The 576,716-nt window shown below is 39.0% G+C and overlaps 3 protein-coding genes and 1 pseudogene across 14 annotated transcripts; 2 read left to right on the top strand and 2 right to left on the bottom strand.

Annotated features, from left to right (window-relative positions):
• Positions 1–226,468: 226,468 nt before the first annotated feature.
• On the bottom strand, positions 226,469–427,535 carry LOC143274008 (uncharacterized). 5 transcript variants are annotated; one of them, XM_076575088.1, is made up of 3 exons: positions 422,134–427,535; positions 419,088–419,251; positions 226,469–227,726 (listed from the first exon to the last, which is right to left on the bottom strand). In XM_076575088.1, the coding sequence occupies exon 1, from the start codon at positions 427,533–427,535 to the stop codon at positions 426,738–426,740; it is 798 nt and encodes a 265-aa protein (XP_076431203.1). In that variant the 3' UTR covers positions 226,469–227,726; positions 419,088–419,251; positions 422,134–426,737. The 5 variants fall into 5 exon arrangements, with proteins under 5 accessions (XP_076431203.1, XP_076431202.1, XP_076431205.1 ...); XM_076575087.1 differs by lacking the exon at positions 226,469–227,726 and adding an exon at positions 352,988–355,237; XM_076575090.1 differs by lacking the exon at positions 226,469–227,726 and adding an exon at positions 410,311–414,499.
• On the top strand, positions 281,733–281,873 carry LOC121830675 (U2 spliceosomal RNA; annotated as a pseudogene).
• On the top strand, positions 390,947–542,545 carry Pkn2 (protein kinase N2). Of its 8 annotated transcripts, XM_076575082.1 has the most exons (23): positions 390,947–391,038; positions 403,313–403,408; positions 463,900–464,200; positions 483,166–483,320; positions 492,868–492,985; positions 494,140–494,285; positions 494,375–494,588; positions 503,886–504,071; positions 504,982–505,091; positions 514,906–515,049; positions 515,338–515,413; positions 516,259–516,433; positions 516,604–516,730; positions 517,207–517,337; positions 517,419–517,494; positions 517,572–517,663; positions 525,903–526,079; positions 533,447–533,509; positions 534,719–534,795; positions 535,749–535,891; positions 539,539–539,646; positions 539,887–539,967; positions 540,050–542,545. In XM_076575082.1, the coding sequence occupies exons 3-23, from the start codon at positions 463,969–463,971 to the stop codon at positions 540,251–540,253; spliced, it is 2,835 nt and encodes a 944-aa protein (XP_076431197.1). In that variant the 5' UTR covers positions 390,947–391,038; positions 403,313–403,408; positions 463,900–463,968; the 3' UTR covers positions 540,254–542,545. The 8 variants fall into 8 exon arrangements, with proteins under 8 accessions (XP_076431197.1, XP_076431200.1, XP_076431199.1 ...); XM_076575085.1 differs by lacking the exon at positions 514,906–515,049; XM_076575081.1 differs by lacking the exons at positions 390,947–391,038; positions 403,313–403,408 and adding an exon at positions 427,647–427,780.
• A 5,093-nt stretch (positions 542,546–547,638) lies between these two features.
• Gtf2b (general transcription factor IIB) lies at positions 547,639–568,326 on the bottom strand. Its single transcript, XM_006986115.4, has 7 exons — positions 568,173–568,326; positions 562,524–562,630; positions 555,342–555,475; positions 552,353–552,499; positions 552,091–552,220; positions 548,780–549,061; positions 547,639–548,045 (listed from the first exon to the last, which is right to left on the bottom strand). Exons 1-7 carry the CDS (start codon positions 568,187–568,189, stop codon positions 547,912–547,914), a joined length of 951 nt encoding a protein of 316 aa, XP_006986177.1. The 5' UTR covers positions 568,190–568,326; the 3' UTR covers positions 547,639–547,911.
• Positions 568,327–576,716: the final 8,390 nt, after the last annotated feature.

The following is a 576,716-nucleotide window of genomic DNA, read 5'->3' as shown; positions in this document are numbered from 1 at the left end:
GTTGTCCTTATCACCTCACATTGTGGCTAAACACACTCCTTGCTTGCCACTCATCCCTGGGAGAAGCCCTGTTTCAGGCAGGCGACTGTCATGTTTCTTTCTAAGCTACAATTCGCTGCTGGGACTCTTGGGGAAATCGGAGAAGGGGGCAAGGGAGGCAGATGCTGAAAGAAAGAAGCAGTTGTCTTCAGCCCTTTCCTGAGGAACAAAATCTCACCTTCATTCTAGGAAGATGGTTTGAATTTCCATGTGTTGCTTTTTTTTTTTTTTTTTTTTTTTTTTTTTTGGTTTTGCTTCTTTTTTCTCTTCTGTGATTTAGGAAAGTAGACTAACATAACAGAAAGTACCCCAAAAGTTCCCAGATTTAGAAAGGGGAAGCCAGTTCTAGTCTCACATCCATATTATCTAGCAATCTGGACAGATAACTAAAATAGTCTGCCAGGATTAGAAGCCCATCTAATTCCATGAGGGGTCTCCAGATTCAATCTCCCATATCCTCAACTAATTGTTATCCCAATTACAAAAAGGTATGTCTGACCTTCAGGGAAGGCATTTGCTTTTAAGGGAATGAGCTTCCAAATCTAAGATGAATATCCACGCAGCCTCAGAGGAACAGTATCCCACCATCTATCTCCTTGAAAGAAATGGATAAGTATCCAACGGCAGGAGCCAAAAAGAGGAGCTGAGGACAACAATTAAACTGGAGAAATTGGGGAGTCAGTCAGCATTATATCATAGAGCTGTTACATGCCCAAGTGCCTATTTGGTGCAAGATGTTAGAAAGAAAGCAATAACATACACAGTAGCCATGTGTAGTGCATGAATAGCAGTCTGCTGGGAAATACGAGCAGTAAGATATAATATTATAGGCATGATGGCTACTTCAAAAGCTGAAGGTCAGATAGGTTGGGCATGCAGAATCCATGTGTGGGAATAAGAAGGGCCTCTCCTAGAGGAGAACTTCAGGCAGAGAGCTCAAGGATGAGCTGAAAATTTTCATAGCATGGAAAGTGGAGTAGTGATCTAATCCAAGGAAGGAGCGTGTACAAAGACCTGGAGGGGAATAAAGTGGTGACTGGCAACCTCAAAGCCAGCCAGTTCCCTGGCATGAACATGAGAGGCAAGGAAAAGGGCGGAATGGGGATATGGAGAAGCACGTGGGGGCCAGAATAAGCAGAGCTCCATAAGCTACACTCAGGAATTTGATCTTTATCCCAAGAACAATATGGAGCATTTAAAGCAGGGAGCGGTAGAATAATAGCTGCATTTTTAAAAGATTGTGCTGACGGCGGCGGCAGCCAAAGAAGCCAAATGTACTGAACAGTCTCTTAGGAGACCCTTGTACTCGCCACATAGCTTGGATGTGGGTGTGGAAGGAGGGAGGACTCCGAATTTGCTTCCATCTGTCTCTAAACCATAGATACCAGGATATGCAAAATCAAACCTAAAGTCTGCTCATGAGTGGAGTCTCTAAGAATTAAAGAGAGAAAGAAATCCAAATCACCTCCTGTTTGCTAGAAGGAAATTACAGAAGTGAGTCTACAAAAGAAAAATAAAATTAGTTGTAGTAATTCTAATTCACAGACACTATTTCCTGGCCAGATGCTGTGGTGGAAAATCGCAGAAACACCCACTAAAATCATAAATGAAAATCACATATTCGTAACATTTAATGAGAATACAGGCTGAATTTACAGCCGCTGAACGTGCAATATGGATGAAGATGTTGATTTACCCATGCAAGATGAAAATATATACGATAGAGGAAAACAATAGCCAGAAATGTGATAAACATTTGCATGAAAATGAATCACGAGAAAAATTTGAGACTTCTTTAATACTTTATGCACCAAATTATCTCCAGGGCAGTCAAAAAGAAATAGTAATAAATAATAATAGGATGTTTTCTTGCTGTTATTTATTTATTTCTGTTGACAAAACCTCTGTTGACTTCAGTGGAAGTTCAGCCTCCAGAATGTGACCCAGGAAATTTATAGTCTGTAACTCAGAGAGCTAAGACCTTGAACATCAAGAAAATCTCCTACCCTTGTTTATATACACTGTTCTTTATCACAAAGAAAGAGCTGGTACCCATTCCAAGTAACCAAGCATTATGCAAGGAATATTCTGACTCACCCAGCATCCTTAATCAGTAAATGCTGTGCCAATGGAAAGAAAGTGGAGAGAAGTCACAGCATCCATTAATAAAAAATGACTGGGGCTTTCTATCAACAGAAGCATCATTAGGAAATGTATGGTAGGAAAATAGTGGGCTATAGATTTGTGGTGGTGAGGATGGCAACAGAATACTAACATTTAGACACTCTTAACCACTGCCTTAGCATAATGCTGGGTTTCAGGTAAGCACTCATGTATACTCATACTCATGTACATGATATGGAATCACATATTTGCAGTGCCTTGCTTAATTCCCAACTACAGCCTCAAAATAAAGGACTATCATGCATATCCCTTCAGCTCACTTTTCAGTCTTCCAACATAAATATTCCTAACAGGCAATTAATTGTTCTTTTCTGATCATGTCCTCCATGAAGGTGCTGGTCAATTTTTGTCAAAAGTCCACCAGTCCAATATGACAGGAAAAAACTTGTCAGATTTAATCTAATCGTTTTTGAATAGTCTCTTCTTGGCTGTGCTTCTGCTCCCAACCCTGAAGCCTTGAGTCAATGATGGAATCGTGAGTCATCTTTCAGTAAATGGCGCAATCTCTATTTCATCTGAGCTTGACCACACGGCACACTTGAAATTTCAAAGTAACAGCATTACCTTTAGAAAGAACAGGGCAGCCGTGTTCTGATAGTGGAACGCCTCCCTGCCTCTGTCGCCCAGTGTGTTCAAGGGACTTGCATCATTCACTGAGGATGAAAAAAACAAATTCACATGAAATCTTAACAAAAAGTTGAGCAAAACCCACAAAAGTTGCTACTACTTTTCAAATATCAATAATGCATGTCACCCGTGGATTAACCAATCATATCCCATTTTAATAGCATTTCTGCTCATCATTAACTTAAGCATGGCCCATAAAGTTACTTGAGTTTCTGTAAATGAGCTAAGGCAAGGTTATGTGATTTTCAGATGACAGCATCAAATCCCTTGTTCAAGTTGCCCTGTGAGCCCCTGGGCTAGAGTTAGACATTATAATATCAGTGGTTGGGCTGGAGAAATGGCTCAGCAGTTAAGAGCATTGGCTGCTCTTCCAGAGGACCCGGGTTCAATTCCCAGCACACACATAGCAGCTCATAACTGCCTGTAGCTCTAGTTTCAGGGGATCTGACACCTTTACACAGACATACACACAGGCAAAACACGAATGCACATGAGATAAAAAAAAATGATATTATCAATGGTTAAAATGAACTGAAAACACTTCTGTGTCAGGTTCCCATGACTTGTTTGTAAACGATCATAATTCTCATACTAATTCAGTAAGTTATGTTGTCTCTAATGGAAATATCCTCTTTACCTATATTCTCCCCTTAAGTGGAAACTGGACACATAGTGCTTCAAATCACTACCCAGTTTAGGAACTAAACTAAATATACTAGTTTTGATAAGAAGGTGGAACATACCACCTCCCCCCAGTCCTGTTTAATACAATCTTCTATTGGAATTCTAGGATTTATGTCATTATTATAGAAAAGCTCATTTTGACTATAGCATCAACATGACCTAATAAATGACTTCAAGATGCTGGAAAGAAATTTGGCCAAGATAAATAGGTGTTCAACAAGGCCTCCCCAGCACACTCATTTTGCTATATGGAAAATGAACCAACCAAGTTTAATGTACACACAATGAAGTTTGGAAGCATGGTCTAATGCTTTTTGATCAGTACCTGAAGTGAGCAGTTTTTGATTTCCCCGCTTCCTCCTCTAATGTGTATTCTCAACAAAATGGCCAAATTAACCCTTCTAAAACAAACATCACATCACACCACTCCTCTGCTCACAGCTCTCTCATGCCTCCTATCCCATGGAACATAGAAACCAGAGCCCTGGCTTGTAAGCAAAGTCCACTCCATTGGATCCCTTTTTATCCTCCCTTTCATTAACATTTCTCCAGCCCCAGAGGACACTGTGTCCCTCCACAGTTGCACCAGAGGACATTTGCACAGTCTGTGCCTCCTGACCAGAGTGCCCTTCTTCACACCATCTACAAGGCCAGCATGTCCATTGCCCCATAAGCTTTGCTTGAGAGTTACCATCTAACCCTTTCCAATCAACTCCAGGCTTCATTCCACTGCCCACATTCCACATCTCAATACTCTGTGCTGCCTTCTAGATTCTTTCTCTAGAATCACTCATCTCTCTCTAATATTCTGAACAGGTTATACATTTATCATGTTCATCATCTATCTATCTTCCTCAATAGAATTTAGTCTCTATACAGCCTATTGTCTTCAACTACTGAATGCTCAGAACATAGAATGCATGGCGCCCACTTGATGTTTAATAATAGCACCTGAATGAATGAATGAGGAACAAATGAATGAATTCTTGACCACAGGAGAGATCCAACTCATGGAAAAATCAGAGGCATGTAACTTAAGTTTATGATTACATTCCACATTTTCTCATCTGTAAAATGAAGTCATTATATTAACAGAGCTGGTGTAAAGATTAAAACAAAAAGAAAAGTGAAGACAGCGCCTTGTATGTAAGTTCATTTTTATGAATCTAAGAATAAGAAAAATGAGAATAAGCTGGGCTTGGTGGTGCAAATCTATAACCTATGCTCTGCTCCAAAGGCTGATGGAGGAAGATCACAAACTCACAGCCAGTTTAGGCAGCTAAAACCTTCTCTCAGAATAAAAAGTGGTGTGTGTGTGTGTGTGTGTGTGTGTGTGTGTGTGTGTGTGTGTGTGTGTGTGTGTGTGTGACTGCTTACCTAACATGAATTAAGCCCTAGATTCCACTCCTGGTGCTACAAAAACAAATAAAGGATAAGAGGGACAGAGAGAGGAAGGGAAAGAGGAAAGGAGGAGGTAGGGAGGAAAAGAATTGAAGGAGAAAAATAATAAAACTTAACGTTTGCATTGAATTATCCTCCTTATAGAGGATATGGTTCTTTTCATTAGACCTACCCAAGGATCTGCCTAATCTTTGCTTTGGAAGAGAAATAACTAGATCCTCCATGTCTGCCCCTATCAATGTAAGAAGCATCAACTGAACATTGGCATGGCTGTGAAGAAGGGAAGCAGATTCAAAGAGTATCTCTCAGACTCAAAGGCCTGTGATCTGTTCTCAGTATTAGAGAGAGGAAATAGCCATGTCTCTCACAAGTTGAAAGGCCTTTGGGGTCTTATGCTTGGTTATTTCTTTCTGGAGTCTGGTTATCAGCCTGAATTGTGGCTAAGACAAAGGCAGCATCAGTCTTCAGCATCCACAACTCCCCTGCAAGAACTAAGAAGCCACACTCAAGTACAGCATGACACTTCCTCGTCTCCAACACCAATACACAGTGTGCAATTATTCATTTATGGACTAATAATTTCCCAGCATGCTTCTGTGAACCTCAAGACAGAGATTGGGGTTTTATTTTTTTCAAGTGTATGTGTATGTTCATGTGTGTGCAAGTACATGTTTGTACTAGTGTGCCAATATAGAAGCCAGAGGACAATCTTGAGCACCCTTTCTCAGAAGTCATCAATATTTTATTTTGAAACAGGATTTCTTATTGGTCTTGGACTTGTTGGTTAGACTAGGCTGACTGGCCAGTAATCCCAGGGATCCATGGATCTCAGCCTCCCCAGCTCATGGACATGCACCTTTATGCCATGTATTTTTACATGGGTTCTAGGGATTGAACTCAGTCCCATAAGCACTGTACCTCCTCACCCAAACTTGCATCTCATTTACAAGTGCTTTCCAAGGCCTAATTTCAACTTGTTTACATTGTTGATGTTTAGTAAATTCTTGATGAGTAACTAAAAGTAGTGAACAACACGGGTGTGTTTCCTGCTGCTGCCTGTGGTAGCTTGCAATACAACTGATCTCCTTCCTTTTCTACTAAAGTAATTAGAGCACAAGCAGATGTCTATAGCAGCATGCACCACCCTTTTCATCCTCTATGATTGTGCTAATTGGGAAACTAGGTCCCCAGAATGTTGTGAGAAAAGGAATTATACATTTAGGAAATGTTGAATTAAACAAACTTGAGCAGACTCTTCCCCTACAGGACTTCTTAGAGCCTTCAACACACTAATAGACATTACAAATCTTTGAGGTTTAGGTGGCATCAGTAGCATTTTATAAACGTCTTGGGCCATGTGCTCCTCCTTGCACAGTGTACCTACTAGGAGAAGCATCTTGCATAGAGCTTCTTAAGTCGAGTTTTCTAGGGAACTTATTTATATGTAACAAATACAGTGAAGGCCTTCAAAATCAGAATCTAGGGCTGGAGAAATCAGCAGGGAAAGATGCCTGATGACTTGAGTTCAAACCCTGGGACACACATAGTACAAGGAAAAAACTTGAAATCTGTAAGTTGTCCTCTGAAACACACACACACACACACACACACACACACACACACACACACACACAACATTCACACTAGATAAATAAATAAAAATGTTAAAGCAGAATCTATAAAATAAAATAAAATATGGCAGCAGAAACATGAAGTTTGGAAAGTACATACTTCTTTTTAACACGACCCACAGGGCAATTTCCCTAAACTTCTATTCCACCCAATGCTGATTTGCCTAGGGCTACAGATAGATCACTTACTGACAAAGAATTATTTGGGTAACTATGCAGACAAGACTAAAGTTTATGTCAGTGGTGGGTTTTTTTTGTTTTTGTTTTTTTGTTTTGTTTTTTTGTTTTTTATTGGCATAGAGTGTGAGACAATCTCGATGCTCCAACCAAACATCCAAGGCTCTCTGCAGGCAAAGTTGTTAAGCTAATGACAGGAAGCAGAGCAAGGGACGTTCTTGCCGCCCTGGTCTCAACACAGGTTCTACAACATCCCCTTTCACCTATACAAGTGGAAATTTATGATCAAAAGGGAAACATTACCCAAAGTCCTTTGTCAACTGGTAGCTTGCATTTAATTTCATTTACCAGATAAGATTTAAAAATCTAACAAAATACCAAAGACATAAGCCACAGAACGTATGTGCTTGGATGAGGACAAGATGAGAAAGGCAGTTAAGGTGAAGTAGGCCAGGAAGGGCAGTTGCAGTTGGGTTCCCAGGATGTGAAATGGTCATCTAATCATAAGATGAAAGAATTGAATTCCACTCTGTCTACCTCATGACTTAGTTTCGTGGTGGCCAATTATAAGTATTAGAGTTTCCATAACAAACAGATGTGCTGAGTAAATACTCAGATGACAGGGGAAGAAAGAATTTCTGGGCTGGATACAGGCTTTAGCAAGTAGGAGATGAGAAACTACAGAGAACAAGGTCCCTATAGCAGGCAGAGGCACAATCAAAACACAACATGCTAAGCCCTTCACCTGGTCCCTCCTAGCCTCTTCCCTGCGCCACCCGATACTGTTATCTTGAACTTAGCCCTCAATGGAGAAGGGAAGGACATTTGCCTGATCACCACTGTGTCTCTGTTGAGTCCTGATAGCCACAGGGCCCCCGTTATACACCATATCAGAGGCAAAGATGTTGCCCAAGGGCATCTCATTTTGGAATATTTTAATAGGAGGATTTTAACTGAATCTTGGATGAGTCTTCAAGCTGCTGAGGCGAGGCTGCCTCCAGACTAGCAGAGATGACCATGGGCCCCCGGGGTGAGTCCTCACCCCCTCAAAGCTCACCCACAGCTCCCTCTCCAAGCTGTTATTCCTTTGTCTTCTTAAGGAGATCTGGCTTCCTCTGGATCCTCTCCAGCATGAAGCCCACTCATTTCCTTGACTCGCACTGTCCTCTTGAAAACTAAGTAATTGAAGCAGATGCTCGAGCTCACACACATATTTTCTCACTCAAACATTTATCACAGCTTCCCACCCAAAGCTGAGGCAGGATCTGCTGGGAAATTCACAATCTCTACCCCACAAACAAAAGTTGCTTAGGCTGTTCTGGTGAGTTCCATAACTATAACTTTTAATGAATATAAAATTTTTGCTTCTGAAGCCTGTTCCATCATCTCTGATCTGGCACCTGAAAGTCACCTGCTGCAAACCAGATATTCTTTTCTCTTTAAGCATCCTCATATGGAGAGTGGAGGGGACATTCTTTTGCCTAGAGAGAAACAAAACCTATAAAGACCCTGGAAGGACATCCATAATATCTGCATATTCTTGATCTGTCTGCTCCTCCATTCAAGGTGTAAGGGGAGAAGGAGACCCAAAGAACCAGGCATTTCTAGTTGTTTCCCCAAATGAAAAGACTTTTTACTTGACCATGACCTACTTACAATTGTGTCATCTGCTATGTATCAAAATCTTTCAATGCTAAAGACTCCAAAAAGCACACCATTACAATAACCTTAGGTGTCTTATGGAGGAGCTGATTCCCACTAAATGAACACAATTAATTAATTAAAAAGACTCACATCCAGTATTTCATGTGACTGCTGTTTATCTCCCATGGCATGTACAAACTTTTTTTAAAGAAATTGCGGGAAATGTCAAGACCCTTACTTGTTACAATTTAATTTTGTGCTGCTCAGGCAATTACAGTTCAATGAATGATGATTCTAACACATCCAAGTTTTCATTACTCTTTGCTTAATTTGTCAGTTAATGCCTTTGAGTTCTGCAGTTTCCCCAGCAGTCTTAACTTGCCATTAAAAACCTGTCAAGGAAACACAACCTTCTGATTGCAGCCCGGTTTAAAGACTGCATATATCCTTTCATTGTTAAGAAAGTTAGATCTCACTCCTCAACCAAAATATTCATACTTCAGGAATTCACAGTTAGGAAAGATAGCAATAATTCTAGATTAGTGGGTTTTTTTTTAATGTAACTGCACTGCAATAAATACCAGAAATAAGAGTCCATGCTTAAGATACTATATATCACACAAATGTTACTTTCTATCGTGTTTCTTAGTGGTTTATGGTTACCTGATAGATGTTGGACTTTTACATTCCTTTCCATGTCCCAAGCATCTATTACATTTACACGTTTATACATCTCTAATATTTTTGCAATACATTTTCCTGAATCAGCTGATGACATTTAATAGAATATTTAAGGGACAATATAAAACCTTAAATGTTCTTGCTTATTCTAGTAGGGGGTGCACATAGATTGGATTTCAAATTAAAACCTACAGTGGTATACCAGACATTTTTGCTTCTGCTGTGCATATTGAAAAATGACTGACTGCTTCTTATGCAATACTGCAGCATCAGTACAAACAACAAGCTTTTGTACTTGGGAGCAAGCAAGATGATTAAGGAGCTATTAATGAAGGGAAACAAAACCAGAGTGCTGGAATGTAATAGTCCATGAAATCCTTATTGGTAGAAAGGGAATCTGCAGTAAATAAATATTAACCTAAATGCTATGGAAAACATAAAGCAAACTAGGGAAAAATGTGTTCTTTAAGCTAAAATATAGGTTAAAAATCGCTGACAATGTAAGGGAAGTCGATTTGCATACAGCAGGGCTCCATCTGCTGTGGAAAGTATAAGCTGCAAGAATGATTTAATATTTAATAGAAGTAGTGGCCGTTGTTAATTATAATTTGCACATTTACAAATCAGCACTGATAGCAATACAAATTATGAAATATAAGGGTGTTCTGCCGGATACTAGGGAAAATAAGATGACAGACAAAGTTAATGGAGTATCCCTAACCACAGCTCTGTCAGAACACATCAGAGAACTAATCCAGTTACAAAGAGCCTGCAATGGAAAATCTATTTAAAATATTAAAATGCTGTTTGGTAAAAGCTTTTTCATAGTGCATTTTACTTAAACCGTTGCTTATTGCTCATGGGTCATTAGCCATATACCCAAATGCATTCCGCAAACTGCCATTTAAAAGAATAGTAGAAATTAAAGAAGAAATATCTTTCCATGGCTCCTTTTCCCCCCTGATACATACAAAGTCTTTGGTGATGTCTAGTCTGGATATGGAAAACCTGGCATGTGATCTCACAATTAGTGGATAGCTGTGGAATTAAGCATTGGTCTTTGCCTATACTGAGCTGTACCTTTCCCACACAACTTTTCCCTATAGACCTGATCTTATTCCCATTTATATGAGATGTTAATAGTGATAATACAAGGAGACTCTTTTGTATGAAGACAGAAATTATCATTGATTTTTTTTCATTAATCTTCTATTTCACCCAATTTCTCTCATCATTGTATAATATGGATTAGCAGAGGAAGCATTTTAGGCACAATGTTTGAATGGTAACATTTTTCCTCCTCTAAATAATAGACATTTTAGCCTCTGCATTCTCTAATTTATGGAACTGGTTCTTTATCCAACCTCCTTCAGTTTACCATGACTAGGGAAACTTTGCTCCATGATCATTATTGTTAATGCATGCTAAGGATGTTTCTGAAGCTTTGAAAAATATATGAAGAACAATAACAGTACCAAACATTCACCTGAAAATACATAAGCCTAAGTGAGCCAAATTATTATAGATCTTACTTAAATATGAATTTGATCATTATCAAATTATATCAGGATATATTAGCAATTATTCATTTCAATTCAATGTATACTATCATGGTATTTGTTGGATTGTGACAAAAGTTAAAACAGTCAGTCTTTGCATCAAAAATTTCCAGGGGATGTTTATTTTAAGCATCTTTAAAAAAATAAATTTCTGCATTTTAGACAGTGTGCCCACCAGTTCTTAGTGTCTTACTTTTAGTGACTCTATGTCTTTGTTCTATTAATCCTGACTTTCAAAATTATTTCATATGTATTTCTGTTTCATTTGTTCTTGGATTTGCTTGGTGTATTTTTCTTCACTTGATAAATCTAGCACATATGTTCACAGTTATAGCCCAGTAATGGGTACATGAGATACAGTTGAGAGGGGGGCAGTGCAAAACCGCTTGACCACACAGCTGCAATGACAGGCTTAGAGACCTAGACACAGCTTCTGTCAGCAACACGTGGACCCTGGAAAAGGAAATACCTGACATTCCAAACATTCCCTATACTAGACAAATGTCAGCCAATCACTGTCTGGAACCCTGGAAATCCCCTCACCCCAACCTCTGCTATGATAAACCCCCACCCTTCTTGGGGTCTGGGCTTTCTGCTCTCACTGCTGCATTGGACAGAGAGTCCAAGCTCTGAGCTTGAAAATAAAGGATCTTTGCTTTTGCTTTTACATATGAGATTCGGTCTCCATGATGGTCTTTTGAGGGTCCTCATGATCTGGGCATAACAATAGCAGCAATAATCTGAGACCAAAGGGGCTATTTATTAGTTTAAAAAAAGATATTGAAAACATCTGTGTACTAGAATGGAAGTTCATCAGAAAGTATCTGTCTTTATCAGAACTCTGTGTGGGAACACACACACACACACACACACACACACACACACACACACAAATACAATGATGTTTCCTGAGAAAATTATTTCATATACCTGTTATCATTCAAATCATGGTTTCAAACAAATATTTTCTTTGCATCTGGAGACATACATAGCATTAAGGTTTCTTCCACTTTTATTAAATAGTATCTATCAAATTCTCTCTGTAATGTAATGTCAGTTAAGCACCCAAGATTCTCACCAAAGTTCAATATCACGTAAGTTCATAACAAAATAATATTAGTGTGGATATCAAGAAGTATTCTATCATGTATGTATAAGTGAAAACATGAGCAAATCGAATCAAAGGATAACACAATCCTTAGTGTTCTAAAAGTATTAGTTGTAGAATATGAAATAATTAAAAAAGAAAATGCATGCTGTATGATCAAGGAACAAGAGACTGTCAAATATAGTCAGTCAGATATAGAACATATATACAACAATTGTTCTGAAACAATACCACATTACGTTTTGAAAATCTGTGGGAGTTCAATTTATAATAATAGGCTAGATATTTCAAAACAACCCTAAAAACCATTAATAATTGTAATTTATTTTGGGCAACATATGTGAATTCATTGAAACTACAAGAAAGCACAGAATAATGAATTCAAACTTCAGAAGGTGATAAACCAGAGGAACCATATACTTGCATAAACTTTCCCCAGTGTATGACTGCTGCTGTGGGATGTTCTGTTTGCTGTGAATGTGTTGCTCTGATTGGTTGATAAATAAAAAGCTGATTGGCCAGTAGCTAGGCAGGAAGTATAGGCTTGATAAACAGACAAGGAGAATTCTGGGAAGAGGAAGGCTGAGTCAGTAAATGCCAGCCTGCCATCCAGGGAGCTTCTGAGTGATTGTTTTATAAGCAGCTGTGGACTGTGGAGCCAGGCAGGACCGGAGGAAAATTTTCAGCTACAGACTGCTATCTCCAGGACAAAGAGCGGAGAGGCTAAGCAGAGCTTCTCACAGGCTTAAGATACCAGATAGAGAGAAATGCAGGTCCAGAACCCTCTGAAAGGGAGCGTCTGAGCAAGAATAAGCAAAGCATACACCTACCTTTAAGTGAACTAAAACCCTGTTTGGATCATAGCAAACTTTGATGGATGCCCCCTTAGCTACAAGTTAGAAGTAAAAATAGATTTTCTTTGGTGCAATATGACATCACTGTATATGAAACTTACCTTTCAATATTTTCATTTACAGTGACTCAAATCAGCAAAAAATAAGCAAGCAAGAAAATGTCAGAGCCTAAGAGAAGAAACAGGTCATAGAAACATCCCCAGGGAATTCAGATAGCACATTTTCTTATTGCTGAGATTAATTTTGAGAACTGTTGTCTCAACTCTACAAAATGATCCTATCCATGAACATAGTTCATTTGTAATTTAAAAACACATTAGAAAAGAATTTTGAGACCACACAAATTTGAAATTCTGGGACATATTAATATTACAGGCAGACTTAAGAATTTCATAGCTAGGTCAGGAAGAGTAGGGCTCTCCTTTAATCCTAACACCTGGGATACAGAAGCAAACAGATCTCTGAATTAAAGGACAGCCTGATCTATGTAGCAAGTTCTAGGCCATCCAGGGTTACACAGTGAGATGGTGTCTCCAATAAATAGTAATAATATTGACATTATATTATTTTTTCCTCATGGCTGAAATTAATTACAAAACAGACATAACTAAAGAATACTTAATAATTTAGAATGTAAACATGTTTAAGATATCTAAAAAGATATGTCAACAGAAATATCAATAAATCAGAAAAAAAATATCCAGGATGAAGTACAGAGCATAAATGAAAGTAAGTAAAAAACATAAAAGAATGTAAAAAACACAGAAACTTCAATTCAAAGTTTAGGGTTTTTTTTTTTATTTTTAATTGCATCTATTTTATTAGCATTGGTTATTGTGCTAGCACACAGCCCATCCTGCTTTAAGAGTTTTGAATGCACTGCTTTGCATTTGTGGCAGCGGTCTCTCAGGCTCCAAATTAATCACCATACATCAGCACAAGTTTATACTTATGAGAAGTGAGTTAAACAACACTTCAAACTTATACTGAAACTATCTTAGTAATATGGATGCATATTTCCAAAGGTTCATTTATCCATTGAACCAATAACGTGTTTTTGAGCAAGTGGGATAACTGATATGACCATCCATGCACTTTGTACGTAATCTATCTGTCTTAAAGTGCCAGAAGAAAGAAAGTGTAAAGGCAATACAGACCCCATCTTGGGCTAGGGCCACCATCTTAGACTACCTGCTGTATTCAGTTCCAGGAAGGACCTCAGGAATGTGCCATGACAACTCCAACAAATACAGAGCAGTATGTTCCTGTAGACATTCTGTCTGTGGTTTATGACCCTTGAAGCTATCTAGACCAGTCCAGATAGTCCTGCTCAGCAAGTTGTGGTTCCCTGCCAAAAAGTCTAACCCAGTGGTTTCAAATATGGTTTCGCACCCAAAGTCTACACCAATAGTTAAAAAAAAAAAAAATCACCTTGCCCCATATCCCTTCTACCCAATCCCAAGTTGCCAATTCCTGGATTATTGTTTTTCCCTATTAAAAACTCTCTACACCTGGGCTCGTCACTGCTGCCCCATTTCCCTCCATCTGCCTGGCAGTGGCCCAGGTTAAACTTGACAATAAAAGGACCCTTATGTGCTTGCATCGGAAACTGGCTCCTTGGTGGACTCTGGGGATTTCAAGAAACAGGTACAACAAAAGAATGAGCAGAATTGTAATTTGAGATATTGATGACAAAGAATATTTAAAACCTGTGGAGAGACACTTGGTCACATTTTTGAAAAGTATGATAAATTTTAAATAAGGGAAACATTAAATATACCAAATATAATTATATCATAGATTAGAAGAAAAAAGTTAGTCTTAATCTCAGACCAAGTAGTAACGTCTTCATAAAAATGGGAAAGTCATAGATGATAAGATAATTTTTTGAAGTATGAAAAATAAAGTAACTGTGCCACAAAATTTTATGCCCAGATAAAACAGTACTCAAAAATAAAAACAAAAACATAATGCTTTTCACATAAAACTTGATTTAGACCTGAACTACTATAATACCAATATATATTTTAGTCAAGAAATTTACAGTAAATATAATTTAAAAACATAAATAAATTGACAAATAAGTATATTTCATGGATAGGATCATTTAATATAGTTAAGAAAATAGTTCTCAAATATACCTCAGAGATAATACAACTTACTCATAGTCCCAGTCAAATGTTTGAGAATTTAATGAATTAATTGTGAAATATATATAGGCAAAGCACTGAAAACAAATAAGACAGCCCTGAGAAAGGGCTTCATCCAATCAAAAGTCACAAAGAAGTGAAAGTGAAGGAGCCACCGGTATGTTAAGGAATCATAGGTTCCTAATGTGGAAAGAAACGGTAAATCACACAAATGGAGAATTGTGCTATAGCATTATAATCTCAAAAACATTTCAAAATTATAAATGACTGTACAATACTCTGAAACCACAGAAATTTAAAGAGCTAGGCATAACAGATAGACAACCAGGTGTACCTTATAAATATAATGCTTAACCATGTTTTTACTTTCTAGGGTTTTTGTTACATGTGGTCAATCATGGCTCAAACATTAAGTAGAAAAATCGAGAATTAACTCAAAAGTTTCTGAATTATGTAGTGTTCTAAATAGTGCAATAAAATCATATACCATCTCATTCTGTCTTTCCCAATAAAATGAATTATCAATTCATCCTGTGAAGAATCCATAGGGCATATGCTGCCTGCATCTAGCTACATGGAAGCTGTCTTGTTTATCAAAGTGACGGTTATGGCATCTCAGTACTTTTATTTTACTAATATAGTATTTTACTTAACAGTGGCCACAAAATACAGTAATAGTGATTTTACCAATATAATTATGGTATTTTCTTATAGTCATTACAAGTGCTCTATTGTATTTGGTTATTGGCCTCTTACTGTGCCTAATTTATAAATTATACTTTGTCATATATGTGCATTTATAGGGAAAAGCTTAGTATATTTAGAACACAGAACTATCCATAGTTCCAGGCATTCACTGTGGTTCTTGGAAAACTCTCACATAGATAAGGATTAACTACTTCTTGCATTTTATAAGTCTGATATCACACAGGCATACTAGGATACAAAACAAGCAAGATAATGAAAGAGAGCAGATCAGAGTTGTAGCCATATTTTGCCCAAAGAGAAAGGGATGCAAGTGAGAAAAGGCAGAGAGAACTACAGACTACCCAGTTGCTTTATGTCAGGGGATGATTCATGGTATTTATTTTATTATTACAGCTTAAAATATGAATAAATGTGTTACATGTTTTCTTGTGCATCAAATGTTGTATATTAAAGACATCTAAGATAATCAGAAGGAAAAGGAAAACAAATGCAACTATAACCTAGTCCTGTTTGAGAAATGTCTGAAGTGGGCTGGCAAGAGGACTCAATAGACAAGGTGCCCTGCCACCAAGCCTGAGACCTGAGTTCTGTCTTTGAAACCCGTATAGTAGAAGGAGAGAGCCAACTCCTGCAAGTTGCCCTCTGATCTCCACATGAGTGCTATGGCATTCCTATGCAACGCTCAAACACACAGTAAATAAATGCCTTGTTTAATGTCTAAGGGTTATAGATACTGTTGGTGGTAGAACACTTGCCCAGCAGGCATGAGGTCCAGTGAAGAAAAATAAGTCAAAAATAGATGATGCCCTTGGCCTGTACTGTCTACAGATGGTATCTGTGGCCAGTGCTGAGGCAGAGGGCCATGTTGTTATCCATGGCCTGTCCTGACACCAGAAATCTTGCTGAAGTCTGTGGGACATGCTGATGGAGGAGAACAGGTCCATAGCCCATGCTATAACCAAAAACCACGTGGAAGTCTGTGATCCATGCTTCCACTGACTGAAAAGGGCAAAGAAGCTACTTTTGCGGTGGTATCAATGACTACAGACTCATAATTGAGAAAGAGGGTCATAGAAGGTTTCTGGAAGAGTTGGGGGTGGGGTGGGGAGGTGGGGGAGAGATTCAGTTTTCTTTAAGGGGCTGGCCACTGGGAGTTTGACCATGCTCCAGTGAGGATATGGGCAACAGAAATAGGGCTTCTTTCTTTCTTTCTTTCTTTCTTTCTTTCTTTCTTTCTTTCTTTCTTTCTTTCTTTCTTTCTTCCTTCCTTCCTTCCTTCCTTCCTTTCTTTCTTTCTTTCTTTCTTTCTTTCTTTCTTTCTTTTCTTCTTTCTTTCTTTCTCTCTCTCCCTCTTTCTTTCTTTCTTTCTTTCGTCTTTCTTTCTGTCTGTCTTTCTTTTTTCTTTCTCTCTTTCTTTCTTTTTCTTTTTCTTCTTCTCCTCCTCCTCCTTCTCCTCCTCCCACTTCCTCTTCCTCTTCTTTTCTTTTTCTTTCCTCCTCCTCCTTCATCCTTTTTTGGGGGGCAGGGTGGGTCACAAGGGTGAGGGGGTGGACCTGGGACAATCGGGAAATAAGTGTGATTGGGGTTCATGATGTGAAATTCCCAAATAATCAATAAAAATATTGTGTTGAGAAAAAGGTAGAGTAAGTGGAAATTGTATATTTTCCTGCCATCTTGGTTGCTGCACCCCTCTAACTAACTGCATGATCTTCTTACTGGTTTGGTTTAACAGACAGGTCTCTGGAAGCAATAGTATTGCTAGAAGAGGAATGTCTCCGTGGGTTGAGAGGGAAATAATAAGGAAGCCTTACCATCAATAGCCCAAAATATGATATTATTTGAAAATAGAGTCTTTATATAATTAATTATGTTAAAAAGATTTCACTAGGGAGTACTCTAATTCAGCACAACTGGCATGTACATACAAGAGGAAAATAACACCTGGACTTATTATGACATATTACTACATTATATATTTATATATAAAGGAGCCCACAGTAACAATAATTTTTAATGCTAGGATATCATATCACAGAAATGCACCAGAAAGACAATGTAAAGAGACAGAAAATGTTCTAGAGTTTCTTCAACACCTATAGCTTTTCCCCAGAAGCTGGGACAGACACCTGCAACCGACTCTTTCTCGCCAGGCTTCAGAGGGTATAGGCACACTTATACACCCTGATTTTGAATTTGAGCCTCTATAACTTAAGTGACAACACACTTTCTCAACCACTCAGTTAGTGGTACCTTGTTTTCAGAGCTCTAATTAACCAATGCAATCATTCTTGATATAATGCAGTCATTCTTAATATTTTCAAATCATGAACTAACCCTAATAATTTCCACTTCAAACCTCAAAATAAAACACCTGACAGAAGTATCAAATTCTTCTCAAACTACCTAAAACAAATTCTAGATTATTTTAAATACAATGTGGATGCTGGTACATAGATTATTGTGATATTAGGTCAACAAACACACATTTTTAAAGTCAGGATCTCTAATGTCACATCTAATGAAGTTCTGAAAAACTATGTGTTTGAGTAAAGATGCCAGCCTCCACGTTGCCAACCCAGTGTTTACTGTCACAGTAGGGATGGCATCCAATCCCTGGGATTCTATTGGTGATCTTCCAGCAGCCACTATTCTGGATGACTCAGTGCTAATGCAGTAATTTAGCATATTTCTGCATGCCAAATAATAGATAATAAAAACGGTGTCATCTGAACTCCAAATTGATTTAGCCAATGGCAAATAAGTTGGCTTTGAGTGGTTTTTTTTTTCTTAACATTTATTTAAAACTTACTGTAGCACATAGGGTAGTTAAGAGCACTTAAGTTTATCTGTTAAATAGAATTTAATAATTCAAGCATCTTTGTAGATTAACAAAATGAGTCACAATATTCATTTATTTATTTATTATTTCTAGAGTCACTACAAAATTATCAGCTGAACTTGAGTAAGCCCACCAAGATAACAACAAAAGAACACCTTTCCATTCAGGGCGATGTTAATAAATGAGTGAGTCACAGCAAATACTTGCCTTCTTGTCTGAAAATGAAGGATCAAAGCAATTTTTAAAAAACACACAAAATATGAAGCCTTTTGAAAAATAGCAGACTTGGTGTCTATGTGAATGTGACCTTAATCTTCTTTCTCATCTGCTACATAAAGCCTGAAGTTCAGTGGCTTCCCATTGTAGTTGAGAAAGCAAATTAATAGCTTAAAAAGTACTTAGAGAGTTTCCCATGTATGATGAGCATTGGTATTTGTGAAATAAAATGCCTTATCCCATTTGCTTTCTATTGCTGTGACAAACAACTGATTTAAACTAAATTGGGGAGGAAAGGTTTTGTTTAAGTTTACAGTTCAGAGTCTATCATCAAAGGAAGCCAAGACAGGAACTCAAGGCAGGGTCTTGAAACAGAAACCATGAAGAAATGCCACTTGGTCAACTTCCTGTTAGGCTCATGTTCAGCTACTTTTCTTATATAGTATTGTTCTGGTCCACTTGTCTAGAGATGGAACACCCACAGTGGGGTGGATCCCACCTACATCTATTAGTAACAAGGAAAAACCCTCAGATATGTCTATCAGCCATACGACAGAAGTTCTTCAGTTGAGGTTGCTTCTTCCTAATTGTGTCAAGTTGACAACTAAAGTTAAGTATTCCTAACGACTAAGTATTTTCTTAATTCTTTCCATACTGGGCAATATGTCAACTGTTTCAGAAGGATGCATTATACGTATTATTGATTCTCTTTTCACTTTTGATACAAAAATAAGTAATTCTGTTTGTGGCTTAAAGTGATTTTAAAAATTCTGAAATGTCTACAAAATCTTTTTTGTACTCTTTGGTTAACATCCATTCTTTATGATACATTAAGAATAGTCAATATTCTTCCTCATTCCATTTTTCATATTATTATTATTGTAATCAGTATTTTGTGAAATTCATTCACTAAGAGATGATGAGAGAAGTAAGGCTGGAGACTGGGGAGGTAGTTCAGTAAATAAAGTACGTGTTACACAAGCATGAGAACTTGAGTTTGGACCCTCAGAACCAAGGTAAAAGCCAACCACAGTTGGCCGAAGCCTGTAATCCTAACACTGGGGAAACAGGGACAGGAGGATCCTGGCCAGCCAGCCTAGCCAAATTCATGAGTTCCAGATTCACTCAGAGACCCTGTCTCAAAACATAGGGTGAAGAGATATTAAGGACAACATTCAATATTGACCTCTGGCTTTCACACACATGTGTACTAGTACAATATGCACACATGAACATACTTAAAATAGTAATAATGATGATGATGATGATGATAAGTAATTCTGTATTTAGACTTGGCATTGGAAGAAAGTTTATAATGTGTCTCATCTCACCAACTCTGTGCCTGTGGAGGATTTGCCTTAGTGACATCTCTGACCATCTATCTAGACTTTAAACACTTTCATTGAAAGTATATTTATTGTGGAGAGGATGGAGCCACTCAAGCTGCTTATAAAATAGCTAATTGAAAACTCATTCTCCAGTTGGAGTCCTCATTTGCTGCACTGAACTTCGAGCCATTCACTATGTTTCTTCCCTGAAATAATAGAGAACAAATCTATTCACACCATCACATGATCTCAGAATTGGAGGTACTTATTCACATTTTCCAGTCTTCTCTATGTGGTTTCTGCAACATCCCTTTTTGTACTCTTACCAAGCTCCACTTTGCTTAAGGACCTCCAGCCTAAGGCACGCAGAACTGAAGGCTCCATCTGACTTTCATGTTACTCTGCCAAGACTATTTTCAGGAAGATGGCTGTCCCCACAGTCTCTTTTTATGTAGTAGGGAAATATATTAATTGGCCTTTGCACACTGGTGTCAGGAAGAGAAAAAAGTGGAAAGAGAAGGAAGAAAGGCAGGGTGGAAATTCTCACCTATTAATTAATCTCAGATGTAAGGTCTGAAAAATAAACTTATTACACATTCACCATTTATCTCCACAGCACTCATCCCAATATTGAACCCACAGACAGAAATCTGTCTTTCATATAAGGACTAAGAACAAACCTTTAGAGACATGGGGAATGGACTTGATGTCATCTGTGAGCTGGTATAAGTGGACTAAGCGTGCATTAAGTAAAAGTTGAATGAATTGAAGTAAGCATGTAGTTAGGAGCTAAGCAAACACACAGACTGAAACAGCTCTCTAGGTATCCGGTGAAGGTTCTGACATAATTGAGAGGCTATTGAACCAATCTGTGAGATACTCAGTTGCTGACACAAAGAAAAAAGGAAAGGTTGCTCAGGCAGATTGATTAGCTAGCAGGCTCTCTACCTGGTGAATGAAAAGAACTATTAATGAGGCCAAAGTGAAAGGAAACCTTTGTTCTGGAGTTAAGGTTGGGGAGAAAGGTCAATGAAGGGAGTGAGGTGAACCCGGGGGACAATCAATTATAGGTCACAGTAGATCAATTACTGCCCTATCTGAGCACATCCAACCAGAAACCCAATGTCAGCTCCATCTCCATTTTTTCTCCTCAATCTCCTGTGGTTCCTAAAACCATCAATTCTAATCCTGGAGTCAGTTCTTTGCTCTGTGTTCATATTGTCCATGACTTAACATAGACCTTTATCACCTCTTATCTGAAAATTGTTAATGATCTTTGAATGACTATCTATGGGTTGTATACTTATTCTCCTTAATGTTGTAAGAATTTCCTTTAAATCACAACCCCGGCCACATTTTTAGATAAAGCTCTTTGATCAGTTCTGTTATCTGCCAGATAAAGTTCTAGTCATGGAATCCAATGTCATTCATTATCAGATCTCAAGATATTTTTTCTAGAATCTCTTTCCCATCAGCCTACCCTACAACTCACACTAGACTTCAATCACAAACAACTTCCTCAGTGGCAGTGCTGGCTAGTTTGTAGGTCAGCATGACATAAACTAGAGTGATTTGAGATGTGAGAATCTCACTGCAGAAAACGCACCAAACACACTGGACTGTAGGCAAGCTGCCAGACATTTTGTTGATCAAGGATTGATGAGGGCAGATCCAGCTCACTGCGGGTAATGTCATCCTAGGAAGGTGGTCCTGGGTGGTATAAAAAAGACTGCTGAACTATTTGTAATAGCCAGAACCTGGAAACAACCTAGATGCCCGTCAACGGAAGAATGGATTAAAAAAATGTGGTACATATACACAATGGAGTACTACTCAGCAGAGAAAAACAATGAAAGCATGAAATTTGCAGGCAAATGGATGGAACTAGAAAAAATCATCCTGAGTGAGGTAACCCAAACCCAGAAAGACAGTCATGGTATGTATTCACTCATAAGTGGATTCTAGATATAAAATAAAGAACAATCAGACCACAACCCATAGAACCATGAAGGCTATATATATAACATGGAGGTCCCTAGGATGACTGTGGCTTATAATAAATTTCGGTTTTACTCAATTATTGAAAAAAAATAGCCAAATGAATGGAAACACATGAACTATGAACCAAAGGCTGAGGGGCCCCCAGCTGGATCAGGCCCTCTGAATAGGTGAGACAGTTGATTGGCTTGATCAGTTTGGGAGGCATCTAGGCAGTGTGACCAAGTCCTGTGCTCATTGCATGAGTTGGCTGTTTGAAACCTGGAGCTTATGCAGGGACACTTGGCTCAGGCTGGGAGGAAGGGACTGGACCTACCTGGACTGAGTCTACCAGGTTGATCGCAGTCCTGGGGGAGGATTTGCCCTAGAGGAGGTGGGAATGGGGGGTGGACTGGGGGAAAGGGAAGGGCGTGGGAGGGGGGAGAATAGGGGAACCTGTGGCTGATATGTAGAACTGAATGGTATTGTAAAATAAAATAAATAAAATTAAAAAAAAAAAAAAGCCTGCTGAACAAGCTACAGGAAGGTCCTTAGTGGATTTAAGGATCGCTCCTCCATGTCCTCTACTTCAGTTCCTGCCTTGAGATCCTACCCTGAACTCCTTCAGAAATGGAGTATGACCCGAATGTTGTATGATGACGTAAACTCTTTCCTCCTTAAGGTGATATCTGTCATGGTGTTTTACCACAATAGAAAACTAAGAATTGCTATAGTTCTTTTCTTAAGTTGTTCTCTCTGACTGGAAACTTCTTTCTTCTCTCTACTAGATACATTTCTATTATAATTTGGACCAAATTAAAATGTCAAATTATTTCCCAATAACTTTTCCCTTCTTTAATTCCTCTACAAATTATCTCTCCCATTCTCTTTATGTCCTATACTGTCATGTATCTTATTTTTTACCTGTTGACTATGAAAGCCTTTGTCTTAGTTTGCCTATCAGTTCCCAACTGATTGAATGAATGAATGAATGAATGAATGAATGAATGAATCAGACAGCAGATAAAGCTCAAGAGGTGATAAGTACTCTCTTGATTATTACTTTTAATTACTCTTACAGTTAGGCCTATAAACCTCTAAAACATTGCAACATACATAATTCAAACATGCATTAAATTATAAATTTTACAGTAATATATTTTTATAATTTGTTACCAGTAACCTTTGCCACTGTGAAAAAAAATAAAATATTTAATACTTCCAGAATCTCTCCACCTAGACACTTGAAATTACTTGTATTAGACTCTGTTCTAAGCATTGGAACTCCTTAGGGAGTGTGATAGCCAAGGTATTCTCATAAGGTTGACATTCCAGTGATACTTAAACTGGAAAGGCAATAAGTAACTGAACAAATAATCTTAGTTGTATTGCTAAATAGAATGGAATCATATGTTGGCCAGATTGTTAAGGAAAAAAAGTGTTCATGGAGCTGATATTTCAAATGAAACCTAAATGAAGCCAAAGCCGCCGGCAAGCACTGTGTCTGAAGGTGTAATGATCTTGTGTTTCAAGATAAGGTTCCTGTGGTTGGTGCTCAGCAGAAAGGGGGTCAAGCAATGCCATTAGGAAATGAAGTTGCAAAGCAAGAAGGAGCTATACCAGATACAACTTTACAAGCCAGGAAGAGAATAAAATTTATCTTTAGTAGAATGGGACACATGAGATTTCACGGTAGACCATTAAGTTATGGTGAAACAAAGGTCTTCAACATAGTCTTTGATTTCTGTCCCCACTGACTTGATTCGGGGGCTCCTCTCTTCCCTGATGAATCACAGTAGCCTTTGCACAGTCTCCTTGACACTGCTGCTCCTGCCTTGATCTGAATTATTGTCAGAGCTTGTTTCTAGAAAACAAATGGGATCATGTTATTCTCTGCTTACAAACCTATGGACTGTCCACATGTTCACCAAATTTTCAATGTTACCCATTTTATGTGAACTATTTGACATGGATAGATTCAAAGACTCTGAGACTGATTCAAGGACTACCACATACAGAAAGTATGTTTTAGGTTTTATGAAATAATGTAAAGTATCTCTCAACATATATAAATATATATGCATTGAAGAGGATGATAGACTAAAATTTACTCACATTTATTTATATGTTGTTATATTTATGATACTGTTTGTCTAAGCCCTGATCATCATAAATTTGTAATTAATAACAGACAAATTTAAGTTCCTCTTGCTCATATCTACAATATACATGCAGATACAGACTCAAACCCCCCAGAAGCTCAGAATCCTACCTGAATTCCTGCCATTTTTATGTATCCTCTTTTGTTTTAAGGGTTCTCAAATGTTCTGTTCCTTTTAAATTGGAATATTTAATACTAATATTTACCACTAAGGTGCTCTGAAACTGTTTTCTGTACATAAGACCTGTATGAACTGCAAACACATTTTGTGAGTAGCTAGATATTTCACTTTCATTTTCCTGACAGTGTCTCTTTGAGGGAGCTGATGGTTTTAGTTTTGATAATAGACTGTTCATCAAAGTTTTACATTTATATTTTCTTTTTTTTAAGAGTAACAACATCGTTTATTTCAGCTTCATGAATCCTGTCAACCTCAGAGAATCAGCACAACCACAGGAATTAGCACTACTCCACAGAAGCATGTCCAGACATTTTGGCAAAGTCTGGAGCATTCTCAGTCTTAGGAAGAATCCTTGTGGCAAAGTCACTGATGAAAAGTTTTAAGTTTATGTTTTCAATACCTTAAGAAATGTTAGCCTGTCTCAAGAGTGCAGATCCTCTACTGTGCTTTCTTCTGGATGCTTTACTCCCTGGGTGGGGTTGCCATTGCTGCTTTAAAAACCTTTCTTCTTTTCTAAAACATACACCCAAAGCTATCTGGATGATTTCCTGTAGGTGCTGTTGCAGATGCTGAGGTTTCAGTCACTTCTCATCTGTATTTCAGCTGAAAATCTGTACATGGCATTCTCATAATCATTTAGTTCACAGTATTGCCCAGCTTCTCTTTTGCTTATTTAGTTGACCCGTGAGTAGTTTACATGTTTAATTTCCAATTATTTGGAAAATATCTAAATGCCATTTTGTATTTGTAACTAACTTAAGTTGATTATGGTCAGCAAACAGTCTTTGTGATCTCACTCATTTAAAATATGCGAGGATCTGTTTCATAGGACATAATGTAGCCCAGAATAGCTCTCGGCAAGGATTTGCATGGCATATTGTTGTTGGCTGTGCTGTCCAGGAAATGTCCATGAAGTTAGCTTGATTACTACTGTGATGATGTTTTTCAAGAATTTTACATTATTGACTTTCTGTCTATCTGTTCCCTCAATTGTTGAGGGGAAAATGTTGATATTAACCATTATATTTGTCAATATTTTTCTCTTTTCAATCCTGTCAAAATTGTTCTGTGTAATTTGGAATTGTCATTATGTACATGTGCATACGAGTTTGTCATCTACTTAGTGAAGTGATTCTTCATAATGCCTATTATCTTGGTATATTTTCTATTATTATGATCTAATTCTGGAGGCTGTACAATTTCTTTTTTAAATTTTTTCTTATAGAACTAGAGGTTGGGAAGCACAAAAACATCACTACCGTCTATTTGGCTACCAGAGATGGCCAAATACCAAAATGGCAGGGCAGAAAGTTTGGTTGGACAGAACAAGCCCACCAGAGAGAGCTCACTTTTGTAACCACTCCCACAACACCTGTTTGTCTATCAACCTATCCCCTGAGTATCACTAACATGTAAGTCTGGAGAATGAGTTTCCAGAGCATGAAGTTGGTGGAGGACACTAATCCAGCATTATTCCATAGCTCCTCTCCTTTCTCGCTTTGCAGCCTACCTTATCTGCTGCAAAGACAATCCAAATTCCTGCACACTTCTATTTATGTTTACAAATGATCTTTAAAACTCCTAGGCTGTCTTCAATCTATACATTAAGGTAGATATAATGCATCTATGCATATTAGAGTTCTTATCGGGTTAGATTTAGATCTACCACTTTGCCATTTATCTCTTCTACCTGTCTTTGCTTTCTTTTTGCTTTGTTATTCTCCCTGATAAAATATTGACTTTTCTTTGTAGTGATAAACCATCTTCTTTGAGTTTATTAGGTATATCTCTTGATTTTATTGTTACAGTTGTTTTTCTAAGGTTTACAGTATCATTAACCTATCAAAATCTGCTTTGAAATGAGTGTAGAACTTCACATGTAATTTAAGGACCACACACATGTAATTTTCCAGTCTTTCCAACCTTCTCCATCATTTCACGATTACTTCTTATTTGTTTTTTCAACTCCCCCAAACATTGATTCTTAAGAAGTTGGATGAAAGAAATGTTTACTATTTACCTATAGCTTGGCTTCTCCCAATGCTCATTATTCTGTTTCAAAAATTTGAGTTTCCACCAAATATAATTTTCCTTCAGTTTGAAAAACTCACTGTAGTATTTCTTGTCAAGATGTAACAATGAATAATTTGGTCTTGGTTTTCTCAAAATGTCTTTATGCAGTTTTTATTTTTAAAAATACTTATGTCTGATAAGGCCTTCTCAGATGTCAAAGGTTTCATTGTTTTGGTCTATGTATTTGAAGTTATTTGTTTCCTTCAGTTCTGTAGAAGAAATATGTTCTTTTGTCTTCTGATTGGTATTATCTCTGGTCACTCACTTCTTTGTCCATCTGCAGGCAACATGCCCATCTTTATCTGGCTGTTCATGGATTACATGCAGAATTTCTTCAGTGTTTATTACATTTATTTTTGTTGAGCCTTTGAATTCTGCTAATTAATTTAGTTTTTCTAAAATCTGGAAATTTTTCAGCCATTATATCCTCAAATATTATTTCACCCACCCCACCCCACCCCCACTTTCTAGGATGGTAATCAAATGTACGTAAAGATTACTTAACACTGAGTCCAAGTGTGTAGCACTCTATGAATTTTTTCTAAACTTTTCTTTCTTCTGTGTTTCAGTTTGGACAGGTTATATTGTTCTACATCCAAAATGACTGATTTTCTTTAATTATTCTGCTCTTAAGTACATCAAGAAAATTTTTTCTGAATATTGTAATTTTCATCTCAAGAACATCCATTTGTTCTTTTAAAATAATTTGTTTCTTATTTATTTAATTTATGTTTCCTTTAAATTACTGACATGTTCATAATAAACATTTAAGCTTATATTCTGATTTCATTATCTCTCATTTTATGGATATGTTTCTATTGTTATGATTTATGTTTTCCTTCTTTTTCAAATTTTTATTTAGAACTAGACACTATGAACATCTTGTTATTCAACACTTGAGTTTTCTTTTTCTTTTTCATTGCTGGTCTTGACCTGGTTGAATGCTTACCACAAGAAGATGAATTTGATTCTTTAGGGACCATATGTAGTTGCTGTCCATGGATGTTTGGTCCTTACTTGAAGGTTTTGGTTTTAACTCTAGGCTTGTGCTTTCTTCAGTCTTTATCAAAGATCCTAGGTGGTTTTGTGCTAGCTTGGATATTTTCATTTGACTCCCTGTGTGTGCCCTGTTATCTTTTGATTACAGTTCTTCATTAACTGTCTTTCTTGTGTGATTATTCTGTGAACTTTGTCAAGTCTTAAAGGCACATGGAACTTATTCAATCAAATTTTCAATGGAACCTGAGGTCATCTTTTAAAATTATTTGTCTGTGTAGCTCTCTACTCTTAATTCTACATCTTGCAAATTCTGACAGCCTTGGCTTCCCTAAACATCCAACCTCTGTGTCTTCAGTTCAGCAAGACCACCATGGTCTTCTTGATTTCCTTTTGCTGGGTCTTAGAAAATGCTCCTAAGGAAAAATGAAAATGGTAATCAGTCTTGCCTTCCTCACTAACATTTATGGAGCTTACATTCTGCCTCCATCAAATGTCTGACGGTAGTTGTTTCACATGTGGCTACTTTTCTAGTTGTTTATTCACTATTTATGAGAAAAGGGCTATTCTCAAACCAACTGCTCCATAATAAGTTGAAGCAGAAGTTCATTCACAGATAAAAGTGATACTGTTCTAGAATCAGCCATCTTATAAACTAAAAGTATCTAAGAATACCCACAATAAATAATGTCCCATCAATGAGTGTAACAATCACCAGTCTACCTGATGTACCCAAACAGCTTCTTTCAGACCCAGAAGAAGAAATCAGAGAACTGGTAAGCAGGGAAGATGGTACACTAGGAGTAAACACCAACTAATTTTGGTTTTCCCTTGAACCACAAGACTCTCCATGAACTGTAAATGCATACACTTTTGTATGAATCCAAATACTTTGTTAAGAGTCATACTTAATTCAAAGGAAAAACAGAGTTAAGTAGATGTCCTGACACAGGTCACATGATTCTCAGGGCCTCATTTCTAACAGTGTCTCCTCTCTTTCCCCCAGTTTCTCTCACCTCGACCATGTGCCAGCCTCCATTATCTCACATCAGTTCCAAAACACATCAACTCTTTACTCACTGCCCACGTTTAAGTGTACCACTGCTTCTCTAATGACTGTCTCTCTGATGTTTAACCCCTTTTCTGAAGTCAGTTCCTGTCACTTTTGAATAACCCAACCACCTTGAATTTAATAACTCATTGAGCATTATAACATTTACTAAAGGCTTCCTGTACACCAACAACTATGAAAGTGCTTTATGTGTATGAAATCATTTAAATATTACAGTAACATTTTGTCCAAACTTTAAAGATGAGGACAATAAGAGTTTAAGAGCTTGGATCCGGAGAGAAGGCTTGGCATTCAAGGCACTGGGTGCTCTTGCTGAGGACCCATGTTCAGTTCCCAGTCTGATGTCCTCTTCTGACCTCCACAGACAAAATGCACACATACCATGCACATGCATGAAGGCAAAACAATCATAACACCTGAAATAAAATCTTAAACACCTAAATAAATTTTAAAAAGACTTAAATGCTCTTTCAAAGTTATTCAATTATTAAAAAGAAAGTATAACTATAACCCCAGCTTTACATGCTTCTGAATGGTACACTTATCTGAATAATTTAAATGTTTTTCAAACTAAATCAGAATTTCTGGGAATAAAACATAACTATCAGATCTTAAAACCTTACAGATGATACAATTTTTCAGATATATTTGAGAATCGGTGTATAATACTGTATTTTCCCCCCACATAAATTTGTTACTAGTTGATAAGAACTCAAGGAAGTAGCCAACACAATTTTATTGTAATGAAATTTAGCATTTGCCAAATGATTACTGATTGTACTGTGTAAAGAAGTCATGAGGGAAGCAGAAATCAATTGCTCAAAAAAGCAGTCTTAAGTCCAAGCACCAGGCAACTGTTGAGTAATTGAATATCAGAAGTCTGCCATTAGGGCAATAATAAGACATGCCTCACTTGTTACTGTGGTTGGCTTATTCTGTCTAAGTTACTGTTCCCTGGGCATTGCAGGATACCATCAAGTAAATAGGAGACATTATGAAATTGCTTTGTAAGTGTAAGTACAGAATATAATACTGTTATGTTGTTAACTACAAACACTAGGCATTGTGTGCTATTAATATCCTTTGAAGGATAGGGTCAAATCTGGGCTTATGCTCATATCAGAAAAAATGCATTCATTTTTCCATAATTATTGTGGAATATATTATTAAAGCATGATTCTTTGAAATCTAGTGTCCTAGATGACTTTAAGAACACCCTAGACATAGTAATTTTGTAGAACTAAGTAGAGGCCCTGTATGTGTTATGTGCCTAGTGACTTGTTTAGAATACATCTCTTTCTAGTCCCAGTAGGAAGTCAGCTTCTAGATTAGAAATAATGAAATTCAATTAACTCCCTAAATTGGTTTTTATGCTTACAACTACTTATGTCTCCAAATTCTAGCTGTGTCTGTCCTCTTTTCAAACTCTGAGATACATATTTTTATGCACTATTACCAATGTTCCATCAGGATGGCATTTAGCAGCATAATGGGTAATGAGACATTTTAATACTCTCTTCTTAAATTTTGTTCACTATCATTATTTGTGTCTATGCACACCTGCACAGCAGGAACACACATGCCAACAGCAAGAACATGGAGGTCAGGGGACAATACTCGTCAGTCAGTGTCCTTCCACCGCAGGTTCTGATGTCAAATTAAGGCTGTTTGCCTGCAGAGCCATCTCACCAACCTGACACTTTTGTCATAGAGTAATATTGCTTCTGGGGACCTTAAAAGGTTCTTTAGTATGAGAAAGTAGACCCCAATACTGAATAATAGTTGGGTGTTTAAAAAGAGTTTACTTCATTAATATTCAGTTGATAACTCTATTTTCTATTGAGGGATGTATCTGTCAAACTCGGGTAGGCCATAATGCAGCAACAAATAGTCCCTGAACTAAGGATGCTTGAAAAGAACATTGGATTATTTCTCAAATACACTCTGACCCATTCGGGACTTCAGGATGCTATGGTCTACTAGAATTGGAGCTGATAGAAAGATTCTTGAGACCTACTTGTACCAAAAGGGCACATCAATCACTTCCTGCTGTTAAGGCTTTCCTGTAGAAATAATTTCTGTCTAAATCTTTAGCCCAAAAGAGTACCAGACAATTAGAGTAAATAGAATTGATGATAGCAGTAACATGAACTCCTGACTACTAAAGGTTGCCTTGGCCCCATTCGTAGGGTAGATAAACATATCTACCCAACTCACAAGCTTCACTATTCAGTGTCAAGATGAAGGCCCAAGACCTAAAACAGTACATAGGTTGCTTCTCCAACAATTAACAATCTGTTCATTGGGTGAACAGCAGAGAGCACGGGAGTATTGCTCAGAGTTAAATTTAAAATTCTGAGTAGATTAGCTGAAGGTTCCATTCCTGGAGAGGCAAATAAAAGATTATTTGCCCTTAACCTGTTCCTTCACAATTGTTTTCTGTGGTCCTTGTTTTTGTCTTCTGGATTTTATTGCTTTTTCATCATATTCCTAGGATACATACAAATGGGTATCAAAGGACATTCTACCCCTGAGGGCCAAAGTGTATCTCAGAAATCTTGTGTACATGTAGACACAATTCCTATGGATGTAACCCCAATAGTCATTTGAAGTGTTGGACTTCTATGGGCTAGCAATCCCATTGGCAGTGTGCAGTTTTTAAAACTTAGTAGATGTCATTCTTTTGTACCAGTAACTTCCATTTACCAACATGAAAGGTCCTTTCTAGATGGAACCCTTCCACCCACTCTAACCCTGCTTCGTTGTCAACCACGTCTACCCTTTGTTGTAGTCTTCATTGCTAGCACCTGGAATCTTAGATGCCTCTGGTTCCCTCTTCAAGCAATTGCTTTATGATTTCTTTCTCCCTTTTCCCTTAGAACCTTTGTCCTATTAGAAGTATTTTCTGGTGTCAACTAACTACACCTAAAGGTTTTAATAATAAATATGCCTTGCAATAGTTAAAAGAATTTCCTTTCTTTTCTCTTTGACTGTATAACTTGAGAAGAAATTGCACAAGCACAGGGCTTTTGGACTGTGTCTATTTACTGTCAATCCTGCTTGCAAATACACTACATCTTCCAGGGGAAAAATGGAGTAATAAAGTCTTCCTTATAATGCCTCAATAAATATAATCAATAAAAAATGCATACTATAGTTCTTGATTTTATATGCTAATTAGAACACCTAAAATTCTAGGTATAAATTGTAATGTCACTCAGGGTTATGCTGCAATAGCAAATGACTTCAAGTCTCAGGGTTGAGAATAAACAGGGGACTTTCCAGTTTATGTTGCATGGCCAGTGCCAACAGTCTTTTTATTGAGCCATTAAGAGTCCCAAACAGAAGTAAGAAATGACCAAACGTTGTGGGCTACAATAGCAAACTCAAAGAGAAAGTCTGTTGGAGGATACATTGTTTCTTAAAGCATTTCTAGAAGTGATATGTGTTCTATACACCAAAGCAAACTATGTAGCCACATTCAGTCCCAGAGGGTCAGAAACAGGGAAAGAAGACAGGATATACTTGACACACAGCCCTAAGTATGACAGAGGGCTCAGCACAATGACTTAGTGACTTCATAACTGATCAGGGCTCAGCACAATGACTTAGTGACTTCATAACTGATCAGGGCTCAGCACAATGACTTAGTGACTTCATAACTGATCAGGGCTCAGCACAATGACTTAGTGACTTCATAACTGATCAGGGCTCAGTACAATGACTTAGTGATTTCATAACTGATCAGGGCTCAGCAAACAGCAGGATGAATCATCGTCCTTGCCATCAATTCCTACATAGAATGTTCCCTCCCTTGTTGTAGAGATGACCCAAAAGGAGCAGAGTCCTCTCAGAGAACAGAAATCAAATTCATGTCTTATTTCAGCAAGAAAGCCTTTTCTCTTTCTAAATCTACTTTTCACCCAAGGTCAGAACTTAATCTGGAAATACACCCCAAATAAAGGACTTTCTACTTTTTGTCCCTTTTAAAAAATGTATTTGTTCTACATGGTTCTACCAGCAAACTCTAAAGCCTCTTGAGATGATGTGAGATATAGAAGAAAAATCTCAGCTAAGCTTAACACAAAAGAGAAATGAATGCTTCTCTTAGCCACAACCTTGGGCAAGTCACTTATGACTCACTAAGGAGTCCTCTTCATGAGAGGTTGACACCCACGTTCCCAGCAAGGGTGCTGGGAGGATGAGAATAACTTTGAACTGCCAAACACCAAGGCACCAGAGCCAGGAGGAAAGATCATTTTTTTTTTTTTAGTATGATTTCTTATTCCTCTACTAAAAATATTAACAGGAGCTACAAAAAAAAAAAAATGCCACTATTTAGCTGAATTAGCAGACTGTTCCTTCCACGTGTCAACTGCATAATCGGGATGATTGCACTCCATTATCTTGCCATTTTCCCGTGCTGTTCAATACCTAAAAGCTCTTCAAGCTTCACTATTCAAAAGCTGAATGTGGGCCATCAATTTCTCCTCCTGTGCAGCTTCCAGTTACCATGGTCTGAAGAGATCCTCAGAAAAGGGGGTATTCACAGGGCCCTCACTCTCATCAATAACTCATTATTCCCACAGTTGGCAAAGACAACTGGTCTGTGCCCACAAGATGGAAAGCAAAGACAGGCCGGAGGAGAACACCATGGAATGACATAAGCAGTGTCAGTGTCCATTGGGGCTAACCTTGAACTTTCATCTCTCATTGTGATTTTCCACTCATTGTGCTCTCCTTGGCCTTGTTTTAATGCCTCATTCCATCACACTAGCCTAGTGCCTGGAGTAACTGTCTAATTAAGATCACTTTCATTAATCATACACCAATGTATGCACTAATGCAATTCTTCTTTTCTTTAAAAAGTAATTTTTTTCTTAAGCTATTAAGATTAAATTAGGGATTTTTTTTTTTACAATTTCATGAGATTACTCAAAGCCCAAAGCCTACCAATACCACATAAAATAGAAATTCTTATTATATTATCTGTTGTAAAATGTGGTGTGTGGTCAATAAAATAGTCATTATAATGTTAATACGTAGTATCTATTTGTGAGTTAGCAATTTATAAATAACAAGAATAAGACAAACTGATTTCCAAATCAAAATGAACAATAAATTGTTTTTCATCAAATGTTTTATTCAAAACCATAATGAAACACAAGTTCATTTTCACAAAGTGGCTTAAAGATATATCAGAGATTGAAGTGGACTAATTTTGTTATTGCCTAAATTAATGACTTTTGTGTATGAATGTCTTTTGCCTTGTGATATTGTAGTCACCTCCGGCTCTGTGTCCAGTCTGATGAGTGCCCTTGACAAATTATACAGAGATAAACTTAACAATGGCAAAGGTTTAGAAAAGTTCTTCTGCATTCATTTGCCCTTGTGTTCTGCCATCATTGTGTGACTCTTCCCAGATTAGCCTCCTAGGGGATGAGTTACATGGAAATGAGTGCTATTTTCCCAGCCAGTGCCGTAGACACTGGAGACCATAGCTACCCTGCTGACCTGCTATTAGCAAGTAGCCTCGCCCACCCTACTTTAGATGTCCTGAACCATCCAACCCACCGACTCATGAGTAAAAATAGTCATTGTTGTATGTCACTTAGGCTTTAAAGTTGTTACATGACATTTTTATGGCAATAGATATCTGCAACTTTGAAGAACTGTTTAATAGAGTTTTGAGTTTAATAGAACATCAGACAATAGAATTCATGATGCCTAAATTTAGTCTCAAAATCTGTCAGTACAAAATTCTCTTCTACAGTTACATAGTAACATATTATGAAACTTCTGAGGGAAAAATATTAATTTAGAATGTTCCTTAAATGTCACTTTACCATATTGAGCAAGAAAACATGCCTCTGAAAATCATTCAACCCCTTTCTCTCTTCTCTTTTTTTCCCATTCCCAAGCAAATAGAGAGTCAAAGAAAGAGAATATGGTTTGAAGGAACGAGAAAAACCCTCGTGCAAGGTTTTCAAAGTTGAAGAGGGAAAGAAGTTCTAAGCTCATACCTACTCTGCTTCAGTTAGAACTCTTAATGCTTTCAGATGGGGACAAAAAATGAAAGTAGCTATGACAGGTCTCTAGAAGGTTTCTGTAATAACCTCCCTGAGACTGAAGGTGTGCACAGGACACCAACCTAAAGGAGAGGGCTTGTTAGACTCTTTCCTAAACAAAAGCTCCTTAAACCATAGGATTATTCTCAAGGCTCAGGATTGTTATCTCTCTGGCTCCAAAATGGGACATCCTCAAAACCAAAGATCCAAGCCTTCAGGGATCAGAAGGGTCCGGTCTAGCTTTAACTGTTCACTTGATTAATGCCTTGACATCTGAGAGCATCTCAGTTGAGGGACTGCAAGATCAGATTGGCCTATGCTCATGTCTGCAAGAGACAGTCTGGACAGGTGGTTGATGTGAAAGGGCCCAGCGCACTGTAGGTACACCAACCCTAGGCAAGTGGCCCTCAGCTGTATAAAAGAAACCTGCTGCTATACATGAGCCAGTCAAGAAGCCAACATTACTTCATGATTTCTACATCAGTTCTTGCTTGAGTTTCTAACCTGAATTACCTCTATAATGGACTATGATCTAGATGTGTAAGTGAAATAAACCTTTTCATCCCCTGTGCTGCGTTTGGTCATGTTATTTTTCACAGCAACAGAAAGCAAACCAAAGCAATGGGACACCATACAAGTTCAGCAAGCACACTGTTAAACCACATTATAGAAATGCATTTGGTGGCAGGAAGATATCTTGAGCCTTGAAACAGAGCTTTAAACTTGAACTGCCACCTTGTGCTTTGGAACTTCAGGTGTCTCACACATCTTCTTAACCAGGAACTGCAAAGAATGAAGGTATATTCCTTTGAACATAAGAGGGGTGATATGGTTGCTCCGTCTATTGTCATCCCCTTGGAAATGAAGCCCCCAGCACCTCAAGACCCTCCACAGCTTACAATCTGAAGCTTAAAGTCCCTCCCTCCCTTAACAATCCACAGTACATTGACATGGGATTGCATATCCATGTGAGCAATTCAGTGTTACTGCCTTCATTGAACAACTAGGAACCAAGACCAGACATAAGTTTGATTCTTGAAACAAAGTAAAAACAAGACTAGAAAAGAATTTAAACTTTCTAATTTCCAATCCAGTGTTCTAACCATGAATAGTAACTGATATTAGTTGTGAGGAAACAGTGTATTAAGCCACATTAACATGGCATTTTCTAGTGGGAGAAAAGGGATTAGTTCTGGGCCGGAGACATTTATCTGATGGACACTCATGGCAGTAATCCTCCACTTAGTAATTGTTATTTGAATATATTCTCCAAAGTTCGTGTATTATAAGGCTGGCCTCTACTTTTAAGTGTGGGTGGCTAATGAAAAGTCTTCAGGCTGTTGTGGTTTTGTCCTTGAAGAGGATAATGGGACCCAAACCTCTTCCTCTTCTTTCTCATTCCATAATGTAAATGGGCTTACTCTGTCATACACTCTCACCACAGACTTCACCCCAAGCAGTGGAATCAACTGGCCATGCACTGTAAAAATAAATGAATAAATAAATAAATAAATAAATAAATAAATAAATAAATAAATAAATAAATAAATAAAAATTTTCTCCTTATAAGTTGATTAGCTCCATTGCTTTCTTAAAGAAATGAAAAGCTTCCGGGCGGTGGTGACGCACGCCTTTAATCCCAGCACTCGGGAGGCAGAGGTAGGCGGATCTCTGTGAGTTCGAGGCCAGCCTGGTCTACAAATAGAGTTCCAGGAAAGGCACAAAGCTACACAAAGAAACCCTGTCTCGGAAAAAAAAAAGAAAGAAAGAAAGAAAGAAAGAAAAGCTAATAGGAACATTTCTAAAATCTCTTTGTTTTTTCTTTAAATAAACCTTATCATATCCCAGTCCAGTCCTCTTTCCTCACCTGTATCCCTCCACTGCCTCCAACTCTTTCTTAATAGTATCACATGGGATTTACAGGTATAATACATAACTTTAAACTATTACTGATGAATAAGTACATTGGTCTCACCAACACATTTCAGACTTTGAAGAGAAAAATCCAAAAGCTCTTGAAGAAAGTGTGCAAGAATTTTATGCTAAATGTTAGATGTCTGAACTTCACTGGCTTTGGATATATCACAAAGAATTTAGGGAATGAAGTGAATTATGTAATATACAAAATCTGAATATGCAAATTCATAAGCCTTTCTTGTTAGGCAAAGTTAATGCACATAAAAAGATATAAAATGAATAAGAACAATATTTAAAGAACTCTTTATGCATGCCCATATGAATTTCATACATATTTTAAGTTCCATATTCTACTATTCTTGCAAAAATGTTTTCCTATATGCTTATCTTATATTTAAGCCATTTATATGACATCAGTAGGATGAATGACTGGAAATTCCTACCAATCTGCCTCCCTTCCCCCCCAGAAAAACAATGAATAAACAACTGCAGGGGTTTTTGTTTTGTTTTTTGTTTTTTGCCAAAATTACTAAAAGGATATACCATATAACAGCCAAGGCATAACATAAACTCTGTAGAGCACTAAGACCAGGAGAGCCACAGGGGGAGATAAGAAAACACCCTGCTACTGCCCTACCATCACCACAGTCAGCTCTCAACCAAGAGTGGATTCTCCCTGAGAGGAAAAGCCTGGACCACTGAGTCACCTGCAGTCATCACTAATGTCAATGATAACTAATGATGCTTCAAGGTCACCATATCCCTGTATCTACCAGAGCCAGCCACTATGCCCCGCCAAAACATGGCCCTCAAGTTTATCTTCACATGAAAATCTGCCCTTATTAAACAAGGTAAAATTTATAAGAGAATCAATGGAGGAAAGTGGGACTATAAAAAGAAAATATGATGCCACCACAGGAACACAATAAATCTCCAGTAATCAACACCAAAAATATGGGGATTTATGAATTTCTTGAAAGGAAATTCAAGATAGTGTTCTTTGTAAAAATTCAATGAAACAAGAGAACATAAATAGGCAATTCAGTGAATTCAGTACAGCAATTCATGCTCTGAAGGAGAAATTCAACACAGAACCAACCAGAAATTGCGACACTGAAGAATTTAATCAATGATGGAAAAATTCAAGCGGAAGAAAGACCCCATGAACTTGAAAGTATCCTTAAATGATTCATTCAGAAGAGGAAATGAAAATGAATGAAAGGGAGAGAGAAACTACAGAACTTAGGAGGCACCATTCAACGAATAAATACTCAGATTATGGTCACTTCAGAAAGAAAAAGGACAAGAATATAAAGCTTAATTAATGGAAATAGCTACTGAAAACTCACCAGCTTTTAAGAATGATACAAACCTCAAGATCTAGAAAGCTCAAAACCCTGGACACATATATAACCAGAGTCTTTGGGGTACATTGTGACAGAATTGTCCAAAGTAAAAGACAAGGAGAGAAGACTAAAATTAAAAAGTCACATAGGAGAGAATTCCCATCAGGACATCAAGTGATTTCTCAGCCAAACCTTATAGGCCATGGGAGAACTGGGTGATATAATCACATTAAAGGACAAAATAGCCAGCTAAGAAGCTAGGATATACCAAGGCTGTCCTTCAAAACTGAAATAGTCTTTCACAATCAAACAAAAGCTTGGTAATTTATCACCACCAGATCTACCATATAAGAAATGTTTAAAGGCATTCTTGAAGCAGAAAAAAAAAAGAATGAAAGTGACTTTCACAAATACATACATAAGTATAAATCCTATTGATAAAGGTAATAGTAATAATGTCTACATCACACACACACACACACACACACACACACACACACACACACACAAAATAGAAAGACCTAGATGTGGTGGCTCATGCTTATAATATCAGAACTCCAGAATGAAACGATCACTGCAAGTTTGAGGCTAGACTGGTTTACATAACGAGTATGTCTCAAAAAGAAAGGAAAGGAGAAAAGGGAGAGAGCAAGAGAGAGGAGGAAAGGATCCAATAAATTGTTTGACATGATGCCTTGGGGAACTAGAAGAGTAAAAGCAAAGTGAAATCCAGATAGGCCGAATGAAGAAAATAATAACCAGAATAGAAATAAGTCAAACCAAGAACTTTAAATGAGCAGAAATAAGCAAGTGTAGGTGGTGCAGCACAGTGGTAGTGTTCTGGCCTAGTGTGTGCAATGTCCTGAGTATGCAATACCCTAAGCTCAGTCTCTAACAGCTCAAAAGAAAGGAAGGTGTGAACTAACTTACATGAGCAGAATGAATGCTGAAAGCCACATAATCATCTCAATCTACACAGAAGAAAAATCCAACAAAGTCCAATCCTTTCCTTTGTAAAACTTTCATCCTTTTAAGTACAGAAGAAAAGTTGCTCAATATAATAAAGGTCATGTAGAAAACAAATTACAACTCAGATTAAAACCATTAAAATGAACAGCTTTTCCATAAAGATTTAGCATAAAGTAAAGATGCTTTACTTGTTTTTAATTCAAGGGAGTACTGGAAGGTACTGATCATAGCAGTAAGGCCAGGAGAAATAGGGATCCAAATCAGAAATAGAAATAAAATTACCTGTATTTGCAAATGCCATGTTCCCTGTATTTAAATATACATAGCAGATACATATATTCCATGTAAGAACTGCTAAGCCTAATAGCTGAGTTAAGTACAGTTACAAAATATAAAATCAGTAGTATTTTGTGCACAACTGATGGCCTCACTGACAGAGAAATCAAGGAAACATTATTGTCTATGGTAATATCAACAATAAAGAAAGAACTTGAGAATAAATCTAACTAAGATGAAAGATCTATGTCTTGAAAACTATGAAGCATTGTTCTAACACCCAAGGAAACACAGATTCAGTGAAGTTGTTATCAAATTCCAGGGACTTTCTGAACAAAAATGGAAACAATTCTAAAGTGAACATGAAACCCTAAGGGGCTCTAAATAATCAAAGCCACCAGTGAGAAAGACGGAGTTGAAACTGTCGTATTTCCTCAGCCATAGCAATCCTGTTACTAACTTTGGCATGAAAACAGTTACGTAGACTCCTAGAGCCCTGAAATAACCTGGACATAAATTCAAACACACTATCAACTAACTTTTGAAAGAGTGCAGAGAGGACACAGTGGGGAAAGGAAGCCCCTCCAATGGATAGTGAAGGGAAAACAGAATTTTCACATGCAAAAGAATGAACTTGGACCTTTATCTTGTACCAGATACAAATGTCAGCTCACAATGGATAGAAAACAGAAATGGAAGGTCAGAAATTATAAACTCCTAGATGAGGACAAAGGAAGACTTCTGTACATCGGCTTTGAAATGACTTTTGGATATCACACCAAAAGCTCAGACCACAAAAGATAAAATGAATGAATGGGACTACAGTGAGCTAAAAAAAAAAAAAAAAAAAAAAAAAAGCTTAAGCAGAGCAAAGGAAAAAGAAATGAAAACTGAAACAGCAGCCTATGGATTGGGGAACTGTAGCTTGATTTTTTCGCCTCGCCCACAGTCAGGACAAACCTCTGTCACCCGCCAGTCCCACAGCCGCTCAGACCCAACCAAGTAAACACAGACACTTATATTGCTTTCAAACCGCATGGTCGTGGCAGGCCTCTTGCCAACTGTCCTTATCTTGCTAACTGTGCTTTTATCTTAAATTGATCCATTTCCATACATCTATACCTTGCCATGTGGCTGGTGGCTTACTGGCGTCTTCACATGCTGCTGGTCATGGCGGCGGCTGCAGCCTCTCTGGTCATGGCGGCGGCTGCAGCCTCTCTGGTCATGGTGGCGGCTGCAGTGTCTCTGGTCATTGCGGCGGCTGCAGCGTCTCCTTCTGCCTTTCTGTCCTTTTATATCTCCTCTCTGTTAGTCCCACCTATCTTTCCTGCCTAGCCACGGCCGATCAGGTTTTATTTATTAACCAATCAGAGCAACTTGACATACAGACCATCCCCCAGCACAGCCAAGTGCAGACCATCTCAAACACCTGCACTCAGGCCCATGGTCCTAATCATCCTCTATACGGACCTGCTGGGTAACGCCACAAAGAACCTGAGAATGGGCTCCCACAGGACCTACAGAACATCCCACAGCAGGGAACAGTGTCTGTGATCTGTCATCAGATACATGTGTAATAAAAAAACACATGTAAGTCAATAATGGAAAAATACAACACACATTTTTAAAGTGGTAAGAAATCTAAATATATATATATATATATATATGAAATCTAAATATATATATATTTATATATATAAGAAATCTAAATATATATATATATATATAAATATATATATATATATAAAGTGGTAAGAAATCTAAATAAATATATATATTTCTCTAAAGAAGACAAATATGGGCAAAGGTATATGAAATTATGCTGAAAATCCTCAATCATCAGGGAAATACATAGCATAATTATGGGGGAGAAAGAAGAAATCTCTTTTATCTTAATATATATGAAGGCCAGAGTGAGACTCTGCAGGCAAAGGCGTGGTTTGCAAAACCTGCTGACCAAAGACTAACTCCCCAGAACTACATATGGAAGGAGAGAACTGAATCCTGCAAGTTGTTCTGTGGCCTCCATATAAGTGCTGCAGTGTGTGTGTGTGTGTGTGTGTGTGTGTGTGTGTGTGTGTGTGCGCGCGCGCGTGCGCGCGCGCATGCACACTAGCACTGAATATGAACATTTCAGTCTTACTGCTAGCAGGCTGAACCGGGAGGAGACTGTGTTAAGTGAAAGAAAACAGATACAAAAATAAAAACATGCCGGGCGGTGGTGGCGCACACCTTTAATCCCAGCACTGGGGAGGCAGAGGCAGGCGGATCTCTATGAGTTTGAGGCCAGCCTGGTCTACCAAGTGAGTTCCAGGAAAGGCACAAAGCTACACAAAGAAACCCTGTCTTGAAAAAACCGAAAAAAAAAAATAATAAATAAAAAATAAAAAAATAAAAAATAAAAACATGCTTGATCTCACATGTGAAATGTGAAAAATACAAACTTAGAAATAAAAATAGTGAAGAAGCAGGTTGGGAAGGAAGTAAGGGAGGTAAATTACACAATGGCAAATATGCAGTAGGAACATTCTAGAGGTTTTCTGCACAACTGGAGGACTTCAGGTAATAAAATTTGCTATGTGTATAATTTCATAGCAAAGAAGCAGATTTTAGTTGTTCCTGAAACAAAGACAAAGAGGAGAAGGAATAACTATGGGAGATGATGGCTGTATTAGCCTGTTTTACTATAGTAACTTTTGTACCATGTCTGTATATTTTAAATACACAATATTTTTTTATTAAAAATTCAATCATTTGATTATATTCTGGATACTCTTTCAATGGTGTGTGTGTGTGTGTGTGTGTGTGTGTGATTTTTTTTTCAAGTCAGGGTTTTCTGTGTAATAGTCCTGGCTGTCCTGGAACTCTGTAGGCCAGGCTTGAACTCACAGAGATCTGCCTGTCTCTGCCTCTTGAGTGCTGAGATTAAAGGGATTCGCTACCACTGCCCAGAGACATTTTCTTTTGAGAAGAAACTTTGATATATAACATACAACTTCAATTTTTATCAAGATAACTCAAGAAAAAAAGAAGTTTATAACATACTGATGTTGATTCTCGTTCTCTTCCCAAATAGCATCACTCTACAATACAAGAAAAACCTAGGTGTTACTGCCTGTCCTGTTTTCCTCGTAGTTACTACAGCAGAATAAGTTTTCATTCTTAACAGTCTTCAGACACAACCTAAGTCTCCCAGCCTCATCATGGGCTAGCACTGCAAACACACCATGTCTTGGATCATGCCCAAACCTATCACAATTTCACGAGTGATTTGTCTTACTGATAACGTCTCCCTGCTCAGAACAATCCACAGTGGAGTCATTTAGGAGCTAGCTGCTTGTTCTAATTATTTGAAATACACTTTTGTTTAATATCATAGGAGCACTGGAGCTTCCTGAAGGTTCCTATGGCTGGTGTCAATTCAGAAATCATGCATTTGGGTCCCTTCCATCAAAGCTGGAACACAGACCGCCCCTCCTCAAACCAGGCTTACTAGAGACACAATATATATTTTGATTTTGTTTTTCAGAGCATGTTCCCAATTTTCACTTTCAATAGGAATATTTTTAGAGACCTCGGAAAGCAAAATGTCTTGAAAATGTCTACAAAACTTCTCTTAGCTTCTTTCCAAATGTCATGATTTTTTGGAAAAGACCACGCCAAGTGGTAAGGGAATGGACAAGACTGCAAACAGTTTTCAATCTCCTTGGAGATGTTCCATGTACCACATTACATATGAACTGAGAAATGAAACATCTGTGACTAATACAAAATTGAGTCTGTCTTAAATTATAATTAACAGCAATGAGGAAATGTTGCCTGTTCACTTCTTCAGAGAATCAAGTCATCTTTTTACCATTAAAAAGCTTGAGCCGATGATTATTATTTGTATAATTGCTCAGCCCAGCGCTATTCCAAATTGCAGCTCAAGACAACAGAATAGAAAGAGTGAAGACTCTTTCCACAATTTAATAAAGCCTTCAAAAATTAGGTTTTTTCAGGAGACTTTAAGCCCTCTATAATATTTAATCTGCAAGACCTCTTTTTGGCCCCACACCAAATATTCATATCATCTTTTTCTTTGTACCAAACGCTGTTGATAGGATTTAGGCGTTTAGCTTTAGAAAATATATAGTCCTAATTTTTCTCCTGAAAAAATTTCCAAGAGGATGTAACAAAGGAAAAGAGAATAAATTAAATTTCTTTGGGGACCTACACTGAGGCCTCTAGGCTGTGATTGTGGAAGAGAAAATGAGGCCCTCATACATGGGTACTTCATCACAGGCATGGACATCAGATGTCCAATGCCTCCCTGGTTTCTTCCCTTTACTTAAATAGCATAGGACACATCCACGCTGCCAACAGTCCTTGCATCTTGGGGCCCATCACTTCTTTCTCACTTTCTAGTCATAATTTGTTTCACGGTCTAACTGCAGGCTCACCTTCTATCTTGGAGATCCTTCCACATCCGATATCACAGCTCTATTTTAGCCATCCTCTTCTTTTCCTCTGAAGTCTTACCATCACCCTGAAGTCTCACCTGTCTTCATGTGGGAGGTAGTGCCCTGTGCTGTTGTTTAGCTCCTTCAGCAAAAGTATCTCTCCAACTCAACAAATTGTCTAAAGGAAGGATACCACTGTCTGCTCTTCAATCATAGGGCTGATAGTATCTTTCAAGTTTGAAAATACTTTGCCTTCTGAATTCTTAAATGTCCTGTATAGTCTTTCTACTTTTGCAAAGTGCACAGGATTAAAAGTCTTAGAATGACAGAGATCAGGAGTGAAAACCTGGATCCCCACTTGCTGAGTACGAAATGTGAGATAAGACACAGTCTGTCTGATACCATACTTCCTCTGAAAATTCGGAGAAATAATTCTGACCTCAACAGTAAACCTTGAGTGAGATAACAATGGGAAAGTATTTAAAACAAAAAGATTGTCAACAAATGCTATTTACAAGTCCCACAATAACCTGAGGTAGTCTAGTACTGCCTCTTTATCTTCACATTGTACAGATCTGGGAAGACTTTGGAATATTTAGGAACAAGCCAAAGCTACTCTGACTGTAAATAGCAGCTATGTCTAGTGCACTATAAGTGATCTATTAGGGTCATTATTGACATAAAAAAGAAAAAACTTAGGTCCCAAGATGTTAAGCAACTTGTTTAAGGTCACTATTAGTAGCTACATCTAGTAGCTATGTCTAGCGTTAACTTGGAGTTTTAAACTTTTTAAAATTCATGAGCTCTTCAAATCATTCTGATTCCTGTCCGTCAGGCCTCTGCTGCGTGTCTTCTAACCACATAGAGTCCCTCTAACACTCAAATATGTAACATTCGCCATGCCTCCTCCAATGCTGTCCCCTAGGTCTGACTCCTATTGGCCAACTCTTCAGCTGCCATCTCAAATGTCCTGAGTAGTAGCTACTTTTGTTTCAATGTTGGTTAAGAGGAGGAAAACTTTTTTTTTTCTCCTGGTTTCAGAGTGTTAAGACCATGAATAACTGATTTTACACACTATGGTGGAACATTATGGAAGAAGATGTAGAAGAAGCCTCATAGTAGACAGGAAGTAAAGAAAGAGGAAGTGGCTAGAAGCCAGTCATAACCACCAAAGGCTCTTGGGACCTGATTTCTCCAGCTAGGACCCTGGTCCTAAAATTTCTACCAACTCCTAAAATAGAATTACTAGTTGAGGACCAAGTGTTCAACACATTAGCTTGTGGGAGACATTTCATGCTCAAATTGTAACATCTTGCAATGTAAATCTTAGCATTTGTCAAAGAATTCACCCCTTTTGAAACTTCTACTCAGGCCTACATCTAGATGTTTGAGACTATTCAGTTGCCTGTCTTGGGAAAAGGGATTCCTGCACAGGCTCTCAAGATGCTTAATCTCAATATATCAAGCATCAACACATAAGGAGCAAATATTAAAACTTTGATTCTCAAGAAGTTACCAGTGTCAACAAAAAGCCCAGATACCTACAAGAGTACTTAGACAGAACATGGTCTTAAAGTAAACAAGACTCATACTTGAACACTTTCTGTGTGCCCTCTGATTATCACTTCCCCTTCTCTCCTGATGCTAAGGAGCATTTTTCAAGACTTCATTTGTCTTGAGCCTTGAAGCATATGATTAAAACTAATCTATATAAAATGAAACAATGTATTCTAGGCTTTTTATGGGCAAAGGCACAAAAGCATGGATAGAAATGTGTTCTATATTAGAGGATGGTCTAGAGTTGGAGAGCTGAATCTATCATTTTGTGACTATAAACAAGGAGCTTAACTTCTCTGAACCTCAGTTTCTTTATATAAATAAGGATCATGATGGTTCAGTTATTGAGCATTGAGTGACATAGAAAACCTAAAGTATGGTGATATTTCAGTTGTGCTGAAATGTGATTTTATTTGTATGTTAATAAATAAAGTTGCCTGAGGGTCGGAGCTAATAGCAAGCCATAGCAGAAGCCACACAGTGGTGGCACATGCCCTTAATCCGATCACATGGCAGGCAGGGTCTGTGTGTTCAAGGACATAGCCAGCTTGGAGACACATGCCTTTAATCTCAATACCAACCATAGAGACCTGGAGGTCTGTATAGACAGGCAGTGATGAGGAGGTCATGTGGTTGGGTTTACAACCAATGGGAAGGCAGAACAGAAAGTCAATAAAAAGACAGACACACTGGAAGTAGGTCTCTTTCTCAGGGGAAGGACGGCAGCGGCAGCGAGGGGTAGGAAGGTGGTTTTAGTCTCAGCTCTTAGCTACTGCTCTGACCTCTTAGGCTTTTAACTCTGCATTTGGCTCTGTGTTTCTTATTTAATAAGACCGTTACATCTACACTAAAGGACTTAGAATAACATATAGAACATATTCAATGCTTCCCAAAGCCTGGATGGTTGATCATTTCTGTTCTCACTGTGGTGAGCAAATACTTGAGAAGCAAATTAAGAAAGCAGGTTGGTTTGGGCTGTGGGTTTAAGAGGGGATGCAATCCATCATGGTGGGAAAAGTTCCATTATGCAGAAGCATGAGACTGTTGGTCATGTGTCCACAGTCAAGAACAGGAAGCAGACAGGAAGTTGGGCCAGGCTCTAAAACCTCAAATCCCACTCCCACTGACCAACTTCCTCCAGCAAAGATCAACCTCCTAAAAGATCTAAAACCTTTTCAAACATCACAAAAACTGTGTTCAATCACTAGAGCCTGTGGGGACACTTCCCATTCCAACCAGGAAAGACTGTGAATAGCTAGGTGAGATTAGAATGGCACCAGCCACTATGCTTAGCATCCTACACACATTGTTTTTCTTTCTTTTCTCTGCAGTGAGCATCTTAAATCTCTGAGAGTCTAAGAAGCATGCTCAATCAACATCACACATGTATTAAGTTCTAGAACTCATCAGCCCCCTGAACATGCACTGTTAACGACTCTTCCAAAAGACTGTTGTTATATGTCAATGGCAGAGTGTTTCCCTATTTTGTGTAGGGTTTTGAGTTCAATAACCAACATTACAAATAATAATTTTAGATCATCATCATCACCACCATCATGATAATGCTTCAGTGATGCTCCTGATCATGGAGAGGTACTGTATACCAACAAATTTCTATTTTCTATACAATTGCAGATAATCTAGTCAGAAAGCAATGCCTACCTAATCATTCAGAAAGGTTAGGTGTCTCTAATTCACAGAAAAGTGTGTGGGAAGGGCTAACCAGTAAGCTCCTTACACTACTCCAAGAAAAAGGTGGGAAGGCCTGCACTCATGTAGTGCAGTGAGTGTGGAAGGTAAACAGGCTCTGACGAAGGAGTCCTGGAGGTTCTGAGCAATACACAACATATAAAGATTGTGGAATGGGTCATAACAATGAGACAGGGAATTGAAACAGGGAAAGGGAGAAAATATTTCTTCAATCAGAATATCATCGTACCTCCTTCTCAATTCCAGAGAACTTTAACAAGTGTCTCCCACCAAGAGTCTATGCAAATTGTTCTGGTGGAGCCCAATGATGTAAGCACAATGGGAAAAGTTTCTGCCTGGTAAATATGGAGTCTTCAAAGTTTAACTCTACTTAGTATCAGCATTAGAAATTAAAAGGAAAAACATCTTGAAAGTTAATACTAGAACTCAGTCCCATCCTACACAGGAAAACTGAAAAGTATTTATTCTGAGAGCCATAGGATCTGCCAGCCTTAAACTTCAAGCAAGAAACAGGGCTTGTGGTAGTGTGCTATTCCACAGGGTGCTGCTGTGGAACAAGGGCCAGTGGTACTTCTCAGGTGCAGGAGACATGCACAAGAATTCTCTAGCAACCTCTGTGGCATGGACTAATTGACTAGCTGATTATTATACAAATCAGTTTTTCCTGATTTCTTTTCTTTTCCCATTATTGTTCCCCTAAGATCTTTATTCTTTCCAATATATCAGATTGAAAATATCAACTCTGACTCCTTGTATTAAGATATTCACATTAAAATCACTAGCTTAAAGTTTAATTGTATTGATCTGATATTTAGAGGCAGCACTCACAAAAAATATTAGCTATGCTATGCTGCAGTGCAACATTGACTCAAATAGGTATTGAACATAAAACCCATCCTGCAATAATGCAATCTGTAATTGCACAGGCAAAGATAAGCATGAGGTGGGCTGGATTCCATTACCTCCCCTGGGACTGTGGTTTCAGTGTGTTCTCAGATTCCTATGTCAGAACCTTAATTCCAAATGTAACAGATATTGAGAGGTAGGACATTGAAAGGTGTTTAGACAGACCCCTCTTAAGTGCCGTTGCGCTTGAGTAGCTAGTTGTTACAAAAGTGGGTTCCTTTTAATGTGAATGAGTTCTGCTCATCCTTACCTCCCTTTTGGAACATGACCATACATCTTGTGTCTCTTACCCTGACTTTCTACTACCAGAGAACAATGCAACAAAAAAGCCCTAAACAGGTTCCAAAGACCTTATGGTCAGACTCCCATCTTCCAAGTCTGTAACAGATAGAGCAACACAAAATGGACAGAGGCACTTGTTGATTCTTTTTTAACAATTTCTATTGTAATCTGTTAAAGAGCTCTTTAGGTGAATGAGGAAATGAGAAAACAGATTGCTGGCTGAGAAACCGAGGAGTCAATGGAGGTAGCAAAGTACAGATGACTTCAGAACAGGAAGTCAAAGGAAGGTTGAAGTTATAGGAAGTACTGTGTTTGTGGCTCCATGTAAAGTACTTGTCTTATATGCATGAGGCACTTTATTCAATGCCAGTCCTGGCAGAAGAAGAAGGGAGGGGTGAAGGAGGGTGGAGAAGGAGAGGGAGTGAAGGAGAGGGGAGGAGAAGAGGAGAAGGAGTAGGGAAGAGCAGGAGGAGGAGTCAAAGAAAGAATGTAGGTCTAGAAGGAAACACAAACATATAGAAGTCTCGGTGGTGACATTAACTTGACTGAATAATTACACACCTGTAACTTATCTACATCTCAAATTTTGACAAATGAAAGAGGAAGATAATAATGATTTCTCCCCTTTCCATCTGCAAAGTGCACAGGATTAAAAGTCTTGGAATGACACAGATCAGGAGTGAAAACCTGGATCCCTCACTTGCTGAATATGGAATGTGAGATAAGACATAGTCTGTCTGAGCCCATACTTCCTCTGAAAATTCAGGAAAATAATTCTGACCTCAACAGTAAGCCTTGAGTGAGATAACATAGGGAAAGTACTTAATACAAAAAGATGGTCAACAAATGTTCTCTTCCTTTCTTCCTACTTTAAAGCACTGTTGTAGGGGACCTAACTACAGTGGGAGTGAACAAACTTGAAAAAAAAACCTCAAATTCTATGCAAATGCAGTCATGATGATGAGGATTCTTCAATTGGATTTTCTTAGGTTTTACAGACACTGATATCTTTTTTTCTCTTTCTTTCTTCCTCCCTCCCTCCCCAACTCCTTCCCTCCCTCCCTCACCCTCCCTTCCTCCTTTTTTTCCTTTCTTCCTTCCTTTCTTTCTCTCTTTTCTGTAAATATGGTTTATGGATAAAAAACAAGCTGAATGGAGAACCATTTAAAAGCTGAGGCAGACAATGAAAAGCTAGTGTCCTGGTTGCATGGTACTTAATAAGTCAGCGAATAAAACCAAATAACACCAACTGACATTGGTAGAAGTGGGGAACTCAGAATAGAGGGGCAGGCAATGGTGTGTCCTAAAACACTCTTGGTGCTGAGGAAGCCACCAATGACAAAGAAAAACAACAGATGCCAGGACATTCCAAAGAAAATGATGATTGCACCAGACCAACCAATGACTGGGCTGAGCACCAGCCTCTCTGGGGGCATGTCCCTCCTCCAATTGTTATCTGAAAAGATTCTCCTAGGCCTGCTGCCCTATAGTTATCCAAGAATTTTTAAGGACTGTTCCCTAACCTCAGAAATAATTGTCCCTCTAGAAACAGCATAGACTTCAACCTACTTGTTGTGTGAGTTTATCAGCCAGTCAGGAAGATAAACTTATCAGCAACAACCAGGAACACAGAGCCTCAGGAGTGGCCGGTAAGTCTTAGGAAGTCACAACAAGGAAACTGCTTACTCCCCACCATCCTGGGAATAGAGGGAATAGACTAGAAATCTGGTTCCCAATTGCAGAAGAGAGCCTTCTAGGCTCAAGTTTTCAGATAAAATAAACCCATAATGTTGTTGTTGTTTTATCATTATTTTAATGTTCAGAACTACCTTCAGTACGTCCAGCATACCAACAACTCCTCCAGAATCCTGCTGCATCGTGTAGAACCTCATGCTTCCTTTAAATCATGGAAGTGCCATGTGCCTCTCTTTAAAATGTGTTGTGAGACAGAAAATGTAAAATAGTCACTTAAAGCTTACCACCCAAACAGCATCTCCTCCATGTCAGCTCTCTCCACCAATTTCTCCACCTCTCTCACGGGTCTATCTTATTCTTCTGAAGAGTCCTACATCTGAAAATCCAAATATTAAAAAATTAGTTGGCCCTCTTGTTACCCCTACTTCTCAAGTAGCCAATCCTTCACATCAATTCTTGAACCCAGCCATTTCTTGTTTAACTATTGTGGCTCGGTTGCGTGTCGCAGCATTCAGCGTTATAACCAGTAAACAAGAGACTGGTAGCCGAAAGAAAAGTAAAATAGCCCTGGCAGCCTTCACTTCCAGGATTTTACATTTTCTTTCTCTTCACCATGGTCCTTGTTCATCGTTTTGAAATTTGGAAAGGGGGTGAGATACAGGCTTGATCTTTTTTTTTTTTCTAAGTTCACACCATCTAGGAAAGCCATCCAAATCATTTTGTTTCTAATCTTTCTGTGCAAAATGTTTTGTTAAATCCTGATGACAACTTTTATGCATAATGCATAAAATAAACTTTGCCAAAATCTGAGGCGCTTTTAAAAGCATATAAAACCTCTTTAGGAGCAAAATGCCATTACAGGGTACGTGGTTGCAGTAGACTGGGAAAACGCCACAGCAAGACTGACGGAAAGCATTGTGCTCCATGTCATTAACTCCCAAATATCTAATAGGTGGAGTTCCCTTGCTTTAGTTGTGTTCGAAATTGCAAGTTATTTCTTATGAGATTTTCCATATATTGATGCCTGGTTTATGTACTCTATAAATTCAGTTCTGCCTTCAACACTTCTGGGAATCTTCACACTTAAAAACAGACCAGATACTTTTCCATATAACTGAGAAAAAAATCTTGTCATTTACCAAAAAACGTAATTTAAAATAACATTTTTGTGTTTGTATAAATTAGCATTGGTATGCATGGATATCTTTGATAAATCATGTAGGTAAATCCAGTTCAAATCTTATGGCTGCTTTTGCTTATTTAAAACCATAAAAACAGGAACCAGGGAGGAAAAAGACTTAGCATTCAAAAGTAGGTGCCATAAATCCTGCCATGCTCCAGCCAGATAAATAAATAAATAAAAATGGGAATAATAACAATGTATCACTAGCCAGTGTCACTAAAATGATTTGCTTTATTTCTCTAATCTGTACCATATCTAAACTGACTATAATAAATGAATAATCGCCCTGACTACACAACCATTAATTGAAAAACTGCACCAAGTATAAAACCAAGAAGCCATAACACAAAATACAAGGTTTCCTCAGTGTTTACGAACTTGTCTTTGTCAATATTTTTAAGGTTCAGTGTAAATGATACTGCTTTCTATCATACATCACAGACCATCATGAGTTACATGAGATGTCCCATGAATATTAATGGCCCTGTATTCCAGGACATTTCATCAGCACACAGCCAGGTGTGAGAGTTCGATGGAGCTTGGTTTCTTCATGAAAGGAAATGGAACACTCTAGATGAGTTTTATCTTTGAACCAAGTTTCTAAGGGAAGGCTCTGTGTGTTTGAATCTGACAAAGGGTGGGCTCCTCTTTGAATGTGGAAGCTGTGGCCTCTAGACTAGCTGTTTTGTGAAGCTGCCCTCTGGACATTCATTTACCATTGTGCGTTCACAACAATTCAAGTCCTAGGAGGGAGCAAACAGTAGAATGCAGAAACAAACCCTACATTGTTGATTTCAAATCATGTTTTCCTGGGAGAACATACATTTGTATAGCCATCCCACAGTGGACAAAATAATTTCAAAAATTAGTTGAATGAAAGCAGAGGCACAAAGACGAGTAGTTAATTATCTGGGCCACTGAAAAATGTCCTTTCTGGAAAAATCTTTGAAAACCTATAGCATCCAAATTTGCATGAAAGTTGTATTATAAGAATACTTCTTTATTGAAAATAAAGCACTCCAGGCTCAGTTCAATAATAACAGCTTACAGGAGAGTAATTGAAGTTATCCAATTTGCCTCCCATAGAAAATGACCTACAGTATATGCACACAGAGATGCAAGAAAAGAAAAAAAAAAACGATATGTCATGCAATTTTATTGAGACAGAAGTAAGAAAGGAATTGAGGTTAGACACTGTGTGAGCATTTAACACACACGAAATGATGATATGGTCAGGGAAAATTATCCCCTTTTCTTCACATTTCTGTTCCAAATTCTCATCTTGCACCACCCCCTGCTGAGCTCCCATTGACTTCAAAGGGAAGTCCATGGGGGTTCAGAGCAAGATGAGAATTTGGCCCTGCATGCATAATTTTTGTTCTCTCTTATTCATAGAGTGCACAATAAGCACTGGCTTTGAAAGGACTCTAACAGGGCCTGATAATGGCTCCAGAATGATCACGTATCTTCATAGTGTATTAAAGGGTATCAGCAATTGTGCCTTCAGACTTACTGAAAGCTCCAGGGAAAAGATCATGCCAAGTCATTATTATCCTCATCTGTTATTATTCCACTAACTAATAATAACAATATTTATGTACTATAGCATCGTGGCCCCATTACTGTAGCTTTCATAAGACCACAGGCACATCCAACCTTTTGTATTCAAGAGGCAGTGCAGGTTTTGAGGTCTTTTCCCAGGAAACCTTACTATCTCCATGTCTAAGATATCTTGTGGACCAACAATAATGACCTGAACAATAATATACAATCACGAATGACAATGATGGAGAAATAACAAGTAGACTAAACCCACTTTTCAGAATACTAATAGAAAAGACACATTACTATAGTCCAGGCTTGAAAACAACAGAGTAACTGTCAGAAGAAAAGTCAAGGAGAGTCAAGGCTGTGGTAGGGTCAAGGGTATGGGAATGAACCAGCAAACTATTCAAGTGTTGTAAAAGGAATCACATGAGAAGAAGAGACTGGACCATGGGTTTCTTTGATTATATACAGACCACAGTTGACAATGTTAATCACATGTACCCAAAAGAGGAGCTTGTAGTGACAGATCAACTTCCCCAGCAAGTGTTTTAGTCCATCATCATCAGTTCCTCCCACAAACTTTTTGCCTATGCATGTGGTTAATCCAACATTGCTTCTTATTCTCACTGAACTGATAGATAATTCATCTTTGCAAACATTGATGACTTACCATCTAGCCTAAATTTTCAAAGACAGATGAGACTATGGAATGGCTGAACAGCTTATTTACTTACATAATTTGGGAGTATTAATCATTTCAGTTTTTCTTGATTTCAGAGATCTTTCGAACACAGCTGTATTCCACTTAAGGGACATTTATAACTCAGATAGGTAGCAAAAGTGCTATCCTCTATCTGTAGATAATACCTACAACTATCCATAGATAACACAACTTATAGAAGGTAGTTAGCCAAATTAAAACTGATGTCACAAGTCTATGAAGTACTGTATGGCATGTTTACAAAACAGTCTTCAGCATATCATTTCATCTGATCCTCACAACAATACTATGGGTCACTTGAAGAGAAGAAAATGAAACTTCTAATTGCCAAGAAAGCTTCCCACAGACCTCTTTGCCCTAACAAGCATGACACTTAATTAAGAACTAGACTCACTGCTTCTTTCACCACTGACTTTACTCTCCTGGCTATGTTGCACAATCCTCAGCACGTGACCTTTTTCTCAGCTTTTAGCATTGCTATTATCACACATACATGCAAGAGGAAAAAGAGCTGACAGCAACTCAGGGATGCTATTATAGGTGTTAGGATAGTCGTCTATGACCCTGTTTTATTTCTTGGAGATGTGCATTATGTAGACACAACATTAACTCTTGTTCTAGTTATAGGGATCATTAAGGCAGGCTTCTAGGGACTAAGAAGGAAAATAGAATTCGCTCATGCTCTATTTTACCTCGTTCACTATGGAAAAATGAAATCATAGGACTTGGGGTTCTATGGGTCCTCACTTCCTGTCTAAGAACTTAGTGCTGAGGAAGAGGTTGACAATTTCTGTAAAATTAACAAACCCATCCATAATTTCACATACGGTGTGCAAAGATACAATTATGTTGGAATAACTATAACATCACTTACCTCAGAGAAGTCACTCTCAACTTAAAATCATTTTAAAATTTTAGCCTCTATGCCTTGATTTTCTGGACCCAAAGAGTTGAACTTAAGACAAAGACACAGAATGCAAACTGGGCACAGAGTTCTAACCCAAGGCTTTTTCTCTAGTCAACGAGGAAGAGAAAGAGAGGTCTGCCTTATGCTGCGCTGGTGATGGACAATGTGCTTCTGCATGCTGGAGAGGTGCTCTGCCACTTGACTCCTATGCCCACCACCAAATGATTTATTTCGGAAGGGCTTTCTTTCTACTTTCTGTGGTTGAGGAGCCAACACAAAGCACAAGAAATGAGTGAAAAAATGTGGCAATGGCTGAAACACACAACATGCAACTCTCTCACATTCCCACAGCCTTGCACAGTAAGAGATTGTGTTTTTAACGAAGACCATTTTATTTTTCACTAGATATCTATCATGGAACAGCACAGCAGCTGGGACCCTGGAACCTACATAATGCATCGCACATTTTAATCACTTGGATACAACACTCTTTCTCTGGATATCAATTACACTAATGACTCTTATATAATACTCTCATATGCCTACAGGATATGTACTGTCACCTCTCCTTTGTCATAAAAATAGTCGGTAGTTCGGGATCCACACTGAAGTACTTGCTTTCATTTTTATATAATGAATGAGTAACACTGTAAAAAAAAGACATTTTATCCCATATTAGCTTAACAGAGTGAAGAGACTTCACATATGACAGTGCTAAATATACTCTTAAGCTGCTAATAAAACCAAAGCCTGCGGGGAAAGAATCTAATGATGAGCAGAAGTTTGTATCTCTGAAAGGAAAGCAAAAATGTTCCTCTTAGGTATAATTTCTAAATATCTTAAAAAGGACTCGGGATTTCTAATAATTTCATTTCCAATAAATCTCCCAAGTCAATTTAGAATCACTTTATTTGCAATAAATCTCCTCTGTCAGCCTAAATGGTGAACACAACTTTCTCTCCCCTCCCCTCTCTCAGAGTGCAATGTTACAGAAACTTCTTTGAATTTGTCCTTAAAATTAATCACTTCGGAACTCTGACTCTTAGCCAAATGACTACATGCTTCTTTTTGTTCACAGGACAAGAATTTCTGCCCAAATGGTGGGAGATGATTCTCCTGGAAGTAAATGGATGACCCCATGATCAAATCCTCAGGCTGTGTTCCAGAAACGCTTGTCACTGTCTCCATTCTGCGGAGGACTTGCTAGCCAGACTCGAGTTGATGCCTTATGAAAAGTTCCACTGTAAACTTTTAGTTTACAGGATTAATAAATCAGTCATAAAAAATGTGCTCACACCTGAAACTTGGCAAAGCAATTTAAAGGAAAAGAGAAACTTTGGCCTTGTCATTTTTAAGTTACACACATATAAAAAGATAAAGTGGGGCCTCTTGGATGTATTTTTGCTACAAACAGTTTTAAAGGCCGATGGTTTTAATTGTATAGAAAACTGGCCAAGTGATGGGCTCATATATAGTTAGAATCTCTGGGGTGGTTTGAAAAGAAAGGTAGAAATAATGAAGTTATTTAAATTCCACCAAGAAGCATCTAGACGTGCATTTGGAATACCATATTCTTTTCACTTCTCCTGGGTTTTTTAAAGAAAGTTTAAAAAAAAATACATTGCTTACTTCTTTTGTCCACCTACAATGTTGGAAAAGATCTCAAAATATTCTAATTGAAGAACTGCCATTTTAAGGAATGTGTATTTAATTATTTAATTAATAACTCAAGTCTATGGAATTATGTCAATTCACAGAGCTTGCTGTTGTCTCCTGTTTTCTTCCTATGAATTGCTTCTAAGTTTTGTGGGTGAACTCATTTAGTATCAGTAGACTCTCTGAAGTACTAAATCTTCAAGTATATCATGAATATTTCTTAGATTCTCAATTCACATGATCAATAGACATTTGCTAGTTGGCTGTATCCCTGTCCAAGTTTGTGGTCACAGAAGGTACAGGTGGTATTAGGTCTCTGAAACCTAAACCTTAATACAAACTAAAGATTCAGAAACATTTTTAAGGTAAGCATCTTTGTAATTTAAATTTTTATCTCCTCCCATCCACAAATAGACACAACCATTTGTTGGTATTTATGGGTTGATATTTTTTTAAACTCCTCAGGCCTATTTTCAAAGTTCTTAAATAGTTGCTTTAAAATTTTCCTGACAGCCATTCTAAATTTGGTATGTAGGGAAAAGTATTATCTCAGTGAATGAGTGGGATCAATTACTTAAAACCCTCAGACTACTTCAGCTTTGTTTCCTGACCATATTTATTAATCTACTAGTAACATATTTGTTTCTTTGTGAAAATATATCCTATAAAGTCCACCTGACCAAAAAATCTAATCCTAGATGCTCCCTTTGTTGCTGAAGACACCATACACTTCAGAAAGTAGGCCCAGAAAGTGTGGAGCTTGAAATGAACTGAGTGTCCCCTTTTTGAGGACTAGCTTTAATGGTACCAGAAAGTACCATGCAAGCTTCCAAATGAGGGAGGCAGGTAACAGTCCTCCTCAGCTATGATGCCTATGAATCTCATCAAAAACCACCATCGCACAATAATCCCAAGGGTGCAGTAGTGGCAGTAACCAGCAGCTCTCTAATTGAACTTAAGACTCACTCAACAAAAGGGAGATCATGCCTGGTACTGAAAATCTAGGTAACTACTCAATGCTAGTGAAGTCATGGTTATTGGGGGAGAATACACAACCACTCATTTACTAGATAAGCATAACAGCAATCTATAAACACATGTCCTCAGAACCACAGATAAGATTAGCCTTCACCCTTCATCAGGAAAACTTCTCTTTACAATAGATGGAGATCACTACTGTGATCACTACTGTGGTGATATTTTATCTATGTCCCCCAATAAAGTTTATCTGAGGATCAGAAGAAAAAGCCAGCCACTGTATTAAACATAGAAGTCAGGGAATGGTAGCACACCTTTAATCCTATCACATGGCAAGCAGGGATCTGTCTGGATCTCTGTGAGTTCAAGACCACACTGGGAAAAGAGCCATTCATGGCACATGCCTTAAATTCCAGCACTAACCATAAAGCTCTGGAGGTCCGTACAGACAGACAGGAAGTGACAGAGCTGGGCTGGAAGAGGAAGTGATATAGCTGGGCAGAGAGGAAATGAGTTGGCAGAACAGAAAGGCATATAGGCGTTGGTATTCAGGAAGTGGGTCTCTTTGGAAGCTGAGAGTCAGTAAGGCGAGGTTGGCTTTGGCTTGTCCTATTCCTCTGATCTCTCGGCTTTAACCCCAATTTCTGGCTCCGTGTTTTTTATTAATAAGACCGTTTAGCAATTTGTCTACACACAACCAATCAAAATACAAAATTGTGGAACCCAGACCCAGTGGATATGTCTACAAAACACTCCAGCACTTAAGGATCAGGCAGAATTGCACAAGAGGGGGTGGAAACATTCATATCAGAAGCTACACCCATAAGGCCTCACCAACATAACTGCTGAGATGTGAAGAGAACAAGGATAACACCAATGAATGGGGGAAAGCCCATGAGGTCTCAACCCTGTACAAAGCACTATAGGCAACTAAGGAAAGTAAAAAACAGGTGAGGTGGCCTTTCCCCAGGTAAAAGCACATCAATTGGTTGTCCATATACACATGCAATAACAATTAGTAAAAGAAAAGGACATGAATCTGAAGGAGAGCAGGGAGGGATTTATGGAAGAGTTTGGAGAGAGAAAAAGAAAGAGAGAAATGTGATTAAATTATAACTTCAAAATTTTTTAATGAAAATATTAAAGAAAGGTTACATCCTGAGAGTAATATAGACTAACAACTGTTAGTCATAATCACTATTAGTCAACAAACAAAGGAACAACACAATATAGTGTTTTTGGAATTACATTGCCTGAGTTCAAATTCATTTTCTATTTGTACAAGTCTGGCGCATGATTTAATTATTCTAATGTTAGATTTCCTCATCTAAAAAGTAAAGAAGCAGACACAATCTTTTATGTCCTCATAAGATTTCTAGGAGAACTAAATGAGTTTGCACTTAGCAGAGTGTCTGACATTAGTGCTCAGTGAACTACTGACACTGCCATTGCCTTCACCATCATCAGCATCAATGAGAACTGGAAGAATTACAGAGATGAGAATCAGCCATGCTCCCAAGGATCTCAAGAGAACATCCTGATGCTTTCATGATGACTATTTGACTAGGTATTCATTATGTGTAAGCAGAGATGACAGTGGAAGGTGTGTTCCTGTAGTTATGTTCCTATGATTTCCTTGAAAACACTTTTCTATAAAGGTGGGGAAGATACCCACAGGCTCATGCACATTCATATGTATACTGATTAAAGCTATTTTTCCTGTCACTTTTTTCATGTGTGTTGTGTATGTGGTATGTGCCTGCTTGTACACCTATCTCTACTCCCTTGTTTTTGAGGCAGTCTTTCACAGAAACTGCAGCACATTGATTGGCTAGAATTCTTGTCCATTAAGCCCCTGGACTCTGCCCATCTCCAACTACCCTATGCCCTACCAACAGTACTGGGGTTACAGGTGTGAACCACTACACTCAGCTTTTGCATAGGTTCTGCAGATACAAATCCAGGTCTTCATGCTTGAGCGGTGAGCACTTTACCCACTCAGCCATCCTCCCAACCCCTTTTCTATATGGAGCCAATAATGCCTACTTCAGGCCATTTCATATTCTAGACTAACCTGGTTCCTGAGCTAACAAAGACAAAGCAGAAATTGCACTAGTATGCTTAGTCCCTCAGCTTTCTCCACATCGGGATGGATCACCCATTTAGCAAGACACTGATCCATTTCTGAGTTCTTACCTCTCAAAACATCCTGAGCCTCTACATGTCCTATCCCATACAGCGATTAGTCTCCAAGACCAATGACTCTGTACATCAATTCATAGTTGACATTGGGATTATAGTCTTTCTGCTCTATACTTCTGCTGCCTTGCTCCTTAGAGTCCAAATCTAAATTTGCCTCTTTTCTGCAGTCCTTAGTTTCCCTCTCTGACAGGTACCCTAAGAGCATCTCATGGGAAGCTTCTGTTCTTGCATCTTCTTTGTTCTGATTCTCCTCTCAGGACTAGATTTTTGTTCCATACTCATATAGCCAGATTGCTGTATTATGCCCCAAGTGTGGCATTCCCAGTCAGAAATTTTTTTTGTCAGAGGCTATGAATCTCCTATCACAGTTTTTTTTTTCAAGATTATTAGGCATGAGCCATTCAGTCAGTGTTGGCAACCCTGTATCATTTCCATTTGTCTTTGTCACTTCTTACTCACCTGTCCCTCTGGTGGCCTCAAAAACTCCCATCAAAGATATCCCAAGATTTGACAGTTCCCCTCTATGTCAGTAATTTTGTAGGCCATCTTCTGTCAGTTCCTTTGTGTTCCCACTCAACTCCTTCTGTGCTAAACCTTCAAGCACAGATTGCCCTTGCAATACAAACCTAAAGATTTCATGTTCACCTACTAGTCAACAGCAAAGATAGTCTAATTCACATTCAGTCTGTCATTAGACACCTTTATCAATGACATGAGTAAAGCTTTAGAAATCATACCAATGAGATCGCTACATTTCACAACATTGATGGGAGTCACATTAGCGCTAGATGATGGAATCAGGATAATAAAGGACTTTACAGATGAAAAGTGATGGTTTGAAACTAACAAGGTGATCAAATCGCATTTGGAATATTGGGTTTTGTTCTAGGCAATGACAAATTAAATCATACCCAAGTTCTAGAAGAGTGATGAGGTGACATGAAGCTCTCTCTGTGAGGAATGGTGGAAATATCTGTTGCCTTTTGATGCCATGTAGGAAGTCAAACAAACTTACACCTATTTCAAAGTTCTTATTTTGGCTAGCAATTGCTCTTTGTTTCTGTAATAGTTGTCCAGGGCCAAGGAATGTACACTATATGCAGATTTCAGTCAGAATTTTCTTTTTATAATTACCATACTTTACCATGAGGCACTCATGAAAAGCTGTATCCCAATTTTTATGCCTCAATCTTTGTGCACTGCTCTGAGCAAGTATGCCCCCCATATCCCAGCCTCTCTCCTAGCCTCCCAATCTAAATTCCAAATGGGTTTACAATGGATCCCTCAGGGAAGAGTCACAGTCTGAACACCCCTATGTCCTCATACTCTGTGCCAATCTCACTTCCTAGGCAGCTGGGGCAGAGTGACGAAGATGGTGGCAACTGCTTTCCATTGTGTCTGAGCCAGTACACAACTTTACAAACACTGTTTTAGGGTATTGTTGCACTGACTCTATCCTTTTTTCACTCTTATTTCCATTTCATAGAGATAGGTAAGCAGAGTAAACAGAGTCCCCTGGATTTGTGTTGAATGCTCTGACTGCAGAAGTGCTGTAATATCCACTCCACTCTAAACCCTTTCCATTGAGCTATCTGTCTCTCAGAAAACTCCCATAGAAGGCTTCCTTTCTTGGGTTCATTTGCTTTCTTATTCTTCCCATGTCATCCTAACTTGGGAATTCTGCTTTCCCTGAACTCTCTACTGTGGTATCCCATCATTCTACCCATGATATTTAACACCACCTTTTTTTTTTTTACTCCCTTATTTATTGCCAAATTTTCTTGAATAAATGATAGCTTCACAGAGAGGCTCTTGGTATATTCCTAGTACAAAGTAGTGGCAACTTTTTCACATTCAACCAATATTGGATGAATATTGATTTAACAATGTTCACCAAATGATTGGTTTGTTGCTTTCATGTCTTTCACACATCCCCTCAAATGCAGTCTTCCACAGCTGGCCCAGTGGAAGCCCTCCTTTTCTTTTTACTTTCACTGACTCTAGTCCCTTCCAACTTTAATCCAAATGCAGAAAGAACCTTGTCCCCTGATCAAAGCTTCCCAACAGTTCTCCTTTGATAACAGAGTAAGTCCAAACACCTTTCCTGGAATTAAAAATGTATTATTCACAACTTAACCTTCTATATGGCAGCCATCCCTCATTATCACCATAGGATGAGCGATCTGTAGTTTTAAATCTTTGAGTCTCTTTAATACTGCTCTGTTCCAGAGACTCCTTTATCCCTATCCTAAAATATTATTAAAGACCCTTGAAGATACACCCATTTTGCAAAGTTTTTCTCAGCTCTGTCCTCAGAAGATAGTTAGCCATCATGCTTCCATTGCATATTACTCATGTTTTCATTAGTATGTATGACCCTATATTGAAGCTGATTATGCACTTTTCTTATTTGCTCAACTAGTTTTAAGACTAAAGTCTTAGCTGTAATCGTTTCTAGGTAAATGACTATATTTTGAATAAAGAAAAGTTGAGCATGATGACACTTGGCACCTTTTCATATTTGACATTTCATATATCTTTAATGATTTTGTTATTTTTAAAATGAAAACTAATTTGAGTAGCCAATAGCAAATTCTCTTCATTTGACTCCATATCTATTCATTAAAAGCTATTAAGGTTAAATAAAACATCCTTACTGCCTAGGAGAGAGAGGACCATGCAAAGATATTCTGGAGTCTGTAGATGCTGACTCCTATCCAGCAATTATGTTCAGTTACTTAAATTAAAACCCTCCCTTACATTTCTGATTTAGAAACTTAAATTAACAGATCTATTCAGTGCATGGTAAGCTGGTAATGTATTTTAAGAGTTCTATAAATGTTTATGGCCCAGCATTTGACTTCTAGGAAATAATATACCAGGAAGATAAAGATCCAAAGTCACTTGTATCATTCATATACCATTACATCATATGGCATTTTAGCTTATTATACTATACATAAAATTGGAAACAAAAGACCAATAACAAGAAAGTGAAGAATGGTTAAAGGAACTAGAATGTCTCTATACAGCTAGACCATGAGATTAGACATAACAATGTGAACAAAGGTAGCAAATAATGTATTGTTTCATTCCAAGCATAGGCACAAGTACAGATACATATGCATGTACTCATAGGCATGCTTATGTGTACTGAGAAAACATCAGCATTACAATCTCCAGGTGATGAAGCCATGTTCAATTATGATTTTTCTTCCCTACATTCCCTATATTTTATAACGTATCAAACATATTTATTTTTACTCATCTGATTTTTAAATATATTTTAAACCCTTATATCTGTATACCTCAAACTATCTAGAATCTATCCCAAATTGAAGACTAGTAGAGACGTTAGCAAATTAAACACTGCATATTTGTTTTAAACAAATGTATCCTTTATACCAAATATCTTTCACACAGCATGTTATAAAGTCTTTTGAAAAATTAACAATTGAAACCAAATTGATAGGTATAAATGGTGTAAAGAAGGAGGATAAATGTGAGATACAAAAGACATTCAAAACTTTCTGATGAAGTTGATACATGAATGTGACGAATGGTTAACATAATGTGTGAAGGAGAGCAGGAGATGTGTGAGAGAGCTGCCCTAATATATCATATGTACATATTCATATCTCAGTAGAAAATGCAAACGCTATCCCATCTGTTTTCACCATCTTTGCATCCTCTTCCATTCCTCAAACAGCTGGCTGTGCAGCAAAGCTCTTCCTTGGCAGTGTCTTCATTGAAGGAGGAGGAGGATCCATTATTGTCTTGAAGGATCCATTATTGTCTTGTGGACGGACCAGAGATGGCTAATGAGGACAATCCAAGATGTCAGCCTTTACCACAGCTTCAAGAACACGTTTCCTGGCATAGTGAATCATCCTGGGCTGTTAATTTGGTCTTTAATTTAGTATTCTCGCCTGGCATATTTTTTTCTAGCTTTGGTTATAAAATTTTAAAGTGTCAGGAGACTTGCAACAAATCCCTCCCTCAAGTGAGGTGAGAGTAGTCAAGTGACTTGTGCAGACTGGCCTTAATGTAGTTATAACTTCTTATACACAATAGAGGCAGCATTAAAGAAAAAATCATAGCATGTATTAAAGATGATGAGATAGATTGTATTCAAGGTGCATGGTACAACTACTAAGATAGGAGCAAGGAGCACTGCATGGGATTTTGTGGGGAAGAAGAGAGATTAGGTTCAGCTCTAAATATAGTCTGGGCAGGTAAAGCAAAGTAGAAATTAGAGTTTTTTAAAAAAAAATTCCTGAAAGGAAAAATCAATGATTACAAAGGATTTCTTTTTATATGTTTTTATTTATTTCTATATCTGTGTGTACTTGAATGAATTCACATGCTTGCAGGTGCCCACAAAAGCCAGAGAGCATTTGGATTCTCTGGAGCTGATAGAAGTACCCTGGTCTTCTGCAAGTCCAATAAGCACTCTTAACTACTGAGTTATCTTTTCAACACTCTTGTGTAGTGGGTAGCCATTCCAGCTTTGATCTGGAAGTTCCAACCCCCATTGAGGCTTCGGTAACTGTCACGCCTACAAGGTGGGCCGAGAGAGGACCCTGAAGACCTGAGATCTGGATACACCGGCTCTCTTGGTTCCTGGACCCTGGACATTGGAGGTAGACCGAGCAGAGTTCTCCAGAGAACATTGCTGGACTGCGCTACACCTTTCCCAGACCCTGTTACCTATCCCTTCATTTGTAAGTTACACCACAAAATAAACCTCACTTTTAACTATGTGGAGTGGCCTTAATAATTTCACCAATACTCTTGGAGAAGATTTTCACTAAACCAAACTAACAAGAATCTTGCTGAAAACAAGCTACCCTAAAAACATCACCTAAGGGTTGGTGGGAGATGAAGAAAGTCACTTAAGCAGAGAGTGATAAGGTACCAAGTTGCAGGTATGAGTTATGAATAAACTGACTTTGCAAAATTCTTACTGAAAGTGCACAAGGTAAAGATAAATACAAGAGCCCAAAAGTTAAGATTCATTGTAAAGTGGTTCAAGAAAGTCAGAATAGAATGTAGTCAATGGGAAAATATCAGTATTTAGATGTTACTTGGTTATTATTACTCTGAATGCCTTCATACTGGCTTTCAAATTATTTCATTTCATTCATATAAACATTGTGTTCTTTCTGAATAAATTCCAATGACCATTATCTTAAGAATCCTAGAGCATTTTTAGGTAATTAATTCACTTGTTTTGGCATCAGTAGACAAGAAATATTATGGAAAATATGCTATAACTTAAAGGTCATTACGGGAACCACAATATCTGTATCTGGGTTTAAATACTCTTCTGCCTATGTCATTAAGCCAATTCACCATCAAATTTAATACCCACAAAAGCCAAATCAGAGTGGAAACCTGGAAGTCCATGCTATTGCTCCAGAAAGTGGCCTTGCATTTAGCCATGTCTGAAGATATTTTCAGTTGTTATAAGTGAGAGATGGGATTGCTGATCTAGATCTAGAATTCAGCAGACAGAGTTGCTCTTTTTTTCTCTTCTTTTCTTTTTTCTTTCAAAAATGTGTAGCCCAGCCTGGTCTCGAACTCATGATCCTCCTACCTCCACCTCCTTCAACAAATGCTACCAACATGCACCACCACAACCAGGACCAGAGATGCTCACAAATATCCTAAAATGCACAGGATAGAACCTCACAATAGACAGTTACTTATTCCAACAGTCCAACTACACAAAACAAAAACAAAACAACTCTGCAGAAACCCTGTTTAATTGTACTATATTATAGGAGAGAAACTTCCAGTAATCAACACAGCAGAATCTTAATCATTCTTTTTCCCAATATTGAACTTTGAAGTCTAAACTTATCATATAGTGACTGGTGATAGTCCATGGAAAGTATTTAGAAAACTCTGGAATATTCAAATCCTGACTTAAATTGTAAAAGTAGTCTTTCACACATTAAGCACCAGATTCATTCTCTTTTATTTCTTTTTATTCTGTGTATGCATGTGCATGTATGTGAAGGAGTGTGTGTGTGTGTGTGTGTGTGTGTGTGTGTGTGTGTGTGTATGCACATTATACAAGTGCATGGGGAGACCAGAAAACAATGTTCAATGTTGTTCCTCAGGATCCAACTCCTTCTTTCCGCTTTTCCAACACCTGTGTCATACTGTCCCCTCTCTAAATCTTCCTCTCCCCTCTCCTACCTCTCCACCCTCATAGTCCCTCTCGGCTTTTCTGGCTTCTGTGGTTACTTCAGGTTATATATGCAAATTTAAAAACTCAGAGCTAGGATCTACAAATCAGAGAAAACAGTTGGTGTATAATATATTCTAATTCAATTAATTCCCTAAGATTCATTATTTCCTTTTTACAGCTGAGTAGTATTCCATCGTGAGTTTGTATCATCTTTTCATTATCCATGCATCAGTTGAAAGACACTTAGATTGTTTCTATTTCCTAGCTATTGTGAACAGAGCAGCAATGAACGTGGCTGAGCAAGTGTCTGTGGAGTAGGGTGTTCAGTCTTTTAATTATATGTCAAGGGGCATTATAGCTGCATCATACTGTAGATCTACTTTTGTCTTTTGAGAAACCTTCATGGTGATTTCCAGAGTGCCAGTTTGCAATCACACCAACAGTGAATGAGGGTTCCCTTTTACCCATCATTCCTCCAGCATTTGCTGTCAGCTGTGTTGTTGATCTTAGCCATCTCAGAGTAGTTTTAGTTTGTATTTCTCTAATTGCTAAGGATGTTTAACATCTTTTGAGATATTTCTTAGTGAATTTTGTTTATTCTTTTGCAAACTCTTCATTCAGATACATACCACATTTTTTTTATTTGGGTACTTGCTTTCCTGATTTCCTGATTTTAGTTCATTATATATTCTGTGTGTTAGTCCTCTATCAAATGTATAGCTGGAGAAGATTCTCTTCCATGCTGTGGCTTTCCCTCTACTCAGGTGATTGTTTCTTTTGCTGACTGGCTTTTTAGCTCTATGAAGTCCCGTTTGTCTATTGTTGGCCCCAGTTCCTAAACAAACCAGTTCTTGTTTAGAAAGTCGTTGCCTAAGCTTACATCTTTTATGTGCTGCTGAAGTTTACTTCTTTCTTTAGTGTTTGATCCATTCGCAGTTGATTTATATGCAATATGATAGATATGGTTTTAATGACATTCTTCTACACACAGACATCTGATTTTCCAAGTACCATTTGTTGAAGATGCTGTCTTTTCTTCAATGTGCTTTTTTTCAACATCTTTGCCAAATATCAGATGGTTGTAATTATGTGCACTCGTGTTTGGGTCTTCTATTTTGTTCCATTGATCGGCATGTCTGTTTTTGTGGTAGTACCATGATGTTTTTATTATTATAGTTCTATAATATAGCTCAAAATCTGGTGTGCTAGGCCATCCAGCATTGTTCTTTTTGCTCAGGACTGATTTGCTGTCCAGGGTCTTTTGTGCTTCTATACAAATTTTAGTAATTTTTTTCTGTGTCTGTGAAGACTATCATAGGGATTTTAATTGGGATTGCATTGAATTTTTAAATTGCCAGCATTTCATTTTTACATGGTTTCTGGAGAGCAAGCTCAGTTCCTTTTGCTAGAAAAACAAGTACTTTACTGACAGAAGTATTTCCCCAGTCCTCTCATTTTCTATTATCTCAGCAAAGACATTCTAAAAATCTGTCTCACAACACTGAAGGTGACAGCATCATGAAAGGAACATGATCTAGAAATCAGTGCAGGTGTTTATCTGTACGTCAGGGCCTGTGTAAGGAATTGATCTTTTACATGGTCATTTACAGATCCCTGCCTGACCTTGGTTACTTTTCCCAACACTGGACATATCAGCTGTGAGGTTCAGTATATAAAGGATAGATGATGGTACATTCATGCTGTGATTTCATTCCTAAAAGGGATTTTAAAAATTGCTGCTATAAAAAAATATTAACTTACAGGAAATCCACAGTGAAGAATCTATTTTTAATTATGTTAATATCTAGAGTTTTATGCAATTAGCAAAAAGTTATATATGGAAGATTATATTTGCTCATTGGTTTGTTTTTCTTTCTTTAAGTGTAAAGTAATAAAATATCTGTTACAATAACACAATAATGAAATATGCTGGTTGAAAAAAAGTGAAAATTTTGCTTTTTCTTTTTTCTTTAAATACAATAATTTAAATTAATCTTCATATCCATAGATCTTCAAAAAGCAGTTTCATGAGAGAAGTTTCAGCACTTACCTTATGAATCCCTCAACAAACCTGCCACCTTCAAAGATCTTGTTCTCCATTGGCTTCTTGTGTTGACACACCCTGTTGATATAGTGACAGGCTTGCAAACGTACCACATAGTAGATGCTCAAAAAAGAAACTGCAAACTGAATGTATATCTTAACAAAAATCTCAGCTAAACATTTCTTCTGAAAGCTTCTCAATAAACACAAAATGATGTTTTTTCCCTCTCATTGATCAATTTAGTCCTCAGGGAGTTCCTGAGTCTGAGGACCATAGAAAGTTGTACAAGAAACAAATGAACTTTGATGGGAACCAGAGAGCTGTCAGATGAATGTATATACACTTGACCAATCTACCATTTGCTTTTTATGTCACAGGCTTTCTTTTGAATCTCTGCGTAGATCCATCCATTTCTTTCGCTTATAGTTGATGCAATTTTAGCAAGCTCTAAAAGCCTTGTGCTGACAGTCAATCAACCCTCAAAGTGCCTCGTCATTCTTGTCAAATCAGCTTTAATGTTTCTTGGCAGAAAATCCAATTGTTTCCATAATGGTGGACTTAAAGAAACCCTAAGTTAATACTCAGAAAGATTCTATACTCTCTAAAAGAAAGACTTGTGCAGATACACCATGTTCATTTGAGCATCAAACCTTTAGTCATTTAACAATATGAATTTTGCTGTCAGTCTGATGCACTAGACAGAGAAATACAGTTGAGTAACAAAAATCTGGCTTAGGTCAGCAAGATGGCTCACAGAGTAAAGGTGTTTGCCACCCTATGATGAGCCTAAAGAATTTAATTCAAATACTGGAACCCACATAAATGAGGAAGGGGAGAATCAACTTCTCAAAGTTGTCATTCTGACTTCTACCTGGGTGTCGCAGCATACCTACTCCTATACACATCGTATACAACCACACAGTAATAATAAATACTTTTTTAAAAAATCTGGCTTAGATTCAATCTGCACTACTTAATAGTAGTAGGTCCTTATGCATATTACTTCATAGTCTCAGTCACCTTTTGTAGCTAAAATATCTAACTGAAAAAGACATTGTTGGCATTAAATAAAACTACACTGTGAAAGTACTTTGTAAATTGCAAGCCACAATACAAGTTATTTGTGTAATAATACTGCCTTTAATAATTAATTAGATGGACACAATGAGCAAATTAATTAAGAGTTTGAAATGGCACATATTACTGTGACCCTATGCATTGAAATCTTAAGAAAATGTACTTACATGGTTTGCAAATAACCCATTTATGTAAACTATGGAGATGAGCCAGTTCCTATTTCCCAAGAAGATCACTGTCCTCTGTCCCTGCATGTAAATTGAAGCAAGATGATGCAATGAGCTTCTATTTTACATGCAGTTTAATGGGTGAGCACTTCTAATCTTACAGATACACAATAAGAAGAATCCTTTGCTAGTAGACATATCACTACCAGGGAAAGTAGTCCTTGGTATTGACTAGAAGAGCTCAGCTTCTTACTTTTTTCAAAGTAATGTTAGATGTTATAAGCAAAGCTGAAATATGGCTTGTTTACATTGACAGTACTTTTGGCCTCCAAATATGTTTACAAGGCTTCTATAGGATTTCATAGATTTCTGTTTATCCCATCATTTGCTCATGGTACTCTTCCCATAGGAAAAATATATTTTAAGTACAGTGGTACCTTCTTAGCCCATATTTTTCTTTCTGTGGCTTATTGCTCATATCATCTCTGTTCCAAAAATATTAAGTAAGAACTTCCAGAATTAAGCCACCCATAAGTTTTCAACTGTCAGTCATTCTTAAAATTCATGATGAAATCTTTCAACATCCGTCCTCACCCTACCTGAGATGAGCATCTCATTGTCTGTGCCATCCACATAGAAGACTGGCTATCAGGTGAACTGCCATGCCATTACAGGGCTAGTATCCAGGCAGCCCTTATTTAATATTGGCCCCAAAGTACAAGTAATAGTGCTGGTGATTCATCTGTGTCAAGAAGAAACTCTAAAGCACACATTGAAGTGAGAAGGTCAGAGCTCTCCACTTTAAAAAGAGAACAACCCCCTTCCCAAGGGTGCTAGCATCTATATTACCAAATGTTCTGGCTGTGAAATAATGAAGACAGGAAGGGAAATCCATGATAGTTTTGCTATTATTCTCTGACAGCAAAAGTTACTTTCAGGATGTGGTAAAAGATCAGTTGAGAGTGTATGTACAGAAAGAAAAAACAGTAGAGGTAGTACCTATTTAAGGTCTTGTAGTATTGCCTGTGGATAAGTGGGGCTACTATACAAACACTGATTTAAATAATCAATTAGAATTTGACTCTGCTCAAAGTTAGGAACTGTGTATAACCTATCAAATATAAGGTATATTGTCAATTCTACCAGGGTTAGGTAGACTGAGGATGGAATCAGGAAGTTGCTAATGCGTTTGTTGTGGTAGACTGCTACCTCCAGATATTCCATTGAGAATCATCAGAAGAATGGCAGGCTGCTTTGGTACAATGGTCCTTGTTTGAGTCCTGTCTCATGAGATGCTTTCAGGGCAGGGGGTGATGTGTTTTTCTTTTTCCTTCTCTGGAACAGTGACATCATGAATTTGTTATGGGAATCCTCAGGCTAGTTTTCAACTCTAGATCACAGGATATTTGCTTGTCTCGATGTGAGACTTGAGTTTGTATATCAACTTTGTCAGTCTCTCAAGACTTCAGGTCTCACATCTGAACAGTGAACATGATACTCATCTAACAGTAAGACAGTGTGTATAGAACACCCAGGAGGTGGGAGTAAGTCAGGGTGATCCCACCTGCCTGTCTTTCCCTCCACTTGTGATTTTTCTCAAGAGTTAAATTTGATGTAGGCATGCTGCTGATATACCTCACAACCACTGTGATTTCAGCTTAGGAAAAGGGGGAAAGTAGAGACATTTCTAGAAGCACTGATTACATTACTTTTGAAAAGGGACATAATCACAAATAACAATATTCATTCAGGAATACAACTGGAGGCCTATGTGTGCCAAGCACTCTTCCAGACTTTGAGTTTTCAGTACTTAATAAGATGGACAATAGGACTTTGAGTCTCATGGTCTTCATTAAATGAAGAAATCAAAGTTGAGGGACAGTTCACATTTTCTCAGCATGTAGGAAAGATTTGTGTGTGTGTGTGTGTGTGTGTGTGTGTGTGTGTGTGTGTGTGTGTATTCACACGAGTCTAATCACAACACAATGGTGACAGACAAGGGACAGCTGTCAAGAGTCAGTTCTTTCCTTCACTATGTCTTTCCTGGGGATTGAACCTAGGTCATCAGGCTTGGTGGCAAGCCACTTTCCCCAATGAGCCATTTCATCAGCCACCTCCATCCCAACACACATACATAAAAAGCATATTTTTAAGGTTATCACAGAATTTCTATTCAAGAAAACTTTTATTAAATTAACAAGCTTTAAAACAGCATTTATTTTTGCTTTTAAAAAAACATTTATTTTTACTACAGAGACACAACAATCCCAGAAAGACCTTAGAAAACATCACCAAATGTTGACTGAGAAACAGAGTGTAAGTTCCATGCATCATGTTAGCCCAATTTTTTCTACTTGGAAAAACAGACAGGTTGGCTACCTAGATAAAGAACAATTTCTCACAGCTGATGATTTTGCTATTTAAATATGAGATAAGAAGAAAGTGTTTTTCTTACCAGAGGAACAGAAATGGGTCTCACCCACTGGAATGATGCTGAGAAGACATGACAAGAGAGAAATGAGGGAAAAAATAGTCACCAACTGGCCGTAAGAGTGCTCTAAACATTCATTCCATGGAGCCTACTGACAACTTCATCCCTCTGCCTTTGTGACGGGACCTGGAAGCTTGCCCTTCTTGCTCCATGGAATAAATGAATTCTGTTGAAGCTGGGATGGCCAATGGTACTTCATTGAGTCTCTCCATACTTAGGCTGCATCTATATTTCTGCAGGGAATGGGGCCCTCTTTGTCTCAGATGATGAAGAATACCCTTGTTCCCATACCCACATGGCATTGTGCAGTGTTCACAGAGGCAATGTTAGCTTCATGTTCAGTACTGGAACGATGGTGAAATTTGGAAGCTAGATGTGTACTTAAGATTTCTTAGTTGTTTGATCACATCAATGAAAGGATATGTAATCAATCTCCCCCTTAGACAGTGAGTGGTATTGGCCATAACTCATCACTCCGCCAAGGATTTGGCATTTCAATCGATGGGAAATGATGTGTGATCATTCTAATTTATTATACATCATTCCCATCAATCGACGGGCTGAAGCCTTTACATAATAAGTACTTACAGACATTGTCAATCATTCTTGGTTCAAATGCCTCCCAATGTTGCCATTTGGGATATTCTCAAAGCATCATGAAAATGGAATGTACCCCTCAAATCACAACTGCAATGATTTCATTCAGCAAGAGACACTGAGATGACCTTTTATTGGAGGATTCCATTGGCAATTGTTTAAGGCTTGGGTCATGCTATAATCTAAGGAATATGAAATGGATGAGTATCTGGTTTAGCCATGATTTCACACCCAGCCCATCCAAACAGATTCAAAGATGGTGGGTGGTATTGGCAGAATTCTTAGGGTTCACTTCTCTTTAAAAAAAAAAAAAAAAAAACAGTCAATATCCTCCACCTACCTCATTTAAAAAAAAAAATGGTATTACTTGGATGCTTTTTGAGATAGTGTCAAAGCATATTGATTTCCTGCCTTTTGTCACTGAGAATGACATCACAAGAGAGAAGACCAAATAGTATCAAAATAGGAGAGATCATGAATGGCTTATACTTTCAAATAAGATCCCCAGTTGCTATTACTGCCCTCACTGTACTGGATGGAGCTGTCTGCTTTGATTAGTTCTCTTTGTTTGAGATTTGACTCTCATAAAAATAAAATAAGAAAAGATGTGCTTGGGTACATGTACTTAAGCATTAGTGCCAAAAGTTATGATTCTAGCCATTACACAGTACATGATTTTCATTTCATGGCATCTTCCAAAATCTACCTGATGCTTCACTGTGCTTGGTAATTTGAATTAAAATGGCCCCCATAGACTCATAGGGAGTGGCACTATTAGGTGTAGCTTTTTGGAGTAGGTATGGCTTTGTTGGAGGAAGCATGTCAATTAGAGTGGGCTTTGAGGTTTTGGATGCTCAAGTCAGGTCTCTCTCTTCCTGCTACCTGCCAATCCCGATGCAGAACTCCCAGCTACCTCTCCAGTACCATGTCTGCCTGCATGCCACCATGCTTTCCACCATGATGATAATGGACTAAACCTCTGAACTGTAAGCCAGCCCCAATTCAATGTTTTCTTTTATAAGAGTTGTCTTTGTTGTGTCTCTTCACAGCAATAAAAACCCTGACTAAGATACTTACCTCATCACATTCTATAGGTTATATTTCCAGTTTCTACTTATAGAGCAAAAACATGTGAATCTGTGCACATAAAGGGCATACAATTCCTAGGAGGAGCTAAGGGACCATCTTTTGAAAGGAGAATGATACACCTACCTTCCGTCGTCACACACATGTCAATGTCTTTGGGAAAACAAAAGGAAGTATGCGCCATTTTTTGACTGGAAATGTGTCCCACCCAGCCTAGGATTGTCTTCTGTAAATTAATGTACAGTCAAACTGCAGAGGACTTTTCATACTTAAAAATCTTTTTTAAAGGAAAAAAGAGAGAAATAAGCTTTGTCCTTTTTTCCTGTCAGCATCATTTTTGCTAGCAGCTACTGCTTCTCCAAATTCTAGCTGAGGACATCTAAGGGCTTTGGAGAACATAGCCTAACACAGTGCTTTGCGTGTGGGGTGTGGGGATGGTGGGAAAGTCAGTTCAGGAATTCTGCAACTCGAAAGAAAGTATACTCCCATCTCAGAAGAGGACCAGTAGCCTTCAGGATTGGGAATGAAAGACAGTGGATTCTAATAGACTCTTGCTCCATGGATTTCAAAGCATTCATTAGCTCATCAAGATTTACCTGAGCCAACAACTTCTAATTCTGGAAGGAAAAGCCTTCCTCACTCCCAGTACCAGCCTTTCCTCTTTGCTTCCTCATCAGCAATCAGTGGGTGTTGGCAGAACCAGGGCTTCCTGGGAAGCCAGCTGGCTCTGTTAGCTCTTCCTACACTCTAGGGCTTCTCCAGGCTAATGGAGTATCACAGTTCATTATCCACCTTCCTCCTCCAACCCCCATGAAGAAGCTCCAGTGAATACCAGGTTTGGGGCAGGAAGCATCATTCTTGCTGAAGCTGCCAAAAACAGCTGCCAATATCCTGTGGAAGAGCTAAGGTTTATCAATATTGGTACAAAAATGTTCCCTGACCTTGAAGAAGGCTACAAGGGAGCCTGAGCATGAATAAGAATTAATGTCATCCACTCATTCCACCTTTTCTTAAATAAATAGATCAGTAACAACTAACTACTCCAAGGCCTTGCTATATGCCAAGCACTGTGTGTGTGTTTGTGTGTGTGTGTGTGTGTGTGTGTGTGTGTGTGTGTGTGTGTGTGTGTGTTATCTTCCCTAGATCTTAAAAGCACATGAAGACAATGGTGCTATAGTTGACTTTATGTTTTAGGTGAGGACCTGGTAACAACAGGGCCTTATCTAGGCAAAACAACTTGCCTAACGTCACAGAGCATGAGGAAGAGCTGACATCCCATCTGCAGTGTCACTGTGCAGACATCGTCACTCAAGGAACAGGACAGCCTTTGTGGGGGGACAGTTGCCTCCCTAAGCTCAAAGACAAAGAGCAAGTCAAGGAGAGCTTTGTTGGGCAGGAACAGGGAAAGGGAAGGAAAAAGGAAAGTGGCCAACATCAAAAATCATCCAGAAGACATTTCAGTGTCCAGGAGCATAGAGGCATAAATTGTAAAAATCATTATGATAATTAGGTCATATCTTTTCCTATAAATATTCCTGGAGAAGAAATGCTACAAATATTCAAACCCATACATTCAAAGAGAAGGATTACAAAACAAAGAATCTCTCTCTCTCTCTCTCTCTCTCTCTCTCTCTCTCTCTCTCTCTCTCTCTCTCTCTCTCTCTCTCTGTGTGTGTGTGTGTGTGTGTGTGTGTGTGTTTCTTTCTTTTTTCTTCAGAAATCTGATGCAAGCCAATCATAGTCCATGTTACTCTAGAAAATGAAGCCATGTCAGAAGGCACACAAAAAAGAGAAACAATGCCTAGAATGAGTGTTGATGTGTCTTGTTTGAGTCTGATAAGATCCGAAAAGCTTAGGTAATAAACTCCTAAAACTGGAGTTTGGTAATGAGCAAGCCTTTAACTACATAGACACATTGCCAGGTACCACTTTAATAAACTATTACAAATGATGGATGCAAAGGTACTCCCAACAGCTGTTTATGCAAGGTAACTGGAAGAATTCGTCCATAAAGGAGCTGTTAGTGGGGAAATTGGTTATGCACGATTGTGATGTCAAATCCATACATAACAAACTTCTTCCTGTCAATCAACAACCTTGCCATAAATTCACCCATTTATAACAGGCCTTTTTAAAAAAAATTGACAGCTTCAATGTGGAGAATAAAAAGAACTTTCTTTTTTAAAAAAAATGAACTCAGAATGGCTTTTTGCTACCTTTTAGACACAGACACGGCAAAGCCTTGTGACTTTTAACTTACGTTGAAAGAGGTTGACAGCAGTTCCAGATGCCAATGTACCTCTCCAAAGCTGGCCGAATGCAGCAAAGATGGCCAGCCTCTCAGGTTTGCCTCAAACGACTATGGAGGCACTGCATATTGCTGATAGATGAAGACAGGTGCTAGAGGGTTCACTTAGACGACCAGGCTACAGAGACCAAATCCAGGTGCAGTTGCTATGTGAGTTCTCTCTTGCTGACTTCGGGCACTGTGGTCTAAGGGCTCCATATAGGCAAGGAAGGCTTTGCAGTCTGGAGTATTACAGTAGGACTTCAGGTAGCCCCTTGAACCCTACTGCTGAGTTCCACGATCCTGGCCTTTTGATCTTGCTTTTCACCCAGAATGTTTCTCAAGCTCTATTGCTAGTTTCTGTTGTCATTGTCCAACAACTTCCAGTTACAAAGAGCACAATGTTTCACAGAATACAGGTAAGACACCAATAGTGTGCTCTGTGTAACAGATCTGACAGCAGTCTGGAGGCAAGAAGGGTGTGTGTGTGCGCGTGCGCGTGCGTGCGTGCGTGCGGGGTGTGTGGTGTGTGTGTGTGTGTGTGTGTGTGTGTGTGTGTGTGTGTGTGTGTGCAGGTATGCCTGTATGGAGTGCACATGTGAAAACCTGGTGTAAACCTCAGGTATAATTCCTCAGGCATCAGCTACTTTGTGTTTTTTGAGACAGGATCTCTCCCTGGCCCTGGCCCTGGAGATCCACCCGTCTCTGCCTCCCAGCGCTGGACTCAGAAGCACACCCTTACACTGTACTTTGGCCGTGGGTTCATTCCATAGGGAGTGAACTAAGAAGCTCACACTTGCATGGCTCACTTTACTGACTGAGCTATCTCCACAGTGCAAGAGTTCCACTATTAAACACGGTCAGAGGTAGGATGGAGTCCCTTCAAGTATCCTAGGCCTGCATTCCTAACTGTGCTAAATTCTTATTTTCACATAGTAGAAGGGCCCCTCTGTCATCACTAGAGGCAAAGAGAGCTAGTTTACTTTCATTCCTAAATTTTACATCTTTTTTTTTTCTGGCCAAATAGCACCTATTTCTAGAGCCAAGGTCCTTTCTGCAAGGTTCTTTTAGTACACGAAAGATCCCTGCCCTCTTTAATCTTTTTCTCACCTCTCTTCTTAATCAATCTGACCAAAGGGAAGATCTGAATAAATTATCATAAGCAGGGTTGAAAGCCAAAAATGATTTCATATACCAATAAGACTTTTAAAATGTGTCAGCAGGGGTCTTTTCCTTTGCTCCCCTGAAATGGACAAGAATCAGTACAATTCATTGCCTTGAACCTGACGACCAGTGCTTTCCTCGTCACAAAAGCTCTACCACTCTATTAGGCAAGATCCTCCTAGAGCCCCTGTTCTGCTCATACCATACACTTCGTGGGCTGCCCACTATAAACTCTCCTGTGTCTGCCTGCTGGAGCCTCTCCACTGACCTTAATGCAGACACAGGCCATTGACACCTCTCCAATTTGTTCCCAGAGTACTTGAATTTGCCACCACCCTTAGTCTCTTCCCCCACGGCTTCATCTCCTCAGGGATGTGGGAATTCTACATCTTTTCTCTAAATGGTCTACAAGCTCACTTCAAGGTGCATAAGGCTTGCAAAAAGCACATGCTCTCAATTCTACCATCACAGCCTTTGAGGAAACTCACCAGGCCTGATCTTAGCACAGAGTCTAATGGGCTGTGGGGATTTCAAAAGGAAGTGAAACACTATTTGAAGGACCATGAAAGCATTCGGGAAGCATTCCTTCTGTCTGTTAGGTGGTATTTGATAGTGTTCTCCCTTGTGCTTGCTCAGAATGAAGGAAAGATTAGCCCAAGGGCAGCAGCCATGCAGGGGCAAGAGCCTGCGTTCTCTAACATCCCTGCATGTAGATTCAATTTGAATGGTCTCAGATTCATAGTGTAGTATGGATAGATATTCCCATTCAAGTATCTTTATAAAAAATAATTCTCATAAAGGCCTTTGTGACATTTTTGTCTCTTAATACAAGCATACTTTGCCTCACAGAGCTACCAAAGGTCAAAACATTTGTACATTGAGGAGACAATCACAGACTTAACATTCGCAGCAGACTAAAGCAAAGTTGTACTTATTTTTAGGAAATGCATTTGTCCAAAATGTTTGGAATGATTTATGTGCTTATTTTATTACTTTATTTCTCTACAGCACTGGAGTTCACACCCTGTGCATGCTAGGTAAGCAATGTCCCATTGAGTAGCACCACAACCCCGATTTACATATTTTTAAAGAATTTATTTTTTTTAATTATACATATTCATGTAGTGTGGGGGTAGAATGAGTGGGTATATACATATATATATATACATATGTATATATATGTAAGTGCAAGTACCCCAGGAGATCAGAGGTGTCAGGGCCTCCTGGAACTTTTTGTAGCTTCCTGACATGCATGTTGGGAACTGAACTCAAGTCCTCCAAAAGAGTGGCAAGCGCTCCTAGCTACAGATCCTTCTCTCCAGTCCCTTGATTGCTTGTAAGCAGCTTTACATGTTGAGACATGTTAACAGGTTCATGCTCAGTACCTCAGTTACTACACATACATGGATGCATGCCACCCTGTATAAAGCTAAACATAAGAACTTTCCTTCCTCTCTTCCTTTATTTCAGTGCTCAGTAAACTCTCAAGGCATGCACACACCGGGAAGGCTGATCTGTGACTCCTCACTGCGGCAACCCGGCTAGGCTCTGGCTGGTGGCAAGACAGATGCCAGACAGTGGGCTAACAGTAAAATTTATTTCTTCTGGACTCCTTCACCAATGCTGACTGAGAGCTATGCTAAGTGTAAGCACTGTGTGTGTGTGTGTGTGTGTGTGTGTGTGTGTGTGTGTGTGTGTGTGTTAAAAAGAGGCAAAAAAAAAAAACAATCCCTGCTATCATAAAACCAAGCACATGCAAGCAACCTCTCCAACTTAATTATTTCTACATTTTATTTCACCAATTTAAATCATTCAGATAATACAGAAAAAGGCAACCAAAGGGTGACAGGAAAAGAAATACAAGACAGGAAGTCAGGAAGACGGGCCATGATTATGTAAAGAGCAGAGGCTTCCTCAGTATGTGGAGTTTGGGTCATGCTGGTCTCCAAATAGAGAATCTTGGCATTTACAAAGACAGCAGAAGGACTCTCATTCCAAAAGGCTTGGCCCTCAACCTCAAAGAGTTTGATGTAAACTTTCATATCAAAGTGAATAAGATGTAGTTTATCCTCAAGCCAAATTTGAGTAACTATGGCCCAGAAACATGGACGTAAGTTGCCCTGAATAACATGTTTCCACATGAAAACTATTTCATGAAGTTATTATACTTATACAACAAAAGAAAATCATGCATCAAGGTAGTTTTCAAATACATCAGTAGAAATATCAGGTAGGCAGGTTACAGCAAAGCGGAGAAACATCTGCTATTGCCTCAGGTTCTGGGGTCATTCTTAGCTTTGAGGTTGGTAGAAGCTACTGGTCTGTTAATAACATTCCAAAAATGTTTTACCTGGTTGTCACAGGGATGTTAGGTGACACATGGATGTGGGCAGTGAATGGCTATCAAGGAGACCCAAGGTAGCTCAAGATTATTTGGTTCTGAATCTACCAATGATCTAATGCTTCACAATCTTGACGTTCTGTCCATCCACCTTGTAGAATCGACAATATGAATGTGGCATTCTCTGGGATGCTCAGTTGACAAAGACAAGAGCATTCTTACCTCTAAATACAGAGGGAACAGAAAAATGGGACATGCCTGGCTGGCTAAGTGCTCACCAGTTGATTTCCTTCAGTGATAACCTTTGCCCAGTCATGGTTGTCTACAACTATTCTTCATCAAATTGAAACATAAAAACACACAGGGTTTCCTGTCTGGGCTATCAGTTCTGAAGACTCTCCCGTCATGTGATGCTTACTAAGTTACTTTGTGCTTTTCTCTTGCTCACTTACTCTCTTCACAACTGGCAAAATTTCTGGCCAAGAAACTAAAGGAACGAAGGAAGCATCTATTTTGCCTTACACTTTGCAGAGAAGTTGAAGATGGTGTGGATGTTGTAGCAGAAAGAGCCTGTGGCGGCTGGTCACATGAATCTGCAGTCTTTGAGCAGGAGTGGTGAATGTTGGTTCTCAGCTAGCTTTCTTCATTTTCTTCAGTCTGGTCCCAGCCCATGGGCTGCCTGTTGTTAGGGTGGGTCTCCCCACCTCAGTTAAGCTCATCTAGATAGTCCCTTGCAAGTTTGTTTCTTTGGTGATTCTAGATCCAGACAAGGTGACAATCTATTTTAACTGTCATAGCTGTCTAGTTATGGAAATCTTTTCTCAATTCTGTTTCTCTGACACAGTGGTTTTCAACCTTCCTAATGCTGCAATTCTTTAATACAGTTCTCCATGTTGTGGTGACCCCCAACCATAAAATTAATTTGTTGCCACTACATAACTGTAATTTTGCTGCTCTTATGATTGTAATTTAAATATCTGAGTTTTCCAGTGGTCTTAGGTGACACCCCCCCCCTGTGAAAGGGTCATTTAACCCCCAAGGGGCCACCAATCACCAGGTTGAGAACCACTGCTCTAACAGACCTCCACCACTGATGGAGTAGGTTATGAACAAGAGATGTGTATTCATCTCACAGTTCTGGGGATGCGGAAGCCCTAGAGCATGATGTGAGGTAGCCAGACAGAACTTACTAGCCTTGTAGGCCACTGAAGGTGGGCCTCTCCCACAGTCAGCTTTGAACCTCATCTCCCATTTCCCTGATAAACATCAGCTTTGCCACTATTCAGGCCTTCTGATTAAAAGAATAGACTACCTCTGGCCTCCAGTGAAGACATGACATTTCAATCTGCTCCCAAGATTAAAACATTACATAGCATTTGTCTTTCCTTAAAAGTTTCTCCAACTGGGTCTGTCAATCACATGGCTGGGAGTTCATCCCCCTACCCCACCCACCCCGCCCCAAGAAAGCTGATTTATCTGAAGACATTCTAAAGGAAGGAATGATTATTGCCATGGGGAAAAAATGTTTTTACCCTTCCCAGAAACCCTTCTCTTTCATGCAGTCTCTGATGGAGATGGACCCACTGCCACACAGCTTTGCCAACCGCCTATGGTATGCCTTGCCTTTTCCATCTTTCTATCGTTTTCTTTCATATGTGGCCCAAAGCCTAAGCACACTGTCCCTGGCACTCCAGGCTAATTCATTCTCTGAAGTTCACACCCCCTTATGTCATGTGGCTACTTTTCTGCCATGCATCTGCTTGCTGACCTCTGTTGCTGAACCCTACCTCAAAAAGGCATGATTTTTTTCTCTTCCTCCTCCAGGCAGCTGCCAGGATTTACAGTTTGCTTAACTTGTTGTTTTGCTCTCAAAGTCTAATAAAATCATCCTGGACCTTCCTTCTGAGTCCATCTGACATTTCTTTTGTTAACAAGACTCTAAGAGCCAGGAAATGGACTGTAGTTCTTTGTTCTAGGACACAATTTCATTGGGTACCCCCTGACTGATCCCCACCTACAACACTCTGAGTCACTTCAGGAGAACTTTGGGAACATATTCGAATCACACTGGGTCCTTGGAATAGATAACGAAAGGTTCTTTCTTCTCTCCTGCAACAACCACTCTCTCTTTGTCCTCCCTGCCGCCCTTCACCAGCGCCCAGCCAACAGAGCTTCTCTGCAGGAATCCTGAGGCCAAGTTTACGATTTGTGCAAGTCTAAGACTTCCCTCCACACCCCCAGAAAATTGAGACCCACTGCCTATGATGGATAGATCAATTGTTATCCTTAGGAATCCATGTATAGTGATGAATAACCACTGTACTCATGGGTAATTTCATAGTACCCAACTCTCCGGTCCTGTCTTATCACTAGAGTCCTCCAATGGAGGCAAGTGTCCTCTGCCTACTCTCATTGCTTCTTCCTTTGACGCATGCTGTTCAATTAAGCAAGGAAAATTGGACACCATTTTTCTTGGATTGGTATTTGAGAACAGTACTAAGGAAGAGGAGGAGGAGAAGGAGGAAGAAGAGGAGGAAGAGGAGGAGCAGGAGGAGGAGGAAGATGAAGAAGAAGAAGAAGAAGAAGAAGAAGAAGAAGAAGAAGAAGAAGAAGAAGAAGAAGAAGAAGAAGAAGAAGAAAAGAAGAAGAAGAAGGTGTTTCCAGAAAAGTGGTGAAAGGAGCCAGAAACAGTATAAATGTATAGATAAGTGCACATTGAGGGTGGGGTGCCCTGGCGCACATTGGGGGTGGGGTGCTTTGGGCTCTACATCTTTAATTTACCAATGCTGAAAGTTACTGTAAATAAGATCTTTGTCTCTAAATGAGACTCTTTCTTGCAAACCCCCTTTTCTTTCTAATTTGCACCGTTCAGCCCCACTTTCAGTGAAATTCAATCCCTTCCATTAGCATTTCTAAAGATGGGAGCCACTCAGAACAGCTGCATTGTCTTTCCCTTTCAAGTGAAATGCAGCTTTTCTCGCAAAGGAGAACCTCCCTGTAGTTACCCATTCCTTTCTGCTTAGCACTAATAATTCTCAATGGCGGAGCCAACCCGCATGAAACAGGAAGTGTGATCCCATTTGATCTCACTTGAAAGAATTTGTGAATACCCAGTAAGGATGGAAACAGTGGCTCAATGGGAAAAATTACCATGGAGGGGGAAGACAAGAGAGACATAAAAATATCATTTGAATAAGCTACACTCTTTATCCCTGGAACTTACATCCTTGTTCTCAAGGGTGTTTACTGTATTCCCTCCGGGAAACACAGTGCTGTCTCTGTCTTCCTCCCTTGTCTTTGCCTGTCTCAGAAATAGAGAAGGAAACATTTCATCTTTTTAATCTTTTAGGTCTACTTCGAGAACACTCTGTGTGGTTCAAATCATAACATGACCAGCCTTGTTTAAAACACAGCTGCTCGATAGAAATAATACTGCTAGAAAGAGCCAAAGGTTGACAAATTAATCCTTTTTCACTGACTTACACGACCATCTCTTGTGAGGCCCAGTTAAAATTTTCTGCCTGTAATTCAATTGTAAAGCCAATCCTGTACAGTTAGGGGCTAAAGAATATATGTGCTGTTTACAATGGGAGATGCTGCCTTAGGCTCTCTGAAAAGGGCAAGCACTGCTCTGCCCTGACTAACACAGATGTCAGTTGTCCCCTCCTGATGGTGCCATCAAGCAGGGCTTTTAGGGTGGTGGGATGGAGACCTCACTGAGTTCTAGTCCTAACCAGGTGACCTTGTCTGCACAGAGATCAGAAGGTGAGGCAAACCTGAACATGAGGAAAACAGACCCTTGCAATCACATCTGAGCGATTGGATCAAACTTCTGCTTCTATTAGATGCCAAATTGAATTAAAACTCAAATTTATAGCGAGCTGACCATAAGAACATAGACGACGAAATGTGACACTGTGGACTCCACTAAGAGTAGCTGAGCTAGGTGCTACTTGGGAACACAGGCATAGAGCTCTCACCCCTGATGGTTTCCTAGTGTTTCACATGTGTTTACTCAGCTCTGGTAAAATGAGTAAGTTCCTAAGCAGTGTGACAAGCCACTTTCCATGTTACCGCCTAGAACAACAGTTTCCTTCATAGAACCCACTTCAGACCTGGACTGACTGTCCCCCAGAAGGAAACGACAAGGGAGATGACTTATGATACTCAGACCTATTCAAGAACTTTGTGACATGGAAATGCCTCCCAGAGAAATTTCCAAATTCATGCTTGTAGGGCACAGTGAGTCAGAAGTGCCAAACTGCAGGTGACATGCACTTGTAGAAGTGTTTTACAGAGTAAAACTCTGACAGCCCTGCAAAGATGAACCAGTTCATTTTCCAACCTTCAGGGGATGTAGATGAAAACTCTGTTTACACCCATCCATGTTCTAGGACACTGACCGACAGCCCCTTTATAAAGAGGATCCATGTCAAGAGCACAGGGTACTCTTTACAAGCTGGGTAAAAGACAGCAGCATTGCCTTGAGCTATCAGCCTAAAGAGGACACATATTTGTCACTAATGTTTGTGAGGAATATACAGCTCCTGGTAGAAACTGCTCAGACCAACCTTCTTGGATGTTGTTGACCATAATAGATGTGCATATCACTGCTGTGAACATACGGTCCTCAACTATTCCTTTCTGTAATAAACTTTTCCAGACAAACTAAGGTCTTCAAAAGTCTCTCCAATGCTGTTCTCCTGGCCAGTCTCCTAGAACACATGACCCTTTAAACTGTCAACTTGACAACCTAGAAGTACCTGAGAAGCTCTCAGTGTGGCATTGTCTAAATGAGATTCACCTGTGGATGTGTCGTTGAGAGATGATCTTGATTACATGAATTGATTTGGGCAGACCCAATCCACTGTCAGCTGAGTCATTCCCTGGGCTGGAGACCCTAGACTATATGACTAGAGAAACTCAGCTAAGCACTAGAAGCATGCATGCATTCATCTCTCTACTCTTGACTACAGAGGTAATTCAGCTGTTTCAAGTCCTTGCTGCTTTCCTTGACTTCCTTGCTATGCTGGACTGTAACCTGGATTGTGAGCTAAATAAACCCTTTCTCAATTGTTATTCATCGGGTTTATTTTATCACAGCAAGAGAAATGGAGCTAGGACAGAAATGAAGCCAAGGTATATATGTATGCATGTGCTCTCATGATGAAGGTCTATGGGCCAGCAAAAACAATAATGTCAGCTGTCATTTATCACTTTCTCACTTCGTATGTGAGAGTTTATATTCATTAATCTCTCAATGTATACAGCAGCCCAATGTATACAGCAGCACCACTAGTCACTCCATTTTACAGATAAGAAAACTGAGATTCAAAGAGGCAAAGCACATGGAGCCTTTACCTTTAACATACACCTGTCGAGGGCTATAGGAGACTAGTATTCAAATCTGTCCTTCACTAATCCTATACATTTAACACACTGTACTCTGTTTTTATATAATGTATGTTTTAGCACTGTAGAGGGAATTAGCCAATCTTTGCCAAATTTCTGAGTGATTTTAAGACTTGCACGATCCAGGCTCCAGCACACTGGCTGAACTTTCAGCAATGGTGGGAGTGCACTAAACACCACATTGTGCGATATGGCAAACCACGAGTCACACACAGATAGTGGGTGCTTGGAATGTGACACTGTAATTGAAAACAAAAAAAAAATAATTTCTAGTTAATTTAAATTAATTTGGGTTCAAATACCCACCTCTGAAAAGTGGCTAACGCACCTCACACATTACATCTACAAGAGAAGACATGATGGTCACTGAACTGAAGCAACTGAATTGAGGGATCACTGTTACCAGATCAGCACCAAGAATTATACAGATCATAGTGAACACCAGAGATGTCGGTTTCTTACCAAAAGGAAGTATAAGAAGAGTGTGTCCTCACAGAAACCTGCAAAGGAGAAAATTTCTTCCTAAGAACTGGGTCATACACTGTGGCAGCAAGTGCTTCTGAAAAGACAGAAGCAAGAAAAGAAGAAAAACAAGAGCAGAGATGCCCTTCCTCAGACACTGCTGTCTTGTCCAGAGTCCTTTCAGTGGACCAGAAGCTAAAAGGAGTGGCTTTTTATAACTGGGGCTGGGGACACAGCTGGGGGGGAGGCTTGGGTTGGATACCTACCTGGACACTCCCTACTTCCCCATGCATACACGGGTGTACACACACACACACACACACACACACACACACACACACACACACACCTGCATACACATGAGAATAAAGGAGAGGTTGGACACTGGTGTGGTGTGGACTCAATAGGTAAAATTCACATCACTCAAACATGAGGACTTGAGCTCAGATTCCCAGGCACCATACAAAAGCCAGGCACAATGAGAAGTATCTGTAACCCCAAGGCTCAAGGAGTGGTAAGCAGAAATTGTCAAATTTCCAGAGCTTACTTTCCAGCCAGTCTAATTGGTGAGCTCTGGGCTCAGTTAAGCAGGTGGCCTCAATTTTGTTGTCTGTTTGCTTAATTTTGGTTTAAATGTTTTTTATTTTTCCCTCAGAGTGGGAATAATTCAATATTTAGGATCCCTTCATGGGAAATGTTTTCTGTTTTTCCCTTATGGTGGGAAGTGGAAGGCTGAGGCAGAGAGACGCTGCCTGCGGCCGCCATGGGGAAATGTTAAGATACCAGTAAGCCATGAGCCACATGGCAACTTATACATGAATAGAAATGGGTTGATTTAAGATATAAGAACAGTTAGCAAAAATCTTGCCACAGCCATATAGTTTATAAGTAATATAAGTCTCTGTGTGTTTACTTGATTGGGTCTGAGCAGCTGTAGAACTGGTGGGTGAGAGAGATTTGTCCTGACCATGAGCCAGGCAAGGACCAGGAAAACTCTAGCAACATTCAGTAAGAAGGCTTACCTCAAAGAGTAGGATGGTTATATAGAGGAAGACAATGTTGGCTTCTGGCTTCCACTTGTGTGCATGCATACACACACACAAACACACACACACACACACACACACACACACACACACACACACACACACACACACACAAAGTAAATGAGAGGCAGAAAATGAAGATGACCTTTGTAGGCCTCACTTCTGAGAATCATTGTTAAAAAGGTAAGAAATGAGGCTCATACCAAAAGAGGTATGAACAATGTAGCCATCTGGTATACTTCATCTTTGGAAGCCAAGGAGAATAAGCTCCTGAGGAAGGGAGTGTTGATGAGGATGTAAGAAGTAAAGAGTTGGTAAATGATGCTCCTAAGTACTCAGGAGTAAAATCCCAGAGTGGATCTTGGCTGAGAGTTGTCTTTTTCTAGGTGAAGAATGAAGAGGGGTGGAGACAAAGGTGAATTTACAGACTTGGTTTGTTTAATCCAGGTGAGTGCGGATGTCATAGAGCCTACCTTCCCTAGGAATTAGGACAAAGAAATGTCAGTCCAGTATCTAAACACAATTAAAAGCAACTAAACATTGTTGTAATCTCCAGAGAAATCCTCAAAGGAAATTGCATTAAAAACAACACACCAAAACTTCCCCAAATTTAATACTCACCCTATTTCTCTCTCAACCCCATGTCTAGTTTTTTGCCACCACTCCAAAATTCTAAGAAAATTTTCTTTTAAATAAATGGAATGAGATAAAGTGACATTAGTGTTGGCCCTGAAGGTTGTGATCCCATAAATGATAGAACCTGATATTTAAACTGCACCTTCCTACTTGTGAGAAGCTGAACAGCAGAGGAATTCTGAAGGTTACCAAGATTGTTTGTTTTTTTTTTTTAAAAAATAGAGTTACTTAAACACTACATCATACTACATATGAAAAATAAATGTGGAAAACTCAAAAAGCACTAAATAAAAGATTTTAGATAAGGGAGGAGGAAGAGGAGGGGGAGGAAGAGGAGGGAGGAGAGGAGGAAAAGGAAGAGGCAGAGGTGGATCTCACAGAAAAGCAGGAGAACCAGGGCTAGTGTTGACAAGTCCTAGAAGAAATTAGAGATATATAGAGAGGCAAAGCATCTGCTCTCTTCTCCAGAAGCATTTGTTTTCAAATTCACCTCTTTTTCTTGTTTGCCGCACCCAAGACCCAACTCTCTTTTCCTCTGAAATAACAAAAACAGCAAAGCTTTCTCACCAAGGAAATGGAAACACTGTTTCTCACAGCCCAATTAAATGGGTGCGTGTGGGCTGGCATAGGATGACAATTCCAGCCCAGCAGCTCTGCTCTTCTTCCTTTCTCTTTTCACTCAAGGAGAAGCAAAGGGAGGAGGGAGCACACTTACCTCTTAAAGTGTTTGTTTGAAAATAATATGCAGAAAGAGAAAAACAATCCTCAACTAACGACTGCCTTCTTCACCATCTGCTTAATCTAAACATTAGCATATCGCATATCTGAGTGAACTCAAATTGCTCTGGAAAGGGGTATTCTCTGTTCTACTTTTTCAGACCCTTAATGGGGGAGTCAAGTGAGAATTCTCTATGGGATTATATGGGCTTATGGGCTTCCAATGTATGCATTTAGGGCCACATTTTCAGTCCGCCTTTCACTCATCATTGGAAGACTGGAGGCAAAATTGTGCCTGGCTTAATTAGCGCAAGTACTAATCAAGTACTAATGAAATTTGCCCACAAGCAGTCCTTCAGATGAAGGCACAAGTCACACACACAATTTCCGTATATATCACTTAGCATGTCAGCACAAAGGGAGGGAAGAAATGAACAATTCCTCCCTAAAACTGGCTTCGAGCTAACCGTAGGCAAACGTCATCTCTACCCAGAAGTAATACATTAGTTTGTTTCATCAGTGTAAACTCTGTAAGTCCAAAATCTGCAAACTATATCCCCATTTACCACATTAGGCTACACACTTATAAAATGATAGAGGACACCATGGATGAAGACACTTCATTCTTCCTGATTTATGAGCTATTTAAGTCTTGATCTTGGAAAAGTGTAGTCTATAGTGTTTTTTAATATATATAGGAGGTCCTTCAAGCTAAAATATAAGTCCTTAAGAAGTGACTAATACTGGACCTATTTGTCTAAACACAATGTAATAAAAAAAACCCAACCAATTTTCTCTCTTCCATAGTGATATATCTTGAGTATTATATGTTAAATCTGCTGTTAAAATCTGTCCAAGCACAAGGGTTATTTACAACACAAATGTTAATGACGCTAAGGAAGATGTTTTCAATCTATAAATTAAATCGTACTAACTGAAGCTGTGGCTAGTATATTGAATTATGTGTGTATAGATAATATACATATATGCATATATATATGTGTGTGTTACACATAAGAAACATTTTATTTTTTTGCTGTGGTTATCTATGATACTTGTCCAAAAATAAAAATTGTGGATCAGCCCCTTTCAGGGGCGGGGAGGGGACACCACAAGTGAAATAGTGATTAATTCTGAAGAGCTAGAAAATCAAGGAAGGACTCCATGAGGATCCAACACTATCGCCTCTTCTGCCCAGGAAAGTATATTCTTCCCTCGGAGGGTTGTTCCATTTAAGGTAGGAAAGGATCTCAACTCTAAGAAGCTGAAACTCACCCACTTGAACAGGCGCAAGAGCCAGATGACCAGTTTTTCTCTTTATGAACTATCGACAAACATCACTCAGGAAAATCATCAGCACTGGCAAGAGCTAAAAACAGCCAATTCACACAATGTCTTCATAATGTGAAATCCAAGTAAGAGGAAAGAAAATCACGCAAAATCTGGCTAACCTCAATGCCACCGAATTGTCACCTGTGGTCCCATGTAACAAAATCCTTCCCAGTGAAATCCTGAGTTAAAAATATTAACCTCGATGTTGCCTTCCTTGCCTTGCTCTTTCAACAATGCTGTTGTCTGAGTTTTGCGCCATCCCCATCTCCCCCTAAGCAGATTTAACTTTTCTATATAGAAGAGCAGAATGGGAATGGGGGGCAAGGACCTTTGTGTCACTAGTGAGTCTTATTTTTCCTTGATTAGACAAATGTATGTACACTATAAAGAGGGCAAATGTTGCATGCTGTAAACGCAAAAAGAAAAATCCATGCAGCCCACCAGACACTAACAAAATTCAATCCCTGCCATTCTTCAAAGGAACCAAGGGCCCCATCTGCTGATGTTTAAATGAACTACAGTAGCAAACAGATTAAAAACAGCACATAAAGAAAGGAGGTAGCACCCAGCTAACTCTAATGTACAATGAAGAACCTGAAGCCTTAGGGGCAGAAAACCCTTTAGAAGCCCATGAACCACCATGAGCCAAGACTCCTTACCCTCCCTTGTTTTGGGTCACAACTGCAGAAAACATTCTACACAGATAAGTACTTCATTTCATTCGTTTGAGCCACTAGTGCAGAATCATCAAGCACTGTTTTCACTGGCCACCCTCATGGCTGCCTTCTCTGAACACTTCCTCTATACCAGAACACACGTGTCTGGAACAAATGCTCTCTTTCCTCCCCAGGATGAGTTTTGTTTGGAACTGACTAAAGGGCTATGGTGTCAGTTATGATGCTGATGAGGATAAAAGCTATTCAGGGATGTCTCAACCTCGTCTCCAGCACATGATAAAGCTGGAATCCTTTCTCTGGAGTTCATTGTGTTGATCATTTTAGTGACTGAACACACTGCAAAGAATCAAAGAAAGACACTGGCTGGCTTAGAATAATGCAGTTCAAGGCGCTGGTTCCAGACAGGCCAACTACTCACTATTTACATGGAGTTCTGCTCACCTTAAAAATAAACCCAGACTGCATGGTCTTTATTTAAGCTCCTTTCTTTCTGGGCATAGCATTCACCACATCACCCTGGTGGGCAGAAAGAGGGTCTTTACAAGTTTTGTGTAATAACACAGCACATTGCATACCCTAGGTGTCCATTAAAAACTAATTTAATCAGCACATCTTTAGACAAAAAATGCTTCTCCTATAATTAATTTCTTCGTTTAATTTTGCCATTCTAGGCTTATTATATCTCTTTTATACCTATTTGGAATTTCATGAACTTTATAGTGGACAATGACAAGCCAAACCCCTCACAACTTTATTTAGAAAACTGCCTCAATATCCTTGGAAGAATGTCTTCTCCATGGTGAACAGGCTGGTGGTCACTTGGGACAGGACTCTCTGCTAACTCCTAAAATAGACGTGAGGGCATGGACCCAAGCTTAGCCAGCTGACTCCACTGTGACATTGGTTACTGTGCAGAAAAGAGAGAGAAGGAGAGTCGGTTCACTGTGGGACTATGGGGTTAAGTGGCTCTCACAGGCTCCTTCCTGCGGCCTTCATGCTTAGGCTCTAGTAGTTTACCTACTTCCTGCCCCACATCTGCGATGGAGCACCCAGTCTCTCCAAAAAGAAACTGGAACTTGGGCTGGAGAGATGGGTCAGAGACTCGGAGCACTTGCTGCTCTTGTAGAAAACCTGTGTTGGATTTCCAGCACATATGAGGTGGCTCACTACCATCTGTAACTCCATTTCCAGGGAATCAGATGCCCTCTTTTGGCCTCCAAGGGCTCTGAACTCATGTGGTACATATACATACATGTAGGCAAACACTCACACATATAACATAAAAAGAAAGAGAGGAAGAAAGGGATGGAGGGAGGGATGGAGGGAGGAAGGAAGGGAGGAAGGAGCTAGAACTTCATGCAAATGTGCCTTCTGGACTTTTCTAAGCATTCATTTTATGTTGAAATAAACATGCTGAACATTCTCTGGTTATCTTTCCCACATAGAAACCTACACCTCTCCAGCCCCCTGCCTTCTTCCTTACAGGGCTATGGATAATCAGTCATATATTTGATTTTTGATATGAACTTGTCTCCACCCCTTCCTTTAGGAGTGGCTATTGATTAACTCAAGCTAATTATCATGTATCTTCCTGTTATTCAAAGTAAATGGTTCAGAATGGCATATAACTGGATGTGGCCATTCATGTATAAAGCATGTTTGCTGGGGATTGTAGGAAAGATGGTATTTCTAGCTTCCGTGGGAGTCATTTTAAAATAAGTTCCCTTTCTTGGAAATGAAGCATGAAGCCTTTGTTAGATCAGCATGTGCCCGTCTGTCACGAAGGAGATAGCCTTTGGATGAGACCAGCATTTAGAAAACATAATGGGAGGAAAGGCAGCATGTTTTTTGAAGACATTCTAAGAGGTTTATAGACCAAACTCTTTAGTCATATGAAGTGGGAGATTTCTCACACTGTTGAAGCCATTTTGATTTGGATTTCCTATTACCTACATGTGAAATCACACCAGATAATGCCCAGGGCCTACTTCTGCTGATAAGAACCAAGAAGTTTAACAGACAGGTATCCAATCAGGGATCTCATTTCTTTGGGAGATGAATCACTGGCTAGCCTTACATGTTATGATTCTATTTAGTTACTTCCATATCATTTAATTTACATTGTGAAATCCTATAACCCACCATGATCAATATTTATCTGCCACTCTGGCCGGAGGCATATCATTCATTCATTTATTCATTCATTCATTTTATACTCTGAGTATATTATTTATCAACTTTAGTGATCCCCAATTTGCTGTAGTTTTCTGATTCTCCAGTTTATCAAAGGTATTTGTAGGGAGTGAGAAACTTTTCCTTTTTAAGTTATTTGATTTGATGTGAAGATTTTAATCTTATTTATTTATTGGTGTACAAACACACATGCACATGCACTCATGCCACAGGGCACATAGAAACAAGAGGAAAATTTGTGAGAATTAGTTCTCTCCTAGGATCATGTCAGTCCCCAGAATTGAACTTGTCATCAGGCTTGGCAGGAAGCACCTTTGACAGCTAAGTCATCTTGCTCCTCCCTGTTAGTTTAATGAATGCTGTTCTTCTTTCTAACGCACCATCAAGAACAAAGGGGTGAAGTTGGGGACTCCAGCAAGCCTTGAGTTGGGAGCACATGGCTATTAGAGCACAGGTGGTGTGGCCATCTGTAGTTGTATGACTAAATCTTAATCCCTGTGGGCATGAACATCATTTTCTCCTTTCGTACTTGCCCCACTGACTCAGCTTCCAGCTGTGCTATTTCTTAGTGATAAGAAGAAAAGCTGATGGACTACTTCATTGATGAGAACATTGTTCTTCATTGGAGTGACCAACTTCTGTCATGTCTACTTCACAGGAATGCTACCTCCCTTTCTCTCTAATGCTTCTTCCTCAAACTCACTCTCTTTGAATGTGCCAGCTACCAATACCACCCTCCATCACTAAATGAAATCTAGACTGTTCCCTCTCCTTCACTGTCCACCTTAAATGTGTGGTGATACATTGTGTGCCCTAATAAACTTGCCAGAGGATCAGAGGACAGAGCTAGCCACTAGATTAGACATAGAAGTCAGGCAGTGGTGACACACACCCTTAATCCTATCTCTTGGGAGGCAGAGATTCGCCTGGATCTCTATGAGTTCAAGGCCACACTGGAAACAGAGCCAGTCAGTGGTGGCACACACGTTTAATCCCAGTACTAAGAAGCACACATGCTTTTAATCCCATGAACTGATGTCTGGGCAGAGAAAGGTATATGAGACATGAGGAAATGGGAACTCACTCTCTTTAGGCTGAAGATTTTGTAGAGGTAAGAAGTGGTTGGCTGCTCTGCCTTTCTGATCTTTCAGCTTTCACCCTGATATCTGGCTCTGGGTTTTTTATTAAAAGACCATCTAAGATTCAAACAACATAAACGTTTCACTAAACAAGTCAGTATGCTCAGTCCTCTGTCACATTACTTCCCCGCTGTCCCCTACTTCTACTTTCTAGTTGAATTACTTTCTGTCTCTTATGAGAGCTGTCCTCCTACATTGTCTTTCTGCCTACAGTCTTATCACATCCATGTACATCTTCCTCAAGGTAGTCATTCCCTATTATATTTTGTATTCATTATATCATGTGTCCTGCCTTGATTTATTCATATTAATACAACTTAATAACTCACATTTCAGGGATATTTATTAAATAATATGCAGTTGAGTTCCTGGGGGAACATATCTTCTTCCCTATTTCTTCCCAACAGTTTTCTCTGCCTGATACAGTTCCTGATGTATCACCTTCAGCTCTGATTTAACCTTAGGTATAATCATAATCCTCAGAGGGTCTGTTCTGACCACTGCAGACAATCCTGTGGCCTTAGTAATTCAGACCCCTATCACATCCTAGCACTTTCAAGGCGAATTGAACCAGACACAACTACAAGGTACCTATGCATTGCCTCTTTATAGCCTCTGAAGAACAAACAGCTTTTTACTGTGTGACCTAACCCTTCTTTCACAGTGATTGAGTTAGGGGTGAGCACAGATGGTCCAAGGGCAGCCATGATAATGCTGAAAAATTTGGGCTAGACCAGCTCATACTTTCTATGTATTTTAAAGTGGGGAATGTACAAACAAATTATAAAGGGGAATAAAATATGAAAACCCCTAATAGAGACAAAGTTACAACTGGTTTCTGTCATATTTTAAATCTTAAACATCTCCCAAAGGTGTGTATGCTAAAGGTCTGTTGACTGGTCTGTAATGTTGTAACAGAAGATGGATGGAGTCTTAATTGATGGATCAGTCAGTAAAGTGCTTGTCATACCAGTGTGAGAACCTGTGTGGGATCCCCCAGAATCCACTGTAAAGGCAAACCAAGCCAACAAACAAACAAACAAACAAAAAAAAAAAAAACAGCTAGCTGGGTGTGGATACTGGAAAGGCAGATACAAAAGCATCTCAGGAGCTTTCTAGCCAGCCCCTCTCAAAAGCTATGGTGGAATGTGATTGAGGAAAACATCTGCTACCAACCACTAGCCTCCAAATGTATATGCATGCATGTGCATGTGCACCCATGCACAGACAGGAGCACACACACATGAACACATACACAGACACACAATAACAAGGAAATTCAACTGCAAACTGAGATGCTACAGCAGTCCATCTGATAACCAAGAAGGCAAAGCGACTAATAGGTGGGTACCTCATACATCATGGATGCTTCAGCAGAAGGTTGGTTCATAATTTGTGTGGAGCAGAAAGGGGCGACAGGAGATTTCGTTGCTTTACTTGTTATGGTACAAAGTTTACAACTCAGAAATCGCTTGCCTCTCAGTTTTGCATCTAATATTTTCCAGACTGACATTGGCTATAGTGACTTAAACATTGAAAACTGACATGCTGGCAAAGGGATGGTGAGATACTTTTACAAACTAACTGAATAAAACCCAATAAGCATCTATCATGATTAGCACACATGTGATGAAAGATGCAAAAGAAAAGGAAAATTCTTGTTCTCAAGAACCTGTCTTCAGTATCAATTCTTTCTAAGGCTTCATTAATACCCTGCTTCCTGATTGTCAACAAATACTGAGGAATTAACTTAATTGCCTTGCACCTTGTTCATAATAAAGGCACTCTAAAATGGAGTATTAAAAAAAAAAACACCACAAGTTCTAGCTTCATTTTCCCATTTAATCTAGTAAAGGCAGTGAAGTATTATCAGCAGCAGACTTCATTTTTTGACTGCTTCAGCCACAATAAAGAGATTATGAAAATTCTAAATGCCTTGCAACTTAAAGCATATAAACTCTATTTTTCAAACTATATGAATAGCTGGAAGAAGCAGCTAAGAGCAAAGGCGAGCAGGGAATTGTAGAATAAAACTTTCATAAAGTCTCTGCGATGTCTAGTGAGGAAGTCTCAGGGCTGACTGCTCAGATGATTTAAAACCTTAAACACCATTTTGTTGACACATAATTCTTTTATATATTTTCAGTATATAAATTGTAAGCTCCTCTAAAGGAAACACAGTTTTTCACAGCAAAAACAAAGGAGAAAAAAAACAGCATCTAACTCTTATTACATTTTAAGCACTAGATAACTTTGCAAGCAAGTAACCGAGTTTAGGAAATTGTGTAAGTCAGCACTCTGTGATGTATGCAGCAGGAAGTATTGCTAGGCAGCCTTCCTATTGACACATACCTAACCATTTTTACGTTTAATATTTTTTCTTGTGGTTGCTAATATGCCTCAAAAATATGGAAATGTGAAAACCAATAGATTCCATGGCTATAAATTGGATGGTGCAGACAAGCCTTGCATTTCTTTTTTGGGGCCTCTGGAAAGCCTGAACAACAGCCAATGGATCTTTGGTCCTTTGAAGGAAGCAGGTCTGATTCATGACCTTATTTTCACTGAATGTAATAGCAAGATGGAGGTGAGGCTTTCCCTTCATTAAATTAAGGAAAGAACTGGTACTCAATATGCATATATTGGATGTGTATTGAATACAGAAATGAAATATGAAAAAAGTATTGAGGGATAGATGGGGAGGTGTGGATGGAATTGAGTCTATGGTGATTTTTATAGACTTTCTAAAGTTTATATTGGAGACCCATCCTGGCTATTGTCATGGTGATTTAGATCCTGAGAAAAGAATAATTAGTCTCTCCTGAGATTATATAAATTTTCTTTGAGGAATCAGTTGATCTTATATATTTGTTCACTTATCCAACATGTTTGTTGAGTTTTTACCATGTTCTGAGCACCGCTGTAGGTGTTAGGGACTGTGACAGTTCATTTTCAATGTCAGCCTGTCACAAATTAGAATCACCTGAGCAGGAAACCTCCACTGAGGCATTGTCTTGACTGTCTTAGTTGATCTGGGAAGCCCAACCCCAAATGTGGATGATACCTTTTTGTAGCAGCCCAGATAAAAAGGACCCTAAAAAGGAACATTATCCACCATTCCTTGCTCATCTTTCCATCTCATTGCCTAGTTAATTTACTCTGAGGCAGCTGCTTTGGATTTCTTGGCTAATATTAGAACCAGTGTTTCCAGGCTTCCATGGTAGACTGAGGGCCAGTGGTTTCTTGGAAACTTTATTGCCAGATTGGGGCTGCTGAAGCACCTAGCATCATGAATGGAGCAACTCCTGAATTCTCGGTCTCTAGTGGGTAAGGTTGTTACTATTTTGACCATTCTGGTTTAATATAAATGTCAATATTGGTATCAATATCGTTACCAATATAGATATAGATATAGTCTATAAGTCCTGTTTCTCTAGGGAACCTGATTAATGGAGGAATCCACCAATGAGCATCCAAGTTGGTATCTGTAAGCAGCTTACATTCTAGGGAAGAAAGACAATACACAAAGAAACACATGGCCACTTAACTTATTGTCTATTTGTCCTAAATCCTGTGAAGAACAATAGAGGATGACAAGGGGCAAAGAGTTTGGGGAGCTATGGTTTCAGACATGGCCAGCGAGAGCAGAGATCAGAATGGAGTGTAAAGGGAGCTATGGAAGATCTGTCAAAACCATCAGAGAGCTAATGCAGATGATCCACACAGGGAGCTTGGGAACTACCTTCCAGATATAGTAAGCAGACAGCCTGAGGATGGTTGAAAGTAACAGGAAGCTAGAATGTATAGATTCGTGGAGGGCCAGGTATCACATTGGAGTTTATAGGATGTATTTTTTTGAAATCAACATAATAGGTAGCTAGACTTCATTTTCTAGCTAGAATTTGTAAACATGAAAATGAACAGTCTAGAGAGAGCATATGCTTCAAACAAGGCTCATGTTAGCAACCTCCAGCTCACAGCAACAATATTTCAATCAGTCCTACAAATGTGACACTCAAAGGAAGTCAGGAATTTTTCCTCAAACATGGAAATCTATCAAAGATTTATCAGCTCTAATTATAGACCTTAAACACCAATTGACAGTTTCCCATCGATCATGATTTGTCTCCGTGCAATTAGGAGGGCACCAGGAACAGTCCATTAACCACCCTAGTTCACAGAAATTCAAAGTGGAACAACTTGACCTTTGCCAGCTCAATTCATATTGAGACCCTGGACCAGTCATTGCATCTAACTTAAATAATTTTTCAGATCTAATTCAATAAAGCATAAATATGATTAATCCAATTTTTAAGACAGTAACTTTTCTGCCTTCAAATACATGCATTGTAATCTCTAGTAAAGCATTACTAAGTATTTCTTTAATGGCATATTGATAATTATAATGAATTCATAAATGTAACCATGATTAAATTTTGCAAAATTTATGAAAGTGAGAAATTTTAAGTGGCATAAATTTTTGTGTTAGTCAAGGCAGGCCAAAATTATTTTTTCAAAATTTCCCTCAGAAGAGGATGTAGTTTAAAAAGGAGCATGTGCAGAGCCCTGGGTTGACTGTGTTGCATGATGTGACTTCACTGCAGCCTTGCTTCTGAATATATTACGTACATTTTTTTGTAATGTACATGCCATCACACCATGTTTCTGATGCCAAGAAACACTGCCTGAAACACCTTGGCTCAGATTTGTGTTGTGAATTTAGTATTTTGCTGTACATATAAAAATTACTGCTTTTAGAGAAATATGATGGTTTAATTAAGGAAAACAAAGACTGTTTCGTATTTCCCTACTGTCACTCCTACTCCTCATCATGGAAGGATCCCATCAGTAGATCTTTGGATTCTATTGTGTTAGAGATTTGATTTCAAAAACTTCTGTTTGAATGGCTTTAATTTCATAAGAGATTATTCCATAAATTTCAGTTTAGGATTAATACAGAACTTCTAACAATTTCTAACATAGCCCTAAGCATACTTCTACCATTTTTGTATGAACTGTTGGTATGAAGAAGCATTGTTGGCATCTATGATTTTAAAACAAAAATGTGAATCAACTCTAAAAAATACTGAAGATCTCTGCATCTTATAACAAATATCCAGCAGAGATTTAATTCTCTTTTGCACTTATTTATTTTTTCCCTCCAGCAAACTGTCCTCATGTGAGACTTTTCCCTCTGCTTCAGAGAGCCTGAACATCATAACTGACAAGGTATCTGTCCTGTTCTGGCCTCAGTGTTTTCACTTTGCTGAGAACATAGTGTGAAGTACTACTCTATTGCAAGGGGGCAGCATCTTAGCTAATTATATTTGCACTAACACCATTTCTAATATTGCCACTGTCTTCCCAATCCTTAACCATCTCTTGTCTGTCTTAACATTAAGAACACTTAGTCTGCTCTGGTTCCACCTTCCTTTTCATTGAGACCCTTCTCGTCCTCATTTTGTATACTGTGGTATTCTCTTGTGTGTGTCTCCCTGAATTTTGTAAATTTATTTTCTAGTAATTTCTCCATTTTGCTTCTAAATGGCTCTCCCAAATTAAAAATAGAAATATTATCCCATATCTGGTTGAAAACCTCCATGAACTCAACCTCACCTGGTGCAAATGTTAGATTCCATAACACAGTTCTTAAGGTCATCATTATCTGGATCCAACCTTCCTTTCCACCCTGCTGCATATTTTGCTTATCTATTCTATACCTGTAACAATACCGGTTCCTCTGTTTTTTAAAATAGACTATGATCTCTCTATCCATCATGCAGCTGACTTTCTGACTGATCTCTTCAGTATGATGGAGCTTAGATTCCCTCTTCTTCAAAGCCTTTCTGAATCATGACCTGCCACTATCCAATATTGTGCCCTCTTCCCATGCCAAGCTCAAATTGGAGTGGATGTTTAGGGTAGAGGGGAGGGTCTGTATTAGTTCGCAATTCTGAAGAATTATAAGGAGAAAAGAAAAGAAAGAGGATTGGCTTCAGAAGAGGGAGGACATGTGTTTAAAACTATAGTGGTAGGGAGTTAAGAGTTGGAAGGGGTTTGTGGTTGATCTCTGTTGCAGAATCAGCTTCACAGCTTCTTGAATTAGCTACTGTTAGTTTCAAATTCTTGGTTGCCTTTGTGTATTGCCTCATGATCAAAGATCTTAGCAAAACTGTAGTTATATATTGTGTTCAAGGTCACTTCCAATATCCACAATACATTGATGTGTTTGAATACAATCAATAATGAAGAATATACCGCTGAGGCAAAGCATTTTCTAGAATTTTCTAAGACTAAGTGTATGCACTTTTTACTACCAGATGCTTGAGAAGGAAGGAAAATTATAATTCCAACTGGTCAGTGGTCAGAAGGTAGAATTCAAAACATCCTACCACATGGATAAACAAGAAAATAATTAGAAATCAAAATGTTAGAGAATTCTGCAGTGAGCATGAATGTAATCCACAGGATAAACAAGACTTGGTTGACATTTGACTGAATAAATTAAAACCCAAAGTAATTTGAATAAAAATTCAAGACATGTATCAGAGAAGTTCAGGATAGGAGACAAAAGATGAAATATTCCTTTTCTATTCAAGCTCTATTGGAGTAAGGAGGCCTGGAAAGAAAGGTCAAAGGGCTTCTCTGTTTGTAGCATGATCCTACAACAGGAAGGGCTGAACTTGGTTGTTTCAGGGCTATAACTTGACTCTTGAAAAATCCATTAAGCTAAAACGTGTACATTCAAGACGGTGTGTGAGTGAAATTACCATACTAACAGCAAATAAAAAGTCAATCCAAACCATCTACCTTGTCTCATGTTTCCTTGAAAAAAGATTAGTAATAACAAACCAAAGGCATTCTCCTCGCCTTTCATTACATTCAGTAAAAGAGGAGCAATAGCCATCTATACAGCTATGATGCTGGGTGTTTGACTGTCATGTTCATGGTTGTATACAACACACACACACACACACACACACACACATGCACACATGCACACACTCACTGGGTTTTGTTGGGTAAGACAATTTCAGTTTCATGAGATTTATAGGATTGACTATAATTGATCTTTTTTGCCCTGTGGAAAATACTTTCTACAACATGATGGTTCCATAAGACTTTCAGAGAGGCTGAGTGTTCAAACTCTACCTTTACAGAAAATTCCGGTCACCCACAAATCTGATTTACCACACTTAAAATATTTACTGCATTGTATAGTGCATTTCTGTTTCCAGGAGCTTAAAAAAAAATTACCAAAGCTGATGGCTACATCAGTAAGGAACCACAAGGGTTGAGAGCTTACCCAGAATCCTCTCACTCATGTAACATAGCAGCATTTTTTTAAAAAAAGCAGATCCAGAATTCTGATGGGGGAAAATACAGGATAGAAGGTTCACCTGGAGTCCAACAATGATGCCACAACTCAGTGATAATACAGTGGGTAAGCCCATTGCCTAATACATCAAATCCATCAAGAAAAATAATTATACCCATATCAATTATCAGTCTATTAGAAATAAAGACCCAGTAGAAGGACACCATCCAAAGGTGATTGTCTAGTGCTTTCAAAATAAATGTCTTATCTCTGCCTTGGCATTTTCTGTGCCATCAAAAGGCCATTATCCTATGACAGTTCCATTTCACAGACATTAACATTAGATACCAGTTCTTTCTAAAGGCCCTTCACAATGCTTTGTCTCATTTGGTAGGTTTGCCAAATGTTCTTCACATTTCATTAATAAATTGACCCACACAAATCCCTTAGGACTCTAGGGGAAATTAAGTTTCATTCTATCTTCTTCTTCTATTCTAATTAATACTCTTAACAATGAAAAGATGCTATCAATGGATCAATCAAGTCTAGTAAATTAAGCAGCACAGTTTAAATGAAGTGATGTAAAATGGAAAGAGTATCTTAATAAAGGAGCTATATGCCATACATAGCTGTATTCAATAATTATATGCCAACTGCTATGCCAAGGACTTTACACATCTTTTGTTTAGTTGTTTCTGTTTCTACACACACACACACACACACACACCACAGTGTTATTTGTTTAGGTTATGGTTGAGAGAACCAAGACTTGAGTATGCTAAGTGAATTCAGAACTTGAGTCAGTTTGTCTTCCAAATCTTAGCTTATAAGCATCCTGATTTACTACCTTTGCAATGGTATTTTCTAGAAGGTCTCAAGCACCAGTCTCAGACATACCATATAGGCATACCATGCCTCAGTTTTCCTGTTAGTGAAAAGTAAAAATAGTAGATTCTCCACGGAGCTACTTCAGATGACCTAACCCTTTAAAGCATGTAGAAGATGAAGACTTGAAGCTGTATCTTCAGGCTATGACTAAATTGAAAATAAGAATGAAACTGTGTCATTAGTTTTCCAGGCTTATAGATAATAAAGACAGGCTAAGAAATAAGAATCAATAACACTTGGGAGCTGGAAGGAAGCAGGGAAACCTACTTTGCCCAACCCACTGCCTTCCAGCAAGCAAGTGTCAAAGCCTTTCAAGACAAGTGAGGAAATCTGACCTTTTAAGAATGGTACACTTTAGCAGGCTGTGGTGGCACACACCTGTGTCATCTTACTCATGAGGCAGACACATGAGGACAGCTGCAAATTCAAGGCTAACCTGATTTACATAGAGAGTTCAAGGTCAACCAGAACTACATCGCAAGACCCTATCTAAAAAACAAAACAAAACAAAAACAAACAAAATGAAAACACCAAACAATAAACATGGGATCCAACAGGGCTGTTGTCCAGCCATGGAGAAAAAGAAGAAAGAGAGAATAAATACCCAAAGGCTATATCCCTTCGTCACTCAGTTCCTCCATAGGAAACAGCCTGAAACATCAGAATGGTTCCTCCCAGGGAGAAGTAGACCACCCGCCCCAGTGTTGATCCCCGTCCCTCAATGTGTTTCATTCCCAACTCACACTTATGGTGACCACACTGTGGGGAACACAGCCTCCCTGAATGTTCAGAAGTTTCTGCTATTTAACTCAAACACAGTATCCATACTATTTCTCTTAAAATTACATTAAAATATGGGGTCCATTTCTGAGTATATTTTAACTAATTTTTATCATAAATCTCTTTGTAGAAATATTTAACATATATGCTTTCCATTGTGATTTGGAATGGCATTGCATTGTGTGTTATTCTGAAAATTTGATTTATAGATAGTACTAGGAACTCATTTGTTTCCTGGGCTGAAGATTCCCATATAGCTCAGTACCTACAGTGTTATGCACATAATAGAATGATGGAGTATGGAAGGCAGATAATCATATTTAAACAAGATCTACAAGAAATCAGCCTAATTTCCCCCATGTAAGAGTTAAGCCCAAAGAAAAGTGCACGATAGAATAATAGATCTTCATATGGAAAAGAGAAGAAAACAAGCATATAAAAGGGGGAGGGGAGAGGTTGGTAGTGGGGAGAAGAAAGTACATGATGACACTTGAATTCCAAGTCCTTTATTCCTAGCTGCTTCTTCAGGTAAAGTTTTGTACTAATGATTCTGGCATAGAACTGAAAGAAAACTAAACTATCAAATTGCATTTAAACTCTGGTCTGACAATTGAAGACAAAGATATTCAGAATGAAGGTTGCTTCTCAATCCTTTTAATCATCTGTTATGTCCTGACATTCTAGAGGTCTCAGAAGAGTGAATGACAAACAGTGTTCCATATGTGCAGCTAAAACTACCCGCAGCAAGGGTAAGTGACAGCGGAAGCACCCTGGCTCCCAGTGATTAATACCAGCACACTGGAGCATCTCGTCAATGACCTACATGATGGATAGTCACACACACACACACACACACACACACACACACACACACACACACACACACGCACACACGCACACATGCGCGCGCGCACACACACACACACACACACACACACACACACACACACACACGCACACGCACACATACACACAGAGGAGGCATATGTACATGTGCACACAGATACACAAATGCATGAGCTCCCTTGAATGTGTGATCCAGAAAGAATGCACTGTTCTCCACCCCCCTGAAGGAGCTGCCTACTGTTTACTTATTGTTCAAGTTTTTCTGGGGGGTTTACCCATATTCCTGGATTATCTCCTATGAATTTCCCAAACCAGAATTTAACACACTCTCTTTCCTTCCCTCCCTCTCTCACTCACTCGGGGGACAATTACTGAACTAATCCACACTAACTATAATATAATTTTTTTAAATTAACTTCCCAAGACACCTTAGTTCCAAACTAGATATAAATGAGCTTTCTCTGTCTCTGGAATATCTACTCCCTCCAAGTGCAAAGATATTTTGGAAAGGAAACCAAACAAGCAACTGCCAGTACATCATCACCACCACCACCACCACCACCACCACCACCACCACCACCACCACCACCACCACCACCACCAAATATACACCTTTTTTTAAAAAAAAAAAAAACAAACCTGCATACTGTTTATAGCTCAGGCAAAGCAACAGACTGAAATCTGAGAATATTCTGTATTCTCAAGCAAGGGAAATTAAATCTTATCTATGAGCATACATGAAAATAAGCAGATTTGGGTTTGTGTGTAGTTTTCCATTCCGATTATCAGAGTCAATTAGATGTGTGTTGTGTTTGAAAACAGTAGCATTTGTGATTGCTGGGAATCTAGAAGCACTTCTGTACACAGCATGCCTTCTCTACCACATTTTGTTATAAATACTGAGTCATGAAAGGGTAAATTCTTCCCTAGATCCACATTGGGAATTTATGTGTGGATACATGGTACTGGAATTTCTACAATGACATGATAAAAAATTTTCAGATTTAAATGCATCCTCAATCACTGTAAGAAATTATGCCAAACAAGCTAAAATATATTCAAGTCCTTACGGGAAAATGTTTTAAAAGAAAGTTGTGCTTTATTTAATGAGAGCAATGTTTTGCTACAAAGAGAATCATTTTTATGCTCCAACAACCAATATTTTCTGTTCTATGCATGTGTGACATGAATGTACAATTTGAGGCAGTAATTCAGAGTCAAGTCCCTAATACTCAGCATTGTTCTTTAGCCTCACACCGCACCCTTTCTTAATCACCCTGTATGTAGCTGCTCGTATAAATTCTGTAACTGAAAAAGGGAAGGAGGAAATCTAACAGAAAATTTCTTGCCAGATGGAGAAAATTGAAACATTACCCTTGTTTCTTTGCCAGCATAGATCCATTTTGACAAGCTGGAAATGATTTATGGGGAAAAAAACATATTTACACTGGCAGAGATGTTATTAATTGCCATACAATGTTCACATTTTTGCATTGCTTGTGTATATGATTACTTATGAGGCTTACATATACAGTCCAAATATGTGGCTTTTCTGCATGCTGATTATCGTATGACAGACAAACTTACAATACATGATGTCTGCCATAAATTTCTTTTAAACCTTCACTGACAACACCGCAGTGAAGACAAGACAAAACAGAAAACCTGCAAACAGCACTCAGAGAAACCAGGTCTTTATGTGCGTCTGGACACACACAGGCGCACACACATTGATGAAACCAGCTTCAAAGGATTGTGTACAGTACACTGGAGTTGATGAATAATATAACACCCTCAATGCATAAAATATTACTTTTATTACATGAAACCACAGCTAAAGAAGACCCCAAATGTTGGGAAACAAAAATATTAAAGCAATATATAATTTCCAAATTGAAGAATAAAACTCTCCCAGACTTTCTAACATCTACAGGAGAAGTTTGAAAGCATACTGTTAGCAATCTTATTTTAAATGGTTTTGAAAATGATAATACCTTTGGAGGAGAAATTTCCCTCCCATACATGTGTAGTTGTAGGAAAAAGAAAAATTAGGCTATTTAGTGAAAATAAAAGCAATTGCAATAATGACAAGGCAATTAATCATATGTACTGACCATTAGCTGTCTACCTGCTTATTGCTCTTACAATACTGTCAACTTCTCACACTAATGTAGATGGATATATTTATTACTACCTGCAATTCCAGATTTTAATCTCATATTAGAAAGATGTTCTCATATAACAGCTACTTTGTCTGGGAATCATTTATAATACATCTGTGTCCACTGAGGACATTCTAAGATAGCCTTATTTCTATGTGTGGAAATTAATTTTGAAGGTCTCAATTTCAAACAGTTATATCAGCATTCCTACAAGCATTTGTACATGGCTGTTCCCTTAGGTTTAATGCCTTAGTAGCACAGTCTCTCTGCAATTAGTTTTATGCTCCTTAAATGTAAATCAGATGTAAGTCTCTATAAACACTCACTCTCTATGGTGTTTTGCAGCACATTTCCATTGTATTAGGTTACTTTAGGAGGCAAGTAATTGTAAATATGAAACAAAAGCATGGGTATGTGCCAATACTATAACTTAGCTGTTTATGATTTACCCAAGCCCATCTTTGCTGGGGGGAAATGGGTTCAATGTGTCTATTTGAAATTAGTTCATAAATAAGGGTTTGTTGTGGATGATTAATGAGGGAATTCCAACTTACGTAAGATTCATCCCCTTCAAGGTCAAACTGTCCCACTAGGGTCTTGGGCATTTGCCCAGGGACCCTCTTGTGGGTGGTCTTTTCTGTTACTGAGTCAGAACACTCAATAGCAAACCAGAACTGTCCAGCTGCCAAGCACTGCATTCAAGACATTTCTGTCACACCATCTTTCTTTAAATGTCACCTGAGTTCCCAGCCTAAAGTCTGAGAAAAGGCCACTTCTCTAGGTTTTATAGGTTCATTCATGCATTTGTATATGTTGTGATTGGCAATTGAAACTTTTATTAGCATGTCCTCTGGATCCAACACTATGCTAAATATCACAGGATGACAAAGATCATACCAAACACATTGTTTCTATCATTGTTTTAATGAGTTAATAATTCAAAACTGCTTAAACACAGACACATATCCAGAATATATTTGCTTTATGGCAAGGTCCTTTTAACCAAGAGTTATAAGACAGGCTTGGAGAGTACTAGGTAGAAATGGCTACAAATGCATACTGCTCTGTTTACATAATTTACTTATGATGCACCTATCAGAGAATATGCTTCTCTCCATCCCCTCACTGTCAGAGTGCTGATGTTTGGTAGGTACTCAATAGATCTCTGTTGGACTTTGCAACAGCAGTGGCCCAGAAACTTATCAGAGGACTGGAGTTTGGAGCAAGGACACAGTGTGCAGCCACTGCCACTGTGACAGGAACAATAACAGCTACCGGGAGTAGAAACCCAGCATTGTAAAATGTGAAAAAGAAACCACCCTGAATGTTTCAGTGCTTTGCAGGACGATGTGGAAGAGACATGAGGGAGGCACTTAGTCACTGTGTTTGGGTTGCCCATCCAACAGGCAAGCACCTTCCCTGTGGGACAGCAATTCCATTATCGGCAAGAATGGCTGAAAGAAGATGCAGAACACCTTTGCTCTGTGTCTAGACACAGGGTGGGAGACATGAGACCCTGCCTTGCCATGGAGACAGAGGGCTCCTGTTGGCTGTGGGCAGTGTTTGAAGATGGAGAGCCCAGACACATAGGGGCAAATGATCCCTGGAAACTGTGGCAGTTGTAGTTTCCAAGTTGTGGCATCTTTGTGGAGATTTTGTTGTCAAGTGCCCTTTGTCTTCTGTCTAAATTTTAAGGCTAGTTTCAAAATACTCCATAGCTGAATTCTAAAATCCCTGCTATTATAATACATCTCTTTTCTGCTTCAGTTCAAAAGAGTTGGTCCTCAACAGTTTAACTAAGAACTCCGGCCAGTACAAGAGCTAGTCCAAATGCTCATGTAATAGTGTCACAAATTCTAGACTGTGGCTTTTTAAATATATCCATTCATTTCCTCTTTACATCTAAGAAGTTTTCATACAACTTCAAGAATATATGTATATATATATATATATATATATATGTGTGTGTGTGTGTGTGTATGATACATATACAATTTTGCCATCTATTAAAGATAAATTTTATAATATGACTATAAAGATAATTTTATACTGAGATATATGTCCTTGTTTGTCTAACACAGTGGTTCTCAACCTTTCTAATTCTGTGACCCTTTAATATAGTTCTTCATGTGTGGTGATCCCCACATAAAATCATTTTTGTTGCTGCTTCATAACTGTAATTATGTTATAAATCATAATGTAAATATCTGTGTTTTCCTATGGTCTTAGGCAATCCGTGTGAAAGGGTAGTTTGACTGGAAAGATAGCGACCCACAGGTTGAGAACCACTGCTCTAACACACTACAATTCAAAGATACACTAATTTGGTTCATGCTTAAGAATGATGGTAGAATAGTATTAGAAGTCTTTGTTTTCCATAATTAAACTGTTATGTTCCTGTAAGAGTAGAGAAGTTTTGCATGGACAGGAAAGTCATTGCAATTCATTATATGCAATAGTTTGAAGGCTGAGCTGAAGTTGGCTGATGTTGTGTGGTGTGACTGCATGTCCAGTGCAAACTCATGCTGTGTGTTCAGAACCAAGGCTGCAGTGAAATTATGTAATGCAGCACAGGCAAGCACCGCCAGAAACATTTTGACTTCATTAAACATTTGATTTCAAATTAATTTCTGCCATTGTACACTCAGAAGTCTCTTGCTATTGCCAAATTTTTCACACACACACACACACACACGCACACGCACACGCACACGCACACACACACACACACACACACACACACACACACACACACTCCCCACATTCATGGCTCCATATGGGGTTGTAAGCCGCACTTTACCAAGCTTTGCTCTGGATCATCCAAATCTGAAATCCTGACAATATGACCTTGACAATACTATTTATTCTCAGATCCTACAGAGAATGGCAACTCTCTCAGAGAACAGTAGCAGGTTCACTTACATAATGGATATACACAGCACCTAGAAGGGTTCACAGAACACACTGCTCAATCCAGCTTGCCTATTGTCACTGGCTGTTATTAATGAGGAGGGCTAACAAACAAAACTTCCAGACCCATGGCCGTAATTTCATCCTGTGCATGCTGTGTGTCTCACCAATGCACCTCTTCAGCAACTGAAGTCCTTTGATCATATTTCAACAGCTTGTTTAATGTGTCATTTATAATGGAGAGTTTCAGAGAATGGTTGTATAAACATACAAACCTATTTTTCTCACATTTGGTGTTAGGTGGAATTAAAAAGGGGACATGTGTTTTCTATCTTATATTCTACCTCACGGCTATGCTGAAGATTAGGATGAGATGAGGAATAGACTTCCTATGTCTCCCCTCAATGTTGTGCATACAGATACTAAATATATGCTAACTGATTGATAGCCAGTATTTAATTTGATTACTAGAGCCATCTGGGCCACTGAAGTCATATAGTTTGTACCCAACCATCTGGAACTCCCTCTGACCTCAGTCTGGTTCCTATTAGCTAGCATCAGCGGCACAAACTCCAAAGTCATCCAGAGATGCGAGGACTTTGCTTATTCTGATCTACCTGACTCAGGAAGAGAGAATTCAGTTCAGCATTCTCCTCTAAATTCCTGTGCTACACTATTCAAATGCAGTGACTCCAGAGTAGGGCTACCCAGGCATCACAATAGTTTTCCTAAGGAGTTTCTGCAGAATGGTCCTTGTATCTTGGTGTGGGCAGCTATGAGACTTGCTCTCCCGAGTCTCTCAAGAAATAGTGGAAGGGTGAGAATGAGTATTGTCTTTTCTCCTCTGGGAGAACACTGTCACTGACTCCTCTCAGCATCTATTTTATTATTGTCCAATTTCCCCAAAGCACTGGAGAGTGTGTGATTAAAGGCTTCTCCCCTGTCATATTTATGATAAATCTAACTGCCTTTATTATCTAGCAAGACGTATGTTTTCTGTTTGTTTGTTTGTTTGTTTCCTCCTTCAATCTAAGGCTTCTTTCTGGTAGAGCTAAAGTCAGTTCTCTGATTTTTTTTTCCTGTGTCAAATTGAAAATGGATGGGTCAAACACCTGCCTGCATAAAGGCTGTTTCCAAGTCTTGTTCCCACAAGAAATGTATATTTTAAAACACATAATTTTATGTGTTGTGTTATGTTTAGGTTAAATATATATTTCACATTTCCTAAGCCTTCGAACTGAGGATAGCAAGATCTTCCCTCAGTCCTATTTAATGCCTTCAGCATTAGGAGTCCATTTGCAGTGGGTGAGGGACTTCTTCAAACACTTCACCTCTGAATTGGTCTCCCTCTGGCATCCTCACACTCATACCAATTTCCCCTTAATCCTCTAAGTGATAGATGGAAGAAAGAAAACATCCATGTCCTTCAGATCTGATCCCCGACCATGAGAAGGTAATGAGGATGATAAACATTAACAGTTTCTACCATCTTTCTCAGTTTGAGTTAGCTATTCCTGTGTTCCAACACCATGGTTGCCCTTCAGCCAAAGTGATTTTCACCTTCCATTGTAATTGCTGTCTTCTTGCCTACTTTTCCCATGAAAATGTATGATTATTGTCAATTTTCATCTCCTTCCCACCCAGGATAGAACCTAATGAATAAAGATTACAGTAGATTGTAACAACAACCACAATTTCCTCTCAGACAAGTATGCCCTGTCTTCTCTGCAAGGATATGTTGTTGCTGTTGGTACTACCATTAAATGTTTCAGTCTGGGAGTAGAGCATTTTCCCAGCATGTGTGAAACCATAGGCAATGCTCTTTAAAGACGTTTAAAGATAAGAGGCCATGGGAAGGGAGACTAGCCATACTAGAAATGTAGCATTAAGAATGTAGACATGCAAGGCCACCTAAGGTCATTCAGTTTCAACTGAGCCACCATGTGTGATTCAACCACATGAACTACATAGATGAGTCCAGCAGATGAACCACCCAGCTGAGCCCAGTGTAAAGTGGGCCATAATACAAAGTTTTAACACATTCTTTATTTGATTTTTGTTTTTAAGATGGGGTCTTGTTTTGCTATAGAGTTTAGACTCAAACTCCTGGGCTCATGTTCCCAACCAGTTCAATCCTCATCAACAGCAGAAACTATAGGTATGTACCACTGAGCCTACTAAAGGCATTGATTCAGGGCAGGGGGTGGTTTGCTAGGAATCAACAGATAAATGATTCTGTGAGCATCTGATATAAGTTTGTTCAATGAATGCATGAATCAATTGATTGAGAGTAGAGAATCTAATCACACCTTTGCAAGCCATAGTACTACTAGCCAGAACATTAGCAAGACAGTTTAGCACATGTTTGATGTGACAATTTTATCTGCCTTTTGTGTGGATGTTCAGACCTCAAGGTACTGATTTCCTACATCCCACTGTCGCCTAGAAAGTGTAGCAGAGCCCTACATAGAGCCATTAAAAGGCTTTTGTCTTCTAGTCTTGTCTGTCATTTTTAAGCAAGATAACTTCGCATGTAGTCATATGTATTGTGATTCTAATTAGTCTTAATCAATTAAAAACCTGGAGTCAGATATTGAGGGTGGAAGCTGAAAGATCAGAGAAGCAGAGCAGCCAGCCACTGAAGACTTCTTACCTCTACAAAATCTCAAACCAAATGGGGGCAATCCTGTTTCTACAAATCTTCAGAATGAGTGGTGTAGCTGAAGTGTCTCCGGTCTTGCCTGGGCCCTGCAACCCCACAGTCCCACAGCCACTCAGACCCAAGTAAACACAAAGAGGCTTATATTAATTAAAACTAAATGGCCATTTAGCTCAGGCTTACCACTGACTAGCTCTTACAATTAAATTCAGCCCATTTCTGTTCATCTATGTGTTGCCACATGTTCTGTGTCTTTACCTGTATGCCGTTACATGCTGTTCCCTGGAAAGCAGACTGGCGTCTCCTGACTCAGCCTTCCTCATCCCAGAATTCTCTCTGCTTATCCTGCCTATACTATACTTCCTGCCTGGCTAATGGACAATCAGCATTTTATTTATCAATCAATCAGAGCAACACATTCATAGCATACAAAAAGACATCCCTAGCAGAGTGGGTCTGAGATCCTGTCTCCACCTTCCTAGTGCTGGGGTTAAAGGCATGATCCTCCCCTAGTGCTGGGATTAAAGTTGTGAGCTATCATTGCTTGGCTCTGTATCTCTTTTAGACTGAATCTATCTTGTGTAGCCCAGGGTGGCCTTGAACTCATGATCTTCCTTCTTCCTCCTCCCAAGTGCTGGGATTAAAGGTGTGTGCCACCACTGCCTGGCCACTATGTTTAACTAGTGGCTACCTCTGTCCTCTGATCTCCAGGCAAGGTTTATTTGCCAGAACACAAACAAAATATCAAAACCTGTGTGAATAAGGAGAGAAAAGACCCCAGTTTGCCTGGGATCATCCCAGTTTAATACCTCTTTCACTCTCAGAGTACCATAGTTTGGACAAGAAATTATCCTTGACTCTTAGCTTCTCATAAATGAGAACTAGTGTTAAATAGAGGAACAGCAGGTTGTTTCAGAACTACACAAGATATCACATAGGTTTAATAGGACACTGCAGAATAATATGTATTGCTCTCTAATAGTACTGGTTAATATCTTTTAAAAGAAGGATGGCTAGGGAAAGAAATGAAAACTTATTGTACCCTCTCCCACCTGGTCTCTCTGCTACCTGCTATGACTCTAGCAGCAACCATAGTCCTACACTGGATACTTACGAGGTCCCTGATGCTGAAAGAGGCAGGTTACAAGTAATATACATGCCCTTCACATCTCCATCCAGTGACTTTAAATCAGTAACACTCATAACCACCAGTTCACTTTCTCTCTCAACTAGCTTCTGTGGAAAAGAAAATTCTGGAATGTGGGAATGTAGCCAGATATTCATTTCAGAGCCGCTAAATGTTGTACAATAGGTTAAGAGATTATTCAAATGCTTCTCAACAGAAAACAGCTGTATCTAGACTTCATATAACCATGAGACACAATTTCCATCACCTATTGAGATGATTCATTAATTTATATGACTAAAATCACTATAACTTGTTCTTTTTTTTTTAACCCTATTTTTCAGATGTGCAAATTTGAGGTCTACGAAAATTAACTTTCTTAAAAAAAATCACTCATTAAGGGAGAAATAGATCCCACACAGCTGTCTAGCTCCAAAACTTCCCTCAAGTTCTCCTTATATTGTAGCTCAGTAGTAAAATACTGACCTCCTGTGCTGCAGGGCCTGAATTCAATATCCAAGACTAAGACTAAATTAAGAACAAACAAACAAAACTGAAATCTCTTGCAGAGGGTAGCATTGCTTACCTTATTGTGGTCATTGTTCTTAAAATGTTGTTAAGGATGTGTTCATGGAACTGAATTCTGGCCTGTCAGTGCAAAGCTTTAGAGTGGGGAAGGGTAGGTTGCTGTAGAATGTGAGGAGAGAGGCAGGGACACCAATAGGTCAAGTCCTGAGGTGGAGAGAAAGGGGAGAACCAAAGGATAGCAGAGTCCAACCAAGATCTTTAACTGTGAGCAGCAGAACCAAAACAGGAACATAGCATGTGGAGATTGAGGGGTTGACACATTTGGACATTGGGCTGTGAAAAAGAGGCCCAGAAAGTGGGAATTCCCAGACAGCTGATAGTTTGGAATAATCTAAATTGAGAGGGTAAAGAGGAGAGACTAGGAGATTAATTTTTCTTTTTCACTTTGCTGACAGGAAAGGCCCAGCCTTCTCCATTTTCAACTAAGAGAAACTATGTTTTAGGTTCAATTCATGGGCAGAAACACTAATGTCTTCCCATTATCCATTGATGGGTACTTTATACTCGTTTTACTGTTGCTTAATAAATAAATTAGAACATAGCTAAACTTGTTCAGAAGCCAGTCATTAGTGCAGTTAGATCTACTGTTGGAAAACTGAAGGGCTATTGACTCTACTCAGTTTAATGAAGGAAAATGAGTCACAGGAGATCTGGGCAGGAATGACTCATAGCCTCACCAGCCGACGCCTCTCCATTGTAAACTTCTTTCTATCGCTGGTAGTCAGCAAGAGGCTAAAAGAATGACGATGCTTCTTTGCTGGATGTCCTTCGTTTAGACAGACTGAGACTGAGAACAACAGGAAGTCAACCTTTCCCAGGTAAGGGACCAGCTACATAAAAAGCTAGTAGGCAGGCATGAGCCTTGCAGAAACTGAATGAGGCCTTGTTCTGGAGGAGTCAAGAAGCCATCTTTTAAAACTGAGGAATTTCATGAGTACAAAGACCTTTCTGATATTATAGGGATCAAAAGGGAACGTTTCCAAGCTCAGAACAGCATCTGTCAGATGATGTCACCAGATACCCATAATGCTACCCTATTGCTCTCAAATGGTTTCCTGGTTTCTCGATAGAATAGTTGCTGTTTCCCAAAAGGCAGCCAGTTTCTGAGTAGACACACTGGGACTAAAGATATATGCATTACTAATGTATATAATAAGGAAATGTATCACTTTTCAAAAGAAGTTGTATCAAGTATGTAAACAAGGATCACTTTCAGGCATTGATGGACTCAGCAACACACTTACAAGCTATGAAAAGTAGGGGAGTCAGACTCTCTCTAATGAAAAAAGATGATGGTTTCGAGCATAATCTGTAACTGCATTCTAAATATTTAATTTTTTAGGATTTATTTTATTTTTAATTGTGTATGTAGGGGTCATTCTATACATGTGAATGCAGGTACCTTTGGAGTCTGGAAGAGGGCCTTGAATCTAGAGTTGTGAGCTTACATCAGGCAGCTGTAAGCTACCTGACATGAGTGCTAAGAATTGAACTCATGTCCTCTGCAAAAGAAATATGTGCTGTTAACCACTGAGCCATCTCTTCAGTCCCTATTTTATCTGCTAAAGATTCATTTATTTGGTGTGTGTGTGTGTGTGTGTGTGTGTGGTGTGTGTGTTGTGTCTGTGAAGGTGTTTGTGGAGGCCAAGAGAGAGTGTCAAATCCCTTGGGTCTGGAGCTACAGACATTTGTGAGCTGCCTGAAATGGGTGCTCTGAACTCCAGTTCTCTGATAGAGCAGTACATGCTCTTAACCACTGAGACATCTTCCCAGCCCCCAAAAGGGATTTATTTTAGTGACTTGGCTAATATAATTGTAGAAGTTTTGCTAGCACAAAATCTGTTGAGATAGGCTGGTTGGTTGGAAACTTGGGGAGGAGTTAACAGTTTGAGTGCAAAGGACATCTTCATTTGAATCACTTACTTGCCAGGAGGCTTTTTCTGTCAAGATTGGATGAAGCCCACCCATATTACCCAAGATTGTCTAGTTTACTCTGTGTAATATTGATGCCATACAATGAAAACTTTACTAGAAACATCCAGAATATTTGATTATATACTGGGACACTGTGGTTCTGACAAGCTGACACATAAGATTAACATTCCCTAAGTATGTAATGTTATCATTGTGGTGGAAACTTATATGACTGGTGTTTGATGAGTATTTGTAGGATGAGTCCAATGTACTAAGGTTTGCATAAGGCATATTGTGGAGTTTAGGTATACCCTCAAGGCACTGGGAAGTAACTAAAGGTGGTAAGCCATAGTCATGCTGCAGTCTCTGGAATTCTCTGGCTACAATGCAAAAAAGGAGAGCAGAGCTGGAAGATGGGCAGGACAAGTGTCAGGTGGCAATAAGAAGAAGTCAATGATCTTAACAAGAGAATCCAATAATCCAATAATAATAATCCAACAAGAATAATCCAATAATCCAAACAAGAAAAGAAAGCACTTGAGACCACCATGGGAATGATGAGACTGTGACTGCTACATATTTAGAAAACATAGTTAACATATTGATTTATTTGTTGGATTAACAACCTAAAATGTTAAGAAGGCAGTTCTATAAATGGAGTGGATGCATCATAGTTATTTTAATGTATGAAAGCTCTATGTCACCTTCTCAGTCATATACTGATAAAAAATAAAGGAAGCTTCGACATTAACATCATTCTCTGCACAAAGAACCTTCTCGGCTGAGATTAGCAGTGGTGAGACAAACAACTGTCAAAGTGCAGAGAATAAGTAACAATGCAGTGCTCAGTCATAAACAGGGTGTACATATCACACTCCGCCCCCTCGAGGCTCCAGAAACATTGCAGACTAAGAAGCAGAAAGACTGTGAGAGCCATAGGTCTGGGAGGACCTTAACAGAACAGTGTCTCTGGACATGACAGACCACTGCACTAATGAACTCGCAGCTGCTGTGGTTGTTGCACAAGACTGCAACCTAGGATCCAGCTGGACAACACTCCAACATCTAGGAGAGAGGTGCTCACGTGTTCCTGCCCCTAGCTGAGGAACTACTGACAACTGATGACTTTGGGGGAAGGGAGAGCCAGCCATGCTCCCCTGGATGGCCCCACATCATGAGTATATGGGCAACATGAATTGAATTTAGTATGTTTAAAAGAAAAACAGGGCGTGAAGATAGGAGAGGGTAGGGTGAATCTGGGAGGAGTTGGAAGAGTGGAAGTGAATATAAGCAACATATGTTGTATGCATGTGAAAAATTAATAATGTATACATTTTAAAAAGCAAACCAGAAAGAGAGAAGGAAGGCAGGAGCCGACAACCTCAGTGTTGCTGGTGATTGTATCGAACATTCTTTTTCATGTTGCCAGTGAGAAAGAACAGATAGGAATCTACTTTTGCTTCTACCAGTCCCTATTCCTGCATCTCTCCTATTGAGTTAACATCTTACGAATCTGAGTAATATGTCATATATCAGGACAAAGTACTTTGACAATTTCTCAAATAAAGAGAAGCTGAATTACTCAAATACTGAAAGAGAAAGTCTGTCTGACCTTGTCTCCATTGTAGAATCACCTAAGGTATTGTCTTTTTTTTTTGGGGGGGGGGGGGGCGACAAAACAGGTTTTCTCTGTGTGGTGTTGGTGCCTATGCTGGATCTCACTTTGTAGACCAGGCTGGCCTTGATCTCCAAGAGATCTGCCTGGCTCTGCCTCCCAAGTGCTGGGATTGAAGACATGTGCCACCACTGCCTGGCACCTAAAATATTGTCAAGGGAAGTACTAAAAATAAGTAATCCATGATTCATGAGTTAAATTTAGAACCTACTGTGCATTAAAAATGCAACTTCATTCTGTAGACCTGGACCAAATGTCCAGACATAAACACGAAATCAAAAAACTATGTTGGCTCAAAAGTGCATCAAAAGACTATCAGCATGAAAGTAAGAAGCTTAAGATTCTTAGTGCAAACGATGAGGAATGTAGAAGACACAGAAGCTGTGATAATGCCCAAGAGAATAGAAGTAATGACATCCAAAGTAAAGAGTGATAATCAGCTGCAAGTGTTAAGAGATTGAGCAATGCAAGGAAAAGAAATATGTCTGCTGACACTGATGTTTGTGTCCATTTTTAAACGACAGGATATATAATGTGCTGTGGTTACCAGGGAGACCCCTGGAGGCTGGGAGTTAGTGACATAGAGACTGAATACAGCCAAGAGTGTGAAGTAATTTGTGATTTCATACTTATTTATGGAATAATGTGGATAATGCCTTTCAATATTTGTCTCCCCTACCAGATGGCAAACTCCATCAAGGAAAGGATCACAGGCTAGTTGATTCTGTGAGTTTTCTTATGGTGCCCTTGACCTCTCTGGCTCCTCTAATCCTTTCTCCCCCTCTTCTGCAGGAGTCCCTGAACTCCGCCTAATGATTGGCTGTGGTTCTGTACCTGCTTGCATCAGTTGCTGGATGACATCTCTCTGATGACAATTGGGTGAGGCTCCAATCTGGTCACAGGAGATGGCCAGTCAGGCTATGTATCCACTATTGCTAGAAGTCTTAGCTGGGCTCATCCTTATAGTATACTGGGATATTCCTTTGTGTCAGGTTTTTACCTGACCCTTAAATGCACCCCCTTTTCCAGTAGTCTTTCAGTACTCTCCACCTCTGCACACCCCAACCTGATCACTCATGTTTCCATCCCCACCCACCCTCAGTCCACTAATGAAATCTCTTTTATTTACCCTTCTCAGGGAGATCTGGGCATCCCCTTATGAACCCTCCTTGTTGCCTAGTCTCTGGGTCTGTAGATTGTAGTGTAGTTATCCTTTATTTCACAGCTAATACCCACCTATGAGTGAGTGCATACTATGTCTGTCTTTCTCAGTCTGGGTTACCTCACTCAGGATGATTTTTTTCTAGTCCCATCCATTTGCCTTCAAATTTTCTGGTGTCCTTGTTTTTAACAGCTGAGTAATACTCCGTTATATAAATGTACATTTTCTTTATCCATTCCTTGAGTGATCAACATCTAAGTTGTTGCCAGGTTGATAGAAGAGAAAGAGGGAAATAATCTGGAAAACACTGGCAAAGGAGACAACTTCCTGAACAGAACACCAATAGCATGGACACCAAGATCAACAATAAATGGAACCTCATGAAATTGAAAAGCTTCTGTAAGGCAAAGGGCACCATCAATAGGACAAGACAAAATGAGAGGCTACAGAATGGGAAAAGAGCTTCAACAACCCCACATCTGACAGAGAAATGATTTCCAAAATATATAAAGAACTCAAGGAACTAGACACCAACAAACCAAATAATCCAATTAAAAATGGGATACAGATATAAACAGAGAATTCTCAAGAGAAGAATCTCAAATGACTGTGGTAATATTGTGTTCCCCAAAATATTATGCATCCTAATAAACTTATCTGGAGTCAGAGAACAGAACAGCTACTAGACAAAGAGGCTGGAAAATGGTGGCACACATGCCTTTAATCCTATCACTTGAGAGGCAGAGATCCATCTGGATCTCTGTGAATTTAAAGCCACACTGAAAACAGCCAGGCATAGTGACTCGTGCCTTTAATCCCAGGGAGTGAGCCTTTAATCCCAGGAAGTGATGGCAGGAGCAGAAAGGTATTTAAGGCTTGAGGACCAGGAACTAAAGCTGGTTAAGCTTTTAGGCTTTTGAGCAACAGTTCAGCTGAGATTCATTCTGGATGAGAGCTCAGAGGCTTCCAGTCTGAGGAAACAGGATCAGCTGAGGAACTGGTGAGGTGAGGAAGCTGTGGCTTATTCTGCTTCTCTGATCTTCCAGCGTTGACCCCAATACCTGGCTCCAGGTTTGTTTTTATTAATAAGACCTTCTAATGATTCGTGCTACAAATGGTGGAGAAACACATAAGGAGATATTCAACATCCTTAGCTATCAGGGGAATGCAAATCAAAATGACCCTGAGATACCATCTTATACCTGTCAGAATGGCTAAGATCAAAACCACCAGTTACAGCTCATGCTGGAGAGGATGCAGAGCAAGGAGAACACTCCTGCATTGCTGGTGGGAGTGCAAACAGCCACTTTGGAAATCAATGTAGTTCCTCAGAAAACTGGGCATCAGCTTACCAGAAGACCCAGCTGCACCATTCTTGGGCATATACCTACAGGATGTTCAATCATACCACAAGGACACTTGTTCAACTATGTTCAAAGAAGCTTTATTTGAGATGTGGTAGTTCTTATCTTTGATCCAGCCCCCCCCAACAAGTTTTTTTAGGTTTATACATATTAAAGCACACACCAGTGTAAACTACTTTGTGACTGAATTCCATTAATGTCAAGCACATGTTGTTTACCTGCTCATCAGTTCATAGACATTTAGGTTATTGTCACTTTTTAGCTGCTGTGAACAGACCTTGGATAAACATTTATGAATCCTTGACTTCTGGGAGACATAGTATGTCTGTGTTGAATATTTTCAGGAAGAATGAAGTTGTTTTTAGAGTAGTGGTACCATTCTACAAACCTACCAATACTGCAGAAGGGTCTGACTGTCCCACACCATCACCAACACTTTCTGTTTTTGTTTTTGTTTTCTAATTACAGGCATCCTTGTACATATGAGGTGGTAGCTCATTGAGTCTTATATTTGTACCCCATTAATGAATTATGTCTCCTATCTTTTCACATGCTTGATGGACAATTACATACCTTCTTGAAAAAATATCTAGAAAAGTGGGATTTTTTTTGTTTTTTGTTTTTGAGGGGAGTATCTTTTTGTTAGTGAATTGTTAGATTTCTTTATATTTGTACTCATACATTCTTAATTATCAACTTCATTGTATATGGAATCAACTAAGAGACATATCTCTAGGTGGACCTGTCTGGGTATTTCCAGGAAGGATTAACTGAGATGGGGAAAGTCTCCCTCAAAGTGAGCAGCAGTAACCCAGATGAGATCCAAGAGAGAAGCAGGACTTCTTGCTTTCCCACATTTACTTCTCGGTGGTTGAAGTGAGCATTACCCACTGTGGGGTCTGAACAAGAATGCCCCCCATAGGCTCATGTATTTGAATGCTTTGGCATCAGGAAGTGGCACTACTTGGGAGGGGTTGGGAGATATGGCTGGCCTTGTTGAGGTAGGTGTGGCCTTGTTGGAGGCAGTGTGTCACTGGGGGTGGGCTTTGAAGTTTCAAAAGCCCAAGCCAGGCCCAGTTGTTGCTCTTTCTGCTGCCTGTGGATATGAATGTAGAACTCTTCAGCTACTTCTCCAGGACCATGTCCCTGCCACTATTGATAATGGACTAAACTTCTAGAACTATAAGCAAGTCCCAGTTAAATACTTCCTTTTATGAGAGTTGCAATGGTCATGCTATCTCTTCACAGTAACAGAACATTGGCTAAGATATCCACCATAAATACTGGAGAGTATAGTGGGTTTTGTCATCCACACCTCTGAGGGACTTCTGAAGGATGAAACAATGTTATCTACCTACAGGAAAGAAACAACTCTCAAACTGAGACACAAAAGCATGCTGCCACTACTAACACAAATAGTAGCACAAACTAAATACCAACTGCAAATGTTTTGGTCTGGCAGGGTAAGGCAGCAGAAGAAATGTTTAAATGAGAAAGGTTTAAATACTAAAAAAAAATGACAAAGACCACATATACACTTAACTTTTAGTGGATAATAAATACGAGGCTTTGCTTCAGGAATTTGCTGACAATTTTGTTTCATGGGGATAAGCGTTCCAAGGTTCATCACAAGGCCATGTCACATCGACAGAGTTTTCTGTTGACCATTTTCAAAAGTGAAAGGGCTTAGTTACCACCACTGTTTAGTTTCCTAATCGTTTCTGCATTTATTTGGGGAAATCATGGAAAGGGGGTTTTCATTTTCATTAGCTCTAGAACAAGATACAATTAGGGAATTGGATAACAAATGATCTTATGTTTGCTCCGGTGTAGAGTCACTGCTCAAACACTGCAGATCTGCAAACTCAATTCAGGTCTGTTTTCTCCTCTCAGTGAATAACCATCCTCAGAAATACAGTCCCTTCTGATGTTTCATTATGTGTCTTTCACGAGTATTTACTTTTAAGGCAATTATAGTAAATAGTATGAGGTAGCAATATGCTATTTTCACCCGACCCTCCTTCCCCTTATTTTAGTAACACCCTTATAGGTCATTCTCCCATTGCTGAAAGAAAATGTTTCCATTCTGCTTTCCAGCACATTATTTTTATATATTTGCCATGTTGCTTACAAGCAGTGCAGCACCAGTGAAAGGTTTGTGAACCATTCAGTAAGTGGTTCCTGCTTGAATGAATTACCCAGCTTTCATGAAGAGGCATGCAGAAGCAAAGCAGGCAGAAAAATAATGACTACATTTGTACTGTGGCACTCTCTCCAGCTATGAGTCCTCACAACCATCCAATTTCCCCACGAGGAAAGACAAGATTGCACTGTCATTAGAATAGGTAATCATTAGATTTATCTTTTATATAATTTGTAGATTCTTCAACTATTCTATGTAGCCTCATTATTGCCAAGAGTCCTCTTTAACTGAGATGATAAGTAAATAAAGTAGAAATTACATACCAACAAAAATGTGGAATGCGTTGTTTTAGTGTATGTCTGAGAGCTCCCTTCAGCAAACCTAATCTGCACAGCAGTTACCATTATTTCTACCTCAATGAGCTTCCCCTAATTGCTGTGTTATTGCTTGTGAAGAAAATATATTATTAAAGTCCACAAACTCATGACTTGTTGCATATCTATTGGCAAATCCCTTTCATTCCATCAACTTTTAATCAGTTTCAAACACAGGATCTGCTGGAGGATCCACTCCACCTTGGATGTTTGATAAGATACATTCATAATTTATTCAAAGACCTGAAGATTTCATTATAACCAAATCTACTTAATTCTCCATGAATCCACTCAAGATGATTTTGGTGGGTTTTTTGTAATGAACAATTAGAAACTCCAAGGACTCAGAACCCACTTTTAGCTGTTAATGTTTTAAGCTCTGCAGTTGGTTGGCTGCCAGATAATGATCCACTAAGCATTAAAATTTTGTATTAATATTATCTTTACAAATGCAATACTGCTCAGCCAAAAATGAGATTTTCTTAGGTTTCATCCTGCATTAGGTAGTTGTTAAAATGTCTTAGATTAGTTAGATTTCTGAAGCTGAAATATTGAATTCTGACATGGGGATTTTAAGATTCATGACCTTGGTTTTCCTTTTCCTATGGGATGCTCGAGAGTAGGCCAAGCACATTTATTGGTTGTTGGTCAATGTGAAACAAAAATAGCTTCCTGTCCTCTAAATTAATTTAAGAAGGGGATAAAGTTGAAATACATGAATTCTGTTAATGAATATACCTTCCTTAATGACTGAAAAATATATGGGTCAAGGACCACACTTAAGTATCAATCAACAACATATATAGAAAATTAGTATATTTACATAGAGATTTGGAAACCCACCAATAGTCAGTAGATTTCTTCCAGTCTACCTTATTGCAATAAGTATAGTCCTGAACCACATGAGGATATTTGGTCAACAACCAACGACTATTTAGATGAAGGCATTTCATTGTAACAAAAAGCTCAGAGATGTTGTAGCAATCCTAGTTTATAAAAATGCACTTGGAATATTTACTCAGTGATAAAATCAATTAACAATGTGCTTCTCAGAAGTCACCAGCTTTCATTAAGTAATACGTGTCAATATTTCCTTGTACCACTTAACTAAGAGTGGTAACTTTTGAGTGTCAGGTCTCTGAGGTCACCAGAGTGACCTACTCAAACTCAAATAAGCTTAAAATGTTAATAATAATTAAAAATATAATTAACCTATATTTCTTTGGACCAAATATCCTATCTACTTTTTGGAAGATTATAGATGAGGTAGTAGAAATTTAGGTTGTACTGACCTGGCTAACTATGCTGGTTAGGTATACCTAGGTGGTATAGTCACACATTTTGCCTAATTCTTCTAGTACACTTGTCCCCATCACTAGCTCAACCTTGTCCTAAAGACTTTAAAACTTTAAACCCACATTATTATCTATGAGGCTCCAGGTGAGTCTGGTTTGAGAATGAGTAATGTAGACACACCTTTCTCCATGCCATTCCTAGACAATGCCACAAAACTGATTGGTTTCTTCTACAATTATGGATTCTTTAAAATACCACTATACTGTTGAGGGGAAGAATCACTTCAGGCCAGAAAAACAAAGGTAGACACTATTCAGTACCTTGAAGCTGACCTTTGATTTGCTATTTGGTCTCTTCAGCTTTTCCCAAATGTCACAGAAATAGACAAACATAAGAACTCTGCCTCTGCTTGGTAGAGTTCTTGCCTAGCATGTGCAAAGCCCTAGGTTGTAACCATTAGCACTGTATAAACTGGGTGTGGTAGTGCATGGATGTAATCCAGGCAACTGAAAGTGGATGCAACAGGATCAAGAGTTCAAGGTCATCCTTGACTACATACAAGCTTAAGGCCAGTCTGGGCTACATGAGACCTTGTCTGAAAAAAATAAAGAAAAATAATAAATTTTTGTTACTAAAAAGTTACCATTTATTAAAGGTTTGTATTATTTTGGACACTAGAATAAGATTTCTAATTATTATAACAACTATGAAGAACAAATTTTAATCCACATTTTTATTATAAAGGAATTGCATCTCAAAATGTTAGAGTACATCATCTCATATAAACATCATATGCATCATATAAACAAACTGAAAGACAAAAATCAAATGATGATCTCATTAGATGCAGAAAAGGCCTTTGACAAAATCCAGCACACTTCATCATGAAAGTTCTGAAGAAATTAGGAATATAAGAGACATACCTCAACATAATAAAGGCAGGTTATAGCAAGTCCATAGCCAACATCCCCTTAAATGGAGAAAAATTCAAAGCAATTCCACTAAAATCTGGAACAATACAAGGCTGTCCACTCTCCATACTTATCCAATATAGGACTTGAAGTCCTAGCTAGAGCAGTAAGACAACTGAAGGAAATCAAGGGATTACAAGTTGGAAAGGAAGATGTCAAGGTATCTTTGTTTGCAGATGATCTGGTAGTATATATAAATGATCCTAACCACCAAGAAACTTTTACAGCTGATAAACACTTTCATAAAGTAGCTGAATACAAAATTAACTCACAAAAATGAGTAGTCCTCCTATATACAAATGACAAATGGACTGAGAAAGAAATCAGGGAAACAATACCTTTCACAATAGCCTCAAATAACATAGAATATCTTGGGGTAGCTCCAACCAAGCAAATCATATATTCATATGATAAAAACTTTAAGACACTGAAGAGAGAAATTGAGGACGGTATCAGAAGATGGAAAGATCCTCCATGCTCATAGATTAGTAAGATTAATATAGTGAAAACAACCATCCTACCAAAAGCAATTTACAGATTCAAAGCAATCAAAATCACAACATAATTCTTCACAGTTCTTGAAAGAACAATTCTCAATATCATATGGAAAAAACAATAAAGAACTGCTGGAGGTCCCACCATTCCTGATTTCAAGTTGTACTACAGAGCTATATTAATAAAATCCTCATGGTATTGGTACAAAAACAGACATGTTGATCAATGGAATGAAGCTGAAGACCCAGACATAAATCTACACATATATGGACACCTGATTTTTGATAAAGAATCCAGAAATCCACACTGGCGAAAAAAGATAAATGGTTCTGGTCAAATTGGATGTCTGTATGTATAAGAATCAAATATAACCATATTTATCACCCTGCACAAAACTTAACCTCAAGTAGATCAAAGACCTCAACATAAAACCAGATACACTGAACGTGATAGAAGAGAACGTGGGGAATATCTTTGAATTTACAGATACAGGCAAAGACTTTCTAAATAGAACACTGTTAGCACAGAAACTAAGGTAAACAATTAGTTAATGGGACTTTTCCTTTTCTTTTAGGTTATTTTTATTTTATTTTATCTAATTATTGTTTTCTTCTCTCTTTTTACCCTACAGATCTTTTGCACATATTGTGGCTTCCAGTCTAGTATTTTTATAGGATTCTTGAGTGTGTAAATGAGTGGGTCTCTGCATCTATATGTTCCTTGTGTCTTCAAATGGGTCCTTTTCCTTCTGTTTGTTTACTTTGTTCTAATCAAATGTGTCAGCTTTTGCTTTATCTTATCAGATTATGTTATACTATACTTTGTTACTACCCCTTAGAAGCCTGCTTGTTTTATAATGAGAGACAGAAATGGGGTGAATCTGGAGGTGACTAGGAGGAGTAGAGGGAGAAACCATAATCAGAATGTATTTTGTAAGAAAAAAATCCATTTTCAATAAAAGGAAAAAATGAAATGGAAAACTAAAAGAAAAAAAAAGCATGGAAGTTTATATTTCCCTTTAACAGATTCTTGTTTTTGGGTTTTTGTTGGTTTTTTTTTTTTTTGATTATCCAAATGCATACATAAAAAGGATTCATTTAATCTAGCCAAAAAATAGTTGTTAAAGTTTGATACCACTGAAGTTTCAACTATTAGCACAGACTCATTTTTTCATTGTCCAAAATAAGAATGAAAATTTAAAGCCACTCAGGATCTGCAAAGCTGTTTTCAGAAATCATAAAGTACTTAATTCTGCAAAGCCTGTTTCATAATATGCATACATTATTCAGGAAAGAGTTATATATAACTCCATACAATTTAATATTTTAATATTATGATTCTCTAAAATAAAAATTTTAAAGTAAAAGAAATAACTCTGCCCCCAATTTCCCACAAAAAGAATACTAGAGATGTAGTTTTTATCAACCAAGCTAGAATTAAGGGGGGATCTGTAATTAGTTTCCCTAGGTCCCAAGTCTGGTTCAAACATGTGCCAATGGGATGATGCCCTGAAATATTTGGCCTCAGTTTCCCTATCTGTAGTGGAAAGAATATAATCATTGTTCCTACCTTCTGGACTTCTCAGAACAATTAAATGTATTGTTATGTCTAAGGCTCATTAAGATAATACTCAGCAAGTAGGAACTTAAAAAGTGGAAGTTATTCATCCAATCAGCAGACACTGTTTATCTACCATGATCTATTTTTTTTTTTTTTTTTGTAAGACGGGATCTCAATAAACTGTATCCAAAGCTGGCCTCTGACTCACTGTTTGTTTCAAGCTAGCTTCAAACTCACAGAGGTCCTCCTGCCTCAGCCTTCCAAGTGACTTAATTATAGACCAACCTGATTGATTCCTTGTTGTTTCTTCCCAGATGCATGGGTCTGGACTACTCCGGTCCAGCCTGCCCCGTAGACACATGAACTGGGACTCTACTTTGGAGAGAGAGACAGTATTTTATCAGAGCCAGAAAGCATGCTGGCATACATTTACATTGAGTAAAATACCAATTCCACCTAGCTCCAGTGTGAAATGCTTCTTTTGTGTGCATGGGAGATCAACCATATAAGGCATAATAACTTCCTTCAGCACTAACTCAATGCCTGTCCCACACTAGCTTCTCCCCGCAGGAATGGTTGGCAGCTCTCCGTGCGCTAAGTAGAAAGCCACCCTCTGTCCAAGCATCAAGCACTAATGAAATCAACAAAACTTTTCTTACCTGAGGCAGGTGTCAAAGCCTGCCACTCTAAGTGCCCCACTGGACACAATTTAGACTGGCTTTCAAATGTGAAAAAGAATCAGGTTCTCCTAAGTGCAATTAACACTAAGCCACACATCCAATCTATTGATACAATGGAGCCATTTTGTTTCAAAGGCTCTTAAGGGTTGTTCCTAAGAATATCACATAATTTGTTATTATTGTTTTATGCTAATATATGACAAGGAATTCCAAACAGTCATGAGCCTCCTAGACTTTTTTAGTAATCTTGAATCAATAGAATTTCTCCAAAGGGCAGAGTAGTTACTGTTCCATTATAGTGCTATGTGATTTAATTTAAATGATTAAATATACTGTTTTAATGAGATGTATTTCCATGTTAAAAATAATTTATATCCCCCTCTGATCCATAGCTGCCTTTTTCTATGTAGGAATAAAAGCCTAATTCCCAGCCATGACAATTATTTTGCTGTTTCTTTTGACTTTAGGAATGTTTCAGAGATATTTGGTTCCATTTTGTTATTCAAGGCAATTTGAATAGGCCCCTGCTCACAAATATCTGCAGTCTTACCATAAATCGATCTATGCTATGGGCTAACTTCCACAGCCAAATGAAGAAGGTGTTACTAAGAAGTTTGTCAAGATGGCAGCCATAGCCTGAGACCATCTCCAGCAAACCAAAAAGTGTGGGCATTCTGCCTACAAGACTCCTTTCAGGCCAAGGGAAATAAGCATCAGCATTTGCTGATTCAATGTACCAGGCTTTTTCTTTTAGGCAACTAACCAGTTCTCAAATCATGACACAGAGATTTATTATTAGGTATGAATGCTCAGCCTTAGCTTATGCTCGTTTCTGGCTAGCTTTTTTTTTTTTTTTCAATAACTTAAATTAACCCATTTCTCTTCATCTACATTTTGCCCAGAGCTTTTTACCTTTTCTTTCTGTATGTCCTATTCTATCTAGGTGGCTGGCAGCTGGCTGACTCCAGGCATCTCCCTTCCTTTCTCCCTCATTCTCTCCTCCTCCTCCCTTCCTTCTCCTCCTCCTCCTCCTCCTCCTCCTCCTCCTTCTTCTTCTTCTCTCTCTCTCTCTCTCTCTCTCTCTCTCTCTCTCTCTCTCTCTCCCTCTCTTTCTCTCTCCTCAAGCCTAGATTTCTCCTATTTATTCTCTCTGCCAGTCAGTCCCACCTATCTCTCTCCTGCCTAGCTATTGAATATTCAGCTTTTTATTAGACCAATCAGGTGCCTTACTTAAGCAGGCAAGGTGAAACAGCAACATGTCTTTTCCTAATTAAACAAATGCAGCATAAACAAACGTAACACACCTTTAAACAGTTAAAGTAATATTCCACAGCATAAATAAATGTAATGCATCTTTACATAGTTAAGTGTTCAACAACAATTCAAGAATGTTTTTGGAGCTAGGGCGCTAGCTCATCAGTTTAGACTACTCACACTCTTGCAGAGAATCCAGGTTCAGCTCCTAGCATCCACATTAGGCAGCTCACAACTGCCTCTAACTCTAGCATCAGAGGGTCTGATGCTCTCTTCCAGTCTCTACAGGCACCTGCATGATATGTGCATCATATCATGCACATAAATTCATGCAGGCATACGTATGTATATATAGCTTTAAAATTTTTAAAAATAATTTTCTTAACAACTTTACCCAAAATACCTGAAAAAAAAATGAATTGTTTATATGCAGGCCATTCTAGTGTCTGTAAGTAACAGAGACAATGAAAGGCCAGCAATCTCTGGTGAGAGAAGAAAGTTGAAGATGTAGGGACAGGGTATTGCAGCATGGCAGAACATAGTAGACAAATATTGTCAATCAAAATGTATAAAACCATCAGACTTCTGAGTGTACTGAAGAATGCCAAGAAAGGATGCTTAGAAACAACGGACCATGAAAGAGAGAGATGCTAATGTAAGGGTTGGTTTTTTTGTTTGTTTGTTTGTTTGTTTGTTTTGTTTTGTTTTTTTGTTTGGTTTTGGTTTTGGTTTTTTGAGGCAGGGTCTCTCTGTGTACCTTTGCACCTTTACTAGAACTCACTTTTTAGCCCAGGCTGGCTTCGAACTCACAGAGATCTGCCTGCCTCTGCCTCCCGAGTGCTGTGGGATGGTCTGTATGTCAAATTACTCTGATTGGTCAATAAATAAAACACTGATTGGCCAGTGGCTAGGCAGGAAGTATAGGCGGGACTAACAGAGAGGAGAAAAGAAAGAACAGGAAGGTGGAATGAGTCACTGCCAGCCGCCACCATGACAAGCTGCATGTAAAGATGCCAGCAAGCCATGAGCCATGAGCCACGTGGCAAGGTATAGATTTATGGAAATGGATTAATTTAAGCTTTAAGAACAGTTAGCAAGAAGCCTGCCACAGCCATACAGTTTGTAAGCAATATAAGTCTCTGTGTTTACTTGGTTGTGTCTGAGCAGCTGTGGGACTGGTGGGTGACAAAGATTTGTACTGACTGTGGGCAAGGAAGGAAAACTCTAGCTACACCCAAGTGCTGGGATTAAAGGTGTGCACCACCACCGCCCGGCAAAAGATGGATCTTAAAAGGTCTTATTAATAAAAACAAACCTGGAACCAAGTATTGGGGTGAATGCTGAAAGATCAAAGAGACAGAACAGGCCACAGCTACATCACCTTGCCAATTCCTCAGCTGACCCTGTTTCCCAGACTGGAAGCCTCTGTGTCCTTATTTGAATGGTTCTCAGCTGAACTGCTGCTAAAACCCTAAAACCTTAACCAGGCTCTGGTTCCTGGTTTTCATGCTTTGTATGCCTTTTTGCTTTCTGTCATCACTTTCTGGGATTAAAGGTGTGTGTCACCATGCCTGGCTGTTTCCAGTGTTGCTTTGAACTCACAGAGATCCAGATGGATCTCTGCCTCCAGAACACTAGGATTAAATGCTTGTGTGCCACCACTTTCTAGCCTCTATGTCTGTCTAGTGGCTGTTCTGTTCTCTGACCCCAGATAAGTTTATTAGAATGCATAATATATTAGGGGACACAATATCACCACACTACAGAGCTATCTCTCAAATGCATATAAGACAAATTATTTTGCTCCCAATCTCATGATTGACCATTATACAGAATGTTTCTCATCATTGTTCTGGGCACATCATTATTGACTGAGGAGATGATTTATTGGATTTATTGGGGCTGGAGAGATGGTTCGGGGGTCAAGAGCACTTCACTGCTCCTGTAGAGGACCCATTTTCAGTTCCCAGCACCCACATGGTGGCTCACAACTGTGTGTAACTCCAGTTCCTGGGAGCCAAATAACCTCTTATAACTGCAGCATCAGGCATTCATGAAGCACACATACATACATGCAGGCAAAACACTCATGCACATAAAATAAAACTACATAAATATTTTTAAAAGAAAGAAAAGGATTTATTCATTATTTTAACCCTGGCCACTATACTATCCTGATACCAGTTATCTAGGCTATCTGGTGATAAAGACTAACAATTTCATTGTGTTGTGAGAATGGACTTAATTTAGTTAAAAAATTCCTTGCAAAATATATAGTTGCATCTAGTTTTCTTCCTATCATAAGCTTTATCATGAACATACTCCTAAAATACACAAGAAAATAAGTCATGTAAGCTCACCAGAGACTGTACTCCTAGCATAATACACAGCCTGGCACTCAGTACATGTTTATCCAGGATTTGATGATTGACAAGAGAGGAGAAGGTCTTCAAGAAACACTGTGATCTAAACATTAACTAAAGTAGAGAGGTTTGGAGGAGAAACTAATTTTCCTTATGAGAAATTTGAAAATGATAGATATAGGGAAGAAGAGAAGGACTAATATGTAAACTGGGCATTTGAGGATAATTAGAAATGCAATAAAATAGCAAAATGAGGGGGACAACACATCCTAGATACAGAAAGAATAACAGGAAATAGTAAAAAGATTTGAAAGGAGATTATGTTTTGAAAAAAAAGTGAGCTAGTACAGTGAAGGTTTGTGGTTGTGATGTAAATCTGGAAGAAAAATTGGCTACGGGTAGGTTTTGAAAGATCTTGTAGGCTTGCCAAGAAACTTGGACTTCATTTATAAGAAAGGGAGCTGGGCAGAAGACACATAAACACTATTATTGTCCTAACATTTCTCCTTAGGATTCAACAGAAAAGTGTGTGAGGACATTTATTTAGAATATTTATAATAAAATTTACAGCAATGTTAAATTTTCTAAATAATATAAATGACCAAAGGTGGGGCAAAGTTAAATGAATTATGGGCTGTGCATAAAATGTAGCCACTAATATAATGAAGATCTTTATTTATTGATACAGAAAAATCTACAATATATTAAGTGGGGAAAGGTTAGAAAATATACAGACCACAACTTCTGTTGTGTGCTGTTTTGTTTTAGATGATATATGCATAAAAGTGACTGAAAATAAATGTATCAAAATGTTACCAATCGTTATTTCTAAATAGTGTGGTTATCAGAGAAAGATTTAGAAAATCTTTACTAGTCCAATGCATGTACATTCATATAATCTGCTTTTCTACAATGTGTATGTGTTGTTTTAGTGAGGAAAAGCAGTAATATGTTTTAAAAACAATTTTGTGGGTAAGCTTACTTCCGAAATAAAAAAAAATAATTAGATAAAGAACTCAAAAATAATGATCCTGGTGAAATATATTAAACACTTGGTCACAGAGATCCTAAGCATGACTAATGTAAAGTCACTTCCATTTAATGAAAGGTAATGAGCTTCCCAAGCCCTCTTCCTTGCAGCATCCTATGACTCTGGGTAGAGTGGGTCGGAAAGCCTGTGCTTAGAACTCAAGCATTTGACTCCAGGGAATCAGGTAATGCTCTGACCTTAAATGAGCCAATTAGTTGGCCTCTTGTCGCTGGCAGCCTCTGTTACCTGTCTTTACTAAGAAGATGATAATAACATCTGCCTTACTTGTATGACTATTTCGATATGTAAACTAGATCACATGTATTTATAATATAGCCTGTTAAAATCCTAAATAAGTGCTATATTATGTAGAAGAGGATTTGAGGAGGCAAACCAATTTACTTTTTTTTTTTATCATATTTGACTTAATAGGAGCTTGGAAATTGAGTGGTGGATGAAATCAAAAGAGTGGTGTTTAAATGCATTCAAACATTGTCTCATCACTTCAAAGCATAAAGAGCATTTATTTTATGGATGGAGAGCTGATGCTCAGAGAAGTGCAGTGACTTATTCAGAGTCAAGTGCCAAGCCGGGCGGTGGTGGCGCACGCCTTTAATCCCAGCACTCGGGAGGCAGAGCCAGGCGGATCTCTGTGAGTTCGAGGCCAGCCTGAGCTACCAAGTGAGTTCCAGGAAAGGCGCAAAGCTACACAAGAGAAACCCTGTCTCGAAAAAACCAAAAAAAAAAAAAAAAAAAAAAAAATCAGAGTCAAGTGCCAGAAACTGGTGGTGCTGTTTATTAGTCCTCAACTGTGTTACAGCCTCATCCACACTAACTGCAACTTGATCACCCTGTCTCCAAGTGAAAATGCCATATGGAGTATTGGGCACCAGAGTCCAGTGCATCTTTTTAAAAAGAAAGATACAACTTAACCATCCTAGTGACCTTTAATTGCCAACTTCACATTGCCTAGATTAATCTGAGAGGGGAGTTTCCATTGAGATATTACCTATATAGATTGGCCTGTGGGAAAATCTGTGGGGATTATGTTGATTATCTATTGATATGGGGAGGGGGTCATCCCATTGTGGGTGACACTATTCCCTAGGCAGGTGTTTGGGCTGGATAAGAAAACTAGCTAAGCATGAACCTGAGTGAACCAGCAACCACTATGCCTTCATGGTTTCTGCTTTAAGTTCTAGCTTTAGCTCCTGCCTGAGGTTCCTCAACAATGGCCTGTGACCTATATGCTGGAATAAGCCATTTCTTCCTCTAAGTTGCTTTTGGTCATGCTACTTGGCATGGCAAGAGAAAATAAATGGAACATTAATTCATAACAAAATACCATTCTTAAAGATTTAGGTTTCTGAAAGTGAGCCCAATAAGTCACATGTTAGAAAATTTGAGACAATTTTACCAGTAGAATACCAAGGAAAAACCGTCCATGAAGATCCAAAACTCTGTTGGTAGCTATTACTTAATAAGAGTAAGTACATAAAATTGTATAGGGGAAGGCTAAGAAGAAAATTAAAATTTTAAGTAGCATCAGGAGCAACTTCCAGTTGTATGTATTTTATGTGAAAAGCATCTCAAAAACACAAAAAAGCAGTAAATGTTTCAGACTGCAGTTTGCATTTGAAGTATCAGTTTAATTATTAGAGGAAATAGGAATCTATCCCAGGTCATCTAAAACATACAAATCATCCTAAGTGTTACTTTCCAGAGAACTAATGTCTGGAGGAGAGAAACGCCCTCATTTTGACATCAGAGTCTGCTGATCTCACTGAGGCATGAAGACTCCCAAGCAGAGGAAGGCAAGTGGTGGGAGTGGAAGGCTTGTCATTACTGAGCAATGTGGATTGTGTTATTGTGTCTGACCCTGAGTTCTGCATGGTCACCCAACTCTGCCTCAAGGACCCAGGGGATAATTCATCATAAATGAAAATGCTCTTGGTAAAGGTGGGGGAGGATCTGGTCATGGCTAGAGCTGGGATTTATGGCATTATAATAAGTTAATTAACTGCTTTCTCGTTGCATTTTTAAGAATGAAGATAGCATCTAAATGTATATGCTTATTAGGAGACATCTCTTTAGGCCTATGGAGTGCTTGTTAGGGAAGGTGGCTTAAGATGAATTAAAACAGAGTTTTATGAGGTCTATGCCTGCACATTAATCATAAGAACTAGAATGTTATAGGCTAATGGCACCATAAAGATTTGATTGGGCTACATTGGTGCACATGTGCTAAAACTGCTAGTTTGGAAATACCTGTGTTGTATAAGTGGAATAAATTAGTTCATTTCAAGATAGCCAGTACACCTGGTATTTGGAAAGATTCCGAGACTCTAGAGTAATCAATTTCTAAAGAGAAAAGGACAGAACTGATGCATTGTTTTGAATAGTTTCAATGCAACTATATGAAAACACTGCAAAAATTCATTCAAAAGTAATTTATAAAAACTATCGCACACAAAGAGCAAAGTTAAAATACTGACAGGATGCATACAAATCAGGATCTAGTCGAGGGAAAGGTCAAGTTTTCATGTGAATTTCCAGAGATCTGATATGGACTAGCTAGAGTCAAAACCTCAATGGACAGAAGACTTTATGTGAACTAAAATGGATGGAAATTAGCACAAGAGATTGAAAGTAGAGGTGATTTGAAGATGTAACCCAAAACTACATCTGTGCCATAGCAAAGGAACTGGGTGGTATCCTGGGTTTACTAGACAATGCTTACAAGTTCCTCTAAGCTGATGAGGAACATGCATATCCTACATTATAGTACCTACCGCAGAAGAGAGACGGAAGGGTTCAAAGAAACCCAGGCAGTTATTACCATCAGATAGTGTTTATGTGTCTAACTGAAGTGCTAAAAAGTATATAGATAGCAAGAATGTCACTTAGTAAAAGACTTTATACAAACACAGTTGGTGTTTATCTCCAAGAAGAATATAGTTTAAGCACCCAGCCCCCCCCAAAAAAAAACTCTCTAAACTTTAGAGAGAGAGAAAAAAACAGTTTTTGGAAGGCAAAACTAGAAAAGAAAAGGAATTGGAAAGAGAAGGAAAAAAGGAAGATAGTTACAATTTAGAAAAAAAGGTTTTGGTCGTGAGCCTACCCTTTCACAGCTGAGCCATCTCTTTAGTCCTAGAATGTTTTTTTAAGAAATAGAAGGAGGGAGGACAGGAAAGGTGGATAGGTAAGAAGGGAGGAAGAAAATCAAAGCTATAACAAAGTCAAAATACAAACTGAACTACATAAGAGCTAAAAAGGAAAACCTATTGAAAATAAAAAATCAGATGAAAAGATGGCAGATTTAGGGGGTATTATCAGGAAACACATCAGTTCAAAGGTTAATATGTCTGGTTCACAGAGATTTCACACACACTGACACACAGCCACTAAGATAAACAAAGCTCAGAGGCCATACCCGAGATCAGTTCCAGTGCCACAGGACCATTGTCGGGCAAGTAGAAGCAGACAGGGCCAAGGAGGACAGGCAGCTAAGTGTGCATCCAGTGGGCCATGTCAGCCAGGCCAGATCAGGGAGCTTCCTTGCAAAATGTTCTTGTGCTTATGTGTGAGCCCGGTGCTACCTAATTTCTGGCTCTTTTTAGGAAAAACTACAACTTTATAGTGAAAAATACTGACCAAATTGTTCAACAAGATGCTGACAAAGCATTGCATTACAGTGAGCTGCATGTCCAGAACCCTAGGTTTACAGCTGTTCCCTGGCATGAGCAGAAATTAAAGGGGAATACTCAGGAAGAATATACTTAAATGGGCTAAGGATCAGCTCTTCACTTTGTTTGCTTTTTAATCTGCATCATGGAATTGTTGGGACATAAAACCTTAAACAAGAAACCCTAAAGACAGTGTCCGGTTATTATTCTAAGACCATCTGGTTCAGCATCTCTCCATGCCCTGAGCAATCATGTAGTAGCCCCGCCCCTGACACCCTGTTACACTGGTGACCCCCCTCTCCCCCCCGACACACACACATGTTTTTGTTCCCATGCTGTTTACTCTGGAATGTTGTCTGTTCTTGATGAAGAAAAGCTTACAGTGTGAAGTTTGGTTCAAATGTTACTCCACTGTGAAGCCCTAGGTAGGAATAACTACAAAAGTCAATGTATGTGTTGGGTGTCTGCTCTCTATGAGACAATGGTGAAAAAGACCATTCAGCCTTCATGGTGCTTACCCTCTCCTTTCCCACAGCACTTGGTTCCTGTGCTACATTCATATTCTAATTAGCAGAGTTATGCTCATATTTCACAGTTCATGTTTATATTTCTTAGTAGCACAGTTAACAGATCTTACTTACCTCTCCATGGGACCCTGAGCTCCTGGAGAAAATGCACATATCTTCCCATTAAGCCAGACATACCTTACATCCTATACAATTTTAGCCTTTCTAAGAATGTGTATATACAGTAGCTATCTGATATATGTTTGCTAGTGTGGGAATAAAGTTATCTTGCTGTAAAACACCACCACGACTACAGTCTCCTAAACTTTCTATGAAATGGAAACTCCAAGTAGTGTAAAATTTGTGAAGGTAATTCAGACGGGGAAAACAACTCATCACAGTTTCCAGGTGCGCAGAACCAGGCTGCAACAATCTGCTCTCTCTAAAGAAGTGGCAAAAACACTGAAACTTGAATCAGCCCACATACCTGCTAATCACTCTGCCAGCCAATCTGAGCAGCAGATAAAGCAGTCAGTCTTCTTTAATTAACCCTGCAGTGACATATTAGCAAAGAAATCCAAAACAAACTCATCTCTAGAGCTCTGAGGATAAATGCACCTAAACATAATCAGATTGAGTATATTCTCATAAAGCAACTGCAGAGATCTTTTTTTCTATCATCAAAGCCAAGACTCTATCACAGGGATTGTCCTGGTTATCATGGCTAATGGTTGCAGTTTGGGCTGAGACAAAGGAAATAGTGATTGTCAAGATAAGAAGCAAGAGTGCAGGATTTCTTGCTAACTCTCAGTGCTGCTCTGGAGATAAACTATTCTGTGAGGGGTTGGAATATACAAAGCCCTGGGCCTGCTGCTCTACCTCTCTCAGTAGACTGAAAGTTCTCCAAGAATGAGAAGATGCAGAATAGGTGCCTTATGGTACCTTCAACAAATACTTGCTTTTTCTGGGTGTGGTCTCTAGACCCTATTCACTACCAAGATATGACATGGCATATAAGGTACAATATAAATGCTTTATATTTGCATATAAAGAGACTAAAGTGTTTTCAGGTGTCTGAACTCATTGTTTCCCTCGATATAAAATGTAGGAATGAAAGGAAGAGAGAAGGTAGACTGAGTAAACAATGAGAAAGCCAGGAAATGGTCCCTCCCTCATACCAGCACCTTCTACTCTAAAGATTGCCCAAAAAGATGAACGAGAACTGAGAAGCCACGGTATTTCCAACACGGATCATCAGGAGCTACATGGTATCTAAGTCACATATTCTTAAGTATTTATTAAGGTCAATGAGTTACTATTAGACATAATAATCAATTAGAGGTAATGGGTGATCAAAAGAAGGCAAAATTCATAATAGGCATTATTCAGTCATGTGTTTCTTTTTCTTAATTAACTTCTATGTATGTGTATGTGTGTGTGAGGGAGCATATGCCAGACCAGAAGAGGGTGTCAGATTTGCTGAAACTGAAGTCATCATCTTCCATAAGAGCAGGGAGTGCTCCTAACTGTTGAGCCATCTCTCCAGGCCTCAATCATTCATCCCTAAAATATTTCCAAGAGCTTCTATTGTAGGGAGGTGAGGTGCCATCACTAGGCTTAGGTGCACTTGTCAGATCTTTCTCAGGTCTTAAGGAAGCTTATAGTCTGAGAAAGATGCAGAATGGAGATGGAGTTTCTGCTCCCATTGGTCAGAGTTGGTCAGAGTTTGGTGTAATGTATTTGACTTTATGGTATTTATAAGGTATCATCTTCATTTTTTCTACTTCTGTGCCATAACAAAGTGTTTGAGTTTAAGGAATCTGTAGACATCACCTTTTTCCTTTTTTCTGTTTTAAAAGATGCATAAAAGTTAAGTGCCTTGTTCAAAATTATATACAATTTAGAAGCAAATCTGAGCGAGGAATTTAAGTTTCCAGCCCAGCTTTTCTTTTCTAGTAACATCACACTATGAATCCTTTGGAGGAATAAGGTATTAGCTACATTTGCACAGAAAACACAAATTGCTTCCTTTATTAGTATGTCCAACTCTGTCATTTTCTTGCCTTTCAATCGACTTTCAGCAGTTCTGCTCCAGAATCAGTCTAGCGACCTACTGCAACAAAAGACACAACTCTTTATACATATTTTATCATTTCTTTTAAGTCACACTTTACAGGGTTGCTAAGTTTTTCTCTGGTGTCTCTGGTATCCTGATTTTAGTTAATAGCAGTGAAACAACAAGAGCAAAAAAAGTAAAATCACAGTCCTTGATCTGGGCCTGTTTAGTGTGCCAGGGAGAAAAAACACACCAGGGCTGGAGGCACATGAAAACATGTCAATCAGATGTAATTGCTCTCCGAGAGGAACTCTCTTCCTGCAAGTAAAAACGAGCTCATCCTCAACACAGAGCTTTGTAGTGACGACTAATCTACTAATGACCAGCTCCGTGGTTGTCCCCACACTCACTCAAAATGAACATTTGATTCAATGTGACAGAAAAGGACACTGTGACCAAGTCACAAATCTTCAACAATGACATAAAGGACATATATGCATATATGTGTGTGTGTATATATATGTATGTACACACACACACAAACACACATACACATCCTTGGTTTCTGAGAATTTCAATGGCATTAACTATTTCATAGTTATTGAAATGGTACAGATAAAGATCAGAACTCTGCCACATTTAAAAACTCTAGTTGTACAATAATTCTTTTTTAAAAAATTCAATAGCCCAGATTTGGCCTGAAAACATGAAAATACCCTTGGGAGTAGTATCTGAAGGCTATATTTGGCAGATATATTTAAAAACAGCTTTAAAACATTTTCTATCGTTTTCCATTTATTCAGCGTCTACTTAAATGGAAACTTAATAATCTCTGAAACAAAAAGCAAATGACAACTGATCTCTGAAATAAAGAAGGAAGGAAGGGAGGGTAAAGAAGGAAAAAGAGAGGGGGAGGAAGGAAGGGAAGAGAAATGGCCACCCACAGAATCTATTATCACTGCCTATATTCAATATCCCAAACTTGAGTTCTGTATTTTTTAATAATACCAGATTTAGAAAATACTCACAAGCTAGAAGGCATAAACATTCATTCAAGTGCGGAAACAAAATAAAAGCAACAATAATATCTATAATAAGCCCTATCCAAAGGTCCGTTGTAATTGTCACTTGAATGATTAAAGGTTAGTACCACCCATTGAGATGCAGGCATTCTCTAAAATAGCATATCAGGGACAGTTTATAAACAATTTGTATAGAAAATTCATTTTAAGTTTAAAAATAGCTAGCTTTCAGATTTAGTAAGGCCAGGTACATGGAAAGGGTTTATGAATATAATGGGGATTGAGCTTTCTTTTCTCCTCTCATCATATTGCCTCAGTTTATAGGAGAAAATGCAGGAGACTAAACACACTTGACCATCAGTTCATTCTGTAAGAGTTCTTTTATTGGGTATAACTGGGGCTGACCTCATTACTTACTTATTGGGGTTCAGAGCGAGTCACACTTCCCAAGTGTGGTCGTGTTCATGCTAAGGGATGTGCAAGCTCTGTGCCCTCTCTATTCTTCCTTTGCTCAGAGAATGGGAGATTTCTTAGATCTGTCCTCCAGATTCCAAGTACAAATTCCAGGAAGCAATGGAGTCAACTTTGTCCATGTGGCGACTTTTCTAGGAGCGTAATTCATTACTCAGATGTCCTTCAATAAAGGAATCCAACTATGAGGATTGCCATCAGCAAATGGCCTTGAGTACTAGCTCATCTTGGGACTCTCTTGTTTACAGAGAGCCAACCTTAGTCTCTAACTTTGTAGGATTATTCATGCCTGTTGAAGGGTTAACTAAGGAACAGAAAATCCTGGCAATGTCCTTTCCACTCAGGAAAACTCTGAAGGTCCATTCCAAGCCCCAAACTCTCTTTGCAGTCAGTTAGCCATGGTCATTACTATGCATATATTATTGTGTAACTTCTCTCCTCTCTTATTCCCTGCCCTTCCTGCTGTAAATTGTGGACTACATGGGCACCCATCAATAACTGTTCTTCATACTACACCACTTTGACTCTGAGGCTACTTCCTGGAGAGCTCAACTTGATACAGGAAGATCTTGACCTTTCTTTTAAACATTCTAGATTCTAGAGTGGGATTATCTCTCTAGGTTGCTAGAACTAACTCTTGCTGAAACATCATCTGCCACAGAAGGCCTGTGCTTGGATGTAATGAGCACATTCTTTCTATTAATAAAAATCACATTTCATTTCCCTTTTAGTTATTGCCATCATGTCATGGCCCACATGTCATTGGGGGCAGATCAGGAATGGGTGATTGAATTCAAACCTTAAAATCACACAATGTATTCCTAATAAGGTCTACTCCTAGAGTCAACTGAAAAGATGTAGTGTGACTTTCCAGAAATGTCAAAGTCTCTTCGAATCATTTGAATTTTCCCTCTTGAGAATCTTCGTATCCATGACAACTATAAGAATCAAGGATTAGTGAATGGTTCCCCAATTCAGAAAAGTTTAGAGTTTGAAAAACTGTAATTTAATTAAAGCAAGATTTATTGTTATTTCATAAAAAGAAATCATACAAATCTGAAAGAATATTTTATGCCCATTTCCATCAAAAGGAACAGTAGATTAAAATTTTCACTAAGAACAATACTCAGGAAAATCATCAATTAACCAGCTAGAACATCTGAAGAGAATTCCTATTTCAGTGCATACTAAAAAGCTCAGATTTTGTGAGCAGAGAGGAGTGAGAGAAGGTTGATGTGCACTCTGTGGGAGCGGTTCTGCAATTCAGCATTTAGTCAAGCCTATCATTTAATTTGTGCTGTTGAAAGAAAGTTTAATACTTATTTTTTAAATGGTTCTGCATTAAGACTTTTCCTTAATGTTGTAAATCTACAAAATACTATGCACAAAAATTGAGAGAGAAAAGCATTCACAAGGATGGTAGTGAAGATATGTTACATTTTCATCTAGACATCTATTAGAGCCACCTGAACATTGTCCTCTACCTTGCAATGCCTTTCTTGGGGAAGACATTAAGTTTAGAAGATTTTATAGAGGAGGGAAAAAAGAAACTTAGATTCACATTGCTTGCCCAATAAATGATCAACAAGAAAATTAAAGTCTTACCATTATACAGTCCCTTACAAGACAGCTCAGCTTTCCTCTACTCTAAAGTTACACTAAAGAAGTTATCTTCAGTATAATGCTGGCCCATTCAAAATCCACCAAGCATTTAAAATACAGCGTGACAGCTGACACTTCTGTTCTATTTAAGGGAACATGAGAAAGATGTTTTCATTTTTTCTGGCATTTCCAAGCACAGCTTTCACAACTACCATCTCATTGGGCCATCAAAACAGATAGGGATACTTTCCAGGTCTCAGACCTCACCTACACTAGGGCTTTCTCATCCTGAACTTGAAGAATTACATGGGCTTTATATTCATCATTATATTCTATCTGTTTTCCTTTCTTATATAAAATAGTAATTTAAATTTCTTTTTTCATAAATATTTTTATTTTATAATTTAATTTTACATATCAGCCACAGATTCCCCTGTCCTCCCTCCTCCCAACCCTCAGCCACCCCTCCCCCCCCAATACACCCCCCCATTCCCATCTCCTCCAAGGCGAGGTCTCCCCTGGGGATTCAGCCCAGCCTGGTAGATTCAGTTGATGCAGGTCCAGTGCCCTTCTCCCTGCACCAAGGTTGAAGACTCCATGGGAATAGGAAGAAGCAGAGTACTAGAGAGGTCCCCAGAAATCCACAAAGATACCTCCTCTATAGACTACTGGCAATGGTCAAGAGAGTGCCTGAGCCAACCTACTCTGGTAATTGGATGGTCAAACACCCTAACTGTCATGGTAGAACTCTTATTCAGTGACTGGTGGAAGCAGATGCAGAGATCCACAGCCAAGTCCCAGGTGGAGCTCCAGGAGTCCAACTGGTGAGAGAGAGAAGGGATTATATGAGCAAGAGATATAGAGATCATGATTAGAAAAAGCATAGGGACAAATAGCCAAACTAGCGGAAACACATGAACTGTGAACCAATAGCTGAGGAGCCTCCATGGAACTGGACCAGGCCCTCTGGATAAGTGAGACAGTTGATGAGCTTGAACTGTTTAGGAGGCCCCCAGGCAGTGGGACCAGGACCTGTCCTTGGTGCATGAGCTGGCTTTTTAAATTTCAATAGGAATTTACATATTAGTATCAGAAACACTGACTCTCATTAATACTGTAATGTATCCCACCTCCCATCCACTGGTTGGAAGTTTTCATCAAGAAAATACATTCACAGGTCTTATATGTGGCATGAACATTTACTGAGTAAATATAATTTAGACTAAACTAGAGAAAAGGAAAGTAAGCACTTCAAGAACTAGAGAAGGCCTCACCCCTGTCTACAGCCTTGGGATTATAGCCACTGGTGGAAACATTCCTAATTCTACTCATGCTCAACCTAAAGCCTTGAGTCAATGGTTTCTGGTGTCAGAGAACCCAGTCTTATCCTACCCATGGCTCTAAACCTGTGTGTGGCTGCTGTTGCCACAGTCCCAGGTATCTCTCACATTCCTTCTGAGAGTGCAGGATAAGGTGTCCTTCCTTCACATGCTGTGTCTCAGAGACCACTGCTACTGGTACTACAACCATTGGTGTCACTTGGGCTTACCATGAAGAACCTAGGAACAATCTTCTCCATACAACAGGGCACAGAGATTGGATGCTGCTCTCACAAGCCCCTGTGCCATAATACATGCTTGATTCTGGAGCTCATTAGCATACACATCTACAAAGTCTACAATTATTTCCATGAGCCACACAGTCTATACAACTAATTCACACTGCTGACATCAGTGGAATTACAAAAGAAATTACAGAAATTATACTTTGTGCTTACTTGTAAACAAAAGCACAATAACTACCCAATAGATGCCCTATGTCCTATCTAAGTGATTAACAAATATTTCCTATGTAACTTATATATAAAACTGGAAGGGGCAACTGTTACCTCAGATATAAGACACCAGTGTAGGGACACAAATCCATGAAAGCACATATGACACCCTCAAAAGAAAATAGTAACTTAAGAATTTGAATAAAATGCATGAAAACTGAAAAATAACCATTACAAGGATATTCAAGATATGTAAGATAATACAGATAGTCAATAGTAAAGAAATAGAAAACAACTCAAAATAAGAACAAGAAATTTCTCAAATATACAGAAATCAGGAAAAAAAGAATCTGTTGGAAAACTTGGAACTGAATATTATAATCAATGAAATAAAAAATATAATAGAGACCAACCACAACAAACTGAAGCAAACAAAATAAAATGTTTTTAAATGTGAGGACATATATTCTGAATTAATGCAGTCATAGAAAAAAAGAAGAAGGAAGGAATTGTCTCTAAGATTTCTGGGATACAATTAAGTGAACAGATGTTCACATTATGAGAAACCTAAAGAGTGAAATTAAAGGAATAATAAAAAATTTTCTAGAAACAAATGCATGTGACAGCAAATGTACCAAAAATACATGGGATTTATTTAAAGCAGTACTGAAAGGGAGCTTTATATCAACAAATGTACACATGAAGAAGAAAGGTGGGGTGGAGAGATGGCTTAACAGTTAAGAACATTTGCTGTTCTTCCAGAGGACCTCAGAGCAGTTCCCAGCATCCACATTAGGTAGCTCATAACTGCCTGTAACTCAGTCCTTGGGCCTTCCTCTGGCCTCAGCAAACATTAGGACACATGTGGTACACCCAGAGGGACATATACATACACATAAATAGAAATTAAAAATAAACCTGTGGGGGAAAAAACAATAGAAATACCTCAAATAAACAACCCAACATCAACATGCTGGGCCCAGAAGCTTACACCTGTAATCCCAACACTCAGGATGCAGAAGCAGGAGGATTGCTGTGAGCTTGAGGCCAGCCTGGGGTTACATAGGGGCTTCAGGCTAGCCAGAGCTGCATAGACAAACCCTGAGTTAAACAAACAAATAAATAAACAATTTTAAGTCAATAAACAAACAACCTGATGATACATTTAAAAGACTTAGAAAATCAGTAAAAACTAAAACTAAAAAAAAAAAAAAGACAGAATAAAAGATCAGTGCGGCATTTTAAAACAAGGCTGTGGTATTTTAAAAGGATTCGCAAAATGGTCAGACGTTTGTCTAGACTAACCAGAAAAAGAGAGGGAAGACCCCAATAAAGTAAAACTAGACATGGGGAAGGAGCTATGCAGCTGATACCACAGTGAAGCAAAGCCTAAGGAAACACACACATGCTGGAAGATCCACGCACCATATGCAGATATAGCCTAGCAGAAAATAAAAGTACACTCTAGACAGAGCAATAATGAGGAAATGAGCTTGAACTACTCAAAAGGTCTGGGGTCTGATGGTTTTGCTGCTGTGTTCCAAGAACCTCTAAGAAAGGGCTAATCCCAACTCTTTGACTACTTATAAAACTTGAATTAGGAGAATTTTGGCCAAATTCTTTGCAGCCAAGCTTCAAAGAAGACTCTGGTAGCAGCCCAGCTGTCTCTAAGAGGTTTAGTCACTTGGAAGGGACACTGTCCAACCTGTTGAGCTGCCTGCAGGCTGTGCAGTGCGCTCCAGGTTCCCAGCTTTTGTGAACTGTCACTCATGTTGGGGGGGTGTCTTGGTGATGCACATGTCTTTGAGTCGTTTCTGCTCCTATAAGTGGCCCCTCACCCACATTCCTGTAAATAACCCCAATGAAACTCATTGTTCACCAAGTTGGATTTTGGTGGTATATGCACTTTGATTTGTGTGGTTCCCTATCTGTTGTAAGTAGATGTGGGTGTTCTGTCTCCCCAGGAAAAGTCTTGTCAAACAACATACCAGCACACTGAATCCATCAAGGCATCAAAATATAGTTAACAGTGATCAAGTTGTGTATATCCCAGGTGGTTCAGCAATGGACACAGAATAAGGCAATAAACATAGCACATCAACATAATGAAAGGCCATGTGATCTGCAATAGACACAGAATAAACCTTTGGTAAGACTGGTCCTTTCAGGCAAAAAAATCAAACCTGTCAACAAATGAGGTATAAAAAAAAATATACCTCAAAATACTAATGACTATACATAAAAACATGCAGTCAGTATCTCATTGAGCAAGAATGGATAAAGCCAGTCCCTTTAATATAGGGGGGAAAGACAAGCATGTCTAGTTTTATGACTCTTATTTAATGTGGTGCTGAGAGTCTTAGGAATAGTGATTAGGCAAGAGAAAGAAATAATAACATACAGATTTGAACTGGAGAAGTTAAATGATCAATTTATGCATCTGATGTGATTTCATATAGAGAAAGGCCTGAGTCCTCTGTCAGAAGATGACATTAAATATGCAAAAAAGCAACATTGTGTGTGTGTGTATCATGTGTGTACACATGTCCATGTGTAGGGGTGCACTGCATATGGTATGTTCATGTGTGGTGGTGCACTACATGTCTCTACGTGTAGATGTATCCAATTGTATTATTAAAATAAGAAACACAGAGCCACGGTAAAAGAGAAAAGCCGAGAGGTCAGAGCTCAGAGATAAAATCTTACCTCCTGCAGTGCTCCTAGCTTCCCCGAGAGAGGGAGGTACTTCCTGTGTCCCTGTTTAAATAATCTTTCTGTTCTGCCTTCTCATTGGTTGTAAACCCAACCACATGACTGCCTCATCACTGCCTGTAAGTACCGCCCTCCAGGTCTTAAAGGCGTATGTCTCCAATACTGGCTGTATACCTGAACACACAGAAATCTACCTAGCTCTTCTAACCACCACGCTCTTACTATGGCTCTAATAGCTCTGACCCCAGGGCAACTTTATTTATTAACATAAAATTAAAATAACATTTCAGTACAAATAAAATATCACCACATCTACGTGTACAGATGTGTGCGGCTATGTGGATGCCAAAGGTAAATCTCATGTGTCATTCATTCCTAAGGAACCATCAACCCATCCACCTTGCTTTTCTGAGGAAAGGTCTCTTGCTTGGTCCTAGGGACCATTGATGAAGCTAAGCTGGCCAGCCAGCAAGTCCCAGTGATTTTCTTTGTCACCACGGCAACGGACTTAAGATACACACCACCATGCCCAGCTTTTTACTCAGCTCGAACACATGCAAGTACATTACAAACTGAGCCATCTCCACAACTGTTTATGGGTCTTCGTTTTTTGTTTTTTGTTTTTGTTTCTTTTTAAAGAGCAAATGTGATCATGTTACTTCTCACTTAAAAACTTTTCCTGGGTTTTTGGCCTGTTTGCCCTCACCTTAAATTACAAGTTCATCTATCCTGTTCCTGAGGCATTCCTTCCTACCTGTTAGAACCCACTCTTAGTATTCTAACATAGACTGAAAATGGGCAGCTCTCTAGTACTCCAGACACTCCAGCACCAGATTGGGACTGCTGAGACACCCAGTTTTATGGACTGGACCACTAACAGATACTTGGCCTTTCCACCAAGAGACAGTCATCAATGAACACCCACAGACCATAGCCTGGCCTGTGAGGGCATTAGGCACACATGCAGTGCAAAAACAAAGTTGCATACAAAATACCCATACACATAAATAAATTTAAAATTTAAATCAAATTTGGCCAATGAAATGACTCAGCAGGTAAGGATGCTTTCTGAGAAGCCTTATGATCTGACTTCAACCTTGCTGGGAAAGAGAGCTGAGTTCCAAAAGCTGCCCTCTAACCTCAGCACATGAACACACACACACACACACACACACACACACACACACACACACACACTGTAAAATAAAATAAATGTAAAATAGAAACAAAAATTAAATAATAAAAAACTTTTACTGATAAATTCCAGTGCTGATCATAACAAAATTGATCACATCAATTTATTCCCTCTGATGAGAAAGTCCATAAAACCTAAGTCCATAAAGAACACGACTGTTTGAAGGTAACAGACAGGACCAAAGTAGCTAGAACATGAAAGGCAAAGATCCTCAAGTGGAGGGAATGTCACCGAGGTGAGCCACCTGCTCCTTCGGCTTCTCCCAGAGGTACAAAGGCTAAAGTGAAGAAAGCCATACAGCCCCTTGGCATTCCAAGCAGCAAGTTCAAGGTTCCTTAATCAGTCAGGGCTCGAGGGACGAAAAGCCCAGGGAAGAGAGAATTTTGGCTAATGGACTGCTGAACTTTGGCTCTCGACATCATTGTTGAAACTAGTGTGCGAAAGCACTGGGGAGCCTGGACACCAATTTCCTGAGCTGAGCATAGCACTTTGTCACTTGGCATACCATGAATATTTGCAAAATCTTTGATCTCTAATTTCAACATGCATAGGGCATTGGAAATGCCCTTCTTGTTTGTAACCTGAAGACAGAATGACATTGAAACTATCCATACATAATAAATACAGAATAGAACATAGACATTAAACAAGCAGCAAGCCTTTGGGGTTCTTCACCCTTCTGCCAAATATCATCTTCCTTAACCCTCTATTAATAGCAGTAACAATAATAATAAGTTACTGTTACTACTGTGGGTCTGTATGGTGTACGTTGGTGTGTGCCATGCCACAGCATGCATGTGGAAGTTGAAGACAACTCTATGAAACTGATCCTCTCCTTCCAACTCTACACAGATCCAGGGATCAAATTCAGGTCATCAGGCTTGCATTTACCTGCTGAGCCAGGTTGTTGTCCCCAGGTGCAAGTATTTTTGTTTCGTCGAATACTCTTTGTCAGTTCTTACATGGGCCCAGTTAATTTTGTTAAAAATCGAGTATTTTTCCTACAGAGCAAATTCAAACGCTTTGCAAAAAAAAAAAAAAGAAAAGAAAAGAAAAGAAAGAAAGAAAAGAAAAGAAAAATATTATATAACTCTCATTTCTTAATTCCTTAATATTATAATTTATGATCTTAGGTGACAGCAGCAGGTGGTGCCCACTCTTTGCATCTTCTTTGTGATCTCACATTAGAGAGCATCCAGGCACTTTTTGGCCTTGCAGCTACCATAGTACTTTGGGAACCACCAGCCTGCTGTTCCTTTATTAACATGACCAAGTGTCTTCTCGGGTATATACAAAGAATAGCCTAATAATATTTTGTGTGGAAATTATACACACCCATTATGCAAAATAACATCTTAAACAATGTGGAAATTTTTAAATTATTTAAAGTTCACTTGATATCTACCATTTAATAGCAATTACCCTCAAAATTCTTGAGAAATATTAAGATGGACAAATTGATAGTGTGGTTGACAGAATAATGAGAATCCTGGAGATGGCCCTATACAGATCCCTGTGGCTGTGCACCTTCTTCTTCTGTAAAAAAGGACATTGGAGATAAGATACGATTCTGGTTATTAGTCTTAGTATGGGGAAATGGGCCTGGCTTATGCAGGTGAATATAAGGCAATCACAGTCACCTCTACCTTTAAAATTAAAATTGAATGTTAAAATTGAAACAAAAATAAAAGTGCCTCTACTTCTTTACAGGCAGTATATTTGAAAATTAACTCCTCTAAGGGCTAAGGATGTAGTTCAGTGGTGCAGACCTTGTCAAGTATGTGTGAGGCCTCGAGTTCACCACCTGGAATTGCAATAATAATGGCAATAAGAAAGTCCATCAAATACTTCAAATTTTTATTTTATTATGTGTGTGTGCATGTGTGTGTGCATGAGTGTATGTCTGTGTGGCATAGTTTGACATGCATTTCACAGCACACATATAGAGAGCAGATGACAACTTTATTAAATTGGTTCTTTCCTTTCACCTATATGGAAGTTGTGGGGATCAGAACCAAGGCATCAGGCTTGCATTCCCTAGCAGCAAGCTCCTTTACCTACAGAGCCATCTTGCAAGCCCTTATCCAGTGCTTTTAAAAGATTATGAAAAAAGTTGACTGTTGAAGTCAGGTTTTAAATGGTGCTTCTGATTTAGATGGAATGCATTTTCTTTTATATAATGGAGACACTAGCATATTCCCATTCCATTCTCTAAATTTCACTTTTTATATTACTTATTCCAATACAGCAGAATTGGCATTTACACTCTGTTCTGTATTCCAGTGATGTTTCCAGTTATCATTTCTGTGACTCAGTGTTCAACACTGATCCTTTTTACCTCAGCTTTCTTCATGTATTTAAAAAAAATAAAGAAAAGGACTTATCTTTTGGTTGACTGGAGTTAGGTATTTCCAAAAAGTTGTAGGTTTTTTGGGTCCTTGTCTATGATGAATATTTTAAACTCTAAGCTTTAAGAGTATGATGATTTGCTATGTTATTCCTTGTCTATATTTTATTTACTTCATGATTTTGCAGACAGCAACCAAATCTTTTGGGTAGCAATGAAAAAAACTGAGGCCAGCCTAACACTATCTGTTATATGTTTTAAGTTTTTCTTTCTGTTACAAAAAGATCCTTTACCAAAGAAGTTCTCTAGAATATATTTAATTTTTTTTACATTTTATTTATTTATTTGGGGCATGTGCATGCATGCCACAGTGCATGTGTGGCAGACAGAGGACAACTTGTAGAAGTCAGTTTTCTCCCTGTGTCCTGTGGGTCTTGGGGAATCAAACTTGAGTTGTCAGACTTGTCCACAAGTACTGTTCATGCATTGAGCCATCTTGTGGGCCCTTATAATACCTTACTGTGTGGGTAGCTTTATAACAATCATTCTCTACAACAGAGTAACCTGATTAATCGAAACCCATCTGTTACTATTTCCATTTTTTGTACAAATTTTTCAGTTACTAGAGAGTTTATTTTCAATGGTGTTGACTCATTTTCTCTTTTCTATGGCTTTCCTCTCTGATAATTTCACCTCTTTCACTTCTTTTCTGATCACTACAAGCTTTCTTTCCATCGCCTCTTTTTTTTATTGCTTCTCTTTGAAGGCTGGCACATTTCCTTTGAGCTTTTTAAAGCAGAGAACAAGTGGTACATCTCAAGGCTGAAACTGTTTGCCTCGCCCTGCTTAATTTTTCCTGCAGTGTATTTTTCCTTTGGCCTCTTGAGTATGTTTCTATGTGTGTAAACCTCACACAAGATCTTCCGTGGCTGTTACTCCTCCTCCTCCAGTACAGCTGGCTATTTGTGGAAGAATGCTGTGAGAAGGAGAGCATTGAGTCAAGGCAGCCAGGACCTTCTATTGCACAAGTGTCTCAAACATTCTTGTCACAAGTGTGTCGCCACCTAGGGGAAATGGCAAGCAAAGAGATGAGCAAGTGAAGTCGTGGCTTCCTTTAAATGTATTTTCAAAAAATAAATGAAGTTGTAGCTTCCTTTGAATGTATTTAAAAAAAAATAACACCTTCAACAACACCTAAAGAACTGTGTTGAGACACTTTGCATAAGAAGACTTTAGAGCTAGTTTGCCCATTGGACAATGAAACGTAAATGTTTGGACTCATCACCGACCACAGAGGGCCTCATTATTAATCCCTGTGCTCCCCAGCCTTGCCCTATACTGCTTAGGACAGCTGGCTAACAAAGAGATCAAGTTGGTTTATTTATACATCATCTCCCTTTAGTACTGTTTCCCCATTTCTACCCTAAGTATTTGCACCCTAGATCTGATGGAAAGGTCCTTAGGAACAAAATTATTTCAGTACTTCAGATATCTACTTTTAAAGAAATGGTAAGTATCACTCCAGGTTCAAGGTTATAGTCATGGGCTCTAAACTCAGTATCCTCTCTGACCCACATTGTCCACGTATGCAAGATTCAGTTGTGTAGTGCGGACCTGTTCCACCTGTGACCCTGAGGAACCAGCCCCATACATCAAGGTCACAGGTGGAACAGATACTCACTACACAGTTGTAGATGGTACTTAGTTTTTTAAACAGTGTGCTTCTTTTTCTAGTTTTCCTTTTTAATGGATGAATTGTGAGAGAAGGAAATAGAGAATGATTTTACTTAAGTCATTTTAAATGAAAATAAATGAGACTCTAGTCTATTGGTTTATGGATATGAGTCAAAGTTTTGACCTAGGCAAACAATAAGGATGGTCACTGAAGAATAGTTGGGAGGAAGGGAACTGGTCTGGATGCTAGAGTGATGGCCACTGAAGAACAGATGGGAGGGGGGAACTGGGCTGGATGGTAGACTGATGGTCACTGAAGAACAGATGGGAGGGAGGAACTGGTGGTGCAGCTCATTGGAGGACTGCTTCTCTAAATGCACAGAGCCCTGGGTTCAGCTCCCAGCACACACAAAACTGAGCATGGGAGTGGATGTCTGCATCCTCAGCACATGGAATGTGAAGGCAGGAAATAACAAATCAAAATCATATACAGCATACAGCAAGCTTATAGCAAACCTAGGCTAAAAAGACTCTGTCTCAAAGATAGATAAATAAATAGATAGATGGATAGATAGATAGATAGATAGATAGATAGATAGATAGATAGATAGATAGATAGATAGATAAAATAATTAAGAAAAACTCAATGGTAATAGCAATTATCAGGGCATAGAATTTTTTTTTAAGATGGTGTTTCTCTGTGTAACAGCCCTGGCTGTCACTAGAACTCACTCTGTAGACCAGGCTGGCCTCAAATTCACAGAGATCCACCTGCCTCTGCCTCTGCCTCCCGAGTGCTGAAATTAAAGATGTGGGCCACCACCGCCTGCCATAGAAATTTTTAAAAAGCAATACATTTGGGTTATAATATGCTACAATCTCAGGAATCACACAGCAGAATATTCTTTAATAAATGGTAATTGTAATTTGGAATCTTGATGCAGTTTTCTTTTTTCTTTTTTTTTTTTTTGGTTTTTCGAGACAGAGTTTCTCTGTGTAGCTTTGCACCTTTCCTAGAACTCACTCTGTAGACCAGGCTGGCCTCGAATTCACAGAGATCCGCCTGCCTCTGCCTCCCGAGTGCTGGGATTAAAGGCGTGCGCCACCACCACCCGGCCATTGATGCAGTTTTCTAAATAGCAGATTAGAGCTTTGTTGATACCCTAAAGGGGAATTAGAGTCTCTGCAAGAGAGTAAAAGGGATCTTAGCACAGTTTTGGACCATTTCTCTCCAATAGGAGTGTGAATCAACCCATTACAGACTTAAACTTGTCTATATCATAGTCTCAGGCATTATTTCTAAAATAGATCAATTGCATTTATGCTGAAGATCTATTGGAGCAAATAATCCTTTTCATGATTATCACAGCAAGGGACACATCAGTAGTCACAGTTCTGTCTCAGTGACCCCACCACTCACTTTGATGCTCCACAGATGGAGCATACTCTACTGGAGATTTGATGAAAGCCTTCTCAGTGTCCCATGATGCTTAGCTTTCAGATTCTCAAATTTCTACTGGATGTACATTAAGATGAAGTACACTCAGAATTTACCATGATCCTCTAGCCATGCACTCAAAAGGTTTTCCACCAGGCATACTTTTTTCACCTCTTGTTTGTTGTATGTATCTTAAATGGTCTTTTAATAAGAAACCCGGAGCCAGATATTGAGGTAAATGCTGAAAAATCAGAGAGACAAAGGAACAAGCCACCTCTTACTTCTAGGACTCTTCAGCCTGAAAAGCCTCAGCCAATAGGCCTGTAACCGAAAGGGGTTCCTCAGTTGAAAAGCCTTTAGTTCCTGTCTCCTCATGCCTTATATACCTTTCTCTGCCCACCATATCATTTCCTTTTCAGTGCTGGGATTAAAGGCGTGTGACTTCCCAAGCAAAGGCATGAGCTCTCCAGTGTTGGGATAAAAGTGTGTGCCACTTTTCTGGCTCAGTTTCTCTCCTAGACTGTGTCAATCTCATGTAGTCCAGGGTGGCTTTGAACTCAGATCCAGATGGATTTCTGCCTCCTGAGTGCTAGGATTAAAGGTGTGTGCCACCACTACCTGGTTTCTCTGTTTAATCTAGTGGCTTGTTCTGTTCTCTGATCTTCAGGCAAATTTTATTAGGGTACACAATATATCACCACACTTGTTACTAATGGGGTTTCCCCACGTCACAACTGCTTCCCTCCTGTGGTGGTTTGAATAGGAATGTCCCCCATAGACTCATGTGTCTGAATGCGTGGCTATAGGAAGTGGCACTATTAGGAGGTATGGCTTTGTTGGAGTAGGTGTGGCCCTGTTAGAGGAAGTGTGTCACTGTGGAGTCAGGTTTTGAGGTCTCCTATGCTCAAGATCTGCCCAGTGTGGCACACAGTCCCTTCCTGCTGCCTATGGATCAAGAAGTAGAACTCTTAGTTCCTTCTCCAGCACCATGTCTGCCTACATACTGCCATTCTTCTCACCATGACAATAATGAACTACATCTCTAAACTGTAAGGCAGCCTCCATTAAATGTTTTTTTTTGTAAGAGTTGCCAGAGACATGGTGTCTCTTCACAGCAATAGAAATCCTAATACACTTCCATATTTCAGAATCTTCACCCTGTCCAGTGATAAATAAAATGGTAGGCAAAAAAAGACACCATAATAGTTTTCTTTTGTCCCTCAGCTTCAACACAAGGATAGCTGGTGTCTCCTATATTGAGAAGATATACTTTACTTTAGTGATCCGTAATCATCTTGCACAGAGACTTGCGGCTAGAGAGATGGCTCAGTGGTTAAGAGTTCTTGCTGCGATTTCAGAAGACTGAAGTTTGGTTCTCAATACCCACCCACACCCATGTAGATCAGCTCACAACTACCTGTAACTCTAGTTCCAAACTATCCAACAGCCTCTTTTGGCTTCTTTGTGTACCCACACACATGTGTACATGGATATACAGAGACACATAAATAAAAATAAAATCTCTGTGTTTTTTAAGAGTAGCAATTTAATGCTTAATACTCCTAAACCTAGGCAGTGGGTTGTTATATTTTTATTTCTGTCTGTCTAAATGTAAATATTGCTTGTGGAGAAGTCCCCTTGGCACTGCTGGTAGTTAGGCAGGAAGCCTACACTACTCATTCACCTATAATACCCTGCACTGCTGAGTTTATAGATGTATTCCCATGTTCTTCACTTCCTCTTTCTTTGCTCAGTATTTTATACAGGGCACAAAAGCATATAGTGCAATATTTTTAAGTTAAGACAAAGGTCATTATTTAATATTTAGGCTATTGTGCAATAAAACACTATTAAAATATTCTAATTCACTGCTTAGGCTCAAACCAGTACCCAGCAGTCTGAAAACCACAGCCAACATAATGGTATTAGAATTAGTAAGAATCTTTGCCGCCTAGTATTTATCTTCAAGGTCTTATAGCTCTTACATATGTAGTTTCTGTAGGTCCATCACAGTTCTGAAAGATGGAAATTCATGGACCATGACCCCCATACATTCGTTCCCCAATACTCACTTTTCCACGTGAAACTCTATCACTTTTCCAAAGAAGGGATGAGAAAGACACATGATCTGGATTATGATTGCTGCTATCGTAGACATCATTGAACAACATTTAACTAGACATCTACTGTTGGGGGAAATTGCAGTGTCTAAGTTCCAGTTCATTACTTTGGGGCCTGTGTTGCTCTTGTCAGGGCCTTCGAAGCAGTAGATGGCCTAAACCCAGGTCAGAGAGGCTATGATAGCACAAAGGCAATTATGCTGCAAGAAAAATGTTGTCCACTAATCAGCTGGCAATCAATTACTAAGAGCAGATAACCTCTCCCCACTTGGGCTCTTCGGTATTAATAGTGCCATTCTGTAATGACTTCAGGCTCACGCAGGTGCATGAAAGGACAGACTTGAGCACACCGCTTCCAAGATTAATGAGCTCTGTCAATTTGCCCAGCGGACATCTGATTCTCCAGCTTTCCATAGCTACTAGTTTTACACTTGCCTCAGATTTTCTTTCCTTTTCCCTCTGAAAAAATTAGCTAGTAATTTGAACACATGCATCAACCCTAATTTTACAATGAAGTATGAACCAAAAAGGCTCTTCATCTGAATATTAGCACAGCAAGTGGCTCATAATGGCAGGGATTCTTCGGTCATATTTTATGAGTAGTTGTCGCAATTAGTGACGTACAGGATTCAGAGCTATAGAAACCCTTCATTGTGAAATAATGAAAACCTAGCATCATGATTGTCTCCATTTCCTCCCTGGTCCAGAAAGTGGAAAAGCAAAAGACTATGTGTGTGTGCTTTAATAAATAATGGAGCTGTTTTAAAGCCTCCTGCAATACAAATGGTGTGAATGAGGAGGAGACTTTGAGCCTACTGATTCTCTGGGTAAAAACTATTGAGCTTCCCACACACCCCCACCCTGGAGAAAAATGCAGCATTGTCCCAGAAAACCCAGTCACCCAGACCTATACATTTATGTCAGAGCAGGAATTGCCTATAAACTGAAATGAATATCAGGAAATTTGCTGTTCCTCCAAATTGATATTTTATAACCCAACTACTGTAAAATCTCATAATCTTTAAATACACGAGGTCAATGTACTAAATAGCTGTTTTATGATGCTACCTAAAGCCTCCGATTTGTTTCTCCTGGGGACTGAGTCTTCATAGTTCATGGCTCTCCCTCAATTGCTCTTTCAATGAGTGTATGAATAAAAGGAGAGGAACATCTGACTTCAAAACATTATTCCCGCCTTTACCTCCTTGCCTCCATTTAATGCCATAAGCAGCCATCCATGAAGCCTTTTTCCAGACTACATTTATTAGAAACTAGATTTTGCTAATTAATTTTTGTATGAATGTCTTCTGATGTGATATTATCAACCATTTCCAGTTTGAAACAAAGATAAAGAAAACAAAGAAATAAGGAAAAAGAAAAACTGAACAACTCACATAATTATGTAATTTTCACATAAATGGATTTAAGCCTACTCTATTTCCCAGTTAAGTTTATCATTGATCTATATTCATTCGTGGGGTCTGTTTAAATTACTATTTCCTACAGTAAGAAATATGTCTGACCTGGAGAAACTGTTCCTTAGAAGATAGCAGCACCTGTTCTGTCTTAGGAAAATAAGTCTGTGTCTCAAAGGCCATTAACTGAAAAGTTAGAGGTATTTGAAGCTCACATCAAGCACAGATTTTGAAAATACTGTTATGTGACAATTCCATATAGATATATACTGAATTTTGGTCACTTTCGCTCTCTCATCCTCTCTTCTACTTTTGTGTGGCTTTGTGTGTGTGTGTGTGTGTGTGTGTGTGTGTGTGTGTGAGAGAGAGAGAGAGAGAGAGAGAGAGAGAGAGAGAGAGAGAGAGAGAGAGAGAGAAGAGACAGACAGACAGACAGAGATAGAGAGACTCACTGAGTTTTGTTAAGCTTGTTTGAATCAACATGAGCAGGGAGTTATTTCCTGGAACATGGACAACTTATCAATGGCTACAATATATAAGAAAATGACACCTGTCCCCAGCATCCATTAACTGTTTAAAGTCCCTCATCACAGGGTGTGGCCTCATGGGCCCCTCCCCTTTGCATGACGAAATGGTGGCAGGCAATTTGTTGTTCAGGTTTTGTACAGGTGACCACAGCTTCTCTGAGTTTCTGAGTGCAATGACTGTGTAATGTCCAGAAGACACTGTTTTTTTTTCAGCACTCCTCCCCATCCTCCAGCTCTTGCATTCATTCTGCTCCCTCTTTAAGTAAGGTACCATAAGCCTTTGATGGAAGGAGTGATACAGATGTCCCATTTAAGGCCAGTCACCGCCCCCCCCCCCAGCCATTTATTCTCTACTCTCTGACCAGTTGTGAATTTGTGTATTAGGTACCACCCACAAAAAAAAAAAAAAAAAAAAAAACACGCTTACCCAGGACTGAGAGCAATACTAAAGTCTGAACATAAACATGAGTATTTAGATGATGTTTTAACACCATCAGACCCAGATTCTTTACCCAACAGAGATAGAGACATTGTGTTGTAGCCAGAACCCCTTATGAGTTTAGGACTTGATGCCAACTCATATCCACTATCAACAATCTTAGTCTCAAGTTACATCTTCCCCCAAATACCTACCACCTTTGAATAAAGCCTTTGACAAACCTTCTGTGTGGTTCCTCTATTTGAAAGTATCCTCCCCCAAATGAAGGTTTATTAATTCTAGAGACTTAATTCTAAAAGCCTAACCTCGATGCCTAACCTCTCACCGCTGTCCATGGTCCCACAACAACTGTCAAACCCGGAGCTGCTCTCGCTTACACCCCGCTACATATTGAAGTCTATGTATATGTGAGGGGTTTTAATGTATTATCTTTATGTAAGTGTCTGCTGTAAGGGGGAATATGCATGTGCTATGTGCATATGTGGAGAACCCCTGACAACTTTGTGGAGCCTACCTTTATGTGGGCTCCAGGGATTGAATTCATGTCCTCAGGCAAAGCAAGCACTTTCGCCCTCGGAGACATCTCACCAATCCTGTATTTTTAAATTCCATACTTAAAACCATCTATTAACTCTTGATCAATTAAACTGATGAAAACCAACATTTGCTGGCTATATTTTCAACTGATTCTAATAAATATTATTATTATCATTATTATATGAAAAAAAGTTACTCAAAACAAGCTGAATCCCTGCTACTTGGACTATGCAGGGAGAAATGAAAACCTGGGTTCAATTTCAATATACTCAAGGGAGTGTGGGGGGAGATGAAGACAGAACAGTGACAACAGAACAAGATGTCCCAGTTGGGCAGGATGATTTCCTGACTCGGTCTCTGCCCAGTCCTGGGGCATTTTCTTTTTGTCAGGTACAAAGTCTCTGAGGTAGAAGCTGCATTAGCTGGAAAAACAGCTGCCTGTGCCAGCCTTTCCCTCCAGTGCACAGCCTGTGCCAGCCTTTCCCTCCAGTGCACAGCCTGTGCCAGCCTTTCCCTCCAGTGCACAGCCTGTGCCAGCCTTTCCCTCCAGTGCACAGCCTGTGCCAGCCTTTCCCTCCAGTGCACAGCCTGCATTGAACTGCACACTGCTTAAATGTGGAGGTAAGCCTGGAATCTACAACAGCAGAGGGACGTGTCCTGTGGATTCCATACTTCCCCAACATAGCTCTTCAGAGAGTGATTTAGTTACCTAACTATGGAATAAATGGACAGGAGAAACAAATACCTTCTCTGTTTCTTGGGCTATGAACCAACCACAGATTAGAAGTCCCTGTTCAGAACACTTAAGTAAAGTAAGTGGGCAAACCCTTGAAACAGGGCACATTTGAAAAAGCAGGAACACAAACAATAGGAACACTCTGAACTAATTAACTTGCCTGTTCAAGATGGGTGTGGTGGCACACACCTTTCATCCCAGAACTTCGGGAGCAAAGGCAGGCAGATCTCTCTGAATTCAAGGCCATCCTGGCCTCCATAGTGAGTTGCAGGACAACCAAGGCTACATAGAGAGACTTTGTCTCAAAACAAAATTGTCAACTTAATAAAGGAAGACTGAATCTACAGTGGCCTAACCAGAGGATGCCTTTCTTCCCATACAAGAAAACACCAGGAGCCTCTAAGTCTAGCATAGCAATAGCATGCTGCCATGGGCACACTGGTCCTCTCCTGTCTCAGTGGCACTGAATGCTTTGGGTGTGGACATAAATACACAGTCTTAAATATGGTCAAAGGAATGGGTGAGGAAGACAGGGAGACAAGTCTGTGACAACTGAGCCTGGCTCTCACTTCGAAACTTAATAGTTGTGCTCTTAAACTTCTGTGTGTTCGGGTAGCACCAAGCAGTCATCCTCTACTAGCAAAGTAGCCCAGGACATATAGTTTTAGCTGTGTATTTTGTCATGCAGAAAAATAAATTGGATGATGGAGATGGAGAGGGAGGGAGAGTGGTCAACCCTCAATCTGCTACGCTCACGTTACTCACGATGAATGAGGGGCTCCTCATGCTTCTGTGCCTTGCCTCTTCTTCAGCCAATCCCATGCTGACAATCTGTCAACTACAACTTGGCTTTAAGAGGGGATTTCAGGTTACCACTCTCCATGTGACTCAAGGGAACTTACATATAAGAAAAAATTAAATATATTTACCTGACTTCAAGGACTAAGAAAATTTGCCTCCAGGTAATAGCTAAATTCAGGAGCTTAGGTACTGTCACAGAGTCCTTTTCCTTTGCTTCTTTCTCTAAAGTAAGTTTTCTCTGGCTAGCAAAGAAAATGGCCACTGACCACCTATATCCTATAGACTTAGCATCACCAGTGTAGAGAGTGATGGTGTATGGTACTGACATCCTAAAGAAAGCAGAAGATCATCCTATCTTTTAGGAGTTCTCACATCTGGTAGTAAACAAGGCTATGGGGAAGTAAAGTGTCACATTCCAACTTAAATAGTTATTATTCACCTCCAGTCTATGCTAGAAACTATCATTGTCAGACCTTTGATTCTAAGGTCCAAGAATATCACAATCCAAGTTGTATTCCAAAATTCAGAAGTTGTTGCACATTCCATAGACAAACGTGCCAGGCTACATAAGCTCCCCAAACCATGCAAGCTGCATCTTATTCTCAAGTATTTAAAATTCTCATCGGTGTGTTAAGGTTAGCAGAAGATCCTGAAGCAATCTTGCTGATAGTTTTTGTATAGTCTAGTGCTTACCACTCAATAGTGTTTTGTTGTTGTTTTTGTTTTTCTGTTTTGTTTTGTTTGTTTTGTTTTTTCATTTTTATTTAAATGAAAGAAACTCAGCCCTTTACAGCCAGTTCTTGGATTCAGAACAAAATCTTTACAGGCAAGGAAGAAATGAGAATTATAATTTACATTTTAAAATGTGTTGCACAATCTGCCTTCATAAAGATGCGATTTCATGCTCACAGCATAATGCATGTCATAACTACAGCAGAGGTAAACAGAGATCAAAACAGTACAATTGGTTCGCTTGGTGTGTGGTATGGTACTGTGAGATTGAGTTATTTCAGAAGCAACTCTGTCTTCCACCAGGATTCTAAGTGCATTTTGACAAGAGAATGCTGAATGGTTCATGCTGTTTACTATACAATTGGTTTTTTAGCTCCTTAATTACATGCGGAAGTACCTGGAAATGAAGTTCTCTTTTTGTACAACGCATCTAATGCTGCATTGTCTCAGTTGAAACTGCATGTCTCTCTTTGTATTCAAGATGTTGCCTGGTGGCTTGTACATTAATAGGTTCTGTGTACATGTCTTGCTGACAGTAACCACTCACCTTCAGCAACAATTAAACTTGTCTAGCCACCCTCCTTTGGTCTACTTTCTGCTTCTTACACTCATCATCACCAGTGTGCAAGACACTACTACCACACAAATCTGTTCTGAGACTAATGAAATGCCATCCAATCCAGGTCACACCTTCTCTGTGAGGTCACCCCTGATAATAACATTAGCTTGTATTCACTGGTCACTTAACCATGTGCTATGCTCTAGAGGCTTGGAATATGACTTATTTAATTCTCCCACATCTTAAAGTCCCATGAAGTCACTTTGATGGGTTTTGTTTTTGTTTTTGCTGCTCCTCATTTTTTTTAAGTCCTAGCCATCACATCCTGGTGATCACTTCCTTTTCTAAATTGAAAATTAAAGCTTTATTTTAGGCATTTTCCATGGCTGCCCATCTCTATATTTGGGACAGGAGCTTTTCTACCCTCAGCCCTCTGACACAGCACCCGTGCAGGTGTTTTGTGGCAGATTGCAGATATAAAAGGTTACACAGTGTATTGAACTAAGGCTGGAGTAGGTTGTTAAAACCAAGTAAATAGGAGCTTACTGAGACACATGAACCTTGAACATCATCATAATCTAAGCGCTCTATAAAGTGGCCCATCGTCAGGATCAGATGTTCCCTAAATAAAGTCCATTATATAAAGAGAAAGAGGCAGGAATCCATTCACTGAAACTGATATTGTGCCTTTAAAAAGTGTTTGATTTGAGCATTTAAAATACTGTGCTCTGCTGCTGGTTTAATTTTTATAAATGTTCTCTTGCTTATAGATCTTCTCAATAGGTACATCAGAGGGAGAGGAAGCAGGAATGAGCTCCCCATTCAGGCGCTCAGTACACTCCTGCTTGATTGGAATGGATATTGTACATAATAGGTCCCTACAGATGTTTCCTCCAGTGGGGCGCATTGAATTTCATTTAAATGCCAAGACACAAAATCTAAAACAATGTGACTTTAACAAAAAATCTGATGAGGAATTTGATGAGAAAATGGCAAGAATTCCTGTGGCATTTGGGTAACAATTTCAAGGCTTCATTTTAATAGAATAAACAGGATCATATTTCATTCAAATCTGGCAATGAGATGAGCTTTGGGTATTACATTGATATAAACCAATAAAGAATTTGCAAATTTGAAGCACTAATTAACAGACACAATATTAAATGAAAAAAGTTTGCTCCGGGGGCAAATATATTTTGAAGACTTTAAACTTTTATTAAAAGACATTTTTGAATTACTTCTTTTGTAGTTTACTCTTTTGCTGATTTTTTTTTACAAAATATGGGAGTATTGTGATGTTTTCAAAAGGATACTTTAAAGATAGCATCTGATATTCCTTTTTTACCTTTTGAAACAATACATCAATGTCAAAATGTTTTGAAATATGGAAAAGATATCTAAAATGAGCCCAAGTTTAACAGGATGATCAGAATAAGGTTTATTAATGATATTCTGTGGGTGTTTAAAGTCCAACAAGCTAGAAGCATTCAATTTGACCCTTTTGAATATATTCTATAACAACTACCACACCCATCTGCAAAGAGTAGCCCATCCTGCCAAGTCTCCTGAGGGTAGAACAGCACAGACGAAGTTAGACACGACAGAGGAGAGATGTTCCCACTGCTTGGACTGGGAGATCTCCTGATGTCACAGACTGATAGCTAAACTCCACCAGTCATCATGTAGTGAGAGGATCCTCCCACACACTCATTGTGCCTTCTTTTCCCTTAGAGGTCTCTGGCGCACAAAATCGAACCTTATTTCTCTTGGATACAAATGGACATGTAGACAAAGAATGGGTGTTGTGAGGAAACACATGGGATTTAATTGCCTTATAAATGGATGTTCTTCTTAAATAAATTATCTATTAAATTTTATGTTATTAGTTGCAGGGGAAGGGCTCTTCAAAGCTCTGGCTTGCTGTTCACAGTACAACACAGAAGGGAAATTCTCTCTACCTTATTACAATGCTACACCAAGTTACTGTCTTGAGATAATATCTAAGACATATATAGTCAAAGACACATGCTTCAGAAAACAGGAATGTCATCCACAATGTTAAAACATCAAATGTATGAGACCAACCTTCACATAAGATATGGTGAGCTCTGTGTGTGTGTGTGTGTGTGTGTGTGTGTCTTTGTTGTACATGTGCACATCTTTCAGTATGTGTATCTTTCTTTGATTTTATTAAAAAGTATTTTTGCATTTTACATACCATCTGCAATTCACCCTCCCTCCACTCCTCCTGCTCTCCCCCACCTCCCCCCTACTCCCCATCCACTCCTCAAAGAGAGTAAGGTCTCCCGTGAGGAGTCAACAAAGTCTGGCATTCCAAGTTGAGGCAGGACCAAGCCCCTCCCCACTGCATCAAGGCTGAGCAAGGTGTCCCACCATAGGGAATGGGCTCCAAAAGGCCAGTTCATGCACTAGGGATAAATTCTGGTCCCACTGCCAGAGTCCCCACCAACTGCCCAAGCCACACAGCTGTCACCCACATTCAGAGGGCCTAGTTCAGTCCCATGAAGGTTCCCCAGCTGTCAGTCCAGGTTCCCACTAGCTCAGGTCAGCTGTCTCTGTAGGTTTCCCCATCATGACCTTGACTCCCCCTTGCTCCTATAATCTTTCCTCCCTCTCTTCAACTGGACTCCAGGAGCTTAGCCCAGTGCTTAGCTATGGATCTCTGCATCTGCTTCCATCAGTTACTGATGAAGATTCTATGATGACAGTTAGAGTAGTCATCAATCTGATTACAGGAGAAGGCCAGTTCAGGCACCCTCTCCACCATTGCTTAGAGTCTAATCTGGGGTCATCCTTGTGGATTCCTTGGGATTTCCCTTACACCAGGTTTCTCCCTAAGCCCATAATGGCTCCCTCTATCAAGATATCTCTTTCCTTGCTCTCCCTCTTTGTCCCTCCCCCAACTCGACCATCCTGTTCCTTCATGTTCTCATCCCCCATTCTTCCCCTCTGCCCCAGAGCTCCCAGTTTAGCTTGGGATAACTCTAACCAAACAAGTGAAAGACCTGTATGATGAGAACTTTAAGTCCTTGAAGAAAGAAATTGAATAAGATATCAGAAAATGGAAAGATCTCCCATGCTCTTAGGATCAACATAGTAAAAATGGCAGTCTTACCAAACACAATCTACAGATTCAATGCAATCCCCATCAAAATCCCAACACAGTTCTTCACGGACCTTGAAAGAACAATATCAATTTCATATGGAAAAACAAAAACCCGGGACAGCTAAAACAATCCTGAACAATAAAGGTATTTCAAAGACATCACCATCCCTGATTTCAAGCTCTACTATAGAGCTATAGCAATAAAAACAGCTTAGTATTGGCATAAAAACAGACATGTGGATCAATGGAATCGAATTGAAGACCATGACATTAATTCAAGCACCTATGAACACCTGATTTTAACAAAGAAGCCAAAATTGTACAATGGAAAAAAAAAGAAAGCATCTTTAACAAATAGTGCTGGCATAACTGGATGTCAACCTGTAGAAGATTGCAAATAGATTCATATCTATCACCATGCACAAAACTCAAGTGCAAGTGGATCAAAGACCTCAACATAAATCCAACTATACTGAACCTGATAGAAGAGAAAGTGAGAAGTAGTCTTGAATGCATTGGCACAGGAGACTACTTCCTAAATATAACAACAGTAGCACAGATACTGAGAGCAACAATTAATGAAGGGGACCTACTGAAACTGAGAAGCTTTTGTAGAACAAAGGACACAGTCAACAAGACAAAATAACAGCCTACAGGATGGGAAAAGATCTTCACCAACCCCACATCTGACAGAGGGCTGATGTCCAAAATATATAAAGAACTCAAGAAATTAGATATCACAATACCAAATAATCCAATTTAAAAATGAGGTACAGATCTAAATAGAGAATTCTCAACAGAAGAATATCAAATGGCTGAAAGACATTTAAGGAATTGCTCACATCCTTAGCCATCAGGGAAATGCAAATCAAAATGGCCCTGAGATACCATCTTACATCTTTCAAAAAGGCTAAGATCAGAAACACTGATGACAGGTTATGAGAGAATGTGGAGCAAAGGGAACACTCCTCCACTGTTGGTGGGAGTGCAAACTTGTACAGCCACTTAGGAAATCAGTATGGCAGTTCCTCAGAAAATTGGGAATCAATCTACCTCAAGACCCAGCAATACCACTCTTGGGCATATACCCAAAGGATGCTCAATCATACCACAAGGACAGTTGCTCAACTGTGTTCACAGCAGCACTATTATAATACTCAGAGCCTGAAAACTATCTAGATGCCCCTCAATAGAAGAGTGGATAAAGAAAATGTTGCACATTTACACAATGAAGTATTATTCAAGGGTAAAAAAAAATGACATCATGAAGTTTGAAGGCAAACGGATGGAACTAGAAAAAAATCATCCTGAGTGAGGTAACCCAGACCCAGAAAGACAAACATGGTACATACTCATAAATGGGTGTTAGATGTAAAGAAAAAGGATAACCAAGCTACAAACCACAACCCCAGAGAAGCTAAAAAACAAGGAGGACCCTAAGAGAGACATGCAAGGATCACCCTAGGAAGGGGAAATAAATAAGATCTCCTGAGTAAACTCTGTGTGTATTTTTTAAAGGGAGTTGTTTTATCCTTATGCAAGTCATTTATTTAGCAGAAGTTGGTGATGTTAATATTATTTGAACCAACAATTCTGCAATCTGTGCCCCATGTAACAGGTTTTCACAGAGAATTAATTTGACTGTGTTATGACTGAATAATGATTTTTCTCTCCAAGAAGAAAGGAAAGAAGAATTTAACACAGTACAAAGAGCTTTATGTATATTTTGTTGTCATAACATACCATGTATGTATATTATAAATGAGACATATGAAGCCTAGATGTCAAGTAATAAACCATAATAGACCCAGATCACAGAACCAACAAGTGTAAGAAGTGGATTTTCAAATCCAGTGGAGTTGGAATCCAGAACCTCAGCTTTTCTATCACTCTAGAACACTGGTAACATTGGTTGAAAACTGAAAGATTTCATCAGATTAGTTGATCCATCAAAAACAAATTTAACTTGTTGTCACTTAGAACAAATTCATACCTAAGTTTTGTGTGGAAAAAAAAATGTTTTCATGGAAACCGTTGAAGTGTTTTGTAATAGGAAGCAGAAAACCTGGACTCAGCCACCCTTTCTCCGGAGCACTGCATCATCAATTAGGTTATCCCCAGTCTTGCTTCCCTTTATCCTCTTTAGTATTCAGCTAATTTGTCATATTTTACACAGCCTTATTAGCTATAAGAAATATTTTCTGAAAGAAAATGTAGTGTAAATAAATAATCAACTAAATTAATTTTCTTCCACTGCATTGATAGTTGTTGGGTGGAACTTAATGGATCAACCAGGATGTTGAGTGCAGCATCCCTTCTTCCCAAGGCTTTGTTATAAAACATAGCTCATTGATACAGCTACACTATCCTCCACACAAATAAAGAGTACCATATAGTTTTTAATTGTGTGTGTGTGTGTGTGTGTGTGTGTGTATGTGTGTCTGTGTCTGAGTGTGTGATGGGTTTGTATATGAGGTGCATTCATGCTATGGTGTACCTGTGTTGGTGAGAGAACACTTTTCAGGAGTCAGTTCTCTTCCACCACCTCATGAGATTCAGGGCTAGAACTCAGGTCATGAGGCTGACACCCAAACAATTTTACTCACTTAGTCATTTCATCTGACTGAGATAGTCTAAAAGCCTGAGTTGAATTCTGCCAGTTACTGAACATTTCCATGCCAATTAATAATTTCAAAATTGGAGAAATAACCAGTGAGTGGGTTCTGGAATCCACTGTAAGACAGACATCAGTTAAAATCCCATATATTACCTCACCTAGACATGCTTTGGACTGGTGGATTCCAAGGACATTTGAGGTCTCTTGAATTACTGTCAGTATAGAGCCAATGTCCAGTAACTCCCTGGGAAGTATGATCGATTTATTTTTCACAATGCGTAGAAACCCTGGTCAAACCCTCACAAAGAGCATGGTCCCTTGTGAGAAGCTGGGAGACTAACAGCATGAGTTGGGACAGTGGAGCAGGGTCCTTCATGTAAGGGGTCTCAACTACTAACTGGCCTGAGTGTGGGATTGAACGGAAGAGCTGTTTCCTAGATTCTACTTCAGCTCCTATCTATATGACCTGTAACTCTCCCATTTTACAAATCAAGTAAGAATTCATCTGTCATTTACTGTCATGGTTTAGTTCACATTGAGTGAATACCACAGATTCTGTGGGTCAGACTCTTCTGAGTAAGGCTTTGACCCTGCTGCCATTGAAGTAACCACATGCATTTTGCAGTTAGTAATTAGATGACTTCATGTGGCACTTGGCACTCTGGGATCCAATTACTCCCTATTGTACTCACAACACCAATGCAAGAGTAGGTTCCTACTGTGATGTCTGGTAGATAAGAGCGACCGAGATTCTTCAAGGATGCTGAGGGAAGGACTTCCTTCACTAATTCACCTCACACTGATAATAAAGGTGGTGTCTTCTCAGAGTGGGTGAACTGGACTTATGTAAAAATAGCCAAAAGTGGGCTCATGGGTGTGAGTACATGCACTATTTCAGCAGGACAAGGCAGAGGACAGTGTTTGGAAACTAAAATAAAGCAGAAAGCATAAGTAAAGTTTGGAATCATGCAGTGTTCCAATGTTTGTGGTGTTAATTCCATTAAGCTATAATCTCAAACCTAAGAACTTGGCTTTGCTGGGTGTTTGAATTTATCCTTTCTACGTCTAAGACATCTCACAGTGTGTCATACTAATTTTTCCTATCATCAAAGATGGGGACATAAACTTTTCTTTCCATTTTCTTGTATGAGGTAAATACTTGTATACCTACAAACAAATGGTGCAAGGCTGACAGATGAAATACCCTGTTGTCTTTCTAGACACTGATATGAATCAAAAGCAAAGGAGAGGATTTAAGCCCAACACTGATGCCAGCCATCTTAAGAAAAATGCACATAGAAAATTTGTCTTAAAGAAAATTGTACTCCATGTTTACAATGTCATTAACTGTAAAATAATTTAACTAGTAAACAAAAAATTTGCAACTTTTACCCCAATATCCATCCTAGTAGTTCACTTTGCCACTTTCTTAAATAGAGTATTGTGAGAATTTGGGGGGGGGTTAAAAATTAAGCATGACTTTTAAAATTATATTTATTATTTGAAAATTTTCATGCATGAAGCTGCAGATGATCCAGGTTTGATTCTGAGCACACACATGCTAGTTAACAACAACTGTGACTCCACTTCTAAGGAATCCAATGCTGTCTTCAGCCTCCGTAGGCACCAGACACAAACACAGTATACAGACCTTGGGAGCAGAGCACAAAGGTCCTTGTGCCTACAGATCTCCAATAAAGCCAGGAATGTTAAGCACGTAGGATCATCTTTTCAATGGGAAAGATGGGGGGGGGGGAGCCTGTTCTTCCATCCAGAAAGCCAAGAATCGGAAATGATTAATAGCTTGGTGATCTGTATCATCTATTGGGCCAGGCCACATCAAGCTCCTACAACCAGGACCAGAGGTGACTAATAATCTAAATGATCCTTCCAGCCAGGGGCTCCCAAGCTCCAACAACCAGGACCGGAGATAACTAATCTGTATAGCCAGAGGCTCCCCCAGGCTCGCACAACCAGGACCAGAGGTAGCTAGCAGCCCAAATGACCTCTATGCTATCTGTATGATCAAGACCAGACCAGAACCTTCCCTAGGCCCTTAAGCTAGCACAGGCAGCCTATCTCTAGAACTCATCTTCTTGGAGGAAATGACAAGTGCTCTGAGTCAAGTTTCAAAGTAATTGCACTTCCTTGTAGTCTGGGGATTGTATTACACCAGGAGTCTTTTCTTCCCAAATTATACTGTGTTTAAATAAACTACCTGATATTAGACTTTTTAGAAGTCTTGATCCAAGTTGATGAAGTCAATCTGAACAGAGGTTTTATTCTCATCTCTTTGTGGTCCACTTCCCTGCCTAACATGGACAGAGACCCCTTCAAAACGACACACTCAGGCAAAATACCAATACACACGAAATAATACAATAATAATCACTAAAAGAAACTTTCATACTTGTGTACAATATATCTTGATCATGTCCACCCTTCACTCCCTCCTCTAACCCCCCCCTAGAACTTCCCATCACATCTCCCTCGCAACTTCAAGTCCCTTTTTATAATTAATTGCTTAATTTTATAAACCACTGAGTCCAATTAGTGCTGCCCATATGAGCTTGGGTATAGGATCATTCACTGAAGTCTTGGGACCCTACTAGTGGCTACAATCCTAGAAAAAAATGATTCTCCCTTGCTCAGCAGCCATCAGCTGCCCATATCTTCTCAGCTATGGAGTCTTGGGATCCCTCCCCAAGCCATATTGTAATTTTTGACTGGCTTGATCTTGCACAGATCTTGTGTAGGTAACCATAGATGTTGTGAGTTCATGCATGCAACAGCCATGTAATGTCCAGAGGACAGCATTTCATGGCTCTCCTACCCATCTTCTGTCTCTTATGTTCTTTCTACATTCTCTTCCAAAATCTCATACATGTGTGTGGATGTGTAAGAACACACACACACACACACACACACACACACACACACACCACAGAGCCATTGGAAAACTGGAACTGGGAGAAGAAAGGAAAAATCTGTGCTTGCTTCTCCCTTCACGGATTCTGCTCTTTGTATGTGGCTCTGTGGTTTTACTGTACACTTTATGGTCTAGTAGGGTACACCTCCACACATCAGTCAAACTACTCCAGGGAAACTAAGCCAATAAAATTGGTAGGATGCACATATACACATATACATGTATATGGAATACACATCCATTCTATATGTGCATAGATAAAGGGAGATTTATTTTAGGGACTGGCTCACAAGCTAAGTCCCATGATATATCATCTGTTATACAGATGCTCAGCAAATTCAGTGGTATGATTCAATTCCAGGCCAAGGCCAGGGGAGCAAAACAATGTTAACTCCTCATCAGAAGCCAAGAGCCTCTGAGTTGGGGACTGCTAGTGTAAGTCTGAGAGTCTGAAGGCTGGGATACCAGGAGCACTGATGTCCAAGGGTAGATGAAGGCAGATATCATGGTTGAAGGTAAGAGTTTGCTTTGCCTCCACTTTGGTTCAGTTCAGCCTGAAGCAGATTGAACTTCAGGGCACATTGGTAAGACTGAACTGTATTCAATCTAGTGACATAAAAGTCACTCTCTTCTCAAAACACCCTCAAGACATTCCCAGATATATAAATTTATTAGATAACTGTTCAGCCCTCCACCAAATTAGCACATGAAATCAACCATCATACCTCCTTTGCTGTTATTTTTAAAGTGTTTCATTAGTTTACCTTTCCATGTGAATTCTGATTGATGTCTTTTTCCAGTTATGATGGTTACCCCAGAGGCTGGCCAGTAAGTTCTGTTGCAGCAATAGCTCCCTATAGTCCTGATTATATTCTCCAAAGGAAAATGTTTAGTATCTCTCTAGTGAATGTGGCTTGATGTACATTTTCTAGTGGAAGGATTCCATTAGTGTAAAAAGTTTCTTCTATTCTTATTGTTTTCTCAATATATAAAGAGAACTTACTGTGTAGTTACTACTACTCTTGGAGCTGCAGGTACAGAAGGGAACATCATCTTGACTCTCTAAGAAGCAAGTAATATGACAAGTGAATTGAGAGTAGCATATACAAAACCAAGATGCTAAATTAACAGTAATTCTGAATCCTTCCCTCAAGACCAACCCTCCTTTAAAAACAATATTAGAGTACTGAGAGAAATGACTAAGTGTTGCTGGCAGAGAGGAAGTTGGTTTGTGTGTGTGTGTGTGTGTGTGTGTGTGTGTGTGTGTGTGTGTGTGTGTGTGTGTGTGGAGTGGTGGCATTGGCCTGAGACAGGAGGCAAATGGGAAGGAATATAGGAAACGAGGATAAAGAGAAGACACCCATGAGATCCTGGTCCGCTCTCCCCTCCACTTTTGCTCTTAAACATGCCTCCTTCTCCCATACCCGCAGGACTCAGGCTTCTCCTCTACATATTTTCAGGAAGTAAATCATAGCAAGACAAAAGTCCACTGCTTATGAGTCTATGATAAACAGGTGATAACTAGCTAACATTGACACAATGGTTTCTTACTTTGTTCTTTTCTAATCCCCAGGAAGGAGCAACTAAGCATTTCTTTGATCTGAAGATCTAAAGTAAGGGTTTATTTAGTAGGCTACAGTTCCCCAATGCTTGGTCTCTTTATCTCAAGTATCTCTTGCTTTCATATATATATATTTACATACATATACACTCAAGCAGATATACATACATGAAGACATTTGACACTGACAAGGATCTGTTTGCATCATCTAATTACATCATTGATATTTCTGGGGAGAAATAAACTAGTGGGTAGTTTAAGACAGTCAAAGAGAACAACTATTTCAATATACTTCACTACAGACCCCATTAGGAACTTTAGAATAGACTAGGAGTTAAGAACTAAAAAGCATACTAAAACAAACAAAGGGAGATATTGGTAGTGCAGAACAGAAACATTCAAAAGGAGAAAAGAGTGGGAACAGTGTTGATTTTGAATAAGGTGTCCCAGAATGGCTTCACTAGAAAGGTGCCATTTAAATAAATACCAAAAGAAGTGTGTGTGTGGTGGTGGGGGGGTCATGGGTCATGGGTCATCTGGGAGAGGAGTGAAGCAGTGTGGGTTGGTGACAGCCAAATGCTGAACTGAGGCCACGATGAGGATGTAGGACCTGAGACTCATAGGAAGAAGGCATCCTAGGACTCAGAAATGTTTTTCTTTAGAAGGATAAAGAAACCCACTGGAAAGTTCCATGACAAGAAGCGCCATAGCCTGACTTCTGTTAACAAGTGTGACTCGGTTAATAATTGAATGCAGGAGAGCAAAGTTGATAAGAGCATTATGTCAGCTGAAACGGTGGCAATGGCGCTACAGCAACAGCAATAAAAGAATGGAGAAATGGCCATTTCCCAGAGGGAACAGAGGAGAAGAGTCGCCATGCACAGAGTTAGGGAAGACCAAGAGAGGAGTAAACTTAGACTACCAGGAACTCATATTTTCAATGTGTTAACCTTTAAAAATGTGGTGAGAAATCCCCATGCAGCTGTCACTTAGGCTGATGGACCTAGAATTTCCATTGTTCAGGGGAAATATCCAAACTAGATACAAAATTTCTGGAAGTGAAATTATATTAAAGAAATTAAAATTTCTTGACATGATTTTTTAATATTTATTTTGATTCTGAACAAATATTTCTTTTCTGGGATAAAATAGCACACTATCATGAAATATCAATTTAATCAACTAATAGTCCTAATGGGAAATACGTTGTTAGGTAGACAGGTAGATGGATATAGATACATAGATACATGTATCAGATACGTTAAACAAAGATCTTTGAGTTTTCTTCTAACTGTGGTGAGAAAGCATTAGTGGGCCTTTACCAGGGTAATAACCAACTGCAATTAATACACTAAGAAGATTAACTGGAGGGGAATAAACTATAGAGGCTGTTGTAGTAATCCATATAAGAGATGATGGTGGTATGGACCAGAATGATTGTGATGAAGACGGAAAAATTAGGATGGAATTTATTTTAGAGAACCTGATTGATGAATATAAGTGTGTACACAAGAAGTTTTTTAAATCAGTTCCTATTATGACTTTGTAAAAGTGAAGATAATATGTGGAAGTAGAATAACAGCTCCACCAGACATGCAATATCTTTACCTATTCTTATTGTAACTGTAAGTTAGACAGATAACATTAAAACTGTTGTAATGTCAGTAGGATTAGCCATAAATCCTCTGATGTTTCATGATTCTCCAGGTATGTTTGTGTTATGGGCAGGTATGCAAAACAACTTCCAAAAATAATTCTTGACTTTTTAAATTACATTTTTCAACTTTTAATTACAAAGTAGGCATATTTTGGTTAGCAAGAAGATCTAGCTACCAATCCCAGACCAAAGATGCCTCACCTGGTGGAGGATGGCTGAGTATGATAATGTCAATAATTGGAAGTGGAAGCACACAGACCTGAGGCAACAGCATCAACTATGGACTCACAATCTCCAAAAAGAACTGATCACAGAGCATCAGGTTGGAGAAAGGGCATAGCAAGGCCAGAGAGTATAATGTACATGGGTCTCTCGGAGGAATGGGCTACATCTTCCTTTTGGGGGAAGGCGGGGCAGATGCTTTAGGGTGCATTTAGGTCTTACTAGGGTGTTCACTTTGCACCCAGGAAAAGGAAAGTTTCTCCCCACAAGGAAAAATAATTTGTAACTGAACATCAGTGTCATATTATGAAGGAATGTTCCAGGACTACAGGGCCAGTTGGCAATTTGTGATAGGAGTGAAAGGTGAAAAAATGGTTAATCCCCTGATCATTTTATGGGACATCTCCAATGATTTTAACCATTCCTTTCCCTTGTGCTTGCTTACCCACCTCAGAGAGGCCAGTGGTAGAAATCACAAAGCTTAGTTTAAAAACATAATCCAAGAGTGATGGAGGATGATTGAGAATTTCTAAACTCTAACAATGTTGTGTTAAAAGATATTATTGATAGAGAAGATAGTAAAAAGAAAGAAAGAAAAAGAAAATACTTGTGATGCTGATTTATTTTTTAACATAAATATATCACATGGAGTCAAAGGTAGGAAATGCTCAAAAAATTCACTGAAAATAAATGTATCTGGAAAAATAAATGTATTCAACCTTTCCAAAGCAGCAGGTAGATTATGGAATCCCAGCGTCCCATGCAGCACCAGTCTTGAGATAGGATGGTGTGAACCTTTACACTGCAGTTCTTGCCATAAAACATATTGCAATTGGAACAGCATCAAGATTCACTTAAGGTCTCTCCAACTTAAGAACTTATCGGCACCCATTCCCAGAGAACCACTCAGTTGCATGAGCTTACCACATATCAATTACTCCTTATTTAACAGGCTTTATCTATTTAAGACAACCAACAAAACTATCAAAATGCAGAGAGGCAAACAATTTAACGTGATACCAGTGAGAGCATCCACGGAAATAGATTGAAAAGGTCAGAAGGAATTTACTGCAAGCATCTTCTAAGCATGCTACTTGTTGAATGGAAAAGCAGACTACATGTTCATGGGAAAAGAAGAAATGTGATTTTCAAGCGTACAAAGCTAACACACTGGTTTCTACAAACTGACTGAGAAAAAGAGGATCAGAGCCCTAAATGGTAAAATGTGCTCTCCTAAAATATAAAAGACACACTGGCAGAATTTGTAACACAATTTGGGGCTGAGATGTAGAATTTATTGATATAAGCTTAGAGAGCAGTTGTGCCACCTTGGTGACATTGTTTCCCAGTTTTGTTATGTATAAGACTGTATTTACTTCTCTAGCTGTGATATGAAGGTTGTTTGGTACAGGAAACCTGATACACTGGGAATGAGATAGAAGCCAAGGTGGAAAATTTTGAATTTGAGCTCCCAAATTTAGCACATTTTTATATGGGGGTGGTATGATCACAATGACCACTTCCCAAGGTACGCTGAGCACTAAAGGCACAAAACACCTACTTATGTCAAAAACACATTTGTCGGGTAAGGGTGGGAGACACATTTGGCTCAAGTAGAATTCATCATGTACCCTAAGAGGTGAGAAATCGATGCTTTTTATTTTTATGTCTTAAAATCACATGCAGGATAGTAGAGAACATTGTGGCATTTTTAGCAAAGTGTGTTTCAGTAGATTCTCTACACCACCACCCTCATCTCTCCTACCCCCTTGACCTTGCTGCCCCCTTTTGTAAGCCCCTATCTCCTGTCCTACTCTCATGTCAAATGTGTCTGTTTGCCCTACCCTTTCCCCGTTTCTTGGCACCTCTTCTTATCCCCTCTTAGTCTTCTTTATGGCCTTTGTAGGTTCATAAGACATTTCTGTGGCAGAGAAAAAATGTTAAGTAAGCCTACTTCACCTCGAGATTCACAACATGATCAATGACCACATGCCTCCCCTCCCACCCAAGACCTCATTACTTCCCTGACCTAACCCACATGCCTCTCCCAACTTTAGCTGGTCCGATATCCCTGAATTTTAAAGTGCCCATTATCCAACTGGATAAAGTTAGCTTTGCAAATAGAAAAGAAAAATAGAGCAATCAATAACACTTACTTTCTGCCATTTTCTCTGTATTTTCCTTTTTTAATTCAACAAATCCTGCTTGTAATCCCAGAATTTATGATTTGGAGGCTGAGGCAGGTGGATTACAAGTTTAAGGACAGTCTAAGCTAAAGAGCAAGACTCTTGTCACACACAGACACACCCACAGACACACACACACACACACCCACACACACACACACCCACACACACACACACACACACACACACACACACACCATTTCTATATTTAACTAATATCATTATGGCCTTGCAAGTTTCTATATTTCATGTAAACCGAAAGTTCTACCTGGGCAAATGTGGTTTCTCACCAGTAGATTACACACCACCAGTCCAGAACTACTTATCTGACAAGTTAGCCATGGTTCCTAACACTTAAACTGAAGAAGGAAAAATGATTCACATGTATTTCTACAGCCATTTCTTGGAGACTTCATGTCTAGGAAATTTTCAAAATTCTCACACATTCAATGAAACTCTATTATACTGCATTTCTCTCCTTGAATTTGGAGTGTTCCAAGCCAACTCAATAAACTTTCATAATTAAGTACTTGGTGCCAACCAGCAAAAATGTGAATATTACTTATTTATTATGTGGCCTTGGACAAGTTTATTAGCTGCTCTAGGTTAGAAGGGGACAATAACAACATCTATTTCAAGCCCTGCACCAAGCCCATTTGGTCCTTCAGGCACAGGAGAAAAACCTTGTCTATTTTCAAAACACTTTACTTCTGTTTACCAGAAGAAAAAAAACCTACAACATTCCCTACAATTTATAAAGGGCACAGCTTGCAAGACCATGTGTGGTGGCCATTCCTTCATAAATAAATGAGGTCAACATTGCTATTTAAGGCACTTTCAGTAAATTTCTTCTTCTACTACTACTACTATATGTAGATATGACTGGCCTATGTATCATTAATACAAGCTCTTCAGCATTGATATTGTCATCTCCAGATATGGGTGGAGTGTGTGCATGGTCCTATGTGTGCAAGGTCTTGTGCGTATGTGGTCATGTATGTGAAGGTGCATACTTGCATATGCATGTAGAGACCATAGAGTTTCTCAGGAACCATTCATATGTTTTTTGAGGCAAGGTCTCTTACTGGGACCCAGACTAGCTCACAGATTAGGCTACATTGGTTGGCCAAAGAACTCCAGGAATTTGCATATCTCTACCTCCCCAGGACTGGGATTGCAAGTATGCCATCATGCCTGCCTTTTTAGATGCATGCTAGGAACCATGTCCTGACTGAACCCAGATTTTCAAGCTTGTACAACAAGTGGTTCATGACTGAGATGTCCACTGAGTACCCTCATTGCTTTCCATTTTGTGAGAGAAAAGCAAACAGTAGAATTAAAATAGTTTCCTAAATACTTTGCAGTATTCGGGAAATTTCTAGGCAGTCTGAGATTTTTGCTTTGGCCAGTGTACACTTACTACTACAGCAGATCTCTCTTCCTGCTAATGTCTTCTTGTGTTTTCTACAGTAGCGGGAAGCAAGCACATAGCTACAGTAAACCATATTTGTGGTTCAAATCTAGACCACAACTTCCAGGAAAAACAATCACAAAAGAAATACTGAAGGGAGACAAAATATATATAAATTGAATTAGGTTCCCCTGTTGAATTGAAATTAAAATTTCCCTGAAAGTTAAAAATCTATGGTTTTGGTCCTTTTGGTTTGGTTTTGTTGATTTGATTTGCGTGTGAGGTAGCAGAAAGTTGTTATGGATTTGGGACAGACTACAAAACCACTTCATTTTCAGACAGACTGGGTTGATAGATCAATATTTGTTTGCATATAGATATGTTAAAGGAACTTCAGTTTGGCCCCTGAGCTCCAACTGCATTGACACAGGCTGGTCTAGAAGTGCCTTTGCCCATGTGAAATGAGGAGGAAAGGGCACATGCATAAATGGAAAGGAGATGTAGTTTATAATTAAGCAGAAGTGAAGGCTCTGACAGACGAGATGTGAAGAATAAGAATGAAAGCCATTCCAGTCTTCCATTTGCTTTCCGGCTCTCTCTCTTCTCTCCTGATGAGCTGATCTAGCCACAGCTGGGCCTTACATGCCTGTAATTAGCAGGACAGAACTCACACAAGGACTCAGCTTTTCTCCTCTATTGTTTGCATGCTGGGTGGCCGGATTTTAATGTCAGATTCAGAATGCCACATCTCTCACAAAGTGACCCAGAACTTCCTTCGAAGCAGATTGAGAACATTTTAAAATTCATTGAATCCCACCACATGATAGAGTCTCTATCCACAGGACCCCAAAGGCTTTTTCACTTTTCTTACTTGGGAGAAATGAGAGGGAAAACCAGTGTGTTTTTTTGTTTTCGTTTGTTTGTTTTGAGGTAGGCTTGTGGAAAGTGCTGATATAAAACTATTCATAAAGGACATTCCTCTTCAGTCTCATTTCACTGAAAGGGGAACCCAGCCTTAAAACTCAGCAAGAAAGTTGGGGGAACAGTGGAGCTAAAGTGTGATTTTTAGAGAGTTTTCTAATGCCTTGATGTTAATGTTCTTGCCAATTTACAGATAGCCAGACCTCCTAAGTTAGCAAATAAGCTGAGAAAAGAGAGTTCAGATTCTCATCTGGGTGACAATTTTGCTGTTTGTACACTCGTGAAAACACTAGGTACTGTGTTCATGGCCTAAAAATCTCCTGGATATTCTGACACCTGAAAGTTCTACAGAGCCCTAAATTCCAGTGAGGGGCAGCAGTATACAAACTCCACTTCTCCCCACTCTCCCCTCCTGTGAGCATCCCAAACCCTGATGCAAATGTGAAGATGAACTTAAACGGGATAGAGGACCAATACTGCTCCCATTACCTGAAAGCTGACGGAACTTGGACACCACAGGCCATTACTCTTGTTCACAGATTAATTTCAAAATACATAGAATAGTATTCTTCGAGTTATAATAACCGTCATTGTCTGTAGGTACAGTGATAACAAAATACCAGGAATTGAGTGGCTTACTCTGAAGGCTTGAGAAGTTGGAGATCAAGGTCCAAAGAGATTCAGTGTCTGAGGAGGACTTCTCACTGATGCCTTCTGACTGTAAGTTAACACAGTAAAAGAACTGAAATGCTTCCTGGGGCCTATTTCTTGGGGGCATTAATCCTATTGCTGAGCACTTGACCCTTCATGACCCAATCACTTCTCCACAGCTCCACAGTCTATTCCTACCATTTGGGAGGCATGTCAGCATGAATTTTGAAGTGCTACAAACATATCCAACCATAGCATTCTGCCCCTGGCCAACTAACATTCACATCCTTCTCACATACTAAATGTTCTCCTTCTATCCTGATATCCATAAACGTCTAACTCAAACGTCTGACATCCACTCCAAAGTTTCAATCCAGACTCTCATTTTAACAGAATGTAAATCAGGTATGAGTAAGATTCAAGATATTATCATTTTCAGTCAAATTTCTCTCTAGCTAGGAAACCAATGATACGCAATATCTTCCTAGATACCATGGTAATTGCTATTTAGTGCATATAATTATATACTTTTCAGGCTCTTTAAAAAGATTACTCTAGGAACACAGCCTTATTTATTAAAGACATAATACATCAGAACTACAAAATACTTTAGACTTCATCTATTTGATTGTCAAATAATGCAGTATTTCTCAAAGTCCCCATGAAGACAGAACCATTTTCAAACACTTGATTCCCAATCAACATCATATGAAACTTTAATAACACATGTATGCTTTATCTAGTTTTGCCCCAAATATACACATGTATGCATTTAGACATTAAAAGTGTAAGGTGCCTTTATCCTCTCCCTCCAAGAATGAATCTTCAACAGCGTGGAATCTGAGTCTAGAGAAGCTGTTACTTATCCAAGATGGCAAAAGGAATGCAGAACTACAGGTGGTCGATGCAATGTCACCCCACTGCACCATGCACAGCAGCAGCATCTCAGCTCTCACCAGCAGAGAGGAAGAAAAGGATGCTGCATTCTACAATGTTTAACACAGCTGTTGGTTGGTTAGATGTGTCCAGGTTTGCTTGCTTTGGGTGTTGTCATTGCTGGTTTGTTTACTTGTCTCTTAGGTTTCTTTAGTCCACGCAGCAAACACACTAAGGTTTTCAAGATCATTTTTTAAAATACTGAAAATGAGTAAATGAAAATCAAGTGCAAGTGAACCTCACACCCGAACTATCTATCTAATGACTTAACAGAGTGTTTGGGCCCAACATTGTCCTCTGCATATGGCTCTCAGTAAGAAAGAAAGGTGTCTTCTCAAATACTAACCCAAGACATATTTTTATCATTGTGTGTTATGCCTGTGCATATGCATGCACTGTGTGCCAAGATGTACATGTGGAGGTCAGAGGACATCTCATTGTCCATTTGGTTTTGAGGCAGAGTCTCTTGTCCTTTGTCCTTTTAATATGGGTTCTGGGATAGAATTCAGGTTGGAGACCCTTTAACATACTGAGCCACCTTACTACCCACCTAAGACATAGTTTTTTAGAAGTCTCTCTGGAAAATTGGCAATATTGTCACTCAGAGCAGAAAAGAACAATCATTTGACAGAATAGTGCTGATGTTCTTCAGGTCATCTCAAGTTGATAATTACAATGCTTACTGGAGTCTATTATAAAAGATATTAGAGCTGAAATAAACAAGTTATAGAACTGTGTTGAAGTCTTTCAGACTTCCTTGAGAAGAAAGCATAGTCCAAGTGTTTGTTGCTTGGCTCAGGATTGTCTGGCAAGGAAAACTATGTTCCCCCCTTTAGCAAGTCAGGTTGGGTTGCCATATGAAATACCAAGCCATTAAATTTATTTGTTAATGGAATCCTCTCTATGACTCCATAATATTGACTCTAGACTATTTCTGACTACCTCTACAGTGAAAAAATATTGAATGAACATGCAGTATCTGACCTTTGCATTAATAGTCTTGCTCCTTGCCTGTCAAGCTAATAGAGTTTGGGGAACAGGAAGGACTCATCTGGAAGTGATAGAGTTTCTACATTTGTCTTTCTTCCCTGGACACTAATGGCTTTTTGTCAGTCCTCTTCCCTCAGTGTGACACACATGAAGCCATTCCATTTGAGTTGTCCATTAACTCCAAGCATTATGTCAAGAACAAAGCAAACCCCCTCCAGGAACTGAACTCAAACACTCCTATTAAATTTCTCCAATTCCTCAGCTTATAAGGTGCTGTTTTCAATTGTCAATAATGTTCATAAGAGTAAGTGATATCCATTACTAATTAAAACAGGCTGTTTAAACAAACACAAAAGGTCACCAAGCCTGTAGATCAACATATTCATGTTATTGTTTGGTTTCCTGGTGTATTTCCATCTGATGATTTATTTCTACCTACTACCTATTTTTTAAGTAACAAATCAAAAGAACAAACAGAAAATGCAACCTTCTACAACAGGTTTCTAGAGGCCCCAGGCCCTGACATGGGGATGGGATACTGCCTCCCCACAGTACACAGTGTGTTGTATTGCTGCAAACGAAAGTAAAGACATTCTCATTTACATTCTGCAATTTGCAGAGATCAAGCGCGTAAACTGTGGAGAAAATGCAGCTTTTATTAGGAAAAGGGACACCTGTAATTAGCTGCAAGAGTTTTAAACAAACTTTTATTTATATGGATTTGCTATTAAGGCAGAAATAAAATATAATACCATGGCGCCATCATGAACAAGAGTTTACTCTGAAAGTTTCTTATTTTTATTCCACCATGTCTCTTATAGAATATTTTTAAGCTAGCTATTTGTTCAGTCTCCACTTGAGCTCTGACATTTGAAACTGACTTTTCTTTTTAAATTGTAATCCCTGACAGTACATTAATTACATAGAGGATATAATCTCTGAATTAATATCAAACCAATTGAGTAAGCCAGTCTAAAAGTCAGATAGACTTTTTAAGCAACTTAATATTAAGTTGTGTGATTCAGTTATTATAATCAATCACCAGAAGAATTGTCAACAGAAGTGGAAGGTAGGAGTGATTTAAATTAACAAAAGCCCATCACAATTCCCAAACCTTACTGTAGTCAACACAATCAGCATTCCCCTCGAAAGCTTTGATCTGAAAAATGTTCACGCACAGCAGATTTTTTAACTCACTTAATTTTTTTCTGACCCAAACTCGAGCAATTACATGAATTTTGGAGAAAGAATAGAAAATCATCTGTAAAGCTCATCTGTCTGCCTCTCCAGATCATCACATACATCATCTCATTTAATTCACATGCCAGTTCTACAAGGCTGGCAATACGATCCACGATTTTCAAATAAGGTTACTAAAGCTCAAAGAGTTTACATAACTTCTCCAAAGTCATTCAAGAAGTGAGGGGTGGAATCCAGGCCAAGACTCCATTTATGTAATCAAGTCCAGCAGCCCTAGCAGTTGATTCTAAATTCAATGTGATGCTTTTATTTGAGACAAACATAAGGCATAGTGAGTTTGAAAGTTTTCGATGGTGTTTAGTTGCAGTACATAATGGAGTTGCCTTATTCCATTTTGACCCCATGATTATACACATTGTGACTTCTCTTCACTTGACAACACTGAAATCCACCAAGGCCTAGAAGCTCTTCATTAGTCCCCATACAGTAAACACAATACAACTGAATAATGATGTTGACTCTGCTGTCCAGTGCAATAATGTTTTTTTCCCTGATGTTTGTATCTCCAGAGCTGTAAAACTCAGATGTTGGAAATTTGTGATTCTGTGTCATAGTCTGACATCCTGCAAACTTGTCACCATCCCTTAAATTCCATTCAGATGTAATTTTCATTTCCCTGTCTACAAAATTAAAAACAGGCTTTTGTTTCCTTTTTACTTACTACACTGGGGAAAGAAGCAGCCTCAAAAGAAGAATTCACAGGCCAGGGTTTTAGAAGTTAACGCCAATATTTGTGTTCACCTAAGTAGTTTCTAGTTAAAAATCTACTGTGTCAAGTGGGCCAAGGTGAACATGTTTTGCCAACTTGCAAACCCACTCTTAAGTTGGCCTTTTATTTTGTCAGAGTAAGTATAAAACATCATGAGCCATCAATAGGACAATAGGGTAAGTGTTTCAATGCTTTTGAAAATATTTTCCAGTTTCATATCAGAGCAATAAAAATAGAATGTGGAATTTAAATATGTATAAAAAATTATTGATGTAAATTCCTTTAAATATCTTATATTCAAAAGTGTGGTGACACAGGCATTTCAATCTTTTTAACTTTCTGAAAGAGAAAACACCATTCACAGTAATTTAGAATGCTCTCAGTAATAAGAAGAAAACAAAAGTTATACATATTGCTGCTATTGAAGTATTTGTCATCTCCATTTTTCTCCTCCTATTCCACCTAACCATACATGGGCACCTTTACTTAGGGGCAAAGTGAAAAAGAGTGAAACTCAGACCCACTGGTTCCTGATACAACTCCAGTATGCTGAAAAAAAAGTCTGGTGAGGACAAGAAATTTTAACAGCAAAATAGAGTTGACCATCTGGTGATGTATAAGACTGGGTGTCTTCAGGCCATTGAGAAAAGCTATAGACCACTTTACTCAGACAGCTATTAGGAAGAAAGAAGTCCATTGTGACATCGAATATGTTTTGTGAGTTGTATAGTCCTTCATTAAACTCTACAAAATGAAGGAACTTTATTTAAATAACCATCTCCGAATGTCATTCTTTGAAAAAAAAATCATGTTGAAGGACATAGGGTTTATAATAAGGATTAGATTAAAATCCCAGCTCTACTACTTATTGTGTGACCTCCAACCTTAGAATAGTCATTTAACATTTCCAGAACTCAACTTCTTCAGACATAGAGTTGAGATAGTAATACATTAATGTAGTATAAGAACACAGTGAGATAACACTTAAAGCAGTTAGCACAGTATCTTGGGGGGGGGGGAAGGTGTTCAATAAATGTCATGGAGAATTCCGATAAGATAATGCTTCTAATAAAGTATGTAAGAGGGGGAACATGATCCAGAGTCTCCGTTCTTACTAATTTTAACCTCCCAATGAAAATGACTAAAACCCAAATCCCAATAGATGATCCAGCTTGGCAAGACAGACCAAGTGAGAATAGGAATCAAGGGCTGAGGTGCCAGCTCAGTCAGTAACATGTTTACCTCACAAGCATGAGGACCTGAGACCAAGTGCCAGAACATACACACAGAAACCAGGTATGGGGTGGTGGTGAGTGCTGAAGAGAGCAGAGAAGGTAGGATATTTGGAGACAACAGACTAAGCAACCTATCTCACTCAGTGAGTTCTGGGCCATTGGAGAAACCCTGTCCCAAGTGGCCAGGTGACATTGTCCTTGGAGAATGATGACCAAGGTTGTTCTCTGGCCTCCACAAACATGAACATACATGTGTACTCTCATCCACACACCTGAGCAAACAGGAAAGTGACACCCATATACATGTATACATAAATATGAACTAATAATTGAAATAAGTATAGATCCCAGACAAGCTATGATGAAACTTTCTCTACCACAAAGTTATGTACAAAGCATTCATAGATGAATGGACAAGGCAAGGCTGGACTAGAGGTAGCAGTATTTGACTGACACTGTGTTTCCTCTGTCTTTATGAAAAATTATACTTTGTCCTCTAGCCCTTTAGTGCAAGAATCACCACTGCTGATGGTCAGTTATTAATTTAATAGCACACAACAGGAACCAGTGTAGCCATGTGAGAGCCCCTCCCCCAGTCATAGCATTGCCACATGCTGCATATGTTATGAGAAAAGTGATAAAAGCAATAGATTATCATGATTTGGAGAATGAATGGGAAACACGGAGTTACTTACATACAGAATATAAGTAATTTTAATGGAGTTCAGGAGGGAAAAGTTCAAATATAACAATGGACATTTTATAGCAGAAAAGGGTGCAGTGAGAAAGGAAAAATAAAAGAACTTTATGAGTGGCAATTTCAGGATAGTAAAATATTATAAGTGTGCTCTGCAATGCCATTTTATTTCCACAGCAATATCTAATATGAGGCTTTAATAAGACATTGCACTTGAGATCAACAAAAAGTGGAGCTAATTACTCTATACTAGACATTAGCTGGTGCAATGAATGTGGAACTTTACAGCATACAGTCTAGATAGTGTATCACATATATTTATAAAGGGCCCTCCATTATCCTTGGGGTAATGTTTTCTTGCCCTCCCTCTTTTCCATAATAGTCAAAGAGTCCAAAAATCTTCTTGTCATTCTGAGCTGTCCCTGTCCCTTTCCATTTGAGCTGGCAGTGGTCCCATCAACACAATACTCTTAAGAACTTGGGGGCTGTTCTATAATTCCTATTATGGTTCGCACTGTGAGATCAAAGCCACATGCACAAACCTTGTTGAGACAAGTCCTCCTCCTCCACTTGCAGCTTCCTGTGATGCAGTGGAAGAAGGAAAAAACAAAACAAGAGCTCTGCTGCTTAAGGATGGGTCAGCAAAGAATACCCTTAAAATCTTAAAAACATCCTTAAAAACAAGGGTGTCTTCTGTTAAAGGCGATGCTCTAAATGTTCCTGAGGTTTTTAGAAAGAGTTTTAATCAAACACTCCTGACTTTGTCGGTAGATGATCTTTGTCACTTTCCTTATGATGCCTGAATGTGACATTTTCCTAGATGTCTTCCTTATTCTGGACACTGTCACTTTGGGAGCACAGAGTGAGAAATTATTGGTCTGTTTGTCTGTGTGTATGTGTGTGAATTAACCTATGTGTAAGTGTGCATACTTGTGCTTATATGAGTGTGGAGGCTGGAGGAAGATGTCAGGTGTCCTCTTCCAGTTCTCTCCACCTTAAGAGGCAATCTCTCCCTGAACCTTGAGCTTGCCGTTTATTTTGGCTAACCTGGCTTGTCAGCAAAGCCCAGCAACCCTCTATCTCCACCTAAACTAGAATTGCAGCTACTGCATGACCACTCGGAGTTTCCCTAGGCATCTTCAATCCCTTAAACTTACCCAGCAAGTACACTCTGCAGCTGAGACATCTCCATACTCTGATCTTATTATTTTAACCCAACTATTCACTTCTTAGCAGAACTTATTTGACCTTATTCTGACTGCTCTTGCATTTGACTAAGTGTAAGAAATAGCAAGGTAACATTAGTTACTCTCAGCCTGGAAATCTCCTAAGCTTGACACTCTGTCTATTTGGTGTTATTTCTGCATTCAGTGTTGCCCTTAAGGGACAGTGCTGCTGAACTTCCCACCACTGGGTAGTAACAAGCAACCCTCCTCCACTTCCTGTAAGCTTCTTAAACTGTGGGTCACCACCCTATATGGGTGACATAACTGAATGTGGGGGTAATGAAAGATTTGGCAATAGTAAAAACATTTTTGAAGAGACAAAGGCTACAATTTAACTCAAAATCTAAGGAGTAATGAGTCTGAGGTGTTTCTGCAGTGTTCAAAACTATTGCATCCTGTGACATCATTGCAGCCCCCATTTTGGACACACACATGCACACTTGTCCCTGGACATGTTGTCAAAACACACAGTACTTCTCCATTATGTCTTACTCTGCATACAAAGTTTTCTGCTCTTATAGATGCATAAAGATTTAAGTATTGGAAATGATGGCAATATCTTCCTACTGTTGGCAAATAAGTATCAAATCAATATACCTTTAGATTATATTATGTGTCAGGTTTGATTTTTTAAAACTGTTACTTCAGTGGCTGACTTGAGCTTCACAAAATACTTGTTCAATGATGGCTGGTGAGATGGGGCCAAACTAATGACCAGAGTTTGATCCCCAGGACACACAAAGCGGAAGGAGAAATCAATTCCCTCAAGTTGTCTTCTAACCTCCACACACGTCACACCTACTTACCCACCTGACACAAAAGTGTGATAAAATAATAATTGTTCCAAGAATTTTGTCTTGGGATTAGGACAGAATTTCCAACAATTTCTGAAACAGCCATAAACATGAGTCTACTGTTGTTATACTGCATATTTATGTACATCAGTCTTCTCAGCATTCATGATTATAAGATCAAAATGTCCATCAACTCTGAAGAACTCTGATGATGTTCTACATCCTGCATTATCAAATGTTCAGCCAAGATTTAATTACTTATTTATAAGCACATCTAGCTCATTAGTGTGCAAATTTTCTTCCCTCTTTAATAAATGATAAAATTATATGCATACCAGAAAATCTGCAAAAATTAAATTATATAATTTATCAGTAAGTGTTTGCTTTGTATACTTATATGTATATGTGTTTATACACATACAAGGATATATATATATATATATGCTTGCATAACGTTTTTCTTGGTGGAAAGGGTAGGAAAAAGTTTTGTTTTAGTTGTTAAATTAGAAAACAAGATTCAGCTTGTATACTTATAAAAGATGTTAACCTGTAAAATAACAATACAGAGAATTTAAAAGTCAACAGTAACAAAAACGTATCAACTCAGAAATGGTAAAACAATAACATTAGACAAAGCAGCAGGAAAGTAAAATGACACTTTCTTGTTTCACTAAAATAAGGTTTGACTTGCAGTTCAGTTATAACGGTTTGTTTATTCTGGGAATTCCCAGGAAAAGTCTAGCCCTGCTTCAGCCTCACCAAGGACTCTTCAAGGAAAGCCACTAAAAGTCTCATCAAGGCCGTTCCAACAACCCTCTCAGTCCCAAGCAACTGAGATATTTCATGCTTTTTGTTTTAGTAACATCTCACTGCTGATACAAAGTCCTTATTAATTCCTGCAAGCATATACTTGGTGTCCTTAAAACCTTCTGACTTCCTACCATGCCATTTAGGATCTCATGATTTCTGAAGGTCATGAATTCAGTAAGGTTTCAACTAGACAGTAATTTTATTCACAATCTCTCCTCTGAGCTCATTCTGATGTTTGCTAAAGATTTGGTCAGCTAGAGATCCCCCTCCACTCCTTTTTATTATTAAGAAGAAGTGATTGAGTAAAAAAAAAAAAAGTAAAACCAAAAGCCTGGGGCTGAATTGAAACACACTCAACAGCACTGAGCCTCAATCGAGCCCAGAAACTGCCTGTCTGGGCTTCAGGACACTTTATATTAGTGGCTCTTGAGTGCCTTTCTTTTTCCTCGTCTGGAATAGCAGAGTCTACCATGGCTGATCTTGCTTAGGACACTGAGTGGCAAGTCAGATAAGATGTCACTTAACTTCATAGGTTTCTCAACAACAACAAAAGAAGGATTGTGATGCTTAGTTTGAATTATCAGTGTGACACAATCTGTTGTGACCTGGGAAGAGAATCTCGGTGAGGACTGTTATATATCAGGGTGGCCTGTAGGCATATCTTTGGAAGACTGTCTTGACTGTCTTAATTGACATGGGCAGACCCAGCCTAAATAGAGGAAGTACTTACTGTCCATCAGTTGGCCAGAATAAAGGACATGGAAGTTTTAAGTTTTTACAGTTTTTGTTCAGCTGGTTTTCACTCTCACTGGCAAGTCTATCTACCCTGTTGCTGCTAGGTACTTACTCCTCACTGATGATAGAACTGCCTAGTCCAGCTTTCAATGTGTCCTGAAGACCAGAAGCACTCCAGGAATTCTCCAGGTGCCAGACTGTCACTGCTGAGAGGCACCCAGACTTGTGCACTGATCAACTACAGGGTGCTCTGTGAGGCAGACACTGTTGGATAACTCTGATCATACTGTGAAGCCAATGCTATATCAAACATGACTTTGCAAGACCCTGGGAGGTTATATGCATTGTTAGAGGAGAGAAAGAGCACCATGTATTACCCTTCCAGTAGGATTAGAGGTGGCCCAGATAACCAACAGAATCTGACAGAATTGAGGGAGGCTATGTGTTTTCAAAAGCTAGGTCATAAAAGGGAATTCAGATTCTTCCTTAGCCTCTTGATCTCTCACTCAGGAAAAAGCCAGTCACCTCTGCATAAGAGCATCCAAGAAGCCCTGAGGAAGGTCACCGGCAGAGAAATTGAGGTTTATAGACAACTGCCAGCCCAGGAAACAAGCTACTCTGAAAGAGGGTCCCTGGCTCTAGTCAGGCCATCAGATGACGGCAACATGACCAAACATCCTCCCAAGTAAGAATTACCCATCTAAGCTATCCTCAGATTTCTAATACCCAGAAAACTTGTGTAACAATTAGTGATCATTACTGTTAACAATTAAGTTGTGAACCCATTTGTCACACAGTTCTGCTAACTAATACAGAAATAAATATAAATAAAATACTGAAAATGCTCAAATATGAAAATGCAGTAAAAGGAAGTATCTGAGTTGGGTTTCTATTGCTGTGAAGAGACACCATGACCACCACGGCAACTCTTATAAAGGAAAACATTTAACTGAGGTGGTGGCTTACAGTTCAGAGGTTCAGTCCATTATCATGATAGGGAGCCTGATGGCATGCAGGCAGACATGGTGCTGGCTGCATATTGACCAGAAGACAACAAGAAGTGGACCGTGACACTGAGAGTAACTTAAGCCTAGTAGAAATCAAAGCCCTTCCCTACAGTAGCACACTTCTTTCAACAAAGCCACACCTACTCCAAAAGGCCCCAGCTCCCAATAGTGCCACTCCCTTTGGGAGCTATTTTCTTTCAAACCACCACAGGAAGTGTGTGTGTGTGTGTGTGTGTGTGTGTGTGTGTGTGTGTGTGTGTGTGTGTTCAGAGCACAGAGGACAAACTCTTGGAGTGTTTTCTCCTTTATCTCTGTGGGCTGTAGGGATATGGAGACTGACCTCAGATTGTCAGCCTTGGTGGCTGTGGCAGGGTCCTGCGCTGTTGTTCCCTTTGGGGAAGGGGGCCAAGTAGGCACAGAGTCAACAACACAGACTCTTGGAGAATGTCAAAACAACAAGCTCAGTTTATCCAGGAAGAGGCAAGCCTTATACACCCTCCACCCGACCCCAGGGGAAGGTCTGATGAATATGCATCTGCTGGTGTCACATGGCTTCCTCTCCATAGTCCAGGTCATAGCCAGATCATGTCTCAACTGCTGTTGCCAAGGCCCTTAGGCAGACCCAGGTTGGCTCTCAGAAAGTATCTTTTTTACTGGTTTGGGCCAGCTGGCCCTCAAGCCTGTTAGGGATAAGTCATCCCATAGGGGTCAAGTTCTTTGACATGCTAAGCTATCTCACTGGCTCCAGCTTAGGTTATATTTTTGTACCAGAGAGAGTACACTGAGTAAACAAAATTTAAAAAGTCCTGAAATAAGATATTGTGACATGGGCGGAAAATTTATGTTCACCTTGCAATGAATTTTATTTCAATAACAAGATATCAATGTGGCATTTATAAAGCTTGATTCATGAGCTCACTTATAAAGTGTATGATAATAGCTATATTAGACAATAGCAGGTCCAGTTAATCCAGAATTTCATAGTATAAACATGTAAATATTTTAATGTCATATCAATCAATAAAATGAACTTATCTAAAAAAAGATATCTATAGGACTAGAGAAGTGACTCGGCCGTAAGAGCATTTGGTTTGCGTGCAGTGCAGTTCCCAGCACCTACCCCCAGCAGTTCACAACTGCCTGTCATTCCAGCTCCAGGAACCCTCTTCTGGCCACCACCAGTACCTGCATGTGAGTATAGACACACACACACACACACACACACACACACACACACACACACACTTTAAAAAAAAAAACTACAAGTATCTTAAGATACATACTTTATAAATAGAGACCACATTGCATAATTTAAGAATGTAAGCAAAGTTAATCTTATCATTGTAATGGGAACTTAAGACACTGTCAGTTTCTTTTAAACCAACTGGTATTTGCTATAAAGCATGGCACTCAAAGTTTGTTTAGCCTTATTTTGCCTGAAACAGGCAATATATATTAACCTATCCAACTTTACATGTAAACTAATTGTAATTATTACAATCCATATAATTTAGGAGATTTTTTTTATAAAAATTATACCCAAGCAACACCTTTCCATATGGCCAATTAGTAGAGTCGTAAAATGCAGCAAATATATGATGTTGTATTGAACATCTGTGTTGTTTATCCTATGGGAATTTTTAATAAAGGACCAAACAGCATATTGATGTTAATTCTACGTTACCAGGACTTTAAATAAAAAACTAAAATAAATAGCATCCATTAAACTGATCATACTGTTGTAACTCAAATTGTGTTTATTATGCTAATGGAACATGAAATTAAGAAAAAGACCTTTATGCCAGTGGAATTAATTAATGAGCTTTATGAAGGCATTGGGATGTAATTTATTTCTAGATAAGTAAGTCTAATTTGCAGTTCCATGGGTCTCGGCAATGCTGATTGTAATAGTTATTCCTGCAGATGTGCTGCTCACAGCATGTCTTTCCATTAGAACTGAACACCTCATTATATAAACTGTACCTAATTAAACATAATACAGTGGTGACTTGTTAAAGTGGCCTTTTTAAGTCAGCAGCTGCCTAAGCTAATAATGCCGTACACAAGATTTATACCATCTTCCCCAGAATACTGATATTAAAATATACTGCCCAAGGGATTGATAACTAATTCACCACTATGTAACAGGTACATTTCTGATTCTGTGATAAGAGATTAAAGCCCAGCAGCCCATAAAAATAAAATGAATTCAGGACTATTTGGGAAAGTACTTGGAAAACTTCATCGAAATGACTTACTTGTTTTAAAGAAAATCAGTAAAATAGTCATAAAAGGAGAACACTTAAAGTATTTTTTAAAAAAACTATAAATAAATAAATAAATATGGAAGATCTAGTGTTCCTTCAGGTATTTTCCCAAGTACAAACAGAAGTATTTCAGAGGTGACTTGCTTCAGTTAGATCATACTCACTGCAACTTCCGGGTATAATATGTGACATTTCCAACTACGGATAAGGAAAATATTTATGCAGCCAGGCCTTGCTCTGCTTAATTACAGTTCCAAACCAGCATCCTCAACAGGATGAACTCTAAGACTCATTCCTTTCCTAACTGTTAGCTAGCAGGCTGGAAATGCAGTCATGAAGCTGGAGGTTAGCCATGTGAGTCCAGCTTATGAGGAAATGCCCATGCTGAGTTATGTTGCCCAGCACCAAGTTGCTCTGCCTAACTCTTCCCATCCTTCAACACTGAACTCAAGCCTCATAGACTTTGAAAAGCTGTTGTCTCAGGAACCTTAAAAGTTCTTATTAATAAAATCAAACCCGGGGCCAGTTATTGGGGTGAATACTGGAAGGTCAGAGAGACAGAAAAAGCCACAGCTATCTCACCTCACCAGTTCCTCAGCTGGTCCTGTTTCCTCAGACTGGAAGTCTCTGAGTCCTCATCCAGAATGAATCCCAGCTGAACTGTGCTGCTTCAAAGCCTGAAAGCTTAACCAGCCGAATGCTTAACCAGCCACATGCTTAACCAGCCACATGCTTAACCAGCCAAATGCTTCTAGTTTCCTCACACCTTATATACCTTTCTGCTTTCTACCTTCACTCCCTAGGATTAAAGGCTTGCTTCCTGGGATTAAAGGCGTGAGTCACCATGCCTGGCTGTTTCCAATGGGGCCTTGAACTCATAGAGATCCCAGATGGATTTCTGCCTCTGGAATGCTAGGATTAAAGGTGTGTGCTATCACTGCCTAACTAGTGGCTTTTCTGTTCTCTGACCCCAGATAAGTTTATTAAGATGCACAATATTTTGGGGAACACAATACCACCACAAGCTGTCCTGGATTTAAGCAGCGGATCTTAGGTAACTCGACTCATGTCCTAAGCACCCAGAGTACCTGTCTTTGACTATTAAACATACAGTGCTCTTATATGGACACCAGACTGTCCCTATCTCAGCATGTATACCCACTAATAGATTTTAAGACAAGGGCTATCTGTACTTTATCACTACAACCCAATTTGTAAATAAAACGTCATACTTAATGTTAGTTGATCCATGATTTGAAGAGTCTCTGTACTATCACTTTACTGTCAGCCTTCTAGACCTATAATAGGTCATTTGGTAAATATTTGTCAGTTTGATCCACTGATGTGCATTATATTTGTATTCATATAGCCAAAGTCTACTTAAATTGTGAACCAAATATTAATTTAACATCAAATACAGCTTTCTACTTTTCACACAACTTGATGATTCTGGGTTCTCTTTCTGGTCCACAAAAAAACTTCTCCACTTAAAATGCAAATAATTTGAGTCTCAAGAGGCTCTTATTTTCATAGTCTAAAATATACATAATTTAAATTTGACAAAGGCCATTTTGAAACATTTAAAACACAGGAATAGTAGTTCACAGTTATCAATCAAAACTAGTTGTAGTACGTAGGAGAACCACAATAATCATACTGTTAGTTCCTCCTACAAAATTTGTAAGTCCTGATGTACTTTTTTTAGGTTACCAAAGGGTATCAGATGAACACACACACATATACATATGCACACATGCTAGCTGTGGCCCTGTGGACCCTTTGAACTGGTAAAATATAATCTAGATAAAACAAAATATATTTTACCTAATATTGGGCTAGTAAAAACATGACTAGTTGATTTAAAATATAACTAAAATGCATAAAAATGTCAGAGACTACAAGGTAAGGAAACTTTCATTTAATTAACAGGAAGTCTAGATGCTACAAGGGTGCCAGAGAGTTTTCCTACTAGGATTTCAATCCACACAAGAGTCTTTTTCTCCCACGTGAGTCAACATAAATAGACACCATTTTAGAGCAAGAGAACTGGATCCCTATGCATTATTAAGGGGAAGGTCATAACCTACCCGCTATGAAACAATCCAAGGCCAAAATGTCAACAGCTATTGCAATAGAAGCTAGCCTCAGAGTCGGTGAAGTGTTGCCGCACTAGCATGAGGACCTGAGTTTGAGCCCCTAAACCCATGTAAAAGAAATGAGCACAGTGGCATGAATTTGTAGTTCCAGCACTGGAAAGTAAAAGCCAGGAGCATCTTAGGGCTTTTGGCCAGCCAGTTCAGGCAAACCATTAAACCTCTGGGACAATGAGAAACCCTGTCTCAAAAGACAAGATCCATTGATCCTGAAGACTGACACTCGAAGTTGATAGCTGTCCTCCATAACTGCCTTCATGTGCACTTGAATGGAAACCATTGCTTCTAAGTCATCTGCAATGATCAGAATAGATGTGTTTGTTTCAACAGGAAATAAAGACACTATCGGTATCAAGGAAAAAACATGAGAGGGTGAGGGAGGAGGGAAGGAGAGAGGGATTGAGGGATTTAAATTCTAGTGTCTTAAAAATAGAGCTCTTATAATGAATGAAGTAGACACATCCTAGGAGATGAGGCTGTGAATTTGATGGATGCGAAAATCTAGTTGAACAAACTGACAGAAAGAGAAAGTGAGGATTTATTTTAGATGCTATTTGTGGTGGTTTTAAGTAAGAATGGACCAGGGAGTAGAACCATTTGAAAGGATTAGAAAGATTAGGAGGTATGGTCTTGTTGGAGGAAGTGTGTATCTGTGGGTGGGCTTTGAGGTTTCAAAAGGCCAAGCCAGAAGCAATCAGTCTCTCTCTCTCTCTCTCTCTCTCTCTCTCTCTCTCTCTCTCTCTCTCTCTCTCTCTCTCTCAGGATCAGAATGTAGCTCTCAGCTACTTCCCCAGCACCATTCTCCCTGCCATGAAGATAGTGGATTAAGTGTCTAAAACTTTAAGCAAGCCCCCAATGAAATACTTTCTTTTATAAGGGGGTTATGGGGTCTCTTCACAGCAATAGAACAGTGACAAAGACACTATTCTTGGAAAGAAGCAAAAACAGAAAAGTGAATTCAAAACCCAGTTCACTTTCTTCTGTCACTATTGATCTCCTTAAGAAAAAACATAAAAAGAATAAAAGGATTTAGAGATCTGGTTGCAACCTATCTTAATAATTATATAACTTTTAGCACGCTCCCCTCCCCCTCCCCCTACCCTGCAGTATTTCTGAGCCTCTATTTTCACACCTAAAAATGAAATGGCATCTACTTTTCAACTGTCATGCAAATTAAGAGGACATGTGTTCCAGTCTGTATTCAGCTCTGTCATCTGCTCTGTCATCTGGTAAACCACACATTTTAAAGGATAAGATTCTCTAAGTAGGTATTACCAGTGGCCGCCCCAAGCCACTTTCGGCCCCTTGATAAGAAGTCATGTATGTGTTCCAGGAGCCATGTGAGTGAAACTTATGGGAGCCAGAAAAGACATCAGAAGTTAATCCTTCAAATAGTAGTGATTTATGATCTCACTGCTGATTAATATATCTGATTATATATATATATAAATGCAAAAGCAGTTGCCTCTTGCATGATGCTGTTGAAATTTTTGTTCTTAGAAAAGAAGCAGAAGAATAAAGACTCGGTTCACTAAAACTGAAATAAAAGTAGAGACATAAATGATTCTAAAGAACTTTATAAAAGCTTCTAAGATTGCTATGAAAAAATTATAAACCAGCAAGCTGATTAATATATATTAAAAAGAAAAATTCCTAAAAATACAAAAATTACCAATACTAAATCATGATAAAATATAAAATACGAATAGATCTATAAGTAAAAAGAATAAAGTCAATAACTTAAACTCTTCAACCTTCTTAATTTAAAAAAAAATAGGTAAGCCCTGGATACAGTGGCTTCACAGGAGAATTCTACAAAATGTTTAAAGAGGAATTGACACCCCATTCAAACCTTTCCAGTAAATTGAAGACCAGAATTAACTAACACCAAAGCCAGACAAAAGCTATATTCCCACCATCTCTTGAGAACATTGATACAAATACTCTCAACAAAATCCTAGCAAACTAAATTCAAAAATATATTAAAAAGATTATGCACAATGAATAAGCGGGATTTGTTCCCAGAATGTAAGGATATATATATATATATATATACATATGTGTGTGTGTGTGTGTGTGTGTGTGTGTGTGTGTGTAAACTTGAGCAGCATAATATGTCATATAAACAGGAAGAAGAAAAACCTATGTGATCATCTCAATTGATGAAGAAAAATCATTTGACTAAGTTCGGCAACTTTCATTATTAAAAAAGCACAATAAGCTATAAATTCTATCAACATAATAAAAATTATATATAAAAACTCCACTCTGGAGCTACTCAAGCCGGGTGGTGCATGCCTTTAATCCTAGCACTCGGGAGGTAGAGCCAGGTAGATCTCTGTGAATTTGAGCCCAGCCTGGTCTACAGAGCAAGATCTAGGAAAGGTACCAAAACTACATGGAGAAACCCTGTCTTGAAAAAAGAAAGAAAAAAAAAACACTCTGAACATCATACTCAGTAGAAAATAACTAAAAACTTTTTGTCTCACATCAGAAACAATGGGTGGATACCTACTTTTAGCACTTCTACTCAACATAGTACTGAAGGTTCAAGCCAGAGAAAGTAGGCAATCGGAAGTATAAAGGTCATGATTATGCTAATCTTCAAAGTAGAAAATCCTAAGTATTATACAGTGGAGCCATCCGAAATGCTAAATGAACTAAGAAAAGCAGTGGGATGGAGCTGGAGAAATGGTTCAGCAGTAAGAAGTAAGTATTACTCTTGCAGAGGAACAGAGTTCAATTGGATGCACTCTGTCAGGCTGCTCAGAACAATCTGTAGCCTCCACACACCCACACACAGACACATATGTATACACATAATTAAAAATAATAAAAGTACATCTTGAAAAAGTAGCAGGATACAAAAACAACACCCAACAATCAGGAGGTCCCTGTCCCTTAACAGTGAGCAGTTGAAAAGGAAATTAAAACAATTACTCCACTTGTATTAGCATCAAGGAAAATAAAAGACTCAAAGGAAGTAACATACTCACATAATAAAGGTGACAAAACATGGCTGTAGACTAAAGACACAGGTGCATGGAAACATTCATGTTAATGGATTAGAAAACAATATTATTAAGATGTCAAAACCACCTAAAGTGATCTACAGATTCCTATGTCAGTCCTCTCAAAATACCAATGTGTTCTTTGCAGAAATACAATGGCTGTCCTAAAATTCATTTGTTATCTCAAAGGATCCTGTTGTCAACAAACACTGGGAAAGAAGAACAAAGTTGGAAGATTCCTATTTCCTGATATTGAAACTTGGGAAACTATAGTAAGCTAATGCAATGCCCTCCCCCCAGAAAACTACGTGATACCTCAAAAAATTTGATAACTCAAAAACAACCATGTGATACTTCAATAATAACCATGTGATACCTCATAAAAGAAATAATCATAGATCAGTACAGCAGGACAGAAGCCAGAAACAACCCCTTTTAAATGTTGGCCATTATTTTTTCTTTGACATGCCAGGATAACTTGAGAAAGAAGTGATAGTCATTTTAATAAACAATGCTAGAAAAATTTAATATCCACATTCAAAACCAACCTAAAACTGTAAAACTTTTAGGTGAAATTATAAGGCAAAAGCTTCATGGCCATAGGTTCAGCAATGATCTCTTGGATACAACAGGAAGGGCCTGAGCAACAATAACAAAATAAAACAAAAATTTGGGCTTCATGAAAATCAAATGGTTTTGTATTCTCAAAGATATAATTAATAGTATAGGGAAGCAACCCACAAAATAAGAGAATATATGTAAGACAAATTGCTAAACGGTCTTATTAATAAAAAACCCAGAGCCAGATATTGGGGTTAAAACCAAGAGATCAGAGAAATAGGACAAACCACAGCCAACCTCACCTTACCAGCCCTCATCCTCCAAAGAGACCTACTTTCTGTATACCCATGCCTACATGCCTTTCTGTTATACCATCTCATTTCCTCTCTCTGCCCAGCTACATCACTTCCTCTTTCCACCCAGCTACATCACTTCCTCTTTCTGTCCAGCTCTGTCACTTCCTGTCTGTCTGTACAGCCCTCCAGACCTTTATGTGTTGGAATTTAAGGCGTGTGCCACCACGCCTGGCTCTATTCCCAGTATGGCCTTGAACTCACAGAGATGGATCACTGCCTCCCCCACTCCAACCCCAAATGCTAGGATTAAAGGTGTGTGCTACCATTGCCTGACTTCTATGTTTAATATAGTTGCTGGCTTTTTCCTCTGATCCTCAGATAAGCTTTATTATAGTGCACAATATATTGAGGGACACAATATATTACCACAAATGTATTTGCAAATTATATATTTGTATAAGAGAATAATATCCAGAGTAGAGAGAGAATTCCTAAAACTCTACAAAAATAAAACTGATTCCAAATTAGGCTTAAGAACCTGAAGAGGCAATTTGTGCAGAAAGACACTTAAATGGCCTCAAATCACATGAAAACATGTTCAGTATCACTAACCATTAGGGAGATGGAAATCACAGCTATGATGAAACAATAGCTCATGTCCCTTAAGACATCACTATAAAAGTTATAAAGTAACAGATGTTGGCAGAACGGGAACTATTGAGATGGTTGTCCATTGTTATAAGAGTGTACAATTGTAGAAAAACTATGGGGGGAAAGTATGGCAATTACCAAAAGAACTTTTAAAAATAAAATCACCATATGATACTGCATACCATTTCTGAGAATATATACCAAATAATGGAAGGGTCTTGGAGAGATATTTATATATGCATCCACATTCACAGCAGCATGAATCACAAAACCTAAAAACATGAAAATTACACAAATCCCATAAACGGCTGAGAATAAATAAAATGTGGTATCTGCATTGTTCTAGGTCCTTCTGTTGTAACAAGCAACTTAAGAGAGAGGAATTATTTGGCTTAAACTTTCAGGCCATAATCTATCACTGAGGGAAGTCTGGCCAGGACCTTAAGCAGGAACTCGAAGGAGAAACTGTGGAGGAACTCTGCTTGCTGGTTCACTCTCTGACTTGCTCACAGGCTCATAACTAGCTTTCTCACACAACCAATGGCCACCTGCCTAGGGATAGTACCACCCACAGTGGGCTGGCCTCTCCCACAGCAATTGATAATGACAGTTCTCAAGCCGGCAGTGGTGGCACACACCTTTAATCCCAGCACTTGGGAAACTTGGGAAGCAGAGGCAGGCGGATCTCTGTGAGTTCGATGCTAGCCTGGGCTACAGAGTGAGTCCCAGGAAAGGCTCCAAAGCTACACAGAGAAACCCTGTTTTAAAAAGAAAGAAAGAAAGAAAGAAAGAAAGAAAGAAAGAAAGAAAGAAAGAAAGAAAGAAAGAAAGAAAGAAAGAAAGAAAGAAAGAAAGAAAGAAGAAAGAGAGAGAGAGAAAGAAAGAAAGAAAGAAAGAAAGAAAGAAAGAAAGAAAGAAAGAAAGAAAGAAAGAAAGAAAGAAAAGAAAAGAAAAAAAGAAAACAAATAAAACAAAATAACAGTCCTCCCCAGGCTTGCTCATGGGCAAATCTGATCTAAACAATATCTCAAGTGAGGCATCTCCTCTCAGATGACTGTAGGCTGTGTCTAAATGACAACTAAGATTAACTAGGACATATGTACAGGGTTATAATAGTATTAAAAAGGAAAGATTTTTTTTAAAACATATTTCTGCAAGAACGAATGTGAGGCTATCAGGCGAAGTGAAATAAACCAGTCACAGAATAGACAAGTATTGTTTGACTCCATTGCATTGGGTGGCTGGAGTATTCAAGTGCATAGAAATGGATGGAAAATGGTGACTGCTGGGGGGCCGGTTCAAAGAGAGAATGAGAAGTTGTTTAACGAATACAGTGCTTCATTTTGAAAAGGTGATAAGAACTCCAATGATGGAAGATGATGATATCAATACAGCATTAGGAATGTATTGAAACTAGTGGACTGTACACTCAAAATGTCTATGATGGAGTCTTTGTTGTATATACGTGTGTGTGTGTGTGTGTGTGTGTGTGTGTGTGTGTGTGTGTGTGTGTATTATTTACTTAATAAAATGGAAAATTAACAACACAACTAATGGATGGTAATGATTCTCATTTCCATCTTTTAAAGTGAATGATGTCTGCCCTGCATCCTCCATTTCTTTCAGATTCCAATTCTGTCTCAGACAGACTCACGTCCCTCTGAACTATTACAACAGCTGCAGCTGCCCACCCCCTCCTCTGTGTTTCTGTTTGCCCTCCACCTAGCTAACTGCCATGTGGTTTTTCATGCTTCAGGGAAAATATCAGTCCCCAAAATATAAAAACCCAAACCTTCCCTGACCACTCAAGTCCCAGAAAAAGTATGACGCATGTGGTAAATAAAATTATGATCCCCACTCCAAGATGTCCCAGTTACTAGAAATGGCACTATATCACGTGGTAAAGGAAGAAAGATTCTAGTGCGAATCTCAGTATTATCCATGCAGGTTGAGTCAGAAGGTTCTTTAACTGTGAATTAGAGGAAAAGATCGGCATAAAGGAAGAGAGGACTCAACCCAGTGTTGCTAATTTTTAAGATGAGAAGAGGGATCCAGGAGTCAAGGAATGTAAGCGGCCTCTAGAAGCTAGACAAGCAAAGAAGCAATCCTCAGAGAATCCTGGTAGTCTGATTTCACCCACTAAGACCCACTTTGTATTTCTGACATTCAGGACACTGAGATAATGAAGATATGTTCAACTAAACCTTGAAGTTTGTGGCAATTTGTTCTAGCTGTAATTGAAAATTCATATATCCACTTAGTATAAATCCTCATGGGATGTTTGGGTAAAATTGTCAAAATGTAATTATATTAACAATTTGGTTAACACCTGTCTCCTTCCATATCTGTCATGCTCATATCTGGCTTAACATCTTGCGTGGCATACAGTAGACTTGTTATAAATAGTTGACTGATGAATTGTTTTGTGGTGAAATATTCTGATTTCTTATGACAAAAAGTGGTCGCCTAATACAACCTCATTGCTGACATTTCTAATGCATGTGAGGCTTTGTGAATGTTTTGTTATTAATCACTTTAGAAGGAGAAACACTTTGCTCTACAAATGCCAAAAAAGATACAAGAAACATTTGGGATGAGCAATGAAGATTTAATATAAGTGTGATGAAAGCCTCTGAAGAGAAAAATTAAAACAATGGAGAAAACCAAACACTAATAACTGTAATAAAAAACATGAGATAAAATGGGTACTAGATATGGAAAGAGTATACTGTGAATATTTTGATATAGACAATATGGACTAGATATATAGATATGGACATAGACATTGATATAGATATAGATAATATAGGTATATCATCTTTAAACAAACCAACTGTGGTATAGTTTTAGTAATTACATATTTTCTAATTCTGTGTACTTCATAACCAGGATTTTTGGTGGAGAAGAAAAAACATTTTCATTGAGAATTTGAACTGGGAGTATGAATACAAACTCAGGAGGTGTCTAAGCCTTAAAGGAACAAACACATTTCTTGCTCTGATCACTAACCAGGTCTCAAAACTGTGATCTCTTCAGAATCTGTGAGCAACACCTGAGCATAGACTATAATCTCATTGTAGCATTTTCCTCACAAATCAACCATGACTGTGTACAGAAAATGGCTAACTCCAGATCATAACAACAAACATACAACATTGGCCTTGAATACCTTCACATATTAGGATTATCAATTTATAAAGAATTCTATTTAATTTTTAGAAAATGTGTTCTAAAGGTCAATTTTACCTTGTTTGTAAGATCTTTAAGAGATAGGTCATCTCCCCCCACCCATAACTCTCGGCATAATTATGGGATAGGCAATAATATTCAGATATTGATTGACAGAGTCACAAACAGTCACAAATTTCCATTGATATTTGAAAATACACCACGGGACATATGGGAACTGCAGGTGGGGTTTTTTTTCCCCATCTCAACTTTCTCATGTTCTAGGTTCAGGTGAAACTAGGGAAAACAATAAGTCTGATGTTTGAAATGACCATCTATTAATAAAAAAAGCAAGGTTCACTCTTTTCAGTGCACCTATTAATTAACAGTTTTGTAAGCCATCAGAAGGTTGGGTTTCTACTCAAAACTAAATTGCCAAGACACATACGTTGTTACTAATATAATCAATCACTGAGCACAGCATAAACAATTTGGATTCAAGGGTTATGAAGTGAACTAAAATTAAATATTGCCCTGAAATGACATTAGAATTAATAAAGACAGAAAATAAATTAGTTGTTGCCAGGATCTGGAAAACCAGTAGAGGGAGGGTGACAGCTACTCAGTGTGTGATGAAAATGCTCTAAAATGTGATGGTGGTGATGGAGGCACAACTCGGTGGCTTTAAGTACCAAAGCCATGGGTACTTAAAAGGGGCCATTTTATACCACGCTAATTGTGTTTCAATAAGGCTTTTGCACATACACACAAGAACTGGGGTGAGGATCCCTGTCCCCCTTCTTTCCTCCCTGCCTCACACTCTCTCTGCTCTCGCTCTTAACGTTTCCTGGCTTCACTCCCTTGTCTTTTGGCCTACATGGTAATCAAATTAATTCTTTAAAAAGTCTGATGTGTGTGCTCTCTCTAACTATCAGAGCGTTCATAAAGCTAAAGGAAATTGCATCCTTTTATTTTACTAACTTCAAATTAGAGCTTTGGGAATTTGTCATGCAAATTTATGCAAAATAAGAACATGGATATGTTACTATTTCGATTCAGAGGGAGGAAAGCAGTCAGTTTTAAAAAATTTAACAAATCTACCTCACTGTTACTCTGAATTTTCTGATCTCAAAAAAATAGCAATTACTTCTGATTAAAGTACATTTCCACTATTATATGCATTTCTAATAAACATTAATAGCACATTACATATATTAGCTCCATTAAGGAAACACACATCAGCAAATTTTGTGTGCTGCGTGCATCTGCTGGAGCAAACATGATAGCATACTTGATTAAAATACTAGGAAAAAGCACTTCTATCCAAAAAGTCTCTAACACAACTACCATTTAGTTTATGTATATATAAATTATATTAACTACCTTGTTTCCTAAGTGTTTAAATGTAACACTGCACTGATTTTCAACCTCACGTACCTCTGAATCATACCTCATGTCACCACAGATTAGATAAGTCTTCAATGCATCAATGTAGCACCAGAATTCTCTTTTTGTTTTTCATGGCTGATATCTGTAATCTAAAAACTTCAATAGTATTTGCTAGGTCCAAGCAAAATTACCACAGGCTTTATTTTCTTGTATTGGAAATTTGTTTGTTTCTTTTCAGTTCTTTTGGTTCTTTGAATTCTGTACACTGTATTTTAACCATATTCACCCTCCCAATTCCTTGAAGATTCCCTCCCCTTTCCCTAACACCCAACTTTTGTCCTTTCTTTTCTTTAAACCCATCAAGTCTATGGGTTTGCTGCCCATTTATTTTTGGGTATGTGGCCCTCCGCTAGAGCACAGTGAACCAACCAGGGACTACATTCTTAAAGAAACTGACTTTCCCTCTCCTGCAGCTATCCGTTGGGGGAGGGGGTTGCCAAGAGCTCCTCAAGTTTGGGTGGGACTGGGTGCCCACCTCCTATCTTCATGCTGGGATTTTGTCGATCTAGGGCTTGCACAGATCTTATATTCTGTCACAAGTCTGTATGTGTGCAACTGCCCTGCTGTGACTGAAGAGCACTGTCTCCTTGGAGTCATCCACTGCCTCTGGCTCTTACTATCTTCCTGCCCAATCTTCTGCAATGATTCCTGAGCCTGGGGAGGAGAGGCTGTGATACAGATGTCCACATAGGGCTGAGCATCCAGGAGTTTCTCTCCGCTGCCTCTTGACCAGTTGTCTGACACCCACACTGAAGAGAAGCTTCTCTAATAAAAGTTGAGGGATACATTAATCTGGGTCCTTGGGCTGCATGTCCCTTGGTCTTGCATTGGAAATTTTAAAGACAAAACCCAACTTTAATTGAATTCTATCCCTACATTTGCCCAAATTATTTGAAAAACACATCAAATTTTACTTATAGTCAGTGCCTAAAGCTTAAAAGATTTTATTTGAATTTGTTTCAAGGCCAGAGATTTATTGAAACAATATCAAAAAAAAAAAACATTTTTTTAAACGTTAGTAAATACTGTGTTTCATTTTACAAAGCAAAATACTCAAAAATTTGTGCCAGTTTTCATGTGGTTTGTAAAATCTGGTGTACAGTATGTTTGGTGACTGAAGCCAAATTGCTAGGATGGAAAACACAGTCCCAAGCTAATACATAGTTTATCGTCTTGCATGCTCGCATTTATCAAATGGAGGGACATAGAATTCAGGGCAAGCATGGTTTACCTTTGAAGGGAGAAAATACGTGACAAAATTTTCTTAAAGTTTCTGTTTTCTTCTTTCAAATAAAGGAATCCTCATTCTAAAACTCCTGAAAATTAAACACCTTGAAACACACAGAGAGCAAATTTTAGAAGTCCTTCTGTCTGTGATGATTTCTTTTCCGCCCAATGAAGAAACCTTCATCCATTCACACTGTCTCCATTTCTTGTAGTGCTGTGACTTCAGTATCGCATACATTTTAAAAGCAACATTTGAAACATGTAGTTAAGCTTTTCAATATAAGCCTAAACCCATACTTACACTGGGCACTGTTTGTAACAAATGCCTTAAGGGCTTCTGGATGGGCAGCACTTAATGCTCCTCAATCCTTTCTTTCGTCTTTCCTAAGTCACATAGTATTTAATTTCCATCTTGGTTCCCAACAGCCACCTTTCCCCCCACCCCATGAGCCTACCATATCTTCTGTTAATTCTGTGAATGTTGAAGTAAACTTGAACAGTTACTCTTGGGAAACTTCCTTCCTTCCTTCCTTCCTTCCTTCCTTCCTTCCTTCCTTCCTTCCTCCCTCCCTCCCTCCCTCCCTCCCTCCCTCCCTCCCTCCCTCCCTTCCTTCCTTCCTTCCTTCCTTCTGTATCTCAGCTGGTATCAAATTCTATATGCAGCCAATGCTGCCCTTGAACTTCTGATTTTCCTGCTCTTGCCTCTTGAGTACTAGATTACAAGCAAGTGCCACCACATCAAGTTTTATGCAAGTTTTATGTGGACCAAATCTAGAGCTTCCTGCATGTTAAATAAGTACTCTATCACCTGAGCCATATCCCCAGCTCCCCACAAAGTCTATTTCTAAATTGTCACTCTTTAATAGGCTAACAATTAAACCCAAAACACAACCTAATTATCACACTCGTCTGATAAATTTGTATAGCCTAAATTTTGGTCATTAATTCCTCCTCTTAACAAAATACTGATTTCAAAAGACAACAATAAAAGAAAAAGAAGACATGATTTCAAGAGGAAGAGGGAGGGACATAAGAGAGACTGGAATGGGGAAGGGAAAGGAGGAAAATGATGTAATTATACTTTAATTTAAAAAATTAAAAGATAGCGCAGATAGCAAAGGGGATTCTAAAATATCAAATACTCACTTTTGTATTATTAGAAATGGCTGGTCTGGTTATTAAATCAGAAAAGCTTGATGGAATGCACTGGTCTCAACTTCCCTGGGAACTCCACCCTAAACCCCAGTACTGCAATAGCCTGTGCATGGCTTCCTCATATATGCAGTAAATAAGTAACTTGACAATGACCAATAGGAATTCATGACTGATAACTGCAACAATAACTCCTCATGTAGATAAATAAAATGTTAATGCATACAGAAGCATGGAATGGCTATGACTAGGGCTTTTAAACAGTTTACCCAGTTGTGCTGGCTAGTTTTATGTAAACTTGACACAAGCTAGGGTCATTTGGAAAGAGACAGCTTCAACTAAGAAAATATTCCCAACCCGATTGGCCTGTAGATAGGCCTGTGGGGCATATTCTTATTGATGTTTGATGTGAGAGGGCCCAGTTCACTGTGAGCAGTGCCACCTTTAGACTGGTAGTCCTGGGTGCTACAGGAAAGCAGGCTGAGCAAGCCAGGAGGAACAAGACAGTAACCACACTCCTCCATGGCCTCTGCTTCAGTTCCTGCCTCCAGGTTCCTGCCCTGTTTGAGTTCCTGTCTTGGCTTCACTCGGGGGATTGTAACTCAAGCTAAATAAGCATTCTCCTACCCAAGCTGCTTCTGGTCATCATGTTTCATCACGATAATCATAATCTACTTCTAGAAATTGTTCAAAAGAAACTATGAAAAACAGAGCGCAAGTTCTGAAAGCTGTTTGAAACAAGGTTCAGATGGACTTCATAGCCTCGTTCTCTTTCTTCGTGCACACCATGTCACCTACACTGCAGGGCTAGCAGTGCCTTACTTGCAGCAAATGATCAATAACTGATACAGAGTAATAACTACACCCATTTTACTACACAAGGTTACCGAATTATAAAAATCAAAAGTGAACTTTCAGTGTTCCAGGCATAGTTCAGTGGCACAAGATCCTGAGTCCAATTTACAGCATCTGAAAAGTTTTGTTTGTAATTTTCCATTTTTAACATCTTTATCTATCCCCTACCAAAATCATATACTTCACCACCTATATCATGGGTCAGCTAAAAAAAAAGATTAATTAGATATGGAAAGATAATATAAAGTTATAGTGAAAGGAATTACTAATGTAGCTCTACAATATATTTTTGAGCATGTTGCTCAAATGCTTAAAATGTAATTAAAAAAAGCTATCTGAAACATTTTATAACTGGCCAGCTTTATGACAATTTAAATTTTTCCATATGGCCAACAGCTGACAGTATTATGCCAGCTTTAATGTTCCTCTCCTTTTTTATACATAAATATGCATTTTTCAAAACCAGATTTAAATTATTGAGAAAGGAACCGTGAATTTTTATAGAGTTCGTGTTGACACAGGGTTTTGTAGTTTTTAAAGTAGACCTTTGCAGTGTATCTTCTATGTCATTTTTCTCCATAGCACACACAATGTTTTAACTCTGTGAGACGTTTAAAGGGGTGGTGTGTAAAGTCTCAGACACTATTGCACTATTGGTTGTTCTATAATGAATGTGCAATTACTGCGTAATCCTACCTGGGCTTGTGGCCATTTGGTGGGAACCTTGACCACACATGAAGGTTTCCACTTGAATCCTAACCCTACCACTTCTTAGTTTCTTTTTACAAAATATGAGGACTACAATTGTATCATAGGGATAGTAAAAAAAAAAAAAAAGATCATCCCAGATATACATATGTATTTGTCTGATGGTAAAAGAAGCTGCAGTCTCCTGACTGTAGCATTGTGTAGAACCAGGACTCTGCACTCTCACACATTTGGGAAAGTTATCCCACAGTGGAGAGAGAATCACATGCATGGGAGCACATTATCCCTCACTTTTAAACACTGGGGAGGGGCTGGGGCAGGTCGAAAGGCCTCACAACTACCTGGAGAACATTATCAGACAATCTCACTCTCCCTTCGCCCAGATCTAAACCTGCCTGCAAGTTGAGGATGTACTGTTAAAATAAAAAAAAATAATAAATCTATATTCTCAAAGTATTTGAAGGCATCTGACCTCTAGCCATGCTACAAGAACTAAAAACTGGTAATTTCTACATGCCCATATGAGGATAATTTCTTTTAGTTTTTTATTTGCATAATGTTTTGAATAATATCTAGTAACATAGCATAAAACTAGCACTTTTCAAAATGGACCTTAAAAACCACTTTATGGGGTCTAGTGAGATGGTTCATTGAGTAAAAGCACTTGCTGTCAAACCCAACATCTGGAATTCAATCCCTAGGACTCATGCTAGAAGGAGAATACTGACTCCAACAGGTTGTCCTCCAACATCAACACATGTACCACAACATAGACACACACATACATGTGTGAGTGCACACACACATACAAACACACTTTATTTTGTAATGTAATTTAAAAGAAGGAAGCGATGCACTCTGCAATATAAGTAAGCATCCTGGCAGTTTCTACGTGTCACACTTGCTTGAGTAAGCAACACTGGTATTGCGGGTGTGACCATGCAAGTAGACATCTCCACAGAACTCCAGAAAGTATATGTAGATCTATGAAAACTGAAAGCTAACATTTATTATGGAACTTGATAACAGAAAATAACAAAAATATATATGTGATTTTAGATTAGGAATATCTTTCTTAAAGAAGACAGACACATTTTAAACAAAAATCACAAAATTAAAGTCCTCTTATCCAGGTAGGATGTCTCTTCCTCACAACTGTATCACCAAATAATTAAGCCCTTGTGTCTGTTATTCACTTCCCTTTGCTTATTGTGTGTATATCTAAATTTGAAATGTCATTAAATACATTGCTGCATAGATATGTGCCCAGCAATGGTTATGTACCTGTGATGGTTGGTGTTATCCAACTTGGTAGAATCTAGAATCCTTTGGGAGCTAGGTATCCAGGCATACCCATGGGAATTATCTTGATTGCATTACTTGATTTGGGAAGAGCCATCTTAGTTGTGGGCAGGACCATATTACATTGCTCTCCTCACTACAGATGAAACACGATCAGCCACTTCAAATTCCTGTTGCCTTGACTTCCCCACCATAATGGAACATCCACTCAAACTGTTAGTTGAAATAAAAAGAAACTAAGACAATCCTATTTCACAGGATTCAGTGAGATGGAGAATATAATAACAATAAAACAATTCAGAAAGCTGCCAGAATACGAAGTCCCCAAGGATTCCCTGCATGTGTTCCTGAACTCCCATGAGCCTTGAAGCCATCTGCTGACTGAGGCTGCCTCTCACATGTGGGTGGTTGGATTTCGTTGAGTCCCTCCTGGTTGGGGTTAGCTCTTTCACAGGTCTTATTCATTTGTGACTTTTGCCAAACTTGAGAGGAGTTCACCCACATTTATTTTAAGACCTTTCTATCCTTCGTTTTTCTTCTTCTCTTTCCAGGGCCTGGTGTGTGAGAATCCCATGGTCCCCATGGCTCTACACATTATTTTTAATCTCCAATGGATAGACGAGTAATTCCTGTTCTTCTACTTTCAAGTTCACTAAATCATTGGTTTCTACATTTCACCAGTGACTCTACCGAGGAAATTTCTTTTTGGCGGCTGCAGTTTTCAGTTCCAGCATTGGCATTTGGTTCTTTGTTAGCTCTCTCTCTCTCTCCCCTGTCCCCCTTTAAGTGTGTTTGTAATTGCTCACTGGGATGATCATGATTGATCCTTTAATACCCTTGTCAGCTGATTCCCATCTCTATGTCACGCTGCTGCTGTTGTCTGTTCATCACCTTTTAATATTCAAGTGAGTTCTTCCTGGTTCTTCATAGACAAGCGATTTTTCTTATTACATTCTGAGTATGGGAGATAACTGTCTTATTTGACTATGTGACTTATCTGAATCTCCAGCCTCAGCAAGTCTTCCAGACCCCGCCTCCTGGGGAAGAGACTTCTGCATTACCTCTACTGTGTCTCAACAAGTCCCAACTCACACCACAGGGAGGAGTCAGTGACTTCTGACCTCTACAAAGCCCTAGACTCCACTTGGCATCTGCAACACAGCCCAGCAAGGAACAGAAGGGGCTTCTTGTTCCCTCCAGTGGGAACAAGAGTGGGTCTCAGGCTTCCCATCAGCCTGTGCTGACATAGATGGACATAAGACCACCATTTTTTCTGTGATGCTTGAACACGATGAGAGGACCTTATTCAACACTTTCTCTTTTTCTAGAAGGACCCTTATCTGGTACATCAGCCAAAGACACAAGCCTTTTCTTTGGGTTTTCTATTTGTATGTTGGCTTTATCATTTCCAAGTGGAGCTCTGTGTTCGCTACATGTTACCTATGACCAAGGCTTGCTAATTCACTGACTTCCTTGCCATCATGTATGTGCTTGTTTGTTTCTTTTGCATGTAATATGGAGAAGAGCAGAAAGTTTGGGAGGGCTGTGATTTCTTTGTTAATTTAACGATTTGAGTCTCCCTATGTAACACTACCTAGCTAAGAACTACTGTGTAGACCAGACTGAACTTGAATGTTGTTTCACTTTTTAACTTCATCTAGCAAGAAGAATGAGAAGATAAGCATGTAGCCTATCTTTTATAGAACTAGAAGCCAACATATTTCATTTACATCTGTTCATGTGGCATGTATATTATTTCTCTAAAGATTTTCACATCCTCATATTATTGTGAGTCAATTCACCTGGAGGCTAACTTAGAATGGGTTTTTTACATGTCTGTTCTACCCCTGAATGTTTCTCTGGCAATGTTTATTTTACCATTAAAATTTTCTCAATCTTTCCTGCACATTTGACAGCATTTTTTTTTTTGCTATAAGCCTCTGTTTCTTGGAAAGTATAACAAACTCTACCATGCAACCCAGTTTTAATGAATGGAAATACAAAGGTGGTACGTGATTATTCCACTTGGGCAAACATGAGCTGCTACCCATCGGATCTTCCCAGACATCTTTCCAAATGCACACGAGAAGAGCCTGATTATTCTGTTAATTTCAGCCTCACCTGAACAGATGTTCCTAGCTGATTTTCTTCTCCTTGTGCACTGATAGTCTCATTTATTCTGATTATCATTTTGTGTTTTTATTGAGCATGAGCTTCTATTTGCTCATTTTCATTCGCCATTCCTGTGTGAGCACCTCCGTCATCTTTTACACGGTTTGCTTTTGATGTCTGAAAAAGCCAATAATACCCACAAATCTGCTGAGGCTCAGATGCTCACTACAAAAGTCTTTTCCTTTTCAGTCCATCTCCTGGATATATTTGCCTGACAGGCAATAAAGCAAGTTTAGAGAAATAATATCTCATTTACTCCTTTCTTCTTTATTTGTTTTTTACTTTCTTAGGACTTCGTCTGAGAGAAAAACATCATTGTTTAGAGACTATTTCATGAACTAAATATAACCTTTGACAACATTTCAGTGATACCATGTTCATTTGGAAAACTCACTAAAAGTAGAAAACCACAGGGCTAAGAGGTGGCTTCATGGGTAAAAATGCTTATTGCACAAGTCTGATGGCCTGAGTTCAGATCCCCAGAACCCACTTAAAAGCTGGGTGCAAACATATACAAGCACCTGTAATACCAGCAGACTTGTGGGAAATGGGAAGTGGAGACAAGACCCTTCAGAAGCTCACAGGCCAGCCAGCCTGGCTTACACGGCAGTGAAAACACCTTGCTTCAAACAGGGTAGGAAAGATGAGGACTGACATGTGAAGACTGACTACTGGCCCTCACACGTGTAATCACAGACACATAATACATACTCACAAGTGTCACACACAAACAATGGATATAGTGTGAGTGTTGTAATACTTAAGTTGAGGCAGACACAAGTGGATTTCTGGGGCTCCCTGGCTAGCCAGCCTATTTTATCTTATGAGAGGCAAAATGAGAGATCCAGTATCAAAAACAACAGGCATGGAAAAATGAGACCTCATCTAGCCCTACATTTACATGAATACACATGTACATGTACCCCATACACACAGACACAGATACACATACAAATATGTAGTGGGTAGCCATTCCAACATTGATCTGGAAGTTCCAACCCCCATTGAGGTTTCGGTAACTGTCACGCCTACAAGGCAGGGCCAAGAGAGGACCCTGAAGACCCGAGATCTGGATGTGCAGTCTCTCTTGGTTCCTGGACCCTGGACGCTGGAGGTAGACAGAGCAGAGTTCTCCAGAGAACACCACCAGACTACGCCACGCCTTTCCTAGACCCTGCAATCTACCTATCCCTTCATTTGTAAGTTACACCACTAAATAAACCTCCCTTTTAACTACGTGGAGTGGCCTTAATAGTTTCACCAATACGCATACATACCGAAAACCTGTTTGGTACAGCACACTAAGCTGACCATTGTTATATCTGCATGTACATGTTACATTTCAAAGGTTTCTAAAACCCACATGTGTGGTGATATTGTGTCTCCCAGTATATTTTGCACCCTCATAAACTTATCTGGGGTCAGAGAACAGAACAGCTACTATATTAAACATAGAGGCCAGAAAATGGTAGCACACATGCCTTTAATCCTAGCATTCTGGAGGCAGAGATCCATCTGGATCTCTGTGAGTTCAAAGCCACACTGGAAACAGCCAGACATGATGACACATGCCTTTAATCCCAGAAAGTGATGGCAGGAAGCAGAAAGGTATATAAGGCATGAGGACCAGGTACTAGAGCCTTTTTAAGCTTTTAGCTTTTAGCAGCAGTTCAGCTGAGATCCATTCGGATGATGACTAGGAGGCTTCCAATCTAGGAGGAAATAGTCTCAACTGAGAAGTTGACAAGGTGAGGTTGGATGTGGCGTGTTCTGTTTCTCTGATCTTTCAGCGTTCACCCCAATACCTGGCTCTGGGTTTGTTTTTATTAATAAAATCTTTTAAGATTTGCATTACACACATGATCCTGTCCCTTACTATTTTTTGATTGGCAAAGATGCTTCTGGAAACTCAGACAACAGATAACACAAATTCACACAAGTCAGCTAGCAGCTAATTGGGTTTGACTTTCTGAACCAGCCCTTTCATTTTTCTGAATCCTCTAAGAGAAGATGGAGTTACAAACACACATGGATGCATCTGGCCCACTGCACTACTTCTTCCTGGCCTCAGCGTGGTAGAGTTGCTAGTGAAATCCTCAGCCCTTGGCTCTTACGATGTCATTAGAAAAATGACGGCTCCCAAATCCTTCCCATTTCCTCTTTTACTGCCTGCTCTGTAGTCCAAGCAATTCTTTTCAAAGTAATTTATAAATTGTTTTGTATGACACCCATGGCATTTATTACAAGCTTCAAGTTCAGCAAAAGATACCCAATTATTTCTATTTAATTCATTTACTGAGTGCTAAGGGCTACGGCTAGAATTTAGAGGTCTTGTCACTTTGTATCTCACAGGGAAGAGAATGATTCTGGTCCCAGTCTGATGAGTGGAGGAAGAAAGCATCAGTTAAGAAGAAATCTGTCAGAGAAGGAAGGGCATCATTGAACAGAGGTTGCGAACTGAAGTGGAAGAGTAACCACAGGACAGAGAGCTGATTCTCTTTGCTATCATGCTTTCTTCTGACTCTTAGAATGGGCTTTTCTTACTATTCCCTTAAAACTACTTGACTTAGTTTTGTTTTGAATTATTTTAATTATTTGAGTAACGTTGACTCGCCCAGTTAAATCTGACTCTTCAACATTAATTATCATCTAGTGGGTAGGTCATGATATACACAACGTTTGAAGTATATGTAGAAACCACATCCAGTTTTCTTCCCTGTATAGCACAACATATGGTTCTCATGTGAAGTAAGTACAGCACCAAATCATTTTTGTCCAGTGAAATGGTATTTGAAAGATTCGTCATGACGGGATGGAGATTAAAGAAGGATGCATTTGTCAGTCAATGGGACTCTTTGTCTCTACCAGTTTGGTATTGTATTTAAAACCAGAGCAGTTAATCTCTAGTTTCTTTGGCTCTACCCAATGTAATACAACCACACTTCTTGATTAAATTTGAAGCATTTCTCTCTAAATAACTTCCATTCTTACTTCACTGGAGTTTGAACACAGACAGGGGTATGCAATCCTGAGGCAACACAGCCCAAGATTTGAATTGAGTGACATTTTTGATTGAATGATTCTTTTCATTGAAAGGTGTTTACATGTGTTTCAGCCCCAATGGCCATGGAGGAGCTCTCTATTCCTAGTGGAAGCATTCCCTCCTGGCAGAAAAAACTAAGGTTTCTGAGCTTCAGGAAGCTGACAATTCACAAGGCTCTGGAGATTCCCAAAACTTACAAGATCCACAAGCCCTCTCACAAAGATTTTAAAGCAGCAAACAGTTGGTGAGAGTTGGGTAGGGAGCTCCAGGGATACAGTTTCAGTGAGCTCACCATTCCGCATACTGGACTTTCCCATGATGCAGCTGCTTTTGAGTCACCCATCTTACTGCAAGCAGCCACTCACCTGTAACCTGTAAGTAACCTGAGAAACTAATTTTCTTACTGAGCTAGACTTCAATGGAATCATTTCCTTATACTGTCATCTCCCTGGGAAAAAAACCATAATTTGCTAATATACTATGAGCACCGTGAACTTACTAAGAACAATGTTTGGATAGAAACAAATACCTTCACTAGTCCCCGACAATAATAACAGAGTCTTGTCAAGGAATGTGTGAAATGTATGCCACTTTGCATTTTAGCAAAGATGGCTAATGATCAAAGACTCCTCCCAGAGTCAGGGGAAACCCTCTACTCAAATGGAAGCCTTTCCAGCTACAGACAGCATTACGTCATCTTTGAAACTGGCCTCTGACCATCCTAAGAATTGTTTCCTGCACCAATCTCCCACTGGAACCTACTCTCCAGGGCCCTCTCTTCCTGCAGGATGGGAAAGTAGGCCTTGCTCATGTGGGGATGCTCAATACATTTATGTTTAATTCTTCATATACTTTTCAAGCACTTTCATGTTGATGGTACCTTGAGGTCTTTGAAGTTTATTTCTGTACATTTTCCTGTCTCCTGGAACACATATTCCCTTTTCCTCATTTATCTGCCTTTATTTCTCCCACCATATCTATCCACAGCTTGCAAAGAACTGGGACTTTAATGTTTTCCCTTGCAGTATTCCTTCCCCAGAGTCAGTGCCAACAAATTGCAACCACTGACGAGCCCTGGTGTGCTTGTGCATTTCTGTACATCAACAGTAGAACAGTAAGGGACGACAGGCAACCGCAGACTGAGCATCCAGCATGGATATATAGTACTAACATTCACCACTTGGCAAGCTGCGTTCGGGGAGGCTTACTTAGCTCTCGTTCCAGGATTATTATAAAAATAAATCTTTTAACATTTGTTTGGGATTAAAAGTGAGAGAATCTAGACTCACATTTTAAAATGCACATCCTGATGAATAATAAATACACTTAGTAAATATACATTAAGGGAGAATTATATTCTGCAGCTTGTTGTGTTTCACTGAAGGCGCTCTCCACATAACAATGAATTACAGAACCCCAAATCAGACTGAACTGGGAGCAGTAAGAGTGTAACATGTACCGTTCCCTAGAAACGGAAGAGGCTACAGTGAGGCAAAAGAGGAGACATGAACGGGGATCCCTATGAGGAGGAAAGTGTGGCCCGGAAGGCATTCTGAGGCAATACGCAGGAAGCTGCTTGGAGCGGGCTGGAAAGATCACTGTACTCTGAGCAAGCGGAGGAGTTGGTGTCCGCTTATCCACCAGCCTGTGCTTCTCAGTTTCTTCTGCTACCAAAGGCAGTTAAAAGGTCCATGCCAAGCACAAGGCCCCATGGACACAGAATGACACACAAGCCGTGCAGTTGACAGCACAGAGGGCAGAGGCACCGCAATTTCAGGATAAAGGTGACATCTAATGATCCTAGGAGATTAGCCCTACACGCATCTGTGAAATTATCTCGACTTCCTTGGCTCTGCCTTTTGCGTATTAATTTGCATTAGCCCTCCCGGAATAACTCGTAGCAGTTGATAGGAGCTTATTATATATTCCCTCTACTGAGCCTGCCCCTGTGCACACTCTGCTGTATCCAGCCTCCTTTGTTGGACAACACCCCCTCCAGCCCCACAGCCAGGTTGAGGATCCTGCACTCATTTTTCTGTGGATCCAAATCCCCATAGAAACAGTTCTGATGAACACATGAACTGGATGGCTGGAGAATCCAGATTCAAATGACACTTCCCCTTCTTACCGAGTGTATGAGTTGGTACACAGCTGAAATTCACATGTCTTTCTCTGCCACTTGTAACCTGATGATAATAGTACTATCCCCTGCCACTGCTACAAGATAAGAAGGCTCAGGCCTCATGTTCAGTGCCGGGTATATAACCAAGTACTCAGGACGTGCTCAGTATTATTTAACAAGCCGTTGATAGATGTCAGTCCCATGTCACCCCTTCTAAGCAGCCCCTGAGTTTATCAGCAGCTGTAGCATAAACTGGAATACAATCATTGTGTGATTTCTAAATCCCATAGCAAGAGGCTGTGGGCGATACCTTGGAACACAGCAGTGTGCCTTGGCTATGCCAATCATTAGTGCACCATATTCATCCACTCTCGCCCGCCTCCACTCTCGCCCGCCCCCACCCCCTCCGTCTCATTCCATAACAGCAGAAGAGGCAGAGACCTGGACCAGGCACAGAAGGGGAATATTGGGAGAGATGCTATTTACTCTGGGGCCTTGTCAAACGATCTGCTCTTTATCCAGAACTGGGTAAACAGCAATACTTCTGCAGAGACAAGTAAACATGGTCGTGTGCAATGATTTCACAAACAACTATTTAATAGTCCATTACCAGCTTTTCCAGACAAATGATCACCAAGCCTCCTTTTCTGTGGAGAGGGCAGCCATTGCTTTGTTTACAGCTTGGGACAGTCAGGGGTGGGAGTGGGGGTAGGTGACACTAAAATTCTTTGTCCCTCTTTGAAGCTTTCCAGGTAAGCTGCGCAGGCCCAAGGACAACGTGTTGAGGCTGACTCCTCTGTAGCCCCTGAAAAGCCCGGGGAATTTTAATTGAAATTACTTTCAGCGCTGGCTCTCTGCCTTGTTTACAGTTTGTATTATGAAGGACAGTGCTAAATAAGACCGACGGCTTTTAAAAAATAAAGGTATTGACAAACCCCACCACCACCACCTAAAAAATAAACACACGAACTCCTTCTGTCCCTTTCTTTTCTTCTCGTTCCACAGAAGGACAGTAAACATCTTCGGTTATGGACCTTCTGAAACAGGACGGCAGCCTGTGGTGGGAGAAGGTCCCCAATGCAGAAAGCTGGTTTTGGAACTGAAAAGGAGCGGAGCAGACGGGAAACTCTCCACGTTTTCATTCTCCATTTCAAAGCCGCACCAAAGCCTCCACGGCTCCTAAAAATTCATAAACTCTAACAAAACGCTTAGACGTTGCACTTCCACCCCTGGCCCCTACTTTAGCTTGCTTTCTCTGTGTGTGTTGGGGTGGAGATGGGTGCTCAGATGCAAGCATGGGCATGTGGAGGCCGGAGGTCAACTCTGGGTGTCATTCCTCAAGCTGTGCCCCTTGATTCTTGACTTCATCAGTCACAAGCTCACCAATTAAGCTAGACCAGCTGGCCAGCAAGCCTCTGGAATCTCTCAGTGTCTGCCCCCCAACACCGAGATTATAAGCACCCGCCACCACGTCCGGCTTCCCCGTGGGTGCTAGAGACGGAGCTTTGGTCCTCCTGCTTACACGGCAAGTGGACCATACTGAGCTACCCTCCGGCGCCCACGGTAACAATATTAACAACTAAAATCTGATAACCTGCCCTAAGTACCTCTTCTGAAGGGCACCCACCCCTACCTCTCTTCCTGTGGGTTTTCTATGCTAGAATCCGGGAAAGCCTGCCCTTGTGACTTGGGAGCAGTTTTCCCTGGGTTAGTCCACACTGAGCTACATGGATGATGTCTAAAGAGCAACCTTGTGGAGGAAACGGGCTTGTTTAGCTACTCAGAGTCACAGCGAAATGTTAGAGAGAGAGAAAAATCAAATCACCCTACTGAATGGGGCAATTTCTATAAACCTCTTAGTTCTTAAAGCCAGATCCACATTGGAGATAATGTTCCCTGTGAATAATTATTTCCTGTGATGGGCTACTATGATTATCTATCCTATTAGGAACCAAGGCCTTGGAAGTCCAAAGGCAAGCAGTGTTTAGACAGCTATAAACAGTAGTTAATGAGGAACTCGGATATGGTATCAGCACTGTGAGAGCTGCTGTAGAAGTGATCCCTGAGGATGGATGGGCCTTGGACCCTGAGCCGGCCTTTCCTTGTGGGCCCTTGAGCTGGGCCCTCTCTCCTCTGCTTCTCTCTCTCTCTCTCTCTCTCTCTCTCTCTCTCTCTCTCTCTCTCTCTCTCTCTCTCTCTCTCTCCTCTTCTTCTTCCTCCTGTTTTTGGATCCCATTCTCAAGCTCATTCTATTTCCCGTCTTCTCTCTGCCCCTATTGTTGTTATTTTGACATGGGGTCTCACTCTATAGCTCAGGCTAGCCTAGGACTCACTGTACAGTCCAGGCTGGCCTCAGACTTTTAGTGATCCCCCTACCTCAGCCGCATGAGTGCTGGGATCAGAGGTCACACCTCCACACATAGCTCACCTTCTCTTCTTTACAAGTCTGTCTAGGTTTTGTGTGGGCGTCTACTGTAAGTACATTCGGGTTCCCTGGTGTTATTTACTTAACCAGAATTAGCTTTTGTACAACACTCTTTCCATGGCCAAAAGGAAACGAAGTTAGGGTAATTTTTATTTTCTTATGTGTGATATCCCTGCTTCTTTGAACACCCTTAGCCACTGATAGGAGAGAGCAGAATTAAATTCATGCTCCTATCAAAATCAATAAAAATACCCAAGTTTTAAGAACCTCTACAAATCAGGTCTTTCTTTCACTTTCCTTTTGTTTGATTCATCTTTTAAACATGTGTTCATCGTAAACATATTGTGTTCTTAATAATTGCCAGAATCTTTAAATATGTAAACAATAGGTTGGTGAGAAGGTTACAGAGAAAAGAGGCTTCCTTTCCTCTCTCAAATTTTTTCCTTATGGTTGTTTTGTAGGAAAATCAGGACAGAGCAAACCTAAAGGCATGTGCACACATAGATATGCACACTCACACACACAGGGGTGGGGAGGGGCAAGCTCCATCCCGAGCTTTCATCCTGACTTCTGCCTCTGTGTTGATTTCACGGGAGACTCTGGCTCCTTCTGGGCCCACTGGGAGGAGAAATTATAGAAGGGAGACAGCACTTAGAAGCCAAATTCTTTCCTTCTTATATCTGAGCACACTGAGTAAAAAGTGCGATAATGCTACACTGACAGACACACACACACACACACACACATACACACATACACACATACACACACACACATACACACACACACACACACACACACACACACACACACACACACACACACCACTGCCCCCCTCCCTGGCCTGGCCCTGGCTGTGTGAAGTAGATACCATACATCTCATAGACCGAGCTTCATGAAGGCAGCCCACTTGGCTCAGCAAGATCAGGGCAGAATCTATGTGACCATGAGGTCACACAGAAGCAGGTAGCTCCCACTCTGAAGAAGAGGTTCCTGGGTTCCCCCACCCCAACCCCATCACTTCATTCTGGGCCTTGAAAATTCCAACTGATTTTGGAACGTCCACATTGTCTCCCACCTGCTTAAGTAGAGCTTAGGGCCCAGTTTCTTTCTCTATCATAATACTTACTCCAGTGGTGAGCCTTACTTCTCTGTCACCTTGATAACTTCATCTGTGAACTACCTTGGGGTAGAACAAGCACCCTGATCACCTCCTAATCAGCCCCCAAGGCCCCTTGTACAGTGCTCTACGTAGAAAGAATTAGTGTCTGTGGCCTACACATCTGCCAACAGAGTTTGGAATGCTGGATTTGTGAAAGTAATCTTACTCCAAATGTCGAAGCAGCACCATCATCACATGCAGAGAGAGATGAAATCTGGATTGATAAGGCAGAGGAGGAGGAACAGTTGATCCAAAATGAACTCCCAAGGGATACAAATGCAAGGGCAAGCAGACCCAGTAGGCTGGTTTGGGTTTATTAAGTTGCTAAATGAAGCAGAAAATGTATACTGGTCAAGCCTGGTAAGACAATGGTTGAATTTCTGAGGAGAGAGACAGTGAGGGAATGTGTCTTCTGTGTCCTCGAACATCCATCTGCTGAGCCCCTGACACTGCACCTGATTGACGGACCATCTCAAAGGTGAATAACCCCAGCAGCAGACACTCCTCACGCAGACATCGAAACCTTCTGAACTCATGTTTTCAGTCAGCTTAAGGTGACAGGTGTGGAAGGGAGCATCCAACTTGCACCTGCAGCTGGTTTGAGCCGCCCTTAACTCAGTGTCTCTCTGAACTGTGGGCTGTGAGCAGTAAACAGAATGTTCTGTCTACAGCATCATCATTTATATTGCAGCACTTGTTTGGATCCCTTGGACTTTCTCCATTTTCATCATTGGAGTTATGTAATTTGGCCTGAATTTTAAATCCTAAATTTAGAAAAAACTATTATTGGTTTTTATCTGAAATGCTCTTTAATGCTATTTTTATATTCTTGTTACTTTTATAGCACAGAAAATCAAAAACAGTTTTATAGGTCATCAAATAAGGGGTTGGACTCCGCAGCTGATTGGTTTGAAATCAAGAGGAAATTCAGTCCACTGTGATGCTGTGGTATATATAGTTAACTGAGTTATTCTGTTTGCCAGAAATCCAAAACAGACTCACCTAAGTTTGGTACAATCCTCTAACACAATGTAACATGAGATTTTATCTGCCTTGACTTAGTGAGGTTCTGAATTCTCTGAACCACTCTTACAAACATCCATACCACCAATGCTCACTCTGCAGTATTGCCATGGCAGAAGTTGTGAGATTCTAGCCATTCTGTGAGAACAGAAGACACATAGGTGATTTCTAACAGCCCAGGGGGTGGAGTTGACGGAAGAGAACAACTTTGGACCATAGGCAAGTGTAAATGAGACATACATCACATGTACCTGCCTCCTACCCTCACCAATGCTTGGTGTTCCCTTTCCTCTTCTCACTTCCTATTCTATTCCTATTTCCTATTCCTATATCTGTTCCCTGGCTATCTTCCAAGTCCCTCTAGCTTGATTTACACTGTAACTATACACCGTTGATACCCTGTAACTATACACCTTTGAAGTTCTAAGATACTAGTTAACAAGAAATGAAGATGAACAAACCATCCCAGGAATATCTGCATGATATCGTTAAAGTTGCTTAAACATCTGCCCCCAACCCTAGATAACAAAGATAAATGCCACCCTTAACCTTGTACAAAAATGGTCCCAACCCTGGGTTTGCAGTTCAGCTCCCTAGAACTCCTCCTCAAACCATCAGCCAAGCTCATTCTACCTAGCGGTGCCTTACCATACTCCTGCTTTCTCTCCACCTTGTAAAACCTCCCTGTGTCTGCCCATCCCACAGCACATCAGCAGGAAAGCTTGTCCACAGCCACAGCTCTCTACCTTAGCAGCCCTGGTCTCTGCCCTGCACTCACACTAAAGCCTTCCAATTTCACACCATAATTATTCACTCCTTTCTCGTCTCACCCTCGTTTGATTCTGACCCCCTTCCTAGACTTATCATTCTCCCATTTTCTAAATCTGGCAAACTGCCCAGTAGTCAGGCTGAACAAAATAAATGATTGCAACCCAAAGAGGGATGGCTAGGGTGCCACCATTTCATAGGAGATGGAATTAAAAATTATTGTGTAGACTATACCTAAAATGTTGCCAAACCCCACTATAAAATGCAGGACTCAGTACATATAGAGCCTACAGTGCCACATCTTTTTTTTTTCCTTTAAAAAAAAAAAAAAAACACCTCATGCTAGCCTATTAACTTTTCATTTGTTTCTCTCTCACTAAAGCAGAGCACAAACCAATCCCATTATTTAGGCTCCCCAACTGTCTAAGTCCCAGATAAATAAGCTTACTGCATTTGTGTGTGCTTTTATGCACTTTAATCAATATATTTCCCAGTTTGAACAAGACAATAAATTAATTCCTGTCCTTTTAAAGCTAGTTTCCATTTACTCAAAGCTGTCACTATACAACGTATAAGCATCGTTGAAAAGTGTATGTGGAGTCTTTGGTCTAGAAGTTAACCTTTCTGCAAATTTTTGTTCTGACCCTGCCTCTAGCTGAATCTGTGGCCTTGGGAAAAATTGTATAACATTTATGGGACTCAGTTTCCTCATCTATAAAACATAGGCGATGGGCTAGGTGATTTTTTAAGAGGCCTCTCGGTTTTAAAATTCTATTATTATATAAATCTTTAATTCTTATGTAGAGCAGGTTGAGTCTGGACAGCATTGGAAGTAACAGCATGGTACTGTCACACAACGGAGAGAACCCTGTCACATGCCATTTAAAATTCACACCCAAGTCGAATTTGCACGCACTGTGTCTGAGTGTCTGAGAGTAATAAAATGAATATTTGGAAGGAGCAGGAGGCAGGGAGAGGGAACCTGTGGCCTCTGTGACTCAGTACACAGCCTAGATGTATTTCCCATCACTAGTGTGTTTTAAATGTGTGACCATGAATAGACCACAGTGAACAGCTTAAAGTTCTTTGGAACAAACAACCCCTCTCTTAAGGTCACTCCTGCAGGAGCTGCAATAATAGCATTTGGCATATGTAGATAGAGCACTTTGCGGGCTGGAGCATGGAGAATTATTCTCCACATGTTCAAAAAAAAAGAAAGAAAGAAAGAAAAAGAAAAAGATCCATGATTCAGGTTGGGGGGAAAAAAAATCAGGTACATTTTTGACAGTGACAGTGAACCCAAACAAGTGTAAAAAAAAACAATCGATATGGATGTCCTCATTAAAGTCCCCAAGCCTGTGAGTGTGATGTTCGGGGGTGCTGCACAGGGATAATGGATTTGGTGGCCTGGAGGAACATTAGAGATTTTAATAAAAGGAACTTGAAATTGCCAGCATTGGCTCTGGTTCCAAGGAAGCCCTGGTGGCCTGTCCCTAACAACACAGGATGAACCTCTCTCCTTGCCCCTCCACTTCTTGCCATTCAGTTTTAAAATGCCATTTTAAACATGGCCTGATCATTTCTCTTCAAAAAAATTCACTCGGAAGAATTGCCTTAAAATTCCTGATCAATGTTTTCAGTTCACCCAGATATTAAACCAAATTTCCCAATGCCTGAAAAGCTAATTATGCATTCAATTAGAGTTTCTTAATAAAGATTAAAACTCTGAAGTCTATTACAAGCCTATATTTAATTCAACTGCCATTTTATCCATGCCACGGATGTGTAAGTGGTAACAATGAATATAAATTATAATACACGCCACAGAAAGAATGCTATTTGTCCAAGTACCTTACTATAAAGAATTAAATTTTGCTATCAGCTCCGTGATCTAGTTAAAATTGGTATTCTTTATTTGGTCTTTCAATGTAGTCCAATTTCCTACTTTGAAAAACAAATTCTAGGGAATAAAGAAAAGAGATTAATTTATCATTAAGACTCTGCTTAATTGAAGTCAATTCCGAACAAACTTGAATTCAATTTCTGCTCATTAAACTGAATGTGCTCTGCGTTCCTCTCTGCATTGCTTTGAGCAAGCAGCTGAGAACAAGGGACTAACATCAAAATTATTAAATTGAGGAGATTTTATTTGGTCTTCACATGCCAGAGCCGCTTTGATGAGGAACTGTTTTGGCACCGAAAGGAGCGACGAGCAGCTGGAGGAAAAATCAAATGAAACTAAGCCTTGGAAAATTGAAGAAAACGCAAGCTTAATAATATTTAATAATTAAATTTCCACAAACAATAGCGGCAAATGAAGTAATCGGCAAAGTCTGTGAACTCATTTGCATAATTGATGCCGGTCCCCTGTAAATGAATAATGAAGATAATAAAAGATGTTGCTAAAAATGGGCACAATAACAGCAAATTTCATCAAGCCGCGCTCTCTGATTAATCTGCTCTCGCAAATCAGCAGCGAGAGGGGAGCGCGTGATTAACCGCGCCGAGGCCGGCAGCCGGCGGCGGCGCTGCCCTTTCTCTGCGGGTCTCTGGGCGCGGCCGCCAGCTCCCCGCTCCTCTCGCCGCAGCTGCCGCTGGGGCTGCCGCGGGCGCAGCTCCTCCGCGCCTCCGCCCTGCCCGCTCGCCCGCCCGCCCGCGCCCGCCGGCTGCCGCTTAACCACTTCGCTGCTGCCCTGCCTCCCCCGGCGCCCCTCCGAGCTTCTCCAAACCCCAGCCCACACCCGCAGGGCGGCTACACAGGGTGGTGGGTGATCCAAAGGTACCTGCAGGGGCGGGCCTTCGTGTCTGCTTGGGGTCCAGATTCTGGATAAATTGGGCATTTGTTTTCAGGACAGAAGAGGTCGCTAAGAGGCCCAAGAGGCAAACCCCTCTGGGAGGTGGGGAATGGCCTTTCTAAAGCCCTCCTTTCTCTACATCACTGCAAAAACAATGGGCCTTGAAAAGATGAGGTTATTAAACACTTTTAATAGCCCATTTAGGAAAGACTAGGAGGCAAAATTAGCTTCCCACCCCACAAATCCCCTTCTCCAGTAAAGCCACCCACCAAGGTAAGCTAGACAGTTCAGAATTTTTGTGGGCTCTTTTTCCCCCTTTAATCAAAATAACATTTTGCAGGTTGGGATGAGCATATGTTTCTGCCAGGCCCAAATACATTTTGTGTAGGAGTCTATGAAAGTAACTTTTGTGAGAGCCAATGCTTCGAAAGGAATCATGCCGTCCTCCTCCAGTTGAGCGTTGCACTTTCCCAGCTTGCTAGGAGAAAGTTGTCTCGGGAAAATAAAACTGTTGATAAACCATGGTTCCAGAAGGGTACTTGCTTTACAACCCCTAGCTTGCAATCGATCATAGCCGCGGCCTAACAGAACTGACTGGGCTTTCGTATGTTTATAGTGGGCAATGTTTTATGCCTCAAATGCAACACATCAGCCATGCAAAACAGTGTGTTATTTTTGTTCGCTTCCTGTATCTGCACCGCAGTGATTTTTGTTTAAAAGAAAGGTCACGATTATTTTCCATTATGATGGAATGGAAACATTCTAGACATCTGAGAAACAGATCTTTAAAACCCAGTACTGCACTGAGAAAGCAATGAAGAGTTCCTGTCAAAGTGCAATTGAATCTATTTAACCAGACGGACCAGCTTTAACCAATCCAATAAACCGCTGGCTGGCTCCTGGGTCAGAAGGGCCACTGTGCCTCTCTGAGCCCAAATCCTGTATTTTTTGTTGCCTGCCATCAAATAAACCTGTTTCTTCTTGTTGTTAATTGACTGGCTCATTTGTTAGGGTTGGCTTTTTCCTGGTGCAATAATCACACTGTAAATTTCCCTAATCCCTCTCTATAAGTACAGAGAAACTCTAGAATCCTGAAATTCTGAGCCAGGAGGAACATCAGAGTAAACAGAGAATTAGCAAAGTTAAGTGACGCCCTGTCTGGCTTGGGGGCTAACACCACCCTCCAGATCTCCCTGCTTATGGACCAGTGATCTCTCTCCACCTCCAACCTCTTGGGAGGCACTGAAAAGGGAGTCAGCAACAGCATTTCAAGGAAATTAGTGTGATATGAGAAGGATGATGAATGCAGCTACTAAAACCAGTTTAGAGATTCAGGAGCCCAAGGATCACAGGCAAGCCAGGAAGAGCAGAAACCGTAGAAAAAAAAATAATGAGGTAAAATGAAGATGGTGAAGAGAAAGTGGTGGCTTCTATGACATCTCAGACAGGATCCAAAATCACATCAAGGAAGCGACCATGGGAAAAGGCCATGTGCACATGTTGATGGGGTGATGAATAGAAGTGTACAGATGGCCTATGAGAGAGCCTTTGTGCTCTGTCAGAGGAAGAAAATCTAATATGCATCCTCCAGGGGGTGAACTAGTGGAGGGCACGGCCATGTAAAGGTAGAATCTAAGCTGTCCTAAGAGCAGGCCAGGGTCTGGCCACACCAAGACTGCTTCACCTACTATGGGATGCATCACCCTGCATCCAGTCAGATCTTGGGCCGGCAGAATCCCAGCAGCACAGACACAGGCAGAGACATTGGAAGCTTTCTGATTCGCAGGCTGGGGCACACCCATGATGCATGCCACCTTCCTGGTGAGGATTCGTTGTTCAGGTAGGTGGGGTCGGGACCTCCAGCGTGGTTTGATGACAGCCTATCTCAAGTCGCTCTGAAGTAAAGGCAAGAATGTGTTTTCCAGTGTTCCAGTTTATTAGTTTTCATATAAGAAATGAATCTTGCTCATTGTTTCTTAGAAATACCCATGTTGTAGAAATGCCCGGGCACTCCAATGCAAGGAAAATAAACTCTCAATTGGTCAAGTCTTCAAAGTCAGTTGAAACTCCTATGTTATTGTTATTTTTCCTGATCACCATTGAGATGATGGAATATTAGGTGGGGTTTTATTACCAACCCTTTGGAGATTTCCCCCTCTCTGTCTTGTTTTGTTTTTAAAAAATGAAACTGGACAGCTCAGACAAAGGCCTAACCTTTTTGAGTGGGTGACTTTTGTTCCAGTGTTTCCAAAAGACCATGTTCTGAGTCACTGTGTCCTTCACCTTGCAAAGCCTGGACTCTAAGTTGGTTGTGCCTACACACGTGTGTCTACTCCTTACTCACTTCAAAGGCTGATAAAGATCCAGTTCCATGCTGACCTCCTTTCACAGAGCAATAAGCACACATCATTGGTAACCTGGCCAAGAGAGACACACTCTCTCATGCTTACTATCTACTCATAAATGGAATCTTCACACAGTGGAGAGTTACTTCCTAGAAAATAATTCAACTCAGATGAATAATGACACTGCATTGTGGGCCATGGCCCATATAGTGAATTTCCTTTGGTAATAATTACCTATAATCGTCATATGTTTTCCCATTCAATTAAACATTTCTTGCAGAGATGGAAAATTTTACTAAAATGTTCAAGAAATGATTAAGAAATTAGCATATAAACTAAAAGGGGGCAACATTTAAGTAGGGTACCCACAAGCCATTTTAAGCATAATTTATGGATACATAAACATTTTTAACAATTAGTGACTATCTCCCACTGGTTGCTAATTCTTTCTTGTGATAATTTCACTGTCTCAATGCTACTCAAACTGATGCATGAATTATTTCTCATTCTTGGTTTGTTTAGAGTTTTCCAGGATTTTGCACATGCCTCTGAAAACAGAACCCAGGTATCTGCCCTGTTCTACTTAACTGTGGCTGCACCTCTCTCTCCTGGAAAGGCTGAGGGGAGCAGAATGAAAGGCCTGAAGCCTGAATTCCTTGTCCCTACTTTTTTTCTTCTCCCCATATTCAATTCAATCCCTGTGGATTGAGCATCCGCAATGTGATGGACACTGGGGAATCAGGTGAATGGCCCTTGCCTTGCTAGGACTCTCAGCCACCTGAGTCTCCCACCTGACCACAGAAGATTCTACGTAGCACATTCAATGCTGTTAGTGCTTAGCCTCAAAAGTCTAGATGTTTTCATAAGAAGAAAAAAAATGGTGAAAATTTTATGGTAGCTGAATTCCTGACTTTCCTTTTTATGACGTGTTATCCAACCCCGTGGGCCTGCACTGTAATTCCCCACGTCCAGATATCAGAAGACTGACTCATTTATAATACCAGCCAGCTAATGGCAACTGCAGGTTTAAATCTAGATTGTGCCAGACAAGGCCCTCTTGCAGATCTTGTCTTACAAGCATCCTTGGCACACGTTGATTGGTTCTATTGCCATCTGTATCAGTGACTATCTGTTGATAAACCACCAAGACCAAAGCGACTTAAGGAAGTTTAGCTTGGTTTCCAGTTCCAAAGGGGCAGTCCACAATGGCAAGGGAGTCTTAGAAGCAGGCAGTGAAAGGAGGAGGCAAAGAGATCGCATCTTCAACCACAAGCATGAAGCAGAGAGAGTGAACTGGAAGTGGGATGAAGCTATGAACTCCACCTCCTAAAGGCTCCATGACACCCCTAACAGTACCACCAATGGAGGACCAAGGGTTCAAATGCATGAGCCTATGGGGCATGTTTCTCACTTAAACCACCAGTCTACACTGGTAATTCGTTTTCATATGTACACATGTACACTGAACATGTACATTTTTCATACTGGATGTCAAATAAGTTTTATGGTGGCTTCTGGAATCATCAAGTAAATGGTGACATATTTATATGTGCCTATAAATTGTCTGGAAATTAGGAACTGATAGATGCTCTGGAAATCCCTATATAGCTCTGAAGACATTACTGTGGCCCAAAGGGATTGACAAACAAACACAGGACCAGTAGGTGCAAGAAAGTATGGCCAAAGTGTATCACAGTTTCAAAGGAAGCGAAAAAGGATGGAAGAATGTCTGCCCGACAAGAGTTCCAGGTAAGTGTATTTTCAAGACAGTGCTCTCAAAACCTTGTGTGTCAGGTCCTATTACTTGCACTTACGTCAAGAAACCTCACTGAAACTGTCTATCTCTTGGAGACAGAAATGACAGGACAAATGTCAGGGACCCCACAATTCCCTCAGTGATTCGTGTTCCTCTGCCATCCCCGTCTGTCATCCTTAATGTGGGGATTTTTACCTTGTGGTCACAAGATGGCTGTTTTACCTACTTGTGTTTTATTTCTGTAACCTTAGCAGAAGCAGCAAAGGCATGAGTATGTGCGTGTGCGTGTGCGTGTGCGTGTGCGTGTGCGTGTGCGTGTGCGTGTGTGTGTGTGTGTGTGTGTGTGTTATCAGTTTGTCTCTGTTGATAGGAACACGTTGCTATGTGCAGGGCTTTGATCAACAGATTTGCATACAAATCATGGGCAAAATCTTATGACCTTAGCCAGTAAAGACCCTGAGAGCTGAGGACCTTGAACTGGGTGTTTATCTGTCCTACATAAATCCATGTTTTCTAATGAGGAAATGAGAGCCAATAAAGAACCAGTGGTGACTGGTTCCAACTCACTCAAGTGTTTCTGTCACACAAACCAAGAAGGGGAATGGCCTCACCTTGAATCCAGTTTAGCACTGTTGCAAAATAAAAATGCCAAATGATTTTTCCTTCTCCGTGTCTCAACATCTTTTCCTTGGGTAAAGGGGTAATATTAAGTGGCCGGCACATGTCCAACAGCTTGTCAAGAGACTCAATAGTACAGTAACTAAATGCACACCTATGTTTTATATGAAACATTGATGAGTATTTTTGTTTGCAAGATTATCAGCAATTCCTCCTTGTTTCTCTAGATGAAGAAACTGTTCTGGTACTCCCTTAGTAATCTGAGATTATTGTTTTAAGAATCAGAATCATGTGTTGTTTTGTGGTGTGATCAGAGCACCCATGTACACCCAACCCTCCTTTTGGATCTTACTCTCATATGACAATGTTACTTGTCTAAAGAAGTTTGTGTCTGTCCTTGATGTGGGACTTGATGAGTTGGCTTATATGAATGAGCAGAGCTAACGTGATGGTCTGTGTTAATTGCCCACTTGCCAGGATCTAGAATCAACTGGAAGACAGACTTCTGGGCATACCTATGAGGGAATGTCTGGGTTGGGAAAGTCTCTGGACAAGTCTGTGGTAGATTATCTTGATTAGTTAATTGACATGAAATGACACACCTTAAGAATGGGTACACTGGAAAGGGGATCCTAGACCACCTAAAATAGAGAGGGTACACTGAGAACCACCATGCATGCTCTCTACTCCTCAATGCAATTTAAGATATGACCAGCTACTTCAAGCTCCTGCTGCCTTGATATCTTGACCTGTGAGCTAAAGTAAACCCTTTCTCTATTAAGCTATTTTTGTTGGAGTATTTTTATCACAGCAACAGAAAAAGAAACCAAGACAAGTAGACCGCACTTTAAAATATGAGGTAGGCATGAAACTGGCTAATCCCAGGATGCTGTTATGCCCAACAAGAGAAGATCGAGGTAAAAAAAAATATTTTTACTGCCATATATTTGTCTCACTAAAAATCACTTACTGTGAAGCCAGAGAAATAGCTCAGAGGTTAAAGGCATTGAGTTCAGAGGACCTAGGTTCAGTTCCCAGCACCCATGTGCCCTATAGCTTGTAACTCCAGAACCAAGGGATCAGATGCCCTCTGCTGGCCCCCATGGGCACTGCACAATATGGTAAACACTTTGGAACACATACACACATAAATAAAATTCTTCTAAAAACATTCTACTTAAAAGAAAACTATTTATCAAGTTCCACACATCTATAAATTTTCAAAAGAAGACAGGTTTTACTCCAGTTGGCTCTTGGTTTTATGCATTCTTTACTTATTTTAAAGCCACTTTTCCATCCAGCAATATCTCAACCAGAGCAGGAGAGAAAGATCAAACCTCAAACTAGGCACCTTAATTATGTCATTAGCTATAGTTAAGGGTTTGCTGAGGGAAGAAACTGAAGCTATTTGTAAAATGAGGTATGTACTTGTCTCTCGGTTTCAATTATCCATGCTATTTCTAGTCCCTATTGCCATGGATTATCGAGACTTGGATGATCTCAAACTATCATTTTTGAGCACAATTTGGTTACTATCTGTCAGAAATCATAATTAGCGTCAAAAAACATTCAGCTCCACTTTTGTACAAGGCATTGAACTAGCTGTAGCAGTGGGGGCATTTGGGAACAGCAATATTACAGCAGCCTCCTACCAGATGCACATTTTCTTAGAAAATTCAAGTAATGAGTACATAAGTGTACAACCTTCAACGTGATGGGAGGGAAGACTACAAGTATTTTTTTCCTCAATAATTAGATTCAGATTCTTAGGAGTCTGGCTGAAGGCATCAGCAGACATGTATCATCTCATCCAGTTATCCCAAAAGGGAAGTTTGAATGTTCAATTTACACAAATGTGTTGACTTAGGCTTTGCAAATGAAGGACTTTTTTTAAACAGTTCACACTATGCTCCACATTAGGCCCAGCTCTCAGACTCTCTTTGATTGTAGTGCAAAGACTCTCAGCTCTGCCAATTACTGTGTGACCTTAGGCAAGTCACTCACTTAACCTTTCTGAGCCTCTCTTCCTTCATCTTTAAAGTGGGGACAAAAACCTACTCCACAAAGCTGTTATGGGGAAGGAAAAAAGGATCATGTTGGAGGAAAAAATCATTTTATAAAATGCAATGTGTTACATTTTAAAAGGTATTTATTAATTCATTCAAAGGAAATATTAAAGAATCTTTATCCAATGTTGACAAGCATTGAGCATCTAAGTGGCCTTGAACACTGAATAATTTTGTTGAAGTACCACATAGTCTCAAAGACCAATCAACACTGCCAGGTAATTGGAAAACTCTCTAGTTTTAAAATGAAAGCTGAGGTCATCAAAAGTACTCGCCTGCTTCAGAAATCTTGCTCAGGGTAGTGCTGCTTTAGAAGTAGTCACAAGCCATTTTCCAGGATTGCTAAATTAAACACTCCTCAGTCTTTGGAGAGAATGCAGAGTCAAACAGACATAGCCACCACCCCTTTAGTGAATGTGAGGTCTCATCACCGTGTGCACTTTCCCTTATAAAAGGTGGTACACTGAAATTAAAAAGACCTAACAATGGAAGTCTCATGTAATTCTCGCCTAATAAATAGCTGTGTTAAACCATCTTTTTTCCCCACGATCTCCAGTTGCTGATTGTTACCAGACAGCGTCTCTCCAGTATCCAGTTTTTGTATCACATAACTTGATAGAAGGTTTTGGTTCAATTCTGGTAATCTGGGATGGCTGGCTCAGACTAAATAAAATCAGTATTGTAGTACTGGGCAGCATTTTTTTTTTTTAATGCATGCTTCCAAATACTTGTGGGAAATTTCCAAAATGGGTTCTGAGCAGAGGGTCTTTGAGGGGAAAAGGTATCATTAGTGTCTCTCCTGGGCTAATTCAGCCACGAACATTCCACAACTCTCCCAATCAGTATATTAAGCAGATGTGGTCTTTGTCCACCTAGGAAGTTGTGTTAGACCTTTCAACACTTGCAGTCTTTTTATCACTCAGCTGCCAAGTTCCCTAGGGTAATCACAGACAGCTTGTCAATTTAATTGCAAAGAAGCAGGCTTTCTTGTGACCATTCCAATTTTAGCTGCTACTTTAAATTGTACATGAGTGTTCTTCCATGCTGTCTGCCCTTTAAAGGCGTGGACCTCTGCAGCCCTCTTCCTGGTGATGGGGGAAGCCAGGCTGAAGCCAGCTTTGCTGAGGGAGCCGCCCGTGTGGCTTTAAGTTGCTGCTTCAGCACAGGAAGCTCTTCCTTGAGCCCTGTGTGCTGCCATTCCATGCCGGTGCTAAATGGTGTTTTTCCTTTTAAACGTTCCACTTTTGTGCACATCTCCCTCCTTTCTGGGTAATAGAGGATTCATGGGCCATCTGGATTCTGAAACATCTGGGCACCGAGTTTCTGTGGAGGAGAGTTGAAGGGAAGAGACAATCAATGACCGGGTGTCTCCAGAGAGGCTTAAATCAGTGATGGTATTCTGGTCGTATTGCTTTGGGAAAGTTGACACAAAAAGTAAAAGAAAAATAAGACCACACAGACCCAGTGTTCCAGAAATACAGAGAGTACATGAAAGAAAATAGAATTTTTAGATATTAATTGAGGCCAGTCTCTGCTACACACCAATTCTAGGCCCTTTGTTTTCTTCACTGTTGTGAATTTGGGGTTTACTGAATTTAGGTGCACTCTTAGATTTAATTGCTAGGCCTAAATGACTTGAACGTAATACGTTTCACCTTTACTCTGTCAGTCAATTGAACACTTTTATTTTCAAACACGGGCTTGGCGGCACAGACCTGTCATTCCAGCTCCTTAGAGAGCTAAGGGAGGAAGATCACAAGTTCAAGGCCAGCCTGGGCTTATAAAATGACTTCAAGGCAACTTAGGAAGATACTGACTCAAACTAAAAAAGTGGGGAAAAGGTAATTTTAAAAAAAAAAAAAAGAGTTGAAGATGTAGTACAACGCCTAGCTGGTGATGCAACCCCTGATTGCAGTCCCCAGAGCTGAAAAAACCACTTCCATTAAGTACCAGTTACATGTCATCCATAACACTATCACACTGAGAAAGTTCATAATTTGTTAGAAATTGTAGATGTGATGTTACTGAAGTCAACCACGATTTGTTTTCCAGTTACAAAGAAGGAAATTACTATAAATACATAAGCAGTGCTTCTCCAGCCAGTTAAAGGTAGTAAGTACGAACCAGAAAGGGTCTCATTAGGCTTAAAGTTCTCATGCCCAATCCCCAAAAAGCTTGGCTTTTAAGTGTCAGTATGTGCGTGCATGCGCTCGCACGTGTATGCATGTATGGGGGCGGGGGTGGGGTGGGGTGCTGGCAGCATGCATACACGTTTGCATAAAAATCTGCCCGCCTGGAGGCTGCTCTGAGGACCACTCCTTCCAGGCCATCCATCTCGCTGTCGGGCCGTATGCATAGGACTACACAGTTCAGTACAGTCCACTCAGGCGTGGGCCTAGGCCTTATTTACCACCCTCAGCCCGTCCTTGCTGATCCACCATTTTCCTTGACCTCAGAACTGCAGAACCAGAACAAAGGTCAATTGCCCAGCCCGCTCATGAGCTCTCCCACCGTCTCCAGGCTCCTCAAGTCTGCAGAGTCTCTGGAACGGGACCTGATCGGAAGCTCTGACTTGTCTGTATCTTTTACTAGTTCAAAATTTTATTTCCTATCATAGTACTTTCTTGGGTAAAGTGCTTTTAATTAATATTCTCCCCCTGCCTCTGAAAAAAAATTGAAGTTGTTGCACAATGCTTTTAAGAGATACATTTGAAGCCACAGAGCTGTGGTTTTCCTCAAGTCTGTGTATATGGGGGCTCTCCCATACACTTTCTTTCTAAGTAACCTGACTTCTTCAGAACCAGAATAGTTAAAACAAAGACTCCAATAGTAAAATTTGATATAGCAACTACTTTTAATTAGACATACCTACATTTAAATGTAATGACTGTCTGAAATAAGGAAGTATATGGCAGTCTCTGGTTCCTGCCCATTCTTGGTGCCCTTAATTTCCTCTAACTGTATCTTCAGTGAGCCCCACAATGAAGCCCATTATTAGTGTTCACTTGCATGATATCAACCTTGTATGAAGAGAATGAATAAGAAATGAAGTTCTTAGCTATGATCAATTCCAGATTAGCCATTTTCATTTATAAAACTGTTTATTTTACTGTGTCAGCTTGAAGGTCAATCTAACTTTAAATTGCATATTGCAGAATTTCAACAAAGATCTGAGACCTATCTCTGCTTCCTGTAAGACTAAAGGTGAAAAACTCATTCTTGACTGAAATATTAGGCTGGGTTTAAGAAATGGACCAGATCATAGTGATAGAAAACACTTCACTCTGAAGTTGAAACACTGGGGCCTGGGCAGGGACATGATGACATCTGGATGGTTATGCATTCATTGAAAACATTAATCGAAGACAAAGAGTAAGTTCTAGGGGACATGTCTCATCCACTAAGAAATGACTAGCAATTGTAATAGCTTCCATGTATAAAGTGCTCCCTATAGGGTGCTTGTCTCATCATTTTTGGTAGACAGTCTCACTATGTCTCCAGCACAGCTTTGGAGGTAGCTCTGTTGTTATTATAGTTTACAGAGAAAGAGACTGAAGGCCAGAGAGGTCTAGCTCAAATAGGATAAAGGACTCAAACCCAAACAGAAAGACACGGAAGTCTCCATTTGACATGACAAAGCTCTGCACTTAAGCAATGTAAAGGTCACTGTCAGTGTGTGCAGGTATTAAACAAAAAGTAGAAAAAGAAATAGGCCCTGCTACCTGGAACCTCAACATCATCACCCCCACCTATAATTACTCGATTCACATCTGCACCACTGGACGTTCAGCTTCTCATAGGCAGAAACCATGACATAATACAGATGCATAGAATATTACTAGTCATGCTAGAGATCTTTGATGAACACATACTGATTAAACAATTAGTGTATTCATTGTTTCTTGAAATGTGATTTCTTGAGAGGTATTATCTTCTTCTTTTCAAAAGCCAGAGACTTAGTTGGAAAGCTGGCTCAGAAGCTAAAAGGCCTGGAGCTCATTTCTAGCACCTATATCTGATGGTTGATGACCATCTGTTCTAGGGCTCCTAACAACCTCTTCCTGTTGTTACAGGTACCACACATGCATTCATGGTATACACTCATACAGACCCATACACACAAATAGAAATAAAATTTACTTTCTAAACCACAGATTCCAGTAAAAAAGAACACCAGATTTGGAGAGAGATGAATCATATTCTAGCCCTAATGTTACAACATCTGACTTCTGTGGCCTTGGTAAAACCACTAAAATAATGAAGCTGTTTTATCACCTAATCAGTGTACTTCAGTAAGATACATCCTTTAAAGCAATTTTTAGTGCCATAAAAATGTTGTGTTTATTTGTATTGTGATTATAGGTTCTTCTGTTTGGTGATGGAATACCTAAACATGATAAACACAAATGGTTTGGAAATCAACTATTTTGTAGATACCAGGACCAGGAACATCATACTAGAAGTAACACATGCCAAGTGTCCATTTCACTGAAAAGGTCTTGTGCTCAGATTCAGGCTAAATGGGCCTGGTGGTACTTGCTGAAACTTCCTGGAGATGTATCTCATCATCGCCACACTTTACTAATTATGCCTCCAGAGTTAAAGTACCTCTGGACAGATTTAGCCAACAATCACATGCCCTGCAGAAGTGGTTGGGTTTTCTTGTAGCCAAAGGCAGTTGGCCGCTTTACTGAAGTAGTCCTCCTCAGCATTCTGACCATGATGCCCAAAGAACCTGTCTCCATTTCACGGTGGCCTATTTAAGAAGGAGCATTTTATCTCCAGTACAGAAAATAGTTTTGCATTTTGGTTATATGTCTTCCTTACTTGAAAGGGCCAAACTCAGGAATTACAGAGAGAAAAATCATACATGCACTATTTCACATGGAGTGAACCCAGATTTATTTTTTCTTGATGGGAATTTTCGTAAAGCTCACAAAATATATAGTTTTCCTAAATCAGTCAGTTGCAAAAAGGAAGTATGTCTGAATTTAGTGAGTGGTTTAAAGATGGGCTCTCTTGTAATAATGCCTTCCTAAGTAGGAGTACTTGTTAAAATAATTCTCCCACTTTAAATCTCTCTAACACTAATTAGTAGTCCATTCATCCTCAGCTGAAACCCACAATTTTTAAAATATTATTTGAAACTAAATTCTTCTATAATAAAAATAGTGAAAAGTTCTCTATTATTAAGTTTAATAATAGCTGACATAGTTTTAGGATCATAGGCATTCTGTATACTTAAACCAGACTTTAAGATGTGGATAAAATAAAAATACACTATGTATGTATATGAAATTCTCAAAGAATAAATAAAAAGAATATTAAAAGTGACCTTCTTAACATGCATAGAATTAAAAAAGTCTTTAAATGTATTTTGCATTTATTTCCACTATAAATGCTCGAACTTAATCATAATAACATCAGTTTTAGCTATGACCTTGTCAGCAATAGAAATCACTGGAATTTTTAGACTATATTAGTAACCATATCTATTCTAACATCATTTTTTTCATCACTGCCCCAAACTGATCGTTATTAGACTCACTACTAGGAGATTTTATTCAGTGTATTCATAATGGACTCCTATCTCTATATCACAACATTTAAATACTTTTACTAATTGTTTTCCATATAATTGGTTTCCTTTATAATCTTATGTAATACTTTACGCACTTAAAACTTAATTGTGGGAGAGTCCACAGATTCTCCCAAACTGCCAGAAGGGTCTTTGGCTACAAAAATCATTATGGTCCTTTGTTTTTTAATTATCTTAAGCACTCACCAGTTAAGAGCATTTGCTGCTCTTGCAGAAGACCCAAGTTTAGTTGGAAGCACCCACACTGGCCGGCTTGAAAGCACATACATACAACTTCAGCTACAGAGGATCCATGGGAACCCTCACTCACACACACACATACCTCCACACCAACACACACGTATACTCGGCGGGTACCTATACTAAAATAAATCTAAAAACAAAATCAAGTGATGTTAAATAACTTAGTAAACACTACAAAGTCAATTACGCCTCCCTTGCAAATATCTATATTGACTCTAACACTCAGGGTGACTCTGCTTACAGATTGGGCCCTTACACAAGCACTTGAATTAGGTGAAGGCAGAGGGTGGAATTCTGAGTCAACGGGAGCTGTGTTCTTATCAAAAGGGGGGGTTTGGACTTGCTCGCTCTCTCTGCCCTGTGAGGACAAAGGGAAGAAGCAGCCACCAGGAAACAGGGGGTCCTCACCAGAGCCCAACCATGCTAACACCCTGACATCAGCCCTTTAGTCCCCCAAACTGTGAGAAGTTCCTCTCATTAAGACCGCCAGTCTCCATCACTTGGTTATTGCAGCATAGATCTTACACTTTGCCACGCTGGACTCCTCTTCTCTTTAGTTGCAAGCCTGGGTACTATGCAGAGTTCAGCATATTCTTTCTGCTTTTGGGTCCAAAATTCTAAAGGTTTTAATTTTAATAGATATAAAAAGAAACTAACCAATTAGGCAACAATATGAAACATTTTAAACATATTTGTCACTTGTCTCAGACATGGGTGGCAACTGCTGTCACTGAGGTGAGATTCTGTTTCCAACAGCAACACTGCTTTCTTTGGCAATTCCTTTGTGTCCTACTCCCTTCTGGGGCTCTCAACAGCTCTTGGACCACACCAATGGCTTGGCAGGCCCCTGACCCACAATTTGCCCAAGTAGACAGCTGAGTATTCTGACTTTAGGTGGCTAATGGTGGAAAGGGTCCTATATTCTTACATCAGCACTATAACCTACTTCAAATACTATGCCATACCATTTATGGTTAACCTTAAAACTATCACATTAAAATAAAGAGGACTGTCAGTAGAGCAATTCTGTAAATAGCTAAAATTAAACAGAGCAAGAGTGCTGGTGCTAATGCATAAGCAAAGAACCCACTTCCTGCATTTCATCGAGAATTCCTGATAGCAAACTGCAGTATGTTTATTGTACATTAATTCAACACAGCATTCAAAATGAATTTACGCCCTGACTGAGGGTGCAATATTGAAACTAAACATTATTTATTATCTTAATATTAGTAACCATAGTTTAAAAAAAATCACGTTAACAATTCAGAGTGTTTAAGAAAGCTGAGATGCTATGGTTTGACTTCCCAAGCAAGTGCTCATGCCTTAATTTATGCAAGTGTAGCCTATAGCTAAAGGCTTTGTATATTTGTTTCCCAAATGATATTAGTACTCAAAAATAGGACACTCTTCCAAGGGCACCTTATAAGCACAGAACTATAATTTATTTGGCAAATTAAAGCTCATATAAAACGTGCACACTGAGGTACAGATTAACATATTTAATTTCAATATTACCTGCAAACCTATTTTTTCCCCATACACTATTCTAATTAGTCATATAAAATAGACTCTATGTATCACAGACCATTACTTTAGTGGAAATAGAAACTGGATCTGAACTAAATATACTGTAAAAAGATAACAGTTTTATGGAAATTAATACATCCATTTGTATCTAGGAAAAATTGTGTTCTAGTTAAATGGCAGGAGAATATTGAGCATTCAGAACCTTATTGTGGTAAAAGTTGAGACTTTTATGATTTAATAACAGAGTAATTTGCAATCTTGGTAATATACTGATATTTATAAGCTATTTCTAAGTTTTCAAATCCCTAGTAACCATTAGATTCACTTTATTCAGTGGAATTTTCCTACTATGAATATTCACTCCCCCTACAGTTGAACATGCAAATCGTTTATGAGCACTTTATTTAGGAAATGATTCTTTTCCTATTAAGCCTGCACTAGGAATTACCATGGCCTTAGTGCTAAGCTTATTATGCACTAAAAACAGCAGCAAATCAGTGTTGATAAAAGGTGGTGACTGTAAGTAAATCAGAGCTGTGTCTGTGGTGGCACAATTACTAGGCTCTGCGTAAGTTGTCGTTAACTGGAATAAAGCTTTCACCACTTACAATTTCCAGAAGGTCAGAACAAAAGTGAGGTCACCTGACCTAGCCCAGGACATGTAACTAAGGGATTTCTAAGAGCCCTTTTACTACAAGGTTCTCCTTAGATATCAGCCCAAAGATGTCTTCCTCAGAGGAACACTCCAGATCTTAATTATTTCTCCACCCTCAGCTCAGACTGCTACCTCCCTACCTGTGTGCTGAGAAATAGGACAATACATGTCCTAACCTGAAATATGTCCTCTGACTCCATCTGTGTGCTGCTCTCGTGACCTATTGGATTCCCTAAAGGCTCCCTGCCTAATGCCCACCAGTTTTAGGGGAAGAATTTCAGCAGGAGAATTTGAGGAAGATACAAATATCAAAACCATAACAGTGAGATCATGAATTTTTTTTTCTTCAAGACATTTCTCTAAGACTATTTAGTGCTTGTTGGCAAGAAATCCAACATTTCTCAAAAGAATTTTGAAAATATTCTTCAATTCAGAATTCACTGCCCATTGTGTTCATGAAGAATGTCTTCTCCCTTCCAGGTACCTTCCCAAGAAAATGAGAAACTGCATTGCAAACTTAAAGTGTTAGGAAGTGTCCAGAATTCCCTGAGCATGTGCTGTTGCTCTCCTGGCTACTCCTCATAGTGTCAAGAAACCCTGAGAAACCCTGCCAGTCTTGCAATGGCAGTCCCTCGATGCCACTCTCCTGGCCTTGGCATGAGTTCCTAGCTGGGGCCTATTATGGGCTGAATTGTGTTCCCATAAAGTTCATTGATAGAAAGCAACCTCTGGAATCTTGAGATGTGCCTATATTCAGAGATAGAGACTTTAAAAGGTAATTCATTAAAATGGGACCATTTGGACAGTCACTAAGTCAATCTGACTGATATTTTTATAGGAACAAGGGATAAGGACACAGACACCTTGGAAAGACATGGGGACAGGAGAAAACCCCTGCTGGTCCTTGATCTTAGACTTCCAGCCTTCCTGGCTGTGAGCAAGTATATTCCTGTAGCATGAATCTTAAAAGTTCTTATTAATAAAATCAAACTCGAGGCCAGTTATTGGGGTGAATACTGGAAGGTCAGAGAGACAGAATAAGCCACAGCTATCTCACCTTGCCAATTCCTCAGCTGGTCCTGTTTCCTCAGACTGGAAGCTTCTGTGTCCTCATCCCAATGGCTCTCAGCTGAACTGCTACTGGAAAGCCTGAAGTTTAACCAGCCACATGCTTAACCAGCCAAATCTTCTAGTTTCTGGTCCTGACGCCTTATATATCTTTCTGTTTTCTACCACCACTCCCTGGGATTAAAGGCTGGCTTTCTGGGATTAAAGGCGTGTCACCATGCTTGGCTGTTTCCAATGTGGCCTTGAACTCACAGAGATCCAGAGGGATTTCTATCTCTGGAATGCTAGGATTAAAGGTGTGTGCTATCACTGACTAACTAGTGGCTTGTCTGTTCTCTGACCCCAGGTAAGTTTATTAAGGTACACAATATTTTGGTGAACACAATACCACCACAATATTCCAGTAATTTAAGTCTCTCATTTATGCTACTTTATTACAATCTTGCCACAAGACTAATAAAGGGGCAATTATATCACACAAGTCCAACAAGAAAACACCAAGACTGCCCGTGGTTTCCTGTTTTAGACTTCGTCAACCTTTGCTCTATCTAGCTGCTAACATCTTTCAGAAAAGGCAAACACAAAATCCACTATAGCACATTTGAAGATTAAAAAAAAAAAATCCTTCCCCTGTCACTGCAAAATCCTTTACAGCAGCCTCTTCCTCTTTTGGACTCACAGTACATAGAAAACAGCTTGTCATCACTCATTAGCTGCGACCTGTTCTAGCATCGAAAGGCAGGACAGCCACAGCCAGCCACCTGCTCTTTAGCAATTTACTCGTTACTTTATGTGCCTGGTTATCCTCTTTTTCTCAATTTAAAAAGGGCTTTCACAGCTTTCAGTATGAAGGTTGCACCACCAGGCACACCATATTTGGTTCCTATTGTTCCTCACTAATCTCTTACGATTTAATTTTTAGTAAATGACTGTAATATTGGATGGTAGTAGTGTTTCTACCTTGTTTTGATCTAAAGCATCATGCCCTGAGAACCTATTTTCAAGTGCGTCACTGCCCTACTTTATTTTCCTGTTGCTGTGACAAGATGACCTAAACAAAAGCAATGTAAGGGTAAGGAAGGGTGGGCTGATTTTGACTTGCAGTTCCAGGTTATACTCCTTCACAGCTGGAGGCCATAGCACAGGAGCTTAAAGGAGCTCTTCCTTGTAGTGGTATTGTGTTCCCCAAAATATTGTGTACCTTAATAAATTTATCTGGGGTCAGAGAACAGACAGCCACTAGATATAAAGGCTAGAAAATGGTGGCACTCACACCTTTAATCCTAGCATTCCAGAGATAGAAATCCCTCTGGATCTCTGTGAGTTCAAGGCCACATTGGAAACAGCCAAGCATGGTGACACGCCTTTAATCCCAGAAAGCCAGCCTTTAATCCCAGGGAGTGGTGGTAGAAAGTAGAAAGATATATAAGGCGTGAGGACCAGAAACTAGAGGATTTTGGCTAGTTAAGATTTTGGCTGGTTAAGCTTCAGGCTTTCAAGCAGCAGTTCAGCTGAGAGCCATTGGGATGAGGACACAGAAGCTTCCAGTCTGAGGAAACAGGACCAGCTGAGGAAGTGGCGAGGTGAGATAGCTGTGGCTTGCTCTGTCTCTCTGATCTACCAGCATGGACCCCAATTACTGGCCTCGGGTTTGATTTTATTAATAAGAACTTTTAAGATTCCTGCTACACTTCCTATTGCATCAACACTCAGGGATGAAGAGCAATGAATGCATGCAAGTGCTCAGCTCACTTTCTTCACTAGTGCCTAGGGAACGGTCCCATTCACAGTTAAGATGGGTCTTCCTACATCAGTTAATGTAGGAATGTGCGCGCGCGCACACACACACACACACACACACACACACACACACACACACACACACACACACGTGCTCAGAAGCTCATGGGTAATTCTAGATTTTGTCCCATTAATAATTAACACTAACCACCACCAACCATCCACCCGCTTTCTCCCATGTCTATGATAAATATGTGCTATATGTTTTAAGCAGCAGCTTCCATTGCACTATTCTTGAAAGGCTTACTAAAGTTATTTCCAATGAAGGGGTTTTAATTCCTTGTTTTAAAGTCTTTCTTCCTAGCCTTCTGAAAGGCTGTTCCCAAGTTCATAATCTTTATGTGAATCTTTTTAATGCAGTCCCTGACTTCCTCTCCTACCTCATTTCAGATCATCTTCCACATGCACACCACATTCTTCTTTCACCTACACTCTTCTCATCAAAAACCCAGGTCCCCACCCTGACTCCAATAAACTGCTGGGACCACTTTCTTCCTTGGGTCTCTTCTCTCAATCTTCTCCCTTTTAAATGCCAACCTTCCTGTCTTTCCTTCAAGTCTCTTTGGAGGAATTACCCCTGGAAAAGGTCATCCCTGACTTCTTGTACCACAGAGCTATGAAAAGATGTTATTCAAAAAATGTTATTGTATAACTGCAATTACACATTTGTTTCTGTAAGTCTGCCTTTAGGCTATAGCACAAAGGCACTTGGGGGGCCACAGAGCTACTACTTTATGTCTTTGGTAGTCTAGTTCATCTCACGGCATCAACATAGTGGCAATTGCCAAAGGTCCAGATCTACTCCAGATTTCCCTCCCAAACTCCAGATTCAAATGCCTGCCTACCTGTTTGACAGCTGCCATAGATAAGGCTATAGACGCAGAAAACAGCATTCCTTTTCTTGGAAAGCTCTTCCGCGCCCCAACCCTGCTCCCTACCTTTCCCTCAGTGAAGCTTGTGGCAATGGAGCAACATCTTTCCAATGTTCCATATGTACAAAAACAGCAAAACACAACAAAGAAAGCCCCTCAGAGTCCCCTTTCACGTGTCTCCCTTTCCTGACTCAACTCTCTTGGTTCTGCATTCAAAATATGCTCAAATTATTTTTATTTCTTATCTTGTTTTACTGCCTTTTCCTTGGTCTGAACCGCCATCACCCATTCCTCTTCTGGATTAATGCCTTGGCCTTCTAACTGGGCTTCCAGCTAACGTGGCCCCTTTATAGTCCATCTCAAAGCAAATGCTGGGTGATGCTTTTCAAACCCAGGGAAGACTGCGGCACTTCTTTGCTCAAAGCCCTGCACTGTCTCCCCACTTTCCTACCTGGTTTTCTGTCTTCACTCTGTTCCAGCTCCACCAGCTACTTTGTATTTCCTGGGGGCCACGTTTCTGCCCTGTGATCTCTCTGTGCACTGGCAGTTCCCTGTCCGAATGCTCTCCACCCAGATACCCTCTTTCAAAGCCTTGCTCCAGTATCACCTTCCTATCTCCCCCAGCAACACCCTCCATCCTCTATCCGCCTCACTCAAATCTGCATATCTTTCTAATGAACAATTAAACATTCTAAGCCCTGATATCATCTACTAATTTCACTTTTTTATTGCCCCACTGGCCAGCATTCGAAGTCTTTCATATATTTGAAGTAGCTAAAATACAGAGGATGCCCCACTGTGTGGGGGATGAACATGGAGAAGCTTTGTCTGTAAACTGCAGTTTGTATGTGTTTCCAAGGTTGTTTTAAGGATAACTAAAACAGTGAGCATGAAAGAAGAGGGTCCCTAGTGACAGATACCCAAGTCTTTCTTCTTCCCCAAAAAGTCACCACTGACATCAATGGTATGTTTTTTATGTAAATATACTCATAAAATACAGTCATGTTTTAAATGAGCTTTTAAAAAATAATGAATCACATTGTAATATTAAAAACAAAAACCCTTTGTGGCAGGTAAACCATGATATGAGTGTTAGATGATTATAACCCAATGGGAATTAAAGGACTCTGAAAACAAATGCAAAATGACATGTTGCACAGTGACCACATAGCTTAACTCCAGAATGAACCTTTTCTGCAAAAGGAATACTCTACACAAATATAAACCAATGCAATTTCCAAAAGGTTGAGGCAAAGATTGGGAAAAACAAACTCGCTTTGCTAAGACATAGTCTATTTGATCTGCAGTTCTCCATGTGTTCCGAGGGATTCTCACAGGATTTATATTCAATTTCTGGGGGGGAAGAAAGGCCAAAAGTGCTAGACTAGGAAACATCACAAATGGGATGTTTTCCCCTGTTTACATCTCATGTCTACTTCTAATTTCAGAATTGATGCAAATCATAATTTTTGCTGCTTATTTCTAAAACATTGGTGTGGCTATTTTTAGACTCGTTCACTGGGTATCTCATCTGTGTTGTCTATATATGATAAACATTCAACAATGTCTTCATGAAAAGTTTTAGTTGAATTTTGAGCTGTTTTTACCAAGTAAAAGTTGCTTGCTTACCACCAGAGTAAATTATGCCACTTTCCCCCCAAGACCTCACTTTATAATTCCTTTTTGTATCATTGTCAATTTCTGCATAAATTTACAGTCTCTATCAATATTTTTAATTAATTATGCTTTCTAAATGAATTAAAATAGTTCTGTAATAACAGGCATGATGTAGTTTAACCCAATAAATCTAGCAAGGAATGTTGAAGAATTGAGTCAATGAAGCCATGCGAGGTACCACTGCCAATTCAGCTATCAAAAGAAATCCATTAGGATGGGGTTTATTATAAAGTACATTCAGCACATTCATTATTAATCCACACTGCAATGCTTTTACCAAAAGCTTGTCCTTAAGTTGCTTTGTTTCCCCATGTTTAAACAGTTAGATTCCATGGTTTTGTAATCTAAGATTAGTATTCGGCGCCTTGATCAAATTCCCAAAGTTCTGTAATGTCTCCGTTTAGTGCCAGTAAACCCAGATGGAGGTGGCTTTTAGTGCAGTTATTAAGTGTGAGTTTATTAATGTTATCTATTAAGCCCACACTACACATTGCTCATATAAGAACTTTCATAATTGTGCTTGACAAACGCACCATGCGAGTCTAAAAGGTTGCAGGATAAAATGGAGACTTTAGTATATAAACTAAAACACGTTGTTGGCACTTGGAAAGCACCCTGGACACAGAATTCTGAATCACTAAGTGTATATTAAAGCAGAACCTCTCGTCAATAAGGATTTTTAAAGGATAGGCACAGTTTCCTAAGATGAACCTTAACTAAAACTCACAAAAGAAGAAAGAAAGGAAGCCAGGAAATGTAAGTGTTCCCCAGTTGGGCTTGGGAGAAAGAAGTAGGTGGAGCTCCTGTATCCTAGGGCACATAGGAGCCAAGCTACACAGAGAGATCACCCGTGTTTAGATAAGTCTCTACGTGGAAAGCAGATCCGTTTGCTTTCAATGCTCAGAGCAAAACACCTGAGATTCTGACTCACAGATTAGGCGTTTGAAAAGCGAGAATGGACAATCTACCTTCAGTGAGAGCCTTAGGCAGCCTCTTAGCATCTAAGAAACTAGAAAAGGAGAAGGAGAGTGTTCTAGAGAGTAAACAGAAGCCAGTTCATTAAATAACTAAACAATTCCTGAGAGAAAGGCGTGAATCCATTCATGAGGGCATCTGATGCCATAACCCACACCCATCCTGCCAACAGAATCACACTTAAGAATTAAAGCTCAGCCGGGCGGTGGTGGCGCACGCCTTTAATCCCAGCACTCGGGAGGCAGAGGCAGGCGGATCTCTGTGAGTTCGAGGCCAGCCTGGTCTACCAAGTGAGTTCCAGGAAAGGCGCAAAGCTACACAGAGAAACCCTGTCTCGAAAAAACCAAAAAAAAAAAAAAAAAAAAAAAAAAAAAAAAAAAAAAAAAAGAATTAAAGCTCTACACATAAAACTTTTGTGGGGGCACACTCAACCCACAGCAAGACAATCAAAATCCATGTTCCTACTTTCTACAGAGTGGTCCAGAAAACAGGTGTCCCTGGTATGTCCTCCCCAGATGCTGATGTCTATATTAAAAACCTGAGAAGTAGCCTTGTTCACATTTCTAAAACTTAACCTGTATCCTAAGGGGGGGGGGGGGGAAATAACCTATAGATGGAGTGTCAAAAATATTTCACAGACCTCATATTTCTAATATTATTTCATTGGATGGTTTTATTTTGAAAGTCACATTTATTTGAAAAGCTAAAAAGACAGTGGCCTTCACAATGTACTGCACAGGTTCTGCATGCAAGGCCTGAGACGGGCACTGTACTTGTTACTTTTGTTGCTGCTGTAGCTGAAATACCTGAGGCAAACCCCTTAAAGGAGGAAGGGTCTACTTTGGCCAGTAGTTTTAAAGGGTTCTGATGGTGTAGGGGAGAAGGCACAGCTCAGGCTGCTTCACAGCAGGAGGTCTGTGCTGCAGAGGAGTGTTCACCTCTTGGTCAGCCTGGAAACAGAGAGAGAGAACACCAATACTCCTTGCTGACTTTCCTCGTTTTCCCCTTTTATTCTGTCTGGTCCCCCAGCCCACAAGATGGTGCTCCTTACATTCATTGTGGATTTCCCCCTTCATTCAGGGTGAGACTTCCTCTTGGAAACCCAGAAGTGAGCCTCAGCCTCTGAGATCATTACAAATCTAGTCAAGTTGACAGTGAAAAATCACTGCTAGCACTCACTGTGAAATCATACCTGGAGGTCTCTACACAGACAATGGACTGGAGACAAGCCTTAGCCTCCTCCCCTTCCATCATGAAGATGACAAGTTTGGTGGAAAACAAGGGTCCTAGCCTCCCAGACAATGTGCAAAATGGTCAAGAAGACCCAGAGGTCAGACTAAGTTGTACACTTAGAGACATGGTATAAAGAAGCTTTTGTGACAAAATGATCTAGAATGCCAACATGGTCCTTTCCCTGAACCCCAATTCTTCACAAAAGTTCAGAGACAAAACCATGGAAATAAGAAATCTGCAATCAGGAAATGAAAACAAAACAAAACAAACAAAAAAACCCTGTGATATTATTAAGGGCTCTGTGTGAAACAGCAAAAGCCAAATATGCTCTGTGGGCTCATTTCAGGAACCGATAAAAGTGAAGTGAAAGTGAGCATCTCTTTAATGGGCTGGAGAGTTATTCACTGCATGCTGCATGGACTGGCAACTATGAAAACATCTAAAATGGTGGTGATGTCACCTCCTGTGGTGGTTAATACTCATTGTCAACTTGACAGCATCTAGAATTGCCTGGGATTTGGGGGCATGTCTGTAAGGGATAGACTAGGCCAATGGAAGGTGGGAAGAGTCCCTCTAAAAATAGGAGGCACCATTCTATGGGCTGAGGTTCTAGACTGAATAAAAAATGAGAACGGTAAATGAGCAGCACCTCTCTCTCTCTCTCTCTCTCTCTCTCTCTCTCTCTCTCTCTCTCCTCTTTCTTTCTCCTCCTTCTCTCTCTCTTTCTCTCTCTCTCTCTCCTCCTCCTCCTCCTCCTCCTCCTCCTCCTTCTTCTTCTTCTTCTTCTCTCTCTCTCTCTCTCTCTCTCTCTCTCTCTCTCTCTCTCTCTCTCTCTCTCTCTCTCCTTCCAGTTGCTTCACATTCCTGACTCAAAATAAATTCTTCTCTCTTTAAGCTGTTTAAATGGAGCGTTTGATCCTAACAATGAAAACATTAGCTAACACATTACCCTATCCACAAATCCTGGAGCCTGTTAAGGAGCACAAAGAGATAATGACATGTCACTACATTATGGGAGAGTCCTTCACATTCCCTCTACTTCTTTCTACCCAAGGACTTTTTGCAATAATTGAATGGGGCTTGTGACAGAGGTGGAAGAATCCAATTGAATTTACTCTTTGTCTCTTCCTGGGACCTTATTTAATTTCTTGACAGGTTAGAGGATATTTCTACTGCACCATTTCTTCCCTGATGTGGAACCTCAAGCATCCTTTAGCAGACCCTAAAGTAACAGAGAATTCAGCCTAACTTTGGAATCCGAACAAAATCTTCATGCCTAAATCAATAGGCATCCCCCAGAAATCACATATACAGAGACACAAAAAAAAGCTGATTGTGAAAGTAAATTATTCCTTCCTTGAATGTTTTTCCCTAGTTGGATATACCTAACAGGTAAAACTAGGTCAAATAGACTGAACTTTTTGATGCATCTTACCCATTAGTTTATGTGTGTTCTTTACATCCTTTTTTTATGTGTATGAATGTTTTGCTTGCATGTATGTATGTGCATCATTTGTGTACCTGGTATCCATGAAGGCTGGCAGAGATCATCAGATCCCTGGAACTAACATTAAAGATGGTGTAAGCTACCATGTGAGGAAGGAATCAAACTGAGGTCCTCTCCAAGAACAACTGCTCTTTAACCACTGAGCCATCTCTCCAGCCTCATTCTATGTATCTTTTGTTAAGAAACTCAAATGTACTACAGTAAATCATTTGCTAAGTAGAGTCTTAACAAAGCTTAAACACATGCAGCTTAAACCTATCTCCATCTTTTTATTCTCAGTTTTCCTGATTGTGCCACTTATTGACAGACCTTAGAATCATCCATCTAGATCATCCATCTAGAAAGGTCATCCATTTAGAAAGAGGGAGGATTTACTACTCATCAAGATTTGAACCCATGTGTTGATCTCCAGGGTGGTGATATTGGAAGGTAATAGAACCTGTGGAAGGTAGGGTCTTGTGGGAGGCTCTTAGTTCACTGGAACATGCCCTTGGAGGACAGTATAATGCTCCTAGCAACATGTTATGTCTGTCTTTCCTCTCTGGTCACAAAGCATGAGGCTTTGCCCCACCATGTGATCCTGCCAGGAGGTGTCACCTTGCCACAGGCCCAAGTGATCTTCAAACCAGAACCTCCAAAACCATACCTAAAAAATACTTCTACTTTTCATAAGTTAACTGTCCAATGAACAAAAGCTGACTGAAACATTATCACCTCACACTTTGTCGGCACAGTTTACCCCAAAGTTTTAGGTCAAAGAGCCCTCAGCAACTGTAGGTGCCCTCTATGGCCATTGTGAGAGTGGATTGGAGCTTTCTCTTTATATTTTAAAGGACTTAAGATATGACAGTTGAACCAATGCCTCACCATAAAGTGCAAGGAAAATGACAGAAAGAGTGACAGACAAATTAAAGAGTAAGTTCTGTTTAGCAATTTTGGGTGACAGCACTTAAAATTTTTAGCTCTAGAGTTGTTTAGGAATGACAGTACGCCGCTGAGAAAGGCAGCTTACCCATTATAAAAAAGGAATTTATGTGCGAACTTAGAAAAATCAGACCTTAAAAGTAGAAAAAAATAATCTTTACATGTTATTTAAATAGTAACCCATTAACCTTTTATACAGTCTTTCAAGTTGTCTGTCGCTACTTTTCATCATGTTTGAATCGAGTGACTCAGATTTTGTCTCACAGTTCCTATAGGAATGTCACTAGAAATTGAATCTCACATCCATTAAGGTCATTTCCCCAATCTCTAATCTCTGACCACAAGAAGGCATCAAGATGGAGGTTCCCTTTATAATGCTCTCTGCCTTGTGATAACAAATGACACCCAAACTTGTGTATCTCTCATTACAAAAGAAAACTGATGACTTACTGGACAGGAAAGATGGCTCAGTAGGCAAGAGCATTCGCTATGCAAGCATGAATTACAATATTCCTAGCACCACCTAAAAATCCAGGAGTGGCCCCAAGCTCCTCTAACTGCAGCATTAGAACAGTAGGAACATGAGGATCACTGGGGTTTTCTAGGCACCAGCTTAGCTCAGGTTCAGTAAGAGACCCTACATCAAAGAGTGAGAACAACAATGGTGGCACAGGACATCCTCCTGTGGTCTCTGTGCCTGAGCACACATGCACACACACCATACACATACTACATGCACATACTCATGTCAAAAATTAATAATCATTTACTAAGAAGTCAAGAAGTACTGGAACTATGCACTTTTGACCCATCCTTCTCTTACATACACCGGACACTAAAAGAAGTCTTGGTGGGAAAAGGAAAGAAGGGGGAGTTACAATGGGAGGGAAAGACTAATGGCAGTTTCTGAACACTGACTCTGTAGTCGTTTTAAGAACTTGAAACACAAGGAGGTAAGCAGAGGAAATATTCCTTTTTCATTGGGATTTACTGAAGTATGTATCCAGCCAGGCTATATTTGTGCCCATTACCTTCTGGTTTTTGCACATTGAGCCTTCAATCACAAATAATCCTGCTGCCAGCAACTGAGACCAATGGCTCATAAGTAAAGACATTTTTAAAACTGAGATTTCCTCACTGCAGAGAAACTCTGGAATAAAGCCATAACCTTCTTGCTCCTCTGCGTTTTTCACTCAGAAGGTTTGAAGTCAGAGTAGCTCCTAAAATGTAAACAACAAGATGTTACTCATAATCAAAAGATGAGCGCAGAGGTCCACGCCAGGACCTACTTGTCATCTAAAGAGATAGATCAGTCCCCAAGTCTGTCCAAGTACAAACAAGTTTTAGGAAGTTTTGTGTGAATTTGAGCCAAGTTTTTATCTAGTCCATATCTCAAAGACTTTATCCATCTCTGTGCTATAAACTTTCGAATAACAATGGAAACTTTGGTTATAAGAAAAAAGGGAAAGAGAAAGAAAGGACTTATGCAGCTGAAGACTAGGTGGGCAGAGAGTCTATATACACTATAGACTGAATTCCAGCCTCCATATCAGACAACCTCATAGTGAAGATGAAATCAGACCATATTCTTCAGGCCCAAACTACAGGCTCATTTATCCTCATTGTCAACTTTACTGAATTTTAGAATGATCTGGAAGACACACCTCTGGGCATGTCTATGGGGGAGTTCTCTTCCACTGAGATGGAACTGAGGAAGGAAGACCTGCCTAAATGAGGGACAGATACTCAGACTCAATAAAAAGGGTGTGGGAGCAGCAAGATGAAGGTACTTGCCACCAAGCCTGAATTTGATCCCCCAAACCCACCTGGTAGAGAGACAGAATGGGCTCTTGCAAGTTGTCCTCTGGACTCCATGCACACACCATAGCATGTGCATGTTCATACAATAAATAAGTATAAATATTATCAAAAGAGGGGGAAGGGAGCAGAAGGCCCACTGAGCAGCAGCGCTCATCTCTCTGCGCTTCCTGATTGTGGGTGTGATGTGACCAGCTGCCCCTGCTCCTGCTGCCCCCCACACACACACACAGTCGACTGTACTGTCAAACTGGGAGTTGAGTCAGAAGAAAACTTTACCTCTTAGGTTGCTGCAGCCAAGCATTTTACTCCCGTGGTGAAAAAAGTAACTAAGAGCATCTTACAGGCATCTCCCCTTCATTTTTCAGGGCTTTGCTATTGGTTCCAGTGTTCCATTTGAAATCAGAAAAGAATTATACTTTATAAACGACAGGGTGAAATATATGCCCTTTATTTCTACTGTTTGGGAGGGATTTGTAGACCAGTGCTAACTATTATTGATCATATTGTATCATTACCAACTCTAAGGTGGTTCTCCACACTCACTATTTTATACTTTCAAAGCAATAAAAGCAAACAGCCATCCCAGGATTTTTTTGTGTTCTTTCCCTATTCCCACAGCCTGAATTTTATTTACTGCTCCGTTTCTATCTTTTCGAGTTGGTATGAAGGGGGAAATAAAACCATATAACATTTTTAACAGTTGCAGCAAAAGTAATGATCCCTCAAAATTTAATTTAAAAGATCTCTAAAATCATGACTAGAAATAGATTTTCTTAACCTGAGAAATATTGTAAGCCTGTAGCAATCGTCATATTTAATGATTAAAAATTACAGACTAATTCCCAGCTAAAGCACAAACAAAACAATACTTACTAGCTTAGCATCCTTGTGTCACAAAATCTGTTCAAAAAGTCTTATAATAATGTGATAATAATAAATGAACTAAAATATATAAAAATTAGGAAACAAAAATTGCATCACTATTCGGTATATCTATTTAGTATATCTTAAAGAACATGCAGAAAAACTTGCAGAAATGAATGAGATTTGAGAAACGGTATTAAATAAAAGTAATTTGACCAGATAACATATAAAGAAGCCATTGGGTTTATTCACATTCCCAATTGTTTTTCATATATTATAAAGGGGTAATATTGGCCAATTTAATACAATGGTCCTTAGTAATGATACATATTTTTGCAGAGGAAAATTTCTGTACTAACATACAGAAAATTTAAGTAGCCTGCTATTATGGGTTGAATTTTACTTTCCAAAAAGGATGTTGAAGCTCTAATCCCTGCCCCCCCCCAGTACCTATGAATATGACCTTATTAAAAAGTGGATCTTTGCAGAGATGATTAAATAAAAATGAAGACTTCAGTCAAGGTTCCCTAGACAGCAAGAAACAATAAGGTGGAGAGACACAGACAGATATAAAGCTGTAGAGGGGATTAGGGGAATTGGCTAATGCCATCAAGGAGGCTGAGAAGTACCACGATAGGCCAGCTGTAAGCTGGAGACCCTGAGATGTCAGCTGCATGGCTCAATCCCATCCCCAAAGCCCCACAAGCATGGAAGCCTGCAATGTAGCTCAGCCAGAGATGGAAGGCTTGAGAACCTGTGCAAGTGGCAGTGGGAGTTGGGAGGGGGGGTGGCTGGCACAAACTTCAGAAGGTAAAGGCAAGAAATTTTGGCATTTTTAACTTGTAGGTTAGGAAAAAGATGGGTGCTTCAGCTGTAGGGGGAGTAGAAAATAATTTACCTTTTCTTGCCATTGTGTTCTGTCCATCCCCCCAATAACCAGCTGAATGGGCATCCCCCACATTGAAGACAGATCTTCCCCCATGCAGTTCACCAGCTCACACACCAATCTCCTCTGGAACACCGCTACAGTCCTATCCCGAATGGGGCTCTGCCAGTGCTCTACGAGTTCCTTAATCTGATCCAATTAGTGTCAAAAGCACCCAGCCCGTGGTCATCATAGGGCACTTCCTGAAACAACATGGTCTTGCCTTTATGGAAAGCACGAAATTTCACACACATGCAAGGAGGACACCATGGGTCGGAACAATGAAGACAGATATTAGAGCTATGCAGGTACAAGTCGAGGGACATCAACGGCAGCCGACAACTTCCAAAAGCTAGGAAAAGGGAAAACTTCTAAAGGATGCTTCTGCAGTTTTCAGAGGGGATGAGGCTCTGCTGACGTCTGGACTCCAAACTTCTAGCATCTTCAGGATAATAAGTCACTCCCTTTCAGCCTCTGAGGTTCTGGACTTTTGTTATGACATACATGAATGTATCATACAGTTAGTGGCATGATAATGCTGGGGCACAAAATGAGCATACCCAAATCAGTATCGTGTAACAGATTAGAAATTACGATTTAAAAAGAGATAACTTGTGGTGAGATCTTGTTGTACTCTAATAAAATTTACCTGAAGATCAGAGAACAGAACAAGCCAGTAGATTAAACATAGAGGTCAGGCAGTGGTGACACACACCTTTAATCCTAGCACTCAGGAGGCAGAGAGCTGTCTGGATTTCTGTGAGTTCAAGGCCACCCTGGGCTACATGAGATTGATCTAGTCTAGGAGAAAAACAGAGCCAGGCAGTGGTGGCACACACCTTTAACCCCAGTATTTGGGAAGCACACACGCCATTAATCCCAGCACTAGGAAGGTTGAGACAGGAAGTGAAATGGCTGGGTGGAGAAAGGCATATAAGGCACGAGGAGACAGGAACTAGAGAGCCTTTCGGCTGAGGACTCAGAGGCATTCAGTCTGAGGATTCCTGGAAACAGGATCGGCTGAGGAGTTGGTGAGGTGAGAAGTGGTTGTGGCTTGTTTCCTCTGATCTTTCAGCATTTACCCCAATATCTGGCTCAGGCTTTTATTATAAGACCATTAGGCTTCATGCAACAATAACTAGTCACAATTACACCACTACTGGGTATCTTCAAATGGCTCTAGTGAAAATGTTTAGGATGCAGCCAATTTGTACTATTTGTGATAAACATCTTCAGTGTCAGTGCACCAAATTCCAAACTACTGTTCCTGGATTTTATATAAGGGTTCTGTTCTTTTAGGCTTCTGGACACAATATTATCATCAATTAATCAATATATAATATTGGCTTTTGATATTTTTCTTAATATATACTGTTAACTCATTCACATTGTACATGAAGTCACATCACACCTCATGTCTAAATGAAGCTTTACCTAAGGTATCTTTAGCCTTTTTGCTCTTAGGAATATGGCAAGTCAGTCCAATGCTTGAGGGTCATTCTAAACAGAAGAATGACTAGCAAAAACTGCAGAGACATGGGAGACATAGACCTGCCTAAAACACAAAAGGACTTGTATGTTTGCAGTATGAGACCTAAAAAAAAAAAAAAGGCCATGGATTTTCTAATTAGCTGGGAATGTGCATGCCTGTCTGTAAGGCACTGAAGTTTTAGTACTATTTACTTTAAGAATTTTTTTTTGTTATTATTATTTTGGTTTGGGGTTTTTGGGGTGTTCTTTTGTTTGTTTTGGTTTTGGTTTTGAAGTCAGGATTTCCCTGCTAACAGCCCTGGTTGTCCTGGAACTCTCTTTGTAGACCAGGTTGGCCTTGAACTCAGAGATTCTCAAACTCAAGAGACCCACCTGCCTCTACCTCCTGAATGATGCAGTTAAAGGCATGCACCATTACCGCCAGCTTCGGCACTATTTGCATGTCCACAAACACCAAAGAAAACTCAACATGCATTGATATCAGGGTTGCAAATAAATTTTAGAATGTAGGTAGGTAAATTCACAAATACCAAATCCCTGAAAAATAAGGGCCAACTTCACTCCTGGAGGTAGCGGGGGGGGGGGGGGGACTATAAAATTTTATACAGACCAAAAAAAAAAAAAACCCATAATGAGTTGAGATGTCAGTGGTGACGAATGAGCAGGCACAATTATAAAGCTATCAACTCTGCCATAAGTTAATCTAAAGAGTATTTTTGTGGACCATGCAGAGTTGATCCTAAAATTCATAGGGAAAGTCAACAAACAAGAAACAATCAAATCATTTTTGAGAGGTTAGGTGTAGAAAGGCTGGAGAGGTGGATCAGTGGGTAAGAACGTTTTCTGCTCAAGCATTAGAACTTGAGATGAGATCCCAACTCCCATTAGAAAGCTGGGCAAGGCTGCTCAGGTGCCTGAAAATCAAGTGCTGTAGAGGCAGAGGCAGGGGGTTCCAGAGCACTCTGGTCATCAGCATGGATGCAGGATCAACACAAAACCTGGTCTCAAAGGAATAGGACAGAGAGTGGTAGAGAAGGGCATACCAGGGTTTCTCCTGACCTCTTCATGAATGCTCAGGATCATACCTGCACCACACATGTACATACACACACACACACACACACACACACACACACACACACACACACACACACACACAGTAATACATCAAAAAGAAAGACAGTTATGTGTAGATAGATGCTTTTTCTACCAGGTAGTAGAATTTAGAATGAAGTTCTCTTTATGAAGAGAACATAAATTTAACACAGCTTCAGTTTAACAAAATGGGGGAACACAGAAGATGGAAAGCAGGAACTGACATATACTTGTACAGAAATGCTGACGTGGAATTCTAAATCGAAGAAAAAAATGTAATTATAATATGATTAGAAGCAGTAAATTATCCATGTAAAAAAAATGATCAATTTCTTCCTCCTATATATTTGGAAATAAATTGGAGAACAAATGAAAGTCTGAATACACTAAGTAAACTTTTATATTTAGAAAACACAGAGAAGATTGTTTATTCTCTAAGATGGTGAGATTCATTTAGTAAAGAAACAAAGCACAAATTGCAATAGAAAAGACTGACCATAAAAGGTTTAAAACATCAATAAACGATGTCATAGAGAATTCGGGTGCAATCCATGGGCCAACAGAAAGTACAACACAGATTAACAAAAAGTTAAGGTATGAGATGTGCTTTAAAAAAATACCTATAAATAAATAAGAAAAAAGAAAACAAAGGTTAGAAAAATGGACAAAGAATATAAATGTATAAAAGGTACCAAGCATGTGTGCAGTCAGAGAAATGCAAAAACTCATTAAATTTCAGTTCCTACTCCTGCAACTGGTAAGACTGAGAAAGTGTCTTTTCATGTGGTGAGAGTACAAAAAAGAAAAGCACAAACCTTGCTGACAGTGAATGAACTGACAAAAACACAATAAAGAACAATTTGATGATACCTACAAGAGTCAACGCTGTATATATCCTAAAGCTCTACAACTTGTCTTCCAGGGATAGCTTGTGAGGAAATTTCACGTGTGCACATGAGGGTATGTGAAAGAAGATTCACTTCATTATGATTTATAATAGCAATGAAAAATCCTGGAGATTGCTTAAGTATCTATTAATGGTATACTGCATGATGTTTATAGTCTTAGGATAAAATACTATATGGGGAATATACAAAGGTGGTGTGTGTGTGTGTGTGTGTGTGTGTGTGTGTGTGTGTGTGTGTGTGTATGTGTGTGTGTGTGTGTACAAAAAACTATAAAATTTTAATAGAGACCAAAAAAATCTTAATAAATGGAGGTGCCAGTGGTTATGAGTGAGAAGGCTCAATTGTAAAGCTATCAACTCTGTCATAAGTTAATCCTACCAAAACTCTGAAGAGTATTTTTGTGCACCATGCATAGTTGATTCATATATATACATAGATAATATAATATATTATCAAGCATGTGCAGTCAGAGGCATGCAAAAACTCAATAAATTTCAGTCCATATGACTGAAGCTGGTAAGACTGAAAAAGTACATTCATACATACATATTTAAGGTTCAGAAAGACATAAGAAGTCCATTTGTAGAAAGTTTATATCATTTATTGATGTCTATATATTTTATAACTATAAAACACTAATGGAAATAATAAACAACATGGGCAGCTGTCTTTCTGGGGAGTGAAATGATATGGAAGAGTCTGATCAATTATATAAACAGTTCCTACATTTAAAATACACAACACACAGAGTGAAAAGTAGGAATTGAAACAGGAGAGACTGGTTTATCACAGTGTTCTCTGTAACTTGCTATGAATAATTGCAATCTTCTATTATATAAAAAATGTTAAAGTATATTCAAGTCAGAAGGGCTGTCAGTCTAAGTCTTAAATTCAGCACTTGCCATTAAAAGTTGGAGCCTGCCATGGAGTTCTATAAATAAGATAATAGAATGTAGGAATTACACTTAATCCTCTAATTACTCTCAGCTTTAATCAAGCCTTTATTAACATAATGTGTCTAGCTTGGGGTCTTAAAACCTGAGAGGGGATTTAGGGAAAAGCAATCAAAACAATGAGAAATAAGCAGATGATAAGCAACGGAAACCAGAGTGATGTAGATGAGTGAAGGGGAAGCAAAGGCTAAATGCACTGACAAGGACTCAGGGTCTGCTGTCTGGATACTGACAGCGCTGATGCAGCTATAGCCTGACATAAGATAGCCACTTTGGCTGTCTATTGCCAGATAACTCCAAATTACAATATGTTTAGGAGGTGGTTATCATTTATTTCACTCATGAAGCTGTACTTTGGTTAGGACTTCAGGGAAAACAGCTCTTGGTTGTTTCATTCAGCATCATCTGCAGCAGGGCACCTGAGACAACACAGTACTACGTGGTGGTAGTGTAGCTAGAAAATGATCCCAGAGAAAAGCAATGCTGTGCTTTGCCTGTGTAATTTCAGTTCTTGCTGGTGAGTGCATCCTTCCTTCACTGGCATTAGAACCCAACTTCTTCATTCCAATATGCACCATTGATGCTTTGGCTAGAGCTAAGCCAGGACCTGTGATGGGGCCCTTTACGGGATGCTCAGGCTACCTTATGACATGAATCCTGGCTTCCAGTGGGAGAAGTGTATGACACTTTTACATCTCACCTTAGAAGTTACAGTATCTGAGTAAGTCCAAGAGTTCTAGAGAAACAGAACTGGTAGAATAATATGTATTGGTGGTATATTCATGTGTATTGCAATATGTATTGCAAAGAGGGGGTTATTAGATTAGCATACATAACAGGGCCTACTCAGTCCAGTTTAGCACCAGAGAGGATGAAAATATGGTAGCTGTTCAGTACATAAGGGGTGCCTCAACACCTGGCACCAAAGAGTTGGAGAGTTCCTGCTGGTCATTGGTGCATATTGAAATGAAGAAGCTGGATTCGAATGCCAGTGAAGGAAGGATGTACTCACCAGCAAGAACTGAAATTACACGGGCAAAGCACAGCATTGCTTTTCTCTGGAATCGTTTTCTAGCTATACTACCACCAGAAGGTGCCACCCAGACTGGGAGGAGGGCCTCTCCACTCCCTTTCTGGAAATGCCCTCACAGACCACCCAAAGGTGTGCCTGCTAGTTCCAATCCAGTTGACAATCGAGATTTAGCATTATGGTGAAGCAGCCACAAAGACCCACCATTATCAGTGGGGAGGAGACCTACACTTCCCTTGATAGAGTAGAGTCATGGTTACAGAAGACAACTGGATCAGAAAATACTACTCCTCCCTCTCCCTCTCCCTCTCCTCCCTCTCCCTCTCCTCCCTCTCCCTCTCCTCCCTCTCCCTCTCCCTCTCCCTCTCCCTCTCCCTCTCCCTCTCCCTCTCCCTCTCCCTCTCCTTCTGCCCTGTCTCTCTCTCAAATACATTTACCCACATCAACACCCTTGCTCAGATCTCTCCCTACATCCATCCATTATTCTCACTGCTCCAACATGGAGATGATCATACAGTTCTTCTGTTTGAACATCAGGTAGACTGCTGTCTACTTTCAACCTATTATAGGACTGCATAGAGCCAAAGGTATATAAATGTTTGGCTTGGATAACTGCAACACAATAGTTTAAAGGGACTATGTTTATCAATTCAAAAACCTATTCGTTGGTCAAATTATAATATTTCCCACTTTTGCCCTATCTGGTATTTAAATACATTACCTGCTTCATATTTTTGCTACATCTGGAAAATTAACTACCATTTTACACCATAGCATTTTATTGTTTCTTTCTTTGAATGACCAACTGTTCAGCATACCACCTGAGCTGACTGATATGGAGACCCATTTGCCTAAGACAGTTCTTAGACTCCACATCAATTAGGTTGAAATATTATAAGGATGCTATAGTCAACCAGTTTTAACTAACAACCATGAAAAGGAAATGCCATGCCTAGCATGATTGTACATTCTGGAAGTAAAGGCAGAAGTGATCACAAATTCATGGCCAGCCTGGACTATGAGATCCTGTCTCAAAACAACAACAACAAAGGAGGGTAGAATTACAAACATTTCAATATAGATATGTTTTTCAGCTGGGCAAAGTGACACGTGATGTACCACCATCTGCTTAAAAGGTAAGTCAAGAAGATGGCTTGAGCCCACAAAGGAGATTGGAGGTGACTAGAGCAGCACAATAACACCTTGAGTCCTAAGGCCAGTCTAAGACAAACCTAACAAAAGACTCAATCTGATTTATCACATTGAAAGTCAAGAGCCACTAACTCTGAAGGGAATCAACCAGTTCATTTCTACATGTGCAGAATTGCCCCCTAGAAATAGAAGGACCCTCATTACATGGATGATCTATTATTTGCTGTGTAAATAAATTTTAAGCACTATGTTTAAGAATAGTCTGGATGTTGGATGTTATTAGATGAAACTTTTGTAGATTTGTTTTAATATGTCAATTTAACTGGCATGGTTAGAGGATTTTTTTGTTTCCTAAACTATGAAGTGAGAAGACAAGTCTTGGTTTTCCTGAGAGGTTAAAAGAAATTAAAGAATCCTTAAGCAGTACAGAACAATACTATGAGAGTATGGAATAGGTGCCCACAGAAAGTATTACCACACACTTGAGAATTATGATTAGTAAACAAAGTAAGTCTCCTGCAGCATTTAAAAGATAATTGGTAATTCCAACTACAAAAATACCATCTACTAAGAGGATGAAAATGAATGTGATCTATAAGTTTAAAACACATTAACTTCAGTTGATAATGTCTAGCACTAAACACAGGATTCAGATAAAGGTTTGGTTATAGGGTGGGAAAGCTTACTAAAATAGTTAAATGTTCTTAATAAGTTTTAGAATTTCCCATGTCTTAAAAGGGGATGAAAAGCCTCATTTTTACTTGACATTCTGCAAGTTGGATGAATTTGACAGCAAGAGGATAAAAGTCATGTTGAGTTTAGTAAGTGCAATATCTTATTAGAACTTCCTTTTCAAGTGTAGTGAGTAGCATTGGCCCCATCCTCTGGACACAGGAGGTTGCTCTGTACACCAGCCATCTGACTCTATGACAGTGTTCTCCCCTCAAACACAGTCATGTGCACTGAGGGAGAAAGGAGGAAGAGTTCATACCTCTTTTATTTTCACATATGGTACTAATCACTCTTACTAAGTTTGAATTCTACACTTCTTATTTCTTTGAATTCACTAAAACTTATATATAGTTTTCTATATATATTTATATTTTATACACCTATAGTGTTTCTGAAAGTGTGCTTCATGGATCATGAGATTAAAGACTTTTTGGTCAATGTTGTCTTAAACTAGTGTGCTTATTCTATTTCCCACCAAACTTTCTATGTAGAATAGTCATTATATACATGATGGGGGTGTAGAGCATTTATCAGTGTCCAGAGTTACTTCAGTCATAGAAGCCATTTTGTAAGTGTTTCAATATACTTTGCATCTAAAACATGTCTTCTAATACCAGTTTGATCTATGATTTTCTACATAACAGATCCCTTATTCAAACTCCTTATTTATCTCTTGAAGATTTTCATAACTTCTACATATTTATTTTGGAGTTTATTTATTCAATAAATGCTCATCAAATATCTATATTTTTCTAAGAACTGTGGTGGGTTTTACAAAGGTGTAAACAATTAAAAGCCAGCCTCTTTCTGTATTGGGTTGACATTTTAGTTAGGGGAAATGCTAATTAATACATAAACAAAGGCAAGTGCCAATGAACAAAAACAAACAAATTGTAGAAAATATATGAATAGAAATTAGTAGAGGAGTTTCTTGAGGGAGAGAAACATTGTCTAAGTACAGTCAGCATGACTTTCTGAGTAAGTAGCATCTAAACTGAAGAAATTTGCAACTCTTCCTCTTGTTTCTTGTATTGTGTTTAGCCAAACAAATAAATGTAGTCAGTTAATAAAAATGAAATATTTTCAAAACTTTTGTAATTCAAAAGAGCAAATCTTACAGCTCTAACCTCTTCATCTTATCTCTAATTCCAGAAACAAACACTTTTGAAACTTTAAGAGCTCCCATCCATGTTCTGCCACACAGCAGCCCAAAGAAAACCTCTAAAGCCAGAAGTCAACATAGCCACTGCCCCTCTTCAGGTGACTGGCTTTGGTATTTGTCCTAGAGACTGGAGTCTGATTGACACAGTTTAGTATATTTTGGTAGAGTTTTTAGAGTGTTATATGTACAAAATCATGTCATCTGCCAACAATTACAACTTACTTTCTTTTCTAACTCAGATCCCCTTTGTTGCTTGCTTTTGCTTTGTTGTCCTGGCTAGGACCCCACAACACCTGCTGAATGAGTGTGGTGACTGTGGGCATCCTTGTGTTCTTCTAGGTCTTAGGGAACAAGTTTTATGCTTTCCCATCTCATGAACTGCTAGCATCTGGATGGGTATGAGTGGCTTCCATTATGTTGAGATATGTCCCTCCTGACTCTAGTTTGTTCAGCATTTTTTTAGTATGCAAGTGTGTTACTCTTTCTCAGACAATTCAAGTTCAGCCGGTGCTACATGCTATAACTCTGTCTTAAAAATTAAACAAAAATTTCTAAAATTTTCTTCTTGATTTCCTCTTGGTATATTGGTTGTTCAAAAGCAAGATGTTTAACATTCATGTATTTATTTAGTATCCAGTTATTTTCTTATTTATTAGTCTAGCTCTACTGCCCTGTGCTCAAAAAGGATGCTTAATATTTATTTTTTCATTTGTTAAGGATGTGATTTGTGGCCTTTGTTACAACCTATTCTATACAATGCTTCATGGGCTGATGAAGGAATAAAAACAAAACAAAGAAACAAACAAAAAAATGTGTTCAGCAGCTGCTGGACAGAAAGCTGAGTGAATGTCTGTTAAGCCCCTTTGGTCTTACATGCAATTCAACTCTGCTCTTTTGTCTCACTATTGATTTCTAGTCTACATGATCTTTCAGCTGAGGGAGGTGGAATGTTAACACATCCAAACTGTTGGGGCATTTGTGTCTATCACTCTGTTTAGTTTTATTAATATTTGCTTTATATATTTACATACTTCAATGTTGGATACATATTTAGAAGTATTTCCTCTTACTGGAATGACCCATTTCAGTCTCTTTTTATTGTTGTTGAAGTCTGATGTTCATATGGCTACCCCTACTTTCTTTTAGATTCTATGGCATGAAACATTTTATTGAATCCTTCACATTCAGTCTTGTTTACTCTTAGAGTTGAAGTGAGTTTCCTATAAGCAACATACAGTTGGGTCACACTTTTCTCTTCATTCAGTCAATGTATGTCACTCTAAATTAGCTACAAAATCACCAGAGGAAATAACCAATAATCTGCAGTGTACGGGGTTGCTTAGATGTGATGTGCAGTGAATTAAATGTATTAAATTCACTTTTACGTACATATTCAACTTACATAGAGTGTAATGGAGATATCCTCATCACCAGCCCCTGCCTGTTTGTTTCTTTCTCTTTTGCTGTTTCTCTAAGTTAACATATTCATAGCAGTTATTGGCAGGGAAGGTGTTACCACAGCCATTTTGTAACTTGATTTCTAGTTATTTTGTAGCTCCTTTTTTACTCCCTCATTTACAATATTCCCCTGTGGTCAAACCCATGTGTTAACAGTTGGTGTTTTCATTCTCTGTTTATAATTTTTGGTTTTTCCATTATATATTTTTGTTTTGTCACTATCAGGAGATTAACAGAAAGCATATTTCTATCATAACCATCTTTTTTGAAATGACATCAACTTACCATGATAATAAAATACTGGTACAAACAAATAAAAGATGTTTTACCTCTGTAATAACTGTTCAAAATCATGCTACAATTTGGCTTCCTTCACATTTGGATCATGACTATCCTCCACAGATGATCCCTAACTTGCAATGGTTCAACTTGTAATTTTTTTAACTAATTATGATGGGAAATCAACACACACTAAGTTCAAACCTTACTTTAAGTCCTAAATTATTTTGATCTTTTCCCAGAGCACCAACATGCATTCTCTCTCTCTCTCCCTCTTTCTCTCTCTCTCTCTCTCTCTCTCTCTCTCTCTCTCTCTCTCTCTCTCTCTCTCTCCCTCCCTCCCTCCCTTAGTGTTAATCAATCACATCTCCAAAAAGCTACAAATTCAAGAGATAAAGCAACTAATATCCTGCAGTGGACCATGCTGCTGAGCTAAGATGTTCAGTAAGTTAAAGGCATTAGATGCATTTCACTCATACTTTCTCCTTACAGTGGGTTAACCCAGATATGTCCTATTATATGTCTATTAGAAGGTGTGCTCCTCATCAACATAGGAACACTTGGATATTAATTTTGTGTTTCTCGTTTTGGTAATTTTCTTTTATTGGTTGTAATTAAAAAAGGATGGTGTCTGCTTTACCCTATTATCTGTGGCATTTGTCATTAATCCATTCTCTCTAATCCTGGAAATGTTCCTTTCTTCCATAAGTCATGCTTCAAGGGTTCCTCAGAAACTTCTATCACAGCTATCAAACTGCATTGTCTTTTCTGGACTCCTGGTTTAGTCCTATGCCTTCCTATTTTTCTGTGAATTTTGCTCTCACCTTTTCAAAGAACACTACAAGGAAATTTCCCAAGTGAGGAGGTGTCCTGTGGGAATGTCCGAAGTCTTTGCATGCTTGGAAAAGTCCCGTTTTCCTTTCACACTTTGACTGTAATTTTTTTTCACAACTCCCAAGACTTTTAACAACTATCAAGACCCCATTCATTTGAGATTGTTGAAGGCCACCCAGATTCTTCTTCCTTTGTTACCTGTGATTTCATCTGGAAACTTCTCAGACACTGTTTATTCTCAGCATCTGAAGATTCACTGTGCAATGTTTGGACATACCGTTTTTAATCATCCATCTCAATACTGGGTAATATTTTTTCAATGACAACAATTAGAAGCTTTTATTCAGCTTTGGAAATTTTTTCTACTTTTTGATAACTGCCCTCCCTAGTTTCTGTCCTTCAAGTACAAGTAACAGTTAATGTTGGATATAATGGATTCATCTGCTGTGAACTAAGGTTCTACAGATTTCCCTGGCACATCAGTTGTTTCCATTGTTGCAGCCTCTCTGGGTATCATGGGCCAAAATCTCCGCAATTAATGGAGAGGGAAAAAAATCCCATTAACATTCCATCTTTCAACTTCTAGAAATTTGATAAAAATTCTTCATATACAAGTGGTATTCTGTCTTTTCTCTTGTTTATTCTTTTGTATGCTCCACATTTTCTTTTCCAGCTTTTGCATTCAGTCTGCCCTCTTGTCAAAGCACTTAAAATTTACTTTGGATGACATGGTTGAAATAAAACTGCTAGACCAACTTCTCAAAGGTGATATTTTTTAAATAGAATAATATGTTATACAACTTAAGTAACATCAAGACACAAGCTTAAGTAACCATGCATTTTTGTCTTTGTAAAGAAAAGATAGGAAGGGCAAAAGAAATTCAGGTTTCCTTTTCTTTAAAATGCAGTAATAAAGCACTATTCTTCTGCTGTTATTTTTCATTTTCATGTAGAATGTAGCTCTTGAACTTACATGGCTTTAAAAACATTCTTTTTCATTTAAGTGATGTCTTAAAAGCTTCTCTGCACAGAAACTTAAATGATTTTCAGCAGAGATTCTTTTTCCTGTGTCCTTGGATCAATTTCTGATTCTTTTAAGACATGTTACCCACTGTGATATTAACGTATCATTATAAGAATTGTAACAGCAGGAAACTGCTTTTCTCTTCCTCTAGAGAGGTAGAAAGGATGTGCGCCTACATTTTGTATGAGAATTTCCTTGACATCCAACTTACATTCTTGGTGATGTAAGTGGTATAGTAGCATCACTTCACATAAGTGGGCTTCTAATGAACTCAAGAATATGTAAGCAAAACATAAATTTGTATGTATAACTCTTGCTTCCAGTTGTTTATAGTTGGTTCAGGTGAAAAAACTGTATTCATTCAATAAATATTTGTCCTGTACACTCTTTGGCCTTGAGATTCACAGTAAATAAGACACCATGACCATTAAGCAACTACTGGGCATAATAAAGGGATACAAACAAATAAGCAGCTAGTTTCCCCTGAAAATATGCTTCATCATATTGTGGGATGGGTATAAGGTCCTTTAAAATCAGACAAAATGGAAAGTAAAGCCTATAGAGTTAGAGAAGTTGACAAGATGGCTTCCTCGGGAGCTAATGAATCCTGAAGCAAGATGCAAAGAATCAGTCAAATCAGCCAACAGAAAGACATTGAGGCCAGTGAGATCAAAGAGAAACATTCTGGGAACCCAAAGACACAGATGTGAAGGTTGCATGCAGAGCCAGTCACCAACCCCAAGGAAAGTGGGCAAGAGATGAACAGAGAAAGGAAGCTATGACTAAACTAAAGTTTCCAAAGTACCATCTCAATGTGTGTGCACTTTCTCCCAAAGCATCAGAAGCACACTTAGCAACAATTCCTTCATGTCCCTTCTCTCAACTTCAAGATCTCCTTCCTCTTTGTCTCTCAGTTGAGGTATTAAGATGGCTATTACCATGGCTTCACTGCATCACGATGCTACACTATTTGGTGACTAGGAAGTGGAGCCCAATCCCAGCAGCCAGTGTGAAAAGAAATGAGAATGTTTGGATGGCCTCTATTCTGTTGAGCAAAGTGGGGGTGAAAGATAAAACTAGGAAGTTATGTGATGGCATAACACCACAGCAAGCATTTGGCTTCAGAGAATATACTGTGCAACTTTTTGAGCACAAATTGAGAAATTTGTTTATTGTGTTTCACACAAATCCATGTTTTCATACCTCAGTATGATATACACATCAAGAATTACATCACTTGGGTTAATGCAAGTTAATTTTTACTTCTCTTTTGATTACTTGGGGACCTGGGCTATCTAGACGAGTCACAATGGCTTGTTTTCCTAACTGATTGTGGAGATGGCTGTCCAGAATTTTCTTCAAATTCAATCAAATTAACATATTTACTCAACTTGCATTCAAAGAGTTCATAAAGTCACAATTAAAAGTGGCTATCAAAGCCTTCAACCACAGTTCTGTTACCCTTCAGTGATGGTGAGACTTAAACAAGCACCAAATGTTAGGGAGACTCCATGATTCTTTCTATATTTCTCTGTCTTCTTTCTGAGCTCCATGTTTAGAAATCAAATTAATATGAACACAGTGAGTTAAGTCAACATGCAATCCTTATCCCATGAAAACCACCAAGCCATTATTTGTCTTTGCCTCTTTCTTTAAATACAGCAGATCTAGCCTGTGTGGACACTGGGTTTCTTCTACGGAGGAAGGAAGATGCTCTTTAAGAAGTACAAATTGTATAAAATTATGCATAAGAATGTCTGGATTTCTTCCTTAGAAAGGAAAGAATCTTTAGAAATAAATAAAGGGCTAAGCTTTATCAGCTTCATGGCAAATTTCCCTCTCATGAGCATCAAGTACATAAGTATGCAATGCAATTTCAAGAGTTATAATAATGTTGACTGGCTATTTCAGAATAAAGCCTACATCAGAAACATGGAGGCTCTTTAAAGATACCTGCTCTGGGCTATAATTACCTACATTTGCCAAAACCTTGATTTGTCACAGAGAGCAGTTCTCATTTGAATAGTCAGTCAACAAGAAAATTCGGGTAGATGATCTTGCTCTCTGTACCCCTCCCTCCCTCCTCCCTTCCCCTCCCACCCTCTTTGTCTGTCTTTGTAGTATCTCACTAGTTTTCGAGTCCATTCTCCCAAACATGCATCCTATCTGACCTTTCCACAAGTTCTACCCTGATAGCTAATTTTCAAATGCCGGCACCCACACAATAGAGGCAATAAGGTAGACTAAATGTGTTCTATTAGGTAAGAAAAAAACTAAACCATGACAGGGAAAAAATAATAAAGCTGATTAGGGCAGCGTCCTTACAAGCCTGTTCCCAAAGGCAGTGTTGGCTGCTGTTGCAAGCTGCTCAGGTCACTGGAGACAGTTGAGTTGCAGGACTCTGCGAATGAAAAGCTGCAGACCTCTGAGCACAAGCAAGTAGCCCTCATTATACAAATAGAAGCGACTCAGCTATGCATGCCCTCAGACTGAGCTCCGTGTGCCACTGCATCTCAAAAATATCCATCTGTTCCAAGAGAAGAAACAGGAAGTTTTGTTAATTATCTCTCACAAGCCACTAGTTAGGTTCCAGAATAATCACTAACGCCATCTTTGCTGAATAAATTTAACAAGTAAGTTACAAGATGCAGCTCAGGAGATAAGCCTTCCATTACCCCTCTTAAATGAAGCGAGTCTATCAGTGGCCCAATTGCACACTCTATGCCTCTGAACCCATTCCTGTTTCCTTGGCACTCAACAGAGCAAATTATTTTCTGTAAACAACTTTTTTCTATTACAATATTGATTAATAAAGCAATAGCACGTTTGATATATGCAAAACACTCACTACCCATTGCATAATCACTTGACAAATATTTTCTGGTTGCTTGTTTTCAGCACAAGTTTGCTTCTAGATTCCATCAAACTATCTGGTGAATTTGCCCAATATTAAACCAAATACATTTACGGAAACTTTTTGTTGATGGTTATTAGCTCATTTAAATCAATATCAAAAGCTTCTTCTGGAGTCTGATTGTGTTGTCTTAACTAAGACTCCACACCAGAGTGGTATTAAGATTACATATGCCCATTTGGACTCTTGCCATAATTCTATAAATCATTGCCAATTATGCCAATAAAGCATCCTGGGCAGTGATTGATTTCTTAGTTATGCAGTCAGCTGTTGGACATTTTGTTCCCTTCTAGTGTCTCAGCCATGCCCTAGTTTCCTCACACCATGATGGTTTACATTTCCCCATAAGAGACATTTGTACACATCTGCTGGGGGAAACAGAGGGCAGAAACTCAGAGGGACCTCATTCATTCCATTTGGCTGTTAGGGAGAAAATAACCCAAACTGGTGAGAATTCTGGATGTGAATGATTTCAAAGAAACATGGACTCTATGAGATGGCTAGGCTGGTAAGGGCGCTTGCTATGGGGCCTGGCGACCTGAACACCACGTGATCTGGGTTCCATCCCTAGAGCACACATGGTAGAAGGCTAGAGTCAACTTTTCTGACTACCACATATGCTCCATAGCATGTGTGCCTACATATACATCACACACACACACACACACACACACACACACACACACACACACACAAATGACTAATTAATGCAAAACGTTTAAAGAAATACAAGATACTTTTTAATTTTTATACATTCATAGTAACTCATATTAGTTTAAAGAAGGCTCAGATTTTCTTTTGGGAGGTAGAGGCAAGAGGATCAGGTGTTCAAGGCCATTATCCTTGGTACACAGAGAATTTGAAGCCAACCTGGGCTGCATGAAACTCTGAAGAAACACACCCTGCCCTTGCAAATAAAAATCATTGTTTGAAGAGCTCAGAGTCTGTGAAGTGTGTGTGTGTGTGTGTGTGTGTGTGTGTGTGTGTGTGTATAATTTATAAAAAATGCAACAAAATTTAATGACATAAGAATTAACTCTATGGCTTTCTATAGCTTATTCCCTGTAAAACTCACACTGTAGATTTTATGTCTCTATTTAGTTAACTAGTTTTTGTAAGGCTGAAGATTGAATTCAGGAGGGTGCATGTGCTAGGCAACCACTATAACATAGAGTGACATCCCCAAATCTTCACATTAGAATTTAATTCTCATTGTGAAGTATGACGAGAGTAGAGACTTAATCCAGCTATGTTGTCTTGAGGCAGAGCTTTTGGGAAATGACTAAGATTAGATCAGGTTATCATGGTGGCACCCCATGATTGAGTACTGGAGACTTTGTAAGAAGAGAGGGACTCGGCCAATCGAGAAAGCCGTCATCAAAAGCAGACCCTCATCCATATAGCACCAAAACTGAGAGTCAAAATAAACCTCTTTGCTTAATTAAACTGTGCCCAGACTCTGTTATTGTGTTACTGAAACAAAAATCAGACTATTCTGACTGTTGATTTGGGTTCACTTCTTCTCTAGCAAAGGGGCAAATTTCTCACAATCTTTGCATCAGTCAATTTTTCACTTCCCTCAAATTAATTGCTTACCAAAAATCAAATACACTTTTGATCAAATGACTCAAATATGGTTTTGATCCAAGGCTGGATATTTTATATTTTTCAGAGATTAACCATTATGCTTATAGAGAAAACAAAATAGAGCAGAAGTTCCATAGACCTTGAAGCCAACCAGACTTATGTTCAAACCCCAGATCTATCCTTTTCTAGCCCCGTAGTATTCATCCACTGATTCAGTCAACCATTCCATATTGTAACTCTGCACTGTGGGTAACATAGTAAGACTCCACTAAGGTCCCTGTACCCTGCAGGCTAATCCTTATGGGAGATAAACAGGTGAATAAACAGGATGATTTCAGACAATGTTGAAGCTATTGAACATAAATAGAATGGGACTTGGAATGGGTAACACATATCTATAGTAAAAGAAGACCTCAAAGGGCAGATGATGTCCCATTTGAGACCACAGTGGAACAGAGCAAGGCTACTTATGCACAGCCCAGGATGGGGCAAAGGAAATGTACAGTAGCACCAAGTCGGAATAAACTTGGTGTGTTTAAATGTTAGAAACAGGACCACTGCACCTGGTTTCTGAGTGATAGGCATCTTCACACGTGAGCAGGGCTTGACAGTGACACCCATTTTACAGTTGCCATTGGAGATCTGATTTGCAAAGTATCTCAGCAGTGCCTGACACACCTTAAACACTCAGAAAAAAATGTAAATGTCACCATTATCATTATCATCTTTATAGTTAACAACATATGGGGAACTAAATTCCTGTAACTAATGCAGTAAGTATGAAGCTAAAGGAAGTTATCTACTCAGAACTATGAAAACTGCCAAATAATACCAGAGAACTGTGTTTCTCTAACATTCTGAGCTGAGTTTTGCATTCTCACCTCTTAGAAGCAGACATTGTGCTGACTTTCACACATCCATGAATATGTTTTTCAGCCAAAACATGACCAAAACACTTTAATAAACACTAGAACTGAAAGGTACACTACAGAACTGTAGAAACACAATAAAAATTTTGTAGGCTTGATATTGAGGGCTGAGGGTGCAGCTAAGTTAGAGTGCTTTCTTAGCATATACAAGGTTCTAGGCTTTATCCCTGGCCTCTCATAAATCAGACATAATGGCATGAATATAATCCCAGCCCTTGAAAGGTAGAGGCAGGAGGATCAGACGTTTAAGGTCAGTGCTGGAGAGATGGTTCAGCAGTTAAGATTGCTTGCTGCTTTCTCAGAGGACCTGTTTGGTTCCCAGTACCCACGGCAGTGGCTCACAATAGCCCAGGGAATCCAAGGTTTTCTTCTAGACTCCACAGGTACACGTGCACACGTGTGTGTGTGTGTGTGTGTGTGTGTGTGTGTGTGTGTGTGTGTGTGTGTACGTGTGCATGTGCAAGTGCACATACACACATATCTATTTTTTAAAGAAGTTCAAGATCATCCTCTACTACATAGGAAGTTCAAGGACAACTGGGAATACATGAGACCCTGTCTCATGTAATAATATATATATATATTAACCAGGTATCTCCCTGGGTCATTTATAAAGAGGTGTGTTCTACATATTATAAATTCAAAGATGCACAAACATATAGACTGTGTCATAAGTGTCACATCACTGTAGTCTGCATTAAGTGTTCATAGAACAGTTTCAGGAAAAGCAGCTAGGCTGCTAATTGACCCACACATAATCAGATTCATCAGCATCCCTCTTAACATTTAACTTTAAACCACCCCTGGGTGATAATCGGCTCCATCACACTACTTCATAATCATTGCCCTAATATTTACTTAGGCCTAAGCTACTTAATTCTTCCAAACAATAAAAATATCTGCATACCAAGAAAACTACTTTCAAATATAATTCAAACCAAATAGATAAAATCCTGAGGCTGTAGCAGAGAGAAAATAAAGGCATGTTTTAATTCTAATTAAAAGAAGTCAATTTTTTTTAACTTAAGAATACTAGTTGTCCAGAGATTAAAAACTTGGAAGCATTCACTAAATTCCCTCACTGGGTTCTTTGAGATCCACAAGCCACAGGAAAAAAAAATAATAAATCAGGTCTGAAGAACGGCTCAGTAGTTAAGAGCACTTGCTGCTCTTGCAGAGAGAGGACTTGGCTTCAATTCCCAAGCCACATGGTGTCTCATAAACACCAGTAACTCTCTACAAGATACCCTCAACTCTCTACACCCATATAGTGGCTCACAATCATCTGTGACGCCTGTTTCAGATCTAATGACTACCTCTGACCTCGATAAGCACACATATGGTACACATACATGGTACACATGCATGCATACAAGACACTCATACACATAAAGTAAAATCAATAAATCTAAAAATAGGCATCTCACTTCCATTTAAATATCTTAAAATTCAGAAAATTTAAAAAGAAGAAAAAGAAAGAAAGGATGGAAAAGGGGGAGGGAAGAAAGAAAGGAGAGAGGGAGGAAGGGAAGAGAAGAGGGAAGGAAAGGGAGGATTTGAACAAAATAAATTAGCATTTGATTAAAATATTGATTGAGTACAAACTAAGGGAATAAATGAGAGGGACGGGAGACAGAGCTCCTAAGAAGAAAATTTCCAATAATTTGTATCCATAGCTCTGCCCACCAGCAGATGAAGCGAGCATCCCCATTCAAATGTGCCTGCGCAGAGAGACTCCCTTCTAAAGAGTGCAGTCAAGGGAGTGAGAGAAGGAAGGACTTAGAAGTAAGAACTCTGGCCACCAGCCATTAACCAGGTCCCCAAGGCTGCCACCATAGCCACGTAGCATCTAACAATGGCACCTTACAGAGTCCTCCGGAACTTGATGTGTAAGGAAAGGGACTTTACTCCTAGAGTCTCCATTCGCTGAAGTCTAGTCTCACTCTGAACAGGAAAAAACATCAAACAAATGCCAAGTAAGGGATATTCTACAAAATTTCTAAGACTTCATCAGAACTAACATGATCATTTTTTTTAAATTGGGCACGCAGAGGTTATGAGAGGCCAAGGAATGAGCCCAGTCAAGAAGGGTTCAGGGAGACATAATGGCCAAAAGTAACATGGTGTCCTGGACAGGACAGTGGAACACAAGAGCACTGGGTAAAAGCTAAGAAAATATGAGTAAAGTATGGTCTATAGTCTTTTAAAAAAGAAAAAAGGAAAACAATGATTATTCCTGACATACCTTTTCACATAAGACTACATAAACCAAATTAAATCATATTATTTTCACTGATGATCTTTTCCTAAGCTATTGGTTCACTCAATAAAATTGCTGTCAACAGCTGAGAGATTGCAATTAAAGAAAGCATGGACATTATTGACACTGTCTGCACACATGGAGAGCAGACCAGTTTCTTGTCTGTGGAAGTCTGGTTTCCCAGGAGATGGGCAGACAGAGTTCCTGTTGGAGTGCAGTACACAGGGCATCCAAGGGGCTGACACCTGCAAAGGAGAAATGACAAAGCAAAACAGGGTAGGGGGAGAAGCCACAAGGAAATGCAGACCCAGATGTCAACCTCAACCAACTCCACTGGGAACTCTTGGCATGGTCCCTGGGCTAAGATGGTCACACTTCCTATGAATGGCGATGATTTACCTGATCACCTAGCCTGAGATCCACACAGAGTACACTCCTCGGGGCTGTCCACAGCCATGCCCTCTGGGTTCTTCACAGGCAGTTCTGCCCAAGCAAAGCCCACATGGTGTAGGTTGCAGTCACACTAATTTCATCTGCCAGGGTTTCTACCATTCCACTTGAGTGTTCATCAAGGAGGTTCAGACCACACTACTAGAAATTCAGTTTACTTTCCTATTTCGAAGCTTTTCTTGGTCATCAAAACTGTTTTAGTAAATTGCAAAAGATCCCTCCAAAGAGGCAATTTAAAACCATTTTCCACAAATGGACCTTAGTGGACCTTAGTGGACTGTTTATAGCTGAAAGCAAAGAAGTAAACACTTTGAAAGAGAAACGGTTGGCTACAGTAAGAGGGCGCCAACAGAAGCATTAGCTCACATCCCAGCACCCCTGTCAATCCTGCCCATTTCCAATGAAGAGGTAACTCTTTGCCTTCCAACTTGTCATTTTAGCATCCTCATCTTCTAGGAAACAACAGACATTTCACAGGGCATCCTGTGACTCATAGATGCACTGCAGTACACTAAGGCAGAGAGCATCAAAGCTTGAAACTAATTGCTTACCAACTAGATGTTGTTTATTTGTGCTCAAGCCTTCCTGGTTCTGGGGTATAAGACCAGCAGAAGCCATACCTAGCAATGTGCCCACTGTCTTAGAGAGAAAGTTTAGTCCTAGCCAACCATGAGTTCCCACAAACATAACTGAAGATTTAATACAAACCCTTATACTTACAGATGTCAATGTGCATTGAAGAAGATGTGAAAATTACTGGAAGTCAATTTACAGCAGCTGGAGCAAATTAGTGCTTGCTGGAAAAAAAAATTTTTTTTTTTAATTTAAAGAAGGAAGTAATGAAACACCCAGCTCTAGGCAAACCATATGTGTGAACCCACGTCTTTATTAATGGAAGTGAGCATCGTGTTAAAGGCAATTTAGTTCCTGTAGCAAAACTCAACAAAGATATGCACTAACTTGTAACCCTTGAATCTCAAGATGAGTTACCAAAAGGTATACAGTGATTCAGGGGTGGCTTCTACAGTGATCTTATGCCTAAAGGTTTGGCAGACGTCCACATTATTCACTACACTCCCTAAAGATCACTATGAATTTTTTGAAATCTGGAAAAGGTTACATCTTATTTTACTACCATTAGGAAACTTAATTAGCTATAAAGAATATTCAGGGTGGCCATTAAGATGGCTCAGTGGGTAAACGAGCTTGTCAATAAGACTGACTCCTTGAGCTTGATGCCCAGAATCCACATGGTGGAAAGAGAGAACCCATTCTTGCAAGTTGTCCTCTGACCTCCACATGCCTACCACGTGTACTCCACAAACACATAAATAATAATTAATAAATCTTTTTAAAGACAGAATATATAAGGGCTGAAGAGAAGGCTCAATAGAGAAAGGGCTTGAACATGAGTTAGAATATCCAGTATTCATGTAAAAGCTGGCACAGCAGCAAACTCCAGGTTCAGTGACAGACTGTATCAGACAATAAAGAGGAGAGCAGTATGACACCTGACATGAACTTCTTGCCTCCACATCTACACCCTCACACGTGTATACATCACACATGCACAGACTTTTCAAAGCTTTAAAAAGAATATTTAAAGTATTTGGCATATGTGTGTAGGGTGGAACTGACATAGAAATTATCAAACTAAAATCTGAAATACTAGTAACAATTCAACGTCTACCTATACAGACTCAAAATTTCTATTCATATGACAAGATGAATGTGAAGATGAAGATGAATGCCAGAGAATGTGGCATTTCTGAGCTAAAATGAATAGCCAAAGGAATGTTCTTGCTCAAATGATGCCCAAAGAGAAGCCTTCAAATGAGGAAAGCTTGTATCAGCTCTACTTATATACAATGGAAGTTTAAAAAAAAAAAAAAAAAAAAAACCTTACATAACAGCTCATGAAGGCTGGCTTACCCCAGGCCAACTTCTATGGAGTCATGTTGTAAATTTTAAGCCTTGTTCAATTCTCAGGCTAGCCCACCCATTTACATTCACATGTGTTGCTTCACAGGAAAAAAAAATATGGATGAGACTGAAATCAAGACTTATTTTTCAATTAAGTTTCTTTCTGAGTCTCAACACCATGTGCATGCCTAATTTCTTCTGGTGAAATTTTGGGCTCTCTAAATCATTTTTTTCCCCAAGGTGAAAACAAATCAACTTTCCAAGTATCTCTTAAAATTATCCAGTCGTTAACTCTGCTTACATTTCAAACATTTACTATCAAGTATAGTTCATTACCATTGTTTATTAGGATATCACAGTGAGGGGCCACATAGATGGCTCAGTAATTAGAGCACTGGCCGCTCTTCCAGAGGACCCACACGGCAGCTCACAACCCATTGGTAGCTTCAGGGGATCCAAGGCCTGCTTTTGACTTCCTTGGACACCAGGCAAACACATGGTGCACACATACGCAGGCAAAATACCTATCCATACAAAATAAAGTATACTTTCAAGGAACCATTGTGGTGGTTTGAATGAGAAATGTTGCCCCCAGATGCATGCATCTGAGCACCTGGTTCCCAGGTGGCAGCACTCAGAGGAAGTACGTCACTTTGACAGCTGAAAAACTCACACCCATTTACAGTTTGTTTCCTCTGCTTCCTGTCAATGGTGAGATGTGAGCTCCCAGATTCCTGTTCATGCTGCCATTCCTGCTACATGCTGCCATGATATTCTGCCATGGTGGATTCTTATCCCTCTGTAATCATAAGCCCAAATAAACTCTTTCTTCTATAAGCCGCCTCGGTCATGGTGTTTTATCACAGAAACAGAAAAGTAACTAATGCAATCATTAAAAAAGCATTGGAAAAGATGCAGATTACTCAATCAGTTCCGTTATTTGTAGGGTACCCACAAGAGTAAAACATAATTCTTATGATAACATTTTAATTGGTTAGTAATAATAGTAGTTTGCTTCTTTATCCTCCACAGTTGATATCCCTTATCACTCCCTGTGATTTAGGATTAGACAATGAGAGTTAAATGCTAAGATTGTTTCCTAAATAGGAATTGGGGGCTCTTTGATTCCTACAAATGCTGGATGCTCTTAAATATTTGAGGATACTAGTGTGTGTGGGAGATCCACCAATCACTAATCATCTATATACACATCTCCCTGGAACACTCCATTACCAAGGCAGTAAAAAATGATGGCGCTTTTGAGTATAGCATCAGTATTTATATACTGTAGATAGTTTTATTGTTGAACATGTTATTATGTTTATGCCTAGCAGTTATGTATCAATGTTCTCTGTTTAGTAATGACATACTATAGGAGAATACTTCTAAGGCAAACTGGTTAGAGATAATTCACACATGATCCTCATCATGAGACAGACAGCCAGACACTAAAAGCCCCATTAGCCACAATATAAAATAATTCCTTGTACATTTCTTACTGGAGGATTAAGATATCCTGAGTTCAGCTAATTCACGAATCAGTCTATCCTTTGCTATGCTACCTAGCATTAAATTTGTTGACTTACCATGAGTGCTTTTAATTATTTTACATGATTAAATATACATGTGCTGTATGTAAATTATGAATGCTGCCATAAAGGATAGCAGGCACACAGTTGTTAATTGGTTAATTGTGCAATTCCCTTAGTAGGTCTCTTGCAAAGAAGGACCTTTCCCTCAGTGTGTGTGGCACAGAATTCTTTCAACACATGGCATACACCTATCAGAGGTTTCACTACTCTGTTTTATTAAAAGCATGGAGGGTGTGATTTCCAATCCTTTATAATTTCCGGATTACTAATTAAATTGCTTCAATCATGTCAAAGGGACTTTTTATCACTTAGAATATTAGAATCAGCCCTTTTTGGAGAACAAAGTCAATCAGAAAACCTCTAAAAGCATGAAAAAGTGTTTCCTGTGTTCAGACGACTTAAAAGAAGCTCAAAGGAAATTCACCAAATTTAAATAAAAATTCATTATCATAAAAAAATAAGGCTGCAAATGAAAGTCAAAGCAGCTAGCACCCAGAAAACAACCCTATGCTAAAAGGCAGCCCTATCCCATCATCTGTTACTACAGTGAATGCCCGTAGTCTACTTATATGCATAATAAATCCTTTATCCAATGTGGTCAGGAAATAAGGTATCTTGATTAATGTATTGAGCTAGAGTAGTGGTTCTCAACCTTCCTAATGCTGTGAGCCTTTAATACAGTTCCTCATGCTCTAGTGACCCTCAAACATAAAATTATTTTCATTGATATTTCATAACTATAATTTTCTGCTGTTACAAATCATAGTGTAAATATCTGATATTCCCAATGGCTCCCCCCCCCGGGGGTCATGACCCACAGGTTGAGAGCCATTGGACCTGAGACACAAGAATCAATATTCTAAAGCACTTATTTGTAACAAATACAGTCTTACTTAGTTCTTACAATATACTATAATACATCCCTTTTCAGAAGCAAAGAGTAAGTGAAGTTATAGGTCACAGAATGTGGTAGTTTGAATGTAACTGGTTCCATAATCTTATAGGAAGTGATACTATTAGAAGGTTTGGCTTTGTTGGAACAGGTGTGGCCTTATTGGAAGAAGTATGTCACTGTGGGGGTGGGCTTTGAGGTTTCCTATGCTCAGGATACTGCCAAGTGTCCCAGTTGACTTCCTATTGCCTGCAAGATGTAGGACTCTCAGCTACTCCTCCAGCACCACGTCTACCTACATGCCGCCATGCTCCCCGCCATGATGATAATGGACTGAACCTCTGAAATTATAAGCAAACCCCCTCAATTAAATGTTTTCTTTATAAGAGTTGCCATGATCATGGTGTCTCTTCACAGCAATAGAAACCTTAACTAAGACACAGAAGTTATATGATTTAAACCAAATTGCTTCTAAAGCCTCTACTTTTTCATTCTTCAAGATAAATGCATATGTTATACTAGATACATATTGCTTTCCAGAGAACTACAATATGATCAAAATAAATTAGGATTAAGCAAAATGTAACTTATTGTCTTTGTAGATTTGGAAAATATTTTTGTTATGCTTCAGGGTCATCATTACATGTATTATTTTATATATTATTTTACATTGTATATAATGAAAGGATAACTAATGAATATAATGGTACCCCAAAGCCTGCCAAAAATCCTTTCATTTCATATGTATATGTTTTACAATATATAATGAAAGGACAAATTAATGCTTATAATATGTAATCAGAAGCACCTATTAATATATTTATGATTAATGGCAAGACAATGTGTTTATGCATGTACATTATTTCCTATAGAGATATGACTTGCAGACTTGCAAAATGGCTAAGTAATAACATCATGACTGTACGTATTACAGTATAATTTCCCAGTAAGCTTGACTGTGCAGGGCTTTTTGTGTACTGCCCTCACAAGACACTGAACTTATTGAAATAAAGACATCCCAGAACATACAGAGTCTATGCCTAATGTCCAAATCCTCAGAGAGCTACTGCTTTTAATTGTTAATTATGGAATGGCCTGAGGTAACCCATAATATCATCCAAAGGAAAAGATTGCTTCAATTGTTACTTTTCTTAATTCTGAAGCTAAAGGTGACCTAACCAAAGTCACTTTAAGTACTTTATCCCCAGTGGTTCCAAAATAGAACTTGGATTTTTTTTAGATTTATTTATTTATTTACTTACTTATTTATTTATTTATCTATTCATTTATTTATATATATATATATATATATGTATATGAGTGCTCTATCTGCATGTATGCCTGCATGACAGAAGAAGGCATTAGAACCCATTATAGATGGTTACAAGCCACCATGTGGGTGCTGAGAATTGAACTCAGTACCTCTGGAAGATGACTCTGAACCACTGAGTCATCTCTCCAATCCATAGAATCTGGATTTTAAAAGACTAAATGTTTGGAAGTTTTCCTGACCCAAAGCCTAAGCTTTCTAGCAATGGCCTGCTCTACCCAGGCTATGAATTGATGGGAGAGTTGAAGGACAAGGTCCCCTGAACAGTTTGTGATCTTCATAGCTCACTAATCAAAGTGAGCTTGATCTCCTCTACCCTGAATTTGGATCTCAGTGTACAGTGTTCTCCTATGCCAAGCACAGTTTTAGTCATTTCTCTGTTTAAGTGTCTTAATATTTCTACATTGCAATGGAGAGTTAGGAAAGGCAAACTGTGAGAGAGGAACAAATGTGTAATCTATGAATATGCATAGTTTAAATGAATCTAGAGCCATTGGTACTTCCTCCTTGAATTCCAATGTAAAATATACAGATGCCATAGACAGAATGTCTTCCTCAAGTGACTTAGATATGACCATGACAAATAAACTCTTTTGATTGATAGGGACTTCTAGAAAGATCTCCTGCTTAATATATCAGCAAAACTAGGAAATGTGTAGCTGTTAATATCAGAAAAAGAGGAGGTTTGGGTAAAAAAAAAAAATCAGATCTATTAATGGTCTATGTTTTCAAATAGAACACATGTAGGAAATAATTGCACATACATATGTACACCATCATCACTTGTAGTCAAAAATACCATATCTGAAGCTTGGAGCATATTTTAAGCTTCTTATGGCTAGTGGCATTTAAAATACAAAGGTAACAGGAGGGAAAAAAATAGTATTCATTTGTTAGGGTGGCTGGAACCAAACTCACAGAAAAACAACAGAAATTTATGTATTTGCAATTCTGGAGACTACAAGCCCAAGGTCAAGCTCTCAACAGTTGTCTTCTTCTGAGCCCATCTCCTTAACTTCTGCATGGCCAAGTTCAGCATGTCTTCTTCACTGAGTCTCCTCTCTATACTTAACAGTACCCAAATTTCCTCTTTTTATGGGAACACACACCGCACTGGGTAGGGACCCACTTTAATGACATCTTTTAACTCATTCACTGTTTCAACAACCTATCTGTAAGTGCAGTCAAATTCTGAGACATGATTATTGGGGAGAAACACCCTACATGTAAAGGGACATGACAAATGGTATCCAAATGCAAGACTGCCTATGTCCACTGATGACTTTTTAGGGAATGATGTAGAATTTGTTGATCCATTGAGGAATGGGAAGTTAGCACCTAAGGTAAAAAGTTCAAGAATGGTTACATAGACAAATATTAAAAGCAGTCTTAGAGGGCTCAGATCAGTGGTGGAACACTGGTCTAACACATGAAAAGCCCTGAGTCCAATGCCCAGTACCACAAAATTGAATCAATAACTGCATCATTTAAATTTGGTAACAGTTGAGAAGTTTGCTATCCATTTCATAGACAGAAAGATAAATTTAAGAAACACATATGATTTACTACAAATCTGACTCATTTGCTCAAACATGCACTGCAGATACTCTCATTTGTTTGTTTTATTCCACGTCATTATTGAGCACTTATTACATTCTGTGTAGTAACTAAAGCCCACATCAATGCCAGTGCTTTGTTTCCTGGTGAATGACAGTCCGTGGCCTTTGGTTTTGTTTAGTTACTTCTTCTAGCTTCTATCAAGAGTAGACAATATAAATTTTAGCAAGTTTTCAAACAGATAATTGCACATACATATGCACACCATCACTATGTGGAGTGAAGATACCATGTCTGGAGCAGTTATTTCCTATCTGCTCCCATGTGACCAGTCATTATTAATGGGTGTCCTTTATTCATTGACAATACCTTAAATAGCAAAAGTCACTATGGAAATCTGGAGCCCTCTGTGGTAACTTCAGATTTACACAGATTGTGCCACCTAATGACTCTGAGGATTCATCTCTGCCTTTTTCCCCCAGCTCTGAATTTGAAGAACATTTATTTATTTTTTAAAAGACCTATAAATTAAGCATTCTATCAAAGTTATCCTTCCTCCACAAAGAAATGTAAACAGACAGCCATGACTAATTGGGGTCCTTCCAGGCTACCAACTGGTTGCTGGCAATTGTGTGTCGTAAGTTTTCTGGTAGTTAAATCCAATTTTGAAAATGTCATCTTCAAGCACCAAAGCTTGGTAAGGAAATTGCAAAGGCCACAAAGGGAGAAATCACTATAATACACGTTGCCTCTGTTCAGTCTTAATGGACTCCTATTACTCAAACAGACCTTGTGACTTGGAAAGCCTTTGTCTGCATGAAATTGCAGAGTGGTTTGAATACAGCACAGATGCCATGGAAAGCAAGGATGGACATTTTTTTCCAAATTGAAAACATGTAATGGTTGCCTAGTGCAGAGATAAAAACTTGGCTGATGAAGTGTCCCAAATTGACTTGTAGAAATCTAGAAAACAAACAGCTCATCATTCTGAATCACATTTCTCATCTCCAAGCTCTGGCAGTAGCATTCTTCCTTTGGATAGCTGGCCTGAGGAAGAAAGTTTTCATTGCTCAGCTTCAAGAAAACTGTTGTTTGGATTTCAAAATTAGGAAAAGGTTGGGAAGAGTTAACACACAGGAAGTTTCCAGAGACCCTCTCTGGATTATTCATCAGCCAGATGAGAACATGGCCTGTTTTTCATGGAATCTTTTTCTTCTAAGTGAAGCGAATCTGGCATTGCCAGCGAACATCAATGCCATGCAGAGAGAGTAGATAAATTTAGAGTGAATGATTTCCCAGTTAAATAGAGACCAACAGTGAGTTTATAATAAAACAATTTGCACACAGTTTGGAATATGACAATGGTAATTGTTCTTATGCCCAAAACAAACCTTTCCTGGTGTGTGCTTGAGGCAGAGCAGGCCATGTCCTAATATAGCTCTTCCCACATCTCCACAGTACCGGGAAGGCAATTTTATATTGGTCATACTTGTCCGGCATACCCAAGAGTGTAGCACATTTGGAGGCATGATTACACACAAGAGTTTTCAAACCCTTATTTTCAGCTGGAAATTCAGTGTTCAATGCCAGACATTTGAAAGCAGAGAGAGAATGGGGAGTCTTTCATCTTCAGCTGATGGTTGATATTCCTGTTATCTGGAACTTCTGACACTGTTTTAATCATGGCAGAGCACTGACTCTCAACCTGGCTGTACAGTGAATCTCCCAGGGAGCTTTAATAAACTGATAGCTGATACCCACCCCTAGACATTCTGATTTAAGTGATGTGGGGTGTGGCCAGGCATTGAGAGTTTTAAAAGCTCCCCAGGTGATTCTAAAGAGCAGCTAAGGTTCAAAGGGGCTACAAAAAAAGAAAGGAAGGAAGGAAGAAAGACTCAGATGATATTTTGTCATTTATACCTACACAAAAGCTAAAATCTGCCTAAATAGTTCGTATTTCATTTTTAGTTGCAACATGACAATCACCCAAATCATTACAGGAATATGAAACAACAGAATATTTGACCTGAAGAGTACCACAAGATCATTTAGTCCTTAGATGCTTAGCCAGGGGTTCTTAGGCTTCTAGGAGTCTATTAGATGCTATGTGAAACATTTGAAATTGTAGATACATGCAATTTTGCAGAAACAATAGTCACAGATTCTGGCAGTTTGTAGAAGGGGGCTCTGAACTCCAAAAGGTTAAGAACCACTTACATCATCAAAAACATGGAGACAAAGAAATGAAATATCGAGTTGAAAATATAAAACAATGCATCCTTCACCATACCTTCCAGGACTTCTAAAGACCAACCTCATGGGAGCTTAGAAGCTTTTGCACATAGCCAATTAAAATCTCAAACAAATACAAAAAGAGGTTCGAACAGATACATGTGACCAAATCAAGAATTCTGGCTGGTAGCTGAAGTTTCCAGATCCATAGAAGTAATAATGTTCTTGAAGACTTCTCTAGTTTTCAGAGAAGGGATCACAAAATAATCACTCTGACTAGGAATTTACCAAGCATTACCACATTAACTACACACTCAGGAAATGTGTAAATGCTAGCACAGTGCTGCCATTGACATGCTGGAACCTCAATTTGATTTCTCCAAAGTTTGTATCATGTTTAATTTATGTCATCCCACAACCTCAGCAGCATGTGGGCCCCATGTATATTCATTGAGGGTGATCTTATTGTGAATCTACAGCCATTTGTGCAAAGGAGATTTAGAGATGTCACTGATAGGTCTACATAGCACATGCAAAGCACATTGCAACTCTGGGTGCCAGGAATCAGAGGGAGATGGCTTCTTCTTTAACCAAGACCCTGCTCTAAACAGAAGTAGCCAGAAGAAAAAGTAAAACTTTAAATAGTGTTTCTGGGTATTCATCTTTAGCTGTTAGTAAAACTCTTGGGAAATACTCTAATACCTGGTTTGTCCACTCTAGTTTTGTCAAATGTTAGCAAATTTTTTTCAGGGGTTCTCTCTGGTAAGGTAGGTATAATATTAAATAAATACATAAGACTAAAAGCCATTCTATATTTGGCATCCATATGTAAAGAAGTCTAACAGCAAACACGGGTATCAGTAAGTGGTGGGAGAGGGGAGTTACAAGCAAGCCTATGTCCAGCTGCTCCCCATAGAAATTAGGATATCATTTTACTTATACTAGAGTAAAATGAGCATGAGTTTGGAGGGCCAAAGTAAGGTTTAAACTTCTTCCCTGGTACTTACTAGCTGAGTGACCCAAGGTAAGGTAGTTAACCCACTTGGCCTCAATTTCACTTTAGTAAAATAGGATTGGCTACACCTCCCTCATAAAGTTGATGTGTTGATATAAAACCCCTTATATTTATCAGCCTGAGTAATATAAACATGCAAATATAATTAGCTTTCTTCCACTATCTTTTAAAACCTGCATATTTTTGTTGTTGCTGTTTAGTTTTTAATTTGTTCATAGTGCTGGAGACCAAACTCAGTGCTAGGCAAGTATTCACCCTCATCTCAAAACCTGAACTTTTTTTCCAATGAAGAAAATAATCTAAAGAGTGGCTCAGTAGCTAAGAGCACTTCTTGCCTTCTAGAAGACCATATTCAGTTCCCAGAACCCACAATGAGAGACTCACAACCCCCTGCAACTCCAGGGCCAGAGGATGTGACACTGTCTTCTGGCTTCCATTGGGGCCTGTATGCATGTGGTGCACATGCAGATTCAGACACACACATGTACACATAAGGGAAAAGTAATTAATTGATTAACTGAAAAGCTAATATTCTCCCTTTCTAGACCAAGCAACATCTCAAAAGCTTGCATATTCTCCTTCCTTACATCAGCACCACCAAGCAAAACTAAGAATTTTCTCAAATTAAAAATCATGGCAGGTTCATTTATATAGTCTGTGGAGTGTTTTTGTTTCATTTTTTGGTTTTGTTTTTTATTTTTTCTTGGGTAGACTTTACATTTACTTAGTAATTTTGAAATCTAGAGCAGAAAACATTGCATTAATGAATAAAAGATGTTGAGTATTTTCTTCCCATGTGCTTTGAATTCTTATTCCTATTGCAACAGTAGTTCAAAAATTAATATCATGGATTGAAAAATTAATATCATGGATTGAAAAAAAGAGGAAAGAGAGAGAATGCAAGGGGAAAAAGCAAGAGAAATTAAGAAGCACACTTTGACAGCTAGAAGCAGTTGGATATTGTTTGTTTACAATTAAGTATCCAATTTACTCATTTTTTTCATTGAGCACCTAATAGGTATTTAACAAGATATCATTGTAGCCTTTGGGAGCCCATGTTATTGTAGAATGTGAAACCCTGAATTAAAATGCACGGCATATGTATTTAATTTAATGAATGATATAAACACTAAACATTATAACTATTTATATGAAGAGGAGAGAGAGATTCAGACAGTTGGGCAAAGTAAGACTTGAATTCTACAGACTCTCTAAACTATGGAGCCACTGGGGCAGCAAGTGCTAGAGACACTCCAGAAGTGCTGGAGACACTCCAGAAGTATTGGAGATACCAGACTGTAAAGCAAAGAGGTCCTAAGCCGGAAGGTGAAAACTCAGAGTTGAGCCATGTTCAAGGAGCAATTTAAAAAAAATCCACATCTCTACCAGATTGACATTTGTGGAATCCTAAAGGATAAGAGAATGAAAGAAAGGGTAGGTCATGACTGTAGCACATAATACTTGGAGATTCTCTTCCCAGTTTAGGATGAAAATTCTGTGACACAAGGAAGAATTGCCTCACAAGACCTAAGAACTCCAGACATTCCTAAACAAAAGAAAAGAATACCTAAAGAGTGGCCCATATTTCGGCTCTGCTCTTCTTTACATGTAGCCATAGTCCAATAATTTGGAAAATGCTTCAGATTTTCAAGTAAACCTGAAAATCCAAACGTAAACGAGAAACAGGTGGTGAGTCTGAGCTCAAAATGGGGTTGTTGCTCAGCACTGAACTGCGAATGGCCAGGATAAATGTGTGTCACCTGGTTATTTCTCTGTCATTTTAAAAGTGAGAGGCTTAAAACTGTTTGCCAAACAGAAATGCACACAGATTCTTTTTTCTAAATGTATAGCATTCTGGGAGCTGTGTTCATGGCTCTTTTGATACAGCATTCACTTAGCAGATGTGAGGTCCTGGGTTAGAGCCCCAACACCACATGAACTGTACATGGTGATGACATCTGAACCCCTGCCCTTGACAGGTAGAGGCAGAAGAATTAGGAGTTGAAGGTCACCCTTGCTAAAGAGCAAGTTTGAGTCCAGCATGGGCTACACGAGATCGTGTCTACAAAGTCAAGTGAGTATGCCATTTGACAAGGTCTACATAGTTCTTAAACAATAGACATACTTCCCTCAAGTGATTCTCATTCCTGAATTTCCCAATTAGCAAATGCCTAGGCCATAACAATTGCTCAATCAAGTTGTGGAATACTGTCTCTGCCTAGTATACTGCCAAGGGTCCATCTAAACCAGCAGTTCTCAACCTGTCGTGACCCCTTGGGGAGGTCAAATGACCCTTTCACATGGGTCACCATCAGAAAACACAGATGTTTACATTATGATTCATAACAGTAGCAAAATTACAGTTATGAGGTAACTACAAAAATAATTTTATGATTGGGAGTCACTACAACATGAGGAACTGTATTATACAGTCACAGCAGGGCTGGAGAGATGGCTTTAGTGGTTAAGAGCAGTGACTGTTCTTCCAGAGGATCCAAATTTAATTCCCAGGACCCACATGGCAACTCACAACTATCTGCAATTCCAATTCCAAGGGACTCATGACAAAACATCAATGCACATAAAATAAAAATATTTTTTTAAAGTGTCACAGCATTAGGAAGGTTGAGAACCACCAACCCAAACATTACCCATAAACCTAACATGAATGATTTTTGTGTTAGCAGAGGAAGAGGAACTAAATATTTTTCTCTCTGCCTTATGCTTAGGTTGTCTGTCAAGAGAAACTGGCCCTCCACAGTGTCCCTTGGAATTCCATGTAAACACCTGGAAGCCCAGAGAATTGGCTAATCTCAGCTATTCTGACCTAAGGTTCCATCGCTTCTTGGCCTTTTGGCTAAGATCAAGTGTAGTATCTGACCTAGGGTTCCATGCCTGCTCTAGGAATGCTAGCCTGACTTGCTATGAGCTTTCACACACAAGCAGAGAGGTCCAATATTATTATATGAGTACCTGCTTCTCCCTGATAGGTTGGAAGATTTGGGGGAGCAGATACCAAATAGAAATAAAAAATTTAAAGTGATTGAGACCTGGATAAGCAGTGATGGGTGCGTATAAGGAAGGAAAGGGCGCTAACCAAGAGTGAACAGATGATGGAAGCTACACACTAAAAGAAAGAAGACAGGACGGCTGGGCTACAGGAACATTGAGCTAAGAACTTGGGACTTTTTCTCCTATTTAAAACCTCCAATGGTGCCTTTGTAAAAGTTGCTATCACTTCCCAAAGTTGGGTGCTATTTGTCTTACAGGCATCTTACTGGTTAATACATCTTTACAATAAACACTTGGCAAAGTGTAAGGAACTGAAGAAATAAATTGAAATGGCTTTTAGTAGTGGCTGGGGGTACCAGATTGACAGCTCTGGAAACGGATGGCCTCTTTTTCTCCCAAGAATAGATGCAGCCTGATAAACAGAGGTGTTCCTTCAACTACTCCTTCAATAAGCCCTCACCCTGATAAAGCAGTGGCTGAAGGGAGACAGGAGTCACCTTTTCCAGACAGCTCTCTGTACACTGCTTACGAACCACCATTTAGCACCAGATGAGAGTATTTTCCTGGCTACCAGCTAAACAGGGCAATGCACTGATTTCCTTTGCAAGAGTGAGCAGCCAATCAGGTGGTGATAACATTTCACTACTCTGGCCTCCACTGGATCCAAAGCACAGAACTTGGAGAGCAAGGGAACTTGTGTTTCCTACCCCAGTTTCTTACAGCCATCTAGGCTCCTCACAGTCCCCAGCACTAAATCAGGTAATGCAGTTGAGTCTGGCTGTTTTATCTGGTTCTCCCAAAGTTATTTGAAATGAGTACTCTGCCATCCATGAAATCAAATGAATCTCAGGGACATTTCTATTTATGCAGTGTGAGGGGGGATCTTTCAAAAGAGAAAAGAAAAGCATAAAAAAGACATGGAATGATTCCAAGAGAAGAGTAACATGAATTTTCCTCCCTTGAAGAAAAGCAGCAAGTATGTATGAAAAATTGAGGGATGTGAGCTAAAGTAGAGTCTTAACATCATTTATTTATGCACTGAACTTAAGAACTACTAAAATCATTGTTGTCACGTGATCCTAAAATGAACAAAGACCAATAAAATACTACTATCGGATTACAGTCAAGAGATGTTAGGAAACTTATGCTTTGTTTATCTCATACTTTCCTAAACAATCACACACAGTCTTCTTTTGTTTCAGGAGTCATTCACGCATATAATAAGAGTTCCAACAAGTTGAAACTTCTTGTATCTGGTTATTTTCAGTGAGTTGTAAACCTGCTGCCTCCAAGTCAGTAGTTTTCTTATGTTGCCAGAGAGGATTTTTTTTAAAGGAGTCATTGTCCTGGTTCTTGTTAGGAAAGCATTTCACCATCTTCAGTCTCTTTTATTAACCTTCATCAATAGCTTGCATTGACTTTGAAAACAATCTTAAACACCAGTGATCTCTGCAGGTAGAGAGCACTCATGTGGGAGTCTGCCATTCGTGCTTATTTTTTTCCTGAGCTGTTATGTGTCTTCTTGGCTCCCCTCTCCCCAGAGCAAACCTCCAAACTCAAGTGTTTTGAGGGCCCTGCACTGAGTTGCTCACATGTGCATTGTATCATCTGAGTTCAAAGTTTAATTCATTTATTCATTTGTCCACACATCTATTAACATTTCCATGAGTCTTCACTTATGTACATGTTGAATCCAGCCTATCTGAACATATACATACATGCATGGGGTTGCACAGTAGAAAGGGCCCTAGAATAGAAATCCTGGATTCTGTAGCTATTGTTGCCACCCAACAAATGAGACCTGGAGCAAGGCACTTACTTAATCTCCTTACATATGCCTCAGATACTTACAGGTTGGTCATGTCTAAGATCATTTTATACCTCTGAAAGTTTTCATTTTCAGTACCGTGGTACTTTGAATGTAATTGGCTCAAATAATCCCAGAGGGAGTGACACTATTATGTGTGTCCTTGTTGAAGTAGGTGTGGCCTTGTTGGAAGAAGTGTGTCACTGTGGGGGTGGACTTTGGGGTCTCTTTTACTCAAGCTTCCCTCATTGTGACACTTAGTCCACTTTCTATTGCCTGCAAGATGTAGGACTCTCAGTCACTTCTCCAGCACCATGTCTTCCTGCATGCCACCATATCCCACCATGATGATAATGGCCTAAACCTGTGAATTGTGAGAAACTGCAAATAATTGTTTTCCTTTATAAGAGTTGTCATGGTCATGATGTTTCTTCATAACAATAGAAACCCTAAAGACAAATGTCAATTCAGTTGTATGTTACAAATAGAAAAATCAGTGTAATAACATTTAAAAAGTTTGCCTTTCTCATTCTGAGTTGTTAACATTTACAGTGGTTGCACACAGAAGCTCTCTAAAAGTAAGACAAGGAAATTCAAATTCGATATTTGGGGCATGTTATTAGATGAAGGGAAAGGTATTCAAAATGAGAGATGCCCAAATCTCATTTATAGACTAGTTTCACTTATCTGCTTTTTATGCTGCACACTTTAGGGTCTCTGATTCACTTCCTTCAACTTGTTCTTTACCTATTCCCTATACATCCAATGGAATTACTGTGCTCAAGATGACCAAATTATTTTCCAATTTGCATTAAGCAGTCTATTATTCTTCATCCATGTGAACTAACCTCAGCATTTGATGACTACGATCACCACCACCACCCCTTCGTTCATATGCCTTTTTCATTTAGCATCTAATTTCCCAACCCACCTCACTAACCAAGGCTTCCTTTCTGAACCCAGACTTGCAGATCCAAAAGACTCAAAGGTCTTGAAAACAAAGAATGCCTAATGTTCTTACCCAAGTTTTATCCATCTAGAGCAGTTGATGGGAGCTGACAATGCTATCAGATGCTATGTCAAAACTATCTTGTGGGTCATCCTTGTGTAGCTAGAGTTTTCCTGGTCCTGCCTGGCCCACGGTCAGGACAGATCTCTCTCACCCGCCAGTCCTGCAGTTGCTCAGACCCAACCAAGTAAACACACAGACTTACATTGCTTACAAACTGTATGGCCATAGCAGGCTTCTTGCAAACTGTTCTTATATCTTAAATTAACCCATATCTATTAATCTATAAGTTACCATGTAGCTCATGGCTTATCTTGCTCCTCATGGCAGCGGCTGGCAGCAGCTCTCTGCCTCAGCTTTCCACTTCCCAGAAATCTCTTCTCTGCTTGTCCCGCCTATACTTCCTGCCTGGCTACTGGCCAATCAGCATTTTATTTATACAGAGCGATATCCACAGCATCCTTGGCTCTTCATTTCCTTCATACAGTACTTATTTCTAATCAATCAGGATATGACTCCAGAACTTATCACATACCACCTCTACCATCAGTCTCCTCTTGTGAGCATTGCCAGCTCCCCTGAGCACTACAACTATCTCTCTGCTCCTGTCAATTCCCTCTTAGAAGTTGTTAGCAACATAGAAGCAATAGTGATCTTCTTTTTTTTTTTTTTTTTTTTTTTTTTTTGGTTTTTCGAGACAGGGTTTCTCTGTGTAGCTTTGTGCCTTTCCGAGTGCTGGGATTAAAGGCGTGCGCCACCACCGCCCGGCGCAATAGTGATCTTCTTAAAATCCTAACTCAAACCCACGTAAAGGGTTGTCAATTTTTCATGATAGCCTTTGAGGCTCTCCATGTTTTGTTCTCCATAACTTCTCAAATTTCCCTTCCTGCTCTCTACTTAGCTCACTCCTGCCAGTTACACAAGCCTCCTCCTTTTTTGAAATGTAAGAGCAAAGCTTGATGTGAGCTTCTGAAGAGTCTTGTGTAGCTAATTTTTCATCTCCTTCAAGTATTTCTTCATTTCTCATCTTTTCAATGAATCCTACCCTAAGCATCCTATTTAATACCGAGAACTGAATCCCCAGGCTCTCCTCATCTTCCTTACCTTGATTTGCATGTGTAGCAGGAATCTTAGAAGGTCTTATTAATAAAATCAAACCTGAGCCAGGTATTGGGGTAAACTGGAAGATCAGAGAACCAGAACAAGCCACAGCTAGCTCACCTCGCCAGATCCTCAGCTGATCTTGTTTCCTCAGACTGGAATCCTCTGTGTCCTCATCCAGAATGGGTCTCAGATGAACTGTGCTGCTCAAAACCTAAAAGCTTAACCAGCCAAATGCTTAACCAGGCCAAATGCTTAACCAGGCCAAATGCTTCTAGTTTCTGGTCCTCACACCTTATATATCTTTCCTTTCTACCACCACTCCCTGGGATTAAAGGTGTGAGTCACCATGCTTGACTGTATCCTTGAATACATGGATTTCTGCCTCTGGAATGCTAGAATTAAAGGCATGTGCTACCACTGCTTATCCTTTATGTTTAATATTGTGGCTGTTTTGTCTCTGACCCCAGATAAGTTTATTAGCATGCACAATATTTCGGGGAATACAATACCACCACATGCATTGCTTTTTCCATAGCAAGTATCACATTCCACTGTTTTACATAATTTACTTGTTGTGTGTCTATTTTTTGCCTCTTCATGTTGGAATATTAAGTCACAGGGAGCAGATAATTTTTTTTCTATTTGTTCATTAATTCATTGCCAGTATCTGAAACCATCCTAAATGCCTGGCAAGTATTTAATATTTGGTAAATGAATCACTGATTAAATAGATAAAAGGAAGAATGACCCTGTAGTCATCAGATTATAATTAATGTCATATGAAGCTATATATGTGATCATAAGCCCAATACAGTTTCACTTCAATTAGCTAATCAATGCCCATCTACCTCTTCCTAGTCAGCTGACACTTTTGACTAATAGTTGGTCTTTGGAGTTAATTTCCTTCAATTGGAGAAATTCTTGACCTTCACCTACTAGGATCCTCAGAACAAATAATGATCTTGTTTTGGAGAAACATAGAAATAAGAAGTTTTAGACTCATCCTGAATAATTTAGAATAAACCCTAGAAAATAAATACCTCATGTTCCTGCTGAAAGAATTAATCAGTATTGTGTTTAAGCTCATTATGTGCCAGACATCATTCTAAAGTTTCATAAACTCATTTATTCCTTACATTTACTCTTTATTCTGACATGACTACTCTCTCCCCATTATTGGAGAAGTTTCATGTGCACAATAATCAGAAAGTAGCAAAAATATGAGTGAATAAGAAGACTTAAAACTAAAAGTGTGGTCATGTTGAGAATGTTTCTGTTGACGTGTTGAAGATCAAATATCCAAGACTAATTAAATTTCTCCAAGGTGAGCCATGGGGAAGGCTTTGTTTGGAATAAATATAGTTTTATCTGTTCAGTCACAATTGGTATGAGAATGTAGGTACATTTAAATTCACTTATAGTTTGGCTCATAGTTTCATCAGTATTTTCTTTTACTGTTCTTTTAAAAATACTAGTATGGCAAAAAATTTATTAGCTTAATCATGCTCATCTCAGAATCATTTCAAAGAGCACTTTATTACCCTACTTTCCCATCTCTATAATCCAGGAAAATGAGGAGCCACTTCAAATAATACCCTTGAAGTTACCCTCTAACTAATTCTATTCATTTTAGCCTACTAAAAGTCAAAGACTTTCACTTCCTTTAGAGATTGCATCTATCTGTTCAGTACACACCCGTTGGATGTCTACTGAATTGCAGGCCCATGTTAACAACACAGAAGCATATACCACAATCCCTTAATCAAAGGATTTAGTCTTGGGTAGTGAAGGGTAAAACAACTGCCATAGTTTGAATTTGAAACGTGCCTCCTGAACCCCATGTGTTAAAATCTTGATTACTGCTGTAGCACTTTGGGGAGATAGTGGACCGACCATAAAGAGGTAAGGACAAGTAGAAAGAAGTCCTTGGATGAGGAGGTATACTGAGGAAGATGATATTGGTATCCCAATGCCTTCCTCTATGTCTTTGCTCCCTGCTCACCATGAGGTTTATAGGCTTTTACCACCACATGATCCTGTCAACTCACACCATCCCACCATAAGACTCAAAGTAATGGAACCAAGTGAACATACACTAAAACTTCTCAATCCATTTACAGCATCAAAGGCCATGAAGACTGGGTCAGACACATAATCAGATGCCAAGTGAGAGGAACATTAGAAAAGACCTTAAAGTTACAGAGAGGTGAGGCCTTGGGTAGGTGTGTCCTGAAAGTCCAGAGAAAGCTAGCCTTAAGCTTGGCCTGAAGAATAACCAAAGCAGTGCAAAGGTATTCCAGGCAAGAGGAATGGCTGATAAGAAAGAATCCAACAGGTTTCAGCAGTGACACCATCTCAGGAGTCAAATGTGTCCAACCTTTTGACATTGCAGGACAACGTTGTAATCTACAGAGTTGGTGGTCAAGAATCTCACAATTAAGTTTTTTTAAAGAGTTTTATTGAGAAAGGAATTCATAATTTTGAGCTGGATTCCATTCAATGCTATCCTTGGCCCAGAGGCCATGAGTTAGATACAGGTAGTAGAGGTTCATTTCTAGTTGTGTTGTTTTCCATTCAATGACCTTGGAAAAGTCACTCTCTGAACTTCTTCTTCAAGTTGAGCAAGGGATGATAACACCTCCTTGCTGCCTTAGTGTGTAGGCTAGAGCAAGTGCATGCAGGAATGTCTACTGTGGTAAACAGTAATTGCTCAGAAATGAAGAAGTGATTAATGATTATTAGCCGAGACTAAGACTCGTCTTCTAATTTCCTGAGTTAGTGATCTTTTCATAACACGGCAGTGCTGATTTTTGTAATTAACATTATCCTAATTTCATAAGGCCCCAAATTTTACAGTAATAAAATAAGATGCCTCACTGGAGTCCTAGGCAATTTACTAGATCTGAATTTTTAAAATATGTTCCTCCATGCCATGGCTACTCATGCTGACCCCTTCCACTCTGTGCTTCTGGTTACTTTCCATGCCTGGCGTGTCTGATTATGCTAAGATCTCTCTATGACCTTGAAGCTAACAGAGCTAGAAGTTTGGATAAGCTAGCTTCTCAGTTATGGACTCAGCAGCTAGCTGAAACTTGGAACATCAAATTTATGTCATCCAGGAAAGTAAAATAGGAACAATACATGTTTAATGTCTTGAAATACCTGGACTTCATTAGATTACAGAAAATCTGAGTGTGCATGTCTTTATACATATAGCTATTATTGATAAAGCATTTGCATATATAATAGACTAGCATAGTTCTTATTATTTGGGCTGTTCAGAAAATAAGTCTCAATAGATTTTAAAAAACACCTTCTGGAACTCACACACTGTCAGTGGTATATATATATATTAACAACTTCTTATCATAGCCAAGGATCAGTAAAGGAAGGCTACATCCATATCATTCCCTGACTGGACATCTCTCTCCAAAGTAAAGTGATGTCTCCTTGCCACAAGACTGAGCCAGATACAGAATGATCTAAGTCCAAAAGTGAACAGCTAAATTATTTTTCTCAATCAGGCTTTAGTAACCATTATCACTATCCCAAGATGTTGTCTGTTCCTGGAGACGAATGGACATTGAAAACTGCACTCCTCCTTCAGCGTGCATTTCCAAATTCCACTGCCCTGTGTGGAGGGGAAGAAGCATGCTGTCTCTCTACACAGCTCACTTTAAACAGCTGAGAAACATGAGGTCATTTAGGCGCAAGAGCAAACAACATGTACTATCCAGAAAGCTCCTCTTGTCTGACAGAAACAGCTACAAATGCCACAGACTTGTGCAGATAATACACTGTGGCCATGCTCTAGCAGCCTGCTGCCATGGCCATCAGCACCGCAGTAAAGCCTCCAGTTCCTCAGGAGTTCCCATCAAGTCCTGTCCCAGCCTACACCTTCTCTATCCTTTCCAAAACGGAAAGTACTGTGTAAGGGTTGGTCAATATTAAAGACACAAAATTTGTCATGTGATGTAGGGTTTGCACTGGTATTATCACAGGGGGCATCTGAAGTGAACTAAGAAAAAATACGCACATCCGCTGTGACAGATGGTTCTAGTACTTGATAATTTGGCTTTGAGGCAAGGATGGAAAATAGAAGAGTCCAATAATCAGCCTCCCTTCCCCTTCCTGTGCCTCTTCCCCTCCCTGCCCCCTCTGGCCCTTCTCTCTCAGGTTTGTGGTGTGTGTGTGTGTGTGTGTGTGTGTGTGTGTGTGTGTGTGTGTGTGTGTTACAGTATGTGCTGGCCTGGAACTCCTGTGTGGCCAAGAATGCCTTGGAACTCTTGCTCTTCCTGCCTCTACTTCCAAAGTTCAGAAATTAGAAGAATGCACCATCTTAATATGATGTTCCTCTGAAACAAGCGAGAGGACAAGGAGATGAGAAATTGCCTCTCTATCTGCTGTAAAGAGAGATACAGCCCACCCAAGAAAGGATTGATCTAGTGTCTTCTGCGGTTTCAGAGCCTCCCAACAACTAAAAGCAAAGGACACACGACAATAGGAAACTCAGCATTTGCTTTTTGTTCTCTAATTTGAAAATTTCTGAAATTAAAGAAATCCTTTTTCCTTCCTGGCTGGAAGCAGAGAACTACCGGCACGCTGTTTCGAAGGTAACATTTCCGAGTCCATCCCCAAAGACAGACTAAGGAACAGAAGAAACACTTTTGTCGCCTCATTAGCCATCACAGTTTTTCATCTTGTTTTTTGATTAACTTTTCCCATGCATAGCTAAAACACACTAAGTAGAATGAAAGGCAGGTGACTGTAATTACACTAGATTGCCCAAAGCGAGAGAGGAAAGGGAGGCAAATCCTGTAATTCAGCTCCTAAGTACCATCCTCACCTGATGGAGTTACTTCACTTGTGTATAAATCAGAATCTTAAAAGTTCTGAATGTATACATTGAAATGAGTAATATTTCTGTTGAGAAAATACACTAGTTTGCATCAGGGTTTTCTGTTACTCTTAAATACACCTTTTCCTCATGTTTTAGAACATATACTACATTGAGGCAGGAAGGGGAAAAATTATCAAGACAAGTGGTAAACTTACAAATGCGGGTTCTGGAGGGATGGCTCAGTGTGTAAGAGCATTTGCTGCTCTTGTGGGACCTGGATTCCATTCTCAGCACCTACATCATGGCTCATAAGCACCTATGACTCCAGTTCCAGGGATCCAACACCTTCTTCTGGTCTCTGAGTGTACCACACACATGGTATGCATAGAGAGGAGCGAGCAAACACACAAACACATAAGTTAAAATAAATTAAAAACTTTAAGTTACAAATGAAAGCATAACTTTTAAAATATAGTCTGGACCCAATTATACCCTCTGGGTTACAAATGAAAGGAATGAATGTCTGACATGTTTATTATGTGGTATATCAGATATGGGGAAATACCTAATTTAAAGCAAAATATGTCTTAATTTTACAGAATGTTCATGTTATCCGTACGGTAAAGATGTATATAAAAATGTGAGCTAAATAGTAGGAAAAGTTGAAAAATATTGAGCAATGTGCCCAAAATAGTATTGGTGAAGAGCTAAACACCATCCCAGAGTAAGGTAGTCTGGGTGTGGCACAGCTCTATGCCTTTAAACCATTAGAGCTCTTTATCAATCACACACACACACACACACACACACACACACACACACACACACACACACACAATTAAGCTTAGAATTTTGCAACAAGTTCACACACAAACAGGAACAGCCAGAGCTGGTAAAATTTCTATATAAGATTTCATATGGACCCAGCAACTAAAAGCGTGGGGCAAAAACTAACTAAATACAATTTGCAACAAATAAAGATACCGGATTTTAAAAACTTGAGCACAAAAAGGAAAATCAGTGGCTTACTAGGAGCTGAGGTCCATGCTAGAAAAGGCCCCAAACAGACAACAGAAAGCACACGTGCCTGGAATCTGTGCTTCTCCTTGTCTCCCTCCATCTCCACTGTCTCATCTAAAACCTAGGTAAGATAGTTGAACAATAAGTGGAGTGAGTGTCTTCAAAGAAAATTCCAGCAGCCCATGTGCACAGAGGCCTTGTTAACCCTATCCAATGCCTGTAACTAGGTCAGGAAGTGTGGTCCCCAGAGTGCTCAGTACTAGTCTAAACAGTTCCATAAAACATTTTTAGAAAAAGTCAAAGAGCATTTTGTGAGATGTTCTTGTCTAATTGCAGGCTTGGAGGATCCTCAAGTGAAGCCATGGTCTCTGACATCAAAGAGGTCTGATGAGATGTCCAATAAAGAAACAACTGATGGGATGCTTCATCTAGAGGGAGGTGGCCAATGGTGACAGTGTAACAGGCAAAATCAAGAAGAAATGGTTATTTTGGGTCATCCTCCATCACCTGCTGTACCTGCCCCAGCATTTGTTTATTGTAGCAACTTCACAAATGTTCTTAGAATGAGTATTTGATATATGTTTTACTTATTTGGGGAGGGGAAAACAAGAAAATGTCTTAAATGTTTTCAAATTCTAACTTACAGTGGACTTGATCTATGACTGCGGCCCTAGAAAGCAGAAATCACATAGAAGGTTGAGGGAGAGAAATGTCGGTGTGAGCTTCCCCTAAGTGAAAACTAGAGCCACAGCTTAAGAACTAATAAATGCTGTCTTTCCTGTGACTGTCCAATGAGAGGCGAAGGCCATCAGATACTAGGAAACCCAACAGTGGGCTCTTAGAAGCTAGAATGTATGAAAAATATAACTTCTATTTTCACAATGCCAGGTTCTGATATCCAGTGATAGTCAACACTGGCATCCGGGAAATGAGACAGTAGCAGTTAAACAGTCAAAAGATAAGGGGAAGATGTTTAAAGATCACCTCAGGTCATGGTGAGGAGCCACAAAAATGTCTGCCTGGTACTCCCATGTAGAGATGTAGAACTCCATTTTCATAAGGAGACTAGAACTTCTTCCTGGAGTCCCTGGGTCCACAAAAATGACTAAATGGGAACATCTATATCACAGTTGATGCCAATGTCTCCCGGTGTGCTTGTAATGGAGTGTCATTGCTCATATGAAAAACCCCAATAACTCCTAAATTTGATGCCAGTCTCCAAGTCAGAAACTCCCCTTTGTTGACCCTGAGTGAAATGAAGCCAGCTAAGACAACCTCATACTAGAGGAAGGGGTGTCTCCATGTCTCCAATGCCCATAGACCTCATGTTAAAATGAATCCAAAGGAAATCCCTAACTGCACTGGTGGTATTTTGCTGTGGAAACACCATGAAGACAGTCTGTGAATGATAACATTTGATGAGTAGTCTCCCAAAGAAGAATGGTTATTGCTGTACAATGGACTATGGTCGTTATATTTTATCTGGGCACAGAAACCGGAAAGCTCAGCCTCCTTGTGCATATCTATGGATGTTCAAAGACCACAAGTCCAAAATATGATGCACTTTTTGTAGGACATTTGTCTCCATAGCAAGGATAAACTTGCTGAGGCCTTAAGGAAAGATATGGATAATAAATTCAAACTGTGCCCCCAGGGAATCAGTGTGTTCATTTTACTCTAAAAGATATATATTTCTTTGCTTTCAAAGAAAAAAATCCACTTAGGATACACACACACACACACACACACACACACACACACACACACACACATATTCTTTGTTTTCATTCTTCATGTTTTCATTGAGACCCAGGTCTTACAAGTATTTGACAATCTTCAGCACCCCTTCTGGTCCCTTGCTTAATTAGGCAAGGGACACTGGTTATACTATACAAGTAACATGCTTACTTCTAGCTTATAATGACTGTAATCTACCGCTGTTTAGCCTCCAGGCCTTTTGTCTAGAATCAAAGTAACACACACACACACACACACACACACACACACACACACACACACACACACCTAAGTTTTCTATCCAGTGTTATGTGTAGAAGCAAAATCCAAAGATACGACACCAAAGGGAAAGAGAGCTGTGAAAAGTCTATGTCCAAAATTAACAAATAGAGAAACCCTAAAACCTGAATGCCCCAGAGCTCCATTATATCTTCAAGGAAAACCAGGATCTAACTTTTCACTCCAATGCTTCATTCCAGGCTACCTCTGCAACACAGCCTTTCAATTCTATTATTTAAGGAGCTATTTGAAATAGCTTAATCCCTCCCGGAGCACAGCTCCACAGCATGTAAAGCACACTGGGAAAGAGCCAGCATACCTGAACAGGTAGGAGCAGCAGAACCAACAGAAGAGGTCGCATTTGTTTGGCAAATTCCTCCGGGCTATTTGAGTTGAGACTTCAGGACGCTAAAAGAAGCCATACTTCTCAAGGTTAGCAGTAAAAAGGGGGGGGGGCAAGGGGAAGAGCCCAGATGCCAGCACAAATGACAAAGCACAACAAGCATTGTACCCCAGTCATCCCAGCTCCCCAGAGAAGTAACGCTCACACATTTTCCAAGGTCCATGGCCACAAACTTGAACCATCCCTCTTCTGAATGAAAGCCAGACCCCAGAGCAGCAAGTCACAGACAGCTACCTCAGCTCCAGTTCACCAATTGTTGAATAAACACGAAGAGAACAAATGAAGTTGTATTTAAGCTGCCAAGGCCTTCCCAACCTTACCTGGACAGAGGATTTGGGGCTTGTAGTCTCCCCTACCACCTCCTTTTGCCACAAGCTGTTGTATTAAAGTTGGACTCAGAACTGCTTGCTTTAGTCCACAATCCATTTTCACTTATGTTAAGATAAATAGAAACCTCATCAGCAAATGTTGTGACAGTTTTAATTGTCATTTATAGAAATGTGGTCACATCCCTTTCTAAGTCACGCTCTGATGTATTCATTGTTCAGACAGAAACACAGTTAGCAGAGCTCTGTCATTCCCACATATGTATATTCATTTGTGAGTGACTCACTTTATACATCTTCAGAAACCTGAAAAACCAGCCTGAGTTATTCACAGATGCAGGCAATGATATGGCAAAATAGACACTGTATGCTGAACTAATAGGGTGGGGGGCGGGGGGTCTCCAAAAGGCAGAGCACTAGTGTCATTCTGATCTGTTGCTGGGTACAAGAAAGTCACAGAGGTTCACCGGCAATGAAATTATCCCTTTCTCTTAGCTTTCTTGGTGCTACCTAATCCTCTCAGTCTGTATTAAACCTTAGCCCGCCCATCTGCTCTGCTGAGTGTTGTCCGCCTTGTGGACCAACTCCAGGATGATTGGATTTTATGGGCAGCATGTTCTGTTTTATGCACAGACTCTAGACTAGTACAAGGACAAAGAGGACGAACAACCCATTAACTATAATAAGCAACTTTGTATCCCAGGGTGGCTACAGCATAGATTTGATTTTAGAAGAAGAGGCAGAATTAAAACATGTCTGTCTGGAAATGGCTAAGGTCTCCCACACAAGTCTTTCCTGTGCTCTGTGCTCTGGTGAATGGTGCTACCCAAGAGTTACGTCTCAGTCCCACTCAGACTCTGCAACCCCTAAATTTTACCATAATATCTGAGACTCACAAGAAAAAGGGATCTTTGAAAGCCCTCTTCTTGAACAGCTGTGGGCAATGCTCCGAGAGAATGTGCACACACAAACACACCCACACTTCCTAAAGAAAGATGCATTGTTATTGCTTTATGCAGAAAACTCATTTTCTTAGTTGGTTTAGATTGCATGGGACCCATTGCTTAAATTTATAATGCATCTATTATGAAAATTTACTCAGATACATAAATATGGGAGAAAACCAATTTATGTTGTTACCCAGTATTAATTACAGACATTAGAACAACATTACTGTTATTTATTTCCATCTCTAATTCAATGTGGAGTGATCCACCAGGATTTCTTCTGCCCACTTCCTAATTTAAATGTGAACATCATCACAGAGCTCTTTGCTTACTTGATTTTCCTGAGAATCCCTTATACACCCTCATCCCTCCTTGCACCCATCTTGTTGATGAGTTGTTTGTTTTCTGGGCTGACCTTCCATCCAAAGGTATTTGCTTCTTCTGTTACTACAAAGCTTTGTGGTCCTGTAATAATAACAATTATGATGGCATCTGATCACGCTGTCGATATTAATGACAAGATATAGCTGGCCACATGTCTTCACAGTTTACTGATCTCATTGATGAGAGCTGTCAGGCTGACTCCTTGCAACTTCCATCTCACGGTAATTAAAAACTGGCTTTTTTAGCAGTTTGAACTTCATTTTGCAGTGACTTGGAAATAGCACATGTGGCTGAAAGAATGTACGAGTCACCTGTGTGGCTTTCTTCAAAAAAAGGTGTGAAAAGCAAGTGAGGGAGTTAATCATGTACCCGGAGTGAAGGCTTTCAAGCTGTGGCATATGCTTCCTTGTGCATCACTTCACTTTGCTGAGGAAAGAGCTTGGCTTAAGGAAAGAATGCTAAAATGCAGAGCTGATGTCACCTACTAAATGCAGTTGAAGCTCCTATTTAACAGTTCAAAGCCAAGGCAAAACCAAATAGAAGAACCAGAAAAGGATGCTAAAGCAGTTCAGATTGCCCACCAAGCACAACCCAGTGGAAAGGGACCACTAGGCACAGAAGAGGAGGGCAAGGGTGAGAAGGGAAATTACTTTTTACTGGGCTCTGTCTCTGTCTGTCTCTCTGTCTCTGTCTCTGTCTCTGTCTCTGTCTCTCTCTCTCTCTCTTTAAATTTTATTTTCTTACATTTTTAGTTTTTAATCAGGGCACCAAGTAACATCTTTCCTCTTTGGCATTTTCAGACATACTTAGCTTTGGTTGACCCTCTTCTCTATTTCCTTACCCCATTTCCCAGCCCCCAACTTGTACCCCTCCACCTCTCTCCATTTTCATGTCACAAAACATTTCATGCTTTTTTTTACACTCCTTGCTCGTTTTTCTTATCCCCTCCCTCAGGGTCTCCCTTCTAGTCTCATGACCTATACCCACATTAACTTCCATATAAATATGTGTGCATAAAAATGGGAAGCTAGTATCCACATGTGAGAGAGAATATGCAATATTTATCTTTTTTCAGCCTGGGCTCTTTCTCATCAAACTTGAATGTTTTCTCTCATTCTCGTGTTACTTTAATTACAAGAGTAAAAGTGGAGATGACCAATCAGTATTTGTCCCTCCAAGCACTGTGGCAGCTCGCAAAGACACAGAGATTGATGCCAGCATGCGCTGGACTGGCTTCCCTTCCAGAGTCCCATCCCCTAGCTTCCTTTGTTCCTGCCCCCTCAAAGTTCCTTCCTCTCTGTTCCCTCAACTTCAGCCAATCTCTTCCAACTTACTCCCCATCAAAGGAAACTTCCAGGAAGCCTGCTGATTTATTGAATATAAAGGAATGACAATATTTTTGCTTTCTTACACATACATCAAAAGACAATGTCAAACTGAACAATCCTTTTAGATGTTGATTGTGCGAACACAGGGATTAAAAAAAAATGGGCTGCAGGGCTGGAGATGTAGTTTAGTTGACAGAGTGCAGCATCCCATAAACCCAGCCTGGTAGCACACACCTTGCATTCTAGCACTTTGAGGGTAGAGACAGGTGGATCAGAAGTTCAAGTTCATCCTCAGCTATATAGCAAGTTTGACGAGAGCCTTGAACATAAGAGTCTACCTTTAAAAACAATGAGCAATAAATGGTGTTTGTATGCATTCTGAACTACATAAAAGAAAAGTGACTATGCAGGGCAGGAAAGGAGGAATGAGATCTTGCACAGACATCAGCAAATATAGGAGCCCAAGTGTGCCAGTCAAGCATGATCCAGTCCCCACTCTGGGCAAAGTACTGTATCCAGCCACTCCTTGCTATGCAGATATCTGCTCTTGAACATAGGGATGTGCACAAAATGTTGACACTTGATATTCAAGGAAATGGTACAACAATTTCATCCAGCAGCACCTGGGCTATTGAAAATGTGTTCTGCAAGTTTCTTTGAAAAACTTTCCATGAGGCTGCTCTCTGCTTAGACTGACTGTGCCCCTTTCTGTCTTCATAGTGCCCCGTTTTTTTTTGTTGTTGTTGTTGGGTTTTTTTTGTTTGTTTGTTTTTGTTTTGTTTTGTTTTGTTTTTGATACTGCTGTGAACCCAGATTTTCTCCTTCTGTTTACACACGTGCGTTAGAACATCTGGACAAAAGATTACCTACTAGAGAATTAAGTTTTTCACCTTTAGATGGTTCGTAAGGCCAAACTCATCAATCTTCTTCTATTTGCTGTTTTCTGCAGTAATTGCATGCATCAACCAGCGAAACCACTGGCTAAAGGCTGGTGTGATAACTGAGGCTGCTCTTCATGCTGGCATCCTTCTACAGAGACGCTGCCATAGGGAAAGCTGGCCCTGCTCTGTCCTTCCAGGAGCCCTCTGCTTTAAGGCATCTGCTTCTGCATCAAGCTGTGCAGTTTCTACAGCAGGACTAAGCACCACATTGTTTCGTAACAAGGTGAATATTCAGAACCTCACTGAACTTTACACCTAAAACTCATTAAAATTGTAAATTCTGTGTTAGGCATTTTTCACCACACTAAAAAAGATTAAGCATCTTGGATTTTTTTCCCAAGATAGAAACACCTTTATTGCTTCTGCTGATTTTCAAGCAATAAATACAGGCTCTACAAAATTCTAACAGAGAAGAGCAATATAGACATAGATAAAAAAGCTTCTTTGTCATCTTTCCCAGTTGGGATACTCACTGTGACCAGTTTGGCAGGTAACTTTAGGGACTACTATTCTGCACAAACAGCAAAAGAATATTGTACATGTCATGAAGACTTCAAAATAGCTAGTGGAGAAGATCTCATGCTTTTCGCCACACAGAAAAATAGTAAATGTTTGAGATGAGGTCCTGCCAACTACGCTGAGATGGTCATTATATGCTATAAACATGTATTGATATGCCATACTCTACCCCAATATTGTGTGCAATTATTATGTGTTCAATTAAAAATAAAAATATTTTTAAAGGAGTGTATTTGTTGCAAGTGACAAAATCTAACTCAAATGACCCTAATTATAAAAAACATCACATAACTAATAGCTCTAAGTATGTATGTAACTAGCTTCAGGCATCATAGTCATCCAGACTCAAATGACATAAGCAGGGTATATTTCTCTCCCTCACTTTGCTACACTCTGAATTGTTATTATTCAGGTTCCATGAAGTGCCCTCTGGCAGGCCAGGTTCAAGTTCAGCAACCAAAACCAGAGAATCACTTCCTGCCTATTCTGTGAAGGGTGAGGTGGGGTGGAGAGAGGAAAGATGTGCCTTTGCCTTTATATGCTCATATGGGGGCCAAAGGTCAATGTCAGTGTCTTCTGAAAGAGGATCTCTCATTGAACATGGAGTCCACCATTTTGTCTAGATGGCTGGCTAGTGAACATTTGGGAGCCTTCTGTCTCCATGCACTCACTAGAGCTAAGATTACAGTGGTCTGCTACCAGACCCATATTTTATATGGATGCTGGGGATCAGGTACTCCGCTTGCACACCAAACATTTTCCCCATTAATCCATTTCTCTAACTCCTCTTCCTTCCTGTTCTTACATGTTTTCTGATTCGGATGGACCAACTATAGTTCAAGTGGTGAACCCCAAACTAAAAATATGGCTAGGGAAATGAAGTTTCTAAATGACCAATGTTAAGTCTCAAATGAACCTGTGAAGAATGGAATTGAGGAGTGCTATCAACATAAAGGCTGACAGACATTTATGAGCAAAACCTACAAGTTTCCCAATTTCATTGGTTCTTTCACCATTGGCATGAGCCACATAATTTGGAGTGGGACTCCTTGCATAAAAAAAAAATTTAAAAAGTAAAATATGTTAGTAGATGTAAAATGTCCAAACACTTTTATTTCACTTGTAAAATCTACTTAAACATCATGGTTTTGGTTTTGCTACAAAATGTCATTACAATTAGAGAGCAATTTTAAATTTGAATTAATCATATAAATTTACCCATTAATCTTTATATTGTTCAATATCATGTAAGTGTAAATAAAAAAGATTTTATCTCAAGTGTGGAATCCCCTAAATTGTGTGATTCATATTTTGTAACTCATCACTGCAGTGTATTTCAGAATTAACTCAACTTTATTTCCTGCTTGACACATGCAGCTTCTACATTTTCCTCCCTTCATCAACTCACTGATGACTAAAGTAAGGCGTGAAGGGAGAGTGATTATGTGTTGTCATGCTTTGTTGTTATTCTTGTTGCCGTTTCAATGGAAGTGGTTGGCAAACACACAAAAATCATGCCAAGTTGGACAGAATATGGTGGAGTTTCTAGGTTGCTCATGTTTCTTAAGACAGTCTAGTTTGAAAGGACAGCATAGCCTCTTAGGACTACCAGTGAGTCAGCTTTCTTAGTTACCAGTGAATCTCCCTTATCCTGTACTCTCTTTGAGTCTCACGGAACATCTCGTCTCAGGATCCATGAGAACTCTGTGCTTAAGAGGCACGGAGAACAGTACACACAATGGGATAGCTCTATGTCCATGCCTGTAATTCATCGACCCAAATAAGCACATGTAGAAAACACAAGCCCTCAAGGCCAATCCTGATGGCACAGGCCTATAATTCCAGCTACGCAAGAAGCAGAGGCAGGAGGATCACAAGTTCAAGACTAATCTGGGCAACTTAGTAAGACTTTGTCTCAAGATAATAAGTAAAAAGAGCACTGGAGATAGATCTCATTAGCTAAGAAGAGTTCTGTGAAAAGACTTAGATGTTCTTAAGAAAAACTGCTGTCCAGAAATGGAGGTTCCACAGAACAAAGTGGTAATAGTCACTGGGGAGAAAATGAAATCATTCCAAACACTTACCCTATAATACAAATCTATTTCACATGTAAAACACATTCACTTTTAAAAGGTCTGTAGAATATTGCTGTATTTTGGCACCATAATCTAATAGACTCTGTGATGGTAGATCTCAATTGTCAATTTGATGAAAATTGACACCTGGGAGATGCCTTCTGGGCATGCCTGGTGAGGTTATCTTAATTAAATTAATAGGAAGACCCATCCACTATGGGTGGCACTATTCCCTTGGCTAAAGTCCTGAAGTGCATACAAAGAAGAGAGTAAACTGAGCACAATCCTTTATCACTCTCTGTTTCTTGACTGTGGATGCAATGTGACCAGCTACTTCAAGCCCCTACCACCTTGACTTCCCTACAATGATAGGCTATTCCTTTGAAGTGTGAGCCAAAATAATTCTTTCCCCCTTAAGTTGCTTTTGTCAGAGTATTTTATCAGAGAAACGGGAAACATAATTAAGACAGTCCCATATCAACAGTTAGATGGCTTCCAAGTTTTCAGTAAGACTTTTATGAATAAATAGTCTTAGCTACTTAGCTGGTTATTCATCAAGATCAGTTGCTAGAATGACTGAGTTAACAAGCCATGCATTGGTTTTCATTGCCAGAGTCTTTACAAATGGTATACCAGCTGGTACTGATAGTAATGTCTAAGAAACTTACCTCCTTGTTCTCAAATAGTACTAATTTTTTCAATCTTTGCTGATCTTAACAATAGAAAGTAGTATCGCACATTTCTTAACTATGACTGAAGGTGACTATCTATCTTCACAGTTAAATGTCATTTTTAACATTTCTGAACATTCAACTATCCTTATTGGCCCTGTCCCATACTCTGTGAGACTGAGCGGAAAAGTAGTAAATTGAAGGGCCAAGCACTTGAGACGCTTTGAGTTCAAGGCCAGCCTGCTATACATAGCTAGTTCCAGGCCAGCCAGGGGATACACACTGAGGTCCTCGGTTTTGTTTTGTTTGTTTTGTTAAGTTGACCGAAGTGATATGTTATTTCCTTCCACAGTGAATATGATACCACCACATTTCTTATGTACTTTCTCTATAAGCAAATCTTTTAATACACCTTATCTTTAATCTTCAAAATCTCATTGAATACTAAAAGGAATGGAGACTATAATCATCCCCATTTTGAAGAAGAAAGACTGAGGTTTGACAAGGTTAAATAGCTATCAGTGGCAGAACAATAGCTTATTTGGAAGTCTATCTGAAACCAAAGTCAGTGCCCTTAAATTCTCTATAGTCTGCTCCTAAACTCAATCTTGAGGCATTAGTTTTCATATTAATGTGACAAATGGACCTACACCTGGTTGACTTTGACCATAAAATGATCCTTGGCCACAGAACAAGAATGTCTAATACCTAGCAACCCCTGAGGATGTGAGCCAAAAGGAAGAATGTTACCCAAACTCTATCTGTCTGGCCAGGAGCTGAAAGGCAACGAGAAAGCTGAGTGAGCATCACTCATCTTGAAGCCTCATAAAAGAAGGGAAATTGTATTTGCAAGTCCAATTTCTGAATGTTTGAGGCAGCCTCGCAGGAACACTGCAAGGAGGAGCTAAATGAGGACCCTGAGAAGAGACGTGGGTAATATAGTGTGTGGGGCTGCCCACTGCAGGGTATGTAAATACTTTATACACTAATTCAATTACATTTTCAGGTTATTCAGGAAGGCTGATTTAAGCAACAGCCTGAACCGATGTCCCATCCCCCATGCATACATGCAGGAGGACAGAGTTAAAAGAGCTGGGTCGACCTTAACTCTGGATTTCTTGACTTTTATGGGTGTAAGTTGGAACTTTAATGTTTTATTAATGTCGAGGTTTTGGAGCGGGTATTCAAAATGTTTCAAGCAGAGATACGATGGGTCTCAAATACCTAAAATCTGTTCACATTGACAGGTAGTAAAAAAAAATTCACTATTTTACAGAGATTTCCAGCCACTCAAGGAACTCAGTGGGATTATTTTTGCATAAATTATTATATAAAGGATTGTTAACCATGTAAAAGGTGAAATGTTTAACTGATGATAATTGATATATACTGGCATGGATAATGTATATAATTATGAACTTTTTAGAGCCCCTATTCCAATGTATAACTAAACACGTTCTTAAATTAATCATCCTCAAGAAAGTGCAACAAGGTCTATAAATAAGGAGATTTGCTCAAAGCATAAAGGAAATGAGCTAATGCTTGTAAATGCCTCAAAACGTCAAGAAATTCTAGAGTGTTCTTCCCTGCTATTATTCACAGCTTGTATTGATTTATGCAAGAAACCCCCTCCAAAACTTCAAGGCTCTGCTTCTACATATTGTTTTCTGGAAAAAAAATTCAAAGATGAGGCAAGGTTGCAATTTTCAACAATAAAAACGTTTTGGTCACACTGATTCTCTGTTTCAAAAGGTCTGGCCTTAAAAAAACAGTGAGATGTGTGTAATACTTTTTGACAATGAAGGAGTTGAGTAGAGGGTTGATTTCATATTTTCCGCATCTGAATGAATGAATTTAGTTGGTGATTTGTACTTTCCTTGAAAAAGTTGTTTAATGACAGATTTCCTTTTCAAAGGGCCGAGGATCCATGTGCTATAAAATTTTTAATCAGATTATTATCATTAATGCATGCTAACACATTTTTCTCAGTGTGACTTGTGTCTCTGCCACCATTTAAACGAGTTGTATTACCTCTTTCCCAGTTCATTTGCGATGCTCACAGGTTTTATTGGGAGGATTTTTATTTTTCCGGAAATTGAGAATTTCGAGTTACATGTTTCCATATTCATAAATGTCTCGACTATGAAGAATAAAGTGAAAAGAGATTCAAACTGGGCAGAAATACTGCTTGTAAAACAGTCACTCAAGAATAATCATCTCAACTAAAGTAACTGTTTGTGCAAAGACAGAAGGGGCCAAATTCCATCCCTGGATGTGCACACACAGCTCCCATCAGCTTCAGAAAACAGCTGTGTGAGTGGAGCCAAGGACAGTGTTTAGCTCAATTTGGTCTAATTTATCCAGACCACTGCAGCTACGAAAGATAAAGACAGATTATAAGACATTCTGCATGTCAGTACAGTAGCATGCTTCGTGTTTTTCTGGTCCCCAGGGCTTCCTTCATCAGGCCGAATGTCTGTAAGCATATCTGAGAAGTCTGAAAAGTGTACACAACAAATTGAGTTGAGTTGAGACTTGCTGTAGTCGGTGGCTCTGTCTCAAAGGAGACCACTCCTTCTGCTCTGGGAGCCAAACTCTAGCAAATTAAATTTACCAAAAGAAACAGCCTGAGTCATATGCAAATGAAATTAAATGCTAAGACAAGAATAAAAGGACATTGATTTTAAAGTTTTTTAAGTACCAATCAAGAGATATTGAATTAATATGTTTTAGGCAGTTTCAATTCTCTAATTTACAAAATATGTTTCAATGAGAGAATTTTTATAGTGTGCTAAATTAAATTTCCTTCAGAAATGCTTCTACCTATATTCATGGTGTCTACAATGGTTATTTACCCCAAAATGGGGCCATAAGTCACAGGACTGACTTTGTCTAGGCCAGTGCTTAGAATACTGGTATAAGAACATTAATTCTCCTGAAAAATTGCTGTCTCCATAATCTGACCCATCCTTATTATATAGCATTGTACTCTTAGACTACCATGGGTCTACCAGCCTCTTCTTTTTCTTTCACTGGCATTTCATACCAAAAAAGAAAGAAAGGCAGAGAGAGAGAGAGAGAGAGAGAGAGAGAGAGAGAGAGAGAGAGAGAGAGAGAGACACTTGGCAAAGTGCTTTTGAAATCCATGTCAAACAACACCCTGCCAAATGCACCCTGCTTATTGCAGGTGAAGGATACCCAAGAATGTTTGCTCTTGTAGCACACACCTGTTTACCTTACCTCCTCAGAACTCTAGAATGCTTTTTGTCTTATGTGCATGTCTCAGAGACCTGACTTAAGACTTCTTACCTTGCTGTGAGGCTATTGACATTTAAAAAAATAATATTTGTCATGAGTACAAGATGGATCATGAAGGCCATCACAGAATTTTGGGGATACCTTTCAACACAGAGTAAGAGAGAGAGCTTTATGAGTCATTTGTCAGATTTCACCAATAACGGGCTGATATTTCACGAAAATGATTTACTGCTCTCCAGAGAAAGAAAACATTTCAAATTCCCATGTTTTCCATGGGAAACATGATGACATGGGTGTGTGTATCTCTATGCATATGTAGGGAGGAGAGAACACATGGGTACGCATTGCATGGCTATGCTCTATGTCCAGACATACCAAGTTTAACCCATAGCAGTGATTCTACAAAAGCTTAGTAAGCAAAAGAGAACCGGAAGAAGGAGGAGAGTGATGACGAGGATGACAACAAGAAGCAGTAACAACAAAACTGAACTCTTGACCGAAATAAGGTCCTTACAAGTAGTTTTAAATTGCCCATACTACACTTTGCTCTTCTGTGGAACGAACAATGAATTCTCCATGGCAATAATATTCCAGGTAAGATGGGCGTTAGGGAAGACAGTGCAAGAAAATGCGAAGCTGTATCTTTTCTTCCCCTGAGAAAAATAGCATCCATGGGAGCCAAATGGCACTTTCATTACCTGCTTTCCTCTAGGATTGGCAAGAGAGAGTGGGCTGAAAAGTGTGCTTCTGTGTGGCAGTATTGTGTTTCCCAAAATATTGTGTACCCTAATAAACTTATCTGGGGTCAGAGAACAGAAAAGCCACTAGATACTTAGGATAGGCAGTGGTAGCACATGCCTTTAATCCTAGCATTCCAGAGACAGAAATCCATGTGTTCAAGGATACAGCCAAGCATGGTGACTCACGCCTTTAATCCCAGAAAGCGAGCCTTTAATCCCAAGGAGTGGTAGTAGAAAGCAGAAAGGTATATAAGGTGTGAGGACCAGAAACTAGAAGCATTTGGCCTGGATAAGCTTCAGGCTTTCGAGCAGCAGTTCAGCTGAGATTTATTCTGGATGAGGACTCAGAGACATGCCGTCTGAGGAAACAGAATAAGCTGAGGATCCGGTGAGGTAAGGTGGCTGTGGCTTGTTCTGTTTCTCTGATCTTCCAGCTTCACCCCAATACCTGGCACCAGGTATTATTTTATTAATAAGACTCTTTAAGATTCCTGCTACACTTCGGTTTTAAGATTGCAGTTGGGCATCTGAGTCATGAGCAAGGGACTGTGAGATGCACACTTTGCAAAACAGGAACCACAAGGTCAATGTAGATGGCACACTAGATGTTTTATACATCAGACACACAGTGTAGGGGAACAAAATGTTAATCCAAAATCAAAGCAAAGAAGGCTGAGAGGCCAAGAATTTGACTCATCTAAGAGGAGACACTTGATCCCTCTGAGACACCAGCTACGAGATGAGCATCATCTCAAGGACCATTCACCATGACTCTCTTCTGATCCTTGCTGGGCTTGGGAAGTTCCAGAGCACAGGCAAAGAAGCAGAGGAAGGGGTCTCCTGTTGGTATAAGGATGGGTATGCTAGCCATTTGACATTGACAGTTTGGTGAAAAAAATAATCTCAAAACTCTGAAGTAATCTCCTACAGGTCATTATGCAAAAGGTAACTCAGACCTCATTGGGTCAGTTACATAGCACAAAATATGGAAACCCAAAAGGCTTTTTCCTGAAAGCTATGGTTTAAATACATCTGCATCTTTTTACCATTTCTAAACTTGTGCATTAATGTTAATAAATAATACACTAGAACATTTCAAACTTTGGGGAATTTGAAAATTATATAGAAACTGATGCTGTATGTGAAACAGTTCTAATCACTTCCATATATTGAATACCGACCATGTGCTCAATTACATAGGAGGTATTTGTACTAGTCAGCTTTCATCACTGTAACAAGACACCGGACAAAACCAGCTTAAAGGACAAAAGGTGTTGCTGGAGGGCTTCTCTCCAGGTTCCACCAAGCCCAGCAGTCCCACAATCCACGTATAAAATAATCACTCCGACACTTATATTACTTATAAACTGTATGGCCGTGGCAGGCTTCTTGCTAACTGTTCTTATATCTTAAATTAATCCATTTTTATAAATCTATACCTTGCCATGTGGCTGGTGGCTTACCAGCGTCTTTACATGCGGCTTGTCCTGGCTGTGGCTGCAGTGTCTCTCCCCTCTTCTTCCTGTTTCCCCAATTCTCCTCTCTCCTTGTCCTGCCTGTACTTCCTGTCTGGTCACTGTCCATCAGTGTTTTATTTATATAGAGTGATATCCACAGCAAAAAGGGTTATTTCAAAACAAACTTTAAGTTTCCGAATGACTATGGAGTTTCAGTCCATAATCATATGGCTCAATTGTTTCTGGGCCATGATGAAGTAGAACACCAGAAGGTAGCAGGTGATGGAGCAAACATGCTCACCTTATAGACTCTAGAAGATAGAGTGTAAGCAAGTGGCCAAATGCAAATGACCATGACCCAATGACCTATTATACTTACTTCAAATATGCCCTACCTCCTACAGTTCCCACCACTTCTGAATAATATCTTGAATTATAACCCCATTGATAGGTTAACCCATTGATGAGATCAGAGCCTTCACAATCCTGTCACTGTCCAAAAGCCCCAACTCTAATCATGGAAACATCTGCAGAACAGGTCTTCAGCACAAGAGCCTTTGGGACGGACATTCTAGGTCCAAATCATAACAGTATAGGATGTAAAATTTCATATGCACATTACTTCTAGAACATGGATCTAGTATTCCAGAAATTAGGATAGAGGAAAATAACTATGGGTTCAAAGAAGGTCCAAGCGTATAATTGATTCAACATTGAAGTAGCAGAGCTGATCTCCCTCCAAGTTCATGCACATCAGCTCTAGGTTAAGACGGAAACAGAATCAAATCCTCACTAAGAAGCATGCTGGGTTTTTCTTATGTCTTTTCTCATATTCATCGGAAAGAACTCTGGTTACAGACTTAAAGTTGTCTCTTGCCTTTTTTTCTGAACACACTAACACAGGAAGAGCTTTCTTGTCATGATAATATCTAATGTTATAGATATCCTTGTATCTATTTTCATTTTTAAGAAGAAAAATATAAAAAGTAGAGAAACACTCATAGTGAGTCTGAATCCACAAATAAAGCTGAATTGAAACTGGTAATAAGTGGCCTCTCAAATGCTGTTTCCATTTGCTAGCGCTGTGCCTAATGACTGACAATTTCCTCATCTTTATTCTCAACAAGCTCAATGGTATTGGTGTTCTGTGCATTGGAGGAAAGAAAGACAAGTCAGGAATTTGCTTTATTTGATTGTCCAACTGATTTTACAAGATTGGTGATTTGTATTCGCACCTAGGTATTCTTTGGAAACTCATCACAGGTCTCAGTTGGACCAATCAGGATGCTACTGCAAAGGCAAAAGCTTTTAACCATTTATTACATCACCAGATATTCTGAAAATTCTGTAGAACAAACTGGAACTTCGTTGGGTATATTTTTAAAGTCATCCTTGAAACGTTCTCCTTGGGCATCCTTTATTTTTTTAATTTCTCTGTTTTCTTTCCTTGAGCCAAATTTATTAAAAAAGGAAAACTCACTGTGCTTAATCTGACTATTTTGCCAAGCCTGTCTCCCTCTGTGGCCCTAACAGTTTTACTAAGTCAAGTTAGTCCAGACCCCTTTTTTTGGAGTCACTCTGGGAGCCATTCAGATTTCACAGCTGCTTCTCAGAAAGAGAAAACCGGTCTAGGGGTGGGGCCTGGGCAGCTGGGTAGTTAAATGTTTGCTTAGCTTTACAAGGCTCTGGGTTCTGTCCCAGCATTACTTACGGTAGCACGCCTCTTTCATCCTGACACTTGGTGGGTAGAGGCAGGAAGATCAAAAGTTTAAAGTGATCCTGACTACATAGTGAGTTCAAGGCCAGCCTGGATTATAAGAAGCCGTTTTAGAAAACAAGGGAGAACGCAATGGATCCAGGAGGTGCTCTGAGCTAACGAGAAGAGCCTTTGTTCCCACAGGAGGAGATGGCACTGCTCATTTCCCCCTTTTCACCATTCACTCCTTTGTTTGCAGAGCGTAAAGCAGCAGGCAGAACCTCCAAGACTGTAGACTAGCAGGCATTACCCTCCTCCCCATATCTGTGTCCATGGAGCACTTGAGAGCCTGGAGAGATATGTTAAGTATTGATTGAATAAATAAAAACTAAAAGGCATATCTAAATACAAAGTCTATCAGGGACTTTGGGTGATCCAAAGGAAAGCCTCTATGTTTCCATCCCTCAGATTAATGAAACCATTAGCTGTAGTACAATTACAGCAGTTCCCACTGCTTCCTCATCCCTTACCTGGAGCTAAAGAATCTCCCTATAAATATTTCTAGTCACAAAATCATACATTTTGCATCTAGGAAGTTACTGGTCTAGGTATCTTAAATGATGAAGTTACTTAAAATTGATCTTTTTCTAGTCACCACAATAGTTTTAGATAAAAGTAAAGAAACCAAGCTAAAGTTCCAGTAGGTGGCAAATGAGATCTAAGGCTAAAGGGATGAGACATCAATCCGTAAATTATGCTTGAAATTACTCTTCCATTGACAATGTGACTTTATGGCGATTTCTGGGTATTAGAGTCTAATTATTATATAATGTTTTCTAACTTAAAATAAGAATGTGATTAATAGATTCTAACATGTCCCTTCCCAGTTTCCAGACTCTGAGTGTGACATCATGACCAAGCATATGTTAGATTATGTGACAATTATGATGCAATTGAGGCTAGTCATCAAGTTCATCTTACAATAAGAGTATCGCCCTCTGTTTCCTCAGTAGGCTCCATGTGATAATAAGTTCTAAAAACATGACAGCCCTGAGAAGAGGAACTCAGAGCCATTCAGAAGAGGCAAAGCCCTTCTCTTGTCATTGTTAGTTTGAAGATGGAGGAGGTCGTGGCCAGAGGAATTCCAGTGGGTGTTCTCAGCCTTAGCAGCCCCCAGCTGGCATCTAGCAAGGAAGGGGCCTGGAAGTTACACCTTCAAAGAACTGAATTTGATCAACAATCACATGAGCTTGAAAGTAGATTCCAAGAACTTCCCCTTAAGAGCCACCTCAACTGAAGCCTTGAGTGGGTGTGGCAATACCATAAACATAGAAACAAATGGAGTCTGCCTGGACTTTGAAGCTATGTCATCGGTTCGTGTTGATTTAGATCTCTGACTTCATGTGCTTTTTACAGGGACAGTAGAAAGCTAAAAGGTGGAAAATTCATTATTGCTTGTCACATAAATGCTGATAAAGTGTTTAAACGTAAAAATAAAGTTTGATTTTCAGCTACTCTTCAGATAGCCAAGCCACGAAGCATTCTTGGTGGTCACTTAACTAATGGCAGGTTGGCAGAGTGGGAGTGGCGGTCTAGCAGAGGTATGTACCAAAATTAACATCTAACATAACTCCCCAAAGTTAAGCCATGCAATTAAACAGCACTAATTATTTACCTGCTACTCACAATACTGAGCAATGAAGACAAAGATTAACCAAAAGCCTCATCTGGTAGGACATGTAAGTCCAGTACTTGAGAGATGAAGGGCCGGAGTTTAAGGTCATCCTTTGAGCTATGTAGTGAGTTGGAAGACAGCCTGGGCTGCAGGAGACCCAGTCCCAAAACAAAATTTCGGAAAGGTTCAAGTGTCCCTCCATGAGCTGATTTGTGCTTAGTTGGCCCACCTGGGCCTCACCGTTATAGTCAACCCTTTACAGACGGTAAACCTTCTGCTGCAGTCACAGTGATTTCTTGAAGCCATCTGAGTGTGCACATTCTGGCACCTTTCAGTATGGTATCTCATACTTCCGACAACTCTGACTCTCAGCTCTATCCCACCTAAAAATAAAATTCAGAGCTGTGACAGTCTCTGCCAATTCTGAAGCAAAGCAAAAGGCTAGGAGTGAGGGGCCTGAGAGGAAAGGAAGGCCTGCCTTCAAAGGTTGAAACAGCTGCCGGAAGAGGAATTACAGTTGGGGGTTACCAGAAACAGGAAAGAGGGATGCCACACTGCACTGAAAACTCAGCTAAAGGTGATTTTTCTTTCCTGATCTTAATTTCTATGCACAGAGAGCAGATATTGTGCCTATATATGTTCCTACTACCATAAAAGAAAACTAAGGAGTGGTCATGGTATCCCATGCCTTCAACTGCAGCATTTGGGAGGCAGACACAGGGGTATCTCTGTGAGTTCCAGGCCAGCCTGGTCTACATAGAGACTTTCAGATCAGCCATGGCTGCATAGTAAGAGCCTGTTTTTAAAAGAAGAAGAAAGGAAAGAAAGAAAAGGAGACAAAAATGAAGGAAGGAAGGAAGGAAGGAAGGAAGGAAGGAAGGAAGGAAGGAAGGAAGGAAGGAAGGAAGGAAGGAAATGGATTTGAAATAATGAAAACAATTGAATTTTTCTTCATTGTTGCAATGGTCTTACAAATATCTGTGGTTGAATTGTAAATATTGGAAAGTTAAGTATTTTTATAAATCACAATCACATGTGTTTTATGCTTGGGTGTTAGCTCCTACCTTTTCACACTGAAAAAAAAAGTTACAGGTGGGTGGAGGAGACAGGGGAACCATCCACCAACAGGGTTTTGTGGATCACCAGGCCCCATGCAATTAAGGCACCATTGTTAATTTTCAAATTGTCATAATCCATTTGAGAATTTAAGACAATTCAAAAAACAATTATGACTGAATGAAAAGTGAATTGGGCAATCAACTGAGATGAAATTTAGCCCTGAGAAACAAAACATTGGGGGGGGGGTGTACTGAAATATGGTAAGAATGAAAGGCATATGGAAGTGACTGATTGTTCAGGGATGGTCTTCAAAGGCCAAGGCTACTTGGCAAGAAGGTGGTGGGGGTCCGTTTTACACTGTGTGATTTTGTTGTTCTGCTAAGTACAGCAGATTTAGTTCTTTAATTTTTAAGTTCCATAATAAAAACATTGAAGGCTACCCAGATGCACATAGATATGGCTGTGTGGTGTTTACCTAAGACTATCATACCGAAGCAAATAAACAAATGGGTCCCCATAGACATTACTGAACAGCTCGCTGCAAAATGGAATTTCAGTTGTTTATTCTGATTCTTAGAAAGAAGATTAATTTGTGATGCATCTAAACGAATTATTTCTCCCTAAATCAGCAAGTTCAAATAATCACATGCTAGCTTTTTTTTAATTTTGAATTTGAAATAAATGTACTTAGCAAGATCATCAAATAGCATCAAAAGATCCTGTCATAAACCATGAACAGCTACACATATGTGGCCTCACGTAATTTTTTTAAAATTCTTACCCTCCCCCACCAAAAAAAAATGCTTTGTTCCCTGAAATCTTACATTCCACACAAGCAGAAGAGTCAAATATTATTACACTATAGCTCATGTTATTTTAAATTCTTAAATCTTTATTTCCTTCCAAGTCATTTTACCTCTTGCAATCATCCTTCTGAGCCTTTTATAAAACATCAGACAGGATTCATCCCAGCTTGGTGCTTTCCTTGATAAATCACATGCCATCATGATCTTCCTTGTGCCTCGAATTCTCTCTGAATGCATTCATTCATTCACTTACTCATTCATGGATCATTTTGCACTTTCCATGAGACCTCCTCCACAGCATCAAGTTCCGTGTTCTCTGTGCAATCAAAGTGCATCTATTCTATGTCTCCCTAGGGTACTGGGCCTATGCTAGGCACCATAAAGTTTATAGAAAGGAGTAGAAGTAATTATTGGTTTCTTTCAAAAAGATTGAAAGTATCTGACTGCCAAAACAAACTACAGTATAATAACATAGTCACCCAAAATAAAAATAAAAAAAAATTTAGCAATAAATGAGAAGAAAATTGTTTCAAAGCCTTCTATTGACTTTTTATAAGCTCAAAGGGGGAAACTAAATGGATTGTAAAGATTTCACCCCTTAATAGAGAAATTCCTTTACTGTCCTATTATTATTCCATTCCAATTCTAAGTGGAGCAAGGATAACAAAAACATGTCATAGTACTACACATGACACAATCTCAGAACCCTTCTCCAGAAAATATCACAGCAAACAGTTATTAACTCATCAGAACAGTATTCAAACTATTTCCTATATAAATGGTGTGCATTTCCCTCGTTATACTGGATTAGGAAAGTGACAGTGGTAGGTTCTCCTCTAGGATTTATGACTTCACCAACCATGGATAACTGGCTAGATCTATAGTACCATGCTGAATTCCCTCCTACTGAGTTGGTCTTAAGTCCAACAGGATGATTGTTGGTTATTCCAAAGATATAAGTGCCACTATTGCACCTTGCAGATATGCTGGTCATTGTTGTTGTTCATAGACTTTACAGCTAAGTAGTACTAGTTATTGTTTTTCTCCATTGGCAACTTGTATTGTACCTTCAGATACCATGAGAGCTAGTCCTCAGGGAAGAAGCTTACAGTTCAGTTCCAAATAGATTTCTCCAAATCCTGTGTCTGAAGCTTGTGGTGTCTTCATAATAGGAACTTACTTCAACTTTTAGGAGGCAACCAAAGGCAATAATAATAACCTATATTGTTTGGGGAGTCTCTTGAACTCCCCTGACCAATAACTTGAAGAGATATTTTCGATGCCTGGCACTGGTGATTTTGTTAGTCTATGGCTCTTTGGGAGAGCATTATTACCCCAAGTAGAATAACTTCATTTAATCTGTGAGTTTGTGTATTTGTGTGTTTGTGTGTGTGTGTGTGTGTGTGTGTGTGTGTGTGTGTGTGTGTGTACATACAAGATGTCTGCTGAAGGATAGTGTTTTCTATACATAATAGGGAAGATTTCATGCACCCATGAAATCTCAACAATATGGTTTCCTATACAAGACCAACATAATGATAGCATTAACTAAAATACCAATGTAGATTGAGGAAATCTCATTAAGGCTCCACCCCTAGATCAAGAGCTAAAGGAAATCAATGGCTACAGAAGGATAATTCTGTCTTCTCTAGCAAGAAGCCCCTTGACAGGCTATCCAATCTTAAGCAGTCTTCCCTAAACACACACACACACACACATATATATATATATATAATATGAGTAATTCCAAATGAACTCAGCATGTTATATTTATGTATAAATGTATATGTAACAATAATAATTAAGAAGATGAGCTCGCCGGTGGCCACACGCCTTTAATTCCAGCACTTGGAGGCAGAGCCAGGCAGATCTCTGTAAGTTTGAGGCCAGCCTGGTCTAGAGAGTGAGATCCAGAACAGGCACCAAAACTACACAGAGAAAGCCTGTCTCGAAAAGCTAAAAGAAGAAAGAGGAGGAGGAGGAGGAGGAGGAGGAGGAGGAGGAGGAGGAGGAGGAGGAGGAGGACAAAAAGAAGCGCCCATTAATTCGAGAGGAAGTAAAATGGGGACACAGAAAGAGTTGAAAGGGGAGAGAGAATGGTTGAAATTATATAAATACAATACTCATGTATCAAAATCTCAAATTGTTTAAATAAAAGTAAAATGCAAAAATGAGTTTGTTATTTAAAAAGAGTAATGATGGATGTTTGTAAAATTATAGAACATTTTATACTTAAACCAAGTAGTACCAATTAAGGCTTCCCTTCATTTTTGTATTCTGGACAGAAGCTGGGTGTGGCAGCCTACATTTTTGGTCCCAACACTCAGGAGACAAAGGCAAGTGGATCTCTGTGAGTTCAAGGCCAGCCTAGTCTACATAGTTCCAAACAAATTAGGGTAATACAGTGAGCCTCTGCCTCAAAAGCAAACTGAAATATTCAAATTTAATTAAAGACTAGCTACTGATCTTCAGGCTCTATATAAACATAATATACTGGATGATGTAGTATGAGTATTGAGCATGGCCAATATGGGAAATGCCCATACAAATCTTTGATTAACTTATTATACAATATGAATTTAGAAAAGGAAAACCTTGGTAGTAAGAAGGGGTCTGACATGGGAAGAAAAAAAAGCCAAACCTGGAGGATGAGTCTTGTTGAATGAGTGAACTATGACCTTGAATAGGTTAGTTATTGGGAAGAATTTGATGATAATAATAACTAAACATTGAGCCTATAATTTTATTTTAGTGGCTTCTTCATCTAAGATGCCTGGATTTTATATTTAACCTTCCATTATTTTGTTTTCAGATTTTACTGTGTTGAAAATCCATAGCCATAAAAATCAGTTCGGTGAATTTTTTTCATTTGGGGGTGTGGTTTTATTTCATTTCTTAGTTTTGTTGTTGTATTGGGTTTTTGTTTTTTTTGAAAGAGAATATAAAGTTGGCTAGGGAGGGAGGGGAAATGGATCTGGAAGGACTTGGGGGAGGGGAAGAGTATGATCAAAATATATTTACATTTAAAAATTATTTTAAATAATAAAAAATACAATTTAAAATATCTATAGCCATGAACTCAACTTATTAGTCTATATTAGCCATCAGCACAAAAGGTCAAGGGTACTTTCCTTGATGTTCAACTCTATCTACTCCCTGATATCTGGTCTTGTACCATTGGTGTTTGAGTTGAAGGAGCTCAAAGGCCATTTTAATTGCATCGCCAGTCCACCTGACAGCACCTATCATATTTATCTGTGGAATCATCCTTTTAGCTTTCATCGAGACAGGGAACTCATTCTCATTTGCCTCCTGTTGCTGGTGGTTAGAGGATGTAAAATGCAAAAGCCTATATGCGGAGGAACCCCCCCAAATCAGCAAGTACTCAAAATTGTGTGCAAAATATGAATAAAATATTGATTTCATTAAAAATGTTAAGGACTACTTAATTCAAAAACATTTTATATGTTTGCATATTTATTTTGAAATTTGCATATTTGTTTGCATATAACTTGTAAAGATGAATGTTAATTATACTTTAAAATCATTTATAAATTGTAACTAAGAATGTTGTATGAATTTTTAAAACTGACAAATTCTCAAGTACCACTAATTATAAAGTGTCATGTAAAGTACACTGGAGCAGACCTCATATTGAAAAAATATTGGGATCTTGACAAATAGGAAAGCAAAATTATGAAGTGTGCTTGCTGATTAAATGATACCTCAGGCAAGTGAAAGTTAAGTATCATTCATGCTTTCTCAATGCATCCATCGACCCTCCTAGAATCAGGATGATTTTGCTCCTAACCTGACAGATACCTTACCTGGCTCCTTCACATTTGCCCACATTCAAGCATACCTTCTGAGGAATATTTTGCATTGTATGCAGTTGTATGTACTCTGAGCTGTGGACATTATGGACAAAAGGAGCTTTAGCAGCCCTTCCTGCCACCTGAGGTGAGCTGAGAGTTGGCCATGCACTAGCTGAGTTTGTAAAATGATCTGGAGTGATTTTAGGCATTTCTGATTTTAGGTCAGATCTGAACTGGTTTCCAAAAGGAACCATTGAGAAGAATGAAACATCCAGGTAATTATCCCAACATGTGGATCTAACACTCTGTCTATTACATTAGGCATGAAAGTGGACTTCTTAAAACTACAATAGTCCTTGTCTTATGAATTGCTACATAACTTTCTATAGTTTTCATAAAATGTTTACTTATCCTAAGCACAGATATAACATAGGAAGGAACCACAGCCTGGGTGTCATTTTTCTAAATTAGTAATTACTGTAAGCCAATTTTAAATTTTTTTTAAGAGTTGTCATTAATTCTATCATCTAAAGTCTCCCCGACAGGGAAACCTTGCTACTACTTCCCCTTTCTCTACCAGCCCCATGCCCCTTGTATCTGTTAGTTTAGGGTTGATTTGCAAATGTCTTACCACAGGAAATAATTAATGCTAAGTTATTCCATGTTGTTACATTATCAGTGTCCTATCTGAATCCATACTAACATAATTAGAGATAAAGTCGGCAGCAAAAACCAAGTAACCCTTAAGGTTCCATGCACGCCAAATATCATTGGCTCTGCTGGCAGAACAGAACTCAGATCTTGAAAACAATTTGATATTAAAAGACAAAAGTAAACAAATTAGATTTGTAACTTTGTTTTTTCCCTCTGGGTATTAATCAACCACTGTAAACCCACAATGCCCTCTTCAAATCTGCCTTCATCTGAATTTAGGGATTTGAAAGGGAAATGGAAAAAATGTCTCCCTCTGGTGGGGACTACGTAACAAGTTTTTCTTTCTCTTTTTCTTTTTATTTCCCCCTCTTGTTTTGTTTTATTTTTCCTGCAATCAATTTCAGCTAAGTTTCATGATGGCATAAAAAAGTATTTTCAAATGACCAGATTTGTATCATCTTTTCAACAGATTTTATCATTTAAATGTGGCCAGTGCTCAGAAAATTCAGATTCAAAAGCAAATCTCTATTTCTTTCACGTGTGTGTGTGTGTGTGTGTGTGTGTGTGTGTGTGTGTGTGTGTGTGTTAAAAAATGTTTTAGCTAAAAGAAGGAAAATATGGATCCAAGTCAGAAGGCTTTGTGTGTGCAAGAAACATTCAGTGGCTAGACGGCTGTTGTCAAAAACTTCACTTTAAATCCATCGTTTTGAACTTACATTTCTAAATAAGCAAGTTTGGAGGAGGAATTTTCTAGAAGAAACCCCATCTCCTTCCATCCATCCACACCATTTACCATGGCTACCAGGATTCTCTCCCTTCAATGTGATTCTGAAACAATAGAAACCTGCTCTGGTATCACCTGCCCGCTGGCTTGTTTGTGTGGCAGACCCTCCAGTTAAGACTAAGAGCCCTTCAGCAGATGTCCTGTGTTTGGGTGTCTCCAAGCCACCAGTGTATGGCCTCGTGTCTAGAGCACTGAGCATCCACCTCAGCCTGGAGCGAGCAGAGCTTTGTGTACACAAGCATGAATACAACACACCCAGTCCCTGCTGCCAGGAAACCACAACCTGTGAGACTGATCTAAAGTACATCTAGAAACCGTAAATTAAATAGTAGCAACTGGACACAAAGCTTATGCAGCCCATACTAGAGTTGGGATAGATTACAATTTCCCTTTACACAGAATTGCCTTTAAAAGTTCCATGGGAATATTCTCATTGTGAACAAATTTTCTCAAACCCAGGGCTTTGAAGACACTAGGAAAGTACTCAACCACTGAGCTCCAATCCAAGACTTTCAAGTGTTCTCTTAAATTTTATTTTAAGACATAGACCATTGTGTGTGTGTGTGTGTGTGTGTGTGTTATAAACCTCCTAGATTATTATAATAAACAAATTAGCATCTATCATAAAAAATCATTATCAGCTTTATTTTTTGTGGAAAGAACAGGTCAAATTACTCATTTAGCCTGAATCCCCAAAACAGTACAGTTTTATTACCTGCTCCTCTGGTGTGATGCATTCAATCTCCAGATTTTTTATTCTGCATGTTTATGGATCTTCTGAACTTCATCTCCCAATTTCCTCCTATGTTGATTCCTTTGTCAACTTGACACAAGCTAGGATCATCTGGGAAGAGGGAGCCACAACAACTGAGAAAATGTCTCCATCAGATTGGCCTGTGGGCAAGTCTATGGGCATTTTCTTGATTCATGATTGATGTGGAAGGGCCCTGTGGGTGGTGCTATCTTTGGGCAGGTAGTCTTGGGATCTCTAAAACAATCAAGCTGAGCAAGCAATGCAGAGCAAATAAGTAGTATTCCTCCATGGTCTACTTTAGTTCCTGCCTCCAAGTTCCTGTCTTAGCTTCTCTGATGATGAACTGTAACCTGTAATCCAAAAAGAATCCATTTCCTCCTCAAGTTGCATTTGGTCAGAGGGTTTTACCACAGAAATAGAGAAGCTAACTAATTCACCTACCGACCCTGATTCCTACCTACTGATTACCACTGCTTTGTTCTCTTTATCTACACATTTTTCCACTTATTAGATTTTATATAATAATATATATGAAGGCTGGGGTGCTACTCAGTGGTAAAGGGCTTACCTAACATGTATAAGACCAAGTTTAATACCCAGCACTGCAAAAAGAACAGCTTCCACATATGAATTCAAGGAATGTTTTCTATTCTGTATCTGGTTTGTATCACTTGGCATAATACTCTCAAGATTCTTCTACATTTTGGCAAATGGCAAGATACTTTTTAATACTGCATAATATCCCACTGTACATAGATGTCATGGTTTCTTATCTATTGATGGACACAGGTTAGTTATTACATATTTTGTCTACTATGAGTAGTGTTGCAATGAATGCAGAGTATAGCCATGGTTTCTTATCTATTGATGGACACAGGTTAGTTATTACATATTTTGTCCACTATGAGTAGTGTTGCAATGAATGCAGAGTACAGCTATCTTTCTGAGATGCTCATTTCATTTCCTTTTGGTATTTATACAAAAGAGATATTTCTGGGTCACCTTGGGAATTCTATTTCCATTTTCTTTGGAAGACTCAATACTGATTCTTTTCTTTTCTACATACTCTTGTCAATATTTGCTATCTTTCAACGTTTTATAATAAGCATCCTAATAATATATAATTTATGTAGAGGAATATGCCTGTGACATCGCTCAAATGAGGACGTCAGAGGACAACTCTTTGGAGTTGTTTCTGTCCTTCCACATAAGGATCCCAGGGATCAAACATGGGTTGTCAGGCTTGTTGTCAAGTGTCCTTACCAACTGAGCCAATTTCCCGGTGAAGTGTGTTGCTTTACAGTGGTTTTACTTCCATTTCTTTGGTAACTAATGATGTTAAACATCTTTTTGTGTTTCTGTTGGCCATTCTTAAAATTTTGAAGAAATGTTTCTCCAGATCTTTGAACCCTTTTTAATCAGATCATTTGCTTATCTGTGATTGACTTGCATGTGTTCTTTATAGCTATGGTGTTGATCCATGATCAACTATTCAGCTAATAAATGTGTTTCCCAGGATGCTGCACTATGTCATTTCCTTAACTGAACATAAGCTTTTGACATGATATAGTCCCATTTACTTATTTTTGCTTTTGTAGCCCAAGCTTGTTGGTGTGATACCTAAAAACTCATCACCGAGGGCAATCCAAGAGATTTTCCTCTTTTCTTTTAGCATTTTCTAATACTTTCTAGCTTTACATTTGGGTCCTTTATCCACTTTGAGTTATTTTTATGCCTGGTACAAAGTACAAAATAAAAAATCCAGTTTCTTTTCTCTCTCTCTCTCTCTCTCTCTCTCTCTCTCTCTCTCTCTCTCTCTCTCTCTCTCTCTCTCTCTCTCTCTCTCTCTCTCTCTTTTAATTATCCCATGCATAGAAAACTAGTTTTCTAGCACCATTTATTAATGAGACTTACTGTCACTATTGTTTTCTAAGTATCCTTGTCAAAATTGTGTTGACTGCATATGCTTGGATTGATTTTTATGAGCTCTCTCTTTACTAGTCTCTCTTCTACTAGTTAATATGTCGGTTTTATGACAGTACCATACCATTTTGATTACTACAAGCCTGTAAGATAATTGTAAATCATAGAATGTGAATGTAATGCCTCCATCTTTGTTTTTCTTTCTTAGAAATGTTATTGTTATTTGTGTTCTTTCATGATTCCATGCCAATTTAAACATTTTTATTTCTGTAAAGAATGCTATTGGGATTTATTATGGAGTGCATTCAATCTGTATATTACTTGGGAAACTATGGACAATATTAATAATAAAATTAACAATATTAATTTATACATCTATGAGCATGGACTATTTCTCCATTACTTGTGTCTTCTTCAATTTCTCCCATCAATGTGATGTAGCATTCAGTGTACAGATCTTAGAAATAATTTAGAACTAGAAGTTTATTTGCCTGGATCCACTCACTCAAAAGTCACTGAGTACCTACTATCATTACAGTAATCAAAAGAAACACTCGTTTGAGAAAGCCAAATAGTAAGCAAATGAATACTTTTAAATTGAGTATGGTTTGTAATTTTTGTGATGATGAAAAAGCATAGGGTGACAAAGAATGAGTCAGCTACAAAACATTCCATCTACAATGGTGACCTGCATGCAAGATATATTCATACAACAGTGGCACGAAAGTTGTGGGAGTAACCAACCACTATCTGATTGGATTTAAAGCTTAATTCATGAGCTGGCACCAATTCCCAACACTCAGTGGCCAAGAATCTGAGACGAGACAGGCCACGAACCTAGGTAAAAACCAAATACTACTATTCTGCTAAGGGAACATAGCAATAAAATGATTTTTAATGATATTCTGCTATACCCAGAGATCAGTGTCTTGCTCAGCCATCATCAAAGAAGCTTTTTCCTTTAGTGGATGGGAGCAAGTACAGGGACCCATAATTAGACAATATGCAGAGAGTGAGAGACCTTGGAACACTCAGTCCTAAATGGAATATCTCCATCAAATCCCTCGCCTCAGGGATCAGGGAACTCTGTGGAAGAGGAAGCAGGAAGATTGTAAGAGCCAGTGGGGGTGAAAGACACCAGGAAATAAGACCTTAGGTACAATAGTACTGGTGTGCATATGAACTCTCACAGACTGTGGTAACATGTGCAGGGCCTGCATAGGTCTAAGGTAGAAGGTATCCCAGTAATGAGAGGAAGTGAACATAAGTCTCCATCCCTAACCTAGAAGCTATCACCAATTGATAATGCTCACATAGAAAAATTAGTTTTCTACAGTGGAGTCTCACTGGGTATACAAATCACATTTAAGAGCAGTTCCCATGCCCAGCAGTAAATAGTCAACACAAAACGAACTCAATGATAGTTTTTGAAGAGTTTTTTGTCTCATCATGCTTTGTGTAGGCATTTTGTTTTGTTTTGTTTAACCCTGTAGGTCTTTCTCTTGCATATTATGGTTTCTGATTTTGTGTCTTTATGGGATTTTTTTATTTGTGTGTGTGTGTGTGTGTGTGTGTGTGTGTGTGTGCTTCTTATGCTTTTTCTTTGGCTCTTTTTCTTTCTTTTTTGGGGTTTGGTTTTGGTTTTTTGTTTTCCTTGGGTTTTTTTGTCCCATTCAAGTTTGTTTTTATTATATCTTATTTTGTTTTTTAAGATGACTGTTTTCTAGTGAGAGAGAAAAAGAAAGGGTATAGGTTTGAGTTGGTGGGGAAGATCTGGGAGGAATTGGAGGAGGGAAGACCATAATCAGAATATATTACATGAAAAAAATTTATTTTCAATTGCAAAAAAATAGAATGGGTCATATCAGTCGGTATTTACTGAGGGAAAAAATGTTATATAAAATTGGATGAAGAGAATGTAATAAGGAGACCATTTCAAAGGTGTAGACAACATCAAGAAAATCGGATGAGGGAAAGTGAAGTCCCTTAGAGCTAGCAAACTGCGGCATCATTACCTGCCCCTCAGGATGAGTGGAGAGAGTGGAACAGCAGTTATGATGTTAAAAATCATAGCTGAAAGAAAGACTCTCCTTTGAAGACTCATAGGAGGGAAACCAAGAGAAAGTGGAGTCACAAAATTCAAAGAGAGCCTCAGAAAGTTCAAGATGAAAGGGAGGTTGGAGATCATTACAACCCAACTTGCCCATTTTAGCATTTAGTCTCAAATGTCAACTGACTGGTACAACATCAAATAGTATGTTACAACACCAAATGTGGCTTTAGGGAGCAAATAGCCACAAATGACTTGCAATTCATGCCTGCAGACTAATAATTGCATTGATCTCATGTTCTTCGTGTCTTCTACTATTCTAGAAAGTCTCCCATTGATTAAATCCAAACAACCAGAAGGCAGAGGGCAATGGAACCTTCTGATTCTACCTTCAAAAGTCAACTTCCTGGAGCAGGTCATAAGAGTCTCTAGAGGAACCAATAGACAACATCTTTATAGAGAGTCTTTCAGTCACCTGATAGTAGAAAAGGTGGCATTGGACTTAAAGCTTAAATCAAAATATGAAGGCCACAGCAAGGAGAAATGATGAAGCAGAAAAACTTGTAGTGTTGTACACCTAGCACTAACAAGATTTTTGATGTACAAGTCACCTTACAACATCAGTGGAATGAGCAAATAGAACTATGATGCTCTCTGAGCTCCCTTTCATCTGGAACCATCTGAGATTCTGTTTGAATGTCATGATTCCACTTCCTCTTATTGTCCCTCCCATGATGCTTCAATAGCATGAGTGCACGCTGAGTGCTTATCAATTAGGGTCTCCCTAGATTTTCTGGGAATTGACAGTCCCAGAAGTGAAGAAGAAAAGAAAATGTGGTGGAGGGGTGGGGAGCAGCCAACATTGATCATGTTCATGGAGTTCAGAGTAAAATCTCTGCCCTATCTATGGAAATTGATAGATATTATGAAGCTGATACTTCTTCAAAGTAAATGGTTTAATTAAAATTAATCCAAATACATTATTTACTCCCTGTCTTAGTTTCATTTCCTGTTGTGTGATAAAGCAGCCTGGCAAAAGCAACTTAAAGGAGAAAGGATTTATTTGACTCACGGTTTCAGGTTGCAGCCCATCACTTTAAGGAAGTCAAAGCAGCAGGAATGTGAAGCAGCAGTCATATGACAACCACACTCAAAAGCAGAGAGCAATAACTGCAGCCATGCTATGCTCAGCTCGCTTTCTCCACTATCATACAAATCCAGACCCTGTTCCTGCCTAAGGGAATGGTACTACCCACAGTAGGTGAACCTCCCCACCTCAATCAGTGTTATCAGGATAATACCTGGCACACATGTCCACAGGCCTAAGGGAGTGGTACTACCCACAGTAGGTGAACCTCCCCTCCTCAATCAGTGTTATCAGGATAATACCTGGCACACATGTCCACAGGCCAACCTAATCTGTACAATCTCCATTAAGACAACAAAATAATACCCAACACCCACGTTCATAGGTCAAAATAATCTGTGCAGTCCCCAGTAAGTCTCCCTTTGCTGGTGACTCTAGATGGTCTCACACTGTCAATGCTAACAATCACACTTTTTTAGAATATTCCAATGATATATTTCTATTTCCAATCAAAACACCCTGCAGACCACATTTTAAAATTAGGAAAGGAAATGACACAGGTCATCTTTTTCTTGCAACTAAAACATCAGAGTTTGTTGTGACAGCCACCAGTGAAGTGAACAAAATTAAATTACAATTCCTGTCTCAACTGACTTGTTGAGTGGGAACAGGTTCAAATGCCAATAAAGAGACTGATCTACAGACTGTTCTACTGGGAAAAAAAAAACTATTTTATTTATGTACTGACTGAACGACAAGTGATAAGCCATTTTCTTTATTTCATGGAAACTGCTCTATACTTACGTATCTACACAATGGACCAGAATGCAATGGCAAGAAGGGACTGACTTTTGCCAGTCTCAAGTTTATTCATTCATTCAATACTGACTCATTAAGTGCTGAACACTAGCGTCTGCAAATTGATTGACAAAGAACCAGTACCAGTCCATATGGAACTGATCAGTCATAGAAATTGTTACCACTGCCAGATGCCATTCACTTTCCAAAATATTTTGGGGACTCTTATGTGGTTCATATATTATGCACCCCAATATACTTATCTGGGGGTCTGAGAACAGAACAGACACTATATTAAACATAGAGAGGTTAGGCAGTGGTAGCACACACCTTTAATCCTAGTGTTCCAGAGGCAAAGATCCATCTGGATCTCTGTGAGTTCAAGGCCACACTGGAAACAGCCAGGTATGGTAACACACACCATTAATCCCAGAAAGTGATGGCAAGAAGCAGAAAGGTATATAAGGCATGAAGACCTGGAACTAGAGGCTTTTAAGCTTTTTATCTTTTAGGCTTTTAGCAGCAGTTCAACTGAGATCCATTTGGATGAGGACTCAGAAGCTTTCAGTCAGAAGATTCATGGAAAAAGGATCAGCTGAGTTGACGAGACCCTTTAAGATTCATGTTACACTCTTACTTTCTTCCTTTCATTTTACTTTGCCTATTTATTTAATTTGTTCTCAAATAATTTTAAACATATCTGCAATACATACTGAACATTTGTGATAGTTTGACATAAAATGACCCCCATAGAGAGTGACACTATTAGGAGGTGTGGCCTTGTTGGAGTAGGTGTGGTCTTGTTGGAGGAAGTGTGTCACTATAGGGGCAGGCTTTGAGGTTTCTTTTTCTCTAGCTATGCTCAGTATGACAGACAGACCATTTCCTGTTGCCTTCTGATCAAGATGTAGCCTGAACACCATGTCTGCCTACACATCACCATATTCCCCACCATGATGATAATGGACTGAACCTCTGAAGTGTAAGCCATCGCTTCAATTAAATGTTTTCCCTCACAAGAGTTGTCATGGTCATGGTGACTCTTCATAGCAATAGAAACCCTAAGATACACCATGACCACAGCAACTCTTACAAAGGAAAACATTTAACTGGGGTGACTCACTTACAGTTCAGAGGTTCAGTCTATGATCATCATGGTGGGACATGGCAGTGCGCAGGCAGACAAAGTACTGAAGAAGTAGCTGAGATTCCTACATCTTTCGGGCAACAAGAAGTGGTCTGAGATGCTGGGCAGTATCTTGAGCATATATGAGACCTCAAATCCCACCCCCACAGCGATACACTTCCTCCAACAAGACCACACCTACTCCAACAAGGCCATACCTCCTAATAGTGTCACTTCCTTTGGGATTATGGTGGCCAATTACATTCAAGCTAAAACAGTCTACTCCCTAGCCCCCAAAAGCTTGTAACAATATCATAATGTAAAATGCAATTAGTCCAACTTTAAAAGTCCCCATAGTCTATAACTTGTTTGAAGTCCAAAGTCTCTTCTGAGACTCATGCAAATCCCTTAACTGTAATCCCCTTGTAAAATCAAAATAAAGCAGATCACATACTTCCAATATATAATGGCACAGGATATATATATATTACCATTCCAAAACATAGAGAAGGAGCATAGTGAGGAAATACTGAACCAAAGCAAGACTGAAAATCAGCTGGGCAAACTCCAAATTCTACATCTCCATGTCTAATGCCAAAATGCTCTTCAGAATTCTGACTCCTTTCAACTTTGTTGACTGCAACACACTTCTTTCTCTTGGGCTGGTTCCAATCCCTGCTAGCAGCTTTCCTCAACAGGTATCCCATGGCTCCGGCATCTCCAACATCTTGGGGTCTCCAAGGCAATCCAGACTTAAACTTCACAGCTTCACAAAATAGCCTCTCTAGGCTCCATTCAGGACATTCCTGACACATGCCTAGCCTCAGTGGCTTTCCTTAGACATCGAGGCAAATTCCATAGCTCAGTTCTTATATCCTTAACTCTAAAGCAAAGACCATGTGGCTGAAGCTATGAAATTCTGGTGCTTGCTAGGCCTGGAACATGGCCCCTTCATTCAATTACATCTTCACTAGGTTTCTGTTTTTTACCTTCACTACCTAAACTTGGTTGTCCTGAAAGTGGATCTGTAGACAAGACTGGCCTCAAACTCAGAGATCTGCCAGCTTTTGCCTGCTGGGTGCTGGGATTAAAGGCATCACTACCACACCTGGCTCTAAGATTTTCTTTAATTCATTTTCACAAGTTGAAAACTTAGTTGGATAGGATCTGCCCTGAGGCCACCACTCCCTTTATTCCATTTCTTAATATGCTTGTCTCCTTGAACACAGAACTTAGCTCTATTCTACTTCCTGGTGCTTTTTATCCTCAAATATTTTTCCTTGCTCAGCATACTCCTTTTCATTATATATCTTCATTAGAGTTAACACTAGTAACCACACAACAGAGTCTATACTAGGCTGTTTTAAGACTTCCTCTGCCAACAGAATTAATCCAAATCTCATCACTTTAGCTTCAGTAAAACTTTGTGGATAAGGGCAAAAAGCAGCCACATTCTTCACCAAAATGTCACAAGACTGGTCTCTAGGCTACATACTAAAATTCTTCTCTGAAACCTCTAGAGCCAGCCCCCACAGTACAAGTTACTCTTAGCATCATTGTCTTCTATGCACCTACTGGTATGGCCCATTAAGCAGCACTTAAAGCATTCCCCTGCTTTCCTAACCCAAACTCCCAAAGTCCAAATCCCTCCAAATAAAAGCATGGTCAGGCCTTTTACAGCAATATCTCAGTTCCTGGTACCAACTTCTGTCTTGGTTGGAGTTTCTATTGCTGTGAAGAGATACCAGGACCATAACAACTGTTATAAAGGAAAACATTTAATTGAGGTGGCTTATGTTTTCAGAGATTTAGTCCATTATCATCATGTGGGATATGGTGGTATGCAGGCAGTCATGGTACTGGCTATATCTTGATCAGAATCAATAGGATGTAGCCTGAGACACTGGGTATATCTTCAGTATATATGAGACCTCAAAGCCTGCCTCTACAGTGACACACTTCCTCCAACAAGGTCACACCTCCTAATGGTGCCACTCCCTTTAGGATTACAGGGGCCAAGTACATTCAAACTACCACATGTTGTCTCTTCACAGCAATAGAAACACTAAGATAACATTCTCATCCCCACTCTCTCCCATCTCCTGCCATCTTTTCCATGCCTTCACTCCCCACTAATCCCTCATGGCAGGGTCCTGTGCTGTTGTTTCCTTGGGGGAAGGGGCCAAGTAGGTGCAGAGTCAATGACACAGACTCTGGGAGAATGTTGAAACAACAAGCTTGGTTTATTCAAGAAGAGGCAAGTCTTATATACCCTCCACCCCAGAGGAAGGTCTCATGAATATGCATCTGCTGGTGTGACATGCATCTGCTGGTGTGACATGGCTGCCTCTCGTTGGTCCAGGTGATCTCCAGATCATGTCTCAGCTGCTGTTGCTAAGGCCCTTAGGCAAACCCAGGTTGGCTCTCAGAAAGTATCTTTTTATTGGTTTGGGCCAGCTGGCCCTCAAGCCTGTTAGGGACAAGTCATCCCATGATCTCTCTCTTACATTTTTATTCATTTTGTTTCATGAACCAACAATATTAACCAGGGCTATGTAACTATGGGTTTTGGAACTATCCTTAGGAGCCTGATGGTCTCAGTACACAACAGCTATTTGCCCTCTTGGAAGCTACTGATAGCCAATAATTAAGAGGTAAACTATAGGACCTGTGAACCCCTCTATCTTGCCTGACTGGTTGTTGATAGTGTTTGTCTTATATGGGCCCAGTGTAGGTATTTACATTTGATGTAAGTTAATAATTGAAATAATAATTCAAATCTAAGGAATGACATATTTTACCCTTTATTCTGTCTTTTGGCTCTTACATACTTCTCACCCTGTCTTCCTGAGCTTTAGAGGAAATGGTATAAGTGACTTATTTAGGGATGGGCCTACATCTGTCACTTGTTTTCTGTATCATGGGTAGCTACACATCTCTGTATTTACTTCTTGGGCATGGTTTTCTTATGGTAATATACCCAGTGCACTGGGCTGTGGTGAGCACATCTGGTTTTAGGACACTATAATCTTCAGCATAGCAGCACTGCACCCGAAGTCTAACTTCATGGCAGTAAGTCTGCAATTTCATTTGTACTTGCTACATTTTCCATATAGAGTGTGTCTCCCCAATGGATGCACTTGCTTCAGATATGCAGATTCTTATAAGTAATAAACATAAATTTGTTAAAAGAATTAATGAATTTATAGCCACTTGTTTGTGTATATTTTTTAATTAATGGATATGAAATAGCACCAAGTTTTATATAAGAAACTTTTTAAGGTTAAAACAGTGTTTTCCAGATTAACACACTTGTAATACTAACCTTTGGAAAGTAGAGGCAGAAGGATCAGGAGTTTAAGTTCATCCTTGGTCATATAACAAGTTCCAGGCCAGCCTGGGCTGTATGAGATGCTATAGTTTTATTTTGCTTTGTTTTTTAAAGTCATTTTCTAGACTTAATCCAACAATTGCAATCATTAACTCACGGGGAGAGGAAAGATGGGGTGATTGGGAGGTAGGAGGTGACAGTGATCAATGTGCCAGGCATACATATGCAAAATTATAAAAAAATAAGGATTACAAATTTTGAAAACATATTCAGACATTGTTGCTTTATATGTTGGTCTCCATCAATGCTACCTTCCAGTCCCAAAAATCTTGCAGAGATTTTATATGATAACATTTCTGAAATGTTCTAGTTATGGTTTCTTCCAACTCACACCATGTTCTGACTCAGAGACAACTGCGTGGGGGCAGGAGGAAGGCTGCTCTTCAAGGATACACCATCATTCTGCTACTTGAAAACAACCTGCTTTTTTTTATTTCTCTCTTACCCAACCTTGTCTCTGCTCCCAAACAGACCTCTTGGAGGTTTCCCTCAAAGAGCTCTCTGTTAAGTGCATTTCATCAGGTCTATTTCAGTAATATAATAAATGTACCCAGAATTGTCCAAATCCCAAAGAAAAAGAGTTTAACCTGCTTTTAGAATATTCCACTGTAGCAGACAGTAGATAACAAACATCAAAGAGACCCATAAACAATATCCAGATGTTCTAGTTGTCTTTAGTCTTCCAAGTCACACAGCCTCCAGCACTCGAGTCTCTGCTTGGCTAGCCTTTATTGCTTCACCTCTTCTTTAGTTGTCCATCTCTTCTGCTTTAGTGGTTGGAGAGTCAATCTCCATTGTTCACTTAATTTAATTTAAAAAACATCAAGGAAACATACATCTGAATGTACCTGTGAGTTAATTTCCAGAGAGGCTTAACTGAGAAAGCCCCACCCCAAATGTGGGCAGCACCCTCCTACAGCTGGAGTTCTGGACTGAAAAAACACAAAAGGGGGGGGGAGCCAGCAGGATTCTCTCTCTTTGCTCCCTGGCTAAAGACACAATGTGACCTCAAGCCTCAAGCCAAAATAAACTGTTCCTTCCTTAGCTTGCTTCTCTCGGGCATTTTATCACAGCAGACAGAAAAGTTACTAGACAACTGGTTTGTAATTACTCTCCCATGGTGGAAAGCTGTGTGAGAGAGTAGAAACGACAAAGGATTGTAAGCACATGGTGATGTTCAAGGCCTAAGTTGAATACTCCCACTCTGTCACCCCAAAAAATTCTCTTAATCTCTCCTAGTCTGTGTTTTTAAAATGTGAATGACAATATCTATAATTAAATGAATTAAGTAGAGTCTATGAAGTTAACATACTGTACACATGTTTTTTAATATATTTGTTCCTTGAACCCTTCCTCATCAGACTTTCATGGTCTTTGCCATGTCTTCAACACAGTTGATGCTCACTGTAGACCGTGTGCCCAGACATCACACTGCAGCCCTGAATTCCATACTTCCTCAGATCACACTGCCTTAAGTACTTTGGACGGGTTTGTAGTCTACATTAAATTCACTCCCCAATCATTTGTGCATTAACTTCAATGCTTAACACTGCTAAAAGCTACCAGAAAGTATGTTCACCATGGGTCCTGCTCCAAGGAGTTCATGGCCCTTGGTGATTCATCTCTGTGGATGGACTTTTAAGGAAATTATCCAATAGTATAGTGAATGGGGCCATTAAACCTGAGTGATACAAGAATGTATTTTTTACAGCCAAGTAATTCCTTCATGGGAATGCTTTGTAATGCTATTAGGGCTTTGGAGAGAAACTAACCCTTACCAGAAGACAGTATCCAGGGAGACAAGGTCTTATTCTATACTCACAGAATTGTGTTTGATTGCAGTGGATTGGTGCTTTAAATATGGCATAGATGAATAGGTTTCAGACTGGATCAGAGGTATGACAACACTCATGTTTGCACACTTTTGTGTAACCTCAGCAGTTAGGAAACAAATAGCAATTATTGTATGATCCAAGAAATTATTTAAGGTTTCAACATGCAAACTAGAAGCTTACAAGAAAGAGGCCCCATGACAGATGATCACTTGGGCCACAGTAACAGTCACCACACAAGGACAGAATGTTCTGATACCACAGAAAGAGCAATACTAAGTGAGACAGCAACTGTGGACAAGCACAATAACCTGAGGGTGGAGAATGACAGGAACAGATATGACTCAAGTAAGCATGCCTTAGATAATCAAGGCTGTAACTCTCTCATTAGACTGAATTGGAGTGGCTCAGAAGCAAGTCTGAAACTTGGAAGAAATTTATGTACATGCTATCATGCATTAAATCCCACTCTCTATCATCCAACCTATCCTGTCCAGGGTCTTGACCCATTCTTTTTCCTTTTGTTGTTTTTTTTTTTTGTTTGTTTGTTTGTTTGGAGCATAGGCTCTTTGTTTTGCATGGTGCTGGAGATCAAAACTAGAGACTCGCACAGATTTTCCCTTTCCATGTCTACAAAGGGAGAAAAATTGTCAACTGCTCTCAAGGCCTAGGCCCTGTGACAATTAGCCCTAAGAACTAATTGCTGTCAGTAGCCTCATGTTAAAGGTGATAGGAAGGATATGCCCGGGTTCACTCACAAGTAAGTAGAGAAGATAGATTATGAACTCAGGGCTGTCTGATGGTAATGTTCTTAGATTATTTGGGTTTAATGTACAACCCCTTTATCAGGTAAATACCATGTTATAAGTTTATATTCAAGTTTAATTTACTAAGTGTTCTTGAAAATGAAAACTTTTATATTCAAGGAAACAAATTTCTACTGCTGAGATTTCAGCTGAAGTCTGAAGTGACAGCTGGGAGTTAAAGAGGTACAATAAGCAGGAGACACCCACCCAGCTTGTCTTCAACTGGACCCCAGATGTGGCTAATGTGGCCAAGTTGTGGGACTATGTGTAAGAGGTTTAGAACTTGCAGCCAAGTCTCGAAGTTGTATGGCTGAAGAAAAATGATAAGGTCAGATAAAAAAAGTTTCCAACTTAACCCCAGGAAATGGAAAGGGGATGGACTGTACTTTAGAATGGGAATAAGAACTAGATATACTGGAGCTGAGCTCTATCCTTCCTAAATGCATCCTAGGACTTTACTATTCATGAGCATAAATGGTGTCTAGGTTATTTCCCAGTTTAAGAAAAAGGAACACAATTGACCACATCTTTCTGACTATTTTAATGTTGAGCTATTATAATCTCACATTCCAGTGGCCTTCTAACTGCATGGTTATAGTCTCCTTATACTTACTCTGAAATTGTTTTTCCATTGTTATCTTACATTATAGTCGCATCGTAATGTCATGTTTAAGGGTTCCCCATACACTTGTAATGAAATCGTTTTGCAGTTCAGAATGGCATCATATTGGCACTTTAAGCAGGGTATCCATCACCCTGTATTGATAGTTTTCACAACAAAACACCCTATTTTAGTGACTGTGAAAGTAAATAGCTGTTGCCGGTGATCTGTTCTTCCATTTCAAACTTAAATGGTCTCATCTGTTTTATTTTACCTTGCAATTTTCACACCCACTGTGGTATGGGCCAAGTTGATACTGGTTGCTTTCAAATGAGGACAGTCATTGCACTAGCTCATAAATGTTTATATGACAGCTACTCATCTGTTCTGGGTTAGTCTTTGTGCAATAGATCACCAAAATACTTTGGCCACTCCATTTGTAAGACTAGTATAGATAAGTCTTACACTAACTGAAATCTAGAGTGAAACTATCTGTAAATGTTTTCAAGTCAAATAAAATAAATATATAAAAGTGATGTGAGCATCTGCAAAATGTTCATAATACAATAGCTCAGAACTCCATCTCCAGACAGCCACACATGAAAAATCTGAATGACGTTCTATAGACATAAAAATTAAAACATCTTCTAAACACAGGAAATCTGAGAATATGTGCTGTATCATTATCATTGTCACGAGTCAGACATTCTTGGCTAACATTTTCAAATGTAGCACCATCACTCCTTTGTGGTTAAACTTTGTAAGGTTAACAATTTGGTTCCCATCTCCACTTCGGAGATTAAATGCAACTCAACCCAAGCCGAATCCAAACTCACTCACTCCTGGAAGAGAGCCAGGGCAAAGCAAGTCTCCTGACAATAGGCTTCACTTCGAGATCTTTCTATTCTCTACTGCTTAAAAGAGCCGTTGCTGCCTTGCAAGTCCTCCAAGGCCATTTTGACAGTTCCTCAGAGGTCATGCTAGGAGGTGGGAGAGCCAAGAGAGAATCCAAGAGCTCGATTTATACACAAAAAGATTTCTGCTAGGGTGTCAAGCCTAAACCTGTTTGGTCTTCCACTGGAGCTGAAGGTACAATTTCCCATAAGCTTTTGTTGTCTAGAAAATGACCTCTCTGACTTTTGAAGTTAACCCAGATGTTGATTATGCCACAGGTAGCACACTGCTGACGCCAAGCGTCAGATGCCATAAAGCCACTTGTTTAGGTGTTTGTGCTTGAACGTATTTTCTGTCACGAAACTTTTGTTTTTAGGTGACCCAAAATGCTCCAAGAACAAAAAGTGAACCCCTTAAAATTAAATTTGCTTCAGTTAAAAACCAAATATATGTGCTTGGTAACAGACTATGGCATGAGCTGTAAAACCAAACTAAACATGAGGTAGAGTTTAGAACACCACAATGCCCAATACCAATGCCAATATCTTGGTGTGAGATCTTCATGACGACTCTCGTTTTAAAGTTGCCCTTGGAATAAGCCCAAAGAGAAAAATGTGATATGCATATACACAAGGAAAATTCAAGAGACTTAAGATGCAAGCTTCATTATAAGCAGCTGAGCACTGTATGAAAAAACAGAAACACAAAAGACCATACAACCTACATGTTCCTGGTTTCTGAGTGTCTCCTCTATGTGGCTCTAACCTCACATCTACTTTCAGTTGCTTCCTCTCCTGCTGCTGGGGTAACAGGCAGTTACCACCTACTAGCATTCACAGAGGCTCAACCCTGCCTACCCTACTAACAGAGGGTGCTATACTATCTCCTCTCTGAGAAAATGAAACCAAACTGATTTTTTTCTCTATCTTTTCACCTCACTGTATCCACACCCACCTACAAGGCTGCCCCAGGCCACACAGAGACTATAAGGAGATTTTTCTTTAAGACTCAGCTCCTTCTGGAACATCATCTAATTGTCAAGTCTCATCCCCTCCCTACTGCCTCTTCTTCAATCGTACAAACATTTTAAGCAACTCCCATTATTTGTAGAAGAAAAAAATCTGCCCTGATCCTGAATCCGCCCCAAATGATGGCCGTCTCCCCTTCTGGATATTATGTCTCCAGTTAAACTTTTCACAAGAGTGGCACCCATTTATTTTTCACCCACATCTATTGAATGCCTTTAAAGGCCTCCTTTCTACTAAACTGCCCTTGTTTCCGAGGTCACCTGTCAGAAAGTCACTGTCACAGTGAATTCTGACAATAATTTCACCAGATGTTTAATAAGAGTCTTCATTTGACTTCTACTTAGCCATTCTCTGACTTCCTTCCCCCGTCCTCTGGTCCCCTTCCTTCTTCCCCTCTCTCCCTCTTCCTGGAAGCATCTTCACCTTCTCAGTGTTATGCCTCTCATCTTCCTGTGACTCTTCCACACCACAGTGGGTGTCGCCTTCCCTCTGGCATTGACTTGCCATTCATTTCAGGCCCCAGCAATCATTGCCTCCCCAAAGAACTACAAGGTGAGGACTGGAGAGAAAGTTCAGCCTGTAAAGTGTTTGCCTTGCAAGCATAATGATCTGCGTTCAAGTCTCAGAATCCATGGTTTAAAAAAAAAAAGAAGTAAGTCACGGTGGCATGTATTAGCAATCCTAGCACTGGGGAGGTGGAGACTGGCAGATCCCTATGGCTCACTTTGAGAGCCCACCTGGGGAGTTCTAAGCCAATGAAAACCCATAAAAAAATTAAAAAATAAACAAATAAACAGTGGACAGAACATGAGGAAAACCATCTAAGGTTGTCCTCTGAACTCTATATGCATGTGTACATACATGAGTGCTCACGTGCACACACACACACACACACACACACACACACACACACACACACACACACACACACCAGAATATCCTGTGAGCATCACAAGCTACAAGCTTTATGTCCAAAATTGTATCCACCAGCTTGGCTGACTCTGTGCCTTCCTCCTAGCCTCTGACTGGTATCAGTGCAATTGCCTATGGCACCCAAACTAGAAGTGAGGATCGTCTCTCACCATCTTTCTCTCTACCCACATCAACAGCATTTCCCACATAGACAATTCTGTTGACTATCATAATGTTCCTCCTATCCCCACCACACATATTCCTTTGAATAGCACTGCTCTTCACCACTGCACAAGACTGCACAAGCCACTTTGAGTAATGTACCTTTTTCTTGAGTATGACAGTCATACAGAGACATATGAAGTAGTTGTCACCAAGATGAGTGTGTGTGTGTGTGTGTGTGTGTGTGTGTGTGTGTGTGTGTGTGTGTTTATTATGGGTTTTCACAAATGGGTACAATCTAAGTAGCAAAAAAATTACATTACTCATAAATTTGCTTTTTAAATACTTATACATAAATTTCAAGATAACAGTGACCTTTTTTATTAAGCAGCTACTATGTGTCAAATACTTTTCATTCTTATAAGAACATAGGAAGACAGTCACCATTCATACCTTTCTGAGAATCAGCAAAGATAGGCGTTCAGTGTGTTCAAGGTAATACATGTGTCTAATAAATGGTAAAAATAGTATTAACTCAAACTGGCTTTCCAGGCTACAGCTATTCCCTTTGTACCTTGCCATAGCTAGACTATGCTTCTCCACCCACATGTCTCGAATTCTTTAGATTACTCCACAATAACTGCCACTTTTTGGCTATTATTATTCTGCATCCATATCTTTGTTCAATACAGGAATCAAATTGTATCTTGACATAAGAAGACCCAGTATTGCCATGGGTAACACATATGAGAACTTCCTTTCCCAATTTCTGTCTCACATTTAGTCAAAAGTTGATCCAAGTTTAAAACTGACAGGATGATGTCCTCATTAGTCCAACTCATCTCTCATCGAGGAGATATCTTCAGTACAGGAATAGCCCAGCAGCATCTTTTTTCTTTAGAATGTACCTGTATATTAAACATACAAATATGCTGACATCCAAGTAATTTTAAAGCAAGAAAAACGAGTGTGGAGTTTTAACTTCTGTTGACCAGAAAAGAGAATGAACTGTCCATATTTTAACAAATGAATATAAAATAGAAATGTATATTGAATGGGGTAGCAAAACTGTGTGTGATACGGGAACACAGATTGGCCTTTCTTTTTTTTTTTTTTTTTTTTTTTTTGTAGAGCTTGTAAAATTCAAAATTCAAACACTAAAGACTGTGAGCAACTCCACCCCCCAGATTAACCCAGTTCAAATAGCCCTGAAGGGTGCTGAGCTAAAAGGAGTCCTTCCTGAGGTCTGGACACTGTGCAATTAAGCACAAAATTTCAGCACCTTTAAGCGTCTTTTCAAATGGCAGACACGTGTGTCCTCTTCTATTAAAGGGAAGGCCTAAAACATTTCTTTGAAAACAGCAAGGGTATGAGAGAGAGGCAAAATTGGGAATTCCTTTTAGAATGCTCAGTGAAAAGCAGTCTCTATTTAACTTGGACGATGGAGGCCATCCTCCAAATCGCCACCTGGGAATAAAGCTTTGCACATTAAATAAGTGCAAAGCATAAGAAGTGACGCAAGGTACTATTATTCTGGCGTGCTCTGATTTGAAAAGGGTAAATCAATTTAAAGCATTTTTGTTTAAAATCAGTTCTTTAAAGCTTTGTGCTCATAGTGGTTGCCAAGTTTCAACCCAAAGTGAATGTTAAGGTCTATGTTATTAACCCTTGAGAAATGAGCCCCATCATGAAAACAATGACCGACCTGGGGACTACCAGGTGCAGTGGCTGAACTGACAGTCAGTCAAGTAAGAGTAATGCGGGGTTTCTTCATATGCAAATCACATAATAATATGTGTTTGCCTTAAAGGGCAATGTCAGATTATTGTAAAAGAGCTTATAGATACAAATACCTTTTTTAAAAAAAAAGAAACCAAATTCATTTATACTGAACTCTCTATGGTTGACACACCATGATAAATCACCTCATTACACATGAAGCCACAAATAAGGGCTTTGAGGTTGAGTGTGAGGATGTGAAAGAGATGACTAGGTTTCTACTGTGTCTTGCCATGACCCTCAATAAAAAATAAAATAAAATAAAATAAAACTGTAGATCATGGTTCGTGTTTCCTCTAATATTAGAACCTCATGTCTGCAATTATCTAAATGCATTTTCTGGTGCTTAGATGTCACTTCTTAAACTAAAACTATTGCAATAAATTTTTCACAGCAAATGTCTATGTATTAAAGAAGGCTACAAGCCTTCTTCTGAGCATGCTGCAAGATCTGATGAAATACAAATCAGTGTATTTATATCCTAGGAAGTATCACAAAGTGTCCTATAGGGTGCTGAGGGAATTCCAAATTGAAAAAAAATTCCCATCATAAATTGTGCATGTGTGTGTGTGTGTGTTTGTTCACACAACTGTACACTTAAGACTTGTTCACTTTATTCTATTTAAGTCATTTTGCAATTTGACAGAACGTTACCAAGCAAAGCAAAACAAAAACTTTCTAAAACCCTCAAGTCATTTTATAAATGGCAGCTCGTGTCTTAGGCACGTGTCCAGTAAAAAGTACTGCTTCCCAGATTGGAAACCCATGTCCTGTTCCCCAGCCCTGGCCTGTTGCATTCACTATTCTTCATGCGCAAAAATGTCAAGGCAGAATTCTTCCTGGTGTGAATTTACTATTTAAATCCGGAAACATTCAAGCTAAAATGAGATTTCCAAAAAAGATTGTAGTGTCTTTATAGAGAAGTAAGATGAGCTGTCCAGACAGCTGGCAGGGGGAAAAAAAGGACAGAAAGAAAGGGAAAAAAGTGAAAAGTTCTGAAGTATATATGGAGTGGGAGATCAAAGAAGCCTGGTTTTTCTATCCTCAGAAGTCCCCACAGCCTGCTTGATCCTCAGTTCATCCTTCTCACCATTATTCATAATCTTGTAACCTGTGCTCCTCACATCCAACTCACCCCTTCTCACCTGCTCAATCACCAGGAACAGGACAAAAGAGGCGAAAGAGGCCCAGCTGTGCTGTCTGCCCGAGACAATGGTGCAGCTACAACATTCAGCCTCGTGTTTCAGGATCAAATTGTCCATTTACTTTTCAATTTATTTTCAAGTTAGAAACTTTTCTGACTCTGAGTGAAGAAAATGCAAAGCATCTTCAATATGTGTATTTATGCAGTGCTCAGACACCTGAGAGTATAACGACCAATGGGCTTTCTGAAGCACATGTTGTTTCCTATTTAATTCATCCAGCCTGACAGAGTCAGTGAAGATGAATGCAACAATAGTATATTTTATTTAGGTCCACTGGCACTTCTCATGATGTACATTAAAAAGGTGTAATATATATTATGAATGTGAGTGAGTGGATACACAGACGAGCATTTCACTCCAAGGGGCATTGGCAGAATGATAAATTTCATGTATTAAATCTCTAAAAACCAAAAAACTCTGAGTTAAGACATCTGTACAGAATTAGGTTCCAAATGGAATGTCACAATCAGGTAAAGCACCTATTTATAAGAATCATGGGATTTTTTTTAGAACTTGAAAAAAAAATCCTTGCAAATTATCCAGAAACAGAGGCTCATTGACAGACATCTAACCTGAGTTTTCAAAAGATTAAATGACTTATAGGGTCACCCAGCTACATAGATACAAAACCCAAGACTACAACTAGTTCCTTCTTCAACTACAACATTCTTCCTAGCACATCATGAACAGAAATTGCTTCTGATGCCAGTGTACCCAAGGCCTCATGGTCCTCCCACAGGGATTCATTGAAGAGTACCCATTGTGTCCTTTGTGATATATGCTCACAGTTTTTCATTTTTCTCCTTGCTTGGTCAGTCTCTGACCTTCTTAAAAACTAGTGCTAAGAGTAAACCATTCTTGGAGTGTGTCTCATAAGCCACATGGGAACAAGCATCGCTAAGAATGTGCCCCAACCCAAAATTGTGAACTTAAAATATGTGAGCCCTGTGTGTAGCCTGATTGCATATATTGGCTTCATAAAGAGAGAACGAGGTGAAGACAGAGAGAGACACACACAGAGGAGATATGGAACATATGGAGGAGAGAAATAATAAAAGAAAAAGGTTTTGAACTAAATCATAAGTTTAAAAGATCTTTAACTGAACCTGATAGAGGTGGGAATAGCCTTGAACTCATTGGCAAGGGAGACAGCTTTCTGAACAGAACCCTGTTTTGGCAGGCACTAAGATCAACAATTAATAAATGGGACCCCATGAAACTAAAAGGCTTCTGTACACTGTCAATCAGACAAAGTGGCAGCCTACAGAATGGGGAAAGATTTTTACCAACTGTATATCATCCAATAGAGGGCTAATATCCAAGATATATAAAGAGCTCAAAATTCTAGATATCAAAAAACCCTAAATAATCCAATTTAAAAATGGTGTATAGATCTAAACAGAGAATTCCCAAAAGAGAAAACTCAAATGGCTGTGAAACACTAAAAGAAACTTTCAACATCCTTAGTCATCAGGAACATGCAAATCAAAACTACTTTGGGATTTCATCTTACACCATCATTCTGATCAATAAAATAAGTAACAGCTCATGCTGCTGAGAATGTGGAGCAAAGGGAACACTCATCCATCACAAGTGGGAGTGCAAACTAGTACAGCCATTATGGAAATTAGTGTGGCAGTTCCTCAGGAAGATGGGACCAATCTGTCTCAAGATCCAGTTATACCACTCTTCAGCATAATAGCCAAAGATCACTTCATTCTACCACAGAGACACTTGCTCAGTCATGTTCATTGCTGGACTATTCACAATAGACAGAAATCAGAAAACAGCCTAGATGTCCCATAATAGATAATTGGATAAAGAAAATGTGGTACATTTATACAATGGAGTATTACTTGGTCATTAAAAAAATAAAATCATAAAATTCATGAGTAAATAGATAGAACTAGAAAAAAATGATGAGTGAGCTAACCAAGACCCAGAAAGACAAATATAGTATGTATTCACTTATATGTGAATGTTAGCTGTTATGTCAATGATAACCAAGCTACAATCCATATTACCAGAGAGGTTAGGTATAGAGTAAGGACTGAGGTAATGGGATGGAAATAGATCTCCCTAGGAAGGGGAAATAGAATAGATAATTATGAATGGATGTGGGAGGCTGGAATAAGAGGATCAAGTAGAGAAAGGGGAGGGAGGTAAGAGAGAAAATACAGGTGACAGCTAAAAGTAAGGGCCATTTGAGTAGTAGTATAGAAACCTAATACAGTAGAAGCTTTTTTAGAATATATACATATACATACATGAAGGTAATCTAAATTAAATTGCCAAATAATGGGCAAGACAGAGACCCAACTAGCCATCACCTGTCATCAAATAAAGCTTCTAGTACCAGAATTGGGTTACATCTAATTGAATTGTTGGCCAAAGTGGTCCCATGGGAATCCCCAAACAACCTAGGCTGTTGCCAAGACAATAATAGGTTGATCTCCACAAACTGACAGCAAGGCCTCATTGCTGAAGACAACACCTATAAAATTCATTAAAGATTGAGAAGTTGAGCCATTGCCTACATAGAGCTTTGACCTTTACATGCTAGAGTCTCTGTTACAGGAAGGTACTCACCATGATACCAAAGGATAAACATAAAAACAACCCAGCCACAGAACCTTTGATCTACAATGGAGTCCTGCCAGCAAGACATGCTAATGCAATTGTGGCACAAAGTTTGAATGAGGATTTATTGGAGTAACCAACCAATATCTGATTTATGGCCCACTCTACAAGATGCAACCCATACCTGACAATGCTTGGGTGACCAAAAACTTCAGACTAGACAGCCCAGGAAACTAGAGGAAAATCAAATACTAGTGTGTTTTTTTTTCCTTAAATAGCAATAAAATGACTGCTAATGACATTCTGCTATACTCATAGATCACTGCCTTGCTCAGTTATCACCAGAGATGCTTCCTCCTGCAGCAGATGGAAACAAATACAGAGATCCACAGCCAGACAATATGCAGTAAATGAGAGATGTGAGAGACCTTGAAACACTCGGTCCTAAACAGGGTGTCTCCATCAAATTCTCTCCCCTCAGGGCTCGGGGCACCCTGCAGAAGAGGAGTCAGAAAGAGTGAAAGAGCCAGAGGGATGGGGAACACCAAGAAAACAAGGCCTCCTAAATCAACAGAGCAATGTACATATGAACGTACAGATACTGTAGCAGATGCACAGGACCTGCCTGGGTCTGCACCAGTTGGTATTCTAGAGATAAAAGTAAAAATGGACATATGTCTCATCCCTAACCCAGGAACAATCTGCAATTGATAACCACTTGCAAATGAAAATTCAGTTTCCTCCAAGGGAGTCTCACTAGGAAAACCAACTATTTTTAAGGGTAGACTGAATGTCCAGTAGCAGATGGTCAACAGAAAATGAACTCAACAGGGTCTTTGGAGGCTCCTTCTCTCATAATATCATGTCAGAGCTCTTCCCTTTTTTAAAAATGTTTACCTTATTATTTTTTGTTTTTATTTTATATTTTTTCTTCTCTATTTTTATCTTTTGTGATATATATCATGGCTGCCAGTTTAGTGTATTGGGGAGTCCTGAGTGTGCAAACAAGTGGGTCTCTTTCTTGTGTCTTCTCTGAGGCTCTTTTCCTTCTGCTTATTTGTTTAATTCCAATATGCTAGTTTTTGTTTTATCTGATTATATTGTATTTTACATTATTATTATTATCCCACAGAAGCCGGTTTGTTATCTAGTGGGTGATAGAAATGAGGTGGATTTGGATGGGAGGGGAAGCAGGGAGGAGCTGGGAGGAGTAGAAGAGGGGAACATTATCAGGATATATTATGTGAAAAAAAATCTATTTTCAATACAAGGAAAATATTTTTAAAAATATTTAAGACACAGCTTATTCTGTGAAAATGTGAATATTTCAACTGTGGTGCTCCACCAACTAGCTGATCTAAGATTACCAAAAACCGAAGTCAAAGGGCAGAGAAAACATTAAAGCATCCACCCATTCATCCATTGCTTCTGCCCAAGTTGCCTGGGAGAAATTAAGTGTGAGGAACATAACTCCAGCTGGGACCTCTGCACAGCAGCATGGATGTCAAAAGGGGTGCTGTGTCTCAGCTGAAGTTCTACTCAAAGCCAAGGAGAAGCTCACAGCTTCCAATTTAGACAATAATACAGGCTTAGAACAACTTTACCCTGGGGCCAGTTGAATGCTGCAACACTCTTTTACGGGAACTAATACAAATGATGAGATTTGGGGGGCTCAAATTCAGAAAATTATCAAGGGAAAAGAAAAGCCACAGACATGCACACAAAAAGCAAGGTGAACACAGGGCAGACTGTCTTTCATTCTTTTACAGAAATGTGTACTTGAAACCCATTAATAGCTGTGCCTTGAACACTGGTAAAAATCCTATAACTGTTTTATAAAGGTAATGAACTCATATGAGGCTCACTGAGCAGGCCTGCCATTAAATCTTCCCTTAGAAACAGGATGTGGTTGTTGGGGTGTTTTGTGAGCTTTGCCCATATATCATCAGGAACGTTAGTTGCTGGGTCCCAAAATTATGATTTCTGTGAAGCAAAATAAAATGGAAACCAACACAGTATACACTCTATGCATCAATTCTTAACCTAACTTGTTCTCAAAACCATCCTTGTTAGGAGTAGATTTGCAGAAAAGGAACAAAGAAGAAATGTGAGATGACAAATGCCCAGCGTTAACAGCCCAATCACAAGCAAATTAAATGTCCATCTCTGTCACAGCTGGAATCAGCCTGGCCAGCTGGGCAGGGGCAGGAAGGGGAGGGGAGATCCTCCACGTTGTGCAGAACAAATGCAGTGGAGGCTAATCAAACTCAAATAAATGCCTCGGGAGATTGCCTCCTTAGCCCACATCTGGAAAGGCCTGTACTCCATCTAAGTGTCTGTATCTACCAGTTGTTTCCTGGGATAGCAATTGTTTTGTTAATAACAGACATCTCCAGGAAGACATTTCAGTTCAGTCTATTATACAAATCTAAGTCTTTGCTCACCGAGGTGTCAAGGTGATACATTTGATAATCTGTCTCACAGTACATTCTATTACTGACAAGAGCGAGTGAAGGGACCAGAAGGAAGAAATTGGGCAGGGGCAAAAAGAAGAAAGACAACTGTGACTTCCAGACAAAGCCTGTAACTATTTTGTCTGATCAACCCCAGCAGTTTCATGTGAATTTATCAAAAGGCTGAAAAGAAGGGAAAAAAAGGAGGAGGAGGGGACTGATAAGTGTGAGTTTGAAACATTAATTTGGCCAGAAGTAAGCAGAGGACACGAGAAGGGCAGAGGAGCAGGAAAAATGCTCAGAGGGGGCTATCAGCAGCGTGAATCACACTAGGTCTGAGTCCCAATTCTTCTCAGGGTGGCTTCCAGTGCTTTTCATTTTTCAGTAGAATAAAATCATAGCAATCTCTGACACGTCTCAGGGACTTCCTAGATGCCAGCACTTTACATACATTCTCCCAAAAGCTCGGGAACTGTTTGTTCATGAACTCCACTTAGAGCTGAGGAAACTGAGTTTTTCAGAGGTTCAAAGGTCACCTACAACTAACCACTGAGCTTATAAGTAGCACAGCCAAATTCTACCCCAGAGCTTGCACTATTTCTCCATTCCTGTCACAGAACCTTCTTCCTTCTCACTCACCCTGGTCGTCTCAACAGTTGCTTCTCCCATAGTCCATAGCGCCATGTTGAAGGCAAATTAAAAGCTTCCTACCAAGAAGTGCACCCCTACTCCAAACCATGTAATCAGCAAGACGGGTGGAATCATTTGGCTGTCTTAACTTTGCAGATTATGTAATTAGTATAACAAAGAGGGGCTGAGGCAGGGGAGTGTGAACTTGAGTCTAGGGCTCAGCTTCCCTGTGTATATTCAACCTTTGCACAAACACCAGTTGTTCTCACGTTTCTTGGCAAGGTGACAAACACTGGGTTCTAACCTCAGTTGAAAGTTTATGGTCCCTGAAAGGGCTCAGACTAAATGAGGCAGTAAGCCTATGTTTCAGCCTCCCCTTGCCAAACACACACACACACACACACACACACACACACACACACACACACACACACACACTTCTAATTGAAGCATATGAACCAGTCCCAGACAAGGCACTGAAAGGATTTATACACAGCTCGGATTCCCTGACAACACATTCATTCACGTTACTATCAAAAGTTTGTTTTGTTTCCATGGGAATTTACAATTGTGCAAACTTATAAAGAGCATTCAAGAGGCTGTTCCAATGACATCATCTGAAGAAATACAGACATCTCCCAAAAAAGCAAACCAGCAAAAACACTAGAAACCAACTTGGGGTTAAAACCATGACTATCTCCTTTCATTGTTGCTAACCTCTCTTAGAACTGTATTATTTATGATTGTTAGAAACCATTTTTTTTTGCCACGTTTAATATCACATGCCTGTTATAGCAGCTATTGGGAGGCAGAGGCAAGAGGATCACAAGTTCAAGGCCTGCCTCAGTAACCTAATGAGACCCTCTCTCAAAATAAAATTGAAAAGGAGGGCTGAGGATATAGCTCAGTGGTACAGCACTTGCCTCACAATCTTCAGTACTGAAAAAGGAGCTATTTTGTTCATGTACTAGTCCCTTGGGGACAATGTGATGTCACTGAAAGTTCACACAAAAGCAAGAGCCTGGGAATTGGGGTCAGCCATGTGGGTGGGTTCCAGCTTCCCTTTTCTGTGCTCCTCCTTAAAACCTTTCCTTTTCATCTCATTCTTAAAAAACTTAGAGGTTAGGGGTGGGGTGATGATGACTCAGTGAATAAAAATGCTTGTCACACAAGCCTGGTGACCTGAGTACAGATCTTCAGAGTCCACATAGAATGCTGAATGCAGTGGTTCGCATCTGTAATCCCAGAAGAGGTAGATAATCTTCCAGAAGCTCATGAGCCACCAGAGGAAATATGTATCACAGTAGCAGAAATGAGAGATCCTGCCTCCAATAAAGTGGAAAGCATGAAAAGACTCCTGAAGTTGTTCTTTGATCTCCATAAGTACATAGTAATACATATGTGTCTATACTCATATATACATACATACACATACACACATGAAGCTATAGATTAGTAGAGGTATCATTTATACATAGATACAAGTGTTTATCTTGGGCCCAGTATGATAAGGAGAACCAATAGCTAATATTTATTGAGTATTTTCATTGTGCCAAACACTGCTTTATACTATTCAGTCTAAAGTGCCATGATACTAGTGTTCTGATAACCCAGAGAAGGACATTATCCATATGGAGAAAAGAAACCATGAAGGCACCTCCAAAGTATAATATCTAAGTCAGATTTGGAATGATGAGGAACAGACAGCCTTAGATATTTAACGGTCTGAGGTAAGACGCCTATTCCAGGCACCGAGAAGAACCACAAAGGTGGTAAACATCCTTAGCCTGTTCAGAATACACAGTAGCTCAGAGAAGCTGCGGGTCTAGGAGGCAATTCTGGAAAGATCCCTTGGAGGTAAATGATGGAGGCTGTGCTGAGGACCCTGGATCCTTGCTCATCGAAGAACTTGTGAACTGCTCAGTAGCCCTAGTTTTAAGACCGCAACAGTGGGTGGGCAGGTTAAACTACAAAGGAGACTAACTGGATACACAGTGTCCAACTTGGGGAGTGGAAATGGGAGTCAAGACCATGCATGGGTTCTCTGCTTTCCCTGCTAGAGAGTTTGGCAAACACTGGTCTTTCTGGGAGGGAGTATAAAAGATTCAGCCTGCACTTGTGGCTGCCACTGTATTCCAGAAAGTTCAGACACTGGACAGCCTAAACTACAGAACAAAAGGAGCATCAGCTAAGAAACACAATCAGCTAAGAAAAAGTTGTTTAATAGAATTTAGGGACTGTAGGGTAAACATTAGCTGAGTACAGACCACAGGAAAATTCATCCTGGAATCCTCATGTGTCTCTGGGACTTTTTTCACACTGTATCTCATCATACAAGTACAGCGTCAATCACTAGCAAAGCATCATCTCCTAAATGGTGATTAAATTCCCACCCTCCATTTTTGCAGTGGGTGGAAGGGTTGTAGGTATTGTTTGCATGTCGGGCATATCTCAGTATCTCAAGAAAAGGATGTTTATTCTCCTGTTTGTCTCCCCAACTCTTGCTCAGGATGTGAGACACAGACCACAATGCATAACCCAATCTATATTTAATGTTTAATCAAGTTCAAGACCAAGAACAACAAACTGCTAACCCAGCTCTAGTTATACGAATCAGTGTGAAAGGCACTTTCTTTGGGGGGGGGGTGCAATAAAAAATGGGAATATTTCCAGACAGTCCTTGCATATCCAAAGACAGGCTCTACGGAGGAAGACTTTCGTTTCTTCCCCAGCCATAGCACAAGGGAGAGACACCATGAAACAGGGCAGAATCACTCTTCCAATATGAACATTCACTCTGCTGCTGAGTATGTTCTCTGCTTGGGTTATTGGCATTTGTATGAATAGGTCTCTAAAGAGGTAAACACTTGGCATGTGGCAATATGTACAAATTTTATATCTTATTAAATCAGTGCACTCATGACAGAGTCTAGAAGTTATAAAACTCCACTTTGTTCCTTGAGGCTCCTGTCGATCTAAAGTGGAGTCCTGCCTATTTAGTCATTCTTTACCTTTCAGTTATGCATGTCCACTCTGTCCAGTGTCCCAGCTCTTCTATGTTGATACTGAACACTAAGTTTTCTGCCTAATGATTCCAACCAGTTTTCTCTCTGGAAAAGCTATGGGTGGGTAGCTCCCAAAGTTTCAGGGCTCTGAGATGATGCAGGGAAATTATTGTTCTTGACCAAACTCAAAATTAAATATGTAAAGGACAAATTTTTTGATTTTATTGCATGTTGGAGGACTCTGTTGCTAGACCTCGGGGTCTTTCTGATTCCTTTATTTTTCCAAAGAATGTTTTCTCCTCCCTTTCTTAGCTCTGAGACAATATTATAGCTTTGACACCAGAAAGAGGTAGAAGAAAAGCCCCTGTCGACACAGTACTACAAAAACATGAAGCAGCAAAAATAAACCTGTTCTTTTTTTTTAAATTAATTTATTTATTATTTACACAGTATTCTGCTTGCACGTATTTCTGCAAGCCAGAAGAGGGCACCAGATCTCATTATAGATGGTTTTGAGCCACCATGTAGTTGCTGGGAATTGAACTCAGGACCTCTGGAAGAGTAGCCAGTGCTCTTAACCTCTGAGCCATCTCTCCAGCCCCAAAACTGTTCTTATGTTGTTAACATTCATATTTAAAAATGACACATCTATGCTCAATGGTGTAACTTTGAGGCTAACTCCAGCCAGCTGGGACATGAAATGGACAGTGCTGATATGTTACCACATGTCCCTAGAAAACATGGCTTCATTACTGCCACAAAAGAGTGACCACAAAGGACACTCTGTTATGAACGGAATTTGAAAGCAAACAAACAACAGTCAACACAAAGAGGATCTGGGACAAACTATGTTCCAGGAAAGACAGCATTGCTCTGTATGTGCACGTGTGTGCACGCACATGTATCCATGCATATGAATGTGTGTGGAGTCTAGAGAACAAAAATGGGTGTCATTCCATCTTCATTTTAATTAACTTATTTATTTATTCTATGTGTCTTTTACATCATGTATCTTGATCCCATTTATCTCCCTATTCCTTTGCATCTGCCCTCGACCCCTGCACACACCCCAAATAAAACTAAATTTAAGGGAAAAAATAAAATAAAATTTAAAGAGAAAAACTTAAAAACCTCGTCATGAGAGCTGCAGTGTGCACAGCCACAGTGTCTATGTATCTTTACTTGTGAGTGTTCACTGCAAAGATTCTAACCCCTGGCATACCACTGGACTCCAGAGAAACTCCCTACCCCACACCATGTAGTCAAATACACAAACCAAGAGCGCAGGTGCTGGTGGTTGAGCACTATAATGATCTCTTCCCAGTTTTTTTTTTCTTTGTGATGAGGAAGCATGACCACCTTCATGTTTTGAGACAGGGTCTCTCACTCTCATGGAATTTGCTGATTAGGCCCAGGGAGCCCCAGGAGTCCACCTGTCTCCCTGCCCACAGTGATGGAATTTCAAACACGTGCCACCATGCCCAGCTTATTACATGGGTTATGGAGATCAAACTCAAATTCTCATGTTTACATGCCAAACACTTTACCAACTGAGCTATCTCCCCTGTCTGCTTTTATTTATTACAACTATGTAACCACATGTGTGTGCGTGTAGCAGTGGGGGGCCAAAGGATGACTTTGAAGTTAGTTCTCTCCTCCTACCATGTGGGTCCAAGGGATTGAATTCAGGCTTGGCCTGCTTTGCCTGCTGAGCCATCTCACTGATCTCACAGCCCATTTCATTGTTGAACTTACCAGGTGCTTAGTAGAAAGAAATATTGCTATTTTAACAAGAGATGCTTACTAAATAATCCCCAGTTTTTAAAGACTTATCTTATGTGTATTAGTTCTTTGTCTGGATGTGTGCAAGAGCTCTATGTATGTGCCCGGTACCCAAGGAGATCAGAAGAGGGCACTGGGTGCCCCAGAACCGGAGTAACAAATGTTTGTATGTTGCCACGTGGGTGCTGGGAACTGAACCTGTAAGAGCAGCAAGGGCTCTTAGCCACTGAGCTGTGTCTCTGCTCCTAAACATCTCCATTTTTAAAAGAGTAATATCAGCTGGGCGTTGGTGGCACACACCTTTAATCCCAGCACTCGGGAGGCAGAGGCAGGTGAATCTCTATGAGTTCAAGGCCAGCCTGGTCTACAAAGTGAGTTCCAGGACAGACTCCAAAGCTACACAGAGAAACCCTGTCTTTAAAAAAATAAAAATAAAAATAAAAAGTCATATCAGAGAAAGCGAAGTTAAATTTCAACTGAAAAGGTTTGAGCCAAGCATAAAGCAGAGCTTCGTAACCAAATTTGTGGGAACTTTAAAGGCAAGAATGAAGAGAAACACTCATCACGGGGAGACAGGACTTATAAATACTTCAAATCCTGATATATGACACAAGCTGTGGTTGCTCATGAGAAACCCCAGAAGGAAAACCATTCCTTGAGTGCACCAGGCTTGTGCACAGCCTGTTCCCACTACATCTTTCTCTTCTGACAAACAAAGCCGTTTCTACTGCCACCTCCCCCAGAAGTCTTCCTTGCCACTGACCCCGGCTGAGGTCACTCCTGCCCCTCTCTCTGTCACTCTGTGCTGTATACACACTCAGCTCTGTTCTTTCGCTCACGGTACAAAAGTGGGCCTATTTGTTCCTCTCTGTATCGGCCTTCCGATGGGAAATACAACTTCCTTGAGAGCAGGCCAATGTGTGTTATTGATCTTGGAGAAGTAAAAGTGTCTGGAGCATAGCAGGCACATTCCTCACTATAGAGCTGAAGACATGGGGACGAAATGTGCAGAATTGCTAAGCAGATCTTCTTGGAACATATTTCACACAGCCTGAGAAGTCACACAAGGTTCATTCTTCAGCACCCTTGCCCGTCTGTAGCGGTTTCTCTGACTCCTTTGATTTCTGCTGTTTTCCTAATGATTACCAAATCTTCTTCTCAGTCCTGAACTTTTGTATGTGCTCTAGACTCCCATATTCAGCTGCGTGCTGGACACTGCATAAAAATAGCCCACCCATACCTCAAACTTTCAGCATACCCCCAAACCCCAGCATCACAGATTCACCCTGTCTGTAAGCTCACTCCATCATCGCTGTCCATGGATCAGAAGTTAAGCCCTAAGCATCACCGTGGCTCCCCACTCCTCATCTCACTCTTGACTAGGAGGTCAATCCTTGCAGTCGGCCAGCCCGCTACTTTGTGCTCGGCTCTTCTCTTTTTAGCTTCTGCTCATGCAGTTCACATTCTCAATATATTTCTTCTGACTAATACAACAAGGACTGCTAAGAGACTCCCTTCTTCCAGGCTTTCAACCCGGCTTCTGTTATACTGTAAATAACGCTCCTAAAACAGTATATTTGTCTGTTACCTGTTCAAAGAAATGGTGGCAAACCCACCCATACAATTTCTCCTACATCCACCCCACAACCTTCTCTTCTTTTCCCATATGTCCATCATTTTCTCCTCCCACCCCAGATACTAGATGCCATAAACACATACCTTCCACTCTTAAATATCTACTCCATAGACACGGCCTGTGCTGCTCTGTCTTCAAGGTCCTGACTCAGGTTATTTTACCTGGATGGATGGTCCTCCTCTCTGTCACTTTTCTGTCTTTCTCCACCTCTCTAGCAGTATCCATTCAGGCTTGTGGGACAGCAGTTCTTTAAAATGTTGTTCTTTTTTGAGAATTTCATACAATATATGTTAATATTTTCCTCCCCCCCAACCCTTTCCAGGTCCTCCACACAATTCACCCAACTTCATATTCTTTCTCTCTTAAGAAAAAAAAAAGATCTAGTCCAACTTGTGTTGGCCAGCTACTCTCAAGTGCAAGGCCTGCCCTAGAGTGTATACCCAGTGTCACTCCACTGGGAGAAAAAACAAAACCAAATCCGATTCTCCAACTCCTAGAAGCTGTCAATTGAAAATAGGCTTCTTGAGTGGGTATAGGACTTTGTGCTCACTCCCCCTTCTCTGTGGTAGGATTTGTTTCTGGTTTGAGCTTGTGCAGACCTTGTGTGTTCATATGTACATTAGCCTGTTGTATCTGGAAAATGCTGTTTCCTTGGGGGCATCCACCATCTGTGGTTCTTTCAATATTCCCATACCCTCTTCTGCATAGATCTCTGAGCTTTTGGGGAGGGGGAGTGTTGATGAAGACATCTCATTTAGGGTTGAGTGCGCCAAAGTCCCACTCTCTGCACATTGTCCAGTTGTGGGTCTGTGCTAATTCCCACCTACTGCAAGAAGCTTCTCTGATGAGGGTTGAGCAAAGCACTGATCTATAAGTATAGCAATATGCCATTAGGAGTTATCACCATATTCCTTTAGCAGAATAATGGTGCTAGCAGCAGTTCTTAAGCTGCAATTCACAGATTTCCCAGAGCTCAGAGATAAAATTAAAGGAGACTTGTGAACTTAGGTGAGAAAAAAGTACATCTTGATTCTCACTGACTTCTAACAGAAATATATTCCTTTCTTCCTTTATGAATGTCAGTAATAAACTACAAGGACACTAGACATGATATTACTTTGTCACAACTGGAACCACAGACACATCCATTCTATAATACAGAGCCTACAGCCTTGCATTATCATTTATATTCATTACTTCAAATTATAATTGTTAGTAGAATATAATTTATTTAAAATAATAATACAGAAGTATACTTATTACTACATAATAACTTTCATATTTTAACAATTGTGCTATCATAGTATTTCCATTATCTTTTTTATTTCATTCACTTAAAATATTATTCTAAGAAGAAGAATAATTCTAAGACAATAAAGTTGAAGGTGCCTGTCTAGCTTTAATTTTACCTAAGAAGGTTTCCCAAATCACCTTAAATGACCATCACACAGAATAAATCTCCCCTTCTACCCTGAACCATCAATGAGTTGAAACTTTTCCTAAGGCCCACACCACCCTGATTTCCTCTCTACACATTTATTAGTCATTTATTGGGACTTAGGTCCTGAGCATAGGATCATTTGTTTTCTATTTTTAGTCTCCTTTAGTGCTGAATCCATGGTAGGTGATGAACCTGAGTTGTGCTGAACACATGCTTTTTTCAAGGAACATTTGAGGCTGATGGCATTCAAATTGAGAAAATAGACAGGATGCTGGTGTATTCTGGTCACTGACATGACCTTATGAACTTGTACAAAGTGAACTGTTCTGTTCTCTTATCTGATTTCTGTCTCAAACCAACACCAGAAATCATGGACGAGGACAGAAAACAGGACTCAAGGTCTCTCTTTGCTGCAATAAATCATACATACTTGTATGTGTACATATATACAAATATATGAGTTTTTCTTATGCACTATAAGAAAAACACAAATAGTAGTTTAAATGATCTGGATTTGAACACTGACAATAAAAATTTGGAATACTTACCACTAAACAACCATCTATGCTTCAGGGTCAAAAAATATTTGTGGAACAATGATTTTTATCGTTGTTTGCTGTTGCGTAGCATAAGGTCTTTGTGTGGGAACATAAACTAGTTCCTCCCAATGAAAGCATTTTATGTTCTGTGATTCCCAAGCCTATCACCTTAATGGTGCAGTTTAAAGAAATAATGTACCATAACACAGGCATGGGACACTCATCTCTGAGTAATTAACTGAGATTGATAGAAATAAATACCAGATAAACACATTTTTGACAGGGAGCCTTAAGAGAAACAAGTTGTAAATGATCTTTTTTTTAAGAAAATACTGTAAAAGATCCCAACTTAATAAAAATATAAATATTATAAATATAAATATATATAAACAATTAATTGAGAATTTGGTATTTGAAATTTTTTCCTAACAGCCTAGGATATAATAAATGGCCTCCAAAACATCTGCTAGGAATGTCCCTCTGCATGCTAATGTTTTAAAATTTATAGTTTTCAGCAATTTGTGCAAACTCCCTGCTCTCTCTTTTAGTTGTAGTGATTCTGGTGTGTCCTGCATTGCTGTTAATTATTTTAATGACAGATAAGGGAACTACTATATTAGTAATAATAATAGTAATAAACATCCATATGTGTATAATGTTGTAGGTTTCAATGTTTAAGCTGCCAATGTTTTCAATTAATTCCTCTAAGAACACTGTGAGGAAGACAGGACAAATATACAGGCAAAGGAAGCAGGTCTCATGGATGTAAAGCAGTTTGTCCAGGTTTCCACAGCCAATGAATAGCACAATCAAAGCACAGAGTCAGGTCAATCATGTGCAAATATGTTCCTGTTTCACCCAGGGAAGCACCAGAGACCAACTCTCTCCATTTCAATGATTTCTGGATCTTATTTCAGCTTTTTATCAATTATTGTGGCTAAGGGAATGGCTTAGCACAGGTGTGCAGGAGACACTTGATCATTTGCTCATTAATTTGTAGCATCTTATATTTGTCAAAATAAAAGTCAGATGTCTGGGCCTCTAAGTTCTAGAGGAAGCAAATTCTACTTTTTGGGGATATTGCTCTGACATATTCCAAGCAGTATGCAAGCTACAGCTCAAAGAACAAAGCTCAGCAGTCCAACTCATGATACAAGCAGTCTTGACATTTGGGTCACACAACACAATGCACCCTAAGGCATAGGCCTTACAGGATAGGACACCTTGTAGACACCAAGTCTCATTGTGAAAATAGTGATAAGTGATCCTGAGATTCTGGAGCAAAAAACTCCACATCATCTGCACTGGAGAATACTCAAATCGGGTACATCCTGGACGTTATGGTTTGAATCTAAAAATGTCCCCCGACAGCTCATGTGTGGAAGTCTTGATCTCCAATGCAGGAGGATTGTGAGATGGGGTGCTTGGGAGATGATTAGCTTGTGAGGCTTGGCTTCATGAATGGATTAACTGATTTACAGATTCAGTGTTCAGTGTGAGATTAGGAGACAGTGGACACTTTGGGGAGTGAGGCCTTGGAAGTAGGTCACTGGAGGCAGACCAGGGAGGTTGTCACTGAAGGGCATGTTTTGTCCACAGCCCCTTCCTCTCTCCCTGTCCCTTCTTCCTGGCTGTCATGAGGTAAATAGCTTTTTTCCACCACATGGTCCCCACCATGATAGCCTGCCTCACCATGGGCCCAGAGAAAAAGGAGCCAAATAACATGGACTGAAACTAGAAGGCAAAATAACTATCCTCCTTGAAGTTGAGCCTCTCAGCATTTGGCCAAGGACAGAAAGCTAACTTGTGGAGTGTGGTAGGATGAAGGTCCCAACATAGAGAAGCAGGTGGTACTATCAGGATTGCTGCCACAGCTGGGTATTGCCCAGCCTCATGGCTACTGCCCAGCCTCATGGCCAGCATGTAACAAGGGGGCTGTGCTTCACCCACTGACCTACCTGAAAATTCTCGTCTGGAAAAAAAGCCCACCAAAAGTTTTCCTAAGACTTCCAGGAAAGTGGATCTGAGAAGAACGGGCAACGCACTCTGGGAGATACTTTAGGCACTCCCAGTTACCCCTTCACTTCAGGCCTGCAACATCATTCTCCAGCTGCCACGGGGACTTAGAGTGTACCTCTCAGGACACCGCCCTCAGTGAAGGGATGCCATCTTTTATATGCCATGCTCCAGTCCAAGGGCACTGTGCATGATGGATTTAGAGATTCAAGGTGGCAGAGGTTTACTGCCCTTGGCCTGGGCTGCTTCAGCTCCAGAGCTCCCGAGGACCCAGAGTGTCTCTCTTGTGACTAATAATACAGCTTCTCGGCCCCAATCTGTATTCTTCACTCCTTTACAGTTGTTGATCCAGGAATAGTCCCCAGCAAACCTTCTGCATGCTAATCTCAGAATTTTCTTCCCAGGGATTCAGACCTGTAACAGCTGTACTTAGAGCCAGCAATCTTGCTTTGATACACTCTCTAACAACAGAGGGCTTGATCACATGAGATTTGAGGACAGTTCTGAAAAGCAAAATTCACATAGCTGCCTTGGTGTTCAGTCCACAATTTAAGAATTTAAACTTCCCAGCTGTCTTTGAAAAGTTCAACGTAAAAGTCACTAGGCCACATCAATAACTGAACTCTACCTCTTTAAGCAACTGTTTCATTGCTTTATGAACGTATTTTCCCATGCTAAGAAAACAATATTATTGTCACCTTTCTGTACTCTTCTTTATTCATAAAAACCATCACCTATTCTTTCATTCAGACTTTTCTCTTTCTACTGAGAAGTCCTTATAAATTCTTAAAATTTTTCCCATGTTGACAATCAAGCCTTCTATGTTGGTACAGAAGAAGCTGAACCAGGAATGGAAATCTAGTTCTAGCTTTTTTCTGTGACTTGGTGTAATTCATATTTATGTGTTATCTTGTTTACTTAAGAAAAACTATGTAGTACTTATAGTGTTTCAGGAATTGCACTTGGCATGAGTCTAAAACATGAACAAGACAAACATCAGCCCTCATGCAGCATACAGCCTACCACAAAGCAGATACTGAATAAATGACATGGATAATTCTTTGAGCAGCAGGTTTTCTGAAGCAGTAGCCAGGGTGCTCTGAACATGTGTAACAGAGAACCCTGACATTGCCTGGGATGCCTGTGGTGCCTCACAGAAGTAGCAATTACGTGGAGATTAGGGGGCTGTGGACATAGCTCAGGCGCCCATTTTCCAGCAGCACTACATAAATTAACCATTGTAGTGCATGCATGTACTCTCAGCACTTGGAGGTGGAGGAAGACAAACCTGGGCTACATGGAGAGTTTGAGGACAGCCTAGGCAATGTGAGAGCCTGTCTCAAAAGTAAATGAAATGAGAGAGAATTAGCAAGGTGGAAGAGGAAGAAAGATTCACAGACAGAAAAACTTCATACTTTAAAAGTCTACAAATGGAAGATGCTCACCACGTTCATGGGACTGAGTGAAGGCCACACAGCAAGAACAATGGTAGATGAAAGGAGGGAGGGGGAAACAGTGCACACAGTGTCACGTGACTCAAAATGATGGTTTAAAGCTTCACACTTCCTGTAACAAGAAAACACCCTTCAGAGTTTCAGGCAGGGGGAATCATAATCTGGGTCCACAAGTCCAAAATGATGACATTAACACCTACTTGCTTATTGTAACAAGTACTAAAATCCAATAAGATAATGACCATGAATGTGCTTAGAAAACACAACACGTACTACAATAAAAGACATTATTATCACCACCCATTTCAGGAGGTTGATGAACTTTGGTTCACTACCCAAATAAAATTGTAATCATAGAGCTCACCACCTGACCAAAAAATTAAAAAGAAAACAAGCCCCCTCAACACCGCTGTCATGTAGCAACACCACTGTCATGTAGCAGGTGCACGCCTTCTCAGAGTGCTGACACTGTCCCAGCTCTCCCTCTTTTTGTTCAAGTCCAGAAGCAACTGCCACATAATTGCAACCACTGCCCTGTCATACTCCCAGCAAGTCATTTGGTGACACTTGCTTTCTACTACATTATGGCAATGGGTGATCTCCACTTCAGTGACTGCTCACTATTGTCTACTACAGTACAGACCACAGCAATGGGCAGTCTCCACTTCAGTGGCTGCTCACTATTGTCTACTACAGTATAGACCACAGCAATGGGCAATGTCCACTGCAGTGGCTGCTCACTATTGTCTACTACAGTATAGACCACAGCAATGGGCAGTCTCCACTTCAGTGGCTGCTCACTATTGTCTACTGTAGTATAGACCACAGCAATGGGTGATCTCCACTGCAGTGGCTGCTCACTATTGTCTACTACAGTATAGACCACAGCAATGGGCAATGTCCACTTCAGCGGCTGCTCACTATTGTCTACTACAGTATAGACCACAGCAATGGGCAATGTCCACTTCAGCGGCTGCTCACTATTGTCTACTACAGTATAGACCACAGCAATGGGCGATGTCCACTACAGTGGCTGCTCACTATTGTCTACTACAGTATAGACCACAGCAATGGGTGATCTCCACTTCAGTGACTGCTCACTATTGTCTACTACAGTATAGACCACAGCAATGGGCAATGTCCACTTCAGTGACTGCTCACTATTGTCTACTACAGTATAGACCACAGCAATGGGCGATGTCCACTGCAGTGGCTGCTCACTATTGTCTACTACAGTATAGACCACAGCAATGGACGATGTCCACTACAGTGGCTGCTCACGATTGTCTACTACAGTATAGACCACAGCAATGGGCGATGTCCACTGCAGTGGCTGCTCACTATTGTCTACTACAGTATAGACCACAGCAATGGGCGATGTCCACTGCAGTGGCTGCTCACTATTGTCTACTACAGTATAGACCACAGCAATGGGCAATGTCCACTTCAGTGGCTGCTCACTATTGTCTACTACAGTATAGACCACAGCAATGGGCAGTCTCCACTTCAGTGACTGCTCACTATTGTTCTACTACAGTATAGACCACAGCAATGGGCGATGTCCACTACAGTGGCTGCTCACTATTGAAAACTACCACAGAATGGGTTTCCATGATACTACGACAAAAGGTTTGCGAGGGCACAGGAGAAAATACTACAAAGTGGGTTTATATTTTGAAAGCAAAGCGACTAGAAATATGGAAATGAAGATGTGCTTTAAGAATGGGTATGCAATATAGTTTCACAAAATAAAACCCGTAGACACAAATGTCCTTCAAGTTAACTATCAGTCAATGATCTAGCATGCAGGAAATGTCCTTGTTTTTCTTTTAATTCTGTATGATAGGCCATGAGCCATCTTAAAATTTAAATCTTATTTTAAATCCTAATTCTATGTGTGTAGTAGCTTTATAACAATGGACAGAAAAAATGCAAAAATAAAAGATAAAATGGTTGGTGTCCTACTTAGCAACAATGTGTCTCTTGATTACCTCAGTACATACACATGTAATATGTACAATCCACTGCACATATATGCAGACATGTATACCTACTGATGTTAAATACACAACTTGAAAATATTCTGGAAATGGATTTAGGGTTGCTTTTCTTTTATTTTCTTTTAAAACTTAAGAATAAAATACATTTTAAAAGATTGGAGAGCTTACTGTCATATAGGAACACTTATTGAAACATGCATTTTTAGTACCGGGGCAGAGCAGACAGCTTCGATTAGGAAAGCTAGAGGATATTTCATTTGATTGCTCTAAAAGATGAAAAGAGAAGACAGACAGAGGATGAAACAATTTCAGGTACTTTCAATGCATTTATCAAATAAGAATGAACTGCTTTTGACTGAGCATATAATGACTCAGAAGGTATTCACTCAACCAAAAGGCAAGGACTTCCTTTCCACTGTGACGAATTCAACTTAATGAAATTATATTTTTTTAAAAAAACTAAACATATGAGATATAAGAAGAAAAAGGGAGATGATAGAAAAGAAAGCAATGGCTAGTGTATTTCAGGAGAAGACAATAGGCACAATTTTGACCTGATTAATGTTAGAATTTCTGCCTGACCTTGAATTTGACAAAACTCAATATAAAGGCCAAGCTTATAAAAGGACTTCAATTATAAGAGGTTATCTAAAGCACACTTAAGCTGGTTCTCAAGATGAAATACTCACTGAAGTTTGTATTTATTTCTCAAACAACCATGTTAACCTTGCTATTTACACTGCCAATGACATCTTCCAAGACTGTGCACTCCCTGAGCTATAAATCCCCACCAGATAAGCAGCTCATTCCTTGTTTGTCAAAGTGTGGTAGGAAGTTGTACCAAGAAAATAATATATAAATGAATCAAACACAGTACTGTATATTACAAAAATAAAATCTATAGAGCATGTGCTATACATTCTGTATGAATCCTTCACCCACTATATACAAATTGGCATCTCAATGACCAATACTTAACACCTGTAAGAATGGACTTGAAGGAATAGAATGAATAATCACCTGCATGTGTTGTTTTCTACTTCATAAACCTCTTTCATTAGTGTTCTATCAATTGACCTTTTCCTAAGAAACAGGCTGGGCATGTGAGACCAACATGGGTAACCTTATTTGTCCAAGATCATGCGGCAAATTCGAGAGGCAAATTCAGAACCCAAACATAAGGCAGTTTGTTTCCTGGGATAACTGAGATATTTCTCTGAATGTTATCGTTTGTCTCTACAGACATGTGATAGAGAGAAAGAGAAAGACATTACAACATCAACATTCATAAGCCTAGTTGGTCTTTAGTAAACAGGCAGAAACCCACTATTTCTATTCTCTAATGTTCCTTTAAAAGATCTTCCACAGGTTTAGAGATTTCGCCAAACAATACTTCAGTCTTTTATGTGGGAGACATTTCCTATCCAACACAATAGTGATTTGGATATGAAATGGTCCCCTTAGGCTCACACATTTAAATACTTGGTTCCCAACTTGTAGTTCTGTTTTGGAAGGTTGAAGAACCTTTTTGAGAGCAGGGGAAATCTTAGTGGAAGGAGATCATTTTGGTAGACCTTGATGGTTTAGAACCCAGCCCCACTTCTGTCCACTCTCTGCTACCTGCCTACCTAACTGCAGACATATAACCCTTGCTTCCCTTCTCAGCATCGATCCTTCTCTGCCATGAAGGCGTGTGTCCCTTCTTCAATCCTAAGCCCAAAACTCTTCCTCTCTCAAGATGTTTAGTATTGGGTCTTTGGTCACAACAATGAAAAAAGACATTAAAATAAGGATAAAGGCCAGCATTAAGTCATTAACTGAAGAGGTCATGGAAAGCACAACACTATTAAAATATAATGAATGCCTTAAATAGTTTGTTTTAAATATGGAAAGAAATTACTATGATTAACCTAAATGTCTGTCTTCCCTCAACCCCATCTATAACTTATCATACACATTTTCCAACACTGGTATGTTAAATTTGAAGCTAAAATTTAGTAACAAAAAAATTGCCTCAACTTGGGGTAGAGAGATGGCTCAGTGAATACTTTGTTCTCTTATCTGTACTATGCATTGGCAGTGTGTGCACAAGCACAGATACTCCTCTTGTGTTGTACTTCCCTCTTGGTCTGGGAAGGACAGCACAGAGCATGGGCTTTGGAATTAGACCTTAGATTTATTTATTTTATGTATATGGTGTTCTATCTGCATATACATCTGCATGCAGGAAGAGGACATCAGATCCCATTATAGACGGTTGTGAGCCACCATGTGATCCTGGGAATTGAACTCAGGGCCTCTGGAAGAGCTGCCAATGCTCTTAGCTGCTGAACCACCTCTCTAGCCCCTTATTCTACCTCTTACAGACCTTGGACTTGGGCTTTAGTAAAAAATAAGTGTACAAATACTTAATGTTTGCATTCAAATGCCCAAATCTATATAAAGCCAGGCACAGTAGCACACACCTGTAATCCTAATGATCGTACAGGGAGAGAGGAGGCAGAGACTGGAGGACTCTGACAGCTTGAAGGCCGGTTAGCTTGGTGTCTTAGGATTATTGTTGCTGTGATGGAACATCATGGCCAAACAACTTGGGGAGGAAAGGGTTTGTTAGACTTACACTTCCTCATTACTGTTCATCATTGAAGGAAGTCTGGATTGGAACTGAAACAACACGGGACCCTTTGAGCAGGAGCAGAAGCACAGACTACAGAGGAGTGTCATTTATTAGCTTACTCTTCATGGCTTACTCAGCCTGCTTTCTTATAGGCAGCAGTGCCACCAGCCCAGGGGTGACCCCACCTAAAAACAGACTGAGCCCTCCCACACTAATTAAGAAAATGCTCTACAAGCTTGTCTGCTCAAAGCAGGCCTTCTGGAGGCATTTTCTCAATTAAGGGTCCCTCCTCTCAGGTGACTGTAGCTTGGGTCAAGTTGACATAAAACTAGGCAGCACAATGGACCGCTTGTCAGCTTGGCACTTAAACACATCAGGATTAGGCCACAACCCTTCCCTTCCCTAAACCTGTGGAAGATCCAAGATTACACATTGATATTGACATCACAATATAAAACATTTACAAACTTAAAAAGCCTCACACTCTTACAAATTTAAACACTTTAACAATTCAGTCTTTTAAAATTCAAAGTCTCTGAACTGTGAGCCCCTATAAAAATCAAAAATAAGTTAAAAAGCTTTCTTATTTCAAGAGGAAAGAACCAGGGCCCAGTCACAATCAAATCCAAGCAAAACCAAACTCCAATAGTGTAAATAACTCAGTGTCCAATTACCTGGAATTTATTCAGTTTTAGTCTTCTGGGCTCCTCCAAAGGGCTTGGGTCACTTCTCTGGCTCTGCCCTCTGCAGGACACACAGCTTGTAGTCTGGGCTCTGGATGGTTCTACTTCTACACTGCTGCTGTTCTTGGTCATCCATGGTACTAGCTTCACCAAAATGCTGGGGTCTTCTGTTGCAACAGGGCTGCACTTCCACCAGGAGCCTCTCCTGGGCTCTCTTCAGGGACTCCAGCCCCACAACACAGTACCAAGCCTCAGCTACTTCCCATAACCCCTTTTTACTTTCAAAATGTGGGTGACTCTTACACTACCAAGATTGGCTGCCAGCACAACCTTGGCTACCTCTGGAACACAGTTTCTGTTTGCTACCTCTCAGGAAATACTTCCCAGAACATCTTACCTCAGTGATGTTGGTCTCTTCTTAATCACTGCTAATTTCTCAGCTCTAGATAACCAGCATCAATTGTTCCAGTAAAGCAAAGATTTGACTTTAATGGTGCTGGTCTCTTGTTAATCATAGCTGACTCTCAGTCTCAGCTGACAAAAATCACAGAATCTTAATTCAAAATATCAAATGGCCCTTATAGAGTCTTTTAACTTTCCTCTGAAACTTCATAAGCCAAGACTCCATCCTCTGCATTGCTCTCAACATTCTGCTCTTCCAAGCTCCTACAGAACAGCCCACTGAGCTCTCAACACTCAATGGCTTTTCTAGCCCAATATTCTGAAGTCCTTCCATAATCCTCCCCAAAACACACAGTCAGGTCTGGCACAGCAATACCCAACTATCCTGCTATCAGTCTCCATCTTAGTTAGGGTCACAACTGCTGTGAGGAAACACTATGACCAAAGCAAGTTGTTGAGGAAAGAATTTATTCAGCTTACACTTCCTCTCCACTCTTTATCATTGAAAGAAGGCTAAACAAAGACTCAAACAGGGCAGGAACCTGGGGGCAGGAGCTGATGATACAGAGGATATGGAGAGGTGGTGCTTCCTGGATTGCTCTTGGTGACTTGCTCAACCTGCTTTCCTATAGAACCCAGGCCCACCATCCCAGGGGTGGCCCCACCCACAGTAGACTGGGCCCTCCCAACTAATTAAGAAAACCCCCTACAGGCTTGTCTGCTTAAAGTCCAACATTCTGGAGGCATTTTCTCAAGTAAGGATTCCTCTTCTCAGAGTATCTTCAGCTTGTGTCATGTTGACATAAAACTAGCCAGCACACCTGGTATGCACGGGTGTACACATCAGAAAACAAAAAGAAACCCTGTCTGAAACAAGACAAAAGTACTGACACAAAGCTTGTTCTGTGGCCACTACACTTAGACCATAGTATGCACCTGCCTACACACACACACACACACACACACACACACACACACACACACACTCTCTCTCTCTCCCTCCCTCCCTCCTTCCCCCAACACACACTCTCTCCCTCCCTCCTTCCCCCACACACTCCCTCCACACACACACATTCTCTCTCTCCCTCCCTCTCTCCCTCCATACACACACACACACACACACTCCCTCTCCCTCCCTCCCTCCTTCCCCCTCACACACACTCACTTCCTCCATCCTTCCCTCCTCCCCCCATATACACACAAACACACACATGATTTCTTGTTAGCTGGGACTGCCTGCACTGGCCTGTGTAAGACTGAGCCTATAAACAATCAGAGACTGGGGAAGGGCTAGCCCTGGTTAAATTCACAAAACACAAAAGGCATGAATGTGGGAGAAGCTGAAGGGAGGAAGGCAGTTGTCTTAGTTATTTTTCTACTGCTGTGACAAAACACCATGACCAAGTCAAGTTAGAGAAGCAAGAGTTTATTGAAAGATCACAGTTTCAGAAGGTGAGTCCATGACCATCATGGTGGGCAGCATTGCAGCAAGCAGGCAGGCATGGTGCTGGAGCATGAAGTTACATCCTTATCAGCAAGTAGGAGGCAGTGGGAGGGGTGCCTAAAGAGCTAATCAGGTCTAGTGTGCCCTTTTAAAACATTAAAGCCCACCCCAGTGATACACCTCCTCTAATAAGGCCACACCTCCTAATCCTTCCCAAATAATTCCACCACCAGGGGACCAAGTATTCAAGCCTATGAGCCCATGGGAGCCATTCCCATTTAAACTACCACAGCAATTACCATGGATAAAAGGGATATAAGAAATGGGGTGGGGTAAGGTTATTCAGAATACATTATACATATGTATTAAATAGTCAAAGAGAAACTTTAATAAAGGTCATTTACAAAGAATAGCTCTTCTGTACTGGCAATGGTACTATCAACTCATTTAATTGGTTTAAAGAACAATCTCCAGGCTGCTGAATCCACATGGCTAAATCTGAAAACATGATGTTGAAAGCAAAGCATGTTTCAAAAATACACATAAAAATAGAAAGAAAGAAATAAAAACCAAACAATTGTGACAAAAAAATGAGTACATGCATCTGTGGGTGTAGCTCACTTGGTTGCAAGCTTACCCAGCATACACAATGCCCTGTCCAACTCCCAGCACTACAACAGCCTGGTGTGGTGGCACACACCTAGAATCCCAGCACTCCAAGATGGAGACAAGAAGTTCAAAGTCATCCTCAGCTGTGAAGGAAGTCCAGGGCTAGCCTAGGCTAGAGACCTTGTCTCAGAAAAAAAAAATGCATTTACACAATAATACCACATAAATTAATTGTTAAAGTACAAATACCATATAATGTTCTGTATACAATCAGATGTGATAAACTGAACATACACAAATGTGTAGTTGGGTGTGTTTTCACTTTTACTCTTTTGGAGGCCTGCCACCCAGCCTATTTATTCTCTGTACCTGCCAGGCCCACCTATCCTTTCTCCTGCCTAGCTATTGGCCATCCAGCTCTTTATTAGTCTAATCAGGTGTTTTAGACAGGCAAAGTAACACAGCTTCACAGTTAAACAAATGCAACATAAAAGAATGCAATACATCTTTGCTTCATTAAGCAGTTCCACAGCATAAACAAATGTAGCACATCTTAAAATAATATTCCACAACACGAATGCTGCATGGTTTCAAAGTATTTCCCCTGAGAACTATATTAACAGCAACAAAACTTAACAGTAAACAGATCTTCCTGATAACAGCTTAGCCCAATGATAATATTATTTATGAGTTCTGTTCCATGGTTGACCTAGTTCACCTTTTGTTGTTGTGATAAAATGCTGACCAAAATCAAACTGGCAAGGAAAGGGTTTATTTTAGCTTAGAGGTATAGTCTGTCATTGAGGGAAGCCAAGGCAGAACTTCAAGACAGGAGCTGGAAGCCGAAATCACCAGAGGAATGCTGTCTACTGACTCATTCTCTCTGGCTTGACCTTTCACCTTTCTTATGTAGCTCATATCCACCTGCCCAGGTATGGCACTACTCACAAAAGGCTGAGCCCTCCTATATAAATCCAAGAAAACACACACACACACACACACACACACACACACACACACACACACACCAACCTGATGCAGACAATTACCATAGTTGAGGTTCCCTCTTCCCAGAGGTTGTGTCATGTTGACAAAAACCAAGCAGCACAATGATGTCCTCAAGTTGCAGGACTCCTGTCACTCTGAAGCATTCTTGCCTCAAATGCATAACCTCACTTCAATCACGAGAAAATATTTTACAAACAGAAACAGAGGGACATTCTACAAGTAATGGATCAGTTCTCTTTGAGTGTGAAGGTCACAAGAGCTTCAAAGTTTTTTTTTTTCTGATCAATGGTTACAGGGTAGAGAACATCAAAGAAATAATGGCTTTATAATGTGTCACGGGATCCTAGACTAGGCCTCGGAAAAGAAGCAGGAAATAAGCAGAAACGGTGCTGCTGCTGAGTGCAGGTCTACCATTTAGCATTGTACCTGTGTTGATTTCCTGGTTTTGTTCATTGTACCAGGATTATGTAAGACTGACACATGATAGGCAGCTGGGTAAAGGGCATGCCGGAACTAGTGGTACTATTTTTACAGTTTCTGTTGGTCTAAAATTAGTTCAAAATTAAAATGAAATAACAGACAAAAACACCTGAAAGGACTCTACATGTGAGCCAGTGTAAAGAAGACCCAGACCCCAGGAAGGAGAAGAAAGGAACAGAAAGCAGACAGCCAGGAGCAAACACATTAAAAATGAAAAAGTTCCCGCTCGGAACTTAATCAAAGAAATCCAGACTAAAACAAGGATTCAGCCTGGTCTTCAAGCAGGCACATTTGATCCTGTATGCCAGTCTGCAGATGGGAATGCAAGAAGCAAAACCCATAGCCACTGTAAAGGGAGGGAAAATCAGTATACACCACTCTGAGGGAAATTTTTAAAGTTTAAATGTGTGCATCCTTGACAAAGGCTTTCCCGTCTAAGAACTCATTCTAATGAAATAAAAAGTCAAAAATTCAAGGGCTGTTGATTGAAATGTCATAATCATGAAAATTTTCAATAATAATCTACATGTTCATCAATGGAGAAAGGTTAATTATGATGCATCCTGTATCCATATGTGAAAATATCATTCAAAAATGTTAAAATAATATATACATTTACAGTCATGAATATATATGATTATTATGTGAAATATGAAAAGCAGTTCATGATAAACATAAATTATAGCACAAATTATGGTATAAAATACTTATGGTTATGTATAAATTTGTTTAAACTATGAGGGGAAAATGTAATTTTGATTCATTGTATTTTTTATTTCCTAATAAGTTCTATTATAAAATTAACACGTATTTTCTTTTAATAGTAAAAAAGATAATAATATTTTCAATTTAATTATTGAAAACTTGATGCCTCATTCAGACTTCATTTGCTTTTCAGGGATCTGAAATTCTAGATAATTGTCTTCTGCATGCTTAGACAGTGGAAAACTGCAAGGCTGCACGTTCAGGACTGGCCACCAGGTGGTACACTGCTTCTCCGATGCACGTTTCAGGCATTTTAAGCTGACTGAGCTATGCATACTTACTGTGGTGATCCCAGACAATAATCTAGCCCTGCATTTGTTTTTCTTTCACATAAAAATTGTTTGCATTTCCCTGAATAATTATTAACTTAATAGCCATTTCTTCAATTTTCTTACAGGCACTGAAATTTCCTGGACACATAAGAGACAAAAATCGAAGTGGCAAAAGCCTGGTCAGTTGACAGCTTTGCATTTTGTCAACTTCCTAAACAAAGTTAAACCGGTTTTCATGAAGCCATTTATTGCTCTACATTGTAAGTCTTCAAAAGAAAAAGGAGAGACTCCGCATTTTCTGAGCATATTTGAATCTGTGTATATATTATTAATTGTACATGTATTTTACCTATGGATTATCTGACTTTGAAGGAATGATAGTCCAAAGAATATGGCCTAAGAAATACTGTCCTCGACACCTGTCTGTTTAATATAATCATCTGAGGTCATGACTGAAGGTTCAGCTTTCTTCACTCCTGACTACAGATGTCATCTGTCCTGTGTCCACACAGCTCAGAACCATTAAGTCACAGGTTGTCAATTGCTATTATGTAACCAGAGTGGCCCTGAAATCTGTGGACAAATTCTCTGTACCCAAAGCTCTTCTCTCTAAGCTGTGCTAATCTTACCCCAGGGGTCTTAAATAGATCCTTTCCTATTTGTGCCTGATTGCCCTCTGAACTAAACTCAATACAAGTGCAAGAAGACTCCTACTCTCCAGACCCCAGTTCATGTGAGATAACAGAATTGCATATCCCTAGGAAAGTCTGTTAAATATGGCAGTGTGGGTTAACTCTAAGCTCATCAAGGAAAACTTTGGGAACAGGAAGCCAGTACAGATCATCTCAGTCCCCCAATAATTAGCATGGTATCCAGAACACTATAGGTTTTATTACATATTAGAAGAATGAGTAATGTGTTTAATAAGTAAATAGAATCATGTGCTTTTTAGTAAGATGCTAGAAAGAGTATCATAATTCTAACATCACATTTTAAACCTTGTTTAACATATGTTAATCATAAAATGACTTTCTTATTTCCTCAAAACTGTTTACAAGTAGATTCTGTAGTTCAGCTATGAGGAAGGGTAGAAAATAGCTCTGTCTTCACAAAGTGCAAAGGGCAGTGATTAAAAATAACCTACATTTATTTAAGGCTTCCTCAAGCACTGTAATACTTGATGCTCACAACAACCCAATGAGGTTGATATATGTACCCAGCTACTGTTTTAAATTGTCATAAAGTAATACGTAGGCTCAAGGGATCCTTATAAAATACATACAAGATAGAAAGAACAGGAATGCCACAAATGCCTTTGAAGACACCGCACAACTTAAAAACAACATCATTTAGGTTATCTGTGGTCCCTTTCCTTCCCCTAAGTAGAAATTGTCCTGAACTTTGTTTTTAACATTGCTTCATTTCCATCTATATTTAACCATGTATGCTTTGCTAAATAATAAATTCTGCAGTTTACGAATTATTTATACTTTTCATAAACAGAACCATGCTACAAACATAACATTTCCATGCCACATCATCATTTCCCTTCCCAGCTAATCTCAGTCACATGGGCTAGATTTTCCTCATACATGTTACTTACACACATGAATACACACACACAAAGATAAATTCATTCAACTTCTTCAGATTCTATCATTAAACTAACAGGCCAAAAGACTAACCAGCATGTAATGTTCTTTGGAGCGAGGATGGTTATGGGCCTAAGCCGAGGTTCTTTAATGCATAATTATGAAAAGACAACTAGACGATTCAACACCCATCCATTCTCCCAGTTTGACGAAACATTTATTTGTTGTGAGATGAAGGCAAAGTTGCCCCACTAATAAAAACCTAGAATTTCTAAGCTTATCTAGGCAATATAAACACATGTTTGAAAGTAGGGAAAAAAGAAATTCCTTAAAGGTGGAGGAGGAAGCATGTTCTTTGTGCCCTTTGACCTTTCTCCAGGCACCCTTCAGTGCAGATATGAGAGCAAGTGACACAGCGGCCACTCCCATTTGACGGAGCTGTAAAGCCTGAGGAGCTGCCAAGATCTTAGGTGTGGGACATTCTCTCAACTTCACGCCATCACACTTCCTCTAGACTCTCTGTTTCATATAAGAAATAGAGAGCCCTGTCCTACTCAAGTCATTATGATTTGGACTTCTACTGTACAGAGTTAAATTGAAGTTCTACTTGATAAAGCAATAATCAAAGACATTTGCTCTAAAATTATACCTGATGGCAGTTCTGTCTTTCATGGATTCTAGTATAGACCATTAGTACTGAAATAGTCACTGAGTTAAATCTCTTTTTTAGAGCACAGAGTAGACCCCACTTAAACATAGTTTACTAGGTTCAGGTGTTCCTGTTCAGTAGGTTAGCTAACTACCGCAGTGCAAACCCATACCATGAACCCCCACTTCAGTTTCCTTCATGTTGGATCGTATGTGTATGAGTCTATGTTGAGAAGCATGTGTCAACACTTACAGGTACTTTTCAAAAGATTTGTCAAATCAAAGCTCAGCAGAATGATAGAAGGCATGTAGACCAACTTCCTCTGTATTATACACAAGCATGGCTGTCTACCTTTCACAGATGTTGACCATCAGGCAAAGTATATTGCCAAGAGTTGTATCACTCCAGTGAAGAAAACAGATTCACCAGATGAGTCCCCTTCTCTATGTTTGAGACTTAAAGTGCTTAGGAGAGGACATTGAGTGCCAAGGTTAATGAGAACCTCTTCATTTCTAAGGGTTGCCATGAGCCCAGAAGAAAGAAATGTAGGGACAATTTGCACATCTCAGATGCCGAAGACCACCTCCTTCCTTAACTGTTTGTAAAGGATTTCTGCTTTTTTTTTTTAACTCTGCTCACCTTATTTTGCATAATGTTAAAAATCTCTATGTTCCCAAATCATTAGGAAAAAAGAAAGGTGGGGCATTCTAAATTAGTTTTTGTGGTATAGCGGAAAGAGAATGTGTTTCAGAATCACAAATACTGGTTCTATGACTCATGAGTTATGTGGTCTTTGGCAAGTCATTTAACCTCTTTAAACATGGTATTTTCCCTCTGAGGCACAGCCACTTTCCATGAAGAGGGTCTGTGAGGATCTATAGCAGGAATCTTAGAGAGTCTTATCAATAAAATCAAACCTGAGGCCAGTTATTGGAGTGAATGCTGGTAAATCAGATGCAGAACAAGCCACAGCTATCTCACCTTGCCAGTTTCTCAGCTGGTCCTGTTTCCTCAGACTGGAAGCTTCTGTGTCCTCATCCCAATGGCTCTCAGCTGAACTGCTGCTCGAAAGCCTGAAGCTTAACCAGCTAAAAGCTTAACCAGCCAAATGATTAACCAGCCAAATGCTGCTAGTTTCTGGTTCTCACGCCTTATGTGCCTTTCTGCTTTCTACCATCACTCCCTAGGATTAAAGGATTGCTTTCTGGGATTAAAGGCGTGAGTCACCATGCTTGGCTATATCCTTGAACACATGGATTTCTGCCTCTGGAATGCTAGGATTAAAGGCGTGTGTTACCACTGCCTATCCTCTATGTTTAATATTGCGGCTGTTCTGTCTCTGACCCCAGATAAGTTTATTGAGGTGCACAATATTTCAGGAAACACAATACCACCTCAAGGATCAAACAATAAAATGTCCTTGAGGTGGCTCATGGGTAAAGGGCTTGCCACAGCAGCCTGATGACCTAAGTTCAATTCTTGAAAACCACATAAAGGCAGAAAGGGAGAAACAAATCCACAAAGTTACTGTCTGACATCCACACATGCACCACTGCACATCATACATGCATAATAATACTAAATATTTTTAAGGCCATGAAAGTCAAAACAATACCTATGAACAAAAGACATTCTCTACCCTCATGTAGTCATACCTAGTGAATTTAAAAAAAAAAAAACATAACTTGCAATAGAAGATATTGAGAAGAAATATAAAGTAGGATATTTAATTATCATCATAACTGAAGACATGGAATTAAAGGGCCAGTGAATTGGGGGATGTCGATGTAACCAACCGTCTTATTAAATAAGAAACACAGAAACAATGTAAAAGAGAAAGCCGAGAGGTCAGAGCTCAGAGCTAAAATCTCACCCTTCCTCCTGCTGTCCCAGCTTCGCGAAAGAGAGCTACTTCCTGTCTGTTCTTTTTTTTATAGTATGTTGTTCTGCCTTCTCATTGGTTTTAAACCCAAACACATAACTGCCTCGTCACTGTCTGAATGTACAGCCCCCTAGGTCTTAAAGGCATATGTCTCCAATGCTGGCTATATCCCTGAACACACAGATATGTATGGGATTAAAGGCGTGTGCCACCACTGCCACACTCTTGCTATGGCTCTAATAGCTCTGACCCCCGGACAACTTTATTTATTAACATACAATCAAAATAATATTTCAGTACAATTAGACTACCACCACAGGGGGTACATTTTTCAGCCTTGTCTTAAAGAGCATTATTCTAGTCAAGTCTTGAATTAACTGAGAATAGGAATGCAGACATCTGCTAACATACACACACACACACACACACACACACACACACACACACACACACACACACACGTACAAAAAGAAAAATAAAAGGCCATGGACTGGAAGCTAGAGAGGGTCTGCCCTGTCCAGCAGGTATCAGGACATGGTAGTTCCTTTACCATGATGGTATTTCCAGCTGCCCACTCTGCGAGGAAGTTCTGCCACCTCTTTGCTCTCCCAACCAGGGGACCAAGCCTCATGCTCTGTTTCTTTTAGAGTCCCACACAGTGAGTGCTCCCTCCCTCTCCCACTATTTTAGCCTAAGCCTAGATTCTCCTCCACAAATATTTAATATAGCCTCCCCCTTGAAGTTGTTGTGCTCTAAGAGGTAGATACATAGCAAAGACTTAACAGAAAACTTTGAGTATCTTACTTAATCCTCATGAAAATCCTAGGATGTAGCTATGAGTTTCTTACAAATGTGGGAACAGATTTGAAAGTCAGTATCATCAGATTCGAGTGGCTAAAAGAAGCTGACTTCAACTTGAGTCAAATCCCTGCCATATACTATGTTCCTCAGATCAGCCACTGTCTTCTGCTACCTCTGGTATGGAGGGAGGGGATGGGTGGGCACGAAGTCCCACCCCTGCCCAAGAAGCTATTGACATTTGATGGCTACCAGGAGAAGAAGAATCAGTTTTCCTTAAGGGCATGAGGCTTGGTGGGTCCACCACACTCAAGGGCAGGACAAATTGGATTTGATGTGTTTTTGTTTTGGGGGAGGGGGTTGTTTTGTTTGTTTGTTTTGTTTTGTTTTGTTTTGTTTTGTTTTGTTTTGTTTTCCGAGACAGGGTTTCCCCTTATAGTTTTTATGCCTATCCTGGAGCCTGGATCTCGCTCTGTAGGCCAGGCTGGCCTCAAACTCACAGAGATCTGCCTGGTTCTGCCTCCTGAGTGCTGGGATTAAAGGCATGCTCCACGACCACCCAGCTTTTTTTTTTTTTTAAAGAACATGAAGTTGGGTGGGTAGAGAGGTGGGTGTAAGTCTTGGAGTTGGGGGTGTGTGAATACAATCAAAATACATCATATGAAATTCTGAAAGAATTTTTAAAAAACACGCTTAAAAAATCAGTGGGATAACTGAATATGACTGACTTTCAAACTAATAAGATTGTGTGGACTTCATGAAAAGGCCATGTACTTTGCATATTGTTTTCAAAGGAATTGTGAGTTGCAGCTTTGATTAATTATATTAATTCTTGAATTTAGAATCAAACTGAAAACTGTTTAATTCTTGGACTCCTTTCATGTCCTGTATAAGCCTTCACTGGAAGCCTTGAAAAGCACTTTTAGAAACTGAAATGTTTTCTTTCTAATTCCCTGGAGACCGATGCCGTGAACTTTATCCTGTGATGATGATGAAAGCTGCTGAAATGAGTCATGATACAATTAGGGATTTTTTTTTTTTTTGTCTGAGTCAAGCCCATGAACTGTAGCTAACACTGGATATCTTTAAAGCATTCCAGTGGAAGTTGGCAGCTTATACACAGATGTAGTAAGAGAGAACAAGAAATATTATAGGAACTTGAGGAAAGCCAGTATGCCTGGAACTGAGCAGTGAAGAACTTTTACTGTCTTAGAGGCTTTCTGATAATTCTTGTAAGAGTGTTCTACCATACTTTCAAAGAAATGCTTTAATGAGCTACTTGAGATGAGAGGTAAGACCTCAAGGGACATGTTCAAACTAAAAATGATGGTTATTGAGCAAGAGCTGAATTCAGAAATAAAAGAACACTTTGTTTTCTTGAGCCCTTTCATGGAGTTGGATAGAGCCAAATTGCTCAGTATAATAAAGAGATGAATATGCAGAGCCTGGGGTGGGAGGAAGGGTGGATCCAGGAAGACTATACGTCATGGGGAAGATGAAGACAAAAACAAAAGTCCCAGGAGTACCACAGCTGAAAAGGAACTTTGGAGGAAAAAATTCTCAGAGAGTTGTTACTATACCGTATATGACAGAATATCCCTTTCATCTCCCTGTGGATTCTGTGGCTCGCACTAAGACCTTTACAAAAGTAGACTTGAGAATGAGACGAGAAGAATGTAAAGCCATGCAGGCGTCCTATGTCCGTGCTCTATGGAGAAGTCTGTTGCTATCTGGGTTGACTTGGCCTATGAAGAAAGTGAAAAGAGATATAAATAAGCCTGGATGAAGGAGCAGGATAATTTTATGAGGGGACATGAAAGCAATCTTAAACATTAAGTACCTTTATCTTAGTGCATAGGGAACAGTTAAAATGATTTGAGGAGAGGAATGACATCATCTGGGCTATAATTTAGAATAATTATTTTGGCAGCAATTAAGAGAATGGGCTGGAGGAAGCCTTATAGGGGTAGAAGGAAATTGCAGTAATCCAAGCGAGATGCTGACGGCATGAACTAGTGAGCTGTGGAGATAAAGAGGAAGAAAGGAACTCACATGTAGACACATGGAAAAGATAGCACTAAAAGGTCTCCATTGGTTAGATATGGACCAGTGTTTTTAGAGCTAAAGAGTTACAGAGATATGGAAGTCCTCATTGGTGATATAGCTCAATGATAGAGCCTTGCCTATAATATACAAGGTCCAGGGTTTGAATTCCAGCACCACAGAAATAAAATTGTGCAAAATCCATGATATATGAAATTGTATTATATTCAAAATAATATATATAGAGAGAAGGGATTGTGGGCAAAACATCCTGGTTTGCATTGAACTAAGGGACTCCATGTGTTGGAACTTTCAATGATAAGCCATGAAAATTTGGGGAAACTAGGATGAGTTTATTCACCTTATTGGCACTGAAGCTGTAAGGACAGCATTCAGTTTCTGACTTGGGAATGAAGGCATCATTGAGATGGAGAAGGCAGAAAGAGGCTCAGATACAAATGTTAAGAGGATCCTGAAGTCCAGTTTTAGATGTGTTGAGTATCAGGAGCCTATAGGATATCCAAGAAGAAATATCCATCAGACAGACTGACCTTTTTTTAACATTTCAGTATTCAAGAGCTAGCTTCAAAACACAATTTAGAAAGTTACTAGATCTTAAAGCTATGTATATGAATGGCTAAGATTTCCCAGGGGTAGTTTATTCAGAGAAAACAGAATCAGGGGGGTGGGGGATGAAGTGAGAACCCTGGGAAACATCAATGTTTACAACATACATAAAGTTCCTGAGATTAAAAAAAAAAATGAGAGAGAGTACATAGTCTAGAAGTTAGGGTAAGACACTATTTGAAGAAGCAAGCTAGGGTCAGAGTCCGGTGCTGCAGACAGATCAAGTAAGATAAAGAGGCTGAAAATTATCCTTCGGATTTAACAGCAAAGGGAGTCACTATTGATCTTTGAAAAGGCAGTTTTAGAAAAAGGGTAGGGAGAAGCCAGACCGAAAGCATATAAGAAAACAGAAATAAAGAAAAAGATTTTTTTCTCCAAAAGTTCCAAAGAAGGGAAGATATAAGAACGTAGATGAAGAGAGATGTGAGATTAAGGAAAACCATTTTATGATAAATATATTCGCCCACGTCCTCAAGGAGACAGAGCCTGAAGAAGGACTAAGTTGCCTTTCTCTGTTTGTGAGATGACGCCCAGTGAAGTTACCAAGAGAGCAGAACTAGGAGAAAAGCAAAGCAGTAGGAGAAGCGCTGGACCACTGACGCCCCCTCCCAGCCAGCCAGCCGAGCAGGTCGTTCTGCTGCTGTGTGGGAAAGCTTTTGTAAAGAGAACTTGGGCCTTGGGGTGCAGCTTAGTCAGGAGAGTACTTGCACAGCAGGCCAAAGGCCTTGGGTTCGATACCGAGCATTTCATAAACCAAGCATGACGGTGCATGTCTGCAGTCCCAGCACTCAGACTATGGAGACAAGAGGATCAGAAGTTCCAGGTCACTTGGGGTATATGATACTCTATCTCATATATATATAATCACCTCTGCATAGTTTGCATAAGAGAAATAGATTGAAAAGGTAGGCTATGCTTCCTATCCTGGAATCTTACTGTTTGAGATTTACCTCAGAGTCCACACTCATCATGTGCTTATTCATCCATATCGAGAAGCAGACTAGCATTGTGACACAGTCTATGTTCAATAAAGTCAAAGAGACTTAACCAATTCAATGCTGTTGAAATGGAATCAGTAGAAAAGAAGTTCCTAGTACAGGCAAAGAGGTATAGAACTAATGGAAAGATGTCGATATTAAAATAAATTTGGATAGAAATACACGCAATTACATAAGCAAGGTGAAGGAGACTGCAGACTCTCCTCATAAATGCTCTCAAAATTCCCTCAGCTCTTGATCATTTGTATTAAGTGCTTACTTTTCTGAAAATGATTGATCTGGGTACCAAAAGAAAATCTGCACTGTAGTCCACTGAACTTGAGCTAAAATTCTTCTGCCTTTGTGTGCTGTCGATGTGGGAGAAAGTGATAGAAGGTGGAATAAGCTACCACAAAGTCGGTAGAAAAATAGCAGCTCTGTGTCATCAAGTAATAAAGATTGCTACTCTACAGCCCTGTGTGCTGCTCTCACAGAAGTGTTAGCAGTGTGCCATCGCGAAGGCTGTTGGAGGTTCTCTAAGATTTGGTGCGAATCTTACTTTTCATCTGTATCTGCTAAAACTAAGTTGTTGTTGTTTTTTAAATTTTAATTATCTCATCCATAAAATGAAGATAATACTATGTATTTCTAATTATTGAGGTCAGCAATGATATATAATATAAAAAATAGCACAAGACCTGTGCTGAGCTATCTGTTATTATTTATTGTGCAGTGAGGTTTAATAATGCGCTGGATATTCCCACAATATACACACACACAAACAGCTCATCAGAATAGAGGCTCCCACAGACCTGGCTTCTGCAATTCTTTCTGCCCTAAACCTACTTCTAAATACAAAGAACTGTTAGGCATAATTTAACAAGAAGAAATGGTACATAAGTTACAAACAAAAGAAAAATGTTCTAAGTGCTAGAAAAAATCAATCAGGGCAATGAGCAGAAACTAAAGTCAACATTTCACAGAGCAATTAGAAAAGGATAGAAGCCTAGGACTGAGTCTTTAATACCTGCCAGGTGGGGAGGGACACCTATCCTCAGAAACCTGGACTCAGGGACATGCACCTGAGCTCATCACAAGAGCCCAGATGTCAGGAAGGTTCATCATTATGTAAAAGAGTGTTCATTATTTATTTTTATCAATGAAGCTGGGAGACCATTACAATTTGTTCTGGAAGTTCAGAATGAATCCTCTCAAAGGGATGAAACATCAACTTGCCTTGGGGTCGAGTCTTTCAAAGGCAAAGAGGACTCATCAGAATTGAGGGCCTTGGTCGTCCCCAACTTCATCAGGATCTTCCAACACATCCCATTCCAACTTTCAGGCTATCATTCTTACCCAATCTGCCTTATAAAGCTGGGTGCTGAATTTGTATTGGGATTCAGTCAATCACAGAGTGAAATTTTGAGACTGATTTTCAGAACTCTCAGCCTCTCAGCTGAAGAGATAAAGGCCTCCTTGATGGCAAACATAGAAGCTTTCAAGACATTTAAGCAGCATATTAGCTAATGGTTCAAATCTTTGAGCTCATCTTTTTCCTTACCTACTTTGTCCAGTGACTCTAGGAAAAAGACAGTTTACATTCTTCTAGTTCTCATAATTATATACATTAGTTTGTCTAAGTATTGAAAAATACCATGTTTCTGGTCACCCAAGGATTCATCTCTTAAAGTTGGTCAGTTAGGAACATCCAATGATGATGTTGTACACATCTCTACTGCCAGGTCACATCTTTGTCAGTACTTCTTAACTAGCAGAAATCATTAGCACCTCTGAACATATTCAGAATCAGCAGCCAGTTCCAGAAACTCCAAAGCCAGTTCATAAAGCTTGTACTTAAAATTTTGCCCCCTAAAAACACTCTAAACATCAATATTAAATCTATGTTAGTCAAAGATGTCCAGAAAAAGAGACTAACAGAATTGTGTGTGTGTGTGTGTGTGTGTGTGTGTGTGTGTGTGTGTGTGTGTGTGAATATGACAGCAGGAAACACTGACTTCCCAAGGAATTTTCTCTAACTTGAGAATCAACATTTTTGTTCTATTCAGAACTGATTGGGTGAGGGTCACTGAGATTAAAGGGTACAACCTGTTTCATACTGGTTACCAAGAAAAATCAGTCTTATTTTAAAATACCCTTAGAGACCATGATGTTTAACCACATATCCAGACACCTTATTGCCAATTCAGGTTCACATATAAAATTATCCATCACAGAAAGTAGAATGACCCAGTGATCTTAACAAACTATAGCTGAATTGCCCAGCTTGTTCACATTTCACAAATACCTGTGACCCTACAAAACATCGGGGAGAGGTCTATGTCAGTGACAGACTCTGCGGCAACTACAGGGAATACATAAGTACATGGAAAGGTATAAAGGAAATCAGACATGTGGAAGAAATACAATCCAAAATATAAGTAAAATGTATTTACCCTTAGTAGGACAGATATGGATTATGAGCGATAGAAGTAGCTAATGCTGATTTGACTCTCTAATTCTACACATTGGCATTAAATTCACAATAAAAAAAAAAAGCCCCAAAACCTTGATGTGCTGAAGGAGGTTTGTCAGTTGTCATACATGTAGCACTTTAGTGGAAGCACTGAAACTAAGGGAGGTTGTGCATGCAGGGGTGCAAGGTGCACCAGGAATGTCTGTACCCTCCTCTCAGTGTTGCTGAGAACCTAAGATTTCTCTGAAAAATAAAGTCTTTCAAAATGACAGTGTATAAAAAATGTCTAAGCTGGGGGAGACCTTGAGTGATTGTCTTCCATCTCCCTATTTTAGACAGCATCACAATAATGTCATCCAGGCAGATGAAGAGCTATGTTATTTTGAAAAGCTCTGGAGGAAAAGATTCTGCGACCTTCCAACATTAACAACTCTCACTGTCAGAAAATTCTGCCATCTATAATCTAAGTCTCTCACACTGCAGTTAAATAAGTCTCCACTCTGCAGAGAGGAGTCGATACTGAGAACAGCTGGTCTTCAGTCTCTATGGAGAAGCTCTTCATTTGATGCTCCTAGAATGTAATCAGGTAGAATTTTCTGTGTAGTTTTGATTTAGTCCTCAACTTATATCCTTGCCGGAGCTGGTTAACCCGAGTTCTGTGACCTCCCAGTAAATCCACTCATACTCTTATCTGTAGTCTCGTATCACTTTGTTAAGTCTCCACCGGAGTGTTACTGTAATTTAGAGTAATTACATGTGCCCAGCTCTACCTCCCCACACCTCCTCCTGTCTTATCTGTGTGCCTATCTCTATCACTGACATGTAATAGGTCCCAATAAGGGACTGTCAAATGAAAGAAAGAATGAAATGGCATCCAGATAAACCACTTACTTTAGCCACGCAGGCAGGGTTGTGGCTCTGTCAGTTAAATTTCTTTCAATAACAAATAACAGCTATCAGTTCTGCTTGTTTGAGTGAAGAGGGAGAACGCATCTGAAGATTTCTGGAATGTCTTAGAGACGCTAAGGGAGAGCTAAACCAAGGCTGAGGAAACCTCAGGATCCCGTATTTCCTCTGTGGGAGGCTACAGGCTTCTTTCCAGATGTTTGTGATGTGTCTCAGCCCCCAGCACCTTCCAACAACACCATCTTCTTTCAACACGGCTTGTCCATAACAGTGACAAACTGATTGGCCTATTTCAGGTCACGTGGCAGTACTGAACCAATTAGTCTTGGTCCTAGGGGTAGAGGTTGCTGTCAGACCAAAAACCAGAAGAGGATAATGTTATATGTGTTGGCACTCCTAGGGAAGAGAAACCAAGGATCGTGAGCTGCCAGAGATATGCATGCCACAAACAACAGCTGCGTCCTGGGGCATAGCACTACTGAGTTCTTAGGAGGATGGCATTGAGCCATCTGAAAGAACTATGGAAACAGAGGGGTATTCATTCAACTTTTGGGTGCCGAGGGGTTTTTCCTCTTCGACTTTATTGCTTGACTCTGTCCATTTAGGTCCTCTGGTACAAAGATTTTAAGAATATAAAAACCTGTCTTGCTGAGCTGAAGTGTAAATTTCCTTTGAACTATGGATCAATGCTTGAGCTAATGACAAATATTATCACAAGATTTGTGGCAGTCGGATAAATCTCCCCTCCAGAAATCCAGCATGCTTTATATGTCATTGAATTGGTAGCAGACATACACCTGAAATACTAAATGTAAGAAGCAGAAAGGAAATGGGGTGTGCAAAGTCCCAAGCACCCTACTGATGCTCAGGATGATTTCCTCATGAGAACACCAGCCATTAAGATACTGAAAAAGGAGGGAAGGAGCAATTGTTTGCCCACATAGTGATGATACTTAGGTAAGAAAAATTTAACCGACTTTGAGTGAAGTCAAACTCTTTCATAGCTCTCATTTCATCTTGTAATAGAGTTAACTCACAATAGATTAAAAAGGACCACAAATTTATTTGCTGCTTTTTCTACTAAGAGCAGTAATTGATTTCCCCACTCCTTGAACCTGGGCTGACACTGAGGTTTTGTTTGGCTGAAAAAGGTAGAAATGTTGTGTGAATAAAAGCTTAGACCTTGAAAAAACTTGTGTTCAGGAAAATAAAATATAAAAAAGAAAAGGATAAGAAACCATGTGAAGACCCCCAAATTAAGAAATGTTTGATGCACTGAGGTAGGTAAAATACACACCACTCAGATTCAGGAGTCTGTTGCCTTTTATTTGGCTCCATTAAAAAAAGTTTGGGGTCCGGGACGGGGCTCAGTGGGTAAGAACGTTTGCTATACAAGCTTGGGGGCCTGAGTTCGAATGCCCAATACACCCAGAAAAATCTGGGTATAGCCATACAGGCCTATAAATCCAGCACTATGGGGGTCAAAGATGGCAGGATTGTTGGAGACAGACAGTTGTCTTCTTAGTTCCAGGTTGAGTGAGAGACCCTGTCTCAAGAGAATAAGGCAAAGAATGACGGAGCAGGACACCTGGATTCCTTCTCCGGCCTCTGCACACATGCACCAGCACACACGAGTATGCATACACCACACACATGCATGAGTACATGCCCAAAACAAAAAATTCTGAAGAGTTTAGTATATCTGTATAGCCATATATAGATACACAGAGAGACACAACCATGAATATATATCATCAGATTTATAGGCATGGCAAGTTTGATGTCCTGACATTTTAACATAATATCCATACTTAGAATCTGGCTAAGCCAGGACTGTTCTTCCACAGGATAAGACATTCAAGTAGTTTATAAGATCTTTAAAATGTAAGACCACTTTCAAAATTCTCGCTTCTCTTTTTTTGCATCATTTACTGAGAGAATTAAACTGATGTTTCATGTTTCCAGTTCTGTTCTCCTGAGTGAGTTCACTAAAGTTAACTGGGTAGTTGAAATCTATGGACCATCTCCCAGGATGGGGAGACTTGGCTCTGCTCCACTTCATCTTCCTGACTTCCTGATTTGGAGATCTGTCACCAGCCCCTGCTGTGAGATCTTCTTTATTCTGTGTTCCTTTTATCTTTACCCAGAGACTTTCAAGAAGCCTTCTTTGTTCCTTCCATCTCCATAGTTACTTTGGTATTTGAATATCTTCCTATGTCTGCTCCTGCTACAGAGTTTATGGATGCTTAGTTTGCATATAGAATGAGAGCTGGGATGCTTAATAATTAGCACAGAAGCAAGCCTACAAATTCCCGCCGCGGCCTGTATCATATACCCTTCTGTACTCATTATTTTTACTGTTTTTGGTAATGTTCTGATTCTCAAAGACTAAATGAGTCACAGTCTCTTGCCTTGAAAAATCATATTCATTTTGTATAGCTCCACTGCTTATTTATTTTTAATCTAATACCTTTATTGTTCCTTTGTCAGGTTCTGGTCGCTGATTTTCATTTCTCCCATGATAATTGTTTAGTTTTCTATATGTCATTTACTCTGCTCTATCCCCTCATAGTCTAGCTGGTCTTTTTACCTCTGAAAAGAGATTGTGAGCACCCTGATAAACACGAGGGGGGAAAAAGCTAAAACTAAACTCTTTGGAGCAAGAGCTAAAACATATTAAGATTTTCTTCAATCCTTAGTATTTCTCTGCACACCAGCACACCATAGATCCAGCTGCTTCTATTCATATTCAGCACCTGCCATACAAAAGCAAATAATGATGCCCTAAGATGAAGGGAGTGGGAGGGGGGCTTCATGGGAAAATTGGGACACTATTGATTAAACACATCAAAAGGAAATGCTTCCCATTCTTTTTGTATGAAGTTTACATTGGGAAAAAAGTAATGCCACACATTTGATTCCATTCATCAGAAAGCATTTACTGAACACCTTGGTAATAGAATTTACATCTGCATGCTTCAACTTCTACTGTGTTTACATCAATCATGTAGAAGCAAGGAGTCAGATAATAAACAAGTTATTCTATGTGAGACATTATAGATAAAAGAATGTATTTGCATATTGTATATAAGCAAATGGTGTCTCAGAGAAGTTGAAAGACCTGCCCAATCTAACAAGCCTGGTCTCTGGACCCCACACTCCTCTGCATCAAATTGCTTTCTCCTGGGTCTCCTTTCCAAGGCCAAGAGATGTAAATATGGAAATCCCTGACTTGGAAGAATTTATAAAACAGTTATGGAGGGGACATAGTTCAGTTGGTAGAGTGCTTGCCTGATATGTGCAAGGGTCTGGCTTCAATCTCCAGCACCAAAAAGCAAATTAGTTATGGAGAAAAGCCAGACACGTAAAAGCAAATAAAAAGAAGATAATGGCAATTGGTAACATCCACAGAATGCTTCCCAGTGCCAGGCACTGCTTTACACACAATGACTCACTCAGCCCTCCCAGCCATCTTGTGAGATAGGCATTATTCTTAGCCTTCATGGAAAGGTGAGACATGAAGGGACAGAAAGATTCACTTATTGGGCTACAGTCACCAAGCTAGGGAGTGATGGGACTTGATCCCATCCGAACCATAGTTTGAAGTCAGCTGCCTGGCCCCACAGTTTATGTTTGGTTACTATACTGTATCCTACTACTTTTCCAGAAAACAGTGTGGGGGGGACAGTCCATGTTCCTGACCTAAGGAGTATGCTAGAATGCCAAGAAAATTTGTGTGAGGGGCAGGGTGTGAGAGAGAAGCATTTGCCTCTCCTGTACAAAAATAGTGTAGACCATAAATAGGAGGTAAGATATATCCAAGTGGATATATCTTATATATCCAAGAGCAGTTAGCAACAATCACAATCAACAGAGGAGTGAGGTAGTGTGGGGACACAGAGGCTGTACGCACTATTCACAGTGGGCTCAGGGGCCCCAGTAACTAACAAGACTGGGAAAATGAAATTTTAGAGATGATGCAAAGCCTCCATGAGAGAATGGGAAAAGAATGACACCACTTAAGAGCCGGGCAGAGAGGAGCTAATTGGGAAGCACGCTCAGCTTCGCAACACTGAATTGAGCATGACAGGATGATACAAGTTGAAACATCATGAGTTGATCAACAAACATTTGTTTCCAATCCCTGTTTTGTGTTAAGGCAAAATGCTAAAGCTGGGGGTGGCACTGTGACAAGACAAAGATGTCCCTCTCATGGACACTGGGTCTAGCTTTAAGTTGATGAGAAGAAAGCCAATTGAACAGAGGTGATAGCTACCCCCCAGGATGTCTCTGTCTCTCTCTCTGTCTCTGTCTCTCTTCTCTGTCTCTCTTCTCTCTCTCTCTCTCTCTCTCTCTCTCTCTCTCTCTCTCTCTCTCTCTCTCTCTCTCTCTCTCTTCTCTCTCTCCCCCTCTCCCTCCCTTCCTCCCTTTTCTAGCTCCCTTTATATGCAACCTTCCAAGAGATTTGGTTATTTCAGTTCAGTGTCTCACCTCACCAAATGAATTGCTATGCATAATCGCTTTTCTGCATAGAAAGTTAGAAGAAAAATGCTATTTTAGGAACCCCAAAGAGGCAGAGAGAGATTGGAGGCAAGCATTTGTTTGAGTTTATTAATAATAAAGATTACCAGAGTCCAGGGTCCTGGCCAGAGTACACTACCGAAAAGAAGGAAAAGAATATTTTTGTACAACAATCTCTTTACTAGTTAGTGGTTGAGCTGAAGAGCCTCCACTCCTGGTATTGACCATAAACCCCTGGGCTAGTGGCAACTATTTGCAGCTCAAATGTGTTCATGTCACTGAGCCTCGGGCTTAGCTCCAGCACATATAAACCAGTGTTGGCTGATTTTAGTAAATAGGTAAGAGGTGCCCAAGGCTATCCATAGTCCATGATCTGTTTTGTGTGACGTGTATAGGGGACTTTTAAGGCTTGAGACAATATTTAACGTTTAGGCTTGGAATTCAAAGGTCACATATACTACTCAAGCTTTCCCAGTGCTCTTGAAACACCAGTGTTTTGCTGACTGCTAGATTTAGAGGGGACAGTTCTTGGAGTCCTTTACTGGGCCACACTGAGAAATCTAGTATTTCAGCAGCCTGTAGAAAACTTGAAGCCTATGTTGGTCAGAGTGGCATACATGCCTGAGTTCAAAGCAAGTGGGACCTGTGTCCTTTAGATAGAGTTCAGACCCATCTCACAAGGACACAGCATGGCTTACTCCTTAATATTATCTGTGTTGCCCTTGCACCTGCATTGGGGAAGTTCAGCAAAGGAGCATGTCTGCAGCAGGGAACAGACCAAAGAACTGTAGCCACACTAGGGAGCTCTCCAGTAACCAGCAGGGAGACTCTTGGAAGACATTAGAACTAGTATTTCAGGCAAGGAATTCAGATTTTCTGAAATTCAACTTCCTGATTTGTACATTAAGATGACTGAGTAACCAACCAGCAATCCCACTACTGGATATAATCAAAGGAAATGAAATCAGATTATCAAAGAGATGCTCGGCTTCCCTTATTGTGCTGCTTCAATTTTTGTCTACTTGTCAAAAACTGGAGTTATTTGGGAAGATGGAATGTCAGTTGAGGAGCCAACTTCATCAGAATGGCTTATAGGCAAGTCTGTGGGGCATTCTCTCTTCTCTTCTCTTCTCTTCTCTTCTCTTCTCTTCTCTTCTCTTCTCTTCTCTTCTCTTCTCTTCTCTTCTCTTCTCTCTCTCTCTCTCTCTCTCTCTCTCTCTCTCTCTCTCTCTCTCTCTCATTTCTTGAGACAGTATTTCCCTGTGTAGCCCTGGCTGTCCTGGAACTAGCTCTGTAGAGATCTGTCTCCCTCTGCCTCTCTAGTGCTCGAATTAAAGGCTTGTGCCACCACACCTAGGCTGGCATTCTCTTGTAATGAATCTTATGGAAGGCCCAGCCCACTGTGGGCATGCCACCTCTGGGCAGGTCCTGGGTGGTACATGAAAGCAAGCCGAGAGAGCCCTGAAGAGGCAAGCCAATGGCCAGGTTCCTCGGTGATTGTGCTTCAGCCCTTGCCTCCAGGTTCCTGCCTTCAGTTCCCGCCCTGATTTCCCTCAGTGGGAACTATTTATTACCCAGAACTGTAAGATGAAATGAACCCTTTCCTCCCCAAGTTGCTTTGGAGTGTTTATCATAGCAACAGAAAATAAGCTAAGACACTTAGTCACTGCAGTTAAGATAAGGAATCAACCTGAGTGTCTATCCATGGATGAAAGGAGAAAAATCACAGAGTAGGGAGGGGAGGGAGAGGGAGAGGGAGAGGGAGAGGGAGAGGGAGAGGGAGAGGGAGAGGGAGAGGGAGAGGGAGAGGGAGAGAGAGAGAGAGAGAGAGAGTTGATTCTTCAAAACAGGAAACTTTCTGTCAGCTTGCAACAATATGGATGAACCTGGGAACATTATGTTAAGGAGAAATCCCGAATGGTCACATATGTGAAATCTAAAAAGCTGATCTCACAGAAGTAGAGACCAGAATCAGGAGCTGGAGGAGCGGGAGTGGGGGGTCTAAAATTGTGCTCCAAGGATCCAAATATTCTGTTAGATGGCAGGTCAAGTTCAAAAAACTTAATCACGTGGTAGCTATAGTCAGCAGCAATATAGTATGTTCTTGAAAATTACTATGAGAGTAGGTTGTAGGAGATGTTACTACAAAATAAAAGATAAATGTTGAGCCGGGCGGTGGTGGCGCACGCCTTTAATCCCAGCACTCGGGAGGCAGAGCCAGGCGGATCTCTGTGAGTTCGAGGCCAGCCTGGGCTACCAAGTGAGTTCCAGGAAAGGCGCAAAGCTACACAGAGAAACCCTGTCTTGGAAAAAAAAAAAGAAAAAAAAAAAAAAAAAAAAAAAAAAACCAAAAAAAAAAGATAAATGTTGTTGGCAATACATATATGGATGCTCAGCTTGTTTTAGCCATCCTATAAGTTATACATGTGTTGAAATAACACATTATAAATGGTAAATGTATATAATTTTTATTTGTCAGGGTTTTTTTTTTTATTAAGAAACTGATAGAAAGCTGGTATGGTGGCATTTCCTTGTAAACTCAGCATTTGGGAGGCTAAAAGAAGAGGGTTTAAATGTGAGACTAACCTGAACTGCCTGGCAAGATCTTGTCTCAACAAAATAGCAATAAAATGTATTGATGGCATTATATAATATCATATTACAAATGAAAATATTGGCACAGGGCCTAAAATTTAATAACACTGATAAGTAAATGAAAATAACTATTATGGTTTGTGGTGATAATGTGTTCCCCAATATATCGTGTACCCTAATAAACTTGTCTGGGGTCAGAGAACAGAACAGCCACTAGACAGGCATAGAGACCAGGAAATGGTGGCACTCACACCTTTAATCCTAGCATTCCAGAGTCAGAGATCCATCTGGATCTCTGTGAGTAAATAGCCAGGCATGGTGACTCATGCCTTTAATCTCAGGAAGTGATGGCAGAAAGCAGAAAGGTATATAAGGCATGAGGACCAGGAACTAGAGCCTGGTTAAGCTTTCAGGCTTTTGAGAAGCAGTTCAGCTGAGATCCATTTGGATAAGGACACAGAGGCTTCCAGTCTGAGGAAACAGGATCAGCTGAGAAATTGCGAGATGAGGAAGCTGTGGCTTGTTCTGCTTCTCTGATCTTCCAAATGTTGACCCCAATACCTGGCTCCAGGTTTGTTTTTTATTAATAAGACCTTTTAAGATTGATGCTACAGTGGTTTTTCTAAGGCAAACAGTCTTCAGATATGAATGCAAGTTGGGATTTTCACATATTTTATTTATACATATCTTTCAAGCATCTACTATGGACTTAGTTCTGTGTAAAGCATCAGAAAAATAAATTAATAATTCAGGTATGGGAGTGCATGCCTGCACTCTCCCCCTCAGGAAGCTGAGGCAGGATGATCATGAGTTCAAGGCCAGCCCAGCCTACCCAGAATAAATACAATTCATGTCCTCAAGGAATTCCCTGGTAAAAAGTGAGAAGGTATTAACAGGAGAAAAGAGTCCAGAAGTAGATGATACCATCTAATAGGAAAAATTTGTAAGTAAATGACTTGGAAGAGGCAAAGAAAATTCAAAACCAAGGCCAGAAAAATCAAGTGTAGTAAATATCTTTGTGGGGGAGAGGGGAAGAAGCTGACCGACTCTTCCTTAAGTTTTGGTAAATTTGGACCCTGCAGTTCATGCTCCACGAATAATGAGATCCACACTGTTAGAACATCTAATCCTAACATTTACATTATTACAGCACACAGTTACACTTATTAGTTCATTTGTTTTACAGGACAATACTTGATAGAGATGCTCAGATTTCTCTTCTGTGAACAAGGGCTCACGAGGGGCCAGCATCTTCCCAATATTAGTCAACTATTAATTGGTGGGGCTAATTTTAGAATGAGGCAGTATAGTCCATATACTGAAGTACTTTTGAGACACGGTTACAAGAATCTGTAACCAGATGCCAGAAAGGGAAGTTATTTTTGTGGCAGAGACCCCTCCAGGGACTGTGAACACTGTGGTCTGACACGGTTCACCCAGAACACTGTGTACCAAGCTAGACTTGGGGAGCTGTCTTTTCACTTTTTCTGACAAAGGTTTGCTATCAAGAGACACTAAAACCTAGCTCTGTGGAGGCTCTGTGGAGGAGGTGAGTCAAGCTGCAACATGCTCAGGATTGAGCACATCTTCTCTGTTCTCAGAAAGGCAGGAAGCTGAATTTGGGGAATGAGTGGCTGATCATGTAAATAATGTCATCCACTGGGGGTCTGGATTGCTCTTTAAGAATCTTTTTCAGGATGGAAATGCTTCACCGAGGGGAGGCAAGAGAGTTCCGGTAATTTCCAAATGGATACCTGACTACTTCTATTTAGTTTAATTATTTATCCAATCAATACCAAAAGAAAAAAAAAAAGACATGCAATAAGGTCTGTGGTGGTGCGAGGAAACTTCATGGAGCACCCATTCTGTGCAGTTTCAACTGTTCTTCAGGTGGGGTCGCATTCAACCCCTCAGCGATAGGAGTAACCAAGATACACAGGAGACAGCTAAAAGGTGCTATCCAGACTCCAGACTCAAGTAGCCTGGCTGGCCTACAGTCCATGGTTACCTACAATTATTTGCCATTTTAGTTAAGTGGGTGATCTTTAATTGTAAATACCTTTCTATGACGGATATTTAATCTGAAACTCTGAGACTTGTCAGGTCTTATTTAGGTCTGCGTTAAAAAAAAATGCAGGTCTGGTCTTTTTATTACTGTCTCTTTCCTGTTATGTAGGAGAGTCCCAAGCTTTTCTATGTTTTCAGGATAACATGTAAGTGTATATACTACACATACACACACACACACACACACACACACACACACACACACACACACACGAACACATAAGCACACACTATAGATATTACCTTGATACTTGTTCCTACACTCAGGAGGGGAATATTTGAAATTTGAGTTTGTACAAACATGTCCTTAAAGCCTATTTAAATTCATTAAGTGGTGACATTTCCCTTTACACAAGAGTAATTTTCTGTTAAATTAAGGGACAGGATAAATCTATTAAATACGTTTATTCTATTTAGTAGAACAAAATTTGGAATAAAATCTTTAACATGAAAAAAAAGTGAAATCAAATAGTGGTTTACCACTAGATGGAGCAACTAAATTTAAATTTTCTTTTCACTCACTGCAAAGTATTGAGTTTGGTTTGAATTTAGTTCTGATTTTAACTTACTTGTTTATTTCCTTGCAGTTCCCTTCAATTTTTTGTTTATCAGATGTTTGGAAGGGTATCAAAATCTCTAGTAGAAAAAAATTTTAATAAAAATAATGTTATAGTTTGTACATTGATGTGTTGCACAAATCCTAAATGATCTTATAATAAAAACTTGGAGCCAGATATCAGGGTGAAAGCTGAAAGATCAGAGAAGCAGAGCAAGCCACAGCTACTACCTCTTATCTCACCAACTCCTCACTGAAAGGGCCTGAGTTCCTGTCTCCTCCTGATTTATAGTCCTTTCTCTGCCCAGCCATATCACTTCCTGTCTTAACCTTCCTAGTGCTGGGATTAAAGCTGTGTGGTCCCAAGTGCTGAATTAAAGGTGTGTGCCACCACTGCCTGGCTCTGTTCTCTTTTAGACTGGATTAATCTCATGTAGCCCAGTGTGGCCTTGAACTCACAGAAATTCAGATGGATTTCTGCCTCCCCAGTATTAGGATTAGAGGTGTGTGCCACCACTGCCTGGCCTCTGTGTTTATCTAGTGGCTTGTTCTGTCCTCTGATCTTCAGGCAAATTTTATTTATTCAAAATATCACCACATTGATGCCTATAAGCTTACGGCTTTGTGAGATGAAAGGAGCCTTAAAAGAAAGTCTAATCACAGAGAAACTGGAGTTCAAAACTATAAGCAAATAAAAAAATCATTTTAAAAACAATGATAGCATCCTCTCTACTACCTTAATGTATCACTTTACGTTGCCTCTCTAGTCAAAAAGAACAAAAGTGACCTCTGACCTGTCAGAGCAGGTGCCACAAGAGTTTGTGTATATATAGCCTCTTGTGTTATGGTTTTGTGTACAACACCAGGAAGAGCCAGGACGGTGTCTGCTAGTGTGCACAGGAAGCCACACCAGGTTAGTTACAGACTCGATTCAGCTGGACCTAGAAGGGGTGGGTTCTAGCCCATGGCTTTATTCTGTTCCCTCTGAAAATCAAAGCAGTTGTTTACAATGTAATAAATATGTGGAGCTGAGACCTCATGACTGACACACATATGACTCTGGGTTCACTGCCCAGTACTGTATAATAATAATAATAATGAATAAATAAATATGTACTGAGAATCTGTTAAGTCCTGAGCACTCTATTCTCCATCCATTTCCATCTCAGTGACTGATGACAGTGTCTCAGAATCAGACCAGACCAATCAGTCCCTGAAAGATTCTGCATTACATGTGTCTGATGTGGACAAAGGGGAGGAAGGGGAGCCGGAATTAATAAAGCTGAGGTTGTCAAAATGAAAGAAGAGGGGCTGCGCTGAAAGAGGGCAGGATTTTACTCCTCACTGATTAGCAATGCCACCAGTTCCTGGACAGTGAATGTCAGCCATCACCGTCATAACCATACAGAACAGTTCTGAAAATGTGTCCCGAACACCACACGTCTAACGTAGCTGCACCTAAGACATGTGCTTATATTCCAGGCAGCGCCAATTTCATCTGCTGTCATCATTCTAAAGAACAGAATTAAAGAATTGTTTTTGTAAGACTAAAGTTCTCTATCTAGACTGATGATGGGAATCAAGGTCCTGTGACTCAGAAGAGGGTCAGGTAAGCAGCCCTTTGGAAGAGAACCATGCCCCACTAAAGCCTGTCCCTGCCGGAATCAGACACTGCACTCATCCTCAGTCCCTGTCCTAGCAGGCCTTCTGGCTAGACATTCAAAGATTATTTGACTTCATCTTATCTAGAGTGTGAATAAGAATGATTGGTTTCATGAGAGAAAGAATCATAAACACAAATAATTTATTGGGCACCTCATATTGTGTTTATACATTTTGGTATGTGTTTGTGTGTATGTACACATATGTGTGTTTTTGGGTACACATGTGTCATAGAGGCTATAGGTCAGTGTTGTGTGTCTTTCTCATCACACTCCACTTTTTTTTTTTTTTGAGACAGAGTCTCTTGTGAAATGCTGAGCTTATTGATTCAGCTAGACTGGCTGGCCAGTAATCAATCCCCAGGGATTTCCCTGTCTCCATTTCCCCAGTGCTGTGGTTACACATGTGTGTTTTTGCACACAAATTTCTTTTGGAAAATATAGTTGTATTAATGTTTTTAGAATTTCATACATTCATTTAATATGTTCTTATCATATTCACCCTTCCCTACTCTTCCCCTTAACTCCTCCCAGATCCACCCTGCTCCCCACTCCTCCCAGCTTCATGTCCTCTTTTCTTTTTCTAGCCCACCAAGTCCAGTTTATTCTGTCCCTGCCTCATGGTGTGTGGTCATTCACTGCAGTGTGATTGACATACTAGCGGACATACTCTTAAAGAAAACAGGCCCTCCCTCCCTCAAAGGCTATCAACTGTCAATAGCTCCTCAGCTATGGGCAGGGATGGATGAGCCCCTCCCACCCTTTGCACCCAACGTTTTCCATGTGTGCTGTGAATCTGAACTCAGTTAAGTACTTTATAGACTGAGCCACTTCCCAAGTCTCAGAACCTCACATTTTGAGACATTGCTTTAAGCATTTTTACTTCCCTTAGTGTGGAGACTCAAATTACTCAGGGCCAGACTATCTGAGCTTGCTTTACCCAGCAGAGCTGTGTAAGGAGATGATTTGGCCACGGGCGTGTTTACCAGGTGTTTGGAAGGGTCTACACTGGCTGTACGCTGCACTTTGATCTTGCAAGAGGGAGGTCTTTTGCCTCTCCCTTTGGCATATTATAAAAATATATACTTTTTTTTCAATAAAGTACAAGGCTATTAGGTATTGATCCAGGCCTTCCCAAAGGTATCCTGTGTTTCTGTCTTTCTTCTCGTCTTCTAGGTCTCTTCCTATCTGATAATTTCTTATCCCTCTCTCCTCCTAAGAACCCTTCAAAAGTGGGAGCTGGACTCCCACAACTTAGTGTCTTCATTTGATTTTCCAATGCTGAGATAAAACATTATGACCAAGCAGGCAGTGGTGGCACACACCTTTAATTCCAGCATACAGGAGCCAGAGCCAGGCTCTGTGAGTTCGAGGCCAGCCTGGTCCACAGAGTGAGATCCAGGACAGGTACCAAAACTACACAGAGAAACCCTGTCTTAAAAAACACTAAATAAATAAATAAATAAATAAATAAATAAATAAATAACCATGACCAAAAGCTACTTGTAGAGAAACTTAGTTTCTATATCCCAGGTCACATTCCAAGGGCAGAAGACAAGGCTCAAGGCAGGAACCTAGAGGCAGGAACTGAAGCAGAAGCCCTGGAGGAATGCTGCTTACTGGCTTTCTTAGTATGCTTTCTTATAAATTCCAAGACCACCAGCCCAGAGGTGGCACTACCCACAATGCGCACTGCCTCTCCACATCAATTGTTAACTAGGAAAGTGTCCCACAGGCAGAATTTTCTCAGTTGAGGGCTCCCTCTTCTCAGATAACTCTAGCTTGTGTTGAGTTGAGAAAAACCAAAGCAAAACAAACAGGATACTTAGTCTCTAAGACAACTTCATGAGCTAGGTATGAGTTTTTTTTTTTTTTTTTTTGGTTTTTCGAGACAGGGTTTCTCTGTGTAGCTTTGCGCCTTTTCCTGGAACTCACTTGGTAGCCCAGGCTGGCCTCGAACTCACAGAGATCCACCTGGCTCTGCCTCCCGAGTGCTGGGATTAAAGGCGTGCGCCACCACCGCCCGGCTCATAGGTATGAGTTTTATGTTAATGCCCAGATTCAAAATGTATTGGTTCTTGTGAACCTTATTTCCTCAATACCCTACAACTACACCCAATCCCTTTCACCTCTAGTTATCTTAGAAACAAACTCTAGGCATTATAATCCTTTGTTCATAAGTGTTCTAGAATGTATCTTTAGAAGAGAGAGAACTTTTAAGCCAGATGTGATGGTGCACGCCTCTAACCACAGCACTTAGGATACTCAACAGATCCTGAGCTCAAGGTCAGCCTGGGCTTGGTGAGATTCTAACTAAATAACAAACCATGACAAAACTAAAACAAAAAAAAAATGACCTATAAATTAAATAGCAAATACCTTTAAAATAATGCTCATAACCATACTGTCACTACCATACTCTAGAAATAGTTATTCTATGAATTCTAACAAATATGTAGTCAAATACTCCTTTGAATGATATCAATAACTAAAAAGCAGACCAACAAAAAGAAATTAAGACCCAAAAGTAGCAGTGAAAAGGTTGTATCTCAGTTCACCCCATCAGTGAACACATGGGAGCAGATCCTCTAGACTCTGAGTTTCCCTTTACAAAATGGCTGACTCGGTTCTCTTCTCATCATTGCTCCCGGGAGTAAGCTATTTAACATTTATTAACTTTAATGTCTCAGTGTGAAATTGGAATAGTGACCAACAATAATGATAGAATAATATAACAATGCATGAGGTTATTGTGAGTATTAAAAGAGATTAAACATGGCATGCACTTGGTGTGCAACCATCATTCAAAAATGTTACTTCTCCTTCTCATTTGAATCACAAACTAATTTGCAGCAATATTGCTATTTTTAACAGTGCATAATCCAGGCTCTGATTTTTCTCCCTCATGTATTTTCAACAATCTGGCAGAGAGAGTGGTTTAGGTTGAATGTAATCCAAGGCCCAGAGAGATTTATTGTCTTGCCCAGCGTGCACAGCTGTTAAATGGCAGAAGTAAGTTTCCATAGTGAGCTCCTGACTCCCCCCCACCCCGTTTCTTCTGAACCTGTGGCAGCCAAAGGAAGTTAAGTCGTGCTCTGAATGGCATGCTCAGAGAAAGTGTGACATACAGCAGCCTCCAGAGAAACTGTCACCTACAATAGTTACTTTCTACAATTTTTGAACTAATTAGAGAAAACCAAGCTACTTTAAAAAAAAAACCCTCATTTTTGATTGCCCAATGTACTATGAGCTTCATTTTTTTCACTCTCTTAAAAGAAAAGGAGTTAAGTGATGACAATACACATTCTACAATTAGCTACAATGGAGTTTGTGTCCAACTCCACATATAAAATTTAAATTGTAAGTCAAATGTTAGTATGGGGGCACACATCTGTTATCTCGGTACTCAGAAGGAAGAAGCAGGAGGATTACTGCAAATACAAGGCCAGACTGGGCTACATAGGGATCTCCAGTCTGCTTGGAGCGCCAAAGTGAGACCCTATCAAAGTGGAAGGAAGGAAGGAAAGAAAGAAAGGAGGAAGGAGGAAGGCAGGAAGGAGGGAGGGGAAGGGAGAGCAAGGAGGGAAAGGAGGCTGGGCATGGTAGTACAGGTCTTTAAAAAACTCAGGAGGCAGAGGCAAGCAGATCTCTGTGAGTTCAAGGACAACCTGATCTACACAGGAATAGAGATATAGAGCAGCCAAGGCCTAGATACTGAGACTCAGTCTTAAAATAAAAATGAAAAGTGCTAGATGATTATTGACTTTAAATGGACAATTTCATATAGATCACCATGGTTATAAATTAGTGAACCAATTTTTTTTCTTATTTTCTCATAAAATGGGACTAGACTCCCACCCTCATAGCTAGAAGAAGCAGTGCAGCCTGGACAAATGCTCACTGTTTCTTTTGTCACAGGGTGGCAGTTATTTGTGATTTTGAGTCTTTCAAAAGTCAGAAGTCACAGAGTGGCTGTGCCTCACAGCAGGTCCTCTCCTGGTGCACAGGCTCTGGCTGCCAGTGATACTGGTCAGTTCGCACACTTTAACATCTGGATGAATGCTAAGTCTCGCTACAAAAGCTATGAGAATCTTTTTCTCAGCTCAGTGGTGCTCTAGTTTTCTTTTTATGGCCCTACCTTTCTTCTTAATATTTTTTTTTCCTCAGAGGGTAGGTAGTTTGTTTGTATTTGGGTGAAAATTCCTTCCTTAGATTTCCTTACAGATGTCTGTGGAGCAAAGGTAAATGACCCTGGGCCTGCCTGGTGTGCAGTATTCCCGGGACGACTGAGATAAGAGGCTAGAAGTGGCATTCTCAAACCTGCCTGGCCATGGGTAACCATTAACCATCAAGCAGCTGGGGAATTTAACATGACCTCAGATGATCAGAGAAATGTTAGAAACAAGGGATACTGCCTTGAGTGGTGACAGCAATGACCCCAAACAGCAACAAACAAGAAAACTACAGGAGGGCTGGCAGCTTCTCAGGCTCCTGTCACCTGGAGACTCTGAGGTCACCCGGAACAACCAGAGGACCCGAAGGAGCCAGGAAGGGTCTCTGGCCTAGGAAATTGAGAACCAGAGTATAAAGACTGTAAGGAGGGCTTCCCTGTTTGCTTCTATGTTAGTGAAACCCCACCATGACATCTTTCAACTCTGAGAGCTAGCACATTAAGAGAAACGTGAAGGCAAAGTGAGAATTATGAAGATGAGGACAGTATTTTGTTTTGTTTCTTTAAAAAGATTAGACGATGGAATTACAGAAAGGAGGATCATAGGGAAGTGGCCAACAAGAACCATGAACCTTGAACACCAGTGACAAAATAAGATGAATTAGGCTTAACCTGCACTGTGAAGTCCTGCCAATAGCAGACAGCAGGCTTATGAATCATTAAAATGAATTGACTGTGAGGATGTCCAATTTCCTGTTCTGAAAGTATAATTTATTACAATTTGAAACTTGCTTACAGATTTTATGAATATTGACAACAAACATCTAAGGTTATTTTTGTTTATCTACATGTGTGGGGCCTGTGTGAGTGTATGCCACGTGTGTGTGTGTGTGTGTGTGTGTGTGTGTGTGTGTGTGTGTGTCCATGGAGACCAGATGAGTGCATCAGATCCCGTGGAGCTGGAGTTACAGGTGCTAAGCGTAGAACTCAGGTCCTCTGAGAAGAGCAGTAAACACTCTTAACTACAAAGTCATCTCTCCAGCCACTCGGGCTGTTTTTAAAGACATTCACAGCTAAGAAAATTAAGGAATTCGCCTTACTCCCAAATGCAGAGGAAAGGACTTTGTAGTACAGCTGATGAGTAGTTGGGCAGGATTAGAATGTTAGTTTTCAGTGCATAGTGAAGAGGGGTCTGATGTGTTTATAACTGGGAGCTATGCACTGTTTATACCCATGTCTTATGGTATCTCATAAAGAACAGACAAGGAGCAGCAATCTGGAAAGAAGGCAGGCCGATGCTGAATTGAAAACAAAGTTGTCTCTTAACCAGCTCATGGAACAGGCACGAAGAGGCTCCACAGCTGAGAAATAAGCCCGCAGAATTTTCAAAGTGATGCTCACATAGGGGAAGAAGTTCACTTAAAGACATCTGGAATCAAGGTGCATTTGTTTAAGACTAGCAAAGCCACTTAGAAACAAAAAGCATTAAGAATGGATTAAGAGGGCTAGAGAGGTGACTCAGTGGTTATAAGCACCACGTCCTGGAGGACTGAGCTCAGTTTCCAGCATCCACATCTAGTGGCTCACAACCACCTATAACTCCAGCTCTGTGGGACCCAATGCCCTCTTCTGGCCTCCATGGGTACCTGCACATATGTAGCACAGGGTTAAGATATGTACTGCTCTTCCAGAGGACTCTAATTTATTTCCCAGCACACATGCTGGCTAGCTCTCATTTCCTGTAACTCCAGCTCCAGAGTATCTGACCCCTCTCTGTGCATTTGTCCACATACTTGCACACACATAAACACATAACTTAAAAATATATCTTAAAAAAAATGAGCTGGGCATGATGGTGCACACCTTTAATCATAGCACTGAGGAGGCAGAGGTAGGAAGATCTCTGTGAGTTCGAGGCCAGCCTGGTCTACACAGTCAACTCCAGGAGAGCCAGAAAGAAAGACCTTTTTCAACCCTGCCCCCCAAAATGGATTAGGAATGACAGTGCTAAGTATTATAACAGAACCAATTTTGTCATGCTTCATTTAAAATCTTGTACTTGTTAATGGTATAACTAGAATATAGCCCTTGGAACTTGAAAAATTAAAGTTGTATGTCATGCAAAGAAATTGGACTTTGAGAGGTACTCAGGGCTGTTTGAGAAATGGTAAAACCTGATTTGCATATTAGAAATATGCTTCCAGGACTGGATAGTTTGGATCATGGCTGCATCCCTAAGGACCATAAACATAGCTTTACCCAAGGCCAGAGGTGCCCCAGATGCCAGACATGGAGTATTAAGATTTAATGTTTTTCCTGCTCAGTTTTGATCTTGCTTTCATTTGCTTCTCACTATTTTCTTTGCTTTTGGAGTAGGATTTCTTGTCTTGAACCACTGTATCTCAGATGTATGTAACTTCTTTACATATTCCCAGATGCTGCTCACAACTAGTAGTTTGCCTTGAGTCTCAGAGAAGACTTTGGACTTTGTGTGTGTGTGTGTGTGTGTGTGTGTGTGTGTGTGTGTGAGAGAGAGAGAGAGAGAGAGAGAGAGAGAGAGAGAGAGAGAAAGACAGAGACAGAGACAGAGACACAGAGAGACAAAGAGACAGAGACAGAAATATTGGAACAGTTGGATATGCTTTGGGATAGACTTAATTCTTTTTGCATTGTAAGACCAACATGAAACCTTGGGAGCCTGAGGTAGGGATGCAATGGTTTAGAGCTGGAATATTACTCATAGCTCCATGTGTTAAAGACTTCCTTTAGTTCTTATCTTGACAATATTAAAAGGTAGCAGAACCTTCGAGAAGCAGGGCCTAGTGGGGGCTCTATAACACTGGAGACATGTTCTTGAAGAGGACTATGGGTGTTAGTCTCTTTTGGCTTGTAGCCAACATGAAGTATGCTCTGCCATATGCTCCCATCATGAGGCATTGCCTTACCACAGGCCCAAAAGCAATGGGGTGAAGCAAACATGGTCCAAAACCGCCAACAGTGTGGACCAAAACAAGCCTTTCCTGTTTTGAAGCTGATAGGCAATAATAGAAAGATCACTATCATAAGGTGCTGGTGAACTACAGAAAACTTGAGATGAGAGGCAGGTCCCATGTAGAGGGTTGTGTCAGTCAGTTTGTGTCAATTTGACACAAACTAGAATCACATGCAAAAAGGGGCCCTCAGTTGAGGACTTGTCTCTAGCAGATTGGCCTGTAGGCATGTCTCTTGATTGATGGTTGATGTGTGAGGGCCCAGTCTACTGTGAGCAATACTATCCCTGGGCAGAGGGGTCCTAAGTTGCATAAGAAAGAAAACTGAGCAAGCTATGAAAAGCAAACTGTAAGCAGAGGTGCCTGCCTCTGTTCCTGCTTTGATTTCCTGCCCAGAGTTCCCTCAGTGATGGTTTGGTGCCTGGAACGTTAAGATGAAATAGACCCATTCCTCTCCAATTGCTTTAGGTCTGTGTTTTATCACAGCAACAGAAAGCAAATGAGTATAGAGGTTATGTCAAAAGCCTAGACTAGATGATGATGAGCATTTAAGGGAGAACCCCAAGGCAATGATATGAGCACTATAAGGAAACTAATCTCTGTAGATTCTTCACATGGGTCTTACATAACCAGGAAACTAATTAGATGAGAAGAAAAGCATGGAAATGAAGATGCTGCTGAATTTTATGGCTGTTATCAAACTGGTATCTTATCAGAGAATTAACTGAAATAGATAGTATACAAAGAAAAGAATCAGGGAAAACAATATTGACATTAGTTGAAGATATTTGAGATTTGAAGTAGAAACATTCAGCTGTTTGTTAGGAATATTTTGTTTCAAGGGCAAAGGTTTGAGTAGGAGGTACACATGTAGGTGAAACCCTAAACAATAAAAGCTGATCAATCAATCTTTGTGGGAAACGTTGGTTCTAAACTGGTAACTATGGCATGCAATGATTTTTTTTTTTTTACTGGAATGTTTACTCAATACTCATACCTTTCACTATGTGGCAGATTGCCTGAGAATGAGGACACCCAGTAAGCTCACTAGGATGCAGAGACATGGCCCACCCCTGAAGAGTTTGATTCAATGCTTTGCCATGGGGTTCAGGAGTATGCATATTTAATAAGTAAGTCCAAACTGGGTGTGGTGGTTTGTGCCTATGATGCTGATGGTAGGGAGGCTAAGGTGAATTTTAAGGCCAGCAGCCTACACTACATAGTGAAGTCCTGGTTCAAAAAGGAGGAGGGAGAGGAGAGAAGAAAAGAAAAACAAAAAGCAACTCCAGATGCTTGTACACAGTGGAGTCTGTAAAGTTCCTTCTTAACTTTATTTATGTATATATGTGATTGTGTGATTGTGTGTGTGTGTGTGTGTGTGTGTGTGTGTCTGTCTGTCTGTCTGTCTGTCTGTCTGTCTGATGTCCACAGGGGTCAGAAAAGGGCATTAGATCAAGAGAGGAGGGAGGAGAGAGAGAGAGTCTGGTGCCCACAGAGGTCAGAAGAGAGCATCAGATCTAGATCTGGAGTTTAAGGTAGTTCTGAGCCATCTGATGTGGGAGCTGGGAACAAAGCTTGGGTCCTCCAGAAGAGCAGCAGATGTTCTTAACTGCTTAGCCATCTCTCCAGCCCAAGTTTGTGAAGTTCTTTTGGAAAATATAATTATAAGGAAGGACCAAAATATAGTTAGAAGTTTGCTTTGTGAATCTTGTTATCACAATGGCTAGGTGAAACTTCTCTCAGAATATTTTCTTTTAGTTTAAAATTTAATGGTTATACTTTTCAACCTAGAAATTATTTCCCCAGAACAATTTATAATGAATTTGTACTTTGAGTTATAACAGATATTTCCCTAGGCATAGTAGGAAAAACAATGTAAGAGGCAGAGACAAAATCGTCAATGGAAAACAACTAGGTATAAAATCTGAAAATGACCAATTTTAAATTTTAGTTATTATGTTTTTTTAGAGAAAATCCTAAATTGACCATTAGAAACCCTGCACTGTATAACATTAGCATTGACATTGGACAAGGCTTTTGGAATTGTAGATTGAACCTTTTGGTACTGTAGATTGAACCCAGGGACTTGTGCTAGGTGAGTACTCTACCACTGAGCTACACTGCCAGTCCTTCGAGTGCTTTGACATCTCTAGGCTTCTGTCTTCCCACTTGCATCAAGACAGGTTCAGGTTAAAAAAGGTTTAGAGTTTAGATAAGATTAATATGTGATCTCTTAATTTGTTTTTTTTTTATATTGAGACAAGATAAAATAGTATTATCCATTTTTACCCACCTAAAATGGCAATTTCACGTAGCTCAACGTATCTAGAGTAATGCTAACCAACTAGAAATAATCAGTCTATGAACTTTCTTTCAGTTGACTTCCTCCATTTTTATCCTAACTGTAGTCTCTCCATGGCCACAAGTAGACCCGCCTATACATACTTTGAAGCTCTATAGCTTCAAAGGTCAATTTCTTTTTCTACCTCTAAGTTAAAAAGTCCCAGAAAAACACTGACCATAACCTCAGGTCAGACAAGCATTGTGAGCAGGGTGCCATTATTGGCTAGAAGGGCCTCACTCTCCTACCCCGATGACTAGAGGAATAGAAGTATGTGTATGTGAATTCCTGCCTTTAATGTCTCAAAAGAGGCTTGGTGTGCAGGATGTGGTGGTGCATGCCTTTAATTCCAGCACCTGAGGGGGCACAGGCAAGCAGATTTCTGTGAGTTTGAGGCTAGCCTGGTCTACATAGTGAGTTCCAGGTGAGCCAGGTCTACATAGTGAGACCCTCTCTCAAAATAATTAAATAAAATTTCCTTTAAAAGCCTTTCGTGCTGGGCATGCTGGTACATGGCTGCACTCCTAGCCCTCGGGAGGTTGTTGTAGGAGGATCACTGTGAGTCTGAGGCTGACCTGAGATATAGAGGGCAACCTTGTCTCAAACAAAACAAAGGACCGTGGAACTGGAAGGACAAACCATAGATACCCCTACTATTTCTATTTCTTTGGGTCTATGGTGATTTAGAACATACTCCATTATGCTCTAAATAACAAAGTATGACTTGATGATAAAGTGCTTGCCACATGTCAGGATTTCAACTTGAAACTTCAGGAACTGAATGCATACCATGAACATTCATGATCCCAGCACACTCCTACAGGGAGATGGGAGGTAGAAACGCGAATTCTGAGAAGCTCATTGGCTCGTAATCTGGGCCTAGACAACAGAAAACTAACAGACCCTGTCTCAGACAAGGTGGAATGTGAGAACTGACACTTAAAGTTTGTCAGGTTGCCATTTGACCTCCACAGGGGGCCTGTGACACACATACATCCGCGTTCACACACAGGAATGCATACACATGAAGATGCTCATCCATCACACACACAAACACACACTCATATTCCATTATTTTAACATTATCACTAGACTGAATTAAGCCATAAAGAAGACTTCAAAACTTTTGTGACTTAGAAGTCATTTTCCCCTTTTGAATCTATTTTCTCACCTGATAGATGCATTATAAATACATCAAAGGGCTATTGTGGGATTGTCTGAAATCATGTGTCTAAAGCTACTTTGAAAAGTGTAAAGCTCCATAAGTTGAGAGATCTTTCACACAATGAGCATAGAGTACCTGCTGTGAGTTGTGAACTCTGCTGGGTGCTAGGAATGCAAAAATGACTACAATAGAATTTTTTTGCCCCCATATCATATAGGACCTTGTTAACATCCAGTACATAAATAGGCTCAGCACATCTTAACTTGTTTAATCTTTAAAATAGATCAAGTAGTTGAGAATTGGGTCAGAGGTTATATTAGTTTAAGAAACATGCGAATAGACTATATCTTACAGAGATGTTTTTCAAAATTTGAGTGTAGACTGAACTACTTGAAGAAAATCTTTCATTCTACCACCATCATTTCATGACATTCTTTTTTATTCTGTTCACCTCTTAAACAAATGATTTCCTCTTAAGGTAGGTAACAATGATTGCCTCTGTCTGGCATCTTTCTTTAAATACGATCCTGTGGCTTGTTCTGAACAGAATGCATCTCATTCCTCTATGCGCAGTTAAACACCAAGGCAGCAGTTCTTACCACAGCCCTCCCTCCCCTGCCGTTCTATCACTTCTCCCCAAAGAAGTCAATTTTGAATCTTACTCGTGTTAGTTTTTATTTTTATCTTTTCTTGGTATCATTATCTTATTAAATTATATCATCCTCCCCAAGCTCCTGCTTTGAGAAGGAGCTGATAAAACCGAGACCTGTCTAAGAAATTATTTTATAATTCTTTAGCCATAAAACCTAAAATTGTCCATTAAAGTGGCAATTAATGAAGCAATTAATTCCACAGAGTTTATCTCATAACTAAAGGGGTTTATTTTGGGTTAACTTACAGCAAGCAAAAGGGAGTTGGTCGCGGGGTCCAGGAGGGGTGAGGCTTAGTCCAACACGGTTCTCTGGAGAACTATGCCTTGGTCTGAAGTACCAACATCCAGCATCCAAGACCACGAGGTAGCCAAGAGAGTGAGCACTTATGCATTCCAGGTCTTAAGAGGTCCCCCCTCAGCCATGCCTTGGCGGGGGGGGGGGGGGCAGGTACCTAGCAGTTACCTGCTGCCTACTAGGAGAGGTGCTTCAGGGGCAAAGCACAGACAACCACCCCTACAGTCCATCATCATTTGTGCCAGTCCAACTGATTTCTCTGATAGTGATTTGGACTTCTACAAAGCATCTTGAACCACATTTTCAAATATGACTTCTTACAAATTTCAGGATGATTAAACAACAAATTATAATAGACGTTTTAAGAACTACCTGTCAAAGGAATTTGCTTGCCTATGTAATATATTTACATGGCAATTGCATACTTTTGTAACCCAAACTGAGCATATTACATAAGTTCCTATCTACACCAGAACTATGTAAAATTTCCAGCCCTACAGCTGCTTAGTGATTATGAGATCCACTTCTATTGATGGCAGGCACCTGTCATCTATTAGTTAGAGTTTTGTCATAGCTTCCCAGCATACCTTTCTTGACATTCATTGCTGTAGCTTGTTTGTTCATTTCTTTCCTCAACAAGTATTTGCAGAAGGCCTGTTCTAGGCCAGATGATGTCCTTGGCTGGGCAGGTATAAAGTTAATAAGGTAAATTCTTCACCCTCGAGGTCATTATAAAGCAATACAAATGATGGAGAACTAAAAACAAGTATAATACAGAATTTGTAGTGAATGTGCCAAGGATACTTTTCCCCATTTGATTGTTCTTTTGGGAAGTTTTACCTACTCTATTGAACTGAAAGAGTTGATCACATTGATTCAGAAATGGCCATATACTTGTTTCAGAGTAGTCAAAGGAATCCTCAAGATTTTTTGATAGTATTTTAAAGGAGGTGCTGTTATTTATCCAACCAAAAGCCCTATGTTTAAGGCTTGATTGCCAGCCTGTGGTGCTGTTGGGAGATGGTGGAACTTGACAAGGTGGGATCCTGAAGTGGAAATCTTTGGGTCAATGGAACTACATGTTTGAAAAATATTTAAATATTTGGGGAACCTAGTTCCTTGTTCCCTCTCTCTTCTGTTCACTGGCCCTGAGGAGGGTGGGATTGCTTTCACCATGATATGCTGTTTCATCACAGATTTGAAAGTAATAGGGCCAAGAGATCATTAACTACATCCTTCAAAACTGTGAGCCAAGATAATTTCTTCTTTTTGTAAATTTATTTCCTCCCCTGCAACTAAAGAGCACGTGGAGCCATATAACTCATATAGAAATAATAAGAAAAAAAGGTAGATTTTTGGATTTACTAAAAAAAGAGAATACGGATATAAGATTAAAAAGAAAATTATTGAATCTAATTTTTAAAAGGAACTACTTGTTTTAAATAGGATAAGTGATGAATTTTTTTGTCTGAGTTTATCAAATATTACTGGACTGGACATTGTTAATACATATAATGGAGTTTTTTATCTGAATCTGTCAAATGTTAGTGGACTAGACATTGTTAATGTAATTATTGACTATATATTGTATATACTTATTGGATAGTTTTTCTTGTATTGGTTATAAGTTTTTTTTTAATTTTAGACAAAAAAAAGGGGGAAATGTGGTGGTATTGTGTTCCCCAAAATATTGTGCACCCTAATAAACTTATCTGGGGTCAGAGAACAGAATAATCACTAGATATAGAGGCCAGAAAAATAGTGGCACAGACGCCTTTAATCCCAGCATTCCAGAGGCAGAGATCTGCCTGGATCTCTGTGAGTTCAAGACCACACTGGAAACAGCTAGGCATGGTGACTCACGCCTTTAATCCCAGGAAGCGATGGTAGAAAGCAGAAAGATATATAAGGCATGAGGACCAGGAACTAGCATGGTTAAGCTTTTAGGCGTTTGAGTATCAGTTCAGGTGAAGTTCATTCTGGATGAGGACTCAGAAACTTCCAGTCTGAGGAAACAGGATCAGCTGAGGAACTGGCGAGGCGAGGAAGCTGTGGCTTGTTCTGCTCCTCTGATCTTCCAGCATTCACCCCAATACCTAGCTCCGGGTTTGTTTTCATTAGTAAGAACTTTTAAGATTCATGCTACAACCCCATGCAAGTAGCACAGCCCACCTGCCAACTCATTTTTCTATATCCCACGCTTTTTTCTTTTTTTAACCTTAGAAATTCTGATTGGAGTAAGACAAAGTCTCAAAGCAGTTTTAGTTGCCATTACCCTAATGGCAAAGGATTATGAACACTTTAAAAATTATTTCTCAACCATTTATATTTCTCACCATGTAGCCTTGACTGTCCTGGAACTTCCTGTGTAGACTGGGCTAACTTCAGTCTCACAGAGAGCCACCTGCTTCTGTCTCCCAAGGGCTAGAATTAAAGGCATGTGCTACCATGTCTGGTACATGCTCCAATTTTAATTGGGTTGTTTTCTTAGTGTTCAGGTTTGTTGTTGTTTTAACTCTTTTTTGTATTCTTAATAATAGGCCCTGTCAGATGTATAGTTGGTAAGGACTTTTTTCCCACTCAGTAGTCTGTGTATTCCCTGCACTGCAAGTGTTATTTGCAGTACAGAAGCTTTTTTTAGTTTCATGAGGTTCCATTTGTCAATTGTTGCTTTTAATGCCTGTGTTACTGGGGTCCTGTTCCAAAAGTCCTTTCTTAGCCTATGAGTTGAAGTATATCTCCTGCTTTCTCTTTTAATATATTCAAGCTATTAAGTCTAATGTTGAAGTCTGTGGTAGTTTGAATAAAATTAGCCCCCAAAGGCTCATAGAGAGTGGCAGTATTGGAGGTGTGGCCTTGTTGGAATAGCTGTGGCCTTGTTGGAGGAAGTGTCTCAGAAGCTCAAGCCGGGTCTAGTGGCTCACAGTCTCTTCCTATTGCCTGCAGATCAAGATGTAGAACTCAGCTACCTCTCTAGCACCATATCTGCCTGTATGCCACCATGATTCCTGTCAAGATGATAATGGACTAAACCTCTGAACTGTAAGTGAGCTCCAATTAAATGTTTTTCTTTATGGGAGTTGCTGTGGTCATGATGTCTCTTCACAGCAATGAAAACCCTAAGACAAGGCCCTTGATCCATTTGGAGTGTAGTTTTGTTCAGGGTAAGAAACAAAGATCAAGTTTTATTCTTCTACATATGTAGTGGGTAGCCATTCCAGCTTTGGTCTGGAAGTTCCAATCCCCATTGAGTCTTCAGTAACTATCACACCTACAAGACAGGGCCAAGGGAGGACCCTGAAGACCAGAGATTGGGGTGCGCCGGGCTCTCTTACTGCTGGGAGCCTGCACGCTAGAGGTGGACAGAGGAGAGTTCTCCAGAGAACACCGCCAGATTATGCTGCGTCTTTCCCAGAACTCTCAACCTACCTATCCCTTCATTTGTAAGTTACACCATTAAATAAATCTCCTTTTAACTCCTTAATAATTTCACCAATATACATACAGCAATCCAGTTTGGCTATCACCATTTGTGGATTGTGGGTTTTTGTTTTTGTTTTTTATATGAGTCTTCAATTCTGTTGCATTGATCAATGTGTCTTTTTTTAACATGCTGGTTTTATCACTACACCTCTGCAATATAACTCAAAATCAGAGATGGTGATATCTCTCAGTAGTGTTTTTATTGTTCAGGACAGTTTTGGCTATCATGAATGTTTGTGTTTCCATACAAATTTTAAATTTAAAAAAATCTGTGAAAAATGAGTTGACATTTTGATGGATATTGCATTGAATCTGTAGATTGCTTTTGGTAGGATGGGCATTTTCACAGTATTGATGCTACCTATCCATGAACATAGGTGCTCCTTTCATCTTCTGGTGTCTTCTTCAATTCTTTTTTTAGTGTCTCAAACATTTTCTTTGTACAAGTCTTTCATGTCTTTCAAATCATTACAGATATTTCTGAGGTTGTTTTTAATTAGATTGTTTCCCTTATTTCTTTCTTAGTATATTTGTTCTTGGTATGTGGGGAGCTTCTGATTTTTTTATTGTTTATTCTGTATTATACTACTTTGCTGAATATTTTTATCAGCTGTAGGAATTTCCTGGTGGAGACTTTAGGGCCTTTATGTATAAAATCATATCATTTTCAAATAAGGATACTTTGACTTCTTTTCCTATGTGTTCCCTTTGTTTCTGTCTCTTGTCTTATTCCTCTAGATAAGACTGTAAGCACTGTGTTGAACAGAAATGGAGACAGTAAATATTCTTATCTTGTTTCAGATTCAGTAGAAATGCTTTGACTTTTTCTCATTTAGCATGTTGTCTGTGGGCTTGTTTTATAATGCCTTTATTATGTTGAGATATGTTTTCTCTATCCCTAGATTCTCCAGGACTTTTATCATGAAGGGATGTTTGATTAGCAGAAATTTGACTAAGATAGACTCCAAGTCCCTTCTCAAAAATTGAGCTGCATTACAGACTTGTCCTTGCTCTAATCACCCTATTCTCCTGACCTCACCCCACTTCTCCAGGCCTTGCCCTTTGCCCTCCATTGCCTACAATTGGTACCTTGCTCCTTTGCCTCAACTGGGTGTGTCATGCAAATGATTCCTAGAAGTCAGACAGGTTGAGAAACTATTGTCAACTGATGGCTGCTGGGGGAGGGAGATTAAGTTGTCTTCAGAGATGTAGCCCCTGTAGGGCTCCAGTAGATGGACCTACATCCATGCACACACAAGTATCAATCACTAAGTATACTCTGTGAGTTTAAAACAAGAGGAGAGAGAGAGAGAGAGAGAGAGAGAGAGAGAGAGAGAGAGAGAGAGAGAGAGATGAGGTTGGGAGAGAAAAGTGGAAGGAGTAGATAAGGGATGGAATTGAGGTGGACTTGATCAAAACACGTTGTGCATGTATGAAATTCTCAAACAACTAAAAAGCAAATGTAGGTGAGAAAGAAATTCAACAGTTCCCTACCCAAAAAGTCAACTATATGCAAAGATAATGCAGGATTGAGAGACAAGAAGCAAGGAGGCATATGGAAAACAAACAGCATGACAAAGGTAAACTCTTATTAGCACTTTACAGTATATATTATATTATATAGTACTTTACAGTATATATTCTCAAAGACAGACTGAAAGAATAGATGGAAAAGCATTACCCAAGCACGTGCTGTCTACAAGATTCATTTTATATCAAAGGACAAAAACTATGAAAAAGGGAAGTATAAAAACAAACACGGTTCATGCAAAATTGTAACCAAAAGAGAAGGGTGGCTGTGCACTATGAGACAAATTAGATTTTCAATTGACGTAGGGAAGCTGTGTATCTGCAGCCATCTAAACCTGGAAGAAAATAGCCTCTTTATCAAAGGAGCTCACTGTTAAATCTATGAGATGAAAAACAAAGAAAACTAGAACCCTGCCAGAGCCTAGGGGAATTTTGCTCATCTTTGAATGAATGGCTGAGCTCCAGGAGCAGTGAAATCACTGCATGCCTCAGCTAGTGGCCCCAAGGTTGTGTTTCCTATTTCCTGGCTCTTAGAAGCAAATAACTGGAGGATGACAGACATCTAGTCCAAACTGCTGGGAAAGTCTGAGCCTCTGAGGGAAAATGACAGCTGAAAAGTCATATAGAGGGGCTGGAGAGATGGTTCGGCAGCTCTGAGCACCAGCTGCTCTTCCAGAGGATTCAGGCGTGATTCCCAGCACCCACAGAGCAGTTCACAACCATCTGTAGCTCCAGCCACAGAGGTTATGACACCTTCTTCTGGCCTCTGCAGGCACTGCATACACATGGTACACAGACACACATGCAGGAAAAATACCCATACATGCAAAACTAAAGGTTTTTAAAAAGTCATGGAGGAGTGATAGACCCAGTTCCAGCAAAAGCCAGCTGAGGGGCCTTCATACACCCCCCCTAAACCAGGGAATACTTAATCCTGCTGTGGATATCACTCTGTATAAATAAGATGCTAATTGGCCAGTAATAGCCAGGTAGGAAGTATAGGTAGAACAAGCAGAGGAAAGAATTCTGGGAACAGGAAGGCTGAGTCAGGAGACACTGCCAGCTGCTGCCATGAGTACCAACATATAAAATACTGGTAAGCCACAAGCCATGTGGCAAGGTATAGATTTATAGAAATGGGTTAATTTAAGATAGAAGAACTAGATAACAAGAAGCCTGCCACGGCCATACAGTTTGTAAGTAATATAAGTCTCTATGTATTTACACGGTTGGGTCTGAGCGGCTGCGGGACTGGCAGGTGAGAGAGATTTGTCCTGACTGTGGGCCAGGCAGGACTGGAGAAAACTTCAGCTACATAATCCAGTTTAAGCTGCCAGATTGGTTGATCCTTTTAGTTATGCCCAGATAGCATTGCTAGTTTCATAACAAACTCCTAATTGATTTGAGACAATTTGTACTATTAAAAGTGATAGGGTTTTATCTGCCTTTATTTTATGCTGAATTTATCCCTGTGCAGTAAGTTTTTGTTTCTTCAGTTTCTTATGGAATATTTTTCTCCTGTGCAACCTGTTCTGCTGGCTTTGGAGCAATTTGTCCCTTTTCAGTGAGGATCATCTCAGTGTGGCAGGCGGAGTGCATGTAGGGGTTAATCCATTGGTCATGAGCTCTGTAAGTTTGCTGGTGTATTTTAGGTGCTTTATTCATTGGATATGTCCAATGACTGGAGAATCTACATCTAAACCATTAAGTTCAGCATTACTCTGCATTTTTAAGCATGTGCAGAAAAAAAAATCAGCATTCTTTTTAGACCACTGGCTCCATGCTCAGCCCCACTGTTTGGCCTGGGAGCACATACTGACTTCGCCATTATACTGCCTGAGCTGCACACATTGCTTCTTTAAAGTGACTTCTAACAGTCTTCAGGTGGTGGCTTTTGGGATATGCATACTCTTGATGACCTGGGCAGTCTTATGGATGTTCTTAAAAAGAAAGAACACGCAAATTTGAACCTCTTGATTTGCATGATTTTGTAGGGTTGTCTGGGTCAATGGAGTAGCAAATCATCTTCACTGGGTATCTCAGGTGCTTATGGGAAGGGGACAAAAGTGATAGGGTTCTAGATGAAAGTACAAAACAACACAAAAGTGATAGATTTTTTTGGCATTTTTTTCAATTAGTGTATATGTACAAAATAATGGGTTTTATTAAGACATTTTCTAGCATATACATCAGGTACTGTAATCATATTCACCCTTCATGATCTTCTCTTGTCCCCACTGACCACTGCTGCTCATCCCCTTTCTCTTCACAAATACTCTTCTTCTATTTTTGTGTTTTCTTTCTTTGTTTTTTTCTGATTTAGATCCCACACAGGAGAGAAAAATGTGCTATTATCATTCTTGGTCTGGCTTATTTTGCTTAACATGGTGATCTCCAGTTCTATCTAGTTCCCTGAAAAGGACATAATATCATTCTCCTTTATGTGAATGTTTCACAATTTGGCTGTTATGAATAGTGACTCAATAAATGTGTGTTAGGCTACTACTGCATGCTTAGATTCCTTGGATGTAGATCCAGGAATGTTATGGTTGGGTCATTTGGTATTCAGTACTTCTATTTTTGTTTTTTGAGCAACCTCTATTCTGACTTCCATAGTGGCTACACTAGTTTACACTCCCACCAAGAGTATTAAAGAATGATTCCCCCACCCCACCCCTGCCCCATGACTTAAACAGAATTTGTTTTCTTGATGCTAGCCATTCTGACTAGGATAAGATGGAATCTCAAAGCTTGTCTAAGGATGTTGAATGCTTGTTCAAAATTCAAATTCAAACTAATTCAAACTAATTCAAATATTAGTTTTGTGTTTCTTTTTTGAGAACTGTCTGCATGATTAATCCATTTACTGGCTGGATAATTTGGAATATTTGGGTCCTTTAAAAGTTCTAGATATAGCTGGGTGGTGGCGGCGGCAGCGCCGCCTTTAATCCCAGCTTTTAATCGGGAGGCAGAGGCAGGCGGATCTCTGTGAGTTCGAGGCCAGACTGGTCTCCAAAGCAAGTTCCAGGAAAGGCGCAAAGCTGCACAGAGAAACCCTGTCTCGAAAAAACCAAAAAAAAAAAAAAAAAAAAAAGTTCTAGATATTAATTCCTTGTTTCAGGTGTATTTGGCAAATATTTTTCTCATTCCGCAGGCTGATGACTCTTCATTTGGTCATTTATGTCCTCTGCTGTACAGAAGTTTTTAGTGTGACATTTATCCTATGTGTTGATACTTGCTCTTATTTCCTGAGTTTCTGGAGTCCTATTCAGAAAACCATCACTTATACCTAGAACTCGAAGCATTTCCTCTAGCTTCCCATTAGTAGTTCCAAAGTTTCAGTACTTACGTTAACCCTGATCCACTTTATATTAACTTTAGCATGGGATGAGATATGGGGGTTTAGCATTCTACATAAAAATATTTTTTAAAGCAACATTTGTCGAAGAGATAGTCTTTTCTCCAACATATGTTTTTGCCACCTTTGTCAAAAACCAGAGGGCTGTATTTGTGATCTTATTTCTATGCATTACAATCTGTTCCGTTCATCTATTTGTCTGTTTTTGTGCCAGGACCACACAATTTCATTACTATAGCTATGAAGTATAATTTGAAATTGGCATTATAATACTCCTAACACTGGTCTTTCTGTTTAAGATTGCTTTGGCTGTTTTGGACACTTTTGTGTTTCCATATAGATTTCTAATTGTTTTTTTTTTTCAGTTGTGTGAAAAATGTCATTGGTATTTTGATTAAGATTGTATTGAATTTATGGATCACTTTTTAAATTTCCTCATGAATGCTTTCAATGACTTACTGATCATTCAAACTTATATATTATTCAATCTGTGTTTGTATAGTTTTTCTAGTTTCTCTTTTTATTGATTTGTAATTTTATTCCATTATGATCTGGTAGTATTCAAGAACTTATTATCCTCTCTCTTTTTCTTGTTTGCTAAGACTTGTTTTATGGATTAAAATGTAATTTGTTTTAGAGGAAGTTCAGAGAGATGGTGGGAAGAATGTGTATTCTGCAGCTACTGAATAGAACATGCTGCAAATTTACAAGTATTTTCTTGTCTATTCAACCTATTGTGCAAGTTTTGATTTTATTTTACTGTTCTAAGTTTCAGACAAGCATATATTCTGTTTTGAGCATATTCACTCTCAAAATTTCCTAACTACAGTTTAGTTTAACCCAGAAGCTCCTTTGTTGACTTTTTTAATTTGAAAGATTCATCTATTGATGAGAGTGGGTTATTAAAGTCACTATTACAGTATTTGGACCTATTTGTTTCTTTATGTCCTATAGTCTTTGTTTCATAAAATTGAGTACACCAATTGCAGTGGTTTGAATAAGAATGCCCACTGTAGGTTCATATGTTTGAATACTTAGTCCCCAGTTAGTGAAACTGTTTAAGAAATATTAGGGAATGTAGTGTAGTGTGGTGGTATTGTGTTCCCCAAAATATTGTGTACTCTAATAAATTTATCTGGGGTCAGAGAACAGACAGACACTAGATACAAAGGCTAGCAAATGGTGGCACTCACACCTTTAATCCTAGCATTCCAGAGATAGAAATCCCTCTGGATCTCTGTGAGTTCAAGGCCATGCTTGGAAATAGCCAAGCATGGTGAGACACACCTTTAATCCCAGAAAGCCAGCCTTTAATCCCAGGGAGTGGTGGTAGAAAGCAGAAAGATATATAAGGCGTGAGGACCAGAAACTAGAAGATTTTGACTGGTTAAGCATTCAGGCTTCTAGCAGTAATTCAGCTGAGACCCATTCCGGATGAGGACTCAGAGGCCTCCAGTCTGAGGAGACAAGACCAGCTGAGATCTGGCAAGGTGAGATAGCTGTGGCTTGTTCTGTCTCTCTGATCTACCAGCATGGACCCCAATAACTCACCTCGGGTTTGATTTTATTGATAAGAACCTTTAAGATTCCTGCTACAGTGTAGCCTTATTAGAAGAAGTGTGTCACCAGGGATGGGTTTTGAGGTTTCAAAAGCCAATGCCAGCCCAGTACCCCCACCTCCAACCTTCATTGCCTGGGGATCAGGATGTAAAGTTCTCAGCTACTGCTCCAGCACCATACCTGTCTACTTCCTGCCATGGTGATAATAGACTAACCCTCTGAAACTGTGAGCAAACCTCCAGTTAAATGCTCTCTTTTATAGTTGCCTTGATCATGGTGTCTCTTCACAGCAATAGAGCAGTAACCAAGACAGACCAGATATGTATCTTACAATGATTAAAGAATAAGTTTATCAGAAAGACTTGACAATGATAATTTTATATATGTTCAATAATAGAGTCTCAAAATACATGAAATAAAAATTGAATTGAATTAAAGGGAATATATACAACTCCACAATGACAGCAGGAAATATACCAATTCAAAGAACTAGATTTTTAAGTCAGTTAATGTAGATGCAACCAACCGTCTTATTAAATAAGAAACACACAACCAATGCAAAGAAGAAAGCCAAGAGGTCAGAGCTAAGAGCTAAAACCTTACCCTTCCTCCTGCGGTGGTCCTACCTCTCTGAAAGAGAGCTACTTCCTGTGTTCTGACTTTCGGTTCTGCCTTCTCATTGGTTGTAAACCCAACCACATGACTGCCTCGTCACTGCCTGTCTGTACAGACCTCCAGGTCTTCAAGGTTGGTATTGAGATTAAAGGAGTGTGTCTCCAATGCTGGCTGTATCCTTGAACTCACAGAGATCTAACTAGCTCTGCCTACCAAGTGCTGGGATTAAAGGCGTGCACCACCATTGCCCAGCTTTCCTATGGCTTGCTAATAGCTCTGACCCCTGGGCAACTTTATTTATTAACATACAAATAACATTTTAGTACAAAATAAAATATCACCATAACTTAATACATAGATGACTTGAGTAACACCATTAAACTATCCTAATTGATACTTACTGACTATAGTATCATTATTGGCTGTGACATGTACATGATCCATTCAAACAACATACACTGCATACATATTATTTTTTGACATATGTGATGGTTGGACCCAAAAAGTATGCTGTCTTTTGGAGAGACAGAAAATGAATCCTTATTTGCATCCATCAGTTGAAGTTAGAATTTGGAGATGGGGCTGAAGAGAAGGCTCAGTGGTTAAGAACACTTGCTGCTCTTGCAAAGGACCTGAATTCAGTTCCCAGCACCCACATGGTGGCTTACAACTCCAGTTTCAGTGGTTCTGATGCCCGTTTTGTCCTCTGTGGATGTTACATGCACATAGCACACGTATATACATATAGGAAAAACATTCATACACATAAAATAATAACAATAAATCTTGTGAAAAGACTTTAAAGCTAGTAATGCCTTCTCTAGAAAAGAGATAAAACTGAATTTTCTTATAACTTCTAAGTTTGGAGTGTGTTTTCATCCCAACAAAATCTTTTATCTCATTGTTCTTTGGCTGTTTTACTATTGTGGCTTAAGTCAACACAGAAAACAAAACATTGTGCAACTTAAGAGTGCAGCAGGCAGGTAAAAAGGACTAACACTGGAATTGTAGGGTGGCTGAAAGTATGACTAGACTTTGAATCTAAGCTGTGTCTGATTTAGAGGTGGGGAATTTATTTTGGCTGATCCACAATGTAATTCAAATGAAAAAGCAGATAGGTCTCTGCACAATCCCTTGGTGCTGGAAAAAAGTGAACTAGAACACATGTAAACAGATCAATTGCTGGACAGATATTTGAGTAAGTCATCCACTTAACCTAACTCTAATACATAGGCATGCTGCAAAGTCTTATTATTTTCAGAATCAGAGTTACTGCAAGATCAGATTATTAGATGTGAATCGGAGAGAGGTTATCCAAGTTGAGAGTAGAGAACTGACTCGGTTTATGCATAAAAACTGCACAGATTTGACTAACAGAACCTTCAAGATGGTGATTAATCAGAAAGATGTGGATTAAAGGAGGGACGGGGTTAAGTGTTGGGATTGTTCTGGGATGGCTGATGTACAAACTGTGTCTTAGTCCTTTTCTGTTGCTATAACTAAGAACTTGAGACTAGGTGACTTGTAATGAAAAGAGGTTTATTTAACTTGTAAAGTCTCTAAAGTCCATGGGTGTAATGCCTTTAGAGCTTGATTTGACAGAGGGAATTGCATGGTGAGACTGAGGAATGTGTGTGCTGAGGTCTCTTCTTCTTAGCAAGGAACCGGTACCAACATGGGGGCCACATTCTGACGACCTTAAAACATCCTAAGTATCATATTAATTGGTTAAGTCTCCACCAGAGGGAAGTTGGGTGACACATTCAACCTGTATTACCATACAAATTTGAAAGTAAGTAGAGACAGAGACAAAATATCCAAACTCTACAGCAAATGGATGCTGTTGCTGTGAATGCTGTCTTTATTCTCTGTGTCTTCAACCCCTTTCAGGCAATTTCTAACCATGTTGAGTAAAGATGGTGGAGAGTAGGGAAGGACAGAAAGAAGACACAATGGTATATTGAAGAACACATCTTGCCACTTACAGAAGTAACGGCTAGTTTGTCTATAAGCTATCGCCAACACAGACCACATCAATATCATAGCAAGTGCAGCAGGAATGAATGAATGCTGAGAAAGTCCTGACTATCACACTTCAAATCTCTCCCCAAAATGTCTTATCTTTCATCCATTAACACTGCCTTAGGCCAAGGATGTTCTTTATGAACTACATGCAGATAAGAAATCAAATCTTTAACATTCTGAATGAGCTTTGGTTTTTATAAGTCTTTATAGCTACTGGCTTCATTTACCTTCCAAAGAAAAACAAATGAGCTGACTGCATGCATCATTATGGCTAGGGAATTCAAATTCTTTCAGCACTAAAGTGATTGGGAGGGCAAAAATTGAGATCAGCTTTTGGCATGGTACCTAGGGCAAGTAAAACATGTGCTAATGAAAAATGATTCATTCCAAGATCTTAGGCTACATCATGAATCAGTAGGAGAAAAAAGCATTTGAAGGTTAATGGTTTTAGAAATAAGATTTAAAAGTGAAGAATAGAAGTGATGTAAAAACCTCAATAGTATATAAGAAATTATTCAATTTATTATTGTATTACTATGGTCACATCATGTCCAATCAAGGAATTGGAACTGAGAAATCCTGCTGCTCAGTGTTTTTTCAATAAATACAACTAAATCTTAACATTGTGTAGTGGTATGTGAATGTCACCTACATAGTGAGTTTTGACATGTTCCAGTCTCAATGTAAAGGACATCTTTATCAACAACTGACTTAAAAATAAGAAATTTTCCTTATTGTGATAAAACTCTTCATCCTTTCCCCTTTCTCTTTATCATTAAATATAGTGAAACTCAGAGTCTAGCACAATTTGATTGACATAAATACTATAATACAGTTGATTCACATAATTTTATTAACTGATTGAACATAAGACATTGTTTTTTATGATGACATACATTTTTAAGTAAATAAATATAGATTTTTCTCCAAATATAGATTTTTTTTGTTAGTGTGATTTAAAAAAATGTTGATAATATAGGTAAGCTGTATTTCTGAAGAATTTATAGTAAGACCAATTAACACATAACAAAACCAAAAGCATGTCAAATTCTGTGTAAAACCCTTTAAAATGTTCCGACTGTCAGTAGACTAGTGTCTACAATACTACAGATTTAACATTAACTCAATTTTAAGATTGATCATTTTCATTCTTTGTTTTAAAATAGCTCTTAGTTTTCCATTCCTAGCACATAAAAAATAGGAAGTGTCTTTAGCAAGTGAACTCATGAGGAAAATCTGGAATACCTTATGTGTAGACCCAATTTCAAGTCAAGAGACTAGGTGTTCATGTGGTTTGAGTCTCAGCTGTCTAAGGTGCTTCAGAGGTGTTTGGAAGATTGCTTATGGCAGGATAGCACTGTTCAAAACAGGGTTTCCTGGACACACCTTGTTGAGATCTTATAAGCCTCCTTCTCATGATGAAGGCAGCTGAAAGACAGTATTTGAGTCCTCTCCGTTTTTCTCCAATAAATGACTTGGGAGGTTCTCTTATGATAGCCAACACAGCCAAACAGCTGAGTCTGGATCTCAAACTGCTTGTATATGCATATGTAGTTAGATACCTTAAAAATAAAACTTAATTTGGTGAGGAGCTTACAGTTAAACCGTTAAAGCAATACACAAATGTGAATTATCAGCATATAAAAATAAATATGCAAATGACTATAATACACTTTTCCAAAATAGCATCTTTAATGGGGCACCTTTCATAAGAATCTTTATAAAGTGACATACTTTAGATTGTTTTATGTTTTAGAAGTACTTATAACTAGCAATTCTTATTTTTAAATAGAAAAAGTCTTTCTAGCCACACCCAAATAATTGGGATGTGTGCACATAAAGAACAGGTACTTATAAACAAGTTTATTATAAATTAAAAATATCAATTAAACAAGTTTAATAAGCACTTTCTACTCCTAAGCAGCTTTTTACAATACTGGATGCTCTGAGATACAAAGTCTGATATTTTTTCACTCACAAAGCTCTAATCTACACAGAAACTTAAGAGTCAGTACAATTGGGTCCTGTCAGGTGTAATTTACTAATACAACCCCACTAAAATGTAGTATTCTGCAAATATCATCAGTGAATATAATGTAAAAGTGAATGTTTTGATTGGGTAGAGAATTTAAATATTTCAGAAAAATTCTATCAAGGGCAAGTTTAAGGAAAGGGACTAAACATATGACTTAGACTTTACCTCCCAATGATTGATTGTATCCCTCTAAAAATCCAACAAACTAAGAAAACCATTTTATTATGCTTGTAGATTATATGGTTTGGGAATTAAGACAGGGCACAGGAGGAATTGTTTCTTTCCTCGATGTCTATAGCCTCGTGTTGGATGACTTAAACAACGCAGGGCCAGAACAGCTGAGATGGAAGTAGATTAATGAATTAATGGCAGGGCTGGAATGATGGGAAGGCTTGGCTCAGCTATCACTACTGACTACAGCATCTGTGTATGGTCTCTCCTTGAGGCTCTGTGTTCTTACAGAATGGTTCCTGGGTTCTAAGAATGGTCAAGCTAATGACAGTTTTTAACTGCCACAATTATTACATTTGTTCTAGGTCCTAGAGAATACCAGTAGATTTGGACTTATTAAGCTTGAAAGGTAGAATGCTTTGCTGATGGCACAAATCACTGAATTATAATGGGTACTCTTAACTATCCATCAAAATCTACCTTGCCTTCTTGAGGAAGAGTTATGGCTAGGCTCATGACATTGCTCAGAGACATTCCTCAGCCTCATCTGAAACTAGACACGATCAAGTGACTACTTTTTCACAGTGAGATGTGAGTGGGAATGTCTATTTTTGAGTTGTAGCCTTAAGACATAGAACATTATCACCCTTCATGATCTATTTTTCTTCTCAGAAAGTAGGTCATGGAGTTCTCTGACCTGCTTTCAAATATGCACCTAAAAAGAATGCCATAATTACTAGTAGAACAAGAAAGAGAAGACAAAAGTCCTTTGATGGCCTCACAGGGCAGAGTCAGCCTGATAACTTGCTGTTCTGTGCAGTCCTGTGTACAAATATTACTGTTTCACTACAATAAAAAACTTTTAAGTTATTAATGAAAAAAAATTTTATTAAAAAAAATTAAGCTCATAGTTCTTGAGGCTTCAAGTCCAAATGGCTTCACTTCTGTAATGAGGGTCACCCCTTGGCTGCACTGCCTCATGGTGGATAGAGAGGGCAGCAAAGTCTGTCAGACTAAGAGGTCACATGTTGTGATGCCTATTCTGGGGTGTCAGCCTGACCACATCTGGAACTGACTTGAATCCCAAGTGGCTTGAATCCCGGTACACCTGTAAGGTATTTTTCTTAAATCACTTGCAGTGGGAAAACCTACTCTAAATCCAGATCTTTTGAGGTGGTGTGGTAGTTTGAATAGGAATGCTCCCATTGGCTTAGATATTTGCATGCTTAGTCACCTGTGGGTGAACTGCTTAGAAGGATGTTGGAGGAAGTATGTTGCTGGGGGTGGACTTTGAGGTTTCAAAAGTCTACTCCAGGCCCAGTATCTCTAAGTGCCTGTGGATCAGGATGTAGCTCTCAGCTACTTCTCTAGTACCATATTTGCCTGCTACCATGCTCCTTGCCATGATAGTGAGCAAATCCTCTGAAACTGTAAGCAAATCCTCAATTAAATGCTTTCTTTGTAAGAGTTGCTTTGATCATGATGTCTCTTCACAGCATTAGAACAGTGACTAAGACAGGTGGCAAGATCCACCTTAAAACTGGGACTTACCTTCTAGTGCCAGCCTAAATAAAGGCAAAGGAAGAAGGGCTTGCTTTTTGCCTGCTTGCCTTTGCTCTCTCTGACATGTTCATTCATTCACTGGTGTAAGAGCCCACTTCTTCAGGATTCCATCATACACTGAAGACCAGCTGAGACATACAGCCTCCAGACCAAACAATTACTGGACTCTTAGAATTTCTGTTGTTGGTAGACAACCATTGTTGGACTAGCAGGGCCACAGCCTGTAAGTAACCTACTCTAATAAATCCCTTTAGTGTGTGTGTGTGTGTGTGTGTGTGTGTGTGTGTGTGTGTGTGTGTGTGTGTGTGTGTGTGTTTGTGTGTATGTAATTACATATGTGAAATATATTATATATAATCTATTATATATAAATGTAACACACACACACACACACACACACACACACACACACACACACACAGAGTTCTATTCCTCTAGAGAACTCTAATACATGTGTGAAGCCTAGAAGCAGAAAATAGTGAGTGGGGCAGAAAGTGGTGAGTGGGGCTAGGCTTGCTTCTTTTAAAGCAACCTCAAGAGAGAACAACCACGGGTTTGTATGAGAACTCCCTTTATTCTCAGGTAGGCTGATCCTTGAAAAGTTCTACAGCAACTCTCAGTACCGCCACTTTAGGGAGTAGGTTCCAAATGCAGGAAGCTCTGAAGGAACATAAGGGACATCCAAACTATGACAGGAGGAGAGGAACACATCCCAGTATTCTTTGAGACATAGTGTTTTGGAGTCTGTTACAAAAAGGAATTTACCATATACATTATTACAGTGGCCTGATGCTGAGGAACTGACTGGGGAAAGTAAGCTTCCTGTGGTGCTCTTCCTCCTCGAACCCTCTCAGGAATTTTGCATGGTCAATAGTGTTTGCACTTATTCATCTACACTGCCATTTCACAGTTCCAGTTCATCTCTAAAGCAAGCACTAGTAATTGTCATGTTTTTACATAAGCTGTCTCCACTCATGTTCCCTTTGGATTGTGACAAAGAGAACCTAAATTTCTCATGTATTAACAACTTCTCACAGGGAAAGCCCATTGTACTTGCTATGGTTTGAATATGGTATGATCCCACTTAACACTCATGTTGAAATTTGGTTCCTGCTATAACAGTCTGGAGAAGTGGTGGGTCTTTCACAAGGTGATTTGGATATTCAGATGACTGCTGAGTGTAGTGACATATACCTAAAACCCCAGCTCCACTTTGGAGGTTGAAACAGGATTGAGTTTGAAGCCAGAATGGGCTGCATAACAACACCCCCCATCTCAATAGACTAACTCACACATAAATAGTGAGTATGAAGGGACACTAGTCTTTCTCATTGGACTGGTTAATTCTCATGGAACTGGATAGTCCCACAGCAGGCTGTCATTAGTGAGGGTGTCTAGTTTGTCAACTAGACAGGGGTGGGGAGACCTCAATTAAGTAAATACCTTCAAAAGACTGGGCTATAGGCAAGCCTGTAGGGTTTTTTCTTAATTAGTCACTGATGGGGAGGGCCCAGCACTTGATGGGTGGTGTTATCCCTGGGCTGGTGGTCCTAAGTTCTACAAGAAAGCAGTCTGAGCAAGCCAGTAAGCAGCACCCCTCCATGGCCTCTGCATCAGCTCCTGCCTTCAGGTTCCTACCTTGTTTGAGTTCTTGCCCTGACTTCCTCTAAGGATGGACTACAATGTGCAAAGTGTAAGCCAGATAAACCCTTTCCTCCCCAACTTGCTGTTTGGTCATGGTGCTTCACCACAGCAACAGAAAGCCTAACCAAGGCAGGGGGCGTCACTTGTATGAATGTTTGCCCTTCTGCTCTCTTTTTTGCATGAGATCTTCATCAGGTCCAGTCACCTGGACGTGGACTTCCCAGCCTCCAGAACTGTAAGACACAACCTGTCTCTCCTTCACACCTCACCCAGTCTCAGGCATTTCTTTAGAGCAACAGTAAATGAACTTTGACAGTAGTAAATCAGGAGCTCTGGAAGCACTGAGATCCCGTTTTCATTCACACCGAGTATTGCTAACCTAGTCATCAGATGCAGCCCTAGAATTCAGCAGCTTTCCTACTGTGCTTTGGGGGCCTTAGAAAGATCTGCAAGGTCCAATCCACTTCCATAACAGTGTTAGGATGCCAATGATTTTTTTCATTCTGATGGCATTTTTCAGGGTTTGTGTGAGAGAGGATAAGACCATTACTTTAAAGACTAATGGGATATAATCCTATATATTCTTGTGTTTTAAAACTTCTTTGGTTTTAACTTCTAAAATAGTAAACTTCAGAAGATGTAACTCATCAGGTCTTTGGTAGTATTTTAATATAAGAGATCTTCAATGTTTATATTATGTCCAGGTGCTAAAACAAAACACAGAATAGATGGCTTACCAAAATAGAAATTTGTTTCTCACAGTTCTGACGGCAGGAAGTTCCAGATCATCGTGCCATTACAGCTGTGTTTCAGTGAGGGCTATTTTCAAGTTGAAGAGTGCTGGATTCTTACTGTCCCCTCACTTTGTATGCAGGAACACAAGCGTTCTCTTGAGCCTCTTCTACAAGGACACAAATCTCACCCACAAAAGGTTCTGTTACTGTTTGAGTCTGACATGTCCTCCCCAGGCTGACAGGTTTGCACTGTTTGGGGAAGTGGAACCTTATAGACAAGAGGAGACATGGGGCTATAGCAGGAGGGCTAGTAGTTGTAGTCACCCCATTTCCAAGACAATCTTACTCCATGCTAGGAGATTCCACCTTCACGGATGAAGACACAGCTGCTGGGACACCAGGAGGCCAAACGAACCCTTCCTCCCTTGTTTCTTCTATTTGGTCACAATGTTGACAAAAGCAATCTAGGCTCCACTCATGTGACCTAAGCGCTGTCCTAAAGCCCCACCTCCTAACATCATATGACGTTAGGATTCCAAGATTTAAATGTAGTGGGGACATTCAGTTCCTGAGACTGAGGGTTATACTAAAAACTGTTCTTTGCGTATAAATTATGTCTTCCAGTTGTGAGCTTTTATGGGATTTCTGAGTGTTCGAATGATTAGGCCTCTGCATCCGTATCTGAGGCCTTTTGTGTGTGTGTGTGTGTGTGTGTGTGTGTGTGTGTGTGTGTGTGTGTCCGCACGCACGCGTGTGCGCGCCTTTTCTTGGGTTCTTTCCTTTTTTGTCCTATTCCAATATGTTAGATTTTTGTCTTATCTCATTTTTTATTATTATTATTATTATTTTATTATTCTTTAGAAGCCCCCCCTTTTTTCTAATGAGAGACAGTAAGGGAGGGGAGGTGGAAAGGAACTGGGAAGAGTAGAGGAAGGGGAAACCATAATCAGGATATATTATATGGTTAAAAAAAAATCTCTTATCAATAAAAAGAAAAAACTGTAAAAACAAAATAAAACTTTCATTTCCCAATCATGGTTTAAAACACTGTTTCAGGACTTCAGACTTCAGTGACCATATATCAAAGGAGAAAGTGACATTTCCTGATATTTCTTCCAGGAGACCTTTTATATACTTGGAATTTCCAAATAATTTTATTTGCGATAACAATTGAAATATCAGAATCTGAGAATGATCAAACTATAACAGGAAAAGGAGCGAAATTTACTTGTTTGTGGGGGTAAAAGGAGTGGTGGACGGACTCAGCATTGAAGTGAAAGGCATCACAGCCTACAGTGTGACCTTTTGTACAAAGTTAGTGAAGTCCTGAAATGCTGGAGATAGTGAGTTAAGGGTGACTGGGCATGGACTGAGTTTCTACAACAATGTAGGCACTCAGGAAATACCAGCAGTGTGGATGCTGTGGAAATACATGTGGGAAAGAAAAGTAGCAAGCATTTGAAAATAGCCTGCCAGAGAATCCTGAAAACTGGGTTGGAAGAAAGAGGCTCTTAACTTTAGAGGCTATGACACTGAGCATCCAAGGCAAGAATATTTCATTCTCTGGTTAGCGAGTCCCTGGCTAAGATAGTTATACATTCTGAAATGTAGAAAAGACAAACAGTTATTTACTACTTGTGAAATATTATATTGTGCTATATAAAACATGGGTGCCTTTCTAGTGATTAAAGCCTAATAGAAGAGCTATATTATATACATTGACTCTACAGAGAGGAAATTTAAGTGCCTATAAAATGTGAAAACAAAGTACTGTGGCAAGACTCCATCAGGCCTAAGATGTAATTATTATTTATAATCTGCCCATCTGCTGGTGCCAGGATCCTTTGGGAACAAGTGTACCAGAGACAGGAGGAGTCTTTAGAAGCAAAGGCTAAACCAGCTAAACTGCTGCTGTGCTTACCTGCTTGTGTCCTATAGAAGACTGTGGTCATACTTTCACTTAGGGTTATCACCTTGACAAAACGGTTAGGGCAGCATGGGAACACAAGTGCACATACAAACATATATAACACAAAAATATATATACATACACACATACAGATACATACATACACAAACATACATACACACAAAAATATATATACACACAAATGTAGTGGGTAGCCATTCCAGCTTGGATCTGGAAGTTCCAACCCCCATTGAGGCTCTGACAACTGTCACGCCTATGAGCGGGGCGAGGGGAGGCGCCTGGGGACCTGAGAGCTGGATGGGCCAGCGCTCTCTCTGTGCACTCTCTCTGTGCCGGGACACTGAACATTGGAGGTGAACTGAGCAGAGCTCCAGAGAACACCGCTGTACTGCAATACACCTTTCCCAGATCCTGCGACCTACCTTTCCCTTAATTTGTGAGTTACGCCATTAAATAAATATCCTTTTAACTACGTGGAGTGGCCAAAATAATTTCTCCAATACACAAACATGCATACACATACATACAGATTCATACACACACACATATATACACATACACACAAACACACAGATACATACATACACACATATATACACATACACACATACAAATACGCATACATATTTATACAAGAAAGATTGATTAAGGAGATACAAAGAGCCCAAGAACAAACATAAATCATAGGCAATGGGACTTCCTGGGAGACTGGTAGTCACAAGAACCACGCTGCCTACTTCTTCTCTCCACCTGTCAACATCTCTCATCTCTGCTTCTGCTTGCACATCACTTTATTCTCCCATCTATTTCTTGTTGTTGTGGCTTGTTTGAAACAAGGTCTCAGAGTTCCGCCTGCCTCCACCTCTAGAGTGCTGGATTAAAGGCGTGCGCCACCTTGCCGGGCCCTCCTATCTATTAGTAAAATGGGCACTTTCTCCATTTGCACTGCCGTGATCCTATAAAGAACAACTTTCAGGGTGGGGAGACTGAACTGACCTAAGTTTCTTTCTTGAACTTATTCCCCTGATGCTGTTTTATTCAGATGGGAGGTTTAGTCTCCCCACTCCTGTTAGGATAAAGGCCCAAATCTTGATGTGGTACGAACCAGATCAGACTCACCTGCATTTGGTCTCCTTGGTGGTGGTGTTCCCATGTCTGAGGATGACATGCCCTGTCCCTTTGGCCCTTGCTGCTCTGTTGGTCTGAGAGACTGAAGATGACAAGGAACAGAGCTATGAGGGCATGCAGCAGGAGACAGACCTTATCCCAGACCACCGAGAATCTTTTAGAATATTTTGTCACCCAGCATAATGTAGCCTGTGCTGACTGAGGTACATCGTCTATGAGCTCTTGCAACTACCTCATCTCTTTTTTTGTTTGTTTGTTTTTTGCTTTTTTTTTCCTTCAAGACAGGGTTTCTCTGTGTAGCTTTGCGCCTTTCCTGGAACTCACTTGGTAGACCAGGCTGGCCTCGAACTCACAGAGATCCGCCTGCCTCTGCCTCCCGAGTGCTGGGATTAAAGGCATGCGCCACCACTGCCTGGCTCCTACCTCATCTCTTTGCTGCAGCTGGACTGGCCTTTCTACAACAGCAAACTTGGTTTTATTGCCTCTCCGAGTTTGTTTTATTATTTCTTCTTGTGTCCATATTTACCCACGAGGGGGATCCTAGCTGAAGTGCTAAGGATCCAGAAAAGGACCACTTGGCCTTTGTGTAAAGTAAGTTAAGACACACACTCTGGCACAGGGCTGTAATCCTAGAACTCAGGAGGTTGAGGCAAGAGGACTGCAAGTTCAAGGCCAGCTTGGTAATTTAGCAAGACTCTCTCCAGTTAAAAGTGGACTGGAGGCGTATCTCAGTGGAACAGCACTTGTCTAGTATGGGCAAGGCCGTAGGACACAAAAAATGAATAATATATAAGCCTGAATTTAACTTGTCATCATACCTGTTTAGAAAATAGCAAGTTCCATGAAGACAGAGATCAGATATGCTTTAGAATCAAAAGGCAGAAAATGCCATCCCAGTCTAGCATCTTCAATGGACAGATCCCAATTGTGTAGGGACCTACATATAGTCTATCAGGGGTCTGGTCAGCTTACTGGAAGATCTAAATTAAGCTCAGTCACCATGGCTGCAGGGATTTCTTCTCAATGAGGGTGATTTTCAGTGTAGGGGATGAGGATGAACTGATGATTGCAAACCCATCTGTCACAGTCACTACAGTTGACTTAACTCTTCTGTGTTCTTGAGCTCAAGCTTTTCTTCTGTTATCTTCATATAGTATACAAACAAGTGGTTTCTAAAAGAAGGTTCTTAAAAAAGGAGATTATGACAAAAAAGTTTTTAAAAAATTGTTTGTGTATTTTTGTGTACACACAAATGTGCAGGTGCACACACATGTGTAAAGGACAGAAACTCTTCCCTCAGCTGCCATCCTCCTTGTTTTTTGAAATAGAGTTTCTCACTCACCTGAATCTCAGTTGATTAGAGTAGGCTTGGCTGGCCAACGAGCCCCAGAGATCTGTCTGTCTTCCCCCAGGCCTCCCCGACTCCACCCCAGCATTCCCATAAGGTGTATCACTGTACCTGGCTTTTTCACTGGGATTTGGGGGATGCAGGTTCTCATACCTGTGAAGCAAACACCTGCTGACTGAACTATCTCCCCTGCTGGCCAGGGCACTCTCATCTTGTCTTCCTGAGTTTTAGGATTCTTACTGTTACTACCATTTACTCTCTGGACACTGGACATACAGTTCATCTGTCTGTTTCAACAGTACTGAAAAAGCACAAAGTTAATTCTACCCCAATTTCCCCTAAAAAGTTCTCTATGGAAAGGAAAGGATATCACAAAAGAGGAAGGCAGAATAACATGTTTTATATAGTCAGCTATTAAAACTTTACATATATATAAATATAAAAAGTCATGACTTACATAAATGTCATCTCTACTTATAGACCTCTAAAATATGTGTGAAAAAATGTAAAAGGTGCTGTACAACTATAGATACAAACTAGGTATTTTAACGACTTTAATAGAAATTTAAGTTTCTTTCCTCCTTTTTCTTTTTTTTAATATAAATTAAACTATAATGAAGTGAACTGTACTTATGATTTTCTAAGAGACATTTATAAGCATGGGTTGAAATACATCTGAACACAATACTTCTGAATCAAAGTGATAAGTACTTCCATTAAAATTTTTTCAAGCATGCATCAGTCTGATAAGAATGATTCACTTTCTCTTACCCTACCCCCAACCCTCCAAAAAGCTGGGTGGTAGCTTTTAGCTTAAGTTAATTTGCTTTTAAAACTATGATTCTGCAGTTTTTATGACTGCCTCCACTTGGGTTGTACTACTTTCCCCGAGCACAACTTATCTCAGAAATCATTCCCACAACTTTAAAAACCTTGTGCATTTGTTGTTTAGACTTACAAGTGATCTGCATGGTTAAGACTCTTAAACTTATTTTAACACTGGAACTATGAAAGATTTGAAGTCTGTTCCTGTGCTAACATTCTGAGGGTGCATAATGCTCTGAATTTCTATGAGGATTCTATTTTAAAGTACAGTATAGATTAAAACCAGCCCAGGTGGCAAATGGGACACAGGTTCTAACACTTAGCTCTTTTCCTGTGTCACTTAGTAATTACACTATCTTTCTCTTAATTAGGCAAACTAGGGTTTATATTTCCAACTTAATGTAAGATTTGGGCTACATGTTTAAGTGTCTCCTAGATCTAAAATTCCATGTTGCTGAAATGTGAACATTTTCTCTTTAGATCAAAATTTTTCTAAAGAATGTTCATTTTTCTTGTTATATCTAAATTAGTTTTTCTAATGTATGTGTTTCTATTTTTCTAAGTTCTTGCACAAGTTATTTATTATTTTGTATTTATCTATTATTTATTTGAGTCAGGGTCTTACTATGCAGCTTTTGCTGAGGTGTCTTAGTTTGGGTTTTCATTGCTGTGAAAAGACACCATGACCATGGCAACTTTTATAAAGAAAACATTTAACTGGGGTGGTTCACTAAGTTTCAGAGGTTCAGTCCATTATCATCATGGAGGCATCATGGTGGCATGCAGGCAGACATGGTGCTGGAGCTGAGAGTGCTACATATGGAATCAGGAGGCAACAGAAAGTCAACCAAAAGTCATACTGAGGGAAGCTTGAGAAAAAAGAGACCTCAAAGCCTGTCTCTACAGTGACACACTTCCTCCAACAAGGCCACACCTCCTAATAGTGTCACTCCCTCTGGGGGCCATTTTATTCAAACCACCACACCTGGCATTACATGAATAATTCTTAATTTAACAGGTAACCACTTACTATGCATACACTGGATATCTCAGATCTTTCTTGGAGTGAGGTAAGGTATACACACACACATTATCAACAAATGATGAATTTTGTTATGTATATTTTACAATAAAAATCATACTAATCATACATTAACTCCCCCTAACACTTTGCACCTACCATTTAAGATCACATTATAGTTGTTTTGGACACAACGCTGCCTCCCCAAAGGACTCCCTACTCACTTGTTATGGACTCTTTCTTAATCCTACTTATAACTCCAGGGCCTAACTCTCCCTGGCTATTAGTTACTAGGGAAGGTAATTATACATCCTGGCTCTTCTAAGTGTTGCTAGTTCCTTGTTTCTTCCTTGATTAATAAGACTCTATGTTATTAGCAAGAGTTAAAACCATTACTCACAGAAACATTACAGTAAGTATGAAGACAAAGTAATGTGTTTCTGATTTACAAATTTGCTTTTCTAGAAGCAAAGGTTATTAAAAACTGATTCCAGCCTGAACAAAGTATTTCAAATTCTGCAGTATGATTAAAGAAGAACTGGATGTTGGGTGGTGGTGGCACACACCTTTAATCTCAGCACTTGGGAGGCAGGTGGATCTCTGGGTTTGAGGCCAGCCTGGTCTACAAATCAGTTCCAGAACCGCCAGGGCTACACAAAGAAACCTTGTCTCAAAAAACAATAACAACAAAGAAATTAATAAACTGGATGTATGTTTACAGATAAATATTTCATTGAAGTTATAATCAATGGCCAAAGTGAAACAGTATTCCTAAGACAAGACATGGTAAAGTAATAGTGTTTAGCCATTAAACACATTCTAAAATTTATTATGTAACAATATTTAAGTACTTGTTGCTTTTACCATTTTTAACCCAGGCAATTCATTGAACATATAAATAGTAAAACTTCTGAAGCACACACCAGAAAAATTTTGTCAATATAGTTTTTGGAGTCACTGAACTCTCCATCTTCAATGTTTGTTGAATTCAAAAATGAGACTTTCAGAGACAAATCAACACAAGCCCCGCATCAGCCCAACAGCACATGAAACATAAAGTACTTATCAGACTAGGAGCTTCCTACCTAAAGCCTGCCATTTAACCCCTAATCTTTACCTAAATAACCACTACCACTCTGTCCACATAGCTTTTAACCAGCAATATATACTTAAGCTTCTGAGTCCCAAATAAAGCATATGCAGAGACTGTCCATTCCCTGATTAGACAAAACAAAGGCGACTACTGATACTTGCGATACATTGTGTTACTTTTAGAAGTTCAAGCTTCCTCCAGATAGCTATGCTAAGTAGACGGTTTAGTGTCCTCATTTCTACCTCCCCGAGCAAAGCTGGCTTTTGTCCACGCCCGACCTTGATTCTGCCTAGCTCTTTCCATTAAACTTAGCTTAAAAAAAAAAAAAAAAAGAAAAAAGAAAGAAAGAAAAGCGACAAATGAGCTGGTTCAACTTTGAGCTCAGTCGTTTCCCAGCCCCAACCACAGTGCAGCTCGGAGGGACTGCCCTGCGAGGTTGTTGGAGCGCTAACTTTTCTCCGACTTTTCTCCCAAGTGCCTCTTCCAGGCCAGCCTGGCTCGCGGGGCACCTGACTGGTGGCGAAGTCGCGCGAGCCAAAGGCAAGCGGATGACAGGTGGGGGAGGGCGGCGCGGGGCGGCGCGGGGGAAGGGCGGGCCTGGGGAAGGTAGGCCCGACCTGCGCAGGGCCGGAGCGCAGACCTAGCGTTCGCGCAGGGCCGTTAAGCGCGGCCGGAGGTGGGTGTGGCCTGCTGGCTCTTCCCGCCTCCCGGCGCCGCCAGCCCAGGCCTTTCGCCTCACAGTCACCCCGGCCCGCCCAGAGCCCAGCCCGCCCCGCGCGGCTGGCCCCGGGGTCCCCGCCAACCCCCATCTTCCCTTGGACCCCGCCCAGCCGGGGGCGGCGGCCACGGCCGTCACGTGCGCCGGCGGCCGCCAAGCGAGGCGGCTTTTGCGACGCGGTGACAGCCAAATGGTGCGACAGGAGGAGCTGCCGCCGCGGCCGCTGCGCCCCGCACCGAGAGCTCTGAGGCGGCTCCCGGCGTCGCCCTGAGGGAGCGGCTGAGGGAACCGAGTCCGGCGGGTGGCGGCGGCGGCGGCGGCGGTGGGGCGGGCGGCCAGCCAGCCAGGGGAGCCGCGCCGAGGGCCCTCGCTCCCCGCCGCTCTCCATGAGCCGGGCCGCCTGAGCCGCGCCTGCAGCCGGGCCGCGCCTCCATGACTCCCTAGCTGCTGCTCTCTTTCTCTCCGGTCCTCACCCCCCGCTCGCCCGCCCGCCCGCTCGCCCGCCCGCCCGGCTCCCGTCCCGCCTTCTCCCTCGGCCGCGCCGCCGGCCGCCTTCAGGTGCGGAGTCCCGAGCGGAGGAGCGCCATGGCGTCCAACCCCGACCGGGGGGAGATCCTCCTCACCGAGCTGCAGGTAAGGGCCGCGGCCCTGCGGGAGCGCCGGCTCGGGCTGGGGGGGACCCCGGGGCGGGCGGGGACGCTGCGCACCGCGCCCCCGGCCCGCTAAGCGCGGAAACTCGCGCGCTGACAGCCCGGAGCCGCTTCCCCACGCCCGGGACCGGCCTCCCGCGCGCTTTCCGAGGCCACCGGGCGGAGGGACCCCCCCCCCCCCGGCCCCCGCGGGCGGGGCCGTGCGCTCGCTCGGGTCCCCTCCCGGTGTCACCGCCCCGCCCTCCCCCCCCCCCCCGACCCGCTCCCGAACTCCTTTGAATGACTCCCAGGCTGTGGGCGGTTCCCTCCCCTTCCCCTCCGACAGCACAAAGAGCGAGCGCCCCCAGAACTTGAGCCCCGGGAGGACTCGCTCCGAAGGGATGGCCTCGCTCCGCCAGCCCTCCCTCTTCAGGTGACCGAGTGCCCTTAGCGTAGTATGCGGGCCGTGTCCTTTCCTTGCCTTTTCCTTTTCCACTCAGTCAGAGGAGATAGGTGGTCCCTCCGATGGCTCCCCCCTGCTCAGATCCGGAAGTTCAGATGCCGATGGCTTCCCCCCACCCCACCCCCAAGACTTTCATTTTCCCTCCCTTTGGATACAAGAGAAAGAGCTCCAGAAGTTGTTTACAAACCAGAGAACAGTTCATTAAGTCAAAACGTTAGGCAGCACATGTCCGCAGAAGATAACAAAGTAGATCCCGTCATTAGTGTAGTTCGTGTCGAAACAATATTATTCTTTCCTATTTCCAGCTAAATATGTGATGATGTGAGCACGATTTTTGTTTTGAGATCTCTGTGGTGTAGGAGACTTCACTTTACACACTGTTATTTTTCATTACTTTGGAATATTCAAGAGATGTTTAATCTGGATTGAAATTTTGTCTCTTTAAACTGATTTTGGTTTGTTTTAATATACTCATTTTGGCTACTCAAAGATTAGGGGTGAGGACTGAAACACTTGAATTTCTTCTGGAAAAGTTGGACAGTTCATTTTTTTTTTAACAACTGAATCTAGAGGGTTGATTCTTTATGATGACAAAGTTACTCATTGCTCCTACCTGTAAATTTCTTGTTGAAATGCATTTCTCTTAGATCCCGGTGTAAGCCTAGTATGTTAGGCAATCAGATGTAAGCTTGAATGTATCGTTATTGGTATATCTTAAAGTTAGAGGCCTGAGCAGGGTACAATAATACATGGCTGCACATGTGGAGTCCTTTGGAAATGCAAAGTGGAATTTCCTGTCACTTGAAAATGTCATTATATAACGTTTTAATTACAATTAGCTTTTAGTATGCAGCTCTTCACAGCACGCATTTGCTAAATGAATAGATTCTGTTTTTAATTTGCATGCTTCTAAAAGTAAAATGTCCTGAAGTTTTTGGAAATAGCGTATATTGCCTAATTTTGAAGCATAAAAAGCACACTTTGATTTTGATAGCAGAAAATGCCACTAAAGTAACAATATTTTTCTATCAGTGCTGTTAGAATTATAAAGTTTGTGGCATCCTTGTATTTCTTGGGGATTGGCATAAATGACACTTATTTTGGCACTGTAACAGAAAACATCTTTGTGTTTATCAAATTATATTTAGGACCTTTTTGTTAATAAGGTCCATTTTGGCAGTAACAAGCAAATTAAAGAATAAAAAAAAACTTTAAGTATGACAGTTTAAATAATGGAAACAAAATAAGGAATACCAGATGCAGTTATGGTTTACAATAATAAAGTATAGCTCCCTCTGAAAAAATAATAGTTCTTATTAAGCGTTACTTTATTAATAACCTTTATGTTGTTAATATATATCTAGGACATTTTTCTTGATTTATTGTACTCTCAGTTCTAATAAAAGTTATTGCATTTAAAGTTTATCATGTTTATTAAAATATTTACATGCATATAATTACTTAAGGTACATGGTCATAAAATTTACTTCATTTATTCATATACTTATTTCATTTGGTCATGAAACAAATGTAATTGACCCAATATTTGCCAAAAGTGTACTTAGAGTGTCATTTTTAAAAGCTTCTAAATTGTTTGAATTTATTTAGACTGAAAACTAGTTTAATATGAATTTCTTAATGTTTATCTGCCAAACACTTTTTAAAATATTTAAATAGTAAGTAATGTAACCAACTTTAAAATGTGTTTAATGGCCAAGCACTGTCACTTCACCATATCTTGTCTTAGGAATACTGTTTCACTTTAGATATTGATTATAACTTCAACAAAATATTTATTTGTGAAAACACATCCAGTTTCTTTTTTAATCATACTGCAGAATTTGAATAGTTTACTGGAGTTGGGATTGACTTATTAATAATTTTTGCTTCTAGATAGGCAAAACTACAAATTTGAAACCATTGCTTTGTCTTCACACTTACTGTAGTGTTTCTGTGAGTAACATTTTTACTCTTGTTAGTAACACGGAGGCTTATTAAACAAGGATGCATTAATAGAGTGCACACTAACTTTGATGACCTTGAAGGTGTAAGGAAGAATTTTTGTTACAGAAACAACAAAAATAGGCTGTTAAAAATTTGAACTCCATTGGCAGTTTCTAGCTTTTATATCATAATGAATGTTATTAATTTCTTTCATTTGAAGCATAGCAGGAAACTTAATTTTGTGAGGCCAAAAACCCTGTGTTTTATTTTTAAAGAAACTGGGATTAATGAAAAGTATAAAGAATCTCCAAATGGCTATTGCAGTATTTTATATTTTAGAGAATCCAGAAGCAAATATTGAGTAGAACCAAATACTTAAATATTATTGATTATTGGTGATTCACCTCCTTCATCAAAGTTCCTTGTGAAATGTTTGCCTGGGTAAAGGAAATTTGCTCAAATGAAAAGTTATGGTAGTTAACCTTAAATTACAGATGTTAATGTCAACTGAATATCTACCAAAACTGTATTGTAGGATCTAAATATGACAAAATGATTTTTACTTTCTAGAGTAGCAGAAATAACATTTGTACTAGTAATGAGTTTTATGAAAGTACAGATAGCATTTATTATTTGCTACATATCAGCCATTGTCATTAGGTATCTTGTGTACTTTAATTTGATATTCAGAAAACTCTAGTAGGGTAAGATATGTTACTTCCATTTTGTAAATTAGGAAACCAAACTCAAGAGTGTTAAGTTGTCTGGCATGGTGGCACACGTCATTAATTCCAGCACTCAGGAGGCAGAAGGCAGGAGGATTCCTGTGAGTTCGAGGCCAGTCTATGTATATGTAGCAAGTTCTAGGCTAGCCAGGACTAAAGAGTGAGACCTTGCCTCAAAAACAACAACCAGAAACTAACCAACCAACAAACAAGAATGTTAAGTAAGTTTCCCATGGTTATGTTCTTAACTCTGAATTTGAACTCTGATCTGTGTGTTTTCAATTACATTATCTCAGTTCTGTGAATTCATAAATGTTTTGTATTCCAGTGTTGTATAAAAATTTCTAAAAATTGGTCCAAATGTTGTTAATCAGAGTTAGTGTTGTTGTAAACTTTAAGATCCTACTGGAATCAGGAAAAATGGTGTTCATATTTCATTTGTTAGTGTATAATTTAGCTGTGCTTTATTAATTTCAAATAGGGTACACTATTCCACAAAGAGTAACAATATAAACAACCTTCTCCAGGCTTTCTTCTATTAACAATGATTGTTTCTGATAAGAGGCATCCAAAGCTTGTTGAAAAAAATCTCCCAAAGATTGATTTCTCAAGTGGCTATTCATAGGTTAAATTTTAAGTTTGTGTATAACCTAGGTCTGTGTTGGCACTTAGAAGGTGTTTGGTATATTGATAAGAAGGCTCCATTTGTTATCTACAGTGAGGACTGTCCTGATCATTTTATGAGAAGTTCACTATAATTATTGGCCTATGCAATACAATTAACCCTTGTATCCTTGGATTCTTCATCCATGGATTCAACCAAATGTCTCTGCCCCTCAAGTGCTTGGATCTCTGAGTTTGAGGTCAACCTGATCTGCATAAAGTTCCAGGGAAACACCTACATAGAGAGACTCCTCAAAAAAAGGGGGTGGTGGTGGTGAGAAAGGGGTAGAGAGATGGCTCAGTGGTTAGGAGCACTGGCTGCTCTTCCAAAGGACCCAAATTCAATTCCTAGCACTCACATGGCAGCTCACAGCTGTCTGTAACTTCAGCTCCAGGAGATTCGACACCCTCAGACAGACATGTGGACAGAACACCAGTGCACATAAAGTAAAAATAAGTAAATCAACCAAAAAAAAAAAAAAAAAAAAAGCCGGGCGTTGGTGGCGCACGCCTTTAATCCCAGCACTTGGGAGGCAGAGCCAGGCGGATCTCTGTGAGTTCGAGGCCAACCTGGGCTACCAAGTGAGCTCCAGGAAAGGCGCAAAGCTACACAGAGAAACCCTGTCTCGAAAAACCAAAAAAAAAAAAAAAAATAAGTAAATCATTAAAAAGCCAACTGCATTGTATTGCCCATGCACAAACATTTTTTTTTTTTTTGTGTGTGTCATTCCCCAAACAATATAGCATTTGCATTGTATTGAAGGATGTGTGTAGATGATCTTACAAATACAATTATTCCTTGAAGTCAATAGGGAGTTCATTCCATGACACCTCTAGATCTCAGAATTCTTGGATGTGAAATGGCATGGTATCTGCATATAACTTAGAAAATCTTCCCTTTTGCCTTCAATCACCTATCAATTGTTTATAATACCCAATTCATGCATGCTAAAGTGCTGCATTATAAAGATGAATGGGTACATAAGAATTATATATAGTATTGGTAGTAGAGTATATCCATTTAAAAGATTTGCAATGACTACTTTGCCTAATTAGTTAATGGTTTAAAGCCTGGGCACACAGGCATTTTAATTTATTGGAAGTAGTTATGACAGACTTTGGAATTTATTTTTGGTTGTAGAAGATTTGCCACCTAGTGTGCTAATGTGTGCTAAGTAGCATGTATTTTTATACCTTAGTCTGTTTTCCCTTCCCTGTAGTTACAAAGGGATGGTTATTCTGGCTGTCTGAGAGCTTTCATTGAGCAAATTACATACACTTTTTTTTTCTTTTATTAAATCTCAGGCATACTGTACTGAATCATTATTTGTCATAGTAAGTACTCACGGACCACCACTTTCCCTCCTCCAAATATCTACATATTGTTTTCTTCTGTCTTTTCACCCCCGACTTTGCCTCCTTATCAACCCAGATATCATCACTATGAATAATGTGGTTATTCTCTTCCTCATTTGTAATTTTATAGAATGTACAATCCTAAAAGATATGTCTTTTACCTTAGTTTTTATATAATTGACTAGCATATAATCTTTTAAACTTGGTTTTCCACCTACTCTAGATAAATTTATCCATATTATTGCATGTTGCTATAGTGTAACAGCATTGAGTGTAATTTTATTGAATGGATATCTCCCATTGTTTGATATTTGAATAGTTAACTCCGTTGGTAATTTATTTTCTTGCTTTTCGTAATTGTGAATAAAGATGCTGTAGACAGTCTGTGTGTGTTTCTTGTGTATGTGTATGAACGAGCTGAAAGTATATGTGGAGGCTCACTTGCTGCTTTTTATAGTAGGTTAATGCTTTTAGCTTTTAGCATTAAGAGGTGATACTGAACTTCTAGTGGGGTATATGAATTTATAATCATGCCAACACATATATAAGAGAGTAAAGGTTCTTTTGTTATCTGTCTTTTGAACACTTTATATTGTCGTTTTAACTTTTATTACAAATCAAAAGGCCATAATACATTGTCTCTTGATCTTGATGGTATTTCCTGATTATTGTGATATAGAATATTTCTCTTTAAAAAATGTATCTTTATTATTTTGAATTATGTATAGTTGTATGTATTTGATATGGGTATTTGCATTTGAGTGCAGGTGCCCACAGAGGCCAGAAAGAAGGATTTTGGATTCCCTGGAGCTGAAGTTACCGATGGTTGTGAGCTTCCTGACTTGGATGCTGGGAACCAAACTTGTGTCCTCTGGAAGAGCAGCAACAAGTGCTCTTAACTACTGAGCCATCTCTCCAGCCACCCTGGAAAATTTCTTTTTGTTTTTTGACCTTTTATGTTTTTTCTTCAGTGGAATCCCTTTTCTTCTCTCTTGCCCATTTTTCGTGTTTGTTTGTTTTGATTTGTAAGAATTCTATATATTTTTTTTATTCTAAGTCTGTATATTGTATCTTTCAGTTTCTAAATTGTTACTTTCAGTTCAGAGGGTTGTTTAGGAGGAACAGTTTGAAATGTTTTACCATTTTGGGAAACATTGAGACTCATGATCTACAAGCTTGCAGTTATTATTTGTTGCAGATTGGGCATAAAAATAAAAGCATAATTTATGTCTATGGATTTGAAAACGTTCCAAATGAAAAGCCCCAGGCAGTTGTATAAAATATTGTACATCCCACACATGCTAGGCACTTAAATGTTAGTTAACTTAGAGTAAATATAGAAATAATGAAATTATTTATGTGAATGTTGATAAAACTTGTTTTTTCATTCCATTTCTTTTTAATTATGTAATACTGTTATTTGTCACCATTAACATGTAATTCTTATGTTTAGTAGACAGTATGTTTATGATTTTTCAGTCAGTTATCATGTATTCACACAACTTGTCAGTTTATTTCTGGAGTTGGTCAGGTTTAATATTGAGTATAAAACAAAAAAAGTTACTCATTATCACAATTTGCTAATATTTGCAAACCTGGAATCCTAAGTGCAGTTTTTCTAATTGCTGTGATATCCTTTGATGATGAAAAATTCTTAATTTTTAATATATTCGTCCATTTTTTCTTGTATTATAATTGCCTTACCCTCTTTTAAGAAATTGCTTCTTAAACCCAATTCCTGGGTTTAAAAGACACTTACTGGCTGGGTGGTGGCGGCGCACATTTTTAATTCCAGCACTCTGGAGGCAGAGGTAGGCGGATCTCTATGAGTTCGTGGCCAGCCTGTGCTACCAAGTGAGTTCCAGGCAAGTTGCAAAGCTACACAGAGAAGCCCTGTCTCGAAAAAACAAAAACAAAACAACAACAACAAAAAGACACTTACCTGTGTTATCTAGTAAGGTGTTGTTATTTTTGAGACTGTCTCCCTAGGTAGCCTAGACTAGTCTTAAATTTACAGTACTTCTACTTCAAACACCAAATGCTGAGATCACACAGATTTGTGCCACCACCTTTGGCTTCTACTAAAATATGTGTTTTATTTTATTATTTTATGTTCAAGTCGTTCGATAGTCTTTTTAAAAGAGCAGCTTTATGTTCACAGCAGAACCAGAAAAGGCACTGATTTCCTAACTACCATAACCACACATAAGTATAGCTTCCCATGTTACCATGCTCATCAAAATGATATGTTTATTGACATTGATGAATGTGCATTAATATACTGTTTTCATCCAAAGTCCATAGTCTATATTAGGTTCACTTTTAGCATTGTGTATTGGATGTATTTACTCAAATGTATAACATATATTCACCATTGTCTTAGTAAGGGTTTCTATTGCTGTGAGGAAACACCATGACCAAAAGCAACTTCAGGAAGACAGGGTTTATTTTGCTTATACTTCCATATCACAGTTCATACTAAAAGGAAGTTCACATCAAAAGAAGTTGGGTAGGAACTCAAACAGAGTAGGAACCTGGAGGCAGGAGCTCAAATAGAGGCTGTGAAGTGCTGCTTCCTGGCTGACATTTCATGGTTTGCTTTTTTCATGGTATAGCATCCAAGATCATCTGCTCAGGAGTGGCACCACCTCCCACATCAATCACTAATTAAGAAAATGTCCTATAGGCTTGCCTATAGTCGATCTTATGGAGGCATTTTCTCAGTTGAGCTTCCTCCCTCTCAGATGACTCTAGCTTTTGTTGAGTTAACATAAAATTAGCCAGCACAACCATTATACTACCATTTAGAGTAGCGGACTAAGAATCCTGTGTGTCTCATCTCTTCATTTCTCCCTCTGCTCTGTTCTGAGAAAAACCTGATGTTTTCACTGTATTTGTAGCTTTTCTTTTCCAGAATAGCATGCAGTTGAAGTCATACATTATTATGTAGCATTTTCACTTTCACTTCTTTTACATAGTAATACACTTAGTTTCCTCTGTATCCTTTCACGATTTCATAAATATTTTTTTCTGAGGGAGCATTTCATATTATCACAGATTGGCTTCAGACTTGCTATGTAGCCTAAGATGACCTTGAACTTCTGATCCTTTTGCCTCCATTCTCCAAGTGCTAGGATTATAGGTCTGTGCTACTACACCCAGATTATATGGTTCTGGGGGGTCAAACTCAGGGTACTAGGCATGTAACCTACCAGTGGAAATACATCCCCAGCCCAATATTGTCTTACCTCTTTCTTGAATAATATTCTGTTGTTTAGATGTACTGTGCTATGTTCATTTACTTACTAAAGAACATTTTGGCTGCTTCCAAGTTATAAAATAATAAACTATGAAGAATGTCCTGTACAAATTTTTGTGGGGTGCACGTTTTTAATTTTCTTGGGTAAATACCAAGTAATGTAACTATTGGATTGTGTAATAAGAGTCTATCTAGTTTTGTCACTGCCAAATCATCCTCAATTGATTGTACTGTGTATGCTCACCTACAAGGAATAAGAGTTGCTGTTTCTTCACATCCTTTGCAGCATGGAATAGTATCCTTCTCAATTTTAGCTACTCTAGTATGTATAGTGTCTCATTTTAATAGTTGATTTTTGAATATTGAGTAAATGTCTGCACTTTCATTTTTAATGTTTAAAACATTTATAATGTGTATCAAACAACCTTAGATTATAAATTTGAGATCGAGTACTTTTTCATCTGTTAGGATCATGTCTGAATTAGCTTTATTTGGTCCAGTTTTTCCAGTTAGAATTGAGGCTATATCATACTAAGTATGTAAGAATTAGGCCTGAAGTTATCCTTACTTACTTTGTAGCTGACTTCTTCCTTGTAATATTAGTTGTATCTTGTCACTTTATTTCCTAAAATCTGTGTGAGTAAAGATCATTCTTTAACTTCTTTATTAACTCCCACAATATTCACCATTTAAAGCTAAAGCTTTACGTTTTCTCCAAGTCCAACCCATTCCTGCTCCTTTGTAATCAAGAAATCACTTGCCTTGTCATTGCCTCTACTGAGTGATATACATGATATGCCACAATGTAAACCTAATTTAACTTTCTTTCTCTTTAGTCCTTCTCTCCCTGTGCCCCCTCCCCCCCTCTGGCCTTCATGTCCACGTTCCCATCCCTGCCCTTGCCCTACCACATTTAAGGAGACATTGTATTGTCTTTCTGTGTCTATACTTTGCTGGTCTTTTCCATTTTCTATAGTCTATGTGTCATTCTTTACAGTCTGAGGTTTTTATTTTCTTCTGGATTATTGCCTGAAAATAAGTTCATGTCTCATGTTATTATATTTTTTTTTTTTTTTTTTTTTTTTGGCTTTTCGAGACAGGGTTTCTTTGTGTAGCTTTGTGCCTTTCCTGGAACTCACTTGGTAGCCCAGGCTGGCCTCGAACTCATCGAGATCCGCCTGGCTCTGCCTCCCAAGTGCTGGGATTAAAGGCGTGCGCCACCACCGCCCGGCCTATATTTTTTAATACTATGATCCTTCAGACTTCTTTTATAATAACAGTCATTTAAAGAAATTCCTTAGCTACCTTTATCTTTACTTTCCACTTCTTTAACTTACCTAAATATGACTTCAGTATCAATTATTCCATTGAAATTCTCTAAAAGACATCAGTGGTCTTCTGTTTCTAACCACTAGGGACAATTGATATTACTTCAGCTTCCTGGAACTTTCATTTTTAAGCTTTGAAGACTCACCACAAACCTGTTTTTACATATATGTACACATACCAACACACATATATGAGCTTATGGCTAACTGATGTGTGTGCACTACAGGAAGTTTCACTTAATCCAAGGATAAGATGGAGAATCAATCCCTCATAATACTAAACAGAAAACTGAATGCCTTCTTTCCCTGCCTCCCTTTTCTTTTCTTTCTTTGATTTTATGTTCCCTTATCTCTTTAACCTTACAGATCAAATACCCACAAGTCCCTGGCTAACTAAACAGTGTACTCTGTGCCACAGTTTCGAATGCTTGACTGAGAAAATCTGATTGGCCTTATTCACCTTGATCCATTCAGCTGTGTAACTTGGGGAATGGGATTGTATTAGTAAGGGCAATTATTTTCTGAAAAGGGAGTGTAGGGTAGAAAAAAAGCACGCGTTTAAACTCTTTCAGTAACTTTCTTTTGATTATAGAATGAAATAGACCTTCCATTTTCTGGCCCTTATACGTCCTTCTAGACCTTTCTCTCTGTCTGTCTTAGGCTAGGGCATATTGAACTATTTGAAGATGTATGAACCACATTTCTTTTTTGTACTTTTGTGTCTAGTTTTGAGAATACTAATATTGTCTGTCTTCATGAATAGTATTTTGTTGCAAATTAGACAGTCCTCTAATTCTACTAAGAAACAGTTATATTCATGTAGAATCAAAAAGTTATTACAGGCATATACCACTATATTATCATGTAAGTAAATATAGTGAATTAGTCATTTTGCATTTGTGACCGTTTGCAAAATAGGCTATTTCCCATTTACAGCTCCTGTCATAGAATATATCACTTAGTGCAATGGTTAAATTGTGCGTTACTTTATGTCCCTAGCTCCTAGCATACTACTTATGCTCAGTAAGTGCCCAAATTGTAAGTAATGTAAAGTTTAATCTTCTGACCAATCTGCCATACTTGTCTAAGTTTCTAAATTCTTTTCTTGTTGACTATGCTAGAAATCTGGTCATTTTTATTAGTTGCTATCCTAGCCTCTTCAGTTCACTGTTATATTTTGACTGTTATGGAAATGCAGTTTTTCCCTCCTCTGGTGTAATTTTTAAGATTGTTTCATTTTGCTGGATATGGTGACACATTCTGTAATTCTAACACTTGGGAGGTGTGGCAAGGGCATTGAGATCTAAGAGTCAGCCCAGGCTATATAATGAGACCTTGTTTTATAGGCTGGCCTAAAATCTAGATAATTGATCATGCTTCATAGATTTTATTCTCCTCTCTTTCCTTTTTTGTTCATAGAGGGAGAGGATAGTGAAGATAGCTATCTTAACCTATAGATACTTCCATGACAGTCTTAATTTAAAATAACAGCAAGCTGAGTTTGTGTGCCTGCATAATTGAAATCTTACACTATATGATGAATTTCTAGGATTGAGCATTCATTGAAGAATTTAAGGTGCTTAATTTATTTGTGCATTGCAAATACTGAACTAGAGCACCACTTGCAGACTCTGTGGATCTGCTTAAATAAATTCATAGCCTGCCTTTGTTGTTTTCGCAGAAACTTTTGACATAGTTATCAATTTGAACTAAGATTGTATATTGCTACAAAGTACAAAAGGTCCAAAGTACAAAAGGACACATTTTTGTCCTAGATAGAAAGGTTTATGGCAATATTCTAAATATTACTAAATAATACGAACTCTATAATTGAATATACTTGAGCTTTGATATGCAAATTATACTAAATGCCCAGTTTGCTTCTTATTTAGCATAATTGAATTTCCATTTATTTCTACATAGACCCTGTCTCTGTACTTCAACATCAAGAGAGTGTTCATTTTCCAAAAATTTTTGTTCTAGTTTGAGTTTTCACTGTGTTAAAACCTCATAGAAACTGTGCACAGAATTCTATACTTAGTGTTTGTCTTAGTTAGGGTTTCTATTGCTGCAAAGAGACACCATGACCATGGCAACTCTTATAAAGAAAAAAACATTTAATTGGGGTAGTTTACATTTTCTGAGGTTTAGTCCATTATCATCATGGTGTGACATGGTGGCATGTAGGCAGACATGATGCTGCACGTGAGAGTCCTACATCTTGATAGGCAAGCAACAGGAAGTAATTTAAGACACTGGGCAGTATCTTGAGCATAGGAGACCTCAAAATCTGCCTCCACAGTGACACACGTCCTCCCAAAAGACCACACCTATTCCAGCAAGGTCACACCTCTTAATAGTGCCACTCCCTTTGGGGGGGCCATTTTCTTTCAAACCACCACAGTGTTGGTTTGCCCCTTTAAGAACTGGGGCTGGAGAGATGGGTCAACAGTTAAGAGCACTTGTTAGCACTCACATGGTGTCTCACAACCATCTGTAACTCCAGTTCTAGGGTATCCAGCACAGTCCTGTGGTCTTCATGGTCACCAGATACACAAGTGGTGTACATACATACATGCAAGCAAAATATTCATACATATAAAATAAATCTCTAGAGTAAACTAAAAAAAAAATTGTCTTATAACCAGCCGAGGACTAAATATCATATATGAGGTAGCACCTTGCTTTATCAATTCGCTAAAAGATGAACTAATTGAGGCTGATGAAGTGGTAGGTAGTTGTTTTATTATGTTAATTATACTACAGTGGTAATAGATAGGAACTGGTATAGGCTATAAAGGTATCTCAGAAAATAAAGAGAATCATGCAGAAAAGTATTAATAGAAATATTCAGTATTTATAATGGCATATTTGTAGAATGTTCTTTAATTACTAAGTACTTTCATGTGCAAATTTTGCATGTGATCATTATAGTTTTTGTTTTTGTTTGACAGGTCTTTCTTTCTGTGTAGCTTATGCTGTCCTGGAATTCACTGTGTAGCCCAGGCAGGTCTTGAATTTGTATTAGTCCTTTTGCCTCAGTCTTCTAAGTGTTTGAGTTACAGGAGTGAGCTACTACTACTGGCTGAACTCTTATAATTCCTCTTCATTATGGTTGAAGAGGTAATTAGACCCAATCTGCAGGTTTATATTTATTCAGTCAAAGTCACGTTTAACCTGAACCTCTGTCTTCTGGCTCCTCTCTCTCATTAAAGTTTCTATATAATTCTATTATTATCACCTTGTAAGGTTTTTGTTTTTTGTTTTTAGTCTGCTGTAAAATCAAGATTTTTCAAGGGTATGTTCTAGTATTGTTAATTTTTAGAGCTTTTAAAAATAACCTAAAATTTAAAAAATTTTCAAATATATTAAAAATGACTGTGGAAAAAAATATCTCTTTCAGGAGAACTGAAAATGACTATGAATTGGCATCTGTAATTTGCCACGTACTCATGATAGTATTAAAGTTCTTTGACATAGTTAATAGTAACATTAAAATTACCTATCCTTGTTTACAGTTTATATAAAACTTAAAAATTATTTGAAGAAGCTATTACAAATGAAGTTAGATGTTTTCTGTACTTATGAATTAAATTACATGTACATTAAAAGAAGCCAGACGTGTTACGCACTGTACAGACTTGCAAAGCAACTTATTTGACTCATGATTATGGTAGCTGTTGGGTTCATATAGCACAATGCCAGTGTCCTAACAAGTGATTCCCCCAGGCTACATCACAGCTGAATTGTGATGGTGGAGAAGCAGAAAGGGAACTTGGTAGCCTGCAGGAGGACCAAATATTTGGAGTGGACTAGTTTTATAACAACAAACTCTCATTCGTCATAGGATACACTCTTCATGACCTTGTTTACCTCTTCTAGGCTGCCTCAACACTACCCAGTAGGCCTAAGTTTCCAGCACATGACCCTGTGGGAGACAATTCAAATGAATTCAGAGACTAAAGGTCTGTCAGTGACTTAAATAAAAAGATATTTTAAAGCCCAAGAGTAAATTCCATTTTCACTTGGCATCTAACAAGCTTTCCTAAACCATTTAAAGCACAATCTTTATTCTCGATAATTTTATATAAGTGTGCAACAAAATATTTTATCTACCTTCCATTTCCCCCTTTATCTCTTCAAATCTTTCCCAACATGCCCTCTTCCAAGTTGTAAGCCATTGCTTTCCTTTTTTCATATCTTAACACTCAATAATCCTAGCATTTCAGAATTAAATACATAATAATAAGGAAAAGGATGCTCTACTTTATTTTTGTTGTTTACATTAATTTTATCATGGCAAATGCAATATTTTTCTTAATGGTGCCATTCCTATGCCTTAACCTTGATTTTTCCCTTCTATGCTCTTTAAAAACATGATAGCCATCCTTTTATTATGCCTTTCCGCTAAAATTGTCTTTTTAAGGAAGGAAAATTACTGTATATAATTCCATTTTTGTTTTGTTTTGTTGTTCCTGTTGCTCAATATGTGACTTGCTAAAAGCCAGCTCTATTGCCAGCGCCTAAAACAACAACAAAACAAGCAGTAGAAACTCCTGGAACTCAGCTTTGATTTTATTTCATCTAGCCTTGGACCTTCTAACCCCCCCCCCCACACACACACACACACTATTCTGTCCAGCTAGAACCTAGCACTTGATGTATAGCTGCGTAGTTTAGCCTGATGGATCATTAGGCTTCTGTAACTGTTTTTCTGTGAATACATCTGACATGTCTATCCATGAAAAGCACTTCATTTCCTTTGGTGACTTTAGATTTTTGTTACATATTCTGTCAGAAGTACTTGCTTGGTTAAATTAGGAGCCCTGGTGAGCCATTGAGTGGGAGTGGCTGAATGTGAAGACTTAAGACATTACTCTGCACCGCTGAAGATTTTATAGACACTGAATTTAAGCATCATTAAATTTGTGAAATATTTCTCTTTCTTAAATAATTAACTTGGCATATTGGAACTTGATACTTTATAAACTTGAATATTTAAAACTTTTGTTCTCTGTAATAGCATTTGGCTTAAAAAAACAAATACTGGCCAGATGTGGTGTGCTTTTAGTCCCAGCACCATGGAGGCAGAGGCAGGCAGATCTTGGTAAGTTTGAGGCCAGCTTGGTCCACATAAGAAGTTCCAGGCCAACCGGGGATGTAGTGTGAGACCCTTTCTCAAAAAACAAAACAACAGAAAAACCAGTGTGTGTGTGTGTGTGTGTGTGTGTGTGTGTGTGTGTGTGTGTGTGTGTGTGTGTATTTTGTACAGAAACACACATATATTCTGGGAAGTTCTGTTTCAAATATAATTTACTTTTTATTTTTTTACTTCAGTAATTTTTTTTTGTTAACTAGGACACTAGCATAGCCTAGGGCTACATAGGGTCAAAATCATTATTAATATCACTGTTTTTCTACCTCCGCATCTTAAATCTTGTCTTAAAGGGAAATAAATGTAGAGCTATAATCTCCTGTGCTGATTATCTTCTGACCTGGCTTAGGCTCTTTTGCAGTTAACTTTTAATTTTTTATTGGTAAGAGTATACTCTAAAATAATAAAAATGTATTATGTAGAAAATGACTATTGTGTAATCATTTATTATACCTGGTCATGATCATTTGATATCTAGTACAGTAGTTGTCAGCTAATGTGTAGCTATTAAAATTTAAATTGTGAAATTCAATAATACTCAGTAGTCAGATTTGGCCAGTGGCTGTTGTTATATAGGATAGCATCAACTTTGATTATCATATACTTTATTATAGAAACTCTGTAGAACTGTTCTAGAAAAGAATTTGATTTATTTCAATATTGTCAATTTAGATGAGGCCAAAAGTCCCCTATAAATTATATTTCTGCTTACACTTGATGAAGTAATGTATTAGTATGGCTTGAAAATCATTCAGTTTAAAGAGGCTTTCCTAAACCTGGTTGTAGTGATGCATGCCTTTAATTCCAGAACTCAGGAGGCAGAGGCTGGTGGATCTCTGTGAGTTCAAGGCCAGTGTTGTCTACATTCCAGGACACACAGGGTTTTTCTACACAGAGGAAAAAAAAATGCTTTCCTACACTGAGTCCTTAATGTTTTTGCTTACAGCCTGATGGAGAAGTGTCAGCGTTACAGTTGGTTGAATATTACATAATTTTTTTTGTTGTTGTTGCTCTGTAGACGAGGCTGGCCTCAAACTCAGAGATCCACCTGCCTCTGCCTCTTAAGTGCTGGGATTAAAGGCATGCACCACCACCTCCTAGCTGAGTATTATATAAATTTTCATGTAATACTTTCAAATGAGAAGTAAAAAGTACGTGTATTTGAGCTTTAGTATATTAAGATATAAACTTGTGGATTCTTTTGTTTTGAAAGTTCATAGAAAAGATAGTATGAGTTTGAAGTCATATTTTGTAACCATTCTCTTGGTTAAGGGAATAGGTACTACATTCTTTAAGGAATTGCAGGATTCATCTCAGGTATGAAAAACATCAACTAATTAGTAACAGTTTGTCTAGTGCTTTTTCCACATCGCTGTCTTAAAACAGTTTTCTTAGAAATTTTGTATTTTGAATGTTTTCACTGTCACAGAGAAGCATTTTGACAACAGCCTCATATCATCTTGACAAAAATAGAAAAATGGGGCATATTTGTATTAGTGGTACTCTCTGAAATCATGGGTTTCATTGCTTTTTACTAATACCAGTTTGTTGACTTGTAAAATTACTTTTAAAAGATACTGTTAAATCTTTTTTGAATTTGCTGGCTGTATTTCTTAATGTTTTTTAAAAGTCTTATTTCTTGAATATATTGTTGAAACACATAAACCAAAATAATAAAATCCCTTATTTCTAAGGATTATAATAGTGTCTGTGCACGTGCATGTGTGCGTGTTCGCATGTGTGCATAATATTTTATTTTTCTTTTTAATAGTAAATATGAGGAAATTGATCCAATCTCAATTTTTGTCTCTCTGTTGAGTTTTCCCATTTTATAACATAAGAGACTGACTTTGGGTCCATATGAACATATGCAGACCTTGAGTGGTTTTATTGCTTGTTTTTTTTGTTTTTTTGTTTGTTTTTTAATTGTGTTAGAGATTGAACCCTGGGTCTTGCACATACTGGAAAACAATCTACCAGTGAGCTACTTCACCATCTCTTCTGAGAATAATTTTAATAAGCAAAAGCCATGCATTAAGGATTCTTCTGCCCTCAGTATCCTCATTGAAAAATTGCATAATAAAGGTTATCACTTTAGGAAAAAATAAAAAGTGGGGAAAAATAGAAATCGAAAATTAAGCTTTTGTTTTTCCTGTGTCCTTACCTTGGTGGTGATGGTCAGTCTCTCTGTCTGTCTGTTTGCCTGTCTGTGATATACTTATAACAAGCCTCTCTGCAGGGGTTCTCTTTGGGTTCACTGCAGTAGTTGAGCTAAGGAAGGCTTACCAGTTCACAGTCTAGTTTTTTTTTTTACCTCACCAACTTTGGTTGGTGGATTCTTATTTAGCTCTTCTTACTACAATTAAAATTAATGAGCTAGTACTAATACTATGTGGAACAGAGAAAACAGCTGATTTTTTTAAAAAAATACAGTATATGTAGATATTTAGAAAAATCCCTTCAGTAATCAAGAAAAGATCTATTTTAGATGGATATTGTCCATTCATGTAGATTTTTCTACTGTAGAAATAACAAAAATAGCAAATGCAGAATTTATTAAAATGTTTCTAAACCAGAATTTCATAGTTGACTATTTGAATATTAGCATTTTATCTGATTATGCTTGCAGCAGCTTTTTTTCCTTTCATATATAAGCTAGAGTACAATTTACTTATTTAGTAATTTAGAATACATGCACTTAGATTATGAGCAAATGAAATAAAGTGTCATGAAATTAAAGTAGACCCATTATCATTTCAGTTGTCCCTAGAGAAACTTCTGTTGTTAATTTCCAAAATTGTATTGTTAGGACTTGTGCATTTGCGTCACTCACTTCTTACCCAGGTATTGCCAACTAAACACCAAACGAAAATCTCCTATTCAGAACTTTTATTTACATAGAAAGAGCAATTAGGGCTTATGGAGCCATAAAGCACACCACTTATGGCTCAGGAAATTAATCTAAGTCAACCCTGTTATTTAATAACAAATGTGTAAATGCCCATACAGTATAGAGCAAAAGTCAGAACTTACAGGCAGTTAATCAGCTGAAGGTAAATTTGGTGAATGTCGTATGGGAATGACAATGACCGGGGAACTGGGAAGTGCCTAGAAAATCAGTGAGTTGAAGCCACTCTTGAGCTGTGAGCATTTTTTTGTTTTCATGTTACTGCTTTTCAAGACTGTTAAGCAAACAGGATGTGTTAGTAGAACTACATTTATACCATTATAGTGATTAGTCTTTATCAAATCAAATATTTGCTAGCCATAGACACTCACACCTGTAATTCCTGCAATTTAGGAGGCTGAAGTGGAGGAATTGCTTTGAGCTTCAGGCATGCCAAGGCAATGCATCGAAACCCTGTCTCAAAGGAAAAGGCAAAATCAAATACTTTATAGTACATACCTTTGCCAGGTATGCTATGTTTGTTAAAAACTATATGATGTATTGAAAGAAACATTGGACTTGGCCATTAACCATTAGAACTGCATTGTCCAGCAATAATGCTTGTTGTGATTGATAACATTCAGTATGTTAGCCGATAAGAACACATGGTTAGTCACACCTGATTAAGGCTTAGTGTGAATGAGGGGCTGATTTTTAAAATTTAAAGTTAAATTTACATAGACATGTGATTAATATTACTGACCTAGACAGTGGCACTCTAGATTCTAAGTTCACTTGCTTAGACAATCATAAAAAGCTATCAGTTAAGATTTAAACGGCAAGTTGGAGAGATGGCTTAGTGGTTAAGACCACTTGCTGCTCTTGTAGGGGATGTGAATGCAGTTGCTAGCATCCCCATCAGGTGGCTCACAGCTGCCTGCAACTGTAGTTCCTGAAGACCTGTTGCCCTTTTCTGGCCTCCATGGACACCTGCATGCTCACACACATACACAAATAAAAATAAATTTAAGACATTTAAATTACATATCTGAAGAGCAGTAATAAGTTCAAGGAGTGTGGGATAATAAGAGCCAAATACATGAAAGCAGGAAGTTGTTCTATTTTTCATTCAGAAGGCTGCCCAGAGTCATGTTTGTGTGATTTTCTTTTTCTTTTCTGGCAGACAAATTATTTAATAATTGTGGATGGCCTTGATCTATTTGCTGTATCTAAACTTGGTCAACAGCGTGAAAAGGGAGGTTTTGTATTGTTTTCTTTCTTTGAGGTTAAAAAAAAAAAGCAACAACAAAGAAGTAAGAAATATGCATTTTTAAAGAACAGCTGTGCTTTGTTTTATGCTCTTGCTTATTCTTTTTGCTTGGCAGAACAATGAGTTTTACCACCTGAAGGGCTTCAGCCATTTTCATGCTCCTTTCTGGGATGACAGCTAAAGTTGAGCAGCTATGGAGGAAGGCAATTGAAAATTCAGTAGCATGGTTTTCACGTTTTTTTTTTCTTTTTTAGTTTCCACTGGTGTCTTAGTTAGGGTTTTTTATGGCTGTGAAGAGACACCATGACCACTGCAACTCTTAGAAAACATTTAATTGAGGTGGTGGCTTACAGTTTCAGAGATTTAGTCCCTTATCATGACAGGGAGCATGGCAGCATGCAGGCACATGTGATTGGTGCTGGTTACATCTTGACCAGAAGGCAGCAGGAAGTCGACTTGATGTCACCCTGAATGAAGCTTAAGGAAAGAGACCTCAAAGCCTGCCCCACAGTGACACACATCCTTCAACAAGACTACACCTACTCCAACATGACCACACCTCTGATAGTGCCATTCCCTTTGCGGGCCGTTTCCTTTGAAACCACCACAACTGTGAGAAAAAAAATTGTTCAGTAATTGTTAGCTTTATTCTTCGAATTGTGTTTAATCCTATAGCATTGTTTTTGCCATATGAAATATTTTGTCCTTTTCTTTGGTATAAAAGCTATACTCCTTTAAAGACTCCTATATCGGCTGGGCGGTGGTGGCGCACGCCTTTAATCCCAGCACTTGGGAGGCAGAGGCAGGTGGAGCTCTGTGAGTTCGAGGCCAGCCTGGGCTACAGAATGAGTTTCAGGAAAAAGGCGCCAAACCTTTTGGGGATGGGCTCTTTGGTGTCAAGAGTCCATGCAATTGCTAGTTAGCTCTCTGACTCATGCTTGTGGGTCAGGATATTAGCCAGTGCCATGCCTGCCTACAGCCATGCTCCCTGCCATGATGGTCATGGCCTCACTCTCTGAAATTATAAGCCCCAATAAGCTCAGAACTGTCAGTTGCCTTGGTCATAGTAAATATTTACTGTCTTGAAAAACAACAACAAAAGACTCATTTTTTAAAAAATCTTGACTAAGACCAGGCATGTTGACACATGTCTTTAACCCCAGCACTTGGGAAACTGGCAGGCAGATCTCTGTGAGTTCGAGGTCAGCCTGGCCTATCAAACAAGTTCCAGGACAGCCAGGGATGTCACACACACAGGAAATTTTATCCCCCGTCCCCCCCAAAAAAAACAGATCCAGTACTACTCTGTGTAAAAATTGATTTATTAAAGATAAATTATTCAAATGTCTGTGGGAAAACATTTATCTGAACTTCTTACATAAAAATAAAATGAAAGTTACTTTCATGTATTACTATAAAATCCAAGGCATGTAAAAGTTTCATTGCTTAAATCACTACTTTCTTATTAATAGTTATTTTAATTATTGAGCTTACTGAACACCTTTTATGTATGTATCATATAAAATCAATATATGTTGATTTTAATTTACAGTAAGAGATATTTGTTAATTTCTGTTACTGATTTTTATATGGCCTGGAGAGATACCTCAACTGTTAAAGACTAGGCTCATGAAACAAAAATACAAAAATAGGCCCGGTGGTGGTGGTGCATACCTTTAATCCCAGCACTAGGGAAACTGATCGCAGGCAGATTTCTGTGAGTTCGAGCCCAGCCTGGGCTACATAGTGAGTTCCAGGAAAGGCGCCAAAGCTACACAGAGAAACCCTGTCTCGGAAAACCAAAACCGGAAAAAAAAAAAAATTATAAACACTCCTGTCCCCCTTTTGCCTTGTTGTTGGTTTACTGTGCAGATTAAATGAAATGTAGCGTTACTTATTTTATGTAATTGTTCTTAACACCCTAAGTATTGTTGCTTAGTTTTTTTATTGCTGTGTTAAGACACCATGACCAGCTGGGCTGTAGTGGTGCACCCCTTTAATCCCAGCACTCCAGAGATAGAGGCAGGCAGATATCTCTAAGTTTGAGGCCAGCCTGATCTACAGAATGAGTTCCAGGAGAGCCAGGGTTGTTATACAGAGAAACCCTGTCTTGAAAAACATAAATAAATAAATAAATAAATAAATAAATAAATAAATAAATAAATAAATAAATAAATAAATAAATATTTACTATGACCAAGGCAACTGACAGTTCTGAGCTTATTGGGGCTTATAATTTCAGAGAGTGAGGCCATGACCATCATGGCAGGGAGCATGGCTGTAGGCAGGCATGGCACTGGCTAATATCCTGACCCACAAGCATGAGTCAGAGAGCTAACTAGCAATTGCATGGACTCTTGACACCACAGAGCCCATCCCCAAGTGACACACCTACACCTCACACCTCATCCAACAATGCCATACCTCCTGATCCTTCCCCAATAGTTCCACTAACTATGGACCAAGCATTCAAATATATGTACCTATGGGGCTATTCTCATTCAAACCACCACACTTGCCTAACCTTCCTCATCCATACAGAGCAGCTGAATAATTCTTTCTAAAGGCAGTAGTTACGTTTTAATTAATGCTATGGCAGTTACTTCTATGTAATACTATAAAATCTAAGGCTGTAAAAGTTTCATGATTTAAATCACTACCTTCTTATTAATAGTTACTTTAATTATGACTTTTATATATCATGCATATGTTGATTTTGATTTAAAATAAAGGTAAGAGATATGTGTTAATTTGTTACTGATTTTTATAGTGAGATGGGGAGGTAAAGTTATGTGTCCATGTTACATAGTAAGGTATCCCAATTGAAATTTAGAAATAGTTGTATGTAAGTCTAAGGCAATATTCTTTGTCCTGTTATTTTATATTTTAAATGATAATGGAAGTTTGTGTATTTTTTGGCAAATATTTCCCTCCTTCACAGTGTAATTTGATTTATAACATGAGATTTACCATGTTACATCATAAGAGAGTTCCAGAAAGCATGGAGTATTAGTGTATAGTATTAGTGTATTTTGTCATGAAATTTGACAGAAGTTTCAATTTAGCTTACGGTCATTTTACAGACAGCAACATGAAACTTGGAGATGTTCAGTGATTTGTCCATTGGGTTTATTTCCTTTTTACATAACTATACTTGACCTAATTTAAGAGGTGAATATTTATTTGGCTAACTATTTTGGAAGTTCTAGTCTAAGATCTGCAGTCTCCATTACTTTGGGCCTCTTGTGGGTGTGCTAGATAACATATAACATAATAAACTACTAGCCTCATGTCTAGGAAACTACAGAGGAAGGAAACTTGGCTCCCCAGACCACTGGAGGGGCATGCTCTCAGTGGTCTGAAGATCTTATGCTGGGCACACCTTCTGCCAATAGCATCACCTGAGTGACCAGGCCTTTGACACTCTGACAGACACTTGGCCAAACCACAGCACCAACATGGCCAAGAACACTAGCTCTAGAATGTATGTGCTTTTTAACACCTTGATTTTATTTTTTTAAGATTTTTTTTATTTTTATGTGCATTAGTGTTTTGCTCACATGTGTGTCTGTATGACAGTACCAGATTTCCTGAAACGAGTTACAGACAGCTGTGAGCTGCCTTGTGCATTCTGGGAATTGAACCAGGTCCTCTGGAAGAGCAGACAGTCCTCTTAACTGCTGAACCATCTTTCCAGCCCCAACACTTTGATTTTATTAATACAGAGAAAGTATAATTGTTTATAGTAAGTTTTTGAAAGAACTGAAAAAGGCTTTCTCTTTTTAAGTGCTTTATTCATAAATAATTGGTAGGCAGCAAATTACATATGTTTATGTTTTGATATTTTGACATACTTTCATGCTTGTGAAAATACCATCAACATAATGAAAATGTCCGTTACCCCAAAAGATTTTTGTGTAACCATTTGTAATCCTATGTTCATGCCATTATTTTCTTTCTCTCAGCTTCTGGCAATTTTTTTCTGGTTTCTGTCTCTATCCGTTCTTTGTATTTTCTGGAATTTTTCTGTGAAAAGAATCAATATAATACGTACTTTGCTAGGGGCCCAGCCTTTACTCAAATATTGATTTTTAAGAATATACCATGCTCTTGCATATATTAATAATTCAACTTTGTTGAGTAAAATTATATTGTATGGATTGTGCCAGATTTGTTTATTTCACTGTTGATGGACATTATAATTATTGCTGGATTTGGTATATTAATACAGCTGCTTCATGTGTAGGTTATTTGATTTATTATGCTATAATCAAAGTAACATTGCTTTCAGTATTTATCTAAGGGAATATATATTTATTTAATGCACTTAGCAGCAATATTGTTCTTATCTCATTTATATATTATAAATCTTCATTTTGTGTAATGATTATATAAATTGGTTATGGTGTTTTTCCTGTTACATTTGTGACATTACAGACATTTCTTTTATATTTTATATATATTTTTTCTCATTCCCCCTTTTCTCTTCCCCCCTCCCCCTCACTCAATGCTTTGACTCCTAAGCCAACTTCCCAGCTCTTGTTTTCATTTTCAGTTTATTACACATTTAGATGGAATTGCAGGTTCTGCGAAGATAAATACTGTCAAGTTAATCTCATAATTACTGCCAAACTGCTTTCTATACTATAGTTTTTTTTACAAGTTTATATTTTAAAATTTCCCAATTATTTTGGAGAAATGATATACTGTTAATTGTATCTCCTTGGTTAGTACAGAGAATTGTTTTTTCATTCACTTATTGCTTATTCTGAATTGCTTTTTTACGAGTTACCTCATTATATTTTCCTAACTAAAATATTATGGGAAGACATTTTTAATCTTATTTTACATTTCTTTGTCAGAACACTAGATAATGACAACAATAATCTATATAATTTATATTAAAATTGCAAGTGTTCTGGGGTCTATCATTGTTTTTCATTTGATGCATTTCTATTTTGTGGTTGAAGGAAACCCACTTAAAATTCAGTAGCATGTGGGATATAATATTTATTATTCTGCCCCCTTTTGTGTGTGTGTGTGTGTGTGTGTGTGTGTGTGTGTGTGTATCTGTCTGTGTGGTGGAAACTGAACCCAGTGATGTGTTCAGGCTAGGTAAATAGTCTACCACTGATCTATATCCTTAGCCCTGTTTTTTGGTTCCCATCCCCCCACATAATGTCTACTAATATTCTCCACATACACAATGGTGGCGTACCTGTTATCCTCTAATTTGGTTTGTGTGGTTGAACCCGTTAAACCTGTAATTCTTGTATTATATGAATAAGAATAAGGAAATTAGTTGTGGGTATTAGCAGGATCTCTATAAGTTTTTGTTGTTCAGCTCCACCTACAGTGGAATGTGTCACATTAGAAACTTTATTTTGCTTAATAATACAGTATACTATTGCTCATGTGTGGCTTTTCTTTTGAGTACTGCTTACGGAAAAGTTGATGAGCTAGTGTGATTCTTTTTCTTGTTACTTCTAAATATGCTAATTCATTTAATGAATACTTACAAACATCTCCTGTATTCAAAGTATTATTTTGAGGTCTGGTCATACAATAATTAGCAACATATTTAATAATAACCGGTATATTTTCTTTTCTCATGAAGATTAAATATGGCAGAGATGGTTCTTGAGTAATTAAATACCAAGGCAAGGATAGTCGGACTTGATGGGAACTATGAATCACTCTCTTGAGAGCTGCTGAAAGTAGAGTAGTGAAGCGGCGGGTGGGGGTGGGGTGGGGGTGGGGGTGGTCCAAATTGCCATTAAAGAAAAAACATTGATTTCTGGTTTCAAAACCATAACATAAGCTTTTTAACAAAATGAGAATTGATATTGGGAACATACATACCATTCTAAAAATGTCACTGAAAGTAAAAATGATATAGATTTATGAAAACACTTGATTAAGTGTAAACATGTTGAGACTTAAATTTATGATTTATTAGACTGTGTGTTTTTTCCTTAAGTGGACTTAAATTTTAAGTCTTAAATTGATCAGTGATAAATTTTAGAGAATATTTTCTTAGCACATTGCACCTTTGACTATAATAATGTATCAAGAATCTTTGCAGAGAGAATGAAAAGTGGCTAATGTAGTATCTGCCTATTGATTGACTGTGGAGAGCCAAGGAATGAAAGTATAAAAGCTCATTACAAAGGATTGACACTGGATGACTGAGGACTTTGGCATCAACAACAGAAATAGGGAGATTTGGAAAGACTATTGAGGAGTTTAAAATCGGTAAAACAGCTTATGTAGTGAGGTGTATGTAGGCAGCTGGAAATGAGAAACTGATTCTAGGAATTAGGGTGGTGGAGTATGCTCGAGGAAGTCATTGGGTTGTGTTGAATCATGCTGTTAGCTAAGTTAACCAGAGTGTGTAAATGTCAAGTAATTAGGAACGGTTTGCCTAAAGATAAGTTAATGAAAGGAGGCTCTCTAGAAGTGGGCTGAGATTCTGAAATGATAGAGAGAAAGGTTTCTAGGGCTCTCTGTCTTCCACTTTGTTGCTGTGTTTTGTTTTTTAGACAAGATCTCTCTATGTTGCCTTGATCCGGCCCACAGTTCACTATGTAGACTAGGCTGGCCTTGAACTCTCAGAGATCCATCTCTCTCTACCTGCCAACTGATGGGATTAAAGGCATGTGCCACCAGGCCCAGGCTTGCTCCATATTTTATACTAACTATATTAAGGAGGAAGTTTTTATAATACCACCTTAAATTCTGTGACATTCAAACCTTTCACATGATTTTGTTCAGATTCTTAATAATTTGAAATTGGTGTAGCTGAACTGAGCACTATCTTAGAAAAGAAACAATTGAAGTGTTTGAAAAAAAAAATGCTACAATAAACCAATGATAGAACTATGACTAGAATTTAGGTTTTCTTTTTCAGAATTCCCCTTGTCTTAGTCACTGTTCTATTGCTGTGAAGAGACAAAAGATGACCAAGGCAACTCTTATAAAGGAAAGCATTTAATTGGAGGCTTGCTTACAGTTTCAGAGGATTAGTCTGTTATCATCATGGTGAGGGCATGGAGACATTCATGGCACTGGAACAGTTGCTGAGAGCTACATCCTGATCTGCAGAGAGACGGGGCCTGGCACGGGCTTTTGAAACCTCAAAGGCTACCCCCAGTGACACAAAAAGTCATACCTCCTAATCCTAATTCTATCAAAGAGTTCTACTCCCTGGTGACTAAACATTCTATATATGATGCTATGGGACCCATTCTTATTCAAATCACCACACTCCTCTATTAAAAAAAACCTAGATTTTCTGTATATGAGTGTTTTGCATGTATGTATGTAGTATGTATGTGCATGGTGTGTATGCCTGGTGCCACAGAGGCATTGGATCTCCTGGAACTGGAGTTACAGATGGTTATGAGCCACCATGTGGGTGCTGGGAAACAAGCCCTAGTCTTCTGTAAGAGCAACAAATTTTCTTAACTACTCCCTTAGCCAGCTCTCTAGCCTCCTCCAACTCTCTTCATCTGCCTTTAGGAGGAATGTGCTTTCAATTATTATTATGTAACTACTGGCAGTATTGTCAAAAATAAAATAAACCAATTCTGAGTTATTCAGAATGTAATAATATATATGATTTTAAATGATTATTAAATTAAGGTGTGTTGTAAATTAATATTAACATAATGTACCATGAAATAGAAAGCAATTTAAGTTAAGCATTGTAAGTCTACTTAAGACATTGACTAGTTATAGTTTCTGTTGACTGTTTCTGGTATATTTGCTATTTATAAAGCTTATTTTCTTTTTATTAAATTTTGTAATTAGTAGACTAATAGCATCGAAAACTTTACATCCTACTGGGATATCTCCTTTTTTGCATTTCTCTGGCCAAAGCACAGGATCTTCTTGTTGGTTTGTTTGTCTCTTTTATTTGTCTGTATCCATTTAATTTTTTCTTCCTTTGGCTTTGGAGGGAGAAATCTACAATAAGGAGAAAGTGCAGAATCCTTCTCATGACTAGAATTCCCTATTTGGTCTGCTTATTTCCTTCCATTTCATATAGTCTTAGGAGTATGTGTTATTTTGCTCTACTTAGTAGATAGGAACAAAGGTAACTATTCCATCTTCTCAAGAACCAACGATATGGATTCTGACTTCTATTTTAGTTCAAGAAGGGGTAGCTCTTCTGTCTCTCCTTTTAGATAATTCCTAATCATTGCTCAAGTTTTAAAATACATATTAGTTCCACAGAGTGTCTTACCAATCTTTCTTCAACATTTTAACGTACAGTTTGAGTGTGTTTTTTATCCTTTTCTCTGCCTTGGTCTTTTCCTCTATTGTATACATGCATACAGTTTTTAGTTGTGACTCATCTTTCTATTGGATAATACTCCTTAAGTATAAAGGTTATGGTTTCTAAAGTAGATTTTTATTGGGTAAGTTTGCAGAAAAATGGATCACCATGCAACCACTATGCTCTTGTTGAGTTCAACAGTTTGTACTGCTGTACATTAAAGGAGTGATGGACAGTATGAGCCAGATTTCTCACTGGAGTGGGAACTTATAAATAAGAAAAGGGAGAAGATTAAAATGATCCATTTTGTCATTGAAATGAAATTACCCATGTAGTTGTAGATTGTACTATGTAGATTGTGTTTTTTCATCATGACTGCCTCATCACTGCCTGTAAGTACCGCCCTCCAGGTCTTAAAGGCATATGTCTCCAATGCTGGCTGTATCCCTGAACACACAGAGATCTACCTAGCTCTTCTACCAAGTGCTGGGATTAAAGGCGTGCACCACCACCACCACCACCACCACCACCACCACCACCACCACCACCACGCTCTTGCTATGGCTCTAATAGCTCTGACCTCCGGGCAACTTTATTTATTAACATACAATGAAAATCACATTTCAGTACAAATAAAATACCACCATAAAGGAAGGAGAGAGAAAACAGAATAACCATATGATCCAGGTGTGCCTCTGAATACATATACCTGAAGGACTCCAGATTGACATATAGCAGAGAACTTGGACATCCTATTTACTGCCGCACTCATCACAATTTACAGAGTCAACCTGGATGTTAGTCAGTAGGTAAATGAATAAAGAAAACATATACACTGTGGAGAATTACTCAAGCTGCAAAGAAGAATGAAATTATGTCATTTGCAAGAAAATGAATAGAAATGGAGATTACCATGTTAAATGAAATAAGGCACACTCAGAAAGATGAATACCGTGTTTTCTCTCATATAGAGTCTATATATAAGAAGCACATGTGTATTAAATACCTCAGGCATGAAAATAGAAGAGGGACTGTTTGTAAGAGGAAGGGGACCTGCAAGAGTAGGGAAAGGGGTGTCAGAATTTATAGGGGGTAAATATGAGCAGAGTATGTGATAAGTGTTTGAAAATGTCAAAAGAAACTAATTGTGTACAATGATTACATGTGAATAATAATTGTTTTAGAGGCCAAGGGTAGGCAGTGTAGGAGTTGTGTACCAGACGAATAAGGGTTTCTAGGACTGGGCCTTTTTTCTGCTCTGTCATTCATGGTGAATTGGCTTTTGTCCTATTTGTACTTCAGTGTCACAGATGGTTACTACATTTTCAGGCCTTGGATAGAAAAGCAGCTATGAGCACTACCCTGAAGAAGGGGTTAGTTCTCTTTAACAAGAATTGTCTATATGGCTGTTTGTGGGTACAAGAAAGGCTAATGAAGTGAAGATTTTATCTGTACACTTGAATGCATCTAACCAAAAGTATTGTCTTAGTAAAGATAATGGGAGGGTGGGTATTATGTAGGAACCCAGTACTCAGCACTGTCTGCTTCAGGGCTGTGTGCCAGGAGTGGCACTGTTGCTATGAAAGCACATTTCTTATACTTTGGTTGTGACCCTAGCCTTAAACAGCTGAGCCACCTCTCCAGCCCAGTCAGTACATCTCCTAGTTCTGGGTATAACCACTGTTAGACTTGGGAAATAGTATATTAAGGTAGTGGTCATAATAATAATGAGGAAATTGAAGCTTTAGCATGATTAGAATATTAGAATTATACATGACCATTCTGATTATGAGTGCATCACTCTTCATGTTACATTCTAACTTGGACTTTCGTTAAATAACTGTTTCCTGCATTTGTGTGAAAGTTTTGAATGTAGCAGGAATCTTAAAAGTTCTTATTGATCAAATCAAACTCGGAGCCAGGTATTGGGGTGAACTGGAAGATCAGAGAACAAGCCACAGCTAACCTCACCTGGTCAACTTCTCAGCTGGTCTTGTTTTCTCAGACTGGAACCTTCTGTGTCCTCATCCCAATGGCTCTTAGCTGAACTGCTGCTCGAAAGCCTGAAGCTTAACCAGCCAAATGCTTAACCAGCCACATGCTTAACCAGCCAAATGCTTCTAGTTTCTGGTCCTCACGCCTTATATACCTTTCTGCTTTCTACCATCACTCCCTAGGATTAAAGGCTCATTTTCTGGGATTAAAGGGGTGAGTCACCATGCCTGGCTGTTTCCAATGTGGCCTTGAACTCACAGAGATCCCAGATGGATTTCTGCCTCTGGAATGCTAGGATTAAAGGCGTGTGCTATCACTGCCTAACTAGTGGCTTTTCTGTTCTCTGACCCCAGATAAGTTTATTAAGGTACACAATATTTTGGGGGAACACAATATCACCACATTTGAAACTGGCTTTCATGTGTTTCTTCTTAAATAAATTGAACACTTAAAAAAGGTCACTTTTATCTTTGTATTTTCACTGCTGCATATTGTTTCTAATAAGTAGTTAAAAATTAAAAAAATCGGAAAACCCTATTTTGTATATGAGCAAATTGGGAAGAGGGAAGTGATGGTTAGTATACCATGCTTGTGTTGGATAGCTCCTAAAAGGGCTACCATTTGAACTGAAGTTGGATTCCTAGTTGAGATCAGGCCTCCGAAGTATAAAACGATGGGTTAGAGTGAAACGAGAGGGGAAGACCTATGTTTGCCAGTGTTCCTGACTTAAGAAAGTTGTAATGCAAACCATTTAGGTAGTTCAAATATAATAAGTGAGTGTTCTGAAGGGCCCTCATTAAAGAAGATATAGCAGAAAAGAGCACCACACTAGGAGTCAGAAGGCCACTGTGCTGCACTGTGATCATAGATTATTTGCTTGGCTGCCTTGAACCTGATTGCCTAAAACTACAGTCAAGGGGGTTAGACCAGTGATTTTTTTAAATCCTTGTAGTCCGGACAGTATATGAATCATGACACCCAGTGTTTTCATGGGTGTTCTGACATTTCTTGGCATCTATCAAGTCAGACTGTTTCATATATCTGAAATACAGTAGAAGTATCAGCCATTTTACTTCTCTGGGAACTTTGCCAGTGAGGCATAAACATCCTTTCCTGTCTCCTCTTAATTAAGTACTTGGTCACAAGTGGCAGTCTTAGTCTTCATTTTGTTTTCCAAATCTGGTCCTGTTCTTATTTCAATGTTTTCTTAACTACATTGTGAATTTATTGAAGTATAGTAGATTGAAAATGCCAATTTATGTTTTAGACTAAACCAGAATTTTATTGTTTCATAATGTATGTATTTGGTAAATTTAACTTTAAAAACAAACAACGCATTTCTTCATTTGAAATAACTGGCTGGCAGTGATATGGTCTACTTAGAGAAGAATGTGTAGTTCCACCTCTTACAGTAGAAATGCGTTGAATCAAAAAGCTTAACTATAAAAAGCAAATACATGGTATAAAATACCATTATAAATTTTTAAATCTGACAGAAGTGAAATAGTGAATGCTGCTTTTTGTTTCTTTTAAGAAATGTCTTTATTAGGAAGGGTAAAAGATTAGGGAAAATTTTATTTCCAAAAGCTAGACAGACTATGTAGAATTTGGAAGAACAGAGTAAAAATCCCTACTAATATTTTGACCCAGAGATAATTATCATTGTTTTAATATCTTTTTCCATTCTTATGTTAAACATAACATTTGAAGTAAAAATATTGTGTACACTTAGCAGAATACCAAGATAGATATAACTATTGTGAGTGGGTTAATGGAACCCATAAATAAGAGAAATTGGTTTTTATTCTGTAAACTTTTTGTTGGCACTTAAATAGCATCCTGATTATTTTTGGTTTTTGCTGATGAGGATAAATTCTTTTATAGTTGTAGTGTTTTTATCTAGCAGTCATTACTATTTATTTTTTTTTTTATTTTGTTCCTATAATTAGAATTACTAGATCAAAAGAAACCATTGTTAAGTTTCTATTTATATTAATAACTTTCTATTAAGGCTATTAATCTTAGAGCTGTGTATAGTCAGCAGTATGATTTTTAAAAATCTTTGTCAAGTGGACAAAATCTTTGTCAAATGGAAAAATAGTGTAGTCTTTTTTGTCAAAGCAGCAATTTTCTTTAATGAAAGTAATTCAGATGAACTTTTTTATTTCTGTATTGGGAATTTGTTTTCCTCAGCTACCTGTCTGATATACTAACTATCGCTATTCTCTTACTTAACCTATTCACTTACATTTTAAAATTTATTTTGTTTCCTTTGAAAAACCTTGTAATTTTTGTCTTCTGTATTATTCATTTAGTTTTTATTGTTCTGCCAATTAAAACCTCCTTACTTAATCATTTCAGTTGTAAAGATGATTCTTAAGGCATTAATTTCACATATGAGTTCACATTTTTAAAATTTGAATGTTGCTTTACAGATAAAAGATGACAGAAAATTTAATATATATTAAATATTAATAGGTTGGATTGATAATGAAAACCTTGTTAAAACAGTTTAAATAGTTTGGTCAATCATTTGGTAATGTTGGACTTAGATTAGTGGTTTAAAAAAACATTTGAGCCTTTGCAAAACAAAATAAAATTAGAATGTATGTAAACAGCAGATTTTAGATTTTTTTTTGTTATTAGAATGGAGTGGCTAAGCATCCAGTTTCAGTGATAAAAGGTAGGCAAAATGTGGCTCTTTTTCATGTATACTCAGTGATAGTGGATAGTCTGCACAGTTGAGAGTTTAGCTTTATGTCTAGAATTAACTCATGGACTCATTTTCCTCTCGTTCTCATACTTTCAGAGCATATTAGTGAATTTAAAAGGGACTTTGTAATTAGAAGTTGGATCTAACTTTGTTTTTGTTGTTGTTTTACAGTATGGTGGCAGGGAAAAATTGAGGACGTGGGACATGTTAGACAACTCCCTGCCAGTTTGTTTTTCTAGATAAGGTCTCACCATGTAGCTCAAGCAGGCCTTGAACTGCTTGCTGGTAGACCTGTTAGTCTCAGTTTTTTTGTGTTTGCCTCCCAAGTGCTGGGATAATAGGTATATGCCACTACACTGCACTTTTGTAGAAAGATGTTCTGAGCTAATGGATAAAAAGCATGAAGCTAGTAATTTAGGTAGGTATAGACAGTTAGGTCTTCCTCCCACAACAGAAAATGCTAAAGCAAAAGTTGCCACCAAGGATTTCCCACTGCTTATGAACTATTTTCCTGTAGCTAATTTAGTTTATTCAGGTTAAGAGTATTATTTCATTGCCTAGCAATAGTTTCTGGCATTATAATTGATTTTAGGGTTTTTTTTGGGGGGGTGGGTGGATAGCATCACAATTTGGGGGATAAATACCGTATTTCAATTATTGTAAATAAAAGAAAATTATGGTTATTTTAAAATAAACTTTCAGTTTAAATAAAATTAAAAAATTTTAATTCTAACTAAAAGGTTTTAAAAGGGTAGTGGTGGTACATGCTGGAGGCAGAAGTAGGAGGATCTCTGAGGCTAGGCTAGCCTACAAATGAGTGCCAGACTAACCAGGGCTACATGGTGAGAGTCTGCCGGAAAAAAAGGCCGAGGCGGGGTGGAAGATGTTCTAACCTTTTGGGGGTCTGGAGTCTGGTATCTGGAACATTTGTTTATCTTCAGTTATTGGCCATATTTTGTACATCCCTGGTTCCTGTCCTAAAGGCAATTGATTCATGTCACAGAAAAAGGTGGAGTAAAAATATGGTTACTAAAAAGAAGAGGGAGCCAACCTGTTATCAAAGTTCATACCTGACTTTCCGATGGTGGAATCCTAGTTTGCTTCTGAGCTTCCAGGATTATTCTTTTTATCAGAAAGAGGGAAAATGAGTTCATTAATTCGTGTGTGTGTGTGTGTGTGTGTGTCTGTGTGTGTCTGTGTAAACTAATTTTAAATGGCAAGTCATTTTCCTTCCTTTTAAAAAGTTTATCTGCCAAATATAACCCTGCCCTCAAACTGCTCATAGTCTTTGGAGTGATCAGATAACAAAAGGGAAAAGGATTTAAACAAGATCCATGGTACCAGCACACAGGAGAATCATTTAACTCCTAAAGCAGAACATTGGCAGGAAATTCTTTCCCAGGAAGGCTATCATGAACTTTGAAACAAAAAGTTACCCAGGCCAAGAAGGAACTTGGAAGACGTAGTTGGAAACAGAGAGGTGGTATATCCCAAAGGTATAAAGTGCATGGTGATGGAGCCAAGAAAAATGGTCTCTCAAAGTAATTTCCCATAACTTGATATTGTTGGACTTTGGAGAACAATCTGAAAAGAAAGAAGATTTGAAGTAAGTAAGGGCTGTCAAAGAATTGACATCAAATATGTGAGCTGTTTTTATCTTATTTTAACAGCCTTTTGTTATATAAATGTTACATTTTTGTTTCACTTTGTACTGTTACTGTATATCATTGACTAGGTTGTTAAAACACAAATATTAAGGTAGTTAGACCTTATGATTTATTTAACAGAACTATTGGATATTTTTTTGGCTTGCAAAGAATAAGGAAAAAATTACTGAAATAGGAAGAATACCATAAACCAAGAAATTTTAAGGACTTGTGGTTTATTGTATAGTATTAATCCAAGAACTTATTAAATTAATTTCTGTGATATTTTCTGATGAACTTACAAGAATTGAAATAAAAATACCTAGTAGAGTTGGATTAATTTAAAGCTTTTTCTCGTCTAAGTATTTTTTGCTTCAATCTGTTTTATGTAAGCCTGTACAGTAGGACTTTCTTATTCTTTGGTAGTCATCATATGGCTGGTGTTTCCAATACCTAACCTAAGGTGAATTGGGAACTAAAATGATGAGACTCACAGTGGATTATAAATGTTGAAAGAACTGGAGATGTAGCACAGTGGTGTGGGGCTTGGCTAGCATGTGAAGCTTGAGTTTTATCGCCAGCACTATGTGGATGAATGTATGTGTGAGTGAATGAATGAATGAATACTGAAAAATTTCAACAGTATTTTAGCCCAAGAAGATTATCATCGTAGATACACTTAGATAAAATTAAATTTAAAGCCAATAGGAACATTTCAGGAATTAGCTTGGATGAGATACATGGGATATAGTATAGAAATATTATAGACATGCATGTGAAAAATTCTTTTGATAGTGTGTTTTGTTTTGTCAGAATGTCAAGGAGATCTTGGCCTTAAGGATGTTAGAAATCAATTAATACAAGTCAGTTCCTTCATCTTTTGTATAAGATGGTACCATTAGCTCACCTTTCCTCCTACATTGCATGATACATATTTTTATTAGAGATTAAGAATTAGATGTAAAAGGTAATATACCAAAAATTTAAATAGTACTTACTCATCTCTATATACGTGTGATGAGTTTGCAGGGAAATGAAAGGCAGTCTTTTATTTCATTAGTTCTGTATTTCCAGACGTAGGTAAACATGCTGCACAGTGAAATATCTTCTTTTCCATCTCATCAACAAACTAAACTCTTCTCAAAGGGAACCAATATATGGTTGCCTCTCAGAATTTAATAATGTTCAAAGCAATGCTATTAGATTAATATCCATTATTATTAGTCTAATTAGATGAGTAAAAGTAGCTAAAACATAACTTTGGCTGTTTTAAATGTAGATTGGATTTATTTAACTGATGTTTCATTTAATTATAAAGGCACCTTCTTGGTTTTTAAGACATAACTTAGGGATATTTTCTGTTAATAATTCTCTGTTTTTGTATTGCCAACCAAACTTACCAGACAAGATAGCCATGAAAAATATATATGGAATTCTGAATACTATCTTCACAAGCCTAATATGTATTATGATGTGATAAAGAGTGGCCAGGAAGGTATTTACTTTGTTTTCTTTGTTTTACTAGTTTATTTTTCTTTTCTTTTTCTTTCTTTCTTTTTTTTTTTTTAAGATTTATTTATTTATCACGTATACAGTATATATGACTGCAGGCCAGAAGAGGGCACCAGATCTCATAACAGATGGTTGTGAGCCACCATGTGGTTGCTGGGAATTGAACTCAGGACCTCTGGAAGAGCAGTCAGTGCTCTTAACCTCTGAGCCATCTCTCCAGCCCACTAGTTTATTTTTCTGTTTTTTTTTTTTTTTTTAATATATAGAAGATAACATTATTCACTTTTAGAATTTAGTAATGCTTTTATTAAGTGGTTAGTGAGTTAAAATTATACTTGAAATTTCTCTTAGAATGTCTTGAATTACCAAATAGCTCTGAAAGGCCACTAATACTGTTGTTCAGATTTCATAGATAATTAAATTGAGTTCTTAAAGATTGAATAACCTGCCCAGAGTTTATAATGTGGGAGTGACAATTTAACCATCTTTACACAACCCTGTGATGCCTTTGTATTGTAAATGTGTTGTGATTTATGTACTTAACTAAATTATTTGAGATAATAGCCTTGCAGTATAGCCCAGACTGGCCCTTAACCTTTCAATCCTTCTGCCTCAGCTTCCCTTTGGGATTAAAGGTATGAACCATCATGCCTAGCTCTTTTTAATGTAAGTGTATTTGTTAAATAATATTACTTAGTAAGTGGACAGAATATTTGAACTTTTATTCCATGTGATTTTAATACAGGAAAATAAATACACTGTTGCGTATTTAGGAGAAACTTAAATGTGATTCAGTTAATAAAATCTCTTCATGATACAAACACTTATCCTTGGTGCTACACATGTGCCTTTCTAGATTCCAGTGTTTTGTATTTGTTTGTTTGTTTATTTATTTATTCATTCATTCATTCATTCATTCATTATAGGGAGATTCCCGGAGTCTTCCATTTTCTGAAAACGTGAGTGCTGTTCAGAAATTAGACTTTTCAGATACAATGGTGCAACAGAAATTGGATGACATCAAGGATCGAATAAAGAGAGAAATAAGGAAAGAACTGAAAATCAAAGAAGGAGCTGAAAATCTGAGGAAAGTCACAACAGATAAAAAAAATTTGGCTTATGTAGACAACATTTTGAAAAAGTCAAATAAAAAATTAGAAGAATTACATCACAAGCTACAAGAATTAAATGCGCACATCGTTGTATCCGATACAGAGGACGCTGCAGGTATTGTACTTGCTTTGATGTTTCTGTGGTATATTAGCAGGATATGCATCCTTCCAGAGAATTTGAAGTTTTATGACAGTAGTTTTTAGCTGTTCTAAAAGTATAGACTGTTTTCTCTGTGGTTAAAGTCTTGTTTATATACTGTTGAGAAGGTTATTGAGTTGATGGCTGTGAAAGTTGAAGCATTTACTTAGAGATAAGTAACTGCTGTATTCTTTCTTCCCTGGTCAGTAGGACAGGGCATGGAATTATTTTCTAGTATTGTTTTGTAATGAGTTAACCACATGCTTTTAACCTTACAATCAGTAACACAAGTGTTCCAGATGACTTTTAAAAGTGAAAAATTCATTCTATGGGACTGACAAGACAGCTTAGTCAGTAAGGGCACTTGCTCCTGAGCTTGAGTACTAGAGCCTGAAGACTTGAGACCTTTTAATACCCAGTACTCACACAGTGGGAAGACACATTTTTTTTTTTTTATTACTTTACTTGCCCTCCCATATATATAAGTGTGAAAGAAATATGCATTCTGTGAAAATAGATACTTCAGATTTTTCCACCGTTAATCAGATTTATCACCTTGGTGCTTTGTGTACAAAGAAAATGAATTAAGCACCTGCACTATCAGGCTCATTGTTTAATAAGAAAGGAAAAAAAGTAAAAATAAAACAAAAACCTGAAAACCCAAACTTACCTTTCACTTCTCTTTAAGTATAGAAAATAAGAGTGAACTGTAACTCATGGTTCCAACCTAAGACCATTATTTTTAAAGAATCAACAGACATTTAGTTAGAAATTTTTTCAGTAGTACAAAAAATGAAGATAGAAAAATAGCCTCTCTCTTTCAGACCTCTTCCCTACAGGCAACATTGTTTTTTTATTGTATAGCTTTTCAAGAAATATGTCTATGTTCATACCCTTATCCACTTATCAATAAGTATATTCTTTCTTTAACTTTTTACGAAATGTTTAAGACACTTGTAGTATAATAGTTTTGTTATTGCAAAGATCATATTTTGAGTGAAGTTAATTAAACTGTAATCCTTTTATCTGCAGTAAGTAAATAGACAAAGGAAAAGTCATTTATAAAGAGTAAAACCTTAGTATCAGAGATTTTAGATGAACATATGATTAGCTAGTAAGAGTTAATAGGTGTAAAATTAACGAAATTTCAGAAAATACAGTATTTAGTACTCTTTATTACCTTCTACATCTGGGATTTAGGACTTTTCTTTGGAAGAGGCTCTCTGTATATAGACTTCAGCCATGTACAAGAACTTAATCTTTAAAATGACATAAATAATAGAAAATCAATCTTTCCGTTTTAGAACTGAAACAATCCCAAAGGTGTGAATTAATTTGCTCAGAATAGTCAAGCTAGTTATACACTTTCTGTTCCTCAACTAGGATTTTCTTACCCATAAATTTTGTAATTATATTATAAATGGAAACATGTATTGTGAATATTCCATTTTTAGTAGTAGTATTTTATAAACTAAGAAAGTCTGTTGTGTTTGGATCTCTGCCAAGTTCTACATGTCTTGCCTATTGCGTCTTTAGAAGTCTAAAATAAGAAACTGCTAGAGCTTTAAACTCCATTTAGAGAAAGCATTTTTCTTCATAGAATACTGAGAACTGCCTTGTGATTCATTAAAATATGAATGTTTTACTAACACAAAATGTAGCCCATTTGGTTTATCTAGTCCCCCTTTAAAAATTAATGTTAATGGACTAAAAATTGCATATGATAAACATGTGAGTGATTTACATATATGTTTATGTATACAATTTGATGGTTTTAACAAATGTACATAATGTATCTAGGGAAATGTTATTAGATCTACTTAGGATGTTTCAGTGATCCCCTTCTGTGCCTTCCCAGTCAGTTTCCACTCCCATTCCTCGTTCCTAGAAGCTACTAATATACTGTCCATCACCTAATATTAAATATTTTAGAATATTGACTATTGGGGAAAATTATAAAGGCCACTCCACGTAGTTAAAAGGAAGATTTATTTAGTGGATGACTTACAAATGAAAGAATGGATAGGTCGCGGGGGTCTGGGGAAGGCGTATAGCAATCCAGCGGTGTTCTCTGGAGCTCTGCACAATCAATCTCCACCATCCAGGGTCCAGGCGCAGAGAGAGCGCCCAGAGCGAGCGCTTGCCCATCCAGCTCCTAGGTTTCCAGCACCTCCCCTCGCCCCGCCTCGTAGGCGTGACAGTTGCCAGAGTCTCAATGGGGGTTGGAGCTTCCAGATCCAAGCTGGAATGGCTACCCACTACAATTGACCATCAAGATTTATTTGTTTGTTTGTTTGTTTGTTGATTTATTTCAATAGCCTCCTTTAAGACCTACTGTCAAATTCCTGGGCTCCCTCAAAAGCCAAATTGAGTAACATTGTGAAAACTTCCCAGACAATTCATCCTTAACCTCTCTGTGCTGCTTTGTTCACTTGTTATTGTATTGAAATTGATTTCCATATACATTTATCCCTTGCTAAACTGTGTGCCCCTTGATGTTTTCTAGTCTTATTATAGAATATGGAATATAGGGGCATATAATTGTGAATATTATAGATGTTTATACTCAGCAAATCAAAATTGTACCTTCTCTTTTGTAATTATTATCAAAGCATAATTTGTCATTTCACTTTAAACAATAAGGTAGAGAACAAGCCTAAAATTAAGTTTTAGGATAAAACCAAAAATGTTGAATATTTATCTTGTAGATAACTGGAAGCCAAATATATAAAATGTCACTTTTTGCTTTGACTGATTAATACATCAGTATGTTGGAATAAAACTTGGTAATTCTGTTAAATTCTGCATTTATTTTATTTTATTTTATTTGTGTGTGTGTGTGTGTGTGTGTGTGTGTGTGTTAGAGTACAGACACATATACACATGCCATGGCACATATATGGAGGCAAGAGGAGACAGCTTTGTGTCAGTGAGTCCTTGCCTTTTACCTTGCTTGGTACAAGATCGTGTGTTGTTTACTGCTGTGTACACCAGGCTAACTGGCCAGCAAACTTCTGAGGTTTCTCCTGTCTATGCCGCTGCCTATCTCTTTTGGAGCACTGGGATTACAGATGTGTGCTTACCATGTCTGACTTCTATGTGGTCCTGGAGATCCGAACTCTAGTTGTCAGAGTTGCACGTTGAGCCATCTCCTCAGCCTGGAGGCTTGTTCATAATTCAGCTTTGTAATAATTCTTAAATCATTGGTTATACACATGCCATGGCACGTATATGGAGGCCAAAGGAGACAGCTTTGTGTGCCAATCCTTGCCTTTTACCTTGCTTCATATAATGTAGGATGAATTGCTAGACGGTTTTATTAATAAAAAAAAAACCAAACAAACAAACAAACAAACAAAAAAAAAACAGAGCCAGATATTAGGGTTAAAACCTGAGAGATCAGAGGAATAGGAAAAGCCATAGCCAACCTCACCTTACCAACACTTTAGTCTCCAAAGAGAGCTACTTTCTGTATACCCACGCCTATATGCCTTTCTGTTCTGCCATCTCATTTCCTCTCTCCGCCCAGCTACATCACTTCCTCTTCCTGCCCAGCTCTGTCATTCTGTCTATCTGTACAGACCTCCAGACCTTTATGGTCAACTAGTGTTGGAATTTAAGGTGTGTGTCACCATGCCTGGCTCTGTTCCCAGCGTAGCCTTGAACTCACAGAGACCCACCTGCCTCTGCCTCCCAAGTGCCACCACTGCCTGACCTCTGTGTTTACTATAGTGGCTGGCATTTTCCTCTGCTTGTCAGATAAACTTTATTAGGGTGCACAGTATATTGGTGGACCCAGTATATCACCACAAACCATTCAATACAAATTGTGTAAAACATTGCTTATAAGAAATTTAATGTCATAAATCAGTGGGAAAATCTCCTATGTTCATTGGAAGAATAGTATTGTAAACAAGTCTGGTAGTGCAGGCCTATAAACCCTTCTAACTCAGAAGGCTTAGGTAGGAGGATTGCAAGTTCAAGGTCTCCCTGGGCAGCAAAGTGAATTTAAGGCCAGTCCAGATAAGTTAGTTAGGCCATGTCCTAAACTACAAAGTAATACAGATAAATACAGTGTGTTAAAATACAAAGTAAAGACAAAGGATTGAGGTTATAGCACAGTGGTAAAGCCTTTGCCTAACGTGTGTCTTTAGGAGGTAAAATAATAGTAATATTAAAACGTCCATACTACTGAAAATGATCTATAGATTTAATGCAGTCTCTGACAGAAATCTCAATATTCTTTTATTAGCAGTATGTGGGGTGTCCATGATTATGTATACGTATGTGTTTATGAGCCACATGTGTAGAGGTCAGAAGAAAGCTTTCAGGAATTGGTTCTCTCTATCCATCATAGGCTATGGGGCTCAGACTCAGGTCATCGTCTTGGAAGGTAAACACTTTTCACTTTTGCATCATTTTGCCATCCTTCAATATAATTTTTCACAGAGATATTTATAGAAAATATCTATAAAACTTGTATAGAGTCACAAAAAAACTGAATGACCAGAGCCATTTAGGAAAAAAAAAACATCTAGAAGTATCAAAGTACTGGTTCATAGTATATTTTGAAACTATACTAATTAAAACAGTGTAATATTGGCATAAAACAGACATATCAACCAATAAAGTAAGCTGGCTCAGAAATAAGCCTACATATTTATAGTCAATTTTGGCAAAAGTGCTAGGAATACACAATAAAGAAAGTCTCTTCAATAAGTAGTGTTTAGGATGCTGGATATCCACATGTATTAAAATAAAATGGACCCTTAACTCATCCTTACACCAGAATAAATTAAAAATAAGTTGAATGTTTAAATGTAAGATTTGAAACTGTAAGCTACTAGAGGCACACTAGGAGAGAATATTTGTGTCATTGGCCTATAAGTAAGGCCTTCTTGAAAAATCGATAAATAAATGGGATTGCAACAAATTTAAAAGGCTTTTGCATGACAAAGGAAATAATGGATTGAAGAGACAACACACAGGTTGCAGAAAATATATGCAAAACATATTAAGGTATTTTTCAAGGAACTCAGACTACCAATAAAGAAAACATTACCTTAGTTTTTTAAAAAGAGATCAAAAACTTGAATACAGCTGTAGGTGTGGTTCACTCATAGTGTGAGGCTCTGGGTTCTACCCATACCACAAAACTAAGAGGGAGTGGCTTTAAAAAACAGCAAAACAGAAACCCTGAATATAGGCATTTCTCAGAAGACATGCAAATGGAAGTGTTCAATACGTAATTGTTGGAGAAATATAGCTGAAGACCATAGAGAGACATTTCTTCCCTCCTCTTAGATGAGTTATTTATTTAGAAGTTAAAGGATCCATGCTGGCAAGGATAGAGAGAAGGAAATCGTTGTGTATTCTTGGTGCTACTGCAAGTTAGTAGAACTAGTCTGGGAAACACTATGGAGGTTTCTCATAAACAAAAGAAAAAGTAGGTCAGTGGTAAGAGTGTGTGCAAGGTCCCCATTCAGTCTCTAGCACTACAAACACAAAGAATTGCCATATGATTCAGTAGTCTGTCTTACTTCTGAGTATTTGATCAAAGGAGTTAAAATCATCACATCAAAGAGATGATGGCCGTACCCCCATGTTCCTTACAGTATTTTCCATCATAGCTAAGCTGTGGGAACAATTTACATGGTCATCAATAAACAAATGGAGTAAAAGTAGGATTTCAGTCCGGGAATACTGTTCATTTGGGAGAACTTTTAACAAGCACAAGGCTCTGTGTTCAAGCCTCAGTACCACTGCACCCTTGAGTGCTTTTATATACATGAGGAATACCAGTAAGCTCTTAAATAGCTGGAAAACATCATTTGAAACATGGGTGAACCTAGTGGGCTTAATCATAAGTACAATAAGCTATATAAAGAGACAAGTATCAGATTACTTGGATCAGTAACCTAAAAACATTCAACTCAACAATCAATGCCTGATTTAGACATTTCTGGTGTAGAAATGAAACATCATTCTGTATACAATGGTTATTCACCAATTAAAAGTAAGATAAAACTTCAAAAATAGTCTCATGGGATGTTATTTTTAGCACAAATAGAAATGAATGAATGGTTAGTTGAGACTAAATGTACCATACATGAAAGATTGCTGATCTCTGTAAAATAGAGCTGCAGTCTAACAGTGAATTAGCACCTGATACTCCAAAAGGAACTGTTTGAGAAAGAACCATTTCTGAGTATGTAAATGAATCATTCTTAAAGAAGAGGCTAAGAAAATTATGCTTGGATTATGGTGCCCTACTAGATAGCTCAGCAGGAGAGGAGGATCGGGTTCAGGCCAGCCTAGGTTAGGCTACATAGTGCATTGCAGACCACTAGTGCTATACAGTGAAGCTCTGTCTCAAACAATAAAAACCACAACATGTGTCAGGCATGGTGGCACAAGCTTTAATTCCAGCACTCAGAGGCCAAGGCTACATCGTGAAACCCTGTCTCAAAAACAAACCAACACACACAGTGTGGTTAAGTTCCCTGTTTTCATCTTTTTAAAAAATATTGTTTCTTGTGTGTGTGTGTGGGTAGGATACACATGCCACACGTTCCAGAGATTGATTTCTGATTAAGCTTAACACCAAGTGCCTTTATCCACTAAGCTATCTCCCTGACTCACTGTTTTCATCTTGGTTCATTTTTCTATCTTCTCATACCCTCAAACTATAATGAATAATTACACTTACTAATCTAGTGATTATTTTCTTGAATATCTAGTACACACACACACATATATGCAGTTGACTTAGTATGTAAGTAACAAAATTGAGGTTTGTGTTTGTTTTTTTCTGGGGGAGAGTTAATCTTAGCCTTTTTTTCAATGACTAGAATGTGATTTATTAAACTATTCTTTGACAGTAGAAATAGAAATTTAATTTTCCTGCTGTCATCTAAACATGGCATGAAAATTAAAACTGAATTTAATGTGTAGTATAATATAAAGGATGGGCCCAGCAATGGTTGCTCATGCCTTTAACCATAGCACTCGAGAGGCAGAGGCAGGCGAATCTGAGTTCCAGGATAGCCAAGGATATGCAGAGAAACCCTGACTGAAGATAAAGGATGGAATCTGAACCTGTGGAATGGTTTCTTACATTATTCCTTAGTACTCATACCATCCAATGAATTTCTCACTCTTCAACAAACATTTTGAATTGTAAAAGTCTCTTTTTCCATCCCTGGATTTGTTTCCTTATCACTGTCATCATATGATCAAACGGTGTGTGGATCCTCAATATTTAAATTATTCTTATTTTTATTATTTTATCTTATTATTTAATGCCTATGAGTGTTTTTTTTTTTCCACATGCATATATGCACCACATGCATGGCTGGTGCCAAAAGAGGACAGGAAGAGTTACAGTCTGTGAACTTCCATTTGGGTCCTGGGAACCGAACCTGGGTCTTACGCAAGAGCAGCAAATGCTCTAAACTACTGAGCCATTTCTTCAGCTCCACTACTTGAATTCTTCGATGTACTTTAAAAAAATGCTATATGGTAAACTTGGTTTTGTTTTTGCTTGTTTTATGTTTGTTGTGTTTTTCTGTATCATCCTCATAGTTAACTTATTGTCAACTTGCCATAACCTAGATTTGTTAAGAAAGAAGGAAGTCTCCAAAAAGGATCACTCAGGTCAGTTGTCCTGTGTGCATGTCTGTGAGGGATTGTTTTTAGTGCCTTACTTGATGTGGGAAGAAAAATGAAAAGGTGGATACTGTGTGGCACCATTCTATGGGCAGAAGAAAACAGTGTCTTGATTCCCCAAACTTCTCTACTGCTAAGCTTTATACTTACTCTTCTCCCCAAGTCCATATTCAATGGCAACCGTTTATGATTAGCTTTACTTTTAAGAATGCCATAAATAGAAAAATAAAGTATTTAGCCTTTAGAAACGCACTAAAGGCTGGGCGGCAGTGGGGCACACCTTTAATCCCAGCACTTGGGAAGCAGAACCAGGCGAATCCCTGTGAGTTCAAGGCCAGCCTGGTCTACAGAGCAAGATCCAGGACAGGCACCAAAAAACTACATGGAGAAACCCTGTCTCAAAAAACCAAAAAAAAAAAAAAAAAAAAAGGACTAAAGTTAGCCTATTGCCTTTGAGATTCATCTAAGAAATATGTATTAGTAATTGTACAATTTTTCTCAGTATATATATATCACAGGTTATTCATTCACCAAGGATATTGGAATTACTATTTTGTTTTAGGCAATCATCAGCCAAGTTTCTATAAATACTCATGAATGGAATTTTGTATGAGCAAATCTTTACTTTGATAAACATCTATGACTGAGATTGCAAAGATATATGTGTTAGGGTTTCTTATTGATGTGAAGAGACACCATAACCACAACAACTCTTATAATAGAAAACATTTATTGGGGTGGCTGGCTTACAGTTTCAGAGGTTTAGTACGTTATCATCATGGCAGGAAGCAAGCAAGGTAGCATGCAGGTAGACAGGGTGCTAGAGAAGGAGCTCAGAGTTCTTACATCTTGACTTACAGGCAACAGGAAGCGGTTTGAGACTCTGGGCATAGCTTGAACATGTATGATACCTCAAAGCCCACCTCCATAATGACACTTCCTCCAGCTAGACCGCACCTACTCCAACAAGACCACACCTCCTAATAGTGCCACTTCCTTTGGGAGCCATTTTCTTTCAAACCACCACAATGTGCTTTACTGTCCTTAAACTTAACAGAAACTGCCAACATATTTTTCAGAGAAACTGTTTCCTTCTTACCAGCAATGCATGGATGGGGATTCTGTAATACTACATGCTCACCAACACTTAGTATTGAAGGTCTGTTTTCTAGCCAGTCTCAGGTGTGTTGTGGATGACAGTATGCCTTATGATTAGAGAAATGAAGCAGAAGGATAAAGCATTTAAGCAGAATTTAAGAAGAAGCTGCCTATGCCTTAGGTGCAGAGTTTATATACAGAATGAAGTCTCCTTTCCTAGCAGATGCAGTGTATAGCTATCAGACAATAAGATGCAACATAGTAGCAATTCTGAACAATGTTAATATTAGCGTTCTTTCACCTAAATCAAAAGCTGTCACACCCCACAATTTTTTTTTCAGAGCTGAGGACCGAACCCAGGGCCTTGTGCTTGCTAGGCAAGCGTTCTACCACTGAGCTAAATCCCCAGCCCTACACCCTACAATCTTACCTATCTCCATTGCTTGTAATGTGTTAAGAAACCTAACCAGAGCCAGGCAGTGGTGGCCCACGCCTTTAAACCCAGTACTTGGAGGCAGAGGCAGGCGGATCTCCGAGTTCGAGGTCAGCCTGGTCAACAAAGCATGTTCCAGGACAGCCTGTTACACAGAGAAACCCTGCCTCAGAATATCAACAACAAAAGAAACCTAATCAAAGTTGATGTTGGTTTATTAAATAGCAAAATTGTTTTAGTTGATAGTTTCTGACAAAGGTCACAATGAATACCCAAAATACAAAAGGTCCATCATATTTTGAGTAGGTTCCAGGTACTATAAGAGGTAAGTCTACCTATTTAAGTAGAAAAGTTGGACTTTGGAGGAAGTATAAGCAGGTAACTAACATAAGACAAGATTCTGAAACAATTTGTTTTTAAATCAATTTATGAGTACCAACTGAAAACCAAAATGTAGAACTTAGTGCCTTGTAGACTTGCAGACAGATAAAAGCTTAAGGAAATGGATAAGTGGATGAATAATGCTTCTGTATAATATTACTTTTACTAATTTAGATTTGGCCCATTGCTTCAGTTGTCTTTCCTCTTAACTGTTTTAAAGGAAATAAATAGATTTGTCCCATAAGCAGACACTCTGGCTGTATAAGTACATCTTGATGAATTTTGAGCATAGAGTCAGTTAGCTATAAATGAAGACCAAAGGTTATATATGATTGAGTAGTCATCCAGCTAGATCATTACATTGCTTTATAGTTGCTCACCACTTAGATGACCTTTAAACCTTGTTTTTATTATTTATTAAGAAGAAAAAGAAGCTAGGCAGTAGTTTCCTCCCTGGGGTATTTTGTGAACAAGATGTTTTAATAGAGTATGGGTCAGGCATAAGGCACCTAAGCTCACCTGATCAGAATGTGAAACTTCTCTGGATGTAAGTAAAATCTTAATGATGTCAACTACATTCCTAATCTCAAAGAGGATCAAGGGGGGCTGGAGAGATGCCTAGGAGCACCTAAAGCTCCTGCAGAGGGCCTAAGTTCAGTTCTTAGCATACACATAGCAGTTCAAGCCACTGTAACTCTAGTTCTAGGGGATCTACTGTCCACTTCTGACCTACACAGGCACTACATGCGCGTGATGGACTTACATGCAGGCAAAATACATATACATGTGAAATAAAAATAAATATTTTTAAAAGGACAATTAGAAAAATGATCTAAAGATATTATTTATTCCCATGTTCTAAACCTCTAATATATCTTTGAAGCACTTACTCAGTTGTGGTTTTATCAAAAAATATTAAAAATAAGCCAGTCAGCAAGATGGTTTAGAGTAGTAAAGGTTTCCCGCCTCACCTGATGACCTGAATTCTATCTTGAGGATCCCATGGGGGAAGGAGAGTACTGACTCCTACAAGTAGTCCTTTAACATCTACACCCACATTGTGATAGATTTGCATGTGTGCACATGCATGCGCATTACAAAATGTTACTTGAAAAGGCGCCAGAAGCAGCATGTCACATGCACTACACATTTGTGGTGGGGAAGGGTGATAGCAAATCAGCAAATGTTCTGGCCTTCAGAAGTTCCATCCCTAGCGATCATTTCATTTAACCATGCTCTATTTTCTGGTAACTCAAAAGCTGTATCTCTAGCCAGGATATTTTCTTTGAGCTGTACTGGTAGTCGGTAAACAGAAGAGCATCTTGTTGTGTTTTCCTTGTACCATGTCTAAGGTTGAACTCTTCACTGCAGAGCTACTTGTAAATCTTTGCCTGTGTTTTCCATGTTAATGACATCACCTCAGTGGCCATAATTAGAACTTGTCTCTTATCCTTCTAGTCACCTTCACTTTCCCATTCAGATCACCAAGGTCTGAGTCTGTCTTTAACGGATCTGTATCTTTTCTTCTTAGCAGCCAGTTTTTCTTCATTCCATTGTAAACATTGCTACCAGCATTATTTTTAACCTAGTATTCAGTGAGGAGTTGGGTTTTTGTTGATTGGGTTGGTTTGGCTTGTTTGCTTGCTTCCTTGTGTTTTTGTTTTTCGAGGCAAGATCTTGTAGCCCAGGCTGACCTCAAACTTAGTAGCAGCCAACAGTGACCTTGGAATCCTGAGTGCTAGGATTATAGGTGTAACACACATTCAAGCTTCCTAATAATGTTTTGATTTTATTGTTTCCTTATTTATGTATTATGTGGGTCCCTATTCTCTATAAATATAGCACAAATTTGTAACATGTTAGAGATTCCCTTTATGGCCTGGCATCTGCATATTACTTCAGCTTCTGCCATTAATCACAACTCCCAATTTCCCCCCTTGCAGCTGTGTTTGTTTGTCTCTTTTGCCTCCCTATTCTTGCACACATATGTTTGTATGTAAGGGTTTATATACCAGTGAGACTCCCTTGGGGAAAGTAATTTTCCTTTGCAAGCGGCTAATTAGAGATAGATAGTTTCTTTGGGGGTGGGAATGCACGTCTACTTCACAATCTCAGTGCTGGGATCCAGTCTGGTTTGGATCTGTGCTGGCCCTATGCATTTTTTAGCATTATCTTTTTGATACTTTTCAATTTTATGTATTTACTCTGCTTATTTCACATTACACATAACATGTTAATTTTTTAAAATGTATTTTTTGAGGATTTCATGTGTAAACACTAATATCAGTGTCTCTATTTTACTCCCTTCTCCTCTTCCTTTTCTTCTTCCTTCTCTTCCTCCTCTTCATCTTCTTTTTCTTTCCTTTTTCCCCTTTCTTTCTTCCTTTTCCTCCTTGTTCTTCTCCTTCTTCAACCCAGAGACTAATTAGTGCAACCTAGTATATGTGCATGCTTTGGAGCCATCCACTGGAGCATGGGCAACTTAACCTGTGGCTACACCAAAGAAGGATGAGCATCTCTACCTGAGCACCTGCCCACTGCTAATGATTCCTCAGCTGGGGGCCCCATTAACTCTGTTGGAATTTTGTGCAGGTAACCACAACCTACTGTGAGCTCAAGAGTGCAGTAGCCATGTCACATCCAGAAAACAGCACTGCTGTCTGTACTGCTCTAACATTCTTTTAACTGCCCTCTTTTCTGTGTTCTTCCTCAGTTTTGGGAGGTGTGAGTTAGTTGATAAAGGTGTCCTGTTTAGGAACTGGAGAGATGGCTCAGTGGTTAATACTACTTTTCCAAAGGACCTGAGTTTGGTTTCCAGCACCCATGTCAGGTGGCTCACAACTGCCTGTAAGTCTAGTTCCAAGGTATCCAGCATCCTCTTGTGATTCTGCACACACAATCACGTACTCATACACAGACAAACGTGCACATAATTCAAAATAAATCTTTCAAAGATGATGTCACATTTAGAGCTGAGCACTTATATCAGTAAGTGAAATTTTTACCAGGCTAATTCTGTAGACATTTTTCACACATGTGACTTTTTTCCACTTGAGCTTTGTGAGTTTTTAACTGTGTACTAGAACTTTGTGTTAATACTTGTTGAAATGCAGATTTGATGTCTGTTTTTTTTTCTTTATTTTTATGACCATATTGAGTATATACAAATTTAAAATTGATGGGTATTGAATTGAAATAAAATAGCTATCTTATCTATATTCTGTCTGTTGATTTAGGGGGAGAATTTTATGACTGGAGAATATATCATTTGCATTCCTTTAACTCTCTATCTATCTATCTATCTATCTATCTATCTATCTATCTATCTATATTTCTTTATATAAATATGCTATATGTTTCTTTTGTTTGTTTGTTTCGAGATAGGGTGGCCTTGGCTGTCCTGGAACTTGTTCTGTAGACCAGGCTGGCCTTGAACACAGAGATCTACCTGCCTCTGCCTCATGAGTTCTGGGATTAAAGGCTTGTGCCACCACCATCTGGCTGCTTTAGGTCTCTTGTAAGCAGCATATAGTAACATTTGAGTGTATCTATGTGTGTATACATGCATGTGGCTGTCAGGAAACAGCCGCTGGTGTCATTGCTTTTGAGACAGGGTCTTACATTGGTTTGGAACTCACCAGGTGGTCTCTGATGGCTAGCCAGAAAGCCTAGAGATCCACCAGTCTCTGCCTCCTTTGTGCTGGGATTACAAATATGTGTTACTACACCTGGCCTTTTATGTGATACTAGGGATCAAATTATTTGAGTACTAGGGCTTAAACTCATGTTCTTGAGCCTGTAAGACAAGTACTTGACTGGCAGAGCTATCTCAGTCCAGATTTGATTTTATTGAGTTTTTTCAGTCTAATCTTTGCTGCTTGCCTGTATCATTTATATTTAAATAATTGCTATTGTATTTGTGTTTGTAATAGAATATCTTTATACTTTTAACATTTGCTTTTCTCACCATTTGTGCCAATTTAAAAATATTAAAAAGCAGTTTCTTTGTTGTAATTGATTGATTTAGCTGGTACAACATCTATATTTATCAAAGTCTATATTGATTGTTACTATTACCTGTCCCTGTCCACCTTCCCTCCCCATATATATCTACCTAGAGTTGGTTGACTATCTTGAATCTATTTATTGTTATCTCTCACTAGTCCTAAAAACTTGGTCGCTGTATTTTCAATGCTAGCCTATTTTTTTATGAGTCTGATATGCTCTTAATCTCATCTGTTGTAGTAGGTAAGACCCAAGTACTAGTGCCAAGTGCTAGTATTCAAGATGCCTAGAATCTCTGAGGGAAAACTGAACAGAAAACAGATCATTGTTAGTATATAAAATTTCAGTCAAGGGAAGAATGTGTGTCCAGTTAGACTGAAGGATGTTAGGGAATGTTTCCTAGAGAAGTGATACTTATACCAACAGTAGTATGGAGGAATGTTTTTCATTTCTCAGAAACAGCTGAAAATTTTAACATCAGATTTGCCAGGAAAGTAATAGTGGTAGGCTAGCTTGGCTGAACAGCATAAGTCTTTAGAGCCCAGTTGCTGATTTGAGTATTTAGTTGGTAGGCAATCATTTAAAAATATTTCCATGAAAGAATTAGTCCTGCACACTATCCATCTTAAAACATAGCAATTTATGTTGGTTAGTGTTCATAAAGACATGATTTCATTGACCTATCCCTGTTGCTGTCAGCTATAACTTAAGTAAAACATATTGATGTACAATCATTCAACCAAATTTATTAAGTTTGTCTATCATTTTAAACTACTATAATGATGCTTAGAAGATTGGAAATGTGCATAATTTCTTATGGTAACCCCCAATTGTTTTGTTTATTATTTTTACAGTGGATGCATCAATTGGAGATTTGTTTGTAGTCATAAGAATGGAGCTAACTTTAAGTGTCAGAGTGTATGTTAAGTTCAGGCATGGTGTTGCACACCTGTAAACTAGCATGTAGGAGATTGAGACTACCCTGGTTCCAGGGCATAGGGAGACTGTCTCAAACAGATAGATAAACTGCTATATCCCCATTTTTTTCTTATAACTTAAAGACAGCCTTAAAATTAAAACAACAAACACAATTTTTATCTTATAAGCTTTGGGGTTTTTTGTTTTTTGTTTTTCCTGAAACTAGATCTGTGTAAACCAGGCTGTCTTCGAACTCACAGAGATCTGCCTGCCTCTGCCCTCTAACTGCTGGAATTAAAGGAATGTGCCACCACTACCAAGCAAGCAATTTTTTTTAATTTCCTTTAATTTTTTTTCTTATTACATCTCTTTATGCCATATGTATATGTACAGAGTAGGGCGCATATGTGAAGGTCAGAGGACAACTTTCAGGAGTCAGGATCCTGGGCCTTGAACATACAGGTCATCAGACTTGATGCAAGCTCTCTACCCATTGAACCATCTCACGAACCCAAATTTCCTATATTACATGAAGTGAACATTAATTAGTGAAGACCTTTTTTTTTTTTTCTTTGCTTTTTGAGACAGGGTTTCTCAGTGTAGTTTTGGTTCCTGTCCTGGATCTTGCTCTGTAAACCAGGCTGGCCTCGAACTCACAGAGATCCGCCTGGCTCTGCCTCCCGAGTGCTGGCATTAAAGCCGTGTGCTACCGCTGCCCGGCCTAGTGAAGACTTTTTGTTCCCACAGTTTTAAATACTAACAAGTACACTGGAAACTATTTGTTTTCAAAGCTACGAGTTAACCAATAACCTACATCATTGTGATCCTCCTGCCTTAGACTCTTGAGTGCTGGAAGTAAAACATGAGAGACTATACCTAGCTATTTCTCTAATTTCTAAATGAAAAAATAGAGAGGAGCAGCATCCCATTAAAAAAAGCATACTAAAAGTTGGTGCTGTATTTGTGACCTTTGAAAATTACTTCTCTGTAAAGATTAAATGAAGAGGACTGTCCACTGTTAAGCTGAACCGTGATTTAATCTATTATACCTGTAGTATTGTTCACCATATTAGCTACAGTACAGCTATGTTAAATATGCAGTCATAACCACACCGATAATTAACAGCCATAAGATTAACCCTGCAATACAGACTCTAGAGCTCTGGCTTACCTGTTCTTTTCCTGTGGTCCTTCAGACTGAAGTCAGTGTACACTGCTTCCATAAGTTAACATACAATAAATAGTTCAGAGTCAACCACAGTAATATACAGGAATTTAATATACACCATCTCTACCAAAACATACAAATTTGTATATATGTTTCCAGACACAAGGAACTTTTTTTACATCTTCAGGCAAAGCATATTGTTAGACAACCCTAACTACAAGGATTTCATGTCATGATACAACTTGTGTGCCCACCACCTTTTACCCATTGAACCTCTGATCCATGTGGAAACATGAAGAGGACAGCTTTCATTTCATTTAAAGGCAAATGTTTAGACAGGGATCATTTCTCCCCTCATCCCAGGCTAAACACCATCCGCAGCTTTACAAACAACACATTCCTGTTCTTTCCTCAGCAGGGCCTTTGTACTCTTCATACACTTTAGTTTTTTTTTTTAAAAAATGTGCTTTTATGGTAATTATGCCCCAGATTCTGTGTGATTTGGATTTTTTCTACAACCTTTATATCATTTATATAAAAAGACAAAGAAAAAAATGTTTTCAGAACTATATTATGTATTATATTATAACCCCAGTAGAGATTATTTTCTACAGTAAATGTGGCCAGTTGATAGTTATTAAATATTTACTGTGCACTACACCCTTTTCTCAAGTCTTTATACATAACTCATTTAATCTTCACAATAATCTTCTGAGGCACATGGTGTTTTCATTCCAGAAGAACGTGTGACAGGGCCATTCAGTAACTTTCCTGTGTTATAAGGTTTGAACTGGATGGATCTCAGTGTCTAAATAATTTAGATGTAAGCACTCTTCTTGTCCCCCCCCCCCCCTTTGAGACTAGGTTTTCCTGTGTAGCCCTGGCTGTCCTGGAACTTGGCACAGTAGACCAGGCTGTCCTCAAACTTAGAGATCCGCCTGCCTCTGCCTCTGGAGTGCTGGGATTAAAGGCGTGCTCCCCTATACCCAGGGTTAGATCTAAGCAGTTTTACCCTCTGTACTGCATATGGTCAGTAGTTCTTGTGTGCTATTTTGAAAGCATAGGTATATTTTATGTCACTTTTCTATAAGAATGTGTTGTATATAAAATGATTTTGGCTAATTCAGTTACAATAGAACTATTTCTTAAAGTGAATTCTAGCTAATAACTTGATGGCTTTGTCTAAGTCTTGAAATAGGTAATATCTGTCTCAAAGGGTTACTTAAGGATTAATAGCATACATACTCATGTGATACATGATCATACTGTTGTTTTCCTAAATATTCATACATATACAGAGTTTGGGATAGTTGCTTACAAGCTTTTAAATGCATAACAGAATAAATGCTAAATATAATATAGTACAGCAATCAATAGGGTAGAGGTCAAAACAGAATTGATTAGATTCAAATCTGGTTTTGCCACTTAATAGCTGTATTACATGGGGCACATTTCTTAATCTCTTGTGCTCTGCTTTTCTTATTTGTAATGTGAGTATGATTGTTCAGGGCTGATGCTTGTTTATTCATTTATATTTACTACACTTACTATTTGGGTGTGTGTATAGATGTTGGCGTGCATACATCATGCATGTGGAGGTCAAATGACAACTTGGAGGAGTTGGTTCTCTCCTTCCATCGTGTAGCTCTTAGGGATCAAACTCAGGTCATCAGCCATGACAGTAAGTGCTCTTACCTGCTGAACAATCTTGTTTCCATATATACTCATATTTTAGAAGCATTTTGATTAGTATGTGTATCTAGTTAATTGCATATAAATGTTGTTTTGTTTTTTGTGTTTTCTGAGGCAGGTTCTTGCTCTGTAGCCCAAACAGGCCTTGAACTCATGTTATTCCTGTTTCTCCTGATGAGATTACAAGTGTGACATACCATGTCTGGCCTCATTGTTTGCCTGACCTATTTTTAAATTAGGGGAACTAGTGTGGATATGAAATAAACCAATGACCTTCAATATGAACATTTAGAGATATAATCAAATTATTAGAAGTCAATTGCCATACATAGTCACCTTTGAAGTCATTTATATTTTGTTTTTAATGTAAATATAAATAACACAATGCTAGGGAACATTATTTTAAGCTGTGTTACTTTGCTTGTCTAAAACACTTGCTGGTCTAATAAAGAACTGACCAGCCAATAGTGAGGCAGGAGAAAAGATAGGCAGGGTTGGCAAGCAGAGAGAAGAAATAGAAGGAGAAATCTGGGAAGAAGAAGGTCTGAGGAGGAGGAGGGCTCCAGGGACCAGCCACCCAGCTACACAGCAAGCCACAGAGAAAGAGTAAGGATTTACAGACATAAGAGAACAGGAAAAGTCCAGAGGCAAAAAGACAGAAGGGTTGATCTAAGTTAAGAAAAGCTGGCAAGAAACAAGCCAAGCTAGGGATAATTAAGAATAAGCCTCCGTGTGTGATTTATTTGGGAGCTAGATGGTGGACCCCCCCAAAGAGCCTAAAAACAAACAATACAGTGTTCTGTAAAATACACCATAGAAATAGTAAATATTTGATCTCTTTATCCTACCTCTCACAATCTGATGTCAATCAATAGCCTTGAACAGTTTCCATTGTAGTTGAATATTCTCACAGTATAAAACAAAATGTGAACATTTTTGTGCTTAATTCATTAGCACTTAATGTCAGCATGACCTTTGAAAACTCTCACTTAGTTCTGTTTACAGAGAATTACCAGGGTAGAATTTGTGTAATGTTTGGATATTTTATTCTTTTATCAATAATTGGACAAAGGGGAATTTTATTGTTGAATAAAGTAGTCAAATTGCTAAGGTTTAATTTAAAAGTAGTAATATTGAAAAGGCTTGAGTAGGCATAATTCAGCTTAAAATAGATTTCACTTTGTAGCCCACACTGGTCTCAACCTCCTATGTACAGTGATTGTACCATGCCAGACCCAAAATGGTCTATAGGGCGTAAAGCTGAACTAGCAGGTAGTTCTGCAACTTGGGTAATTCCTTTGCTTGAGTTATTTAATTCTTTATTATCTATAAACATAAGGAAATTCCATTTAAGTGACTTGAAACTCATTTCAAACTCTGTTATTCTTTGAATATATTAACTTACAGATTATATTTTCAATGATAATTCTTATTAATGTATATCAATTGTACAATAGAATGGGTTTTATTGTGCCATTTTCACACATGCAAATAACATACTTTGGTCAGATTCACCCTGATATCCAATTTTAAGCAGCAGTTGATCCTAGTAACATTAACATAATATTGTATATACAGATTGTCCAAGGACTCCAGATACTCCAAATAGTGATTCTCGTAGTTCTACTAGCAACAATAGATTGATGGCCTTACAGAAACAACTGGATATAGAACTTAAAGTAAAACAAGGTGCAGAGAACATGATACAGATGTACTCAAATGGCTCTTCAAAGGTAAGTAAATCCCTAGTATTTGTAGATTGCATATTTTTGAGTTTGCCTACTCCCTAAAATTCATTTGTTACCCTGGTGTCAGTAATAGGCGTAATTTGACTCTCATGGCAGACCTTCACAGACTTGCTACTTCTGGCAATGTGAACTCCCTGTTGAGGTCAGCAGGTGACTATACCTTCTAAAACTCTCCCATTGCAAATAAGCATCTCTTTCATTCCATTTAATGCCATATTTTTCATATATTTTTGGTTTGGGTTGGTAATTTCAGGGTTTAAGCAGTATATAATGGTTCTGAGACAATTTTAGCCTCAAAGTAGGAAAGTACAGACAAAAAATAGAATGTTTTTAAAGGCAATGGTATAAAAATTGTGTATTGTCTCAAAACCTAGTTAATGAGTAATGAACATGGAGTTCTCTGTATTTGTGACATTTCTATAAACCTGAAATTACATCAAAACAAAAAACAATCTGTTCTCCCAAAAAAAATCTAGACTATGATGAATTTTCTGGCCACTACCAGGGTTTGGGAAAGGACTAGTGAGAAACTGACATCCAAGCATCACTGACTACATGAATTACCATTGGACATCCTTGAGATTCTGATGTTGTAACTGCCTGAAAATCGGTGTTGAGGGCGCAGTTAATAATGAGAACATGCTTGTAGATATACTGTGGCAGGAAAAAAAACCACTGGGAACCTCTCAACTATATTATACTAATGGTTTTTCCCAACATAAAGTATCATAGATTGTATGATTCTGAAAATCTGGGGTGCATTTATTATAAATTTACCTATCTGATCTCAGTTATTTTAAAGATTCTTATCTCTGAATATCAATGTTTCTTCATATTCTAAAACTTACATTTGTGTGTTACTCTTCTGTGTGGTGTGTATGTGTTTGGTTCCACAGTATGTGTAGAAGTCAGAGGACAACTGTGGGAGTTAGTTCTCCCCTACCACAATGTGAATCCTAGGGATCAGACTTAGGTCATCAGCTTTGGCAGCAGGTATCCTGACGCTACGAACCTTCACACTTGCCCCCCAATTCTTTATTTATTTGTTTGTTTATTTGTTGTGTGTGTGTGTATGTGTGTGTGTGTGTGTGTGTGTGTGTGTGTGTGTGTGTGTGTGTGTGTGTGTGTAGCTCTTATTTTTTATTCCAGCTTGGAAAGAATGTGAAACGAGAGAGGAGAGGATCATTTCTTAAAGTCTTGCATCCCACTTTTCCACTGAACAAAGAATATGTATATAATAAGTAAGATTTTAAGGTTAATTATGAAAATTATCTGGATTATATAACATCTAAAAATTTAGTGGAATATATTTTTATTTGATAGAATATTACTTTACTAACCTTTCATATTTACTATTGGAAGACAAAATTATAATTTCCTGTTTTTATCGCCCTATCAATGCCCTCCATTCAAGTCCCTTTCTCATATTCATGTCTTTTCTGTTTTATTTTGTGACCCAATGAGTTTAACTAAAGCCATCTATGTAACCATTGGGTGAAACTATCCATTGAAGGAAGCTTGCCACACTTAACAAGGGATACACAACTGAAGGCACTAACTCCTCCCCTTCCAAAATCTGTCAGTAGCCAATAGCTCATGAGGGAGGGCCCTATGAACACTTTATTCATGCCTCTTTGTTGACAGGCCTACACTTGTGCAGGCCACCAAAGCTGCTATGGGTTTATGTGTGTAGTGGCTGTGTCTTGCTTCAAAGGTGGCAGTTCACGTCTCTCTATTGTTCGAATATTACATTCTTGCCCCTCCCTCTTCCATGGTGTTCCCTGATGGTATAGATGTCTTGGTTAGGGATGAGTGAACACTCAACTGTCACTTGATCTCAGCATCTTGAGAAACCACAGATCTCTGCATTTGCCAAATCTTCTCTGATGAATGCTTTTTTGAGACAGTGTCTCACTATCTAGCCCACACTGGCCTAAAACCCACAATCCCCCTGCCTTGGCCTCTCAAGTACTAGACATTCGCTAATGTGCCCAGCTTTATTAGCCTTTAGTGATTTTATTATTGGCCTTTAGTATAGGAAATTTTTATTTTTATGAAAGGTTGTTATAAAATGTTATACTACATGATGCCAAGCATTTTAAAATTAAATTAAGCCAGTCAGTGCTGTCTGTCATAAGATTTTTTAAATCCCAGGTTGATGGATTAATTTGAGGTGTTTAGGATCTGCTCAAAGTTAAAGTGTGGATAAAAGGACCATAGGTCCCATTGTATTCTTCTAGTGGTCTTAGAGACTAAGAATCAACAGATATAAATTGAACAGTGTTATGAACATACTAAAATCAAAGAAGTACACGGATAATTTACAAAAAACACAAATCCAAACTAAACATACCTGTAAAGTACTAAAACATAATTATATTCCAGTAGCTTTTGAATTTTAATTAGGAAATCTCTCAATTAATGATGCTTAATTAGAAGACCAAAGCCTATTAGCAATGCTGTAGTTTCCAACATAATCTTAACATCTTTCTTCTGTCTAGACATGATCTTAACTGGTAACTTCTAAAAGGATCCAAGTATATTTTTATGAGATTAGAGATCAAATCGAATTGAAATTATTCAGAGTACTGAAAGGATCTAATTTACTCATGGTAGGTCCTGGGATATAAGCTTTTAGAAGATCAATCTTAAAAAGGCAATAAATAGCATGTATAAATAATTGCAAATAATAGTAGTGGCTTGAACAAATGACTCTGGAAACTCGGAGAAGTACCACTGAAGTACTGTAACACATCATTGAAGTCTCATCTATGGAATTTGAAAGACAATTTGATATTTAAAAACTAAATTCAGCAGGGCTCGGTAGCCCATACCTATAATCCCAACACTTAGGAAGCCAAGGCAGGAGGATCATAACTGTAAGGCCAGCATGGACTGTGTAATGAAACTATGTCCACAAACAAAGGGTGTAACTGCTTTCTAGGGATGGTGGTATGTGTTGCCTGGTTAAGACACTGAGGTCATTGGTAGGGCTATAACACAGATTTGTAGCATCATTTTTAACCTAAGTTGAGAGGAAGTAGAGTTCACTTTTTGTGTGTATGCTATACATGTATGTACAAGTAAATAAGCAAGTGGGTGTACGTGTGTGGGGAGGTTAGACATTTAAGTAGTTTGTTTTTATGGCAGTCCATGTTAAATGACTTCATATGTCTTGAAGCAGCAGTAAAAATAAACGCGATAGAAGCAAGCTATTGGTACCTGGATGAGGAAGAATACAGTCAAAAATGACCCTTAGATGATACATAGGCAGACCGAATTGAGTGTGCTGTTCACATTGATAAGAAATTCACAAGAGGGAATAAGAAGTTTTGGGGTAAGGGTGATGAGTTTCAGTTTGGCAGTCAAGTCCTCTTAAGCACTCTAGTTACTGGTTTCTATATGATATAAACCACTATTCCTATATGTGGTATGACCAGAGTTGCCCTTTCAAATATTAGGTCAGACATTCTAAACCTCCTGCTCAAACCTCAAAACCTTCCATCATTGTTTAGACAAAATCCAAAGTCCTTATTCTGAGTTGGTAAACCCACAGAATTTATCCCTAGGTGTCTTATATTCTAAAAACACATTTTTTGCCCTGCTCTGTACCTTCACTGACCTTTTTCTATCCTTCGAATATAGCTAGTTTTATGAAATGGGGTGTGAGAGGCTTTGGCAGGTGGAGCCAAGGTGCCCCACAGTGGGTGAGAGACAAAGACACCATGCAGACAGCACTCAGTGGAGAGTTTTATTTGGTGGAGGGAAGAGAGGGGAGAGGGAGCGGAGAGAGAGGGAGAGAGAGAAAGAGGAGAGCATGCTACCTTGTGGCGAGATGGGGAAGGGAGAGGAGTCCTTTCTTAAAGGGAACAGGAATGTAGAATGCTGGGTGGGCCAGGGTATTATCTGCTTTTTGGCCAGGATTCCAAGAAGTGGGTCTTGGGTGGGCCAGGGTATTATCTGCTTTTTGGCCAGGATTCCAAGAAGTGGGTCTAAATGCTAACAGCATACTCTACTCAAGGCCTTTGTCTTAAGTATTTTCTTCTCCTAAATATTTTCATGACTTTTTCCTCACTTTCTTTAAGTTATTAGATGCAACTGTGTCACAGCAAGCTCGTTACCCCTGTCCCAAGTGAAATAGTAACAGTTCTCCCCTTCACTACACTGCCACTAAACTGAAATTAGTTTATATATGATATGCATGTCTTCTTCCCATTCACAGTACTGTTCTTTTAAAGCTGTGTCTGACCAGGCTGTCTTTGAACTCATTATGTAGTTAGGCTGGCTTCAAATGTGTGATCCTCCTGCCTTCTAAGTGCTGAGATTCTTCTAGGTGTGTGCATCCATGCCTGCTACACGATCAATTCTGCTGTCCTGTGTTTAACATTAGAATGCAAATTTTATGTAGGCCAAGAACATTGCTTTGCTTTTCACTGTCTGTATTGTTTAGAATTCCCACCTAGTGCCCTAACATACTTTATTACAAAACTCATTACTGGTTACAAGACTGAATGCCACTCTGTCACTCATTTGTTACCACTATCTTCCATTGGCCCATCTGGGTACTGTAATTACTTTTTCTTTATCATTTATATGACTAAGATATTTTTATTTTTTATTTTTTTTTTTATTTATTTTTTTTTTTTTTGGGTTTTTCGAGACAGGGTTTCTCTGTGTAGCTTTGCGCCTTTCCTGGGACTCACTTGGTAGCCCAGGCTGGCCTCGAACTCACAGAGATCCGCCTGGCTCTGCCTCCCGAGTGCTGGGATTAAAGGCGTGCGCCACCACCGCCCGGCTATTATTATTAATAGAGACCTGGAGATGGCGTACATCTATCTTACCTTATTGTCTAGGGAGTATTATTTCTTAGCATTTCCTCATTGTGCAGTTGTGACTCCGTATGACATCACTGACATTTTCAGCATAGTTTCTGAAGGTTTTGATAAGGCTTGTTAAAGAGACATATCTTGTGCTTATGTTCAGATAGTACACAAAGCTATTTATTAAAATCTAGGGTTCTTTCTAAAGTTTTTCCTCCTTCCCTTCTGTTCTCGCAAGCCTTGTCATACTTTTTCCTAATTGGGAAGTACCCCTTTATCTATCTTTGTCTCCCCATTCATGGATTAAGATTCTAACAGGCCAAATCTTGTATTTTAACTGAGTCTGGTAATGAATGTTTAACGTAGGGGAAGTATGTTACAAGTATTATAGAAAGGTTAAGATAATAATGGGCTCATTTATTTGATAGTTGTATATTTCTGAGATGCATGTTATTCCCAGCATGGCTTTACAAAACAGTATATTTTAAAAAGTATTTTTGTTTTTTTGAGATAGGGTCTCACTATGTAGCTCCCTTCTCCTCCAACCATCCATGAGAGAGCTTCCAAGTATCCAAGGGAGGGAGAGAGAGAGAAAACAAAATGTTATCATAGTTATAAAATAATAAAGGAAATGGCTTTACTGAAAACCATACTATTGCATAGTTTCTTTACTCGTTATATTTTTACATTTAAAGATGAGATACTGTACCATTCTTTTGTTGCTCTAAAGGATTTTTAACCATGATTATGCACTAGCAGTTAATTTTAGCATTATCTAACACAGAAGCTCTGTATTCAGAGAGCTGTATCTCCTTTTACAGTTTCTGAAGGAAGCCAACAGCTCTCAGAAGGTAGTCATTTTCACACATGAGACAATTTGATTCATGTCTGATTAAATTACGACTTTTAGAGCAAACTCTTTTTCTCTTAACTCTGATCTGACCCCCCCCCACACACACACACACACACTTCAGTTCTTTGATTTGTCTGATGTTCTTAACACTCGAGAAGGAGAAGAAAAGGAAAAATGCCTTCCTTTAAATTTAGAAAGTTAAGACTTGTGTTCATAAAAGTGTTTATGCTATGCCGCAGACAAATACCAAATTCAATCAGCTTCCTCATTGGAAAAGCGTAGTTAGCAAATGTATATGAGGTGTGTGTATGTGTGCCTTGATATCAAAGGGAATTAGTAAATTGTTTGAGCACGACTCCTTGACTTGATATGAAATTAAAATTTTTTTAAAGAGTAAAAGCCAGGTAGAAGCACCTAAAATTACTGACTTAGGAGCAGAAAAAAAAAATATATGACTGTGCCACTCATGTCCCCTGTGATATACTAATTCTGGTAAATGTATCAAACAACATATTAAGAATTTGCTTTTTTTCCCGTTTGTGAAACATCACCATATATACCTATTTTCCCCCTCCTACAGTGTTCCATTCTACATGGTTGATTAGCTGAAATGGTGCTGCTAAGTGATGCTTGTCTCCTGAATTCTGGTTCTAAGTCTCATGGAGAATAAAGCTTATTGTATTCTATTTTATTTCCAAGTTAATACTGAGTGCCTTAATGTTAAAGATGCTTGCATCAATAATATGTGAAGATTAGCCTACCATGCAGTTAATCAAGTTTTGTGGATACCTGTTTTTAAAACTTGTTTGTTTGTTTTTCAAGACAGGGTTTCTCTGTGTAGCCCTTGGCTGTTTCAGAACACACTCTGTAGACCAGGCTGGCCTCAAACTCAGAGATCTACCTGCCTCTGCTTCCTGAGTGCTGGGATTAAAAGTGTGTGCTACCACTGCCCTGCTAAAATACAACTGTTATAGTAAGAAATACCATTAACTTCTGATAGTTTTTAAAATTCCTTTGTTAGGTTTCTATGATTACTGTATGGAACAAATTGTATTAGTTACTTTTTTTATTGCTGTTATTCCATGACCAAGGCAACTTTTATAAAAAGAGTTTAATTGGGTGTATGTTATAAACATATCAGAGGGTTAGTGTTTTTAATGGTGGAACAACGAAAGCACAGAGGCAGAAAAGCCCCAGCTCACATCTCAAACCACAAGCAACAGCCAGAGAGCAAACTGGTACAAGTCTTTTGAAACCTCAGTGCCTGACCCCAGTACATACCCCAGGCCACACCTCCTAATCCTCCCTAACAGTTACCAACTGGGGATCAAGTATTTAAATGCCTGAGACTTATGAGGGGCATCTCATTCAAAGCACCATATAAATTGGAGATTTAAAACAATGTACCTTTTTTTAATGTGTGACAGCTTTATAGTTATTTTGTCAGAAATAGACCTCACAGAACTGCAGTCCAGGTGTTGGCAGATCAGTGTTTGCTCTTAGAGAGTGCAGGGGAGAGAGATTCCGTTCTGAGCCTTTCCATTTTCTGGAAGCTGTACACTGGGAATCACCATCAGAGTGTCCGCTGTTTATCACATTCAATTGCATCACTCTAGCCTGGTCTCTCTTCCAGTTCTACATTCATGGGCCTTTCTGTTCATATTGAGTTTATGTTGATAGTCCAGGATGTCCTCTGTGTTTTAAGTCAGATGATTAACAATCTTTTTTTTTTTTTTTTTTGGTTTTTCGAGACAGGGTTTCTCTGCGTAGTTTTGCGCCTTTCCTGGAGCTCACTTGGTAACCCAGGCTGGCCTCGAACTCACAGCGATCCGCCTGGCTCTGCCTCCCGAGTGCTGGGATTAAAGGCGTGTGCCACCACCACCCGGCTGATTAACAATCTTAAATCCATCTGCTACAAAAATCACTTTGTTGAGTGAGATAACTTAGAAAATTCTCCCATTAGAACATGGGCATCTTTGGTTGGGCCATTATTTCTTTAATGTCCTATATAATTCAATGTGTGGTTCTAGAATTAAACAGAGACTTAGTTCAGAGACTTGTTTGAAGTCTTAAGTTTATGACAAAGGGATAACTCCTCCCCAAGTTTAAAAAGAACTCATTAATGACCATCAAGGTTTTCTAGACTTTTCTTGTTACCAGTCCTGTTTCTTGTTGTTTTTGCCTAATTTAAGGGAACACAAATATTTTCTAGGATTAAAATTTACCCATGTATGTGACACTCTCTGAACTTTTTAGCTCAGTTTTAAAGACAGATTTTTTAATTATGTGGCTATGTATGTGGGTTTATGCATGTGAGTGCAGGTGCCCATAGAAGCCAAAGGAAGGCACTAGAACCAGAGTTACAGGTGGTTGTAGCTGCCCACCATGGGTACTGGGCATTGAACTCTGGTCCTCTGCAATGGCAGCATGCTCTTAACTGCTGAGCCATCTCTACAACTCATTACCCGAAATGTAGTAAGACAGGAGGACATTTAAAACATTATTGAAGTAAACATCAGATGCTGTGCTTCAGATTTTGAGAGTTACTGATCACGCTAAGAACACTCATCCAGTTTTGTGTAAAACACAGGTGGAAGAAAAAGAATGTCCAATAGAAAGAGAACCAACTCCCAAAAGTGGTCTTCAAGCCACCACATGCATGGCTACATTCAAACACACATGCATGCACACACACACCACCATCACCACAACAATAATAAATTTTAATTTTTTGCTACATGCTTTTAATAATCCCAGTACTCGGGGAGCAGAGGCAGGCAGAACTCTTGAGTTCTAGGACAAGCTGATCCACAGAACTAGTTCAGGACAGCCAGATCTACACACAGAAACCATGTCTTGAAAAACCTAAATAAATAAATTTTAATTTTAAAACTGGCATTCTTGTATTTGTAATGATATAGCTAACCCCAGAGGACATCATACCAAGTGAAATTTGCCAGGCACAAAGAAAAGGGCTGTATGATCCTATTTGTATGTGGACCCTTGAAAATGACGTTGAATGAATACTAACACTAGAACCCTTGTTTTAGGACAAAGTGGGAGAAGAAATGGGAAGAAATAGATCTTACAGGCTACAAATTTTTAGGGCAGATGAGTAAGTCTAGAGATCTCAAATATAGGTTGGAAACTATAGTTAATATATATTGAGAGACTGGAGTTTTAGCTTAGTGCTGTATAAGGCTCAGCATCACAGAATTAATAATACTGTGTATTGAAAAATATGTTAAAGGTGTAGATTTTAGGTGCCTTTAGCACACATATACATTAAAAGGGTAACTAGAAGGTCATGGCTGTATTAAGACACTTTGTACTTCTTAGATACATAGCTGGAGATGTAGCTGAGTGTGTAGTAGCTCACACACCTATTGTGAATAAAACCCTGGGGTTCTGTCCCCAGCAATGTTGTCAGTTAGTCAGTCGGTCAGTAAGAGTCATTTCTTTTCTCTCAAATTGTCTGAACCAATAATGTTTTTCTGTTAACCTTTAAAGTCTTAATGGCTCATGTATGTACATGTGTGCGCGTGTGTTTGCATGTCTGCCTGTCTGCCTCTGTATTTTAAAGATTATTAGAAGCTGGACATGGTGGCACACATCTTTAATTCCACCAATGCAGTAGGCAGAGGCAGATGGGAATCTGCTCCGGGCTAGCCTGGTCTACATAGTGAATTCCAGGCCATCCAAGGCTACATAGTAAGAATTTGTCTCAAAAGACCAAACTTAATTATGAGAATATACATAGTTCTTTTAACCCTTTTAATTGCTAGGTTATCAGTTGTTCTTTTCAGAAGATAAGATTTATCCTTTTCTCTGCTTACTTTTTCTAATTCATTTTTGATAGGATCGGAAACTCCATGGTACAGCTCAGCAACTGCTCCAGGATAGCAAGACAAAAATAGAAGTCATCCGAATGCAGATTCTTCAGGCTGTCCAGACCAATGAGCTGGCTTTTGATAATGGTGATGGAGTACACTTAAATTTTTGTTGTCTTTTACAAGTGTAGGCTACTTACTAAATTCATTGAGAAAGAAGCATTGGGGCTGGAGAATTGGTTCACCAGCTCTTACAGAGGATCTGGGTTTGTTTCCCAGAAACCACACAGCAGCTCACAACAATCTGTAATTCCAGTCCCAGGGGATTCAACACCCTCTCTGAACTTGGTGGGCACCACGCATGTATGTGGTGTTCATACATACATGCAAGCAAAACATGCATACCCATAAAATAGTAAAATAAGTCTTTTAAAAAAACATAAAAACTTTTTTAAAAAGGAAAAGAAAAAAGCAGTCATTCAGAATTAAGGGAGGAAGGAAAGTTTTAGTTTGGAGATTTTGTTTTGTTTATCTTGAATTTTGCATAGGATGTCGTCTCCCCCCACCCCCCCAGATATTTGCCCTTTGTTTTTCATATGTAGAACATAATTCTTCATTTCAGTAAGCAATCAGATAGTTTTTAACTAATGCTTTAAGAAGCATGTTGCTATTTAAAAATATTCCTTTGTTTATCATTTTTCTTATTTTATTTAGTTTTTTATTCCACTAGGACTCTTGAGCTAGTTCTTAAAAGTAGAGCCAGAAACTACACTTGTCCTTCAGTATCTGCAGATTGGTTTCAAGTCCCCAGTGGATTCCAGAATCTATGGATGCTCAAGTCCAAAGTGGAAGATGTCATAGTATCTTCAGAGAGTATTTGTGCTTCCTCTTGCACATTTTATCTCTGGATTGCTTACTGTACCTAGTCCGTTGGTACAAGAACAAAATGTCTTTACATTATCAGTGCAGATTTAGGTTTTCTCTCAAACACTTTTGCTTTGGAGGTGGTTGAATCCCTACTATAGAACTTGCTGATATGAAGTACCACTGTGTTTCCATATCATCAAATATACATACCAGTGTCTTTAGGCCTAAAACCTTTTCAGATGTGTGATTAATATACGTAACGACTAAAACAACATTTTGTATTTCAGCGTTGTATCTCTTATTACTACAGTATTCATTGACTTTAAGAACTAACTCAATGTCAGTAATTCATTTCTTTTTCATGGTTTTTAATCACTAGATGTTAGAAAGTGAAATGATTCAGTTCATAAATCCTTGTTTCTTTTTTCTCCTAGCAAAACCTGTGATTAGTCCTCTTGAGCTTCGGATGGAAGAATTAAGGCATCATTTTAGGATAGAGTTTGCAGTAGCAGAAGGTGCAAAGAATGTCATGAAATTACTTGGCTCAGGAAAAGTAACAGACAGAAAAGCACTTTCAGAAGTAATTTTAAAAACAATTTTTAGTTGTTTAATATGTTATTCGAAGAATATCATGGCTTAGATGACAGCAATATCTCTTTTTCTTACAAGGCTCAGGCGAGATTTAATGAATCAAGTCAGAAGTTGGACCTTTTAAAATATTCATTAGAGCAAAGGTTAAATGAACTTCCCAAGAATCATCCCAAAAGCAGTGTTGTCATTGAGGAGCTCTCACTTGTTGCATCACCAACCCTAAGTCCACGGCAGAGCATGATATCCACGCAGAACCAGTACAGCACACTGTCCAAACCAGCAGCGCTAACCGGTGCGTAGTATGTGGCTCTTGTTGTCTGTGTCTTTTTGTTCACATCAGATTATGGATTCATAGTTGGAGTCACTGACATGAGTACAGATCTTTCCTTGAATTATAGTTTAGGTTTCTATAGTACAATTTATTGTTTTGCTGGGGCTGATGGTATAACCTGTAAACCTCGCTACTTGCAATGCTGAAACAGGAGGATCACCAGTTTAAGGCTTGCCTGGAGAGCTTTAGTAAAACCCTGACTGAAAATAAAAATAAAATAAGTGGTGAGAATGTAACTCAGTGGAAGAGTACTTGCCTAGCATGTACAAGAATTCATTCCCTAGCCTTGAAAGAAAGTTTATTCTTTATTTAAAGTATAAAGTTCAGAGGCTTGTAATATAATGTACAACCATCATAACCTCTGTCAAGTTCTAGAACACTTCATCATCCCTAAAGAAAACCAGTGCTCATTCAGTGCTCCATCCTTCTCCCTAGGCCCTAGTGCCATTAATTGGCTTCTTGTCTCAATGCATTTGTCTCCTAGATAGTTCATGTAAGTGGGATTATATACCTAGTGGCCTTCTATGTCTGACTTATTTCACGTAACACACTTATTCATCTTTTGACCTAAGGATGCCCATGTATAGTTTTATTTTACATTTTGTTTTTTCATTTGTTAGGATATGTGGGTTCTTGTGAATAATACCTATGTGAATATTTGTGTACATGTTTTTGTTTGAGCACTTGTTTTCAGTCTAGAAGGACACATATCTAGGAATGTACTTGGTAGGTCATATGATTCCTTTGTATTTAAAATTTGAACAGCCATCAAACTTCGATGGTTGTATAATTTAGCATTCTCCAAAACAAATGCATGAGGGTTCTCTACATCTCACCAGTGCTTGTTATTTCCTTTTGTTGTTAGTTTTCAAATTATTGTAGCTATCCTAGTAGGGCCATTATTGAAAGCGACCCAGGTAGATATCCCTGGCTGTTTTTGTGGAGCTATCTCTTGTTTTCTCTTTCAGTTGTGTGTGTGTGTGTGTGGGGGGGGGGGTGTTTCACATTTTTTGTCTCTTTTAAATGTATCAATGTATATTATTGTTGTATCTTCCTTATGAATTGACTTTTGTCAATATACAGTTTCCTTTTTTGTCTTTTATAACAAATTTGATGTAAAGTCCATATTGTCTGGTAATAGGTTAGACATGTTTACTCTCCCTTGTGGTTATTATGTGAAGCAAATATCCTTTTCTTTCATTTCACTTATAATTAAATGTATATTTGGATCTAATGAATCTTTTTTGATAAGGTGCAATTGGATCATCTTTAATACTTTATGCCAGTATCTTTTAACTACATAGTTTTATCTAATTATATTTATAGTAACTGCCAGTAATATGTAGTAAATTCTAATACTAACTACTGGAAATTAGGTTAAATTTTATAGGGTTATTCTATATGCTTGCCTTCACTTCAGACATGTAATTATAAGCTTAGAGGTCCCAGCTCATCTGTACTTCTGACAGAGGATTACAAATCCTTGGAGCTTCAGGCTCCATTCCCTGGTACAGTTTGCTGAACTCATGAAGGATTATAGTTTCATTATAAAGGATATGAATTAGACTCAGAGAAATATATGTTTTCTCTTACATGGAGAATGTAGATTTAAAAGTATGTTGTATAAGAGATTAAAAACTAGAAAAAGGACCATGAGAAGGGATGAAGAGCTCTTAAAAGAGGGTAGAAAGAGAGGAATGAAAGATAGGTAATAAAGCAGAAGAGTGTGCACTGAAGGGAACCAGTCAAGGAAGGCAGGAAGCCCAGGAAGTAAGTGAGAATGAAGTGCAGTGGCACACATGTATGAAATGCCATAGGAACTTCATCACTTTGTATGCTAACCTAAAAATTATTTTAAAAGGGAGGTGGGGGTGTGGAGAGAGAGTAGGTTGAGCCAAAAGCAAAATGTAAGAACTAGGAGGGTCTTTCTGGTTCTTAGGCTTTGTCGCCCTGCCTAACACATCAGTGTCTTTCACCAACTGGGCAGTTCACTTGAGCTTTAGGTGGCCTGAATTTTTTATTGGGACTTTATTATGTGGGTATGATTGAATGAATTGTTGCTGTGGCGATGGAATCAACTCTAGTCAGTTGCCCTGCTCAGGAGGTCAGAACATCAGTCTTATATGACTCAAAGCCCCAACCCCCTAGTGTTATGAATAGTCTTTCTAGAAATATCATCTCTCATCGTGAAACTGTCCAGGCACCTACAATGAAACACCTAGTTAGCATAAACTCCAGCATGGTCTGAGGTACCACCATGAGTTACAGATTTCTATACTAGAGACAGTTCAAAAGGTTTAGGACAGATTTTCTCAACCGTCCTAATGCTGGGACCCTTTAATACAGTTCCTTATGTTGTGGTGACTGCCCCCCAACCATAAAATTATTTTCATTGCTAGTTCATAGCTGTAGTTTGCTACTGTTACGAAGTGTAATGTAAATATCTGTGTTTTCTGATGGTCTTAGGCAACCCCCATGAAAAGGTCACTTGAAAAACCCCAAGGGTCATGACCTACAGGTTGAGAACTGCTGGATTAGGTTCTCTTTGCCATAAATGAAGGGTAAAATTCTTTTTACTATAACAAAGGCACCTACTAGAGAATGAGGCCAGCCTGGGCAAATATGAGACCCCTGTCTCAGAACACAATGAGAACCTGGAAGATGACTCATCAAGTGAAGACATTTGCCAACAATCCTGACTCCCATAAGTGTCCTCTGATCACATGCATACCATGGTATGCACATGCACACGCATGTACACATGCATACACTATCAGTCAATCAATGTAATTTTAAAATTTTTAAACAAAAGACTTCTTGCTGTTCTACAAATAGTACTTTTTTCTAGAATCTTATGACCTTTTTATAGGTTTTTCTAGTCTCTTATTCTCTCATTTTTCTTTCACTATTTAATTAATTAATTTTAATTATTTTTTAAAAGTTATAATAGGCACATACAGAATTTGAGCAAGAAATAGAGACTTCATAAGCCAAATTTCTATGTATTCATCATCTTTTCTACTATCTACATCTTAAACTAGACTGGCATGGGGGTGTGTTTTAGGTTAGGGTTGTTTCCCCCACTCCCTTTCTCATTTGTGTTTAGGGGCATAGTGTTTTGATGCAGTCTCATTCTATATTCCAAGCTGGCCTTGAACTCATGGTAATCCTCCTGAGTACTAGAATTACAGGAATGAATCACAGATTTTATAATTGGTGAGTCTACACTGACACATCAATATGATCTGAAGTCCACAGTTTATATTAGCTCACTCTTAATCTGTAATGATGGGTATCTGCCATTATATTTCACTTTTGTATTCTGCCAGTCCCTGTCCCATCCCACGTCTACAAGCCTGGCAGCCCTTTGCTTTTGTATTATTTTATAAATTTATTCCTCTCCCATCTCCCAAGTTCTGGGATTATAGGCATTTGCTACCACGCACAGCTCAAGGATCCTTCTTTTTTCAGGATGTCATAGCTTGAGTTATAAAATGTGTAGCCTTTTCAGGGGTGTGTGTGTGTGAGAGAGAGAGGGGGAGGGGAGGGGAGGGGAGGGGAGGGAAGGGAGGGAAGGGAAGGGAAGGGAAGAGAAGAGAAGAGAAGAGAAGCCAGCATTTCTTTAATACTCTACAAATACTGTTGTATACAGGTGTACCTTCCCCTTCCTTCTGCTGTAATAAATTATGTTTTTGTCCATGATTTGCTCATTAACAGGTTATCATGTTTTTATGAATTTGTCTTTTTAAATCACGAGAAATTTAAAAAGTAATTACAAACTAAAAATCATGGTATTTGCATTATTATTTATTAAGTGTCATTTGTGTTACCAATGTTCATTATATTTTCTTTGGTTTCAAATCGTTGGTTATTATCTAGTGTCTTTTCACTTAGACATAAGCATTTTTCTTAATGTCTCTTCTGAGTAGGTAATGTGGTGAAGGACTGCCTTGAATTTTGCTTTTATAGGGGAATCTAATTATTCTTTAACTTCAGCATCATAGCATTGTTTTACACAGAATTTATTGACATTTTCTCTCAGCGTTTTTATGAGTGCGTGTGCTCGTGCATTCATGTATGTGAATGTGGATGCACACATGCCATGGTGCGTATGTGAAGTCAGGAGAGTCGAATGGATCAATCCTCATTTTCCACCTTGTTTGAAACAGGGTCTTTTTCTTTTTCTGCTATATATGCCAAGCTGCCCAACTCTTAACTTTCAAGGGAGTCTTACCTCTGAAGCCCATCTCCCCCCAGCTTTTGCATGGTTATGAGGATGTAAACTTGGGCAGCAAGGAGAAAAACTGAAAGTTGTTTCTGTTTCTCTTGTTCCATTATATGGAACTTTGTGATTAAACTCAGTTCATAGGTTTGTCTCCAAGTGACTTTACCTGTTAAGCCATCTTGCCAGCATGCTGTGGTAAACTGACATAAAACTTGAAGGAAATTTTATAATTCAGCTTCACTGTTGTTACTGTTATCCTAAACTGTAGCTCACAAATTGAACTAAATCTGAGGCACACTGTGGTGCCAAAATGAATTCACAGGAACACAACAGGATATATATTTGAGGCAACATAGCATAAGCTAACCATCCACACTACTAGCTTACTGTAGTTATAGTTTTAACCTCAGCTAGAACTATGTTCTTTTGATATGTGATGTCTGATGTTGTAAAGCTGAGTTTTCTTTGGTTACTTATGTGAAAGGTTAGTAGAACAGGAAATCAAGGTGGGAGTTTTCAAACTTACTCCAGAGTTTGGAAGTTTGTGCAGTGCTCCACAAATGCGCCCTACTAGGAAATAATCTTGCTTATTTAATGAAATGAAAAGTACTTTCAAGTTGTGTGAATTGCTTTTTCAAGTAGCTATTAATTTGTTAACATGTCAGTAATATAGAACTACTATTTAACAAACAATTTTCTTTAATGCTTGGAACATAAACAAACTGCATACTATGGTATCTGTGTACTTGTCTAGCTATAGTTTATGTGGCTCCTACCGCAAATATCTTTCACAATTCAAGTACATTGTAAGCCATCTTCCCCTGTCTTCTTTAAATATCTTTGCCTTATTCTCTGTCTTATAATATGGTATGTATTTTTCAAATTCAGAACAAGAATGTAGACCTATAATGAGTGAAGGGATCATCATCAACCTACCATTTTATTTATTCCACAAACAGTTGATAACTACTGTGTGGTAATTAGGTACCCACTGTGCTTACTGTCTTAAGTTTGATGATCTTTTAGGTTAGTGCTTATTCTCAAGAATTCCCCAAAGATTCATTGGTTAAAGTAGGATTTCAAGTATTTGGAAATTGATGTTATTGATAGAAAAGTAATATAGGCACACTTTTGAAACTGAGCTGATATGCCTACATTTTTTTTTTTTTTTAATTTTATTTATTTATTTTTGGTTTTTCAAGACAGGGTTTCAAGACAGGTTTTGGAGCCTGTCCTGGATCTCGCTCTGTAGACCAGGCTGGCATGGTACTCACAGAGATTCATCTGCCTCTGCCTTTCAAGTGCTGGGATTAAAGGCGTGCTCCATCACCTCCCAGCTACAATTTTATTTTTCATTCTCTGTTCAAGTCTGGTTTTTCTAGCTAGTTTTATGTCAACTTAGCACAAGCTAGAGATGTATATAAGAAGAGAGAATCTTAATTGAGAAACTGCCCCCCTAAGATCAGTCTGTGGGCAAACCTTTAGGGCATTTTTTTAATTGGTGATTGATATGTAAGGGCCCAGCCCATTGTAGGTGGTGCCATCCCTGGGCATGTGATCCTGGGTGCTATAGGAAAGTAGATTGAACAAGCCAACAAGCATCACTCTTCCATGGCCTCTGCATTATTAATTCCTGTCTCCAGGTTTCTGCCCTGACTTCCCTCAATGATAGATTATGCTGTGGAACCTAAGCTGAAATATAAACCTTTTCATCCCAAAGTTGCTTTTGGTTATGGTCTTTAGTCACAGCAGTAGTAGTCCTAACTAAGACATTTTTTTTTTCCGATTTTGTTTTAAAATATATTACTAAGTTATATCAAGAGTATAAATATAACATAGTGGTACATATTGACAGTCCCAACCCTGGGAGGCTGAGAGAGGAGGATCTTGGGTTCCAGGTCAGGTGAGACTACATAGAAGGCCTCATCTCAAAACAGCAATAGTAGTTAATAACAATTGTGCAGGTTACAATACTGAGTACAAAAGTTTATAAATACATTTAGTTCTTAGATTCACGTTTTAAATTTTTTGTATTGTGGCTTATGAAGGTAAAGAATGTAGTTTTACCCTATTTAATAATGTAATTATGCCATGTCATAAAAGAATGAAACCTCTAGATGTTTAATAAAGATCTTAGCTCCCTCTGGATTTTGTTTTTTCTCTAAATTAAAGCAGGTGGTGAGCATTGTCATGTCCTGATATTGAAATTACTAAAATATTTAATAAGCCACCAGGATTTGAAGTAGTAACCAGATGTTTTCAGTTTCCCCAGGATAACTTTTACAGCTGAGTATTTACACTGGAAATGAGGAAAGTTTGCCATTGTTTCAACAAAACAAATAAAACACAAGCACAAGTTATTTCTTTTGAACAACAAAAAGGTAGCCACTGCGCTTAAACTGTCTTGTTGCTCCACAGCCTAACAAACTTGAACAAAAAGATAATTGTTTTCCTTCCCACCTTAACAAGTTTGCTCCTCTGCATAGCTATTCAGTAGGATTCACCCATCTTAACTATACTACTTATCACTTTTTAGGACAGTATTACAAGAGTATTTCAGGCATATTGAAAGTGGTTCTGCTCTGTTTTCCAATGAGAAAACCACTGCTATCCTAATCTCTGTACTTCTGTATGTGGTGTTATTTTCTTCTTGCTGCCTGTGGTGCTGTTTATCAAAAAAAATTAAAATATGACACACTTTATGACTCTTTGATTTGATATTTATTTAGCTTCTTGAGTTTATAATTTTCATAAAATTTGAGAGCTTTTAATGACTTTTTAAAAAAATACACATTTCTGTTTCCCATTCTGCCTGCTTTCTATCAGGAACTTTATTTAAACTTACTTACACGATTCTATCTAAGATAAATTCATAGTTCACATAAGCGTTATTATTTTCTGTGGTGTGTTAATCCTTTCTGATGCTGTTGTCTTTAACTCAGGCAACCTTTTCTTTTGCAGTGCTGAATCAGCCACCAATTCCATCCAGTACATATTTTTAAGTTTTAGGCATTGTCCTTTCTGTCTCTAGAAATTTAGTACTTTGGAGCTTTTTCATTTCTTCCATGTCTCCATTCAACCTCTGAACAGATAGAATATAAATGTCATTGTTTTAATATCCTTATCTGCTAATTCTAATATTCGTCTCTCAAGTCACTATGTCTTAATTTTTAATGTAGTAATACAAAACAAACTCACCTGATAATCTTTGACTAGATAGCAGACATTGTAATTTTTGCATTGTTGAGTAAGCATTCTTAAGCTTTGTTCTAGTATGCAGATACCTAGGAATAATTTAATCTTGTATGCGTAATTTTTATGGTCTTCTACGTACAACAAGAATGCCATTTGGGAGTAATTACCTTTTACTGTTGCAACAAAATTCTTTCTGAATCCCCCCTGTAGTATGTAGAGAATTGAATTTTTTTCAATCATGGTTGGTAGGGGCACTTATGCCTACCTATATATACAGAATATTGTTCTTTCTAGTCTTTTCTCATGGTTTCCTTCCATGCCTCTAGTATTTCATTCTCAAGCAGGGAGTAGTTAGTACCTGGGTGATTGTGTTATAAAGGGAAACCTGGAGATCTAAGGAGTATCTAGATGCCTTGGTCTCATGCTCTGGGTTCCCCGTGAGTGCACCATATTCTGGAAAGCCTTGTGGTAGTCCTAGGAGCAGACTTAGGGCTTGTTTCTAATCCTTCAGGGATCACTGTGCTTCAGTGCCTGTGACCTGGTGTCTTAACACATTTAAAGATTTTTCTCTGATTGTTTTTGTTGTTTGAAATTGGGAGGCTTTGTTTCTATTTATTTGAAAATGTAAGTTCAATATCTTTTTAGTAACTAAAAAATTTAGACATTAAATTTTAGTCATTTAAAACTTTAACTAGACAGTTCTAGAAAACAGTCTTCCTAAAATATTTTTACTATTTAAAATTTGAACATGGAGGCAACATTTTTTAAAAAAGGTTTATTTATTTATATTTTTTATGTGTTTTGGTGTTGTCTTCTTATATGTCTGTGTATCACACCCAGGCTGTTCACTTAGAGGACAGAACAGGGTCAGATACTCTGGAACTGTACTTACAGACAGTAGCTAGCTGCCACGTGGGTACTGGGAGTTCAGCCTTGGTTGGTCCTCAGAAGAAAACTGAGTCTCTTCACCCCTGGGCCATCTCTCCAACCCTGAGGCAACATTTTTAATTATAAGTTTAGTCCGTAGTAACAAAGCTGTGTATCCAGATAGCTTTAATCACGGTTCTTTGTTTTCATTTTGAACACCTTTATTATTTATTTGTCTAAAAAAATTATAGTTACTTTATGCTTAATTGTAACCCATAATTACTGGACTATCCTATCAGAATGAAAAAATAAAATGATAATTTTACATTTCAAATAGAACAGGAGCTGTTTGTTTATGCAGACATGGTAAAGTACTTTTCTGTGTTAACTATGTAACTATTAATCACAGCTGTTATTTGCACTCAGAATTCTTTGTATCTAATCTGAATGCTAATATTTAGCTTTTCCCCCCTCATGTTTTCTAGCCACATAATTCTATAATCTTTATCATAATAAGAAGAATATTCGTATATGTGTTCATGTAACTTATTTTGTGCCCCACAGTTAGCTTTGGTAACTATTTGGGAACTATTGTTCTTCTGTTGTTACTTTTTTTGTTTGTTCATACAAATTCTCCTATGTAACCCAGGCTGGACTAGAACTCTGTGTAGTCATAGGCTGTCCCCAAAGGCCTCTTCTGCCTCAACCTTAAGTTTTGGCATAACAGGTATAGCCTACCATTCTGGCTAGTACTGTTCCTTTTTTATCAAAACTGTTGCAGTTGCCATGATTAAGAGTTTTCAGTTGTTTCTTCAGGTGAACTAAAAAGGGCGATAGCTTTCTCCCAAATCCTCTGTAGAAGAGTTTTGTTATTTTAGCAAGTCACCCTCTTTTCTCTCTTTCTAAACAGATAACACACATGATTTTGTATATTGTATTGTTGTTCTTATTTCATATTTATTTATTAACAGGTACTTTGGAAGTCCGTCTTATGGGGTGCCAAGATATCCTAGAGAATGTTCCTGGACGGTCAAAAGCAACATCAGTTGCACTGCCTGGATGGAGTCCAAGTGAAAACAGATCATCTTTTATGAGCAGAACTAGTAAAAGTAAAAGTGGAAGTAGTCGCAATCTCCTGAAAACCGATGACTTGTCCAGTTCAGTAACCATGCTTTTTAAAATCATGCCACAAATTAAAGGGCCTTATCAATGGAGACAGACAAAAATGGGAAGTGTCCAAATAGGACCAAAAAATTTTAATAGCTATAATTTAAAAATGTTTAAACGTATAATAGAATACACTATTAAAAATGAATGAGAATTCAGGACAAATAACAAAATCATTTGAAAGAATGAAATACCAAATATTACTATTTATTCCAAAATGAAGGGCTACAGACACTGGGAGACTTTTCTTCCTAGTAGACACCATCTTGGTTTTTTTAATGGTTTGGCGACCATTACAAACTAATTGCTAATGGATGAGATATGTGCTGGGATAGATAGTGACTAAATAATCAGCCTTGGGAGGGGATGCATTTAGGGTTTTGAAAGCAAAAATAAGAGATTTAGGAACACGTTGAGGATATTCTAGTATATAATGATAAACTAAACCTAAACATATAGCTGAGAGGGAAGGCAAATGACAGTTCAAAATTCAAGAGAGTACAGAAGTAGCTTTCTTATGTTTAGAGGGAACTGGGGGAGAGATTGGGAAAAAAAAACTATCTAAGGCAGTAAGCCTTCTATCTAAAAAATGTAGCGGGTGATGATCAGATGGCTAATATGGATACAGGATACATGTATAAGCAGGGTAGTTGAATTACATTCTTACATATGCAAAATAGCACTTTAGTGTTTGTGTTTTTATCAGATAAAAGATAATTTAGGAGGAGCTGATAGGAATGTTTGTTTATACAAAAGAAAGCCAATTAAAATTTAGACAGTCTGATATTGATTATAAAAATCCTTTTCGAAGAGTCTTCAGACTTTTAGTGCTATAAAATGCTGATACTTGTGTTTTAGCAGTTGAAAGTTTTTAACCAAACTTACCAATTTTAATTACAGATGATGTTTGTGCTGTTTTGAAGCTAGATAATACTGTGGTTGGTCAAACTAGCTGGAAGCCTATTTCCAATCAGTCGTGGGACCAGAAGTTTACACTGGAACTAGACAGGGTAAGAGGAGAACATTTTACTTGAGAAGAGTGTGGTTTTTATTTATTGAAAGTCTTTAGACGTTTTATATATTACATTGTTTTGTGTTTTGAGATAGGGTCTTACTATATGCCCAGGCTGGCCTCTAACTCACAGAGCTCCTCCTGCCTCTGGGATTAAAGGCATGTACCTCCACACCAGGTCCAAGAAGTTTGTAAAAGTAGAACTTACATATTTGTGACGTTTCTCATCTGAGGGATGTAGATACATTGGTCTTAAGACGTAGATAGATATATGATTGCTGCAATAGCTTTAGTTTGCAATAATTTGAAAATGTGTAGTTTATATAGAAAAGTCTGTAGTAGTGAGATCTAGTGCCAGAATATGTGTGTGTGCATATAGAGTGTGTTAGCTTTGGGGTTATTTTGTATTGTTTTTCTGTGTAGCTCCAATTGACTCAATTGCCAGTATTCATTCCTCAACCTGTGCTTGGATTACAGCCCTCTGCCACTGCCATGCTCAGCTATTTGTATTTAATAACATACAATCTATTTACTGCAGTGATTCTTCTGTAGCAAGATTTGCAAAATTGACTTTGAAAGGAACTCTTATGCTCCATTTTCCCAGCTGTCAGTGTGTCAAAATGTCTTTCATGAATGATGTAAGTAGCTAGGATCCAGTCTGTGTCTATATAACAATAGAAGTCAACACAGTACATTCAACTCTGCAAGATAACTTTTAGATTTAAATCCATTCATTAGTTTAGGAGAAAAATAATCAGCCTTTATTGTATTTTGATCTAAAAATAAAGTAATAGATCTTATTATTTAATGATCTATAGTATTTATGCTATTTTCAAGTTACATATATCATTGAGTCAAAAGCATATATGTATGGTGCCTGAGGAGATTATAGGCTGTGGAAGTGTTTCTAGCTACACCTCTAGCTTATACCTGTACAATGTTTTTCTAATTTATCTGATTTATATCTTCAAAGTAAACATCCTGGTCCAGACTTATTGTTGCTATATCTGTCAGATAACTTTTATAGATATTTAACCTTTTCTATATTCTACTTCAGTGGTAGATGAGATCTGAGGCCATATAATTATTTAGAGAAGTGGTGAGAACTTAGTGTTCACTCTTTTACTAAAGTAATTTGACTCATCTCTGTCGTAAAGCACCAGACTGATCTTTCCTCTCAGTTCAGAATCATTCATTCATTTTACGCTCCTGTTTAATCAAATATTTATTGATTACTGTTGCATCCCAGGACTTCCAGGTACAGATTAACAATGAACAGCATAAACAAATCTCTTAGGTTCTCTTAAGAAATGCACTGTCATTGGCTTTTCAATATGTATCTCAATAGTTACAGGCTTTCTTTTTACAACAGAACTATCTATATAGTCTATTACCTTGTTTCAAAGACATATCTTTTTCTAATGATTTCATCTTAAAAGATAATGACTTGCTATTCATACTTTATGATAGTGTGCTTTGAAAATTCATACAAGAAGACTTGACCTCAGGATTTATGTGAAGATAAATGTGAGGGAGAAGAGATGAAAGGCATGTAGATTGGTAGATATCTGTTACTGAGATATAATAATAGGGTAGTGAGAGGTGAACTAGATTGTGGTGGTAGTAATAGAAAGAAAATTTATGTAAAAAATGGAAAGCAATTAGTAAAACTTAATAACTAAGTGTATCTGAATCCACAGCAAGAAAATAGAAAATTATCTCACAAAGGTTTGAAAATTATACTGGAAAAGGATAAGTTCTAGAGTTTTTCTAGTTAAGAGATCATAAGTGAATCTCATCTATCTATAAGACCATTCTTTGTGTATTTACTCATCAGCTTATACATGCCAGGCATTTTATAGGATATAGGCTTACAGCGATACATAGTTGCAGTGTGTAACTCACAGGCTTACTAGTCACCAATTTTACATTCTATACCAAGTGTCATCTCATTGCCGGCTGTATTGGTCCAAACCATCCAAAGCCTTGTAGAAAAAGAAGGTAACTAGTAAATAGTTTAAAATCTGCACAGAAGTGAGGGAATAGAGCTGTATTACAGCGTCAGAAGTGAAAGAATAGAGTGTAGCTGGAGTTTTCTCTTCGGGTCCCACCAAGCCTCGGCAGTCCGACAGCCCACTTATAAAATAAACACACAGACGCTTATATTATTTACAAACTGTATGGCCATGGCAGGCTTCTTGCTAACTGTTCTTATATCTTAAATTAACCCATTTCTATAAATCTATACCTTGCCACGTGGCTCATGGCTTACTGGCATCTTCACATGCTTCTTGTAATGGCGGAGGCTGGCAGTGTCTCTCCAACTCAGCCTTCTGCTTCCCAGAATTCTTCACTCTCCTTGTCCCACCTATACTTCCTGCCTGGCCACTGGCCAATCAGTGTTTTATTTATACAGAACAATATCCACACCAATAGAGTTGCATTACAGGGTCAGAAGTGTGGAACTACCATAGACAGTAGAAATTATACTTGACTTGAGACCCGCTGTGGGAAAACGTAGACAGATTGCTAAGATCCAAAGAGTATTCCCAAAAGAGGAAACAAATAACTCCCTAACACAGATGGGAACTTGATATGCTGCCAGCAAAAAAAACTTGAGATAGAGGTGTAGTGTGAAGTAAAACAGCAGAGTCAGAGAGGTGCCACATTATCGGTTAGTTATAGGCTATGAGGTAGAGGAGAAGAAAAGGTCTTTTTGTTGTTGTTGTTTTTGTTTTGTCTTGTTGTTCCTTTTTTTTTTTTTAAGCTTATTTTGATCTCAAACATGTAGATGTATCCAACCGTCTTATTAAATAAGAAACACAGAAACAATGTAAAAGAGAAAGCCAAGAGGTCAGAGCTCAGAGCTAAAATCTCACCCTTCCGCCTGCGGTGTCTCAGCTTCCCGAAAGAGAGCTATATCCTGTCTGTACGTCTTTTTTATAGTATTATTGTTCTGCCTTCTCATTGGTTGTAAACCCAAACACATGACTGCCTCGTCACTGTCTGAATGTACAGCCCCCTAGGTCTTAAAGGCATATGTCTCCAATGCTGACTGTATCCCTGAACACACAGAGATGTATGGGATTAAAGGCAGTGTGCCACCACCGCCACACTCTGTCTATGGCTCTAATAGCTCTGACCCCCGGGCAACTTTATTTATTAACATACAATCAAAATCACATTTCAGTACAATTAGAATACCACCACACAAACATGTGGTCTTCTTGCCTCTGATTCCCACATGTTCTACCGTGTCTATATAGGCTTTTAATAGCATGCTTGATCTCTGGTTTACTACATTAAATGATTTGATAGGAAGAAATACTGTCTGTTATAGAAGCTACCACTAGTCCACGGTGAAAAAAAACATTCTTTCATAAGCAATATCTCAAGTTTGACTGTCTTTAAATTTTTTTTTTTAAGATTTATTTACTTATTATGTATACAATGTTCTGCCAGCACACCAGAAGAGGGCACTAGATCTCATTATAGATGGTTGTGACCCACCATGTGAGTGCTGGGAATTGAACTCAGAACCTCTGGAAGAGCAGCCAGTGCTCTTAACCTCTGAGCCATCGCTCCAGCCCCAACTGTCTTTAAATTTAAGGGAGGAATGAGGAGAAAGAGTTTTAGGAATATCAGTGAGGTTCCAATTTGTGTCTTAACTCACTGGATCACGTTCATAAAGATCTTTCTTGGGCAAGTCCTAGTTTTAAGAGATGATTCTAATGAAGTAACAGTGTTAGCCATATGCTTGGAAAAGAGATTGGTTGACTATGCCTTGTGACTCTGAATGACAGAGCACAAGCCAGTAGATAGCAGATTCGAGTCTTTGAGTCCATTTGTTATCTTTTAATTGTCTAATAGTGTGGCAAGTTTGATAAGTTTTCTGCTGCCCATTTTGATCACTATTTCTAAGATGGGTGTTAAGGATGGAATACAGTAATGTTAGTTAGAAATACTGGCACAGTGTGTGTGTGTGTGTGTGTGTGTGTGTGTGTGTGTGTGTGTGTGTGTGTGTGTAATGCCTTTTATTATCCTGGCACATTTTAACCATTCAGTAATATACTCTTACAAACTTTTTAAAATTTATGTAATGGGTGTGAGTGTATGTTCACATGCATTCGTGTGCACTCACATGCACCAGTGCCTACTTCCACAGGTCCATCCTCAGAGGCCAGGGTCGAACATCCAGTGTCATCTTTTGCTCTTCCCTTGAGATAAAATTACTATAAGAGAAATGAAAAAGAATTAGAAGTGTTTCTTCCATTAAAGGTCCCAAGATTGGCAGGCTAAAAAACAAATTGTTTGTGGCAAAAAAAAAAAAAAAAAAAAAAAAAAAAAAAACTTTAAATAGTTTGGAATTGTAAAAAATTGAATTGTGAAGCTGAATTCTACTCCGTATGAACTTGTATCCAAAATTTGAAAATAGATGAGAATATAATGATGTTTAAGCAGAATAGATAACAGGATTGAGATAGATAATATAAAGTTAATGTTTAAAGAAATAATAAGTGTTTGAAAACTTGAGTGAATAATGAATAATAAACCAAAATGAGTAGGCAAAGTTTTAAGAGAATGAAATGAAATTGAAGATGTATAGATTTCGGTTTGAAACGATTTAGCCATTAGTTGGTGAATTATTTGTTCATGCACATGGGAAGGAGAACTAATAGAACTTATAAAAGTGGTGAATGTTATATTTGAAATTGAGGATGAGTTAAATGGCTCTGTGATAGAGCCAAAGAAGTTATATGGAGTATAAAACAAGGATTTTTAAAAAAAATTATGAAGAGGCCAAGACACATGAAGGATAGAACAAGAAGGCCAACACACTAAGTAGAGTTCAAAATGAAGGATTGGAGGGTGGCCATATATACAAATTTTCTTGAGTTAGTTATAATTGTGAATTGCAGATTTGAGAACCAAGTTTCTAGAAGAATGAGTAAGATACTCACATCTAAGATGAAAAGAGAGAGGACTGAAGTTAGTCAGAGCACCGTTATGACAAATGGATGTTTAGTCTAACCTTGGTGAATGGACTGCCATGAGGGGAAGACCAGTAGGAAAGTCTACTGGTTTTGTTTGGAGAATATGTTCAAGTTTAGAAGTAGGAACAATAGTGTATAGAGACAGAAAGATATGTAAGTTTGGAATAAAAGGAAAGCTGTGGAAGAGTGTGTGAACTGACATAGGAAAGAGTTACACATAACATAATCTTGTAAGACTTAATTCAGTTCTCTTGGTTTGCCTGCCTCTTTGCCTCTAAGGCCACAAGCAGTGCTTCTGTGGCAGACTGACTTTTCAAGCATAAATCATGGCCTTACATGTTCACTGTCCCTGTGTCTTGTCCTTTGTTCCCTCTTGTCACATTTTTTCCAGCTGTAGAATTTTCTCATTGGACTCTCAGAGTGAACCAGATAGATATTATTGTTTCCTCAAGTGGCTGATTTGTCTTTTCCCCCTGGAGCTTCCGGTCTTCTCCCTTTTCTATTCTTTGCCCCAATAGTCACGTAACAGAGAAGTTCTTGAATTACTGAATGATGTCCCAGAATAAAAGATACTGGTAGATGAGAGGGCAGGAGCATGGGAAAGTTAGTGTGCACTCCCTCTCCTTTTCACTTTTTGGCCTTGCTTTTCATGGCAGTGTCCATCTGTGGTTACCTTCTGGGTGGTCCTCTTGTCAAGATCCATGCTCACTGGATTCTGATAACTATTGGCTCTTGTTCGTTTATCCTAAGAGTGTTCGTGACATGTGCTCTGGCTAAGTAATCATGTTCTCATTCTTAATTCTTTAACTTTAATCACATCTCCTTTTAGAATTTTATTTAACTCTTTCAATATTTTAGTATATAACCTGCTTGCTTGCTGCAAAAAACCCACGTTTTCTTCAGAAGCTCACTGAAGACCAATAAATAGATAATTGTTACATGCACCCTTGTAAAAATGTCACCATTCCTTAGCTCATGAATTTCCCAAACTGACCTTTTTTTTAAACTTTAGGACAAACAAATGTTTGCTCTTTGCCCTTTTTTTTTCAGCAGTGTAATTCCATCCTTCTTTACCTCAGCAAAGCTCTCAAACTTTCTCAGTTTAGTGTTCCAGTAATTTTTCCTGGTGTCTCTATAGGCCAAAACATAAAAGTAAATAGCCCACAGTTGTCTTCATTAGCAAGTAAGTGCCAGGTGAAGTGTACCTGTAATCCCAGCACTTAGGAGGTCAAGGAGGAGAGTTCAAGGGCAGCCTGGAATATGCAGAGTAAGACCCTGTCTCAAAAACAGAACAATAAACTAATTATTAATTGGTATTGGTATTTGTATTTATGTCCTAGAAAGTCAGTATTAGGGGAACAAGTGTTAAATGTTTTATTTAACTACAAGTAATAAATGGTATGCCTGCATGTTGTCTAAAATATAGTTTTCCAAAGTTTGGATCAAATGGACCCTCATTTCTTTTTGCACATGGAAGCTTTTTCATTTTGTTTTTGTTATTTTAGAGTAGGAAGCTTAGTAAAGATTTGTTGGCATCAAGATGAACATAGCAGTACTAACAGTGAAACTGTATACATAAAGCTCATCTGGTTGTTGTCATAGTGTACCATAGACGTCACTGTTCCCTCCGAAAAGTATTCCCAAGCACCCTAGGCTCCTCAGCACATCATTTGGAAATTCATCCTTCCTCGTGCCTCTTTGTACTACATGTGCATCTTTTTTTAAGTGCAATACAGTATTGTATTTGTTACACCTCTACCTTAGCTACATGTAAATCTGACTTGGTGCCTCTTGTCTTTTTCTATTTATATTCTAGCCCTAGAGTGATAAGCCACACAGATGCCTTATTCATTCCCTGCAGTTTTCTGTTATTCAAAATTCAAATTAACAATAAAACAAAACGAAGCAGAAACTCTATAGTCAGCCAGTATTGCCAGTTAATTCCTAACTTAGATCCTATTGCCCAGCATTTTTGAATTGTACTTTTACTCTGTCCATATTGTATTTCTCCTATCCTTTGAAATTACTTGTAAACCCTTGCCCTTTATAGCTCACCTGTAGTTTACATTCTAGACAGTGGTGGCATCTCTTTATATAGAAGCCTTAGTTGGTCTGTATGGTGCTTTGTGCCTCAGATTCCATATCTCTAGTCAACTTTCCTAAATTACACTGGGTGTTAGGGGTTAAAGAAAACTGACAGTTCATGGTATAAATTATAGAGTGCTGGTAGTATCTCTAGGTGATAGATAACCACTCAGTTTGGGAAGAGTGTTCACAGGGAACAGTGCAAAGGGACAAAAGGTAAAGGTTCTTGCCCCTGAAACCTAGTAGAACTCCAAGAAACGTTAGCTACCAAATCTCAAATCTCTAATTTATTTCAGTTTGGCATATAGACTAGAGACAGGGAAAGAAAAATGAATTAATAATTGATTATTAGTTTTAATAGACTCACTAGAACGGATAGCAAAAATGAAGTGACTGGGGCTGCTCTCTAAATAGTCCCACCGCTTCATCAGTGTAAAGAAAAACAGTAGTAATTCCATCACTAACATTTGTACCCCTTTCATCTGCTTAATCTATAAGCCTTTGCCTCATATAGCTTTTTGATCCTTAATAAGTCTTCCTGCTCAAAACAGTGGCAGAAGATAGGAGCCAGTAAATCTCCATTATCCTGATTTAAGAAGAAAAAAAAAAAAACTAAATTACCAATCTTCAGTTTATTCTTGCAATTTATTTCTAAAAAATAACTCTAAAATATTTAAACCTTGTGTTTGCATGTAATTTGTGTGTATGTGTATATACCTGTGTGCACCAGTGCATACACATTCAGACACCAAAAGTAGAGGTCAGGGGTCTGGTTCTATTACTCTCTACCTTATTCCCTTCAGACAGGATTTGTAACTAAATGTGAAGCTCACCATTTTTTAGCTGGCCTGGCTAGCTAGTAAGCCACATCAGTCTTCTTGCTACCCCTTCCCAACCTCAGCACTGGGGTTACTGGCTCCCACAGCCACACTTGACTGCTTAGGTCTTCATGCCCAAACAACAAGGGCTCTTACCCATTTAGCCATCTCTTCAGCTCCTAAAATACTTGAACTTCTAATGGAATGTAAATAGTATTAATGCTCATGTGTGTGTGTGTGTGTGCGCGCGCGCACGCCACTTGCTAATTTTAAATATTTACATTCTCATACTTTTTATTCCAAGGTAATTTTGGCATATTACTTATGGGTCAGAAATGAAATGAGATCCTGGGACTTCTGATTTTCTATTTTCTGATTCCTTCTTTTGCTAGCAATGAGTCTGTATTAGCCAGACGTTGTCACTGTGACAAAACACATGTGAAAAATCATCTCAAGGGAGGAAGTTTTACTTTAGCTTCCAGTTTCAGAGTTTGCGGTTCATTGTCACTTGTCCCAGTTGTTTTTAGACTTGGGTGAAGCAGACATAATGAAAGCACATGAAGGAGGAAGGCTGCTTACCTCCTGACAGCCAGAAAAAGCACAGAATGCCAATGTACTCTTCAGCTACATGCTCGCAGTTTGCTCCTTCCCCCCTAAAGCCCCACCTCCTGAAGTTCCACCACTTCCCAGAAGCACTGCTGTCACCTGAGATAAACCTTCCTTCTGCAGGGGTCCTGGGGATGACTGGCAGTTCAGATCATATGACAACAGAGTATTTCTGACTTGTTTTGTCTTGACTCCTGTTTAATTTTTATAAATGTTTTGATTTTCATCAACTAATTTTATAAAGTAAAAAATCTATTATGTATGCATACTAGAAACTTAAGTAATAAGTTGTAAAATTTCAATAATGAAAATTGTTATATAAAAGAAGTAATTTATTGTAGAACCTAAAGGGAAATACATTTAGATCTTATTGTGGGTAATCTGCATAATTCCTAAAAATAAAACAGTGGAAGAGTCTGGTACTTTCAAATTAAAATGTGCATAAATTATAACATACTGCAGAAATCAGCTCATGGCTTGATCCCAACATACAGACTATTGTCTAAGGTATATTTAGTAGTAATCTGTCAAAACCTTAAGTATGTTTTCACATGTAAACATTATTTCTAATAATCACAGTATACTCTCTTGTGTGGATGTGAAATCATATATACTTAACTTGTCCTTATGATCTGGATATTCAGGTCATTACTAATTTTTTATATGTCTTTATTATGTTATAGTAAATGAACATATTTAAAACATGGGTTAAATACCACCACCCACCTTCATTTGACACAGACTGCTGTGCTCACCAGCCTTACTGCCTTGTGGTAATCTTGAAAATTCAATGACCTGATGTTCTTACAGTAGTCACAGTGTGTGGCACATATAAGTGCCAAAGTGAAGCCATTCCAGGCCTTCTGTGGCCCAATAGTGGGTCAAAGAAATGGTTTTTGACAAGGTTCTTCTGAGGGAAGCACTGTGACATTTTATCGACAGGACAGCAGGCAACAGTATTTGGAGAAAGAAGAGAAACCCGAAAGATTGGGGTTCTAAGTGGAAGAGAAGTTTCGGTGGTTAATGATTGTTCTCAGTATGTGTCCTGGCCTTGAACTTTAGAAATGCATTAGCAGAGATTGTCTGAATATAAGTTTGGTTAAGTTAAAATTTGTAAGTTTGATAAAAGTGATGTAAAATTGAAAAAATTAGTTTTATTTAAAGTACTGTGATTTTGGGTGTGTACTTTGTTTATTGTATTTGTATTTCATATATTTTGTGATATTTTATTCAAGTGTGTGTCCAATGATGTCTTTTCTGTTTGTTTGTTTTTTTTTTGTTTCTTTTTTTTTTTTTTAAATTATCTTAGTCACGTGAACTGGAAATTTCAGTTTATTGGCGTGATTGGCGATCTCTGTGTGCTGTAAAATTTCTGAGGTTAGAAGATTTTTTAGACAACCAGCGGCATGGCATGTGTCTCTATTTGGAACCACAGGGTACTTTGTTTGCAGAGGTAATAAATGTATTTTATTTAATGTGCATAACTACTATAGAAATTGTATGTGTTGACAGCATGATGTAGAAGTGGCAAGAATGTTGTGGCTGCTCTGCTGCAATATTAGGGGTGTGGCCTTGAGAAAAGTCATTTATCCTCTCTAGGTCCATGTTCTCATCTGGAAAATGAAGGGGTTGGACGAAGTTATAGATAAGATTCCCTTAAGTTCTCAAAACTTAGGATCTAGTAGATTTCATGAAATCATTCTTACAGTTTTCATGTCAACTTGAATTTTCGTCACTACAGGTTACTTTTTTTAATCCAGTTATTGAAAGAAGACCAAAACTCCAAAGACAAAAGAAAATTTTTTCAAAACAACAAGGTAATTACTAAGTATCAAATGTGGCCAGGCGGTGGTGGTGCACACCTTTAATCCCAGCACTTGGGAGGCAGAGGCAGGCGGATCTTTGTGAGTTCGAGGCCAGCCTGGACTACAGAGTGAGTTCCAGGAAAGGTGCAAAGCTCCACAGAGAAATCTTGTCTCGAAAAATCAAAAAAAAAAAAAAAAAAGAATCAAATGTGGTATTTTGTTTTTAGAAAATCCAGCTGTCATTTTAAAAGTAATTGTGTTTTCTTTCTTTTTAGTTGTAATTTCTAACATTTTAAGTAGTATTTAAACATATCCTTAATAATAGAATCCATTACTCCATTTCTTTGTTTTTTGTTTGTTTGTTTTGAGACAGTCTAGTAGCCTGTGTGACCTCAAATTATGCTGTCTGACCTTAAAATGATTCCCCTGCCTTTGTCTCTCAAGTGCTTGGATTACAGCCACGGACCACCATGCTTGCCTTCATCACTGAGTTTCAGTAATAATCAACTCATGATTGTCTTAACATTTCCCACCACTCCCTGCTTTCTGAGCTTATTTGAAGCAAACTTAGATACCACTGAGTCCTGTTGTTCAATATCATAGATGCCTTAAACTTTAACCATACCTACTAGAGTTAAGAAAGAATCCAAACTTGTATCTATTTTTTTTAAATTATGTTATTTACACTAGTTTTAATAAAAATACAAAATAACTAAGAACTAGAGAACTATTTTTTAAGTTACATATTTTATTTGTTCATTATAAACTGATGAGTATGGAATTTTTAACTTTTTATGGCTTTTGGTAATATATAAAGAAATTACTTATCCTGCTTTCATTATTCACTATATCTACAGGCAAAACATTTCTCAGAGCTCCTCAAATGAATATTAATATTGCCACTTGGGGAAGGCTAGTGAGACGAGCTATTCCCACAGTAAATCATTCTGGCACATTCAGCCCTCAGACTCCTGTGTCTACTACAGTACCGGTGGTTGATGCACACATCCCTGAACTTGCACCTCCAGCCAGGTATATGTCATAGAAGGCTTAAGTATATCTTATTCAGTCCCAGTCTTTCCGAGTAAAATTGAGAAATACTGCACTCTTATTTAAAAGAAATTAGTTTGCTTTCCTTTTGCAGCTACTTAAAAATAAAGACTTTGATTGCCGTTTTGGTAAATTGCTTTGTCTTCTGTAAGTGATTCTACAGTAACCAAATTGGACTTTGATCTTGAACCTGAACCTCCTCCAGCCCCACCACGCGATTCTTCCCTTGGAGAGATAGATGAATCTTCCGAAATGAGAGTTTTGGATATACCTGGACAGGCAAGGCATTCTAACCCTTCCTTAATACAATTCCTTCTTACAGTAAAAGCATCATAATGACTAAAGTGTACATTTCAATTAAAATTACCAGTATGAGCTATGAGTTTGTGTTTTGGTTTTTTAATTGTTGTTTTGGTTTTTGGGGTTTTGTTTTGTTTTTGTTTTTTCATGATTCAATTTTCTCAAGGAGATGAAGTTGATGGGAGATAGCCCCTTTCTTCCTGTTGGAACACTGTTGTCATTAGCCTCTGTATTCTCACAGGCCCAAAGGAATGCAATGGGCTGCATAAATGAGAAGAAGATGATAATGAGTTGCTCTTTTTGTGGTTTTGTTTTTGTTTTTTTCTATAAGAATAAGTAACCAAATCTGAAATTGTTTTTCTAAAGCTTTTGGAATTGTTTCTCCAACTTTATGATTATCAAATAATTTTTTTACTGGAGGTCCTCTAGTTTATTGAGCACTTGATATTTTACAGGGTTCAGAAACTGTTTTCGATATTGAGAATGACAGAAATAACATTCGTCCAAAATCCAAATCTGAATATGAGCTTGACATTCCTGACTCAGGTCGAAGTTGTTGGAGTGTTCAAGAGCTTGAGGAGAAGAGGTGAGGAGCAAGTAGGTGTGATGTGATGCTGCTGTCCACTTGGTCCTGTAGTTGCCTTATTTTTGATTATTACTCTTTTAGATCTCAACAGAGGTTTCAGTTCAATCTACAAGACTTCAGGTGCTGTGCTGTCTTGGGGAGAGGACATTTTGGAAAGGTAATCTATCAGCACTTTAGGAATACATACAAGATTAGTAACTTAAATGGAAATGAATTATTTTAATCTTATTTCAGGTGCTGTTGGCTGAATATAAACACACAAATGAAATGTTTGCTATAAAAGCCTTAAAGAAAGGAGACATTGTCGCTCGAGATGAAGTAGACAGGTCAGTTTTTTAAAATGGAAGTTTTTCTTTGAGGTGAGAGATTAAGAGTGGACAGCAATAAATCTGAGTTCCTAGAAATATTTGATGAACTTAAATTTATCTATATGGCAAAAGGCAGACATAATTAAATGTTGCTTTTCTTTCCAGTCAGTCACTTCTCTCCCTGATGCTGGGTTTGTGGATACTAAGTAAAGACAGTGGAATGTTTAAACTAATTCCATTACATTTTTATAAGTTGAGATGCTAATAAAGTATTAGCATGGAACTGTTACTTATTTGTGACTTAGTAAAACTAATTGCATTTTAGCCTCTGAAACAGTAAAATGTCATTTCCTGATAATCCGCAAGTAACTCAATGTTTAATACCATCACTTTTGAAATACACCTTTATGAATTTTCCCTTCTACATATTTTTTTTTAAATTATACTTATTTATTCTGTATATGTACACACATGCAGTGGCATACAGTGTACATGTTGAGATCATTTATATGTATGAGTGTTTTGCTTGCATGTATGTCTGTGCACTATGTGCATTTAGTTGGACCATGTGTGATTTGAGTTACAGACAATTGTGAGCTGTCATGTGGGTAACAAAAATTGAACCTGAGTCCTTTAGAAGAGAACCAGTGTGCTTAACTGCCGAGCCATTTCTTCAGTTACCCCCTTTGTGTTTTTTAATTCATATTTTTTAGTATAGTGCCTTAGCTTTCAAAGAGTTTAATAATGGTAAATGCCATGGATACATCTTTATATGGTTATTACAATGCAAGGACTTTAGGAATAAAATATTAGAATTCAAGAATATATCTTAATATGACACATACACAATGCATATATGTGGAAATATTTTATAAAAATGACATGCTTATCAGAAAGGCTTTCATATGGTATTTAGTAGTGTTTTTCTTACACTACTAGGTATCTTAATAGAAAGTAGTCCTTGCAGAGACTGGACAGATAGGTCATTTATGAAGAACACTTGCTGCTCTTTTAGAGGACCAGATTCGGTTGCCAAATCTCACATATAGATAGTTAGTTTTGTTTTTTTGTTTTGCTTTAATTCTCTATTTTTATGACTAGGGATTGAACCCAGAGCCTTGTGCATGATAGATAAGTACTCTACCACTGAATTACATTACCCAGCCCTCTGTTTGCTTTTTTGAAACATGTAGCTCAAACAGGTTTTGAACTTGTGGTCCTCTTGCCCCCAGCTCCCAGATATCTGGGTTTACAAGCCTGCACACTAGACCTAGCCATGTACATTTCTACACATGTGACATATACGTATATCTGTGTTTAACTACATTTGCCTTTCTAGTTAAATTGATGCTTGCAATGTTTTTTATTTCTTCATATAAGTAGTTCTTAGAATTAAAATAGGTTGCTGGGCATATGTGCACACATTTAATCCCAATAGACAGGAGACTGAAGCAGAAAGATTGTTGTGATTCAGGGCCAGCCTGGGCTACATGCTGAGATCCTGACTTAGATCCCTCCAAAAGAATTTAAAATTTAGACCATTGTTTAAACATTGACATTTAAAATAAATTGCAATTTGCTTTTACCCTCCCCCCCCCCACTTTTTCTCATTCTTACCAAATCATGTAAAAAAAGATACGTCTTTGATAGCCAAACTACCAAAAAATGGAATTTATGGAGCTTATAAAATAGTCAACCATTTTAAATACATAGAAGTGTATTTATGTTACAGAACAGGTAAGTGAGGGATGGTCTTTTATTCCTTCTATTTGAATTTGAAATATCAGAAGTTTCAAATGTTTTTATTTCCTTGAACAGTTGGTTTTGTTCCAGGTTTGTAATGTTAATAATGTTGAACTCAAGCCAGGCATGATGGCACTGAATGTAATCCCAGCACTCAGGTGGCATAGGGAGGTGTATCTCTGGGGATTTGAGGCCACCCTCCTCTATGTTGAGAGTACTAGGCTAGTCTATGCTATGTAGTGAGAACTTGTCTTAAATTCATTTGTTCCTAAAATAATAAGAAACTAGTTATAGATTGAGCATCTATAATCTAAAAATCTAAAACCTGAAATGCACAAATTCTAAACTTTTTGACTGAAGATGTGATGCCAAAATCTATCACTCAATGTTCACAAATGTTTCATACACAGTTATTTAAAATATTGTTGTAAAATTATTTTTAGATTGTGGATATAAGGTACATATGAAACATAAATTAATTTTGTGTTTAGACCTGGGGCCCATTGCTGTACTGTATCTTATTACCTGTGATGAAAAACAGTTCTTGTCTTGAGCACTTCAGATAAAGTATCTCTAACCTTTACTACTGTGTTATCCTGGTAGCTTATATAGCTTTTTGCTACATTGTCATTACCTTGAACCACAACTTTGTAGAAAGATGATTTCTAAATAACTCAATCAGAATAATCCTTTTGGGTTTTTTTGCTGTTTTTTGTTTTTTGTTTGTTTTTTTTTTTTTTTTGAGACAGAGTTTCTCCGTGTAACAGTCCAGAATTATCTTAATATCACCACAAATAAAAAAGTATATATCAAAGGCTAGACCCAAAGCCAAATCCTAAGCCATTACCTCAAAAAAATGAATCAGTTAAAAAAAATAGAGCAATATATTCTTAAATGACATATATTACTTGTAAATATGACTAGGAAATAACTAGTTATACCTAAGCAGAATTCTTTATGTTTACCTTGTAGTTTGCCCTTTTAATAATTCCATCAAGTTCTTTTTAACTCTATGTTACTCTTTCATTGTTATTTTGGGGGAAATAAAGTCTCTATGTGGCCCAGGCTGGCCTGCAGCTTGCAGTTCCAGTTGCTGAGATTACAGGTGTGTGCCCAATATTCAGTTGTGCCCCACCCCCCTTCCCTTGATCATGAGTCTCTAAACTTGTTCTGTAGTCTGGGCTATATTGTTTTTATATTATTTTACTTTGAAGTGTGCCACTTTACCTAGGTTACAGTAAATTTCAAGTCAGTTTCTTTAAATTAATATGTTATCGTTGAAAACCAATGTAACAGCACACCCAGTCTCATTACTTGGGTTTCCTACCACTGTTCTGAACATTCAGTTCATCTCTCCCACCGCGTGCAGTGTTGTAACTGCTCACTCAGGGTTTTTATCAATTCATAATAATTGTAACAACACTGAATCAGAAGTCGCTTCAGTGTGTGTGTGTGTGTGTGTGTGTGTGGTGCAGAAAGCCAAACCTGAATTTTATTAATGGTTTGGTTTTCTACTGGCTAAGATGTTCATTTATTTCTTTTATATATTTTAATAACTGATGTGAACATTATTCTTTCATACCTTTTAATAACTGCTGAACTCTGAACAAAGCTGGTCACTGTAACTAGAGTTTTCCTGCCTTGCCCACAGTCAGGACAAATCTCTGTCACCCGCCAGTCCCACAGCCGCTTATACCTAACCAAGTAAACACAGAGACTTATATTGCTTACAAACTGTATGGCTGTGCCAGGCTTCTTGCTAACTATTCTTATATCTTAAATTAAACCATTTCCATAAATCTATACCTTGCCACGTTGCTCGTGGCCTACCAGCATCTTCACATGCTGCTTGTCATGGCTGCGTCTGACAGTGACTCCCTCTGCCTTCCTGTTTTCTCTGTTCTCCTCTCTGTTAGTCCTGCCTATACTTCCTGCCTGGCCACTGGCCAATCAGTGTTTTATTTATTGACCAATCAGAGCAATTTGACATACAGACCATCCCACAGCACTTCCCCTGTTTCTTCTTCTTCTTCTTCTTCTTCTTCTTCTTCTTCTTCTTCTTCTTCTTCTTCTTCTTCTTCTTCTTCTTCTTCTTCTTCTTCTTCTTCTTCTCCTTCTTCTTCTCCTTCTTCTTCTTCTTCTTCTTCTTCTTCTTCCTTCTCCTCCTCCTCCTCCTCCTCCTCCTCCTTCTTCTTTTTTTTAAAGAGGAAGGTTTTGACTTTTACACATCTCCAAAGCCAGCTTGGTATATTTGGGAATTTGGGCATAGCTTCTCTTACTACTTCCTGCTGGAGGGGGGCGCTGTATCTTATGGGGACACAACGAAAATTTCAGGATTATGGAGTAGTCCGTGAGGGTGTATCGTCTAAGCCAGTTGCCTTGAAACTGTTCTGGATGTTGGATCATCTGGGCCTTGGTGTCATCTGAGACCTTTCAGGGGTCTTGGCTGGTCAAACCTGATGTATCTTAATCTGGAACAAATCCATAGCCTCTGGCTTTCTGTGGAAGCAAAAGCAGAGCCTCCTTTCCAAAGCAACATATCCTTACATCCAAATTTTGAAGTCAAGGTACCTTTAAAATATACATTTTGGCATAACTCAACAGCTTTTGCAATCAAATGTTTTTCTTCAGTTATCAATATCAAAGAGAACATAATCCAGATTCTCTGTGTGGTAGCCATCTTTACGGTCCCCCCGTCCCCCGTCGCCCGTCCCCCCGAAACAGGATTTCTCTGTGTAGTTTTGGTGCCTGTCCTAGAACTCGCTCTGTAGACCAGGCTGGCCTCGAACTCACAGAGATCCGCCTGGCTCTGCCTCCCGAGTGCTGGGATTAAAGGTGTGCGCCACCACCACCCATTTTTTTCTTTTCAGGAACTGGTATTTATTATCAAAGTCATATTTGATGTCAACAAGATGCCACAACTACAAAAAAAAATTGCGCACATTGCAATCTTAATGCAAACAGTCAAATGGAACCCCAATCATTAAAATATTAATTCAGATTACCCCAAAAAGCAACTGAATTTTTTAAACATTTTTATACATCCAGCCATCAAATTAAAATGGTTAACAAGGAAAAATACAAATTCAGAGGTCTGGTATTAATGTTTAAAAAAGGCAACTGCTTAAGCATACCTTTCGATTTGAACATCAATCTCTCGGCCACTCAGCTTCATGCCATTCATCATCCGGCAGGCTCTCTAAGCCACCTCTGGAGACTCCAACTTAACCACACCACACCCCTCGGATTTTCTGTTCTCCATCTTGATGTCGGCATGCAGCACATGGCCACGTTCGTTGAATTTGTCCTTTAGCATCTTCCATGTAAAATCAAATGGGAGATTTCTCACAGATGTCTGGCAGGCCTTCCTGGCTACTCCAGGTGCATGGCCTCCAGCTCCACCAAAGTTGTCCGGTTCCATCTCAATGGCTCGTTCCATCTCAATGGCTCGGTCAAAGCTAGCACCTCCAGCGCCACCCATGGCCAGGCCCATTCGCTCATGTTACTTAAGGCAACAATATAAAAGCATTGTTAGTAAAGAAGGCTGGATAAATTTTACCTACAAATAAATGTTACAGACAATAGCAATTTATTAGAAGGATGTCATTATATACTGATAGATTTAGGGCCCCCCTTTTTTAAAGGAGAAATTGGATTTATCCTGTTCTAGAAAATGAAGGATACAGAATTTAAAGTTTGAGGGGCTGTCAAGATGACTTAGTGTATAAAAGCACACCTGACAACTAGCTCTTACAGATTGTCATCTGACTACTACATGTATTCAGTGTCACCTGTATGTAACAGCACACATACTCAACATATAAAATAAATACATAAATGTAATTACAAATATTAAAGTTTGAATTATTGTGAAAAGTTTTAAGGGGAGTATGCAATTTAGACAACATTGAAACAGTTTAAAGATTATTATATAGTTTTCTTGGATGCTATAAAATGCTTAAGACTAAAATCATTGTGTTAATTGGAATTGTTAAAGAAGCTTCTTCCTCTCTCTAATTCTTATCTTCAATATTGCCAGGGTGTCTTTTCTGCCTGTCTTAGGGTTTCTATTGCTGTGAAGAGACACCATGACCATGGCAACTTTTATAAAGGAAAACATATAATTGGGTGGTTTACAGTTCAGAGATTCAGTCCATTATCATTGTGGTGGGACATGGAGGAAGGCATGTGGTGGGACATGGAGGAAGGCAAGCAGACATGGTGCTAGAGAGGAAGCTGAGAATTTTGTATCTTGACATGCAGGCAGTAGGAAGTGGTCTGAGACTGGGTGTGACTTGAGCATATATGAGACCTCAAAGCCCACCTCCACAGTGGCACACTTCCTCCAACAGGGCCACACCTACTCCAACAAAGCCATACCTCCTTATAGTGCCAATTTGGGGGCTATTTTCATTCAAACCACCACACTACCTCTCACATGGTCAGGTCATATCCAATATGACATCCATCAAGTAGAGTACTGGTGATCCACCATAAATTCACCCATAATGGATTACTAAGTCATACATAAATATACCTCATGTTTATAATTTGTTTGAGCCCAAATTATATCTTAGATAAGCTTTGTCTTACCTCATCTAAATATTTCACCTACATTAACTCAAAAAATACAGTTTGTTTTAATAAAGCAGATGTTTTTAGAATCTATCTTATTTAAAAAAATTTTAACACATTTTTCAATAAATTTAAATAGGACAAAATCAAAGGTATTAGCTTAAATTTTTTTCCTATGGATTTTTATGCCTGTGCTTTATGTAAACATCAAAGTAAAGCTTAGGAGTATTAGTGTGACTTTCTAAGTATGTAAAAATTTAAAACAAGATCTCGGCCTGATAATGCACACCTGTACTGCTTGCACTCTAAAGGCTAAGGCAAGTGGATCATGAGTTTGAGGCCAGTGTAAATCACATGAGACTGTCAAAATAATTAGATTGTGTGAAATCAGTATCTAGTTATTTAGAATGTGAATCTGTAAGGAGCTCAAATGTTATCAGAAACTGCATTTATTTTCAGTATTTAAATGTAAACTGGTATTTTTGCTCTTGTCCTAGTAGAGCAAAACCACAGAATTTAAAATACTTTTGTAACAAATATGATTCTTATTGGCTACCAGGCTTATTTAAATTTTCAAGTCATTCATAATATAATTTGGATACTCTCATATAAAATATTCTATCTTTTGTGAGGGGTGGTTTGGGGTTTTTTGTTTGGATAGTTGGTTAGTTGGTTTGTTGGTTGTTTTTTTGAGACAGGTCTCTCTGCATAGCACTAGCTGTCATGGATCAACTCACTGTGTAGACCAGGCTGTCCTCAAGCTCACAGAGACCTGGCTGCCTTTGAGTCCTGAGTGCTGTGATTAAAAACATGTGCCACCATTCCTGGCAACTTTATCATTTTAAAAATAATAATAATAATAACATCAGTAATTTACCTTGACATTTGGAATGCCACAGTGTTGTTTGGGACAACAAAAATCGAAATCTAAGCATTTAAAAATATTTTAGGATAATGATGATCATAATCATGTATGGTGCCCATGAAGTTCAAAGAACAAGTTCATGGTGTCCTTTCCTACCCTCCAACTTTGTGTGTTGCATACATTGAACTCAAGTAGCTAATTACTCACTCAGCTATCTCACTGGCCTTGTCCTTCTTAATTTAAAAATAAAAGCATTAAACAGAGCTTTAAGAAATATTTTATTCTAAGTTGCAATAGAAACAGAAATGAAGCTTACTTAGTTTTAGAAATATATATTATTTCTTAGTCAGGTTTATCTATTGGTCCGTATTTTGATCAGGTACTAAAAAAAGTTAATTCAAGCTTCATTTGAATAATAATATATTAATACTTGACATCAGTTTGTCAGGTATTAATACTTGATATCAATAGTAGTTGATATAATTATCTTTCACTGAGTTTTGCTAAATATTTTCAGAAGAAGGGAGAATTCTCTTGCTTTTGCTGTTTAGGGAACATAAATGTTCCACATTCAAGGAGTTTTGCCACATTCCTTTCAAGAACTTATCTTGTTCTTGTGGGGATTGCTACAAACATTTGTATGATATCACAGATCACATTGTTTTCAAAGAATTCCCTTTTGAAATGTGTAGAATTCTCTTTGCTTTCTTGTCAGTCTTCTAGATTAAATTTTTATCAGCCTATCTATATCTCTCAGCTTCATATTTTTGATAAAAATTTGAATACTGAATCTAATGAATTATAAATGCTGTCCTTGGAATTACCATGTTCACAAACTTTATTTACTTATTGGGTCTCTCTATGTAAATTAACTATAATTACTAGCCCCATTTGTGCCAAGCTGTTATTATCATGCAAACTATAATCTTTATGTTCTCCTACTCATTAATATATTTTCAGTTGCCATTATATATCAAGTAGAACATTTCTCATAATATTGCAAAATACATTTTTATGATTTTTAAATTCATAAGTTTGAAATTTTTTTCAAATTTTGGTATTTTTCTCTTACAGTCTGATGTGTGAAAAAAGAATTTTTGAGACTGTGAATAGTGTCAGGCACCCCTTTCTGGTGAACCTTTTTGCATGTTTTCAAACAAAAGAGCATGTTTGCTTTGTGATGGAGTATGCTGCGGGTGGGGATCTGATGATGCACATCCATACCGATGTCTTCTCTGAACCCAGAGCTGTGTGAGTATGCCTTAGACATCTGCCTCATTCTCTGTGACTTTTACACCTTGGTTCTTCCCTAATGACCCTGTATGAAATAGAGTTTCTTACTTTTTGCTGAATACTTTTTGTGTTTATATACTCGGTTTTCCATGATAAAAATTTCATGAATTGCCATTATTTCATACTTGATTCAACTTAGGTTACATTTAGATCGTTTTTATTTTAGCTATTAGCTTTTCCCCTACAGAATGACATCCTAGAATCCTAACTTTAAAGGTAAATTATACTGCAAGTACAATATGTGTGTGTGTGTGTGTGTGTGTGTGTGTGTGTGTGTGTGTGTGTGTGTATAAATAAATATATATATATATTTAAAGTATAAGAATGTTGGTATCTTATTTGTTTAAAATATTTATATGTGTGTTTTATAGGGTAAGTCTGTATCATATTTCTCAAGAATGTTTAGGAAAAAAAAAGCTGGTATAGGTTGATTGTCCATTACACAAAATGCTTCAGATTTTGAAATTTTGCCAAATATTCCGAATCCTTAATCACAAAATTCTCCAAGTTCTATACCTTTTTTTTTTTTTTTCTTTTTTCCTAGATAAGGTCTCCCCATGTTACCCAAGCTAACCTTAAAAGTTGTATGTATCCTAGGCTGGCCTTAAAAGCCAGAACCATCCTCCATCATCTTTCCAAGTTTTAGGATTGTAGGTGTGTACTACTAAACCCAACTCTGAAACTTTCCGAATGTTGTATTAGAGCCTTTCATATTTCAGATTTGGGGATTAGGGATGTTCAGCTTATATTCTTATTGCCTCCAGGGAAAGAGATGGAAAAGAGACTTCAGGATAAACCATTTTTGTAGTTCAACGAAATTGTGTATTAAAAGTTAGCTTAGCCAGGCGGTGGTGGCGTACGCCTTTAATCCCAGCACTTGGGAGGCAGAGGCAGGCGGATCTCTGTGAGTTCGAGGCCAGCCTGGGCTACCAAGTGAGTTCCAGGAAAGGCGCAAAGCTACACGGAGAAACCCTGTCTCGAAACCCCCCTCCCAAAAAAAAAAGTTAGCTTAATCAACTACATAAACATCAAGATTAGTAAGCATTTTAGATTATAGGCCATATACAGTGTATTATTTATTGTTCTAATTTTACAGCTTTTACATAGTGTAAACCTAGGAAAGTACTCCTATTAGCTGTATCATACGAGACTCACCAAGTTTATATCCCTAATCCCAATCTCTTCCCTAATGGCCCAGCTATTAATAGTGTCCTGCTCAGCACCAGCTTTTCCATTTGTAAGGCCCATAAAAATCTCATTGAGCATCTCAAGTTGTTTACCTGCCTGTTTTTCTATCATTTCCCAGGCCTGCTACTTTTCCAGTCTTCCTCATCTTAATAAATAGCAATATTACCTTCTGTGGTATTCAAGCCACAATGCAGAGTCCTCTTTTTCCCTCACCTGTAACATCCATACAATTAGCAAATCCACTCAGCTCTCTTCAGAATTTTCCCAAATCATTTGACTAAAAAATCCAATAAGTAATTTTATTGATTTTACTTTTGAATTATCTTAAGTCTATTTTCTGATGAAACATCAGCTGACATTCATGTACTAATTTCACTTTCACACCTTTGATTTTCTGTGTAACTGTTAGAGGTGTGTTTACATAGACAGTGATAGTGTCAACAGCTTTCAGTTTTCAGATAGGAAAACAAGAATTAATTCTGATGTATAGTAAAGTATTTTAAAAGCAGGCCGAGTAGTAGAAAGTCACTAATAATTCATTTCCTGAATGTTTAAAACTTAAAAATTTTTCCTTATTTCTATTTTATGTGTGAGTGAGTGAGTGTCTGCATTGATGTCTGTGTACTACGTGCATGCAGTGCCCATAGAAGGCAGAAGACAGAGAAGGATCCCTGTAGGTGTTTTAACATTTTTTTAAGGTGGTGGTGCAAAGTAGACCCTCCATTCAGGAGATGGTACCAGGAGGATCCTGAATTTAGGTCAACCTGAACTACATAGATAGTACCTGGATTCAAACAAACATAAAGCATAAAAATATGTTAAGCAGATATTTACTATACATGGGAATTATTTCTTGTTTTGTTTGGTTTTGATTTAAAAAAAAAAACTTAAGAATTGTTGATCATTTACTCCCTTATTAACAGAGGAGCAATTCCTCTATCCTGTTGAGTAATGTGACAGCTGGAAGAGAGCCTGGCACATATGGCAGTGGGGATCTGTACCACCTGAGACTGCAATGAAAGCAGTTGAATATTTGTAGCTGTGCTGTTTTCCAGTGTGCGGCTCTAAACAAAGGAGTTCCTCTGTCTGAGCTTCATTTTCTGCTTTTGTAAAATAGAGACTTGAAGAAATGCAAGTAACAAAATACCTGACTGTACCAGACTTAGTCTGTGTTTTCCCATTTGTTTTGTAAGTTAAATGTAATCAGTATAATCTGTTTTTAAAAAAAAAAAAAAAAACAGAAAAGGAGGAACTTTTTTAATTGTTGCAATACTGTTTTGCAACTACGAAAAAAAAAAAAGCTTGACAAAACGATCTGATTAGTGTATCAAGTTTACCAAGCTGCACACAAATGCTTTAACCTGTTATATAAGATTGAACTGACCTGTAAGTAGTTGCACTTAAAAATTCTTCTAAATTATACCCCATTTTTATAAAGATGAGTAAACTTTAAACCTGAGTATAATACCTATATGTATGTAGTACTAATGTATTGACTTCACATAAAAAATATAATTATTTCTGTGGATAGCAGTTGAGCTGGAGTGATAGGAATAAATTGCTGAGTAGAATATTATACTTTGGTAAAGGGGTAGGTAATAATGCATATTTTATAGAGAAGATAATTATACTTTTATATAATTAAGAACCTAAGAACCTAGTTTTCTTAGATATCTCTAGATTTGCATTTGTAAATTCATTGATTTATTTATTCTCACCCTCACTCAGCAAACCTATTATGAGTCAGGATTTTGCTATGCCTTAAGAGTTGATATTCCAGCTAGGCTCAGTTTTTCCTGGAACCCAAAGCCATGTATCCATGCTAGGCTCTGTTTCCTGTCCCACAAACAATCCTAAATCCACACATCTAAAACCAAACATTTTCTTGACAATACTTTATTTCTTTGTTACCTATTTATTTCTGTTCTTGACTATTACCTCACCTTGAATAACTGTTAATTTTCTTTGCTAGCACTGTACTGGAATCCCTCATAATCTTTCTTCTGTTCCATTGTAAAAAGTCTTATTTGTTTGTTTTCTCTCTTCACTACATACTTCTATTCCAGTACTTACAATGTCCCTAATATAAGTGTTCTCCCCCACTAAAATGACCTGATCCCCTATCATTATAAGAGCAAGTTACAATATCTGTTATATGACATTCATGATTCTTCTCAGGTCCTTCCAGCTTCTTATCCTGCTATGCTCCCCATAGACTCCCATCCTGTGCTTTTATCCACAACTGTAATAAGTATTTTTCTGTTCTGTCAGCCAGCTCCCAAATAATGACACCAAGATTTCTTATGAAATACCTTTATTTAACCTATTTATGTTAATCTATGTTCTATCACATGGCCTTCCCTCTTCCATTTTGTACCTCCTGTTTCCTCTCTGTGTCTCCCCGCACTTCCTGCATGCCTAGATTTCTCTCCCTGGAAATCCTGCCTAGCTATTGGCCATCCAGCTTTTTATTACACCAATCACAGCAAATGCACCTTCACACAGTGTACAAATATCCCACAACATTTCCCACTTTTTTTCTAAATAAAGTGGCAAGATTTTAACTCTTTTTTTTTTTTTTTTTTTTTTTTATGGTTTTTTTCGAGACAGGGTTTCTCTGTGTAGCTTTGCGCCTTTTCCTGGAGCTCACTTGGTAGCCCAGGCTGGCCTCGAACTCACGGAGATCCGCCTGGCTCTGCCTCCCGAGTGCTGGGATTAAAGGCGTGCGCCACCACCGCCCGGCAAGATTTTAACTCTTATGTAGTAAAACTACATACAGTAAGAAAAATCATCATGTAAGAATTACATTCACAATGTCCAGTCCATTTGTATTTGGCATATTCAGAGAAAATACTCTAATATCTACCTCATCTTGATGAATTTAAAGTTTTATACCTAAACTATTTTCTATTATAACTTATAACCTATCTTTTTAGACCTCAAAACATTTTTTTAGATGTACAATTTAAGGTTTTATGTCTCTCACCCTTATACACTTAAAACCTTTTTTATGAGTTTTTCTGAATTTTTAACAAGGAAAACTATAACTGTAACTATCTCACCTTCAACCCATCAGAGACCCCAGAAGGATATAATATTACCTGAGTAAACAAGTGCAAAGCAAACAACTTTCAAAACTATAAAAACGACAGAGACAGCTGGCTATCTGGACAATCACCCAAGTTTCCTCTGCAACATTGGGGCATCCATCTTCAGTCTATAGGCCTAGAATATCTGATAGACTCTTCTGTTAAGCAGGAAATTTGAAGGTCTGTCTGACCTTGCCTTAGGCAATTTCAGCAGTCACCTTTTTGTGTGTCCTGCTTGTCCAATTTGGACAGCATACTCTCAGCAGTCGAGGAAGGGCAGTTTCTTGCCCAAATAGCTAGCTTTGCCACATTGAAAACAAACTCAATATGGAGGTTTTCCAATGCCCAGCATCCCATTTTGAAGTAAATTGATGCTAACAGGAGCAGATGTGTTTCACTGTTATAAGAAGTCTTGTGTTATTAAAGCATTTTAAATTCTGTATTTTGTAGGTCTTTGAAGTGTTTGAAGACCATCTATCTATTTAAATTATACCCCTGACCTTGAAAACATACTTAACATGACTACAAGTTTGATTGTAATAGATGACTAACTACTAACTTGTATTTTTTTTATTATCCTAAATAGCTTTCAAGGACTAGAACTTTATATTTTTCAATGAGCTGCATAGGTACAATACCTTAAACAAGAGTCGAAACAAATATACAGTATAACAAAAATAACCTTACATTTGTATTCATATACAAAATTCCATACCAATGTAAAATATTTGAGACTAGTGGTTGAGACTCAACAGTCCACTCTTTCACCCTATCATTTCTATACTATATTCCCCCCTTTCCCCTTCAGAGAAAATCCACAGAATGACAAAAAACACCCACCCCAACTCTTGGGTATGTGGGTGTTATATTTTTTAGACTGGTTTTTGTTGTTTGGCAGTGACAACATCTTTAGGGAACCCTAGAAAATTGGGATAATGATCAAGTCCCGGAAGAGCTAATTGTATTATCTTTTGTTTAGTTTTTGTGTGACGGAAAAGGGTATAGCTTATCTGAAGTCTTGGCTGAATAAATAGTCTGTGAGGCTGGACCACCTCCATCCAAAACAACTTTGAAGTTGTTTTGGATGTAGAATTTTGAGGAAACTGCAACAAGTATTCTGAGAGGCTGGATCACCTGGGCTACTTGTCATATATATATATATGGTGTCTGGTCTTTTTTTTTTTTAAAACACATAAACTTTTTAAAAATAACATATCTGTATTAACATAAGTATGGGATGTGCAGTGTATACAAGTCAGCTAAAGATGATTTTTTTGTTTTATGTTTGAGCAGGTAAAAGACATCTGTTAACTTTATAAGTCAGTTTGGACTGTATAACCAAATTAATGTAAATGTCTATTCATGCCATATGAAAGGATGTCATGTAATAATAAGTCATGAGGCCTCTGTAGCCAACAAGATTTACAGTCTCAGAGGTTTTTTTTCACGTAGAGGGATCAGCATGCATATCCCCTGTCTTTTTTGTCTTTTTTCCTCATATCTGTAGCCAAGATCCTCAGGAGGTCTCCCCTAATCAAATCTGATCTTTATTAATATATAATCTTGAAGAGAATCATAACTTTTTGTTTCTTGTGGAAACAAAGGCATAACCTCTCCCACACAGTATATTTTTTGACATTTATTCTGAAGTAAAGACAGTTTTAAAATGTATAGGCTAATTAATTAATTTGGTAGTTTTCATAATCCATTGTCTCTCAGCAGCTATTGTTTTTATACACTAGCATTTTAAAAAATTTAAAGTTAACAAAGCACCATACAGGATTCAGATGCCCTGTGTATTTCCCAACCTTACGTGGCTTTTTTTTTTTTTTAATATATTACTTTGTTTTTACACTTTTTTTTCCCGATGACTGTCTATACCCATTTTTTACTGTGTCTGTTTAAATGGTTTCTTGGTCTTGACCGCTTTACTGCTCACCTGTAGCCTTCTCTGACTGTGAGCCAAGCCTTAAACTGTTAAGCAGCATATTAGCCCTCCGCAGAATGGCTCCATTTAGCACATGCAGCTGGCTCCACCTACTTCAGGTCTATGAGAGTGGAGCCTCATGCCTGCCGCCTGGGCCTGGAGCCAGTCTATCTGGTAGGTAGGCACTTCTACCTAGTCTCCCACCACTGAGTAGTGTGCAGCCTGCTACTCATAAACCCCATTCAAGTGTTCAGGAGCAGGCCTCTTAAAAGAGCCACATCTGTGTAAGCTGCAAACGCTGAGCTACTCAGAACTTTTTTTTTTTTTTTTAACAAGCTTTCTCAGGCCCTATGTAGATTTACATGCTGTTCACTGGGCACCAAATGTAATGAGTCTTTTTCTGTCCTGCCAGCCAGCTACCAAATAATGACACCAAGACTTCTTATTAATTATAAAAGCTCAGCTTATAGTTTAGACTTGTTCCTAACTAGTTCTTATAACTTAAATTAACCCATTTATATTGATCTAAAATCGATCATGAGGCATTACCTCTCCTCCATCTTGTACTTCCTGTTTCCTCTGTGTCTGCCCACATCTCCTGCATAGCTAGATTTATCTCTTCTTCCTCTCTCTCCCCAGAAATCCCACCTATACCTCCTGCTTAGCTATTGGCTGCTCATGTTTTATTACACCAATCACAACAAATACATTATCACACAGTGTACAAATACCCACAACACACAACAAATTCCTTACGAGTTGTCAAACTGGCAGCTTTCATGACTCTATTCTATTCATTTCCCCTTTAAGGGAATGGCCTATATTTGCTTATAAAACTTCTGCTTTGCCACTCTGTCCTTCCATCCTTATAGCACATTGTAATTCTTCCTACAGAACCAAACCAAAAGTCCTCTGAAGACCCCCAGTGAGTACCAGGCTAAATGAATGCATAACCATATTCTCTCATTTTTTTTAAATTCATCTCAAATAGCACAATACATTGTACTTAGTGTGAATAAATAAATATTTGAGGACTTAACTAACTACAGTTATGCATTAAACTATAAAAGGGTTCAAGAGCAGTGAAGTTTATTAAACATTTGATTTAATTTTTCCATCAGATTTTATGCAGCATGTGTAGTTCTCGGGTTGCAATATTTACATGAGCACAAAATTGTTTATAGGTAAGTGCATTTTTCTTGTTTCTAATAGCTAACTTCCATGTGAATTGGAATTCAGGATAATTAACAAGGATATTTTGTACTTAACAAACTTTATAGTTTTCTCCTACATGTGATAAGTGATTTCTATCCCAAGTTGGAAAGATGGATCACTAGCATGAGAGTTGTGTGATGGACTTCTTGGTTCTTGGCCCTCTGCTCATTTCGTAATTGAAATAGTGAAAGTATGAGTTGGCCCCTGGTGACAAAGTTCACCAGTAATATTCATCTAGTGATTACATTTAGCCATCTACTACAGAAAACTTCTGTAGCTAATTGGCCCCAGAGAGAGAAAAACACAGCTATGCCAGAATGTAAACTGCCATGCTGCTCCTTCATTAGGATGTCTTCAATAACATGGGATGGTAGTGAGGTTATAATATGTGATGCCCTAGGTTTGATCTCCACAAAAATAAATAAATACATACATACATACATACATACATACATACATACATACATACATACATACTGCCATCATCCAAACTAAAAAGTATATTGGTGGTATAGCCCATTCATATCTTGGCACTGGCTCCTTGTCAAACTGCACAACAGCTTGTCGCCAGCATCTGGTCCCTGTCCACACTGAGTAGTGCTGCTCTTACTGCACAGTTCTGCACTGCATGGTACTAGAGAGCAAGCTCATTATGGGAAAGCCAGTCAGAATACGGAATCTATAAACAGTGGTTTATTCAAACTTGTAACCATGTTTTTAAGATAAAGATTTCCTCATGGTTCTGTTTACTTAAAGTATTTTAAACGAGCTTAATTTGTAATCGATTAGCTTTCTCTTTATTTTAAATTGTACTCTTAAATGTTAAAACTTATACTTTATTTATACTGTTAGCTTAAATTCTTTGATAATGTGTATAAACAAACTTCAAATTATGACTAAGATTACACTAAAAATTTAAACTTGAATAAAAGGTATTTAAAATTAAAATAAACGTTTAAAGAGAGAATGTTCATTTTGTAAATATATTCTCATCTATATAACAAAAAATTACTTAAAAACTCTATTACTACACAAAAGGAAGAAAAATGAGAGCATCCTGTGCTATAACTTGGAAGAAAAAGTTCCCAGAAGACAAAATTGGATTCCTCTTGAAAATAAAAATTTTGTTTTGTACTATGTGGTTTACTGATTTATTTTCATGTTTCCACCTTGAACAGAGATTTGAAGTTGGACAATTTGTTGCTGGATACAGAAGGCTTTGTGAAAATTGCAGATTTTGGTCTTTGCAAAGAAGGTAATTGGACTTTTAAAATTCCTGTTCTGATAGATTATTGTTCCTTTGTACTTTGGTGGTTTTCAAATTTGCATATGAAAAACATTTTATTTTTTTATTCTAATTTATGCCATTAAAATATGTGGGTTGCTTATATTGCCCAGTAACACATCAAGACTTTGTTCTGTAGATACAAATAGTGGTTGTTTCCACACACTGCAGTGTGAGACTCAGCTTCTCTGTATGGTTGATGTTCTCCCAGTATTTTAACATGGTACTAAGGTCTGGCTTATTGATTGGGACTGTGCCAAATGAAATACATGCACCTAGTGACTTTGCCAGCTTCTTAGAACTATTAATATTTTAAATTGGAAAGAAAGAAGTATGTAAATATCTCAAGATTTTCTATATATTTAGAATTAAATAAAGCAGCAAACTGAGGCAATTCAAATGAAAGGTCACGTTAGAAAGTATAAAGATCATGGATGAAAGCACTAAACACTGCTAGGTTAGGTTTGACTCTTAACTTTCCACTTACATTCTGTGTGTCTTTGAAAAACTTGTTTTAATTTCATTGTGTCTATTTTCTCATCCATAAAGTGAATATAATCCATTCTCCCTCGGAATAATTAGAGATGACTATGGAACATAGTAACCAATATTTTAAATAAGATATTCTTCTCTTTATACTTAATGTTATAACTCATATGTACTTCCTCCTCTGTACACTGATAGCTTTATTTTATTACTTAACTTTGTTTCCATAGTATAAAAACACAGTTCTTGGATATCTTAGTATTAGTAGATGTTTGCTGAGTCAATAGTTTGATGGGTGAAACAGATTTGTAAAGTCTTGATATATCTGAGTTAGATACCATGTACAGAAATGTCAGTTTTCTTTCCTAAACACACCTTCTAATTTTCATGCCAGTTTTTTTTCTTTGCTAATAAATACTTGAATTTATCATCTCCAGGAATGGGGTATGGAGATAGGACAAGCACATTTTGTGGTACTCCTGAATTTCTTGCCCCGGAAGTATTGACAGAAACATCGTACACAAGGGCTGTAGATTGGTGGGGCCTTGGCGTACTTATATATGAAATGCTCGTCGGAGAGGTAAGCAGCAGGAAATAGGTAGATGAAGACAGGGAAGATGATTGGAAGGATAAAGCACATCATTTTTATAAAGACACCTTTATGTGTCTCCTGTATAAGTAGAAAGTTGGTTTTATGCTAAGGGTTAGCTGTGCTTCTACAGTATCTTTACTAGCCTAGTTTAGACTTTTATACAGTGGATGAACTGTATTATGAATGTCTTCCAATAGGTTAAGTGTTTTGAGGTGGTTATGTTTTGTGATTTTAACATAATTGCTATTGCATAGGGAATAGAACAGCAGGAGACTAATAAAAACGTACCCTACAGGCAGGTGTAGTGGTACATACCTGTTATCTTAGCACTTAGGGGGCAGAGGCAGGAAGATCATGAATTTGAGACCAATCTGGGCTACATGGCAGAACACCTTGTAATTGAATTAAAATACAAAAAGAAAAAAATGTGCCATCTATAAAGAAAAGCTGGCTGGCCAAGTGGTGGTGGTACATGCCTTTAATCCCAACACTCAGGAGGCAGAGACAGGCAGATCTCTGTAAGTTCGAGGCCAGCCTGGTCTACAGAGTGAGTTCCAGGACAGCCAGGACTGTTACACAGAGAAACCTTGTCTTAAAAAAAAAAAAAAGCCGGGCGTTGGTGGCGCACGCCTTTAATCCCAGCACTCGGGAGGCAGAGCCAGGCGGATCTCTGTGAGTTCGAGGACAGCCTGGGCTACCAAGTGAGCTCCAGGAAAGGCGCAAAGCTACACAGAGAAACCCTGTCTCGAAAAACCAAAAAAAAAAAAAAAAAAAAAAAAAAAAGTAGGTCAGTCCCGGCTGTCTCTCGACCATTGTGAGCAGTCTTTTGTGGGGGTGTCTTTGTGGATTTCTGTGGGCCTCTTGAGCGCTTTGTTTCTTCCTTTTCTCATGTGGTCTTCATTTACCATGGTCTCCTATTCCTTGTTCTCCCTCTCTGTTCTTGATCCAGCTAGGATCTCCCTCTCTCTTTCCCTTGACCCTCTAGGCAGTGGTACCAGGTCCTGGGCTCGTTGCATGAGTTAGCTGTTTGAAACCTGGGACTTATGCAGGGACACTTGGCTCAATCTGGGAGGAAGGGACTGGACTTGCCTGGACTGAGTCTATCAGGTCAATCCCAGTCCTCGGGGGGAGACCTTGATCTGGAGGAGGTGGGAATGGGGGGTGGGCTGGGGGAAAGGGGAGGGGGGCAGCAAGGGAGAGAACAAGGGAATCTGTGGCTATTATGTAGAACTGAGTAGTATTGTAAAATAAAATATATATATATTAAAAAAAAAGGAAGAAGGAAAAGAAAAGCCAGCTGTACATTTATTGGTAATAAATACGACTTTCAAAAACAACACCAGTGTTGGAGAGATGGCTCAGCAGTTCAGAGATTGCATATTACTGTTGCAGAGACCCCAGTTTAATTTCCAACACCCTATTCTGAGAGCTCACAACCATGTGTAACTCCAGCTCTAGGGAACTGGACACCTCTGTACTCTACAAAGTATCTGTACACAAGTACACATATCCCCACACAGATAGACACACGTACACATAATTAAAAATACTTTACAAACCCTGTTTTTTTTTTAAAAAAAAAAAAAAAAAAAAAAGACCAGAATTGAAGCAGTTGACACTTTACCCATTTTCTTAATTAACAAAGTAAATTTCTGAGGATAACTTGAGTTTAATACAGAAATTTTTATAATTTATGAAACTTATGAAATAAGTGAAAATGATAAGGGCCTAATGTATGTTTTATGAATTGCTAAGAATGATAATAGGAATGGTATTCAAAATGAATATATTTTTTGTCAAGACAGTTGAAACCCTTCTTGAGAGGGATTTATCTAGAGATACAAACTTGTTGGAAATGATTTGTTATTCTGGAGTTTCCCATTGCCAGCCACTTTCCTTATATATCCAAGTTATGAATCATTTAGTGACTATGAATGAATGGATACCTTCTTGTGTGTTAGATGGCTCTGAAATTTTAGTCTGTGTGTTGTTTACTGACACTTAACCATAATGAACAGACCTGTCCAATGGACAACAGATCTTCCAGTGTGTTAAATTAGAGTAGATTCTCTGGAAAAAAGAGGAAGAAATGGCTCATTAAAAGAGCTGTGGGCTTTACAAATATTAGCTCTTTTTATTTTGCATCAACATTTAATAAACTCCAAACTAGTATTACTGCCACTTTCAGATATGTTAGTAGACACAAAGAGGTTAATAATTTGTCATACAGCACCTGTGAGGTAGGGTTGCCTTTTTTTTTTTTTTTCCTCGTCATTTTCAGAACCTGTATCTAAAACCTACACTTCGTCCTTTAGGATCAGATACCAAATCCATCTGGCCTCATTTATTTTCCTAAGACATGTGATCCAGATTGAATCTTTCATCTCTGTTTAGAAAAGCAGCTTTAGGTATTTGGAATGGAATAAAATTGTTTTAGCCTCAATATACACATGATCTTTCTAAGGTGAAGAATACCATTGCTGGAGGTTGTGGCATACCTAAACTCTGTCCTTTCTTCAGTTTTGAAAAGAATGTTTCTGGTTGCCATATTTTTAAATGTAACATTTAAGTAAGGCTAAGATTTAATTCTGATCCTTATCATTTCTACCAGGGATAGTGGCGCATGCCTTTAATTCCATCATTCAGAAAGCAGAGGCAGACAGATGTCTGAGTTTGAGGCCAGTGTGGTATACATAGTAAGTTCCAGGACAGCCAGAGCTACATAGTGAGAACCTGTTTCAAACCCTACCCCCACTTCCCCAAAAAATACTATGTTAGAAATAACATGCAAAAATTAGTTTTATAAACCTTGCAGAATTAATAGGCTATTGATTTTGCCTTCTTCTGTTCAAGCCACTGGTTTAACAAGTGAGGAAGTTCCTGCTTCCTAGTTTTGAAAGGGTTTCTAAATGGTTGAGTTTTAAACACACCCAGAAGGCATTACTATTCCATTATAGTTGCCTTTCAATTCCATTTATCTTTAGTGCCTCCACAGGAAGGTAATTAGGAAAGGAATTAAACTTAAAACCTATTGGTCTGCATTATAATTTTAGAGTATTATTGAAGCTTCAGTGATAATGGTTATTTTATTTTTTTAATTGTTGAAAGTGTAGTTTGGCTAAACTCTGTTGCTTTGTTTGAGGTTTTTTGTTGTTTTGATCCCATTGGGACATCCTCTCCATTCCATGCTGACCTGAAATCAACTGTGGTCTTAGTACTGAAGTCTACCAAATGCTTGGATGATAGGTATAAGCCAGCATGCCCAGCTGTCAATCAGAACTTCATATAGTTTGTCTGTTTGAAATATGGTTTCATGTAGCCCAGAAATAGCACAAGCTACTTATATTCACTATGTAGTAGGGGTTAGCCTTGAACTGCTAATCCTCCTGCCTTTTATCTTTAAAGTGCTGGGTGAGAAGACAGGCTTGTACCACCATTCCTGGTTTTGTGTAGTGCTGGAGATTGAACCCAGGGCTTCATACATGTTAGGCAGGCACTCTAACTGAGCTACATCTCCAGGTCCTGTTTTTGTTTCATTTCGTTTTCATTGCCTGAATTTTGGTTGTACTTTGAATATATGTATTATTATTATTATTATCTTGGACTTTTGTCTTACAAGAAAATATTTCTTCTAGTCTCCCTTTCCTGGTGATGATGAAGAAGAAGTTTTTGACAGTATTGTAAATGACGAAGTAAGGTATCCAAGGTTCTTATCTACAGAAGCTATTTCCATAATGAGAAGGGTAAGAAATTAGGATCAAGAATTCTTTTTTAAAAAAAAAATTTAAGCTTAAACTTTTATACTGAAGAAAATTTCCCATTTGAATTTTAGAAGTTGTTTTTAATTCATAGATGGCGAATGCTCTAGACAAATATTAAAAAAATAAAAAAATCTAAGTCTGAAAGTTGAGAGTCACTGTCAATGAAACCTGTTCTACTGGTTCTCTACTGGTTCTGTCTTAACTTCCTGCTTTGTCTGCTAGCTGCTGAGAAGAAACCCTGAGAGGCGCCTGGGAGCTGGCGAGAAAGATGCAGAGGATGTAAAGAAGCACCCATTTTTCCGGGTAAGTGCAAAAGGTCAAAGTTCTTTATGAATCTTGATTACAACAGGAAACTAAGCTGGTTGTTTTCTATTCTGTGATCCAGCTAACTGACTGGAGTGCTCTGATGGACAAAAAAGTAAAGCCACCATTTGTACCTACCATCCGAGGACGGGAAGATGTTAGTAATTTTGATGATGAATTTACCTCAGAAGCACCTATTCTGACTCCACCTCGAGAACCAAGGATACTTTCGGAAGAGGAACAGGAAATGTTCCGCGATTTTGACTACATTGCTGATTGGTGTTAAGTTACTGGACACTGTGAAACCAAGCAACTGACTGACAAGAAGACCTCTTGAGAACAGCACCCTTTATTTGCCTTCTGTGCCACCAGGAGCTTCCCAGGTTGTTTTTAAAGCACATGAAGATGTGGCTAAGTACTGTTTTAATACCTTCTCAATGTTTTTAACGTAAATCTGAACACTGGAAGCTGTTTCATGGAGTTTAGGTTGAATGAACATTGGCCGTGAAAATCCATTACAAATAAATACTTTTACATCAATATTCTGTTTTTAAAAAAGAAAAAGAACCACTCTTTAATAGTCCCCATCTTTGCCCTAGGCCTGCCTTAAATGAAAGGAAGATTAATCATTTAACTGTGCTACAAAAGAAAAAATAGGGCTTTGGAAGCTATTACTGTTAACTTAAAGTGTGATTCTGTCTGAAAAAGACAATTTGTTTTTGAAGAAATCACTATAATATGAAATAATGTGGCAATTTGTACACCTTTGGTGGCTTGATTTAAAGAAAAAAACGAGAATGTATTAATGTCTAGTTTTATAAATTTTCTATTATTTATCAGGAGAACACTCTTTATTGCCTTAACTTCCCCAGCCATGCAGCAGAGCCTCATAGCTTTCCAGCAGAGCTACCCGCCAAATGAGCTTTTCTTTAGTAAACAATGCTGCAAACAATAGGAACATCGGCATTTACTTACCAATAAGAGTGAGGCCTTCTGATCAGCTGGAACCAAGATACTGTGCTAACTGTATGCATTCCCAAAGTCGAGACACCCTGGAGGATGTTCAGTCGGGTCTTCCCAAGTCAGTGAGCCTGATTAACCCTTTATCGATAATGCATTCTACACTTTTATCAACCTAGTCATCTTGTTCTTGTGTCTGCTGTAGAAGGGAACTCTATCTTTGTTAAACCATAGAGATTATCATGGTATACATGCTGTGAACATGTATATGTACAAGTTGTAATGTATTCTGTGTTGTAGGCATATTATTTAATTTCACCACTTCATCACTTTTGTACAGTGGCCAAGCAGACACCTCAAACTCCAGCATTTACATTAAGTGCATTTGTACATTTTAGGCCACTGGATCCAGATTTTATATTGGCAGTTATTGAGGGCAAAAGCAATATATTATAACAGAATGTATAAATATTTTTGATAAAACAGTCTATATTTTATAAAAAGTTATTATAACACTAAAGCTGTACCTCAAAAGTCTCACAAATAATTTGATCAAATACTCTACATATCTTCAGAGGATCCGTTTGTGGCTTTTTATCTTTCTTATGGTATGCCTTTTTACAATCATGACCTTCACTTGGCTGGAATTTTTTCAGGTTTTTGTTTTTACCTTTTTTCTCTTAGCCTGTCATTTCATTGTTTTTCCTCAATTCAGTATCATTGATGATCCTGTGCTTAGCATGTTAGGGCCATTATACCTCAGGAATAGCAAGTTTGGTAACTAACCACACTTGAATTAACCACGCAATCACAGTGAGCTCATCTCTTAAAATTGTCCAAATTTGAGTCTAATGAGAAACATAAAAGCACACTGAAACATTAAGAGTTGAGCTTAAAGTAGCCTTGCTGAGATACGTTGGCATGTTTTTATTGTACTCTGAGAAAAATTAAAATTGTTCAGAGATACTTTATATTACCTTCCAAATTCATTATGATTTTTCTCTCAAGATCCTTTTGAAGAAAATTTTATAAAAAGAGGAACAATGTGTTGTTCTAAGTTGCTTTACCTTGTTAATTACCTTGGAAAAGAACAATTGAAAAAAATAGCCTAATTGTCTAACTTTAAACAGTGTTAACACAATATTAAAATAAAACACTAACTACTTTTGAGGTACAGTCTGCATACCTTTGTTGGTTCTGAAATATGCACAGAAAGCAATGTTTCAAATGGGCTTTTTGCATTAAAAACTGACACAGAGTTATATACACAGTGTACAGAAATTTTTTTAATTGATGTCAATCACTAAAAAATTTAGAGGTCAAGGCATAGTCACACAATTATGCTGAAAAAAGCACTAATTTTTCTGTAGTTTAAATTTATATATATATATATATATATTAGCCAGATTTTAAATTTTAAAAGTGTAAATAGATTTTGCTTTTACTGTATGTGTATGTGACTGCTCAAGCACTTTGTAAGCAAACCGGATACTTTATAATGGTACCCTATGCACCCAAATGAATTGTGCCTTTACGTCATTCTAAGAAAAGGGTGTTTTGCAGTCCTAAGTTACCACAAATGCACAAATTAAAGTTTAAAATAGATTGAAATTTTTAACTTTGGTTTTACGTATTCATTCCTTTTGGAATTTTGTGTTAAAATAATATTGGCTCTACTACTATGTTCAAGATCTGGAGAAAATTATTTTTAGTTAGCTTGCTGGTAAGTACTTTTTATTCTGGGGAAGGTATTTTGTCCACTTCACTTGGAATAATGGGGGAAATTCATGCTGTAGTTCTGTATTCAGCACCTTCTTTCATCCATGCATAAAACGCCCACTATCACTAGACACTGGGGCTAGGAAAGGTGCCTGGAGAAGAGAAGCAATGAAGCTTTCAAGACCGAAGAAGCCAACGTGCTAATGTTCAAATGTAAGCGGTAGCAGTATGTGTGCTTTCCTCGTTAGAGGATAGTATTTCAATTCAGATCTGACATTTGAGAAAATAGGCAAATTAATAAAGCAGGTTGCTTGCCATTTTGTAGTAATAACACTAAAAAAGTATATTTTAACAATGTACAATGATATATAGTATTGTTGGAACAAAATGAACATTATTATACGCTGGCCTGATCAAAACTGACTTCCAGGCTCAAATCTGACAAAATTGTGTAAGTATTGCCTATCTTCCCAGAGCAACTGAGTGAGTTGGTGAGGAAAAACCCAAAGTAGAAAAAAAAAATTACATCTGTTTATATACAAGAGTAGAGGTAAGTACCTAGATAACTTGGAAATCTATTTGTCAAAACCCCTGCGTGATGTTACTTACTCTACTAGGAACCTGACTAGGTGGAATCCCTAAGACACTGGAAACAGCCACACTTGCAATCCTAGAATGAGCCAAATTTGCTAATACAGCAGTATCTATTTCAGATGCCGCTGACTCTGACTTGGTCATATTTGATCTAGTACATTTGCAAGTAATATAGTATCCTTACCTAATTTATCTAGATTATGTTGATTTCATAGTACAAAGTGTTATTTTTTTCATTATTAAAAACTCCTGTGAGGTTAAAATCTCTTCTTGGAATGTTTGGATAAATTTATTTTTTCATTCAGTGTAAGTCAATGTTTTATTTATTTTAGGGGGCAGAATAACACAAAGTAGCCTTGGCTGGCATGGATACCAAAATTGCCTCAAAGTTGCAGTAGTTTCTGAATACTAGGATTTATAGGCACACACCACTTGAACTGTAGTTTTGGGTACACATTAAAGCATTTGGGTGTTAAAAGCCTAGTGTGTCCACATTCCTGCTCAAGACCATTTCCTTGTTTGGTATGAAGGGCTGCCAAAGTTCATTCTTACCTTTAATGAGACCAATAATAGCCAGTAATGTCATCATCAATTTGATCACATAAGAAAGCTGCCCTGGTGGTGGCACACACCTTTAATCCCAGCACTTGGGAGGCAGAGCCAGGCGGATCTTTGTGAGTTCAAGGCCAGCCTGGGCTACAGGGTGAGTTCCAGGAAAAGCTCAAAGCAACACAGAGAAACCCTGTCGGGGGAGGGGGTGGGGGGGCTGCCATAAAAACCTAAAGAGAAATGGAGTGACTCATTTCTATCTTCCTACCACTTGGAAGGCTGAGGTGAAAGGGTTTCCAATTCCAGGCTCCATAAAGAGATGCTATTCAGAAAGCCAAATCATACACACACGGCTCAAAGAGCAGTTAAGAACTCCCTGATAGCTGACTGCATGAAGATTCCTGGAAGATGGAGTGCCCAAAGTAGGTTTGAAGTTCTGTCCTTAGCACATGCTTTGACCATCAGGCCTTTTATAAGTAACAAGCTGGTAAACATGTTTCCTTGGGCCCTGCTTTACAAATTAATGAAATTAAAGTGAGAGCTTCAATTTTCAGTCAGCTGACTACTGTCTGCAATTTGCATCTGAAGTGGGACTCAGTTTTGAACCTGTGGAATCAGACAATACCTCCAAGTAGGTAGTGTTGGAAATTATTCCTAAGTAATGTCTTTTTAGGTGTTACTTGGTATATAGGGAAATACTCCCTCACACATACCCTGCACACATGTACACAGGCAAATGCATACACAGTCAGTGATTCGTGAGGGAAAAATTTTTTCCTCTCAAAGTCATACTTGCATTTTCTGTCAAAAGCCTCTTGAAACTAATTTAAAGGCCACTCCTCCCCCACCTCAGACCATGAAAATGTAATGAAGTATGTGAAAGACACCAGGATCTCTGACCTGGAGATCAACTGATAATGCCTTTATTGTGATGCCATGCAATCCTGATATCCTGAGGCATCTGTGTGGGTATCTGGGAGTGGGGAGAGCATAAGGATGTCTTGAGGGGTTTGGGGAGTCTTTCAGTAGACTTTCAGCTCAACAATTGGTAGTTAAGACAAAAATCCAGCGTCAGGAAAAGTCAGGGCCACTGACAATTGGAAATATTAACATGAGGCATAGAAGCCTTTTGCCTGGATTAGGACCAGATGGGTACTAGGCTGACCCCTTCAGCTGTTCATCTTGATAATTAAAGTAAATCTCACACCTGTGATAGAAAATTAGCTCAGGACCCAAAGATAGCCATGGATAGAGTACATTTACTGCTGTAAACACAAAGGCTTACTGTCAAGAGGCATTGAGTTGCCAGAGTTTTTAGTTTGGAAGAATAGCTAAAGGGCAATTTCTAGTTAACTCCTTGTCACTGGGCTGATTTAAGTTATTTTATTAGCATGTTTGTGTGTGCAATTTGTGTTCCCATGTGTGCAGGCACACATGGACATGCATATAAAGGCTCAAGGTTGACCTCAGGTGACTCTTGACCACTCTCTACCTTATATATTGAGGCACAGTCTCTTGACAAACCAGAACTCATCTGTTGCCTGCTACTGTGCCTAGCCAACTTGCTCTTGGGAGTCCCAGGTAGGCTCTCACACCTACCCGGTTTTTCAAGTGTGTTCTGTAGAATAAAAAAAAAAAAAAAAAAAAAAAAACAACTTAGTTTATATGACAAGGGTTTTATTTTAGCCCTTTTCTCCAGTCCCCCAGAAGAATTTTCTTTTTTCCCCTCCCTTCTTTTTTCAAAACGGGGTTTCTCTATGTAGCCCTGGCTGTTCTGGAACACATTCTGTAGACCAGGCTGTCTCTGCCTCGAGAGTGCTGGGATTAAAGGTGTGCACAACCACTGTCTGGCTAGAATTCACTCTTAAAAGCTTTTTGTAAGAAGCATATAAGTTTTGGCTCTAAATATTGTCTTTAGTAGAATTCTTGAATACAGCTGACCTCAGTACTGAAGCATAATTCTGTAAAATTATCCCCTGTGGTCTGGCTTCATGTAAAGAAAGGTGTCTGTCAAGAAACCTCAGTCCCACCTCAGCTACTAAGTGAATGTAGGTAGATCTTTTCATTTCTAGAGGCTTCTCTGACATAAGAAAGGGGGAGAGAGGTCCAGTGTGATAGGGAAGAAGTGCAAAGGTTCCTCCATCTTGTATTCTTGCTGAGAGCAGTTCAGGTTTAACTAGATAGAATTTGATCTCCTTGATGGAGAATCCCATGGAAAATTATCAGATACTCTAGGAACCCAATCAAGATGCTCTTGCTAACTTAATTTCTGTTAACTGCCTGCTTGTGCAGAACCCTCTCCAGTTAAGCCCTCATCTTAGCTTCTGTCAAATTGCTTGCTTACTCTTAACACACCTCCTCACCCCTGCAGCTGCTGAGCGAGATGCCAGGGCATGGTTTCTGCCTTCAAAACCCCATGCTTTGGTCACTTAGGGCTACACTTGGGTCCCTGAATATCTGAGTGTAGTCTCAGCCTGGTGGAATAAAGACTTTCAATTGGTTATAAACTGAGTGGAGGATTCCCTGGAACACCAGTACTGAAAGAGTCTATGAAACTAACAACCAAGTACTTGAATTCAGTAATAACAGACTTATTAACCAAGGAGCTTCCAAGGTGAGTATTTTAAGGCATTCTGTGCTAACATGCACAGAATGGATTTGCTTTACCTGCATGGAAAGGTAATTACCAACTTGCAAATCAGCTTAAGGAAACAAAATGACCTAAGTCTAGACAACTTAGGGGGTTCTATTTTCCACCTTTCCTTAGGACTGACCTATAGTAATTGCCAAAGCCACACTTTTACGACCTACTTATGATGGCAGATTGAAGTCATCTCTGGCCTGGGACCTATGTGATCCTCACTAAAGCCCAGGGAACACATAAAGGTACTGTTGCTCTCATTCTGCGTGTGATGGGAGACACTGGGGGTAGGGAAACATGGGAGAGAGACTCCTTCGGTCTTACTCTGGGGTAGGAGATGGGCTCGATCTACCTAGAGCTTCATCACCAGGTGTGCATCTGCCCGTTTAGCTTTCTGCAATGTAAGCACCCCGTGTTTCACCTAAGGAAGAAATAATGGTCATGTCCCCATGCCCATCCTCCTTCCATGACCAGCAGAATAACAGGGTTAAAATTAAAAGTCCTCTATGGATCAAGATCTGAATCCACCTCCCTGTAGAGTGAGAACCAGCAGTGTACATTAGTGATGTCCAAGTTACCTGTTCAAATTAAATAAATGGCAAAATTTTTAGTTTTCTCACCTAGTGCCTAGGTAAGAGACTTTCAACACTGCCATGCAAAATACTTGGAATATTATGAATGGTATGGACTAAATTCCTAAACACTCCTAGGGCCCACTAATTCTCATACAAAATATACCACCCTTGGCATATCCCAAATAAATATAATATTTATATTATATTTAAATATAAATATATATATTATATTTAAATATAATATATATTAAATAAAAAAATAAAGAAAAGAACCTTAGACAAGCTGGTTCTGTAAAATGATTAGCATTCCAAATTTAAATCTGTTGGTTATTTCATGATCCTTTCTGCTCACTAGCTCATTGAGAATAAGCTTTCACTGCCTCGCAACCTGATGCTTTTCAAGGCCCATCTCATCACTTCTCACACACAACCTCTTATGTGTGCCTGTGGCTTGGATACTCACACTGCAAAATGTGTTGTAGACGTTAACAGTGGTACTCAAACTTTTTCTATTTATTAAAATTGAAGACCCTCAATATAAAAAGGATGGGAAACAAGGCTTGCTCAGCTCTATTACCTGTAATGTACAAGACTTAAAATTATAAATTACAAATATCACAGTATTATAAAAAGTTTTAGTTTTGAAAAATGTTTTATTTGAGAATTACATATATCAATATCTTCCAAAATACTGTTTCCTAATCACTAAAAAAAGAAAGCAGATTCAGTAAGAAATTTAAATCATTAAATATGTTGCACTAATATATACATACAGAATGCTAAGTAATAACATTTAGCTCTGGAATGCGTACCATCTTTTTCCTCATTAAAGGCTCAACCAACACAATGTAGAGACTATGTATAAAGTTCCATATACATGAGAGTGTGACACTTGGTTGCCTCAGCTTATAACTGGGGTAATTTGTCCACTGGGGTGTCAAACTTGAAGTCTGAAGGGAAGAGATCAGGAGCCCGAGGGTAGATCAGTCTGTAGGACTGTCTGATTGTAACATCAGCAACACCAGCAATATCTCCAATTTCTAAAGGACAAAAAGCAAGACTCAGTTGATCTGCTCAAACTCTTACTACCAAAGTGGAAACCAACACAAAAAGCAACCCCTGGCAGGCCCTTTTGAAGGTGTCTTAGTAATACTAATAGACATAATATATGCAAAACAACCCAGAGCATGGCACTATGAGTGACAGGTATTGTTGCCAGGCTGAGACAACATATCTATCATATGCAAAGCTGGGTTAATCCCTAGGATGGCATACAGATCATACTCAGCTACACAGCAAGTTTGAGACCTTGCCTCCAAAAAAAAAAACAAAAATGGTGAAGGCCCAGGAGATATGATCCCTCCCTGAGGGCCCATTGACAATTAATAGTGGCTGGGGATGAGGTGGCATTTTCCTCAGTGATGTAACAACTAGTAAGCTGCCCATGTTCCAATAAATAAGTCTCCCCTGAGAGATACAAATTAAAATTAAATAAGTCAAACAGGAAAAAGGAGACTTGTATATAAGAAAGACAACGCCTCTAAATAATCACTTAAAAGCAAACTACTGTATTTTCTTCAGGTGTCTGTTTTGTTTTGAGGTGCTGGGCCAGGCCCTCAGGCACACTCAGCAGATATAAATGGCTGTGAATGGGACTATATCTCATCCTATTTCCTTCTGTGTTAATGTTTCTTAAGGATTCTGAATAGTTAGCCTTCTTCACCATCAACTCCCAGCCTTGCCATCCATCTCTCTGGCACAATAAAGATCCTACCTTTCTGTGTCCGCTTCTCAGCTGATGCCTGGGAAGCCATGTAAATAGCTGCCGCTGCCACAGAGATCGGGCTCCTGCCAGGAACCAAGTCCAGCTCCACAGCCTTTCTGGCTATGTGTGTAGCTGCCATCTGCACTTGCTTGGGGAGGCAAAGGTTGGAGCAGAACCTGGACATGAAGTCCCCAGTTGTGATCAGATCCACACTGGTTTCCAAAGCTTTCAAAATGAGTTTAAAACAGCGGCCAATTTCTTTCTTAGAAATTCGAGATACAGCACATATTTCTAAAAGAAAAAAATTCAGAAGCCACAGAGTTCATTTTATAATTTATCATTTTTTATTACAAAAATAAAATATTCTAGTTGTAAAAAAATTCAATCACAGCTTAAAGATGAGACCCTAATCCTCTCAGCAATATTTCCCATGGAGCTTATTTATTTAAAATTTCTCCATTTATATTTTCACCATACTTTAAATTTAGGCTGTATTCTTTTGAAATAAAAATTTATCTAGTTCAATTTATACAAATAGGTTTCTCTAAGTAAACAAAAACTTCTTGGATACCTATATATTAATCTTTGTAAGGAATGTTCTAAGGAGAAGAAAGTACTCAAGCTGAAGAATGCCAAGTGCATATGCATCTGTCTACATGCTATCTCTAAATAAGCTAAAATGTTAGTCACTGCTTGAGTTACAGTAAAAGAAGATGTCTTTACTCTTCACTCTGACATAGGAAAACTTGAAAGATACTCATTGGATACATGGTGAATGTAGTGTCCAGCCTGGACCTGGGCAGTGAAAGTCAGTGAATGTATCATAGCAACACTGGGAGTAGGCGGTCCTGTGCTCCTGCATAAAAACAAGCTTGAAAAACCCAACAGTGATCTCAAAGTCTTTGACTTGCACAAAACTGCAAACACTAGACCTCAAAAAAAAAAAAAAAAAGAAAGAAAGAAAGAAAGAAAAATGAAATTACACTGAGATCTTCCTTTCAAGACTTGACCCCTAACATATCACACCTAGCTAGTAGTTTTCATCACTAGCTACAGATGTAACTCCGATGTAAAGCCTCTGCAAGATGTTAGGGCTTCAGGCCCACAAAGTGGAGTCAGGTGGACAGTGGACTTAAAATGATGCCACCTGCTAAAGCAGCTAGCAAAGAATTTTCTGTCAAAGAATACAATAAAGACCCACTGTCAAATGCCACTGTCTTAGGGTTCCTATTGCTGTGAAGAGACACCACACCCAGGGCAACTCTGTAACATTTAATTGTGATGGTGGCTTTCAGTTCAGAAGTTTAGTCCATTATCACGGTGCAACATGGTGGCATGCAGTCAGTCATGGTGCTGGCTACATCTTGATCAGAAGGCAACAAGAAATGGATACTGGGTGTGGCTTGAGCATATGAAACCTCAAAGCCTGCCTCCATAGTGACACACTTCCTCCAAGGCCACACCCACTCCAACAAACCCATACCTCCTAACAGTGCTACTTTGGGGGGCCATTTTCTTTCAAAACACCACATTCCACTTCCTGGCCCTGAAAGGCTTGTAGTCATATAATGCAAAAATGCCTTCAGTCCAACTTCAGAAGTCCTCATAGTCTATCACAGTCTCAACAATGTTAAAAGTTCAAAGTGTCTTCTGACAGGCATGCAATCTCTTAACTGTAATCCCCTGTAAAATTTAAATCAAAAAGCAGACCACATACTTCCAACATGGATGGCACAAGACATACATTACCATTCCAAAACATAGGGAAAGGAAGGTAATGAACCAGCTGGGCAAACTCTAAACTCTGCATCTCCATGTCTGATGTTAAAACACTCTTCAAATCTCAGCTCCTTTCAGCTTTGTTGACTACAACACACTTCTCTTGAACTGATTCCACTCCCTGTTGGCAGTTCTCCTCAGCAGGTATCCCACAACTCTAGCATCTCCAATATCTTGGGTATCTTGGGTTCTCCAAGGCAATCCAGTCTTCAACTTCACAGCTTCATGCAGTGGCCTCTCTAGGCTTCCATTTAAGGACACCCCTGATACATGCCTAGCCTCATCGGCTTTCCCTAATCAGAGGCAAATTCAATAGCCCCTTTTTTCTATCCTTAACTCTAAATCCAAAACCATGTGGCTGAAGCTGCCAAGTTCTGTTGCTTGCTGGGGCTAGACCATGGCCCCCTCTTTATTTACATCTTCACTAGCTTTCTGGTTTTGATGGTTTCCTTCACTGCCTAAGCATAGCTGTCCTGGAACTAACACAGTGGACTAGGCCGGCCTCAAACTCAAGAGGTCTGCCAGCTTCTGCCTTCTGAGTGCTGGAATTAAAGGTGTGCATCGCCACACCTGGCTCTAAGCTTTTCTTTAATTCCTTTTTACAAGTTGGAAACTAGCAGGGTGGGATCTTGCCCTGAGGTCACCACTCCCATTATTCCATATCCTTTATCTTCTTGAACACAGGACTTAGCTCCATTCCACTTTCTGGTGCTCCTTTTCTCTTCAAATATTTTTCCTTACTCAGTTTGCTCATTTTCATTATTTATCCTCATTAGAGTTAACACTAGTAACCATACAACAGAGTCTATACGAGGCTGTCTGCTAATAGAATTAATCCAAATCTTTTCACTTTCGTCTCAGGCAGATTCTTCAGACAAAGGCAAAGAGCAGCCACATTCATCACCAAAATATCACAACAGCAATCTCTAGGCCACATACTAACATTCTTCTCCTCTGAAACTTCTTGAGCCAGCCCCCCATAGTTCAAATGCTCCTCCTAGGGATGGCCCATTAAGTAGCACTTAAAGCATTCAAAGTCCCATGGTCTACATTCCTTTAAACAAAAGCATGGTGAGGCCTATTACAGCAATACCCCAGTCCCTGGTACCAACTTCTGTCTCAGGGTTAATATTGCTGTGAAGACACACCATGACTACAACTCTTATAAAGGGAAACATTTAATTGGGGTGACAGCTTACAGTTTCAGAAGTTTAATCCATTATCATGGTGCAAGAGGTGGCATGTAGGCAGTCCTGGTGCTGACTACATCTTGATCAGAAGGCAACAGGAAGTAGACAGACACACTGGGTGTATCTTGAGCATATATGAGCCTGCCTCCACAATGACACACTTCCTCCAAGGCCACATCAACTCCAACAAACCCATATCTCCTAATAGTTCCACTTCCTTTAGGGGCCATTTTCCTTCAGACCATCACAGCTGTGTACATGGATTACTGCATGCTATGCTGGAGACAAGCACTATCTGTTATGTGTTAAAGCTGCCTGACTGTACTCTACTTGGTGCAATTGAAGCCTTACCTTTAAATGTCCTTGGAACGCCTTCTTGTCTACAGGCAATATACAGGCAAGCAGAAGCTATTGCATCATTAGCTCGTCCCTTCAGGCTCTTCTGCTCATATACTTGCTTGAATAAATTATTTGTTCGATCCTTCAAAGTAGAGAAACTAAGTTTAATTAAGACTAGGCTATTTAATTACTTACAATATCAAATTTTGATGTGTTCATTAAATTATGCAAAGTAAATGTCAGAATGGCTTAAAGCAGATGGACAAGAACTTACAACTATATTTCGAGGAAGGTTGATTCTGTCTGCCATGGTTGTAATTTCCTTGAAAGCATTCATCATTGCTCTATCAGAACTACTCATTGTTCTCCGGTTCTGATACTTAGAATTGCCAAACTCATCAAAACTTGCAGCTCCTGTACCCTATAAGACAAAGAGTTAACCTTAATGAACATTTCTGGAAAATTTGAACAGACAATTTCTATGAAATGTAATTTACACAATCTGACTACATATGTCCAGTGGAGCCTGTGTCTCAAACAGACATTTCCAGGTAAAGATGCTTTCAAGAAGTTTGTTTCCCAGACACCTAAGTAAATCTAAACAATTGTTCCAGAACACAGAAAATAGAAATGAAAGTCCAACTGAATTTATAAACAATACAAAATTAATGTCAGAAAACAGAATGCAAAAGCATATTAAATATAGATACAAAATCACGTGAAGACTAGTCAATACATGAAAGACACCAATTAGAGAATCCAATAGTTAATATAAAATGTCATTGTCACAGGTCTAAGAAAAATCACATGATCTCTAAAGGTACCATATAAACCTAAGTGAACAAAACTCAAAATGCAATCTTGATAAAACCTCATAATATTATAAATGGGCACTTCTCTGTGTATAAAAACCACCCTCCCAGCCCTAAAGCAAGCATTTTGGTTAGTGGTAAAAGGCTTCAGATACACTAAGTAAAGATCACAGCCAGGTGGCTTTGATGCTTAACACTAATACTTGTTAATTGATGGTAAAGGTCAAACTCATGACAGGAGTGCACACTAAAGTCACCACGCTGTAACATGGCATTGCAAAAGACACTAAAAGTATAACTGAAGCACTGTGAAGGACACCACAAGGTATTTGTAGGCACTATGTCTATGAGCCAAAAACCCCAACAAAGCTATTAAAAAATGCTACTACTATAAATAGCAAGAGTTCATTAAAGCAAAAGCATTGATGAGATCTGAAGCCTCATATATATAATTCCTCTATCCCAGTGACTATAGGAATAAAATTATGTATATGTTAATTCTTGCAATTAGTTTCTCAAAAGAAGCTTGTTGTGCAGATCATGCTCGTGCATGCCTTTAATCCCAGAACTTAAGAGGTAGAAACAAAGCACATCTCTGAGTTCAAGACCGACCTGATCTACAGAGTGAGTTCCAGGACAGCCAGGAATACACAGAGAAACCCTGTCTTGAAATGCAAAACAACAATAAAAATAGACAAGACTGGTATCTTCCTATCTACTAAGCCTGTTTTGTTTAACCTGCCTTTAAGAGAACAATGTAACAACCAACCTTACTTGCCATGGATTTCCCATGTAGTCAACTTGTACAGCATAAACTGATGCAGAGCTGTGATCTTAAATTATGACTCTTCTGCCAGGCAGTGGTGGCACACTACCTTTAATTCCAGCACCCAGGAGGCAGGCGGATCTCTGTGAGCTGAGGTCAGCCTGGTCTACAAAGCGAGTTCCAGAACAGCCAGGACTATTAGATAGAAAAACCTGCTGTGGGACGGTCTGTATGTCAAATTGCTCTGATTGGTCAATAAATAAAACACTGGTTGGCAAGTGGCCAGGCAGGAAGTAGGTGGGACAAGGAGAGAGGAGAATTCTGGGAAGTGGAAGGCTGGGCAGGGAGACACTGCAGCCACCGCCAGGACAAGCAGCATGTGAAGACGCTGGTAAGCCACCAGCCACGTGGCAAGGTATAGATTTATAAAAATGGGTTAATTTAAGATATAAGAACAGTTAGCAAGAAGCCTGCCACGGCCATACAGTTTATAAGTGATATAAGCGTCTGAGTGATTATTTTATATGTGGATTGTGGGACTGCGGGGCTTGGGGAACCTGGAGAGAAGCCCTCCAGCAACAAAAACCCTGTCTCAAAAAAACTCTTCCATGCCCATGATACAATGTGTATCTGTTTGTATGTGTGTTATGACAATAATTTGCTGAAGACAGCAGATACAGGTTGAAAGCAGTAGTATAAAATATTTGTAGGTGTTAAATGATAGTATACAGATCTGCTTCATAAGAGGGCATCAGATGCCCTGGAATTGAAGTTACGATAGTTGTGAGCCACCATGTGGGTGCTGGGAACCAAATCCAGGTCCTCCACAAGAGTATCAATTGCTCTTAACTTCTGAGCCATCTCTCTAGCCCCAATAATTTTTCAATGATTTTTTTTTATAATGACCTTTTAAAATAAAAGTCATTACACTGAGCATGTTGGCACATGCCTCTAATCCTAGCACTTGGGAGGCAGTAGCAGGTGGATCTGTTAATTCAAGGCTAGCAGTTACAGGCCAACCAGGGCTATACAGTGATATTCTCAAAGAAGCAAACAAAAACAGACTGTGCAGTAGTTAAAGTTCTAAAGTAGCATACACTTCCTTGATTAGTCTTTCAGGGACAGTCATCCACATTAACCAGCAGTGTAACCTAGGGGAGACTCTCCATCCTGGCCTGCTGCCTGCAGGTGATGCACAAAGCTCAAGGTTGCAGTTCTGTGAGTTCACACCTATGGTGGGAGTGTGGCCTGGTTCCAAATCTGGGGGAAACAGATGTTCATGGTACATCTCCCCGGAAAAAGGCTTATACAACAACTATAAAGAATATAATTTTGTTTTTGTAATTGTCAGTATATGGGTAATTTGCCTGCATGTATGCCTGTGCACCAATGCATGACTATTGCCAGTAGAGGCCAGAAGGATCCCCTAGAACTAGAGTTACAGATTGTGAATCACACTATGGATCCTGGGAATTAAGATTATTATTGTATTGATTCCATGTTCTTCCCACCATGATGGAAAAGAACATCCAAATTGGTAGACTTCCACAGTAGTAACAACTGTAAATCTTATTCCCAAGTCAAGAGTCTTCTTTGGGTTAATGACTGACACTTTTGCAAAAATCCTAACTTTTTAGATCTTTATCTCATCTCCCCTTGGCACTCCTGCTAAGTGGAATTATTACCTTGCCAATCATGGTGGACAAATCTCCATCACTCAGAAGAGGATTCTGAGAATCTCCAACTCGAGATGGGTCTTTGGTTGCTTTATCATTGCTGAAAGTTCTCCATTCAGATCCCACATCGATAACCCGGTCCCCTAAGAAGGTAAGCACAGTTACTCACTTAGCCAGGAACAAGACTGACGTCCCCATGCTGGCTAATAGTTAGCTTCTCAACATGGCCATCTGGGCTCCAGCTTAGACATCGTGCCTTACATGTCTGCTCTGAAGCATTTCCCAGCTATGCTAGTCTAGTAATGAACTATAGAAACAGTATGCTATCATTATTTCTATCCCAACTCTTAGAAGAAAAAACTGGTTCAAAATAACAAAAAGAAAAAGTTGGTCTGGAAGTCTGTGTCTATAATCCTAGGATTTGGGAGTTTGAGGCATAACAGAGAAATCAAGACTACACTGGCAACATATACATAGCAACACCCTGCCTCAAAAATCAAAGCAAAACAATAAACTATTCTTATGTGATACAAAGAAAAACAATGAAGTCAGGTGTAGTGGGGCAAGCCTCTTGTCTTAGCACTCCGATGATGGAGGCAGGCAGACATCCGGATCCCCATGAATTCCAGACCAGCCAGGGCTACACAAAGAGACATTGTCTCAAACAAATGAGAGAGAGAGAGACAGAGACAGAATATGATTCAGAATAAAATTTTAAACTTTTCAATCAAAGAGGCTGTGGCTAAGTATGTGATATCAAAACACCTGACATGGTATGACTGGCCACTACTTTCGTGGGACAAGTTCAGTGTCTGGAATATCTTTGAAGCAGACAGAGATAGCACTGAATACTCAAACACATGCTGGTCAGTGTGCCCATTGTAATTGTTATCATTTAATCCCCAGAGTTATATAAACACAGGTATCACTTTCACTGTTATTTCCCAAATGATGTTAATTGACCAAAAATCACACAGCTGGAAGTGAAAAATGTATCATGTTCCAACCTATTCCACTAAACTCTTTCAATGAATTGTGCCACAGGGCAGTTAAAAACACACTGTGTTCATCTTTGCCAGCAATTACAATGAGTTTCAGTATGGACAGTCAGCGAATACAATGATTACAAGTGTGAGACTAAGCCGCTGCTTAGTTTTGGAAAAATTATTTAACTTAAAAAAATTCAGATGGAGGGCTGAGGAGGTAGTTCAGTAGTTAAGAGCACATGCCATTTCACCAGAGGGCCCAAATCTGTTTCTCAGCACCCACAGCAGGTGGCTCACAACCACCTGAAACCAGCTCCAGAGGATCCACACTCTCTCTCCATGAGAACTCTACTCCTGTGTACACATCCACACACAGACAGACATATACAAATAATTTAAAATGAAACTCTTAATTTTTAATTACATTTACTTATTTTGTGTGTTGGGGGTACATATATCATACATGTGTGGAAGTCAGAGGACAATTCTCTCCTTCTGCCATGTGGGTTCAGGTAGATGACTTAGTACGTCAGGCTTGGTGGGAAGCACTCTTGACTGGTGAGCCATCTTGATGGCCCCAGTTAGTTCATTTCTATGCCTTTTTTCCTCAGCTTTAGATTTCCCCAGTAACTTCACATTTTAAAGACTGTACAGGTTAAATGAGTTAATGCACATGTATAATGCATGTAAACTTTTTCAAAGCAGCTGTAAGTTCTCAATATTTATTTACTGATTTGAAAACTAAAAAACTGGCAAATGGTCTCGGTCTCTCCATTTCCAGTGTGGGTGATGAGAGAGGCATTCATCTGACCCTTAGACTTTAAAAGACCCCAGGGCTCTGTAGCAGCTACTTAGTAACAAAGGAAAATGGAGTGGAATGATAATTCAATGAAGATCATATCAAATCTTTATAGACTACATTAATTAAAATGCACATATACAAAATAGCAATTATAACCTAATCCTAGTGATGTACTTTAAGAAAGTAGGTAACTATATAACAGAATGATTTGTTAATGAAGGCTTCTGATAAATTCAGTTTTCTTTGAACTTCCAGAGAACCTGAAAGTAACCAGAATATTGCCTAGACAATCATGTCTGGGTGAAGGAAGACCAACATGAGAGGCAGTGTCCTCGCCTGCCATCTCCATATGCACTGAGGAAAAGCAAGGAAGCAGTAGCAAAGACCCCTGTTAGAAGGCATTTTAATGTGTCAGCCTGACTGTGGCTCCAAGAAAGGGCAATGTTAAGTGAAAGTGATGCTGTGAGGTTCCCATGCACTTATGCTTCCAGAAAGTCAGTAAGGCCAACTTTCCTAGTTAGCAAAGAAAAACAAAACCATGCACAAACATAAATTACTGTGGCCTTCAAGCCAGAGTTACCAAATTTGAAAGGTTAAAAAGATAAATGTCATTAACTTCTATGTAGTTGTATATACACAAAGCATGTATTTTTTTCAAGCCTTGAGTGTGCTAGTCAAATGTTCTCTAAACTACACAGTTGGTTACATCTACATCAGCCTCCCTAGTAGCTGCAATTAATTATAGTCCTGTGCCACTAGGCCTACCTAACTGTTACGTTTTCAAGGGACAAAAATGAAGATATCAAAAAAACAGCACAGGTAGGAAGGCATGCAGGTGTGCCCACACAGTGTAATTCTACCTGCATATTTGAAGATAAAGAACCAACAAGCTGAAATGCTTCATTTCATGACATTTTCCTTTTGGCATCAAAGTACCTTTTACGAATAGCTTTATACTGCTTTTAAAAAGACAAAATGGACTTTAAAAATAATAATTATAAGGTAGCCTAGTATATAGTATATATAAACATATAACCCAGCAATGGGCAATGGAGTACACTTTTCCAAATATGTGGAATGATCTAAATGACTCACTCAAGAAATCTGGATTATATTAAGAACCATTCCCTTTAGACATAATTGTTCAAAACAGCATTTATAAGAATCAAACTTCCAAGGCAATTCAAAGAGTAGAGCATAAAAGTATAAATAATTCAAAAATCAAGCACATGAGTAATGACAAGATACAGGACTGACTATTCAGAAGAAAGTCTGAATATATAAAGGATTCCCGCTTACAATCCAAATGAGGCAATATTCTAAAAGTTTCTCTGGAAGAAAACTGCAATTCAGAATCACTTCAAGGGGAAAGTGACATAAGGTAGCCCTAATGTTTAGGTACTACAATCTCTGACAAAGAGGAAGCCTGTGTGTAATCAGCAAGAAGCCTATCAGTTAGCGAGCACACACGCACACACCCTAAAGTATCCTAGAAACAGAAACATGCCAGTTGACTCTGTACATTTCAACCAGATGGGAGTTCTCCATGCACACTCTGACGGTAGCACTGACACAGGCATAAACTATCACGCACGCACTGTCTCCATCTCTGGGTCAAGACTTAACAGGCTTTTACCCAGGAAAAGAAAGTCCCACCAGTCACTGCACTGCAGTGTGTAAGCCAGAACAAAGAGTGGCATCTAAAGAGCATTTTATCATGCTCTAAAGACATACATTTCATCTCTATTTTTTGAGAAACAAAGGAGAATAATTGTCAAAAATCATTCTTACTAGGTCAAAGCAGTCATCACTCTAGCACCTACCTTTTCACTTGTCAATGACTGAATTTTGGAAGAAAAGATCAAAATGACTCATTTCTGTTTCAAATCTATTTTCTTTACGTCACTTTTAAAAAGATGAATTTAAATTTAAGCGGTGAACATGACATGATGTTAACTGGACATGGAACTATTAATTTTAAGCAATATTAATGTGAAATCCTAATTCATAAAGTATGACATTAATTCTCTTTTCTCAGCAGTGTTGATGTTTAAATAATGTCTGGGGAGGGGTATTTAGCTCAGTGGTAGAGCACTTGCCTAGCAAGTGCAAGGCCCTAGGTTCGGTCCTCAGCTCCAAAAACATAAAAATAAAAAATAAAAAATAAATAATGTTTAGCTAACAGGATAGGCATTCATTCTACCATTCAGCTATACTCCCTTGCCCCAATTTTATCTTCTTTTTTTTTTGGGGGGGGGGGGTTCGAGACAGGGTTTCTCTGTGTAGCTTTGCGCCTTTCCTGGGACTCACTTGGTAGCCCAGGCTGGCCTCGAACTCACAGAGATCCGCCTGCCTCTGCCTCCCGAGTGCTGGGATTAAAGGCGTGCGCCACCACCGCCCGGCCCCAATTTTATCTTCTAAGAGCTACAAATGTGGCTACAAACCTAATATTTTGCTGATTATAAATCAACATACAAGCAATGAACAAGGTCAAATTTATGAACAAACTGATGCCCTAAATATTGTACTCTATCTACTGTTGAACTTCTATAGTGACACTATCACATTAGAATCTAGTTGGGGGCAGGAACTTACTACACAATTGTTTGACTCAGCAGTTTCACAGAAGGAAGGAAGCTCTGCCTCATTGGCCTGCTTAGTCACCACACATCTCAAGAAGCACCAAAGGGTCAGGTGTGGTGAGGCACTCCTCTAATCCCAATAAGGAGACTGGGGTAGGCAAACCTCTGAGCGACAGGCCAGACAGGGTTACAGGGAGATGGCTCAGTGGGTGAAAGGGCTTCTGCATAAACATGAGGACCCAGTTCAGATTGTGAGCACCCATTTAAAAACCTCAGCATGGCCACACATTTGTAAACCAGGTGCAGGGGCTGGGTGGAGACAAAGGAATCTCCGGGGCTGCTTGTCAGCAAGCCACAATGAAGAGCTACAAGCTCTGGGTTCACTAAGAGACTCTGTCTTAAGTGACTAAGGTGGAAAATGATAGAGGTCATCCTCTGACCTCTGCCAGCTGACAAGCACATGTACACACGTGCACACCACAACACACACAAATCAGTGATAAGACAATGAATGCCAAATCATAGCACTTCAATGTATTCTATAGTTCGAACGAAGGTTAAGTCAAACAGAACACTATTATACTGAACAGTTACGTGACTGGTTCACATGCCAAAGTGGGATGGATTTCTGTAATCTCCCAATTGAGTGGGTCTTAAGACTTTACCGACCAATCCCAGTGCACTCTGGTCTAGACACAGCCTTTGGCTTCCTTCAAAAGATACTTGCATTCCTGATAGTCCCGTTTTAAATCAATTATCATGTAGAAAACATGACTACTCTATGGGAACTCCATGCCTAGTTTATTCTGTTTTTATTAAGAAATTCTGGTATGATTAAACAGTCCATGTTAATTTTTTTCTGTCTTCCTGAGTGTATTCTGAAGAGTCATTCCACAGTTGCGGCATCTCTACATAACAAACAATGGCACTGCTACCTAATCAACAAACTAATTACTCCACTCCACCTTACGGGTGACAGGTTTGCTTTGACATGAGTACAAGATAGTAATAAAACAAACACTATAACATGTTGCAATATGGCAACTTGCATGCCACTTACAGTACTGTTGAGTTCCAACTCCACAACTAAAGTTTACAGTACAACCAAGTGACAGAGCCAAGTGATAAGAGCATGCCCGTGGTTTCTGCTGCAATTACTAACCGGTTAAGATGATATGAAACAAGTGATTATGGGCATGTTCCAATAAATTTTATGTGTTACAAAATTTAAACATGTAGTACTTTCTTGTGTCCAAAAATATTATTTCAATTGTTCTCAATCACTTGAAAGTGTAAAAGCCACTTTTAGCATGAAAGCCATGTTAAGAACATGTGTTAGCAGTGTGCTAACATCAGAAACAATGGATCTCAATTTCTATTAATAATTCTTTTTTTTTTTTTTTTTTTTTTTTTTTTTTTTTTTTTTTTTGGTTTTTCGAGACAGGGTTTCTCTGTATAGCTTTGTGCCTTTCCTGGAACTCACTTGGTAGCCCAGGCTGGCCTCGAACTCACAAAGATCCACCTGTCTCTGCCTCCCGAGTGCTGGGATTAAAGGCGTGCGCCACCACCGCCCGGCAAATAATTCTATATGCTCTAAAACTCCTGCCATAAGCTAATCAATGGGGCGGGGGCGGGGGGGGGGGGTCTCAAATATTCAGTGGTGATAACAAACAAAACCTTCCCGGTATAGGTCTGAAGTAAGCAGCCTTCTTGGGTGAATGACGTTAAATAAGACATTTCCACAGTACATGCTACCAACATTTGTTACAGTTCTCAAGGCTATTAGCAAATTTATTCTGAAGTGACTCAAATTGCTCAAAGGCTGGGAATCCAGGTCAGGAGAGAGTGCTTGCCTAACATGTGCAGCCCTGTGCTACACTGGCAGTACTTCAAGACAAAACAAAGTAACAAAGCGCTCACTAGTACTTCTGTTCGCTGCTGCTGCTGCTGCTGCTGCTGCCAGCATCCTAACTTTTTATGTGAGTTTAAGTCTCTTCTGTGTATCTAGATTAGGGAGCAAACAGGCATAAAACTGAAATTGTATTTTTCTTTTAGTAGTAGTGGGGATTGAACCAAGGGGCTCTCCCAGTGCTAGGCAAGCCTGTTCCCACTAGCTATATTCTCAGCTCTAATAGTAAAATTTTAAGATGTGGCATATTCGAACAATAACAATTTAAACTAGGTATTCTATATCCTGATGCCATATGTAAATATTAACAGATCTTTTTATTTTACTACAAGGCATTGGACAAGCCTCAATATTATTACTCTGAATGCTACCATATTTATTTTAGAAAGCATACGAGTGGCACAAAAGTTAGATATTTATTAGTTATTGAGTACCACTCCATCTCCTCTCACACACACCTTCCATTAACTATTTAAAACTAAGTATGCAAGTACTGTTGGCTTTTCATTTCTTTTTTGTTTTGTTTTGTTTTTTGAGGCAGGTTTCTCAATGTAGTGCTGGCTGTCCTGGAATTCACTCTGTAAGACCAGGTTGGCCTTGAACGAAGAGATCTACCTGCCTCTTTTCCTCCTGAGTGCTGGTATTAAAGGCATGCACCACCACTGCTTAGTGAGCCTTTTCCTTTTTGGTTGCACCGACATTATAAAACATGCAGTGGTTACATACGTGCAATGGTATACAGTACGTCTGGAGGCTCTTACGCATTTCTATTTCTCTTTTTACTTTATCCTAACTGTGACTTGCTTGTGTGAGATGAGAGCCGTCAAAACATATTCATTAAAATTTTGGAAACTGTACAAAAGCAAAGTACTGTGGATTATGATTTAAATTAAAACCTTAATAGCTGCTTACCTACAACTAGACCGCATTCAGGACATATCATATCGCCAGCTCTGTAGTCCTCCACCAAAATTGCATCTGGATGATTCGGACATGTGACTCTTGGGAGAGCATCCAAACTACATGAAAAAAAAAAAAAAAAACCACATTTTTATATTTATTTTCCAACTAATATGAAACAAGTCTGAGTTTTATTGTTTTCTAATAATAGGCAAGCTGCTAAGATTTTTGAAAACCTTGATTAATATAATAACAACTTATAATCGTAATAGCCAGCAGCATTTACATAAAATTATCTAGCTTGTGCTCTTTGCTATTTATTTCTCTTTTTAAAAAATAACGATTTTTTTCTTACTTGTTAGCCACCTTAATGACAGATTTGCATAGCACACTAAAGCCAACACACATTAGAATGAAAGACAGTCAGATGTAGCTATGCTGACCTTAACGTCTGACATTTCAGTTAGTCCAGAGTTGAGGATTGTAGCTTTTACAAATTAATTTTGCTGGGCATGCTAAGGCATGCTATAGTCCCAGCACTTGAGGCTGAAGTAGGATTCCTTGAGTCTAAGACTTCAAGATCAGCCCAGACAAAAGACACAAGTATCTTCACAAGTTAAAACACAAAATTAAAAACCTGGATAACCATACAAAGAAGGAAACTAGATTCCTATCTCTTACCCTGTGCAAACATTAATTCAAAATGGACCAAAGACCTTCGTGTAAGATCTGAACTTTGGGGCTGGAGAAATAGCTCTGAGGTTGAGTGCTTACTGCTTTCAAAAGACCTGGGTTCATTTCCCAGCACCCATATGGTGGCTCACAACCACCCATAACTCTAGCGCCAGGGAGTCTGATACCTTCTTCTGGCCTCCAAGGTCACCAGGCATACACTGACACAAAAACAAAAGTAATCTGACACTTTGAAAGCGTTAAGGGAAATAGGTAAAAACATGTCAAGATGTAGGTACAGCAAGTGCTTTCTTCCAAGGAGCCTAGTAGCACAGGATATAATCCCAAGAACTGACAAGAGTGACTCCATACAAAAAGTTAAACAGAATCTACACTGCAAAGAAAACAATCAGCAGAGTCAACATGGTGTGCAGAATGGGAGGAAAACCTCTGCCAGTGACATAGGAAACAGTGTTACTATCAAGAATCAATATGGTACTCCGAAACTTGAAATGCACACCATCCAATCAACAAGTGGACTAATGAATGACAGTTCTCTAAAAAAGGAAACACAAATGGCTAATATTTGTAAATGTATTCAGTATCTTTAGCCACTGGGGAAGTGAAATTAAAACTGTTTTTTATCTCATCCCAGCCAGAATGGGAATTATCTAGAAAACAAATGACAATAGTATGGCAAATGTGGAAAAGAAGAATTATCACACACTGCTGATGGGAAGGTAAACTGTTAGAGCTGCCATGGTTTTTCTCCAAAGACAAATCATAGGGCTGGCAAGATAGCTCAGTGGGTAAGAGTGCTTGTTGCCAGGCCTGAAGACTTGAGCTCAGCACTGGGACCTATGTGGGGGAGGGAGAAAACCAACTGCCATAGGTGGTCCTCTGATGTCATTAGGGGAGAAAGCAGAACCCCACAGGTTGCCCTAACTCACACCTTGGCCCAGGCCCCTCCCCCCAATAAATAAATAAATACACTAATATAATTTTTAAAAATACAACTATATAATAGACTATGAAGGCTCTAAGTAATCACACAGACACCTGAATACCCATGTTCATCTGTAATAATGTTACGAAGTAGAGTCAGCTGCAGGGTCAAGAACTGTGGTACCAATATAGCCTTAAAGAATGAAGTCCCGGGAAATGAATGTAACTGGAAAGCATTAGACTAAGTGAATAAACCAGAATCAGAAAAACAAGGGCAGCATGATTCTCTCATGCGTGGAATTTGTATTCAAGTTTACATGTGTGTATACACATATCCATACATGTTACATATGTATGTAGGACCTGAAAGAATAAAAGGGAACTATAAGTGGGGAAGGAGGAAGAGAGAGGGCCAGAAGGGGGCATTATTTGGGAGAAGTGAACCAGCAAGAAGGTGGATGTTAGGATTGACTAATAATAAGGTGTAATGACAATAATAATGTAAGACATGCCATAATGAGATCCATTATATCACATGCTAATCTAAGAAACTAATTTAAAGCGAAAAATAATATGATTGCAAAGCTAACATAACTATTTAAGAGTTATTATATTCGTAACATATTATTTTCCTTTTATTCTTTTAAAAGATAGGTGTTGCTCTATAGTCTTGTTGGCCTTAAACTCACTAAACAGCCCAGGCTGGCCTCAAACTAGGAGCAATCCTCTTGCCTCAGCCTCCTGAAGTAAGATCACAGGGGTGTACCACAAAGCCCAGGGGCTCAAGATATTAATAATTTTCTTATTTATTTTATCTTGACCACTAAAAGTTTGAGAAAATTGATTAACCTTAAATGATTTGATAAAACAAGCTTCTAAAGTTACCAAGATTCTTAGTAAAAACTTAAATATTATCTCTGGAAGGTGTGAACCCTCTTCTAAAATTCACTTGACATGAATATAGCAAATGGTTATGTTAGTCAACACAAGCATACACTTAAAACACAAAATTCGCTGGGCGGTGGTGGCACACACCTTTAATCCCAGCACTCGGGAGGCAGAGGCAGGCGGATCTCTGTGAGTTCGAAGCCAGCCTGGTCTCCAAAGCGAGTTCCAGGAAAGGCGCAAAGCTACACAGAGAAACCCTGTCTCCAAAAACCAAAACCAAAAAAAAAAAAAAAACCCACAAAATTAACTGTTCCTTCAATATGTAAATAGACATTTGTGGTTTAGGATCAAATTTCTCATGCTGGCTGGTATAATTCAGAATGTTTTAAGCACTAACTTGTTTTTTATTAATTTATTTTGAAAGGTATATATTTTTACGCGTATATGTATGTGCACTACATGCAGGTCTAGTGCTCAGAGGTCAGCAAAGACATCAAATCCCCTCAAAGTGCAGTTACCATTTGGGTGCCAGATCCTCTGCAAGAGCAGCAAGTGCTCTTGATACTGAACCGTCTCTCCGGCTCCCTAACTACCAACTTCTAAGTCACATGGAAAATTGATTAAAAAAAAAAAAAAATCACACAATAACCACCAAATTTACTTAATTAAAATATATCTTGGAGTTTTCTAATTGGGAAAAAGGGAAAGGGCAGAAATTGCTTTATACTTGTAGTTATTCTGGAAATTTTTAGAAAAAAATAAATTATGAAAAATAAAAGTAGTACATAAAAACGGAAAAGCTGCTAATATAAAGGAAAATGTTAGCAAAATAAGGGTAGTTATTGGTAAATGAAACATGAAGTTAACCTAACAGCATGCTAAGGATCAGCATAGTTTAACACTATTAATAAGCCAGCTGTGATGGAGAAGGCCTGTAATCCCAGTATGCAGGAAGCAAAGCTAGGTTTGCCACCAACTCAAGGCCATTCTAATAATGATACATAGTGAGTTCCAGTGCAGCTTGGACTGTAGTGAGACTGTCTCAAAAAGAAAAACAAACAACAACAAAAGTAGGCCAAGGGGGCTGGCATTGGAGCTCAGTGGTTAATAACTGTATATAGTGAGTTCCAGGGCAACTTAGACAATAGTCTCAAAAAGAAAAAAAAAAAAAAAAAAAAAAAAAAAAACAATAAAAGTAGGTAAAGGGACTGGGAATGTAGCTTGGTGGGAGAATGCTTGCCTACCATAAACAAGATCCTGGACTCAGTCCCTAGCACTTACAGAAGGGAAACAGAAAAAGTTTGCAGTGTATTTAGATGATAATGGAATTATTTATTTTAAGTGTGGGTATTCTGTCTGCATGTATGTCTGTGAATCATGAGCATGGCCTGGTACAGGCAGAGATAAGAAGAGGGCAATAGATCCCCTGGAACTGGAGTAAGAAGAGTTTGTGAGTTCCCATATGGGTGCTGGAAATTGAACCCAAGTTCTCTGGAAAAACAACCAGTGCTCTTAACCATGGAGACATCTCTTCAGCCCCATATATATTTTCAATAATCAATTTGCACAACATCCTGCAAGATAGGCACTCTCTTCATTTCACAGAGCATGGTCAGAAAATGATTTGCCTGAAGTGAGAATAAGTATCGGGCTTCAATCTGAACACCAACCAGTTTCAAGGCTAAGTGACTACATACCATCCCCCAGGACAAACACTAAGACAGAAATCCAACACTGACCTCTCTTTATTCCTACTGATGGAAAAATTTGAAGGTAGTAACAGGAATGACACAAATTTAAAAGCCAGATGATGGGCTGGGCATATCAGCAATCCCACCACTTTCCAGATGGAGATAGAATTCTAGGCCAGGAATACAAAATGAAAACTGGCTGTCCAGAAAAAAATCAATTTCAAGGAACTTTTTTAAATGACAAAAACGATTTAAAAATTGTAACCAATGAGTTTACTATGTGTACTATTTAACTACAATTTGTGTTTCAAGAATACAGAGGTTCCTATTCCACAAGATGATAAGCTGTGCCTACAAGTCAACAGTCATGGGAAAATTTCATATTTGATAATTTGGGGAAGCTGTTTTCAAGTCCCTACAAGGAAACCTTACCTGACAAAACCACACCCAGATTGAATGATTAAATCTAATTTTAAAATAAATTAGAATCAGTAAGCAAGGGTGCCAAAGGCTTTACTTTCACACAAATAGTTGAAGGGGCTCCATGTTCACCTCTCCTAATATACACAGTCTTTGAGGTTCCCAGAAAGGGCCTGCACTTCTGTGAATAATGGCTTCCCATGGTGACGTCTGTCAATTCCACACACAGTAACCACCTCAGAAAAAACGTACCAGAAGTGCAGAACTTAATTTGATACGTCAATATACTCTGCGATAACTAGAGACCAATGGAATGATGATCAGAAAATAAGTATCCTAGGCACTCGAAAGGTCAACACACTGGCATGACTCAGTTTACACATATGCCAGAATACTATTATCTACCTCACAGTGGTTACAAGAAATATAATTAGGGGCTGCAAAGCACTTTGCAGGTCACAAGATTAAAGGCTGTCTCTGAGGACACAGCACGCATTTCCTGTAGATATTAAGTACGCTACGTTTTAAAAATACATTAAAAATGACTTCCAGCATATGTAATTAATTTTTTGCAGACAACATCTCCTTCGGAGTACGCAATGACAGTTCGGTTTTTTGGGGGGGAGGGGTGGCCTTTAGGAGAGAATGACTCAAGTCTCCGTATGTGCTTTCCTTTCCACTTCGGGGGGGCCCAGGGCTGGCGACCCGTTTCCACCGGGCTACCAATGCTGACGTTCCCCAACTTTCTAGCTGTCAGATCGACAGGGACCTGGAACGTCGCTCCCCCGGCTCTCTGGAAAGGAGGCGGTGTCCGAGCCCCTCAGACGGGATGGGCCGCAGTCGGGGAAATACACAGACAACACTAACGTGACACAAAGACGCTGGAGGGGTCCGGAGAGACACGGAGGCCGGGACTGCGCAGAGCCGCCGGGACGCACCCGGACCGCGGCGACTCAGGCGAGCAGGGGACGCCCGTGGCAGCCGCCTGGAGGAGCCTCGGCCCCGCGACCCCCGGCTCCGCTCGCTCCCAGGCCGCCGCACTCACCGGCTGGTCGACGCCATCTTCGAGGCTCCGCCAACAGCTTCTCCCGAAGCAGGAAGCGACACTGGCGGCGAGACGCCCCGAGCCGGGCTTTTATGCGCGAGTCGCTCGCGCGCAGTTTGCGCGGCTACGGGTCGGGAGGAAGGCCAAAAGGCGTGCGTTCTCAGCGACCCGAGCTAAACGCTTCCTGTTTTTTTTTTTTCTTTCCCCCGGATGCGTGACTGTCAACCGCAGGTTGCTGGGAGAAACTTCATGCGCCGGAGACAGAGGCTGGAGGATCTCTGTGAGTTCGGGGGCAGCCTGGTCTACACAGCGAGCTCCAGAACAGTCAGGACTATAGAGAGAGAGACCCTGTCTCAAACAAAACAAAACAAAAAACCGACCCAGGAAGAGTATCAGAGAATCCAGCGAATGAGCGAATGAGCTTGCGTCAGAGTTAGTTCTCCAACAGACCGAATTAAAACTCGAAAGATTTGCCTTTGGTGGCTCTCTCCTGCGGTCCCGCACAAAGGAGGTAAGAGGATGAGGAGTTGGAGTCTCAAACAAAACACCATAAATATAAATAAATGATAGATAAATAAAAAGATAGATAGATAAATAGATAAAACAAAACAACCCACAAAGGAATTCAGGCTGATTGAAATTGGCAAAGGCCTCACCTCAAACCGCTCCTTTATTTTCAAGTCAATTTTCCCTGTCTGAATTCAGAATAAAAAGAAATTAGCTTTTGTCTTCAGGAGCAGGAATCAATTCAAGTTCTGTCATTGACCAACAAGCTCCAAATTCCTACAGTCCTGTTACTTCAACAGTGTAGGGATAGAGAATATTTGCTTCGAAAACACTTGTAGAATTGACAGGAGATCAAGTAGCGCCCATGACAGCAGTATATGATGGGAAGGAAGCAGAGTCTGACCCTGTCATGATCCATGTTGTCTGTTTTTCCCCATTATCGTTGGACTGAAAGCTAAGAACAGAAAATGTAATAAAACAGCTAACGACTGGACAAGGGCCTAGATTGATTAGTCAGTTGAACTAGCATCAAAATGGAAATAATAAGACAGGTCTTATGGTTCATCCTTGTCATCCTAGCACTTAGGAGGCAGAGGCAGGAGGTCCAGAGGTCCAGGCCAGCATGGGCTACAGAGTGGGAACCTGTCTCAGTTCCTGCCCCACTTACCTTCACAAAGGCAATAATGCTACTTTCTTGTGAACGAACCACCCGGCACAGTCGGAATTAAAGTAACTGCAAGAGAGGCATCTTCCACTGTGATGAAAACTCAGGTGTTAGTATTGGTAAACACTTCATTTGTCAATGGAAATCAAATACCACTAAGTAGTCGTTGTTCCCTTGAACAGAAGAGAAGCTACTAGCTTCCTCTAAAGAACAAGAGGTGCTGGGAATGCAGGTCAGTTGTTGGATGGCTTGTCTAGAACGTGAGAAGGCCTGGGTTCAATCCCCAGTACTGCAGAAAACAGGTGTGACAGTGCAGATCTTAACATCACCACCTGGAAGATGGAGCCAGGAAAAGGAGGAGTTCAAGGTCATCTTTGGATACCTAATGAATTTGAGGCTAGCCTGCGCTACAGGAAAGCCTGTCTTTTGTAAGTGCTCTGTGCCCAGAGTCCTTTGCTCCAGGAGACTGTTTTACACAGCCTTTGACTCCACTTTGAGGGTGGAGAGGGACTACAGCATCTGGTTTCTTTCCACAGTGTGAGAATGTATTGAATAACAGTAGATTAGCAAGGCTCAGTGGGCTCATTGGTGGCAATTTGTCATGTAAGCCACCTAGTTTGGTAATCTGGCTGAGGCAATGCAGGTTCTTTTATTCCAACCCTAATTGCTAATGTTAACTATCCTATCGCACAGCACAGGGCACTTGTATCTGTCTATCTAGATGCATATGTGTGGCTTCCAGAATAACTCAAGTTAAAGAGGCTGCAACAGAGTTTGCAAGGCAATAGAAGTGGTCTGAGAGAAAGGTTCTATTGATAACAAAACAGACCAGCAACTTGAGGAAGCCGAAGCTGGAGCTGCTAGAGTCAGAGCTTGAGTGTGACGCTGAAGAGTTCCAGATGCAAGGTGGAGGCTGAACTGGGATCTGAGAGTGGGAGATGGAGGGTCCAGGTCCAGAAAGGTGAAAGATGAATGAGCAGGCGGCCCAGCAGAGGCTAGACAGGAAGTCCTCTGCTTGGTAGTCCTTGACTTATATACTAGGTGTCAGATGATAGGTTGGTGTGAGACCATGTCTGTCTCTTTATAGGGTTCAGGTGAGGGAGTTACACCCTTTTCTGGGCCTAGTGTGCCTGGTAAGTTCTTGGTCGGTTTCCCAGATATGATTTTAATACAGCCATGTACCCCTAGAGTCTCAATTCACCCCCCGCACTTTATAAAGTAGCTCTTTTTTTTTTTTTTTTTGGTTTTTTGGTTTTTTGAGGCAGGGTTTTCTCTGTGTGGTTTTGGTGCCTGTCCTGGATCTTGTTCTGTAGACCAGGCTGGCCTCGAACTCCCAGAGATCTGCCTGGCTCTGCCTCCAAGTGCTGGGATTAAAGGCGTGCGCCGCCACCACCGCCCGACTAGAGTAGCTCTTTTTATACTCCCAGGAAAAAGTCACTCATCATTCTGTGCTGCATGGTAGTTTGCAGATCCACCCAGGGGCTGTAGTCATTTTCCTCCATCAAAATGGAGTCTAAAGCTATTTGTAAAATAGAGTCTCCTGGGGTAAGGCACAGCCTAAGAAAACACTGTTTTACACAATGTGGGGGTAATTCTAAATAGGTCATAGACACTATTTCAAAAACCTAAATTAATTAAAGAAAGAAGTATGAACCACACCTAAGGCATCCCCCCCCCTCCCCGCCACCACCCCCTGCCGTAGATGCCAACAAAAACAAAAGCAACCCAAAGGTAGTTTTGGAGATTTTTCTTTTTTTTTGTCTTGTAACTGCTTTGTTTGGGCTTTTTTTTTTTTTTAACCTTACCAGTCTTTTGCTTGTATATTATGGTTTCTTATTTTAAGTTTTCATGTGTATGTATATGTGTGCACAGCTGGATAGATGTTTCTTGTAATTTGTTAGTCTGTTGTAGTTGTAGGTTTTGTTTTGTTTTGTTTTGCTCTTTGGGGGGCCTGACACCCAGCTCCCAAATTAATTACATGGAGTTTTATTCTTTCTTATAAATGCCCAGCATTAGCTTAGCTTGTTTCTTGCCATCTTTTCTTAACTTAAATTATCTCATCTATCTTTTGCATCTGGGCTTTTTCCTTTCTCTATTTCAGTACATCTTACTTTCACTCTTACTCTGGCTTGCTCTGTGGCTGGGTGGGCTAGCCCCTGATGTCCTCTCCTTCTTTTCTTGCTCCTGGTCTTTTCTCCCCAGATTTCTCCTCCTATTTATTCTCTCTGCCCTCCAGTCCCATCTATCCTTTCTCCTGTCTACCTATTGGCCATTCAGCTCTTTATTAGACCATCAGGTGTTTTAGACAGGCAAAGTAACACAGCTTCACATAGTTAAACAAATGCAAAATAAAAGAATGCAATACATCTTTGCATCATTAAACAAATGTCCCACAGCATAAACAAATGTAATACATCTTAAATTAATATTTCACAACAGTTTGTTTTGTTTTATCCTTGCTTATCTTTTTTTGTGTGTGTGTGCGTGCGTGCGTGCGTGCGTGCGTGCGTGTGTTGCAAGACAGTGTTTCTCTGTATAGCTTTGGAGCCTGTCCTGGAACTCACTCTGCAGAGCAAGCTGGCCTCGAATTCACAGAGATCCGCCTGCCTCTGCCTCCTGAGTGCTAGGACTAAAGGCGAGTGCCACCACCGCCCAGCTCTGTCTTTTTAAAATTTACCTATTTCTTTTCTTCCTCTCTGTCTTTCTCCTTGAAACAAGTTCTCTCTATTATGTAGCTCTGGCTGTTCTTGAACTTACTATGTAGACTAAGCTGGTCTTGAACTGAAGAGATTCTCTCTGATTCCCAAATGCTGGGATCAAAGGTATGCACCACCACACCAGGCTGTTTCTTTTCTTAAAAGATAGAAAAAGAAGGCTTGGAGTTGGAAGGGTGGGGAGGATTCGGGAGATGAATGAGGAGAGACCATGATCAGAATATATTGTATGAAAGTAACTTCATTTAAAAAAGTATGAGAGACAGGAGCATAGGAAGTAAAATCTGTATGGGGAGTGGGGGAGCATGATTATCGCCACCTCAATCTGTCATTGTTTAATTCCAGATTGAAAACTTGACTATGCTCCTGTGGGATGTTTTTCCCCCTTAAGAACTGGGAGAGTTTGCCAGGCAGTTGTTGTGCATGCCTTTAAGCCCAGAACTCAGGAGGCAGAGTCTGGAAGATCTCTGGGAGTTCGAGGCCAGTCTGGTCTACAGAATGAGTTCCAGGCCAGCCAAGGCTGTTACACAGAGAAACCCTGTCTTGAGAAACAAAAACAAAGAAAAACAAAAATAAAAGGAAAAGAATTAGAGAGTTCCAGAAATGTCATAACCCATTTTAGTTGTGACAAGGGCACCTGGGAAAGAGACCCACAACCAGTAGTGTTTTCTCAGAGAGCACTGTAGGTGGTGGATGGTAGGGAAGAGAACAACTGGGAGTACTTGGAGAATGAGAAAGACCCAGTGGGTTCACAGTAGACAGCTAACAGTGTGTGTTGAGGAGAGAGCCCATTAAGGAAACCAAACCCTAGAAGGGGAAGGCACAGCAACCGGTGACGTTTCTCGGCCCAACTTCCAGATCTTTTGTTTGTCCTTGCAAGGGTTTGTTTGTTTGTGTGACTAGCAATGTTTAAGATCTTCTCATCAGCATCCTCATGTTCAGATTTTATTTCTGATCTTGAGTTTAAGATCTCTCTCTCTCTCTCTCTCTCTCTCTCTCTCTCTCTCTCTCTCTCACACACACACACACACACACACACACACACACACACACACACACATTTGAATTTTATCACCTAAGAATCAGTGACTTAGACCAGCTTTGACTACAATTTCTGGTGAGAAATAATTTTTTTTGTAAATTAATATGCAAGAAGTCATATTAATTTTTAAACTAATGTCTTGATGTTTATTTTTAGTTTATTTTTATTATTTTATTTTTTTCAAGACAGGGTTTCTCTGTGTAGCTCTGGCTGTCCTAGAACTCGCTGTGAAGACCAGGCTGGCCTCAAACTCACAGAGCTCCTCCTGCCTCTGTCTCCTGAGTGCTGGAATTGAAGATGTGTGTCATGACACCCTGTTTTATTATTTTATTTTTGAGTCAAGGTCTTATTAAGAAACCTAAGCTGAACCCAGTACTCACTATGTAGCCCAGACTGTCCTCAGGCCTGTGGAGATGCTCTTGCCTCTGCCTCTTTAGTGCTGGAATTACAGTCATAACCCACAGCCAGCTCTGGCATACTGTTCTGAAGGGACATGATGTGTCTCCCACGCTGTCACTTTCAACAACACTGACACAGAAATGTCTATTTTGGTAGTGCTGGGATGATGGTGAAATGACACTGGCTAAAATGACAATCTCACTTTAACAAGGATTCACTAATATTTGTTAGGAAACTCTTAGCCATCCTCTTTTGGATGAGGAAGAACAGATGGCCGGCCAGATTCTAGAGTGAGGGACTTCTTCCTCTTTCTGTGTCTCATTACTTTTCCTTCTGTCTGTCTTCAAAATTATTGTACTTTGGGAAATGCAGATGATATATTTGTAGAAATGTCCATTGGCTTTTTGATTCCTTAATTATGAAGCATTATTTTAATTTAGGGAGGCAGAGGAAGAAAAAAAAGAAATCAGGTTAATAATAGTAGCAACCTAATAGAACTTAACTATGTGCCAGAAACTATGTGAAACTGTAGAAACATTACCCCTTTAAATCTTCTCAACAACTCTATGAGTTGTCCCCTTTCATAGATGGAGTACTGGAAATATAAAATTGCTAAGTAACTAGCCTGAAGTCATGCACCTTGTAAATGGCAGAACTGGGATTAGAATCCTGACAAATTGGCTTCAGAATCCATGCAGTATACCTCCTAATACAGACTTTGGACCAAAATTTAGATCCATCTAGTTGGAGATCAGTGAGTGGCTTTAATAAATGGGTGCCCACAGCAATCTTGTGGTCTCAATTTTGCCAGGCAGCTGCAATCCAAAATACACTTACCAGTTGTCCACACAAGGGCACTTGAGTTGGTCCGATCAAGTGCTCCCTTACCTGAAATGTTCCTGCTCATATCTCACTGCTAAGTGTTCTTGTATATGTGATATTGAATTTACCAGCTTTTTGTTCATCGACTGGCTTGAAACCTTATTTGTGGCTCTTTCTCCATTTGAGAATAAACCCAGGTTTTCATTGGGAAAAGCCTACAGCTTCTCCAAATACTATGTGATCACACACAGACTTGAAATCCTATGGATTTATGACTCAGAACCATAACTGAGAACCTCATGTCCTTCTTCAGAATCAGAGCAGAAGATGCTAGAAATGAAAACACTTTTTACTTCAGTGTTCATAGAGCAGTAGTTTTCTTTGGACCCTTTAAATGCTTGTGATTAAAACGGCAACCCTAAAGGTTTCACCCTACTCCCAGCCTTGTTTTCTGTGTCTTGAAGTTTGTATTTTTCTCAGATAATAACCCTTCAATTTGATAATAATAAAAGCATGAAGAATTTGAATAATGATACTATAATTTCCCCCAAATAGTTTTAGGTTTTACTTAGTCTAGATAACATTTGCTCTTACAATCTTTGTTACTAATCAGGTCCTCTGATGAGCAGCTGAGGGAGAGGATATGGAACTCTTTTTCCCTGTTCCCCTTAGGGAAGACTTTTATTTTATTTTATTTTATTTTTAGCACAGTTTCACTCATGCAAGATGACCTCCTCTCAGACTTGAAATTCTTCTACCTCTGTCTTCTGTGTGCTAGGATTGCAGGCATAAACCACCACTGTTGACCTCTTTGTTTAAAAACTGTATTTAAAAAAGGCAACAACAGCCGGGTGGTGGTGGCGCACGCCTTTAATCCCAGCACTCGGGAGGCAGAGGCAGGCGGATCTCTGTGAGTTCGAGGCCAGCCTGGGCTACCAAGTGAGTCCCAGGAAAGGCGCAAAGCTACACAGAGAAACCCTATCTCGAAAAAACCAAAAAAAAAAAAAAAAAAAAAACCCTGCAGCAACAACAACAAAACATTTGTTTTATTATTTTAAATTATGTGTACCTGTGTATGGTGACTCCAAGTACTCTTGGAGGTCAGAAGAGGCTGTTGCATCCCTTGGACCTCGAGTTAGAGGTGGTTGTGAGCTGCCTAATGTGCGTGTTGGGAACCAAACTCTGGTCCTCTGCAAGAGCAACAAGTGATCGTTACCACTGAGCCTTCTCTCCACCAAGAGACTGCATTTTAATATTAGTCTATTGTTGCCATGAAAACCACACACTAAAAGCTTCCTTCTACATGACTACCTCGTTTCAAATGCACCCATATTATTAGAAACTTAAAACTCCAAAGATGTTGAAATGTGACCAAGGGGTGTGACTGTGATGCCATTCCTTTCATTCCTACCATGCACAGCTCACAGTATTCTAAACTGACCTGGAAAGACTCCAAAAAAGCTTTATCTGCTAAAGCTCCTCAAGCCAGTCATCCTTCTTCTGAGACCCAGAGTGAGGGAATTAGAATAAGAGATACTGTATTCATGAAGAGGCCCCATGCAATGTTACCCAGATTTGCAGGAAACTCCAAACAAGATAAAAGCTTGGAGGAGGAAGCCTGCAACTTTGGCCATCGTGTTCTAAAATCAGGAAGTAGCCTTCATGATTAGATTAGGAAACAGTATGCATCCTGGTGCAGTTTAGTGACTAAAGCCAATCCATGTCCCAGGACATTTTCTAAGCAACACTTTCCCAAGGCTGATTCTGTTCCTTCCGCTGTTTGAAAGTAAATTACAGTAATCCCTGGAATGCTGGAGCATCTTTGTACCTTTGTGACTAATCCATCTGCATATAGTAGACACCTAATACATGTGGATTTATATGATACTTACAAAGTGAAAATGCCACTACCTGTAGGGCTTAGGAGATGGCTCAGTCAGTGAAAAGCCAGCTGTGTAAGCATGAGGACCTGAGTTTAGATCTCCAAGGCTCATGTAAAAAAAAGCCAGTTTAGGCACATGTGTCTCTAACCTAAGGGCAGGAGAACAGAGACAAGTAGATCCCTGGAGCTGGCTGACTGGCCAGTCTAGCCAACTGGTAAGTGCCGAGTTCAATGATAGACCCTGTCTCAAAAGTTAAGGGTGATCAAAGAAGACATATGCATGAGCACATACATGTAAACGCATCCTCCCTCCACATGTGTGCACTACACATGCAATAAAAAATTACCTATACTGTTCTTCATAATTATGAAGAAAAATTAATGTGGATGGACTGGTGGGATTCTCCATTATAGCTAGCTAGCTCTATCTGCTTTTTTTCTTAGTGCTTCCCCCATGTATACAATTTTTTATTACACCTGCACATCTCTGGACTCATCTGTTCTACTTCATTCT

This window comes from Peromyscus maniculatus, chromosome 6, assembly GCF_049852395.1.
Source record: "Peromyscus maniculatus bairdii isolate BWxNUB_F1_BW_parent chromosome 6, HU_Pman_BW_mat_3.1, whole genome shotgun sequence".
Lineage (NCBI taxonomy): Eukaryota > Metazoa > Chordata > Mammalia > Rodentia > Cricetidae > Peromyscus > Peromyscus maniculatus.
Note: the sequence above shows the minus strand (reverse complement) of the source record. Positions and strands in the feature narration are given on the sequence as shown.

Bases quoted from the DNA above. Each gene is read 5' to 3' on its own strand.
- LOC143274008 (XM_076575088.1), bottom strand. From the start codon at position 427,535: ATGGAGAGCGGCGGGGAGCGAGGGCCCTCGGCGCGGCTCCCCTGGCTG.
- Pkn2 (XM_076575081.1), top strand. From the start codon at position 427,733: ATGGCGTCCAACCCCGACCGGGGGGAGATCCTCCTCACCGAGCTGCAG. The intron at 517,664-525,902 runs GTCAGTTTTTTA...TTTCTCTTACAG, and splicing joins GCTCGAGATGAAGTAGACAG to TCTGATGTGTGAAAAAAGAA. The intron at 526,080-533,446 runs GTGAGTATGCCT...TTTTTCCATCAG, and splicing joins TTCTCTGAACCCAGAGCTGT to ATTTTATGCAGCATGTGTAG.
- Gtf2b (XM_006986115.4), bottom strand. The intron at 552,221-552,352 runs GTAAGTTCTTGT...TCTACTTTGAAG, and splicing joins ACCTTCCTCGAAATATAGTT to GATCGAACAAATAATTTATT. The intron at 548,046-548,779 runs GTAGGATCTTTA...TTTGTCCTTTAG, and splicing joins TGAGAAGCGGACACAGAAAG to AAATTGGAGATATTGCTGGT.